The sequence below is a fragment of the Rhinolophus ferrumequinum genome, chromosome 6 (genome assembly GCF_004115265.2).
Source record: "Rhinolophus ferrumequinum isolate MPI-CBG mRhiFer1 chromosome 6, mRhiFer1_v1.p, whole genome shotgun sequence".
Taxonomy (NCBI): Eukaryota; Metazoa; Chordata; class Mammalia; order Chiroptera; family Rhinolophidae; genus Rhinolophus; species Rhinolophus ferrumequinum.
The window spans coordinates 69473667-70050382 of NC_046289.1; the positions used below are offsets into that span (position 1 = coordinate 69473667).

The following is a 576716-nucleotide window of genomic DNA, read 5'->3' on the forward strand; positions in this document are numbered from 1 at the left end:
TATGTCTATAACTATGAAGCCATCACCACAATCAGGATGACAAGCATAACCACCACCCCAAAGGTTTCCTCGTGCCCCTTTGGAATTTCTCCATTCTGTTCCTCACAAACCACCCTCCTTCCCTGGCAACCACTGATCTGCACACTCTCACAATAGGTTGGTTTGCATTCCCTGGAGTGTTACAGAAATCAAATCATAACAACATGTACACTTTTGTGATTGGCTTCTTTCACTTGCTGTAGTTACTTTGAGATTTACAGTGCATCAATAGTTCATTCCTTTTTATTGCTTAGTATTCCATTTTGTGGGTATATCACAATTTGTCTATCCATTCACCTGATGAACCTTTGGGTTGTGTCTCAGTTCGTTTGGGATGCTGTGAAAAAATACCACAGACTGGGCAACTCATACACAACAGAAATTGATTTCTCACAGTTCTGAAGGCTGGGAAGTCCAAGCTCAAGATGCCAGTATGGTCGCATTCTGGTGAGAGCCCTTCTCCTGGTTGATAACAGACCTTCTTGCTGTGCCCTCACATGGAAGGTCCAAGGGAGCTCTGTGTTTCTTCTTTAAGAGACACTAATCCCATTCGTGATGGCTCCACACTCATGACCTCAACACCTTCCAAAGGCCCCACCTCCTACTGCCATCATCTTGGGGGAGAGGTTAGGATTTCAACATATGAATTCTGGGGACACAAACATTCAGATCATAGCAGATTGTTTCCTCTTCTTGGTGATTACAAATAAAGCTACTATGAATATTCATGTTCAAGTATTTTTATAAAGATCTGTTTTCATTTCTCTTAAGTAAATACCTAAGAATAGAATGGCTGGATCCTATGGAAAAAAATTTACTTAACCTCTGTAAAAAATTGTCAGACTGTTTTCTAAAGTGAATGTACCATTTTACGTTGCCACCAGCAATGTATTCATTCACCAGCGCTAGTTCTCCCACATTCTCGTCCACACTTGATATAGTCAGTCTTTTTAATTTCGCCTGTTCTAATAGGTGTGTAATAGTATCTCATTGAACTTTAATTTGCATTTCCCTAATGACTGATGATGTTGAGCATGTTTTCATGCTGTTATTTGCCTTCTACAAGTAGAACAAGTCTACAAACTTCCCAGGAAATCAAATATGTCTAAGCCTTTTGTGTCTTTCTTAGAGCCACAAAGAATGATCCATGGGAAAGCAGCTGCACCAGAACCCAATCAAATGATGGTCCACAGAGGACCTTGCATGATTAAAAATGCAAGTACCACCCTGTATGCAACAGGAGGTCCCTTGTGGGCCCATTTCATTGCCTGTCAAATCTGAAGTTCCTATAAAGGTGTCCCAATGTATCACTGGTTCCTGTCTGTTTTTGTCCTTCCTCATGTTCTTTTGTGAAATACTAACTCCAAATCCAGATTTTCTTGTCTTCTGGAGACAAAATGCTACTCCACACACAAACTTTTAGCAGGCCTGTTCTTCTCTCCACATCCCCCAGACACTTACTATTCCAAAATTTCAGAATGTGTATGCTGTTGTGTTTATTGCACTGTGTTAAAACCTGCAATTAACCCTGCAATTCGTGGTCCGCCCATTCACATCTCCCAAGTAAATAGCATCTTCTCAATACCATCCTCTTCCTCAACCCCACATCCAGTTTGACAGTGCTTCTGATCCAGTCTCTCTCTTAAGTCTGTCGACTGTTTTATCTCTATAGGTCTCTTAGTCTAAGCCCCGTTTGTGTCTCTGGCACCACTCATTGCCTTTCAATGCACAGTCATTATCCATCACCCACTCCGTGAAGTCTTCCCTAACTCCTCCCTCCTTGTTCAGGTTTGGTGCATGACCTATGTACTTTCCTGGAACTTTGTTTTTATAAATAGCATACCACTTATTATGCTATATTAAAATTTTATGTTTACTTGTTTGTCTATTCTGCTAGACTATATCTTCCTTGAGAGCAGGAAAACTGATTTATATATTTTTATTCCTGGTGTTTAGCATGGTACTGGCACAGAATATAAATGTTTGTTGAAAGTTCAGTGAATGAATGAATGACTCAATGTACTGATAGCAGAATTCGGAACATATTTGAAGCTAGTTACTAGTTTGCAAAATTATCAAAATCATCAAATCCAAAGATTTCTATTTTCCTATCTTGCTGAAGATCCATAAAAATAAATTATTTTAGCACTCTTTACCCAAGACATATAACTATTAAGCTATGATTAATCTCATACGAAAAGCACTTCAGTTTTTGAAGCTTAACTTTACATCTTATTCTAAGTTCAGTCATAAGGATGTTCTCTTTCCTATTTCTATGCATTTACTTCAATGTCCCCTTTTCTCTTAATAAAACAGACCTAGTAATATTTCTCAGAACACAAGGAGAAAAGTCAGGACCCAATTTTTTTTCACCCTACAGCCTACCCATGCCCATGAAATTTCCTGTCTTAGAATCATTCTGCTGGTCTATTGAATATGTTCTCTTGCCTGAGACAGTGCCCCTAAGAAGGGGAAAAATTGCCTCCAAGCTCCTTAGCAAGTTGTAGAATATTGAGTAATGAGTACCTCTTCCTATCTGACCTTCAGAATGTTCACATACTCTCTGTAAGTGCATGATCTTCCCGTATTTTGTGATTTCAAATATTAAGGCAGAGCAATGAAGCTTTTTGAGAATTCAAACAAAATTTCATTCAAGTCCCAAATCTTCGTCTCCTTTATGTCTCCGTGCTTGGTTATCAGTGATTTTTATCTGTATGGGACCTACCTTATTAAGCCTCACACAATGAGTAGCAGCTATTGGAAGGGCACCAGTGAAGAAGTGAAAGGGAGCGTCGTATGTCTCCCACTTTTCCTCAAAAGCTAGAAATGATTAAGCTTAGTGAGGAAGGCATGTCAAAAGCTGAGACAGGCAGAAAGCTAAGGTCTCTTGCACCAAACGAGTTGTGAGGGCAAAGGAAAAGTTCTTGAATGAAGTTCAAAGTGCTCCTCCAATGAACACAGAAACGATAAGAAAGCAAAACAGCCTTATTGCTGATATGGAGACAGTTTCAATGGTCTTGGTAGAATTTTTCTCTATTATTGGGTTTTGAAAGTGAAGGCAGATGCTGGAAGTGGGATATTTAATACAATGGGGTCATAGAAAGCAGTAAAACAAACTATATCTATCTATCTATCTATCTATCTATCTATCTATCTATCTATCTATCTATCTATCCAGTAACTTCTGAGGAAACAAGAGTGTCTGAAAACTGAAAGACCCTGTAGAAATGCTGACAACATCTTGGAATTCTTCAACCCAAATTAAAGATGAAACGGTGACGTTGATGCTAAGTGGAAGTGGCTTTCCATACTTAGGGTCTCTGGTGTTTAATTCATGTGCTCTCTGGAGAAGCTCCTGAGTCTGATCTGTCTAATCACCTCCCCATGGCACGTACTGGTGCAGTGGAAAGCTCCGCCAGCAGCTGCAGCGACGCCCTCAGTCTTCACATCAGATGGTGGAGGTGGGTCTGCGGTTCACAGGAGGATGCTGCAAGTGTCTGCCCTTCCGAAGCAGAGAGAACTTTAATAAGCATCTCATTAAACTAAACATGAAGGTACTGGCTTAACTCTTCATACCACTTTCGATCTCTCTAAAGCAGGAAAATCCTGCCCTCCTTGGCCTGGTGGGATTGCTGATTCTATTTTAGGCCCTGTATATTAGACGTGATCAATAAAAAGAAATTCACTTTTTTTTTTCTGATGAAAGAGGCTTTTATTCCTATAGAAGAGGATCACGACTTTTAGTCAAAAATGTGAATTCAGCCTGTTTTCATCACATGCATTTGGATTTGTTTTAACTGAGAGAAGCCATGAAAAAAAGGGGACAAAAATTCCACAGCACCTCGCACTACTTCAACTCTGTGAGTTAGAAAAAGCACACTCTTCAAGCAGACAAGTTATAAAAAGGTACCTGCTCTGGACACGGCAATCAGACAGAGGAAAACCTCAGATCAATTAGAGGACAGTGTCTCTTCCTGTGGGCTGCCAGGTTTGTGGCCTGGCCCCAAGAGCAGAAGCAGAATTCAGCCCCCACTCCTTCCTTATCTACCGACAGGGGCCCAAACTGCACAATTTCTCTCTCTGTGCATAACAGTCTGTTTCTTAGAACTCAACTTTCTTCGAAGGTCAAGAATGGGAGATGCAGGGCTGTGTAAATAAATAATATCTTTTCCCTCTGCCACCGCACAGTGACGAGTGCCCGTGCAAAGGATAAGTAACAATAATAAGGAGGGAGAGGTGAAGGGTGGTGTCAGAGGGCTGCAGGATGAGTGAACGTCATGGGGAAAGGTATGAGGCCTTGAAAACGAGCTCAGTGAAGGGAGGTAGCAGGAAGAGAGAAGCTGTTCTATAAACAGTTAGAACCACAGCTCAGAAATGATGACGAGAGGACGGTCAGATTCATTGGGAAGGAATAGAGTTGGACCCAACGCCGAAAACGGTGTTAGCTAGACAGTGAGTGCCTCAAAGGTGTGGCTGCATCTTCTTCAATCTCATAGTCCCAGGACGCAGCATGGAGCCTGGTTCCACACTTACTTAGTTGGTTGGCTGATTAATTCGTAGATTTTTTTAGGCAATGTCAGATTGATCTGGAGGGCCTAATGGCACAGCCAAAGCCACAGCAGGTAATGCCATCCCTACTCTTTACTGAGGATCAATCTGTCACTTCTGCTTTCACATTGTAGCCATATATGTGCCTGTGACTACTGCACTTCTAGAATTCCCCCATTCAGATCTGCGATTTCAACCAGCGATTGCCAAAACTGACTAATCGCCAAAACCCCCAGGGATCATTCACCAAGGCAGCTCCAAGGTCCCCGGGTGCTTTTGATCATCAGCTAGTTGAGCAAACATTAAGTTAACCAACAACAGGAAAGAGGAGGAACAGAGATCTGGAGCACAGGGGATGGGGACAGTTGGGGACTTCCCTAAAAGGGCAGGGGAGCTTGGGGACCTCAGGCTCTGAGAACATTCCCCTCTTTACGCCCTCCCCCTGCACCTCTCCATTTCCTATATCACCTAACATTGATGTGGCAGGAACATCTGGGCTACTTCAGGTTGGCAAACCGCAGGACCACAGCATCATGGCAGCTGTCACTTTAGATTCACCCTAGGTCATCAAAGTAGTTATCTGTGCAGAAAGGTAGCAAAGTGCTCAGGCCCCAGCCGCTCCTACGGTTCCAGCTTCCAACCTCTCCTATTCAAAATACCATTTCTGAGCCAAATCACTATATCCCTCCACCTCCCAACTCCATCCCCTGCCTCCAACATTGTTATTTGAAAATCCTCCTTCTCTCTGCGTGGCACGGTTGTTATAGGAGATTTCCAGGTTACAAGGGATTATATTCCAAAAATTCCCTTGTTGATTAGTTTTTTGGAACTCAAAATGCCTTTCCCGGAAAAATAATGTCTGATTTTTAGACTCACGCGTAAAGTTTTATTTAACATATACTTACACTAGTTCACGGCGTATTTCTCTCTCCAGCTGCTCCTCATTTAACTGATAAATAAACCAAGGCCCAGTGAAAGTGAGTTGCCAGCGAAGTGAGTTGCCCGGCCCATGGCTCCCAAGGAGGATTGAGTGAAGGCAGTGAACGGCTTGGTGGTTGTGTGGCAGGCACACCAGGTGGCTTTGGTGGACTGGCGCTAAGTCAGTAAACAGACTGGAGGGAGGGTTGTGTAAACGCCATTATAAGGCACCAGGGGAGCAGGGCTGGGTGGCTGCTTGGCTTCAATGTCTAGCCCGAGTGCTACTTGCAGGGGACAGTGTGGGGACAACGCTCTTCCCTCACCTCCAACTCCACCTTCCCCTGCATTCACTATAACAGATCATTATACAAGCTCACGTCTGCAGAGGTTCATTGTGTCAAGCACTATGCATGTATACTCACAACCCTACGAAGTTGCTATTCCCACTTTACAGATGAGGAAAGTGAGGCACAGAGAGGTTAAATAAATAGCTCAAGGTTGCAGCTGATAGGCGATGGAGCTGGGGTTCTTAACCGCTGCATAGTACTGCCCCTTTTATGTATAGCTGATCTGTTTCAATCCACAGCTAAACAGCTCTCCTTAAAGATCCAGAAAAACAGCTGACAACATGTACTGTCAAGGGGTGAGATAAAAAAAGAAAACGCTTTTTCAGTGTTCCAGTCTAGGGCATTCTGCTGCGGCATGGAAGCCTAATTATGTAACTTAGAACAAACCATTCCACTTTTCTTTTAAGTGCCAGTTCCTTCATCTGTTAAAGGAAAGCACTGGATGAGAAGGTTACTTCCAACTCTAACATGCTCTGGTTCTAATTTGCATGAAAATTAGACAGGCTCTAATGACTGTCTGATTGTAAATATTGCATCTACCTCTTTGTAGCCATGAAACTTCTCTAACCTTCAGTTCACTCACCTGTAAAATGGGGATAACAATAATAGTGACCTCTTAGGGTTATTGAGGAGATGAAATGAGAAAATAGTTGTAAAGCCTTTAGCATGGGGCTTAACTTTAACTATGTGATTAGTGTGTAGTACACGTTCAAGAACTGTTCCCTTTGTCTTTATCATCACCATCATCACCTTACACAGAGGTGCTACCTATCAGGGTGCTCTAATTCTAAAGGCCTGAACACTGTTGATGCAATAAAGAGTTGGCAAATTCTCAGAGTCGGCAAATTTGCAACCAAGATATTTAACTTTATACGTAAAAAAAATTTGTAGTTTGATTTGAGCTGCTCTTTCAGAACCGGGGAAAGTGATCATTCAAAATCAAGTCCCTTGAACTAAACTAACCCTACATGCACCTGTGTCATAGTCCATGGAAGAGAAAAGGATTCATTAGTGTTTCTAGGAATGTCACTGATTCCTATTTTCAGCTCCAGCCCCAAACAAGAACACGATTTCAGCAATGAGTTAAAAGAAGGCAGGCCCTCTGCCCCGCTTTTTGAGAAATTCTACTATAGGATGCGGTGCTCCTATCTCATGACACCTAGAAAAGGCACCGAGCTGGAAAATGAAGTCAGGAGACTCAAGTTCTAATTCCCTGGTTGTCACTAAGTGTCTCTGTGACCTTGGGCAAGTCACTTCCCCTTTCTGTGTCCGCTTTGCACCAGCAAACTGCTGTGCCTGAACAGGACAGTTTTTATGATCCTTCCAAATTTAAGATTTTGTGGTTGACAGAAGGTGATCTTATTGTTCTTACGACAGACTGTCCTCTCTTTTTCTTCTCTCCAGCTCAGGGTGTACACAAATGCCTGAATCCATACCCAGGGCCCAGTTCATATAGCAACCGCAGGCCACCAAGAGGGGGGTCGAGGGGGGGAGCGGGGGGGAGAGCTAAAACCTCTGACCTGGAGAGTCCGTAAGAATAGATAGAATTTCAGTGCTGGATATCACACGCTTTATCCCCCACTAAAGACATAAGAAGACCCAAAGAATGTGGCTCTAATGTGTGGACATTGTCATAGCAACTCACACCAGGGTCATCATATCCCTGAAAAGCGAGCATCTGAGGATTGCATCATCTGTCCTCTGGTTCTCCAGCAGGGGCCTGGGTAATTGCTTCAGGAGAATGAGAGGACAACAGTCAATACAGTCACAGCAAATGTCTCTCCTTCTTCACTGCCTATCCGCACCACCTCCCCATGGCTCGAAAATACCTCCGGCTGCGTCCTCTGTGACTGGACATAACCTTCCTTTGAGGGAGGAGGGGGTGTTTCCTATGTTTGTCCTGATCCTTGCCTGTTATGTAGCTGTACAGAGAGCTGGCAGCCCCCTGCGTTTCTGGACACATTCAGTGTGGTCCCAGGAACGGCTGGAATACTGGAGGAGAGGGAGGCTGGGGAACATCATCACGGGTGCCCAGGGAGAAGTGGTATGGTGAAGAGAGAACGGTGACTCTAACGCGGTGGAACAAGCACCTACTAGGGGCCAAGTATTTCCGCACGTTGCTTCCTTCAGTCCTTGAAGTTTGTTTGAATTTGATTCAAATTTTACACAAGAAACTGAATTTTGGATTTGGGGGATGAGGTGGGTGGGAAAAAGGGTTCCCTCCCACCACGACATTTATAAATTAATATGTTCTTTTACAGTTTTCAAGTCATAAGTATGTAGAGAATTTCTGCTTTGGGCAAAACCCTGTGATCAATTGCATGGTCCCGGAGGAAGCAGGAAAGGCTGCAAATACAGTCCTTCAAAAGAATTCACAATTCGCATGGGGGAATAAAACGAGCTCAGGAACATGCAGATGTCAGGCTGGCTGTGGCGAGGGTATACAAATGAGTAGCCTCATATCTCAAACTGGGATTTTGCAACTGTGAATCCACTCTTGACCAGTTTGTTTCTTTTGAGTAAGTAATGCATGCACACAATACAAATTCCCGTGGAGACAAAAATGATACTCAATGGAAAGCCTCTCCAGCTCCTTTTCCTCTCAGCCTTCCAGTTCCCATCCCCAGATGCAACCACATTTACAGTTTCTTGTATAGCCTTCTAGAATATTCTATGTATTTATATATGTCCTTGTGTGTTTGTATGTGTGTGTGTTTCTTTTTCCCTTCTTGTTTTACTCAACAGCAGATCTTAGAAGTTTTTCCATAGGAGTACAAACACACTTACCTCATTCCTTTAAATCAGGGTGGACACACAGCAGCCCACAGGTCAAACCCTGTCTCCGCCTGTTTTTGTAAATAAAGGTTTTTTGGAACACAGTCATAGTCATTCATTTCTGTATTTTCTGTGGCTGTTTTTGCACTACAGTGGCAGAGCTGAGTATTTGCGATAGAGAATGTATGATCTGCAAAGCTTACAATATTTACTCTATAGCCCTTTATAGAAAAGGTTTTCTGACCCTTGATTTAAATGACTGCCTAATATTCTATGTAGGAAGTATGGTCGTTTATTTTCAGTTCCTTATTAAGAATTCGCCAGTTCTTTCTAATCTGTTATTATTACAGATACTACTGTAATTGATATGTTAATACATGTATCGTTCTGACATTTGTATGTCCAGGTGTGGGATAACAGGGCAAAACATGTCATGAGCTTTTCGTGTACATACGTGTATGTCTGTTAATCTGGTCCCACCAGTATTAATCATGTGAAGGAAGCTTTAAGACCAGAAGATAAACTAATGGCAAGAATCAGTTGAGAAGTCTCTGCTGTTGGGAGATGAAATTAAGAACAGCATTTCGAAGGAGAGTAAACAGTGTTAGTTTTCAACCCTGCCCCTAGAATGGGACTGTGTGAAGCTGACAGGTGGAAAGCACGGGTCTCCATTCACATAAACCTACTGATGTATGGGGACTATGAAAACCAATGCAAGAGCACTCACTCCTGTTACGGTCACTCGTTGTCCTAATTGCAAGCTCCTCCTTACCTCCCTCCCTGCTCTCATTCCCCCAAAAAGCTGCATCAGAGCCTTGGGGGCAAATGTGTGACTGCCTATGGTTGCCCCTGCTTTTAGGGAGCGCTGTGAAGATTGCTGAGGTCACAGAGAGTTTGACTTTGTGGGATCAGGTTCGCTTGACTCTAACTTCGCTAGCCTAAACAGGTTTTGGTGACGGGGGCGCTGGGTTCGCCGGCCTCTGGAGGCCAGTGTCAGCTCATCCTTAGGAGCAGGGTCTGGAATGAACAAGCTTTGGGAGGAAAGTCGCCCCTTGGAGATTCGAAAGAATTCGGGCCTTTTCTATAAAGAGTGAGAAGTAGAAGCAAGAATCCAGACCTCTACTTTCCCCCACTAACAAACACCCTGCTATGTGTCAGGCACTATGCTAGGGTGAGCGTACAGGGACGAATAAGAGAATTTGGCCACCTGAAAAAGGGCTCAGAGGCTAGTGGAGTAAAACAGATTTGCAGTTCCCAAACTGTGAACACCTTTTACATTTTCAAGAAAAACACAGCAATGCTTGACATCTGTTGACCACAGTACGAACAACTAACTCAAAGTAGTTCACAGCTTTACCATTAGATTGAACCATTCCTTCTGATAATGCCGTATCTTTGCAAAGCTAAGTTTGGAGCAGTTGCTGTGCTATAATAGGAAGCGAGTAACGTGCAAAACTCAACACGGAAAGGCAGTGTCCAGGGTGATTCTAAGTTTGAGAAGCTGTATGTGCAAATCGTATACTCCTCCTGCTAATAAGTGACGGTTGCTATTTTAAGAATGAAATAAAACGTGTTATTTTTTCTTCCAATTTATGTGTACTGTTTTTTCAAATGACTACTAAGTTGTCAAGACAGAAATATTTATGAAGTTGTTTGGACCGAGCTCCCTAATAAATGGAACTGTTGTTCGGTATTTCTTTTGGCCTATGTGCTCTATAAAAAAAATTACCAAAACACTAAGAGCACTGTGAACAGAAAAAGTCTGGGAACTTTTGAGATGGACAGGCCGCTTACCAGCCCTGTGACCTCGGGAAAGTTAACAATCCAAGCTCAACCACTAGTGCCTCAATAATAAAAGAGGGATAACAAGACTAATAGCCCCCACAATAACTCGGGGGCTATTGTGAAGGTTAACAGATAATGCAAGTAAAGAATTTGGCCTAGGGCTTGGCACACAAGTGATCAATAAATACTAGCGGTATAAATCCACAGAACCCTGAGCACCATTAGAGAAGTATATTTAGCCCTAACTACCTTAACTACCTCAGCTTCAAACTCACTGGCTTTTCAGCCTACAGCTTCTCAAATCAAGTGCTATTGCTACAGTGACTGCTGTAATGTCTGTAATATCTGGTGTCAACCAAGTCATTCTGAAACCAGGAAATTAACCATCCCCCTGTGGTCTGTCACAGTACTCTGCGAATGATTTCAGTCAGTCTTCTGTTAGGGCTTTCCTCCTTATCTTAGCTCACAGATTGCTCATTCTGTTTGATAAAAAATAAAGTTTTAGTAAAGCTAGTGATACTTTATGAAGTCAATTTAAGACAAATTGCATCAAAATTATTCTCTAGTGTCTGAAATATGTCTAAGTTTCAAAAAGCTCTCTTGGCCTGACTATACTACGTTTTCATTGTAGCTTGTATTTTTTAAAGACTAAGTTTGGATCTAAGATCTTCTTTCTCTCCGATAAATTTATGGTAAGACTCGTGACTCCTCATTTAAAAAGACAAACAAACTAACAAACAAAAAAACCTCTTTTATTTTGGATGCTACCCTGTTTCCAAAACATGCATAAAGATGGCTATTTCCTCATTAAACAGCCTTCCTGGCCTTTCAGCAAAGCTGCTAACTTTTCTGCCAGTTCCAGATGGGTTTTAAGAACTTATTAGGCTTATTAATTTGAAGAAAGGTAGAACAGATTAAATAAAGAAGAAGGGAAAACCCACACTCTAATTGTCTAGATCAGTGGTTCCCAAATTGCTGGGGCAAGGAGGCATATACATACCAGAGGAAACTGGGAATACCTGGACACGTTTTTGAGTCACAGTTTGGAGGGTGGGAGCGGGGAGAAGGTGCTGCTACTGGCAGGTAGGGAGTAAAAACCAGGGGTGCTGCTAAACATCTTACAAGGCACAGGGCAGCCCTCACAACACAGAACAATCTGAGCCAAGATCTTCAGAGCACTGTGGTTGAGAAACCCAGTTTGATCTTGATACTGTTCCTTTTCTTCATTCAATCACACTTTTTGGTTCTTCTAATAACTCTTCTCCTGATCTAATGGGTCCTTTTGAAACATTAGCTTCTGAAATTAGGTTACCAACAGCTGCAGAAAAATATCAAGTGTTTCTCCAAATCAGAAGCCCTCAGTATTTCTTCTGCTCATTAGTATTGCCTGGGGGAAGTGAGGTAGGAGATTTTTCTGTGTGAGTGCCGGGATCATGTCTCGTGAAACCGAAGGATGGAAGCACGGACCCGGGAGAGGCGAGGCGTTGTCAAAGAGGATAGTTTATTAAAAAGCAAAGAATTACAGCTCGCGAGCAGAAGGGGGTTCCTGAATGGGATGCCCAGTGACTGAGGCAAAATTTCTTTCTTTTATACCTTCCCTTACCTGCTTGGGGAAGGGGGTTGGCGCCTTCTAATGGAATTCGTCTGTTTGCCCATCCTGAAGGGATTAATGAATCCATTCATATGTATCAGATCTGCTCCATTGTCCGGCTAAAAGGGATTGTGAGATAATTTATTAACCTCAGAACCTGGAGTTTCAGATTATGGCTGTCTTTTGTTTATTCCACCAGGGACCTTCCTGTCTGACTAACAACATGCTAACTAATCGTCTCAGAACTTTAAAACTATGTCACTGCTGTACTCCACCTTCAGACCAATTAAATCTGAATCTCCAGGGCTGGGACCTGATCGCAGTATGTTTTGCAAGTTTCCCAAATGATTCTTACATGCAGTCAGGGTTGAGCACCATGAATCTAAATTATTTTCTACACTAAATATGCACAAAGAGAGAACTCAGCTGTGGGACGGGGAGTTAGTGATGTTGCTATCAGTATAGAAATGCTGTTTTGTCCCCTCAGGGTCATGTTGACTATTTGAATCAAGAGCTATTTGAGATTTTTCACTCATGTGGCTTGATCACCTGAGATTTACGAGTTTTTGTGGTGGATCCATGTATAGCCAAAATTTTATGTATCTGTAAGTTTCCAAGTGTTTTTTTAATCTTTTTTTCTTTTTTAATTACAAAGAAATGAAAATCAGATAGCCCTGTTCCAGTGTCCCAAAGCTTGACTTTCCCCTTTCCTGGAGTCTAGAGAAGCCAGGAATGTTTCTTCCATGGATCTCATGCACCAATTGAACCTGGATGCCTCTCAACATCCTGAAAGGTCAAAGGAAGGTTTTCCAATTTACCCTTTGTCTGCCCTTTCACTCCTGCTCCCAGTGCTCCTAGCAAATAGTGGTCAAGCAGATGGTTTTGGTGTGATGCCCCAGAGGCTAACAGATGTGAATTCTGATGGAATAACAAGAGGACAGAGCTTTTCCAGTGCTGCATTCGAACCAAACACATGGTCTGCCCCCCAACAAATAAGTAGTGCTTCCTATGGCTGATTTTCAATCTTCTAAAACAGGGTCAAAATCTTTTCAGACTAAAGGGAGAAATAAAGGAAGTCAATAAGAAAGAACTAATTTCAACTGCACAAGAAATAAACATTTTTAGTGGACAATCTACTTCTCATTTCTAAGCATTAGATATTAACATAAGACTGGGGGTTCAAGAAAATGAAGGCTCAGCACTCAACCCTGCAGAGTAGATGACGTTTATTTCTACCTGCTGACCCTGCCAATGCCTTCCTGGAAGGATCCCAGATGTTTGGGGAATTAGGCGTCTTTCTCTTGATGGTTTCTGATAAACTAAAAGTATTCTGTTGAGATTGAGCCCTGGTCCATAGTTGGATCCTCAGGGTTCCAAGAGTTTCCTTCTAATGGATATTTTTAATTATGCTGTTATTTTATTCTAAACATTATGTTTAATACTATTCTGATCTCCTGAATAACTACCTTATGTTTAAGATGCTACTCGCTGTTATTGCCTGAATTTGTGCTTGGGACTTTCAGAAAACCATAGGTAGTATTGAGGGTCCCATTATGTGGCACCAATTGTGGATGTAAAAGGGGCTACATACTAAACCTGACAAGCACAGGGAAGGCCAGCATGGCAGGCCCTACAAACTCAGAGACTGAAAATAACCACGTAGGATGATCTGAATGTAGAAATTCCTAACTAAAAGCAGGTCATGGTGGCTAGTCACATCCTAAGCCTGTAGTTTCCTTGACAAAGGTCCATCTTTACGTTAAACAAGCCTATCTATTGTCTCTTTGCATCTAAAATAACATACCCTTGGAAAGTCAGAATAATTTCTTTTCTTCTGGACTCGTCAGGGCACAACCTCAGTTCCACAGCACGAGATCACAGAAACCCTCATTATTATCTTGTTCCCCGCATAACATCTGTATGTGCTGTGAGTGTTAATTGTTAGCTATCCTGTACCCACCAATGGAAAAGAAGTATGGGTCTCTCCATTTTACTTTTAATCTAATCCCAGAGATATCCCCACTTTGCTTTCTTCTCCCACCCCCTTAATCTACCACCAATGGATTTCAGGTAACCCTCCTTACGGCTCCTCCTTTGATTCTAATGTATAAAATAAATTGCAAAACTGCCATTCTCTGGGGCATTTTCTTAATCTGTTGAGATTTTGCTTCCAGGCAATTGTCGTCAGCTTGGCTCAAATAAACTCATTAAACTTCTCTATAGGTTTAGACGTCTTACATCGACGTAATCTTACTTTTCTCCAAAGTTAAGGTGAGTCGATAAATGTACTCAGTACACAGTGAAAACCATTAGTTCCCATCATTTTCTTCCCAAATTCTATGTGTCCTTTGAGATCTCACGGGCACCTTACTTATACCTTTACTATAAAACTATGTCCTCTGTTGAAACCGTCTTTTTCAACCATTCTCTGTTTCTCCACCAGTAGACTATGAGCCCCTCAAAAGCAGGGACCGTGGTTGTACTTCAGTCCTCTTTGTATGTCTGGCACCTAGCAGCTAATAGATGCTCAGCAATTGTTTGACAAACAAATGATTTAATAAATGAATCAATTAATAGAAAAACAGCTACTTTAAGCCAAAAAATGACTTGAAGGGATTTTTTTTTTCTGGGAGATTTAGACACAATCAGCTAGAACTATTTATATATCAATTAAATCAAAGTTTCAGTGGCAGCCAGGCACCAGAGCAGTCACCCAAAAGCCATTGCACATTTGCCCAGACATCAGTGACGTAATCTGCACCCTGGGTTAGCCAGTATCTTGGAGGGCAGGTGCCTCAAGGTCCACTGTCCTGGGACGTCTTCTATGGCCTCCTCTCCCTGGGAGAAGCCTGCTATTTAATACTAGCCTGGGAGACGCTCACTGAAGTAAAAGCTTTGCTCACTCACCTTTGGTGTTAAATGGGGATATCCTTCCCCTACTGAACTGCTTGCTTCTTGGGAGCTGCTTGCTTGTATAAACAGTTTGTTAGGCAAGGCTGGAGGAATGAGTGGCGGGAGACCAAAATTGGTCTATTAGAATTTATTTGGGGTGTTTGAGCTGCAGGAGGTCAGGCTAGAAAAGACCATTACCTCCCCGAGCAAAAACGGGTATGGAGTTTTATAGCAGGGGGTAAATGAGGTTGTTCTCCCTTCAATGCTTCAGGGGGTTTTCGTTGCTGTGTCTCTAGCAACCAAGGGTTTTGGGGCATGACCAAGCCCTCGGGCCCCCACCCTGGCCCCCAGGCCTCCATCCCAGGCTCGCTCTGATCACAAGCCCCTAGGAGACAAACAAAGTACAAAGCAAGACAGGATAAGATGGTTTCTACATTCCAGGTGGCTTCTCCAAGTCTAAGGCAAACACAAGCCCGGTAGGTACAAAGTACCAAGCAAGACAAGATGGCTTTTAAGATAAGAAGGTTCCTGTTCCTGACCTAAATATGGCTAACACAGTTTACTCCAAAGCAGATGGCAGACATTTTCTGTAAAGGGACAGAGAGTACATACTCTAGGCTGTGTGGGCCATGCAATCTCTGTCGCAACTATTTCATTTGGCCATCATAGCCCAAAAACAACCACAGACAACCTGTAAAGGAATAAGCATGGCTGTAGTCCAGTAAAACTTGGGGAAACTAAAATTGGAATTGTATCTAATTTTCACATGTCACAAAATATCGTTCTTCTGATTTTTTTTCCCTCCTTAACCATTTAAAAATTTGAAAATCATTCTTAGTTTGTGGGCCATACAAAAATAGGGGGCAGGCCTGACTGGGCTCTGTAGTTTGGCTACCCCCGCCCCAAACTACTATCTCCCCTCAAGCTTCATACCTATTTCTTGTACTCCAGTTAAACAATGGTATTCAGATGAGAATATTTCTAGAAAGTAATGGGTTGTCTCATGAGTCACTTACAGCTTGGTGTGAATGAGTAAAAATCAAGGCCTTTCCTCAGAGACTGGAGAGAACATGAAGATTGAGGACGCTCAAAGGAAACAAGACAAAGTCAAGTTTAACCCATCAAAGACTTGCCTACACCATGCAAAAGAGAGCGTACTTCTCTTGCTGCTCAGGTCGAGTTGATTTTTCACTGAGAAAGAATGAGCTTATTTCTGTCATCAGAGTAAATGTTCTCATTTCAGATAAACCAAGGAAGCTGTTGATGTCGTCTTGGGCCCCACACTTTTATGTGTGCGACTTGCTGACCTCAAATTCAGTGATGCCTGTGAGGGGTTGGTCTGGGCATTGCTGTCAGGCAAAGAGAACTCATCTCTGATGTGATTCGGTATTGTGCCAATCTGCACAGAATTAGAAGATGGATTATTGCGCATTTGTTTTCCTTTAGGAATTAGGGCTGGCACTGGCTTAGCTTCAGTGCAGCGGAAGTATTAACTGAAATGCATGTCTATCTTTACAGCCACATCCCATTTAGTCACGGTGACTTTGGGGTGACTTCTAAAGCAATCTCATCAGAATGAGTTGGCAGATTAAGGCTAACTTTCATGTCAGAACTGTAGGCAAGGAGAAATGAAATGTGCCACATCAGTCCTCCCCGTGCAGAAAATGAAGCTGAACTGCATGACATTGGGGCTAATGCGTATTGGTTCAACTCTCAAATGGATCTCCTTTAGTCAACTAGTTCAGGAAGATTCAAAGCGATATGAAACCTTCAAGACAAGGTGAAAACAGTTGCTGGCTATGCACTGTGCTGCCGGGCTGTCTTGTTTGCCGTCAGATGCAATTTGAAGTTCTCTCCTTGTCTCCTTACCTGGTTGATAAGTTCACTAAGCTCTCTCGGAGCCAATACGCGCATGTGCACTGAGGATGGCTCCTCTGGATGGCCCTCCTCTTCACTGAGAAGTCACCTGACTCTGGGAGCCTCAGCTTCTTCATCTGCAAAATGGGGCTTAGCGTCCAGATCCCAGAATCGCTGTGAGGATTACATGAGATAACATATGTGAGGATGCCTCATAAACTCTACAAATATTGACTTTTGTTTTACCTTCTCTTTTTGCCTAGAACTCAAACAGGAATATGAACTCTTCAGCTACCTGCAAACTGTGGAATGAACCGCTGAGTCCGTGACCCAGGGAAGAATTGCTCACTGATGGTCTTCTTGCCTCTTGCCCCCATCAATGAGTACTTACCAAAAGGATGTAGACACTGGAGCGGGAGACATTTGATTTACAGGAACATGAATTTTTTGAAGGATCAAGATGAAAGATATGTTTTTCTGATGCAATTCAATGTGTTGATAGCCCCTCATTTTTACTTGCACTGTCCCTGCCAAGCCAATTCTGAACAGATCACCAACCCTTGTATCTTTCAAACACACATAGCAAATCCTCAGCACACGACCACGTAAATAGGCATTACACACAGACTCAGCCTGACATATAGACAGCTAGGTGGTCACCCATGTTCTGTGGTGCAGGATTGTTACCCAGGTTTCTCTGCTATGAAATACCTCCCTCCGAATTTAGGGTGTAGACCCAAAATGTCACTGTTATGGCATTGTTCATTGAAGCTATAAAACTGCTCTTTTTCAAAAACAAATATTTCTTAGAAAGGTGATATTTTGCTACCACCAGGCATTCGCAACTTCATGAAAATGTCTTTTATTTTTTTTTCTAAAACAGGCAGTCAAGGGCTTCTTTGAAGCTAGCTTTCTTCTTGAGAATTGGCCACAAAGTGTCTCTTTCTCTTGGACCTCACCCTGGTCCTGCTAGGCCTCCCAGGATGGAGGGCAGGACTCCCCCCAAATGGGGACACTTGAACCTCTGTACTGGTTTACATTAATTGAGTACTTGACATATGCCAGGCACTACTATTGAGAGCTGTATGGGTCTGAATTAATTTAACTCTCACATACGGCCTACAAGCTAAATGCTATTATAATCCACATTTTACACATTAGTAAACTGAAGCACAAAATTAAGTAACTTGTGCAAATTTAGAAAACCGTTAAGTGGGAAAACTGGGACTTACACACTGGAGTCTGACTTCAGAGGCCATACTCAGCTTGCCACTCAGAAAAGAAAAGGGAAGAAGGACGTGATCCAAAAATGCTTTGCCTGTTAGCCCCGCAGCCCCTAATGGTGTGGTGGGGGTGGTCGTGGTGTGCCTGCCTCTTCTCCAGAGCTGGCAGTGGTCTTCACACTGGGGAACAAATGCTCCTGCGTGTGTGCAGAAGCTTTCCAAGGGTTATGTGGGTGCAGTCAGTTTTAAGGGCACTGATTTCCACGTCCTCACCTTCCAAGTGTACTTAACTAAAATGGATCTTCTCGAGAACTTACCAGTGATAGACAGGCTTTCTCTCCCCCCTCCCTCCCACGATAGCCTTTCTTCCAATTTACGACAGAAAAGGACACCTCTCACCCTTCCCAAACATTGATCAGATGCATTATCCCAGGTTGTCAATCTTTAGGACCCCAAGCAAGGAACAATTCGAAATTCTGGAGCTGAGAAAGTGAATAATTCTAATGAATGGATAACACATGCTTTAGAAAAATCAAATGTTTCCAGTTCTTTGCTCTCAGCAAAACTGAAACACTACCTAATAGAGCGGATGGCTCATTAAAAATAATTGTTGATGCTAAAGCACCATGTGACTATTGGCAAATTGTTCAGGAGTTGAAGGATTGAATGACATGGTTATAACAAAATGCGTTTGATATTTATGTGAACAGATTTTTTTTTAGTGTTTACATCTATTAAAATGAAAATAGGAATATCATTTTACATTCATTTTTGATATTTATCCATGGATAGTAATACTGTTCATGTACATGTATATGGCTAATTAGGGGGGAAACCCATCCACTAGAGGTGCATTTCCAATTTTTGTTACTTTTTATCTTTAATAATCACCGAAATTTATAATATAATAATGTCTTGATGTATTACACACTAATAGTCATTGTGGTACTATCTCAACGCAGAAGACTGTTTTTTGACACTTACACCAGAGGTTCCCAAACTTTCTTGTTTGCCAGCATCCCTAGTGAACCAGTAATTTCCGCTGTGTCCCCAGACCAAAAGAAATACCTCTCGGTTCCATTTATCAACTGCTTAGATCCAAACACATAAGTATTTATGTCATAACAACGTAATAGCCATCTGTAAAAATAAAACACATAAAGTGAAATAAAAAAATAATATTTTTATTTCATTCTTAAATAGCCACCCTGGCTTATTGATGGAATGTACGCATACGTGCCTGTTGTACGCTGCACGACTTCTCAAACTTGGGAATCAGATTGGCCACCATTACCCTCATTTCTCGTTCCAGGCTTACTTTTGTGCTGACTTGCTTTTTAATCACAGCATCTGCCAAAAAAACAGCTTTGCTAAAATATATGTCATCAAAGGAATGTAGTTCAATCTCATGTCAAAGCTGTGAACTACCTCCACACTGGTTGTTCGTAATGTGTTTCCCTTGAAAATTTAAAATATCTCGCACATCTGAGTAAACAGTTCAGGAGTCGCAGACTCAGAGCCTTAGGTTCACAGGAAATGTTTAAAAAATTTTTAATTTATATATTTCTTTTGTTGCAGAGAAAATGAGTGTGTAATTAATAAGACTTACAAGCATAAACTGTATCATGTTGGAGTAATATTCCATGAAGAAAGTGGAATGGAAATATACTTTGTTCACGTATCTTTTAAATGGATGATGTTAGACGTCGATTTGATATGGTGTTTACATATCATTGGATACATTTAAAAGAATGATGACGGTTTTATTTTTAAATATCGTTATTAATGATATACCAGAAATTGTATCCTTTGCCACTGTTTAAATTTACAACAGTTACGTGTCAACTTAAATATGTGGGAAGGGATCATAATGTTTCAAAATTCTTTTAGGGCCACGCTTGTCAGCGTTGGCACCATTGGCATTTGGGGCTGGATGTGTCTTTGCTGAAAGGCAGTCCTATACATGGTAGGATATTTCCTAACAGCGTCCTTGGTCTCTTCCCAATAATGCCAGTAGCATTTTGCCCTAAGTTGTGATTACCAAGGTTCTCCAGATATTGCCAAATACCCAGAGTTAAGAACCACTTTTTAAGGGGCACTTGAGCAAAAAGGATAAAAACCACATACTAGACTTATATGAGAAGCAATAAAAGCATAATCATTAGTAAGTTGGGTTTTAGAACATCAGGTCTTACTCTTACTTGCCTGGGCAAGACAGCTCATTTTTCTAAGCCTGTCTTTTCATCTGTAAATAGGAATGAATTTTATTAGCACCCTAGAGAGTAGTTGTGAGCCTTAGATGAGAATATGCATGTGAGATCCTTAGCAGAGCCTGACACATAGTAATCTGTTAACAAATCTGAAGCGTTATTAGTTATTCCCGACACTTCCTCAGTATGTACTTCTGTACAGAGGCTTCTCGTCTATTGTATCATCTGTCTGAACTCCTCTGTCTGATAGTCAGATCTTTTTAATCTACCCTCACACTATCTAGCTAACCTCACACCCTTGTAAGAAAAGCATTGCACGCCAGACTCACAATTATGCAATATAATTTCTTGTTTGAGTCTAGTTCTGTGCTCTGTCACCAAAGACCTGTGTGAGCCATTTGGCCTATCTCCTGGTATGTGTGTGTGTGTGTGTGTGTGTGTGTGTGTGTGTGTGTGTGTGTGTGTTGGGAGTTGTGTAGTGGAACTTGGTAATCTCAGATTGTTTCTTTAAACTTCAGAAGACGGAGAAGGGAAAAAAGAAAAGGAAGAAGAAGAAAGAAGGGTAATTCTCACTTCGAGGTAATTCTCGCAGAATGCTCATTGTTCTCTTATAGACCATACTCCGCCTGCCTTTATCGGTGCAGCTCCTGTTCCTCTCTGCCTATTCTGACTCTCTGTGAGCCCAGCTTAGATTCCACCTCTCCTCTTAAACCTGCTCTGCTCACATAGCTGTCTCACTTCTCTAAACTTCCTTAGCACTTAATGACATGCTCTCAGGTCACAGTGGTCTCCACTTGTTTCTTGTGACTCTATTGAAATGATGACTTCTTTGGATACAGAGTACCTTACATCCTTTTTTCAGTATGTGTGTGATGTTCAGACTGCATCACACAATGTTGAATAAATACTGGTTACTCAGTTCATCATCTGGCATGTTATATTTTGGTGTGTGCTACATATTAAGCGTGTGTCCTAGAAAAGTTTCTCTAGCAATTATCATGGGGTTTGAAAATAAATAGCCACTTAAAGTTATACAAGCTTATTGGACAGGGCTATATCATGGAAATTCCCATGATATTTCACGTCTAATGTGCCGCTCAGTGGTTGAACAGTGATGGCAAGTTCAAGGAACATTAGATACCCAAGCTACTCTTGTTCATGTACTTTTATGGGCTCTAAGAGTGCTCTCCTAAGTAATTCTTTCAACTGTGGTTCATTAACAGCTGTTAACAATCGCCTTCTGGCTTTAATTAATTACCTTGCCTTGGAGTTAAAGAGTGAGAATGGTTGTCAAGGGCATTATTTGCTCCATTACCCAAAAGCCAAAGATAATGGGTGTTAATGAATCGGAAGCTGGAACACCCAACCCTTCTCCAATCCCACAACTGTAAAAACTTATTCTGCCCTTTAAGGTGGGTAACATCAGCCTTTAGAAAGAGCTTGCAGTCAGGGCAATCCTAAATGGAATAAGAAGACGGAATATCTTCATTTCCCTTCCTGCAGAAACACTAAATTTCCGCATTAATGATAAGGCTCAGCTTTTTAGATAATTCAGGGACCAATTACCGAGGCTTTTTGCTTTCTCTCATTGTCTATTCCTTCTCTTAGTCTGCGTTTTGGCCATTTCATGGCTGTTTCATAGGTGACTTCATCCATAAGCTAGTTATACCTTATATGGTATAAGTTGAACTCCATTTGGTGAGACTTCTGTAATAAAACTACACTTTACTTTTGTTTGCTTTTAAAATGTTCTATTAGGCTTGGATTTGTAACTATAAAAGGGATACTTTCTTCTTTTAAAAAATTAAAAAAATATATTTTGGGGTAACATTGGTTAATAAAGTTGTATAAGTTTCAAGTGTACAATTCTATAATATATCACCTGTATATTGCATTGTGTATTCTCCATCGAAAGTCAAGTCTTCTTTTTTTAAAGAAAGAAATAGTGTTCACTAGAAAAGAGGTAAATCTGATTTTATTTGAGGTAGTTGCTAGGGAGATACTTGGTGTCTTGTTGGAAATAACAAAGCTGCAGGGGGTAAAGAGCTAAGGTGAAGAGAAGTAAATCAGAAGCCAAGTACCTTGTCTCTAATAGGAAAAATAAATTATGGCAGTTCTTAGTGATTTGCTTATTTATGTGTCGGAGAGGGTTCTCTTTTTACTTGAACCAAGGGAATGGAAAGCACATCTTTCTGATTAAATCAGAAGTTGTCAAAAGTTTGTGGTTCCTCTCCCCATAACAGATTTTGAACTGACATTGGCTTTGGGTCTTAAAACTATTACAGTCCTAGGGTCATTAAGGGTGAGGTGGGGTCCAATGGTGGATTAAGCAGTGGTTAAAACCTCTTTGGAATTCACACCATTTGAAATGTTCTAATTGGGTACAATTTCTTAAGAAAATTATAAGGAAATTACAGTTTAAAATTGTATGATATATTATATATAGCAGTAGAGGCATGTCAACCTAACTGCTAGTACTGAGGAAAGGATCCTTAACTTTGTGGTGTGTAAGGGGGTGGGCGGAGCTGTGTGAAGTGGGTGCATGAGTGTGTGCAGTGTGTGCAAGTATGTATGAGTATGTGTGTGGTGTGTCTGTGTGTAGGTGGTATGTGGGATGTGTGAGTGTGTGTGTGTGTGTGTGTGTGTGTGTGTGAGGGCTTCACTCAGAAAGTAACTCCTGAGCTGAGTTTCAAGAAAGGAGCGTTCCAGGTAGGTAAGAAGGGCGAGGACTTCAGGCAGAATTAACAGCACTGTAGCAGTAGAGAGGAAACAGTACTGAGGAAACAGTAGCTAGATCCTGCCAAAGCAGAGAGGGCAAGCTGGGAGATGAGGCTGGCTGAGCGGATGTGGGCCGGGTCACACATGCATTCATTGTCTGTCATACCCAGGCACAATATATAAGACTTGAGAAAAAGGCAACTAGTTTGGTCAGCAATCAGACGACTATTAAACTGCCAGCGTGGATCTTGACCTTCTGTGCTGAGGGTTGGCAAATTGTCTGCTCCCTGCCCATCCCCTTGGGTTCTCGGATCCTCTGATGCGAGCTGATGCCAATTTGTTCGGACTTAACCGAATTCACACATGGATCCATTTTCTTGGTGTTTCCTCCTGGTTTGTCAGACACGTTCGGCTCTGATCCCAGCTTGCTGGCTCTGAATCTGCTCCTTTCAGCTGAAAGTCACATCCAGATCTCTCCTTAAAATGGAGAGATCCAGAGTATTCCCTTTCTGCGTATCTCATTTCTGTCTCATCCATATCCAGCTTTCTAACCAAGTGTTTACTTTGGATGTTCTTTTCAGCCCTTGACACAAACTTCAAATGCCTCTGCTTACCTATTTGAAGTAAAGGGTTTGTTGTTATTGTTGTTGTTGTTTTACTTTGTCTTAAAACACAACTGAATGAAAAAACCATGTGCCTTTCCTTTCCCACTGTGGTATAGTAAAATGTATTTGGTCTTTTTCCCTGGTTCCTGGCACAAAGCTCCTTGGGATTTCCTGAATGTTAGGAGTGTCTTTCGTCGTCACTCGTAAGGAGCTGCTTTAGAGCCCACCTGAGTTTATGCTAATGAGGTGACTTAGGATGGGGCCTCAAGGTTGCCTCAGGATGGGGGGCTGGTCACCAGAAAGACAAGTGATTACAGGGCTGGAACTTTTAGTCACACCCCTGACCTGGGAAGGGGGTCAGGGATGACTACAGATTAAGCTCTATGAAAACTCTTGAATGACAAGAGTTGATGAGCTTACATGTCGGTGACTGCACCCATATGCTGGTAAGGTTGGACTCTTCGGGTTACTTGGGAACAGAAGCTCCTATATTTGGGATCCTTCTAGATCTCACCCTACGTACCTCTTCATCTGGCTAGTCATCTCTACCTTTTATGATATCCTTTATAATAAACTGGAAAATGTTTCTCTGAGTTCTGTGAGCTGCTCTAGCAAAAACAAACAAAAACCGAGGAAGGGTCGTGAGAACCTCAATTTATAGCCAGTCAGTCAGAAGCACAGGTAACAACCTGACCTTGCAAGTGGCATCTGAAGTGAGGGTGGTTTTGTGGGACTGAGTCTTTAACCCATGGGATCTGATGTTATTGCGAGGTAGCGTCAGAATTGAGTTAAATTATAGGACACTCGGTTTGCTGAGAATTGCTTGGTGGTGTTGGGAAACACACATCCAGCCCACCACTCTGTGGATAAAAAAGGGTTTCTATGGAAAGTTACCTCACAGAGTATCTGATCATAAATTCCTAACTGGGTAAGTCATGGTAGGCAGTCGAGGCCCAGGCATATAACTTATTTAGTAAAAGGTTTATCTCTGCTTTAAGCAAGGCCTGCCCATTGTGTCTGTGCATCTGGGCTACTTTTCAGACCTCTCCTTCTAAAGTATGACCACCCTCAAGAAAGCACAGAAGCTTATCCATCCTGTAATCTGATCCCCACCTTCCTTTCTTCCACCTTCATGTAATCCTTAATTTCAAACGCATAAGACAAATTACAAACTGTTATTCTCTGAAGCATTTAGCTCAGTCTATTGAGATCTTGCTTCCAGGTATCGCCTCTGTTTGGCTCAAATAGATTTTTATAAAAATTCTCTCCGGGTTTGGACGTTCTTATATTGACAAATCGATCACATTTGGCCATTAAGGCCAAAAGATCTCATCACCAGTGTTCCCCCATCCTTTATTGTAGTCATGGTTTGGCAGTCCTTCTTGAAGATAGAAAGATGAATTTGGAACCTATCAAAGTTCCTCCAGTTCTGATAACTTCATGCTTTTATCCCTAGATTTCATTATCTGCAGCCCAGCAGTGCTACAACGAAAGCTAAATAATACTTTTTGCATTTTTTTTTCAAATTTCTGATCCCTGTCGATCACTTTTCTGTGGCAGAGGGAACCATGTTGACACGCTCATAGAAAGAAGGAAATGTCCCTGGGAGCTGCCCTGCTGCCACTCCCTGAGGATACGGAGGGCTGGCACACTGCCAAGCATCAAGGGACCATCAGCGCTCGCTCCCATGGGGCTCCCTCATTCTGGGCCATGATGAAGACAGACAGACTGTCTGACTTCAGCAGGCCCCTGACATCCAAGAAACTTGACCGTAGTATTGTGAGGTGATTTTTATCTCCTAGTTCACATTGTATTGTATTGTATCTCAGCACCAGTTTTGACGGTATCCCCACTACCACTGGAGGCCCGGCACAGCCTGATGCCCTCTCATCCAGATTTTCTCAGTAAATCCACGTATTTGCACTTTGCAAAATGATCAAATCTTTTCTTAGTCCAATCAGGCTACTTTCACAAAAATGCCATAGACTGCGTGGTGTAAACAACAAACATGGTATTTCTCAGTTTGGAGGCTGGGAAGGCCAAGATCACGGTGCCAGCAGATTCAGTGTCTGGTGCGTCTGCTTCCTGGGTCACAAGTGACTGCCTTCTTGCTGTGTCCTCACGTCACAGAGAGCTTGATTGAAAAGAGACAGTCTTAGGGACTGAACTGTGTCTCCCCCAAATTTCTATGTTGATGCCCTAACCCCTGCCTCAGCCTGTGACTGTATTTGGAGATAGGGTCTTTAAAGAGGTGATTAAGTTAAGATGAAGCCGTTAGAGTGGGCTGTAATCCAATCTGGTTGGTGTCCTTATGAGAAAAGGGGATTAGGACACACGGAGAGACACTAGGGATGCAGGCGCAAAGAGGAATGACCGTATGAGGACACAGAGAAAAGGTGGCCATCTGCAAACCAAGAGAGGCCTTAGAAGAAACTAACCCTGCTGACATCTTGACCTTGGACTTCAAGCCTCCAGAGCTGTGAGAAAACAAATGTCTGTTGTTTAAGACACCCAGTCTGTGGTATTTTGTTATGGCAGTCCTAGCACACTAATACAGACAATAATAGGCAATTGTTCATAAGCATTTGAACTAACAAAATAAGATACCTTTTTTTGAGGCTACAGTGTGAAGTACAAATAGAATGGACCAAGGATTTTACAGTTTCACCCTTGCTTCCAGGATATTTGGAGGGAAAGAGCATCCCCTGTGAACCCTTTGAGAAACTGGATCTGGTTTACTGGTGTCGTTACCCAGCTGCCTACGCGTGAACTATGGACCGTACATCCCAGTTTTCACCTGTTGTAGATCAATTATGCCTATTAATTCTTTTTAGTGCCTATGTTGAATTTGAAATGGGTCCTGATTTATATGATAGATTATACGGTCATCCTTACAGGTAAGGTGGGGTAATGTGCCTCTCTACAGGAAATCTCTTTCAGCTGGGATTAGAAAACCAGGCAAGTTTCCCAGCATGATTTGCTGAAGGAGAAAAGGAGCCAAGTGTCAGTGGCTCTGTGGCAAGCTCATACCAAAAACACATAAGTAAGCAAACAAAAAAGAGCAAGATTTAATACATTATTATTGGCCTTTGTCCCACACACAAATACACACACCATCATCCTAGAAACCCTCTGCCATCTGCAAGTCTAAGTGCATAGGTTTGCATCCACGCCTGACCTCTCTTCTTCCGTATTTCCTCATTGGGTTTCCAAAGGACCTTAGCTTTTGTGATCTCTCCCATTAAGCCTGCTTTTTACAGGAATTCATTTTTAATTGGTTCCAACTGCATGAATACATGTGGGGCTAGGGAGGAGATCCCACAATGTAATGGACCTGCTTCCCTCCATTTCCTACCTCTGCACAGAGAGGAGAAAGCTATTTCCCCCTTTCCCAAGTAAATTTGCTTATAGGCAGAACTGAATGCAAATAAAAATTTAAAAGAGTCGCTATAAAGAGAGTAGATACTACATTTTCTCACCCCCAAAATAATAATAATAATAATAATAATAATAATAATAATAATGTGAGGTGGTGGATGTGTTAACTTTAATGTGGTAATCATTTCGCAACATATACATGTGGCAAGTCATCGTGCTGTACACCTTAAACTTCCACAATATCATATGTCAGTTATAGCTCAGTAAAGCTGGAATCATAAAAGACAGCTAGAATAAGGAAGGTGGCCAGCAAGCAACAGAGGCTCAAGGAAAAAATAAAATCTTTATATGAAATAACAGGAATCTAGGGAAGTAGCCCCCTAGATGCTATTTTTATTTTCAGCATTTCAGGTTAACACAGATTGAGTTAATGATGTTTTCTTATAGCTCCCAGGCAACTCTGAAATAGCAGGGCTCAGACTAGCAGAGATGCACTTCTGCAGATTTGGAAGGGATGCAGAGCCAAGCCTGGGGGCTGTGCTCAGTCCCCCAGCTGCAGATATAGAGGGAAGTGGTATTATGTCAGAGATTGTCTATTGCACCCTAGGCACGTGGCAATTTTCACCGGTCCTCTCCTTGTCAGTTTCACAGGTTTGCATCAACTGCTCAATTTCAGTGGCTAACAAGCTTTTTTATTGAACTAACCCCAGAGGTTCAATGATGGAAAATGAACTATATTAGAGTAGGAGATCATTTAAGAATCCTGAATTCCATTTCACCCCTGGTGTTTATGTTTTCCATGGGAGAGATGAAAATGTGTAGGTTCAGAAAAAGGAAATTTCTGAAACCCTAATGGGAAAGTTTGAGATATTTCCTGCTGCTTAACGTATTGTTAAAGACCGAAAAATCAGTTCAACCTGAGGTCCACTTTTTGGTTGACTGGTGATTGCTGTTTGGAGATTTGATGACAACCTTTTTAAGTCAATGAAGATAGAGACATTTTAAAGTACCAGCTTCACTTTCTTCTTTAGAAACATTTTCTCAACATATGCCTTTTATGGAATTATTTAATTATTTTCTCAAAATTATTTAATTCTTCAAAAACCTGACTCGTGAATACTTTATGAGCTTCAGTAAATGGTGTGTGTGTGTATGTGTGTGTGTGTGTGTGTGCTCACGCACACGTGTGGAGATTTTCATGTGTGCTCTTTGGATAACTCTCTCTCTGTATGTATGCTAGATAATTGTCTGCATTGGGGTCACCATCTTTGGACTGTAAGCTCCAAGAGGACTACTTCTAAGTCTGTCGATATTGAACTCTATTATTATGTGGTATTTGAAACATAAACATGATGGAGATGGTGAAAGGACAGCGAGCACATTTCCTGAAAAAGGAATTGGGAATGTTTTGGTCATTCATATCATAATTCCTATTATTAATTCACATTGTCATATTTTGACACTATATTGAAATATTATGTAATTTGTACTGTGGAATTTTTCACAACGAAAAGCATTCAAGGTAGATGATATAGACATTCAGGCTGATATGACCCACACAAGCAAAGTCATGAATGTTTAGTCTTCCTATCAAGTCCTTGGCCTGCAGACAGCATCTATTATATATAAAATGCATTATCTATTGTGCTCTTATTGATTTTTTTTTATTGTGGCAAAAACAGATAAAATAAAATTTGCCAGGTTAAGTATATAGTTTTGTAGTGTTACGTATATTTACATTATTATGCAATGGATTTCCAGGACTTTTTCATCTCAAAGAACTAAACCTCTGTACCCATTAAATGACAACTCCCCTTTCCTCCTCTCCTTGGTCTCTGGAAACCACCATTTTACTCTCTGTTTCTAAGAATTTGACTACTTTAGATATCCTATATAAGTAGAATCACACAGTATTTGTCCTTTTGTGATTGGCTTAAAGTAGCATAATGTCTTCACGGTTCATCCATGTTGTAGCATCTGACCATATGTATTACCGCATTTTGTTTTTCCGTTCATGCATCGATAGACATTTTCGTTGCTTCCACCTCTTGGCTACTGTGAATGTGCTGCTATGAATATAGGCATGCAGATATCTCGCTGAGATCCTGCTTTCAATTCTTTTGGATATATACTCAAAAGTGGGATTGCCGAATCAAACTTTATGTTTTTTGAGGAACCACCCTACTCTTTCCCCTAGTGGTTAAACCTTTTTACAGACTGAGCAACAGTCTGCAAGGCCTCCAATTTCTCCCCATTCTCACCAATACTTGCTATTTTCTGTTTTTCTGGTAGCAGCCATCCTAATGGGTGTAAGTCTTATTGATTTTTGACTAACAAGTTCCACAATTTCTATTAGGGTCTATTTCAGTGCCGTATAATCTTTACTGCTGAAATAATTTATCTTTGTTCATTCATTCACTCAGCCTTTGTTTAGCATCTACTTTGTGCTAGGAGTAAGGGGATACAAAGGCCTTTTAAAAAGACATCTTGCGTGCCATCAGAGAGCTAACAGTCTCATCAGGGAGAAACGAAATGACAGAGTTGATGCTAAAACGTAGGCAAGAGACAGATCTAAAGGGCCTTGTGTGTCATACTCTAGAAGAGGATGTCACCTCCGTGATCTGGGAAGTGACAGGAATGGAAAATGTAAGGGGGTTGGGGAGAGGTGGAGAGGACAAGATTGACGATAAGGAGGACAATTCAGACATTTCAGTTGTCTTTATATGGGTTGAATTAAGTAGGGATGTTCGTGTAGGACCAGATTCAAATGACAGGAGTTGAATATATGGGCTCCGAGGAGTAGTTTGATGTGGCGCCTCATGAAGGTGAGGAATCCAGATGCCTCTCAGAGTTCTGATTTGGGAACCTGGGTGGATGGTGATGGCATTAACTGAGATGAGAAAATGGCAAGAACAAGCAGGCTGTTGGTGGTGCTTGCTGGGGTGGGGACCACGGGAGGATGACAAGGAGATAGAAGAGGTATGATGTACCTGTTACATATAGAAAGAGAGATGTTTACAGGCGTAGTTGGAAAAATGAGCCTGGCGCCCCAGAATGTAGTCTGAGCCAGAGCAACATGGAGGATTTGGAAGTCACCACTGATAAATTAGCAAAGGCCGTGGGTGGGGGTGACATCACTCAGCAGACCATGCAGAAGAGGAGGAGAAGAATGAGGACAAAACTCCAGGGGAGCCCAGCATTTACAGGGTGAGAGAGGCAGGAAGAGGTTAGAAGAGCCAGGAGAAAAAGTTCTCTGGTTGGCCAAAGAAGTGAGATAGTGATTGAAAATTGTCCAATGAATTTAGCAACATGTTATTGTCACCTTGGCAAGAGTATTTTTAGTGGATTGATGGCCATAGGACACAGATTGCAGTGACCTTAGGGGAAGTGAAGAACTGAAAACCATACGTGTAGCATACTTTTTCAGGGTTTTTGTAAAAAGAGGAGAGGGTAGGAGGTATAGTTGAAGAACTAAAAGGAAGTTTTTAAAAATTATTTACTAATTTTTTGGAATAAGTTTTTAGGCTGGGAGAAAGGAACTAGTGGAGAAGAAAACAACTGAAAAAAGGAAACAATGGAAATGGGGGAAAATTGGTGAAACAAGATCCTGAAATGGAAAGCTGGATAGGCTGAAAATAGCAAGTGAAGGTATTAGCATTGGACAAGAGGAAGTAAGAACAGATAGAAGTTCCAGGGCCCATATCTCTCTTCTGTAAGTGAAATCATTCCTTGTTGCACTTTACAGCAAGTCTTGTCAAAGATGGAATATAGATCAACATCTTCTCCATTATTAAAACAACAAGAGAAATACAAATCCTGTGATCTAAATTTTTATTCCTCTCTTAGCCATTTAAACTCTGATGAAATCTTTTCTAAAAATCACCTTTAGTTTGAATGATCCGAAAACAATAGAAGGATTCTCCTTAGAATTTCCCAGCAAAACAGGAATCCCTAGTTCACTGATGGCAGGGTTGCTAAGCAACCATGTCACTATCTAACATTGTCTACCAAAAAGGCCTGACATAGGAAATAACCTTACTTTAAGTGCCAATGTAACTCCATACTTCATTTTGCGGTCTCCCCTTCCCCCATAAATTTTGTAGTCTTTATGAAAGGGAATATTTGCCATAAAACACAAAGGATATTTGTTTCCTTAACACTGAAATTTGTTAAGTCATTTAGCAAATGATGCAAGAATAGTACCGATGTCCATTCCAGAACAGGAAACAGAGAAATTCTTAAGAGTTCTGAGAGCAATTTATTTTAGAAACACCATTATACACTTGCATCCATTATACACTTGCATCGTGTTTGTTGCTAGAGAAAAACAGAAAAGATTTGCCATCGAGAATTACAGATAGGATTTAAGTATGAACGTATTTTTATGAGCTTCGAGGGACTATTTTCTTTCCTTTTTTTTTTTTTGGTTAAAATATATATTTTTTAACATATATATTTAATTATAGTTGCCATTCAATATTATTCTACTTCACCTTTAGGTGTACATTGCATTGGTCATGCGGGACTATTTTCTTGACCATAGAGTACAAGAAGGTAATTGAGACATACAATATTTATTATTCATGCTTATAATTATTTTTAAAAGTCTTGATGATACTGTATTTTGTATAACACTCTGAGATTTATTAACATTGAATGCTTACCAACTGCCATATGTTTTTGGAGACTAATATTTCTAAGATGGATTATGATGAATGAAAAGAGAGCTAATATTGATTGGGTACCCACTGTAGTATGGAAATCTTGTATACATAATCTCATTTTTCTCCAAACCTGTGAAATAGTTTCTTTGCTATTCAATACATTCTTTGCTATTCAATACTTTCTTTGCTATTCAATACATCTATATTAATTCAGGGAGAGAGAAACCTACTGCAGTGGCTCCCAGGTGTATGTTTTGGATCCAGGACGTCTCCTCTCTTTTTTACCATGTTTTCTAGTAGGGCATCCCTTAAACTCTGAAAGACTAAGTGATCTTTACTACTTCCCCCTCTCATTACTCATCATTCTTTAAACTCTGCAGGTACTTTCTAGTATGTATACTTGTCAAATAACAAGACTAAAACAATTTAGTAATGAACTTGATGTCCTTTATTCAAAGGAAAACAATCCATGGACTGGAGGGGTACAGTGCCTCCCAAGCAGGGATTTGGGGCAAGAGCGACTTTTACAGAGCGGTTGAAGAGGCAATGTGGAAACAGCGTATGATTGATTAGGAGGTCGGGGATTTCCTTATACACTGAGCAGGTCCTGTTTTCTAGGGTGAGGTAAGCAGCTAAAGCTGAGTTGGAGGATTGTGATTGGTGTATGTTAGGTTTCCTCGACAGGTGTTTCCTAAAAGTGCAGGCTGACTTAGGTGTAGATTTGTGATGTGGGCCAGGCCACTGGGGCGGCCTCCATTTTGTGGTTTCCAGAGTACAAATTAACTTTATCAAACGTTTTCTCACTAAGCACTGTCTCCTACCTAGACTGCTTTTTACTCCCCTTTTAATGCTCTTATTTTCACCTTATCTTTGAAGCCCTCTACCGCTCCCTTTTCTTATCAGGCCCTCCCCAATTGTCTCAGAATTCTTTGATTGCCTAGCGTGCTGACCCATAAAGCTCTAAGATCAGTAACAAGTCCAGCGTATCTTATCAACTAGCACATTCTGGAACCCTCTTGAGTCAAAAGATACAATATCAAGTCCTTTTATAAAGACTTGAAGTTCTGGGACTAGAAAATATTGGTATGAATAGAAGACCTTCAAAGCTGCTAAGCCAGGTAAGTCCCAATGTATACAGGATACTCATCAAAGCAAGGAGGATGGTATTACTACTAGACCCTGTGTAAAAAGCCACTGAAGATGAAATTGATAAGTGAACATTTCATGCAATGAAACCTAAAGCTCCCATTTTACTTCTCTGGCCTTCCAGATTGGAAATCTCTGGTAAAAGCGCAAACCTCTGGTCACCATCGTTAGATTAACTAAGCAAGGAGGCAGTTGGACTGAGGCAGCTCTAATGCCTTGGCAGCCGAAGTAAGCAAACCAAAACCTAAGCCTGCAAATGCCCCAAGATTATACAATCAAAACCTAAGCACAGCCAGTCATAGACAGACAACTGGGCTCTAAGCTACAGTCAGTCACTAATTTCCTTGCGTTGCTTCTACCTTTTCTCTATACAAATCTCCCAGCTCCTGTCAGTGGAGAGTTCCTAACCACTTCTGGTTTGATGCCATGCAGTGGGAATCAATTTTTACTCAAATAAACTGAAAACGTGTAACATGCCTCAGTTTATCTTTTAACTCCACTCTATGTGAACTATAGATTGAATGAATGCGAGGGGGAAAGTTGGTGAATACTATACCTCCAGTAGATATTGGAATTCTCATCTACTAGTAATGTGTTTTCTCTGTCCTGCTATCTTGTTGCAAACTGCTCTCATTTGTCTTCTCAATTGGCTTTTCTTTCTCAAGGCCGTGGCCTCTTCTTCAATATCTTTGTGTCTCTAATGCCCACCACAGGAATCACTCAACATATATTCCAGGTTGTTGGCAATGATTGCTTTGATATATTCCCTCTAGGTAAGGGTACAGATTACACTGTAATCTGTAAGGTCACCTTCCTTCAAGATCTAGAGAAAGAAGTTTTGGAACATTAACTAGCATCCATCTAGAGGTAAACAACTGGATTCTCAAAGGTGTGTGTGAGTGTGTGTGTGTGTGTGTGTGTGTGTACTTCTGGTGCATTTTAAACAGGCATCAGATTATGTTCCTACATACTCTCTTCATCTAAATATGGGCAAAAGGGGGTGTTGTAATAAATTATAAATTCCTAACTGAGCAGGTCATGGTGGGTAGTCATGCTCCAGACATACTTTAGTGAAAGGTTTTTAAGCAAGCCCTATCTGGTGTTTTTGTGCTTCTGGGTTAATACATTTGAGACGCCAGAAGTAATACCCTTTGAAGGCATAATCACCCTTAAGAAAGCACATCATCTTGTTAACTATCCTATTCCTGCCTTGCTTTCTCCCACCCTCATGTAATCTCCCTTAGTCCCCTCCTTAATTTCAAATACATAAAAGAATGTGTAAAACTTACTCTGTGGAGCATTTGAGATCTTGCTCCCCGGCATATGTCATCAGTTTGGCTCAAATAAACTCACAAAAATTCTCTACAGGTTTGGGCGTTTCTTACGTTGACATAAATAAAGACTCTGTATGTTTGGGATACGATTTGTGAAAATCAAATTTCCATCCAAAATGGCAGAGAGCTGCCTTTAAAATGCATTTCACTGGAATTTCATTCTAAACGCATATTCAAAGATAGCCATACAAAATTAAGAAATTTATTTTAGTATAGTATAATGGATTTCACTATAGTTTCAACAAACGTGGACAATAAAACTTCACACTTGGCCAACTTGCAGAGGTAGCTCATTCGTCTCATCTCCTATAACTTCTGATCAAAAGTCGATGCCTCTGTGATCTACAGGTGTATTTGTTTGCCTCAGTTACAGACTGAGCTGTTCATAAAATTTAACGTGCTCACCTGGACCCACTGGAAAACAAAAAACAAACAAAAAAGAAACGTAGATTTGAGGACTTTGCTGCCCTGTTTATTCACGAAAATTATCCTAAACTGAAAAATGTTTTGTGTTCCTTTACTCCCCTCTGCTGGTTAATTCTAAGATAGCGCTTAATTGTTTGTGAAAGTCAAATTGCTAGAAACATCAATTGTTTATAAAACAGTAAGAAACAATAATGTTGAGAATTGTGAAAAAGTATTCAATCTTTTCCTAAAATGCAATTCTTTCAGTTTGAAATATTAGACATTATTTTCTAGAACAAATCCTTGGTCTATATAATTTGTTTCTAATATCCAGTTATTTTCCCCCCACTTACATTTGATGCATGGTCAAGAGAATAGGAAGAGTTTATTTGGCCATAAAAACTGAATTCATTTACAAACTGAAATAGTACTACACCACACCTTGTTTTATACTAATCCATTTACATTACAAAGCATTCTCAGGTATGTATGTCTTATTTCTTACAGTAGTACTATGGTATAGGTGTGAACATTCTAAAATATAGAACTTATTCTTCCTAAAAAGCACAAATAATCACTGTGTTCAGCCTCAGTTAAATTGTGAAATAGGCTCACTAACTTGGCACCTCTCTTCTGTTTTTTGCCATTTTTTTCCTATAAACCCGTTTCCCAGGTGACCAATGGTATAATGCTATCAAAGTCTCCCTATCAAAGTCTGCCTTTCGAAAATAAAGCATCTGCAACAATTACTCACAATGTTTCATCTCTCAGGAGAATTTGCATTTTAAAGGAAAACCAGAACTAAAGCCAAAGCAACCAACTTTTAACAGGAAATTACAGAGATTAGTGAGGGAGACATTTTTATTTATTTATTTATTTTATTATTTATTTTTTAAAATTTTTATTGGGGAAAATTGGGGAACAGTGTGTTTCTCCAGGACCCATCAGTTCCAAGTCAAGTCGTTGTCCTTCAATCTAGTAGTGGAGGGTGCAGCTCAGCTCCAAGTCCAGGCACCATTTTCAATCTTAGTTGCAGGGGGCGCAGCCCACTATCCCATGCGGGAATTGAACCAGCAACCTTGTTGTTAAGAGCTCAAGCTCTAACCAACTGAGCCATCCGGCTATTCCGAGGGAGACATTTTTAGATAGAAAGGTTTTCAGCTACCATTCAAATCATAAGGTGGTGGCCTTTCATAAAACTTTGACACACTATTCCCCCTCTTTTTTATGCTGTAACAGGAATATAGAATAAAAAGTTCCTCCCTAAACACTGTATGCTTCTAATTTGTAGCATAGCTTGATTGATTCAATAATAGTATCAAGTATAACAATAAAATTAAATACTGCCTATCATAAAAAAAAATAAAAGTGGTGGCTTTGAATCAAGGCTGCTTTCATTCAAGTTCACTGGTGTCTCCCTACAAGAAAGATGTCACAATTAGTGTTGTGTATTTTAGACGGAGCATGCATTTTGGAGCCAGGCATTGATCCAGCTTTGCCACTTAACAGCTTAGGACCTTGTATGAATTTCCCCATCACATCGAGTTCCTTAGAGACAGAATTCTGTGACACAGAAGATAGTTCAATGAATATAACATTGCTGTCAGGGGTTAAGTGAACCCACCCCTCTTTGAAGTTTGGCCATAAAAATGCACTGAGGCAGTTCATTTTTCTCATCTCTTATAAATTCTCATCAAAAGTCAAGGCATTAGGATTTTAATGCCTCATATATTCTGTGGAGTATAGTGATGTACTTTACAGCCATGACCTTTTCAATATTCTGTAATTTGCTTGACTGAGCCTGGCCCTCTCCGGTTTACAGCATTATTGATGTCCGCAGGAGACACACAGAATAAATAGATAAACACAGTCAACTCTTCAAGGGAAACAAGACATGCCATATCTAGCAGGGAAATGGGGATGCTATCCTTTTCTCTTGTATTAAAAGTTTGGAAGTGAAAGTCTGAAGAGCATGCCTTTGTTCTGGAAAACGGGGAGAAAGGATCATATGTGAAAGAATAGAGTTCTACACACACAGTATGGTACACAGCATAAAGGCTTTCTCTCAACTTTCAGAATTCCATCCAGCTGTCAGAATTCCCTGAGGGCTGAGGCTTCTGACTTTGTACCAGTTACAAGTGTCTGTCACAATAATAGTTAACATTTTTGCCATCTTTAAGGTACCAGGCAAAATGCTAAGAATGTCACACGAGTCATGTTATTCTCATAACAACTCTTTGAAGTGTGTATTTTAATAATTTCCATTTTACACATGAGGAATTAGGGGCTCAGACAAGTTAGACAAGTTTCCCATAATTAAGTGGTAGAGCTGGAATTCAAATCCTGGTTATCTGACTTCATTTCCCCGGTGGTCATAAAAATTTGCCATTCGTATTTCTGTTGCAAGGAGCATACATAGCTGACTGAAAGCCCCAGTTGTGGGTCCGCTGGATCCACCAAGACATTTGCACCAGGGGCTGCTCCCAGCCAATGACTGAGGATTACTAGCACTGGCCCATTCCTATGGGATACAAGACTCCTCCAACATGTGACTTTAAGTGAGGAACTCTCCATCAGCTTGGCCAAAATTTCTTAGAACTGTGCTGTAGTTGAGGTTTTTCCCGTTCAGTCCTCCATCCCTCCTCCTCCCCATTCACAGGTGTCAGCCGTGCCTCGTGATCTAAAGGTTCTCCCTGCCTACTCCTGCTCCCTCTGGTTTATCCTTCACAGACGCTTCCCCCCCAAAATCTTTTGCACATCTAATCATGTCTTGGTGTCTGCTTGCTGAAGGGCGCAAACAATACACTACCCCTGACTTATTCTGGAGAATGGCATAAACCTCCCTGTCTTTGTCTGCTTATGTCAAAGGTCAAGCACGAATTGCCAACGAGACATTTCAGGTTGATGGGACAACAGCCTGTCTTCGAAGGGCCTTTGATGATTTCAAACCACTACTTTCCTCACACCCACTCAGTTTTTTCCTTCTTTTAATGAAAAAAAAAAACAACACATGGGATCTACAACTGTGTCCAAATTCCTTAGATCTGAGGGACCACAGAAACGTGCAACTAAACCTTGGAGACGGTGTGAGTGCAATGATAGGAAAGCCGACCGAGTATGAGAAGAGCAGTCCTGAAGGGTGTTCTCGGTGGGTTTCCGTGAACATGGTGCAGAGCGCACCAAAGCTCATTCCTCAAACACCAACCACCCAAGTGCTCTGAAATAACGAGAAAAAAATAAGTCAGCAGTCAAACCCCAGGAAGAGCAGCCTAATTCCCGCCTCTTACTGGTCAGTCCCAGTGTACAATGGTGGATTAAAGGCCCTTGGAGATCCTGTGGCAAAGGAACTGGTTTAAATCCCCACATTTATTGGACACGGGATCTGCTTTTTAACACTCCACAGAACTAGGGATCTGGAGTCTGTGCACATAGCCAGGTTGGTATACAGGTTTCCCTGCTTCCTGTCGTCCCAAATTTAGATCTTTAATTTTCACCCCCAAGGTGTTTCCTTGCTTGTTTGTTTACCCAACTGTATAAGAGAGGCAGCTGAATCCGTCATTCATTCATTCAAAAAGCAGCCAACGAGAACTTTATTCGAAGTTCCGGGCTGCATTTCGTGGGAAGTAAACATGAACCTGGCTCCTGTCATTCTCAAGGGTCTTAGACTTAGAGGAGGAAAGATAAGGCGTGCAAACAGATCACTCAACGGGAATCCTAAAGTAATTACATCTCAGAAAACAGAGAAGACCCTGATGGGGTCACAGGTGACTGAGAATGGAAAAGCAGCGGGGAACAAGAACGGTGTATGTGTAGTCCTGTTTGTCAACAAGATGACCAAGGTTTCAGAACTATGTGGGCCCCAAGCTGGGTTCCTCCCCAGTGTCCTAACTCCAAATGCCACCGAATAAAGCTTCTGCAGCTGCTGCCTCCCGCGGACTTCGCATGGCTCACGCACTCTACTCTCTCGACAGGGTTTCTTTGTTATATTTAACTACCTGTGTGCTAAAATTTGAGCGTCACAATCAGCCTCCCAAATATGGACCAGCTCCCATAGCCGAAATTCCCACCAGAGGCCGGGAGTTAGGGTTACTAAAATCAGCGTTTGTGAATCCTGACTCAAGTTGTCTCACCTCGGGTTCCGTAGAAGCGGTTTCTCCGTAAAAGGGCCTCAGCCTCAGTCAAGTTCTGAAAAAAAAAATGGGAATGAGGTGTCTATCACATTTCCCCGAATATATTGCTTCAGGCGCAGGCCAGGTGTATTAAAATACTCTTTATAAAGTATTTTCCTTCAAAAATGTGGCTACGAAAGAACAAGTGGAACTCATTTTTTTAATGTTTCTTAGTTTTGCCCGCCACACCCTTCGTTGTCTCCCTTTCGACCACATCTCCTTAGACAGGCAGCATCTGGCCACCCTCCGAGGTCCTGATTTTGAAAAGAGGAGCCGGCCAATCAGAGTGCGCAGCGATGTTTGGCGCTGCCATTCGAGCCTGGGCTGCAACTGAGGGTGGGACGGTCACCGTAGCTCCGGGTGTCTGCCCAGGAGGTGGGGGCGGAGGCATGAGGAGGGCTGCTTGGCTTCAGTGAGCGCACCAGGATGTGCGGGCCGGGGGCCGCGGGCGGGCTGATGGCGGCGGGAAGGAGCAGCCTGTGAAACGGGGTGACGGTGGCAACCAGCCCGGGCGGGGACCGGGACTGGAAGAGGCGCCTGAGCAGCCGGCTGGTCCGGCGGCTGGGCTGAGGCGGGGCGGCGGGCGGTCAGAGAGACGAGCCCTCCACGGAGCCTGCCGGGGCAGGAAGGGCGACAAGAGTCGTCTGAACAGTTCGCAGAGAGACGAGGGCTAAGTCAGGTTTGGAGGACAAGGGATCTCAGGAAGTGGCCGTTAGTGGTGAGAAGCTGGTAACAGGCGTTGGTACAAGGATCCGAAAGGATCAGGAGGAAAACGGGAGGTGTGTGTAAGTGGCGGACGGGATCGGGTGACAAGAAAGAAGGTCTGTGTAAGTGAAGGAAAGGTGAGGTGTGGCTAGGTCAAAGGACTAAGAAGACGGTGGGTGGAAGTGGAGAGAGGAACAAGGGAAACGCCGTGGAAGTGTCTGGGGTCCGGCGTCGGAACAGTGCCAGCCTTGGCCGGAAGGCAGCGGAGCGGAGCGCAAACCTGAGCGTTTTCGGAAATTGGAAGACTTGGTGGCGAACGAGATTCAGGACTCAGGTCCTGCCTCGGAGAGTCTCGGGCGACGTGTCCGGGATGTGGGATCAGAGGCTGGTGAGGCTGGCCTTGTTGCAGCAGCTTCGGGCTGCCTATGGCATTAAGGTCAAAGGGAGCCGTGCGCAGTGCGATCGCAGGAGACGTGAAACGACAGCCACGGAAACCGTGGTAAGTTCTGAGGAAGTAGATTTAAGTGTTTGTTTGTTTTTTTTTTTTTTAAAGCACACCCTGTATCATTTATTATCAGGTCATGCTAAAAGGTTCATTCTGTATGGATCCAAACGAGAATGTGGTTGTGCGTCTAATTCAATACAGATGGTCAACTGCTGAAATTTAAAGAATGACGTTTTTTACTCTTTGCTGGACGTTTTGGTCTTTGAGAGAAAGTGGCAGGGTTTTTCAGCCTCTGCAGCTTGACGTTTTGAACTATAACATTGAGGGGGGAGGAGTGTCGCTGTCCTGTGCTTTGTAGGATGTTTAGCAGCGTCTTTGGCTTCTACCCATCAGATGCCAGTAGCGTCTCATTTGTGACAATTAAAAATATCTCCAGATATTGCCAATTTATTGTATTTTGAACAAGTAGCACATGGGAAGGGAGACAGACACTACCCCATTACCACAGTTGTGAGAATAAGATTTGGAGAGGAACAAGGGGGACCCGTACATTTTCTAAATGAATCAGTAGGTGAGGAGGTGTGACAGAACATTAGAAACAGGTTTCGGATAATATCTCTATATTCACCAATTTCAAAAAAAAACAAGCTTGCTGCTTGACTATATCATACCTTGAGACATGAAGTTATTATTTTTTTAATGAGTAAGTCACAAGTGGAAGTCAGAAGCCAGAGTGGAATGATTAAAAAGCTGTTGATAATTTTTGGGTGGTCAAAGTAAGGGGATTTTGAAGGAGATTTTTATATCTCTACTGCATCATCCAGAATTTCATTGTGAAAAATACAATAAATTGCATATAATGCATTTTATTTTAAATCTCTTTGCCTATTATGGTACTTTCTAAGTACTTAGAGAGGAAAACTAATAAAATTAAATTGCATAGCTCTTAATTTATAATTTCTGAAAGATAATAATTATGTGGAGAAGAAAACTACTAACAAAAATTTGTATACCTCTTAAATTCTGGAAAACTTGTTTTTGTTGTTTGCAACTTAATGGCAACATATTTGTTTATATTTAAAAGCTACAGTGTTTTTTTTCTGGTTGTAAAACTGGCTTTCCAAGATCTCAAACATAGTTGGTTTTGTAAGTATCTGAAAGAATTTGTATGTGCATTTTTTTTCACCTTTAAAATAAACTGACACCTATCTTTAGAGTCAGATAGACCTGAGTTTGAATCCTGCTTGATCCCTACTAGGTGTGTGATTTTAGGCTGCTTGGTTAATTTTCCTATGCTTCAGTTTCCTTTTCTATAAAGTGGTAATAATGGTATCTCATTGGTTGTTTAAGGGATTTAAAAACTGTAGATTTAAAATCTATAGATAGGATTAGCACAATGCCTGTCATGTGCCACTTAAGTAATGATGGTTACTAGGATAGTAAAAGTATTGAGAATAGTGAGACTTAAGAAAAAGAAACACCCTGAATTCTACTTATGTATAACATTTTTAGACTTACAATCAGCTTCAGCATCTGATTTGTTTTTGCATTTTGTTTGGTTGCATAGTATCAAGAAAATTCTGGTTTACCCAAATAAGCGGTTGTCCATACTAATATTTTTTTTCAGGTAGCTCACCTTGAAATGATAGTTGTAAACAGTAGCAGAATATTCTTTGAATGCTTACTCTGTGTCAGACACTGATATAAATACTTTGCATCTTTTAGTTTATTTAATTCTTTCTACAACTATGACTTAGGACCTATGTGGGTACTGAGGCATAAAGAATATTAATTTGATCAAGGTCATTTGATAAGTAGAAGAGCCAGGATTTAAAATTTGGCAGTCCTGCCTCTAGGAGCTTGCCCTCTTAGGCACTGTACTGCACTATCTTTTCTATATTTGTCAATTAAATGGAACCAGATGCTTGGAAAAGGACTAGTGAGATTTTGTTACTCTTTTGAATCATTAACAATGCTGGATGATTTCCCATATATGATAAGTATAAGGTTAAATAATATGCTCTTAAAACATAAGTGCTTCAAGAGCGTTCATGGAGAGCGCATGCATCTAAGCTAAATTAACCTTTGTGAGATTAGGTATACCCACTTATTTAACTTTGTATAAGGCTTCAATTTATTTATTTTTAAGTCCAGTGAATAGCTACAACCTTTTAAATCAGTGACACTTTTTAAAGAAGTTTGAATGCATGCACAAAGATAGTGGTGAGGTATGTACAAACATGCAAGTTAACCAACATACAAGTTTACTCTTGGGGTCTTCAAGTATTAAAATTTGAATGTAATACATTGGAATATGACTTAAACAATGGTAGTTAAATGAAATTTGAATTAAGTGGTTGCAGAATCTCTACCTTGCGTACCTCAGAACATAGTTTCAATAAGCACTTTTCCATGGACTGTAGAAAAGATAATCAGGTCTAAAAATAACCACTTCTAGTAGAGTTTTAGGAAGTACTCAATGAGTGACAGGAATTACCACTGTAAATTGACTTAGCTTTTTGTTCAAATTAGTATTTATAAGGTGACAGAAGGAAGATATAAGGTCATTATTTATAAGGTTACTGAAGGAACCGATAGTATTTTGGGGGTGAATGCAAGTGTTTTGGGCCAAATTCTGTTTAAGAGTTTTCTGTTTAAGTGCTAACTAGATTGATTTTCCTTTATGACATTAGAAACTGGTGGAATTTACCACATTGCTTGAGGGCAGGGACTTATCTTTACTATCTTTGTACTCCCAGCACCTAGCATAATGTCTGGTATGTAGTAGTTACTTTTTACCAAATGTACTCGAAATAATTGTTTTCATTGTCTTGACTGTTTATTTCTGCTATCTTTTTTTATCTCCTGAGATTTTTAACTTGCCTAATGTTTATGAAAATTTATATTATGCCTAATATTTGTGTTAGAGTAACTAAATTTGTCGTTTTAGGGTAAAATATTTGGAGTACCTTTTAATGCATTACCCCATTCTGTTGTACCAGAATATGGACACATTCCAAGGTAAGCAGAGTTTGAAATGAAGAATAAATATTTCAAACTGGTGTTTGAATGTTTAAAAGTAGTCGACGGATGCACACATTTGTTTTTGAACTAGCAAATAATTTCATTTCTCAACAATAATATAAAAATTTTTTGAAACTTGTACATATTTTAACTTTTTGATTTGTACTCATTCCCAGGATTGAATTTTAAGGTTCAGCAGTGAATAAAAGTTAGAAAGAAAAGTATTTTTGTTCTATTAAGTTAGTTTTCAGTTCTGTGCCAATTCTTTTGCCACAATTCTGATTATATTCAGTAGTATTTTGAATTACCAATTCAGTTGTAATTTTTGTATTTCTTGTTTTAGAAATGTTGGATAAAAGAATGTTTAAGCTAAGATATTGGAGTATTTGTGAATATAAATTATGTAGCACTAACTTTTCTGTGTCACTATTTATAAATAACCTTTGGACTAACAGCATCAGAAATTACTAGGGAAGTTTACACCTAAAGAAAATATTTTAAAAATACATATAAGGAAACTGTCTTAGCTCTTACTAATTAATTTCCTCTCTGTCCAAAGTAGGGTTCATTCTGGCTGCTCTAGTTCAATAACCTAGGTTTTTAATCAATGCATTGTCCAAAAGCATTTATTGAACACCTTGCTGCTTAGAAAGGTTTTCTTTCAGCATATAGGTGTTGATTCACAATCTTTATAAGGTAACCACTTGCTGTTTTGCTTTTTAAATGACCTATAAAAGGTTACTTTATAATGATTTTCACCATTTAGATTGCAAAGTCATATTCCCAGTAATAATGACTACATCTTTGTTGTAATTTCGTTGCCTGCTTTTTAAAAAAAAAAAAAAAAAAAACTCTTCTGTCAGTTGCCCTCTGCAACGGTCAGCCACTGTGTACCCCTATGATTCTATCAGTTGCTTGCAGCTGACATCCGTTCTAATTTCTTGGTACCAGCTAAGCATTTAAAGCCAACAGTTGTTCAGAATTGTTAATGTAAAGAAACTGAGCACATACCTTTAAATACAAGAAGGATCGTAAGGACTGGGATATATCCAACTTCTCTGAGAAGTAATGCTACGGTGAGAAAAAATACCTTGCCTTATTTTTGGGCTAATGTAGTAGATGGTAGATATTTTGAGCTGTGTATGTTGTGTAAGGTCACACATGGAGAGAAAGAAAAGAAGGCTTTAGGCAGTCCTGGGTCATCCTAGGAGGTAGGTCTGGCAGAAACAGGGGATCCGGAAAAGGAGTCTGAGAAGAAGCAGTCAGGGAGTCAGCAGAAAAACCAGAATAGTGATGAGGGGTATTTTCAAGATGATCAGGGGATGGTCAGGTGTGTTCAATGATGGTAGAAGAAGATGAAGACAATGAATTGACCGTGGGTTTGGCAAGGCAAAGGCCATTGGTAACCTTGACGAGAGCTGTTTTGTTGGAGTAACGGGGTAAAAGTCAGATTGGAGAGGGTAGAGTAGAGACTGGGCTATGAGGAAGTAGGGGCAATAAAAGTGACAAATCCCATGCTCTGAGTTGAAGCGGAGAAATGGAGTAGGATGAGAAGGATGTAGGATTAAGCGGGCTCATTGAAGTTGTTATGGATAAAAAGATGTGCCTTAGAGAAGAATTTAGGAGCTAGTAACATTTTATCACGGATTAAAGGGATTTGTGGCATAGGAGCTTCTGAAGGGAGTGTAGTGCCTGGTCTGCTGATATACTTTGGCAGAATAATAGGATTTAGAAAGATGTGTATCTGGCCACCTGAAAAGATTTTTCTCTTTCAGTTTTCTTGTTGATGCTTGCACATCTTTAGAAGAACATATTCACACAGAAGGGCTTTTTAGGAAATCAGGATCTGTTGTTCGTCTAAAAGCACTGAAGGTAAGCATATTCTTGAACTGTACTTTTTCTTTTTTTTAACATTTTTTTAAATCAGTTTCAGGTGCACAAAACAATGTAATAGTTAAACATTTATCATTTATATCCCTCACGCAGTGACAACGCCCTCCGCCATCCACTACCCCTCTGACATCGCACACAGCCATTACATTTCCACTGTCTCTGTTCCTAATGCTGTACTCCGCTTATTGTAACTATATATATATTTATAAAATTGTGGTTGACATTCATTGTTGTTCAGCTTCAGCTTCAGGTGTACAATACAGTGATCAGGCATCTACATCATCCCTGAGGTGGTCTCCCTAATGAGACAAGTGTCCATCGGATACCCTATAAAATCTTTACAACATTATTGATTACGTTCCCCAAATTAATTTTCAAACCCCGTGGCCATCTTGTGGTTACCAACTGCTTTCTAATCCCCTCACCTTCCCCCTTATCCCCACCCCCCCTTCCATCTAGCAACCCTCAGTTTTTCCTCTATGTCTCTGAGACTGTTTCTGATTAGTTCATTCATTTATTCTTTTCTTTAGATTCCACATATAAGTGAGATCATATGGTATTTGTCTCTCTGACTTATTTCACTTAACATAATGTTCTCTAGGTCCATCCATGTTGTTGCAAATGGTAAGATTTCATTCTTCTTTATGGCTGCGTAATACTCCATTGTATAAATGTACCACAGTTTCTTAATCCAGTCATCTACCGAAGGGCATTTCGGTTGTTTCCATGTCTTGGCTATTGTGTATAGTGCTGCAATAAACATAGGGGTGCATACATTTTTTTGAATTAGAGTTTTGGATTTCTCTGGATACATATCTAGGAGTGGAATTGCTGGGTCATAAGGTAATTCCATTTTCAGATTTTTGAGATACCTCCATACTGTTTTCCATAGTGGCTGCACCAATCTGCAATCCCACCAACAGTGCACAAGCGTTCCCTTTTCTCCACATCCGCGCCAGCACTTGTTGTTTGTTGATTTATTGATGATAGCCATTTTGACTGGGGTGAGGTGTTATCTCATTGTGGCTTTTATTTGCATTTCTCTAATGATTAGTGAGGTTGAGCATTTTTTCATATGTCTGTTTGCCATCTGTATGTCCTTTTTAGAAAAATGTCTCTTCATATCCTCTGCCCATTTTTTTTTTTTAAAGATTTTTTATTGGGGAAGGGCAGCAGGACTTTATTGTGGAACAGTTGTGTACTTCCAGGACTTTTTTCCAAGTCAAGTTGTTGTCCTTTCAGTCTTAGTTGTGGAGGGCGCAGCTCAGCTCCAGGTCCAGTTGCCGTTGCTAGTTGCAGGGGGCGCAACCCTTGTGGGAGTCAAATCGGCAACCTTGTGGTTGAGAGGACGCGCTCTAACCAACTAAGCCGTCAGGGAGCTCAGCGGCAGCTCAGCTCAAGGTGCCGTGGTGTTCAATCTTTAGTTGCAGGAGGCGCTGCCCACCGTTCGTTGCGGGACTCGAGTTGAGCCGGCAACCTTTGGTTGAGAGCCCAGTGGTCCATGTGGGAATCGAACCGGCAGCCTTCAGAGTTAGGAACACAGAGCTCCAACCGCCTGAGCCAATGGGCTGTCCCCTCTGCCCATTTTTTAATTGGGTTATTTGTTTTTTTGGAGTTGAGTGAGTTTTTTATAAATTTGGGATATTAACCCATTATCGGATATATCATTGGCAAATATCTTCTCCCATTCAATAGGATCACTTTTTGTTTTATTGATGGTTTCCTTTGCTGTGAAAAAAATTTTTAGTTTGATGTAATCCCACATGTTTATTTTTTCTCTTACTTCCCTTGCCTGAGGGGATATATCAGTAAAAATCTTACTCCGGCTAATATCTGTAAAGTTTCTCCCTATATTTTCTTCTAGGAATTTTATGGTTTCAGATCTTACATTTAAGTCTTTAATCCATTTTGAATTTATTCTTGTATATGGTATAAGGAGGTGCTCCAGCTTCATTTTTTTGCATGTGTCTGTCCAGGTTTCCCAGCACCATTTGTTGAACAGACTGTCTTCGCTCCCCACCGTAAATTCTTGCTTCCATTGTCATAGATTAAATGACTATATAGGCATGGATTTGTTTCTGGGCTCTCTATTCTGTTCCATTGATCTTTGTGTCTGTTTTTACGCTAGTACCAGGCTGTTTTGATTACTGTAGCCTTGTTGTATAATTTGATGTCAGGTATTATTATACCTCCCACTTTGTTCTTACTTCTCAAGATTGCCGAGGCTATTGGGGTCTTTTATCGTTCCACATAAAGTTTAGGATTATATGGTGAACTGTAATTTTTCTTTTGTACCACTTTTTGATTTGATTGTTACGATCAAAATATTTGGAGGTATTACGTGAATCATTGACAGAAATTGAATTTGCAAATAGCTTTTCTTTATGACAGGAGAAAAAGAACTTTTCCAAAAGAAAATGTATATCATTTGTATAATTTTTCTTTTTCAGTTTTATTGAAGTATATAATTCACAAAACATTTAACAGGTACCACTTGATGTTTTGATTTACGTATATGTTGTGAAATGATCACCACAATCAAGCTATTTATATAATGTTTTCAAAGTTTACAAAGTACTTTTAAATACGTAACCCTGTTCCTATAAATGAAAATAAACACTTTTAACATTGATTTTAGCCTTCTGAAAGGGAGTGATATGTCTTAAGGCAAAAGTTAAGAGAAATTCATTAAAGAAAGCTCTTTAGAGTGTAAGAAAGGATACTTTATTTACATTGTACTCTTAAACCCCTAAATGCTCAAGATTATTTTATTTATTTCAGAATAAACTGGATCATGGTGAAAGTGGCCTGTCTTCTGCACCTCCTTGTGATATTGCAGGACTTCTTAAGCAGTTTTTTAGGGAATTGCCAGAGCCCATTCTCCCAGCTGATTTGCATGAAGCACTTTTCAAAGCTCAACAGTTAGGAACAGAGGAGAAGAATAAAGCTACACTGTTGCTCTCCTGTCTTATGCCTGACCACACAATTGATATATTAAGATACTTCTTTAACTTCCTCAGGAATGTTTCTCTTAGGTGAGTAGTAAGTCTTGGGAAATGATAGTTTAATTTCTCAACTAGCTAGATTTACCCCTCTAGATAATGAATTTCATTTGGAATGGAAAATTTTCTAAAAAATATATATTTCCTTACTATAAAATGTGTACACTGTATAATTTAAGAAACAATGTACCAAATGATTTAATATTTCTTTGCTGTCTTAGAGTCATCATTATGAATGTCTTAAAAAAACTTTTTTTTTTTTATTGGGGAACAGTGTTTCTCCAGGGCCCATCAGCTCCAAGGCATTGTCCTTCAATCTAGCTGTGGAGGGCGCAGCTCAGCTCCAAGTCCAGTCACTGTTTTCAATCTTTAGTTTCAGGGGGTGCAGCCCAACATCCCATGCGGGAATTGAACAGGCAGCCTTGTTGTTGAGAGCTCACACAGCCACCCCTCCAGAAGCTCAGCGACAGCTCGTTGCTTCAATCTAGTTGTGGAGGACGCAGCTCACTGGCCCATGTGGAAAACAAACTGGCAACCCTGTGGTTCAGAGCTTGCGCTCCAATCTACTGAGCCTCCGGCCGCCCTATGAATGTCTTAATGGCTTATTGATGCCTATAGGATTCTTTGTCCACTGAATGATTTCAAATTATAGTGGTTTTAAAATATTTGTTTTGCTTTTCAAATTTGTCCCCTCTCCCTGATATCACTGAGCCTGTTTGTTCTAGACATACTTCCTGTCTTCTAATTCAAATTTTCTGTGTGTAGGTTTGAAAATCAAATAAACATGTTCAATTTGTGTGGAAAAACAAAGTTTGCATGATTTTTATGATGTATATCTAAGCACACCTAAGCTGTGTATTTCTGGTTCAGTCTTATTTCAAGGCAATCATGTAGATGGATAGATGAAGGGTAACATATTTTCCCTTGTGTTTGGTAAAGTAACAGCTCTTCAAAATGTGCTTAATACTTTATTTTTACTCCATATTTTTTATCTTTGGCTACATCCCATAAAACCATTTTTCATTTAAGGTCCAGTGAGAATAAGATGGATAGCAGGAATCTTGCAGTGATATTTGCACCAAACCTTCTACAGACAAGTGAAGGACACGAAAAGATGTCTGCTAACACAGAAAAAAAGCTACGATTGCAGGCTGAAGTAGTTCAGACTCTTATTGATTGTGCATCAGATATTGGTAAGATGTAGCTGCATTATTAAATAATGGGATTTGTTTAAATGAGGGAGATCCCACCTTCTTCCCAGTGAACTATGAAGACAACGGTTAGGAAGTTGGTATATACTATTTAAACATTTCTAGGGGGAGTAGAGGAAGATCTTAATTGTGAACATTTTCCTTTAGGGCATGTTCCAGATTTCATCGTGCAGAAGATACCAGCTATGTTGGGTGTTGATGGTCTCTGTGCTACTCCATCACTGGAAGGTTTTGAAGAAGGTGAATATGAAACTCCTGGTGACCATAAGAGAAAGCGAAGACAAAGTGTAGGAGGTAAGTGTCCGTGACAGTCCGTTTTGTGGGAGTACAACAGTTTGCTTTTATCTGAAATGCATTTGAACATAATGAAGCAGAAGCTATAGTGTATTGGTGCTTACAGAACAGTTGGAATGACATGGCATATGCATGTGAAAAGTGAAAATGACAGTACAGTCTAATATTAAGTGCTAGATCTTTAGCACAAATAAAATGTGTTCAAAGGAGAAAAGTTCCCGGGGTTGTAATGTCAGGGACTCTGCAAATAGGAGGTCAAACTGACCCTTCTTGAAGAATGGGTAGAACTAGGGGAAGTGGGTGGAGGGTAAGAATACTTGCATCCTGTTCTAGATGAGAAGGCTGCTATGGAAAAAGATTTCTGTAAGGAAGAAGTGATTCTGTAAGGAAGAATTGCTGTCTGGAAAAAGACCGACATGACTTGATTGAAGCATTCATACTAATCCTTAGGATGATACTGGGTGAGCTCAGTGTTAGGCTCAAGACTTAGAATATTAAGCTGGGTATTGGAAAACCATTGAAGGTATGAGAAGAGGCATAACATGATTAAACTATTTTAAAAGTTATCTGGTTTGAAGAATTGAGACTTGGAGGAAAATTAGGAAGAAAAGTCAGAAATGTGTGGCATTTCAGATTAAAGAGGGAACAGTTATCTTTCCATACTCCTGATTTCGCTGTGCTGTTCTAATTGTGTGTTACTGTCTGCTGGGGCTGAATCTGTTGCTCCATTGTTTCTTTTCTCTTCTGCTCTGGCTCTTGTTTCTCTTCTTTTTTCTTTTTTCTCCCGCATATTAACCTTGTTGTCTGCCTAGGTGCCTTGAAGTTTGGCTTGATTAGCCACTGCCTGCCAGTTAGATAGAGCACTGCCTGTCTTTGGCTCTTCAGTGAGGCTTTCACTGAGGTTTGTGCCTGTTTCACTTGAGGATGTAGTATTTCTCAATAACACATAAGTGAGCTATAGCTGAACTTAAATAATTATTTTGAGTGATATTTAATGAACATATATAAAATACCTTTGTGTTTCATTATGACTGAAAATTAGGAACATGTTTTTGCATGAAACTATTCCTGTTGAAGTCACAGTTTCCTAATAGGTAAATCCAGTATATATTTTTTTGGCCTGTATTATTCAGAATCTCTTTGACCACTTGACTATTTCCTTCCAGATATTTTTTTTTCTTGGTTTTTTTTTTTTTTTTTTTTAAATACTATGCTTCATTGTTTCTCCACCTCTAGCTATTTGTTCTGGCTCATTTCCTGGATTTTCTTTTTCTGACAATCTCTTAAATGTCCCATTATTCCATACTTGATATTCTTACACTTTTCCTCTTCTTAAGTGATCTCATTCACTTTCATTTTTAAAAACTACCATTTCTGAGCTGATGACTCCCAAGTCTACTTCTCTAGCCCTGGTCTCACCACAAATGGATTTATATCCATTTAGTGTCTCATAAACATGTCTGACTCTTCTTTGCATAATTTCCTTTTTCTTTTGGTGGCACCATTGTCTCCTCAGTCATCAAAGTTAGAATTCTGTATGTCCTTATTTACTCTTTCCTCCTCCTCACATCCCGCTGCTCACCAGATCTTGTCCCTTTGATCTCCTAAAGACCTTCTTTCCTGCCTCCATTTTCCACTGATGCTGCTTCTGTTCATCTCTTGCCTGGATAATTCCCACTCTTCCTTCAGGTCTCACCTTAAATATCACTTCCTCAAGGATACCTTCTTTGGCTCCCCAATCTAAATCTGTTATTGTATTTGTACTTCAGACTGTTTATTCCATTTGTCATTATGTATCTAGTATTTCCTTGGTGTATTTAATGTTTGTTTCCTCCAGGAGAATAAGTTCCATGAAGGCAAAGACCATGTCTGTTTTGGTCACTCTTACATCTCCAGGGCTAGGTACAAAATAAATATTTGTTGAATGACTTAGTAACGTACTTAGAAGAACCTTCAGTTGGTTTGCCTGCCTCCAAGGAGGCTTGCTCCCTTAAGTGTATCTTTCACACCTGTTGCCAAAGTAATTTTTCTAAAATGCAGATCAGTCAATTTTGTTCCCCTTTGTCTTTGGAGAAGTTCAAGTTCTTGAAAATGACACACAGGCCCTGGTCTGCCTGATACATACAGCTTATCCCTTATCATATCCACTGCTCCCTGTTTGGTCTAGCAGTATCAAACTACTGGTTTCTAGTATACATAAATCCTGTTTTAATTACTTACATGCCTCTGCATGTGCTATTCACCTTGCCTCAAACGTTACCTTTCTACCTAATCAACACCTACTAATTCTTCAGAACACAAGCCAGGTTTTACTTCCCCTGAAAAGCTTTCTCTCCTGCTGCCATTTCGTTCCTTTCTCTACAAGTAATGCTTTCCTCTTCCATACTCTTTCTGTACATTATACATGCTTGTTTTACGTTATCTTTTGTGTTTTTTTTTTTTTTTGAGTGGGAAATATGGGAGTATGGGAGTATAAGTGGAATGGAATAAAAATATATCCTTTAGTTTTTTTTTTCTATTTTGAAACAATTCCTTTTAAATACCCTGACTTTAAAAATGTATAATCTGATACAAACTTAGACACTAGACCACAAATATCGATATGAATTATTGGTGAACAAAAGGTAAATGTTAAGTTACAATTGATTGTATGATTATATATGCCTTGCATTTCAGATTTTGTTAGTGGAGCCCTAAATAAACTTAAATATAACAGAACACCCTCTATTACACCTCAACAGGAGAGAATCGGTAGGTATTACATGTATTTATTTAAATGAAAATTTCTGACTTGTTTTGGTTTAATCAAATCCAATATTCTTTTTAATGGAGATATTGTAGTATACTACTATGCTGTGACATTGCTAATTACATTGGATATAATGAATCCAAAATTGTACGTAAGAATTTCTTTTAGGCTACTGTTATATCTTTAATTTTCTAAATCATGCTTTCCTATTGCTTGTAAGTTGGGTGCTATTGAACATGTGAAAATAACTCAATCTTATTTTGTTTTAGAACCAGAAGTTTATTAGTGTATGTTCCATTTTTTTATCTTGGCTTGCTTGTAGCTGAAATTATGTAGCTCAGCAACAGACAATATAATAATTTGTTTTGTTTTCCAGATTGAATAAATTAACTGGTTAATACTCAGTTATAATGAAAAGCAAAAATAATATTTAGATCAGTTTTTGTTTCAGCTCTTTGATGATAATTTTCTTCCCTATGTTAATATTCTTTAATGTGAATTTTATGCATCTTAGTCTATTTGGTTTCAGTTTCTACTGTTTACCTCTTTTTAAGAATCTTGCCTATTTGCAACTTGCCCATTTTTGTTTTGTGGAATCGCATAGTGTTTATTTAGATGTACAACATACATTTGATAATGTAAACATAGTACCCTATTCTTTGGTTAGCCCTAAGTAATAGCTGTATAAGAATAAATTAATAAAACTTGTATTTTATCCTGTGGGAGAAACAACAAATTTTTTTTTTTTTTCCAGCTCAACTATCCGAATCACCAATGATTCTCACACCAAATGCTAAGCGTAAACTGCCAGTAGATTCTTCTCATGGTTTCTCAAGTAAGAAAAGGAAGTCAATCAAGCACAATTTCAATGTTGAGCTGTTGCCAAGTAATCTCTTCAGTAGCAGTTCTACACCAGTGTCAGGTAGCTATTATAATTTATGTAATTGGGTTGTAAACATTACCATGATTTAGTGCCTATTCTGGGCAAAGAGCTATTTCATAATAATAACACTTTTATTTTTAATTTTTATAAAAATTTATTTGAGCCAAACAGAGAATAAACCTGGAAGCAAGATCTCAACAGACTGAGAAAAATGTTTCCTAATACCATTCTTTAGGAGCCAGAGCTTTATTCTGTTTTTTATCAATCTGAATTTTTATGAAGTCCCTAATTTTTAAAACAGACACTGGTCAGTATAACTAATGTGTATGTGTTTTATGGCTGTGCTCATTGAGCGTTATGATAAATAGCTCGGAGTGAGCGTTTGGGCTTCTGTGCATAGCACTGGTGCTCAGGTGTTATGTGATTGGACATCCTGAATTCTACTTTAGTTATTTCTGGATCTATATTGCTGTCTTCTGTTGGGTTGCCAGAAGTCTGATCATCTCTGAATCCAGAGTGGGGTGGGGGTGTTACCATTGGAGTAACCATTGAGTTGCATTTTCTTAGGGGGGAGGCATGGTATTTTTAATGTTTTATATTCAGTTTTTATAAAAGCTTTAAAAACTTGGTTTGCACTGTTGTAGCATGGTTTCCAGACCCCTTACCAGCCCAGCTATTTTCTTCCAAATGAACTACACAAGTTCCTAATTGTGGCCGACCCGAGCCTCCAGAGGATAATATCATATAATCATGGCAATTTGAAAGCCACGTTTTTGTTAGTGTGGTCTTAGGTTGAGCTCGCTTTTTTCGCATGTGTAGAATACAAGTTGGCTCATATTAACTTGTGGTCAACCCAAAATGAAACTCTAATTAACCCAGGGTCCTCCATCTCATATTTGTCTCACATTTAGTCAAAAGGTGAGTGATCTCTAATTCTTTTAGATTTGTGTTGGTTTCAGGCAATGGTAAGAGTTCCATTTTGAATTCATTAGCTGGGTTATCAGATCTTCTCAAAAGCCTCTCTTTTGTTTCTATTATTCAAAAGGTTTATATTTTCCTTGTTTGTTTTATTTAAAACATTGAACAGAATAGCAACTTGTTCTCTGTTTTCCTTCACAGGTTTTTTTATGGTTCATTAAAGTGTAATAAGAACTCTGAGGCTATGTCTGTAGCTTTTTCAGTATTCAGAATTTGGAGACTTAAAACTCCTTTAAAGTAACTTAATGTTTTCTTGATATTTAAAAGCTTTTCCACTTTGAAGGTCTTTTTCCAAATGGCACGTGTGAATTGTAGTTTTGCCTGCCTTATTAGCATGATAACAGCTCCCCCAAGGAAAGAGCTTGTTGATTCCTTCTCTCCAAACTACCCCCAAATAAGTTAAACATTCTTAATGTTATTGTAACGTTAGTATGAGCCTGCTTAATCAGTGAAACATTTTTAATACAAATTTTAACAAGTTCAACAACAGTAATCCTACTATTTTAACTCACAATTTCTTTTTAAACCCTACTTTCTTAGCAGAATTTGATAAATTCCATCTGCAAAATGCTTTTTAAAAAATGTATAAAGGCAACAGTGTTAATCTAAAATAGCATACCTATTTATAACTGCTTTCATACTGCAGTCCTACATTGGGTATATTATATTGGCCTCCAAAATTTTTTTTCGCCAAATGCATCCTAAAGTCACTATAATGGTTGTAATAGTTTCTGTTTTAATAATTTAAAAAACATAGATGTCTCTGGGGACCCGTGTGAATTCTTTATCAATACTGGTGATGAGTTGAGAGGGTTCATGTTTGTACAATGAATCCTGGGCATGACTCAAATATAAGTCAAATGTATATGAAGCTTCTGTTCATTACTATTTTATTTTTTTCCTAGTTTCTGTTATAGTCAGCTTCATGATGTAGTGTTAAATAACTTAAATCAGAACGAGCTGTAGTAACCGCCAGTTGTTAGCATGGAACATGGCAGTAGTCAAGTGGTTAGGGATGTGTTACAGATAATTTATTTGCCAAAAATATCGGACTAGTTGTACTCCAGAGTCAGGTGGACAGCAGTTGGCTAGCAGGTGCATACTGGATACTCAGACTCTAAATTGTTTTTCAATAATTAATATTTTATAATAGCATTAATTAATATTATGTATCAGGTACTGTGCTGGACTTTTAATATGCATTACAATAATATTTATATTCAACCATGGAAGTCCATTTTCAGAGCCTAAAGCCATTTAGTAAGTGGTGGGACCAATTCAAGTCTATCTCGAAGGCTTGCTCTTTCTCCAGTCTGCAGCTGTGCCCCCCCCGCCCCTGTATTTCTAAACAAGTTTAAAGCAAAACTCCAATGTGAAAGCAGTGTTTAATCTGACCTCTAACGGGCATCTAAAAATTAGAAAATTGATACTTTTTTTTTTCTAGTTGAGTTGAGTTGTGTTATTTGGCTCCTGAAGTTTTTAACGAGAAATTATGTGATTTTGTTGTAGCTTAGGGGTAGAAATTAAGATTTTTAATAGTTTATATTTTGAAAATAAGATATGTACATTATTGTGATTGTACATTACATGTGATTGTTTTTATAGTTCACTTTGATACAAGCCCAGAAGGGTCATCTCAGAGTTCACTCTCTCCTGTAGCCATCAGTGGAAATCATTTGATCGGTACAGATATGCCAAGGCGAAGTAAAAGGATTGCAAGCAAAAAAGTTTGCAGGTAATTTATTCAGGACATTTTGTTTTCATTGGATAAATATTTTGTATATATAATATAGTTAATAAAATATTTTGTCTTTATACCGAGAATCATAATTTTAAAAAATTCCCTCTGCCTTTATAGTCTTATTAATCAAATGCCCCTTATATATCCTCTAGAGAAAAATTCCTAATTTGAGGCCAGTTTGCTTGCTTAAAATCCTGCTTCATGTTGATGTGTGTAATTTTAAAATTTCTTTAAAAAGCTAGTCCATTCTAATGATTCTGGTTTATAAGTGACTAATGTGTGATGGACAGGAAAGATAAATTTTATTTGCAAATACGACATGTTCATATAGTATCATAAAGCTTAATTGATTTTAGAAAATTACTACATTATTCACTTACTAACAATGTGACTTGCTCTGGACATTCTAAAATTTCAGTTTGCAAGCATTTCTCTAGGTTTATGTATGCTACAAACTGACATTTCTAATTCTGCTCTTTTAAGAGTGGAATCAGGAAAAGCAGGCTGCTTCTCTCCTAAAATCAGTCGTAAAGAAAAGGTTCGAAGATCTCTTCGTGTGAAATTTGGTCTGGGGAAAAGTAGCAAAGATGTAGTAAGTATCTTTCACCATTTTTCACTGATGTTCGTGTATAAAGCTGTAGATTCGATGCTAAAATATCCTCTCGATGCTGCCCCGCTCCAGTTACTGTCCCATCCACTGCTCCTCGTTGGGCCAAACTTTTCTACGTGAATGTCTCCAGTTCCTCCTAATATCGATTCCAGTGGGGCTTTCCTCCCCAACACTCACTGCAGCTTCTCAAGGCCACCCATGAATAAGGTCATTGCTGCTCCAGGCAGCAGATAAATACCAGCCCTTGTTTGACCCGACCTGCCTGCCTCGTTTGACCTGGCCGATCACTTGCCCCTCTTCAGTGTACTTTCTTTCCTTGCTTCAGGGACACTGTACTCATGATTTTCTTCCTTCTTCACTGGTTACTTTTCTAACTCCCGTGTATCAGAGGGCCCAAAGCTTTGTCGTTGGATTTATCTTTTCTTTTCCAGTCACTCATGGTGGTTGGTCATCAGCTTTAAACATCATATGTTTACTTGAGGCTTTCAAGTTTATATCAGAATGCTCTCCTGAACAACTTGGCTGTTTCTTAACATTCGTTTCCTTACCTCCTTACTTGGATGTTGATCCAATAGACATGCGGGTGTAACCTGTCCCAAATAGAGTTCTGATATGCATTTCTTCACTGCCTCTATTTCCCCACTTCTCCCCTTCTCCCCCAACCACACTTCTATCTGCAGTCTCTGCCATCTCAGTTAATGGCAACTTGTTCTTCAGTCACTTAAGGCAAAAACCTAGCAGGCATTCTCAACTCCGCACTTTCTCTCACATGCCCTATCTAAACCCTTAGGGAATCCCATCGAACTTTTGCTTTCAGAGATATCCAGACTGACCAGTTCTCACCAGGACTACATTTCTAACCTTCTCTAAGTCCTGTTTTCTCGAACGTGGATTACTGCAGTCAGCTTCTGCTGGTAGGTCTACTGCTTCTACCCTGCTGCAGTACTATAGCCAAAATTATCCTTTTAAAACCCAAGTTAAGTCATGTCACTTCTTTGCTCAGAAGCCTCCAATGATTCCTCATTTCACTCAGGAAGAAAGCCGAAGTTCTTAGGTTGACTGCAGCCCTCCGCATGAGCTGTTCCCAGCCAGGGATCCCTCTCCTAGCCTCTTCCTGCCACTGCCCCTTGTACACTCAGCTACATCTGCTCTTGCCTCCTTGCTGTCAGTCAAATGTGCCAGATCTGGCTTCAGCCTTAGAGACTGCACTGGCATTTTCCTCTCCCTGGAATATTTGTTCTTCATCTAGAGCATAAATTTCAGAAGATTTTGGTCTTGAGGTTTATTTGTTTGTTTTTTTGCTTGCTTTTCTTTTCTTTTTTTCTTTCACTATTGTGAACAGTCCCTGGCACAGAATCCTCAAAAATAAATTTTTTTAGTTAATGAATACATGAGGCTGTTTTTATTTTAGATAATAAAATATCAACTAATAGACAAGTCAAATGCGTACAGTTTTCATCAGCATGCATGCAAGTATATTTGTGTTCACTATAAAATTGTTATTCAATTACATATCCCTTTCAATTCACTATAGAGGATTTGATAACTACAAAAAATTTACTTTGTCTCAATATTTTGAAAATTAACTGGTTCATTTCTTAACCAGAATGTTTTGAATTTTTCTTTTTTGTACAGAGTGGGTGTTCTGGTGTCAATAGATTTGAAAATGTTGGTCGACGACTTGCAAATCAACAAAATTTAAAAAATAGGATTGGATCTGTTAAAACAGGTCTGCTTTTTAGCCCAGATATTGATGAAAGATTAACAAAGAAAGGTAAAGCTACATTTCTATGATATTGTTAGGAGTTTTACCCAAAAAGCCTATGTTAGTTGATTTAAAAAAAAATTTCCCCCCAGCTTTATTGAGATATAATTGATGCATAACCTTTAGTTGTATTTTAAAGACAAAATATATTAGGTAATTTACTGTTCTAGAAATTTAAAATTCATGTTTAAATAATGAAAATAGTAGAATTGGCAATGTATTTTTCTGTGAACAACTGCAGGATGCTTATGAATGTAAATGTGAAATGTTTGACATTTAAAAATTACTTTTAATTTAATTCTTTAATTTATTGGAATTAAATGCTTAGTACTTTTATTTACCATGTATTTGTATAATATTTCAAAACTAGGTAAAATATAAATGATTAAATACCCTGAACTGCTTTATTTTAGGTTCAAAAAAGATTAGTAAGTCTGAGGAAAACTTATTAACTCCAGAGCGACTAGATGGAACAAGTTACCGGATGTCTTGGACAGGACCTAGTGATTCATGTTTTCGAGGAATAGATACTAATGAAGCTTCTTCAATAGAAGGAAATCTTGAGGTGGAAAACTCTTGTTTGGAGCCTGATATTACAGTGGAAAAGTCATCTGTTAATTCATATGAGCTCACCCCTTCTAATGTACACAGTAAACATAATAACAACGTAACTGGAAGCTCTCTTAGTGGTAATGAAAATAACTTGAGCACAGAGACTTTGTTGAAAATTCAGGAAGCATTTTCTGAATCTGGAAGTAATCTTTATGCATTGATAAATCGCAGGCAGTCATCAATAACTAATGTGGGGAAAGTAAAATTAAATGAAACATCTTTTTCAGCATGTAGCCCAGAGAAAAATCTATTTGAAACTAATGATTTGAATGTGATAGGATCAGAGGAGTACCACACTAGTAAAGGTGAAAATCGTTTTTCAGAAAGAGACTTCTCACTACATCATACTCAAAAATTAGATAGAGAAGCAACTATAAAATGTTACTCAACTCAGATGAAGATGGTACATGAAGAAAGCATTCATTCAAATATACCAAACGATTATTTAAGCAAGCAGGAATTGCCCCTCGATGAACAAATAAAGAATCAACATTCCCCAAGGGATAAGCTAAATACTGAATTAAAGAAGGACAATGTGACTGAAGAAAATGTACCGAAATGCACAGCTTCTAGGGAGGATGTGGCTAACACCTCTTCCTCAGAGCAGATTGCGTGTAATGTAAGCAACTTGTCAAAACCTAAGCCTGTGAGAATGGTTCAACAGCAGTCATTGGTAGAAACATGTGATACAATGGTTTCTGAAAGTTTACAAGTAACAGAGCATGGAAAGGTTTCAGACCACATACAGTGGTTTAATAAGCTTTCTTTAAATGAATCAAATAGGACAAAAGTTAAGTCACCTCTTCAGTTTCAGCGTACACCTGTCCGTCAGTCTGTCAGAAGAATTAATTCTTTGTTGGAGTATAACAGACAACCTGTGAGGCATAAATTGGCACATCTTGGTGATACAGCTTCTCCTCTGGTTAAATCAGTGAGCTGTGACAGTGCTCTTCCCTCTTGTGTAGAAAGTAGGTCAAAAGATGCCTCAATTTCATGTAGCCAGTCAGGTCCTAAAGAACAGAATTCTACACCATACAAACAGTCAAATGACGCAATTTTAGAATCAAGCATGGAATTAACTTCTAAATCTTTCTCACGGATGAAGAGGCTCCCAGACTCCATGAATGCTTCTCTTAGATCTACCAGAGTTTATAAACAGAAAGTGATATCCGATGACCAAATTAAGGTTCCCTTTGATGATCTGACAAATCATGCTATATTAAAATCTGTTGTAAATAATAATATGGGCTTTTCTTCTGAGATAAATAACAGGGTTCTTAGGAAACCATCAGAAAGGGAAAGGATCTGGTATAAAGGTTCTCCCAAAAATCCTATTGGAAAAGCTCAGCTACTACCAACAAGTAAACCTGTAGACTTGTAATTGGTAAATGTAATACTTTGTAGACTTGAAATTGGTAAATGTTACACTTTGTAGACTTGAAATTGGTAAATGTTATACTTACCCTTAATGTAAATAAAATTAGCAGTTGGTGATGTGACTTGAAAGGTAATCTACATGTTAATTTGTAACTCAGGATCATTGTTACGTGATGGATTTTAATTTCACTGCACAAGCAACTTGAATTCTTAAGCTTATATAAAAGACTGCTTTGTTTTTCTTAACTATGGCAATATTTAAAACTTTAATTTTATTGTGATCTTTTAAAGCAGAGGTTACACTTTACTTTTTAAAAGAAATTGTTGACTGGGTTTATAAGAAATTTTTGAAATTTGCATGAATTCTATTTTTTAAGTGTGATAGGAAGAATGGAATGAGTTGTGTCAATTTCCTGTTATTATTCCTCCTAAGTCAATAAAAGTTTCTATAGGACATTTCTAACATGTAAAGGGAAGAGACAAGTCTTAGAAATCTTATTTCTTGAATTAATCTTTATTGTTTTTACCCAAATACCTAGAAATTAGCTTGTTTCAATAGTATCTCAATCCCTTCTTCCTATTTGGGGCAAAGTAATTAGGTTTCTATTGCCTGTAGAGTGTGTTCCCTTGAATTAAGAATAATGGCTAAAGCATAATAACGACCTGAGTGTCCTCATATAGTATGATGCTGCAGGAGTCATTGATGACTTTTAAGCCATACTATTTTTTTAAAGTTAATTTGCACAAATACATTTGTGTCTGTTTTGTCCGATATAGAATTTAAAATTAAGGAGGAAGAATTAGCTTGAAAAATTTAAGCAAGTTGATTTGTTATGTGGAGATGCTTGATTTTAGAATTCGAAGTAGTTGATGTTCCTCCAGATTTACCTTGGACTCTGACATGTTAGATTCTTACAGAAGCCTAAGATGGTTTTGTCTTGTATGTAAATGTTATTTATTTAGCATTGACATTAAAGATAACTTTCTGAAAATGATGCCTGAGACTCTTAACGAAATTCAAAGTACCTTTTAGAATTTGACCCAAATTGTCAAGCAAATTACTTAAGTTTATATTTTAAATTATTAGAAATTACAAATCTTTAAGGAAAGAATAATAACAGTAGAGGTTCTTCTCTAAGTTTTAGAGGAAAGACTATGCAGGCAGAACCAAACACTAGAGGAAGTCCTGTAGGTCAGTTGTTAGAACGCCACAGTGAGAAGTCCGGGCTGAATAGAGAAGCAGTGCTCCCCTACTCAGAGCAGCCGGCTTTACAGTGTGTGTATGTATGAGGAATTTAAAGTCATCAGATGTTTGCTTTACCAAGTTGGTAGCAAGCAGAGCATCTGTTTTATTTCAGAGCTCTTTTCCTGTCTCTAGGAATCCACCTTTTCTCAGAACCAGTATTTGACTTAAAGATGTAAAAAATCTGGAGATATAAACATCATGTTTATGTGACATTAGAACAGTTTTCTAATGTAGACTGGGTATGTGTTTCAGATGTTTATAGCATTTCTCTACTAGTAGAGATAGAAAATATTCATAAACTCTGAGATATGTGTTGTCCGGTTTGAAGAAATTTTTTGAACTTTTAAACATGCATTAATGTCCTTGTATATCCATGAGGATGGGTGAAATGTTGAACTGGAACAGTGATTTCAGTGAAAAGGCATAGGAAATTAACTACATATCACCTGAATTCGTGGCTTTTCTGAAAGATGAATCGATAATCAATAATGAGAGATGTTTATTTCTAAAAAATATCACATGTCACTCCAATTTTGTTAGCTGAAAATGAATAGCTTGGAAGTATGGTAAGTGGAGAAAAAAGGAAAATTGATTTTAGACTTGATTTAATCTGTTTCCATTTTTTTTCTTGCACAAAATAGAGGATAATGTTGCTAATCTTGTGGGAATATTTGATCAAATGATATACAAATATGATTAACAAAGTTAAAAGTGGACATGTGCAGTAACTTCAAAGATTCTTTTCACTGTCCTTAAACAAGTAAAGACCTAATATTAATTTATGAGCGACAAATAATACAATTACATAGAAGTTAAATTAGGCTGCTTGGCTATATGAATTTAATATAGGATTTTGATCATCATTAAGCTCAGGGTATACATGATAGATGTTTTTAAAATACCAAATCTCATATGAAGCATACACATTTTGGTATATTTCAATCAAATTTACGTTCACCACAGAAGCAGAATATTGCAATGACTTCTCCATTTTTCCCAGCACAAAATAACAGTGAACAATGTTAAAGTAACTTCAGAATTGAAAAATGTAGACGCTCAGTACGCATGAATAATATCAACCCCCAACTTGGTCTTTGAGCCCAGAACTGATAGTGTTTGTACTGTTGATCCAGCATACACCGAAACAAAAAGCAGGAAGCGGAAGAGCATCCATGGAAGGTGAGGCGCTAAGAAGGAGGCTTCGCTTCTACCCAAAAGGCCATGTGTCTCATGGGTGAATTTCGTGTGCCTTCCAGTGCATCAAATTGCTGTAGGTGATCACGGTTTGCTGCATAGAACTAGGGCAAGAGAGCTGCATTCTAACCTTGGCAAGTTTATTTACTTATTCTCGGGCCCCCAGGTACTTTAGCCATCCTCAATCTGACAGAAATTTGCAATACGATGTTTATTGTGTGGTTTTACATTTCATTTTTTTGTCTTTGGACAAAATCCAAATGTTCAGGGTTGCTTTATAAATATTGAACAAAGTATTCTGGGCCTACCTCGATAAATTTCTGCCGTGTGTGGGGAGCATGGTTTCTCTGCAGGCCAAAGGGTTTTTTACTTGACAGTTGGTGTGGAAGTTTAGAAATAACACTCAGAATCAATATTCCCAGAGGTTTTCAAGTGTTCTGGGTGTATCACTTTAAATGATGGAGTTTTTATCATTTTGTATTAAATATTCTCGTAATTTCTCTGCTCAGTGAAAGGGCGCCTGAAAGCAGCCTTACGATATACCCTATCGTTGACATCATTAAAAGTTCTTAGGACGTCTTTATCTTTTGTTTCTTCTACCATTGCCCCATGACCTCTTCAAGAGACTTAAAAATGCTGGAAGGGGGCAAAATTAAAAATGTGCTTTTGGGGGCAAAGTACAGAGTGGCAATCAGGCGCATTGTTAACTGCTGGAGAAAAGGTGAGTTACTTCCATAGGGGTCGACAGGTAAAGAGGATCCCCAGGAGATAGATACACCTGGAAAGATTGGATTAAACGCGGTGCGGCTCAGGCAGGAGGCACCAGCACTGGGTTGTGTTCTGGGGAGTCCTAGCCCCGGTGGCCTCCACCTGCTGGAGGAGGAGCCGGGGCGGAGCTAAGATGCGGAGGGAGGTGACGCACCAGCACCAGCGACCCAGACTGCGCGGCTCCCCGCCCGACCCCCAGCAAGGCCCAGACCGCAGCAGGCTCCTCCAGCCCTGGGTGAGTCCTGCGCTGATGCCGGCTCGGCCTCCTGGTGTGCAGCCCACTTGCCGGTTCTTGGGGACCGGGAGTCGGGGGCGGGGGGGTGGGGGTTACCTCCTGAAATCCCTGAGTTGGGAGGCTGGGGGCAGACAAAGGATGTGTGTGGGATTAGGAGGTGCAGCTATAAACACGAGGGAAGGTGTACCGAGGGAGATTCCGTGGCTCCTCAAATGACAACGGTGTTGCCCAGGGGTATAAATGAAACAGAAGACATCCTGCATTGAGAGAACGGACTAAGGGAAAGATGGAGATGGCTGGGGAGGCTGGTGGCTGCCTCCGGCCTTTCCCGTCAGAATTGCAGGCTTTGCTCTTTGGAGAGCCAGGTCTTACATCCAGGGGTGACTAGAAAAATCCTTTTCTATGCAGAAAGAAAAGGGGAGGTTATGAATATTTCGGTTTCAGGGAAGAAAATGCGTAGAAAAATGGTCGAAAGAAAGGGGTTGTGCCGCCACTGCCAGAAGCGTGGGTCTGCAGCTGCAGAGGGAAGCTGCATGAATGTTTGTCCCCTTGTTCTGCAGGCTTCTGATTCTACAGAAGCCGGCGTTTAGGACGGTGACTCCCCAGCCTGGTTTTCTCCTTCACGGGTCTGTCTTGCCTCTTATCACTCTGCTTCCCCAAAGTGTAACCCCCAGAACCCTAAGGCAATATTGCCAACGTAATAATAGCAACGTAAGGGGCCCTGTGCCTAGCAGGGTTCTAATCTTGCTTATGTGTTTTCCCACACCTCGCAACAACCCTGTAAGACAAATGCTTTGCTCATCCACCTTTTTTGCAGAGGAAGAAGCTGAGGCATTTGCCCAAAATCACCCAGCTGGTATGTGACTGAGCGCGTACCCACGTCCCCTTCCAGATTGCAGGGCAGGCCTGAGCTGTGTGTACTTTCATTCCCCTCAGGAACTCAAATGTATGAGATGTCCGCTAAGCTGCAGTGTTCCTTCCACCGCTCCTCACGTTTCTGATTCTTTACCACTTGTGTCTTCCTCACTCCTTCCTGTGAGCCTTTTCTCCCCCAAGACTGGGAAAACTCAAGATGTTCCTTTCCCTCCCCTTTTCTCAAAATTGAAGCAAGATTTTTTGTTTGTTTTAATAAGAGAGGAAGAGAATGGTGGGTTAGGGGTAATACAGAACTTCCAGGGAGCTGTAAGGTTAAAAAATGACTGAGAACTGCCGTTCCAGTCTAGTCTTCCCAAGAATTCAAGTACGAAGCGAACTGGCTATCGCAAACTGTTTTCTTTCTTTAACACCTCTTCACAGCCGATGTCCTGGCTAGAGTGGACACTTAAGGCAAAAGCAAACCCCTAGGATTTTCATTGCAGTCCCTTTCTGGGTGGTCCTAGAAATAGTCCCTTGAGTGATTGTATCAGCACAGTTGCCAGTTGTGGCCATTCGCTGTAATTGGTCTTATTTCTGCAGGTTGAAAATGGTCTCCAGGATGGTCACCACCATGCTATCTGGCCTAGTGTTTTGGTTGACGTTTGGACGGACTCCCACCTCTGCGTATAGCCCGAGGACCCCTGACCGGGTCTCAGAGGCAGACATCCAGAGGCTGCTCCATGGCGTGATGGAACAGTTGGGCATTGCCAGACCGCGAGTCGAGTATCCAGCTCACCAGGCCATGAACCTTGTGGGGCCGCAGAGCATTGAAGGTATGTGCTGTGTTCTGCCACTCTGAAATTTCCATCAGTGTTTAACATAAGTAATGCATATTGAAGAAACTCTACTTCCTCGCTCTGTTCTCCCTTTCTTCTTACCCTACGCAGTACGTATGATCCAGAGGAGAATATAAGTCCCATGAGAGCAGGGACCTTATCTATCTAATTCATAGCTGTAGCCCTAGCACCCAGCACAAAGTCTGGTCCCTTCATATTTATTGAATGAATGAAGGAAGATCTAGTGTTATCTCTAAAGAAAGATTAGAACCCAGCTCCCATGTCTTCTCCCATACTGATCTTTGGGAAATTGTGTCCCAACCCCCCACCCCCCAGCCGGCTGCCTCTGTGAGACACTGTTTGTAAAAGATCCTCAAAATGTAGTACCTATAGGATCTAATTTAATTCTTAGGGATGACGTCATATAAACCCAAAAGGAGGCAAAAGAGGAGCTAACATTAAGAGTTTATATCAGACTCACAGATACAGAGAACAAACTGATGGTTGCCAGACGGGAAGAGGATGGTGGGGCCAGTGGAAAAGGTGAAGGGATTGAGAAGTGTTGTACAAATTAGTAGTTACAAAGTAGTCATGGGGATGTAAAGTAAAGCTTAGGGAATATAGTCAATAATGTGGTGATAACTATGGATAGTATCAGGAGGTAGTAGACTAATCAGCGTATCACTTCGTAAGTTATATAAATGTCTAACCACTATGCTGTACAATGGAAATTAATGTAAAATAATATTGAATGTCAACTGTAATTAAAAAAGATTCTAAGGAAAAGAATTTATGTCAGAAACTTAAAAAAAGTATTTTAAAATATAACAAATGTAAATTAAATTGTTTTAAAGTGGCAAGACCATTTCCCCACAGAATTTTTCTGACTTCTGACAAGGTGGTTGTAATACTTTTATTAAAAAGCAGCAGTTTGTTGTTTAATGATTTATTTATAGAGAGAATCTGAAGCTAGCTCCTATGGGCTGGTGAACAATGCTCTATGAGCAAGTGCCTTATTTCCATGCCTTGCTTTGTATCCTCTCTGATTCAGAATGATCTGTTTTTCCACTGAGGTGCAGCCCTAAAGCAGTGGCACAGTTAAAGTAGGTTAACTGCAGGGAGCATTTCAGGTATTTGCCCACAGGAGTGGGTCTTAAGGAAAAAGATGAATTCTTTGTCTGAGTTTTGTCAGAACACAGACCCAGCAAATTCTCCTCCCTGTGGACTGATGACGCATAATTTTTCTGAGTTTTAAATTTTCTAAAAACACTTTCTACCTAGGAGTCTTGTGAATGGATATTGTTGATACGTGATTCTTGTATCTGACTTGTTACCCACAGTTTGAAGCCATTGAGTAGAACTAACTCTGGGGGATTATTGTCTATTTAGGCTGACGTTTGATTTCAGCCTAAATGGATGAACACGGATGATTTGAATCAGCAAGCGTGCCAACCTACCATAGGGCTTGAATCAGAACAAATCACGGGGCTTCACGCTACCCCTTTTGGGGAGAATCTAAATCCTTCGCAGCACCTGCCACCTGTTGCTTCCAGCACACCTGTCCATTTCAAACCAGCTCTTTGGAGACAGTAAATATCTACCCTTTTAAAGCAGGAAGTGCTTGGTGAGTCACCCAGCTGTTGTCATGGAGAAATCCTTTTGAGTTTCTGTTAATACCTTGATCATCTATGTGGAAAAGCAACAGCTCCCTGGCCTCAGAAGCCTGTGTTTATCCCGAGCCTCATTTTCTTTACTGGATAGCCCACTATTTAGCATCCAATATGTGCCAGGCACCGTACAGGAGGCTGGCAGCTCTGCCCTAAAGACTTACTGTCTGGGGGTGGAAGGGGGACAGTTAATCACAGATGTACAGACAATCTGCTGCCATGGAAGCAGAGAATCGGAGTATTTATTCTGCTTGAGAGTGGATGGGATTGGCTGTAAGGAAACACTTCTTGGAAGAAGCAATATATATATTTTTTTAACTCAAATTTATTGGGGTGACAATGGTTAGTAGAATTACATAGGTGTCAAGTGTGCAGTTATGGGTTTTGAAATTGGACTAGGAATTCAAGTGAAAAGGCATGGAGGTTTGAAAGAGCCTGGATTAGGACAATTCAGAATTAAAAATCCTCTTCCCATTATTATTACCCTTGTAATGTGAGGTCATGACCATATTAGGTATCCTCTAACAATGTCTGTACAAACGATGAATATTTGTTTGTTTTTAGTTTTCTGTTACTGTGCAACAAATTGCCACAGATTTTGCAGCTTCACACGATAGCCATTTATTATCGGTTTCCATTCGTCAGGAGTAGGGCTGCGTTTGCTGGGCCAGGCTGAAATCCAGGTGTTGGCCAGTGATGCCACCTCCGCTGGAGCTCAGGGTCCTCTTCCAAGCTCAATAAGGTTGTCAGCAGAATTCAGTGTCGTGCTGTTGTAGGACCTAGGTCCCCTTTTTCTTACTGTTGGCCGGAGTCCCGCAGCTCTTAGGGGCCACCTTCAGGTTGTAAGCTACGTGGCAGCCCTTGCACAACACGGCAGCTTGCTTCCTCAGAGCCAGAGGGAGACTATCCATCTCTTTAGTCTGCTTATTATAATATAATAGAATTATGGGAGTGACTAGCCTTTGCCATTGAACTAGGAAGTGATATTCCCATTTTGTTTACAGGTCCCACCCTGTACTCAAAGGCAGAGGATTGTGCAGGACATGTACAGCCGTGGGGGGTCTTGGGGGTCATTTTAAGATTCTGCCTGTTACCGCTTGGGTGATAGCTTAACAAAGAGGAAACAGGCCAAAGACTTTAAGGGGAAAAAGGAAATAAAAGAAGAAGCCTGGATGTTTCCCAGTCTTGAACCTTGGCATTAATTGGTGGGGTCGTCTAATACTTATTCAAGTGAGTGTAACATTGTTTCAACTCATGCATTTATTTGCTTTGTCTCTACTCAGACAAAGAAACTCCACTTGAAGAAACTCTATTTCCTCTCATGCTAATTCCCAGGCTTCTGACAGATGTGTGGTGTATCTTCCATATCCCTTCCAACATTTATTTTATGATTGTATTATGAAGGACCATGTTAGAAAAGTGCTTTTCCCTAATTTTTATAGAAAGAATACACATAATACATGTATTCTGGTGTGATTTTTTTAACATTCCCAAAGATACTTGGATTTAAACACCAGCTCCATTATTTATTAGTGATGTGACTTTGAGCAAATTATTTAACTTCTATAAGCTTCCGTTTAGCTTGGGGGTAGGACTTCAATTTATTCATCTGCAAGGTAATATTCCAGACCAGATAAGCAAAAATGAAGTTTTAGCATCCATGACGGCCCTACTGTGAAATCACTTCTAAATGACTCATCATCATCACTTCAGATGACAATTACTGGATTCTGAGTTACTTGCCGCAGGGTCATTCATTGTCTAATCCATGGCACATAGAAGACAATTTTCTCCTTTTGTCTACTCTGATTAAATTGTATGATCCTTAGATTAATCTCATTACTGAAGATGCATATTAGCTCTCAAACATAGTATCATAAGCTAAGCTTTTAGTATAGGATAGTAAGAGTATGTGTTGCCATAAGGTCACTGAGGTTATATACCCCATTAAAAAAAATAATTTTCTCCTTTCATCCCATACCCCTTCTAGTTATTGTAACATTTTTCTGCTCCCCGTCACAGCAACCTTTTAACACATACTGATTGTACTTCCTCACTTCCCATTCTTTCCTAGTTCATTGTAGTCCGGTGTTTCCACCACGCCTTTGTCAAGTCAACAAGTATTTCTCGAATGCCAGCCATGGTTTTAGGTACCGAGGAAATAAACATGAACTGCAAAGATTGGCAGGGCAGGGGACATATAGTCCTTAAATAAACAAATAAGTAAAATACATAATAAGTCAAATGGTTATAAGTGCTATAAAAATACAAAGCAGAGGAGGGGCATGGAGGAGACAATAGTAGGTAACCACATAATATCAGGGCAAAATAAGTGTTATGTTGTTGCTCATATATACTGTGTAATTAGGCCTATGATGGTTGCGTTTGTGCTGAATACGTAGACCTTTTTTCTTGTCGTTTGTCACTAAGCAATACAGTATAACAACTATTTATATAGCATTTGCATTGTATTAGGTGTTATAAGTAAACTAGAGATGATTTGAAATATACAGGAAGATGTGCACAGGTTATATGCAAATGCTACGCCGTTTTACTTAAGGGACTTGAGCATCCGCAGATTTTTGGTATCCGTGGGGGTCCTGGAACCAATTCCCGCAGATACCCAGGGACTCTCCTATTGCTTATCACTTTGTGAGGCACGCACATGTCTAACTATTACATTGTTTTATACAACTGAAACTAATTAAAAAATATATCAAAATTCTTTCGTATAAGACGGACTTTGGGGCCTCAATGATCTCATTTCAAAACAAAGAGAACCAAGATTATTTTCTTAATAAATGTCAAGCAGAGAAAGAGTCCTTTGTAAGAGAAAGCCTATTTGAAGGGGCAGATCCTAAGAAGTCCCTACTTAACCAACCTTTGGCCTCGGTAAGGGGGCTGCTGTGCCTCTGCTTTGCCACCAGGTGGCAACAATTGCCTATTTGAAGGTTGGAGGGAAGCTAGACTTCATTGCAGAACAGGACAGGGCCTCCCTTGTTTCTGGCTAGCCACCCTCTGCAGTTGGAGGAAGGAGTGGGGCTGGCTCTCCATCCAGCTATCCTGACTCAAATATGTTTCTAGGTTATCCCCATCCTGGGGAACCAACGAGAGCTGCGGGTTTAAGGGATGTCTTTGAGTGGGCTGGGGCCTCCAGTAGGGTGCGTGTCCTTTCGGGGTCCATCGAGCCCAGCCTGAACTCAAATCTGTACAAAAGTCCCGGGATGATTTCCAGTTTTCTTTCTTGGGAAATTGCATGGTTAGTGATGAGAAATTCAAAAGGAATACAGGGAGGTTTTTGGTGGTTTTTTTTGAGGGAGGGAGGGCAGGATAGGGAGCTGAAAATGATGACTTATTTTTATGTTGTGTTGCAGGTGCCCTGGGGAATCCAGGTGCAGGTGTCCAGGAAGCACGTAGGTGTATATAACACAGGAGAGATGTCTGGGTGAAGGAAGCGATTTGGGAGTCAGCCCTGTGGTAGTGGTGGCTGATGCTGTGGGAAGGGATGAGGTCACCCTGGGTGAGAATCAAAGAAGAGGAGCAGAGCACCTGATGAAAAGGCTGGGCAGACTCAGTCCACAGGCCAGGTAGCAGACGGAGAATCTGGAAAGGAAACTGAGAGAGACCGGGCATAACGGGGAACCAGACAGGTGAAATGTAAAGAAAACAAGGACAGAGTGTTTCAGGAAGGGGCAGTGGTCACCATTGTCAAACTGGCAGAGAGGTCACGGGAAATAAGGACCCTTGCGTGGAAAGCGTTCACTGGCTGTAGAAACACCAAAGTTACCGGGGGCTTTGGATGGACCCCAAAGCCCTGTGGAGCAGCGGAGGCAGAAACCACACGGCAGGAAAGAGAAGACACAGTGTAAAAATCTGTTAACCTGAGTTTTCCAGGTAAGGGGGAAAAGACTGGGTAACACTTGTGGAAGGATTTGGAGGGAGGGTGATATAGAGGCAAAGAAGGTTTTTGTTCAGGTTGTTGTTTTAGAGATTTGAAGTTGTTTAAGTGCTAATTGGCAAGAGCCAGTGGAGAGGGCCAGTTGAAGATGTGGGATGAAGAGCAGGTGAGTGAGGGGGGGAGGGGATGACACCTGGAGCACAGGTGGAGGCCGGGTCTTTCCTCTGACGGGAACAAGGGACAATACAGCAGGATGCAGTCAAGTTCAGAGGTTTTGACCTTGGTGTTGGCAGACACTCTACTCTTTTGAGCCACCTGCTCAGAATGAAGAATGACAAAACAATCAGCCTCCTAAGTCTGTTCCTTTTCACACAGCTCACATACCTCACATCCATGTTTTCTAATATTTTAAAATTTCAGACAAGACTTGTTTTAACTTTTTATATACAATCTAACTAATGTTTTTTTTTACTAATTCTATGATAAACATTTTATGTGTGCATTACGAAACTCCTAGATAGCTTCTAAAATGTAATTCAAGATCAAAAGATCTAAAGAGTGCCATCTTCATTTTCTTTTTTACTTAATAGTAATAAATGTTTTAATGAGGCATACACCCAGAACAAAAATGGGAAGTCATTTTCATAATCTTAGTGTGCATTTTAAGTGAGTTTCACTGCATGCACAAAAGATGAAGTGATGTGAATCTTCACAAAACAACAATTTGTCAAGAATCACAATTTCAAAGTAGTAGGCTTATGTAGTGCAGGGGATCCTGCCGACTACCCCAAGTGTCGTGCGGGGCGTCCGGCGGGGTCTCTGGTCCCACTCCCCACACAAAAACGCAGGATATGGCGAGGCCAAAAAGGAACACCCACGGAGCCATAGGTAGGGGAGTCATACCACTATACTCTCGCTGGCGGCTGGGTTGGAGACACAGGAACCAGGAGCCACACAATTCTCAACCCTCACTGCTCCACTTGCAGGCTCAGCTTCCACCTTCTTGCTAGCTCCCCCCTTTTCCTGCTAGCGTAACCACAGCAGTTATATTCGTGGCTAATGGCTCACTGGTTACAGCTGACGGCCAACTAGCCACAGCTGATGGCCATTTACTACCTGAGCCAGCACCTTTCCACATGAGGCCAAGAGCCTGGAAACTGCTTTTTGGGGCTCTGTCCCCACAGCTTAGTTGGTAATTGTAAACAATGCTTATTGGCTTTTAGCTGATAAGCAAAAATACTCATCATCCTTGATTAGGATTATTTTAAATCCTGTGAATTTTGAATCATGTGAGAGCTTCAGTTCATCTTGTCAATAAAATGTGACCATCAAAGAGGTACGTAGAACACCAGCAAAATTACTGGAATTAAGTTTACTGTATAACAACTGCCAATCATTGTGCCAGGTGTCTGACTCTAGGACAATCCTTGTGAAGTGCTCACTTCCATAAAGGTTTGAGCGTAGGTGAGTCTGAGCCTTGGTGTATTTTCATGGGAGTCAGTAGAACCCAAATGTATTACTCAGCGTTCTTCAGAGAAACGGAATAAACTATATACATCTGTATTTATAGATAAATCTCTCTCTCTCTCTCTCTCTCTCTCTCTATATATATATATATATATATAGATATATAGACATATATATGTCTATATATATATATATATATATATATAGACATATATATGTCTATATATCTATATCTATGTATCTATGTATCTATATATGTATATATAATTTGTGTGTATATGATGTCTGACAATTAAGTTCACGAACTCATCCTAGAAAAAGAGCTACATACCTCATTGCTGAATATCACTACGGTCACCTCTGAAGTACTCCCCTTAGGAAGCTACACATCGACACCAGTGCCTAACCAACCCTTCAAAACAATTTTGGAACTCTTTTTCTGGAGTGGCCATCAGAGCTATTGTCATATTACACTTGATGTCCTGAATGCCATCCAAATGTCTTCCTTTCAATATTTCCTTTATATTTGGGTAAAGAAAGAAGTCATTGGGGGTCAGATCAGGTGAGTAGGGAGGGTGTTCCGATACAGTTATTTATTTACTGGCTAAAAACTCCCTCACAGACAGTGCCGTGTGAGCTGGTGCATTATCATGATATAAGAGCCATGAATTGTTGGCGAAAAGTTCAGGTCATTTTTGTCTAACTTTCACACAGCCTTTTCAGCACTTCCAAATAGTGAACTTGGTTAACTGTTTGCCTAGTTGGTACAAATTCATAATGAATAATCACTCTGATATCAAAAAAGATTAGCAACATCATTGCAACAAGTTCACGAAATTGATTATCAGATCTAGTGTGTGTGTATATGTGTGTGTGTACATATACATACAATGTATAGGCTAACATGTATAAGACTGGATGTGAATATATTTATATATTTATTATGGTGTCTAAAAATCACGAAGTCCGTCACTTAGCAGGAGCAGAGACACAAACATTGGTAGGGCGTTGGAGTTACTTTTCAGTGTATTGTGACATTGTTAAAATGAGGCGATAATGTTACAGGGCTTTCAGGTTTGTAAAAACATAACCATAAATCATGCTGATGTCCGACATGAGCTGAGTGTCTAGAAAATATCACATATATCTCAAAATATTGGACTGCTATTTGAGGACTGGATATTGCTGTGATATTTTCTTCTATTGTCCCATACCTGTTTGGAGAGAGATTTAATGGGATTTTAAATGTGCAACCTGTCTAAATAAGATGCAGTCAAATGTATGGTTAAGGTTTTACAAAAGAGAGACAGACAGACAGAGTTATTTTAAGGAACTGGCTCAAGCACTTGGGGAGTGCTGGAAAATCTGCCATCTGCAGGGCTGACCAGCTGGCCAAGACCCTTGAAAGGGTTGATGTTATCTTGAGTCTGGAGGCAGCATTCCTTCCTCCTTCAGGGACCTCAGTCTTTTCCCTAATGGCCTTCAACTGATTGGATGAGGCTCACTCACATTCTGGAAGATAATCTGCTTTATTCAAAGTCTACCGGTTTAAATGGTAATCACATCTATAAAATATCTTCACAGAGGGGTGGCCGGTTAGCTCAACTGGTTAGAACATGGTGCTAATAATACCAAAGCTGCCGGTTCAGTCCCTGCCTGGGCCACTGTGAGCTGTGCCCTGCTTAATAAAATAAATAAAAAAATGAAAATCTTCACAGCAACATCTTGAATGGGGTTTGACCAAGCAACTGGGCACCATAGCCTAGCCAAACGGTCATATAATTAACCATCTCACAGGAGTGGATGACTAGCAGTAGCACAGTTGCCATGCAGCTACACTTTTCTAAGCCAAATGATTCAAACCCACATAAAACTAGCCTAGTGCTTTTGGATGCCTCCTTATTGGTTCTGGATCTCACGCTGTCATCGTGCCCAGCCTCACAAACACTTCCTTGAGACTGGCAAGGAGGGCAGACATTTCTTGTCACGTTTTGCAGGTGTGGAAAGAGAAGCTCAGAGAAGTGACTTATCTTGGGACGCAGCCAGTCGCTATGAGTGGGCTCAGAGCCCTGGTCATTTCTTCTGTTACGTCCACACAGCTAGTTGATCACAGGGATAGACATGGGTAGACAGGCTCGATCTTAGACCACACTGTGATGCAGGTTTAAAGGATGGTACTTACTCCCGGGCTCATTGTTGATCCTTCTTTGAACTGCTGCTTACAGAGGCGTTGCTTGCCTCCCTCACTGGACACGGTGTCTGCCTGGCTTTCTGTCAGCAGTACCTAGACAGGGCCGGGCACGTAACAGACACTTACTAAATATTGGTCAAAATAACCTCTTTGAAACAACATCGATGTCTGAGACACCAGCAAGTGCGACTGGTGTTATTTCAGTCAAGATCATCACGCCTGTGATACAAACTATAAGTACACCTGGAGCATGTTATGTATTTATTTAGGCTTATTTTTAAAATTTAAAATTCTTTTTTATTTTTCCATTGCAGTTGATGTGCAATATTCTGTGAGTTTCAGGTGTGCAACAGACTGATTAGACATTTATATACCTCACAAAGCGATCACCTCGATAAATCTAGGACCCACCTCACACCGTACATAGTTATTACAGTATTATTGACTATATTCCCTATGTTCTACTTCGCTGGAGCATTTTAACTTTAATAATCCAAAATTCACTGGGCCTTCTCACAACTACCCACTCACGACCTCAGCTCCCTGCAAAGTGCCCTAAATATTCCTGGAGATCCCAGAACATACCCCATGTATGATCCTGAACGTAATGAATCGGTCCGCTACCAAGGGACAGTTCCCCATTCCCCCCTTTTTCTTCTCCTTGTCCCTTTTACCTGGGTATCACCTTGTCCTCCAGCCACCGAGCAGGTGCAGCTGCAGGGAGTTCTGTTGTAAGGTGTTGGTGATGAGGGCAGAGGGAGATCGCTAAGTATACCGTGTGCCCCTAAATCCCGGAGAGCTTTTCGGGAAACAAAACTTGCCATTTCATTTCACAATGTTCCCAACAACCCCTCCATACCCCTGCCCTGTGGTTTCCGTAGGATTCACGTGAGTGATTGGACAGGGAGACAAATCGAACTAAGCATCGGGCACCATAGGAGCTAAAACCCCTCCCTCATTGACTGATTTGTCCCTGCCTCAGCCTCGGCGAACCAGACTCCTCTTTCCATTAGTGTGCGTCTTTCCCAAGGAGGCATCTCAGTTCCTCCTGCAAATACGTGTCTGACAGGGGTCCTCCCGCACATGCTGTCCTAGCCGAAGCCCAGCGTGGGTTCCAGCTGGGGCCTCGGTCCCCATCACCTGAGACAGGCCATCTGGGAAAAGGGTGAGGCAACAAGAAGCGTGCTGAGTTTCCCAGGGCCCCGCAATGAACACTTCCCCGGATAATCGACAAAGTGGATCATGCACATGTAGGAAATGGAATAGTGGTGACTACATTTTATATGATATTTTATGGTTTGCAAAAATACTTTGCTGTACCCTGTCTGATTGGATACAACCTTTATCACAGTGGGGGGAAAAGGTTGAAAGTTGCCCCCACGACACAGCTAGAGCTTCACGAGTTAGCTGGCAAGCCAGCTGTGTTAGGTTTGAATGCATCTGTCCAACCAGCTGGCTTCTGTCCCTGTCCCCTTGTAGACCCGTCTAATCCTGTGACACTTAGCTGAGAAGCTATTAGGTCGCTGCAAAAGTAACTGCAGTTTAAACAGTTTAAAAATAATTGCAAAAACCACAATTACTTTTGCACCAACCTAATATGATGCTGGGAGTTGTGGTAAACCACAGGCGGACTTGGGCAGACGGTGTTTTGGGGACATGAAGCTTCAGGAAGCAAATTTGCTGACAAACTGCCCTCTCGGAACAAATGGGTGCAAATACCTTGGGCACCACAGTTCGTAAAGAAAGCTATTGAAGCAGACCAGAAGGGTTTCACAGGCCACTGCTTGGCACCGCCATGAAAACTAAGCGTGCGCTTTTGACCGGGGGGTGCTATGTGACTGGCGTAGCGGTCGGGGCATGTGGTATGGAAGGTGGGGGTGGCTGGTCACTGTATGGCGGCAGGAAGAGCACTGAGGCAGGAAACCAGCCGTGTGGCACGAGCAAGTCCCTTAAACTCTATGAAGTGTATTTTCCCAGTCTGCAAATGGAGATACGCTGTCCGGTGCATCCTCCAGCATCGATACCAAAGTGTTTGGGACCAGCTAAAATGTCCCACGCGTGAGAAGCATCCTTCTCGTGGTCATTCCTCCTTCCATCCCACCAGGTGTGTTTCCAGGTGTAAATGACTTCAGGGATGGTAGATGGTCGTATCTACGGTCATGTCCTGTGTTCCCCATCCCTGCGTTCTTCTAGGCGTGGCCTCAGAAAACTGCCCTCAGGAGTTGCATGTTCAACTCCAGAGGGACCCGTTTCCCCGCCTCGGTCTTGCGATGTGCTCTGCTCCCTGTCGGCGTTGACGTCAGGCGTTAGGAATGTGTGACTAGTGAGCGTGGCTGCCTCCTGAAAATTCTCCTCAATGGCAACTTTTCCATCCTCAACCTTGCTCTGTTCTACTATCTTGTCCTTACGGCTGTGTACGTATTGTGTTTTGCTGGGAACTAGGTTATAGAGGCGTTTTTAAAGTCAATGAGACTAGTTGGTGAACTGCCAGGCCAAGAGGGAAGCCTGCAGGTGTGCAGAGGCGCCGGCAACGGCTGTCGGTGGCCTGACAGCAGGCTGTCCCCGGGCGGGCATGGCTGCGGGCCAGGACCGCTGTTCTTCCCCAGAACGGGGCGTCCTATCAAAATGCCGTCTGCACACTTTCATTTTTATTTACTCAGTTGCAATTATTGAGTGTCTACTGTACGCCAGGAACTGTGACCTTGATGCATTTTAAAACCAGTAAGCACGCAGCTAATTTATTTACATGGGATCTTAGTAAAATAGGTAAGTGTCAGGTATAACCTTCCTTTAACCCGTTAGTAAAGGTTAAACTCTCACCAGAGGAATTGAGTTGTTTTATAGCAAATCAGGGATGGAGCAGGATTCCACTCTTTGCCTCCTTGCTTCTCCATTCTCTGGCTGCATTTGCCATTGGTGCTTCAGTCTAGACGCATCGGAGGTGTGAGAATGACAAAACACTGAAGAAATCAGGGATGATGAACTGTTTTCATCCACCACCTCACTGCAGGGAGGTGGCCAGCTAGGTAACTGGGTGCGATACAAACCGATAGCTTAGATTGCTGCACAGCAGAGTAGCAGGGCCCATTTTCCCTTCCTGTGACGCGCAGCCCTTGTTTCAGGAACCTGAGCCTAGGGGAGGGGAAGGGCCATAAACATTGAAATGCATATCTACAACACACTGGGATAGAAGCTGGGAGCCCAGGATGTGGGTCAGACCGTCACCGCTAAAGGAGTTCTGGACGGGACAAAGTGTTGGCCTCCAGAAAAGGCATCACAGGTCAGTTGAACTTGAGCTGGACTTCCTTAAGGAGGGGTCAGATGTGGGCCAGGGGGTTCAGGCAGGAAGAAGGATGTCTTAGCAGACCAGTATGTGCTGCGTGCAGGGTGATTATGGGGACGGACTGTGGCAGCAGGGAAGCCTGGACACTTTTAAGAGTATCACCACATTCTAGACTTAAAGCGTGTGGGGATGGAGGCACACGGTGTGTGTTACTCAGCTCCCTAAGCTTCCCCAGGGACGCTCCTGCCTCCCACAACCTGTCACCTTGCCTGCAGTGTCCTGCAACACCTCTCTCGCAGATGAAAAGGCTGCCCCAAACCTGGAGATACCCTTGATGGTGACAGCAGTGATGGTATTGGGTGGGAGGCTGCATTGGCTATTTGTTTTAGGGTTGGTCAAGTACCCACACATTTGGCCCTCACACCGCTGGGATCTCGGGGGGTGGAGGTGGGGATTTCTGCAGTTACTCGGCATGTATGGATGACAGAGGCGGAATGTGGTTGTTCACTTGGACACGTTTGACTATAAGCTCCCCGAGGGTCAGACGCTGACCTCTCGCAGTGCCGGAGAGTATACTTGGGTGTACAGTGGGTGGTGGCACACCTTGCAGTGGGAAGAGTTGTCTGCTGGCATTTGGCCTGAGCAAGGCAGAGCCACGCTTACCCAGAGTCAGACGTGACCATGGCGACGGGCCCTTCCCGCGGAGATTTGTGGCGGGCGTCTGCACGCCTGGTCAGCTCCCCCAGTAGCCTGTCAACGTGTTTCTTTGAGACAGAGATTGTGGCTGAGGTGACAGTCAGTCCAGGCTGTCCTTCCCTGCAGAGGCCCAGGGGACCTTCCTGCTGCCATCTTTCTGGTACGACAGCCCAGCAGGCCTGTGTCAACAAAGCCTGCATAGTTTGGACAAGAGGTGGTGACTAACATTTTCCTCCCCAGCGGCAGTAATGGATGGGCCTGCTGGGAAGAATTCCTTTGCTGCGAACTACCAAAGACGCCTGTCTCCTGAACTGAACCAGTGGGTCTCTTCTCCTCTCTTGCTTTCTTTCCTTTTTTTTTTTTTTTTAATTTCTTCAGCAGATGATGGGAGGGACCATTTGTTCAGTTTGTTCAAACTCTGAATAGTCCTTGGTCACTGGAGTGTGCAAAAATATGGCAACCAGGCAGGTGCTATTGTCTGAAAGTGTTTTGAAAGGAAGGGGGGTGGGGAAGAGGAGTTATTCCGACAGTCAATGATGCATTATACTAATTATCGAAAGGATTTTTTTTTTTTTAAATGTGTGGTCAGTGAAGAGAGTTTTTGGCAGTCAGCTCTCATTTTACTAGGTCTGTATAAAGCACACTGGAGCCTCGTAAGCACCTCTGGTTTTTTTACAGGCAGAGTTTTGGTGCCTATGGGTCTGGGCCGTGCACAGGCAAGATGTACCTGCAGGCAGGGACCAGTCAGCTCGCTCCCAGCTTGCTAGTTCCTTGGCTGTGACCAGAATAAGTTATCAGTCCTCAGGCAGCTCTGTCCGTCCTCCCGACCCTGCTTCACTGTGTTCATCCATACTCCAAGGCACGTCAGGGCACCTCCGTCACCCTCATCAGTTACAGCTCTGATGACAGTGCATGAGCGACCGTCAGCCTCACCCCAGTTTAGGAATAGGAGCTGAGCGGCAGCTGGTGGGATGTCCCACGGCTCCAGATTGTACCAATACTGTCTTGATGGAGAAGCAGTCAGCAATGAGGGTATCTTGGATCGAGAGTTTTGCTTTCTCCAGACCCTTTTTAATTTCTATGAGCAGATTTATAGGTAGAGCTTGAATCATTGGTGGAGGGAAAAAGTGCAAGAAATGCAAATTGATGAATGAGCCCCAAATCATTCACGTGTAGCTTTGGTTGCTAGTGAGAGATGCACGCACGACACCTATGCTTGTGTCCTTTGGTTCCCCGCACCCCTCTCCAGACTCAGCCTTTTAACTGCAGGGTGGACCCAGTTGGGTAATGTCAGGACAGGACATTAGCGTTTCACCTCTATTAGCTCCATACTCATGGAGACATTTGCCTCCATGAGTTTTTGGTAATCACTATTATAGACCCAAGAATTTATTATTTCATCCAGGATAGAATCTGGGGAGAGCACGTTAAAGCTTACTTAACTCCAAGATTATGTTTGAAATGAGTGTAATTGAGATGTAATTAAAAGGTTAGAAAGTACTGGGCCGGCTCGGTGGCTCAGGCGGTTGGAGATCTGAGCTCCTAATGCCGAAGGCTGCTGGTTCGATTCCCACATGGGCCAGTGGGCTCTCAACCACAAGGTTGCCAGTTTGACTCCTGCAAGGGATGGTGGGCTGTGCCCCCTGCAACTAGCAACGGGCAACTGGACCTGGAGCTGAGCTGCACCCTCCACAACTAAGACTGAAAGTTCAACAACTTGAAGCTGAACGGCACCCTCCACAACTAAGATTGAAAGGACAACTTGACTTGGGAAAAAAAAAAGTCCTGGAAGTACACGCTGTTCCCCAATAAAGTCCTGTTCCCCTTCCCCAATAAAATCTTAAAAAAAAAAAAAGTTAGAAAGTACTATTTCATAATACTTAACAAACAAACAAAGAAAAAACCACACAAAATTAAATAATACTGTTCTTTCTTTAAATGTGGTTCTAGGGGAAGGGAACTAATATTTACTTTGCAAATACTATGTGCCTGACTCTCTCTATATGTTGTTATTTTTGTCCTCGGAAACGCTATGCGATCACTCCATTTTGCAAGGGGAAGTTGTGGTGTACAGTGAGTAATTGGCCCGGCACTGACCAGGCAAAAGGCATAGGATGTGAGTAAGTAGCCTGGCACTGACCAGCTAAGGGGGACAGGATGTGGATTCAAATCGTGTATTTGGCTCTAGAGCAGGGTTTTCACTCTCAACACTCTTGACATTGAGCCAGAGCCTTCTCCGTTGTGGAGGCTGCATCCCTGGCCTCTGCATCCCTGGCTCTGCCCATCAGATGCCAGGAGAATCCCCAACTTGTGACAACTGGAAATGTCTTCAGATACCGTCAGATGTCCTCTGTGGGTCAGCATCACCCCCTTTGGAAAACCACTGCTCGGCAGGCTTTATTTTTCCTGCCACTGCACCATCAGAAGGAAATTTGGGATTGCCTATAAAGACTCTAAGCAGTATGGGTTACCTGTGACTATAGTAGTTTTTCGTATTATAGAGGAATAAAGCCCATTGTGGATGCTTTAGAAAATAAATGGTTTCCCATCTTACCACCTAGAGATACCCATTTTTGACATTGGGCGTGTTTCCTTCTAGTCTCTTTTTCTATGGATCTATGTAGCTTTTTAAAATCATCCTGTAAATATTTTTATCTGGATTTTTATACTGAATATTGTATCAAGAGCCTTTTCATGCATCATGCAAAATCACTGTTGTTTTTAGTAACTACGTTATATCCTGTTGTATGTTTATGCCACAGTTCCCTTAAGTAAGCGTGATGTGCTCTCCCCAGATTCCGCAGGTTGGGCATTTAGAGCTTTTCCAGTTTGTCCCCGTCATAGACATTGCTTCAGCAGCCATATTTGCACCATAAAGCTTTGTGTAGACTTCTGGTAAGTTCTCTAGGGTATATATGTCTCTGGAAAGAAAAATTGGGTCAAGCTCCATGCAGCTCTTTAGGTGCCATTTCTAACAGACTGTCACATTGCTTTCTGTGTGCGTTGGACTGATATGGCTGCTTGCTCTCTCTCTGTTCGTGGGAATTTGTCTCTCCTGCTACCTGTATCGCCTTTTAAAAGACGTCTTTTCATTTAACAGGCAAAAATGGCATCTCATTGTTTTAATTTGATTACCAACAAAACTGAGTGCCTTTCCAGCTATTATCTAGCCATTTGCTTTTCTTATCCTCTGAATTACTTGTTGGTGAGTTAGGCTGCCTTTTTAGTGGCTCTGGTTTTGTCTGGCCGTTTATGATTTGCTGCTTTCCCTTTTCACAGCGCAGACTTGTAACTGAAGTTCCTTACGCTGTTTAGCAGCAATACAGGGAGACTCTGGGCAAGAGTTAGGTGAAGAGGTGGAAAGGAATGCTTGTGTATAGATTGGAGATTACCTACGCTAGAATTAACTGAACCCTGAAGTTGGAGGAAGAAAAGAGGGGAGAATGGCTTGTGCATGAGGTCCCGGGACCCTGAGAGAGGAGGTAGTGCAGAAATATCTGGTCAGGGATTTCCTGGGGTGGCCACCAGGTGGTGCCACCGGCCCATGATGAAGTGGTTTCTCTAGTTGCCAAGGCTGGGGAAGGGTATTGGTAAGTGGTTAGAAGGTGAGCGAGGTGATAAGAATGCTGAGTGCCAGTCACACACAGAGGACATTCACAATTTGGACGTTTATAATTGACCTGTCAATGATTATGAGTTGGCGTGGTGTGTGTGTGTGTGTGTGTGTGTAAGGGAAGGTTAGATAGGGTTGGTTTTAAACATATACACAGAGGGTGACAAAAAAATGTATACACATTTTAAGAAAGGAAAAAACTATTAAAATTGTGATGCGATGAACGACGCTAATATTCATTTGATTAACGCCATCTTTTGAACAAACATCATGCTACACATTGCTACTGTAATTCAAGTCAACTTTGAAAAGTAATACATAGATAACATCTCTTAAAATGTGTACTTTTTTTTTGCATCCCGATATATATATATATATATATATATATATATATATATATATACACAAACACACACACACACACACATATATGTCTCCATTATATTGAGATATAATTCACATGCTATACATTTAGAATACACAATTTAATGGTTTTTAGTATATTCAGTTGGCAAATATCTGCAATGTAGTACAGCAGAAAGAACACTGAGTTAGAAGCTTGCCAGACTATTCCACTGATTACTCCCTAGGGCTAGTGTGCGAATCCAGAGAGAGAGGGTGTAAGATGTAGCACACTACACAAATTAGGGTATTGGAATCACAGCCCAGATGGGACTTCAGCACATCTTGTCCACCTGCCTCCTTTCATAGTGGAGAAGATTGTGGTCCCACAAGGTGAAGTTCTCCGCTGAAGGTTACGTGCCAGCTGTTATAATAGCAGTGCCGCCAGGATGCTTTGCCTCCTCTTTCCCACTATGCCTTACTTTTCCACATCTCCCGCTTTTGGGACCTGAGGAATCATAGCCAATTGCCTTTCATTTTCAGAAGTGAGGAAACCCATGCCTAATATGTCCATGGTTACTGACTTAATTGATTTATATTTGTTTCGGATGAGTAGGAGTCGAAATAATGACATGAAAAGTTCAAGATCGAATTCACGGATGGCTTTTCAGAACAGCCCAGGGCAGATCCAACTTCTGTGAGGCCTGAAGCTTATGCAGTTTGGAAACCTTCTTTAAGAAGAAGAATATAAAATTGCAAATACAAAATTCGGTGCAGGGCCTTGTAATTGGCCTGCAAATAAATGGCCCTGAATCTTAAGCTTCATTTCCTTCACTGTAAATCCACCTCTAGAAATGGTAATAGCAAGAACCCTAGTCATGTATGTTCTGCTAATTATTTTATGTATATAAATAACGTGTTCTGCCTAGAACCATTCAGTCACCTCCAGTTGCACAGAATGGAGGCCGTTCTGTCAACAAATATGTATGGAGTATCTGCTTCATGTAAAGAACACTGGAGCAGACAGAGAGAAGGAAGGAAGCTCTAGTCTCACTTAAGAGATGAGGCTCCAGGGAATAGTAACGAAAACTGATGCGAGTCGTCCCTCCCAACTCCAATCTGGAAGAGCGAGGCCTAAGGGAGCCCGGCCTCCATTTGTGTCTCCAATTCTCAGAGAATCTTCTTCCTCTCATAGTCATTCGTTTTCGTTTATCAAACAGGGAAATGTATGTCAGCATGAGTAAAACCCTTTGGGGTTTCTGGTGTAAAACTTCTCAAGGTTTAAGTATTATTTTTGTAGTTATACCCCAGCCGCCCAACCCCCAAAGTCCTTTAAGTCTCAAATCACTGCCTTGAAATGAATTATAAGTACGTTTATTCAACAGGGCCACTTTTCCCAAACCTGTGCTTAATACCGCTGAAATAATTAGAATGACATGAGTATTCTGAATAATCTGTATGCATATTCTCAAGAAATTAATTTTGTTTCTATTTAGGTAAGACAGCATCTTTACCCAACTCTGTTTGTTTCAACAATCACATTAGTATTAGCTCCTGTATATAACAACATCAAAAAAGCAGGGTTTCTGCCACTTTCTGAATGATAACATAGAGATGGAAAGAAATCTAGGGTCAGGAGGGAAACTCGTTTAGTGGAGGGTGTTTTGCTATGTTTGTTTTAGTTCCTTTTTTTTTTTTTTAAATTTTATTGGAGAATATTTAGGAACAGTGTGTTTCTCCAGGGCCTGTCGGCTCCAACTCGTTGTCCTTCAGTCCAGTTATGGAGGGCGCAGCTCAGCTCCAAGTCCAGTTGCTGTTTTCAATCTTAGTTGCAGGGGGCGCTGCCGGGAATCGAACCGGCAACCCTGTGGTTCAGAGCTTGGGCTCTAACCAACTGAGCCATCCGGCTGCCTCTTAGTTCCTTTTTTTTTTATTGTTACATTTAGTTTTATTGAATTCCTGTGGAGAAGTGAGTAGTCAGAGTTGTGAGATCGTAAGTCCCTTCAGGTAAAACCAAGCACTGTTCAGTGTCTTTTCAAAATTTTCCTTAGCACTGGTGGGAGAAATGGCTGAGCCCTCGGTGTCATCCAAATTCACTTTCTTCTTCATGGCAGTTTTACTGTCATTCGAAACGAGCCTTCTGGAACATTATAGTGCAAGGGAGCATTAAAACCTTTGGAGCGTTTACAATATCTCCTTAAAGTGCCCCGTGAAGGGTTCCGAGCTGGTGGATTGAGGAATGGCCAGTGACGTCTGATGTCAGGACCAATCCCATCACTCGGGTGTCCCTCCCTGCTTAAATCTTGGATTTCAAACACCCTCACAAGCTGTTCCCCCAAACGCTTAACAAATCAATCCTAAGAAAAAAAATAAACAAATACGCAGAGGAACAGAAGGATATTTAGGATATGGTTTTAATTACAAATTTTTGAGTTTCCCTTCTCAACATCTTGTATAAGCCCTTAATGTGAAAACAACCAGTCTCTGAGTAGGAAAGCAGTCAAAGCCATTACCATTAGAGATTTTGAATTGCATAATAAACAAATAGTTTATTTGTTTTTCTTCCCATTAACAACAAGGGAGCTGAGTCATGGCTGTAGCTTTAAAGGACTGCATGGCTGTCTGTTGAATTCGGCATACATAGGGATATAGTATATAAGGTGCAGATACCTCCTTCATCAGCCTGTGAAACACTGCGCCTGCTTGCTGTTAGGTAGTTTCTAGTAAAGGGACTTCCAAAGAAACACACCTAGTGGGCACTCTCACTCTTCTTGGGGTAGGTTGGAACCATCTGGATGCTTGCCTGTGGCATAATTACCTTGGGACCATCCTGTTGGCCAACTACTCTCCAGGCCCCTTTACCTCTGTTCCCGGGGTTTTCTGGCCCTTGGGCTATTTCTCTGTTTATTGACACCTGAATCCAAGGAGAAAGAAATGAATATTTATTAAGTGCTATGTTTGTACCAGTTAATCTTTTCAATGAAGTATTATTATCACCCTGTTTTACAGAGAAGGAAACGAATATTCAAAGAGGTTAAGAAAACTCATCCAGGATCACATAAGTATAGAGCTCGTGCATTGTAAAATCACAACCACTTAACATTTGCCAGAATCCATGCAAAAAGCTTTCCAAGGACGATTTTATTTGATTTTGTCCTTGTACCAACTCTTTATGATTGGCATCACTTGTATCCTTGTTTTACTGACGACATCATACAGCTAGTACGAAGGAGCCAAGATTCAAACCCCAGCAGTTGGACTGTAGAATCGTGCCCGCTGCGTCAAACCTCTGTTACGCACCTGAGCTGTCCAGTATGACTGCCAGCCACATGGGGCTCCTGAACTCTTGAAGAAATATGGCTGGGGTGCTCTAAGTAGAAACTACACACCAGGTTGTGTGGGCAATGTGGAAAAAAGAATGCAAGATAGCTCATCAGTCATTTGTTTTATATTGGTTACATGTTGAAATGAGAATAATTTGGATATTATTGGGATAAATAAAATAAATTATTAAATTTAATTTGACCTGTTTCTTTTTGTTTTTTTGAAATGAGGCTACTAGGCAATTTAAAATGACCTGTGTGGTTCACGTTATCTTTCTTTTTTGTTTATTTTTATTTATTTAAAAAAAGTTTTTTTCAATTACAGTTGACAGTCGAGATTATGTTAATTTCAGGTGTGCAGCATATAGTTAGACATTTATATAATTTACCAAATGATCCCCATGGCTAGTACCCACCTGATATTGTACATCGGTATTACAATGTTATTGACTATATTCCCTATGCTGTCCTTGCATTATATTTCTGTAGGACAGTGCTGCTGTATGTTAGTTCAAGTAAAGAGAGACTGTGAAATTTACTCAGGCCATACACTGTTTTTCATCAGTAGCTTTTGTTAAAATTTTGGTTGTGAGTAGGTGGGAAGGTTGAAGCCATTTGAAGAAAAGAATTCCAGGCAGAGATTACATGGATACGAAAGGAAGAAGCTGGGAATATTTGTGTGAGATGGAAAAACTATAGGCCAGAAAAAAATATACCAAAAGTTTGCAGAAGATTTAGTCTGAGCCAACTCCCTCTCTCCAGACACGTACTAACTGCCCTCCCCGCTGAGGCTGGAATTTTAAAAAAATTAAAAAAAGAAAAAAAGAAAAAGGAAAGAAAAGGAAAAGGTAGTAACTGCCAGAAACTCAGAAACAGAAAAGAATGTTCTACAAGGAGATCACTGTTTGTCCAAAACAAATGTTTATGCTAGCTATTTATGAAAGACGTTTACTTATTTACAGCAGCTTTGGATGGAGAAAGAGAAGTACAGGACTCAATAATTAAGGCAGGTATGAATTTGTAAGGCCAAGTCTGAATGTTCTTGGTCATGGCCAAGAAGGCCTTTCCTGACCCAAATTGAGTTCCCCTTGTCTTAAGCTACAGACGAGTTTAGGGGACTGCTGTTGGAAATCATCGCATTCCCGAGCCATGTACCCCCAGTCTGGGCCAGGGTGCTGCTCCCCTGGCCAGTTCAGAACCTCAGAAAGGCGGCTCTTGACACCAAGCCAGTCGATAGAAGAGGGTTCTGGGCTGGTCCAGCACTGCCAGGCCTTGCCACCTCCCTCCTCCATTTTCCAGAATGGGCCCATCCTGGCTCTGCTGCCCCTTCGTCACACCTTCTTCTCAGCTGTGTGTTCCCAGTGACCTACTTCCCCTGAAGCCCAGGCTGGCTGGAAATTTCAGCCTTAACAGAAACTACCAAAAACTTTGGAGCCTGGGGCAGAGGACCACCTCCATTACCACGATGTCCATTACCACGATGTCTTGGTGCCCATGTCATCTGTTGGCTTACCCATTCATTCCATCCCTGTTTCCTAGGTTTCTTCAGGTCTCTTTTATTCTTCACATTTGTGTTGGAAGCTATCTCCTTGGACCTTTGAGTACGAATTCTGAACCTCTTATCCATTTACTTGGGTCTGGGTTAGCCTCGGATGTCCTACGTATGTTGATTTCTGCCTGCCTCTCAGGATCGTCCCTACCCCTGCCCCTTCTCCTGACCTGAGAACTTGACATTTCTTGCTTGTCTCTTTCCCTGGTACACTAGGGGGCCTGGAATTCCAGTTAGTGAAGTCCCTACTTTACGATACAATAATGATCCCAGAAATTCTCTAACGTGCAAACACATTATAAGGGAGCGGAGTACCACATGTTAATTAGTACTCATTATCATGTTCGTAGAGAAACTTACCCAAAGGAATGACGCATTGGACTTGTCATCATCCTTGAGGGACGGAGATGTGGGGCGCAGGCGCTGCACAGAGGATGTCATCTGTAAGAGAAGTTTCAGAAAGGAAGATGCACTGGGAGGATTTAAATAATTGGAGACAGTAGGACTCTCGATGGGACTGGGCGCTAGAGGGCCCAGGTTCATATCCTGACTTTTTCAGTTCGTATTTGAGTTTTGTCCACGCCCTCGACTAATGCCAATACCCACCACAGTTTTGTTTTATGTCCCATTAATTTTTCAAGAATACTTGGTACCTCAGCTTAAGCTCCACTCTGACTCCCAGTGAGGTCATATAATTTCAGCAAGAATCATAGAATAAATTTTTAAAGGACCCCAAACGGTCCTTAACCTCAGTACAAAAACAGACTTGGCTTCCATACAAATCGCTGAGTAAAAGCTTCATTTCAGGCAGCAAATAAAGTTATATGAAAGGGCTGAAAGTGCTACTGAAAGTTACCTATTGAAATGACTTTTTTTCCCCCAAAACCTACAAAATTCACAGCTATCCTAAAAAAATGCCTCCTTTTCGAATTAATGTCTTTTATGTTAATTGTAGGTTTTGTGTGTGTGTGTGTGTGTGTGTGTGTGTGTGTGTGTGTGTTTGGAAGGGCGGGGCTTGTGGTGGCTGCAGGAAAATTAGTTTAATTCACAGAATAAAATTTGAACTTTGGTAAATGAGTAAACAACCAAAACAAACACCACTTTGGAAAAAAAGTACACATTTTCTCCTTTTGAAAAGCAAGCAATGCCTAAGCAAAATACCTTAAAAGTGAACTAAAAAGCTTTTCTAAAATAAACAACTCTGCTTGTGATCCTAAATTGGGACCATATGTAGATGTGAAAGCTAGAAATGCAGTACGCTCGCTCGACTCTGAGTCTCTGCCTCTGCTGTTTGCGTGCCTCCAAGTAGATGATGATAATGCTGCCTTTGGTCCCGAAGGAGCCAGAGTGCTTCAGATCCTAGTATGAGAGGGGCAGCAGAAGAAAGAAAAGGAATGAAAACAAATGCCTTTCAAGACAAAATATCTGAACAATGAGTTTCACTTTGCTTCTCTGCCAGCAGACTCAATTCAGATCTCTCCTGCACGTATAGGAAGGAGCCAGCTAAGTGCGGTGTGTTTGCTGCTGATGCAGGCGGGTGTGCGGGGAGGTCCCAGTGCGGGACTCGAGCGTTTGTGAGCGTAGGGATGGCTCTAGCAAAGTGCCTGGACCAGCCCCCTGTCTTGGGGCAAATCAATGAATAAGCCAATTCAGCATAGATAGAATCATTCCTTTGTTTTTCTCAATTACCAAATGCTCTGTGCTTTGGGGTCACTTGTCATGGGTTTAGAGAATGTGGATTATTGCAACATAAGCCCTCACAATTCTAAACAGCTTCAACTAAATTCTGTTACTAGGGAGGAGAAGGGGTGAGGCCAATAACATCCATCTCTGATTGTAAGTGACCATATACTCATTTTCTCATTCCAGGACACATATTTCTCTGTCTGCATAGTGCTAATAGTCTCTTCCACCGAACTGGCATGTACATCAGATATGTGTTGATGTGGATATGTTTTGTGCCCTGTAACGGGACTGTAAATCCTTGAGAGAGAGAGAGAGAGATTATGCTGCCTGGGTGAGCACAGGGGTTGCCTGTTCCTGAAACAAATGGGTCCCAGTATTAATTATTTCGTTGAGAATAATTGAGAAGAAGTCAGACACCTCATCTGTCCCCTGTTAGTCTCCCTTCCTCTTAGCTTCGGCAGGGGGTCTTTTCCATCTCCCCACTTTCTTTCCTTGTTTCCTCAGGTGCTCTCTCCTTTGCCCTTTCAGCTCTCTGTCAGGACTCTGAGGGGAAACACCAAAGGAGGGTAGCGTTCGTTGGAATAACCTATCTGATTACTTCAGTCTCCCAGACCATTAACAAAAGAAAAACTCGTCGTTGGTTTATAAATGATGTATCGAGACGTGCTGGAGGAATGAAGGCTGGGACCACAGTGTATTTTTAGCGTCTGCTGTTTGTGGTAACATAAGTGAAAACTGCTGGATCCATTCCCTTCAGCTGAATGGCTGGTATTCAGGAGAGTGTGCCCACTCCCTGCCAGACTCTCCTCATGGAACTCCGTTTTTATGAGCTGGGTGACTGGCTCCTTGGCACCAGGCTGCCCCGCCACAATTATCCTTTATTGCCCAGCACCGATGCCCAGTTGCGTGGTTCCACGGGCAGCCCCAGCGTGGGGCTGGGCTGGGGGTGGGGGATGGATGAGACTGCTGGCTGCGAGCTTGTCAGGGTGTTACCAAATTGTAAGGCAGAGACTGCTGGGCAGGGACTGCGTCTGGATGCTCTAAACCTGGCACGAGGCTGGCACGCAGACGCGAGGACCACAGCTGGCTCCCCATCTCAGCGTCTTTCCCATCCCCTGGGTGCCTGGCTAGACGGGGAAGTTGCCACCCACCCCCCCCCCCCGCTCCCTCCCCCACCCCAGTCACTGACATTTTGGATCCTCTGAGTGAGTGAGAAAATAGGAGAGGCCCCTATTATTCTGACAGGTCGTTCTGCCCATTATGCTCTGGAGCTAGAGTTAATCTGATCTTTGGAAGATGGAAATCCCCTGTGAAGGATTGGAATAGGCTCCACACGGCCCCATGGGGGGCGCTTCTGGTGCCGTCTGGAGGGGAAGCAGTGCTGGGAGCCCCAGCCTCTAAGTAGCACCAACTGGCTTTGTGGCTTTAGGCGAGGAACTCTCTCCCAAGACTCACTTTCTCACTTCTGATTGTGAATAGTAATTCTTGTCCTACTGACCTGTTAAAATGTTTTTCATAAGGATGTAAAAGGACTTTGAAACTATTGAAACCATAATGTGACAAAAAGGTGGCAGAGTGGTGCAGGTCCTCACTTATTTTCTTCATTTCCAACCGATCTTGATGTCTATCCAAACTGTCTCCACCAGCCCCAGCCAGGAGGGGCTCTTGCCTCATTCTCGAGACCATCACTGGTACTGTGAGACCTTACCTTCAAGAGGGAGGTATTCACCTCCGAGTCCCACAGCATTCGTTTGACGGAGAAAGGGTGCTGGGGGGTCCTTTTCTTTTGAAATGTGAGGCAGCGCCTCTTTAATTAGAGTGAAACCTTAAGTAAAAGGACTTTAACTGTAGCTACAGCGCCCGTATCTGAAACCTCACGTGACTTTTCAAACGCCCTCTCAGCAGCCACATTGGATGTCGCAAACTCCATGTACCGAGGTAGTCACTGTAAGGTCTCTGTCTCAGAGCTAATTTAATCTTATTTCCTATGTAATTTGAGTAAGTCTGGCTCGCGCATGTTCCAACCCCTTGCTACGGGTGGTGTAATTCATGAGCCAACAGCATGAGCATTCCCTGGGAACTCGTTAGGGATGCAGAGTCTCAGGCCCCAGCCTTCACCTCTTGACTCAGAATCTGCATTTTGAATCCCCACGTGATTCGTGTGTGTGTGTGTGTGTGTGTGTATGTGTGTTTGTGTGTGTGGTAAAGCAAATTGGAAGAGCCTAGGCCCGCTCTCAGTTTATTTATTTATGTGCTATACTTCATTAAGAAAAAGATTTGGGATGACTAGGATTACTAGCTTACAAGGGAGGAGAAGGCAAAGAACTGTAAAAGCTATAGCAGCTGGGACCATTTAATGTAGTTATATCTCTGTGAAAACACAATGCTACAACTCTATCAAGAAGTAAAGTCATTTTTCCAAAGCTGCTGTTTACCTAAAATTTACAGTGAAAAATTTCCTTTAATGTGGTGAAATAAATAAATATTGATGTTTAAGGGGATGCATCAGTAATCTGGATACTACTGTGTTTCCCTGAAAATAAGACCTAGCCGGACAATCAGCTCTAATGCGTCTTTTGGAGCAAAAATTAATATAAGAACCTGTCTTATTTTGCTATAAGACCCGGTCTTATATAGATATAAGATAAGACCGGGTCTTATTATAGATAAGACCGGGTCTTATTATAGGTATAATATAAGACCGGGTCTTATATAAATATAATACAAGACTGAGTCTATAATATAATATAATATAATATAATATAATATAATATAATGTAATATAATATGATACTGGTATAATACTGGTATAATATAATATAGTATAACATGATACCTGGTCTACAATATAATATAATATAATATAATATAATATAATACCGGGTCTTATATTAATTTTTGCTCGAAAAGATGCATTAGAGCTGATTGTCCGGCTAGATCCTATTTTCAGGGAAACACGGTATATGGAAAACCATATTCTCCAGTAAAGAAATAAGTGAGCTATTTCTATAATTGGAAAGCTCAGTGCACACAGATTTTGTTTTTTTTGCAATACACTTAGGAGAGTCAAATGACATTGAGATAAGGTGTGATACCAGAGATTTATTCTACAAATAAACAACTAAAAAACCCAACCAATATAACAAAAGGCCCATGACTGTTCAGAGCCAGGTAAAAATTGGGGGTCAGTATGTATTCAATTTCATATTTTCATTCACTATATACTGGCAACTTATCTTCAAAGTCACCAAAGCAGGAAAATGGATTTGAAACCAAAAGGAGTTTTTAATTAACCAGAAAAGTTAGTGCCCTTTTCTGGATAAATGAGTATTGGACTCCAGCTGTCAATCCTCAGGAGTCTTGCTGGAAGCTGCCATGTGGAGACCAGACAAGTCCATGAGTGGGAAAGCATGCAGCTGAGGTTGACCAGATAGCCAACTGAAACCAAGATCAACTACCCAGCTGAATCGCCACAGAGAAGAGGGCGAATCCAGGCACAAAACATAGAAAAAAACTGAAAGCTGTTGAAGAAATCCACCCCCCAAATGTGGAAAAGAGCCTCAGAAGACTTTTAGGGAGTGTTCCAGCACATGCCAAGAAGATTTTAGCGCCCTGGCCCAGATCACACCAACCCAGGTCTCCTATTTCTTCCTCACTCCCTGCCCTCTATTGCTTCTGATCGTGACAACTGACTGACAACTTACTGCCAAGCAATGCACAGAAAACCTACAATAATTCGATATCTAAACATCGATATCATATCATATCATATCATATCATATCATATCATATCATATCATATCATATCAGGTCTTATGTTAATTTTTGCTCCAGCTGCTTGGAAATAAATAGCTGTAGGGTACCAATCTTATTATATCAAGCAAGTTTATATAAACAAAACTGGGCTTAAAACTTATTTGGCAAGAATTCCATATTACCTATTTATTCTAGAGACATTTGTGGAGTGATGTGGCTGTGATGGAAACAGATAAATAAAGCATCCTCGCAGGGTAGCATTAATTAATTGCCTGAAATAATTTTAAAGCTGTAATGAAAGGTCCTGTCTTTACCCATGGCATTATTTTCCCAAATCAATGAGCCTCTAGACGTTGGAAACCTCATGCACGCTTGACTTATTTCGCCTTTATGCATTATTTGAAATCTCTCATTTTTCTGCTCGTGTTCTGGCCAGTCTAACCCCAATCCTGTCCCTTTACCCTTGCGTTTCAGCGATAGCCTTACAGCAGGCCTTCTTAAATCTACCTTTGTATAGTGGTCTTCAGAAGAACACTTGGATAAGTGGATTTGGAGTAGAGTCATTGGGATTGAAAAAAACAAACACAAATTCCACAAGTAATTCTTACGTGCACCCCTAGGTGGGAACAAGGACTTTAAACTGTTGCTCAATGAATGTTCTACGCAGCATCCAATTATTACATGACTTTCCTGCACGGAAAGCTTTGGTTGCTGTTTATCATGATATAAATTTGTACTTTTTCTGCTTGGCATTGTTCTCCCCTCCCGTTCAGCTCCTCCCTTCCCCAACAGTGCTCATCACAGATGCGCAAATATCCCATGCTCACACCTACCTCTGTACCCAGACTTGTGTTTTTTCCTTTGCCACCAGTAAGGATGGATTCTGTTTTGCATGATTCAATTCAAGTGTCACCTCTTCCAAGGAAGTTTCTCTGGCAAGTTCCTTGTTCCCTGAATTTCTACATCATTTTTGTCTATACCATAATGAATTTTATTGGGAAATACATCTTATCACATACCACTGGCTTATAGCTTTAGCCTTAAATAACCCATGAGAACGAAGAACCAACTAGAGAGCAAGAACCACATCTTTCACGATTAGATCTTCTAAGCACTTAACATAATCATCAGTATGTTACTTCTTGCAGGAAGTGCTCCCTGTCCTATATCTGGGTTAGATATGTCTTCTCTACATACCGGTGATATCTTGCTGCATTCCCGTTACATTATAAGTGCATCACAACTCCCATTTTTTTTTTTTGTATCTCTTATAGACTATAAACTCCATGAGAGCAGGGCTCACATTTATCTGGTCCATCATTGACCCTCTAGCACTTAGTACAGGTCTTGATATATGCCCAATACATACTTTTTTTAACTGACAGAATGATTGATGATTTAAAAATATGTGTTTGGTTGAGACTGGGACAAAAAGACTAAATTACATCCACAGCATCTGAACATTTTGATTGACTTGGCTTCAGGTGTAAAAGATAAGTATAACCTAAACATTATACAGAATCAGATAAGTAGCATTTGGTTGTATACTCAACTATGTCATTTTCTGATATGTAATTGATAATGAACTTCATTATATCAATCCATTATAATTATCAAATTATTTTCTATACATGGTTGTTTTCCTTGTCTAAAAAGTTCAACCTCCTGGAGAGCCAAGGATAGTATTTGTTACTTCTACATGTCTCGCACAGTTCCTACCTCAGTGAGTGTTTCTTGATTTGATGTCATAAAATGTAGTTTGTAAAGAGCCTGTGTTATAATGTATCTGCCTGGTGCTAAACATCTGTTACTTCCTAACAAGTGCTGCATTCATTTTAATGGCACTGGTGCATAGAGGTAAACAGAGCCTTGGCAGGCCTTCCATAAAGGAAACTGTGTTTGCTTCCTTCATTAATTACTAATGGAGCATTAAGACATGCATTCTCCTTTGAGCCAAGTTGGATAATTCCTGGCACTTAAGACTAGGGTGCTTTCAAAAGTTGAGGCATGTATTGACACACCGGAGAGCGTGCCCTATAGCAAGCACAGGGGTGGTTATTTTGCCAAGACTGTACAAAGCTTCAAATATATCAATACCACACGTACTGGTCTGTCTCTTTTACCTTTTGCAGGTCTTGGGTTAACGTGGGATAATAAATATGAATCTCCAGAATGTCTCTGAAGGCAGTCACCACAGTGTGAATTGGGCAAACCATCAGAAAGCTACAGAAAGGTTAAAAATAAAAAGGATGGTCAAAGATTTACCGAACACACAACATCAGAATGAGAGTGCAGTGCCGATAGAAGACATCTGGAACAAAATACGATTTATCAGTTTTTACTTAATGCATTAATAACGCAATCAAAATGAAGAATTTATACTCTGGGACATGACAGCTAGCATAGCATCAACATGCTAAAGTGAAAACAGTAAGAAATAAAAGAGATTGACAGACAGTTATTGGTAGATAAGTGTATTTTGGTAGATACTTATTGATAGATGTTGGTATGTTTTAACTATAGTCATCAGATTATGATAATTTAAACAAGAAAATATATGAATAAAGACATAAACTAATATAATTAAGAATGTTGAATAATTGGTTATATTTAGACTTTTATGGACTATATAAAAATACATCCCATTTTAAATATTCACTGGGAAAATTTACAAAAATACCTTTTTTTAAATGCAGGGAAGTATAACAATATACATGTAAACAAAACAACCCAGCCACTTGGTACTGTCTATATTTGGGGGCCAGAGGAAATGGGAATTAAAGTAGGTAAGATTATCCTCTTAAGGATAAACTTCAACCATACATAATAAATTATGACAGAGTGACACAAAGTCACTTCGAAGAGACAATATGATTCCAAGGCCTCTAAGATCTAGCCATGATCTTACTGAATATATTAACATGATCTTACTGAATCCATTAAAGGGAGTCTTATCCAGCTGCTGAACTTGACTAATATGACCAATTGGCAAGACCACCCTTCTCGTGGAGGTGCAAGTATGGAGTTATTGTAGCCTGATTTTAGTTCTAATTTCATGCACACCTTTTGATTTTGATTTGGCCTTTTGTGTATAGTTCCATGTACAGGGTGATTGTGCATTAAGGGAGCTGAGAGTGTGGAGCCTCTGTGTCCCAGTGAAGGTAATTAACAGGAATTCATTCCAAGAAATGGTCTGCTCTACTGCTGGAAAAGTAAGCTTCCTGTACCTTGTAGGAGATTAAGGACACAAGAAAAGAAAGAGTGCAGAAATTGATGTGCATTTATATATATAAGTAGAGCAAGTTACACAGTGTAACTTCTTACTGCTATGCCTTGGTACTCAGAGCAGGTTTTGATATGTATGGGCCACTTAAACATTTGTTGAAGGAATGAAGTGGGGAAATATAGAACTACGTAACAAATTCTGGTGGGATAATTGGTTAACTCTTTTTATATGCACTAAAACAGAGCATATGGATTAAAGAGTTAATTTTAAAAATAGAAAAACTAAAAGAAATATCCAAATATTTGGTAGTACTTCTGAAGGGACAACAATTTTGTAAGCTTAGAAGGATGAGAAGAAATTACAAAGGAGAATAACAGCAATAAATCTGACTACATAAATATTAAAAACTTATGTTAACAAAATATTATAACAATATCCAGAAATCAGAGTCAGAAAACATGGGAAAATATTTTCAGGAAATAAGACATCCAAAGGCCTGATATCTTTATTATGAAAATGTGCACACAAATTTATAATAGAAACATTAAAATTCCAAGAGCATAAACAGATAACTCACAAAAAAGAAATTAAAACTAATAAGTAAATACATGGAAAAATATTTGACTGACTTGGTAATCAAGGACATTCAAAATAAAACAGTAATTTTTCTGAAAGCCTTTTAAATTATCATGAAAACAAAAATTATTTTTATAAAACCCAGTGCTGGTAAGGATGTTGTAAAAGTGGCATTCTCATATTTTGTTGACGATACTTTATAAACTGGTAGCTCCTTTCTGCAGAACAGTGTGGCAATATAATATAAAGGGACATAAAAATATTTGTAGCCTTTGACTGAGGAATTTGATTTATGGGAATCTATCCAGAGGAAAATTAAACCAAAATATGGGAAAAATCAAATGCCTAAGAGTAAATTGGGAAACATTAAATGTCCCACATAGGGCAATGATTAATATGCCATGATAGAACCACTGAATAGAAAACTACATAGCCATTTGTAATTATGGGAATAGAGACCATGCAGCCACATGGTGGCTTATGTTTTAAGTGAAAAATAAATGAACATTTATGTATAAAAAGATATGCAGAGGAGAGAAGATTGAAGTAAATATACTAATTTTAAGTGATTGATCTAGAATGGCAGGAAGATAGTGACTTTCACGTACCTCTTTTTGGTTATTTGTTGTCAGTCAGCCTGTTCTCATACCTGGATGCCCGTTGCCTCCCTTTCCCTTCCCCACCTCTCCCTCTCCCAGCCCCAAGCTCCATGCCCAGCTTCCAAAGCCCTACCCATTTGTGTCAGTACCACTCAAGTTCTCACTGGTCCAAGAAACCCTCCCCATCTTATATCAGCCAAATGAAACTCTCCCTTTTCATAGAATGAAATACATAGAAATACATAGAATACAGCTCCCATAATGCTGTGTTGACATTTTTATGATAGCGTGTATATAATGTGCTTTGGATGGAAATGGTACACGAGTAATTAACTTAAAGAATACAGGGAATTGTTTGATTCTTTTTCTTTCCCACAGCATAGAGCACAGAAAGCCGGAATGAAGATTAGTTGACATGAGTTGCACTGCCATGAACTACTTGTGATTCTCTGGCAGGTGGAGCTCATGAAGGCCTGCAGCACTTGGGTCCTTTTGGGAACATCCCCAACATCGTGGCAGAGCTGACTGGTGACAACATTCCCAAGGACTTCAGTGAGGATCAGGGTTACCCAGACCCTCCAAACCCTTGTCCCGTGGGGAAAACAGGTAACGCACATGCCCTTGGGTTCTTGGGGATGGTAGAGGCTTTGGGAGGGAATTAAACATTTGAACATCAGCTACAAATATTCGGACTGGAAATAGTATTTCTAGTCCGATGAGCCCCTATGTGTTTGTAGGTAGGTTGGCAAGGGTAATTTATTCTAGAATCCTTGGTGAGTTCTGGTGTTCAGATGCACCCACTTCAGACTCCTTTGCCAAGGCTTGACCTTCTGTCTCTCTCCCTCTTTGGGAATTGATGGTCTTTTCTGCACTTGCTATTCTTTATATAAAAAGGGAGGGTTGTTTTGTTTTTGCTTTTTTTGGCCTCTCCTTTGCTACAACTGCTGCCTATTTTTAGAGTCTTTGGTACTGATTATTTGGTTTGTGGATTACCCATGCCCATTTGTTTTCCTTACTTCTCTTGACACTCAACATTTCAACTGTCTTAACCAGTTAACATCTACCCTGAAATATTTGTCTGGAGGCCGGGAGGTGGCATGAGAGTGAGGGTAAGAAGTTGGCTGAAGTAGAAGGTGGAAACTTACCTCGCTCCTTGTGTATCCTTCCCACTCTCCTACTCCCTCATGCCAAAGAGAATGAATGGTGCACGGGCTACACGTACGTGGGGCTTTGAGCTGCTTACCTGGGTGGCTAAGAATAGTGGCCCTTGATTCGGGCTACCTGAATTCAAACCAAGTTCAAGATATGTGACCTTAAACATGTTGATTAACCACTTTGCACCTCAGTTTCCACATTTGCAAAGTGGTAGCTGTGGGAAATAAATTAAATTATCCATGTTAAGGACTTGGCACAGTACCTAACACAGAGTAAGGATCATTACATGGCATTCTGATTATACTTAGCTTTGCCACTAGCAAATAATGCGTCTCTCTCCTTGGGCTTGTGCTCACGTTTAGCACCAGAGTAGTCTTTCCCCCTAGCCTAATACTACTACTACTACTACTACTACTAGCTGGTACTTATAATCCTTACTTTACAGAGATGGAAACTGGAGCTTAGAAAGTGACATGCCTAAGGTTATCTGTGTTATCTTATTGGCTCAGCAAGTAGCTGAGCCAAGACTCAAACTCAGGTCCATCTGAGTCAGGTCTGCACTCAGCCACCATGACAAATTGCCTTGCTGTGAAAATTTTGACAGCATTGACCCCTCAGCGTTTCTTAAACATAGTGCAGGCTCTCTCTGGAAGTCACTGTCTCTGAGAGATACTTCTCATTTCATTTAGGGTGAGGTGTCTGTGTTTCATGGGGCACAGAGCCTCCATCCTGAGATGGAACAAGCCAATGTGGGGATACTGGCCCCTGGGCTACAGGAAAGCCTGAATCACTACATGGAGCCAATCCCTTCAGCCACACTTGACTTGCTTGGAGAGCATTGGGTGGGTAGGAAGAAAGACCAATTCAGAGTCTGAAGACCAACAGCCTGTACGGGGATTTGGTTAAATGGATTAGATATAATATAGTGCAGTGGTTCCGAATGTGTCATTTCAGGGACCAGCCACATCAGCATTACCTAGAAACTTGTTGGGAATGCAAATTTGAGGCCCTACCCTAGACCTATTGAATCAGAAACTCTGAGAGTAGGTCCCAGCAATCTGTATTTTAATCTGCCTTCCATGTGGTTCTGGTGCATGCTCAAGTCTGAGAAGCACTGTTGCAGGAGAATGGAAAGAGAATCCGAGTTGGAGCCAAGAGAGCTGAGTTCTCGTCTTCACCACAGTCAGTAGTCACGTTACTTCCCTGGGCCTCTGCCTCTTCATCTGTGAAATGAGGACAGAGTCAGTGCCTGCAAAACACATACAATGTAGCTCGGGGTTATCCCCCCAAAAGACAGATACCAATATTTGTAATGAAGCACTTAGGAGCTCTGAGACAGGTGGGCTGACAGAGTTGGATAGAAACCCAACTCCCAGACCCTTTCTTGTCACAGAGGATCTGCCATTTCCTTTACTGTCTTTCCATTAAGCTAACATGTTTCTCAGTCTTTGTTCGACCATAATTTGCATTCTAAACAGGAAATCACTTGGTAGATGTGGCCATTATTTGTAAGAAATTACTTCAGGTACCCTCACTGAGAATCGTGATACCACAGTGGAGAATCTAAGAACAAAATCTTAATTTCCCCTCCTATGCCGTGTTTTCACTCACCCTGGATAGAGCATCGGAACTCAGAGAGTCCATCCTCGGGGAGAGGATGTGAATTCCAGGGCACATTTTTCAAACCTAAGATACCTTTGATTCCTGGAGCAGGGCTTTATCTCTACCTCTCAGAGAAGCAATTATGAAAAGGTTGTAAAGCTGCCGTATGGAGACTGCCAGAACTCTCATGATGTGCTCTCCCTTTCCTACATGTTAATTGCTGTGGATGAAGAAGTGAGATAAATAGTTCAGTAAAACGTGCGGAGCCACAGTGGAGCCACATTAGGGACTTGTTCAGAATGCCAGTGACTTCCCACGAACTTCATGCTGCTAAGAGCCAAGAAGCTGAATGCCTAAGCTGCTGGACGGCCTGAGCGCAGTCTCAAGAGACGAGACTACTTGGCTGATTGTATTCGACCCCTTTTAGCATGGACTTTGATGCTTCCTTATCCCTTTGAAAAAGGATCTTTCTTCCCCCTAGCCCTGCACAAAATTCTGAATTCCTTCTCTGATCTCCCCCGCCATTTTTTTAAAAAAAAAAATTTAATGGGGAATATTGGGGAACAGTATGTTTTTCTAGGACCCATCAGCTCCAAGTCAAGTTGTTGTCCTTCAATCTATTTATGGAGGGTGCAGCTCAGCTCCAAGTCCAGTCACCATTTTCAATTTTTAGTTGCAGGGGGAACAGCCCACCATCCCATGTGGGAATTGAACTGGCAACTTTGTTGTTAAGAGCTCACGCTCTAACTGAGCCATCCATGTGCCCCTGACCTCCCCGCTATTAAAGCTGTTGTCTAAAGCACATTAGAGACAGCAAAAAAACGACTGATTTTCAGAGCATTATGTCTAGTAATGGTAGGGCATAGATGACAGCATCTGCCAAGAGGGATAACCTTCCTTGGCTTTGAATGGAAGACATGTTTGTTTTATTTCAAAGAGCAGTAATAGTACAAACTGTCCTTTAAAACAGACAGTGGGAAGAGAACTAAAACAAATAGCAAACCTATTATGCGCCAGATGCTCTGTATATGATCATGTCTATTCCTCCTAGCAGCCCTAAGGTAGATATATGATTATTCCCACCTCGTGGAGGAGTAAATGGACTTAGAGAGACTAAGTTAACCTTTGCAAGGCATGAAACCCATCTATCACTTATGAGCCAGGATTTGAACCGTGAGTCCTGGTCTACTTGCCTTCAAAGTTTACCCTGTTCTCACTGTAACACACAACATCACGTATTGTCTAGTGATTGCTGTTGTTCTTGTATAATGTATTTTTTCCAAGAAGCTGAAATTATTTCTAAAGAGCTCACCCAAGAGAAAACAAAGTGAGTCATGTGGAATGGAGGTATATTAGTTAAGGAAATACTTGTTATAACAGATGAAAAGTTATAGTGTCTTAACACAGTAGGAGTTTCTCACTTGTGTGAAGTCCTGCCAGAGGTAGGTGAGGGTGTGGCAAGGATGAAAGGTTCAGGAACTCTGGCTGCCATCTTTCATCTTTGCACTTGACATCCACAGTTGCCCTGGTGGCAAAAAAAACAATGAGGCTGGGGTGGCGGGGTGGGTGGGCAGGGAATGAGGATCATATAGGAGGTTTTTATGGGCCAGGCCTGGAAGAGGAATACATCACTTCTGCCCACACCCCATTGGCCCAAACTCAGGCATATAACATCACCTGATTGCAAAGCAAGGCTGGGAAATTGGCTGTGTGCAGAGGGGGAAAAGGAAGTGGGTTTGGTAGGTAGCCAACCAGTCTCAGCCAACCAGTCACAGGTAGGAGAAAGAGTGAGAGTTTGAGATGAACAAATCCCATAGGGAAAGTGACTGATGTGAATAGAATCTGACCTTTGGGTGTCTAGTTGTCTTTAATAAATTAACTCTTAGAATAATGATGAGTGCCTTGGCTGTTCCTCAAAAACCTTTTGCTGTTTGCAGTAGATGATGGATGTCTCGAAAACACCCCTGACACAGCAGAGTTCAGTCGAGAATTCCAGCTGCACCAGCACCTTTATGATCCAGAACATGACTACCCAGGCTTGGGCAAGTGGGTAAGTCCATTCTTGGTTACCAGTAGATTTTACACTCTGGAGCTCTGAAGTGTACTGATGGCAGAGATGGCAGAGATGAGCAATATGGGTGGGGAGAGAGAACAAAGAATTATGTCGACTGATTTTTCAGAAATCTCTGGTTGAGAGGGACTTTGTGTAATTACCATTCCAGACCACGATCGTATGTCTAGGGTACAATACACGTGCCCATCTGAAGAGTCGATGACCTGACCCAATCTTGTCAGTTATAGTCTCCAGAGACTTCTACTCCAATCTGGGTCATAACACATCCTAAAGTCTCACTAGTGTTTCACGCAGCTCTTATAGGAAGCATGTGACTTTTTTAAAATAAAAGGATGCTGAGAAAATTTGCAAATGTTATCTCTAGACTGAGGGAGATGACCTCTGCAGAACTAAGGAAAAACAATGCCAGAAGCTTAGAAACAGATGTATGTAATTCTGTGTTGTAGAAAGAGAAGACAAATTCCAAAATGTGTAGCAGTGAGCTTGCTGTCAATACCAGGCAAGAATCTATAATTGCCAGTTAAGGAAATTCTTTCTAAGCACTTGGAAAGAGAAAGCATGGCACAGGTTTGCTAAAAACACATTTTGTCAGACTAATTGTATTCCACTTGCCAGCATTATTTCCTTACTTGCCAGCCTGTGAGGGAAATGAAGTGAGCACGGTCCATTTGGACTTCAGCAAAGCATTTGATGAGATCTTTCATGATCTCCTATTGGAAAAAGTGGAGAGATATATCCCAGGCAAGAGAACAACACCAAAAGGGAGCTTATTAAAGAGTCCGTGTCAATAGGGAGAGAGATTTCACATGGTGTCCTGCAGGTCCACATTTTTATAAATGTTTGTAATAAAAAACTTAGGACGTGTACTTAGCAGATTCTCAAAGGATGACACAAAGTTGGAAGGGATAGCACTGAATGACAGAGCTGGGATTCAAGATGGTCTTAACAGGCTGGAACAATGAGTCAAATAAGATCGCATTTGAATGGGGATATGTGTAGGTCCCTGTGGTTGGGCCTATGTACTCAAATGCTAAAGCTCCAATCTGGGTCGTAACACATCCCAGATTGTGAGGATGTGAGGAAAGTGGAAAAGTACACACTTGGAAAGAGAACTCTTTCTGAGTGTTAATTCACATATCAGTAGGTAGTTAATATATCTGTGGAATGAGTGAATGAGCAGATATGCCTAACTGCCTAAGCCCTTCTAAAGCTAGCGATCCCTTCCCAGCTCATTACTGGCAGCTGCCCTTGCTTCCTACTTTACTGGGAATATTGTAGTCTCGGCACCGAGTTCTCTCCCTTCCTTTTACACTGTTGTGGAAAGAAAGTGCTGTCCTGCCTCACTAATGACCATTTTCAGTTTTTCATCATCTTGCTTTAACATTGCACTGAGTTGACTGACACGCAACCCTCAACGTGCACACATTTCCTGTCTTAAAACAGCAAAGCAACGACACCCCCTACGTGAATTTGCTTCCTCTAATATGCATTATTCTATTTCTCTTCCTTTTCATAAGCAGTTCTGTTCAGGAGAATTGGTGTGTGGAGCCGTTTTGAAGCCTACTAGTAGAGTTTGAACATGTTGAATTAAATAGGCAAACATCTGTAGGTGCTTGGATAGGAGTCTGAAATTATGAAAGGCTCCTATAAAAGAAGTTATTCTGGTGGTGTAATAGAGAAGGAACTAAAGGCAGGAAAAAATACGGGAAGTAATTCCAGTTATGAAGTCTGTGAACATAGTGAATTCAAGTGGATCTCACCAACATGATGAGAATCTAAGACACTCTGGAGGAGGCTGGAGAACTGACTAGAATTGGTATATGGCATAAATATAGCACGAGGAGGAAAGAAGAGATATCAGGTTTATATGAAGTGGACGGTATGAACTTTTCCTCTGAAGGAATCTTAAAAAGAAAGGCAGGAAGAGGAGAGGGAGGTGGGAGAGAAAGGAGGGAGTGGAGAGGGGAGGGAGAGGGTAGGAGATCAGACAGGAGCACTGGGGAAGAATACACAGAGGCGGGCAAAGGTATTGCCTAACAGAAGCAAGGGGCAGGTTCAACAAACACCAAACAGAAGACATGGAGCTTGCTTCGTTTCAGGCACTGTGCTAGGTACTCAACAGGCAATGGTCGTCAAGACAGGGTACTGGTTCTCAAATCGCTTAGTCTTCTGGTTGAGAAGAACTGCATGAAAAGAAAACCCGACTTAGCACTGTTCAGCTTCGTGTTCTAGCTACACCATGAGCACCAGGTGCAAGTACTGCAGTAGGAAAGATGAAAGGTAAGTGTAGAGGAAGATCCAGGACTGAGGACTCACATGGCCAATTGCACAACAGCCACTGAGGAAGTCGAAGGTGCTAAAAAGGTCAGCATGCAGGTCTAAGGGGAGAAGGTACCCGCGTAACTGGTTTGCTAGACATGAGCTAAAGAAAGCAAGAGGGAGGCTGAGAACAGTTTGAGTGAGGGCAGAGATCCCAACTGGGGAAGCGGGCGAGATGGAAACTTCTCTCTTGCCAACTTTCCTTGCCTCTTCTTGAAAAGCTTTAAAGATTTCTCTCACCAAGTTCCACTCACTCTCAGCACTCCAATAAGAGGCCAACCACCATCCTTCATTCTCTGTGTATCCTTCTCTGAATACTGATTTCTTTTCCCAGTCATTCCCCTTCTCTATCTGTGTCAGAGCTCAAGAGTAGGACTGAATGTAAAAGGGGAGTGCTATTACAGCGTCAGGGACCAAGAACCAATGTTTGCACACTTTTTACCATCTATAATTATGGGTTTGTTTAAACTTAAGTTTCCTTCATTTATTTTCTCATTACCACCTAGCAGTAAAACATGGTTTGCTTCATCTTCACATGGAAATGTGAACTGAGTATGTCTTGCTTTTCTAAGCTGGGGTCCATAAGTCTTCCTCAGTATTTATATAGAATGATGGCCTCAAGCATGTCTTCAGCTCAACCATCCTTTAAGTTAACAAAGTGATTATCTTTCACATGAAACTGCATATAAGACCCCGATTCCTTATTTGCTAATAATCTTTCCCTGTTTTTGACATTAGCTGAAGCTGAGCTGGGTCTTTCTTTAGCACATTCACATATAAATATCAGTATCTGCCTTGTTTCCTACATTTGTATCTCTGTTAATGCATCAAGACACATTTATTAAATGCACATCATATGTCTTTCAGGCCTGTGTGAGGTGAAGGCAATATAAAGATGAACAGTAATTGTATTTTATAATGCATTAATAGATAGTCATATTTATTGAGCACATACTATGTACCAGACACTAAGCTAAATACTTTACAAGAATTATCTCATTCAATCTGCCCACCCCTATCACTCTCCTGTTGCAGATGAGACAATACAGGCTTAGAGAGTTGAATAGGCTGCCCAACTCAGCACAGCTGATGATTGCCAGAGTTGGGATTTGAACCAGACCACCTGACTCCAGGAGTTCTTTAAAAACTGGAGAAATCCCTTATCTTTTCACGGCTCATCGCTCAGAATGTGTCCTGTCCAGCGGTCCTATTGAATCCTACCCAGGCCTGGTTACCTTTGAGACAATGTGTAACGCACAGCACTGAGTGGCTGGGCCCAAAGGGTGGTTACTAGATGTCAGTCACCTCCTCCCGTCACATGTTCATCTCCGAGTGTTACAGGAAACAGTTGTCTTGAAAGCCAATATTTCTCCCTTCCAAGTGTGTAGCACATCTTTTCATCAGCAGCTTGGGCAGCTAGAGGCTCTTCCTTAAACGGACGCCGCGGGTCATAGAGAGCCTGAGCCAGGTGAAAAAGAAGAGACAGGAACCCTGTCTCTGCCTTTCTTCGCGTTTCCTGACCTGAACATGTCCGAAGAGTCCAGTGCTCTGCAGTTGGCGCTTGTCTCATGTTTCTACATGATTAGACTTGAGTGACACTTTTCTGATACGTTCTTCTTAGCGTTGCATATCAGGAGGCACACAGTGCCAGTTGGTCCCAGAATTGCTGGTGACCTGGTTAAAGTCGTGTCTGCCAGTTTTCTCCAGGGTAAAATAACCATTTTTGCTTTTGAAATTAATAATTGATCTGCCGGGAGATACTTTGAGACTAAGTGCTCTGCCAGTGTTAAAATTTTAACCAACAGGTTTAGTATCCATTGATGATACTCGCCAGAATCAATTATAACAATGGTCATTTTGATGGTGATTTTCTTACTCTAGTAGTCTTTATGCATTTATTGGTTGGCATTCTGCCCTTAGCAAGAGTTTCCCTTGCTTGCTTTATTTATTTATTTATTTAAATTGTGTTTATTGTGCTCGCTTCGGCAGCACGTATACTAAATTGTGTTTATCTGTGTAACATCGGTATGGATTTGTTGATATCTGGTATTGTTTATTTTGCTGTTCAAACTGTCCTAGGTGTAGCCAGTGGGAGTCTCTGCAAGCTGGCTTTTCTTTCTTTTTGACATGTCCCATCACTTTCTGAGCACTTCCTTAACTTTGTGGCTCAATTAGATATTCCAACTTCATTCATCCTTGTGCTTCCCCTGCCTTAGTCCTGCAAACAGACATTTCTCCAAGAAGCCTCCCTGGTTCCATTTAGGAATGGAATTTGAAACCAACATCTGGGCAGTTGTCCAAAATCTTGATGGCACAATGGAAAGCCCTTTTTATGAACTCGAACCTGCTACTCACATGGGAAACAGGCTCCATGCTGCTCCCTCCTCACCCATCAACAAGGAACGGGTGTCAGGAGAGGGGGCTGGTTTCTTCTCATTCGTTTTGTGTACTTCTTTTACCTACACTATGCCTGCCACTCCTTGCCTTTAAATCCATATAAAGCAGGGCTAATCTGGAATGCCCTGGCCACTTTCATGCAGGGTGGGACAGCGTCGTCCTGCTAATCCTAACCCTAGCTCTTAGGGAAACACAGGGACCATCCTTGACAGGAAGACTTGCCAGACCTTCTGCATTTCCTTTAGAATGAAGGCTCTTACAGATATAATCGGCCCCGCAGCCTTCAAACGGAGAGTAACTAAAATGATCCTGGTGGCCCAGTGGAACTCGGTCACGGCTGGTTGGCTGTCCTACACAGCGGTACCAACTCGCAGGTGCCTCCGCACTCTCCCTCCTGCTCAGGCAGCTGAATGTGGAGGTGCACATGCAGAAGCTGCTTTCTGCGCGCCCTTTCCCGAGCCCCGTGCCCCAGCTCTGGCATGAACGCCCCGGACACTCTCTGTGCATCAGGAATTGTTGCATTCCAGAAAGGCACCTACAGACGACAGGAATGAGCCTCACGGCGATGTCCTCCTTCCTCAAGTGAATGATCCACACATCCCACTTTTCTCTCTTCTGATATAGATGTACATTTTGCTAATGGAGGTAGCATTGGTTTAGAACATTAGATAAGTTTCAGGTGAACGACATTATAATTTGACATTGTATACACTTTAGCGTACTCACCACCGAAAGTCTAGTTTTCATCTATGACCAGCCAATTGACCCCCTTTACCCATTTTGCCCTCCATCCACCCCCCTTCCCCTCTGGTAACCACCAATCGGTTGTCTGCCTCTATGAGTTTGTTTTGTTGTTTGTTTGTTTGTTTTGTTTTGTTTTATTCCACATGTGAATGGAATCATGTGGTATTTGTCTTCCTTTGTCTGAGTTTATTTCACTTAGCATAATACCCTCAAGGTCCATCTATGTGGTCGCAAATGGCAAGATTTCAAGAGATACTAAATTGATCAGTTGCCCGAGTGAGCATGAGAGGGAGGCTGTGACCAGTACCGGCCTTTTGGCAGTGGAGGCTGCTTCCCTCCCTGGCACAGCCTCTCCACATAGTTGAGGTTGGGCAAGAGATATGCACTGTAAATTGTGGGTGAGGTAGATTTTAATGAACATGAAAATGATGAAGCTCATTCTTGGCATTTGGCATTTTCATTTCTAAATCGACCATTAAAAAAAAAAAAAATTTCTATCCAGACAGCTCAGAGGATACCAGTGTTGTATAAACTTGTTCCTTACCAACACTCTGTCGTCTCCTTTTTTTTTTTTTTAATCAATGTCAAGGTATTTTTATTTAGAGTAAGATGAATCACCATTTTATACATTATTTCGCTTCTGATTAAAAATCAAATAAAAAAACAACACAAGTAAAGCCCCCCCCTCTCCGTAACCCCCCCCCCCCCCCCCCGCCACCCAGTTCCCTTTCTCCCATTCTGCCTCCAGGTTAAGTGTCTGTCTTTTATAATCCCAATAGAAGGGAAATCTGTTGAGCATGTGTCTGATATTCTAGAGCTCATTTAAGTCCACGATGTGTTTGAAATACAGCAATATGTGGAAACACTTATACAAACTGTGGTAACAGATCCCGTTCTTTCCCCCAACATAACTTTCCTTCTGCCAAGAAGTTTTTTGGCAGTTTTTAAAAGGTTCACTCTATTAAAAATGTTATAGACCAAATGGTTTTCCGATTGTCTTGACTGGGTGCACTGACTTAAGCCACAGGAGGAAAGGTTGCAGAAGTCAGAGTGTTTCATTTATTTACCTAGAAGATTGTTATTAATAGTCAGACACTACTCTGGAGAACAGTTTCTGTGTGCAGCTCCTAAAGAGGGAGTTAGATACAAAATTAATGTGAGATAAAATTGTTTGTTTTAAACAAAGGCTGTTCAAAGTGGGGAGATGGGTTTCCAACGCCTCTTGTGTTTTAGAATGTTGTATTTTCCTGTTTATATGATTGTCGATGACACTGACGTGCCTCAGGGCATTGCAGAGAACTTTATTAAAAGCTGCACAACCACCAGCTTTTCCCTTGTGGTCCATCTTTCTGACACGACATTCCTTTCATCTAGCTTTGTTTCCAAAATATGTGTATGTAAATATCCAGGGGACACACCAAGTGTTGCTTTTAAAATAGACGTTCACCAAATTTGATCCATACCTCTGCATTTGTTTTCTTTTCTCCCTGCTCTAGAACAAGAAACTCCTTTATGAGAAGATGAAGGGAGGACAGAGACGAAAGCGGAGGGTAATGCACGGCTGGCTGGGTTGTTGCTGGGATGCGTGAAGCTTCTGAGTGGGCTGGTTGACAAGCTGGAACCTTCAGTAGTTGGAACATAGAGAATCCTTTCACGTGCAGTCCTGGGAGGGCAGAACAGAGGTCCCATGTGATGAGCGCCATGCCCAGAAAGTCCGCCCTTGGTTTCTGGGATGCTTTCTCAAGATTTCACATGTGATTTTTAGTGGGAAGCCAAGTTGTATGGTGATTCCATCACCTCCATTTCACACAGGAAACGTGCCTTGTGTCTCTCACATAGATGTGGGAAATGCGGGGAGTACATTAGGACAGGTCTTTCTGCACAGAGTGTGTAGGCCACTGCGGGTAACTGCTCACACATCTGCACCCATTATATAAACCCACAAGATAGGAACAAGGAAGTGATGAGCTGCAGGCTCCAGGCAATAATTTTGAAGGAATATGAGGACAAAAGATGAAATGAACGAACCTCGTTTCTCCTACATGCCTTTTTTCTTGGCCTAGCCGGATTGATATAAAAACCCACTAGATAGATTATATCTGTTTGCTGACCTCTGAATTTACTGCAGGCTTCGTTACTAACCATCCCAGGGCTGCCCAGGGTGAGACCTTGGTCTGGGTGCTTCACTTTTAGCCACCACGGTGTTGCCTCATGTAAAGCTGATTGTCGAATATGCTTTGGGTGTCCAGTGCATTTGATGGCATCGGACTTAATAAGAGATCATTGTCCGTCCTGCCAATCCACGGCTGCTTTCCCACACAGAAGCGCCTGGCCACCGGCCATCTTTTTTTCATCAAATGGAGAAAGAGTTAAGATCCTGCTATTACATAGCATAGTGCTGCCAGATAGTAACCATTTTGGTTAAAATATACAAACCAAACCTTATACGCATGGCCACTGATTGTTTATTAGCCTAGCAAGTGCCGGGATCCTGGCAAAATTTGGGACTCTGGACAGTGGTCATTGTGGCAATGCTGAATAGTTTTGCCAAATCCAGTCAGAGAGTGCTTTAAGAGGTGTGGATGTTCTGGACTCAGCATTCATTCTCAGACCCCAGCAACAGAGAGTTCCCAGCTTCTGTGCTACCTGACAAAATACAGAAGACCCACAGCCAGTTTTCTATGTGAGATGCAGTTTTGACGCCTGGAAACAGATCTTCTTTGGGAGAGTAAATGGGGTTATTAGGGGTTTTTCTTGGGTGATTACAGTTTCCCGTGGCAGAGTATGGCAGGAAGAGTCCTAAGGGTGTAATGTGGTTTTGAGAGAACATCAAGAAATTTTGTTCCAGGGGCTCAGAATACACATAATTTACCAATAAGATGGCTTGAATATCTCCCCATGGCACAACAAGGACATTTCCAAACAAGACCAATGATGGATCCAAAATGAATAACTTGGAATGGAGCTTTAATTGTCTCTACTTCCTGGCTCACCCTTCCTTCTGCCCTGACTTGAGTCATGGCTGTGGGTCATGATTTAGGTTCAGTGATGAGACCAGGATGACCAAAACTCAGAAATCTGGCTAGGACACATGTTATGAAGGTTTTACTTTGGCCTCAACTTCTTCCGCATAGGAAAGGCTTAGAATCTATGAAAATAAGGGTCACTTTGACCTAGACGTATTAAGTTCTTTCTGTTCTCAGGCATCTACAAAGACCCATGCTCATGCCGTAAACCATGGGCCTCTCAGGACTTATGGGGAAACAGAACTTGCCCCTCCTGTCATCAGGCCTCAGATGGTGTTTCCATCTTAACTAAAGACATTGACCACTTGCATGAATCCATATAAAGAAATTATGGGCTTCCTTTTGGGAAAAATCAAGGCTTTCTCCAATGAAGCTCAGCATCTGCTGTGGGTTTCCAGAGAACATCAAAAACAAGGATCATATCACAGTGGTTCTTCCAGTTGTGAAACGGGACTAATGTTCGTTGTGTAACCTAGCCAGTCTCTCAGCTAAAGGAGAAGATAACTATATCAGTGCGTCAAGTTCTTCAGAGGATAATTAAAACCGAGTACCATTATTATTATTACTTTTAATAATAATAATATTATTATTTTATTTTTTTAAATAATTTAATTTTTTTAAATAATTTTTTTAAATAATAAAAATAATAAAAAACAATATTTTTTTTTAGGATTCAATACTAGTAAACATTTATCAAAAATGTTCAACTGATTGCCCCTTTTATTTCTCATTAATTTACTTCCCCTCCCTTCCAATCGTTGTCATGTTCTGGGTCTGGGAAGAAGGACTATCTCCCATAAAAGTCCCTCACCGAGAGAATTCTCCCCAGTTACAACTGAGCCCCAGGTGGTTTTATGTAACTTTCCATACTGGCTCAAATCCAACTGAATTCCTAGTTGCTTCATGAGTAAAAGGTTAACTCACCTTTAAATGACCTTGCAAACTTTTTAACTCTTAAGACATCTCTTGTTAATAGTTGAGATCTACTATTTATCTTATTCAAAGAGTTTATAGACCGTTTATTCCATATTTCATAAACATGAACATCTCATGCCCTTTCTTAATATATGAGAATTTTCAGAATAGATATTATTATTAAACAACAATCAAAACATTTATGGTATCTATGATATTGAATATACTTTTTCAGTCCACACTTGCTCTACCTACCCAAAGATTCTGATGTGATACCCTGGGGTAGGCCAGGCCATTCTAGTTGACAATCCCTGATATAAAAAGTATGTTAGCTATTTTAAATATTTTAAAGATTCCTTCCCAGCAAAGTACTGTCTTTTGTGACATGTCAGTTGTTCAGATCTATGCGGACATTGCATATTTTATAATTCTTCACTTGTTTGTGACACAGTTTTGCAGGGTGAGTTGGACAGTTCATTTTCCATTACCTGTCAGAATGTGGAAGGACATTTACGAATACTAAATTCAGGTTTCCATTTCTTCCTTTGGAGAATGTCTGCTCACCTTTCTAAAGGGCAGACCATGTTCCATGGGCAAGACAGACCCACCTGTGAACTGCCTCCATTCATTCCTGGGGGCTTAGTATCCAATGGGATTGCTCATCATTTGTAACTACAGCTTCTTTTGTATATTTTTATTCAGTGACTAGAAGGCTATTTCAATAAACAAATATTTCAAAACGTTTTGAAAATTTTCTGCCTTCTAAATAAATCCTGTGTTGTAAAGCTGCAATTACTAGTTCAAATCCAAACCTCAAAAAAAAAAAAAAAAGATATGTATTAGAGAAGGAATGGAAAAACCTTGACTCATTCAGAATACCAACAGATGAAAGAGATGTCAGACTATGGAGACTTGAGTCAAAAATAAAGGAGCCTTCCATCTAACTTCCTCCTTTTTCTTCAGCCTTTCAATTTGCTAGAGCTTCGATGAATCCTCTTTAGTAGAATACTGGCATGGAAGAATCAATGCAACAATAGGGTGATTCTGTGACCAGTCTGCAGATGCTAGTTTCCACTGGGCCCTGCTCTGTCATCTTAAGAACATTCTTCTTGTAAAATAATTTAATGCACTTCAGATTCTCTCTCCCACCGAAATAAGGCCACCAAACAACAATTCTCTTTCATACAGGGCTTGCAAATCTAAGTTAATAGTAAGAGTGTATTAGATGGTTCACATGAAATCTTTGTGCCAGAAAAGTGGGGGGCATATTGTATCTGATAAGAACTTTACAGCTGTGTGAAAGACATAATTAGACACATTTGTCAGTCAGACAACGTGTCTCTGCCTATTGAGGTACCGATTAGAGTCCTGGAGTAATCCTTTGTTAGGTGGTACGTACCACTGTTACCTTGTAATGAACCCAATAGCCAACAATGATTCTCTTTCATCTATTTTGTGAGATGTCTGTATTCAATGTTCAGGTATAATATCAAACCACACATATTTTTTCAGAGTGTCAACCCATATCTACAAGGACAAAGACTGGACAATGTTGTTGCGAAGAAATCGGTGCCCCATTTTTCAGATGAGGATAAGGACCCCGAGTAAAGTGAAGATGCTGCGTGGACGCCACACTGCCCGTTAGGCCTCCATCTCGCTTATGTGCATGTGTTATTAAAACCCCCATGAATGGCAGCATGTTTCTAATTTAGACAAACATGGATAAAAACCAGCTTTCTTTTGTTATCGCATTGTCCTTCATACTGATATCTCTGCTTTCTGCTAAATTATAATACGAGCTTTTTTTTTTTTTAATGCGGATCTGCAGTGAATATTAAAAAGAAAGTGTATACGTCAACAACAGTAAAAAGCATGACTAAGAATGACATGTCCTCAGATTTCTTGCAGTGTAGAATGGTCTTTGGGCCGCACTGTTTGGGCCAAGTCTGTAAAAACTGGCATTTGATTTTGATGATGTTGTTCCCCCAGCCCTGGGCGTTGTCACACACCAATAAAGAAGACTGTGCTTGAGAGGAGGAGCTGACACATTTCCCTTGGCTGCGTCTTAATAAATGTGTATGCAAGCATTGGTGTGGGAAGTTTTATTTATTTAGGGCATGATAAAAACAGTGTCTTTGCTTACTAGAACAAACTCACACATACGAGCTTATCTGTTCTTAATGATCCTGTGAAGTAAATGGGGCTGTATTATTATCCCCAATTTACAGATAGTGGGACTGAGACTCAGCTCTACAGAAAGCTGAAAGTGGCACATTCAGTAATCATGACTAAAGTCCTCTGAGTTTGAGTTACTTTGTTTATTCAGTAAATGTTGGGTTTCTGCCATGTGCCAGGCACAGGGCTGGGCTCTGGGGGGTGCATCAGGTACCCAAACTGACCCCTAAGGCCTCAAGCAGCAGAGCATGCAATCCAGGTCTCGATCCAGGTCTTTCTGTGCACACAGAGTATACCAGTCAGCACCACTCTGCTTTGGAAGTTCGGAATGGCTGTGTAGGAGCACTCTCCTGCCTGTTTTCCGAAGAAGTGTGCAATTTTCTTCCAGCAGAGTTCTCCCAAGTCAGAAAAACAATTCAGTGAAAGGCTGGCAGGAATCAGTTCACTGGTTAGATTATTTCCGTGCCCTTTATAACTCTTCGTTCTAAAGGTGACAACAATTTCAGGCTTTGATATCATTGGCCTCAGTTTCCTTGGCTGTAACAGGGAGACAGCAGTGAAAAAGCACCCAGGGAGAATGATCATTCTTGAGTTTTCTTTTAACGAGTGCACATTAAGTCTAAATGTCAGTGACTTGTCTAATCGAAATAGCTTGTCCCTATTTAGTGAATATGCAAGTCTGTTATTATCGCTAATAAAAATCAAGAAAGGTATTGGCACCTTTTTCATGGAGGAGGCATTTTTCCAAGCGGGCTTCCGCAGGCAGTTTCTCCACATCCCGTAGCATGATTTCAGAAGCATCTTTGCCTCCTGATTCCAAAAAAGTAGTTCCTTCACATTCTAGAAACGTACAGAGCCAGGAGGGTCTATCCTATGAATTCTGGATTTTGCAGGCATTTTAGTTACATTTCAGACCAGATCTAACTCTCTTAGGAAAACCAAAGACAGCGCTATCTCTAAGGTTGTTGGACAGACAAAAAGAAAAATGGTTAAAGAAAGAGGTGTTGAGGTCATGAAGAAGGAAGTGGTAGGTGAAGCAGGAAGCGGTGGGGTTACTGTGCCTGTGTTTGTCCGGTTTGCCCCCAGATGCATTCTTGCCCTCCCCTGTTGTTCTCGCAATGGCAGGTGGGGTTTCCCAGGCTCCCCTGTCAGCTAACTTCTGGTTTAACGTGAGGGGAGAGGAGATGGTGAGAGAATGGGAGAAAACTGGGTAATTTGTTTTCTGTAGCTGCATCTTCTCAGAGGCTCCAGGCTCTGCCAGGTGAACCTGACCCCCAAGCTCCAGTCATGTCTCTTCCTCCCCTAGTCCCTGCAGCCAAAGGAAGCCATGGCTTCTTCTATATTGTTATTCTCTGGGTTATTTCACTAATACCTGTAGCTTCCTGGCTCTTCTGTCGCTTGTTAACCACTTTTCGGTATTAAATCCTTTCTATTTGAAATCCTCTTTGCGCCACAGAAACGCCACATGGTGATCACAAGGTGCCACCCCCTTGGCACAGATACATGGGGCTCAGACAAGCCCACAACCACATTTCAGAGGTGACATTACAGAGTCAAATGGAATGACGGAGGCTTAGGATGCCGACCTGGGGTCACATTGGGCAGGATGTAGTAGCAGCTGCAGTTCAGAGCCTCACTAATTCTATATTGGTGAAAGCTCCCATTTCTAGACTCTAGTAACCTCATTATGGCAAAATTAAAGGAAAGCAAAACAAAATAGATACTGCCGTTTCTCTGACACCTAAGAACTGCATCCTGTTTAGCCAAACCTCAACTCGAGCCCTTTCCTCGTGATGGTGCTGGGAGCCAGTGAACATTCAAGAGGGGAAGGACTACCCATCAGAGCATCAAGCTACAAGGCGCCCCTGGAGGGATATTGGGCTCCTGATCACTGTACAATCAACATGACCACGCCATAAAATTTGATGTTTTCAATAATCATAATCATTCAAGCACATACCTGGCAGGTGGTCCAGAATCTCATTCCTTAGGGCCCCTCCCAACAATTGTCTAAGACACCCAGGGTATTTCACCAGTCTGAAGTGGGGGTGGAGGGGTGGGCTCACTGGGCATGATCAGGCACCACAGCCATTTTTGGCTACTACGCAGCCTTGTTGGTGAAGCTTGGTCTTGCCTAATGCTTTGGCCCTTACCTAGCAGACTGCCAGGCCAAGGCCCCAGGAGAGCTGACGTGAGCTCCAGGATTGGGCTATGAAGTTAACACATGCTTAGTTCCCAGTCACAGCTGCTATCAGCTGTGTACAACACAACTCCGTGGGGAGCTGCTCCAACATGTGCCTGCCTCCTCACACCCTCTCCCCTGTCCTCTTCCCAAGGACCACTCAAGAACGGACCAGCTCTAGTTAGACCCTTTTGCCAAGACACCATGAGAATCGACAAGAGGAAGTGGCCCTTCTTGCAGGAACAGCACTCATTTTTTGTCTCTGCTTTGGCTTCCCCTCCCCCAACACACTGATGAGGCTGGCATTTGTGTAGCCCTTTCACTGGGCAACTGGTTCAATTTCTGCAGAAGGCATTCACGCACCTCCAAGTAGGAGGATAGCTGAGATTCTCTCTAAGGTTCTTTGATTCCTTCACAGACATTTCATGAATCATGACTGAGCCGGGTGAGGAGACACAAATGACTTAGGAGTCCAAGAAACCTGCAAAGTAGAAAGGCTGATAGGGTGACAGGAATCACAGTAGAATCTGTGCAGGTGTAATGAGGACCCAGAAGAGGGACAGCTAACTTAGAGTGGGTGGACCAGGAAATGAAGCCAGAAGGTCACACCCGAGCTGAGTCTTAAAGAGGTTTTCAAAGCCTCTTTAGGAGGCTTTCCATTCTCCCTCCTCTTTTGAGGGAGAATGGAAAGCAGAATGTTTCAAGCAAAGGAATGCATGTGCAAAACTACAGAGAGTGAGGCAACAGGGCATGAATGAGTCCAATGTGGTGATGGTTTAAAGGGCAACACGCAGTGGGAGGCTAAGAGGTAAGGATGGTGACGGGGGAAGAGACTATGTCGTGAAGAGCCAAATGGACCACGCTTTAAAGTATGTGCATTTTATCCTGAAGGATAAGGCCCAAGAGGATTTCATAAGGGGAAGGGACATTATCAAGTTCATATTTTAGAAAGATCATTGGTGACAGTGTGTAGAACAGGCCAAAGGCTGCTCAAGTGTACAATCTAGTCAAGAAGGAATAGGAGGTGGGGACTAGAGAACTAGAAATGCTAACATTTTAGGGCACGTAGAAATGCCAGGTTCTGTGAGTTCTGGAAGCTATTTGTAAAGCAAGGTGGTTTCAGTGCTGGGTGTGAATACCACCTCCATCTCATTATGTCAGAGTATTTGTGGGGACAGAGTCCCAGAGAGCCGTTTCCAGGCTCTCAGCCTGACGTGGAAAGGTGCTGGCTCAGGTAGTAGATGGCCATCAGCTGTGACTAGTTGGCCATCAGCTGTTACCGGTTAGCCATTAGCCACTAATATAACTGCTGTGGCTGCGTTGGAGGGTTGATTGGTTGGTTGTCAGAGAGGCGGATGGCAGATTGTAGCTAGCTAATGAGTTGGTTGGTTGGTTGACAGAGAAGTGGAAGGAAGGTTGCGGATCGTGCAGCTCCTGCTTCCTGGGTCTCCAAGCCGCCAGCGAGAATATAGTGGTATGACTTCCCTATCTATGGCTCCGTTGGTGTTCCTTTTTGGCATCACCATGTCCTGTGTTCTTATGCGGGGAGTGGGAGCTGAGACCCTGCATGGCAATATTTAAGTTTAATTTCAGGACAAAAGGAATTCCAACATATTGGGTAGATTCTCTTCTCAGCAACTTTTACCCAGAAATACAGTCAAGTCAGAAGTCACTCTTTCCCCCAAATCGGTTATCCCTGATTCTCTTACCTGATTCTCTTACCACACACTTCCGTGTTCCTGTGGGATCTCACACATATTTTAGTACAGTCCCTGCCACAAAGCATAACAATAAGAGTTACTATATGTACAGAACAGATTCTATGTATGTGGTTCATTTAATCCTCCCTCCTTACCACATGGAGCTATTGAGGCTGAGAAATTGCATTGCTTAAGGAAGACTCCACAACTAGTAAATGGCAGAGATGGAACTTGAACTTCACAGTTGATAGTCAACCCTGCACCACACTGCTACCCAATGCTAATTTGCTTATTATGTGTTTGCGTGGCTCTACTGTGTTAAAAGTTCCTTGAGGCCATGGACTGTGTCTCATTTTTCTTTCTATTCTGGCACCTTGCATAGGGCCTGACAAAGGCAATAGCTGCTTGCTGAATGAATGAACATTATGGAACGTTTTAAGCCATAAAAGGTTGATCATCTTAGATTATGTGTAAAGAAGGAAAGGTGGGTGGGTGGCCGGATGGCTCAGTTGGTTAGAGCACGAGCTCTTAACAATAAGGTTGCCGGTTCGAGTCCCACGTGGGCCAGTGAGCTGCACCCTTCACAATTTGATTGAAAACAACGGCTTGAGCTTGGAGCTGAGCCACCAGTGGGTGACTGGTTGGCTCAGTGGTTGGAGTGCGGTGCTCATAACACCAAGGTCGCCAGTTTGAGTCCCACATGGGCCAGTGAGCTGCACCCTCCACAACTAGATTGAAAAAACAACAACTTGACTTGGAGCTGAGCTGCACCACCCCACAACTAGATTGAAAAAACAATGACTTGACATCCTGGAAAAACACACTGTTCTTCAATATTCCCAAATTAAAAAAAAGGAAAGGTGGGATTACTTCTTACTTCGGTGGGATTGACAGATTAACTTAACATTGGGTCATTGATTGTCAGGTCATTTTAAAACTAGCCTATAAAAATTCTCTCTTGTTCTCGTTTCCCCCCAGTCACTGCCCAAGTGTTGGCAGTTCAGGAAATGGCAAGGCACAGAGTTCCAGCCAAGTACCTCAATGTGCTGCACTCTAAGGACAGCTGTGCATGACCTATTTATAAAAGAAATAGACCAGCCCAGTGCAGTGGTCCTGCTCTCCATGAGGGCAGATCTGTAGGCAGACTCAGCTTTGGTTTATGTATGGGCTTTCATCAGCCAGTGCTACTCTGACCACGGGAATATCCAGTAGGCATGTGGGAGCCACACAGGGCATATGCAGGCCTTTAACTACCGCGTTTCCCTGAAAATATGACCTAGCTGGACCATCAGCTCTAATGTGTCTTTTGGAGCAAAAATAAATATAAAACCTGGTCTTATTTTACTATAATATAAGACTGGGTCTTTAATATAATATAATATAATATAATATAATATAGTGTAATATAATATATGATATATAATAATATAATATAATAATATAATATAGACTGGGTCTAATATAATATAATACACGGTCTTATAATAAAATATAAGACCAGGTCTTATATTAATTTTTGCTCCAAAAGACGCATTAGCGCTGATGGTCTGGCTAGGTCTTATTTTCAGGGAAACATGGTATATCAAGTGCTGCGGAGACAGCCTTGGGAATTAGAACAGAGAAACCCTGGGAAATGTTGGGCAAACAATGGGGAGTTTGCTTAGAGCACAGGAAGAGAGCCTAAAGGAGGAGCAGGTCAGTTTCATCACCTCACATAAGGGACCTCCAGGATATTATTCACAAGATCCCTCAAAAGGCAAACCTACATAAGGAGGCTAACATCTTGAAAAAGTAACATTTCCTGAAGACTTCTGAGGCCTGGGTTTTGCCAGCAGCCTGAGCACAACAGGATTTGGGGTACTACCTCTTCATATACCTGATTTCCTATTTCTAAAGGAAAAAAAGAGACTCTCTCCCAAGACTTTGCGGCTGTCAGGCTGCTCTCCCCTGTTTGATGACTTCATTGTAGATGAATCAGAAACATATGGATCAAATTTCCTCCTAAAATACACATGGATTTGGCAATTAAAAGAAAATATGTACAATATAGCAGATTTGGTGGCCACCAGCCGTGTAAGAAGGCAGGGGCCAATAAAATGATCCTAACTATTTAGTGAAAGGAAACTTGATTTCTAACGGACACAGAAGAAACCATGCAGAAAACTAACAAGAGATTCATGAATGTCTCACCTTAGCTTCTGAAGTTCATAAGCAAAGGCAAGGTGTTTGCAAAGATTCTAGTAGAAATGTGTCTTTGAATTTGGGTTTAGAAGCGTTAACTTGTAAGTTATAAAGAAAGAATCGTTTAGAAAAAAGCTGCTACAAGATGGGATGAAAGAGAACTAAAAAGTCCATCCTAATAGGTGAATGTTCTGTTGTTTGATGAATTTAATATGGCAGTAGAGCTTATCGATAAATTATTCCTTCCAACAGAAACCAAAAACATATACACAGGAAACAGAAAAAATATTTGTAATAGCTCTTAGCAGAGGCAATTGAAAACATGAAGAGTAAGAAACATCTTAATAAAACCAATTTGGCCACAGTAGTAAATTATCCCCAAGCAGGCCATCATAGGAATTTTCATCTTCTCGTGTCACTTTCCTTGATAGGATTCACTACAATACCATTCACTCACTCATTCATTCATTCTTTCAGCAGTAACTTATCAAGGACTTATTTTAGGTGCCAAATACTGAGCCTTGCTGTGGGGGTCTTATACACAGGTGTAGAAGATAATCGACTTCCCTCCTGTAGTTTCTAGCAAATACATAAATGAATCTTTAGCGCTTTGTACATGATTATTATGGATTTGATCCCATACCGTCCCAATTCAACAGAGCAGTTAGGCACAAAACCTGTGTAATTGGATTTCTGTTTGGCATTGCGTTCTGCTACTTACAAGTTGTGTGACCTTGAGCTGGTTATTTCATCTCATTGAACTGGAGTTCTTTCGTTTGACAAATGGAAAAGGCAATCTCTCCTTCATCAAACTGATCTGAGAATAAATTCCCTGCAATACAGCACCTGTATTAAACCTTGATTTGGATGACAAGTTCAGAGTTAGTTGGATTATAGTGCAAGAAACAAATTCTTTACTCTGGGTTTTTCCAGGTGAAAGCGATTTAATACAAGGAATTGGGTGCCTACAAAATTGTTTGAAGATGTGGAGGATCAGGAGGCAAGGACCCATGCTGGACATAACCAGTTTTAGGTCACCATCATAGCTGGGATCCAGAGGTTGGGAAGTGTATGCCACCGCCATCATCACACTGCTCTGACTGATGCATGACACTCCTGAAGCTGCTGTCTTGACACAGAAATGCTGCGTTTGCCGGCACCTACTGTCTCTCATAGGAGAAACAGCAAAAGAAAAATCATTGTTCTCTTTCCTCTTCCACCTTTAAAATCTTGTGGGTGTGCATTGATTTGGTGTTCTATTTTGTTTCCAGAATCCTAGCTGCCAGGGAGTCAGCTAATGTAATTTTTATCTTTCTAGCCCCTGCAATACAAGAAAACACATAGTAGAAGATGGGAGTAGATATTGTGTGCCAGTTGACTATATCCAACATTTAAAGTATCACAGTGTTTATACATAACAAGATCATAAATGTTAACTATTATTATTAATAGATATACTAATTTAAGCCAGCATTCATAAATTATTATTCTTAGAAGTGAAACTAGTCCACATCATATTTTCCTCCTCCACTTTATCAGAAGTATATGATTCGGAAATCAATGTATTTTCATATAGGAGTAGACAAAGCATGAGTAAGTGGAGCCCAGTTGCTCTGATCTCAGTTTAGATTATCAACTCATTATTTTATAATTGCTCTACAGAAGAAGGTGTGGCCAAATGGTCGACTGTGGAATTTTAGAGATGACTTTTTTTTTAACATCCTTCCTGGTTGATAAAAGAAGAAAGTGTGTTCTAAAAAAAAAAAATGAGTAATTGCTGCAAAGATTTACATTAAACTCAAGCTTTATCATTAGTAATGACATGGAAACGATTTGTCCCCCTAGGTGCATGATGGCATGAGTGAAAAAGGTAAAGATGGAGGTTTTTTCTTTTTCATTTTTCACTATACTTTGGCTCTTTGTTGTTGTTTTTGATTTTTGGATTGGGCTCATAGATTTTTTTTTATCCCCCACAGCTTTGGGCAGGTTTCAGAATGGATGATGCTATTTTAGCGTGTCTGACGTGAAATAATGCATTATATTTTAGATGGTGCCAGTTATCCAAAAACATCAGATTACTTTGTGATTTAGCCGTCATACCTCAGAAAACTCTGAGACAGGTTGGCATGAGGGAAAGAGGGAGTTATTTTTATTGCAACAGCCTATGAATTTAGAAAGTGAAAGGAGTCAATGGAAGAGCCAGAAAGAGCATGAAGAGATGCCCAACAGGCTATTCCCCACCCCACCCCCAAACAACAACCCATGAGAAATTTTCAAAATCACTTTTTACATATGCCTTGACCGTTGGTTCATCAAAGATATCCTCAATAACTCACAACTCAAACCACACTGCTGTATTTTTTTTTAAATAAAGAGGATTGAAAATGTGAATATAGTGTTTCTTCTATTTTTCCAAATGGATGTGTTTCATACAAAACACTGCCAGCAGCTAATACTGTTTGTTAATATGCTCAGATCAAGTGGGTATACAACAAGCAAAACTGTAACATTTCTCAATGAAGTATGATCAGATGCTCTCACATGCAGTTTGTCTCCTTGCCTCACATCATAAGAAAAAGATTTTTTTTGGGACATGTTTTGTCAACAATGAACAGTGTAAACATCTTTTTCAAGAGGTCAGAGTGTTTTCCTCCTGACTCACTGTGGATGACTACAAGATTGTTTCCTTTTAAGTTAAAGCACTCTACAAGTTGTTCTAGTGAACCAATTTACATATTTTTTATCACACCTATTTTTATTAAGAAGCTTTTCTTGCTAAAACTTTATTTCACTTTGTCCCAACCTTTCTGTGATGCTTGGGAGAAAAGAAACAGAGTTCATTTCAAACACTCTTGTTTATGATGGATGAAACCACAAACTTTTTGTGATGTTAACCCACTCACAGAAAGCGAATATGAACTTCAGAGTATTTTGTGTTTGGAGAGAAGACACACCACGGAGAATGGGCTCATTTCAATTCAATATATTATAGGAAGGAAAAGATCAAGGAAGAGCTGGTCTTAAAACTGTCAAAATATGAGAATTTGATGGGAAGAAAGAAGGAAAACAGAGCAGTTGGAAATGTAAAGATAAAAGAGTTGGATCCAGACATGTCTATGTAATTTCCCAGAAATGGAAACTGCACTGGCAATTTGGAAAGAGATATCGAGAAACAATATGCATTAAATGTTGAACGTTTCTTGCTGCAATGAACTTGGAAGGCTCTTAGAACACATGGCATAATGGTCTTATGATTCATCTACATATGGTCTTATCCTTGGTGACTGACAAAGGGAGAAATAAAGTTTCATAAGGAATTAAACACAGAAGAGGAAGCTAAACACTATTTCAGAAAAAGACTCTGGGGAGCTTCTCGGTTACCAGCAGAGTATTAACTAATTCACTCTACTAAATACACATAGGGATAGATCACGTTCAAAATTTCCTCTAATTCTGCAACAACTCTGTTTTCCTTTCTTTCTTTCTGCAACAACTCTGTTTTCCTTTCTTTCTCTCTCTCTCTCTCTCTCTCTCTCTCTCTCTCTCTCTCTCTCTCTCTCTCTCTCTCTTTCTTTTCTTTCTTTCTCTCGCTCCCCTTCTTTCACCTCTCCCCCGCCCCACACTCTGGTTCAAGCCACTGTTTCTCAGTCTAGTTGTGTAGGACACAGCTCCCTGGCCGATGCTGGTATTAGGAGCCTTGTGCTCCCCCCTGGCTGAGGCAGTCGGCTGTCGGTCAGCCGCTCACGGCAGATCAGGGCAGCTCTCGCTGGCTGCTGGCCGTTCACAATGGCTGTTGGCCACTCAGGCTGGCCACCAGCCACTCACGCTGGCCACCAGTCACTCACGCTGGCCACCAGCTACTCACGCTGGCTACCAGCTGCTCGTGGAGGCACACAGCAGCTCACGCCAACCTTCACCTGCTCACGGCAGCCCAGCTCCAGGGAGAGCCGTTGTTCACAATCTTAGCTGTAGAGGGCGCAGCTCACTGGCCCATGTGGGAATCGAACCAGCGTCCTCAGCATTAGGAGCCTGGCGCTCCAACCACCTGAGCCACCGGGTCGGCCCTTTCTCTGTTTTCCTGATAGTCCAAGAGTTGATTTGTCTGAAGTTGCTTAGGTAGTTTGGTGGTTGGGCTTCCATACACATAGAATTCATTCCATTACACCAGCAAGTCCCAAACCTGGCTGCTGGTCAGAATAATCTGGAGAGCTTTGTAAAAATACAGATTCTTGGGCCCCAGTTTAAGAAATTCTAGTTCAGTAGTCCAGACCAAGCTCTGAGAGTCAACTTTTTTTTTTAAAGTTCTTCCAGTGACTCAGATGCATGGTCATTTTGGGGAAATGATGTCCACAACTGCAACCAGAGATAGCATGAGAATCGGTGAAGATAAGAGACCAGGAGAGAAGGGGGTAGAATAAAAGATCTCCACTGCCGTGTGAGTAGACTGCAAAACTACACTCGTAGTCTCACAAAATTCTACCAGATCTGAAAAACATATGTCACGTCACCTGAATTTATTTCTAAGACCCCAGATTTTCCTAACTAGCCCATCTCCTCCCAGAAGTATTATGTATTCCTGAGGTTTGGAATTGTGCTTTCAGAAGCCACAAAAACCATGATAAAATGCTGTTTCCTATACCTTGTTTCCTCAGGATGGATTAGGATGAAATACTTGGGATTCCATCAATAAACAGTGAAGGAAGAGGCGTTTGGAACTATGGATGCCTTGAAAATGGATTTGGCTAGCTACTTGACCCTTATTCAAAAAAGAGTAAAAAATTAAATCCATGGTAAAACGTGCATCATTCGTGGCCACATGTGCTAATATTCCTTCTCTTAATCAGTATGGCTTTCCCCTTTGGTGCCCTCTTTTACCAGGCTAAGAAAATGAAAATATCTGCCAACAACAAATCTTGACAGTCTCCCAGAAACACAAGGGGAAGAGTGCATTATTATTTTCTCATGAAACGTTACCGTGATATTTTTAGCAGAGTGGCTGCTATCCTACCTGGCAGACCATGAAGCTTACTTCTCTGGGGTCTTTGGGATGTTGTCTCATGATTGGTTTTATAAGGGAAGTTATTAGGATGCATAGAAGTTCCCAGAATGAGGCTGTGCCATCATATTGGCTATCCCTCAATGTGAGGGGTGCACACAGAACACAGGGGTGTGCTCGCTGATCCCACAACAAATCTGTGGGGATGGAGTCCCAGAGAGCTGTTTCTAGGCTCTCAGCCTCACATGGAAACGTGCTGGCTTGGGTAATAGATGACCATCAGCTGTGACTAGTTGGCCATCAGCTATATCTGGTTAGCCATTAGCTACTGATATAACTGCCATGGCTGCGTTGGTTGATTGGTTGGTTGGCAGAGAAGAGGACAGCAGGTTGAAGATTGTGTGGCTCCTGCTTCCTGTGTCTCCAACCCAGCCTCCAGTGAGAATATACTGGTGTGACTCCCCTATCTATGGCTCCGTTGGTGTTCCATTTTGGCCTCACCATATCCTGCGTTCTTGTGTGGAGAACGGGACTAGAGACCCTGAATGACAAAAGCTATGGACTGAAGTTATCCCAGAGGGCTTGGATCCAGAGCCACACCACATTCCTTTCTCCAGTGAGGTCCAGCCAAAGCACAGAAACCAGAACCTGGGGCAAGGACAATGGGAAGTGGAGGGAGGCTTACAATGTGAAGGAGAATGATAACAACTCTGCACTTTTTATCTATTCATTTAACTCGTGTGTCAGCACCTGCTATGTTCCAAGCACCATGTTAGAAGTGGAGGAGACAGTGAAGCAGACAGAGACGGTTGCTGCCCCACAGGATTTACAGGTATGCGGAGGAGACAGACAAAACGAAGCAAATTAACAAACTGAATAATTTAAAAGTCTGGTAAGAGCTAGGAAGAAAGGGTTTTAGGCAAGGGAAGGACACGATCTGGTGTGCAGTTTTAAAAGTTGACTCCAGCAGCTGGGTGTCAGCTTTGGTGGAAGTGAGGAGAGCCTTAAAGAGGCAACAACAGCTGTCCAGATGAGAAATGACCTTGACCTTGACCTGGACTAGGGTGGTGGCAGTGAAGAGATGGGGTTGACAGGAGCTCAATACCAACTGCCATTACCAGCGACCAAGGTTGGGATGAGCTCTGGCTCTTAGTAATGTGGACAAAGAAGGGACCACACACTAAAGCTGACAAGCTCAAGGGAGGCCTGCATGGTGGGCCTTACAAACTCAGAGACTGAAAGTAACCACATAGGATGGTCTGAGCATAAAAATTCCTAACTACAAGTGAGTCATGACAAGTAGTCGCATCCCAGGCCTGTAGCTTCCTTTACAAAGGTCAATTATTCAATTGAGTGAGCCTATTGTCTTTTTGCATCTAAGATAACTGTGGGGACAGACCCCCAGAGAGCAGTTTCCAGGCTCTCAGCCTCACGTGGAACGGTGCTGGCTTGGGTAGTAAATGGCCATCCTCTGTGACTGGTTGGTCATCCATCAGCTGTAACCAGTTAGCCAATTAGCCACTGACATAATTGCCGTGGTTGCGTTGGTTGGTTGGTTGGTAGGCAGAGAAGCAGTTGGCGGATTGCACATTGTGTGGATCCTGTTTCCTGTATCTCCAACCCACCCGCCAGCGAGAATATAGTGGTATGACTCCTCTATCTATGGTTCTGTGGGTGTTCCTTTTTGGCCTCAGCATATCCTGTGTTCTTATGCGGGGAGCAGGACCAGAGATCGAGCATGACACCCTGCATGACAACAACATACCTTTGAAATGACAGAGTAATCCCCTTTTTCCGTACTCCTCAGGGCACAACTTCCCACCAGAGCCTGAGACCACAGAACCCCTCACTGTTATCTTGTTCTCTGAATACCATCTCTATATGCTGTAGATGTTAATTATTAACCAACCTATACCAGACAATGTAGAAGAAGTATGTATCTCTTCATTATTCTTATCCAATCCCAGAGATTTCCCCACTTTGCTTTCTCCCACCCCCTTAACTTACCACCAATGCATTTCATGTAACCCTCCTTATGTTTCCTCCTTTGATTCTAATGTATAAAGTAAACTGCGAAAGTGCCATTTTTCAGAGCAGTTTTTCAATCCATTGAGATTTTGCTTTCTGGCAATTGTCATCTGTTTGGCTCAAATAAACTCATAAAAATTCTCTTCAGGTTTGGACATTTCTTACGTCAACAATACTTCTGACACAACTCCTGCAAGTGATGGGATAAAACAGAAGATGGAAGTGGACATAATGAGGAGATTTGGAGCACTTTTGTTACCGTTCAATTCAGCCTCCTTTATTTTAAGTGAAATCCTTGCTTTCAGTTCAACAATGACTGAGCATCTTCTTTTTTCCAGGACACTGAGCTGGACCTACAGGGAACTCCAGGAAGAGGAAAGAAATAGTGCCAGTACTCAAACAGTCTACATTCCATGGAAGAAGATAGGTCAAGTGTACATGTAACCAAAATAAAAGAAAATGCTAAAGGGTCTAAGACGGAGCCTTGAAGTAAAAGGAAGACTTCCACAGGAAGAGGTGAGGATGGGAAATTCTAAGTGGAGGGAACGGCGGGAGCAACGGCATGGGAGTGGGACCTGTGCGATGTGTTGGCTTTACAGAAAGTTTGACTGAGACAGTCAAGCACTGATCTCCAGGGGTAGGAGTAGACATCCTGGGCCATATTTGTGCAATGCTCTATCTGTACTAAATGTTTGTATCAAAAGGAAACATTCACTTTGAAATTCTTCTTCTTGATGATACGATTCTTTCCCCCAGATTGACAGCACAGAGCTCATATAGCAGTAATTTCTGTTAAAATAGACACTTAGAATTACAGAGCTAAAGCTTAGGTACCGATGAAGGGAAGGTGTTTTCTTAACTACCTTGTCTTTCTTATTTAAAGGAAATGATCCCTTTCCTTCCCTTACCTCCTTTTCCCTCTCTCTCTCCCTTCCTTCCTTTCAGGGAAGATTGGAAACATAACCAGGGGTTCAGTAGTGTCCTGAGCCGTTGGCTAGGAAGGCTTTTGGAGGTTGCTGGCGCTGAGAGGTGGTCACAGAGATTTGTCTATGGGGTAGGTTGTACACCCTAATGCGTTCACAGACATTCATGGATTGCTCTGGCTAGCAGAGTAGCTGCTGCAGGAATCGTTATGATTTTCCAACAGGTTTTCTTCTTTGGCTTTACGTCCCTGTGGCCAAGAACCACACTTTCCAGTCTTTAGCCTGCCCTGCGCTCAGCCCCGCATTTCCCTACAACATGGTGAGCATGTGGGCAAGTGGACATATGCCTTTGGGAGATGCTGAGCCCCTCACCGCTCAGGCTGGTGGGGTGACCAGTCACCAGGAAACCCCCGATGCCTCAGAGAGACCCATGGGACATTATCTCAAAGCCAGTATCTGGGGACACGCTGCCAGTGTCCAGTCCAAAGTATGTCCTCTTTATTTTCTTTTTCTTGTCACACGGACAAGTATCATATAGAAACATTACAGGCAAGGCTACCAAGTCTCCTTGAAAATGTTTCTCTCCTTCTGCCCTAGCCTTCAACACGGGAAAAATGCAGCTCAGTGTTCATCTTAGAGATTTCTGTTCACATTCTCTCACCACTGCCATGGATTTCTTCCTTCTCTATCCTCTTTCCAAAAGCATCACATTTCTGTAGAGAGTGTGTCCCAAATGCCTTATATCTACGAAGCTCTTTACAAACATTAATAGACAAATGGTTAGTTTACATAAAGCACACATGTATTGCTCTGACATAGGCAGAGAGGAGCCCACAGTTTACATTTTTGCCTTTCTTTTAAAAAGAAATGAGAAATCATATTCCAGATGATCCATTCTTTAAGCTAGGGAGGGAAAAGTGAAGAAGGAACTAAAATGTAAATTTGGACCCTTTGTGAGCCAAGCGCACGTTGGTACACAGTTCACATGGGTTTTTAGAGGAGAACGCAGGTCTTGAATTTACTTTCTCACCTTCAGTTTCATGCTTCTCTGCCCTGAGCAGATCCCAAAACGCTGAATTTATAAGCGCTCCCAGTTTTAAAAAATTGGATTAATATTGTCGCTAATAACAATTATAATGACAGTAAGGCAGTATTTACTGGAAACTCTAAGAAGACCAGGCTTATCTGAGTTTTCAATGGCCTTGTGTTCAGAATTCTTTGTTAAGTAAAGTCATGTAGGATCCAAACTCATATTTCTCATATATATATATATATATGTATTCATGTTTTATATAACCAAATGTCTTGATAATACGAGCTATTGAATCATTTACATCACCTGGCATTTAGGTTGCTTTTTTTGTGGAGTGATTATGGTGTTTGAATACCAATTCAAACACAGCACATAGTGTAGACTGTAACTACACAGTATTTGGTGCAGAAAGTAAGTGGAGGGGACACAGATATAAGCAGGCCATAAGTTCCTTCTCTGCCTCATACAGCTGTGTACCCTTGAGATAGTTATACAACCTCTCAGGACACCAGTTTCCTCACTTTTAAAAAGAGTGAATAATAATAATATCAACATCATAAGATTGTTTTGAAGATTAAATTAGGTAATGTACGTAAAGCCTAGTGTTAGTATTTTTTAAGTAGTTAGTAAAAACTGATGGTAAGACACACATACACACACATACACTATACACACACACACTATACACACACACTATACACACACACACACATAACGGGAAGGCAATCCATGTACATATGTACGTTTGTGTGGTGTGTGTGTAAACAGTGGTTATTTGAGGTTTGGGGATTATGGGACATTTTTATGTTCTTTGTATTTTCTCTATTTTCCTAGTTTTCTACGATGAGTTTATCATATTTTTATAATATTATAAAATCTGTTAAAAAATGGAATACATCAATACAGTGACTTTTTAGGACAGAAATCACGTGGTTGCTTCCATGCATTAAAAAAGGACAAAAAAAGTGGAAAGATAAATCTTAAAACATGGCTCCTAGTAAACAGCCGAGAGGGAACAAAGGCTGGAAATAAATTTAATAAGGCAAAAGTAAAAGAAGAAGGAGCAGGGCAGCCAAAGACAATGGCGTAAAACTCAGAACCCTTCAGTTTAATGAGCACTTTCAGCAGATCTTCTCCAAGGCACTGGCATTTTACAATTGCAGTAGAATGAGCTTTTCTTGGAAAATGTACCTTAAAAAGATTGAGAAAATTAAGAAACACAGCAGTTCAAGCCCTAAGGGGAAGCAGAAAATCAATAACTGATTAAAGTCCCATCCAATTTTTTCCAAGAGTGAGGTCACGTCCACGAGCTCAAAACAAATAGAAACTTTTTAGACGAGTCACTCAGTCTGCAGCCGAAGATGAGAGTCTCATTTGCAGCAGGTTCCTTTATATTCTGGCCCTGGGTGTGTGAATGTTGAGAAATACATTGCTGTCTCTGCCTTTCTGTCTTGTTTCACTCCCACGGCTCTGCCAGCAGTCCTCGGGACGGGAGTTTCAGCCTCTTGCTGCATGGCCAGGCATCTTCTGCTCTCTTTCTCTCAGGTTCTGTTACTGCAGTGAAAACACAGTGAGAAGTACAACTTTTAGTTAAAATGATTCTTACGATGCAGGCAAAAGAGAGCCAGAAGGGTTTGCTGTGCTGCCTTTGCCACTCTGTGGGGTATTTATAACATTGATTGGCTTTACCAAAAATAGAAGTTGCTGTGCCATTTACTGGAATGGCTTCACTCCTTTCCTCCTTTCTCTTCTCCCCTTCCCCTCTTTTCCCCTCCCCTCCCCTCCTCTCCTCTCTTTTCTTCTTCTCTGCGCTCCTCTCCTCTGTCTCCTTCCCCCTCTCCCTCCCTCCCTTTCTTCCTTTCCCCTATGCAAGTACTCATTAGTCACTTAACAACCACCTACTATGTGGCATCCACTGCGTTATGCACTGTAAACATAAAGATACATAAGACATGACCCATACTGATGCTATACCTTCCTTGTCTTTGTTTTAGCTCCCAACTGAACTCTACAATCTAAGCAGTCACTGCTGTTTACTATCTGGAGCTTTCACAAAGCTTATTTTGCTTACGTCCATCATCCACCCAGAGGTAGTATCATTACCATTCCTATAACATGACGATTGAATTTGGGCTCTGAGGGTTTAAATAGCTAACCCAGGGGCACTCAGTTCTTAAGAGGAGGAGTCAGGAATTTATTTTGATTTTTCTGACTCCACGTTCAGTGCATTTTCCAGTGTGCCTACATGTTGACGGTGAAGGACCGTGTCTGTACTGTTATGGTTTCACCTTCTGCATACTATATTGCACATGTAGTGCACACAATACATACTTGTATGGAGTTAGATTGGAATTGTATTAAAATAGTCTGCTTGAGTTATCCTTCCATATACTTGTATTTGGCAGTATTGTTTAGAATTAGCACATGCATGTGCATTCTTCATATACAGGAAACTGGTAGATGTTTTCCTGCTTATGTGTAGAGAACAAGGTGGATAGCCAGGACCCAATCCTCTCCAGGAGGAGACAGATCAGTAGACGTATAAATACCAGTATGGGCTTATATATGTTTAGAAAACATGCCTACCTTGATTGGAGCTGGTTACAGAGGACACACAGGAAGGAAAAAATTTTAAGTGTCCAAATGATAATCAAAATCACTCTTGAAATCACAATAAAGGATCATATAGTTTTGTAATTTTTAGAAATGAAACAATTAAATATAAATAGAATAACAAATACCCACGTACTCAGAAATTAAAATTGTCATCATTTTGTCATACTTGTTTCAAGATTTTTAAAGATAAAAATTTAGAAAACATATCACCTTCTTACTCAATATACAAGAATAAACTCAAAATGGATTAAAGACTTAAATGTAAGACCTGGAACCATAAAACTCCAAGAAAACATAGGCAGTAAACTCTGACATTGCTCTTAGTAATATTTTTTTCTGATATATCTCCTTGGGCAAAGGAAATAAAAGAAAAAATAAACAAATTGAACTACATCAAACTAAAAAGTTTTTGCACAGCAAAGGAAACCATCAACAAAACGAAAAGACAACATACTGAATGGGAGAAAGTATTCACCAATGGATCTGATAAGAGGTTAATATCCAAAATTTATAAAGAACTCATACAACCCACACCAAAAAAACAAACAATCCAATTAAAAAATGGGCAGAGGACCTGAATAGACATTTCTCCAAAAAGGACATACAGATGGCCAATACACATATGAAACGATGCTCAACATCACTAATCATCAGAGAAATGCAAATTAAAACCACAATGAGATATCACCTCACACCTGTCAGAATGGCTATCATCAATAAATCAAAAAACAACAAGTGTTGGTGAGGATGCGGAAAAAAGGGAACCCTTGTGCAGTCTTGGTGGGATTGCAAATTGGTATAGCCACAATGGAAAACAGTTTGGAGGTTCCAGCAATTCCACTCCTGGGTACTTATCTGAAGAACTCCAAAACACTAATTTGAAAAGATATGTGCATCTCTATGTTCAGCGCTATTTACAATAGCCAAGATATGGAAGCAACCTAAGTGCTCATAAATATAAGACTTAGTAAAGAAGAAGTGGTACATACATACAATGGAATATTACTCAGCAATAAAAAAATGAAATCTTACCATTTGCAACAACATGGATGGACCTAAAGAGTATTATGCTAAGTGAAATAAGTCAGACAGAGAAAGACAAGTACCATCTGATCTCACTTACTTGTGGAATCTAAAGAACAAAATAAACAAAGAAAACAGAAACACACTCATAGATACAGAGAACAAACTGATGGTTGCCAGTTGGGCGAGGGTTGGGGGTTGGGTGAAAAAGGTAAAAGGATTAGGAAGTACAAATTGGTAGTTACAAAATAGTCATGGGGATGTATGCTAATAGTCAATAGCATAGGGAATAGGGTCAGTAATATTGTAATAACTTGTGCCAGGTGGGTACTTGACTAATCAGGGGGATCACATCATAAATTATATCAATGTTTAACCACTATGCTGTACACCTGAAACTAATATAAAATCATATTGGATGTCAACTGTAATTGAAAGATAAAAAAATAAGAAAAGATTCAAAATAGAATAAAATAAAGGCATTATAAAGGTGAAACCTCTTTGTCTTCTATCCCCCATTCACTCCCTCCCCCACACCTTTCTGGTGGGCAGTATCAGAGGGTTGGTTTCCAATCCATTATTTATACATTTACATGAACACATATGTTTTCATAAACAATTTATACTATTGTGTTATATGTTTATGTAAAACATACATAATAGTGTCATACTGCTTGTATCATTTTGCAACTTATTGCTTGTTTTAAACACTGCTATGTTTTGGAGGTCTATGTTGAAATCTTAACATCTTAAAGTCCATTCCTTTTAATAGCTATCAGCATTTTGTTACATGAATAAAATAGTTTTTTATGCCTTCTCCTTCTCCTGTTGATGGACACTAAGATTGCCCAAAACAATACTGCAATAGAAGTGCTCACACAAGTTTCTAGTCCTCATACACGCACTCAAGTTTCTCTGAGGTGTTTACCTAGAAGTGGAATGGTTGGGTGGCATAGTAGGGGCATGTTTAATTTTATCATATATTGACACATTATTCTCTGAAATGGTTGTACCAATTTACACTCTCACTGGCAATGTATTTAAGTGCCTGCTTTTCTGTACCTTTTCAACAATGGATATTGACAGACTTAAGTCTTTGCTAACCTGCTACGTAAGCAATGGTATCTTCTTATTTCAGTTTATGTTTCCCCAATTTCCTAGTGTCTTGTAGCATCTTCTTATGTTTATTAGCTGTTTGGGTTTCTTCGCTTGTGAAGTGCCTGGTCATGAGCTTTGCAAACCATTTTTTCCTATTAGGTTATTTGTAGAGTTTTTTTCTTATTAATTTGAAAGAGAAATCCATTCTGCATATGAATCTTTTGACTGTTATTTGACCATTGCAAATATCTTTTTCGTTAACCATTGTCAAGTTCATTATCACATTTTATAAGGAAGGGCATACAACATCAGTTCCAAATGGGTAAAGGGCTTTATTCTTTTTTAATCCAATGCAAGATAGTACATATAGTCTCTATATTTAGGTGAACAGCCATAGCTTTTGCAGCTATAAGCAAAAACTTCCCTACAAAGGCCTTTAAGGATCTTCTCTAAATCTGGAAAGTAGCTTCTTCTTAGCATCTTGGGAGTTAGATGGAGATAAATTCCATAGATAGGTGAGCAAAACAAGAAAAATGGACTTTCTTTTTACAAATCAGGAGCTGAGCAGTTTCTACGCTTCTCTCAACAGCCTCAAAGTAATTTGAAATTAGTTTCTGTAAGTGCAACGTATCATTTGTTGATCGTTGTTTAGGCATATGATTTAAAATTTTACCTTTGACTACATGGAGTCATTCTACTTCTTTCCTCTCTTACTGAGAGCAGGTTTCAATTATGTAATTATGGTGAAAGAGGGCTGAAGGGTTTTTACTCTTATGCCTTCATCCTGATTGGATAATGGTTTACAATGACTGGTTGAGAGCTGTGGAAACACAAATATGAGGCAACAAGCTTGGATATCCATATAAATATTTACAAACATACTAGACTATAAACTGGGAGGTGAGGGCCCGTGTTTCTCATATTTGTGATGGTTATTTCCTCAGCCTGCCACTCAGCTGATAATGCACTGAACTTTCCTAATCCACAACAATTGATTGAATCTGAACTCTGTGTTAGACGCTTTGTAGTCTAAGTGCTTGGTGTAGTTAAAGTGACCACAATAGACAAAAGTCCCTCCCACCCCGTGAAGCTTCCATTCTAGTGGCAGTGAGAGATAAGTGGCAAGGAAGAAACGTGATGCAATGAAACGGGATAGAGTTGTAGCGTGGTGAAATGGGTGTGGTCTGTGAAGCCCTCCTAGGAGAGGTCATAGGGATTATCAGCACCGTTTACTAGATAGCGTTAGAGTGATAGAGACAGATTGAGATACAGGAAACCAGTGTCAGGGCTCCAAAACAATTATTTCCAATTCAGTACGTAAGCTCTGCTTCTTTGCCTATTTATTTGGGACAGTTTGTGCAGCTTGAAAAAAAAATGAATAAAGCATTGATTTTAGGTTAGAAGGTGTGCATGAATTTGCAAACTATGTTCCCTTTCTTTGGGGGAATAGTTTACACAGTGAGAGAACAGCTGTCTCCTACAGCTTGGTGTTGGCCTTTGGCTGGTCTAATTGCCTTAGTATGTGTATTTCTGACTATGTGTATCTCTCCTACAGCCCAGTCCACCAGGATAAGTCTTTAAAGTCTTGTTGAATGTTCGCATCCAGCAGGCAACTACAAACTATGGCTCACGAGATGATTTAACAGAAAAGTACTGAAAACATTTAAAGTACAGCACTGAGTTGTTCATAAGGAGAAATTGCTGTTTGCACAAACAAAACATTCAAACAATGACGATCCTCTAGGTCTTGATTTAATGCAGACTTCCTTCTTGTTCCCTTTATTTTGAAAAATCGATTTCAAGTTTTGACCAGCATCTAGTAGCTGTTCCCTGTGTCTTGTAGCCCCTCCCCGCTAACGCCTGCCTAACGGGGAAAAATCCTGTTGTTTGGTGGTTTGGTTTTATTTTCTTAGCCAAGTGCTTAAAACACGAATGTTTCTTAAGTACCTTTTGATGGGTTTCACTGTTTTGTTTATTTTGCTTTAGTCAGTGCAGAAACCTTCAAATTTCCTTCTATAACAAACTTTCCCCCCACCTTGAAGTCATCGGCTGACCTGGCTGATGGAGGCGGTCTGCAGACCTTGCAGCCAGGTTGACTTTTGCATGGGCTGTAACTTCCACACACAACTTACGGCCTCTTTGAGGAACCGATTTCCAAGCTAAGAGAACAAACGAAAGTGCTCGCTCATCTTTCGAAAAATATGCGCTTGGTATGTTCGCCACTATTCATTGGGTTCTCAGTAATGAATACAGAATGTGACATCGGTTTTTCACATACAGAGCTTTTTGTCTTCAATTTCTGGGATGTTATTTCCTCGTTTGACGTTGTATTTTCCTGATTTATTCATCTTTAACATGCTACAGAAAACCTCCTCCCCTAGCGATTGTTCTCTCCCTTTTTAAGACGGCTTAGGAATGGAAACCTTGACTTTTGAGGATCCTTTTAGGTTTATTCTCTCCCCTCCCCCGTTATTCCTTTCTGCACACTCTCAGCCGTGGCTGCCAGCATCTGAGCTGAAAGAACCCGTGGCGGGAGAGGAGAGGAGGGTGTCATGTTGGCGACAGGCTCCTGCTGGCGGCCGGCGAGCCCGCCGGGGTTAACGGGGGCACAGGGGTCAGCACCCTCGAAGTTGGGGGCCTTGGGCGGAGACGAGACATAGCCACGGCGACGGCTCAACCAGAGCATCCCACAGTCCTGCTCCCCCCACGGGGAAAGAATCGTCTAATCTGTCACGATCCCACCGAGATTTTGCTCTTCTCAGCGAGGTCTCCGCGACCAAGCGCGTCGCGGGGCGGACACAGGAGAGGAAAAGCCCAGGCCTGGGGCAGAGGAGGAATGAGGGGCCGGGAGCTGGGGGGGGGGGGGGGGATTTCCTCCTGCGCTTCCCCCTTCAACGGGAGCGGAAAATGTGATTTGCTGTGCATTCCAGGCTCGGTTCCCTGGGGTGACCTCTCCCAGCCGGCCTGGGCGGGGGGAGCAGACAAAGAGGCGAGGCAGGCGGAGAGGACCCCGCGGGGAGGCAGGAGGGGTGCGGGGGGCGGGGGCAGTACCGGGAAAGGGGGTGGATAGCGGGTCCCGCGGCAGCGACGGCGCCTGGCCAATGGAGAGGCGCGGCCCCGGGCGCCGCGCACGGCCGCCGGCATTTAAACCGGAGACTGAGCGATGCCCCGCACTCGGTGCGCCCTCCGCGGACCGGGCGACCCAGTGTGCCGCGAGAGCGTTTCTCTCCATCCCGCTGACCCCGCGCGGAGCCCGGGAGGCTCGGGCCGCGGCCTCACACCGCGCCACGCGTCGAGAGCGCAGGCCCCGACGACCCGCCGCACTGACAGGTGAGCGCGGAGGCGCGGGTCAGAGTGTGTGTGAGTGTGTGTGTGTGTGTGTGTGTGTGTGTGTGTGTGTGTGGTGCGCGCGCGCGCGCAGAGGTTTGCAAAACGACTCCGTGTTCCGCTCCGTGTAGAGATGCGTGGCAGCTCTCTGTGAGCGCGGTCCCTTGGGGTGAACCATGAAGAACCATCGCAGGGTCCTTCCTGCCAAGGTCGGGGCTGTAGTAACCTTGCCTTGCGCGGTCTGCAGGGAAAGAGGATGTCAAGAACGAGAGAGATGGCCCCGCATCCCTTTTTTCTCCTCCGGGAGCCCGGATAATCGCGCTTCTGGTGCGCGCGGCAGCCGTGCGTGCCAGCGGCACCGCACAGGGAGCGCGTGGAGTCCTGGCTGCGGGAGCGCGGGGCAGAAGATTAGTGAGCCGAAGCAATGGGGAGCAGCAGGGACCTGCATCTGAGCAGTAGACGGCGGGGCAAGTTGTGCTGCAGGGGTCCCATGTATCTGAGGCGGGGCACTGGGACAGGGGACGCCCGTCGCAGCGCTGTGAGCGATCCTGGCGTGGGGTGGAGGATCCGGAGAATCAGCGATTGGGCCCATTTGCTCATCCTCAAGGTGAGATGGAGACACTCCCAAGAGCGGAGCCGCGGGATTCGGCCACAGTGGAAGCCCGAGGGTCGGGTAACGGGACACTCGGTCCCGGACGCGGAGTTCAGCGAGCCCTTCGTGCTCAAGTTGAACACACCCACGAGCTGGCTGCGCACTCGTGGGCGCTAGGTTCCTTGTTCTAGGCTTCTCCCGGTACCCCGCGCGCTTCGGCTGAACCGCGGACGTCCAGGCGCAGGGCTGCGACAATCTGCCTGGTTCCACTTCCGCGGGTACCCCTTAGTTTGTGTCCCCGAGGTCCCCGCGTCGCCTCCCTGCGCCTCCCTCGCGACAGACCACGCGAGACTGGCGGCGGGAGGCTGGTCTCCGGCTCGGACGTCCAGGTCATCTCTTGTCCTCCTCCGCCACCTTGTTCACCCCGGTGACCTCACTGCAGCTCGCGGAGCAAGGCCAGCAACGGAGGGGTATCGGGCTGTCACTTCGTCAGCCAGTTATTTGTAGACTTTAGGCTTGGGAAGAACAGGCGCGCCACCGCTTCGGCATTGTCTTCGGATCCCAGCTCCGCCTTGGGGACACCCCAGCCTGGTGTTTCCCCACGCCGTACTCCGGCGACAGTTCCCGGGCGAGGCGGGGGGCACATGGGAGGTGACCAAGGCTCTGCGGCCGGAATGGGCTCCCGGGTCTAACCCGGCTGCCTCTTTCTCCTCCCCTGTTGACTCCGAACACCGGCTCTTTCAGACAGAAATATAGCCTCGAAGTTAGGGGTTAAAAATCTCTTCTTAAAAATAGTACAAGGGCAGAGAGGAGACCATCAATAGGTAATTGGATATCCCGCTGGAAAGAGCAGATCCGAGCGGTGTGCGTGTCTGTTTATGTTCCTCTTCGAGATGGTGCCAGGACACGAGTTGATTAAAACAATCTATTGTGTTAAGTGGGTCACCAGGGATTTAAACTGTCCCAGGGACCCCAGAGTAGTGGTTTTCTTCTGGCTGTACACACAAGTTAAATAAATAGCGGAGAAGAGGTTAAGATAACCCTCCTCCCAGGGTGAGGAGTCTTCTTTCACCCCAGGGCTTTCCAGCCTTTTTTTCTCTCTCCCTTCCCTTCCCTTCCCTTCCCTTCCCTTCCCTTCCCTTCCCTTCCCTTCCCTTCCCTTCCCTTCCCTTCCCTTCCCTCTCCTCTTCTGTTCTCTCCTCTCCTTTTCTTCCTCTCTCTTTCTCCCTCTCTCCCTCCTCTCCCCTCCCTTCCCTTCCCTTTCCTTCCTTCCTTCCTTCCTTCCTTCCTTCCTTCCTTCCTTCCTTCCTTCCTTCCTTCCTTTCCTTCCTTCCTTCCTTCCCCTTCTTTTTGCTAGGTGGGGCATGGGGACTTGAAGGGACAGATTTTTCAAAGCAACCAGGGGAAGATCTTAAGAAAACTATGGATTCTCATCTTCCTGGCACACCCAAGTCTACAACACTAGGTGATTTGAGTACTATCACTGGATAAATTATACTCCCCAGTGGTTAGTATTAATGAATGATTTAAGTGTTCTTTAGAACTGTAGTTGCTGTTTGTGTGTGAGCGTGTATGTGTGTTTAAACCCCAGGTCATTGTAGAAATTAAAGTCTTTTTGTAAACTTGGTAATTTCACAGGTTTCCTATTTTCTTAAAAGTTCATTTTGAGTGAAATGTTTCGGTAATTCACGATCTATAGGAAATCCAAGTTGGCAAACAGTCTTTAGGTGAGTGATTACACAGGGAGGAGTAGAAACCTACTAACTCCCCACATCTCTGAATGAGAGCTGCCTGCCTTGTCTTTTCAACTGAAGCCCTTGGTCTAAGTGTTTAAGTATTGAAAGTGATATAATGCCAAGAAATTTTATGCCACAGATCCCTCTTCCAAGAAAAGCTTGTCAACAGCAAAGCTGTGGAGCATGTTCTAGAACAGAGAATAAAGGACAGATGGGAAAACCTAAGGCTTTTATGGAAAGGAAAGTGGGAGGAGGTAGGGGAGGTGTCTGCAGCATCCACTGAAAGGCACAGATCAGGCAAGTGTTACCAGCCCATGTCATACATCTGCAAGGAATTTGCTTTCATTTTAACATATGCTCTTAGAAATGCAAAGTACAACAGTAATTCCTGGGACAAGAGAAGTTTTTTTTTCTTCACATGTGAACATGAAGATACAAAATAGATAATTATTTGAGTTACGATATTCTTCCAACTTTATTGCATTAGAAACACGTCCATGTGTCCCTTGTTAAATACCGTACTGGGTGTCCAAAGAATAGTGGTTAAGGACATGTGTTTGGGGGCTAGATAGAACGATGCTCAAACCCTAACACTTCCACTTGATAGCTGTGTGACCTTGGGCAGATACCCAACGTTTCTGAGTCTGGATTCCCTGATTGGTCAAAGGAAAACAATGTTATCTACCTCATATTTTGTTGTGAATTTAGCATAATGCCTAGCATAGTAAGGGTTTAAAAATATAGATAATTCTTATTTTTAGTGGTGGTATTGGGAGAGGCAGTCACATAATATAGCACCAGGATACATTACAAAGTCGTCTGAACTTAAATCCCAAATCTCACTGACACAGAGACTAACACACATCTTTCACTCCAAGACAGAACCTAGAAGTAGGCTGCCTGTCCATTAGTACTGCTCAGTGAACATTTAAAATTTATTACTTTCTAATGTATTTCCTGTTGACTGAAGTTTGTTGGTGAAGTTTCACTAACTTCATGAAAAAAATCTTCCAATGAGCATGGAGTTCCTGAGATGCTTAACTACGGGGTGATCTCCTTCCGGCCCTGTGCCATGTTGGGCCCCAGCATGTTTTAGCCTAACTGGTGTTCAAAATATGGAGGTTGTGATTCCGGTACTTGGAACATGTACAGGATGAGACTTTATGCTCTACTGGTTCGCCAACCATCAACTCTTTGTATCTTCTTGGTGCAACTTGTCTCAAAAAAAAAAAAAAATCAACCCAGTGTATTCTTAAGAAATCATCTACGTAATTTTTAAAAGTTGACTATATTTTAAAAAGTAAAGATTAAAATCAAAATAACCTTTTACCTTCTCAAAGATTTAGTCCTGAGAAAAAGGAGCAGATTATTCTAAAACCTGGCCCGCACTTAAGAGTATTTGCTGTCTCTTCTATTATTATTTTTTTTTAATGCTGGGAGAATGATTTGATGCTTTACCTGTTGAATGTCTTTCTAAAACTTAATTCATCAGGAGGAATTGATGAGATGTTGAAGCACAGACATCTGTCTTGCTGACCATTGTCTCTTCACTGTAATTTCCACCCAACACTCCACTTAACTGATTATAAGCAGGTTAGTTAGCTAAAATGACAAATATGGCTAGAAGAATGTGGAAAGGAGCTGGTCTAAACTTTCCCAAAGACATCAAGAACATTGCAAATGGGTCACACATAGCATTTTTATTTCTGATTCCCCGGAATTAGATGATATGTTCTTACAGCCTTGTGAAGATTGGAATATGTCACCATGACCTGCACAGGACAGAAATGGCTAATCTGGTTTATCCTGTATGCAGATGTTTGCCCTTGATCGCTAAGGGAAATGTGAAGGAAAGCATCAGGTAGAGAAGACCTGCTTTGATAGTGTCTATATCCTTCGGGACAAGTGGATTAGAGGGGACGACAGTGGTAAAGAGCGGGGAAAGGTGGAGGTGGGATGGGTCTTACTGGTTGCAGAGTAAGCTCACCATGAAAATATGATCATATTACTTGGAGGAGAAATGCATTAAGGGGAAGTTGAGGCAGGTTTGAAAAGAAGATTATCTGTAAAGGAGAATAAAGGGAGGTCTGCGTGGCTGTCACGAGGCACTCGGGATCCATGAGGTGCAGGTTTAACTTAATGATGTGAGTGGATCATTTCATGAATGCAAATTACCAAAAATGTTTGCAGCTCCTGGTTGGAAATGAGTGATAATTCTTAGGAACCTAAATTTGGATTAGCATTTCGATTGAGTTTTGATAATGGGGACACTCTGCTAGGTGTTGATGTGGAAAAGAATTGTCCTCAAGGAATTTACATCTTCTTGATTTCCTCCATGTCTATGATATTTACAAAGTGCAGATTATTTAGTGGCAACATAAATGGGATTTCAGGAGCAAAACCGTCCGATTTCATTCACTGAGTAATCAAGACCAGTTTGGTGTCAGGGGCGGTTGGGTGACTGCCCACAGTGACGTGACATAGCCCTGGTTCTAGTACTAGTTACAGTCCCGATCCCACTCACTCTGAATCATGTGAAACACGCAGAGTGCTGCAGAGCACTGCTGTTCTCTAAGAAGCTGAGGTCTCTGCGGATTGAGATTCCTGAAGCTGGTTTTCACTTCTCTCCAAATGAGTTAATAAGGTTGAAGAACTTAAAAACCTCACAATAAACATTGAAGATCTTTGAAGAGTAGGCTTTTTAAATATGAAAAAAAAAACCATTTCATAATATTTTCCACATCTAATGAATCTTATTTTGTGAAAAATTTACTTTGGCTTACAAAAAAATACAAAGCAGCCTGTCACTTGAGACCCCTTTGGCTTATGGGGCATGCATACTCCCACAGGAACGGGAAGTCTGTCCAAACTAAGACTGAAAATCACAGCTGGCTAATTTTGGATTTACTGCTTTATTGTTGGTTTCTGCCATAGTGAATACAATGGCTTCAATTGGAAAATAAAACCCACAGCATTCTGCATGGGACCAGGTAAAAATTAGTGAGTATTTGGAGTTTTCCTAGAAAAAAGAGGGCAAATGTTAAGACGCTTCCGGGACTATAAGGAGGTCACTATACGGAGGGTCAGAACAAAAGAATTCCAACTGGCTGTGTTGCTAATTTGTATGTGGGAAGGCGTTTTAAAACGCAAAGAATGGAGACTCTAAATCAATGAGGTCTGTAGCAATCATTCAGAGCACCTACTGTGTGCCAGGCACTGAGGGTAAGATGATGACCGAGCCCTCATGACTCTCAGCCTAGGTATTTATTTCATTACAGATGTGAACATGCCCAAAAGGAAAATCTGAGTATAACGGAGGTCTTAAGTTGGTCTTGGAGAAAGAAAAAAAAAAAAGCATTTTTGCACAGATGTTTGTGGGAGGGGATGGCCTCATGATGTGAACCTGTCATATGCAGTCAACATACCTTCCCGGTCAGTCGCAGTTGGCCTTTGTGATGTGGGCTCTGGGGGTCTTGCTCTGGGAGGGCTGAGCTGCCCTGGAGGCCATTTTTAGTAGGGATTGGGGAAGATCACGGGTGTAGGCCTAGGGCTGTCTTATGTGCTCCTCTTTCAAATGGGCAGAGATTGCATTTTAGTTTAGATCCTGGCCCTGAATTGAATAAATAGCAGACACTTGGGAAAGCTTCTCAAATTCACTCTGTATTTGCCGAGGAGACGGAACTGTCATGGCTCAAGTTATCCTGGTCTCTGGAGAAAATCAGCAGTGTTTTATAGCTGGACTTTCCTCATGAGTGATTTTTTTAAAAAGACAAAACAAGGAAATTAATTTTTTTTTGTTGTTGAGGCAAAAAAGGCTCTGTTTAAAGAACAGGGATGTTGTAACATAAACTGACAAAAGCCAGGGAGTCTGCAGTCAGAGCAGAGAGCTAAATGTCACATTATCAGCTCCAAACTTGAACTTGCCCAAAAGTATTAGGTTGATGCTGGGAAGATGGTGCCATTTAAGGATATTTTAAATTTAATATTTAATTATCTTAATTTGACATTATCCTTAGGGTTGCATGGTCTTTACTTGCAGGCCCTATCCCTCAGAGAGTTTGGATTTCATACTGCCGCTGTCTTTGAAAGGTAATTGCTCTAGCTAATAATACCTGTGGGTACAGTTCCTTGGGGAGGAGAGGGGGGCATGAGAAGATTGCTAGTAAGTTGCACTTCTCAGTTATCTTGTGTAAGTAACACTGGTGTTCAGAAGAGAGCAGGGAAATGGGTACTTCACAGCAGTGTTTTCAGGATCAGAAAACTGTGGTGGGAATGGGGTGGGGGTGTGGAGGGACAGGGCGAGCCTCAGGATTCAAGTCCGATTTGGTGTGATGGTCTGAAGAGGGAGGCTGTGAATTTGAAGCTGTACTGGTGGAAAAGAAAATCCTTCCACATTTTAATAAGCCCCTCTGTGTCCCATGGCTGCAAGTGCTACAGGCTTTGCTACTCAAAACTTGTTAGAAAGGAAGACATACTGAATCAGAATCTGCATTTTTACAATGTCCCCAGGTGACTGCTTGCACATTCAGGTTAGAGAAGCACTGTCCCAGGAGAATCTTAATAGTCTGATGCTTCTCTGTTGCACTCTGCTTTTTCAAAATACGCTTCTTCTGCTCCTCTTTCTCCGTCTGACCCATCTTTCCTGAAGCCTGCCTCTAGAGTCGTCCTCCTTTGTCTGATTTATATTCCTCACTCCATTCATTTTTTTTCTCTTTCTATCCTTGCTTTACTGTTTTTCTTTTGTCAGTTTTCCCTCTGCCTCCCCCTTCTTTAATTTTTTTGTCATTATTTATTTACATGCCACCTCCTTTTCTGATCCACAGCTAACTCCAGATCCATCCACAGTAATTCACTGTCATTAATATATCCAACACGTCTATGGTATTTATTAATGTAAATATTTGCACATACCTGTTCTCGTCCCATTGTCTACCTTCTAAATTACACACACACACACACACACACACACACACGTGTGAATGACCTATTTTACTATTTAAAGTAGAAAAAATTGTATATCATGGTATAAAGAATGATAGAATGAATATCTGTTCTCAGTTTAAAAATGAGAAAAGGTGAAGGGTCCAGGAGTGTTTATGAGTTATGAGATCTTTCTGGTAAAGTAATTCATTCTGTCTGCAGTACTGCCATACATTTGGTCAGTTTTCAAATTGCTTTCACTTTTACATCAAATTTGATCTGAACAACCTATCTGGGAAGATGAGGTATTTGCTTAAATGAAGTCATTTATTGAGAAGTTACGTGAGTTTCTTCAGGTCCGATAGCAAGTTGCTGCCCGAGGATTTCAAATAGAAACTCAGTCTTGACTTTTTTCTCTTCCTGTGAAGCATTCTCCCTCTGTCAAGAGCTTGCTGGTCTCCCCACTGATCTCCTTCTAATGCCTGATCACAGTGACCATCTCATAAGCACCCACATAACTGAACAAGGCACAACTCAGGAAGCACTCAGGCTGGTTAGGGAGAAAAGACTCGGATACTTTCCTGGCAGACGAAACTCTTTGGACAATAAGGCTAATTCATCTTTGCTAGAACACAAGATAGAAAATAAGTTCCCCCAAAGAGGAGCAAGATAACCTGGCATTGAGATAGTAGGAATTTCCTATATATCTTCTAGCACAAGAATGAGTACAACTAAGTGATCATAATACAAAATCAAATGCAGTTGGTGTCAGAAGCCAGGAAGAAATTCCTGTGGGAGGACATATGTTGAAGAGATGGGTCCTGGCTGAGTTCAAATCTTGGCTTATACGCTGTGTGACCCTGGGTGAGCTACCTCATGGCCTGATGGCCCAGTGGGTAAAGAGAAAAATACCTCCTAATTCATAGAGATATGTGAGAAGTAAAAGAAATGTTTTACAGAAAATGTTTAAAGTGCCTGATAAAAGGTTAGCTGCTATTACACACACTGCTTAACAATGGGGTATATTAGGAGACATTATCATTGTTCGAACATTGTAGAATACACAAACCTAGGTGGTGTAGCCCACTCACACCTAGGCTATGTGGTACAGCCTATCTATCGCTCCTAGGCTACAAGCCTGTACAGCAGGTTACTGTACAAAACAACATGAGATTAAATCAAGCACAAGAGAAAATTGACCAAGAGACGTGCTAAACATGAGATGTCTGAGGTTGCTGCCTGTGTAACACAGCATACTGTTTTACAGCAAACCTTTTTCATACGTAGAAAGTATGCATTCTAAAATAAGGATAAAAAGTATACTACAGTAAATACACAAACCAGTACCATAGTCATTTGATATCATTGTCAACGACTGTGTACTATACGTAATCGTATGTGCTACATTTTTATATGACAGGCAGTACAGTAGGTTTGCATATAGAACACCAGCCTCACCACAAACACGTGAGTAATGGGTTGGGCTACGTTAGAACAGCTACTACGTCACTAGGCAATAGGAATTTTTCAGCTCCATTGTAATCTTATGGGACCACTATCATATATGTGGTCCGTGATCTACCAAAACGTTGACATGCAGTACATGGCTGTATTAACGCGTTCATTAATCAGCTTTTCTATTTTTCATGTTTCCCCTCTCTGTGTTCCCTTCCTTCAGCATGAGCCGCACCGCCTACACTATAGGAGCCCTGTTTCTCCTCTTGGGGACCCTGCTGCCAGCTGCTGAAGGGAAAAAGAAGGGGTCCCAAGGTGCCATCCCCCCTCCAGACAAGGCCCAGCACAATGACTCCGAGCAGACTCAGTCTCCCCAGCAGCCGGGCGCCAGGAACCGGGGGCGGGGCCAAGGGCGTGGCACCGTCATGCCCGGGGAGGAGGTGCTGGAGTCCAGCCAGGAGGCCCTGCATGTGACCGAGCGCAAATACCTGAAGCGAGACTGGTGCAAAACCCAGCCGCTCAAGCAGACCATCCACGAGGAGGGCTGCAGCAGCCGCACCATCATCAACCGCTTCTGCTATGGCCAGTGCAACTCCTTCTACATCCCCAGGCACATCCGCAAGGAGGAAGGCTCCTTTCAGTCCTGCTCCTTCTGCAAGCCCAAGAAGTTCACCACCATGATGGTTACACTCAACTGCCCGGAACTACAGCCACCCACCAAGAAGAAGAGGGTCACGCGCGTGAAGCAGTGTCGTTGCATCTCCATCGATTTGGATTAAGCTGGGACACCCCGCTTGTCCTAGGGATGCAGCCCCGCGCGGGCCCAGAGCCAGACCTAAAACAACCTGATTCTAACTTGGCTTAAACCTAGAGGCAACAAGTACCACCGGCTGCCTCCTGACAGGCGCCTGCTAGTGTGTAGTTTGTGTGCATGAGTGTGCATGGGTGCCTTTGGGTGTTTGCAGACACCGGAGGAAACACAATCTCTGCTAGAGGGCACTTCCTATTACCTAAACAAATCCGCTTCCATAGGAGATGGCACAGAAAGCCCACACCACCCAAGGCACATTCAAAGGGGGGAGTGCTGTGGTCTGGTTTTGCCTTTGTGGTCCGTGTGCCCTCCTGGGACCAGAATCTCCCTTCAGAATGAGCAGTCATGGAAGAGGCTACTCTGAGGGCAAGGGACCTGTTTTAGTGCTGTGTTAGACTTGGGAAAGGTATTTCAACCTGTGCTTGCTTCCTCCCTCGCTCCTCACATCCGCGGTGCATCCCTGCTTAGGATCTCAGTGACTATTATTATATTTCAGTCTAATCCCCTATTGCCAAGGGACTGAGCGTGAGGACCAGTTGAGCCCCGCAGAATTCAGCGGGGAGATGTGCAGTCTTGGAAGGCCAACCCCAAAACACACTGAGACCCATGTTTTAGCAAGTGTTTCCTGGTATTTAACAGAACCCAAGAGAACAGAGGAGAAACGAAATTGTAAAAAATAATAATAATAATTTCGGCTGTCACTGTGATCTGCTGAAAAGTAGTCGTAACCCAATGCTAAAATTTAAAACATAAATGTTGACCAAATATTTTCAGAACCAAATGAGTGAGCTAAACCAAAACAGCCCCTTTCTGCTTTGCCCCACAGGTGGACAATAGATGTAGTTCAGAACCCCCTATGCAGGGATAGGAAAAAAAAAAACCCCAAAAACCTCATAATCAGAAGGTTCTAGTGTCTTTCCTTTTACTTGGTTATAATCACCTCTTTCCCAGTTCATTATTTCTGTGTAATGCTTCTGAGAGCCATACCCTGTATTATAAAGATTCTGCCTCTGCTGAATGTACCTGACAGTGGAGAACCAGGCTAAGATGAGAGAGTTTAGGGCCTGCTCCATTTTAGCCAGAAGTATAGTTTGGGTCTTTTTGTTTCAGACATTGACAGGAGTTTGAGCTGGAGAGCAGAGGAGAGTAAGGAAGTAGAGGAGATTGCCTCCGGCTAAGGAGAAGTTTAATGCCTAGGAGGAGATGTGAGAGATATGACCACCCCTTTTTCCTTTGCCCTCTGAGGGTCTAGTGGGAAATTACACCAGAAATCAGAGCATTTGGGTTCCTTAGCTGCCCTCGTCTGCTGCTGGTGGGATTCATGTAACATTGCAACTGTTCAGAACCTACTTGCAAAGGCTGTCCTCTGGCTGCTGGCAATACCTACTTAGGATTTATCTAATGGCCAAAGTGCAGTGTAGGTGAACCTTACTGTATTTTGGGTTTGGCTAACCGATTCTCTTCAAGCCTAAGGTTTTATATATGCACCACCCCCAACACTCTTTTTGCCGTGTATCTTCTCAGCCTCACTAGCAAAGTCACGTGTAACGTGGGAAACAAACACCATAGACTTGTGTTTCAGTTGCTCATCAAGGCTCCAGCATTCAAAGAACCATTGCAATGAAAGAGGCCATTTAATTTTTGTTTTGGTTCAGCGTTCTCCCATCTAACAACTAAACAGGAACCGTACTTTGAGGCAGAAGTTATTTTGAACACCCAAAATATTGGGTCTAATTTTAAAACTTTTAAACTCACTACTGATGATCCTACACTAGGTAAAATTTGTGCGGACACATAGTCTGCGCATTTCGTATACACTGTATGCCCCTGCCCTAAATCTTTCTATCATCCACATCCTCTAACAATAAAGCACAGAGTGGATCTAATTAAGCACGCAAATGCTAAGCCAGAATTTTGAGGGTGGGGGAGAGGAAGAGAAAGGGGAAGGAGCTGAAAATGTAAAAACCACACTAGAGAGGAAAAATGACATTCAGAACCAGCAGACACTGAATTTCTCTTGTTTTAACTCTGCCACAAGCATGCAATTGTGTTAAAAAGAGATGATTACATTGGCAGCAGTAATATTCTTTCAGTAGCTTCCATGGTCTTGCATGTAAGTCGAATTTGACTTAGGTAAAGAGAATTTCCTCAAAATTAACTTCACTGGGATAATCAGCATAACTGCCCTAAAAACACAGCACTAGCCAAAGAGGGAAACATCTGCTTTTCTTAGTGTACCTATATTAAGACCAGCACAAGTATGTTGTGTCTTCCAACATTTATTGAAAGTGTCATATCTGTTACATATTGTATTGGAGTCACTGATGATGTAATGATATGTTTTTTCATTACTATAGTAGAATTTTTTTTAATGGCAAGATATTTTCAATCTCAATCTTTTGCATTAAAATAATGCCAAACACCAAATACGAATATTACGATATACACTTTGTACTTGGCATTAAATAAGAAAAACACACATCCTGCAAGTCTGTAAGTTGTTTTTTTGTTATTGTAGTTCTTCAAAGTTCAAAATGTAAGTGAAAAATCCGGAGGAAAGGATAATTTCCACTGTGTGGAATGTGAATAGTTAAACAAAAAGTTATGGTTATTTAATGTAATTATTAATTCAATTCCTTTGGTCACTGTGATTTCAGGCATTTATTTTTCTCCTTTATTTGACTTCCTTTGAGTTGAGCAAAGAAGAGGCTGGCACATTGTATTCTGTTGGAGGCTTTTATCAGGTCAGAGGGAAACAATAAAATCTTGACACATCTGAACATGCATTACAGAGTTAAGACCTGAGCTTTTATTATTTTTTTTAAATTGAATGTTCCTTAAAGGTTAACATTTCTGAGGCAATATTAAGAATAATTTTAAATGTAATTTGGAAGACTTAATGATATGTGTATACAAACAAATAGCAGATAATAATGAATAGTTCTCAAGTCCTTTTAAGGAGAAAATCTAAAATGAAAAATGTATGTGCAGAACATTTATAAATGACTAGTTAACGCTTAAGAGTGAAAGTAGTTCTATTGATTTGTCATTCTCAAGATATTTAATATCAACTGCATTATGTATTATATCTGCTTTAATCATTTAAAAACAACAGAGGATTATATAGACTATGGTTGAGGTACTTTGCTGTGTATAAGGATAAGAGGGGATTTGATAGTCTCATAAAAGCTAATTTGGTTTAAAGCAAAGTTTTATGAATCTGTTACTAGAATTTCATTTCATCCAAATTATGTTCTATATAACCTTCCCCAAAGAGCAACCAATAAATTGAACCTCTTCTCTGTTTGTGTGTGTGTATGCGTGTGTTTTTAACTGGTAGTGTTCACACGGTAGGGGGGTGGGGCAGGGATTCAGTTATCATAGGAGCAGAGGTAGAAAAACCATAATTAGATCTCATGTGATCTCAAAGGGAATTTATTTCTTCCATCTAGACCTTCCAGATCCTGCTGGATTTCAATGGGACACCTCAGGCCATGGCAGTTCGAGGCAGGTGTGCAATAGAAAGTACCAACTTCTTCCCCAGAGATAGAAAGAAGAGTTAGAAAGGGTTATGAAAAGCCTTCGGATAGTGGAAGAACTGGCACACAGAAATGATGACGGCTGTATTTTGAAGTGTTCAAGGGGAAAATGGGAGAAAGATTTGGGGCTCAGTAGAAGGAAGAACTTTCTAATGATGTGAGTGATTCAGCAATGCAGTGATCTGCCATGAGATGGTGAGATTCCTGTCTTTGAAAATATTAAACCATATACTACTATCATTAGTCCAGAAAAGTCACTAAGCAAAGAAACAACAAACAGCAGCAACAGCAAATCCTGAGCAGGGGAAGATAGACTGATTTCAAGAGTTACCACACTATATTACTTAAAATAACAAATGAAAATTTTACCATAGGAGCTGAAAAGCAGAGAGAGAGAGAGAGAGAGAGAGAGAGAGAGAGAGAGAGAGAGAGAGAGAGAGAACTCTATTAAATTCAGAAATGAAAGAGGGAACAGTACTATGGACCTTACAGAAATAAAAAAAGGATTATAAAGGACTACTATGAACAACGATACGCCAACAAATTAGATAACTTAGATGAAATGGACAAATTCCTAAAGTGACAAAACTTCTGAGTCCATTTTTTGATACTTGACTATGAACATCTTTTAAGCCTCCCTCCTCCCTCTTCCCCTTCTGCCCCACATCTGGGCAAGCTGATAAGAAAGCCCAGGCTCTCCTTCATTTGGCATTGATAGGATGATCAAACCATCCATACAAGGGCCCACCTGCACATGGGAACCCTCATCCCAGCCTCTCTCTCTAACAACCATAAAAACTCCAAGTCAGTCTCCTTGCTCTGTTCTCTCATGCCATTTTCAGACTAGGTTGGGAGGCCTGCCCTGTTCACCACAGAAACCCTCGTTATGTGAGTAAGAAATCTTGTCATATACTCCTGTTGTGTGTGTGTGATGTCATCAATCTTGACATCCAAGCCAAACTTTGAGTAAAGCTCCATTCTATTTATGCAGGTGTCTCACTGAAAATGACTCAAGAATAAATAGATATTTGAATAGAATGATCAAAAAGAGGTTGAATTAGCAATTGAAAAAACTTTTCACATAGAAAAGCCCTAGATCAGATGGCTTTATTGGTGAATTTTACCAAATATTTAACATTTCAAGAATTAATATCAGTTTTTCACAATCTCTTAAAAACAACAAAAAAAGAGGCGGGACCACTTTCTATCTCATCCTATGACACCAGTATTACCTTGCTACCAAAACCAGACAAAGACATCACAGTCGAAAACTATAGACAAATATCCCTTATGAAAATATGTGCAAAAATCCTCAACAAAATACTAGGCAACTGAATTCAGCAACATATAAAAAGGATTACACACCATGACCAAGTGGGATTTTCCCCAGGAAAATAAAGTTGGTTTAATCACCAATCAATGTAATACATCATATTAGTAGAATAAAGGACAAAAACCACACAAACATGCAGAAAAATCATTTGACAAAATCCAACACCCTTTCATGATAAAAATCACTCAACACACTAGGAATATAAGGGAATTCTGATAAAAGACCTGATAAATGATATCTATGAAAAACCCACAGCTAACATTACTTATGGGTGAAAGACTAAAAGATTTCCCCCTAAGGATATCTGCTTTCACCACTTCTTTTCAACATTATTTTGGAGGTTCCAGCCAGGGCAATTAGGCAAGAAGTCATCCAGATTGGAAAGGAAGAAGTAAAACTATTTCTATTTTCAGATGACATAATCTTGAATGTAGGAATCCTAAAGAATCCACAAAAGAAGTATTAGAGCTGTCTTAGTCCATTCAGGCTACTCTAACAAAATACCACAGACTGGGTAGCTTATTAAAAACAAACATTTATTTCTCACAGTTTTAGAGGCTGGAAGTCTAACATAAGGGTGCTAGCATGGTCAGCTGATAGCTTGTTTCTAGGTCCCAGACTTTTTATTGTATCCTCACATGGTGGACTGTTTCTGGATATAACAACACTAATCCCATTCATGAGGGTTCCACCTTCATGACTTAAGCATCTCCCAAAGTCCCCACCTACTAATACCATTACCTTTGGGGTTAGAATTTCAACATATGAATTGGGGTGGGAGGGACACAAACATTTAGACCATAGCAAGAGCTAATAAATGAGTTGATCAAGGTTGCAGCAAGATCAAGATATAAAAATTAATTGTATTCTATATGCGACCAATGAAAAATCTGAAAATGAAACTAAGAAAATAATTCCATTTGCAATAGAGTCAAAAAGAATAACATACACAGGACTAAATTTAACAAAGGAAGTACAAGACTTCTATACTGAAAATTATAAAACATTGTTTAAAGAAATGAAGCAACTAAATAAATGGAAAGATATTCTGTGTTCATGGATTAGAATAGCTAATATTGCTCTACAAATTCATCAAAATCTCTATCAAAATCTCTATCCCAACTGGCTTCTTTACAGAAATGGACAAGCTCATCCTTAAATTTAGATGAAAATGCAAAGAACCCAGAATGACCAAAACAATCTTGAAAAAGTAGAAAGTTGGAGGGCTCACACTTCTGATTTCAAAACTTAACAACGAAGAATCATTACAAGGCAAACACCCTTTCAACTAGGTTAAGAAATATAAATTTCCTAGCTTCTCCAGAAGCTCTCTTTATGACCCACCTCAATTTTAACCCTTTCCATACCACAATAATAATCACTCTCCTGACTTCTATAGTAATTTCTTCTTTGCATATATTTATAGTATTATCATCAAAATGTTCATCCTTAAACTCTACACTTTAGTCTAGTTTCAAACAGTTTAAGTGAGAAAAGATAAAGGCCCTAAACCCCTTCCTATAATTTTGAAAAAGATGTTTATTAAAGATACAGCTAACATACAATATTATATTAGTTTCAAGTGTACACCATAGTTCAACATTTATATACCTAAAGATATGATCACCATGATAAATCCAGCAACCGTCTGACACTGTACCATGCTATCACAATATTATTGACTATATTCCCTATTGTTTTTGACTTCTTGCATCTCTTTTCCTCAATTTTTTTTTTTTCTCTTGAGCTACCCTTCCCTTATTCTGTGTGGTGCCACTTAGGCTTCTTATTACTGTGTCTTTCATCCCTGCTTTCTCTCTAGGCATAGGGGTGACATAAGACCACACTGGAAAATCAGAATATTCATTCCACTTGTCCGCCATGATTGATTTTAGAAATGGGCTTGAAACGCAAACTGGGTCCATAATAATCTTCCCTAAGATTTGAATATAGAGACTGGAAGAAAGAAGATCTTTCCTTTTCTAGGATCACAAGTTATAATAAGCCTGTTGATCAAAATCTGATGATAGACATCTTTCCCAGGTGTATGGATGAAACTGTGTGAAGAATGAAGACTCTACACACAGAAAAGCAGAGCCAAAAGATGGAGTAAGTATCTCAATGAAAGAATTTTTTCCCTGGATCAAGCTAGGCTGCAAGTCAGGCCAACCTATGAGTAATCCTGTATTAGTTATACATTGCTTTGTAATAAATTATGCCAAAACTTAGTAGCTTAAAACAACAAACATTTATTATTTCACACATTTTCTGATATGGATTTGGGAGTGACCAAACTGAGTGGTTCTGGTTTAAAATCTCTCATGAGTTTGCAGCCAAGGTGTCAGCAGAGGCTGCAGTCATCTAAAGGCTTGACTGGGGCTGGAGAATCCCCTCCCAATATGGCTCAGTCACATGGCTGTTGGTTGGAGGCCTCAGCTCCTGACAGTGTGAGTCTCTCTTCACAACATGGTAACCGGCTTCTTCTACAGTGAGTAATCCAGGAGAGAGCAAGAAGGAGCCACAGGACCTTCCATGACTTATCCTCCAAAAAATGACATAGCCTTACTTTCACTTTCCCCTATTTATCAGAAGCAAGTCACTAAGTTTGCCCACATTCAAGAGGAAGGTTTTTAGTTTTCACCTCTTGAAGGGAGAAGCATCAAAGAATTTGTGGTCATATTTTAAGATCAATACACTCTCAGTTACTTAAGTCATTAAATTTAATTTTGGGCTTATTTTGTATTGGGTTTATGTCGCTTGAACCCAAAGAGTCCTGACTAGCATCTATACCTGAGTTACTAAGAAAGATTTCAATGTTTGTTTTTTTAGTGAATTGATCTCTTATGATCTAAAGCAAGCAGAGCAGTGTTAGTTTCATTGTCTTGCACCTGTATCATCAGTAGCACCCAAACTAGTTCGACAGAAGGCAAGACCTTAACCTACAGCAAAGGTAACTTAATCTTCCAGCAGCGTCAGAGCACCATTTTGTAGAGAGAAGCTAATATTAGTGCCACGGAGGGACCCGTCACACTGCCTTTCAATTCCTTCTCATTCCTTCTCCAAATCTCAAACCCAGGCATCCTCCTCATGGATCAAAATTTTAGAATCAATTTTCAATTAGAAAAAGAAAAGGCCTAATTAGTACTTGTGCACCTTGCAGTTTTCAATTTAAGGGCCCAGAAAGAGAATATTTAGTGTTGAAAATCCTAAATCTCACATTTTTGAAAATGTATGCTAGAGCAAAGTAAAGGGTGCTTTGAATGGAAGGGATGATAATCCAAGGAAAAGAAATTATTCTTTGAATTACATTTATAAACTAGTTTACTAGAAAAATTATCACAGATTTAAAAGTTAATTCTTATTTTTATTAAATATATCAATAAGTATTTTTGGTTACAAACAACAGAATTCACTCTGTGTAGTTTAATCAGAAATCAGTATATTAAAAGTTATCAGGTAGCTCATAGAATCTGTGTGTGTGTGGGGGGGGGCAAGAATGTCTGGATACTACATAAGAATATAAAGTCCAGAAATGAACTAGCCATGGAAAAATATGCCCTACAGACCATGGGGCTATTGTAGGATTACATCATTGGTTTGCCCACCATTCATTGTTTATGTCACTAGGGACAGATGTAGAAATGTAACCTAGATGCCCAAGAACCCAATGACTCCCACTCTATGCTTGACAGCAGTTATGAGTTTTTATGAATGGCTGCTGACTCAGGTTGGTTTCTTCTGCCTACAGGTCTAGTGTAGAACCTAGAGCAAATTGTAAATGTAACTTCATGGGCGTCTGGGAAGTGTGAGTGTTTAGCTTTCTAGGCTTTATAGTACAGGAGCCAATCTAAAAGGATACTGGAATAGGTGCCAAGAGGGCAAGATGCCACATCAAAGTAATTCATAAACACAGGGGTTGTCATGCAGGGACACTGGTCCCACTCCCCGCACAAGAATGCAGGATATGGTGAGGCCAAAAAGGAACTCCAATGGAGCGATAGATAGGAGAGTCATACCACTATATTCTCGCTGGCGGCTGGGTGAGACGCAGGAAATAGGATCCACCCCCTCCTCAATCCCCCGCCTACTTCTCTGCCTGCCAACCAACCAACCAACCAACCAACCAACCAACCAACACAGTCACGGCAGTCACAGTGGTTAATTGGCCAACTGGCCACAGCTGACGGTCAACCACCACCCGAGCCAGCCCTTTTCACTTGAGACCAAGAGCCTGGAAACTGCTTTCTGGGACTCTTTCCCCACAGGGGTGAAAAAAACAACAGATTTTAAGAGTTTGTATAAAAACATCAGTCTAGGGTCCCATCTCTTCTACCTGACTCTCCTCTGTCTCATTTCTCAGGTCAACCATTTTCAATTCGTTTTGTATGTGTGTCATGCAGGGTCTCAGCTCCCACTTCCCACACAAGAACGCAGGATATGGTGAGGTCAAAAGGAACAACAGTGGAGCCATAGATAGGGGAATCATACCTGTATATTCTTGCTGGCGGCTGGGTTGGAGACACTGGAAGCAGGAGCCACACGATGCGCAATCTGCCGTCTGTTTCTCTGCCGACCAACCAACCCCACTTGCTAGCTGTAATCCGCACTTGCTAGTTTAGCCACGGCAGTTATATTAGTGGCTAATGGCCAACCGGTAAGCTGATGGCCAACTAGTCACAGCTGATGACCGTCTACTACCCGAGGCAGCCCCTTTCCACGTGAGGTCGAGAGCATGGAAACTGCTCTCTGGGACTCTGTCCCCACACTGTATCTTCTGCCATTGAGGAAGGCTCAACTGGGGTCGATGCCCAATATGACTCACTCACATGGCTGGCAGCGGATGTTGGCTACAGCTGCAAGCTTAGTTTCAAGTGGTCTCTTCACATGTCTTAGGCTTCTGAGAGCATCGTGGTTGGGTTCCAAGAGAAAGTGTTCCAAGAAAAAGAAGACAAAAGATGTTGGTTTCTTAAGGCTGGGCCTGAAAGCCTACACAGTGTCACTTCCACCATATTCAACTGGTTAAAGCCATCTAGACTTGCCCACATTCAAGCAAGGGGATATCTCAACCTCTTAATGTGGGAGATGTCAAATAATTTGTTTCCATCTTTAATAACCATATCTGACTTGCATTCCTGGGAGAAGGGACCTGGTTCAGCTGTTCTGTATTTAAACTTTGACTCAGTCTTCTTGTATTCAGCCCTGCAGCTCACTGTGACATCTATCTTCTGCTGCACTCCACCTCTGAGGATTTTTAACTCAGTTTGAAGCTTTTTTCATTGTGCTGTCAATGTTCACTCTCCTGTCTGCCTTCCATTTCCTAAAATATTTACTGAAATCACTCAATTTCTATGATCTCTATTTTTTTATTCTTTGTTCTTGTATGTTTATACTTTTTAAATTCCTTACTTTAGTGGAGTTCTACAAGAAAAAAAATCCCATAAATTTATATGGTGCATTTATCTGAGTCCAACAAAAATGTATACCCATTATTACTTGACAACAACTTGATTTTATAGAGTGCTTTAAAAAATTAACTTTTGCATACATCATTTTATTTGATCCTCATTAATTTTGAAAGAAAGGCAGGACAGATATTTAAACGATCTCCATTTTAGAGGTGAACAAGCTGAAATCAGAGACATAAAATGATTTGTACAATGTTACGTGAATGATTCGCTTTCTTTTAAATCTTCTAGGGAAATGTTCTGGAATTAAGTCTAAAGGTGACAAGGAGAAGTCAAAGAAAATAAGATTTGTTTTTCTTTTTATTTGAGGGGAAGGATGCAGTACATGGAATTCAGAAAATCTAGAATTTGTATAGCATTGGAGCATCCAATTCACGATCTGGGATATTTTATATATATATATATGTGCAATTGTGGTGGGGTAGGTCAAGAACCTATTAGTAAGAAACTAAGAAGACTTTGATGGCCCAGCTCAAATTTCTACTTTAGGCCACACTGCTCATTCTATTCACTTGATCCACATGCTGGGATGTGAGAATTTTTTCCCACATCCCTATGCAGGAGCCCATTTTAGCAGTTCTTATGGGTAGTGACTGAGTTTCAAAGAGGAAGACCTTATAATGTCTCCCAGGCATACTACAAAGGAAATCTAAGTCATCAGATAGTTGGATCTGGATCTGGGCCAGGATAACTCAACTCTTCTTGTAGAAGGTGCCATGGGATCGATAGTGATGGCAGGTGATGGAAGAAGTGGGTCCCCTTAGCTTTATGTCTTGTCTGAAAGATGATAACCATGCTAATAAATTTAGTGCCACATTCTTTACAGTGTGTGCATCCGACCCCTAGAATAAGGCCATAAACCATACTGGGGTCCATGATGCTTTCAATTATTAGACATTCATTTCTACTCTTCATTTTTTTTTTTTTTTTTTTGCTTCTGCTAAAATTTGGCTTTCTGGAGGCATGGGAGAGGGCATTGGTGAAAAAAAATAGAAGGTCCACGTTTTAGAAATCTGAGAAAAATTATATATCTATCAAAATAAAACCTAAGGTCCTTAATGGGGATGATATAACATTTCTGTCATTGATCTGCAATAAATACATAGACATATCGTAATGAACAGAGCCTGTTTGGGGATATCCCTCGGTCTTTTCAGAGCCACAGATGATTTTGTATTATCAATACCCTAGTTAAGAGAAGCATTAAGTTTTTCATTTAATAGTTAGTACTTAGGATATGTACACCCTCTCTTAGGTTTTTTGAGAGCAGGAAGGCCTCCAGAAAAGAATTTATGGGATGTGGCACTGAGCCCCAGAGAGAGGCTGAGTTTGTAAAGAAAAAAGGAAAAAGAACAGAAGTTGGTATTAAAGAAGATAAGTTATTTGGGTTTCTTACTCTGATACTCAACACTGAAAATTTGTCTTTCTAGTTGTTTGATTAGTTTCTTCCCTGCTGGTCTCTCCCTCTATATATTAAAAAAAAAATTTTTTTTTTAAGTTTCAGTTAGAGCTGACATTCAATATTATATTAGTTTCAGGTGTATAGCATAAAGGTAAGACATTTATATATCTTAGGAGGTGATCTCCTTGATAAGTCTAGTACCCACCTGACACCATACATACCTATTACAATATTATTGACTATTCTCCCTCATATATTAAACACTTTAACTCTTCACCTCCTCTCCAGACACATTGTCAAAACTTAAATGTTAGACCCATGTCAAAATCTAATATCTGATACTCACCCATGATTCAAAGGAAACTAGGCACTACTCTCAAAGTAGAATTAAAGAAACATTAATGTTGATAAAATACTAGATGGAAAAATCTTAATTCCAACTCTCCCCCCACAAAAACTGAGGACTCTTAAATATGCTTCTACTCTGAGATCCTGTCATGCAAAAATTTAAAATTTCCCCATTCATTCTTACCTCTCACCCAAGATTCTTTGTATTTGTGAATGACAGTCTTTCATCAGCAACAAAATGGCATACTTAGTAAAAAATGAAGTAAGATTGTGGAAGAGAATCATGTCTCTTGGAGAAGATTATCAGGCTAGGATCATGCCAAATCTCTTAGTAATTTTCTTTTTTTAACTTTTGGTTGGCAGAGACCCAGCAAGTTTGGGGTAGGTGAGAATAGGTGAGGAGAAAAGAAGGCTTAGGTAACAAATGAAGACAGAAAATTTTGGTTTGTTTTGTAAGTTTCCAGAAGGTTCTTTATGCAGGGAGAGAACCAAAATCAGTAGAAGGAAACTATAGTGGAAGAGAAACATACAAGTGGGCCTGGGCCTGACCAATATCAAATTGTGAGCATCCTTCAGTAGAAACCTTGCCCATTATATGCAAAATGAGTGAACCATGTTAGTAGTCAGAGAATGTTGCTGGGAGTTTTGTGTGATGTCCCCAAATTCAGAATTCATATTGCCATTGTCTGCATTCCTCTCTAGACTTTTTAGTGTGACAAATTGATAAGGGGAAAGAGGGTTGTGTTGAGGCAATGAGTAACTGGAAAATGTTCTTAATTGTAGTGCTACTTCTTTGATTTTTTTCCCCCTCTGAAACAAACTGAAAAATAAAATCCTGCATTTGTGCACTTTGCTCATGAAAACAAATGAAATGAGAGTCATGTACTGACTAGAGTTCCTAGTTAGGGATATTAATAATGCCTTTAGTTGCTATAATTCCCTCATCTATGCTATAAGGGAGACCTTATTCAGTAACTTCAAACTGAATCATGTACAGAATTTGTACAGATACTAAGTAAATTGCTAGACAAAGGACACAGTTGAACTTTCTTTCAAAGCGGTGAAAAATTTATGGTAAGACAAATCTATGCTTTTATAAACAAAATGGAGGAAAAGGAGCATATAAGTTTTCAAGTAAACATTCTATGACTCAGTTCCACCTGATTTGGGCAAAACAGATTCAAATAATCTAACACGAATGTGCATCTTCAATTATGAAGTTAGCTTTGCAAACCAAAATTCTGGCTTTGGGGGAGAGGGCTAGAGAAGAGTCGTGAGTGGACTGGATTACGTGATGACAACCTGGCCATGGCTTTGAGCTCTTGAAGATCTCAAGTGTGACCAGAGAGGCCCAGGGTTGAACTCATCAGTACATTTTTATATAATACCTATCCTGACACAATCTCCAGCTCTCTGTCCAATTTTTATATGATCCTGTGGAGCTTGTTTTATTTCAAAAGTATCAGGAAGTTTGACTAAATCACCCAATATGCTTTACTGGGAGCTAAAAAAGCCATGTTCTCTAGATTCCAAAATTGAGAGAGTGGATGAATCTAGCAGTTGGTAGGTAACGTGATCTGCCTTTTGTAGCAAGCCAGAAGCCAGATGTCCCCTCCCCTTTGATCTGAATAACACTTTAGGCTGCAGACAATAAGATTGGTTTTAAATTTATTGTCTCTTTGATTTCTGCATTCTAATGCTTTTTAAATTCTTTACACAGACAGGGCTATATATAGGCAACTGGGGTGGTTCGATGAAGGCCAAAAAAATGCCAGTAGCTTTTGAGAAGTGCTGAGCAGAGAGCATATTTTTCTGCAAGGAAACAAAGACGACTTACTTGGGAGCAGGAACTTTTTCATTTCCAGTCATTTTACTCCAAAATGAAATTCCCCACTTCTGGTCCCTGCCAGATTTGTGAAAAAGGTCCTTGCAGACCACCCCTCTCAGCAAAGTACTAAAGCAGAAGAAGCCAATTTAAGGGAAGGAATCTAAATAGAATGACTTCCTTCTCTCAGCCCTCTGTATCCTTCACCCCAGCTAAGGTTTTATTCCTCCTTGAAGAGGCAGCCGGTGAGAGCCAGTCAGCTGAGGCCAAGAGTTGATTTCATTAGTCCGGTTGGCGGTGCAGATGTGATTCTAACCTCACTTTGTGAGAAGAGTAACATGGCATTTGGGAATCTCCTTCAATTAATATTAAGTGAAAAATATTGACTGGGTACTCAATCGGGTAGAAATGTTTGGCCCAGTCCCTGCCCTCAAGGGGATCAAACATGGGACAATTACTCCGAGAAGGCAGCCTGTTTAGGGAAGGACACAGAAGAATGGCAGGAAAAGGGGTTCAACACATTTTCATTGCCTCTATGTGACTTTGAGTGAGTCACGGCTTTTCCTCATCTCTCTTTTCTCTTCTGGAATATTTAGGAGAACTCATGTTGACCTAGCATTTTATTAGATTAAAAAGGCTTTTCACAGACAGATCTTATTTGAGCCCAATAATCACCCCGTGAGGTAGCCAGACAGTACTGTCCATATTTTAGGATGAGGAAGTTGAGCTAAAGGATGAAGCCTTTTCAGAAGCCTTATTACTAGTCTGAGAGAAAGGCTAGACTGGGGCTCAGATCTCCTGACACCTTCCCCAGTGTTCTGCCAGTTAATAAGACTTTCCCTGCCTCTCTGCCTGTGAGTTGTGAGGACCAAAGAGGGTTCGACCTGTAAGAAGCGTTTGCAAAGCAATACAGTGATTACAGCAACATTCTGATTCCTTTTCCCCAAGAGTCCCCTATGAACTTCCCCCAGAAGAAAGGATGAGCCATGAAAGCACTCAGGGAAGTGAGGAATAAGAAAACAGCAAATGTTGATTTTCCCCGTTCTGTGGTGTAGCTCACCTTCGCAGTGTGGGCGTGGGGTCCCAGAGGCTCTCATTTGAGTTGACACGTCTATCAGATTTTCCAGTCCGCTTTCCATCAATTCCTTGGATATCATGTATTAGGCTGGAAAGCACTTCTTTCTACTTTATGGTTATGAAATATGAATGATGGCCACACCTGAAGCTTTTAAGCCTGATGAGGAAGGCCCCCAAGACAGGATCTTAGAACCCTAATGGCTGGTCAGGAGGGGCTGGGAAGTAGAGAGCAAAAGCTGGCTCTCACTACATCTAATAACCAGTTCTCCTTAATATGTTATCCTCCATGGTCACTGTACTAGATGTTTTAAAAAATATGAAGAAAATATCAGACCCAGTCTGTATACTCAAGAGCATTATGAACAAAATGGTAGCAAAATTATCTTTTAAAAAGTCTGTGGAGTCAGCAACTACAGGATTACATCCACATAGGTGTACAGGAGACTCTTAGCAGTCACGGAACTGCCGATGGGGCTGGCTTCACCCATGATTTACACAGAGGTCTCTTAAAGTGAGCTGTCCTTTCAGACCTGGCGCCCAGCTGCCTCTTTTGTATACTTTTATCCTTTTTCAAAAGCTTAGAATTCGTCCTGTCTGAAGGAAGACTTCCAATGTATTGAATGAATGCCAAAGAAGTTCTAACTATATGATTAAAGTACAGTGGTACTTCAGTTTTCTAATGTAATCCACGAGCTCTGAAACATTCGAAAACAGCCGACACCTAGGCCTCAGGATCTTGCACTCAGAGGAAGCTGTGTGACATATTCGACTTCTGAGTCGTGTTTGAAAACCGAAGCATTTACTTCCGGTTTACGGCATTCATAAACCAAAATGTTCGTCAACAGAGATGTTCGAAAACCGAGGTACTACTGTACTTTAGATGGCCTGAGAAAGAACCATATAGAGACTATGGGATTTTATCCCAAAGGCCAGAACCCCAATTTGTACTTAGTTCCTGAGAATGAGCCCCAGTTCTTAGCTCAGACATTCAGGCTCTCCCTCTGACTCCCAGTCTGGCAGATGGAATTGGGTGCTCTCAACACTGAAGTCTGGTCTGCAGGTGACACGATGTTGTGGGCAGCAAAGCAGGGTGCTACTGTGTTTCCCCGAAAATAAGAACTGGTCTTATATTAAGGTTTGCTCCAAAGGATGCATTAGGGCTTATATTCAGGGGACATCATCCTGAAAAATCATGCTAGGGCTTATTTTCCGGTTAGGTCTTATTTTTGGGGAAACATGGTACTTCTTGGCTTCTACACAAGGGAGAGATCACTGCTAGGAACTGAGATTTATATTTCAGTGAGGCTTTTCCAATCCTGGAATCCAAATGCACAGGAGAGTGCAAAGCAGCCTGGGAATGTCATCGCCTTACCCAAATCAAAACATGAGGAAGGAAGCCAGGTGACACCACATAAATGGAAATCATCCATTGTACATAGCATGGGGATATTTAAATATGAAATTAAAAGTGTTAAGGACATTCCAGTCCAATTGTCTTACAATGCATAGTAACTTGTTCTTTCTATAGTGTTACTGTCTGATATGTGATTCTCCTAACTTTGTGAGGTGGGGAGGTGTGAATGCACATTTGGCAGACTGAGAAAGCAAGATTCTGAAAGGTCCAGTGATGCGCCTAACGTCATAGAGCAAAGGTGTGACAAGAACGCAGCCTCCCAATGCGGAACTTTGCGTTTTTCAATTTGTTTGTTTGTTTGTTTATGGCCACATAGTCTGATCGGCTTTAGCCTCCAAGTCTCCCTGGATGGGAATGAAATTGTAGCTCCCGTGTTTTGTTTTGGTCATTTAAAGGTTTCCTTTCTTTACCATGCTTTATATATACATAGAGAGAAATATACAAAACAAAGTTTATTGACTTATTAAAACCAAAGACCTCTGTAACATGGCCACGTCTGCGAAGGCTTTTTGTGTGCGCTACCTGGGGTGGCTTGATGGTGTGAGACAGAAACTTGTGCTAAGGAGGGCTCCACACTTGTATAATACTCTGCTGTCACTTTTTTGAAATTCTTCATAACTTAGGAAGAAGGGACCCAATATTTTCATTTTGCTCTGGGCCTGTTAAATTATGTATTCAGTCATGCTCCTACCCAATCCTGTCCCTTCCCTCAAAATAACCATTATCCTAACTTTTATGATACGAGTTGTCCCTCTTTACTCTTCTCTATAGTTTTATCACCTCAATCTGCATGTGTAAACATTATATTGTGTCTTTGAATTTTATTTTTTTAAATAATTTTTTTTTTAACTTTCAATTATAGTTGATATATAATATTAGTTTCAGGTGTACAACATAGTGGTTAGACATTTATATAACTTATGAGGTGATCACCCGGATAAATCTAGTATCCATCTGACACCCTACATAGTTATTCTAATATTATTGACTATATTCCTTAAGCTATACTCCACATCCCCATAACTATTTTGTAACTACCAATTTGTACTTTTTAATCCCTTCCCCTTTTTCACCCATCCCCAACCCCCTCCCATCTAGCAACCCTTAAAATGTTCTCTGTATCTGTGAATTTATTTCTGTCTTGTGTATTTGTTTATCTTATTCTTTAGATTCAACGTATAAGTGAAATCATATAGCACTTGTCTTTCTCTGTCTGATTTACTCCACTCAGCACAATACCCTCTAGTCCATCCATGTTGTTGCAAATGGCAAGATTTTATTCTTTTTTATAGCTGAAATAGTCCATTCCATATCAGTACCACCTCTTTTTATCCATTCATCCATTGATGAATACCCAGTTTTCTTCCATATCTTGGCTATGGTAAATAATGCTGCAATGAACATACGGATGTACATGGCCCTTCAAAATAGTGTTTTGGGTTTCTTTGGATAAATATCCAAAAGTGAGATTACTGGGTCCTTCTTTGTTTCTTGTAGTCTTTGTTTTAAAGTCTGTTTTGTCTGGTATATGTGTTGCTACCCCAGCTGTTTTTTCAGTTTCATTTTCATGAAATATCTTTTTCCATCCCTTTACTTTCAGTCTTTGTGTGTCTTTGATCTGAAGTGAGTCTCTTGTAGGCAGCATATACAGAGTCCTGTTATGCATTCAGCCACCCTATGCCTTTTGATTGGAGCATTTACTCCATTTACATTTAAAGTAATTGTTGATAGATATGTAATTATTGCCATTTTATTATTCACATTTTTTATTTTATTTTATTCTTCTTAAAGAAGTCCTTTTAGCATTTCCTGTAATACTGGTTTGGTGGTGATGAACTCCTGTAGTTTTTCTCTTGTCTGGGAAGCTCTTTCTCTGTCCTCTGATTTTAAATGATAGCGTGGCTAGGTAATCTGGGTTGTAGTTTCTTGTTTTTTGTTTTTGTTTTTTTATCACATTGTATATTTCTTGCCAATTCCTTCTGACCTACAGAGTTTCTATTGAGAAATCAGCTGACAGTCTTATGGGAGCTCTCTGGTAGGTAACTATCTGCTTTTCTCTTGCTGCTTGTATGATTCTCTCTTTGTCTTTAACCTTTAGCATTTTAATTATGATGTGTCTTGGTGTGGGTCTCTTTGGGTTCATTGCGTTTGGGACCCTGTGCTTTCTGAGCTTGTATGTCTATTTCCTTCACCAGTTTAGGGAAGTTTTCTGTCATTATTTCTTCAAATAGGTTTTCGATTCCTTGCTCTCTTTCTTCTCCTTTTGGTACCCCTATGATGCTTGATGTTGTCCCAGAGGCCCCTTAAACTCTCCTCCTTTTTCTGACTTCTTTTTTTCTTTTTGCTGTTTCAATTGGGTGTTTTCTGCTATCTTATTTTCCAAATCACTGATTTAATCATCTATTTCATCTAATCTACTGTTGATTCCCTCTAATGTATTCTATATGAGGTCTGCCAATTAAGTTCAAGAACTCATCCTAGAAAAAGTGCTACATACCTCATTGCTGAATATCACTATGGTCACCTTTGAAGTACTCCTCTTGGAAAGTTATGCACTGATGCCAGTGCCTAGTTTACCCTTCAAAGCAATTTTGGAACTCTTTTCCTGGAATGGCCATCAGAGCTGTTGTTGTATTACCTTTGATGTCCTGAATGTCATCAAAATGTCTTCCTTTCAATATTTCCTTTATCTTCAGGTAAAGAAAGAAGTCATTGGGGGCCAGATCAGGTGTGTAGGGAGGGTGTCCCAATACACTTACTTGTTTACTGGCTAAAAATTCCCTCACAGACAGTGCCTTGTGAACTGGTGCATTGTCATGATGCAAGAGCCATGAATTGTTGGTGAAAAGTTCAGGTCGTCTAACTTTTTCATGCAGAATTTTCAGCACTTCCAAATAATAAACCTTGTTAACTGTTTGTCCAGTTGGCATAAATTCATAATGAACAATCTCTCTAATATCATAAAAGGTTAGCAACATCATTGCAACAAGTTTGTAACTTAATTGTCCACCTCATATTTCAGTTATTATATTCTTCATTTCTGACTTGTTCTTTTTTATATTTTCTACCTCCATTTTTATGCTTGCTATCTCTTTGTTGAAGTTCTCCCTGAGATCATTGAGCATCCTTATAAACAGCGTTTTGAACTCTGCATCTGGCAGATTGCTTGTCTCCATTTTGTTTAGTTCTTTTTCTGGAGCTTTGTTCAGTTTTTCCATTTGGGACATGTTTCTTTGTCTCCCCATTTTGGCTTCCTCCCTGTGTTTGTTTCTATATATTGGGTAGAGCTGCTATGTCTTCCAGTCTTAGTAGTGTGACCTTATGTAGTAGGTGTTCTGTGGGGCCCAGTGGGGCAGTCTCCCTGGTCACCCTAGCCAGGTGTTTGTGGTATGTTCCCTATGTGAGTTGTGTGTGCCCTCCTGTTGTAGTTGTGTCTTGGTTGCTGTTTGCATTTCAGTGGGAGGGATTGACCCTCGTGCTGATTGGTTGTTAGAACTGTCTGTGACAACAGTGGAAGCACGTCTGTGCAGAGGCTGACCCTAAGAAGCAGGGCTCTGGTGCCTGCTGAGTCTGCCCTTTGGGTGTGTCATTTGAGGAAGCTGTTGGGTGGTGCTCTGGTTCAGTCCAAAGCTGGCCACCAGGCTGCCAGATGTGGGACCTCCTGGGAGGGGTTCTTTTGCAGGCGAAATTCAGGCACAGCCTGTGCCCTGTCTGGGGCCACCCGGAGTGAGCCACCAAGCAATTGGCATATGAAATTTGCCTGCACTGGGCTTAGAGGTGCCTCAAGAGGCCAAACCATGAATCAAAGCTGGCTGCCCTTAGTGCCAAGGCTGGGACTGCTCAACAAGAGTTACAGGGCACACTGAAGCCAGATGCTGCTTATTTGGGGTTTGTGAACTTTTGAAAGATTTTAGGAAAGGCTGTAGCATGGGCCAAGACAGTCTGCTTGCATGGAAATGTCACTGGAAGCAGCTTGGGTGTGCCTGCAAGTTGGGTGGGGCTGCACCTCAGGGAATCACCAGGGCAAGGTGAAGAGTGTTAGCACCACTGATGGAGACTCAGATATGGTGCCCATCCGCTTCTGCACGCCCGGGGTGGGAAGGGCTCAACAAAGAAATAATGGCTTCTGCCAGGACTTCTGTCTGGGAGAAAGCTGCTCTTCCAGCCCTTGCCCTGAAGCCAGACAATTCAGTTCCTTCCTGTATGTCCCTAGAGCCTTTCAAGCTGCTGCTCCAGTACTGGAGCTCAGAGCAAATGAGTCTGTCAGTGAGTAAGTCCATGAGCATGATCTTTAAGAGGAAGGTATGGAACTGCAGCTGCCCTCTGTCTCACTTAGCTACAATCTCTGTTATTTTTCACAGCCAGAAGTTGTGGGGACTTCTCTTTCTGGCACTAGAATCCTGGGTTGGGGAGACTGCTGTGGGACTTGGACCTTTCACTCCTCAGGGGGGACCTCCACATCTGAGATATACCTCTCAATTTTTAACTGCCACACATCGGTATGGGACTATCCTGTTCCATGTCTCCACCTCTCCTACCAGTTTTGAGGTCATTTCTTCTGTATGTCCTCAGTTGTAGGATTTCTGTTCAGGTAGACTGTAGGCAATTCTCAATGATGGTTGTTCTGTAGTTTAGTTATAATTTTGATGTGGTCATGAGAAGAGGCAAGAACAGTGTTTACCTACTCTGTCATCTTGATTCTTATATAAATAAGAATCATTTATATAAATTTTATATAAATGGAATCATTTGGCATATTATTTTGTATGTATGACTTCTTTCAGTCAACCTTGTTGATAAGACTTAATCATGTTATTTGTAGCTGTCATTCATTCAGTGTCATTGCTATAAATATTCTACTATATGAATACATATCACAATATATATTTATTCTACTTTTTGATGGAAATTTGACTCATTTCCAATTTTGGCTATTATGCATTAGTGTGCTATAAACATTGCTGTATGTGTATCATTGTATAAAAATGCATGCACTTTTGTTGAGCATTTACCTAAGAGTGAAATTGCAAGGTCATTATGTATATGTTGGCTCAGCTTTAGCAGATAATGCAAAATTATTTTTCTAAAGTAGCCATCTCAATTTACATTTTTTTCCAGCAGTATAAGAGAATTTCCTTGCCCTAAATCCTCACGAATGCTGGGAATTATCTGCCTTTTTAGTTTCGCCATTCTGGTGTGTGTAGTAAATCACAGTAATAATTCATTGTGATTGTAATTTGGACTTCTCTAATGATGAGGTTGAATATTTTTTTTTTTTTAAATGCATTGGCCATGTGGATATCCTCTTTTGTCTAGTTTCTTGTTGATTCTTTTATTATATTTGTTGGGTCTTTTCATATGAATGTATAGGAATTCTTTATGTCTTCTGGATGGGAGTCCTTTACCAGAAATATGTATTGCAAATATCTTCTGCCAGTCTATGCCTTAAAGATAATTTTTGATGAGAGAAACTCTTAGTTTTAATATAGGAAAATTTACCAATCTTTATGGTTCATAGATTTTTGTGTACTATTTAAAAATCTCTAACTTTTTAAGACTTTATTTTTGTTTCTGTTTCCAGAAGTTTAACTGTGTTGTGTCTAGGAGTGAATTGTTTTCATTTATTTCTTGGGTTTCTTACAGCTTCTTGAATCTGTTGGTTATTATCTTTATTTAGTTTTGAAAACTTCTGTCATTAACTCTGTTGATATTGCTTTATTACTTCTGTTCTCACTGTGTTCTCCTTTTCTTATCTTCTCTTCAGTTTTTCATCTCTGTGGTTTTTGTTTTGGATATTGTTTTCTGATTTGCCTTCCAGTTCACTGATTCTCTATTTAATTATTTCTAATTTGCTGTTACACCCTTCCATTGCATTCTCAATTGGGATTATTGTATTTTTCAGCTCTAGAATTTTTCTCTCCCAATTCTGCTCTTTAATATTTTGTGGATTTCAATTCTCTGCCAAAATTTCCAGTCTTTTATTTTTACTTCTTGAACATAGTAAGCTGATAGTTCTAATATCTGGAACCTCTGCATATTTGCTTTTACTGAGCATTGTTATGACTGATTCTCATTCGTGATTGTTGTCTCCTATATGCTTGTTTATCCTTGTGTGACAGTGATTTTATTTGAAAAAAAAAAAGGTTTGTTTTTACAGAACTAGGATATTGTATTCTTCCAGAAATAAATTTTGTTGTTGTTTCAGGTACTTGAGAGCACTAGCAATCTGGTACCATCTTACCTCAGCACTATTTATATTTCAAGCTGGGTAATTCTTTACTATGGGGGGGCTTTCCTATGCCTTACGTGATGTTTAGTAGTATCTCATTGTTCTCCCACTAGAAGCCAATAGCACCTCTTCCTATTTATAACAATAAAAATTGTCTCCAGATATTGACAAATGCCATCTGGTATTTGAAAACCACTGCATTAACCCAAAACAAGGGGCTTTTATCAGGTTTAAACATAGTGGGACCTAATATTCACTTTTGTCCCCCTTGCACATCAAGGCTCCCAAAAACATAGCCTACCCTCTCAATTATCCTTTTCAGAATCCCCAGGTGGAAAGCACTACCAAATACCGTGTTTATATCTCTGGTTTTTAATTTTTAAATCTTAGTGCAGTAATTTTTACTTTGTAAAGACTTTCCTAAAGTCTTCCAAATAAATTTTAAAAAATAATCCTGGTTTTCTAGTGCTCAGTGAAGACCAAATCCAAATTTGACGTAAGGCTATATATATGCAAACACATTCCTGCTGCCTAAAGAACACCTTGTCATACCCTATGACTTACCTGCAGCTATGGACATAGGAAGTCTGTCTACACTGCCTCCTTCTCATATGGGCCATTTTGCCACCTGATAGAGGCTCTCTGTTTGCCTTGCCAGGACCCTTTTTGTTATTAGAACATTCTTCAAAACACTTGTCTAAAGAGCCAATCTTCAGCTCTAAACTTCAGTAACCCAGTCTCAAATATTAACCTGTGTTGTCTGTAAATGCCCATCCATTTTCATTAGTGATGTGTTTCCTCCTTGGTATATTGTGTCTCTTAAAGACAAGGGCTTATAGGGTCCTTTCTATAATAACTACTTATGGAGAAATCAGGGATCCTAAAAATCATCTAGTTCAAACATAGGTGGAAATTAAAGTGTAGTAAGTCCGCATAAATGATATACTGTTGTGGGATAACTAGAACTAAAAGCATGTGTCACCTCTAGAGGAATGAGGAGGGTCAGAATAAATCAACTCGCATGCAAACTAGGTAATAAAACGACAAGGCTTGGGTTGAGGAGAAGGGACAATCCTTTCCCATCGTGAAATTCAACTGGGGATGTTCCCAGGAAAAGCAAACGCGATACTGACTGTTCTTATAAAAGACTGTTCTTCTCTCTTATAAGAGAGAAGGAAATAATGTTTATTGTCTTGTATCCGGAATTTCTGCATTATTTGTTTTTACCTTTGGCAACCTTATGCAATCTGTTTGAGATAATTTTTACCCCCATTTTCAGATGAGAAAGCTGAGTTTTAGCATGCTGTAACTTGCTTCAGGTCAGCAGGCTAGTAAGTGGCAGAGCTGGGATATAAGATTTGGTCTAACCTCAAAGCCCATGATCTTTTTCTCATGCCTTGTTGCCCCTGACAGTTCTCTTAGGGTCATGACATCTCATTTGAGGGCATGTAAAATAAATGTGTATTTTAGAAGACCATCTTTCTCTAAGTTACCATTTAGTCTTAGATGGGGATCTACCATGTTTCCCCGAAATGAAGACCTACCCCAAAAATAAGCCCCAGTTAAGTCATTGGCCAGACAGACACATTTAGTACGTTATGACGATGTTCCAGAATAAGATGACATGGCTGTATTTGAATAAATGTAGATTGTTGTACATGGAAAAATAAGACATCCCCTGAAAATACGCCCCAATGCATCTTTTAGAACAAAAATTAATTTAAGATCCAGTCTTATTTTCAGGGAAATACGGTATAGAGAAGAGGAACTCATGTCAGAAAGGATCTTGTTAGGCTGGGAGATGGCCACTGGGAGAGCCCTTGGTGGGGTCAGTGTTCTCTTACCGCTCACACAAAACCAGAAATAGAAGCTAAAGAGCAGAGGTGCTTTGACTTTCTAGATTAGCACTCTCTCTTCACTTCTTAGGCCCACATTTTTCTTCTGTGGGACAAATCCTCCTAAATACAATAGTTTCTCATAAGTGACCAAACAATTCTGGTCTTTGGAACTAGGCTGGAAGTTTTGGAAGAGCAAACAAAGTATTAAATACTTTGGTAACTCTTGATGTCATCTAGAACTTGAAGAATGGGGGGTGCCACGCATATTCTTTCTTGAAGGATTTTTTTTTCTTTCCTTCTACTTTTGGTTCTGGACAGCAGAAGAAAATACAAAATACTCTCCCCAAAGAAGAGTTTAATTTCAGCAGCAAATATCTTGGAAATAACTCCAAATGAGGTCCAGCTTGGTCTCAACTTGGCCTTAGATGAAGCAATGTTCATATCACAATATAGGTAGAAGGTTCTGGGAAATTCTAGCACTACATGATGCGATTTTGTTTAAATATCCTATTCTGTGGATAACACATTATTTTGCCTTGTCAGATATATTTCCAGATTGATTCATGACCAGGTTACTTCAGGATAACTACTCAAAGGTACATTTGATGGCTGTTTCTCTTAGTCTCACAGTATTCCTTCTCACCAATTTCTCTTCTTTTTTTCTTTTTTGCCTTGCCCCACTTCATCTCATCTACAGAAAGAAGAAAATTCTAAAAGGTGTGTATTAGTTATTTCTTGAAGGATATAATATATAGACCCATTCTGTTAGTTTCTTTGGCTTTTACAAAAGTGCTGGCAGCTCCAATACTCCCAGGTTAGATATTTGGCAAAAAGTATGATGAGATTTGAAAGGGCAGTAACGTATGAAAAAGAAGCATCTTGTTAGATGGAAAATTTTTTTTACTGTATTGCAAAAATGAAACTTTAAGACTACCCAGGTGTTAAGACCTTACACTATTCATCTATATATCCTTCTTTCTCTGGAATCAGCTGATTCTATTTGTGACGTTAGAGATAGGATAATGGCTGAGAGTGTTTATTTGAAGTGCCTGAATACTGGTTTCCCCACTGACCAACTGCATGGAAAAGTTATCAACCTCTCCAAGCATTAGTTTTCTTATCTGTAAAACGGGGATAGTAATTTTTATCTTATAGTATCAATAGGATTAACCAAAGTAATGCATATAAAGTGCTGAATATAGCACCTGGCATACAGGAAGCCCTTCATCATACTATTATTTTTTTTATCATGGTAAAATACACATAACATAAAATTTACCATTTAAATCATTTTTAAGTGTTTATACAAGTAGTTCTGTGGCATTGAGTACATTCAAATTGGGCAACCATCATTACTGTTCATCTCCAGAATGTTTCCGTCGTCCCAAACTAAAACTCTGGACCAATTATACCACAACTCCCACCCCTCTCCCCACCTGCCTCTGACAACCATCATTCTACTTTCTATCTCTATGAATTTGACTTCTATATGTATTTAATATAAGTGGACTCATATAATATTTGTGCTTTTTGTGACTGGGTCATTTCACTTAGCGTGTCTTAAAGGTTCATCCATGTTGTAGCATGTGTTAGAAAATCCTTCCTTTTTAAGGCTGAGTAATATTCCATTGTATTAACACCTACATAGTATTATTATAATAGTCAAAGGATGCTCTACTCTACCCACTGAAAAAGTGTGATTTTATTCACTTATGGCTAAGACACTGCTTCAGTGGGGATCAGCATCTCTGCTACTCATATGATAAGAAATGTAGGCTTGTGATTTTGGAGTAAAATCCTAGGATCACCTTTGAGTCCTTTTCTCCACCGGTGTTTACAAAGTTCCCGTTAGCATACACCTCACTTTCTATTCAGAGGAGCAAGACAAATATTTCTGTACTCTGATACAGGCAGACCGAAGAAAGATTTGGAGAAAAGAAGTAGGGAAAATTTTGAAAAAGAAATCTGATATTTAGTGTTAGAACAAAAATAAGAACAAGAAAGAGAAAGACCAGATAGAAAGAATGGGGCAAGCTATGGGGACAGACTGTATTATCCAAAGATGTTTGCACCAATAACTCCCATCTCACATGCTCTTCTTACAATGTGGTGTTGACATTCCTCTATCAAGAGGTGGGGTCTATTGCCTCACCCCCCTCAGACTGGGCAGAACTTCATAAATGCCTTAACTAATAGAATATGATGATAGTGATTGTATATGACTTATGAGGCTTGGTCAACAAAGCAGTACATGTTTCACCTTGGATCACTCAAGCAGCCCAGTGGAGAGGTGCTAAGGCCCCCAGCCCAGAGCCAGCACCAACTTGCCAGCTGAGTGAGTCAGTCACCTTGGAAGTGCATGTTCCAGCCCCACTCAAGCCTTCCAGTTTTCAGATAACTGTTAGACCTAACGAACATATTACTACAACTTTACAAAACTCTAAGCAAGAATTGCCCAGTTGAGTTCTTCTCAAACTAAAAAAAACCATGAAAAATAAGTGATTATTGTTGATTTAACCTACTTAGTTTGGGGGTATTTTGTTATGACAGCAATTGATAACTAATAGAGTTACCTTCTCTTGCCTTTCATCATGACACCATGATGGGCATGAAGCAAGTGTTGCTTTGAGAAGACCGACTCAGAGGTACCCAAAGTGATACAGGCATCTGTGCAGGCAGGGCCAGTGCAGGTCAACTTCAAAGACTTTTACTTCCATGTGTACATCACAGGCAGGTGAAAACGGGCACCTAGAGTCTGAAGTGGAATATTTAGCCTCAGGAATTTATGGCCTGATCATTGGACCATCAACATATGTACACGGACTATTTAAAGAATAGACAAAAGTGTATACTTATAAATTCAACAAGTTTCACTACGCTCAGCAAAGGAGAGTAAATCTTGGTGGGAGCAGAAGGGAGAGTCTTCCTGAGATGACTGATACATTTCCTAGGTCCTTACGACACACAGGCCCTCATCTCCTCCTAGGTGCTGTAATGCAGAACACAACTTTAATAATGGTTTCTACAAACCCGTAGGAGCATTCGTTTCAATTAGCAGTTCTAGAACATTTCTCCATAATGGAGTATTTTAAAGAAGAGAAGAGTTTCACATGATGAGTGAGTGGAGCAGTGGGCAGGGCTTTGGCCTTGGGGGTCGAAATTTGGATTCGAGTCTTGATGTATTTACTAACACTAAGCGTGACTTTCGTCAAGTCCCATGAACTTCAGAAGTTTTTACTCTGTGAAATGGAGATTTTATCCGATGTCTGAAGATTTTTGTAGCTGTATAACTCGATAATTTAGAAGATTTTCTAGCGATGAAATGTTTCCCCAGGTAATAGTTATGTCTATTCATTAACTGTCTATATTCACTCTGGGGCATATTTCAGTAAACTTCTAGAACTCAAGAGTGCATGGCATTTGGGAACACAACTCACAAATGAAGCAATTATAAAACAAATAGTCACATTTCTATTTAAACGGAAGGGTATTCTCCTGAAAGTCTTTTGTTCATAAATACCTGCATGTGTCAGAACATTGCTTGAAAAGAATTTTTACCTTGTGCTTAGAGCTAGAATCCAATTATATTTCTGTTCTGTTTCCCTAAGTACATTGTTTACCAACTCACAACTTGAAGTCACCAATCCCTGTGGTTCTCCCTCACACACCCCGTCTTGGGCAATTTATTTTGGGTCAGCCAAGCTGAGACAATGCATGGCTGGGTTTGTCTGTTTGGTACTGGCCTTGAATGCATCGCTAGGTTGCTCACTGCTGGTGGGGTGGATAAGGCAGAAGGGCGGAAATATGAATGATGGACTTACTGACCCAGCTCTTGCAGCTCAGTAGTAATACTGAGCTTGGGCGGTAATGAAAGTTAGAAATGACAGGTATTCTCCACGTTAGAATACTGTTGGGAAAGTTTCTTAAATGCCTCCTAAAAACAAATCTGCACTGCACACCAGACAGACATGAAACCAAGATTTATTAAAATACCCATAGCATACTTACAATTGGAAGCCATGAATGCAAATTCCAAAAAAATAGAGTTCTATCTCTTGAAACAAATTAACAGAGGTATCAACAGATTAGGATAAATATAATCTATCACAGAGATAGAATTCTTTGAATAGACAATCTACATTTTCTAACCAATATATATTATATACAAAAATACACTTGATGTAGTGACCAAGTAGTGTCAAGGAGGACACACACACACACACACACACACACACACTTTCATTATGTACAAATCAATATTGGTTCCTTCACCTTTTCTTTTTAAAAATAAATACTTCATTTGGTTGCAAATAACATTTACAAATTCAAACAATGAGTATTTCCAGCTTTGACAGAATTAATTATGCCAACAAATTAGAAATACATATTTTTAAAAATTTAAAGGGAAAAAAATACCTGAATCCAATTATCTTATTACATTAAAAAATATCCATGTAAGGTAAGGTTTCATGTCTTTAAAGTGCCTTCTCATTTCTCAAACTACCTTCATTTTTGCGGAAAATCCTTTAAGAAGGTTACACCTACAGATTGGTCCAATATACTTGAACAGAAAAGCCAGCGCTTTTGAACATCCAATTGTTCATTATTTGGGACACGCTTATACTTTCTTTTTACATGCTTTTAAGAGTCTAGCAGTTACTGTTGATCTGAACACAACCACAAATTGTCAACGTTCTGATCCTGATTCATGTAGATATTTGAATCATGAGTAGTAGTAAGAATGGAGTGGAAATAAAAAGCCTATGATTCAAAATATTTACACAGAATTAAGTCAATTTGTCCAGCAGCACAGAAAAGTTACTTTGTGCTTCAAAAATTCAGTCTTATGTCTCATAGCGGGTGACCTGCCCTGATCTATAATTTATCAAAAGAATGGTCCCAGTTAGACAGTTTTAAAGTAAAATCGATGAGAAATCAAGGACGAGAACAAACCTCCCCTCAGCCTTCTTAAAATAAAGTAGAATAAAATGAAAACGAAATGCATTTTCCATTTCTTTTATGGATTTTCCCCTCTTTGCCTAAGTGATGAGGTGACGCTGACATTAGCAAGAAGCAGTCACAGCAGTGTGTCTCAGTCGGTGACAGCACAGTGCCCTGTCCAAAGGGCTGGGAAACGGAGCATAAGGTGTGAGAGGAGAGAGTGAGGGCTCAGGGAGACATGCGGCTGTCTGTGAGAGAGAGGGGTGAAAAGAGCTGTGTCCTGGAGAAACTGTACTGGTAAAGTGAGAAAAAAAAAACAGCTGCAGGGTGTGAAAGAAGGGGAAGCGGAAGCAGTGGTATGCAAAGGAGCGAAGTGAAATGAAGCTAGATGCCAAAATGACTTTTGGGCAGGCATAGACAAAACAGGAAGGCCCAATGACAACCGACCCTATGGAAATGAGCCTGTAATTTAATGGTGTTATTTCAGCAAGCATAGGCCAGTTACATGAGGGTACCTGCTTTTCCAGCACGCTGTCAGGCACTGACCACTATGAGATACTGGGCACTCCCAGTTTTTGCCTTATCCAGATTCATGGAATTTCCATTGAAAGGCCACCCATGACACAACCATGGCACAAAAATCACCAGCTCCCTAATGAAGCGTTACATCAGCCAAATGTTGCACCACGGCTTTGTTCAAATTGTCCTTCTTCTTGTCCTTCACTTGTCTCCCTCATCCCATGGCTTGCAATCACACAAGGCAGAATGAAGACACCTAACTGCACGGGGCAAATGCATTTTAGGAAGCAGTGTCCAGAGTCCAGAGTGTTGCTAAGAATATTAAACCTTAAAGGACTTGAGATAATTTACATTTCCGTCAGGCCTGATTCCTATTAGGATGCTGACTGATTTCACTTAGGTTCTGGGCACGCAGTCCAGTGCTGATTTTCCAGGCCAAAGCACGATTCCCTAAATCAAAGTCCAGGGGCACGCTGCTTCCCGCACTAGTCTAAATTAAAACTCAATGAAAGGAAGACTATAATGAATCAATGACGTTTGCTTTAAAGAGTCTTAAAAATTATTCAAGCTCTAATTTTAAAAGTTTTTGCATTTGTAGGAGTATCTTAGTTGTATCTTTAAAGAGATGTCGTTTTTTTAATGCTTATATTCTTTGAAGATTACACGTCCTTTTAGGGTAATATTATTTGTGTCTTGATAAATTGAAGAATTGCAGAATTATAAAATTAATAACTTGGAGTAGACCTATTCCTCTAGTAGACCTAAAAATCCTACGTGTGTCACCCTGGGCAGACAGAAGATGTGTCGCTAGACTTTCCCCCTCACTCATGGATTTGTTTCCAAAGGAAATGGATGTCTTTGGAGGACTATGCCGAGTGCAGTCTCAGTGGGGCTGAGACCACCTTTCTTATGTCTTGGTGGTCAGGTGTGAAGAAATTAAATTATAGCTAGGGAAAAACTGCCAAGAAGAAAGGAAAAAAAATGAGCTCAAACCTATCTAAAATGTAAAGAACATGAATTTCCTTCTATTCTCTTATTGGGAAGAGTAGCCTAAGTTTTTTATGCTATATGAGTATACCTATTTTTATATATCTCATAGAAAAAAATCTGGAATCCAAAATTCATCCCAAGAGTTCCCAGAGAGTTTTTCCTTCCTGAATATATCTATTGTCCCTCCACATATGGGGAGGTAGAGAGTAATTCACCTGTATGCTCAGTAGTCTATGGAACTAGCCTTTTATTTTGGAAAGCTGACCCAGATGAATAAACAAAAATATAGCTGTTTCATGACAAGAATGGAAGCAAGCCCTGAAAGAGAACAATGAAAGAAAGTAGCTACAGCTTTGCCCAAGATGTTGACGACCCACTGTGAACGCACGCTGAAAACACTCTTAGTTGAGGTGCTAAGTACAACGCACTGGCAGCTCACGCTATATATGGGGAGAGATATTCATTCTCCTTTAAGGCATTTTCACAGTGTCAAAGACAGAGAGCCCCTTGGGGTTTGCATGGGTAGAATTTAGGGAAATGCTCAGCCTATAAAACAACCTAGATTGGTAGAAGGTTGTTGATTCCATGGAGAAGAATTCAAGTTCTTTGGAGGTGAATTTCTGCTGGAAACGATGGACTCATTTGCATTTTGCTAGTCTAATGCTATCAAATTTCACATAAAACATAAAAAATAAATTAGCCCCCAGAAGTATCCGAATAAACTTTTAGAAAGGGAGACAGACTAGACATTCTTAATATTAAGATTTTTTAAAAATAGAAAATTATATGAACATAGGTGGAATGTAGAAGAATAAATTAATGGCTTTAGCTACCACTTCCATATAAAAATCTTACATTAAGTCAGTCTTTCCCAGATCATAGAATGGAGAAGAAATTCATGAACAAGTACTTCATAGATGTAATATGCAATAAAGACTGGAGTTCATTTGAACCATGTCTGAAGTGAACCATCAGAGAAAGGAGGACGAGAAGGAAAGGGTCCTCTGTGTAATTTTCTACCACAGTGTGTGTGGGGGGTAGGGGTTGGAAGAGGGGCTGGGGTTAAAAGGGGAGTGAATCCAGTAAGGTTCATTTGGGGGCAGCCAACCTATTGACTGGGGCTTGATTTACTTCCCAATCTCTTTGTTGGTAGAAACTGCATGCGGACTTAAGAAACCAAGTAAGCTAGCTGCCATTTTAACATCTTCACATTTCCAAGTACGTTTTCAACTACACAAATTTCCCACATGCTAAGTTTATATCACGGTGTTGGTTAAAAGTCTTGGAACAAATAAGACTACTGAATTGGCTTCAAGTTTTACATGTTAAAACTTTCTTGAATTCACTAGTGCCCAACAAAGCGTTGCTCTGGAGGGTTTGGTAGATTGCCCATTCCTTGGGAAGGGAAATGAAGAATTGTGAAATTAACATTCAGTGCTTCTAACAAGGTGTCAACAACTGATGGGTGTGCAGAAATGACACAAAATGGACCTCTCAGTCACATACAGCTATGTAATAGAGCCTAGTTATGCCTGGATTCAATTGCTAATGGAATTATAAATACTGGTATGTGAGTGAGTCTAAAGGAGTCAGATATGCTGAGGCATGTTTCCCAAGGTGCTTTTCTTTAAGTGACTTCTGCACCAATAATAGAGAAGGTTCCAAACAGTTGGATTGTGTTTCTCTACAGCTGGAAAATGGAAATATATCCAACAAGTTATTTGCATTTTGGAAAGGCTAAAAACTATTCAAAAATAAACTCATTAGATTTCTCAGTATGTCGATTTTTGTGAGTCAGGAACTAATAGACTAATTTGTGGGTTTCCAAATCTGTTGATGCTTTTTATTTTCCGTTCTAGCTCTTGGCCTTTTCTTTCTTTCTTTCTTTTTTTTTTTTTTTTCTGATTAGAATAGGCAGGATCAAAGAAAAATGAAGCTCAAATCTAAGAGTTCTTCCTGGTAATTCTTAAAGACAACTTAACCTACTTTATAAAGTCATATATTTGATATTTGGATCAGATATTTTTGGGGAAAAGCTATTTTTTGGACTTCTTTCCTCTCCTTAACTCAGAAAGCCCTAAATTGATTTTACCTTTGTTTCGGGGAGGGGAGAGTATGACAAAATAGACCAGTTTAGGATGTCAGGGAATGAAGAGGCTCCCCTGCCAACGTTACAGTCTGGTTACTGGGAACGAGACTGCAGGTCTGCGTGGCTGATTGCCCTTCACACGCTGACTAGGTGTTGTTTCCTGTGCTGCGCAGGCAGTGATCCGCATTCACAACACCAGGCAAGGGAGAAGAAGAAATAGAAATGAGAAAACATAACATTCAGGAAAGCCAGAATGTAGTTAAAACAAAAATTCCCCCATTGCAGGCAGTATAATCTATGGAGAGATGTGCAAAAATACACTTACACCTCTTCTGCCACATCCGATCCTGGTCTTTGAGAAACCGTACTGACAGCTATCTTTGTGGAGGATCCCAATATCACCAAAGAGTTTTATTTCTTCCTTCAGTTTCTCCAGTTGCAGTGTATGAGCTTTTCATTTAGGAAACTCCTTTCCTTACGGTACTCATGGACAAAGGGGCTGCCTGAGGGAGGGCTCAGGTGGTGTGCAGCTTCTACTGTCCTCACTGCAGGGGTTGGGGGGCACCCAATCTGACATTCAATTCCTCAACCAGGGGGCCAATTTGTTTTGGCTACAACATTTCAAGGTGTAATAGCAATACTGTGTTTCCTTACTGTACGTTTCAGATTTCAGAAATTCTTCCTCCATAATTCCCAGATAGTTGTGGCAAGTATTTCAAGAGACATCATGGACGTCAACTCAAGTATTCAAAGGGCAACTGTTGGGCAACAGATCCATCACCTGTGACCATGGGGGCTCCACCATCAGAGTCATCCATTTCTGCTTGGCCACACTTTCCCCTTTTTTCTCCCCCCGGTAAGTTGCCTCTTCTTGGGTTAAAAGCCATACAGCACACCATCTTCTAACCCGATTTTTGAAACCTCGCAGGTCTGCTGTTTTTTTTAACCTAACATGTTTATATCATGCTCTGGTGTAATATATGGCATACTTGTGTGCTCACAGATGATGCAAGAATCTGAATTGCTATCCAACTGTACCCTCAGATTTAATGAATTTTAGCGAGGAAGAAAAGATGTTGTTTCTAATTTAAGATTTCTCAGCGTGTGACTGGTAAGGCAGGAGTGAGTGTCTGGTTAAACACAGAGAAGCAATACTGGTCACTCTCCCTCTCGTTCAGGGAAGGCTGTGCTTAGAACACCCACTTAAACCATGGTTGCCTCTTATGCCTAAGCTGCTAAGTGGTACCCCAACTACTTCCTCTCCATAAAAAATTTAGAGACATCTGTTGCATTTAACACAATCTCAACATGTGTTTTAGAGGAATCATTTTAAGGGTCCCCAGGTTGTTTTAGATGGCCCACCTTGAAACTCTTGTGAATCTTTACTGAGTATCAACCTAAGCTGGAAATGAAGACTGGGTCAATAACCCAGTACATGTGTGGACCTGGGAGGGGGCATCCAAATACATATGGTAGGATTCAAACTGGGTGAAAATAATGGAAATCCTGCCCTGGTGTCTAATATACTGACATACTATTAATATATTTGACTACTCTTACAAAATCATTAGGTTTCCTGAACAGAGGCAGGCAAATTTCACTCTTTAGAAATAGCTTATTTTACTACTAATTTCTAGTCAGTCCATGAGGATGAAATCCAACTTGGGCTACATTTATCTAACTCTCAAGTTAAATATTTCCACCCATGATTCTTCAGCACGGGTTCCCTGAGAGCTTGTTCTTACAGGATTAGGCGGCCAAAATGACAGTCTTGCTTCTCGTCAGTGATTTGATTTGTGAGCATCCTACTTCAGGACCCGAACTGTATGACAGTGGCTCCATGGAAAGACACCTGCTGCTGTCTCCCGTCAAGTCTATAAGGACCATAAGGATCTAGACTTATGTTGGTCTCACTGAATTCTAAGTTGATTCCCAAGGCATTGGCAAAACAGGCCCTTTTCTTTTGAATGATAATACTAGAAGGAATGTCACAGAGCCCAGCATGGCTGTAAGTGGAATTTGTTTTAAATCGATGAATTCCTTAGGTTTTCTTCACGGTTAAGTGAAAATGACAAAACACTATCAGAAAGCAGTATGAAAAGCTTCTTGCTCACAAGCACCTTCTTTCAGTCATGGAAGTTCCTTACTAGTTTTTCTATTTTACTTGTCCCATCCTTCTATTTTGAATTGAAAAAACAAAACAAAGCCATCTATGTTACTACATTCCTTTCTTTTGAATTGTTAGAAAAGGTGGGTAGCACCTGCAAGAATATGGCTTCAGAGACTTGATTTGATCCTGACTGGGCATTCTTGATTCCCGAGATGGGCATGACATTAGGACATGGTGCCGCTTTAATTAGCTGAATCTATTATGAGGTCCCTGAGAGGGCTGATCACTGGCAGGCATTTCCTGGGCAGAAACTCAGGCACCTGGCAAGTTGAGAGGTTCTGGAAAGATCTTGGGGGAAGGGGCAGGCCATACACCGCAGCCAGATCGAGAAGGGTTTGAAGTTTGTTGTCCTTTTCTATACTGTCCTCCACCAACTGGAGGTGCAAGCTCGGACCTTTCTCCCTTCAATGCCCAATGCTACTCTTTGATCCCATTCTCAATTCACCCCCAGCCCCTCTTCTGCCCTCACAAGATAGATTAATTTCCCTTGCTACTCAAGGGGCAATGGGCATATCAGCTGCCGGGGTCTGAAAAAGCTGCCTATGCATGATATACTACTCAAAGTTTAATATTAACATAATTACGTTCTTTGTATTTGGATGCAGAAAACTTTTTTTCTGCCCTTAATTTTTCAGACATCAAAGACCCCTGCTTCACCCTTTGTCACATGCTGGTCAGTCAAGGTCATGGTAAAGATTATGAGTAGCATTTGCTCTCCTGTCTGGAAACCGCCTGCTGGGATTAGAGGGAACAGTCCAGCCACACACAGTCCCAGAACATGACATAGGGCTCAGCTGCACGTCAACATGTCATTCACGAACGTTCTGAAATGTGAAAAGTGCTCTGTAACTGGGTCACTTGTTCAAGCAGTTGCTTTGACTGCAAGTCTGTCCCTGCTTACGTATCACTGGTTCTTCTGGGAGAAGGGGTGGAGAATCCCTGCTGATTCAGGAAACCATAATGAACTGATATAAAAACAAAAGACTGGGTCTCACTTAACAGCTGATGTCAATTCCATTATCATAATTTGTTCTCCAGGATGAAGTTTACGGCTACTTAACCCCTTCTCCACCCATGTATAATTCCATTTTCTCTCCTTTTCGTTACATGAACAACAACAAGAAAATAACCATTTCTCTTGTTTGGGAAATACATAGTCTTGGACTTCTTAAAAAACAGTTTTGGTAAGTTTCAACATTTTTGGCGAGAACGATGCTTTAAGCTCTTGCTGCAATAGGATCAAAATTAAGAATACTAATTAAACCAGCAGTGTGTAAAGGCTTGAACTCTCTCAAGGCAACTGTCATAAAAGATCCTTTTTTTCTGTCACAAATTTACATGTATCAAGCTTGGACTAGAAAGCTTGAAATCTCCACTTTTTTAAAAAATTGGAAAATCTTGGTATTTCTTCTGGTCTTAAACAAAGTGAACTTAGGACCTCTACAAGAAACAATTATCAAATACTCCTGCGATGTTCCCTTAAGCAGATTTTCATTGTTTCTGTGGCTTAACAAGGGACTTCTTTAAGAAGGCACGGGATGCTCATTGCAGATGACCTCAGGAAGAGACGAGCAAAACAAACAGTAACGTATCTTTCAGGAACTTCCTGCAGCATTTGTGTTGGACCACGCAAGGTACTGCTCGTCTTGCTATCATCATTTTCATGTGTCTGTTTCAGTTGGTGGACACACTGGCTTCCTTCTGACGCAGTCTTTCTTTCTGTTGTTTGAGAAGAAAAGTGAGTTTATTCTTTTTATTTTTTTAAATTTCCACCTTGCTCAAATTTTGATAAATTTCTCAAATTTTGGTCTAGAATGCTGAATAGAGTTGTACCAAACACCCAAGAAATGAGAGTATCTCTGTCTTCCTTTCCTGAAACCTGTTCCTGCCAACCTATCACCTGTACCCTCCAAAAAACAAACAAAATGAATAACCAGCAAACCAAAATGAACAGTCAACCAAGTATATTCATCTAAAGCACCAGCCTTTCTCATGCCATGCTGTTGTTCTGTGATGGAGGTGTTAACCTGCAGTGTTACTCAAAGACTCCTCCTATCCCCACCTGTGGCCTACTGATGGAATTAGGGAATGCTCAAGAAATTATCTCTAGAGAGTCTAGATATGGACAATCAAAATGGAAGATGACCAGATTCAGTCTATGCATAAGGGCAGGAGCTCCCATTTGGCCATGGAGCTCCATGCTCTGCTCTCCCTAAGCTTCCTTCCCAAGGACAGCCTTCTAATGGGGAAGGATAGGTAAGCCTGCTGGCATGATGGAAAAATAAACTAGAGTACATGAAACAGAAACATGGAAGCTTCCTGTTTCTAGGACTTTAGAGAAGTAAATACATTAAACATGGTGATGATGGGTGTGTCTGCTTAGGGGCGGGCAAATAGGAGGCTGAAAAAGAAATGGGAAGAGCAGATGTGGGGAGAAGCCCTTTGAGGATGGATCCTCAGCTGCTTGTGATCTGTGACATGTGACATTGCAGGGAATTACTATATTGGCCTGGATATAAACTTGAGTTGATGATTTTTGAACAACCATCCTGAGTTTGGATTCCATTCCTGACTTGTGAAATTGAATCTGGAATCGGTTTACAAACTCTTCTTAATTCCCCCTCAAACAAACATACAACAAGACAAATAACCCTAACAAGTGGAGAATCACAACTGGGAGCTTGCTCACCATGGGGGTTACCTATAAAAGAAATGCCAGAGTATGCCCACTGTTCCCCTTTGTCCACAGGGCTGAGTCCATTCTCTGCCCCTGAAAATAAGATTTGGCTGTAAAAAGTTAGGATAGAGGCATAAATAAGAGGCCTGGGAAAAGGGGTAGAAGCCGATGGAGGAAAATAAAAATTATGCTTGAGCCCACTTCCACCCAAAAGCATAGGGATCAGTGTAATGAATACACTGTCAGTGGGCACCGAGGTCATGTCCATTCAGGAAAGGGCTGTGTGCACTAACTGTGGCTGTTCCTGACCAAGCTATATGGCTCTGACTTCACTATTTCTCACTCAACATTCATGTAGCTGCTGATGGGATTGGTATGAGAAATAGCATGGTCCACCAACAGAAATAATCTCACTTTCTAATTCATGCTCCATTTAGATTGTCAAAGGATTTGAAGCAGCTGGCAAAAAGTACTTGTGACACAAAAGGACAAAATAAGTAGCTGAAGGAGATCAGGGCATAAGGAAGGTAAGGTCTGAAAACCAGAACGAGGAGAGTGATACTTCTACTTATCACTCATTGCTATTCTCCACTGCAAGGTCAACCAAAGCTGCTGAAACGTGTAATAATGAGAATAAGAGCTAATATTTATTGAGCTCTTATTATATGCTAGGCACTTTACATGTCTCTTCTCAGCTTCCTCAAAATAACCTGAAAGCAAAGGTAATATTATTTCCCTCTCTTGATCAAAGAGGGAGGAGTAACTTCACTAAGGTTTTACAACTAGTAAGTGGCTGAGTTGGGATTCAAACCCTGTCACCTCGTGTTCCTAACCATTTAGTTATTCTGACTATGTCAGGAATGAATGGTGGAAATTCATTATGACCCTTCCTGAAAACAGGGCTGTGAAGGACAACTTCTCACAGCCAGGAAGTCTGACAAGACTGCTAGTTTCTAGGACAGGGAGAGACATCAGGAAACCCAGAGTCTAGTGCTGGTTTTTGTTATCCATTTGTGAAATGATTCTGCATCTCAGTTTTCCCAACTATGAAAAGAGGATTAAACCGTACCCCTTTTTTTAACAGAGAAAAGGAATTAATGAGGGTGAAATGCTGAAACATTTCAGGAGAAAGGTGCTTTGAGGTAAAGTAGATGGATCATGACACGGGGTGGAGTGTGAAAGCGTAAGTGATTCAATTTGGTTTATCAGGAAATGACCTTTGTTGAGTACACTGGGAGAACACACGAGCTGTGTTTTGTTCCTTACTCCTTCCATATGACCTACCATTGCCGTGAGTTTTATCCTTTAAACACAGAAACACTCCTGGGTGCACCTCAGTTATAATGAATAATTTTGAGGTAATGTTGAAAATGCATCTCACCAGACTAGCCGTGGGATTGATTTTCTTTGTCTCCACTTTCTTCTCTGATGTCAACTTGCTGACTGATTCCTGAGCCATTTTCAATCTGAAATCAAAACAGAGAGTGGGGGTGGGGGGAAGAAGAGAAGGGAGCAGGAAAAAAGAAAGAAGAAAAAGTAAGAGGTCAGGTTAAAGAGAGATTCAAATGATGTTGAGTTAACCAATCAACAGTTTGGAAATATAAGGAATGGTTTTTCAATGCTTTTAATTATTAAATTCAAACTCTAATTAGGTGTGAAGACATGTCTTCTGTGTTATCAATAGTAAATTACCTTCACTGGCTAGATGACTTTGGGAAGCCTGTGTTTTTGTGATGAATGCGGGAACTTCTAATCCATAGAAAACTGGATGCACTCACTTTACTCTTCTGCATACTTCAAGGCTATCTGGCTTGTAATCCACTCAGTACATTATATGGACACAATTTTGAAAACTGAAGTTTTCAGGAAACATCATGAAAACTACAAATATCAAAATTCACTAATTCACATCAAGTAAAAAGACAACTGACAAAAATGGAAGAAAATATATGTAAATCATATACCGGACAAAGGACTTGTATTCAGAATACATGAAGAACTTTTACAACTCAAATAAAAAGACAAATTACCCAATTAAAAATTACGCAATTAAAAAGTCGGCAAAGGATTTTAATAGACATGTCGGCAATGATGATATACAAATGGCCAATAAGCACAGGAAAAAATACTCTACAATATTAGTTCCCAGGGAAATGCAAATCAGAAGAAGCCACGTCGAGATTGGTACCGTTTCCCTGAAAATAAGACCTAACCAGACAATCAGCTCTAGTGCGTCTTTTGGAGCAAAAATTAATATAAGACCTGGTATTATATTATATTATATTATATTATATTATATTATATTATATTATATTATATTATATTAAAGACCCAGCCTTATATTATAGTAAAATGAGACTGGGTCTTTTATTAATTTTTGTTCCAAAAGATGCATTAGAGCTGATGGTCTGGCTAGGTCTTATTTTCGGGGACACACGGTAGGAGGGGCAGAGATGTGAAATGCCATAGGCATATGTGGCAGTTAAAAATTGGAAGGAATATTTCAGCTGTGGAAGTCCCCCCTGAGAAGCAAAGGGTCCCAGCCTGACATCGGGCTCCCCAACCCAGGGTTCCAGTGCTAGGAAGAGAAGTCCCCATAACATCTGCCTATGAAAACCAGCAGAGATTGCGGCTGAGTAAGAAGGCTGCTGGAGTCCCATGTACTCCTCTTAAAGCACCCACACACGGACTTACTTATTGACAGACTCACTTGCTCTGAGCTCCAGAGTTGGGGCAGCAGCTCGAAAGGCACCAGGGTCATATGGGGAGGAAGTGAATTGTCTGGCTTTAAGCTGAGGGCTGGAGGGGCAGCTTTCTCCCAGACAGAAGTGTTGGCAAAAGGCATTGTTCCTTTGTTGAGCCCTCCCCAACCTAGCCAGCACATGCAGGTGGGTGCCATATCTGAGTCTCCATAAACCTGACTGACACTGCTGGCCCTGCGTGGGTGAGACCCCATCCCACTCAACTTGTGGGCCCACCCAAGCTGCTCCCAGTGACTTTTCTGTAGAAATGGCTTGTCTTGGCTCATACTTTGGACTTTCCTAAAACCTCAGAGTTCACAAACTGTAAACAAACAGCATCTGGCCTTGGTGTGCCCCGTACTCTTGCTAGCAGCTCCACGCCGGTCACCAGTGGCAGCTAGCCTCAGTTCATAGTTCAACCTGTCCCTCCAACCCTAGCACAAGTAGCAATCATCTAAAGATCACTTTGTAACTCACATCATGTGGCCCCTGGCAGGGCACAGCCAACAGCTGATCTTGGTCTGCAACAGAACCCCTCTCAAGAGGACCCAGAACCAGCACACCTGGTGGCCAGCTTCACACCACACCAGAGCACTAACCAACCACCTCCACAAATGACACACCCAAAGGGCAGACTCAGCAGGCACCAGAGCCCTGCTCAAGTGAATCTGCTATATAGGGTCAGCCCCTGCACAACAGTTCCTCCACTGTAGTCACAGCCAGTCCTCACAACCAATCAGCCTGAGAGTCAATCCCTCCCCTTGACATGCAAACAGCAACCAAGGTTTAACTACAACCCACAACCTACACAGGGCACACACAACCCACACAGGAGACATACTTGGAACACCTGGCTAGAGTGACCAGGGAGACTGCACCACTGGGCTCCACAGAAAACCTACTACATAAGGTCATACTACTAAGACTGGGAGGCATAGCAACTCTACCTAATACATAGAAACAAACACAGGGAGGCAGCCAAAATGGGGAGACAAAGAAACATTATCCAAATAAAAGAACAGAACAAGGCTCCAGAAAAACAACTAAACAAAATGGAGACAAGCAATCTACCAGATGCAGAGTTCAAAACGCTGTGTATAAGGATGCTCAATGATTGCAGTGAGAACTTCAACAAAGAGATAGGAAACATAAAGTGGTGATAGAAAATATAAAAGAGAACCAGTCAGAAATGAAGAACACAATAACTGAAATGAAGAATTAGATGGAATCAACAGTTTAGATGAAGCAGATGATCAACTCGGCGACTGAGAAGATAAGGTAGCATAAAACACCCAATCAAAACAGCAAAAAGAAAAAAGAATCCAAAAAATTGAGGATAGGGGCCCCTGGGACAACATTAAGCGTATCAACATTCGCACCATAGGCATACCAAAAAGAGAAGAGAGAGAGAGCAAGAAGTTGTAAACCATTTTGAAGAAATAATGACAGAAAACTTCCCTAATCTGGTGAAGGAATTAGACATATAAGTTTAGGTAGCACAGAGAGTCCCAAACATGATGAACCCAAAGAGGCCCACACCAAAACACATCAAAATGCCAAAGGTTAATGACAAAGAGAGAATTTTAAAAGCAGCAAGAGAAAAGTAGGTACCATGCTTCCCCAAAAATAAGACCTAGCCGGACCATCAGCTCTAATGCGCCTTTTCGAGCAAAACGTAATAGAAGACCCGGTATCATATCATATCATATCATATCATATCATATCATATCATATCATATCATATCATATCATATCACATATTTATTATATTATATATATTATATTATATTATTTTATATAAGACCCGGTCTTATTTTACTATAAGTAAAATTACTTATTTTACTTATAGTAAAATAAGACCGGGTCTTACATTAATTTTTGCTCCAGAAGATGCATTAGAGCTGATGGTCCAGCTAGGTCTTATTTTTGGGGAAACACAGTAGTTACCTACAAGGGAGCTCCCATTTTGATTTCTCAGCAGAAACTTTGCAGGTCAGAAGGGAGTGGCAGGAAATATTCAAAGTGACGAAAAGCAGGGACCTACAACCAAGACTACTCTACTCAGCAAAGCTATCATTTTAGAATCCAAGGATACATAACGTGCTACCCAGACAAGTAAAACCTAAAAGAGTTCATCATCACCAAACCAGTATTACAAGAAATGTTAGAGGGACTTGTTTAAGAAAAATAAGAAAAAAGATGAAAAATATGAATAATAAAATGGCAATAATTACATATCTATCAACAATTATTTTAAATGTAAATGGATTAAATACTCCAATCAAAAGACATAGGGTGGCTGAATGGATAAGAAAACAAGACTCATACACATGCTGCCTACAATAGACTCACTTCAGATCAAAGACATACAGAAACTGAAAGTAAAGGAATGGAAAAAGATATTTCATGAAAATGGAAACTAAAAAAACAGCTGGGGTGGTAATACTTATACCAAACAAAATGTACTTTAAAACAAAGGCTATAACAAGAGACAAAAAGAACCCAGTAATCCCACTTCTGAGTATTTATTGGAAGACACCCAAAACACTGCTTCGAAGGGACATATGCATCCATATGTTCATTACAGCATTATTCACAATAGCTGAGGTCTGGAGGCAACCTGGGTGTCCATCAATGGATGAATGGATAAAGAAGAGGTGGTACAGATATGCAATGGAATATCACTCAGCCATAAAAGAGAATGAAATCTTGCCATCTGCAACAACATGGGTGGACCTAGAATGTATTGTGCTGAGTGGAGTAAGTAAGAGAGAGAAAGACAAATGCTATATGATTTCACTTATATGTGGAATCTAAAGAACAAGATAAATGAACAAACAAAACAAACAAATCCATAGATATAGAGAACACCTTGAAGATTACCAGATGGGAGGGGGGTTGGGAGGGTGCGTGGAAAAGGTGAAGGGATTAAAATGCACAAATTGGTAGTTACAAAATAGTCATAGCATCTCTATGTAAAGTATAGTATAAGGAATGTAGTCAGTGAGATTGTAGTAACTATGTATGGTGTCAGATGGATACTAGATTTATCAGGTGATCACTTATTAAGTTATATAAATGTCTAAGCACATGTTGTACACCTGAAACTAATACCGTGCTTCCCTGAAAATAAGGCGTAGCTGGAAAATCAGCTCTAATGCATCTTTTGGAGCAAAAATTAATATAAGACCCAGTATTATATTATATTATATTATATTATATTATATTATATTAATATTATAAGACTGGGTCTTATATTATAGTAAAATAAGACCGGGTCTCATATTAATTTTTGCTCCAAAAGATGCATTAGAGCTGATTGTCCAGCTACGTCTTATTTTCAGGGAAACACAATATATTACTGTATGTCAACTGTAATTGAGAAATGAAAAGTAATTTGAAAAGGAAAAAATCCACACATTATGATTCCATTTATATGAAATATCCAGAATAGGCAAATCCACAGAAGCAAAAAGTAGATTAGCAATGCCAGGGGCTGGGGAGAGGTGAGAATGGGAGAGACGGCTAAGGGGTTTCTCCTAAAATTAAATAGTGGTGATGACTGCACATCCTTGTGAATATACTGAAAACCACTGAGTTGTACACTATGACAGGGTAAATTTTACACTATATGAATTATATCTCGATAAAGCTGTTATAAAAAATTCATCAAAACACACAATGTGATATATAGATGATGTATTACAGAATTGTACATTTGAAACCTATGTAACTTTACTAACCATTCTCACCCCAATAAACTTTAATTTAAAAAGAATAAAAATAATTTAAAAACAATTCCTCAGTTGAACATATTATTTCTTATTTACTGCATCAATTCAACAATGTATTTCTTATCCATCAGGCTGACAAATCTAATAGTCAGACAATACCAACTGTTATTGAGGACGTGGAGAAATGGGAACTACCAAACAGTTCATGAGAAAGTGTAAATTGGGACAGCTGGCTATAGCAATATCAAGTAAAACTGCAAACATGCATATCCTATGAGCCATCAATTTCTCTTCTAGGGAGATGCCCAAAAGAAACTTATACACTGACACAGGACTTTTATGGCAGTGATATATGCAATAATGAAAAACCAGAAGCAACCTAGTGATTAGGTTCAGTAGGATAATGGATAGATGATAATGGCCAATAATAGCTAACATTTATTGGGCGCCTAATCTGCGCCAGGTACTGTTCTGCCTTCTTTATTTGAATTAAATCATTGAATTCTCATGACAATCCTTCTGAGATAGAAACTTTCACTATTCCTATTTTACAAGCCTTAACCACTTTGCGATACTGCTTTTTAAATTCTATTCATTTAATGGAATATGGTATAACCGTGAAAAGGAATGAATTCAACAATTATAGATAGCAGAAGCATGATATTGAAAGAGTGAAGATTTCCATAAAGAGGCCATGTAGTATGACGATATAGTGCTCAGGTCCTCAAGCCCGGCTGTGGGAATATTTCCCAGCCCCAGCACTGATTAGCTGTGTGACTCTGGGCAAGTGACGTCCCTGTGCACCTTGATTTCCTTAAAAAGGGGACAACAACAATAGTGTTGGCTACATAGAGTAAATGAAAGGATGGAGACAACACAGTTCCAGGCAGACTGTAATCACTCCATAAATGTTTGCTACTATTGTTACTATATGCATGCAGTATGCTGCATTGTATATGTGTCTGTAAATGGTACCCACAAAACAGTATTTTTCACAGATGCCTGCATGTGTGTACAAACATACAGATAAACATCTATCTATATTTATACACAGACTGGAAAGATACTCACTAGTTTCATGACAGAGGTTATCGCTAGAAAGATGGAAGAAGAAAATGGCTTTGGAAGGTAGTTCATAGAATAATATAATTTCATTTTAAAATACAATGCTTCATTTTTTAATTACATTTTTCTTAAGAAATATGTGGCAAAATGTCAACAGTTAATTCTAGGTGGTGGGAATATGAGTGTGCTATATTATTCTTTGTGTATTCTTTATTTTGAAATTTTCTTCAAAAATATTTTAAAATACTAAATATTTAAAAATTCAACAACCACAGACACTTTAAAACAATGAACACGCTTTTTCTTCAGGGCCTCAAATAAAAATCTTTTGCTCAACATTAATCACATACTTGTTTAATATTGAAGAAGTGGTTGAGTGTCTTAGCTCTTTACTTAGTTAATTTTATACAATTTACTTAAAACATACGCTTAGTAATCCAATCTCCCAGTCCACATGCACAAGTTAGTTACAATGAATTCAACATGTTGACTTGTGCATCAGAAGAGAAATAAAAATGAGACAAAGATGAGCAATGATTTATATAACCCAAGAAGAAATACATCTGCAAAGCTGCCCTGAGAAGGGGCATTTCCCAGCTCTGACATAGGTCTGAGTGTACACACCACACTGCCTACTAAACTTTCCTGTTTGCAGCAGCAATAACTATAATTATACCTATACCCACACAGGAAAAGACTGCACTAAAGGGATCAAGACCAAGTCAGACTACACTGGAGACTCTGACTATTAAGGGATTTGCAAAACAAGATGACGGTGCTGTAAATGAGGTCACAGCTGGTGGAGCATCCACTGGTCTTGGCTTTTCTCCAGCAAGATTTGCTTTCAAGGAGAACACCTATTAGTGATCCTTTAATCTCAATTCCATTGGAGTGGTTTGGAATTGCTATTTCTCTCCAGGCCTCCTAAGTTTTAGGGAAGCTTTTCCTGATCACCTTTTGCTTTAGTAGTTCCTTTTCACCTTTGAATTCTGGTCTCTTCTTTCAGAGCTGGTCTTGTATCATACGCCTGCTCAGCATCGCCTCCTCCAATTTCTATCTCCCTCAGCAGCCCTGCAACCACTCGCCATGTTCTCTGGATATCTGGGGTGATGCTGGTGGCTGAGGATGTGGAGGCAAGGGGGAGGGGAGCCAACCTAAGGTCCTGTCCCCTCTGCGAACATTTTCCTACTGGTCAGTGGCGGTTTTGCAGATTACCTCCAGTCCACCCCCACCCCACCCCAAGCTCCCCAGTGTCAATTCTGATCGTAGGGATTCATCCTGCTCTTCTCCAAATGTTCTCATTCAATTACTATGTCTCCCTTTCATAGGGCACTCTGGAAGATTACAAAGGATTAGGAGAAGGCAAAGGTTGGTGGCGAGTGGCTTCAGCATCAGCTAGACTTGATTTTAACCCTGCCGGTTATTAGAAGTGTTGGAACTTGGGGCAAGTTAATCAACTTTTCTGGATTTCATTTCTGTTTCCTTATCTGTGAAATGGAGGTTAATCTCAACCACAAAGTACTATTCTGAAGATTAAATGAATTAATGTATGTAAAACATCTATTATACCTGGTATATAGCAAGTGGTCAATAAAGGATGACCATTACGAATCTTCCATCCCAGGAAGAGAGGAACTCCTTAAGAATGCATGCAAACAGTTTCTAATTATAAATTAAACAAGTGGAGCGATTAGTTATATACTATCTTGCAGTAATATATTTGATGTTGCCTGAAAGGAAACCAAATAAATTATTGCCATTACCCTGAAATTTAGCAAACCAAGGAACTCACCTCAATTTTTCTGATCTGAACACAAATTCTAAAAGTCCAATCTAGAAGCTAAACTTTGATGCAGTTATGACAAAAATTTCTCAACCAGATCAGAGAAACTTCAAAACAAAGGCTGCATCTATTTCCTTACAGTTTTCTAAGTTTCATGGAGGTGATTATTATAAATAAAATTCAAATTTCAAATAGTGTAGAACTTGGGAGTAAGCATATATTTTTTTTCATACTAACCTTATTTTTTCTGATAACCAAAAATGACACCTGTTCGTTATAGAAAATGTATGTTTATACATTTACAACTATACTTTTAATTTATACTGCATATTTAAAACTATAAAGAACAAGAAGGACTCACTGGCCACTGAAGTTAACTATTTTTCTCAGCCTGTAGGCAAGACATTAATTGGACCAACTACTAAAAATTATCACGTGAAAAACTGTCAGCTAGAAGATACACGAGGGTAGAGACAGCGACTACCATTTTTACTGCTGCATCCTTGGCTCTTGATACAGCTGCTAGCCTGCCTGTACACGTCGTGCAGGAATAGAGACCTACAAAATGGAGTGGGAAAAAATCCTTTACTTTCCTAAAATACTGCTCATTTGCATTTTGTGAACATGCTGAGCCCGTGAGGCTTCATGGGGGTGTGACCTGTGCCGTCCCATGGGGCCCGTGGGTTTAATGCTCGGCTGTCACCGTTTTGAAATTCTGTTTTCAACAGGGCCTCCACCAATTGTGTAGGTGGTCCCACCTCAGACTTTCTAGGACATTTACAGTCCTTTTTATGAATCAAGTGGAACATGTTTTTCAACCTTCCCCCGCCCCCTCCAGGGTACATTTATTACATGAAGAGAGGTAAATTTGACTGGATAGAGTTGACGCCTCTCTCCAAAGTTCACGTATCTTACTGTGCTGTGATCATTTCTAGGCACCTGCCTTGTACGCTAGGCTGCAGCTCCTCAAAAGCAGGGGGTATGACTTCACTGTCTTTCTTTCCTCAGCATCTTGCACTGTACCTGGCATAAGTGATCAACAAATACTGGAATAGATGAAATGAATAAGTGATTATAAGGGATTAATCTTTAAACTGTCAAAATGCAGGCATCAAGGATGGTTATGAGGAAAACATGCAAGTCCATTAAGATCCATGAAAATATAAAAGCCCCTCATGTCACCTGGATATAACCACGGCTCACGACTGATCCTGCAAAATGCAAACCAGCAAATTCTCACTAGATTAGATTCTCTGTATGTTCTTAACATGAGAGTCCACATGACTTCTAGAGTGCAAGGATGTTTTCAGCTGAATTCGTGTCCTATCTATGATAAGGAACAAACGCATAAATATCCTGACAATCTGTATTACGCACATTGGAATGGCAGAGCACTTGGGTAGGTCTTAAAAAATGCTTTGACTTGACAAGAGACTGATGATGATGGTCAGTCGGTCTGTCTATCTCTCAAAAATGTTCTCCAGAAACTGTGGGCAAAGTGTCATACGCCTGGTGAAGAAACTCTAATAGCTGCTGCTGTTGGCTGCATTAAATTCCCTCAGCATCAGTGTTCCGGTAATTAGGTGGGAAAAGACTGCAAACTGGAGGTCTGCTGTGGGATCAACCTCAGAGGGTTTAAGTACATTTAAATTGTGGCTAACATTTGTAAATCAGAGATTTCAAATGAGATTCAAAGGTCTAACCTCTCGTGTACAATTGGGAGGTATGGCAATACCGAGCGGCATTTCTGCAGAACCACCTCCCGTTCGGGGCACTTCCCATCACTCCCCATCACAGCCGAGGCTGTCAGGCGGTACCCTCTGCCAGCTTGTCTGCCAGTTGCTTTTCTTATACCCAGCGCACTTCCCTCATTTTTGTTACCTGCCCGGACTCTCGAAGCTTCCAGGTTTTGCTGAAAGGCTACTGTGATAGTCCAGGAGTGCAGAGAGGAGAGCCCAGACAACTGACACAGTCTTCTAAATGACCTAGTTCCTCCCATCCATCCTCCTACTCATGAACATGGTCTCAATTAACAATGCATAATTTCCCTTCTCCAAAACTTTCAATGACTCCAATCAACTACAGCCGGCATCTAGGGTGGTTTTAACAAAGGTTTAACAAAGGTTTTCTGTAAAGGGTAAATATTTTAGGCTTTGTGGGCCATGTGGTCTCTGCGACTATTCAGCTGTGCTGTTGTAGTGTGAAAGGAGCCATAAAAAATATATATGCATGAACAGCAACACGATGCTGTGTTCTAATAAACTTTATTTAGAAAAACTGGTAGTGGGCCAGCGGGCCGGATTTGGCCCACCAGCGATAGTTTGCTGACCTTTGAACTATAGTCAATGAGTGAAATCCCTGACCCTGGCAATCAAAGCTCCTCCTTGTCTATCTTACGTTTTCAGACCCAGATTTGGTTTTAATACTGTCCTCAGACAAATTTTTTAAACGCTCTGAGCCTCAATTTCCTCACCTGTTAAAAGTGGGACTAATACCACACCTAAATATCACAATTGCTGTGAAAATTTAAAAAACATATGTTACATATGACTACGTACCCCCCTCCCTGTGCTCCCTGTCCCCGGCAAGCTACTCACCATTCTTTGTACAAAGCTTTTCTCACCTCTGCATCTTGCTCGTACGGTTCCCTCCATGACTTTCTTACTTATTTCCATGTGTGCAAATTCTTCCCATTCTTCTATTCCCAGCTTAAGTGCCAAAGTCATGAAAGCTTCCTTCATCTCTCTTAGCCAGAAGTAATTGCTCTTTTCTTAAGTGAAAGGGTACTTTGTACCTCTCTTAAGGCACTTAAGACTTTTCATCTTAGGACTGTAGAGGTGTCTTATTTCCCTTAAACCCTCAGAACCACTTGAGGACAACGACCATGCCTTATGCCTCTCTGAGTCTCCTCCCTGTTCCCATATCGATCATGGTGCCGTGCACCAGTCAGTTAGCAAACGTCTAAGTGACAAACGAGTGACTTGCATTGATAGTCTCCCCCTCACCTTAAACAAGTCTAAATACTTATTAAATACCTTGAGTAGTAGAATGATTATCTTCTGCATTTATCCTTGGGGAAAAAATAGTAAAAACATTTTCAAATCTAGTTCCAGTTATTGATTAGTGGATTGAATCCTAAATAAGGAAAAGAAAGGTCACCGAAATGTGATAGATATTTATACATGTCAACTGATACATTCCTGGATTCCTCAAGGTACGCACATTGCTTTGACTATTAAAAAAAAATCACATAGGCAATTAATTGGTATCTGGACATAACTGATCTCAAATCGTGGCTCAGGTTGTGGTCTACACTCTAAACAGCAGGGTTAATTTCAGTGTTTAAAAATGAGTAAATGCTCTGGAAAAGGCAAAACTATGAAGACAATAAAAAGATCAGTGGTTGTGGGGTGGGGGAGAGATGAATAGGCAGAGCACAGAGGACTTTCAGGGCAGTGAAAATACTGTGTATGACATAGTAATAATGGTGGATACTAGTCACACATTTGTCCAAACCCATAGAATGTATGACACGAAGAGTGAAGCCGAAGGTAAACACTATGGACTTTGGGAGCTATGATGCATCAATAAAGGTTCATCCTTGTTTTTTTTTTAAAAGGTACCATTCTTCTGATGAGTCATGTTGATAATGCGGAAGGCTATGCATACATGGGGACAGAGCATGTAGGGGAAATCTCTGCACCTCCCTCTCAATTTTGCTGTAAACCTAAAAGTGTTCTAAAAAATAAAGGCTTCTAGATAATGAAACAAACAAACTAAAAACAGGGTACATGGCCCCCACAAAATACCATTCTGTTTTAAATACCTATTAGTTATATTTGTCAGAAATTCTCTTAATAATGACCAATTCATTTCAGCAAGTAGAAAGTTATATAGTCTGGTAATATTACCAAGGCATACTTGTTAAGAAATCACTCACTTTTGTGACACAGACAATAGGTCCGAGGGAGTGACTTCAGGAGTACAGAAGGAAAGTTTTTGCTTATAGTGCTACTAGCTTCAAAGAGGAAAGCCTATCAGACATCCAGTACAATGTGACCTAAAAGCATTAATCTTTGCATGACTCAGACACATCCTCGCTGAAGACATTCACAGTCAATGGCCTTAGAAACACTCGTGGGTAAAGGCAAAGAAAAAGGAGGCACTGCAGGAAATACAGTTCACAAATTGCATGGCTGTAAAAGCATGAAATCTGACCAGCTGTAATGTGAATCTGTTTCAAGAAGACTTAATATCACTCATCACTAAAGAGAGGAGGTCAAAATAGTCTAGAAAATGACAGGCAGGCTCTGTGCCCCAGCATGTGGAGTAGTAACGGGCCTCTAAGTCAGTGTGTCACAGGGAATGACTAAAAAGTTCCCTAAAAACAGGATAATAAAAGCTGAAAGTCCAAACCACTATACCACCAGACTGATCCTAAAATTTAAAGACATGTGAACCAGCATCTCCCTGACATGTACAAGAACTCTTCATTCTGGTGGCTATTCTGAAACACATGGAGAAACATGATCAACAAAGGAACATGAGAAAAACACGCTCCTGACAGCGGCCCAGTAAAGTGTGGCCTAAGGCCCCTTTGAAAGGTGGATGAGGTTTGTGGGGAATGGAAAAGGTGCCAGCAGCTACTGGAGATCACATCTGTAAAACAAATAATTTGCCAGCCTGATGACCCAATGTGGGTTGGCCTTACCAATCGTGATTAGGGATAGCTTCTTCTACAAGCAAATGATGGCATTTTTATGGTCTCCCTGTAGGAGAAATAGTCAAAGAAGGGGTAGAAGAAGCTGCAAAGATGAAACAACAATTAGCTGTTCACTACTGTGCTATGATCTCCCTTCAGCCTTGAAGTTCGTAGCATCAGGCCAAGGAACAAAAAATATCATAAAAAAGAGACTGCGGGAAGGTGTGGAAGAGGCTTACTTAACTAGGAACGTTCAGTGCCAGACGATTTATGCCACTCTGGGTGGAGAAGATTGAGGGCAACATGCTGATATTTCCTCAGGAGGCTTACCTGAAGCACGGATGGCATTAACCTCACAGGGGTGGTGTTTACCGGGCTTCATGGCAGACTGTCCTTCCCGTCACTGCCTCGTAGCCTGAACATGAGAAGTAAGGCTCTGTGCCCTCTGGGGCGTGCGTCTGGGTCTTTTGATAATCCTCTAGTCTTCACAAGGTAGTCAGATTGTTTCTCCATAGCCAGGGGGAAAGGGGCGAAGGCCTAGCATAGGTTCTAAATCAGTCAGAGCGATTATGGAGACGTGCCAGGGGCTGTGGGCACCTCCCTTATTTCTGGCCATCTCGACCACACTCCCTCACTAGGTATTCCTGAATTCTTAATATAACTATTATACATGTATAATAGTTATGAAAGTCAATGCACTACGTAAAAAAGTCTTCAGCGTCAGTGAAAAACAAACACCAGACTCATTAACTCCTCAGCGTAAGGGGAAATTTCTTCCTCACTGCAGCAGCTGATGAAAACAGTACTGACTGGTCTATGTGGAATGTTTCCAAAGGGCAAGAAAACAAAAGTCGAAAAAGAGAGCCATAGACAATATGAAACAATGAGTAAACCCCCCATCATTTATCTCGGGCAGGCCCACAGTACTCCATATTTGAACAGATACGCACTCTTCTGTGCTCCTCTCTTTAGAGTCTGACCCCTGACCCTGAGCTCCTCTCCATCCCCCCCCCCCCCCCCCCCCCCACCCCGCACTTTCCGCATCAGGCTGGCTCACCGGCAGGTCTTAGATTGAAAAGACTTAACTCTTTACACATCAGAAAAGCTATTCCATGATAAATTAGCCCATCACTTCTACTTCCTAAATTCGACAATTTTCCCTACCCCCTTCCTAAGATAGTTTTCTATTTACAATGAAGGAAGTCCTCTTAGAGACCAAATGTCACCAGCTACACAATCAGCCACGGTTTCAGCGGGCTATCACTCGTAGGACCCAAAAGGATTTTGACTTCAAATGATTAATTGCAGAACAAAGGCCGCTTCCGTTTGCAGAGCTTCTCGCCCAGGCCACAGGGGAGTGGAAGTGGGGGGGTCCCTAGACTTGCCCTGGAATGCATGATCAGTTAAAGCCAATCACTCCGCACTCGGTAGACGAAACACCCCAAACCACCCCTGCGATTTAGGTGCGGAGTGAAAGGTAACAGCATTGCATTTCCTTGATCAGGGAGAGGTGTCTGGGAGACAGATTGGAAACTGAAGTCGGCCCTGTGTCATAAATCTGCAAATTTAATTGCAATGCACGACTAGTCTTTGGAAGACCTTTCCAATCCTGATAATGAAGACATGCGTGTGCTTGTAGACGCCAACTCCCCCCTCTTTGATTTTGAAACCTGTACCACCTACTGAGTCTCACCAAAAACTAGAAGTGATCAGAGGCTGTTTGCACGGTGACTGAAACAAAAGGGTGAGGGAACCCGGGAGACTGTGGAGTAGGCCGCCTTTCTGGCGCCCCTTAAATCATACGACCCAGGCAGACCCCTATTCCTTCTAGTCTATGCCCAAGGCAGGAGCTGTCAGGAGGCCCGCAGATAAGCAATTTAGAAATATTCTTGCTGGATAAAAGAGACTTACTTTGGGTTTCCACTGCTGTCTGCCAAGCTAGGGAAATAGAGTGCAGACAGATGCTCTCTAAGGTTCTTATTTGAGCTCCAAAGAGGTTTGAGGCTTGGCACAACCATGAAGCCCAAGGAGCTTCACTTTCTTGTTTTTTTTTTTTCTTTTTAAATACAAATTGAAAGTAATACAGTCAAGAACAGAGAAGGTGATTGTTCTAGCCCATTGACTAATCTTTCTTGTTTCTGAACACGTCTATTCTCTTTAACAAAGCTCTTAAGATTTTAAATTTTGGATAAAAGCAACCCACATGGGATGTATTTGGGGAAGTCTACCTCCAAAATCGAAATAAATAAGATTTCTCATCTATCAGAAGCAGAAAACAAATTCTGTAATCAATTTCAATGTGGAAAAAAAAGAAAAACACACCCCAAACATTAATCGTGTATTTATTCAACAAACATTAATTGAGCACCCACTATGTATAAGGAAACACAAGGTGCTGGAGAGAAAACAAAGAAGTACAAGACATTGTCCTTGTCTTCTAGGACTTAAGATTTATTTAAAGTATGAAATGTCTATAACTAAGTGAATGAAAAAGAAGTCACTGTGCTCAAATTGAAGAGATAGCAACATCCTAGAATTCTGGAGGAAAGACAACTTACAGAGAGAGATTGGGGAATACTTTATGCAGGCAGCAGTATGTGATTACTAAATAAAATTCTTCCAGAATCGGGTCTTATAGCGTACATAGCAATTAAGACATAATAGATATTTTAAAAGTGTGTGTTTAAATCAAGCTGATTAAGTGCTGCAAATTTATATTATGGGAATGCAAAAATGCAAACACATTAGAAGGACGTGGACTGAACTCGAAGCAGGACACACAGAAAACATGGCAGATAGCCCGGCCCTAGAAATCACACCATGTATTCTTCCAAAATGTGTGTTGAGCTTCCCAAGTCCAGGCCATTGCCATGTGACCTCCAATAATGTCCTTACCTCTTTCTTCTCTAAGTAGCTGAATTCACCTTTTCTGTGAATGCCCAGCTCATTTCCTACCTAAATTCACAGTAAATCAAGGTTGGAAGAGACTGTCAAGACCATGTAAGTCTAGTAGTTCCTAAACTTGGCTGAGAATGTAGTAAGAACCACTGGGGAGGTGTCCTTCTCCTTCCAACCTCCAAAGCTCACCTGATATATTTAAGCCAGGGATGGGTGAAGCCAAAGCATTAACCGTGGTGAGCAAACACAAAATGTGTTCTTGCTCTGCCCTCTCTGGGGTGAGCTTTCAAAGACTGCAGATCCTTACACTCCACCCCCTAAAATTTTGATGCAGCAGATTTGTTCACATTCTCCAGGGCTCTCCAGGCACTTTGGACGATCTGCCAGATTTGGGATCTGCTGAGCTCCAACATTCCCCCAGTGGCTTCTGAATCCCCTCTACAACTTTCTGTCTACGGTGGTCTTGTTTATGACTAAACATCTGAAGACACTTGCTGGCTTCCACATCTCTTTGGGATCACTTCCTCCGCCAAATGCTTACACCTCCCGGGATCTTGAATGCTCGCTTAAAATCATTTTGTTCTGTGTTGTGAAGTCCTTTCTATGGCAGTTAACAATTATTAGGCTCTATGTTGAAGGTGGCACCATAGAAGATGTACCGAGGAAAAGGTTTATATTACATGAGTGGAAAAAGACATATAAACTGTTAAAATAACAACTTGGAATGAATTAAGCGCTAAAGGACGGTAAGAAAAATACGCTGTCAAAGACCAGAGAAAGAGGTAGTTCTTCTACTTAGAGGCAATTCAGAAAATTTCTAGAGGAGCTGGTTTTGGGGGTAGTCCTTATATTTTCACCAACATGAAATAACCAGGGACAATGTCTTGTAAAGAAATTATCTGATAAGAATACACGGCAAGAAAGTGCAGATGTGAGAAACAGTGAGTCTCCCTGGTGGGTACCTGCAGGATGAGGGTATAGACGGTGAGGTTGGAAAGTAGGTTAAGGACATTTTTGGAGGCTCAGGCTCTAATTTGGGAGAGAATATGGAACAATTGAAAGAGTTCAAGCTTTAGTGTCAAATAAGACCTCGGTCCTTCTTCCTATTCTGTTGCTTACTAGTGAAATTGTGGCATAGGCAGTTTGTTTATTCTCTCCTGTGCTTATCTATGACATAACAATATATCGTCTTTTCAGGGCTGTCCTTTCAAGGACTCAACCAGTTAATGAATATAAACAACCTTATACTTATAGGGCTCATGCGCTTCCCTTTATTTCATCAGTAACAGCCAACAACAGAATATGTTTAAGGAACTAAATGTGATCTAACTTCTGTTTTAGAAAGACAACTGGATATGAAAAGACATTGAAGAGGAAACAGAAAAACTACAAGCAGAGAGAACAGTTAGAAGAATGTTTCAATAATCCAGGTGAGAGATGAGATTCTGAACCAGGACAGAGCCACTGTGAAAACAGGGTAAAGAACAATAACCACTGAGGAGGCAAAACTGAGAAGTCAGCAGTTGGTGGAAAGTGAATCTTAAAGCACTAAAGATGATTCAGGTTTCCAGCCTGGCTTCTGCTACTAGGAAGACAGTGGTGCAACTGAAAGTTAGGGAACCTAAGGGGAGTCAGCCTCAGTTGAGATAGAATAAATTCTAAGTGGGACACACTAAGCTGCAGATGAAGGCAGAGCATCCTGTGGGAAGATTAAGTGTGCAGTAGGAGATTAGGGTCTAAGACTTCGAACTAAGATGCTGGCTCTGGGTAAGAACACTTGGGAGGCCTTGGCAAAGAGGTGATAGGTGAAGCTGTAAAAATAGTTGGCACTAGCTAGGAAGAGAGTATCGAGCAGAAAAGAGGAACACTGAGATGTGAACCTCAGGGGAAGGTTCACACTTAAGGAGTAGAAGGAAAAGAGGAGCTAGTGAAGGAGATAAAAGAGGAGTAGTCACCTTCACAGAAAGATACCCAGGATACTGTCCAAGCAACGAAGCATTTCAAGATAAACAAACTACCACCAGTGCCACAAGCTAGCAGTTGTAAGGAGTTAGAAAGAGCCATTTGATTTCACAATTAGGAAAGGTGGCAAAGTCTGCCGATGGTCTCAATCCCATTTCTCCTGCCGCCTTTAATAAGGGAACCTATAAGACTTGAGCTAGGCACATGGCTGTCAGATAAGGCTACATTGCCTGGTCTCCCTTGTGTGTAGTCATGACTAAGTTTGGCCTAGAGAAATGTGTGCACCTTCCTGGCCGCACGCTTAAACGGAAAGGGTGTGCTCTTCCCTTCCCTTTCTCACTGGCAAGAGCTCAGAAATAGTGGTGCTGATGGATGTTATGTGAGCCTTCTTCAACCTTGTAAATAACGGCCACACCTTAATGATGGCTGCCCCAGGAATGAAGGAACCTGGGTCCCCAACATTCAAACAAGTTGTACTCAAATTATTACACAAAAGTAAAATAAATCTTGTTTAAGCAACAGTTACTTTCGTCTTTGTTATGACAGCTGAGGCTTAATGATACAGGAAGGAGTGAATATGTGCAAAGGAAAAAGAAGTGAGGAAACTAATATAAACTCCTCTTTTAAGAAGCTAGAAGGGAAAGGAAAGAGAGAATGATAGTTTCAAGAGGAAAGAGGGTCAAAGAGGTATGTTTTTTTTAATCAATGATTTTTATCATTCTTATCATTTTAAAGCCTACCATGTCCTCTCCTTATTAATAGCATATTTTTAATTTTGTAGAAGTAGTTTTAAATGTTTTGTTTGGGAAATAAGCAGGTTTTGTTCTTCATGATTATGATAATTCTGTTTATAAGTTAGCTCTTTGGGACATTTACTGTTTGTGTATTTGTACAGAACTGCCTTCAACTGTGACTTTTGGAAAAGTCACAGTTTTGCCAATTAACTAAAGGGCAATTTGTATTATTAAGGGGGTCCTTTAAAATACAAAGCTTCTTAGCACATCAGGGTATACAAACCATTTAACCACTAACAGAGGGCTAGGGAAGAGAAAGTTAATTTGTTAGAAGTTACTGTATGAACTTGTACGGATGCCACTAGGACAGCAGAGTTTAATAAATAAAAATTTTAGCGCATGGAACTTTTTCCAGGAGTAACTTTATCATATAAAGAGAGGAATTCCTGCGAGGTCTACACTGCTACCAATGGCTCCTGTGAGGGATGACAGGCTCTCTAAGTCCCCAGCTCCTGGTCCTAAAGTGACCTAAGCAGCAGGGAGCTCTGAGAACAGCTTTTGGGACAATCCTGCATCACCTCTGAACTAGCTGCTGTCAAGGGCATGGCACTTGCATCATTAATCATAATAGTTACAAATAATATACTTAAAACAAAAATCCTGTTGGTATTTAGCTGAAAAACAAACAAACAAAAACCGGTGGTGTGAATTATAGGTGTGCATAAAATTTCTTATTTGCATTTCACATAAAATTCAGCAAATTCCTTATTCACTCAGTAGTTACCACCATGGTTTTTTTTTTTTTTTTTTTTTTTTTTTAATGGCACTTTAAAAGTTTGCTTTGGCTCAGGGTGAATTATTTGCCAAGACTTTATTCTTGGAGTCACGACTCCTCTGGGACTTCTTTACTTTTGGCAAATTCATAGTTCGTTTTGTGGGTGGCAGTGGTTTGTGGCCTCTGTGTGCATGTGTGGTCATACGTGGAGAACAGTCTTAAGATATCCTTAATGGTGGAACATTTCATAAGGTAGGATGCTATATCCCAGAGTGGTTAAACAGAAGAATAACAAGCAGAAAATGAGTAAAGAATAGCCAATAACGGTAGCAGCAACAATTAAGTTACCTCCTTGCTATTATGCATATGCTCATGCTCGAATAATCTGCTGATTTAATAGGTCGAAGAAATGTGTTCACAGAAATTCATTGAATATTTGGATACTAAGGGGCAAAGATACAAAAGGGCATGAAAGGGTAAAATTGAGGCAAAGCTGCCTCTGAGAATAAAAGTCTTGATGACCGTTAATAAGCCATTAAATGCAATGTTGGATCTGGAAAATGTTTTTTTTGTGTGCTCATTTTCAATAAATATATGTGGTCTTTTAGGACCAACATTAGTATTTTTAGGGGAAGAACTGGGGGCATAAGGCAACATAGCTGTAGATATTCACCAATTCCAAGAGAGCAATGAAAATTGTCCCTGCCCCAAATCTCTGCCCAATTTACCACCAGATCTTGGCTTGAAATGTCAGCCAGTATAGTTTCTAACGAGCTCGAGAGCAGAGGTGAGGAACATTATTTCAGAACTGAAACACACAGTTTCTCAGAATATTCGAAAAGTAGTTTTTCGCTTTATAGAGATTTCAAGCTAGAAGAGATCACAGCAAACAGTGTGCAGTTCCCGCTTCCTCCCAATACATACAGTTTACAGATGTGACAGTTGGGCCCCTCAGGCAGTAGGTGACTGGCTCAAGATCACACAGCAAACTAATGGTGTATAAATGCTGGTTGCTAACTCTCTATTTAGAGGTCTTTTTTTACACTTCTGAGCACTCGCTGCCTGTATTTACAAGGGTAAGAGACGGGTCTCATTTCACTGGAAGATGAGTTCCAGTAGGAGAGGCAGTACGCGGACTAGGTGGGTCACAGAATGAAGGCCTGGGGAGTGGGGCATTCTGGGTTTGTGCCTGGACAAAGAAATTGTCTCTTTTGCCTAATATTGGCTTAAATGACGAGGAAAGTTTACTGTCATTAATACAGCATCATGTAGCAGCTTGCTCTTCTACTGGCTACAGTTTATCAGCAGGTAAACCATATTGTCGGTGAAACGCCATGCCCTGACACCAGGTCGGCTTAGCGGTACGGTTTATGGTTCACTCACAAGGCAAGAGGACTCTGGACACTTTTAGACAGTCATTTGTATGTTTAGAGATTGTTCTGGGTTTCAGGAGGGGCAGTTGTTACCCTGTGTGGAGTGGCATCATCTCATTTTGCATCAAGCTAATGTGTATTCATGGAAACCATACTAAGGAGAATAAGGAGGCAGGAAGGAATCTCTACCACCTGAAATTGATCTCAAGTGGCCTAAGGTAGTTTTCAACACGTCCATTTCATTTGGAAGTAAACCTGTCCCTTTGAAAATACTATTATCGATCCTTAATTTTTCCCAATGATTTTTGGGAATTTAGTTAGGCTTCCAATATATCTAAAAATCAAGTGGGTCAATTTTTTTTCAGATGGGATCCAAAATTATGGGGTTTTTTTGGCTAATAATTACAAGCCAGCAGGTTTCCATTTGGTCATGAATTTTATTTTTGAGGCTGACTTCGTACTGTGCTATGTTCCCTCCTGACATTTAGTATTGTTGGAATTTATTGGATTTCTGGGAAAAATATAATAAAAATGATAATATCAAACATCATTAATTAGCTGTCCAAACACAGTAATCATATTGTTTCTCATTTAATTACAACAGAAGAATTCAAGCTAACTTGCTTATTTTACCATAATAATGTATGGTTCCAACAGTTTAAAAGCTAAAATCCTTAGCAGACAGAGGGCAATTATTACAAAAATCCTCACTTCACAAGAAAATTCGATATATTAATCAATTTGTTTAACTGGATGAGCAGTGATTTGTTAACATTACTTAGCAAATAGGTTTTCATTAATAAGCGGCTTCCAAAATATTTTATGAGCCATCATTAACTTTCAGAGATGTTGTTTTAGGTTGGAAACCTCGGTGATCCATCTCGCAAAGCACAGTGAGAATGAAGAGAACCCTGAAATTGCTCAATGAGAAGAACTGAAAAGGGTCCTGTGAAGTCATGACCCTTTAAAGGTGTTGGTTTACAGAGTGCGAAGTGGGCAATTCACCAGCTGCACCCAGGAAACAGCGCTGCAAATGCCTGTGGCTAGGAATCAGAGGATGTGTCATTTTAAAGGACAGTTGGCACCACCATTGCAGGCCCGCAATCTGTTTGGTCTAATTTCAGTGATAGGAAAAAAGCCTTAACTTGGAATATAGTTAAGTATTTCAACAGATGATTATTACAATGAAAAGCAATTAATTACCTTCTCTGTTGTTGTTTTTTGGACCATTTTTTAGGGCTCCACCCTCAAGGACAAATTCACTGAGGACTATGCTCAAAATGTGAGGTTCGAAATCTTAAGCAAAGGCCATGTAATTTGGAGCCCACTGCTGGGTTTCCCAGATGTGGACGTGGAGAAAGAAAGGAGCTTAGCACTACCACTCTCCTCGGAGGCTTACAAAACGCAGAATTTATTCCACAGAACTTTATCTTAGCTGAAACGGTTAAATAAGGGATTGCAGGGCAAGAATAAAGAAGTTGGGTGTCAAGATTTTTTTTTGATGCTACTGTGAACAATCTATTTTCTTAACAATGTCACTTAACTATTTCTCTGCTTCAGTTTCTCTACATAATGGATGTACTCACTTTAATTCCCATGTTCCCAAAGACGCAATGGTGGAAAGATATGTTGACAAATATTTTTAAAGGTCGATGACTTCCTTAGAAGGAAAGCAGGCTTTTGAAAAAATTCCCAGAGAAAATGTTTAAAGACTCAGTAATACTGGGTCAAAAAAAATCTCTAAATTTTGACCACTTTAAAAAACAGGTTTTTAAAGGTGAAACATATTAGTGTATTGTGTGTGTAGCTATATTATGCATATACATTTTCTCTGCTGACAAAGAACGAAAATACTGAACTGAGGAATTTTAGGTCTTAATGTGCAGTGACATAGATGCTATAATTCAATAAACCATTTCCCTTAATTTGTAGGATTTTCTTTTTTCTTTTCTTTTTGTCCTTCTATTCCACTTTGAATGCATCTGTTCTGCAGGAGTAGTAGCAAGAGCTGTTTGAAGCTTAAATCCATGACACCCTTTTTCAGGACAGTGGCTACTTGATCAAAACAGTGATCAAGCAGAAACGCTTTTTTCCGATAAACACGGCCAAATTCAGTCTAAGAACACTCTCCCCCCTACCCCCCCATATTCAGAGCAGAAGTTTTTTTCTTCTACCCCAACTAATAAAATCAGGAGGCTGCAATGAGGCTGAGCGGCACACAGTTTGATGTCCTCAGCAGGATACGGGGAGTCAGAAGTGGTGCTGTAAATCCAGAGCGGGGCTTCAACACTGTGTTAAGTGTGGCCTGAGTCTCAGAGATTTCCCTTTGATGCAGGTTGAGTATATTAATGGGAAAAGCATTCACTTTTATTTGTCTGTACTGTCTGCGACAGCAAGGCTGCCTCATTTAGCCTGGGCCAACATGAAAATACACAGAATCAATCTGTTGCAAATTAGCACAGCTCCCCTTTCATTTACTAGCTAGTAATTGGAAGGGGTTAAGAAAGTGTAACTTATCCAACCACGTGAGAGTATCTGCTTGTGTGGACAGCCAGTGGCCCCTGAGTTTCCCTCTGCGCCCTGAGGCAATAATCCTTCCTCATGTCCACTTGGTCTGAAAGACAATACTGACACGTGTGAGGACACTTTGTTCGGTTGGAGACGGCAGTTTCCTGGACTCTCCAAGGGGCGATTCACGACCGTTAGAATCTTACCTTTCTTTAGATATGTTTTTACTCTCCCGTTTCCAGATCATCTTGAAGTCACTGCAGAACTCGTACCACACCATAAACACGTAGTTGGGTGTGATGTCCTTCTCACCAGACTTTGGCTTCATCCCAAAATATCCCACTGTCGTTTCGAAACTGCAACGGAGGGGGGGAGTGGGACACAGGGAGTTAGAGGGTGAGAAACTGTCAACACCGAAACCCATTAGGGTGAGGAGAGGGGACACTGGGGGCGTTTTCCCACACATCCATTCTCTCACACAGGAGCCCTGCCTCAGAGTGACTGTGGCTTATCCTAAATCCCAGAAAACCTATTTTCTCAAGCCGATTTTCCAAGAAATTCAACTGGATGGGGGATATTCCCAGGTGTATCTTATCCACAAAACATGCAGCATGTATAATTCCAGAGGGTATGTAAGTAAAACTTTTTGAGTTTGCACTTTATCTCAAATGCATGTCATGTATCTGCTCTTCATTTGAGGTTTAATGATTACATGGAACCCTGATGACATCTGATTCTGTAGCGTTAGCAGTGGTCGGTTAGGGAGCCCATTGGGAATAATTAATCTGTTGAGTGTTTCATGGAAAATCAAGGCCGTTCTATCCTTACTCTGGCATCTGCTGGCTTTGTAAACTGGGGTCAATCACTCAGCATTGAACGCGGAATTTTTTTTCAAGGGTAAAATAAAAGATCTAGCCTCTACGGTCTTTAAGAAGGCTACAGTTTAAAGCTTCATATGATACAAGAATACAAGCCACCACTGTACAAAAGCAGGTATGATTGAGGGCATAGCAAGATTTGGATGAAACACCATCTTTGATCTTAAGAAATGACCTCCAGTCTGGTCCAGGGTTTACAAAGTAGATTCCCAGATATCACGAAGAACCTCCTGACCTACCCCATGGAGGCCCACTGCACACCAGACTACCTGGGCCTCCCAAGCAGCCCTTCTTGGAGGCACCAGCTTTGCAGCAATTTATAGCTCTGCACTCAATCTTCGCCCCCTCCACCCTCACCCACCCCAAGCCTCACAAGCTCATTTGCCATGAGCAAGAACCATTAAATAAATGGCCTCCTTTTCTAGGGTGTTAGAAACTAATCAAAGCAGGAATGGCTGGCCAGGTTTATTACTACTCAATGCTCTATCATCTGTTCAGACACAGCATTTTTTTTTTGTGGTCATCCTGAATACTAAGTTCCTAATGGAACTCTATTCAATGGCGATTGTAAAACCTTGAAGCCCCGTTACTAGTATGGAGCATACTTTCATCTCGTTCTCAGTTATTGGTCAATATGTATCTCATAAGATTTTATCACATTTCACAGATGAACTGTTAATTGATTCCATGGCTATGATTAGGCAAGATCCAAGCTGGAGCTGCAGCTCTGAGGCCCATAAATTCTTTGTGCTTCTGTAAATAATAAATCTGTTTTTAATGCAAATTAAAACTACTGGTCAGGGAATTTTGGTTCTCAGTTATTAAAAGACTGGAAGTGTATAAGTGGAGAAAGGCAATAACTGCAGTAATTTCTTAAGGGGCTCTCTTATAATTCCAAACATATATATTGTAGAGCAAAAGCAGTACTGGAAGAAAGTAGCAAGTACTCTTTCATCCAGACACGACTCCTAATTCTGTGGGAGGCAAAATACTGATAACACCAATTGTATGTTCTATGGCATATAATTTTAGTTCATTCAAAATGAAAATTATATTGACTGTGGCATGGAAATACATAAATAGGAAGTTATGTGACCTATAAGAACAGGCCATAAATTTCTTATAGAGTCCTGGGGCTTTAAAATTGGAAGGGACTTACAGGCCAGTGTTCCCATTTTACAGAAGAGAAAACAGAGACCGGGAAAGACTGAATGTCCCTGTTCATTGGCAGAATGTGGCCCCTTGATTCCCAGTGGAAATAAAAGTTACTTTATTTTGTTTCCACTTAGGACACAGTCCCCACCCCCATCATGCATAACCTGCGTTACCCTCAGCAAAGCACATCATTACTTTTTCTTCCCATGCTCACCTTCTACACAGAAACATATTTATTGGTGCATTCATAGAGAAGTGAACCTCTTTCACTTTTAGTCTTCAGAGGAACAAATGATCTTCCTATACTTCCCAGCAGGACATAGGGAAGAGCACAGAAGCCCCTGTCGTTGGCCTCCTTGGATCAACCCAACACCTCTGGCCTTATGTGGAGTCTGGACCGTGAGACCAAGTTACTGCACATACCGGTGCAGTTTCAGAGGATGACAGCATTGTTTGGAGGTTATCACAGAGCTCGAGGAAAGCATGCCATCATCCTGCTCTAAACTGAAGCTCACCATGTACTCTCACCACCTCTCCCTCTGGGGAGTGGTGAGGTCCTGCTTGCTAACCCTCAAAGGCGGTGAAAACAAAAGGAAAAGACAGAATTTCAGCACTTTTTTCCCCCCTGTGTGTTTTGGAAACGAAGAAAGCAAACGAACCTCTTCAGAAGAACCAAAGTAAACAGCGTCCCAGAGGATGGCCTGGCTTTGACACTCTGCAACTGTGACAGAGAGGGAGCTGCTCTGAGGATGTGCCTTAGTTGATTTCAGTGCTAGTCCTTTGTTCAAGGAAAAGCTAAAAGCTAGACTATGAACCTACAACTATCTGATAAAGTCTAGAACGCTGTCCTCCCCAAACAAAACTCTTTTCCTTTCAAATTCAATTTTGATTCATAGAAGACTGATGATTGAAAATCTTCTGGAATTTGTACATGAAAATTATCAATATTTAATGGCCAGGAGAATTTTCTCCAGCAGACAAAGGGGCAATCTTGCTTTTGGAAACTGCTGTTTGTCAGCAGATGACTCTAAAATAGCTTCCAACTTTTAAAAGACAGATTTCTGATCATATGTTATGTTTTATAAAACTTTTTTACTTCACTTGAAACTATTCCCTGACTTCTTTTCTCCCTGCTACGATTCCTTGTCAGATTTGTATCTTTTTAATTTAGCTAAACATTTTTAAAGTACAGACAATGATTATATCAAAGAGCCCGTAGCAAAGTGAACGGTTTTACTTTTGCAGGGTTGACATGCCAGAACGGAACACATCCGCTTATTGTTTTACATGCATGCCTTCAGAAACTGCTTAGGAAAAGCAAATATTCCTTAGCCTCAGAGTAAATTGTTTCTCTTGAAAATCAAACATAAGAATTTACTAAATCTCACACAAATATTGCAACACTGACCACCAACCTCTTGAAAGAGTGTAACCAAACAACTGTGGTTTCTACATTAAAGATGGGACCGAACATATTTCATGTATGACATGAAAGCTAGACTACCTTCACCACAAAGTCACGGAAAACGCTGACAACCAGAATTTATGACCCCCACCCCCAGCATGGCTAACGCACAGCAGCAGCGTCAGCCCCTCTAAGGTGGGCCTCCTTTTCCTGAAGCAAGACTCGTGAAGATGTATTAGAAACTTTGACATCTATCCCAAAAACCGAATTTCTGTTTGCTCTCATACTCTTGCGCCCTTGTTGATGGTCTTTTTGATACATGCTGAATATTTCTATAACACAGATGGATTCCTTTTTATACAACCAGGAAGGAAAGTTTACTATAGGGATAAGGCCAAGAAAGGGGGACAAAAATCTGAAAACACAACCATGTGATTGTCTTGGTTTTCGAAGATTATCCTGCAAGGATGATAATCACGATTCAAGAACATGTCTGCACTTATAAAAATGCAAGATTTGCCTTAACCTCGCTTTCATCTGCATTTTAATTTTATTGGCAATTCTAGTGGGAAGCAGGCCAAGATGTTGGTGGCTGTCAACAAGCACAGCACCCAGCAGTGTCTACAAGCTTTCCGAACTCTCAGGAGGAAAGTGGTTTATTTCTAGAGTCTGTTCATCTACATTTAATGGACTCCTCACACATTTGTAAAGCTCATCTTTCCTTATATGCGATTTCCTGCTCTTATCTCTTATTTAATTTTCTAGTCGTTTTAGAATTGGTACCAGCAACATTTATCTCAATTCTCTGTGCTGAATATGAGGATGTCTCAGCATGGTCCTACGCCCGCTTTTAAGAGGGTGGGTTAGCCAAGTTGACTAACCTCGTCAACGGACAGAAAGAAAAACGCCTATGAGAGACCATAGCTGGTGATTTTGGTGATTACTTAGGTGAGGTGGATGGTTCCACTCTGGTGCCTATTAAGAGAAAGAAGAGCAAACAAAAGGCTTGACATGGGTGAGAGATTGTATAGAAGACCTCAGGACTCTTCCAAATTCTGGGGGAGTTTTCCATACAGAGAAGTCAGTCCCTTCTCCCTACAATATCCTCTAGGATCTAGGAAAAGACATAGTAAGTCTCTTAGGTGTTTGGAATAATTGGTTGAATCTACTTGCAATACTAAGAAGGATGACATCGTTTCTAACTCCTATGAAGTGGTTCAGGAGCAGAGGAATGGAGGGGAGGCACAGAGGAAAATAGTGTCGTGACGTGTGAGGCAGGTAAGGCACTTCTGGATGATCCCCTACTTCTTGAGGAAAAATATTCCCAAGTCTTGTTATGGTGCTTTCACTCCAGCCTTCCACAGACTGTGATTGCTCGCGGAAGCACAATCTTAACAAATGGGGCCAAAAGAATGGCTAGTCAGACGTTACGCTAACCGAAATAAGCAAGTCATAAAAGGAAAAATACACTGTATACTTCCATTTAGACGAGGTAACTACAGTAGTCAAAGTCACAGAGACAGAAAATAGGATGGTGGTTGCCAGGAGCTGGGGAAGGGGAGAAAGGGAGAATTATGGTTAAATGGGTACAGAGTTGCCTTTGGAGAAGAGGGAAAGTTCAGAAATGGATGGTGTTGATGGTTCACAGCAATGTGGAATGTACTTAATGGTAGTAGTAGTAGTGGTTAGCAGTAATAATAAAAAACAAAAATGGTTAGTCAAAGAAAGCATCGGGGCCAAGTCTGAGCAGCTTACCTTTTCTGTGCATTCTCCAAGTGGCTTTCTTCCATTTTATGCTCCTTTTTGGCTGTGGAAGAGAAATAACTATGATCAAAACAGTATTTCCTTCTGTAATATCCTTTGTATAACCTTGTAACTTTCCTTATATCCATTCATTATACAAATAAGTCTGAATTCAGGAGATGGCAGTCCCTACCATACGTCCTGCAGATGGCACTCTATTCGCTCCATCTGCCACTACTGCTTTCTTGGTAACAGCTACAGCCAATGGGGGACAGTCTCACTGGGACACTTTTGGGAGTGAGAGGGGGTGATGTTAAGTATCACACCTGGACCAAAGCACCCACCGGAACAATCCCGGCCAGGTTGGTACATGTGCTCGCCCTGGCTACAGCTGGCCTCTTTGTGAGCCTTGGACGTGCTCAGCACTTTCTCCCCTCCTGAAATATAACAAACCAGTACCACGTACAGCAGTTCTGCTAAGAGTCAAACAAATTCACTGGAATCCTTGCACACACTGTGTCTACACCCACAGCCCCCATCCACAGACCCCCGTCCCCCGTGGCAATCTGGGGAAGCCTATGGTCTCCTTTATCAGAATAATGTTTTTATATACATTGAAAAACACACTTAAGACTACCAGTAAGAAAGTCAATGATGCTGAGATATAATTTATAGGTCAGGAACCGGTACTCCCCACAGACAATTTAAATAGGGACAATTTAACAAATTGGGTGTTTCTTTTACATATTTTTTCTGATTAGAAGATAATATTGTTATATAATACTAATCTTACGTGTAAAAACTGTCTAGAAAACAATAGGCAAGTCATAATCTCTAGGAGCCTTAAGATTCCTTTCATTTAAGCCTATAATGATATAAAAATGAATGGAGAAAAAAAAATCAATCATATCTAGCGCCGATTGTGATATTCCACGAAAAGTATGAAAGGATTTTAAAAGAGCACTATTTTATTAAGCCTGGTTCTGCCCTGTACTATCTGTGAGACTGGGCAAGTTACTCATCAACTGTGTAGTTACTGCATCATCTGTCCTATGAAAATAGCCATGGTAACTATTATCACACATCTGTCAGAAAGATGAAATGAGATAATACAGAGGGTGCCAAAAAAATGTATACACATTTTAAGAAAGGGAAAAACTATTAAAATTGTAATACTCAACATATACTGATAACAAAAGATGAATACAAGTCACGTTTGACTTCTGCAATTACAAGAGGTGCTCAAAGTGGTTACCATCAGCGTCCAGACACTTCTGATTACAGCAAACTACTGCTTGAGCAACGTTGACCAAGGTGTCCACTTGTATACATTTTTTTTGGCACCCCCGGTACATGTAGACTGCTTAGCACATAATATATGCTCAATAAATGACGTGACAGGTATTATTAGTCTGTTATCATCATCAACTTCATCACTGATTCCAAAATGTAAATTTTATCAAGTTATTCCCATGCTCAAAAGCTTCCAACAGCTTGCCATCACCCTTGACATTATCTCTAACGTTTCGACAATGTCCCAGAAATCCCTGCCAATCTGCTCCCTGGCTCCTCTTTGACGTTATTGCCTCTTTCCCACATTCACTCCCTTCCCACATGGCTGGCCACCTTGCTGAGGCTTGAGCACGTGCACTGGGGACCTTTTCACTGGCCTCTCCGCCTCCCTGGGACACCCTGCCCATAGTCTCTGCTTGACCGGCCCCCTCACTCCAAATATCACCTTCTCTGACCTCACTAAATAAAAGATCATCCCCTGCCACACACCCTGCCCTCACCTCCTCCCAGTCTCCTCATGTTACCTTTGCCCCCATAGCCTTTATCTACCTGACAAACTATTTGTTTATCCATTTGTTTATTATATAGCAATTGATAATAAGCTCTGGGTAAGCAGCTTTGTCCGGCTTGTTTTCTGCTGTGCCTGAAACATGAAAAGTGCCTATATACCGTGTTTCCCCAAAAATAAGACCTAGCTGGACCATCAGTTCTAATGCGTCTTTTGGAGCAAAAATTAATATAAGACCCGGTCTTATTTTACTATAATATAAAACTGGGTCTTATATAATATAATATAATATAACATAATATAATATAATATAACATAACATAACATAACATAATATACCAGGTCTTAAATTAATTTTTGCTCCAAAAGACGCATTAGAGCTAGGTCTTATTTTCAGAGAGACAGGGTAGTAAATAAATTATTTTAGCTAAAAAATGCATGTACTGGATAAAGATCGCTTGAAAAGAGAGATAATTAAGTTTCCTAAACACATAACTTTATATTTAGAATATGAAGATAGGCTAAAGAAGATGGTGAGGTTAAAGTTGTCTAGTATTTTCTCTAAGTCCAGTAAATTTCAACTAACAAAAATGATTTCCTCTTACATTAAAATGATTTGGCTTTGATAACTACGCTGTTTTAGGCAAAGACACAGTGACAGCCATCTTTTGCGGTATAATTTCCTCCTATCCTCCTAGCAGGAATCTCTGTGAATTAGTCTGGTTCTTAGCCAATCAGATACAGAGAAGCGACCTATTTCTCTCGTAGGCTACACCAAGTTCCCCCAAATGTGAAACAAACTAGTGGTTTGTTCTTATTCAGTGATTCTTAATTACATGTATGGCCAGACAAGAGGAAAATTCTGCTGGGGCCTGAGGGATCTTCCCGGAGCAACTTTGCTGGTCTTAGTCATCAGATGGTTCCTGACTGGCTGCTTCAATGCTGTGCTAAGCAGACTATGGTCGAACTGTCACTGCAAATAAATTTAGTGACAAGAAATACCCTTCCCAAACTGAGTCAAGCATTGGACAAGATTTTTCGATAGCTTTATAAATATAGTTATTTTGGGGAAAAACCAGCATCCGAATGTAAAAAGAGGTATTACTAAGAGGCAATGCATACAGTACAATCTTCGAGGGTGTGGGGAAAAAAAGAGTCCTCAGGAAAATAAGAACCTAGAGATCTCAATTTTTTCAAGCAAAGGCCTTATGTACAGGCAGAAAAGGCAGCACCCTTCATGGTGTGACTTGCCTAAATATTTCCTCTGCCACTGTGTGAAATTTCTATCCATGTGATTATACACTTTAAGTCTTCAAAATGCTCTAAGCAAAACAAAAAGACATTACCTGAAAGGAAAATGTTTAAAGACTGGAGTTATACATACTCAAATTCTAATATCAAATAAGGTCATTGTAAACCGGGTCTAAGAATTCTAATATTCTAAAATTTGACCCCTAGCTTCTCAATACTGGAACTGACAGTCTCAGTGTAGGAAAGCCAATAGGGAATAAGGAAATGAGAAGGCCATGGCCCATTTAAGGGAGGAAGTCACTTGCCGTTGTTACCAGATCTTCCACCTTTTCCAGAGAACCTAGGGGTTTTAAATGAATGTTCCTAACTTAAACAAACAAACAAACAAACAAACAAAAAAACAAATTTCTAATACCCTGTTGAACAAAGAGGACCTTTCTGTTGGCCATATCTGGCTCTGCAAGCTCTGACTTAAGCTGTTAGTAGCTACTGACATAATGACATAGGTGGACTTGTTCTTTCACTCCATGTGCGAGGCCCTATTCTAGATGCTTGGGATTCCTCTAGTGAAGAAAGCAGTCAAAGGTCGCTAAAGAACTGGGGAAGACAGACAAATAAACCAGAGAGAATAAGATCCAGTGTGAGTCATTTTTTTTGTTTTTTTAATTGGGGAATATCGGGGAACAGTATGTTTCTCCAGGGTCCATGAGCTCCAAGTCGTTGTCCTTCAATCTAGTTTGGAGGGCGCAGCTCAGATCCAAGACCAGTCACCGTTTTCAATCTTTACTTGCAGGAGGCGCAGCCCACCATCCAACCGGTAACCTTGTTGTTGAGAGCTCACGCTCTAACCAACTGAGCCAGTCAGCTGCCTTTCCAGAAGCTCAGCTGCTTCCGTTATCTTCAGTCTAGTTGTGGAGAGCTTCGAACCCACAACCCTGTTGTTCAGAGCTCAGACTCTAACCAACTGAGCTATCCGGCTGCTCCTCCAGAAGCTCAGTGGCAGCTCATTGTCTTCAATCTAGTTGTGGAGGGCGCAGCTCACTGGCCCATGTGGGAATTGAACCAGCAATTCCATTGTTTAGAGCTCGGGCTTTAACCAACTGAGCCATCCAGCAGCCCCAAGTGTGAGTAATTTTTGATAAAGGGTAGAAGGACAAAAAAAGTGTGTGTGGGGGGAGTAGGGAGGGGGGAGAGACAATGTTTACATTGAAGATGGCAAGTCTTAGATGAAAATTGTCCTCACCTACAACTTTGGCTAGCAGTGGCCAGGAGTGTATGCGTGGGATTGATTTAGACTTCTCTTCTACAAAGTCACAGGGATAGTAATATTTAGGTGCTTCTTTTTTTTCAGTTTAAATAGGTCCTATGTGTGTGGTGTGTGGGGGGTGGGAGGGGTGGGCTTCTTAGAAGACTGAGTTTAGAGGAGTTCTCACATACTGACACAGCACCAGGGGACACAGAGAAATAATGGGCACCCCCAACCTTGCTTTCTTCTCTCTCCTCTTTCTTTCACAAGAAGGTGCCACATTGTCTACAATGAGTTAAATATAATTTTCTAAATCAGGGGTCCAAAGTAGTTCCTTACAATGATGAGCGTCTCAGTTTAAGACAATAAAAGCAATAAAGGAAACCAATCAGAGTACTGAAAATGAGAAGTTTCGCCTAACATCAATTCTGTCTTCCAAACTTCTCTGTCAAGACTGCATACACATTGTGACAATGGTGAGGTCTGGAAGTACGCAGAGAAAGCTGAGAGTGAAGTTTGCATGGTGACCAACCTAAAGCATATAATTTTTCTGTCATTGGTACAACTATGGTGCTTTTCTTAAACTTTAATTTTCTCTCTTACAGCACAATAGTTATTTTTTCATAATTGTATGTCACAGACAGAAAGCAACCTGGCTTCTTTCAAAGGTGTTTTTTTTTTTTTTTGTTTAAGAGACATCTATGTGGATTTTATTTAATGCAGCTTTTACTGAAGAAAGACCATTTGCTTTTGTGCAAGTCATTAATGTCTTGGAATTTTGTTTCCTGTTCATTTCATGGCCATTGTCTCATTAGTTATCATGAAATCGCCCTACAATAACAATTCTGAAATTCATAAGTACTATAGCCTCTCAAGTGAAGCAGAAATGGCCCTTTATATTCAATGGTTGTGGGCCCAAGGAATGCAAATCGGAACTCAAGATAGCTAAATGCCAAGTTTTCAGCCCAGCTCTGCACTTAAGTATCATGGAAAAGCTGTATGGGTTCGTGTTCCAGTTTTCCTCTCTGTAAAATGCAGATGATAATACCTACCTCTCACATAGTTATGGGGACTCCATGCAAAGGGCACAGTGCTTGGTTGAATCAGAATCTTTGCAGTCAGATCTTTGATAGTTCCATATCATGTTGAGGCTGGTGGGAGTTTAAGCTTCCAAAGTGACAGCTGTTTTAACAAAGTTAAATACAGGTGTAGCATAGTGGAAAAAGCTTGGGATTTGTATTGGGTGGAACTGGGTTGAATTTCTGCTCTGCCACTTATTAACTGAAAGACCCTGGGGAAGTCACTTAATTCCATTGAGACTTACCCATAAAATTGGAATGACAAAATCTACCTTGCAAGGTGGTTGTGACTATCGGATGTACTGAATATCAGAGATTCACATAATACATAATATGCTAGGGCACTGAAAAATGGCAGCCATTTATCACTGATTGGCTAGAAGCAAATGCTAGTAATCCCTATTCTAGCTCTCTGACTTCGGGATGAATACTGCAAAATTTCAAGCAAAATGCTGCTCTCTCTTTTAAGAATGTCTACAATCACTCTCCATAGATGATAATTTTGTAATCATATTCAAGTCAGATCAGGTGTCTTCTGCTCAAAATCTCACTGTTTTCCCATTTCACTCACAAAGCCAATATCCTTACTGTGACCAGTAAGGCTTTTCTACAGGAGGGTGTTCCCTATGTCCAACCTAAAGTCAGTTTAATTGCTGTTTCAGCCCATTTATGTTTTAATGTTCAGGAGCGAAAGAAACTGATTTCTAATTTTACACATACCTGTGAGTCGAGAGGGTAGATGTGAGGGGACACGTGCTTATGACTATTCTCACCTAATTCTTTTTCCCACTTAATGATCATTGAATTATACAAGCTCTGAGCTGATTAAATGAATCGCTTCCTCAATACTAAATGAAAAATAATGATGCAGGGATCTGTTTTTAAAAAGTAAGCTTTCTGAGAGCAAAGATTCCTTCTTTAAGCTCTAGACTCTGTATAGTAACCGATTATAGGTTCCCTGTTTTGCACAATAAATCCAGTTTTCTCCACAGACACCAAATTGCCAAATTAAAAGGCAAACAATGCAATCCCTATCAAAACACCAATGGCATTTGTCACAGAACTAGAACAATTAATCCTAAAATTTATATGGAACCACAAAAGACTCTGAATAGCCAAAGCAATATTGAGAAATGAGAACACAGTTGGAGGTATCGCACTAACTGATATCAAATTATACTCCAAGGCTAGAGTAATCAAAATGGCATGATATTGTCATAAAAACAGCCACATAGATCAATGAAACAGAATAGAAAGCCCAGAAATAAACTCAAACCAGTATGGTCAATTAATCTACAACAAAGGAGGCAAGAATATTATAATATATATTATTAGTTTGGTGCAAAAGTAATTGCGCTCTTTGCAATTATTTTTAACCTTTTAAACCACAATTACTTTTGCACCAACCTAATACAATGGGGTAAAGACAGACTCTTCAATTAATGGTGCTGGGAAAACCAGATACATGCAAAAAAGTGAAACTAGACTACTTTCTTACACCATATATGAAAATGAACTTAAAATGGATTAAAGACTTAAAAATAAGACTTGAAATCATAAAACTCCTAAAAGAAAACATAGGCAACAAACTCTTTGACATTGGTCTTAGCAATGTGTGTGGGGTAATGTCTCCTAGGGCAAAGGTAGCAAAAGCAAAAATCAACAAAGGGACTACATCAAATGAAAAAGCTTTTGCACAGCAAATGAAACCATCAACAAAACAAAAAGACATCCTACTGAATGGGAGAAGATATTTGCTATTGATACATCCAATAAGGGGCTAATATCCAAAATATAAAAGAAATTCATACAACTTAATACCAAAAAAACCCCCAACCAATCTCATTAAAAAAATGAACAGACTGGTGGTAGAATTGTAAATTGGTGCAACCACTATGGAAAACAGCATAGAGGTTTCTCAAAGAATTAAAAATAGAACTACTTTACAACCCAGAAATTCCACTCTTGGTTAGTTATCCAAAGAAATCCAAAACCCTAATTCAAAAAGATACATGCAGCCCTATGTTCATTGAAGCATTATTTATAATAACCAAGATAGGATGCAACCTAGGTGTCCATCAATGGGTGAATGGATAAAGAAGAGGTGGTACATATATACAAGGGAATATTAGCCATAAAAAGAATGAAATCTTGCCATTTGTGACAACATGTATGGACCTAGAGGGTGTTATGCTAAGTGAAATAAGTCAGACAGAGAAAGACAAATACTGTATGATTTAACTTATACATGGAGTCTAAAAAACAGAACAAACAAAACAGAAACAGACTCATAGAGAACAAAGGGACAGTTGCCAGATGGGAAGTGGGTAAAGGGGATGGGTAAGAAAGGTGGAAGGATTAAGAAGTACAAATTGCCGTTATAAAAATAGTCACGGGGATGTAAAGTTACAGCATAGGGAATATAGTCAGTAACACTGTAATAACTATGTATGGTGTCACATGGGTACTAGATTTATTGGCGGGGAGATCACCTCATAAGTTATATAAATGTCTAATCACTATGTTGTACACCTTATATTAATATAATATTGCATGTCTATGTAATTGGGGAAAAAAAGGCAAAGTAGATTCTGCCACTGCTCTGCCTGATGTGTTTGCTCACCCCTCTCTGTCCAGGATGAAGGAAACTCACATCGCACAGTAAGCCCTTCATGACCTGACTGCTGCTACTTCCTGTTACAGGCTCCATGTTCCTGTCACGTGGGACTCCTCCCTGTTCCCAGCACTGGGCACTCAACCTGTTTTCTTGTGCCTTTACTTTTGGGCACGCTGCTCCCTCTGCTTTGAATGCCTCCTCCCCCCTCCCTTGGTCCTTCCCCAACACTCACAGTGTAAATGTCTTTCTTTTCTGCAGAACCCAAGCTTTGTGGAGGGCTCTGTGAAGGCTCCTCTGTGAAGCCCTCCACGTGGCCTCTGCTCCAAGGAGTGGTGAGCTGCTCTTTCTGTGGAGCTCCAGCAGCACTGCGCTCACATACGTGGGACACAGTACTAAGGTGACCTGCTGGCAGGCTGCACATCCTGCTGGACTCTGTGCTTCTGGAGGGCAGCCACCAAAACCTATTTCATAGCGTTTCTCTCAATGAACGCCTAGTAGGTACTCCACTTATTTGACAGATGGATACACCGACAGGACGGGAGCCATACTAACAGAACCCAGTCCCTGCTCATTATCTCCTCACTGGGGGAGCATAGCCCATTTCCTGGCCCAGCAATTTCTAATCTTCCATTTTCTTTTTGCAACAAAACAGAAAAGATCCCAGTAGAGTCAAAGGGTGAGGGAGTACTATTTTTTCATCCTGTTCTCTCTTGTTTTAGATTAATACATCATTTAGATTGATATATCACAGGCACAGATATCATTCATTCTTGAGTTTCATCTGTATCGGACTGAATTTTTAAAATACAGTAATTATAAAAAATGTAAAGTTTTTATAAGTGGAATGACACCTTAAGAAAAGGTGTCACCTGATATTCTAAAAACTGAATATTTTTAGAAAATATTCAGACTAGAAACATTGATCATCTAAATGTACCAAACTATCCAAATGTATCCTCAAGAAGGTGGTATTCATGCACTGAAAGTAGCTGAAGGAGGAGGTCACTCTTCAAAGAAAGTGGGGTTTTTTTTGCCAAACATAATTAAGTCATATTTATGTATACCCATTTGGGAGGTAGTAAATTGTGGAAGGAAGGGACGGGATAGAGGTTGGAATATCTCCTTAGTATTCTTTACACAGTCTATTACACTTTAATATACCATGGTTTATAGACCTGACATGGTTGGTATAAACCAACAGGACACACAGTAAAGAAGCTGTTTTTATTACAGCTCTACAAATAGAGGAGCCAGGTGATGCTAACAAGGAAACAAAGGGACCGCACTGCACTTCATGTGGTATCCATCTGATGAGAACACGGCAGCCATTTTTCATTTCTTAGAAAATCGCCCCGTTGTGCACTTTCCAGGGGAAAAGAATGCTTTCACCAACACAGGCAACAGCACACTGACGCTGGAAAGAGGGACGGGTGCCTTTTAATGTTTAATTGAGAGGGGAAAAATATAAATATATGGAACAACTGAGTTTTGGAGAGGTCTTACTCTTACTTCTTTTCTCTTGGTATGTTTGCCCAGGGAGGATGATATCTCCTTATTTAGTCTTCCTATTTTATTAGTTTTGCTGGTTGTGGTTAAATTAGAAGAATGGTCATTTCTGGTCTTGTCATAGAGTTTACATTTGCACATATCTAGTTGGACAGTAAATCTAAAGAGCATAAGGGGCCATTTGTGAGATTTTCTGTGGAAATTGGCATGAGGTTGTATAAAAGCATATCAAGGGTCCCAATATATGGGTATAATTTGATTTCCAGGTCATTGCCTAAGGCTAACGTTGACTAGAAGACTCAGGCTTTTGATGAAAATACCAAGTAAAAGCCATTGTATCAGAAGACTTTGAAGAAGTCTTTGGAGTCATAAAATCAAAGGAACCCAGATAAAAGGAGTCCTGAAAGTCATCTAGTCTAACGTTCAGGCTGATGTTTGAGCCAAGATCCTCTTGTGTTCAGACTTTCCAGATCTCATCTTTTCCATCATTTTTTATCTGCCATTTTCAGTTGCCCTTTATAACAGAACCTGAATATTTTTACAGGCATCAAAGAAAAGGAAAATACTGGTATCACCTAACTTGGGCACCTGGGACCTTTCTCAACCAAAGTTCGTCTGAACTGCAGAACTTGAAAAACAATTCGAGCAGCTCTCAGTCTCCTCCTTTCCCCACATGTACACATAAGTTGTATCATTCTAGATGCCACGGGGAGACGTCAACTCATTACATACAATGGTGGCGCAAGGGTAACAGGGCTTCATTCTCTCATAAATGGTTGAAAAAAGTCAGTCCTGATGCGATCAAGCTTATAAATTACTTACGATCTTAAGTCATTTACGTTTTTATATTTCTAAACCCAGGCATGCTAATATTCAAATAACTCAGTGCCTGACCACTGCAGTGTACACCTGAAGGTGAATAATAATGAAAATCAACTATAATTTTACATATATATATATATATATATATATATATATAGTCACAGGAAGTGGAGTACAGCACAAGGAATAGAGACAGTGGGAATGTAATGGCTGTGTGCGATGTCAGAGGGGTAGGAGATTGGGGGAGGGGGTTATCACTTTGTGAAGGGCATAAATGTCTAACTCTTACATTGTTTTGTACACCTGAAACTAATAATAAAAAAATGAAAGATTAGAGATACAGACAGAGCATATTCATACAAAATAGAAAAAAAAAGTAAATATTTGCATTAAAATGTTTCACAGATGTAAAAACAAAAAAAACTCATAAAAATCTTACTGCTATAACGATTTGAATTAGAAAAATCTTCCTGGTTACACAATGGAAAGAAATATATTATTCTTTTATATTCTGTGATGACTGTAATAATTTTTTGTGTAGGTGATAAATACAGTTTAAGGGACTACAATATAATTCTCAGTGTTCATCAGATTATGCATTTGGTGTTTCTCTATAGTAACTATTGCAAAAGTAAACAGTTTATCCATTCTCAATTCTCGCAGGTAACCAGGTTATGAGTATAACAGGAATCTAAATGAAGTAATTTTATCCATCAGTCACAAGTCAGCCCACTGTAAAAGCTGTATGACTCTTTTTTTCAATATACCTTTACTGTAAATGAGACTTTTGCTCCCACAGCTAAATTTTTCAATCATTCACAATATTGACACAACATGCAACTTATAGATTTTATGATGAATTCTGCTCATTCTTTTTAAAGGCAACCATTTCATTAGCTGTTAATTTTCTACTTTATTTTTCCATCTGTTTCTGTGTAATCCAGTGAAATCTCACAGTGCAGCACAACTATTTGTACACAGCAATTTTTGTGGCTTCACGGTGATACAGATGCAATTACTTGAGAAAGTTTGGTAAGACTGTATAATCTGTAAACCAGCTATAACCTAGTCCAGAAGTTTAATTTTATAGAAATGAGAAAATGGATACCCAAGTTGATGAAGTGACTTTCCTGGGTCACACTAAGAGTGTCAGAATCCAGGTCTCTTGACTCATAATTGGGTATACTTTCCAATGCCCCCTGCCGCTTCCCTGGGGGTGGGGGGCAGTGCTTTTCTCCAAAATTCTCAAATACTAAGGGGGTACCTTGGAGCTGTACTGTACTGCACATTTTCTACAGAAGTATATACATCAGAGAGAAAGTGCCAAGATGGAATTTCAGCCTTCACTCTAAATTTCCTGACTCTTGATGCTTTGAAACAGACCATGGGGGTAAAATTTTAGAATGATCTGGTGAGAGGCTCATTAACATTAATGGGAGTCAGGTGGTGGCAGGGCCTGACATTCTCCGTGTTATCTCCTCTTCCAGGCCCCTATACGTCTTTAACTTATCAGCATTAATAGAAATGACATGTCCTTTGTAAAAATGTTTTTTTCTTAGTCATTTTTTTCACAGCTACTTCTAAGCAAGCATATTTATAAAATGTGGTTTTCACTTAAAGAATAATTATACATAAATCCTATTTCCTGAAGTGTCTACCTTGTCTCCCTGCCGTCTCATTTCCAGTGGGAAGTCTCCGACCATCTACCATGCTTTAGAATTTTTTCAGGGGTGCTGGAGAGACAGTGAACTCCATCTGTAGCTTCATCATGCAGGGAGCAGACACAAATGAATCATCATTTAGGAAATATTAGGAATTGCAAAGAAGCTAGATTTGTAAAAGAGGGCTACCCCCATTTTGTTCTATGAAGAACCTTGGTGAAATTTCAGAGACAATGGGGTTCAGAGTTGTGAGACTATAAATAACCATTCGGTGATAAATGGCAGGTAGACTAATATTGGAAGAGCTCCTTTCCCAAACAACTCTGTCCTATCTTGGTATTAGCATTAACCTAAAGGTACATAATCTGGAAGGCATGGACCTTTTATTTAAAAAATTTTGTATTCAAAATGCTTAGCACTTGAGACTATAAACTTAGTGTTAACAAATCAATAACTTGTTGCTCCATTCATTGGTGAGAATGACTACAAAAGCAGCTGCTAGTTTGAATTCGTAAGCAGGTTCAGGAGCCAAGTGCTAACAGGATCCCTGGTCATTTTTTTTTATTTTATTTAAAGTAGTGCTTTTTAAAAGCAAGGGCTTCGTTTGTTTGTTTGTTTTTCATTTCATAGTATTTTAAGTACTTGTTTTTCAACAAATCTTTCTTTAAGCACCACATTAACAAATTGGGGAAAAAGTGTACCAATTGGCTTCTCTGGGTTTCCCACAACTACCTCTGATGACTCTCCACATCATTTAGGGCCATCGCTTGATTCTTTGTACCTCCACTTGTTCATCTGTATACTGGGTAAAATGCAACCTTACACTTGAGAACTTTGGAGCTATAAGAAACGTAAGAAATCACCTCGTGTAAACCTTTTATGCCAAAAGGGAGCTAAGTTAAACAATAGGGGACTGAATAAATACATGTTGGATTTATAATGGAATAGTTTACTGGACTGTGACCCCTTCAGCCCACCACCCACAGCTAATGGGATCCAAGAGCAGTCAATCCACTAGCTGATCAGTTAGGATCCTTACGAAGCAGTAAAATAACCTGATTGATGGTGGTGGCAGCAATGATGCTGAGGATGATGATAATGGACAGTCACTGAGTACTGAGTGCGTGACAGATAACATGCTAAGGGATTTACACAGATCGTTTCAACTTTTCAAGGCATTTATCAGGTGGGTTCTGTATTGTGGATAAGGGAGCGAAAGTGTCAAACTGTTCCATTACTTTCTAGGTGTTGGCCTTGGGCAATTAACTTGACTAAGACTGAGTTTTCCAATCTACAAATGGAGGTAATAATAGGATCTATATTAGACAGTTGTTGTAATAATTAAATAAGATGTCTGTAAGGTACTCAGCCATTGCACCAGCCACATGAGCGTACTAAGTGTAAATGATTACAGTCATTCATACTGCCACAATTCTTAGTCATCCAATGACGTTTGCTTGTTCAGCTTTTCTTGGGTTCCCATGAGCCTTGTCTGAGTAATTGAGCTTCCTGTTTTCTCTTTAGTAACATGTGTATCCCTATAATAAACCCCCTAAGACCTGAAGCAAATGCACTACATCCAAAATACCCCAAATCATGCTTTCAAATGATATCATGGGAAATTACTATGACATCGTTATAAGTGAAAAAAACTCAGTAGTAGATATGGTGCGACTAAAATTATATTAAGATGCATATCACAGAAATAAATGATACATCTTTTAAAAATATATGTGTTCCGATGTTCATTGCAGCTTTATTTATGGAGCCCAAGACATCGAAACAACCAAAGTGTCCTTCAATAGATGATTGCATGAAGAAGATGTGGTATATATACACAATGGAATACTATTCTGCCATAAAAAAAGATGAAATAGTGCCATTTGTGACAACATGGATTGATCTTGAGATTATGCTAAGCGAAATAAGTCAGACAGAAAAAGTCGAGAATAATATGATTTCACTGATATGTGGTATATAAAACTGAAAACAACAAAGGAACAAGACAAATAAATAAAGAAACAAAAACTCAGACACAAACAATAGTTTAGTGGTTCCAGAGGGTAAGGGACGGGTGGTAAAGAGGGTAAATGGGATCAAATATATGGTGATGGAAGGAGAACTGACTCTGGGTGGTAAACACACAAGGTGATATGTAGATAATGTATTACAGAATTGTATACTTGAAACCTATATAACTTTAATAACCATTGTCACCCCAATAAAATGTAATTAAAAAAATCAGAAAGTAATATATCAAAATATTACAGTTGCTATTTCTGCCTCTGATTAATAGGCTTTTTGTTTTTCACATGTTTTTAATTGTTTTTCGAAGAGTTAGTATCATTTAATATAATCAGAGAAAGAAACAATAGATGCTGTTGGAAGCACAGCACATTCAAAGCAAGTGAATTGCCTAAGGTCATACAACTAGTTTGGAGCAAAAAAGAAAGAACTTGTCCCCTTACTTCAGTCTAGTTTTCACTATACCACGTTATTCTTTATAGGTTCCTGCTTAAAAATTATAAAATTGTCATATTACAGAGTGGAAATTTAGAGAAATAAGAAGTCATAACTGAAAAACAAGCATTTGAATGAATAAGTTAAATTTAAATGCATAGTCACCTAAAGTCCTAGTCCTTTATTTATACCTTAACACACACACACACACACACACACATACACACACACACACACACACTCACAAATGTGAAATTCTATGATCTCTATAAAGTAACCATCCACATATTTTTATAAATTGTCCTGAAATATATCCAATATGAAGAATGGTTTTAATCACATTTTAAAGGCTAAAACTTAGATAAAAAGCCGTTACGCATGGTCAGAGATCTTAATAGCTTAAGATTGATCTTAACTAATCAAAAACGAAGAGAGGGGGGAGAAAAGTCATACTCATATATCAGATAAAATATAATATGGCACCCATACCTTTACAAAGGAGAGTTCTTCTCCATCTAGATTTATTTATACTAAACCTCTGACATCTTTGTAGCATAAGACATTTGTTAAACAATCGAAGCTCTCCCTCTAGAAAAATGAGTGTTCACATGTTTAGTCATGAACAGGAATGGACCACCACAATGTCCAGTAAGTAATCATGAAACACCCATTGCTACCGTTAAACCAATCTTCTTTCAGAACCATGGAAAGACTAAGTGTACTTACTACGAAATCTGATTTATAGAGCCCCGGTAACTGAAAAAAAAGTCTCACTTCCCTGATATCTGCTATTGCTTTGAACATCAAGATACTTTAACTACTTTTCTTTCATATGGTCAAGAATTTGTCATAGCTGGGGCTTTAAATTGGTCCACTAGAAATGGTACCCAAGAGTTTTCATAACTTTAACAGTTGTGATGTTACTAAGAATCTAGATGCAGGGAAGTTAAGTAATAGTCTATTTCTCGGGAGATATTTCCAAGAAAAGAAAATACTGGGAGAACGAGGATTCCCAAAGAAGAAGCTACAGAAATGATTTCCCTCATTAAAGCCCACAGAATTTGTTCCACCAGTAGAAGTTATGCAGAAAGACCATTAGCACAGCGCTCTTTATCAGAGTCAGTAAAAGGAAACAAAGAAATGAAACTTGGTTTTAAAACGGACCACATTGCTTGTAAGACTGCAGAGGTGAAAGTGCTGATGGTGAGTTCAGTAGAATTTGAGCTGGCTCCTCTGGAGTCACCTTTCAACAGTAACTGTCATCCTCTTTCTTTCTCCCTTTTCAACAAATCTTTATATTTTCCCCAGATATTAAAAGTAGTAAGTCCTCATTATATAATATTTGGATATTTGAGGGGGAAAAAATAAGAAAATAAAAAGAATGCTTAAGCCTTTCTTAAGTAATGGCCTCTATTAATATTTTGATTCATTTTCATAAATGTGGGTGTGTATTTGTAATCATATACTCATTTGTACTTTTTTATATAGTTGAGATCACACTGAATATGTAATTCAGTTTCTTGCTTTTTCATTGAACATTCAAGGCATAGGTTAAATTTTAAATAACTATTTTTATAGATAATTTATATTTATAATTTTTGACAGTAATGGTTGAAAAATAAGCTTTTATTTCAAAGTGGGTGTGGAACCTATTCAAATAAAACAAAACCATTTTCTGACCGTGTTTCTTAAATGAGATCTTGTAGGAGAGAAATGTCGGTTAGGACTATTAAACTAGTATTATCAAATATAATTAAAGTGGATTTGAATCATTTGATTCAATTTGGAAACAATCCCTTTAGTCTTCCTATTTTTGTGGCTTGGAGAAACGTTTTAGATGGCCACAAGTTTTAAAGTCATGTCAAATGCTACAAAACAAGTTACAATTTCTATCCACTGTGCTTAAACCTAATATACCTGTCCTGTATTTGAAAAATACAGGCTAGAAAAGTATCCTTCACAGGCAAAAACACTGAGACTTCCTATATGCTTGGAAGTAAGTGTGAGGCCTCAGGGCATAGGAGAAGCCACACACACAAACCTCATAGGAAATAAGTCGCCCTTCCAATCCGAGAGAGGTGTAGAAATATTCAAATACCACGTTGGAGAAGTGCCACTATCTCCTTTAGGCAGGAACCTGAAGTTAATTGTGCAAATGGCATGAAGCTGATTTCAGAAAGAAGAAGAAAAGCAAAAAAAAAACAAAAAAAAAAATAAAAAATAAAAAAATAAAAATGAAACCTCATGAAACCAGAGGCTTGAAATGTTTTACTGGAGAAAAACCATAGCATTACCTCCTCCTGTGGGATGATAACAATGATTTATGAAGCTGAAGTCATTTCTAGTGATTGCGCTTCGGGGAGATTGGTTTCACATGATCGGTGAAGCCAGGCAATGGGAGCTGAAGAAGAACCCCACATGTTCAATTGAGGCTCCGATCTGGCCTCTTCAAGGGGATTCCAGAACTCCGTGGAGGGGGAAGCAAAGCTATTGCTTTCTGATCCATGAACCCCCTTCTCCCCTCCCACAAGCTCATTAGGTGGACACAAGGCTCTCTTAGGCTCTTTCCTTTTAAAAGTATTACTGCTTCTGCTGTGGGGGGGTGGGCAGGGTAGAAGCTCATTGTAAATGCACAGCAGGATAGTAGCAAAGCCGAGATTAATTCCCCATGGATTTATACGGGTCGTTCTCACCCACGATGACTTGTACCGTTTCAAAGGTGCTTATGCTGCTGTTTTTATGGCTGGTCACTAACTTTATTCTGGCATATGGCGGTTGGCGCCATGACACGGAGTGAACATTTTATACCTGAATTAAAGTGGCTATTTGACAGTTTCTGTCAGAAAGTTCAGAGCAAAGAATTTGTGGGACAAGATTTATTGCATATTTTATATGGGACACATCTGTTTCTTTGCTAGCTTTGTTCCTTCCCTTAAAAAAATTTTAAAGTCGTTTCCTAAAGAAATATAATGACTGATAGAAAAATAAATTTCCAAAACAGAAGAAAAATATGGTCAAAAGTTGGAATATTTAGGACCTAATTAAAAAAACAAAACAAAAAAGAACCACTTACTTTGAGAAGGAAAAATGACTCGTAGTCATGAATAAAAGATCAGTGAAATAATGCAGTTATCATTGGCAATTATTTTATGGTTGGTTTAATGCCATATATATAATGAAGTTAAAAATTTAAGTGCATAACCTAGCATTTTCTGTATACTTGAAACAGGACTGGAAAGAATAATCTGCCTTTGATGTACTTTTTAAGATTCTGCTATCCCCAATGGTGGACTAAATAATACGTCCAACCACATCAGTGTTAAACAAAAAAATTACAGATTTTTAAATATTTAAAATTAATATGCCTAAAGATAAACGCAGGCAATTTCCAACCAAAATTCATCAACGCGATGTGAAGGGCATATATAAACTTCATCCTCATCTAAAAACTCTTCCTATTGCAGCGAGTACCATAACAGAGGTTTGTGATTACATAAACACTGGACTCAACCTGGAATCTTGTATTAACAGGCTACTTTTTCTTTTAATTGTGACGGGAGAGCCTTTAATTCTGAATACTGAAAATTTGAAAATAAAACTTTCACTCTTAAATATTTTGAAAAATTAATTTTTAATTACTTTAGGTCACACGCACTCTCCTCATACAAATATTAAACACAAGAGATTAAGTCCTCTTTGATAGCCATCTGCGCGCCACCCTCCATCATCCCAGACACACATTCTCATGCTCTCCTGAGACTCAACTACTGTTATGGGCTTGAAGTACATCCTTCCAGAACTTCCGAGTGTCCCTGTACAATGTGTGCAAGGTTTTTCTAACTCAGACAGAGAAGACGACTTGCTTGCTCCTAAGGTATGCATTGTTTTTATTTTACTTGAGACTGTCAAATAGACGTCCACAGCTAGAGTAGCACGTCATACTCCTAACAATACTATCAAACTTGAAGTTTTGCAAACCACATAGATTTTGGTACAAATCCTTACTATATTTATTGCAGATATCTTTTCCCATGCTTTTTACTTGCCTTTTGACTTTGTTTATAATGTCGATCATGTACACATTTAATATTGAAGTAGTCAAATTAATAAGTACTTTCCTCATGTCTTTCGCTTTTAAATTCACTTTAAAAAAGAACGTTGCTACTCTCAAGGTCATAAAGATGTCCCATATTTTCTTAGATATTTTTGTCTTTTATTTGTCTTTTTATATTTAGTTCATTAATCATTTTGAATCGTAGGGGGCAGGACTCCTTTTTTTTGGAAATAGATAAGTACTGTTCAAATAGCATTGGTTTTTCTAAACGGTAATCAGAGTATGCAAATAATAGCAGTTTTGTTTCCTATCTCATATTTAAACATGTAACTTCTTTTTCCTTCACATTGCCCTGGCTAGGGCTTTCAGCTTCTGAGTAAAGTTGACCCATTCATGTTCATTGTGATTACAGATGTATTTGGATTTATCTCTGTTGTATTTAATTTTGCAGTTTCTTTTACCAGGCTTTCTAGCTATTTCCTTTTCCTCCTTTCCTGACTTTTGTTGGATTCGCCAACTTGTCTTTGTTTCATTTTTCCTTTACTGGTTTGAACATGATTAATTTTAACTTTTGGATTGCTGAATACATTTAAATTTCAATACGCATAACCCAAATATCTGTGATTCAAAGAGTATCTAGAGTTAATTATAGCTCTGTACCCTAACTCGGAACAATGTAAGGGTGGCCTGCTTTTTCTTTCTCCCCCTGCCACTTTCTATGCCACGTCCCATATTGATTGATATCATCTGCCATTTTCCTTTCAGATGACCCAAAACAGATCCTTTACAATTAATATTTAATCATCATTTTATGATTTTATTTGTTCATTATATCTTTTGCCACTCCATTTTTTCATAGGATTCATTTTCCTGTTGAAGGAATGCAACCTCAAGAGAGGATTTATGAACAGTACACTTCCTAGGCTCTGTGAGTCTCAAAAGAATTCCCTTTTCTCTTTCACTTTGATGATGTACGTTTAGCTAAGTGTAGAATTCTAGCTTCAAAATAATTTTCCTTCACAATTTTAAATTTATTGCTTTATTGTTATCTTGCATTCAGTGTTGCTGCTGAGAAGTTTGTTGTTTAGCTCTCAGAGTTTTTCTAAACCTGTGTTTCTCAAAGTTGATTATAAAGAGTTAAAGGTATGTATATGTGTGCGTTTATCTTTCATTGCCCTGAAGAACTCTTTCAATAAAAGATGCTATGTCTTTCTCTTTTATAGGAAGTGATCGCATATTGTATCTGTATCTATTTTTCTTGACTTGTATTAAATAGATGTTGGGTTAAACAGATTAAAGTTCTAAAAAACATTTTCTATACCTCAGCATTTCTCCCCACTTTCCATATATCGTGTTTCCCCGAAAATAAGACCTAGCCGGACAGTCAGCTCTAATGCGTCTTTTGGAGCAAAAATTAATATAAGACCCAGTAGTTTTCTCTTCATGCTCTAGTCTAAAAGAATTCCTTTGACTTCATCTATCTTTCAACTCACTAATTTGATTTTCAGTGATGTCTACTACTTTACCATTCTGTGCATTCACTATTTTTCAAATATAGCCAACCAAAATTTTCATTTCTACGTTTTCCACTGGATTTTTGTTTTTTAATGGAGTGCTGTCCTTTTGTCATTCTCTGAAATTATAAAACATACATGCTTTGAAGACCTGGTCTGCCACAAATGTATTTTCTCAGGTGTAAGTTCTTCTGCTTGTTGACTTTGTTGGCTTTTTCCATCGTTGATTCTGGAGAGTGCACCAGTCTTTGCAGCTGAGTCTCACGAGTGGGTGCCGGAGTGGGATATTGTGCTGTAGTTTGTATTCTAGTTGTTTTGGGGACAGTGGAGGAGAGACAGAATGTTCTACTAGGCAGGGTACTCCCTCCGATCAGCGGCTACCCAACGCACTGCTCTGTCTCTCCTCTCCAAGAGCCCCTTTTACGGCCTTGTTGAAGAAGTAGATACTTCCATTGTGGTAGTGTCGTGCGGGGTGTCAGGCGGGGTCTCTGGTCCCACTCCCCACATAAGAACGCAGGACATGGTGAGGCCAAAAAGGAACACCCACGGAGCCACAGGTAGGGGAGTCATACCACTATACTCTCACTGGCGGCTGGGTTGGAGACACAGGAACCAGGAGCAACACAATTCTCAACCCTCACTGTGCCACTTGCAGACTCAGCCACCATCTTCTTGCTAGCTCACCCTTTTTCTTTTTGCTACTAGCCTAGCCACGGCAGTTATATTCATGGCTAATGGCTCACTGGTTACAGCTGACGACCAACTAGCCACAGCTGATGGCCATTTGATCACAGTCGATGGCTATTTACTACCTGAGCCAGCACCTTTCTATGTGAGGCCGAGAGCCTGGAAACTGCTTTTTGGGGCTCTGTCCCCACAGGTAGTCTGTTCCAGGGCGTGACCAAAGGGGCTGCCTCTACACAATGAGAAAACTTGCCCAAGGGTTGTAACTCCAAGCTACTGCTTACATTTCAAAACTCAAAGTTTTACATGTTTCCCCCATAGATTTATGATGATAGGATAGTTCATGCATGCTTTGCTTAGATTTTAAAACCAAATAAAAATGCCAAATTGGCAATCTTAACTATTATCATAAGTAATGACGTGGGGTGTAAATAATCATTATTAACCACTTAAAAATAATACCTATTTTAAAGGAGCCATATGGAAACAAAGCCCCTGAAACACACGATTCCATGTCACACTGGAAGTGTATTCACACACGCTTTACAGGTCATGTTCACGGCTGCAAAATACACTTCACAGAATGGGCGTCTCTGAACTCACAAGGGAGAAGGTACAGTGCCTAGAACAGTAATATCCCATTGCAAAAACAGTGGAAGGCCACGTTGAAGCTGTGTGCCCCTGCCAAAAGCCAAGTGCTTCTTTTTTTGCAGTTCTATAAAATGGCATCTGTAAAGAAACCAGATTTCCTTCAAGTGCTAGAAGCCGCACCCATTTGGAGAACAAGGGGTTTGGGATGGCAGCACATGGCACCACCAACAGATACCACACTGCAGTCATGGGGACGACTGGGGGTAGAAGTCAGAGCAGGGTTGGGTAAGGTAGGAATTTTTAAAAATACTTGGCCACTTTATCATTAATTATGTCATTAAATAAATAGGAGCACCAATTGAAAAGGGACATGTCCCATTTCCTTCATGCCATGAAATGCAAGTCTACTGGGGCAGGACCAGGAGTCCAGCAGTGATTTGCAGAGGCTGAGATTCTTATGTAGTTTCCTTAGTTCCAATAAATAATACATTATTGCTTCATTTGTTACATATAGGTAATGCTTTATGGTTTACCACATATTTTCAGAAACAGTGTTTTTTGTTTTTGTTTTGTTTTTTAAATTATCATGAAAGACAAAGTACTTATCCCAGCAAGGTAGACAGGTTCATATTTAATACTGGTCAATATCTCAACCATTCTGATCACTTTCTGCATCCCCTTCACTGGCTCTTCTTCTCCCTCCTCTTGCACTCTAAATATATTCAGCCTCCAAGTCTGTCTCTTGGCTCTCCATCCACTCTTCTATCTTTATATAACTAGCCATACAGCTACCATTCTTCCGCTGATGAATCTCAAGTCTATACTGTCAACTCTGAACTACATTCTCAACAACAGATTTGCATTTCTTCTGCCCCATAGGTCACCATGACATGAATAGCTGTCCAGGAATTCAAATTATCCCTGAGTCCGCCACCATAACACAAAGCTGTTCCTTTCACAGTCTTCCACAACTCAGCACATGGCATCACCATTCACTAAGATGATCAAGACTTGGGAATTATTTTTGGCTCCCCCCTTTGCTTCAGCTCCAAGGTGGAAATTGTTACCAAACCCCTGTCTTTTCTACTTCCAAAATATATCTTGAATTCATCCATGTTTTTCCATCTCGATTTCTACCACTAGGGTCCAAAAAAAAATGCTTTTGTTTTTCACTGAAGTTACTTTAGTAATCCCCTTATATCTATTCTTCCTTCCTTCCATTATTTTCTACATGCAATCAGAATAATCTTTTAAAACATGAATGTGGTCGTTACTGTTACTTCACAAACTCTTCTAAGGCTTCCCACTGAATACTGAATAAAATCCAAATTCCTTCTCATGGCCTTCAGGGTTCTGGATGGGCAGCTTGCCCTGGGTTCCAGTGGCACTAGCCCATTTCAGTTTCTCAGTATGCCAAGCTCTTACCCACCTCAGGGCTGTCACCCATGATATGCCTTCAGCTTGTGACATTTTTCTTCCTACACGTCCCATGATTAGATCCCTCCCCAGCTTAAATGTCGTTACTGCAAAAAGGCCTTCCCACTCTTTTAAAGTAGCTTTCCTAAAAGTCTGTCCCCCACTAAACCTAAACATGCCACAATTTGTAAGAGACCTTGGATTAGTTATTTGTTTTTTTGTCTCCTTCTCTTGTTAATTATAAGTTCACCCAATGTATTCACAACTATGTAGATTGTCCCTGCACAAAACCTGATATACTACAGGCCCTCCACACTGGCTGAATAAATTTTCTGTTACTCTATGCACTGCGATTGTCCTACTGTATAGTCATCTGTTTAGGCTTGGCTCTCCAGACCAGGCTGCAAGATCAGTAAGCCAGGGAACTGTCTCCTGCCTTTGCTTGGCACAATGTTCGACACATTATGGGCCTAGACATGAGAAATGAATGGTTATGATTAGGTACTCAGCAATCTTTTTCCAAATTATATTAGACCTGACATACAAAATCAACTTGGGAGATGTTGTTTAGAGTAAGTAGTTTTGAGAGGTAAAAAAACATTGGTAATAACCAGAGGCCAAGGAAATCGTGGATAAGGTCTGTTTGGATAACAAAACTTGAAAGATGGAAACAAATTTGAAATAGTAGTCAGAAATAACTCAAAGAGAGGCTCCAGGGAGCTGATCCTCCGTCTGGATGTCTAACTCTATCGCTGATGTACAGTGTGGTTCCTAGGAAAGGATGGTCTCTCAGAACATCCCTTCTCTCACATGTCAAGGGGCCTGATAACTGTTTTCTTCACAACGATAGTGGGAGGACAAACGAGGTGGTACAATGTCAAGTGCTCTGCAGGCTACTGGACAAAAAGCACTCTGCGAACAGAAGATTCTCTAGGGGCCCTGCTTACTGCAGCCTGAGAAGCTATATGCCAATGGTGACAGTGTTGAACAAGAGTGAAGCTGAATTCCCTAGAAAAAAAATGTTTCCCTGATAGTAAAAAAAAAAAAAAGAAAGAAAAGAAAAAAAAAGGAAACACACCAAGAGGGTGTGCTCAGAAACTGATGGAAAGAGCTGGTGCTAACAGGTCAAACCGAAGGAAGATTTAGTGAAAAGAGAGAAAAACAGAATCAAAGGCTCCCAGGGAGAAACAGGGAGGCTGTGAGAGAAACAAGGGTGGTCTGTCTTGACATTCTTCCTAATTCACTGTTGAGTCCAGACTTCCTGACACTGAACTCTAATGCTTGGTTTCATTTCTATCATGCCCACCTGTGAGTTTACTTTGGAATTTTGTGTAGAAACCGAAAGAGACCTATCTTATATGAGAACCCTAGGTGATATGACACAGAATAGTTTCATTAAAATGTCCCAGGTAGTTTCCAAATTGCAATAAAGCTGTAGAAATACTATTCTGTATGCCTTTCCCTGTTGCCTTAGCTGGTTCTTTCCAAAGTTACTCATTCTTGTCTCTTTCAGCTACTTTCTAGATAAACAAATTCAGAAAACACAAACGTCTGCCTACAACTGATGCATTCGCCCTGTCCTGAAACTAAATAAAACTAAAAGGGAATTAAAAGAGAAGCTGAAGGGCTGGCATCTCCCTCAGGCTTGTTGCCATGTCTCCATTAGGTTCTGGGTATGTGTTTATTTTTATAGCTCTCTTTCGTGAATAGATGGTGTGAGACAGAAGTCTTATTTCCAAGGTTCATTTTACTGAGTGGCCTATAGTCAGTCTTTCCAAGAAGAAAGATGGAAAATTATGGTCTAAGCAGCATAACTGTCCATCGAGGGACCAAGAAGAATTCTGGACCTCATCCACTCAACAGCTTAAATTATCATTTATGAGCAGCAAAATGATTGTCTTTGGGTCTCAGCAGCATTATTTTGGGCTGAGTTTATGGCATTAAGGCCCAGCTAATCATAAGGATCTAATTTTACATTCCCATCACACTCACATATAGATGATCACTACTGCATTATTTAAATAGAAAAAAAAAAGAATGCTCAAGGAATCTTGTCCTTCTAGATGGGAGGTATAACGTGTAAGAAAGTAGAATTAATTTTAATGGTTGTACCACTTATAGCAAAAGAGTTCTAGTTATCTTATGTTATTGTCTTGTTCATCTTTCCAAAGTCCCAGCGAAGAAAAAAGGATATACAAATGACTGACTTTGCTATAGAGTGAAGTCCTAGACTGCTGTGATTAACTTACTGACAGAAAGGGAAAGGTACACAGATACAGAAAAACATGGCTCATTCACACAATGGAATAATCTATAGCAGTTAAAGAATTAGATTCATATGTATCAACATGGACAGATTTTCAAACAATCCTGAGTGAAAAATTAGGATGCAGAAGGATAAACTCAGTATGATTTACCCTTTCTACCGTGCTTTCACTGCCTTCCTGAAGAAAGTCAGGATATCTTATTCTTAATATGGTAAATTTTGATCACTGAAGGTCATCCGAAGAGAATTTCAATTCTCTAAATAAATGGAGCCAATAAAAAAAAGCGATGTCTTATCTTTTTATCATGTAGAATTTTCTTTCCACGTTGGCTTTTTGGAACAGTGATGGAGCTTAGTCTGGCTGTACGATCTAACAATTTGGATCCTAGTTCTGCATAGCATCTATTACATTTTGCAGAGGATGATCCAAAGAGGCTACCCGTCTCCTCTGAGAATGAAAGATAAATATTTGTGGTCACAATAGTGTCACGATTCTCAGATAAAAGGAGGGATTTCGGTCTACCACTTGGCTCATGCTTCCTTCTAACCAAACCACGATTTTTTTTAGCAACCTAATAAAATTACTGGGGAAAGAAAGCATGCTCTCTGACTACTAGGAATGTTGACACAATAAAGGAACATTTTAGTAGTTCCAATGTCTTTTTGATTTTATTTTAAGGATTTCAGAATTCCTGCCTTCTGTTACTTTACGGCATTTCCAGTAAACAGGGAGATCGATAGGTAAAGCACAGTTTTTCTTGGCTGATGACCTAAGGCAAACCTCTTTATCTGCTGGCACCTTTATACACGTGCTACACATCAAATGCTTTGTCATCCCTTGGTGGAAAGGTCCTGATGGACGGCAAGCATACTAATAATTGCTTTCTTGTAGCAATAGCGAGCCATTGGGTCACAAACCGAAAACATGATTTGTAAAAACACAGAAGAGGGATGGCAAAACTCCAGCCAAATTGAAGAAAATTTCCTTCTCTGCTTTCTCAAGGTCTACTCTAACTTAATCTTGATGTAACTAGCCAAATATCCAAGAATAAAAATTTGTTATGCAATATCTAGCCCAAGACTATACAACAATTCATGAGACTAATCAAACCTTCTGACTAAGTTAAACACAGACACTTAGGCAAAAGTTCCGTCAACCTTATGGCTCCTCAGAGTGAGAAACCAGGAGGACTGGACAAGCCATCTTCTACTTTTCAGCTGCTAGTGTTTCTAGCTGGTGAATAACACTGGTCCCAGGATAGTCGGGGATGGTTCTCTAAGAATGAAAGATTTCTTCCAATTGACACTTTCATTAATATTAAGGACTCCATACCTGGCTGCTGGGGTAGAATGGTGGGAGTCAAGTTAGCAGCCCACACCTTCCTTGGAAGCCAGTTTCCTGGAATTAATTCTCTGTGCCTATATTGCATGAGCTGAAAGTTGATGGATGCAGTCACATTCCAAGACACCTTATTTAGTGTCATGCTGAAGAGGCCTATTGTCTCAGCTTAGGAAAGCAGTAAGGATCTTCAGACCCCTGCCAATCCATGCAAATTACCCTTCCATCTGTGTAAAGTCTAGGATACTTGAGAGATGAAAGTAGTTATGACTCTTCTGTTGCTGGCATATAAAACAATGTTTTACATTAGATACAACTCTCCCCGGTCTCAGATGTCAGTGGTAGGAAGGAAGAAGAGATTTAGAGAAATATCCCACAGAAAGGAAAGGGAGGAGGCATATTTCTCCCATGGGACAAAGTTAGGAGGCATTGAATCCAAATTCTATACTCATGTAGAGATTTTATGCTGACTGAAAAGAAGAAGTAACTAAATAAGGATTATTTCACCTGCAACTCATTTTAATGCCTCCTTTTTAAAAGCAATTGGACAAGTGAAGGGAATTTCTACATTTTTCTGGATAGTACAGGAGCCTATATTTAGGTTATTCAAAATTTTGGGGATCATGGAAGGCTAAAGACTGGCCCCAAAGTTATCAGATATGGGATGTCAAACAAATGACAAAAGACTTGAAAATCTCATAATCCTTGCATCTGATCAGATCTTGAGTATTAGATGAAAATAGATTTTTTTTTCTTTGCTTTTTAAACCACCCTGCCTGTGTGCTCATTGTAGAGGGTAGACACTCTGACTCACTGTCTTCCATTCTTCATCAGTTTGTTACTTTGATCACATTTTTGGCGTGGTTCTTTTGGTTAGATAGTGGTAGGAAGAGTTTGACTTTCCTTTTTAAATCTTGTTTTCATCTCTAGACGCATTTCATTCCATTTATGATTTAAATGAGGACGAATCCCTTCAAAGGTTCCTTTCCTTTTTTGGACAAATTCAATTTGTGTTTACGAAGCACCCACTGCATACTAAGCAGTGGGGATTCTAAGGTGAGCAAAAGAGATACTTCTCTCTCTTATTAGCTAAGTAATTCCTCAAATATTTAAAAACTGAGGGAAGTGTGGCAGAAGAAACAGAAAGCGTGACAGTTACATTAATAATAACAGAGGGACCGTAACTTTCACAGGGGTATGTCTAAGGAAAGCCCTGCCTCTCTGAGGAGAGGGTTGTACCATCCAAATACCCCTTATCCTATTACTTTTCTCTACCTCCTCAACCACCCCAGCCCAAATCACCAAAATACCACACTGCATTCTCAACTTACTCTCACTGGGGTCCTCCTTTGACATCAAACAGATCTAGCCTGTCTGAATTCAGTGTCCTCATTTGTAAGATGGAACTAATAGGAGTGCTGTCCTCAAGGGTTTTTTAAAAATGAGAATAAAGGAGACTATACTTAATATCGACCTGGCTGAGAGCATGAAATAAGAGTTAGCTCTTACTATTTTTATTCTTTATAATAAATCACAAATGACATAGGAGCTTGGGAGTTTCTACAGAAGAAGTCACACTTGAGGACAATTTTGTAGGGTGTGTGTTAAACTTGACTAGAAAAAAGGAAGTAGGACTGGGACTCCAAGGCTCAAGCTGAAACTTCTATTTCTTGCACGTGAGCAAGGGCCTGGACTGGCTAGAGGGAAGGGTGGCCGGTGAGGGTGTGTGTGTGTGTGTGTGTGTGTGTGTGTGTGTGTGTGTGTGTGTGTGGCGGGGGGTGGGGCGGTGGGTTGCAGGGGTCAAGGAGACAACAAGGAGACTCACTAGACTGGAGAAAACATCTTTTGTGGGAGCGGTAAGCTTGGATAAGTAGAATAGAGAGCCTGAATATAACATCTCAGAGAGCGACGCAAACAATCCATTCATGCAAATAATCCCCAAGAAGGCAGCATTCTTTTCACTAACTGCTGATTCCTTGGGGTGAAGAAGGGAAGTAGAGAAGGGATGCTTGTCAGTAAATAAAATCCACTGATGGGGAAGTATTTTGAATATATTTGTAGGAGAAGTTCAATGTTCTCCAAAGTGGGAAAAGTGGCATCCTCAGGGATTTCTGTGTATCTGCCTAGAAATCCTGGGCTTCTTTCTATGGCCAATTTGAATTTTTGCAACTCTCAAAAACATCATCATTCCTGAGGGATTTCAGGCTCTGTTGAAAAAGCTTTGCTGTTCCATAGGTTAGCACCAGCCTCACAATACCGAGTTCCTGGGACTACTTATGATTTAAAACACAAACTCAGGCTTTGCATGTTTTTGCAACATCCCTATAACTATGGGTTGTTTAAAAATAGCTATAGCCTAAAGAGTTTATTTCCAACATCTGACATGATTGTAGTTTACAGCGATTTGTTATGTAAATATTGGTAGCAGAGAAGAAATAGGAAAAAACATTGCCCCTTCTCAAAGCCTGATGGATTTAATGCTTTTGTCAACTCTGGATTCCAAATCTGGGGGTTTGTCTGTCTGTGGTGTGTAAAACAAAATACCATGTGCCTGCCTCAGCTTTTCTTCTGGTGGAACAGCAATCTGCAAAGGAACACTTGTTCCTCCCTAACTTTCCTTCACAGACATTGTGCTGCGGTGTGGAGAGGGGTTTCAATGCCATGGCTGTTGAGATGATGCCGTGAATATTTTTAAAGCAAAGGGAAGAGCATTCTGAGATGATGACTGAAGTAGTTTTTGAAACTGCCAATAATTCGAGGCTTGATGATGTGTAAACATATTTGTGAAGCTTCTATATTTCAACTTTCGGCTTTGATTCTGGGTTACCTGAATACAGGATGCTTTCTGTTTTGAGGTGTGTATGTGAAGATGGTAGGTAAGGCAAATTTTTACTCTTAGATTTGTCAAAGGGAGGAAAGCAAGGGACAGACTGTTTTGCCCCAATTCTGTCCTTTTTCTAGAATACTGTCTTCTCCTTCCTCACTTACTATCCTTCCTCTCTCCTCCCCCGACCCTACATTTATTGAATGTTCACTGCATGTTAGCTTTCTAATTTCCTTATCTCTATGGTCAGATTTTAAGATGTGGTCCCTCTAATGGCTGCTGCCTTTTCTAGAGCGATCGTACTCTAATTCTTCTCTTAGAGGCTAATTAGGAAAGACATAGTGAGAAAAAAAATGGTTCTGGTCTTCAGTTAGTTTAACTGATGGGGAGGAAAGGGCTTGGGTTATGGAAATGTCTTTGGAAACAATGACTGTTTTGTAAGGTTCTCTTTTGGAGAAGTGGGATGGAACCCATACTGATGGAGAAGACCCCCAGAAAGCCAACTAGCAACAAACAGTCACAAAAGCCAAGGGCACCGGAAGTCAGCCTTCGGACCCAGGTCATCCAATATTCTCCCCAAATTAGGCCATAGAAGAGATGAAGCAATAGCACAGGAAATGGTTTGCCACCCACATCATTGACCCAAGAGTGTAATACACTTTGCTTTACAATTATAGCTGAATTAAAGGCTTTAACAAGTCTGACTATCTCTCTGAAACCTAATGAAGTACCTGAGTATCTCTTCCCTGATCTCCATACATTCTTTATAAAAGTTAGTGGAAAGCGCTATTTTCATTTTCATTCTCCGTGATTAATGCAATGAAACAACTGCCTTTTTTTTTTTAACTTTTAGCATACAATCCTAGCTTTTACATGCATTAAAGATCTAACTAACGTTCAAGCTCTAAAATCTGTAGGGAAAAGAAAGGTAGGCATCTTCATTTAATTCAATATGAATTTTTCTGACTTCATTCTCATTTTTTCAACCTCCTTCATAAGCTCAGAACTTATACTAAAAGGCAGATACTTCTCACACTATAGCAGGATTTTGAGAGTGACAGCCCTCTATAATCTCTACTCTGACCCTTTCCATTTTTTCCTGGTTCTCAGAGCCTCCTGAAATTTATTTCCAACCCAGTTTTACTTGCTCTTAACTCACTCTGGTTAGGTGAGCCCAGACTTCAACATGGCTGTTTCTCCATATTCTGATGAAAACCAAATCAAACCCTTGGATGGTGGACTCCCTCTTCTTAAACTTCTCTCTCTCTCTCTCTCTCTCTCTCTCTCTCTCTCTCTCTCTCTCTCTCTCTCTCTGTGTGTGTGTGTGTGTTTCAGGAAAATTAGAAAAATTACATTTCTGTCATATCAACCATGACCTTGAGTCCAGCTCAGAGTCCTCTGTCCCTTGAACAACAAGCGGATGAATCTGCCTAACTCATCTGACTCAATCTCCCACAGGACTTTTGGAACAGAACATTGTCTCTCTTGGGAATTTGTAGTAGCAAATTGAGGAAGTAGGACCTTAATCATATAGAGATAGTTTCTCATCCTAAAGCAACTCTGCTCCCTTGCCCCTTCTTTTCAGGTTGCCCCAAGGAGAAAAACAATAGATACATAAAACACAAAAAAAACACAAAGAAAGAAACACAGAAGCCAAAGCCCCTAAGCAAGACTATTACTAGTTACCCCAAACACTATTGCCCAAGTTCTACTCAGCTGGTTCTTCTTCTCCCCAAAAATGTGGCTGAAACTCCCTTCTGGCCCTCTCTTATTCTCACCATTGTTATTTTCAGCCCTCTCCCCCCTTTTTTCAAGAAAAGACAGTATCATCAGGAAGTGAGCAGATAAAAGTAATCTAGGTAGCACCTTTCTCTGAACAAATATTCTTTCATCTTTTTTTTATTTATAACTGTTCCTGAAAATGGAATCAAAGTTCGAAGGGCGTGAGTTGGAAGGGGCTAGCCATCAATGATCACCTGGTTAAGTTTAGAACAGGTGTTTCATAGTCATTGCACAGAGAGGTTTGATGCGTTTACTCATTGAAACCCTTCAAATGCTCACATTATGATACCAAAAACATCCAGAAGTTTGCCATAAACAGGTTGGCATTATGGCTTTTGGGCATTATTAGGGGAAAGGCATCACCTTTGTTAAAGCTGGTGAATTGGAGTTATGTGAGGGTGGTTTGGAAGCACAGTAGCAGGGAATTCAGTCTCTTTCTTCCTAAAAGCACAGAGATGCTGGAAAGCCCATGAGGAAGGACTGGAGAAGAGGGCAGGGCACGTGGATGGCACCCAGCCCCCCTCCCCTGGGATGCACGTCAGGTCCTGACCACGTGCCTCACAGATACTCATGCACAAGGGATAGCAAATCATTCAGATAAAATGAAAACTGACTGACTTTAAATGAAAGTTACTTGAGTTTATTTTTTCTAAATCATGACTCTAAAACATAAACATAGAATTACTTTCCTCTTACAAACTGATATATCACGTTCCTCCCAGGCTCAGACCACCAACCCAGGTTTCTGCCATCAGAAGTGGGGAAAGCATGGAAGATACTGTGGAGAAGCCGGATTGAATGCCCTGTTCTTCCAACTTCCAAACCAAAGACACTTAGAGATGCAGACACATGTTTTTGTGTGTGGTCTAAGTTGCAACCTCAGAAAACTTGGCAGTTTTCTCTCCATGGACTGTGATTTCCATGATGTCAGGGTTTGCAAGGGTTTTGTTTTCAAATAGATATTATGGGTAATTCCATGGGAATCCTTTTTCAATCCCCCTGAATTGATAACCTTTTCTTAAATGTGACCTTGGTGTTCAGATAACCTTGGGACACAGACAAAGAGGATTCCCAGTGGTAATATCTGTCTGGTGTAAAGGGGGAAGGAAGAAAGTAAAACTTGTAAACTCACAGAAATAAAAAACAAAGAGCTTTGCACGTGCTGCCCTGCTCACTATTCTTTTATTTTACTTTTTTTTTTAGTAGTATAATAATGTTCACGTCTTCTCCAATTTCACTGGTTCCATTTATTGTAATTCATAGCAACAGTAACTCACATTCTAACTTAGCTTTAGTTCAGCAAGTCCCTTTCCCCCTTACCTTTGGTTTCAAGACTATAAGTGCCCAGATGGTCTCTCCCCAGAACCAATTCTTTACATTTTTACACTCAAACTGTATACAGTTCAGGAACTTTGCAGTTAGTGAATGTAACATTGTCCTCATTTGGTGAAGAAGGTGATACCCCCACGTTTTAGCGTCTCCCTTAGCCTCTTTATCATACATTTAATCAACAGGAAAGAGTCTCGAGCTTCTAGCTACCTCAGAAATCCTGATGATAAGGCAAGAGGGCTTCAATTAAGCAACACGAGAACAGTAAATGCCACGTAGGTCCCGCTGTGATAGGGTGTTCTGGGGACAAAGAGATTAACAAGAAGGGGCAGCTGATGCCCATGATGGCACTTTATGCCTCTCTAATTCCTCTCCTAAGCCCCTCATAGGAGGCCACTCACATAACTGAAGCAACGTGGCAACTTGGGTGTTTTTTATCCCCAGGCTTGATAATCACATAGCAGTAGACAAATGCTTTAATGTTGTAAAAATATGTGTTGAGATTTCTCTCTACAAATGGAAAGACAGTCTTCTGTCAAGCTTGGGTCTGAGCTACAAACAACTGGCTGACCAGGATCCATGGCAATGGCTACGGAACTATTAAAGAAGATGTGATTTGAACCATGCCTCCTGAGCCCACAGATCAGACTCCTCCTCATGCTACAATTTTATAAATAAAGACAGAGGTCCAGAGAAGTAAAGTGCCAAAGGGGTTCAATGGATGGGAAGCCCAGTGTAGAATGGAGCACTCAGAGGGCAGTTAACAATGGGTAGAACTTAGGTGAAGAGAAGGCTTCTGACTGATCCAGCCATAGAGTATCATTGAAAAAGGTTTAGTTTTTAGAACTCTATCTACGCACTTATGACTATAAACTGCCTCTAACAATTGATTCAGTCTTCTCTGCATCTGCTGCCTCTCTCTACATCTACTGCCTCTCTATCTTCCTCACTTTCTCCCCAAAGTGATTCTTCAGGTGATGGTGCAAAAAACACCTCCCAGCAGCCTCTATCAGCAGCCTCCCACCCACTTACCTTCCTCTGGGTCTACACTGGCTGATCAGAAACCGGATCTATGCAAGACAAATGCACTTAGGTCAGAGAGATCAGGAGCATGGCTAGAACTGCCTGGCTTCCTGGGCTCTCCTCCTGGGCAACTGGGACATCGGGTTATAATACTTGAGCTACAATAAATATATTTACTGTACTTTGTATATGCTCCATGGAGTCAATTCAATTCCCTTGGAATATCCTATACATTCCATACATGAATGCTTAGCTCCTAACCTACTTTCATTTCTGCTGTCTCTTACCTCTGAGTTACCTGGTACCATTTATGCATGTCCTCGAAAGCACCGTCTTCTGTTCATGAAATCAAAACGATTCACAGAGTGCCTCTAGGCACTGCAAGCAGCGAGTGGAACAGAATTCCTGACCTCCAGAAACATACATTTTAGGGGAGCAGACAGAAAACAACGAAACAAATACATGGTATTTTGGATGGAGATAAGTGCTAAGAAGCCATATAAAGCAAAGAAGTGGGAAGAGAGTAATAGAATCTGAATAGGTGTTATTTTGTCAAGGTATTATTTTGTCTCTTTGATATTTGAGCAAGAACCAGAATGAAGTGAGGGAGCAAGTACATTCTGACCAGAGGAAGAGCCAGTGGAAGTATACTGGGCAGGTTCAAGGTCAGCAGGAAGGCTAAGGGTGTTGGAGAGAACAAGGCAAAGAGTGGTAAACATTGAGGACAGCGAGGTGGTGGAAGTCAGATCACATGGAGTTTTGTAGGTTTAATAAGAACTTTCAATTTTATGATGATTGAAATGAGGAGTGTCGGGAGGGTGTTAAGAAAATGAGTAACCTAATCTTATATTGATTTTAAAAGGAATTGAGAGGCGAGGCTAGAAACAGGAAGACCAGTGAGAAGCTATTGCAACCGTCCAAGTGCGAAACGAGGATGGCTTGAATCAGCGCAGTAGCAAGAGATGTGGAGGGCAGTTGCTGGATTCTGGATAGACTCTGAAGGAAGAGTTGACAGGATTTGCAGATGGAAGGGTTGCGGAGTGAGAGATAAAAAAGGGCGCAACTTTCCAAGACTTTTGGCTTGTGCATCTGGAAGAAGGACAGTTCCATTTCCTAGGAAAAAGCAGATGTGTGAGGGCTCTGGGGTGAAGTGGAGAAATCAAAGTTTGGTTTTGGACACCGAGTCCGAGTCTGAGATACTACTTTGGCACCCAAGTGAAGACATCGAACAAGCAGCTGGACATACAAATCTGGAGTCCAGAGGAGCGGTATGGGCTAGAGATTTAAATTTGGGAGTCATCAGAATAAAGATGGTTATCTAAAGCCTTGATGAGATCACCCAGTGAACAGAACTAGAGAGGGAAGAAATCCATGCACTGAGTCCTGAAGCCTTCCAAAGTTTAGAAATCAGGAACCGGCATAGAAGACTGAGAAGCATTCATGAAGCAGGAGGACAAAAGAGAGACTTGGCCTAAAGCTGAGAGCAGTTTTCCAAAGGGTGAGTTGATTAACTCTATCAAATGCTACTGAAAGGTGGAGAAAGACTCTGTGTCGGAGCTATAGGGTCCTCGAGGCTAGAATTCATATCTGAGTCAACATTGTTTCCCCCCGCAGGGCCTCACACATAGCAGATAGCCTAAAAATGCTGAATGAACAACTGAAAAAGAATAGTAGTGATTGGTCACAGAGAACTGGAGGTGCTCTCCATTGCTTTCTTGCCCATAGACAGATGTCTGTCCTAGGGCAAAATGGGGAAAAGATGACCACTTCCACAACTGTCACGCTGAAAGGCTCACTGAATGCTCTTGCCTCCTGTACATGGCATGGCACAGAGACACTTCAAAGGTTCTAGGAGGTGTAAGGGGATGGTTGGGAAAGAAATGAGAGCAAGAGGGGAAGGGGTGAAGAAAATGAAATAAGGACCAGAATGATTGGAATGACGCTGGGCAAAGATAGCGATTCCTGCATAAGAAAGAATCTGGAGAGCATGTTACAAGAAACCAAAAACATAAGAAGGGGCGGGGGAAGCAGAGAGAAAACAGAAGGCTATGAAAGAAGGCAGAGAAAACTGAGGTAAGAGAGAAAAGAAAATTAAAAGCAGAAGGAGAGAGGGGAAAAAAAAACCTGAAGAGGTGATGCCAATGTCTGAAGAAAGAACAAAGGAAATACCATGCCATCGGCTTTCTCTGAGAACAGGGTTGGGGTCTGATTTCTGTGCACCTTGAGACAAACAGTAAACTGTGGAAGGGCGGGGGGAGGGCTCCACAGTACTTCTGGGCATTTTGAATCCGAGAAGAAACACACAGGCCAGGGTGAAATGCTCAAGCAAACACCAATGATAGCAGTCCTGGGGTTACAAGTGACCTGACTGCATGTTTGCCAAGGCTCCGGGTGGCAGAGCGGTACAGGAGGCTCCAGTCCGTGCCTGGCCCCCAGTCTGTGTGTATCACACACGGGCCGCTTCAAGGGGCAAAGAAACAACCATGTTCAACTGAGTGACCTCTCTTGTCAGCATTTCGCTAATTAAGGAAAGAGATTACCTACAGATCTCTATGTCTCAGTCCTATTTCCTGCTCGTTAAGAAAATGGTTTCGTGAGGAAAAAAAATCAAGGCAACAGAATCTAAATTATTTTTTTCTTCCCAAATGAGCTGAGTGGCAGTGGTTGCTGTTGCCAAAAAATGCTTGAACAATAGGATTTTGACACGAAGACTGAAATCTAAACAGCATGAAGAAATCTCCAAAGCCAAGCGGTCCCCATTATCTCATGCTTGTACAACTATCGTCCAAAAGATGAGTGATGATTCTCCATTTGTGCAAGCAGAGCAGTGGGCCAAGGGCCTGACAGAGCCACTAATTGCCCGTCTGCTTGTTTACACAACTCAGAGATGGTGACTGGACAAACAGCTCATTTCCCTTGAAATTGGACCAAACTGGGGGTAGAGGGAGCCTGTCATATGTGACAGAGGAGGAGCAGGCAGAACTCTCATGGGAACACGACTCTGGATCAAAGCCAGGGGCCAGCGAGCTGAGCAAAGATGGGTTGGAGCAGCTGGCTTTCCCCGAGTAGCATGCGGTCCAGCACACTCTGCGTCCTATCCATCTAGAGCCCCACTCCCTGAGGTCAGGACATTTTGAGATAGTCAGATACAAGAATCAACGGGAGAGTGTCAACACCCGGCTCACTTCCAAGGCTTCTGCTGCTAGGATGACTTTGTTCGAGTGAACTTCTCGGCCCTATCAGACTTCACTTGACACTTAACATTTGCTATCCTGCACAGCTGCTCACCATTTTAGTGTCCGATTTGTTTCCTAAACTGAAATGTGAGCTCCTTGAGGATAAGGACTAGAAGTCTCCAGGTGCCATAGCAGGACACTACTACATGTGAAGAGACATTGGCCAAAAACTGACTATGGTTGCTAAAATGATGATTAGCAACTCCTAACACAGTTCATGCATTTTTTTTTTTTCTTCACCTACATCAGAAGGTTGGTTTCTTGAGACAAGAGATCCAAACCTCTCAGTTACACCCTTGGCTGACTGTGGAAGTGAATAATGCCTGGCGCCAATCAAGAGTCCTGGAAACAGAACTGAGAAGATTCTCTTGAAGACCAATTTTCTCTCAAGATGAGAATGGGCTTTAAAAAGAAAAATCTATCTCCTTACGGCCCAGCCCACAGTTACTGTACAAATGTGCAGCAATAAGGCATGAAGTGGGAAGCAACAAAAATTATCTAATTTGCTTACTGCTTCTAATTATACAGAATTACCCCGGGTACACTGAAGACTGTATACTTAAGTAGAAGGAAAGTCAACCAAACAAATTTCAGATTTTGCCCTCTGAGCATTTGGAGAGCCACATATTAGAAATTCAATAAACTAGTGTTGAACAAACCTGAGAAGGGACCAAGTCTCCCAGGGAGGAATACCACAGCCCTGGAATCCGAAGCAGACTGGGGTGAGTGACAACCTGAGGTCTGCGGGCAGAACACAGCAGTCCCAGCTTAGCGCACCCATCACCTCAGGTTTCCGCTTGTCACTGCTGTGTCCCAGCCCTTGGTGAGCATTTGTGTGGTTCAGACTCTACCACTGGAGCAGCTGTGGTAGTGGGAGGGCGGAGAAAAGCTAGAAGAAGAGATAGCTCTTTTCTGGAGAGGGCTGAGGACTAGGTCACCTTCAGGGTTATCGTATTCTCAGGAGACGCTATAAGACTACCTGAATATTGACCTGGTGGCAGTTCCATTTCTCCCAGATCGCTAATAGATCAGTGGAGCATTTGGTATCAGCATCTTAAAAATACTACTGAGGAGTTAACAGCATAGCTGCAGCCTCTAATCTCTGCAGATAATTGTGTGCAAATGACTAAAACCATTTTACATTAAAAGTATAGTAGCTGTGTGAAAGGTATTTTAGATCACGTGGGAATCTATGTGCAGGAGAGTTACAGGGAGCCAGGAGACTTGGTCATTTCAATTAGCCTGACAGAAAAGATGGCTGCTTAGAAGAAGAGGTAGTCGTGGGGGCAGGACAGCAATTCTTGAGATGACTAGGACAGCCAGCAAGAGCGGGGTGGAATGTATGGGAACGATACAAACACAAGAGGAAGGTGTGTGTGCCAATGGGTTTGCATATCCCATTCATTCAGAGCAATAAGTGGACTGTAATTTTGGACAACTGGAGTGCTGGAAGGAGAATGCACACAACTGGTTAAATCTGAAACAGGGTGAGAAATAGTTGTTTAAAGAAGAAGAGATGACTCCTCACTCCACCCTCCGCAATCTTTGGAAGACACACATAGACAAGAGTGTCACACAGTGCAAAAGGTTTGTATTACACAGAAACTGTTGCTCAAAGAACTTACACATAGGAACAAAATTTAAAAACAAACAAACCACCACCATTTATCACAGTTTATCCAGACAGTGGTTTTCTTTATCCCTTTGGCTATTACTGCAGATATATTTGCTTGGAATTTTTTTTTTTTCCTTTTTCCTGACAGCTCATTGATCTTGGTTGAGTTTGGATTATTGCAGTTTGTGGGAAACAATCTAGGCTACTTTTCTAGCTTGTTCCTCCTTAGATATTTCTGGATGTTATCCATTTAATATTTTTGAGAAAATATTATATATAGACATGCATACATACACACACACACACACACATATTCTAGTCTCAGTAAATGTAGCATGTTCTTGAAAAGAGGTTACATAAATCTAAGGGAGTAACGTCATTATTTTAAATTAAGACAGGAGGTGTTTCAAATAAATCCACCTGGAACATGTAACCAAAACTCATGAACTTTAACATAAATTCCAGATTCTGTTTGCTTATCTATATTTGCAGGAACAGAAAACTGGTAGATAAACTAGCAACTGAAAAAATACTGTTTCCAATGTAGTTCAGAAGTAGCTCTTAAATCTATGCATTCCATCGATCCTTCCCTTGGCCCCAGCCCCAACCAGAAAGCATTTTAAAGCATATCTATGCATAGTGCAACTGGTGAGACCTATTTTCTCTGTTATTCGGTAGCTCGTACATAAGCTTTTCAGCTACAACAACCCTGACAAGCCCGGAAAGACCTCATATAAGTACAGAGGACCTATCCTGATCCCACATGACCACAACTGCCTGCTGTAGCTAAGAAGAGTGTTCAAAAATCTGTTTTTAAAACATTCCTTACCTTCTTGGGGGAAATAAACAAACAAAACACCGCAACCCTATGGATTCACGTTAGACTAAGATATGCCAGCATGTGCTATTTTGGCAGTGGAGCACTGCTTGGTCTTCAGCTCTGTCAGAGGGAGCATCACTAACCTATTCATTGAGGGACCAGAGAGCTAGTCATAATCCACTAGAAAGGCACACAGAACTTATCACTGGACGTTAGGGTGAAGAATTTTATTAAAGGAAATAAAGGAAAGGAAAGGAAATACCCTAGTTCCCAATTCTGTCAATATTCTGATAGTGTATTCCTTTGAAAGTTGTAAAAAAATAGTTAAATCCAGACCTTAATTATTTATAGTGACAATAACAATATTGCAGCTTAAATGTTTTCTTCTTTCTCGTGCCTGAGCTGGGAAAGTGGACTTTGTTTTGTTTTGTTGTTCTTGTGTTGTTGTTGTTGTTTTAATGCACTGAACCATAATTAAAATAAGAAGATTATAAAGTTGTAGGGAAGGGCCTACGAGATCTCCCTCAGGTAAAGGAGGGAAGTCTTTATCGTGTCAAGTGCACAAAGTATTGAGTTATCCAGGACCTGATTTGCATGGGCCTCCAACTCCAAGGAAAATCTCTCAAAAGAAGAGGAATAGAAACTGCAGCAAATGGGACCTTAAATTGAGTCCCAGGAAAAATATCATGGCTGATGGTGATGGTTCTCATCAGCCAAGAGGGGTGTGTAACATGTGAAGCCCTTGATAAGGTGGGTTTGTGAGGCTATTTTTTTGGAAGATATTTATTTCTTCTCATGGAGGAACACAGACCAAGAGGACTTTTCTTGAGAGAGATTAAGGAGAATGATGAAATCTCATTCCCTGGAAACACTCTATGTCCTGGAGAAGTTGTAAGGACAAGAGCAAACACATTTGGTATTTATCTGACCCATAGAGACAACATGGATGTCTTTTCCTAGGGCAAGCACTAATGGTGAGCTTTGCAAATCTTGATGGACTAAGTCAAGTCAACACCAGAACTTACTAGTTAAGAGTCTAGATATCAAGGGACATAAAACTGAGGCACAACCAATTACACACTGTGGTAGCTTGCCTCCAGGATGGCCACCATTAATTCTTTCCTTCCTTGTACACATGCACTGCTGTCCACCGAGAAGTGGAGTCTATTTCTCCACATTTGAAAATGGGCTGGCTTGTGACTTCTTTGACCAAAAGTGATGCCGTGTTTTATCTTTAGCCTTTACTAGGATTAGCTGCTTCTGCTTTTCTTTGGTGGGATGCGGGGAGAGAACTTTTGTTTTGGAGAGCCAGCCACTATGTAAGAAGTTTAACTACCCCGCGGCCACCATGCTGTGAGGAAGCCCAAGCCATATGAAGAAACTGCACGAACTGGGAGACGTCAGGCCAACCGCCACCTGTCATCCGTCCCAGCTCAGGATCCAGATATATGTATGAAGAAGTTTTCAGATAATTCCAAATCCAACCACCTCCTGACTCCAACCTCATGGGAAACCCAGAGCAAGAACCACTCTGTTGAGTCTAATCAACACACAGAACCATGAAAGATAGTAATAAATTGTTATTTCAAGCTACTAAGTTTTGAAGTGGTTGGTTCTACAGCGACAGATAACCAGAATTGTGGGGAGCCATGATTTCTTGTCATTCTGAAGCCTTGCAGACTGGCTCAGTTTTAGTTCCTGAGGCATTGTCTCTGCCTGCAACTGGAGGGTGCTTGCAAGCTGCTGAGGAATGAGGTGGGAACGGCCAGTTCCCGGACACAGATCACTGATGATTATCAGGGTAATTGGTGGGCTTTGTCATTGAGATAATGACTTTGGGGAAGTTTCAGTGAGTCTGTAGTTTATATGTAAAAGTTGAAAATTTTACTTTCAATGAGGTAATGCACACTCGTGATTGTTAAACTGCACGTACACAGGTGGTATAAATTGGTAAAAGAAAGTAAACTCCGCGCTTCAGGATCACTGAAGACCGGCCGCATCATCATTTTGTGTGAGTGTCTTTTTTCATTCCCACTCCCCCATTCAGGTACTGTTCGATTTGTGGCGGCTGGCCCGCCACACAGAATAGACCCTATTGATTCCTGATGCTAACAGACATTATAATCCCATGTTTCCCCGAAAATAAGACCTAGCTGGGCAATCATCTCTAATGCGTCTTTTGGAGCAAAAATTAATATGAGACTCAGTCTTATATATTATAATATATTATATTATATTATATTATATATTATATCATATTATAGACCCAGTCTTATAGTACAATAAGATCAGGAATTATATTATATTATATTATATTATATTATATTATATTATATTATATTAATATATAAGACCCGGTCTTATAATAAAATAAGACCGGGTCTTATATTAATTTTTTGCTCCAAAAGATGCATTAGAGCTGAATGTCCGGCTAGGTCTTATTTTCGGGGAAACATGGTCTCTACTGGCAAATATAAATTCCAGAGGCAAAGACTGTGTTCATCTTGCTCATCATTGTATTAACAGCAAGTAGCAAATCTATAGAACATAGTAAGACCTTAATTAATATTTAATGAACAGTTTGAACAGCCGTATCTCTGCTAGTATGGCAAAAGAAGGACTCATGGCCAACAAAGTATCTGAGATGGAACAAAATCTGACTACTTGAGTTACACCAAAGCACAAGGGAATATAAGGGGAGGGTAAAGGGAAAGCCAAGAACAAATATTTATACCTATGATTATGTTAGCTATTTGAGTAGGTGGCTGACATATGTTAGTTGATTTAATTATTAAAACAACTTGATGGGATTGGTGTTATGACCATGTTTCCCTGAAAATAAGACCTAGCCAGATAATCAGCTCTAAGGCATCTTTTGGAGCAAAAATTAATAAAAAACCTGGTATTATATTATATTATATTATACCCGATATTTATTATATCATATTATTATATCATATTATCATATCATATTATTATATTACATTATACCAGTCTTATAGTACAATAAGACCCAGTCTTATATTAATTTTTGCTCCAAAAGATGCATAAGAGCTGATGGTCTGGCTAGGTCTTATTTTCTGGGAAACACAGTACCTCTATCTTTGGGATGAGAGAACTCAGCCTGTTTGGATGAAGTAAATTTCTCAAAGTAAGACAGTTAGAGAAGGGATTTGATCTCAGGTTTGTATAATTCTAAAGCCAGCCTTCTTTTCACTAGAGTCTCTGGGAAGCCCACAACAGAAACAATAAGAAAACAATTTGAAAAAGATACAAAACCCCTCCCTTGAATCTTACCCAGGACTAATTGTGGTCAACACGCTGGAACCCCTTTCACCACATGAAGCTCAGACCAATTACAATTAATGCCACAGCCATGACTACAAATTAGGAACCAATGCCGGAAGAAGCTTCAGTTTAAGAGAGCAGATGATCATGCACATAATATATGTTAGCAATTACACTTAATCCTAGAATCATGAAACTGAAGGGAAGATATTAAGGGAAGAATAGTGCCCTCTTGGGAAGAATAACAATTTCAAATAGATTTTGTGGTGGATTTCTGCATTACCAACTTGAATATATTACACTCCCCTAGAATAATTATAATTACTCAATCCACATTTCATTTATTTCAGCAAGGAATGGTGTGATGAGCTCAGTAAACAGATGGTTTGTTCATTTCAATGAATAATTTGAATGTCAACAAGTGGGTAGATGCAAGGGGGATAAGAAAAGTGGTAAATAACAAAAGTCCTGGTGTCACACTCTGAGGTGAAGTGAGGATGTGCTGCCAGGGACAGCACTTCAAGAAGCTAAGCACTCAGATTTTGCTAAATTTACGAAAGGACGTGAACTGACACTGCCTATTTCCTATAGTGAAAAAACCACTGTTTATCCCTGTAGATAACAGTTATGATCTACTGAAATACACATTTTTAGATTTCCAGAAGAATAACAGTAGAGAGCAATAAAACTTAAATATAAACACTGGGAGAGAAAGGTAGATATATTTCTTCTCAATTCAAAAGGTTAATAAAAAGATTAAGGAATTGATCGCATTTTCTATTTCAGCTTGCAACCTTTCAAAGTCTCACCATTCTCCTATCTACGGGAAAGAGAGTTTGAATATTCGGTAATTAACAGTTAGTTATCAAGGCTAGTTAAAGTCCTTTAGTCTAGTGGTGTTTACTGTCATTTTCAATCATTTTTAGCCGCTGAGACAGGACGCCCGACTTTTTGTGGGTCTCAAGGATCATGTGTTTGCAGTTCCACTTGGTGTCCACTAGGGGGTAATACTGTTGATCTGGGTGGCCATGACGTGAGCTCCGTAAGGCTGCCTTCTTTAATGGAATTATGTAAATAATTTCTATCATTAAGGTGTAACTATAGAAATTTAAATTATGCTTTGAAATGAAATATTTTAATGGTGGAAGAATACAGTCCTGTAGAAAAGTTCCACGCATATCTGGTACCTTTTAACTTACGTTAACTCTGCCTACCTGATTTTTACTCTAATTACATGATGATCTACAAATTATAACAAAAAGGAAGCTTTAAGTCCTGTGGAATCCAGCTTATATCCATTGTTTTTGGCCTATTTTCAAAGGAGATGAACAAGATAAACATGATTTTCCTTCTAGTACCTAAGACCTTTCACCGTAATTATTTATTATTTGCCATTTGAATTTGGAACCCCAGCTATTCACACCATTGGGAAAGTAACACTTCTGGGCTTGAGTTTCTGAGCTCCATCCGCTGAACCGTCTGATAAGATGGTGATAAAATGACAGGGACTCTAACAGTAGCTGCAGCTGCTGATATACAGTGCTAGGCCCTGTGCTAAATACTCCGCATACGTTATCTCATTCAGGCCTGGGCTCCTTGTGCTGCCACAAGACTTCTAAAGCAAAATGAACTCAGTGGAAGAAACAGACCTGTATTATTGGAAAGAATGAAGAGGCCTTTCTAGAGTTGTGCATTATCTGCAAAGCTGTGTATTATACAATACGTATTCTGCAAAATAACTCCCAGAAGGCAGTATAGGTGTTAAGTTCTTCCAGCATGAAGAAGACAATAACTGAATAATTCAAAGAGAAGTCATGTGATAGAAACTGCAATCAATCACTGATTAAAACCTGGCTGATAGTTGTAAAGAATCCAAAGAGGAAGTGGTGGCTGAGCCAACAATCACATGAAGCAATTTATCATGAAAACATCTATTACGCAAGAATTTGGAGCTCAATCCTGATTTTATAAAATACTTAACTACTTGTCACCACAATTCTTTCCAAAGTACGAATGAAACTTCTCATGGTTACAGCTGGGAAGGAAGGTGGTACAGGGGTCTCTGTGAGACTCCAGGAATGGGAGTTCCTGGGGTTAAGCTCCAGTGGACAGGTCTGAGATTCTCACCCTTTTCTCGTTCAGATGGTGAGAGCAAATTCTTACTTCTCCAGTGACCCACGAAGGCCTTGGGACACAGAAAAAAGAAGTGATTTTTCCAAGTTACTAGGATGACACGGTACCAACATCGAAACTGAGATCACACTGACCTTGAATAAATCTGAAATCCTCAGACTCAGTTTCCGAATCTGGAAATCTAGGAATAACAGAATCAACTTCTCGGGATTGCTGCAAAGATTCAATGAATCACTGTGCTTACACTGTTGAAGTCAAGAGGCACCCTCCCAAACTCCCTGTCTGAACTGAAAACTTGAGGGAAATTTTCAGTCGAATTGGTTTCTCATGGAGGGTGGTGGTGGGATAATAACTCTGCTCTAAAAATAACACATTGGGCCAGCCGGATGTCTCAGTTGGTTAGAGTGTGAGCTTGAACAACAGGGTTGCTGGTTCGATTCCCACATGGGCCAGTGAGCTGTGTCCTTCACAACTAGACTGAAGACAACGCCTTGGAGCTGATGGGCCCTGGAGAACCACACTGGTCCCCGATATTCCCCAATAAAATAAAATAAAAAAAGAAGTTCCCTTCTCCTGGGAAGTCCTATAAAGGACCCCATATAATTATAATTGTTATTAGACAGATAAAATGATCTTAAAATTATCAGGCATTAATCTTTAAAAAAAAGAACACATTGTGTTTATTAATGCTTTATAGTTCATATGATGGTTTCATGCATATGTTGTCTCATTTAATCTTCATAATGACATTGTACAGTAGATTACTATTCCTATTTTATATAGAAGGGGAAAATAAAAGGCTCAGAGAAACTTAAAACCTGTCCAAAATCACACAGAGAAATTAATGGTGAAGCTAAGGTCCGAACCCAGGTCTCCAACTTCAAGCAAATGCTCTTTCTGCTACGTTTGGGATACTTAAAAAGCAAAAACACCCCCCCCCCTCATTTAACCTAAAAGTATATATGAAGTAATGATAGGAAGATTCCACAGTGCAATTATTGCTCAGTAGCAGAAATAAAACTTCACAAGTTACTAAAACCCTGCTTCTGGGGAACACAACTTAGTTTACATTTCTAGTTTTTCCAAACAAGCCAACGGAGTATGAAAGAGAATTCACAAGTGGACATGGTCTTTACGTAGACAGAGCCTGGCTCCCTTGGCTTCATTCCATACTTGTTCTTGGGTTTGTTTCTACTCATCAGTAAGGAGTTACTGTAATTGCAGCTCCAGAATCTCAAAGGATCTTGGATTCTGCCACAAGGAAAGGGGAGAGAAGGTATCACATCAACACTGAAAATACCATCACAGGTGGGCCCCTACTAATACTTTACATTTAAAATGATGAAAGTCCCTACTCAAAGTTATAACAATCAATTTAAAGTGCATTCCCTGTTCTACTAAAGCATCTCGGTCACATGAGCTTGGAGCTGTTGCCGCACATTCATGAGTCTTAATAGCCAGTAAGAGTCTTATCCTACACTTCACTTCCCTTCAAACCCAAAGACCACCATCTCTGTTCCACTTGCATGTAGTTCTGAGACGTTGCTTAAAAACAAAACTGACAACCTGCACGGCTGGTATGGTAAGAACCAGTGGACTATCAACCCTAGATTAGTTTCTTATTTGTCTTCAGAGATTTGCAATAAGTAATATCCATTTTTTCCCCTTCTTCTTTACTTAAATGATAATATAATATACCTACGATTCTGACTCTTGCTTTTTTCCACTTAAAATATGTCTTAGACGTTCTTCTTTGTCAATACAGAAAGACTTTTCCTTAATCTTTTTTTTTTTTTTAAGTAGATGGAAGCACGCTATGGAAGCACCGTAATTTGACAATTCCGTTATTGATGGTCACTTAGGTTGTCTTCAATCTTTTGCTGTTGCAAACAATGTTGCAATAAGTAACATGGTACATAAATCATTGCACGTGGGAGCATATCTGAGATTATGTTTCTAGAAGTACAATTGCCAAGTGAAAGGGCATATGCATTTGTAACTTTAATAGATACTGCTAAATTGACCTCCATACAGATTGTAACAACTTACCCTTTCACAAGAGACCTAAAGAGTGAAGTTTACCCTACTGCAATGCCAACATAGTTTGTTATCAAACGTTTGTAATTTTGCCAATATTATAGATGAAAAATGGAATTTCAATGTAATTATTTTGTACTTCTCATATTTTGAGAGTGGCATCTTTTCCTATGTTTTAAAGAGTAGTTCTGTCACTTTTCATATTATTTGCCTTTCTTTTTATTAGATGTTGGTCTATTTTTAAACAATGTCTAGGAGCTCCTATATATTAGGTAGACTGATTTTCTGTCTATGATATGAGTTACAAATTTGGGATTGTGAGAGATTTATTTTTTATTAGATTAAGAAGTATATGTTACCTAATATTTTATTGAGTTTATAAATGAAGAATGGATGTTGAATTTTGTCAAATGCCTTTTCTACATCTAAAAGACTGTCATATGAGTTTGCTGTTAGAGCTATTAATAACGATGAATTATATAATAGACTTCCCAATATTGTATGATATCTTTATGTTCTGGGAATAAACTCCATTTGGTAATGAAATGTACTGTTTTATTTGAAATTTTAAAACTACAGTGTGAGTGATCTGTAGTTTTCCTTTCCAGGTATGTATATCAGTATTATGCATACATAAAAATAATTTACATTTTATTCTTTTTACAAAACTTTTCATTGCAGGGAAAGAAAAGAAAAAGAGAGCTAGAGTTATTCAAAAGACAAGTTATTGGATGTTTGGCTAAGAAGAAAAAAAATGAGTAAACTAAAGATATAAAGGGGAGGTGAATTGGGGATAGAAGCGAGAGAGTGAGAAGAAAGAGGGGAGAGGGAGGAAGAGAGAAGGCAAGAGAGGGTGAGAGGAACTGATTTTGGGGTGGGGGGTTATATGTGCTCTTTGCAGAAATTTATGGGAAAAAACAAAACAAAACAGAAACACTTGATTCAAACTAAGCCTTTCAGATAATAGTCTACTTAATAAACTTCTGATAAGCTAGATTTCTCTACCTTCCAAGGATTACTTCCCTGTTATTTCAGTGACCCAGAAATCACAATGCATTTTTTAATTCTTGTCCATTTGATGTTATTTGGGACCATCCATGCTGGTACTTCTTTGAGTAATAGTGAGGTATAAAAGAACCCAGTGGCCCAGACAGAGGTTCGTTCCCCCAGCCGTAGACCTTCCTTCCACAAGGTCTATAGGGAATAGAAGAATTATTTCCTCTCACAGGTCACACTGTCTAGATCATTGACCCTTCCTGATCTCTGTAACCATAATGCTTGAACACGCTGACTCAGATGGTTTTCTTTCTATAATTTGGGGGTTGAAGCGATTACCTAATAACCTGCTATTATTCCTGCAGTTTAGAGGTTCAACTGTGGCCGTGTCGATCTAATCTGAGCTAAGTAAGTATTTATTAAGAATGGATTATATGCAGATCTGTAACACAAAAAAAATGTCTTGATATCCAGGAGGTTTGAGCACAGACATACATTATAAATCAAAAACGTATCTCATCAGTTTCTGGCATGATTTACCAATTGTAAAAGGATTCAAGCAGGAAACTCACAGAGGAAAAAAAAAATAGCCCCCAGGAACTTTACAAGATTCAGGCTGTTTGTTCATTAATTAATTCAACAAATTATTAATACCTATCATGGGCCAGGCTGGTCCTAAATGATGTTGGGATGAGAAAGCGAATAGGATAAGTAGACATGGTCTCAGCTGTCATGGAGTATCCTGCTATTTAGATAATTCTTTTTGCATTTAATGTGGAAAATCAGAGGTGTTTTTTTCCCTCAGTTTTGTAAATTTATGTGTTTACTTTTTACTAGAAAACAGTTTCTTGACATTTAGAATATCTCTAATTTTAGCTAGTCAAAGAAGCTTAGGACTAGCATGGGCTTATTCAGATTCAATTTTGATTTGGTTCCATTCATGGATGCCAGGTAAAATTAATGGAGACTGAGATAAGACCAAGTGTGGGAGAGTGCTGGTATTAGCACCAGTTTAGGTTCAGCCCTCCCTGCCAAGCTATAAATACAAATGACCAATTTAACAGCATGAAAGACCACCTACAAGATCTATACCTGGGACCTAATCAGTTGCTCTGCGCCTTCTTTCAATTACAGGATCCCTGCCATGTTTATGGGACTTTTAATGTGAGCATCACATTTTTGAAGGCCATATCGTTATGACCATGTTTGATCTGAGGGTGGGAAAACATGAGCTCACATGATGCCTGCAGAAGGTTACTCTGAACTGAGCTGTAAATTGCAATCAACAAGAGCCTACTGTGGAAAAGAAAAGCCATGTAAGGAAAAGTGCTCAAATACTGTGGAGAGTGCAACTCTGAAAAGTGGTGCCATTAAAATTACTTTTGATTCTGTGCAGGAAATGAAGTTAGTTAAGAACAAGTACCACAGTTTTATCAACATGACACTATTTAAGGGCAATCTGAGAAGGAAGGATGATAAATCACACAAGGATAAACACATCCTCTCCACGTGTGTGTGGCAACAGGATATGATTTACAAAGAAAAATTAAATCATCATGACTGTCAGAGTAACGAAATTGCAGCTCATGTAAAAATTAGCCTAACCATGAATCAACTGAGTCACAATGCGTGTATGGGAGTTCTCAGGCATAAAGAACGCAATTGCTTAGGATTTTATCAGTGATAAGACCCCCCTGATAGAAAAATGGCTTTCCTGCCAAACACTCAAATATGATGAAAGTATAGATGTATCTTTTCTCGATTATGGTTACTGTATTACACCCTGTGCTCAGATACTCTGATACTTCAGGAACTTCTCATTCTACACCCTTTCTTTGTGCTAGCTCACTCATTTCTTGCTACCCTCTAAAGTCTTGGCACCCAGCGCTCTCCCACGAACCCAGCATCTCTACCTGTGCTTCTCATACGCATATCAAATCAACACGTCCAAAGTTTATGTCATGCCTTCCATCCTAAATCTGGTCTTCCCCATCAGTTTCAAGCCAGTTATCTAAGCCATCAGTTTCAGGCCAGTTATCTAAGCCAGAAAAAGGAGTTATCCTTTTCTCCAAAACTTGTCTGGATGTTTCTGTACTTCCAATGGGTTATCTAGTTCTGGAACTCCTAAAAGCTTTATAATATGTCCCTTCCTTTCTTATTTTCACTGTGATTGGTTTTGCTCAAATTCTTACCGTCATTTGCCTGGACTACTGTCCAGAAGAGTTGATAGACTGGCTTGCAGTCTTTTATTATTCCAAATCTTCTTTATACATTGCCCTTAGTTACAATGTACTTCTTAACAACAAAAACCAAAATGATCCCACACATCAAAGCAAACGCAACATGACCATGTCACTCTCACACTTGCTATTTTCAAAGTTCTCTGTTGCTTGTAAGACAGAAGTTCAGATTCTTCAGCAAGTCATACTGTGACTCTCCTCTCCTTTTTGGTCTTGTGTTCTTCCTGTACGTCCTGTGATCCAGCTATACCTAGTCTCTTGCCATTCCCCAAACACATCATGCCTTTCATCCTCAGGACTCGCAGTGTTTTCCTCCGCTGGAATTCCTTCACAACTTGTCAGCTGAGAATTCCTCGTCCTCAATTTCTTCATCTGTACAACAGGGCGATAATCATGCTTACTTCAGAGGGTCGTCTTGAGGACTAAGTAAGAAGATGATCTTCTCCCCATAGTGTCTGGCATACAACAGTACTCTGCAAATGTTAGCTATCGTCGCCATGGTTGTCGTTGTAATTATCTTGTTTTTTTTTCCTAAATCTGAACAAAAACATCTCCTTTCCTAAAAGTGTTCCCTGACTACTTGGACGTGTTAGACATTCCTCCTCTCTAATCCTATACACTTAATTACAGTACCACATTACATAACTTCAAAATTGATGGAATTTTCATATTTTAGCATCTCTGATATCAGGATACATCTTATCATCTATGACACATCATGGTTTAATTACCAGCAATTTTTGACTTCTTAGTAGTACTTGTAATAATGATGCTTCTTACAATGAATGGCATATTCGGTGATATACTATACTTAAATTGTATGATAATGGCCATAAAAATTTGATTATCCGGGGTGGAGAATGCATACTTAGGGTGGATGGAAAACCCTACATTTTCTGTGAATCAGTGAAACATCCACATCAAAAAAGGGACTACTATTTAGAATTCCATGGTAGCAAGAAAGATCCCATTTGTATATCCTGCAACTTGGCAAGGCCCCACCCCCTGAACCACAAGTAGACAATAGTGGTAGCCTGATGAAGTAGCACGCTGACATCTCCTTCAAGTAAGCACCTCTACCTGATAGCCAAACAGTAGCCAGACCCAGAGCAAAAGTGCAGAGGGGCTGGCTTATGAAACAGCATTCTAATAACCCAGGATCCACACTGGAAAAGGTAGAGCAAAAAAAGTGAAGGAAAAAAAAGCGAAGAGCCAAAAAGTGATGAGGTGAGAAAGGTCAAGAGGGCATGTCTCTAGGTAAGCACTGTCCAATAGAAATACAACGTGAGTCACATATATAATTTAAAAATTTCTACAGGCCATGCTTTAAATTAAACTAAAAAAAGCAGGTCAATTAATACAACCTTTTATTTACACCAATAGATCTAAATGATCATTTTATCATGTAACCAACATAAAAAAATCAGAAACGAAATGCATTATATGTTTTTTTTTCACTAAGTCTTCAAAATCTGCTGTGAGTTTCACCCTCACACACATCTCCAATCGGATCAGCCACATTTCAATTGCTCAACAGCTGCATGTGGCTGGTGCCTGCCACACACATTGGATAGTACAATTCTAGGTTGAATTTGACCAACTTATTAGGTAATGAAATAACAGTAATAGGTTGTTTCAATAGTGGCTCCTTTCATCGTACAATACTAGGTAGATTTAGGATTCCTAGAGTATTGTATTTTATTTATATATTTTTGAACACTTTATAGGATGATAATATTCCTTAAAATTATTTTTGTGCTTTGTTTTGGCTGATTTTGCTTTAACCATGATCTGAAGTTATTCCTCATGTCCTGCTCATATTCCCTTCACTATGTCGGTTAAAGGAGCGCTGACTCAATTAATCTTTCAATTAATCTTTTCCTAACAAGATAGTCCTTGGGAGAGGGACAAGAACTATATGATTTATTTCAGTATTCCCAGCTTTTGTCACAGTGCCTAAGGTCTAGCAGGCTCTGAATAAACATCTTGTATACAAATGGAAAGGTGAACTAAAGTAGACAATAGTGGTTTTCAATCTGGGCTACACAATGGAATCACCTGGAGAGTAAAAAAAAAAGCAAAAAAGACTAATACCTGGACCCACCCCAGAGACGCTGCTGGTGGTCTGGAGTTTTGTCTGGGTCTCAAAATTTTAAAAATCTCCCCTAGGCGATTCTAGTGTGCAGCCGGGGTTGACAACTGCTACTCTTGGCTTTCTTACTATATCTTTCTGTGGTTGCACCCTTGCCTCCCTGACATAAGGTCCATTTTGCCTCAATTCCCTCTCTCAGAACAGACCAGATATTTCTTGAGAAACCTAGTACAGAAGAAACTAACACAAAACCCCAAAAGGGAATTTGCAAATTTCTTTTCCAAAGCACTGAAGAAGACGTTCAAGGTTCTAAATTATTCATATTTATCTTTTTCCAACAAAAAAGAATAAAATCCACAATTTAAGGTTTAAGACGCTAGTTGGTTTAAGGAGAAAGGATTAAGGTCACCACAGCACATATGCATATAATATCCAGATATACCTATTGCAGCATTTCCAGATATATAATAATAGCAGTTACAAATAAAAATTGGAATCTAATGACATATGAGCTTCATTTCAAGTTAATTCCATACATGTCAAAAGCAGAAATTATTAATTGGGGGTCAGCAGAGGGAAATATTTTATGTTTTTCTTCGAGCCCTTGAGGTTATATTTACATGGCATAATCATAAAGCAATGCCTCCACTTTGATAAGTCACATATACAAACCACCCTAATTTTAGTCACATAACAGCGTTGGTGTCACTATTTGCTCTCAAGATGGGGTTTTGCCTGATGGCATTACTTCCATCGTGTATGAGGTTCAGGCAAATGGCCAAGAAAGAACTCTGATTTCTACTTCTACAGACCAGCCCTCTCCAAGGAGGAGGGGAAGTGAGCTTGCACTAAGGGAGCAGCAGGAGTGGAGTGGCTGAGTCATGGCCTGAGTGAATTTCCCTGCCAACTCCCAAGGTGGATTGGCCATACTGTATGGATTCACCTTGCGTAATGGTCTTTTCCTGACGGTGCGGTATCATGTGACCTTATTAATAAATAGAAACAGCATGTTAATATAGCCCCAAAGTTTCCTACATGCATTTCCTCTGGCTTTCTAGCAAACGCAAAAGCTCCCCTCTGACTGCCCCACAACTCATTTTTTTCCTTATTGAGATATAATTGGCATATAACATTATATTAGTTTCAGGTGTAGAACATAATGACTCGATATATGTATATACTGTGAAATGATCATCATAATAAATCTAGTTAACATCCATCACCACACAGTTACAACTTTTTTCCTTGTGATGAGAACTGTTGAGATCCTATTCTCATAGCAACTTTCAAGTATACAATACAGTCTTGTCAACTATAGTCACCAGCCGTACATTACATCCCCAGGATTTATTTATCTTGTAACTGGAGAGTTGTGCCCCACCACTTATTTTTGTTTCACATCTTACGCTGAATTTGAGAAATTAGAATAGGAAATATCCCAAAGGCATTACCTTTCCACGTTCACTAACAGTGATCAACAAAGTTCCCTACTCCTGCCAAAATGTGGAGAAGAAAACACAACTTGGTACACTTTCTAAATAAGTCCTGCGTCTCGTGCATCACTTCCATCTAACCCCAAAGGGCTGATGGGTGCCAAGTGGCTGGATGTGTGACATTCACCTGGCCCTAATTTTCCTTTCTGAAAAGCCATGGAAAATACAGCACATGTTTCCAAGTTGCTACACTCATAAAACCAGGAAGAACAATCACCACCCACCTGTCTAGTCTGACCGCAAATCTGAAATGCACGACTGCTTAAGTTCTGCATGTATGTCGTTTGTCAGTTAACATGTACTAAGGGTCCTCTTGGGTTCCATGATGAGACAAAGGAAAAGTCTTCCCCCCAAAGTTTATAAAAACCGGAGTAATGTTAAAAATTTTTAAATATTACAACAGATTTGCAAGGTGATATAAAGTTACAGGACAACTTCATCGACATGACTATGTAACCGTCATGGGAAGGTGGACTATTGGAATCACTGGAGCTGCCTGTGGCCAGCAGATGCGTGGGACAGTGGGCTTCAGAGAAAGATGGTGGAATGAAACATGTTTTGCAGTATCACGTATGTGCCACTGACACAGCTTCCTACCTTTCTGGAAGAACTCTTCTAGCTTGTTCTTGAAAGGCTGGAGATACTGCTTGGTGACTCCTTGCACACCACTGCCATCTGTTTCTCACTTGCTGTGAAGAGAAGTTTGGAATTAGACTTCCCAAGAACACATATTTGCTGAGCCCATGCCCTAAGCTATGCACTTGGGTATTGATTGTGTAAAATCCTATCAGTCACTGTTAGCCAAATCCAAAGGGGGAAAGCAAAACCAGAAACAACACAACTAAAAGCCATTAGCTCACACCTTTCTTCAGGAACAGGAAAATGGATCACCTTCAACTTTCCTTTCAGAGACGCAGCAAAGCATTGACTTGGGATAGGTGAAGTACGCTCCTTTTGGTCTCTCGAAAACACAGAGAGGCAAACTACTGAAGGACCAGTCCCAGGAATAAGGGTCTCAACCTTTATCAGATTACACTCCGAAAGTAGAGTGTGCAACAGATTTTGCAGAAATTCTCAGGCATTCAAGTTGCCCGGAACCACCCAACTGGCAATTCCTCAGGGGGACACCCATATCCCAGCCTGAGAACTAGGCCCAGCATCTCCCTTCTGGGCTTAATTCCCGTTCCCCCCCTTCCCATTAATACTCCACGCACACACGTGAAGTCATTTCACATGTGACTTACTTCAGACATACTATCTGGAATTTATAATAGAGTGCTTTTTTGATAATCAAGCCCCCTCAAATCAGAGAGCTCTGACTTGGCGCTATGGAAACCACAATAATCCATAGTTCACCATTACAAAAGGCAGTTGGCGCAGGCAAGAGGCATTTCCCAAGGTTTCTATATGTGTGTGCCAGTGGCAGAAATGCATCGGGGGAAGAAAGGCTTCATTTTTCCAAAGCCAGAGCTGAGTCGTGATCATTTCGGGCTAGCGACCGTGGCCAGAAATTACTGACATGTTCTTGTCCAAGAGCGCATTGGATTTTCCCCATAAAGAAATCATGTCATCTGGTTCAAAAAATAGAGAAATGTGTATTCCATATCTTGGAGGAAAATACTGAAGCACGAAGGTAAGCTACGAGAGGTATTTGGAAGAAGGTAGGAAAGGGGCCTTTATTTATGCTGGGAAACTCGTATCCAATAATTCGGTGTTTTCAAACCAGCATCCCAGAATGTTTGCTATGCAAGCAAAGCAACACAACCTGTCAGCACTGAAGCACAGGAAATGCACAGGACACTTGAGTGTCCCCTGAAACTATTAATAGTTAGTTACTTGACGCTTTTCTCTGGCAATATTGCCACCTAGATGGCTGAAATCCTAGACAACTCTGGGAGACTACAGGACTGTGCTGAGGAGGAAAGTATAACGTGAGGGAACTCTCATTTCCTGAGCCAAGTTCAGAATCAGCTACATTCTCAGAGATATGGAACCAGGGATCATGAGGCAGATCACATGAGAGGCCTAAATTCGGACTCTGTCTTTTGACATTGTTACCTCCTAAAGTTTTTAATCGAATTTATTTTAAATATCTGTGATTAGCTATTCTGAAACCATTCTTATGCTGTCTATGGAGCCCTGTCCGTTGAGATGCAAAGACTCATTTCTTTTCCTTAAGGATCTATCTTACTGAAGAAATGCAAATCCTACCTGGAAACTAATGGGAAACAAATTCTTTAAAACCAGCCAAACCATCACTTCAAAACATTCCTTTTCCCCCACACGTTTACCTCTCTTTGCCGTCTTATTTGTCCTAGAGTAACTACTTAACTTCTCTACAATTATCAGGTTTCCCTTTACCTCTTTTCCAGTAGATGGACCTGTGGCCAAAGGATAAGTACCTCCTTCTTGCCATTATTCTCTTCTTAAAACAGTGGTGCTTTGGGCTGGAGTGGTATCAGAGAGAGGAGGAGAGGGACAGACTAGATGGAGCTGGAATATAATTTGCAGGTACGAATAGGTTTTGGTGACGCAGTCAATGTAGGGCTGAGGGAGAGGGAAAGATGGGCCATGCATGGCTGGAAGTGCCACGTCCTGAGATGGGGAACAGTGGAAAGTATCACCATTTTGTTTTGTTTTGTTTTGTTTTAAGGGAGGAGCGATCAATAGTTAACTTGGAGGCCTAAGTTTTCTCTGATCTCTTTGAATCCACTGTAAACAAAGTGAGGAAAGATATAAAACAAGATAAAAGTATTATGGATTCTCATTGCTAATTCAGTTAAATTCAAACTCCCGGGGCTGGGATTTAAGGCCTTTTCCATTTTGGTACCGTTCTACCTTTCAGCTCTATTTCCCGTATATATTTGACCAACCAAACAAAAATCATGCAACGTTTTCAAATTACACCAACCAGTGGTCCCAGTTCCATGGAGTCATTCTGCTCTCATGTCCTACATACTTTCCACTGCATCTGACAAAGTCCTGTCCATCCTAAAAATGTTTCTCTGAGACACTGCCCCACCAACAAGCTTTTTTCAGTCTTAAGTTTCGGTATCCTTCAAACATCTACCTTCTGTGGAGCATTTATGTTTTACCTTTAATTGTATTTATTTATGTACTGATATTAATCCCTGCAAAGGCATCTTATAGGTTTCAAATACTCATCCCCCAACTTCTCCAGAGGGCTCCACGCACATCTGGCCAAAGCATCAGATTTTCCTCACCTTAACTAGATTCTATGTGGAGGAAAGTTGAAAAAAAATGAGGCAAATAACCCAGACTGAGAGTGGGCTTTCCAAGGTACAGTGTGACCTCCTCATCTCTTTCCTCCCTTTCCAGGAGAGGTAGACCACAGGGTCTCAGTGTCTTCACTCTACAAACACCGTGACTGGCCCAAGCTGATTTGAAAGGGCTCAGTGTATTTAAAGACCCCCCCCCAAAAAAACACCCACCACTTCATGCCATAAGGCACAAGCAGGACAGTAAACAGCATTCTCCTGATCGGGGAGTTCTGAGAAGCAGAAGACTGACCAGTGGGAATCAGCACTTTTCAATAAACCTTCACGGCCATGTAAAGTTTTCTGATGATATCCATCTGTGATTCTGAGAACACCGGGAGCCATATTTAAAGGAAAACTAGAATTTCTCACCCTGTAAATCGGGAGAATCTTTTAAATCCTTTAACTTGCTCTCTACTACATTCAAATGCCAACAACTCCGTTTAGAGAGAACTAGTTTTCATGAACAAGTAAATAGGATGAGGCATGCCTGCATTGTGGTAATAGGGCATAACTGCAGCCATGGCAACAATTTCTTCAGGGTTACCTCTCCCAGCCAACCAATGCCGAAAGTAGAGCTTCTTTTCCTAATTACAAAAGCAAAACCTCCACTTTTGCTGCATTAAAAGGGTTGATGATTGTGGCTTTCCCTTTGTCCCAGCCGTGGTGACAAGAGCCCATCGGGTCCATAAAGTGCTCAGGTACTATGAGGCTCTATAGTGGTGTGGTAAAGGGTTGGTGCTTGGATCAAGACCTACCTGGCCTCAGGTGGGCTGTGGCTTTTCACATCTGCCCCCCCCCCACAGGCACGATACAAAAATTAAGTGAGATGACACATGTAAAGTGGTTTGTAGAATGACTGGCATTAGCAAGCAGCCTCCCGTTATGTTCTTTTTATGATTTAGTAAAGTTGGTCAGGAAACACGTCACAGAACGGCAAGAGCGTCATGGCTGGGGCTCAGTCACTACAAATGCTGTGCACCATATTTACAGAAATAGACCCTGGTGGAAATCTCCTGTTTGGCACCTAGGGATAATGACTGTCATGCCCTCACTGAAGTTCCACAATTCATGGTGAGAGGTCACTGAGGAATCTCCTGGGCAAGATGAAGTAAAATGGGAAACAAGTGCCCTCGACCTCTGAGCTCCAGCGTTCTGAAATTAGAAACTGAATTCAGCACAAATGAGAGCAGCTGGCCTGCTGTGCTGAGGCTCTCTCTGCACCCCAATGGGCCCAGCCATCCACGCGGCCTATTAGAAGTAAATCTCTCCATACGGTTAAAGCCCAGGGCTGCACTCTGACGGCCTCAGCACAGTTGTGCTCCAACTTCTTAACTTGGTTTATCCAAGATGCTTTCCAGCAGACAAATGGGAGATCTGAAGACTAATTAATGATGACACCGGAGACTAGCAGTGCATCAAGGAGAGAGGTCACTGACAAATCCACAAATGTTGTTTATTGTCTACCCACAAGACATGTATACAATATTGCTAGACCACCAAGGTTGCCTCAGACACAGGCTGGGCCGGGAGTTCCAATGTTAAAAGCCAAAGTCACAGCGGGGTCTCTTTCTTTTTCTTTCTATTAAAGTTTTGACAGAATTAAAAATACATCAATTTCTGAAGTTAACTACAAATGATCATTGTGAGAGATAGAGTGATTAAATATTGAAAACCAATCCATAATGAAATAATAGACAATAACATTGAGAGTATTCTCATTTAAAGATTAAGTGCTTGTGAAGCATTTTAGTGAAGGAAAGACATGCCCTTGAATGTTTTAAGATTTTAGATATTAGACAGTTAAGGTCATAGGTGGTTATCTGTTATTTTGTTTTTGATCCCCCCAAGAATAAGGAATAACATTTATTGAGCCACTTAAAAAGCATGGGTAGGTTAGACTGACACACAGGCAAGATCTAGATATAGTTAATCAAAATCTAATATAAGTTTAATTGTTGTAACAGATCGAATGTACATGGGTACTTTTTAAGAAATGTGGAATACATCTCTCTCTTTGTGTTGAAAGACCTCTGCATGGGCTTAGTAAGTCAGAATACATTTTTAGAGGACAGGAAAGGTTTCTCTAGACTCTGTTTTTTCAATCTGAAATTCTCTCTTCTCTGCTTACCTAACTCCTTCCCCACGCCCTGCACGGTTCTATGCAGGCCTATCTTTCCCTCACTTTTACAAGGTGCCTGTCCTTTCCACGAGTTCCGTGCTCCAAAGGATCATCACAGAGGACTGTCACCACAACACACAGAACGGTTTGACTAAAGTAAAAGATTGTATCAGTGAGATTTAAGTGAGAGATCCACATCAGAGTCTCACGATGCGGGGTTAGGGGTTTATCCTGAAGGAATTCATTCAACAAACACATGAACTCACCAAGCAGCTACGGCGTGCCGACTATGTGCCACAAATCGTACTTGGTACTGGTGCTGTATCAATGGGAAAGAACAGACTAAAATCTCTCCCCTCAGACATTGTAGTGAATGGATCACCAACAAAAATGTTTTAGTGGGCAGGGCACATAGTAAAGACTATTTCTAGTAATGTGAACTGCACGCAAGCCTGTGAATTAGTTCCTTTCATGCTAGCATAATGTACCGTAATGACTCTTTTTAGTAATACTAGGATAGCATAACTTCCTTCCTAATGCTCTGCACATCAGACAGACACAAACACACACACACACACACACAGAGAGAGAGAGAGAGAGAGAGAGAGAGAGAGAGAGAGAGAGAATTTTTGGTTTCCTACCCCCAAACACACTTTTATCAAAACAAACTTAAAAAACAAACTCAGATGTAAAAATTGCGATATTAGCACAACAACCCTACACAATTCTTTTTCACGGTATTGGCCTTGAACTGAATGGTTAGGAAATTACATTAAATCCAATGTATTAAAATAGTAAAATAAAAACGGCTTTGGCTAGCTGCAATTCACGGATTTGTATGAAAAGAGAAAATCATATATAAAACTAGTAAAATATTAAGAATTTTTAAATTTGCTTATTATTTTGCACAAATGAGAACAAATGAGAATGTACTATTTTGTGGCTATTACATATATGTGTGTGTATATATATGTATATATATATACACACACATATACATATATACACACATATATACATATATATGTATATATAAATATATACACATATATACACACATATATATATATATATTTTTAAAGACTACATAAAGAAAGACTTCAAGTTGATTTAAGCCAAAAACAACTGACAAAAGCTTGAAATAAAAAGTGCCTATCTCACGTTCTTGAGCTCCAATGCTAAATATGGAGGGCATTTTAAGGTTTAGTACAGTGAGTAGTGAGCAGTATTAGAGGAAATCCTGGGGTGGGGTGGTCTGAGGGCAGACAGAAAATCTAATCTAGAAAAAACTTGTTTAGATTAGATTTCAAAGGGGACTGTTAGACTCTTTTTTTTTTTTTTTTTTTTTGGCTAAATACTGTCCCTGACCCCAAGCCCAAATTTCTGGTCTAGAATAGACAACTGTGCATTAATGACTGTTGTGTGGACAACCTATATGTAATCAAAGATGTTTTCTGTCTTTATTCTTGTTTGGTAATTCAGTTGATATAATTATCATGTCCAAATTATTTTCTTAATGACTCTATTCATCCAAAGGCAAACATCTATATCCAAAGTGCTCAAAAAACTTGAATGGGCAACTGGGTATAAGGAGGGAAAATATAGCTGTTATACACGTGGTACCTGGGTTAGCAAGCTACCTCCGAATAATGCATGTGCATAGATGAACTTATACACACCAGAGCCATTTTGTGTCTGTACAAATACAGTGTCTATGCTCCAAAGCTAATTAGGACATTATGCTAAGTGAAAGGATCCAGTCACGAAGGACCAAGTGCATGATTCCGTTTATATGAAATGTCCAGAATAGGCAAATCGATAGAGACAGAAAGTAAATTGTGGTTGCCACGAGCTGGGGGAGGGAGGATGGAGAGATTGAGGGAGTGATGGCTGAGGGGTAGAAAGTTTCTTTTTGGGGTAATGAACATTTTCTAAAATTGATTGCACTGATGGTTGTAAGACTGTGAATATGCTAAAAATCATTGACTTGTAACCTTAAATGTGTGAATTATGTGGAATGTGGTTATATTTCAATAAAGCTGTTAAAAAAGGCTAATTAGAAACTCCAAGCAGTAAACTGGAACGATAACAAGCCGATAAGTGAAGAATGTTCTATCTGTGCTTTTTTTTGTAAGGTAGGGTGATTTTTTTTTTCAAATCTTAGGTATGACTATGTCTCCATTTTAAGTTACAATAAATTAAAAAATTTTTTTCAACTACACTTGATATTCAATATTACATTAGTGTAAGGTGTACAGCATGGTAGTTAGACATTTATAGTTATAATACTTATTAAACCATGTATCTGAAGTGGAAAATGAGTTTGGAATACACATGTACTTGAGAAATCAACACATAAGTCTTCAAAAGATACCAATGTTATCAAAATAAAAGACTTATTAAACAAATAATTGGAATGAAGGCAAATACAAGCAAGACACTTAAAGAATTTTCTAACTCAAATAAATTAAAATAGGATCATTGGTATATTCTTACATATGATATATAGCTATATATATCAATAATATGTACGTATATACTTATACATATACATCAACAATCAAAACATTAGAAAATTTCCTCTTTGAACTACTATCAACTTAAAGATACAATTACAGTATTTATTTTTCGTTTCCCATACTCTTTATTGGCTGGGAAAGTTATTTAACACCTCTCTGATATATGAAATTTCACGAGAACTAAGTGAAACATACATGAGAAAGCATTTTGTATATTCAACAGTAAAATGCTATCCATTTAAAATATTCAAACAGTGCTAACCTTAGCTAGATTACATATTGTACATGGTTTTATTCTTTTATTTTCCAAGAACAGCATGACACAATGACAGCCACTCCACAAACTCTTTGAATCAATTGATATTCCTAATATGCATATTTTAGTAAACAACAAAACATTATGCTATCAGCTAAATCCTTTCACAAACTTTAAAAAATACTCACTTTTTCTACTTCTTACTCACCACTCACTCTTAGGCCCAGTGAAATTTACTGCATCCCCATTATGACACTGCAAAAATACCCCGAAGTCACCAGTGAATCCATCCTGTTGTCAGTGTCCTTTCTTTTTTCTTTCAAATCTCATTTTAGTTCACTGCCCAGCAGGATTTCAGTCTGTTGAAGACTTCCCCTTCTTTGAAATATGTGCTCCCTTAGTCCCATGTCCTCCCTTCCTGGCTTCCCGCACGCTTCTGTTCGGTAGCCTTATCCTTCCATAGTCAACTGTTAAATGATCAAGTTCTTGAACATTTCTTGTCCTTTTGTGCTGTGTTTCTCTCTCTGGGAACTCTCATTCAGGTAGACATTTCAGGTACCATCTCTAGGACTGTGACTCACAAGTTTACACATCTAGCGCATAGTTTCATCTCTGGAAGAGCTCTTGAATCCATTACTCCCACCTGACTGCTGTATGTCTTCTTATCTGTTCTTCCCACATCCACCCTGGCTTCCTTCTGATGTGTTCTCCATACTACAGTCAAAGTGACCTTGAGAAAATACACACCTGAGTGTGTCAATCCCCTGCTTAAACCTGCCCGTGGTTTCCACTACTCTTAGAGTCTGGCCCTTACAAGGCCCTCCCTGGGCTGGCTCCTGCCTGCCCCCTCAGCGTCACTCCACTCTCCCTCCCATACCCTGTGTGATCGCCACAGTGACCCTCTCTCTGTTCCTCAAGCATAATCAGCTCCCTCTCACCATCAGGGGGTTCCTTCGCCAGTGACATTCTTCTCTACCCTAGTAATCAGGGCCTAGTTTGGATCAGTGATGATTTTCATCTCACCGTAAAGGTTACTTCATCAGGATTTCTTTTCGACCCTCCGCTTTATACTAATGAGCTCTCCTGTGTTACACAGTCTCATAGCACTGTATACTTCCCCTTTGTAATTTTATTATAACTATCACGATTATTTGATTGTTTTCCCCCATTAGGCAGAAACAGAATATGTTGCTTCCTATTTTACCCTTGGCATCTGCTATAATGTCTAGCCCATACAATATACTCAGTGAGTACTTGCTAAATAAATGAATGAGCTACCAAATCGTGGTGGGGGGTGGGGTGGTGGTCATATACATGCAGTACAGATATTTTATCCAAAAAATATATCTCTATAGACATATAGATGTATCTCTTTATAAGTATAATACATGCAGATGGATGCAGGGGCTGGAGAAAACATAAGGAGATTGAACACCATGCCATTTTTATTCACATTCGTCCAATTAGACACAAGATACATGTGTTTAAAAAAATCTCCAAATTTAAAATTCTTAGAAAGGAAATGGTCATTACTGGAAACAAAATTCTTTGACAAATTCTTGGCGTCAAAAGCATCCCATCATCCCCAGATGAGGACGTGAGTGGATGTTACCTAATATTCTAGCTTCAGGGAAATGGGATGATGTCTTTCCTGACAGAGGAAGAAGAGTTTGAATTTCTTTCAGGAGAAGAGATGGACACAGAGAGATAAGGGTAGCAAGAGAGAAGAACAATCGAATTGGAGAAGGATGGCCTCTGAGGTGTGCCTACAGCTTCAATAAAACCTCCTGCACTCGGTGCTTGCTGTGAGTGACTATGGGCTATGAATACTAATGAAGGGGCTGAGTTTTACACTGAGTTTGGACCTAGCGTAGAACAGAGACACCTCACAAGGGTACACTCCATGTACCCTTCAAATCTCTTTTCCTTCAAATTTATGGATAGCTTTGTTTTTCTACATATATATATATGTAGGTTACACAAATACTCATGCATTCAAAATACTTATTGAGTATCGGCACTAGGCCACTGTGCTAAATGTTGGGGAAAATATTTAACCATATCTATTGGTCATCTCTCCTCTAAAAATGTTCGTAAGAGTCTAGTAACAGAGAGACAAGGAAATCAACAAATTGTAAAGTAGTGTAGTGTCATGGGACACTGGGTAGGGGCTTCCAACTCAGATTGGGGCTGGGTGGTAGCCAGGGAAGGTTTTCCAGAAAAGATAACTTACGAGTAGAATTGCGAAGATCACGGAGGAGTTAGTCAGACAGCCAAGGAAAATAAAGGAAGAAGGGAGTAGTTTCAGAAAGGGTAAATGTGATGAGTAAAAGTAAAGCATTATGAGAATGCATAGATAGGTCTTTTGAAATAAGCTAAATGGTAACAGTGTGTCGAAACCTTAGGACATATCCCTTGTTTCTTTCCCAGATCTATAGTGTCCTGTGCCTAGAGTTTGATTCAAAGGAACGAGAATGAAGGAGCTGAAATCAAAGGAACTGGACCCTAAGGAGTTGGACCCACTCTGGTTAGGGAAGGGAGGCCAAATAAGGCCACAGAAGTCAGAGGCTTGTAATCTTTGATAAAGTGGTCAGGAAAAGTCTCACTGTGAAGATAGTTGACTAGAGACTTGACCAGAGTAAGGGAGAAAGCCAGGCACAAGTTTGAGGGGGTAAATCAGGCATGTTACTTAGGGCACGTTAAGTTTGAGACGCTAATAAGACTCTCACGTTGCATACAAAAGTCTGCAGTTTAGGCTGCATGGGTGGGCTAGAAATGACACACGAGGAAGTCATAGGCATAAAAGTGCTATTTAAAGCCATGAAAGTAGATGAATTGATAGGGAAAGAATGTAGGCAAAGAAGAGAAGGGGTTCAGGACAAACCCTGAAGCATGTAAGCAGCTAGAGGACAGGCCAGAAAAGGATGGGGAATGAGCAGGAAAGTACAAAAGTAGAAGTGTGGAATCACATGATCTGAGAGGAAACCAGTATTGCAAGAAAGAAAGAGCTGACTGCTGGGTGCAGTACTGTTGAAAGGTCAAGTAGAAGACAGAGAAGTGACCACTGATTCTAGCAACACGGAATTCACTGGTCATCACAAAAGCAGTTTCAGAGAGTGAGGGGTGGGAGGGAGGAAGGCAAACTGGAGAGGGGAGAGGCAAATGGAGACACATTCAATAGCCACTTGTTTAAAAAGTTAAGCTAGAGAAAGAATAACAAAATGAGGAACATCTTTCCGTCCAAGAAGATGTTCTCCGCAGTTACTCTGATCAAGAGTGGGTGCCCCTTTCTCCAGAGGAATGTTGCATAAAAATAAACCCACCAGGGATCTTGAGCCGAGGAGAATCTCGTGATGCTGATTCACTTCACAGAGGGAGGCTGCCCAAGACCAAATTCACCTTAATGTCCCATGATCACGAGTATTCTCCATGAAAAAATTTAAGCAGAAGTGACAGGGCCAAGTGAGGACATGCCAACATGCTTTAGGACTTTTGGAAAGACTTGTGAAGCTGGGCCACTCACTACAGCATTTGCATGGAATAGTCTAAAGCGCTAGTCGAAGGTCCCTCCTATCAAACATCACAGCTGAGTCAGAATTTCCACTGTGATGATTATGTGGTTATAGACACAGCCTTGGTCTGTGAGACATTAGCTGAAAGATATTCATTAATCACCTACTCATGACTAGGCCTAAACATAGATGGACTAGGAATGATTTGATTTATAGGGTGTTAAGGGATCCATCTATTTATTTAAAAGCATCCCTTCCCATGGTCCCCGTGAAAATCACCACCATTTTGAAGCCTTTCCTTGCACTAAAGACACTGACTTCAGAAGATCGCTTTAGAAATGTATATGTAGTAGGGGAGAAAGAAAACCTTACCAAAGAGAAATTCATTAACACTTTAGTATAAATTCATTTCTCAGACTGGTTTGAAAAGGCTAGGTTTCAAGCAATAGACAAAAGAGTTGAGTTACAATGGAGGAAAAAGGCACAGTTATCAAGGTTCTGATCGCTCAATAGACTGTACAATAGGAAGCCACGGGCAGGCAGCCCCAAACATGAAATTCTTGAGCATCTGGAAGGGGAAGGACATGCATCTTGGGGAGAACAGCAGTTAACCTCTAAAGAGTATTATGAAGGCAACACACATAAAGAAATGTGATAAACATTTACAAAAAAAAAATAGCAGAAAAAACATCATTCATGATACTGTAACCAGAACATATACTATTTCGTACTTTAGTACCTTTTTTTTTTTTTAGTGTTTTGGCCTCTGCAACACACACACACCTTATAGGGGTTGCCTTTATATGTTATTTTTTTTAATATACTTTCGTTTGATAGAGAAATTTATGTATCTTTATTCTTTCTATTAAACATATCATGCACACTTTCTCATATTATTTCACAGAACTCAGAAGCACTGTGTTTAACAGGCATATAAAATTTCATCAAGTGGATGTACCCTAGTTCACTTAGCAATTCCCCTGCAGTTGACCAGTAAAGTCCTTTCTACTTTCTTCTTATAATGAATCATTCAGGCTTTAAGTAACATAAGGAGCCCATAAAAACTTATTCTGAGTGTAGACGACTTCTTTAGGATATATATGAGAAGTGGAATTATGGGTAAAATAGGAAAATCTTTTTTTAGGTTCTTGATAGACAGAGATACAAACTGCTTTCGGTATAACATGGATAGTACCTAAATGGGGAAGACAAACGAGAGAGATTTCGAAAATAAAACTGTGCCTTCTCAACTGCTTTGCAGAGGTGGCTGGCTACATATAAGCCAGAATTGTGCCTGTCACTGTTATAGGGCCTGTGGCCCTTGCATTAGAAATGATTACTCTCTCGAATGGCAAACAGGAGATGACCATACATGCACTGAGGCCATTTACTCAAAGGTGAAGACAACTGGTGACATTCGAAAGTTGATACAAGGTAATCTAGGGCTAACCACAGTGTAAGACTAGGTTTGGGGTATGCTGTTGAAAGCAGCTTTTTTGAAAGGCTCTATGTGTCACATTTAATTTGATATAAATTACACTATGGTCAATACTGGTGGAGCTACCCGAATTTTAACTGGCCCCCCCAAAATTCGGGTAGTTCCACCAGTAACATTTTAACTGGCCTGTAGGCCCCTCCAAAATTCAGATAACTCCCCTGGTATTGACAATAGTGTAATTTATATTCAAATTAAATATGGCTGCTTTCAGGGGCAGGCCTCAAACCTAGTCTTACACTGTGGTTAACCCTAGATTTCACTGATATGTGGGATATAAAAGTGAAAGCAACAAAGGAACAAGACAAACAAACAAACAAAAACTCATAGACACAGACAATGATTTAGTGGTTACCAGAGGGTATGGGGGAAGGGGGTGGTAGATGAGAGTAAAGGGGATCAAATATATGGTGATGGAAAGAGAACTGACTCTGGATGGTGAACATACAATGTGATATATAAGATGATATATTACAGAATTGTACACTTGAAACCTATGTAATTTCACTAGCCATTATCATCCCAATAAATTTTAATTTAAAAAAAATTACATCAAATACTCAGATTTTTTAATAAATATATACATACACACACACACACATTTATATAATTATAAACACATAATTTTAAGATGCTCAGACCTGTGGATCAACAGTATCAAATAATGATCTGGACATATGATTACAATTCAAGTGATTCGCAGAGACTAGATAGAGCCTACATTTTTTGGCAACCAAGTGAGTCTTACTTTAAGAAGTATCTTTAGTGAAAATCAGTGGGTAAAAGTTAAGAGGCTGCCGATGGAATTGGCAATCCAGAGCAAAGCCCTGTTGGGTAAGATGCCCCATTCTCAAAGAAATTACTTTTGAGGTCAAGCAATATATCCTACTCATTGACCAAATCCGGAAAATTGTTTGCCTATAGGAATGCTTAAATAAAGAAGACTTCCTCTGAAGACAAAATGCTTATTGCAGGGCAGTTTTTACTAAAATTAAGTGATGAATTTTCTCACACATATAAATCTTGAGGGCGACAGGCCTGCCTCTTTATGATCCAAGGAAATCAGTTAGTGGAAGAGGTAGCAATGCTCATTTTAGGATTATTTCCTTCCAGCAGTGCAACAGCTGGCTACAAAGAGACCAGTGATTAAGATACGTAAGCCCATTAGCAAAAAGTAACCTGCTTTCACGTTGTTCAACCAGGACAGCTGCAAACCTTCTGCATTTTCTCTGACCTCGGCCTGGGCCCATGTTCCCATTTCAGCCTTTACTGGTTAGTCACATTAACTGTAATTTTCTATTCTGGAAAGTGTTTACGTCTAAATAAACCATGAAGAAATAAAATAGAAAATATGGAAAGGCATAAGGAGAAGAGAGAAAAGGATGGGAAGTTATTTTAAAACACACAACTGAAGCTGGTGGATGGATTCTGGTATCTAATCTTGGCCCTGGGAATTCACTGCCAAAGCATGAAGCTGGCAACTACTGTTAATCAGTTTGCCACTGTCTTCAGATTTAATGCAATATTTGGCTCATATGTTTAAAAAAAATCCCCTATTCCAGCTAAAATATTTACACAGCTCTATGTGTCTCACTTAATGCCTGTTAAGCAATCGTCTTTTAAAACTCTACAGACACTTGTAAATCTGTCCGGAGAATTGTGGCCTATAAACAAAGCTTCAGAAAAAGAGGGTTTACATTGTCAATTTGCTAGGAGTCGGGATTTCTTAGGATGCGTTTAAAAATAAAGTTGAAAATCAGAAATAGTTGAAAGTGGGTAACAAAGCGACCGATCGACTTGCTGGCAGGACGCTGTTAGTGGTATTAACGGGAACCCTCCAGACACTGACCTCAGCTATTTAAAGCCTCCCTCTCCTGTAAACCTGTCATTGATTCTGCCTCTCTGTTGAGTTATGGCACAGGGAAAGTTACTGGTCCAGCAGCCTCAGTGGTCTGCATCCCAGGGCCTGCCAGGTTAGAGAAGGTGAGTTGGTGAGGTTTGTAACAGGAGGCTATTATTTGGTTATATGCCGCATGCGTGTGTATAAATGTTTTAGGAAGGATAGGGGACTGGTAGAGGAAAGGGGAAATTCTCCCCTGGGAGAGGGTGGGGATAACAGATTTTGAAATGCCTGTTAAACTCCCTCACATCTCTAGCCCTGATGTTAATGAGCCCAAGTGATAAAATTTAAAAGCAAGGGAGGCCCATCACAGCTATCTGCTGCTGCCCCGGGGAACCCCAGCAACTTGTCTCTGTCTTCGAGATGAGTCAGGTACTTGTGATAGGACTTTGAGCAAATTGTTCAATCGTGTCATTATTCCTATTAGACTAGCCGCCTTTGTATTTTAATTCCATGTCACTGATTTGAGAACATGTTATTGATTCTGATTCACAATTTTTTAATAGCTTTAAGGGAGAAGAGTAACACGTGAAAAGTATACTTCAGTTTGAAAACTCAGCCCCAGTTTAAAACACTCAATTTTGGGGTGGGGGTAAAGGTGTTAAGGGGAGGTGTGTCCTGGATTAAAAAAACAACAAGCGAGATATTTGTAATTCCAAGGTATAGTTCCTTGAACAGCAGGTAGCAAATATTTGTTCATTCTCTTTATAATGGGAAGGGCTTTGCAAATGTTTTTGTGAACCTGCCAAACAGCTGGAGGGCAAACTCTACTCATCTTCCCCACCTGACAGACAGACAGACAGCAAGTTTAATCACTGTTCTTAGGGACAGATTAGTATAATCTGTTCCTGACAGAAGAGAAATCAGAAGAGAAAGTAGGAATAAATTTCTCCCTCAGAAAATGAAGGTAACACTTGCTCTTAAAATGTGTTTACAGATGACTTGATATTTTGGTGAGTTCATTTAAAATTAGCAGCTAACTCAGTGCTTTGAATAAATATTTGCTGAACAAGTGAACTGATTGAAAAGGTCAAACAAGGTCCTCCTTGTATTTGGGAGACTTTCTTTTTTTTTTTTTTTTTTTGATACCTGGAGATTTGATGGTGTTTTTAAAGGCCATCAAAATAGTCAAGAAAAAACAGTTTAAAAACCCAGTCAAATGAGCTCATTTCAGTACATTGGTCATTCTAGATTTTCCCTGGGCTTTCGTCTTTCTGTGAGTTACAGCACAGAGAAAGTTACTTGTCTCACGGCGCCCGGTCATCTATACTGAGTTGTACCTACAGCCTTTTATCTCTGTACTCAATCATTCCCTGAAAACTATATCAAGTCCTCAACCTGTATGATCGAAAACAAACGGCTCTCAATGGCCAATGGTATCTCAGACCTCAGCCTGCTTTATGTGCCTCATTTTACTCCTCACAAGAGTCCTATGAGTTCAGTCCTGCCATTATCCCTATTTTTAGGTGAGATGAGTAAAGTCAAACAGATACTAAGTGGCTGGGTCGTGATCTGAACTCAGGATGTCACACCCACTGGCCTTGTGCTGTCCTGCTTCCTATTCTAACCACCTACAGGGAAGTTCTATGAAAGTGCTTTGCAAACGGTAAGGAACAAGGCAAAGGATACCAAAAATCGCCAAGTACCACCACTGGTACCCCTCCATTTTAAATGGGGAACCAGAAGGCCAGGGAGGGTAGGTGGAGATTAGGTTATTAAATGGCACAAAGGAGACCTGAGCCAGGGCTGCTGTTTCCCAGGTAGTTCACTGATCTTTCCATGGGTACCTAAAAGGTAGTCATGGTCCACAACCTATATCCATCTAAGAGCCATGCTGTGGCCAAATCTGGGGGGAATAAAACCACTGGCAAAAACTCCAATCCCCTTTGCTGACACTCAAGAGGTCTCCCTCTAACTTGACTCACTTGTTCGTCTGACAAAAAGAATCCATTTGTGAATTGTGAATCCTCCATAAGGTCTACGATACACAATTTACTTGGGCAAGAAAATATTTTGATATTCACAAAACCACACACAAATCTATTTCTGTGAAGAAAATGTTTTGACCTGACACAAATTTATAGTAACGTAGATTTGGTAATCAAAAGACGCAAGTTCTATGCCTGGCTGGGTGATCCCAGCCATATGACTTCCTATCTTGGAGACCTGTTTTCTCCACTGTAAAAGATGTAGCTCTGTGCACAAATAAGGTATCACCATTATAACCACATGAATTCCTTTTTCTTTTTTTGAGTGGGAAATGCAAAAGACACTCTTGCCAATGAACTTGCCAAATGAGTGCTGCTTTCCATTTCTCCTACCCAATTCCCACAGCACGCTGAAAGTTTGCAGCTGGAAGGAGACTCTCTGGTTTCCCTGAGCAATTCTTCCTACAGTTGAGAAGAATCCTTATCAAGAACAGTTGTGTGGTTTCCAAACCTGTTTATGCCAGTTGTTCTCTTTATTGCAATTTCATAATTTAATCACTCGATGGTAAACTGTAGCAATGTGACTATGAAAAAGTACTACATTTATAAATTTAAGTGGAAGAGATTAAAATACTGCTGTTAAATACAGATGTGAGAAACTATTGGAGACTGGGGAGACATGGCAACTCAGTGCAATGTGATTCTCAGGGTTGGGTCCTGGAACAAAAACAGGACATTAATGAAAACATTGGTGAAATCCAAATAAACACTAGTGAGTTTAGTTAATAGAAATGTATGCCAGTTCCTTAGTTTTGATGACTTTACCACAACAATGTAAGATGTTAACAATGGGGAAGCTGGATAAGTGCTATATACAAACTTTCTATACTATCTTTGCAACTTCTCTGTAAATCTAAAATTATTCCACGTGAAAAATTTAAAAAAAGTTCATTAAAAAAAAAGGTGCGGGCAAGACAGATGTAAAAGATTGAGAATAATTATAAATATCTAGAAAGATTCTGTGGTGATATTTGCAGGAGCCACGACTTCACTTTAAAAATACAAAAGGGAAACCATAGGTCATCTGTTATGGGGGTAGAATATGTAGGGAAGACCTACAAAACTCCATGCAACACATCTGTAATTCAAGAAAAGGCCTCAGCCCTGCATCAAAAAACACACAAATGATATATTTAACTTGTTTTAAATTAAAGCTTAAGGGATGCAAGTATCATATTCTATGATTCCTGATTTGGGCCAACTTTTTTCCATTAACCAACCATATTGTGTAAGAATCCTACTCTATAAAGATTACGTTTAGATGGTATCAACACTAGAATTTTTGAGGCATGAATTAATTCAAAAGCAGATCCTTGAGAACCATTTAGAAAAAGAAGATCTGATAGAATTTTACAGTTGACTTTTATATCCTGTAAAAGGCCAGAATTCCAGGGATTGTTTTTAGCGGTTCTAATTCTCTAAGTCTAGGGATGAACCTAATAATCCTTACTGAATAAGGAGAAGTGTAGAATGCCGTGAAATAGCACATCAATAATCATCATCTTAGAAACTCAGAGTTGGAATGTACTTTCAAAATTATCTAGCACAACTACTCCTTCTGATGGTACCGTATATACCGCCCATTGAATAGTCTTCCAAGCAGAAGTGTTGAGGCACTCACTACCCCTCGAGGTCCTCAGTTTTCCATTTGGACAGCTTTAAAATCTGTCTTCCTAAGGCTTCTACCCATTTATGCTCGTTTTGCCCATAAGGAAACAAAAATTTCTCTCTAATAGCAAGGTCAGCAATTATTGAAGTAAGCTGAGTCTGTTCTACTATTTATTCATTTACTCATTCATTCTCCTACTCAACAAATATTAGTGGTAGGTACCGACCAACACAGTAGACATAAGCGTTAGAAAGGTCATTAGAGCGCTGCCTTCCTGGAGAAGGGAAGGGAGAAAATTTACAAATAAATAGACAGAAAATGATAACAATATCAAAACTGTGAGCTGTAATACAGAGTGACTATTCAAAATGGCTGCTGTAGTTTGGGTGATCAGGGGAGGCCCAAGACACGGGGGTGTCTAGAAGGAAGGACACTCTAGACAGAGGGAATAGCTGCTGCAAATGTCCTAAAGCAGAAACAAGCTCATTGGGACGCAGCACAAAGACGGCCTGTGAGACTGGAGGGGGTGGGCTGCCACGAGATGAGACAGCAAATCATGTAGAAACTTGTAAGTCATGGCTGCAAGTTTTGAAGTTGGATTTTTTTCCCCAAGGGCAATGAATAGGAAACAACGAAGTGGCCTGATCTATCTGATGTATGGAGATTGGATTAAAGAGAGGACTAGAGTGGAACCAGGGAAACTTGTTAGGTATCTGTTGCTATGGCCCAGGTGAGGGAAGGTGGTGGTTTGGCCTAGAAATGCACTGTGGATACGGAGAGCAATAAACTGATTCAAGGCATGTTCTGAAGGAAGAGGCCACAGGGTTTGCTCATGGACTGGATGTCGGCTATGAGGGCACAGAGGGAATCAAAGATGAGTGTTTTCCTCTTATACTCTGCAAAGGGAGTTGTTTCATGTGATATCACTGAATCCTCTCAAACGATCAGTGAAGCGGCAGGGACACCCTCCTTTTCACACAGGGATACTGAGATGGAGGGGATGAAACGTGGCCACGTGTCACACAGCTTGTGAAGCACAAATTCGAATTCAGGACTTGTGACTCAGATTTTTCCATGATCATAGCTTTTATTTCAATATTTTCTGTCTCTTGTCAAAGGAAAAAAAATGCAAAAAAATAAATTCTCTTTACTGTGTTGATCTATAAATAAAGGGTAGAAATAAAGTGAAAACTGAGAGGAGGAAACCGGGGCAACATAACTCATCCTTCCCACCTAGCGATGTCACAATCATGGCTTCAAAGGAAAACACAAACTTCTTCCATTAATTAAACGGGTGAATCAGGTTTCAGTTTCCGTATCCTCTCTTCTTTCTGTACAGCTTGTCTTTGAAGGCATTCCATTTGGGAAATGTGTGACCTTTCCCCACCATGCTGCACTTAATTGAATGCTTTGCATCAGAAGTCACCATGCTAATCAACATTTTACACCCACTGCCTTTCTGAAATTCTTACCCCAGTTCCTTCTGTCTGTTTTGTTGAAATCGTTTTACAAAAATAAATCATATCAAAGTTTTTCTTTTATCATTTCTAAAACTTTGCTTGCAAAACTAAATATTTTTAACACCATGGCAACGCAGTCAGGACTCTGGCTAATGTATTCAGTCCGCACCAGAGTTCAGGCTTAGCACACTACCGCAGTGGACAAACGGGCTGTGAAGGAGGAAAGAGCTAATAAATTAGGCACGGTCAGTAATCATTCAAGGCATGTCTTCTGGAGCTTCCTAAAAGGTGATAAATTAGCCAGGCTTGTCCTAACGGATCAATTTCCCCTCGCCCTTCTAGGACACGACACTATGCATGAGCAAACTGCATGGCTCTGAGTGAATTTAAGTTAATCCCTCCCACACCTTCCCAAGAACTTCCTCATACACTGCTCCTCTGACCCTTCCACTGTCCCTCTGAGTGAGGCAGGGGAAGGATGATAGCTCCCTTCTTTCAGCCGAGGCTCACAGAGGTAAAGTGATTCGTCAGAGGGGCACGGCTTATCACGGGGTTAGTAAGAAGCAGAACGGAATTTTTAAACTGCATCTCCTAAGTCCCAGTACTGTCCACGCACACACCTTCACTGCTGAAACATAGCTAAGCTATCACTTACAAATGCTTTGGTTTGCCGTTATTTTCTAATGTTTATTAAAGTTATACGTGCACATAGCAGAACAAATGAACTCTTTGCACTGTGCAAAGAGCAGTCCCCGATCTCCCCCCACCGCACACAAGCCCCCTCCCGGTTGAGCCCGCCCCTGACTTAGACGAGTACTCCGTGTTGACATTTTTATGACTTTGCAAAAACAACTCCCAGTCCCAGCTGATATATGTAAATTCTGATTAATTCACCTTTCCCAAACATTTTCCCCAAACTCCCTCACAGTCAGAATGAACAATTTTTTTCCTATTAATAATTTGTTCTGCTTTCTATGTACTTGTCACTAAATGAAATCCAAACTTGTTACTAGTTGTCGAGATCTTGTCAAACAAAACATTCGGATACATCAGATTGCATATTCCTCAAGAACCTTCTCCATGATTCTTTTGACCTAATCTAACCTGGAATGTTTGCTCTTCGTGCCTGGCTATCATCCCAGGCTCTCTGTCTGTCCTGGAGCATCCCTTCACCTCCATTATCCACCAGATGTTTTTATTTCCTGTCACCTCGGTCTTCCTGTTTTTTGGCCAAGCACATTCTCCAGGGGCATCCTGAGAATGGGTACATGGGAGGTAAGTTTTGTCGGAACTTACATGTCGGAAGACATTTTTATTCTGCCTTCATATTTGATCAATAATTTAGTGGATATAAATTCTGGAATGGGAATAATTTTCTTTCAGAATTCTGATCCATTTCTAGCTTCTAACACTGCCATTGAAAAGTCTGAAGCCATTCTGCTCCCTGATTCTCCGTGTGTAATGTGTTTCTACATCTCACACCTCCCCTCTCCCCTTTTAGAAGTATTTGAACTTTTCTTTTTATGCTAAGTATTCTGAAATACTCTAATAATGGTATGGATCTGTTTTATTCTATTGTGCTAGAATCCCTCTGGGACTTTTTAAATTAGGAGCTTGTGTCCATCATTTGGGGAAATTTTCTTGATTTCATTGATTTATTTACATATGAATATACACGAAAGTTTATGTATGTATATGTGTGAATTTATGTGTGAATTTGTGGTATGCATGAATCCTGTGGTAAAAATTGGATTGCATCTCATTTCTCTCCACTTCTGGAGTAGAATTCAGCTTTCTTATTTGGCCAATTCATTTATCACTTGTCTATCTACCTTGTGAGCGTCAGAAATGTTGTGGTTATGTGTTTCTCTCTCATTCGGTGTTCTTGTGTGTATGCTTCCAAAGAACTCTCTGTCACTGTTGCAGTAATTTTCAAGAGGAACCGAAATCCCACACAAGCGTTCAATCCAAATGAGTGTTCAATTGGCCGTCTTTTCTCAGAAATTCTCCCAAAGTTTTCCAAAGTCTTTTCCCCCCCTTCCCAGAGCCACACTGCTTATGGAACATGCTCAAATGAGTAATTAAAGACAACAGTCACTCCCATGACGAGATCTAGTTTTTCTCTTTCTCTCTTGAAGAATACATACTCTCAGGGAGAGAAGCCATGGGATAATGGTAGGTGGTAGAAGTCACTTATCCTGCAAGTCAGGGCTGGACCCGAGCATAGAAGCCAGAGTCTGCTCTGCTGTGTGACTTGACAAGTCCTGGAAGGTTCATACCTTCTCATCTACGTCAGAAGCCCATTACCTGTAACTTGCACAGACGGAAGAGATAACAAAGGAATCAAAACCATGCGGATTGCCTTGAAGTGGCCCAGGAGGAGTCTGCTATTTCTCTGACTAACCATGTCAAACCAGTTTGCTTATGTTTTGGGTCATGAAGGAATATAACATAGGGTACATACCTGTCGGAGAGAGAGGAAGAGAATGAGTGGGTTGGAGAAACCAAAAGAGATTGACAGGCAGGTCACAGGTGGATAGAGGTTACAACGTGTAAATTAGTTGAGTGGTTATGGGTAGAGAGAAAAAAGGGCCTAAATTCAATCCAATTATCTGCAGCCCCTTTAGAAGTTGAACTGGAGAATTAAGTGGGGCTTATTCTTCAAGCTTTATCATTCTAGGTCATATAGTTAGTGCTTGAGGGATGGGCCTACAAACAGAAAAACAATAGTGCATGACACAATGGAAAGAGCACAAGCTTTGTGATCAGGTAAATGTGCTTCAAAGCCAGCTTTGTCACTGGTGGCAAAGTTGCTTCAACTTCCTTGCTACGAAAATGCAGGTGATACTTATTTTGAAGTAGTTCTAGCAAATAGAAATGATGTAGGCAAATTTGCTGGTATTCAGTAAGTGCTCATTAAATGGTAACTATTGTTATTAGTGATGGTGGAAATGGACACGCGTTGAGCCTTTGAGTGTATTTACTGCGCCCACGTCCACTGTCCACACTTGAAGGGAGGAGGATTTTATCCCTGAGTTTGTTTAGAATTGCCAACGCATAATGGTAATAAAAAGTGAAGCAACTTTTAGTAGATTTTATTAATGCTTTTAAATTCTCTACAGACATGCCAGATAAAAGACAGGACACCAAGTTCAATTTGACTTTGAGATAAACAAAGAATAATTTTTTTAGTGTAAGTTGTGTCCCATGCAATATTTAAGACATAGTTACGGTCAAAAAGTCTTGTTTATCTGAAATTCAGATTTAACTGGGCCTCCTGTATTTTATGTGATAAATCTGGCAAACCCTACGTGTATCCCCACGTTGCATGTACTGGGGGCAGAATGAGCCACTGCAGCCCCGTACGCCTACCCCCACTGCTTGGTAGGCCCCTGACTGTCTATTACAAATTCAAAGGAATAGCCATTACGGACTTTCTTTAAATCATTTCCTTTGCTTCCTGAGATAGTATCAATCGGCAATCACTTTTGTTTTTGTAAGGTGGGCGCAGCTCACACTGGCCCATGAAGGGACTGAACTGGCAACCTTGGTGTTATTAGCACCATGCTCTAACCAACTGAGCTAACCGGCCACCCCAGCAATCACTTTTCTTAAATGCTGTTTTGGGTTCAACAGTACTGACTGACTTAGCCCACCAAAGGCCATCCTTTCATCCAAGTGGTGGACAGATACATAGTTTACTGGCTGAAGTGGAGCCAACATGGCTGCAAGATAGAGTCAGAGGATGGTGGTGAGGCGAACTTGCGCTAAAGATCTGGACAGTGGAGCTGGGACAAGGTTCTTCCCCCTTACCCTTGATGTCACAAACTTGAAAATCCATCAGCAGATCAGTTACACCAGTTATTAGCATTTCTCCTCCTTTCTCACAGTCAAGTCTTAATGAGTTGCTGTAATAAGATGAAGGCAGAACACCACACATAAACCCAAATCAAAATGAAAAAACACAGAAGCAGCCAAGGGTAAGGTGAAGTTCTTCTAACTAGTCCTCCTGCCCTTCCTCCACCGCTGGGGACACCAACTCTCCATCAGGCAGCATCCCTTTCCGATGCCATCAGTGCTCAGTCTCAAATCCCGCCCCACACAGCTCCCCTTCCAGCACCTCCCTAATGTTATCTCAGCAATGTATTTGCCCAGACACTTTAGTGAGCTAAATGGCAAGGAGAGGACTGTTTCCACCTTTCAGGAGAAACAATAGGTAGTCTATTGCTTACTATGTACTTTCAAATAGGGAAGGTTTTCCACCATGTAAATAATATAGCTGACTCACAGTAATTCATATTAAAATAATGTTTTATTACCTTTTTAAAAACTATGGCTAATCCTTAACCTCACTAATCTACCTACCTATAATTGAGAGTTGACTATAAGTAATGTTTTTAATCTGGTTTTAATTGTAAAAATTTCCTATGGATATCCAAGCAGTCAAACTATTACCACTACTCCAGTCTCTGTCAAGGGGCATGAGAAATTACCATGTAACCATGGTCTCATTTCCTGTTTTTACACGTGTAGGTGTGTGTCTGTTTCCCTCCCTAATTCCTCCTCTTTTAGCTGATTAGGTTGGTATTGATTGTATGCCTCTAAATAACACGTGATAATTTTTTTGGTGGGCCTTTAGAAGGGAGCGAAGACACATGGATTCAATCTGCCATCTTCATTTGGAAGACAAGTTGACTACAGTTTAGAAAATCTACCAAAAAAAAAACCCTATAACAAAAAAAACGCTCTTTCTTGAACTATTACTTTTCATGTATGTATGAATTTATATCCTCCTGTCATTTAGATTTTGAACAGAATGTTCCAGTACGAGTAATGTACAAAACAGAGGTTCATCTGGATGGTTCTGGGAGACTGGTCACTCCATTACAATAAGGACATCAGGACTGAAAATACCTGAAGATGTAATGGATATACTTTAACGTAAAGTTAGTTTAGAAATATTATTACTATTCAAACTTCGAATGAAGATTTTAACATTTATTGAATGCCTGGACTATGGATTTCACACAGCATCTCATTTAGAGAAGCCTTAAAGAGTTAACATTTTAGGATAAACATTTATTGGATAAATATTCCTAGGGTGGTAACAGATATCAAAAAAAGTCAACAGAGACTCCTGTCTTTCCCAAACTGTATAAGTGTATATTCCCAAATATTTCTAAATGGTACATAAGAAAGGGCATGTTCAAATATATAGTCTTAAATATTTAGAGAAGAAGATATCATCAGAATTACCTTAAAACACACACAAACTTGCATCTTGGCCAAGCTTCTCAAACCAGTTTGAATGTCTTACACTGAGGGTTAACTACTAATTACATTTTCCCAAATTATATGTATAATAACAGGGCTAACAATGCATCGTTTTCAAGGCAAGATTTAGTACGTAACTGGTTGATTAAACAACCCACCCTCAATGACAGGGGACACTAAGTAACTATTGTTAGCTAATATGGGCAATTTATTTTTATTCTTAAACTTTTCAGAATAAGTTGACTTCTCAACACCTCTTTGAAGAGTTCCTGTCTCATTTTTCAACCAAAAAATGAATTAACCTTCCTACTTTCATAGCCAGAATGAATTTTTTCATAATGAAATGCTATCACAGGATCATGTCAAACAAAGGTGGATTTGTGGGTGGTGACATTAGAGTAATTCTGAATAATACTAAGGTTACTCGTTTTGCCTTTCAGGCATCAAGACATCAGAGAGGATTTGACCCACTCCGTTTGCATGGGCAACAAACAGTAAGGACAGTGTAGCCAGATGATATTCCGAGCGACATTAAAGGGCAAAGGCCACAATTATTCACCACAGCTCCTCCTGTTAAGGTCATCTAGTGATGATGACTTAACCAATCGTGGCTTTATAGTAAAAATTTGATAGTAATATAAACATCACTTCTTAAACTACATTTCACAGAATGCATGTTCTGCAACATAATATTAAGTATTCAGGGAAAGAAAACAATGATAATATTTCAAGTTTTAAGGTGAGAAATCCTGGTGACTGTAATACTTGGAAAATCCTACATTTATGGCCTCAGCAATGGTGTGTGTGTGTGTCTGGTATGAACTGGCACAATCAGAAAGGATACACTGCATGGTGTGGTTGTTTCCTAGTCTTACATAACAAATTATCACAGACTTAAGTGGCTTACAACAACACAAATATATTACCTATAGAAGTCTGACATGGGTCTCACTGGGCTGAAATCAAAGTGGTGACAGGTCTGCCTTCCCTTCTGGAGGCTCTCGGGAGAAGCTATTCCTTGTCTTTTCCAGTTTTTGAGGCTTCCCGCATTCCTCGGGTCATTGCCCACTTCTTCCATTTCTAAAGCCAGCAACAATGCATGTCTCTGATCATTCTACGATCACCCACTGACCGCAGACAAGGAAAGTTCGCAGCTTTTAAAGATTTAGTTTCAAAGGTTCATGGGATTAGACTAGGACCACTTGGCTAGTCCAGGATAATCTCCTGTCTCCCTGTCAGCAAAGTCCCATTTTGTCATGTAAGGCAACGTATTCACTGATTGCAGGGATTAGGGTTTAGATATCTTTGGGAGCCGTTTTCTCTGCTTGCCACACGTGGGCTCGTAAGTATACCTTCAGAATTTTGGCCAGTAAACACGGTTGAGGGATAAGAAAGAGAGAAATTATTCCTACTGCTTTCTGGCGTTTCCCCCAACTATTACTGACAATATCACAGTATTAGGGAAATCAAAATTATCATCTCATTTAGGGATGTAAAATAGTAAACAAAATATGGAACACAATCCCAAGCACCAAGAACTCGTTCTGTCTCCACGATGTACAGAAGACAGCATGAGTGCCCAGGCAATTCGATTCCCCAAAAGCCCAACCAGTTGGCCTCTCAACAATATGGGCCTGATTCTACTAAGTGGGCATTTTCCAGCAAAAGGTGTATATTCCTGATGAGCTTTACTAAAGCTTTCCTTATTAAGGGACCGTGCATTCATTATATCCTACGGCATAGGTGCTATAATCGTCTCATTTCACAGGTCAGAAAATGAATACTTTCTATGGTTACATCACTCAACAAGATCCCGCTTTCACCAAAGCAGTAGAAAATACATGTCTGATTCCAAAGCCTGGGGTCTTATGTTTATGCAACACTGTGTCTACTCACTTTTACAACACATCTCTCCTAATATCTTCCCCTTCCTTTCCCCCAACCCAAAGTAAGTTCTCTCCTGTCTCTGATCTGAGGGTGTATATACGTGGCTCTAGGAGAGAGAGAGAGTGTGTGTATGTGTGTGTGTGTGTGCGTGTGTATACACTTGCACTCATGTACCCACATTCAGTGACTTTCTTTCTGTCATTTGTATCTCATGAGGCTTTATACCTTGACTACATATCTTTCTATTTTGATCTCTGACATGATATGGGGACTTCTGGCTACAGGCAGGATACGTCATGAGCACATGGCTTAGAGTCATACCTACTTTCAAAATGTGGCTAGGTCATCACCTGTGAAGTAACTTGGCAAGGTACGTGAGTACCATAAAGATCAGTTTTCTCCTCTTGTGAAAGATCAGTAATAACATCTGCTTCATAGGGTCATTGTAAGGATGAAAAGAAATGATACATGTCAAGCACCTCATAGATGATAATCACACAACAAATTGTAGTTGGTACTATTATCCGTGCTGTGTTTACCTATGTAAAAGTGCTATTCAAAGTTCGTGTCCTTATGAAAGATGTTCATTGACAACCTCTACTCATAGCAGTGACATTCATACAACCAACAACCATGGTTTAATGAACATTGTATTTTTTAAGGCGTGGTTCATGCTACTCAAAATAATTTTCTTCTAAAGGGTGTTGCTTGCTGGGAGAACTGGGGCCTGAGACTTCTTGAAATTTGCTAATCACATCTGGTTTAGCTTTAGACATTTTCTGGGGTTTTGCCAGCAGCCACGACATTTTAATGGCTACAATAAACCTCAAAGCCTCATCAAATCTTTGCTGTATGTGTGAAAATTATGTCCTCTTCAATTAAACATTCAATCTAGGCTCACACCAAGGCCTTATGGAAAAGGAGGTGAAACCTGAATGGGAATGTGAGATGAAACGGACCGCCACGACTCTGGCCATCTTGCCAGATGGTATTTAGAAGAAAAAGAAATTCATTAGAGAACCAATGGTCTGTATTTTCTTTAAATATTTACTAGGTACCTTTCATGTGTTAAAAACACTGGCATCCCTAAAGATTAGCAGTGCATTTTTGTTTAAATATTCAATGTGTGTGGGGGCGTTCCAGTCCCCTCATTTGCTTTTATGGTACTTCGTGTCTTTTGGCGAAGTCCAATACAAAGAAGAAAAAAATAACGGAGGGGAGATTGAGTTTTCCTTCAGAAGATCTGACATTTCCTTAAACTTGACTGAGGAAAGTGTTAGTTGAGTACTGAGAGATCTGGAATGACTCCTAGGATCTCCTTAGAGAAAATAAGGTGTATCAAAGTGGGAAGCTCTGGGGGAAGCCCTGGTTGGCCTCTGTCCTGCTATCAGTCTTCTCAGCCCTTTCTTATTTATCATCAAACACAGGCACACCAAAGGGAGGTGGCCGAGCCAGGATGCCCGAAAGAGGAAGCCCCTGGAAGGAAGGCAGGAGAAGAGGAAAGATCAAATATAGATCAGGTTTCTGCTCAAAAGGCTACACGAGAGGGCAAGGCCAAGGGTTTACAAGGGCCAAGAGATGAGGAGATGGGAATTCAGGGATAACCACGGTGTGAACAAACATGGGTGTTTGCTGTCACTGCTCACCTTGCAGCCTTTGGGAGGACAGGTCTGGGCCCTAATTCTGCCCCTGAAGAGGGACAGAAAAAACTGCTATACGATGGCTTACTCTGCTTTATTACAATAAGAACCAAGCTCCTGCTAGACAAGGATAAAACTGTCTTTTTTTTTTTTTTTTTTTTTTTTTTTAAGGAAAGGGAAAAGAATAACCGTAAGTTCACATATCACATTCCTGGACAAAGCATTCATTTGGTTGAATTCATGCTCTCAACCACATCAACAGGAGGGGGAAAAATCCACATGTTCCTTTAAAAATAATTTACAAGGTAAAAATATTCACTTGTAACCACTATCCTTATTTAAGCAAGTTTTATGCCCAAAGTAAAAATAAATGGCTTTTCCTGCCACTAGGAGCAGATCTTTCCCACTTTACTTCCATTTCCAAACTGTTCTCTGTCTAAGACTTAGGTTTCTGAGCACTCTTTCACAATAAACATTTTTAAAATGTTTATTTTATGTCTTAGTGTAAAAATATTCCTGGTTCAAGCTCTTCATTTCCTCAAGCTCTCCCTTTGGCACTCTGGGCCCCATTTCCACATTAACACGCTCCCTAAATCCTCCGTAGAGCTCTTCAATTGGAGTTATACAAGCTCCAACGCAAGTATTTATATTCTTGGACAAGGAGATGTCTCCACAGTGAAAACACAAGACTCTAGAAACGCCAAAAGAAAATTCCTGCCCAAGAGAGACATATTTTCACCTTTTGAAACAGCCAAAAAGGGCTTTCGGCATTTTGTTTTGTATAATTAGAAATGTAAATTAAACTGGAATAGAAGGTTTACTACGGGTCTTGCCATCATTATTAGACTCAGAGATAAACCAAATATATAGGGATGCGAGCATGAGTGTGTGTGTGTGTGTGTGTGTGTGTGTGTGTGTGTGTGAGAGAGAGAGAGAGAGAGAGAGAGAGAGAGACAGAAAGAGAGAGAGAGAGAATAAAACTAGTTTAGAAAATACATGAGTCCTAATCAGGTAGACCTGATTAGAGTTCAGTAAATCCGCCTCTCACTAGCTGTGTGAATACAATCTCTCTAAACCTCATTTTTCTCATCTGTAAAATGGAGTTAGCATAGGGTTGTTTTAAGAATCACGACACAACAGTAAGCATTTGATAAAAGGTTGCTATTATGATTAAAATTATATCTATTATACGTTGGAAAATGTAACTATAACAAGACGTAGATACAAGCACTAATTAAAGCTAGCAAAAGAGAGGGATATGTAAATACAGTGCCTCCAAAAAGTGCCCGGACATGGAAAGTTCCATGAGGGCTGCAGAGTGCCATAATGGAACTCTGCACCAATTTCATCCCAGAGGCACACATAAATAATCCTCGTCAGTCATTAAAAACAAGGTTTTTTTTTGTTTGTTTGTTTTTTTAGCTATTATCATAATAATAGAACAGTTCCTGTTACCTTCTAGTTGCCTCTTCAGTTTTCTCAAGTCTTTTATGAGGTCTTCAAACTTGACTTGGGAAGCCAGAAAGAAATCTTGTGGTTCAGGCAGGGGGAAAACGCTCTTTTCTGTTCCTGCTTCCTAAAAGATACGGTAAACAAAAGCACATTATCCTTCTCAACTGTCGCTTCCAGTTGAAATTCCAAAGCATCTTGGGTTGGAGGTTTGACGAAGAGTCATAGCGATGCCCCTCTGCCACCCCTATACTTGGACTGGTCACTTTGAAGTGCTTCCACGTCTTGCACAACGTCAGTTTGGTCTTACTGGCATTTAGATTGGGGATGGCCTGGGCAAGGTTCTATTTTGCCTCATGAATCAAAGGGAAAATTGTCAGCTATGTCCTGATCTTGGACATTCTACTTCCATGGAAAAGGCCATAGGAGGAACACATGAAAGTACTTAAATTTAAAGTCCTTGTTTGAGTTTCACATGGTAGCAATTAGATTAGATAACTCATCGTCAATGGGTGTGAGATGGAAGGTGCTGGATAAGGCGGCCCTGTAATGGAAGAAACAATCTCCCTTACGCCTTTACCTACCTTCCCCTGAAGCTTAAAGCTTGTGTGTGTGTGTGTGTGTGTGTGTGTGTGCGCATGTGTGTACATGTGTGTGTGTGAGACTGAATTCTGCACCCATATTTGTAAACATTTTCCAAATGTTGTTTGGCTAGCCTTAGCAGATATTTACTGAGGCATGATTGGGTATAGTTTTTGACAAGCTCCAGAACTATACCTAATAGAGTATCTGAGCTGAGAAACACCTTGAGGGACAAAACCTTCAGGCACATTGAAAGATAAGATGAGCCTCAAATTTCTTTTCCATTCCAGCTTGCTTTCCCCCTGAGTTGTTTAATATAAGCTCTGTATCTTGCATATCTCAGACAGTCTTCAGGTCTCTCCACATAGCCTGCTCTGCCAGCTTTCCTTCACATTCCATCTTTCCTACTGCCATTAGGACTAGTTCCAAACTCTGAAACTGCTTTACAAGGCACTTTATGATCTGGCCTCTGTCTACATGTCCAGCCTTATTTCTCTCTTCCCCCTATCTCTAATTCCTTCCCCCAAACTTTCATAAAATAAGAGAACGGGCTGCAGTGCAACTTTTAGACAAAACTGTCCTTCCCAACCTTTCCAGAATGTCCTCACACCTCCTCGTTCATGCTCATCCTTCAAGTCTCAGAATAGATGTCACTTCCTCAAAGACTTCCCCTATGTCCCAGCAACCCACTTCTGGGTGTTTCCAAGAGCCCGTCGTATTTACTATTATCACTGCACTTATCAACATTAAGTTACAAATTGTCACGTTAGCTTGTATGTCTTCCCCACTAGACTATAAACACTTTGAAGGCAGACGCTGCATCTTATTCTCAGTATAAAATATTATCTCTGGCATATCAATAAACTTTGTCCAGCAGCATTACAGAGAGGTTTTAAAACACTGCTCTGGGAAGTCTGTACCGTTAGCAGGAGACATCTAACCTATCATCATATTTTCTTGTGGTTTTAGTGATTCCCCGGACCCTTCCTCTTCCTTTAAGACTTTAAACTTTAGTTGGGATGCTAGAAGAAGGTAGTTTTCCTCATTAGATCACAACAACATTTTATGTAATCAAGGCAATTTTTCCATCTTTCTATACTTATTTCACCACTTTAAAAACAATGAAAGCAGCGCCCTGGTCTGAGGGCCAAGGTGGAACAATATGTAACATGCCTTCCACAAAACTCCACGGTAATCTACACTGGGAAAACTCATGAATGATATCTAATGTCCAAAACTTTTTATCAGACTCAGCACTGGCTTCATTTTTTTTTTTTTTCCAATAAAGAAAAAGAGAAAATGCTGCTGAGTAAATCAGCCTGGTAGTAGCTCTTGTGCAAGTTGTATAATTCGAGTTCAAGAGACATGGCTCTAGATGAGTTTCTTTGAACTTCACAGACCTAGACTTGGACCCAAAACCTGGCATAAGTGGAAAGAAACTTGGAGCTGGAGTCACCTTTCTTCAGCTAATTGCTCATCACCACTAACCACAAAAATCATCACTTATGCTCCTAGAGGGAGGGGGTAGTTTAATAAATCACATAATTCTACACTCTTGTTGAGTGAAATGCATTTTGTACAGTGAAAACTGGGAGAGCACCACACAAATGTTGACTTCTTATTTCTCCTAAATGGAGCCATTTCCAAGTTTGAAACTATTCTAATGGTAACATTTTTCCTCTGCAAAGTTGATTCCACCGGGTTCAGTTCTCTTCAATGAGCGCCGTATATCATACGCAAATCGCAGCCTTCCTACACAATGCATCTGACTTGGTTAAGGCAGACACTCTGAGGTAAATCATGGATTTACCATGGGTTTAGAACCTTCGATGGGAAATGTCACCTCTCAGAAGTGACTGAGTAATTCTCAGAAGATTCTTCTGAGGTAATTCTTCTGCCTCATCGGTACCTGCTGTCAGAACTTCAGGTACGTACCCACTGCCTGAACTGCAACGTGCCTGCCCCACTCCACCAGAAAACAGCTTTCACCTCTTCACAACTACTTCTTTACAGATGCACTTACTACATTCTTGTCGATATTTATAGTAGATGCCACTCAGCAAGGATTTATCAGGCACCTAACATTATAGACACTAAAAAAGAGATAGCGGTGCATTCTGGACCTCAGGGAGCAATGCCAGCATGATAGAAAATTGCTCATTGATAGCTATAGACAAGGCAGAATAAAACCTACTGTGAGAGAGTTGTTCAAACACAGTGTTCCCAGCATTCAAAGGAATAAAGCATGAGGAAGTGAGCAAAGCCTTCATGGACGAAGGGCCATGAAAGATTGCACTATTTTTTATTATATATCTTTTTTTCCCTTTTACCAAATTGATAGGTGTTCATTATGTTTAGTAATTGAAAAAAATCTCTTACAATTCTACCACCCAGACATAATCACACATGTTAATATATATCCTTCCAGGTTTTCCTGTGCGTTTGTGTGTATTTATGTTTACGTATTTGAGATTATACTATATATTATTTGAAACATGTTTGTAATTTAAAAGCAGATCAAAAGCATTTCCCAATGTCACTAAATGTCCTCCTATATACTTTCCATGGCAACATATTATTCCATTTTATGATTCTACTGTGTTTCTCCGAAAATAAGACCTAACCGGAAAATAAGCCCTCGCATGATTTTTCAGGATGACATCCCCTGAACATAAGCCCTAATGCATCTTTTGGAGCAAAAATTAATATAAGAGCTGGTCTTATTTTCAGGGAAACACGGTTTGACCTTAGTTTCTATTTTGGGACATCTACCAAAATTTTTGCAATATTTTGCTATTATAAGTTATTTTAAATAAAATAGTGATACATGTCCTAATTCTTTTCCCTTGGGATAAAAATCTCTAGAAAAATTATGCATATTTCTAGGGCTTTTGATACAAAAAGGTCAAAGTCTTGCTAGCCCATGTAGCACACATCTGCATGAATTAGAACCAGGTGTCCCTGTAAGTAGGCACAGCTTGTGCAAACAGCTTGACAAACACACGACATCTTTACGTGAATTTCTTTCAAGGTGCTCTTTAGAGGACACATAGTTTGGTGAGTCTGGGACAGACTAGATATAGGTCTCATCTGACCTAGAGATCTTAAATAGAGAATAACTTCAGCCTACCGTACGTCATAGGCCGGAGAAAGGTTTGATCAATTCACATTGCTAATTCTATATACCTAGTTGGCAATTTATATCTTTGATTCATCTTGCCATTTTTTTTAAAATGAGAAGGGACAAGTTGAGCTTTTCTTGTTGATTCTGAAGCGCTCATTGCATACGTATTAGGCGGCATGCTTGCTTGCTCATTCATTCATTCATTCATTCATTCATTCTTTTGGAATTTTTTTTTCCCCAAAAGGTCTTTTATTATTTTAAGAGAGTATTATAAGAAAAAAGAGAAATTTTAAAAAGGCTAAGGACAAGAATAGTTCCATTTAGGGAGAATGTCAGATGCAAAAAACACATCAGTAAGAAAGCACAGGGTGTGTTTGGAAAACATCAAGTCTTGAGTTGAATCATAGAGTACGTGTAGAGGGAAAGGTATAAAAGTACGATTGTAAAAGACTGGAATTAAATTGGATAGGGTCTTAATTCACTTGAAAATGAGGAGCCATTTCATTTTTGAGTAAACAAGTGATGCGAAATGAGCAGATCTATAAAATGTAATCGGGCCACAGGGTGTGGGATGGACTAAAATGGGAGTGAGTAGAGGTGGAGAGGCCAGCTGCGAAGCAATTGAAATTCCCTAGATGAGCTGCCTTAAAGCCTGAATGAGCTGGGGTCCGTTGGGATGAAGAAATAGGGAAGAACATGGGAGATAATGTAGTTGAAGGACAGAGAGGAATCAAAGAAGAGCATGAGCTTCATGTCTAAATGACCAAACATTACACAATACTTAATAGAAGAAAGAGGGAAGAAGTTTGTGTGTGTGTGGGGGGGGGGTGGTGGGGGATGGGATGAGAAGCCTGGTTATAGACATGGTGAGAACAATGAGATAAACCCACCAAAAGGGCAGGAAGGATGACTATAGACATCATCAGTGCTTAGCTTTTCTTCTGCATAAAATTGTAAGACCTTTTGAAAATAAGGCCCTGGCGTCGTTACTTTGCTTCCCTCGGTACCTAGGAAAACTAGGAAAAACTCCGCTTACACGGATAGTTAAACAGGAGTCCTGACATTTTCCTGAGACTTTTTCCACTCATATTGATTGCTAGATTTCTCAACAACTTACAACAGTACCTCTTTCTTCTCAAAGTTAGGACTCCTTGTTCTCAATTGAAGGAGAAGGAATAAAACACAGAGACTTGTGCTCAGGTAGCTTCTCACAGAAATTATTTCTAATTGCAAATGTCATTTAAGAAGAGAGGAGGGATTTCAAATTCTACATCTTCAACTTGTTTACAGATGAACACTACTGATAAAGTTTGGGGGTATTACTGAATATTAATTTCCTAAATTTTGGCCTGCATCCCAGAATCTAGTTTCAAATACAACCAATTACTGAATGATACAGAGTTCACAGAGCCCCTCACCACCTGGTCAGGAGGCACTGAGATAACTGCGGAGCGCTCTGAAGCTGCGTTATATAGCGGATTGAAAGTTAGTAGATTTGTGCCACTGAATAATGCTTCTCTTTACAAGAGTCAACTAAACTCTCTTGGCTTCAGTGTTCCCATCTATAAACCAAGAAGGCTTGAATAGCTCTCAAATTCTATGTTGAACTTGAAAATCATCCATCCATCCGTCATCCAATTGCTGAATGCCAACAATGCGTACGAGTTGAAACCCCTTTAGTGTAGTTTTCCACATAATGCCATTTCTTACCTGATCATAGTAACGCAGGTAGTATTTCACGACATAGTCCACCAGATTAATTCCATTATCCTAGGTTTAAAAGAGAAGCTTAAATGAAAATCATTCACAGGAGACTCTGCCGTATTATACAGATGAGAACTGAAATCTCAGTTTGTGACCCTAATATTTTTCATTTGTCCTGGTCCTAGTACTGTTTGAGACTGGCAAGACTTTTCCTCTCTCTTCTTTGTCCCATCCATTTTTAATGGCATCTATACAAAGAAATGACAGTATGCTATTCTTTTTTAGGGGTGGAAAAAAAACCCCAAACAGATAATCCATAAAACCTCTGAGCTAAAACAAACAAACAAACAAACAAAATACTGTCTCAACATTTTCCGGCATAAAGCCAAGACAGGATGGGGATGGAGAGTGCTAAAAGGAACCAGGGACTAGAACAGAAAACCATCCCTCCCTTCCCACCTTTCAAAAGATGTGTGTTCTTAAGGGCATGAAAAACAATCAGGACAGCTTAAAAGGAATGCCACGCCACTTTACGACCCTGGGAGGCCAGGAGCAAGCAGGTCCTCCCACAAGGAAGCCTTTGAGTCTTGTTCACATGGGTCTAATTCTAATTTGCCTGTGTGTTTCCCCTCTCTCTACTCCCCCTGCCCGCCATGGGACGCCTAGGTATGGGCTGGTTGTTTCTAAAGAGGTAGCTCTGCAGGGGTGTGGAGCCAGATGATAACCAGGCTCAGGAGAGTGTGACAGTAGACGCCCAGCCCAATTGTTGTGGGCCAAAGAATAATTCCAATGCTCAGATCAATCGGTGATTCAGCATTGCTCCCTGCTCAGGAAAGAGTACATTACCAATAGCCAACACGGAATTCAAACACACTCTAGCCTTGTGCTACGGCTAATACTGTATACTGTTTTATTCCCTCAATGCAGTTCAACACCTAACTGTGTATTTTAGAGTGAACAAATATTGGGAATTTTGTCATCAACATAAGATCAAACATAAAAAAAAAAGTATCTATCTTAATCAAAAGTCAAAAGAGAGCAAAGAAAAAATATCTTGTTGGAGGGAGGATAGAGATGAATGGAACAATCAAAATATTTTTCTTTTTTTTTAAATTAAAGGCATAGAAGGAAAATAACGGCAGATCATAGGCATTCATTATGAAAAATACGTAGTACCCGACTTTTGACGTCCTTGAGTTTGGGCAGAATTTCTAAGCTGTATCCATCTGCTTGTCCCCGAGTCCTATTTCCTCCATTCATATAATTTCCAAAAGCCAGAATGAGAGCTAAAATATCCTTCACACTCTTCATGTGCAGCAAGCCCTGTGATGGTAAACATCAATTATTAGGGAGTGGGATTCCAAATGTATCTATGTTTATCTAACAACAGACATTTATTGAGGACCCAACAGGCTTTTCTTTTACCAATCCGGTTAACAGCTGGTGAAATGGAAAGTACACTTTATAAGTCATGAGTGTCTTAAAAATATATATATATTAAAAGCCATCATTTTATATATTAAAAGCCAGTTTTAATTTTTTTAAATACTTATTTTAAAGTATTTATATATTGAAAAAAGAGTTGTCATAGTTAGGCTTCACATTTGATGACTTCTAAGGAGAAAGGGGTTTAATATTATTTGAGGATCTATTTATGGACAATGCATTGATGTAAACAGTAAAGTTAAGTGTAAGGTAGATACAATAGCAAGTCTATTCTTCCTTATTCCTGGGTATAATCCTCAGAGGTGAACTACAATGATGCATTTCAAAGCCAGAAATCTGTGAAAATTAGAAAGGACTCATCTAGCTTCCCATACAACCAATCACAAGGAAAATAAGTGTTATTAAGTGTTTGTGGATATATGTATTAACTTTTATAATTTCAAGCTATTTAGGGCTTTCTTCAGCTCTCTCATTTGTTTTTCCTCTCTCTCTTTTTTTTGCTCCAAGTACACATTTTCAAATTGATTTTTTTTTCCTTTCTCTGTAGTCTTAGTTGTCTTTACCTTCCTTTATTATAAGGAAAAGAAAGCCAAATGCAGCTCTAGGCCAACTTCTGCTCCTGACTTTTAGGGTGCTACTACATGGTATATCGTATACTTTGGTAAAATTTATTGAAATCTTTTATATTTCAGAAAGAAAAAAAAATCATGCCTTCAGATAAGCAACTAAATACTACAATATTCATGGAGAGGATTATCATTTTCTTCAGGACATGCTCTTTGTGAGAAAAACCCAAGTGCTAGAATTTAATTTTATAATGGATACCAGTGTGGTAAAGCCAACAAAAAATTTATTTGCCCATCACTCATTATCATAATAATCCATTGCCTTTATCAAATCTCTAGAATCTTTTTATTTCACTATGTAGGCACATTTCAGATGATCAAATTCATGGGTCTAAGGCAAAAATCTCTTTTGCACTCTAGACAGTGAAGTGGAAAACAAACTATACTATTTAGGTTGGTTTTAAGTGGCCAGCAAGTACAGTGGAAGGTATTTGGAACACTTGAGAAGAAATCTGTAAACATGTCGCTTTCTCCTTCCTTCTCTTCTTTCCTCTCTCCCTCCCCCACCCCCACCTCACCTGCTTGCACACACTACTCGCACTAGGCAGGCTAATCGTCACAGCCATACTTAGAAAAACTTATACCCTTAAGTCCAAAAGGTTTTCACAAAGGAACTGTGGTTGATTTCCGTATAAGGACAAAGGTATCTTTTTAAAGTAGTCAGCAACATACCTTAGAAGCTCGTGTGATGATCTCTACCTTTCGATGCAAGGAGGTGATACCCTCGGAAAAGACAGATCTGAAGATGATGCACTGCGCACGCTCAGCAAAATTAGGGATCTGGGCTAACTCGTGTAGAAATCTGTGAAAATTAGAAAGGACTCATCTAGCTTCTCGTACAACCAATCACAAGGAAAATAAAAAAGCTGAAAAAGATCTACCTGAGAGCATTCCTTATTTGACAATGTCAACTTAAGAATTAATAAAAGGTATCAGATAAGCTGAGTTAAGCAACTCCAAGGGAATATATTCTACTGTTGACAACAAAGCTACATTTTAAGATGGTTTCTATGATGGTAAATACATGCACGGTGTATAAATTACTTTAGGAACAGAAAGTTAATGCAATTATATAGAACCACAACAAGTTATCTATCTCCTGCTACCCAAATAGGAGACTAAACCCCAATGAAAAGTGTTAACCTTTAGTGTACGAGAACAAATGCACAATCAACTCCCTTCATAATTCAGCGTTCTCTATTGATGTATTTACACAGGCTGAGTAAAGGGAAGACTTGAGGCAAATGTCCGTAGACAAGTGATAAAATGTCTCTTACTGAAATGACATTACTTTTATTTTTTGCTCAGTGAATTAGGTAATAGTCGATAATACCCCTATTCTACAGATATTTGTTTACTTTTCCACATCAACTTACCTATAAAGACAGAGCTCATAGCTCAATGCTTGGAACAAAGCAGGCACTCATTAAGTGGACAAGTCTAAAGCTTCTTAAAAACTATGGCAAGACAGATCTTAAAAGCTAAGGGAGAGTACTAACCTACACACAGAAGCTTACTGTCTGAGCAGTTGGGCACCGGTGCCCTTTGCAAAATTAAGTTGGAAGAGCTACGTACTCTCCAGGCCAATCACCAGAGGAAGGGGTTTAAACTAAAACGGGTGGAAAGAGTTGGACATGAATTCAGAAAAGGAGAGAATCCACTAACAGCTATTAAATTTATTTTGGGGTTGAAATGATTATTACCTGATATTTCTGAAAGTCTTGGTTAACTCATAACATCATTACTTTGACATATTGCAATCTCTCCCCAAGAATGCTTTTTCACAAAGGAGCAAAGCTGAAGCCTCCTTCTTTCCATACCCAAAGAAATTTCCTTAGCCTATATTCGGTGCCTCTGTGACTTTATTTTAGGGAGATTTGGGTTTCAATAAGATTCTAATTGTCAGCTCTTTTTCTTAGTTATCCTACAACCAGGTCATATCCTTCTTTTTTTTTTTTAAATGACACTGAGATGAAGCAAAGAATGCCCATAAAGAAAACACCTGTGTTTTAAAGTTCAAAAACAATGAACTTCGTTTTCAGCATGGTTATAACGAAAACCATGGATATAAAAGTGGAAACACAGGAATTCTGAATTAGGACAAGATGAAAAAAATTATACTTTTATGTAAATTGTTTCTTCATAAAATTATTATTAAACCATAGATTCATTTACAACTGGAATCAAGAGTATCACCAGTTTTTACAAATATGATCAGTAAAACGCTTGCGGGACTGCAGGCATTTGGTCCTTGGGGAGTTTTATTTATTCAGATGCTGCTGAGAGATACCACGGGGTGGGGGGGGAGCGCCGTGCATTTCTCCCCTTCCAAATGTGACCAGGAGACTCTATTCTGTAGGTAGGACCCAGATCCCTAGAGCACTGCATGCTTCCAAGTTTCAATGAACACAGTGAGTGAAGCATATTCATGAAGATGGTGTGAGAGAACATACAGATCAACACCTCAACTCACCCACCAGGACATAGATGAAAAGGAGGAAATGCTAGGTGAACAATTACTAGTTGTAATTAGTCTCAGAACAGGACGTTTAAGACCAATATGAGGAGACCAGCCCATAGGCTCACCAGCTTATGTTACCCTGGAGACAGTAAACTATAACTGCAAGGCTCTCTGGGATTGAAGCCTGTCTGGGATCAGGGTTTGCAATGGGAAGGCTGACAGAGAATCTTAAAGATCCAGTGTTCTGTGCATGGAGAGGGGTCCGATACACATATCCAGAGTTGGGTGGGGCAGGGGGAGGGAGTTGGGGGGCGGGGCAGGAACTTCAGGAATTTTATACGACTTTGGAATAAACTGGGGGAAATGTGTCACGGAAAGTTAATATCAGAGCATCATTCACCAGGACTGATTTTAGTCAGTCCTTTACACATGTATGAAGCATTTACAGTGTCAGACACCATGCTAAGACCTGAGAACAGCATTTAAGCTGTATACAGTTCCTACTTGATAACCTAAGAAATAAATCAACCATTACCGTGGAGTGTGATGTGTGCCATCGGTAATGGAGCCTGTAATCGGAGCTATGGAAGCCACACACAGGGCATCAAAGCCAGAGCCCTGGACGGACATGTCAGCCGAAGGTTCCTGGAGCTCTCTGGTGTCTTACAGGGCACATGTGAGAAACGGCCAGGCAGAGCCTAGACAGGCTGAATGGTACTTGTCAGGGAAGTGAGTAGGAGTCAGACGCTAATAAGAGGCTTGGTGCTCCAAAATAGTTTAAACTTCCAAATGAATGAATGAAGGATTTTAAACAGAGAAGTGATCCTTTCAGCTTTTTGTTTTAGAAAACCACCATGGCCGTGGCTTGGCCGATGGATTGGGGGTGAGAGCGGATTTGAGCCTTAGAGACTGATAAGACTGAAGCTGCATGATTCTCAGAGGGAAGGTAAGAGGCCCTGCAGTGTGAATGCAGAGGGCAAATGGATGAGAAAACTAAGGTAGCAAGAGCCAGAATAACTGACCAATCCCAAAGATTTTAAATAGCATCCAGGATGACTTACAGGTTTTGGGCTTGGACACCAGATGAAATGTGAAGATACGATATAATGAAGAAGCAAATTTGTGGGAAAAAATACGATTTTATGTCACTTTCTGTCCAAAAATAGCCAAGCAAAGCCTTTAGGAAGAGCACCACGGCTCCTTTCCCATCTATCTGGGAAAGTATCAGAAGTATAAGTAACCTCAAAGGTTGTGAGACAGTGTCTGATAAATATCTTATCCCCCAACTGTGTTTTATTCGCTGCCCATAAGGGCAGGGAGATAAACTCTTGGTCTTGGACATTGGGCCTTGGTACTTAACGAATATTTATAGACTGATTTCCTTTGAATTAGTCTAATTTTATACGCTACAGCTAGTATTAGAGAGGACTAAATGCCCACTAAAGAAGCCACGTGCTACGGACCTTTCCCCAATGCAGGCTTATTTTCCCAGAAAGGGTTGCAACTTCAGCCTGTATATGGGAGAGAAGTTTTGCATCTCACATTGTGTAAGTTACTCATCTATGGCAGCAACTGAGCTGACAGGTGGAATGATGTAATGTGGTCCACTGCTTTTAAGGGACTAACGTTTGGCGTATCAACCCCTAAACCCCCAAATGGTATTATGTCAGGTATGTGTGCACACAGAGGCTGTGTACACAGCATCATTTCCTGTTGAATCTGTGTTCTTCCACAGAGGAGTACACTCACAGAGCCTTGTTTCAGAAATCAGTGTGTCTTCCATGTGGGAGTCCCAAGGCAGTGGGGACCCTAGTGGAGCATCCCACAATAGGCTGTTGTGGTGCCCTCACTCTAGACCACAAAAAGCTTGCAGCAGGCCTAATCAAGCCCAATAGAGCCTCACCTCACAACACCGCCACCCCAAGACACAGTGTGAAGAGTGGACCGCCATCTCGGAAGGGAGTGGCTCTCAGACAGCCTGGTTCCAGGCAGATGACACCTTTATGGGAAACGGCTTTCTAAACCTGGCACCGGGGTGTAAGAAAGCTGATGAGGTGAGTGATGAGGCCGGCCTCTCCATGCTCTGATTTATAGGGCTGGGCGCCACGGGGTTCTTAGGAAATTGTAATGCCGAAACTATAAATGATGCGTATTTTCCAGTACGTAAAACTTGCTTATAGTCAACTAACTTGGAGCGAATGGCAAATAAGTTGCCAGAAAATCAGGCTCTGCCGTAAATCAAACAAACGCGGCACTGTGCAGGAGGTCAAAAGCAAAGGTGAAACTCACTTAGGCCTGAAGTCCCCACCTCTTTGCTCGTCACCCTCCAGAAACGGAGCGCAAGCACGTCACCTCACCAGGACAACACCACAGGCCTCTTTGCTGTCAGTAGGCAACTTAGCATGCTCAGGAGGCCATCACAATGACTATTTACAAACTTTAAAAATGCTCTTCCATCCAGATCATCAATAGAGAAAACAGGAATAGTAAGTTATATGTCAATTACCTGCCACCATTATTCTGTGTCCTGGCCGTTAATCTTGAAAAATAATGCTAGAAAGGCATTAACATAAAAGGTAAAGGGGAACACTTCGGTAGCAGGACTTCCTTTCACTGGGTTGGCCACTCCCATAGCTTAGAGCACAGGCTGCAAATTATAGCCCAGAGGCCAAATTCGACCCACCACCTGTTTTTGTATGGCCCATCAACTAAGAATATTTTTTTACATTTTTAAAAGGTTGAAAAAAGAATCAATAGAAGGACAACATTTCATGGCATGTAAAAATGATATAAAATTCAAATTTCAGTATCCATAAATAAAATTTTATTGGCGCACAGTCACGCCCATGTGCTTACGTATTGTCTATGGTGGCTTTTGCAAAACAGCATCAGGCTTGAATAGTTCCAACAGATTGTATGGCTCACAAAGCCTAAAATACTTACTATCTGGTCCTCTACAGGAAAAGTTTGCCATTGCCAACTCCTGGCTTAGAGTATCATTTCTCAATGAGGCACAGGTGGCATTACCCAAAGCTTGATATGCCCTCTTGTCCCTGTTAAGGACTAAATGTTTGTGTCCCCCTGAAATCCTTAAATTGAAATCCTAATCCCCAGTGCGATGGTATTAGGAGGGAGGCTCTTTGAGAGGTAATTAGGTCACGAGGGTAGAGCCGTCATGAGTGGGATTTGTGGTCTTAGAAGAGACACAGAGCTTGCTTCCTCTCTTTGCCTTCTGCCATGTGAGAATACAAGGAGAAGTGGGCAGTCTGGCACCTGGAAGAGCTCTCACCAGCATTTGCCCATCCTGGCACCCTGGTCTCAGACTTCCAGCCTCCAGGACTGTGCGAAATAAATGCCTGTTGTTCATAAGTCCCTCAGTTTAGGGTACTTTGCTATAGCAAGCCCAAGCTAAGACAGTCTTCAAATGTTCCCCATGGCCTTGTCAGTATCTAAATATTCCATCATGAGTCACTTAATTTTCAGTGATTAGCCTATTAATGAGGATTCACTTATTATGTTAGAAAATCTGATGTAGGACTGAGAGTTGCTAAGGCGGACAGCTCCAGCTGATGCAACCGACGGGCAATGGATTCACAATATTCCTCGGCTTCATGAAATAACTTTGGGGTGGGGGTGGGGAGGCCTGACCTATGTTCTGTGTGAGGACAATTCACCTCAGGACCTACGTTTCCCAGAATTATTATGAAGGTTTGTCAATAACTGAGTAAACCTAGAAATCCCTTGCCCAGCCATTTGGGAATGTTTTTCTGGGCCCGAATGCCCAGGCATCCAAGGGGAGTGGGGCGTTCTAGAATACCCAAAGGCAAGGCAGGTAGCTTTCAGTACAAGCTACAGCCCCTGAATAAGTCTAGGGCTGACTTATTACCGGAAGCTTTATCACTCAGTTTTCTTTTTGTTTCCTCCTCTTGCCTCATTTCCAGGCTGAGAGGGGCAGCCTACATTGGACATGAAGCATCCAAGATAGCAACAGGCAAAGGCGTCCTCTGTCCCCTCTGGACCCATTTCACACCCTCACAAGAGTCTTGGGCCATGTGAAGCTGGATGGGGCTGAGGGTCTGCAGAGCCCCAGAAGCTTATCCGTGGTTTGCAGACCCCAGGAGCCCAGATGAGGATGAGTCACTTAGTTGCACGTTAGAGTTCTGGGGTTTCAAAGGGTGTGGAACAACACCCCAAACCACAGAGCAAACAACTCTAGATAGTGAATGGAGAGAACAACGCACGCCAAGAGAGGATGAAAAAGTCATGTCCAAACTAGGCAGGGCAGGTGGGGAAATTTGGGAAAGCCTGGCACATTCAGGCTACATTTACTGGATACGACATTTAGGAAAATCAATTGCAGTGGTGTGACTCTGACATCATTTTTCTAACTGATCAGCAGAATCTTAAACAGAGCAATGACTTCTTCCTTCCTCAGTTACCCTTTTAGCCAGAATGTTTAGTCTAGGAGGAATTAACAACTTGCTAGAACAAGAAAGGGGAATCACGAGGGGTGGGGAAAGGGGTTGAGACATATTCTATCCAGCAGCGCAAATCTCGTGGCTGCTTTTCCGGGCAGTTAGGTCATCCTGCTGCAAGCAATAGGTCACGGGAATGATGGAGCTGAGACTTAGCTCATTGCACAACTTAGAGGTGATTATTCAGAGCTGGGAGGCTGGATGATAGAGATCGCCCTTCTCGTTTTGGCCCAAAAGAAACGTGTTTTAGCATCCTTACTGCTCAGGTTTATCCAGGAGCTTCAACTCTTCTTCTTTGGATGTCTCATAATACTTTCTTATTTTAATCAATTCATCCTCTTGGGCTCTCTGTGTTCAAAAAGAAACAAAACAAAACACACAAAAAAATGAACAAGGAGAATCTGTCTAAAGCAACGTGTCTTAAAGTGTGGCCTCTGGACCGGGAGCTTCAGTACCACCTGTCACTAGCTAGAAATGCAAACTACTGGCCCTACCCCAGCCTTAGGAAACTTGAGGTGAGGCCCAGCAAGCCCTGCCAGCGATTCCGAAGTACACTAATGTTTGAGAACCACTGGCTAATACGAATGGTCCTAACGAGTGACATTAGCTGGATCTATGGTAGAAGACGGGACACTGGATTGCTAACTTCGAGTCCTCTCTTTTTGCCTGTAAGCAGATGTGGCTCAAGTTGTCCTTAGCATTTGCCTTCTGACCCTCAACAGCCCTCCTCACTTATGCAGGCCCCTGACTTTTTATTTCTAGTCAGTCACCATCTTCTCTTTTTCTAAGTTTTGTAATTAATTTTGCCTGTACTGTTTATTTTGGCATTTGGTCCCATACTTTCTCAATTTATTCAACTATTTGAGTTGTATGCAGCTTATCTCTACTGTAAGCTGACAAGTACCGAGTATGTGCACAGTCCTGGGTCCATAGTAACAACCAAAAACATCTAGAAGGCACTTTGCCTTTTACAAAGTTCTTCAACATCAATTACTATATACTCATTTTATAGATGATTCCATTGAGGCTTACACTAAGTAGCTGCTAAAAGGGACTGACTCGGAATCTCTCTCCCATGATATCACACTGCCCTCCAGGATCGTAAGAAATGCAGCGCCAGCTCCTGATAACCTGGTATCTGTATGCCTTCTTGTCTATTAATGAAAGCCTTACTGATAGAAATGTGAGAAGTTCTCATCCACGCATGCTCAACAGCTCCTGATGTACATAAAGGATATAAAATTGTGGAGGGAACCGGCAATCCCACTAGGCTGGCTTATCGCACTAAGCAAATAGTCTATAAGATACTTAGTATTGAAATGAATCATTTTTGAGCTTGCTGACCTCCAGAGCTCCACACAGCTTCCTGGGAAATACCATTTCTTCAGTAAAGAGAATCTGGTTCAATGTATTTGCAAATCCTCACAGAGTCAGTGAACCAGAACAGTCAAAAATTATAGAAATTCTTGACTCTCCTGTGTCATCTTCTCAAGAGAGCCTGCCAATTGTGTGGGTTATTTCCTCATATAACCCAAATTTAAAGACCATCTATGTGTACAGCGTGGTTTGTTTTCAAAATACATTGCTACTGCGACATATCTTATCTCTTAATACTCATAAAAAATCAGGTACAGCCCATTATAGTTCCCCTTGTACTGATGACCAGACAGGCATAAAGAGTTTAACAGGCCCCAAATCACTCCGCAGAAAGTGGTAAACCTAAAGACTGTCTGACTCTAAATCCAAAACACACGCCCACCATGCTATGTTCCTGTCCACATTCAACACCATCAGCTCATTTGGACTAAAAGCAATCATCCAAGCTGGTATCAGCATTCCCATGCCTCAGAGGAAGACACTGGTGTACACCAACACGAACCGGTAGCTTACCTCATTAACTGACAGCAAGCCACAGGGCTGGGTTCCTTGACGGAGAAGTGGTCTCCACCTTGAACTACCCTCCCTTGCAGGTGTGCAAAGAGATCTACTCACCCCGACACCACCGTAGGGTTCAGGACCCTAGTGCTTGTCTCATGTCCACTCGTATTTGGGCTTGTGTTTCTGCGCCTTAGTCTCTTTCATGCTATGTCAAAATCCTTACTGCCAGAGAACAGGAATAGCTCAGTAATTCTTTAGGTGTAAGGAGCCACATGTAACTATGTTTTAGACCTTGAAATTGTTTTGGTTAGGAATGATATGGAAATCTGGAAACTGGCGCTGTGTCTCTTCGGTACTCACGTTTTCATACAAGGCTGCCAGAGTTTCCAGGTCCACTACAGAGTCATCCACGTTGAAAATGGCTGCCGAGCACCCAAAAAGAAAGAGAAGAAAAAATACAAGGCTTGGTTAGACTCCCCCATACTAGATTCCAAGCAATATAATATTGCACTTTCTTACACAAGTTGTGTCTTTCTGCTCGTTGCTGCTCCCTTTCCTTTTGCACTAGGGGGTCCCCAGAGAAAGAAACCAAAATGGTTGCTATTGCTGGCCTGAGCCTTGGCCCTGCCTGGTTTAATTCCTCAAGCTCTAGTCCTTTCTGCAGTTTAATTTAGGCTCCACAGGAGAGGTGTACGTGCTTTAAAACTAAATCAGTTTGTGGATTCGAAGCCCAATTTTAAATCTTTCTTCCCGGCTGGTAATTGAAGAGATTTAGTACCTAATGCACCAGAACTGACTCTTGCCCATTACCAGGAAGAAAGAGAAAAAAAAGACAATGTTGGCAAATTAAATGAATTCAGGCATGTGATTTCAGGCACCTTTCCATGGCCACTGCAAACATCTTGTTTGGATTAAAAAGACAAGAAAAAGCAATCATTGCATCAATGGCAAATTAAGATTATGGAAACCTCCCATGAGTCAGTCTTAAGGCAAATTCTCATTCCCATGGTTTTATTAGGATTCTACTTGTTGTTGTGTATCTTTAATAAGTCACTTAGCTGTTAACTAATATGCTTATAATTTCATCTAGAGAGATTCCTTCCCATATATACCAGGATATAAACGTGGAGTTTTTAAAGCTTTAATGGATTTGACAATCAAAGTGTTTGAAATAGGCAGCTCCACATCTTTAAATAATTATTCAAAACTAATAAAGTTTGTTCCCTCAACCCCACCTCCCTTCTCTGACTTTACATTGTGAAATTAACCAGCACGCTAGTAAATTTTCTCTGTGGCAGGCTAATTAATTTTATTAAACCAACCAGTGATATTTAGAATGCCTTAAAATTTTGCTCGTCAACCATTATTCTGTTCATTGGCATTACACCATGGTTTTCAGAGAAAGTAGGGATCAAGGTAAAGGGAAGGTTGCTTTCAAATTGTTTTGCCTCTTCTGTAGTTTAGAATCATATGAATGCCTTTATACAACTTTAATAAAGTTAATTAACTCAGCTATGATCATGTAACTTCACAGAACACCGAGAAATGTACTTAAAATTCCTTCACAGGCCACCTTCTCTAACTTAGGAGTTAATCAGCAAGCTATTCCTAGATAGGTGTGGGGCAGTGAGAAAAGAAGAGGTTAATATTCTACTGGCAAAGCTAGTCATCTCAGATTCCACCAAGACAAAGAAAAATTACACTACTGGAAAAGCCAATACGAAACCACAAAAGAAAAATGTAGTTTGAGGAAAGAATGAAAGAATTTGCCCTTCCAGGACTGTTATTTTGTATGTGAAGATAATAAGAATTCACTAATTTGTTAGATAGAGTGGGCATTTTAACATGGCTGTTGCTTTAAAAAAACAGAAACTAGCCCCAGAACAATGTCTATTTTATGTAAATTCCTATATTCTCTTACAAAAAATCAGCCAATAAGAATGCAGTAAGAAAAGGTGAAATCCTAAATAATTTATCAGAAATGTTCACTTCTAATCATACATCCTAGGTACTATGCATGGACTATAAGTTTAGATATAATCAAGTAATCTTAACTAATGAGAAAGAGAATGATCTGTGGGCTTCTTTTCCTAGTGAGTGAAAAATTAGCTTTTTAAACATTAACCAGTCTGGGTCCCAGACCCACAGTTTGAAGGGTTATATGGTCAGCCAATGCCCCTCCAGTGTACTAGGTAGCAGAAAGAAAACATCTAAGGAGGATGGGACAGAAGAGCAAGCATGCGCCTGGAGACCCATGCTTGGTTCATTCATTCAACCATCCCTTGGATAAATATTTATTGAATGTGTATTAAGTTCTAGAAACTGTTCTAAAATGCTGTGATTATATAAATCAAAAGTGTATAGGATATTCAAAGCATTTGATCTCATGAATTTATACTCTAGCTTACAGGACAGACAAGAAAACTAGTAAATAGTTTTCAGATAATGATATACTATGACGAAAGTAGAGAAATGAGCAACATGAGCTAGAATGATTGATGAAGACTTCTTTGGGAGATGACTGTTTAAGAGCTAAAGAGGTCAGTTCTGGGAATATCTGGGGGAAGAGCATTCCAAGGAGTGGTAACTGCAAAAGGAAGTTTCTTTTTCTAATGAAGGAACAAGCTCAAGGTACAGAAAAAGATCAAGATGACTATCATGGAGGGATCCCAACATACTACTTGACCCTGGTAAGTTAAATTGTCTGAGCCTCAGCATATCCATAAAAAGGGTTTAATACCACTTACTGAAAACATTAAGGGGGATAATGTGTATGCTTGGCATAGTGCACAGAGCATGGTATAAACTCAAAATGGTACCTATGAACGATGGCTATTATGATTTTAAATATACAGATTGCTAATGTGTTTTAAAGCTTGTTAATGCCTATCTCCTCTGACATCTGGAAATAATTAAAAAAGAGTTAAACTACTGAGCATTTTATGCTATAAATGAAACTTTACAGAATTCTTGAAAGTTTCAGATAGGAATAGTTGCTATTAATCCCCTTCAGTCCTTCAAAACCCCACTTCAGGCCCAACTTTAGGAAGCATTATCAATAGGAAAGATATATGCACAAATGACTCTAATTACAAAAAAAAAACTGTACCAAATGTCTTAAGAGAAATACAAGATACCTATGTGTCCATTCAGAAAGTTAACGAATTTTATCTCTAATTTCCATCTTTCCCATCAATCGACACTTCATCATACCATCAGTTATATTTTTAAAAGCCGGGTCTCAAAATTCTACTTTGATGTTTAAAACACCTCAGACGTCTTTCCTTTAAATTTGGATAAAGCCCAAACCCCTTGGCCTGATTTGTAAGTCCATTCCCTTGCTGGCCCTGAGCTACACTTCCTCATATCCTATCACGTCCATTTCTCCCATGCACCCCGTGCTCCAGCCAGATTGGGCAGCTCCCCATTCCTGAACATGCGACGGCTTCTTCCCTTCCACACCTCATCCTCCAAGGCTCAGGTGAAAGGTTTCCTGCCCTGGAAGGAGCACCTTGACCTTGGAATCAATAAGCCCTCACTCCTTTCCTTTTCCATGGCACTGTACTCATATTTTACATACGGTAAGAAGAGTCTACTTTAAGATATTGTGTTAAGGTCTGTCGCCTAACAGTTTCCCTCTCCCACTGGATTGTGAAGGACCTGTAGTCAGGGATCGTTCTATACACCTTGATATCCCCAGCTCTCAGCATAGTATCTGGGGTGTAACAGGAATTAAAAAGAAATCATTTGTGGATGGAATAGATGCTACAGGAATCCCAGAGTGAGTCCTTCTGCTTGGTATCAGGCAAAGTTCCTTGATTAAGAAAGCATGGAGTCTTAAAAACAAACCAAAACAAAACATAGTGATGGTAAAAGGGATAGAATTTTTTTTTTTTAAAGGGATAGAATTTTTGACCGATGAAATAGTATGGATGTATAGCTGAATTAAGTTTAGCCCCTCCCCGTTTGTCCCTATTGAAAAACCAAAGCTTAATCAGTAGTAATACCCATTCCCAATAAGATGCACTGCTCGCCTGCATATCCCATGCCAAACAATAAGTAAGTGTAACGAGGGAATTTCTCAGTTTTAAGGGAAGTATCTTTCCCCTCATTCTTAACCTTCCAAACCTTTTTTAAATAGCAGTACTGCCTGAGGAAAAAAGGTTACCAGGAAAAATTCAACTGGTACACTGCTTCAGCAGACACCTGCAACCCCCATTTATTAATCACCAGGAAGTAAGCCAAATTCATTCCAAGCAAACACAATCTGTAAGTTTACAACTAGGGCGGGTGAGCATCAGCTGGAAGGATGTGGGGCTTTCCAAGTGGAAGAGGCAGATGCAGACAAGCTGATGCGACGTGCGGGCCACAGCAGGTAGTTCACATTTGGGTTGCAAAGAGTGTAACTGAAGGGGACTAAGGAGATAAGGCTCCAAACATAGTTTGGAGCAAGATCTCGTGGGATTCTGAATGCCATGATGAAGAGCCGGCTGTGCTCCTGATACACCGTCGGGGTGGCGGGGTGGCAACGAGCAGTTATGAGTGGGGAGTAAACTGTAAATTGGATAGCTGGATTATACACGACACGTCAAAATCTGGAACGACTGGTTTCGAACCTATGCCAGTGGGCAAGAGGCAGCAAAAACCTGAGTACTGTGGACAGAAAGAACAGGACAGAGGAGAAAGACACTGGAGCACATACAGAGCTCTGGGATCGAGGAAACTGCAGTGTCGACCACTCGGAGACTTTATGCCTAGTTTTGGGTGAAGAGCTGTGGACCCACCACAGAAATAGGCAGAGGTGTTTAAGAGCTGGACATGCCATCTGATCTTCCCCCCAAGACCTGGAAGGAATGGGAGAGAGCAAATGACTGGCGAAGGAGGAAGCTGATGGGTTAATTTAGGGCCAGCACCATGTGTTCCACTGAGGCTTCTCCTCTTCCATGTACGGATCTTAAAAATAAAAGTAAGATCAAATACAGAGGTGGAAGAAGCACTATGAAGAGATCATCTGGTCGATCCCAGGAACTCAAGGAAATTAAATTATTTCTGTTATTTCTATCCTCCAGAGTGGCCAAAGGAGGTTAGGTTATTGACCAAAGGTCTAAAAGGTAAAAAAAAAAAAAAAAAAAAGCTTAACTCCTAGAAAAGCTGTCTTGCATGGACATAATTCTGTCTCCTAATCAACAAAAACAGTTAAGTTCCTACAAAGGGCCAGAATCAATACCTGATCATTCTGTTTCCCAAATGCTGGGACAGTGTATTAGAGAATTGACTCTTGAAGGCATTTACAATCAAACTTAGAGGCATGACACGAGCCCATTTAATTAGTTAAGCGATGATTACAATGTGGAAAGAAATCAAGCACTGATTAAAATAATTTTGGAGTTATCTAGGATCCAGTAGCACCCTCCATTTTATACTTTAAAAACACACTCCGTCCCTGTTGCTCTGTCTGCCTCTCTCTCACATGCTCACACCTTTTATCTTACAAGTTGAATAAGCAAATACCAGCCTACACAATTCTATAGCATGCCTCAAAGTCCTGATACAGTAATTCCAAGTAATTCTAGCTTTTGTTCCCATCTGTAGAGGGCTCATTATACCAACACTCCTGCAGATGGTGTCAGAAAGGTGAAGTGTCAAATCCACAAAGTTGAGACCCCAACAACTCATTGCTACTGCAATATCAATCATTGCTGGTGGTTTTTACTTTTATCTCCCTCTCTCCTTAGTTATCCCCACTCACACTGTCAATTCAGTTAGAATATTTCACCTACACCTCACAATATGCCGAAAGGAAGTAGACACACGCTGTGAAAAGCTGGTAATTTTATTGGGTTCCTTTACCTTTAAAAATCTGTTACTTGGTCAAGTCTGGTTTCTGGGCTCCTTTTTTGCAGGGAAATTGAGGCAAACATTTTTATGTGGTCCTCTGGTGCCTGCTCTGTACTCCAAGAATTATATACACAAGGATCATTAGAGTAGTGTTTCGCCCATTAAGATATAATAACCGTCAGCAGGGACAAAAAGCAGATCAGTATCACAAATTCAAACTAACAGGCGCACATAAAAACTACGTGCCTGCTTCAGGCACATGCCCAGAGTCAGGGTCTCACACAACAGGCAAATTCTCTCTCCAGTTTGGAGACAGCTTTGCACAAGACCAGGGTAAGGAGAAAGAACATGGAGGAATTCTCTCAGGCTTACAGCCATTTTTAACCCTGAACACTTTCCCCCCAAGTGTACCGTGTCCAAATAAACAAAGAATGACGGTGTTTGCTGTTTGAAAAGCTTCTAATTAGTAAAAAACAAACAGTTATTTAAGGGAGCTGTTCTTTTTGACTAAAGAAGCACCCTTGGGCAAGAAACACGTGGGAGACTGAGGTAGGAAGGCACACTCCTTAGTCTGTTAGATTAGCCAAAGAAAATCTTGTCATCCAAAGTGTGGAAGATGGCACAGACAGATAAGGTTGGGTTAGTTTACCAGCTTTGGCTAATGTTGGGTTTAAAAATAACCTCTTTGTAGCCTACTTTATGCTTCTTGGTATTTCCTTAAGTAGTCTACACAATATCTTATACAAACTGGGATTTTAATAATCACTTGCAAATGGACTAGATCTAGTCTCAGCCCAAGAAAGCAAAGATTATTAAGATTATTTGGCTCTATTAATGGAAATTACTTTGTTAACAATGTTAACTTTCAAATAGCAAATGTGACGACTTCGCAGTTTTGCCCAAATTACTGATATTTCTAGGGCTTGATACTAAATTTGTAAGGAAAAGAGAACAGAATGAGGAAAGTAGCATAGGAGGCCCTGGGTTTTTAAAACTCTCAGGTAACCTACCCCCCAAAACTTCCACAAACCAATACCCTTAACCTCTACCACGGAAAAGGCAAGGATGGAGGGTCATGGAAGGAGACAGTGGTAGAATTGGAGAGCAAGGCCAGAAGAACTCTGTGAAGTTTCGCTTCCCAACCACAAGGCCATCACTGAGAGGAAAGGCCAAGTTAAAGCTGGGCAAGCGTTGTAAAGAAGGGAGGAACGCGGAGGGAGAGACAGGGCAGGAGCTGCACAGAACCCGCCCCACTGAGAGCTCTGGAACCAAGTCCGTTCACAGTGCTCACGGGTCTCCTATAAGATGCCTTACCCATTACTACGTTCCACCTCCAGTCGGCACTGGGCCTGCCTGTGCAGACACAGGGACGCGCAAAGCCTCGCTCTGTGCGAGTATCCAGATGAAATGCTGAGGACATGGTCAGTTGAAAGGAATCTCTGTCTACTACACCAGAGGGACAGTAGGCAGACCTTACTAGGGATTCAGATTTAATAAATTAATAGCCAACATTTATTGGGAGCTTCTGGTGTTTCAGGCATCGCTCTAAGTGTTTTACCTTTAATCCTATGAGGAGAGTGAGACTGCTGTCCCTAGCTTTACAGATGACAAAACGAGGGCACAAAGTCACACAGCTTCATTTCTAAAGCTCAGTTCCATAATCAAATTTACTGGACCATGATTGTTTTTCTTTGATCCCTTTAAAAGTATTAGACTATAAATAATCACTTCACCTACAATCCCCACCACTTCAAAAAATACACACAAACAAATCAGTTAACCAGCTACCACAACAGTCTATACAGAAGCCTTGGTCTCTCAATGGTATCACAGGCTTTTTACATTAGTCCATAGTCTCCCAGTGGGCACCATATGCAGCTCCTGCTAAAAAAAAAATTTGTTTTGTAGCATACACAACAAGAATTTCACCATTTAAATAGTTATCACTAATAATTAAATTCTAATATGCTGAAATAATCTGTGGAATGAAATGCTCAAATTTCAATCTTTGTTAACTAGTTGCAGTTATTCAAAATAGTCAGTATTGTAGTTGAAATCAAAGCAAAATAATTTCTAAAAGAAAGAAATCAGGAGCTTGAAAAATAATTATCTGAAAAGAAAACACCAATATTAAAAGACAATAAAATCTACAAGTATATAAAGTCTAATTTTCTTGAAAAGATATGAATAATTGCGATTTGACACTGCATGCCAGAACGAAGAAGGGAAACCACAAAGAATGAAGAAACACAAGCAAAAGGTGCCCCCGGACACATAAAGAACAAACACTATCAAGGGAATATATTTCACAATCTCATTTACATTGCCGAATGCCTGCTAGTGTGTCATGTTAGTTAATACAGTCCTTAATTCGTACTTTGATAAGGACCTGTGAACAGGAGCTGACTGGAAAGTGGACGATAAATGAAAACCCCAAAAGGGACACTTATCTAATCGATTCCGAAAGCTCAAAATCGCTCAATCTTATAAACTAAAAATCCTAATTCCCACCTAAGTCCAGGCATGTGCTACATGCCTGGAGGTGCCCAAGGTGCCATTTTATAGGTGCAATTAAAATTGTCCATGGTTCAAACCTCAAAGAAGGGATACAGCATAGAATTCACACAACTTCCCCTCCTTCACCCCTCTATGCTCCGTAGGGCAGTGGAATGAGAAAGAGTTTGGATTAAGCTGCTTCTGTTCTTTCATTAGTTCTGGTTCTTTTAAGCCAAAATTACATTCCAGGCAGATTGGATGGTCTCAGCCAGTGCCTGAAGGTAAAGTACAAAGAAAGGCTACCCTCTGCTTTTTGGACTCAACTCTGAGGGAAGGAATGTACAGTGGTCTAGAAAGAGGTGGGTGGGAGCCCTCCTGCTCAGGTGTTTTAGACTCAATGGGAAGACAAGACAGGTGGGAAAGGAAAGGGCAGTATTAGAACGACTGTTTATATTCATCTAAAGATTTTTTTTTAAAAAATGAGATCTGCCAATATTTAATAAGTTGATTGATCCTGGTACCTTCAGTACGTACATGAGCAGGTCATGATCACATGTCAACTTTGGTGGGTAAACTCCTCCATACACGGCATCCTTACTTGTTCTTTTACTTTCAACATATTATGATTCGGGGGGCGAGGGGGAATTAAATGAAGTGTTCTGATTCTAAAATCTGTTTTCATTAAACTAAACTTGACAAAATAAATAAGTTGGCTTCAAAAAATTTCTGCAGAGAAACCCCAGATTGAAGATAATCTGTCAACAATAAGAAAATGATGGAGCAGACACTTTGATTGCTAGACAAGTTCTTCATCAGTCATGGAATGAGTTAAAAGCAAGGACAGTCACATCAGAATTGCCAAGATGTTGACTTCCATAAATTATAATAGAACTCATCAAGGGATGGTTTGAAATGTGGGTTTAAATCCACTGTTGTTGTCATGAGCCTCACCTATTTATATATTGAGCCTTGAGACATTAGCTAATGAGAACCCAAAGCCATCAAAGGAAGAAAACATTAAAAATTATTATTAATCTCACTTTAATTTTTCTGTTTTATAATGTGTTAGTTCTGTCACACATTTACATGAAGTACATGTTTTAGAAAACATACCTTGAGAAGCATGTTCAAAACTTTTTACTGATACAGGTATATAATAAAAAATTTGGAAACCAAGAGCCTTTGAGTATAGTGTCTTCTAGGTTAGAATTAGAATGTTCCTCAGGAAAGTCCTAGACAATTAGTGGTGAACTTCAGATGCCTGGTCAAATTCATTATGTTTTAGACAACTAGAAAAAACCTTGACAGATATTTCTAGAAATTATTAGGCAAAAGTGAGCAAAGTCCATTCTCAGATCTGGGTTTCAGACTGGGCATATAACTTTCCGGCATCCTTTCACATTTTGGTATGAGATTCCTAAACAGAAAGATAATTTTGATGCTGATGAACTCTCAAACTGAGATTCTGGACTAGTAGGAACTAAACTAAAGTGTTTTATTTTGATGTTAGATTAAATATTATAAATATGAATTCTGCATGTACGGGAAATTCCAAATGAATGCCAGGAGGTTTCTGGCACCTCGTCTATTGCAATGCATACAGAGGTTTATGTCAAGAATAGTCAACAGCAATTTTCCATCTCCTCTGGGAAAAGAATAAGAGGAAATCATTAGCATGGAATGAAAACACTAATTTGCAGTCCTGTAGGCAGAAACTGGGTCCAAGGAAGCCAAAATGCTTTTAAATACAAGTCATCCAGTTTAGCAGATGGAAAACCAGCAAGAAGTAAATCACTTCTTCAGAGTCTCCCTTGGACCAAATCCAAGTGCTGTGGGTATTAGAGTCAGTCTCCTGAAACCAGTCTTTCTCCATGACCAAGGTCCTCTCCTTAGTCATGCAGTGCTTTAAACTTCAGTCAGTATAGGGATTTGTCTTTCTCCTACACGATGTCCAAGCCCATCTTGAGTAGAGGGAAACACACGAGGATGGCTACCTTTTGGGAGATGTTATATCTCTGACCTAGCCGTATCTATTTAGCATCAGGCCAGACTTTTCAGATGCTCATTGAACACAATGAACACTTGAGCTAAAATGTGTCCAGTCATCTCTGACTCAAATCACTCCAAACAGAGCTGATCTTTCTACCCATGCTTTTCCTTCTCTATTTCCAGTTTATGTTTCTGGCACCATGACACACGTTCTCGTGAAGCCAGAAACCCAGGGTACATACAAGACTTCTTCTCCAACATAATTTGCATCTGATGTGGCTAACTGGAGCAATTCTATTTCCAAATATCCCTTGTGTATGGTCTCTTCCTCTACATTTTTACAGATACAGCCTTAGTTCTGGCTTTCGTCATTTATCTCAACAATCACAATCCCTTTCTAACAGATATATCCACCTTCAGTACCTTTTTTTTTTAAATTCATTCAACAGACACTTGATAGTCATCACTCAGGTGCCGGGTACAGGACAAGGTGCTAGGGATCAACCTCCCTCTTGGAGCTTATATTCTGGAGATTAACACAAATGAAAACAGTAGGCGAACAAATAAAATAGTAAGTGCTGTGTAGAATATAAGAGAGTTAGGGTGATTTAAATTAGGGAGGGGAAATCTGGGAAGGCCTCTTTGAGGTGACATTTAAGCTGAAATCTAGCAAAGGAAAGGAGCTAGCTATAAAGAGTGAGGTGGAAAATCATTTGGCACAGAGGGAATGTGCAGTGCTGTTCACTGATGACGTGCTGTGTCTTCAAAGACTCAGAAGAAGAAATGAACATGGCCTTTATAAGGAATGGAAGAGGACCACTGAGGGTGGAGTGCAGTGAGAGGGGACACAAGCACAGCCAAGGGAAGTAGGCAATGTGGGGTGTAGCCAGAGCACAGGACGCCTTGAAGGCCAGTCTCCCACAGCCCGAGAGATATTTCTGCACTGAAAATCAAATCACAGTGCTGCCCCTCTTAGATGGTGTCTCCTTGAGCACCATGGGATAATGTCCGAATTTCATGTGATGATATTCAGGGCCCTTCCTGGGCTGGATGCTGCTTCCTTTCTTTAGCCCTGAAACAACACGTGTACATGTAACCTACACACTCGAGCTCTACCTCCTTTTCACATACCTTCTTTCAACTGGAAAAGTTTCTTCTCTGTCCACCTTCTCTGACCACCATTTCATCTTCTAAGACTCATCTTAAGTTTTACAGGACTTAAGATACTGCATTGTTATTTCATAGGCAAGTGTACTGAAATTTTGGTCTGCTTTTTACATCTCTCCGACCATCCTGTGAACTCTTGAGAATATGTTGCGTCTTATGTGTTGTGGTTATCATGCGGCCTTATACAGAGCTGGCTTTCAAAACGTTTATTGAGAGAGGAAAGAAGGGAGGGAGAAAGGCAAGGAAGAGAGGGAAAGAGGGAGGGAGGGAAAAAGGGAAGGAGGGAAAGAAGAAAGTTGGTTTTGTCCAAATGCATTGGAATGGAATACATGACATTCAAATTCCATCTAGTCTACTTTTTAATTAAATTAAATGCTAAAAAAAATTATTGAATTACTTTAATATGACAATTAGCCCAATTAGTTGTAAACGATGCTTAATTATCAGAGAAGCTCTTAGCAAAGAAATGCAATCTGACATAAAGAACAAACACGGGCTCTCTACTTGCACACATAAGACTGTGAGGTACAGAGGCCCCAAATTCCACTTCTTGAATACACATTATAGGCAGTGTGTACACATTATTCTCCAGTGGACAATGGAGAAGTGCCCACCTTACAAATGAGGAGAACAAGGTTGTGTTTTAAAAGCTAAACCAGTAAAAACTGGATTATCCATCTGTGGGAGGTAATTGCGGACTGAAATACCCCAAACGATTATCTAGGTGACCAAGCTGCAATATCAGCAAAGGGGAAAATGGCATAAACAAATATATAATGACAAATAGAGACAGGTGATGTGAAGGTAACGATGAACAGAAATAATAAATATTTTTGTCGTGACAAAGGAAAATTCTGTAAGTGAACACACTGGCTTTATGGTCTATACATCAGCTCTTTGTGAGTTTGAAAAGTGCAAGTTAGTGGATCTGTCTTTGTGCTGTGATGAAGAGAAATATATGACCAGAAGGCTGAAGAATAGTCTCTGAACTGTGATCATTTCACCAGGATTGACGTGCCATGTGACCTTGCCTGGCTGCCAGCTGGCCTGCCCCAATCAAATCTCATTGCAGCACCCCCCCCCCCCGCCACCCCCCGACACACCTCACATTAAAACAAACGTTTTAGGCCAACGTTAGTACAGGGAGTCCTTTCATCAGGATGACAACACAAGGCCAAGTGCATTCCATTCACGACCAGACATGGACTCAGACTGAAATGTAACTGACACAGCCCGGCTCCTAAGTGACCTTCAGATGCCAGTGTCATTCAAATGATTCTAAAGAAAAATTAAGCTCAGGTTATATTGCCATATTCATCTGGAATGCATTACTCAATGAAGACATGGAATGGGGATGATTTTTTAGAACTTAGGAGCCAACTCTGTGGTAGATCACAGGGGTGCTTGAAGCAGGAGAAAACAAAAATGGCGCCCACAAGTCCTGGAAACCTGTAATGCTACAACTGACATTTCCAGTGCTGAAATGCAAGTTCACTTCTGCTTCATGTAAGCATGTTCTTGCCCAGAGTAGAATGCTGGAAATGGTCTCTTATCCAACTCACAATGAACATTCAGTCCAAAAGGCTAGAATGGCATCGGAAGGAGGTTTATGGCCTTGAGCTGGTAACTGGAATATCACATGGCTGGAATGACTCTTATCCCCATGGCAACCTACTGCACTACAGCAGGACATGCCTAAGAAGAACTGAATCAAGTCTAAGGTGCTGTTGCCATTGTGAAGACTCATATCCATTGTGCTACGCATCATAGTGATGAAACCAAACATACTTGGTTTTCACCAGGCTTAGGGAGAGTACGGTTGTTTAGGACAAGACTCTACCCCTGAAGAGGAAGAAGTGCTTTCTCATTTCAATGACTGCATCAACAATGTTAGTCTCCCTGACAAAAGACTATACATCGCTGCTGATGTATTTCCGTTTTGTTTTACTTTTTCATTTGTCCTTTGTCCCAGCATCACAGTTTCCTGGTTTGAATTGACCCAAAACTCAATTCTTCTAGAAGACCTAACACCTGAAGTTACTGAAGAATCCCCTTTCTAATTTCGATGGTGGACCTTTTTAGCCACCCTCTGCCCCTAATTCAAATCAATGACTGCAATATTTTTGGAGGTTTAATATTCACACTTACATATTTAGTTCTACTATTAAGCTTAAATATTTAAAACAAGACAGCATACTTGAATACTCTGTGAATATCATGTAATTCAGGATATTTTTAGTTTTATGTGGACTTTTTAACGTCTCCAATGAAACAAAATTTTAAGCCCTAACAAAGCTCATTTGAGCGGAAGAGTAGTGTGTGAAAATACTAAATATCTTTCAGTTCACGTCCTTTGGAGTCTTCTGCTGGGTACAAAGTAAAACAAATTTGAGGCAACACAGACTGAAACCTGAAAGGCAGTGTGGTTTGACAGTGTCTCCACTGGTAAACCCATGCTAAATTCTACTGAAACCATCTACAAGAAATTGTATTACCACTCAGAAAATATTATTCAGTCACATATCAAAATAAAGATTTACATTTCATTGATTATTTGGAGGATAGATTTCAAAAGATAAGATGGTGTTTGGTCTATTTTTCCAGAGAGTATGAAAAATATACATGAGTAAAAGTTCTTCTCTTTAAACATCTTATTTCAAATTGAGCCAAAGACAACCAAGCTGAAATAGCATCACTTGCAAAAAAGAAGGGATTAAGAAACAATGACATAACCAAGTAGATGAACAAGAAAAGTATTTCTCCATAGAAGTATCCCAACGAATGAAGAAATAATGGAATTTGTATATTACTATTTTGTAAACTTCTAATAAAATAATGAGTCTAGGCAAAGATCACAGTGTCCACTAACACCATAAAGAGACAATCCGATATTCTGTACTTCTTGATAGACTATACAATAGTATCTATGAAGCAGTCTTCCCCCTACTCAGATTAAATCTCTAGATCAAACTAACAGTTTATAGGAACCACAGAAACAGAAGAACATAATAAATAAAACCATGGCAATATAATCAGCAAAATATTGTGGGAAACCCCACAGGACAAGTGACCTGGTTTCTTCAAAACATTAATTACAAAGGAAAGAAAAAGATGGATGGTAGAAACCTCTAGATTAAAAGAAACCTGAGAGACACATCAAAGGCAATGCATGAAATTTGTTTGGATTCTTAATCAAACTAACTGTAAACAAAAGGATGAATTAGTGAGTATACAGACAATCAGGGAAATTAATACTACATATTTGACGATATTGAGAAATCAATGTAAATGTTTTTAAATATATGATAATGGCATTGGAGTTATGCTTGAAAAAGCGTCCTTATCTTTTAGCAATGTATTAACATTTTTAACAGATGGATTATGGCCAACTTTCTCTTCACAATAACCTAGTTGGTGGAGAAAAGGTGCTTCCCATACAATAAGAGTGAACTTTGTACCTGGGTAGTGGGCACATGGGATTCCCTGTGGCATCCTAGTATGTTTGAAGTCTTTCACAATAAAATGCTGAAAAAATTAAAAGTTGGATAAAAAAGTGATGGAGAATACTTACCCTGCTGGATGTCCTTCATTTCTAAATGCAAACTAGATATCAAGATTCCCACAGTTTGAGATCGTTTTCCATCCAATAACTTGATGATCTGGAATTTAAAAATAAAATTAACCCAAGCCCAAATGACCACGCAATCTTTCAGAAGCATATCAAAAACATTAAGACTATTATTTTAGATGCTCTGATTGATGAACAAAACTGACGCTACAGTCACTCTATTTTAACAACCCTTTAATTTGAGAGTAGCTTATGTACAACTATAGATATTTTAGAAAATAAAGGAAAACCACCACTCCAAATTCCACCAGTCTGATACAAACACTAAACTCTTTATAATATTTTACTCTGATCTTTTTATTCAAACACATTTGAACTAAGTTGCAATTGCTACATATGTGCAATTTTATATCCAACATTTTTGCTTATCATTAGCATACGTCCATGTTGCAACTTTTTAAGTCACTTCATAGCCTCCATGCTTTTAGGCTGCGTCATCTACTGAGTGGTTTGGGGGGGGAAAATCAATGTGATTTTGACTCAGCCGTTTTGTCAGGGATATGGCCTTGGAAATGTGACTTAACCTGTAGGAATTCAACTTCTTCGTCACGAAGTAGGGCTAACTCTACTTCGCTTGTACATTTATTCTAAAAATTAAATGACAACGTATATAAAGCACATAATATAGTTCCTGACACAGATTATTTAAACAAATTTTTCATTTTGGAGAGTAAGGTTGTTTCATATGTGTGCTATTATTAATATAAGCAATACAATACTTTATACATAAAGCTTTAATTTTTAAATTATTTAAAATCATTCTTTTATGATATTACATATGTATAGCAAAACTTCCACAATATTTTTTTAATAAACTTCAAATACCTCACTGTCAATTATTTCAATCTCTATGATTATTCCACGGAGAGCTCTTCATACTTTTGTGTTTCTCTAAACCTAGTTAAGCTAAATCAGTTCCTAATGACATATCACACAGTGGTCACTAAGGGGAAAAAAAGTTATCTTTTCTCTCTTGTAGCATGGTTACAAAAATAACATGACATGTACTTAAAACATCACCAAATCTTGTTTTTAAATGCACTTTTCTGTGTAAAATACACACCAAACTAAACAGTTACACTTCCCCTCTTATGTAGGTGCTTATAAACTTACCAAACTATAGTGAAGACAAGATTAAACAGTAACTAACACCTACATGAACACTGGCACCCCACTAAATGAGTTGTTTGCTGGTTAAAAGTAAGAGATAACATGGGTTAACCGAGATTGCCTAATTGTGCAAACTGTCTAATTACCTATCTATTGATTGATCCTGAATCCTTTACTGCCAGCCTTTTGTCTTTCTTTATTTCCTTCCTCTGCTCAGAATGGCTACTTTCATATAACTATTAGACCTAAAATATAGTAAACACCAAGCTTTCCTCAAGAGAAACGGAAAATCTGATTTTTCAGTCTAATGTGTTTAATGATTTCAATATTCGCCTTAGAGAAAGATTCGTGGGGATACAGAATTTCAAGAGTTTTAAAAGAAATGAAGAAGTGTTTTTATTTATTTTTTACATGAAAGCAAAAGCAAAGGAGGAAGAGATTATGTATAATCAAATATCATCTTTAAAAATGCAATTTCTGGCTGTTTCTGAGATCGAGAACACAAATTCAAAGTGAAATGATTTTTAAAAGTCCAACACAGAATTAAGAAAATCCAGATAAGTTTGATGTAAATATTCATTCAATAAACATCAGCTCTGGACTCTGGGGGTGCAGAGATGACTGAAGCTGACCAAGTCATCTCTGAATGAAGTTTGTAGAGCTTAGCGGTCTATAAAATCACTTTGGTAACATTGCTGACAAGAACCGAAAAGGCAAATAGAACCATCACCTGAACTAACTGCAAAGCAAATTCAAAAGAAGACGACGGTTTGGAAATTGACTAGATTTATTCTTACACGTCCAGGAGAGTGGCTGGTACCTTGGCCATGATACGCACATCAGTGTCAAGGAGATATGCATAGGCACAGGAGTCACATTTATGACAAGGTCACAACTGGGTAGGAGACAGTTCTTCAAACATTCCCAAGCTTTTCAGGTAGGATTCTGAAAACCGTGGCTAACACATTGTACTTATGGGGAAGACAAAGATCAAATGCTAGTTTTCCTAATAGCTAATTAAAAGAAGGCAAGGCAGGAAACACAAGAGAACTGAGGGAGGTGAGGAGGGGGAGGGAGAGGGAGAGGGAGAGGAAAGGGAGAGAGGGAGAGAGAGAGAGAGAGAGAGAGAGAGAGAGAGAAAGAGAGAGAGAGAGAGAGAGAGAGAGAGAGAGATTGAGATTGGCTGTCACTGGGGAAAACAAGCAAATCTATCCCCACTTCACTGTTCAACCCAGCTGAACTGTGGAAAGGATGTCACCACAGTCAGCCATCCTTGCAATTTTGTCTAATGACTTGGCAGGTGTTTGGAGAGTGTGCATTACCTTTAACTTGGCTAAAACCTTACGAGTTTTTCAAATGCTGTACCGAAAAAGGGTGGGTAAACAGTGGTAAAGTCAAAACGTCCGTATTCTCTTCCCTACTTGTGTCCAATTCTCTTATCTCTCACTAGACTTTTAAAATATGCTTAGAAGTTTCCGTGTACCAGGTTTCTCAAAACCTGCTAAAATGGTAGGAACACAACGGACACTGAATATACGAGTATGTCCTAAGCCCACTTAGTTTCTTTTATATCCCATAGATTGCAAGAATAACATGAAATCTAGCCTATTAACAATTTTTTAAATATATAGTACTGTTTTGTTAACTATATGCACATTGCTGCACAACAGATCTCTAGAATTTGTTTCATCCTGCACGACAGAAACTCCCCACTTCCTTCCCAGCCCCCAGCCCCCATCCCTGGCAGCTTTCTGCTTCTATGAGTTTGACTACTTTAGACACCTCATATAAGTGGAATCATGCAGCATCTGTTCTTCTGTGACTGGCTGATTTCACTTAGCATGATGTCTTCAAGGTTCATCCATATTGTAGCATGTATCAGAATTTCCTTCCTAAGGCTGAATATTATATATATATAATAGGAAATTCTGATACATGCTACAATATGGATGCTACATGCTACAATACATTTTTTGGCATCATACATATATACATATGTATGATGCCAAAAAAATAATGTATACACATTTTTAAGAAAAGAAAAAAAAACTCTTAAAATTACACTGATGGCAAACACTTTGAGCACCTCTTGTAATTGCAGAAGTCAAACGTGACCTGTATTCATCTTTTGTTATCAGTATATATTTAGTGTTACAATTTTAAGACAATTTTTCTTTCTTAAAATGTGTATACATTTTTTTGGGCACTCTCTGTACACACACACACACACACACACACACACACACACACACCACATCATCTTTATCCATTCATCTGTTGATGGACATTTAGGTTATTTCTACTTCTTGGCTATTGTGAATAATGCTGCAATGTATGTGCGAGTGCAAGTATCCCTTGGAGATCCTGTTTTCAATTCTTTTGATAAATACCCAGAAGTGGGGTTGCTGGATAACATGGTAATTCTATTTTTAATTTTTTGAGGAACCTCCATACTGTTTTTCATAGTAGTTGCACCATTTTACATTTGCACCAACAATGCACAAGGGTTTCAATTTCTCCACATCTTTCCTAACACTTATTTTTTTGTTTTTCTTTTTTTTGTTTTTTTGATAATAGCCACCTAAAAGGTGTGAAGTGATACCGCATTGTGGTTTTGATTTGCATTTCCCTGATAACTAGTGATGTTGAGCCTATGTTCATGCACCTGTTAGTCATTTGTATGTCTTCTTTGGAGAAATGTCTCTTCAAGTCCTTTGCACATTTATAAATTGGGTTTTCTTGTTTGTTTTTAATGAGTTGTGGGAGTTCCTTACATATATGGGGATATTAACACCTTATCAGATATATGGTTTGCAAATATTTTCTCCCATTTCCTAGGCTGTCTTTTCACTCTGTTGATTATTTCCTTTGCTGTGCCAAAGCTTTTTAGTTTGATGTAGTCCCACTTGTCTATTTTTGCTTTTGTTGCCTGAGCCTTGGTGTCATATCCAGGAAATAACTGCCAACACCCATGTTATGAAGTATTCTCCCTATGTTTTCATCTAGGAATATTATCATTTCAGATCTTATATTTAAGTCTATAATCCATTTTGAGTTGATTTCTGTTTATGCTATAAGAGAAGTGTCCAATTTCATTCTTTTGCATATGAATATGCAGCTTTCCCAACACCATTTGTTGAAAAGACTATCCTTTCTGGAACATTCTATAGTCTCAACACCCATGTTGAAGATCATTTGACCATATACATGTAGGTTTATATTCTGTTTGTTGGTCTATAAGCGTGTATTTATACCAGTACCATACTGTTTTGAATACTGTATCTTGTAATGTTTTGAAGTTAGGAAGTGGAGGACCATGTCAAACAAATTACAAGGAAAAAAATAAAAGTAAAGCGAGGGTTAAAAAATAAAGGGTAGAAGAAATACGTATTTTAAAATATCCTTCTTAAGTCCAACATGCAAAATGATTAAAAGGAAACACTTGGAGGACAACAACACATTACACTAATAAACAGATCAAGTGAGGTTCAGTCAGCGAAAAAGTCTGGGCCAAGACTTCAGTATATATTCAATCTTTCTGAACTTGGTTAGAGACGGGGCTGAACAAGAGGTGATGAGAAAGTGTCGGAGGCAGGGAGAAGGAAGACAAAGAAAATCTGAGAACGGAAAGGGGAAAAAAGGAAGAGAGATGTGCTGTAGGCTCTCTGGTCATATTTTGTGACCTTCTGTCCAAGTTTTGGCCAACCTGGTCATGGGAGCACAGACTGGAATTAAGTAAGGGTTCCTTCATTGAACATACATTTGTCAAATGACTTCCATTTGCCAGGTACTGAGCTCAGGATTAAAGATGCATAAAGTCCTGGAGAGTTGACAAGTTCACAGAAATATCTGTTATTTTTTTTCTATTCTCTTTTCGTAAATTTATTTTTAATTATGAAAGCAATAAATCCTTACTGCAATAAAAAACATAAACTATACAGAATGCAAAAAAGTAAAAGGTGACACATTCTCTCATCCCCCAATTCTACTGTCCAGCTACCATCACTAGTAATGGGAGTTTGTCTCCTTATAGATCTAAACGTTGTGCATGCCCATATATGCATAGGGTTTTACCTTTATAAAAACGGCAAGCAATACATTTTGTTCTGCAGCTTTTTTCCACTCTGCATGATTTTTTTTCTTTCATAAATACATTCTGATATCTTCCAGGTCAGTATAGGCAGAGCTATTTCTAAGTATGACACATAATTTAAGTATTCCTCTATCGATGGACATTTAGAAATTTCCCAAATTTTGTCAATTATTAACAATGCCGTAATGAACAACCATGCAGATACATACTTAGTAGCCTGAGTTTATATTTCTATTGGGTAGATTTACAGAAATCCATTTTCCATTTTGATAAAAATTGCCAAATATTTTCTAATAGGTGCTATCATTTTACACTCCTGCCAAATATTTGAGAGCGACCATTTTCCTCTTTCTTCACCTACTGTGGGTATTTTCAATTGCAAAAATTTTGGGTCATGATAGGTAAAAATGTTTTTTCACTACTCTGAATTTTTAATGATTTAATAGTAAGGTTAAACATTTGGTTATTGGTGACATGTCCTTGTGAATTGTCCTCATACCCTTTTTTGCTATGTTTTCCAATTACTGTATCTATTAGGCGAGTACAATGCAAAGAAATTTAAATAAGGACATAGCTCAATAGCAAGAAGAAAGATATACACACAGAGATTATCGTGAATACGGGGAATTTTCCAAAGGAAGAAGAGGGAAGAGAGCAAACTTATACTGCGGCCCTACTAAGCATGAGGTATTGTACTCTTCTGCACATGAGCCATCCAAGTGGACAACAGTGAATTGGGGGCAGGGAGCACTACAATATTGTAAAGTTTGATTCCTTTAGTGGCCCTCTGGGGATTTCCTGAGCCACAACAATACTTCATGCTCAAAAGTCCTGTAAAGTAAGTAATCACCTCACTGCTAGGGCAATAAAGAAAAGGAACAGAAATAGAACACTTTGTTCTGCTAACCCAATACTCCTTTTTGATATTTGTGATCAAATCTCACAACTCCTTACACCAGATAGATATCTAATATCTGAGACATTTACCTTCATGAAAGAATAGCTAGGAATAAATTATTAAGGAGGGAAAAAGACAAGAGTGAAGAAAACTGATGGAGAGAACAAACGAGACAAAGAAAAAGGGGGAACAAAGATTTAGATAGAGCACGACAAAATAGTTTTTAAGAAGATGCTCAATTAAGTTATCAACCAAGAATTCTTACACTGTTTTTGCAATAATTTTTTAGAATCATGGTGAGGTTTCAAATAAACAGATCCAATTTATGTAGAGCCCTCTATTAACTGAAAATTCCCCTTGTTTTTCTTTTATTGCATTGTATGAATTCTTGGTGAGCCAACTTGTAGACAGATAAAGCAAACATCAAAAATTCCTTTCTGAAGAGACAGAACATATGACAAGAAGATAAACTAGTATTAAGTATTGTCCTTCCCAATCCACTAGCTATTCTAATATATTCTGAGCTTGAACGAAATCAAACTCAATTACCTACACCTTCCATATTCGCATTTCTGAACAGTGTGGACTGTTGATCATAATGATTATTTGGAAATTTTTGAGAATTCTAAGTTGCCTGAGATTGTCAGATATTTCAAAGTCTGCCTTTTTATAGTAGGAAATTTAACTAGCACATTAAAAAATAACCATGGGACTTGAAATACAAAAGTTATATCAAACTATTTATTAATTCAAAAATGTACTCAGCGCCAACCCATTTTTAAAGCATTCTGGTTATTATCCTGTGCTCTTTTAACAGTTTTTTAAAGTTGTCTGGCCCAAATCAGAGGTTCCTAGCAATCTAACAATCTAAGCGAAAATACAAATAAAACTAAGAACTACAGCCATAAATACCATGGTCCTTCCCTCTAGCTTGTAGCATTCGCATGCTGAGCTGTCGTGGCCCCTGGGCTGGCTATGAAAAAGTGTCTGGCATCAGCTTCTGGTGACGAGTTAGTAAAAGAAACGTCAGGAGACCAGTCTTGTACTTCTTGACCTGCCCTGACTCCTCATCACATCAATGTTGAGAAGCGGTCAGTTCAATTTAAGAGCATTCACAAAATGAAAAACCCCTGTGTTAGTATATGGTGAGGGATGTAAAGATTCATAATAATAATACATAGAAACACATGTATATGAATATCTACGAATATATATTCAATTGGAGCTCACTCAATGGGAGCTCAGAGACTATTAAAAGGAAACATATAATTAAGTCTGATACAAGGAAGTTACTTACAGGGATCAGTTAACATAAAGAGTTTCTAACTGTTCTTAGGGAGATGATCCCCCAAAATGCCAGAGTTTGAATGCGATGGCTGTTTCGGCACCGTCTTCCTTGGGTAACCTGAAAGCATTACCCGAAGCATTATATTCAGTGCCTTCTTCCTGAAACAAAAGTCCAGGTCTCATCTTCAGAAAACCTCTCCCCAAAGGAGAATTGAGAGAAAAGCTCTGCAGACCCTAAACCCCAAATGACACTGTAACTAATATTTTGGTTATCCATATATAAAGGGATCTATCCATCCTGCACGGCCACAATGGTGAAGGTTCTTTCCGGCATTGAGACCAGACAGCAGTAGGGGCTTTCACACTGTCAAATACCTTGAGGCCAATCCACCATATTGGATTGTTGAATATTGGAAGGATTCCTGACATTATTAGTCCATAGCTTCATGATCTGCATTTCAAATGAATGGTTTTCCATATACATGTGGAGTCAGTAGGCAGAATCATACCTTGAAACTGCCAATGCGACTTCTTTCCATGTGGGTTGGTGGAAAAGAGTGTCCACGCCAGGTTATTCAAGGAAAATGCTTCAGAATACATTTATGGGAGAGTATGAGTACTTGTAAAAGTTTGCTTATCCAATGCACACTCTGGTTGAAGTGGATTCTGGAATTATTTAACCCTTAGCATTGACGAAATCTACAAATGTTGCCTATTGTATCTGTCTGCCTTTGGACTGATCCACATGCCCAGCTATTTAAGGATGGAATTTACTAAAGAATGTTTACATTTTAAAAAATTATTAAGGTTACGTTCATACAAGGCACACATATTTACAGCCATTTTCTGTCACCAAACAAAACACAGTTAATCCTACCTTAGCTAATCCTACCTCAGTAAACATAACCTAAACTTTTCATGCTATTCCTATTCTATGACTACTCCCAATACCCATTTTTTCATTCTTCTTTGTCCTCATGTGCATAGTATTTGATTTGTTTAATCCTCAAAATCATTTTCTTTCTAATATTAAGTAACTTTTGGCATCAAAGCATTTTACTTTATTATGTCTGACTCAAATTCCTCCTGCTTCTATTTCAACCTTTTTCTGCTCTCCGAGAAGGCAGACAATAGCTGTTCTCACCATCTCACCAACACAAAGCTCCTTCATAAACTTCAAGACCATCTTTTTAAAAAAAAAAAAAAAAAAAAAAAAAAAAAAAAACACACAAGAGATGCTTTATATCAAATCCTTAAAAATTACTTTTTGAGAAACGTTAGCAAGTCCTCAGTTTATCTTGGTCCTATCTGGAGTCAGCTGAACTTGGCAGCACATGGCCTTCTCCTAGGTGTAATTACAGTCTGGAGGAGAGTGCAATTTGTGCAGCATTCCACTGACCTAGAAGCTGACCTTGTGCAGGGGCAAATTCACAGGTTGTGTTAAACCCTATTAGACATGCCTAGTTTAAGGCCAAGCCTTTCCAGACCCCTGCTGCATGCTAGGATTAGGGCATGTCACACATGCGTACTATTACATTGCCTAAGGAACTCTCACAATGCCTTCAGGGGGCAAGGGGGTGGGGGGAGGGGACGCAGGCCCACACCCCACCCTGTCTAAACCTGCACCTTGAGCCAGTATATCCAAATTATTATTATTTCTTACATATGTGGGTTTTTTAAAAGAAAAACCTGCCTCTTTGAATAAGAATTAAGACAGAAATAAGAAGACAGATTTGCTACACTGGAAAAACCACACCCTGACTACTCAGCTAGAAAAGTCTTGGCAGACAGACTGAGAAAGAATTCCTGCAAGGTCCAGTGGGATTTTCACATCTACATAAAATCCATATATATCTTCAGCTTTCTGTCTGAGCTTGGCACACATGGTCAGAAGTAAAAATAAAAATAAACGTTCTGAACAGACCATGAATGCTGGAAGCATGCTCAGCCGAGCGAGTTTGGCACATCTACAAAATTAAGATAATCATGGAAGTCTTCTTCTTCTTCCAGGGAGCCCTCCCTGTCTGAAAACAAAGATGATGAATTTCTGTTACTACGCCTTTGCTAGACACCAAACACATTCGAACCTCTACCAGATCAAGTAGGTATTCTGTGCTGCGGCTTAGTCCTCACGTGTGAATTTTCTGTTTCAGCCACAGGATTTCCATCTCTGGTGAAACTGGCTTTCTCATAGAGCCTGGAGAATAGGCACCAAGTCTAGTTAGATACAGCCTCATCTAGTATGGTATATACCATACCTTGAGTTATCGCTGATGAACTTCTCCTGGGCGCTGGAGACAAGTAAGCCCATGTGAAAGTGGCAGACTTTCCTGTCCAAATCGCCCCCCACCCCACCAAAAACAAACAAAGAATCCACATACATGGGGGAAGATACTTACTTTCACGACAATGATATGTGTGTGTGTGTGTGTGTGTGTGTGTGTGTGTGTGTATGGCAAACCGAGTACATGGTTTGCCTTTCTCAGGGAGATTGAACAACACAGTGGAGATTACACAGAAAGTAGACAATCTGACTTCTCCAAAGCAAAATTCTGAAAAACTCTATTTCTATTTTTGTGCATGCAGACTGGCAATATCTTTTGCTTGTGCTTCATATCAACACTCACTGAATGCCACTATTTGGCAAAACTACAGACATTAAGAGGCTGGAGTAAAGCCCGCGCACTACTAATGACAAGTCAGCCTGTCTTATGAAGAGTAATCCTTTGCATATCTAAGTCACTGGCTTCCAAAGGGATCAAGGAGCTTTCACAATGACTGTGGCATTTGTCATGAAGACATTCCTGTGGACGAGTTCAGAAGACAGGTAGAATCCTGTTAGAGATGTAGAAATGGATGCCCCCAACCTAAGGGCCATAAGCTCTGATGATTGAGCTGATAATTTACTCTGATAACACCAAAACATAAATGGAAATTAGTATGGGGTCTGACTTTGGATGGATTAGAGAACAGCATCTTCTGGGGAGGAGATATGATATATCAGGGGACCCCTAGGTTTAATTTTACTCTCATTTAACTGTCACCCATTCACATACTCCCAAGTTGGACATTTTTATTTTATAAGTAATAGAAATTTAATTTGGAAAATAAGTGAGAATTTCCCGTGGAAATTTCAAGAAGCGACACAAGATGATACAAGGCCATGAGGCATGGTAGCCCACAGATGCAGGCCTTACATACTACACACACACACACACACACACACACACACAACTGAAAATTAGGTTCGCAAACTCGTCCTAGAAAAAGTGCTGCATACCTCACTCCTGAATATCACTACAGCCACCTTTGAAGTACTCCCCTTGAGAAGCTATGCACTGATGCCAGTGCCTAGTCCACCCTTCAAAACAGTTTTGGAACTTTTTTTCTGGAATGGCCATCAGAGCTGTTGTCGTATTACCCTTGATGTCCTGAACATCATCAAAATATCTTCCTTTCAATATTTCCTTTATCTTCGGGTAAAGAAAGAAGTCATTGGGGGCCAGATCAGATGAGTAGGGATGGTGTTCCAATACAGTTATTTGTTTACTGGCTAAAAACTCCCTCACAGACAGTGTCCTGTGAGCTGGTGCATTGTCATGATGCAAGAGCCATGAATTGTTGGCGAAAAGTTCAGTTGCTTTCATCTAACTTTTTCACTCAGCCTTTTCAGCACTTCCAAATAGTAAACTTAGTTAACTGTTTGTCCAGTTGATACAAATTCATAATGAATAATCTCTCTGATATCAAAAAAGGTTAGCAACATTGTTTTGACTCTTAATTTGGACTGATGGAACTTTTATGGTCGTGGAGAATTGGCTGACTTCCATTGTGCACTTGGACGCTTTGTTTCAGGGTCATATTGGTACACCCATGTTTCATCACCAGTGATAACATGGCCCAAAACATCGTTTTGCCTCTCCAATAGGTTTTGGCAAACTTTGACTCTCCTTTTCTTTTGTTCATCGGTGAGCTCCTTCAGGGCCATTTTTGCACACATCTTTCTCATGCCAAGATTTTCAGTTAAGATTTTCCTGTTTATCTATAGATGTTTACTTAGTCTGCTGTGCTTCTCACAGTCAGCCGATAATTCTGATGTGCAATTCAATAAATTTTTGCAATGTTTTTGTCAGTTCTGCTCGTTAATGGCCGCCCTGACCTCTCTTCATCAGTGACGTGTTCTCTCCCCTCAGAAAAACGTTTAATCCATTTGTACACTGCCGGTTTCTTCATTGCATTTTCCCCATAAACTTGGACTAACATGTCCCTGATTTCACTTCCACTCTTGCCAAGTTTAACAAGAAATTTAATGTTTGTTCGTTGCTCTAATTCAAGTTCAGGTGTTCTCATGACGACATACAAAAACACGCAACAACATAATGAACGCCACTCAGCAAGAAACTATCACATGTCGCCACAAACACAGCTGTGAGACACTGATATACCACGGTATGAAACCCTATTGAGCTGTTTGTACAGTGCTGCCAATGTAAGCTCACAGTGGCAAATTCACGACCTTAACTGTCACACCTCGTGTGTGTGTGTGTGTGTGTGTGTGTGTGTAATGGGAGGAAGCAACTGACACAATCCCACTGCATAGCTGTATCTATTCCTTTGCCCTCTCTGCCATTTATACCATAGCAGTGACTACAAATGAGACAGGTAAGCAACTACCCGTCCCAGCCAGTGCCAGGAGTAAGGGCCAGCTGGAGGGGACTGGCAGGACCAGACTTGGCAGTTATCTTGCTATCTCCTCATGGAGAGTGAGTCCTTCCTTGGAAACTTGCAATCGTTTCTTGGCGGGTGCCCAGGAAAATAAATGCTGACTCAGCTTCCTTGTTCCCGTCTTCTCCCGTGCTCTACTCCCTGCCACTCTTTGGCACCACACCCAGAGGAGCTGGTTGGCTGGCTCCATGGTGCCATATTATGAAATGTCACCTGACTTGGTACAAACAAGCCCTCGGTGCTGATGGCCATTGTGGCCAGGTATGCTTCTGGGTAGTGGCTTCTGTCAACTGGCTTGAATAATGCTATTAAAATAAGCTTTCCACATGCAGCCTGATTATCTGTCCCATTAAATATTTCAAGGCAAACTAAGCTTCACTGTTTTCTCAAACTGTTAGGTCTGAATCTCTTCCATGGCCTTATTTTTGGGGACACATAAAATTGCTCAGATGAAGTTTACTTTAAGGATTTAGGCTCTTCACCAAGAAATGTGAAAAGGCAAATTGTCACCCTGTCCTGAGTCTGAGAACACATTTGGCATCCCATTCCCTTACTGATGAGACAGAAGAACCCTTTTATTGGTTTTCAGGCTAATGGATTCTGCTCAGAAAGCAAAAGGAGAGGAGGCCACAGCAGGTGAAGGCTGTGGCTAGGCTAGGGGTAGACGGGACTGTAAGATGGAGACCAGTAGAATGTGGAAGAAACTATTAGGAATAATTCTAATGGTTTTGAAGTTTTTGTGTCATGTATAAAAGTCCAAAACAAAATCATACCCGTTTTCTCACTGATTAGAGTCTTAGGAAAGAAACTGACCAAGAGACATCAGTGCATTCATTGCCCAGAACCAAAGCTATCGTCTCTATGTGAACAGAGAGACATGGGGGAAGAATGCCAAGTGGTGATGGAAGGCAGAGACTGGAGTTTTGTCATGTATAAAAGTCCAAAACAAAATCATACCCGTTTTCTCACTGATTAGAGTCTTAGGAAAGAAACTGACCAAGAGACATCAGTGCATTCATTGCCCAGAACCAAAGCTATCGTCCTACTATGTCTTAGAGATCAAGGCCCCTTCAAAAATGCTTGCCCATAATAATCATGAAACAATTCTAAACCACTGACAACTAACCTGGTAAAAAGCAACTGGATAAAGGGCTACGTGGCAGAAAGAAAATGAAAAAGGAAACACAAGACTATAAAAAGATCCAACTTATGGTACAGCATAACAAAACACAACAAAACAAAACACAGGCCCACTGTGCAAGACTCTGCTTTTTATACTGATGGTGTAAATGCTAAGAAAAGGAGAGGAAATAGGACCTTCTCTGGGACAGAATTTAATAACATCAAGATAACCCAGAAAAATTCAATTCCATAGCTTCAAGATGGCCTCCAACCATCATGGCTCAACTCTCCCAAGGCCAGGAACTTATTCCATATACGTAATTCAAGTTTCAACAGCTGGGTGCAGAACTTGTTTACTGCTATTTTAGGAGAGATGGAAATTCAGAGGCTCATCACTCAGGATATATGTATCAGAGGCATGACCCAGACCTCTGAGTCATGTTTTATTGTTTTGTGTTTTAGAATTCTGCATCACAATCCCACTATCAGTTCCTGCTGTCCCAACAACCAATCTGCATGGCTATCAATGACTGGTAGAGCAAATGTTCCTTCTCTTCCCTTCTCACCTTAGTGGACCTAGCATTGAAGAGAAAAGTGAACACTTTCTATCCATTATTCCTAAGTAGCACAGGAAACGTTCCCATCCTACATAAACAGCTCTACCTACTGCAGGCAAAGCCCTTAGGGAAGTTTGGTGGAGGCAACTTTTCTAGAAAAGTTGTCTCTAGTATAAGGCAACTAAGAATTTGTGGGATAACAAAAAAACAAGACAAACAAATAAAGAAACAAAAACTCATAGACACAGACAATAATTTACAGGTTACCAGAGGGTAAGGGGGGAGGAGGGTGGTAGATGAGGGCAAACGGGGTCAAATACATGGTGATGGAAGGAGAGCTGACTCTGAGTGGTGAACACACAAAGTGATATATAGATGATGCATTACAGAATTGTACACTTGAAAGCTATGCAATTTTATTAACCATTGTCACCCCAATAAACTTTAATTAAAAAAAAAAGAATTTGTGGGATACCCTCTAGAAGTTTCATATACACGTGAATTACCAGAGACCTCATTAAAAATACAGATTCTCATTCATTGGGAATGGGATGGGACCTGTTTTGGACTGAATTACATTCCCCTAAAAAAGATATGTTGAAGTCCTAACCCACAGTAGCTGAGAATGTGACCTTATTTGGGAATAGGGTCATTGCAGATATAATTACTTAAGGTCATATTGGAGTCAGGTGGTCCCTCAATCCAACATGACTGGTATCCTTCTAAGATGGTGGCCATGTGAACAGAGAGACATGGGGGAAGAATGCCAAGTGGTGATGGAAGGCAGAGACTGGAGTTATGCAGCTGCATGTCAAGGACTACCAGAGACTGCCAGCAAACCACCAGAAGACAGGAAGAGGAGAAAGATTCACCTACCAGCTTCCGAGGGAGCATGGCTCTGCCAGTACCTTGAGGTGAGACCTCTAGTCTCCAGAACTGAGACATAAGATTTCAGTAATATTTGTTATTTTTTGTCACCCAGTTTTTGGGGTGGTCCTAGGAAACTAATACCTACAAAGCCTGAGATTCCTATATTTCTATAGGAAATATAGAAGCTACTAGGTAATGCTTCTGCTGCTGGTCTGTAGACTACATTTTGAGTAGCAAGGTGACCAGAAATATAGTATTCTGTTTACAATCACTGGCGATTAGCACAGTGCCTGATATGTACGCGTGTTGTTTATATAATCACTGATTCTCAGAGTGCTTTTGGCGAACTGGCTAAAAATTTTCCCCTTTCTCTAACAATCTCCATGGAGTCTCCTCTTAAAGCTATCTGCTCAGTCAGGGAGGGTGGCGTTCTCATATAAAGCCCATTCTAGGTACACAACAGCCATACTGCTCTCCCAAAGATTCCAAATTTAAAAGTTTGTAAAACCTTTGGATTTCCTGTCTTACCTATATCATTTCTCATTTAACATTAAGATGTCGAATCCAGTCTCATATATATATTCTTAGTGGCTCAAATAGGGCTTTTCTCTCCAAAATTTAGAGTGTTACGCTTCTGGAAAGAACACATGCTAATAATTACTCCAAGCTGGTTAGAGATAATGGGCAACAGAAAAGTTATTATCTTCAATGTCATTGTACGTCTTTGATATGATAATCATTGCATTCAAGATATCAGAAATGATGGATGGCCTTTGATTTAGAGTGTACCATGATGCAAATTACCTGGCTCTTTCCCACTCCTGTTTGGAAGGTGAAGAGCTAGTGACAGTGGGTCTCCTAGCTTTAGAGCTTTGAGCCACTCGACGGCAAAATCGGTGACAAAATTCAAAGAGAAACACTTCCTTCTTTAAAGATACCTAAGACTACTTTACTTTTTCCTTTTATGGACATACTTCACCTAGAACAACCATGCACAATCTTAATTTGCAGCCATTGCTGTAACGTACACTATTTATAACCTAAGTCATTCTACGCTGTTAACTTTCTGGCTAACTACAGTTGACATAAGTACCTCATTGCTTCTGGTAGATTCACTGAGTTTCTTCCATAAACATAAAATGATGATTCCAGGAAATGTTAGTAAGAAAGGAGAGATAAAGAGTACTGTATATACATATTTTAAAATTACTACAAGATTGTGTTAGGGCTTATGGTGTATAACCCGGCACATTCCCCCCAAGATGTAAAAATCCAAACTACTTTCAGTTTTAGGCTACCAGAGTGAAGGCCTTTCACCTTCTCTTCTCCTATAAAATCAACGAAATTATAAAACTGAGGTTCAGAAATGCAAAATCTATCTTCAGTGAAATTGTAGACACCTTTAATTTCGAAGCAGAAAACGTGAAGGCAGAAGTAGTTGGAGAAGTGGTATATTCTATGGCAGAGTGATGGAAGTACCAATTTAACTGTCTGCAGAGGAAGGCAGGACCTCGGACAGGCACAAATTAGAGGCATCAAGTGTTGGGGAAGGCAAGGGTGAAGTGGGAGCCAAATATAAGGGGATTATTTAAAAGTCAGTCTATGGTACAATTGGATACTGATGTATAATCCCATCTATCATGATCAGGAAGTGTACTTTCTAGAGAAATCACCCAGACAGATTTGGACTCACAGACATCAGGCACACAGTGGGTGGGGTCGAGGGCTTGTGCTGGAATAGGAGTAATTATCAAAATTCCACATCCTTCCTAGGCTTCTCTCTCAGAATGCTAGCAGTCAGGCTGACACTCCACTACCCAGACCCCAGTCGGGTGCCTGGAGAAATTCCATCTGGAAAAACGGATCCGTCTAAGAGCAAAGACAAACAGATCCTATCATTTGGGGATCCCCAAATGAAATGGCTGGTCTGCAACTGTTTACCCCAACTTGAGAGTCACCTTGTCCATTTATACTGAGCTCCATCCAGGTTTATCACGCCTCAATCTTACGTATAAAAGAGCAGCCAAGGATCACCAATTATTTGAAGAAATGCTCTAACATGAAATACAGAAGTCAAAACCAAAAAGTATATATGAAAAGAAACTTGGAAGAAGAAACAGAAGGAAAGTTGTAAGCAAAAGAAAATGTAAAGAAACTATAATTTTTAAACTCAGAAAATTAACTGTATTCTTTTTCTAAAATAGTAAAATGAGCTTTTATAAATTAAAATATAATTCTGAAATACAGAAATCCTTGTCTACCAAAATAGGAATTCCATAGTAACTATCTAAAATTGTAGAAGGAAGAGACAGCAGAATACATACCAGAGAGATAAGTTAAGGTGTTGAAAACTGGTGCCTCTGAGGTCCAGGTGGGAGTGGGATGGGGGCAACAGGAAACTTTTAATTTTTCTTTTAAAAGCTGTGAAATATCATACAAAGTGATAGCACATGTACATTTATGCATAGTTTAAAGGATGTCAAAAATAAACCATGTACTCACACCCCACCCTTATGAAAGTGAGAACTACTAATCCATTTGAAAGCTATCTACCTCCACAATTTTCCTCCAAAGGAACCATTCTTCTAAATTTTGTGTTTATTATTCCCTTGCTTTAAAAAAAAAAAAGTTTTGCCACAAATGTATGATTCCATAAATTTCTTTGTCTGTTCATGTTTTTGAACTTCAGACCAATGGACTCATTGTTTTGTAACTTTTCTTTTTACTGACCATCATGTTTATGAATCATCAGTGTGGATGCATCTGGCTGTATAGCATTCTGTTACGTGGCTTTACATCAGCCCATTCATCCATTCTAGTGATGATGGATGGATAGTGTTGTCATTTTCAGATTTTTGCTATCACAAACAAGCTTTTACAAACATTCTCTCATGAGTCTCTTGGTATAAATGTGTAGAAGGTGTGTACATGTTCACGTGAACTAGACAGAGCCAAATTGTTTTCCAAGTATGTGGAACAACTGACCTTTCCCTTTGCAGCAGTGCGAGTTCCTTCTTCTCAACACTCTCTCAATATTATACAGATATGCTTTTTAATTTTTGCCAACTGGTGGGTCTAAAATGGTATCTCTGCATTTCCTAGCTGCTACTTTCTTATCCTTATTATCATTTTATGTTTATTGACTGTTCATTCCGTGATAAGTTCTGTCATGTATTTTGCCCCATATTTCTGTTAGAAGGTGATCATTTCTTGTGGATTGGTAAAAATTCTACCTCTATTTTGGATAGGAATTTTTCTTCAGTTATTTATGTTACAAATGTCTTCTCCAAGCGTGTGACTTATCTTTTCATATACTTTGTGTTATCTTTTGATGAGCAAGAGCTTTTTCAATTGTAATGTAATTTTTATTTTAATTACATATTTATTTGATTTGTGCTTTTTGTGTCTTTCCCACGTAAGGTTAACAGGTACGCTCCTGTATTCTTTTTTTTTAAACTATTAACTTTTTCCTTTCTCACTCATGTGCTTGATACCCCTGCAATTAATTTTTACTCATGAAGGAGGGAGGGATCTTTTTTCTTCCTTTTGGCCACATATATACTGACTTTTAAATTTTTAAATAGTCAATTTTACCCACTGAAATGAGATACACAAATGTCATATATTAGTTTTCTGTATATGCATGGATCTGTTCCTGAACCTTCAGTTCTTTCAACTGACCTTTGTTTTGTTAGTTTGTTTTTCTGTGCCTATTATCATACTATAGCTACCTTACTACGTATTCCTTAATTTTTATTGAGGTAGAATATGTATCCCATCTGGTTTTTTTCCTAGAGTTTTTTTTTATCTTTCTGAATTTTATGTTCATTATTCCCTTGCTTTTAAAAAAAATAGTTTTGCCACAAATGTATGATTCCTTATAATTCTTGGGCTTTCGTGTTTTTAACTTCAGACCAATGAAATCATTCTTTTGTGAATTGATAGTTTTACTAAACATCATGTTTAAGATTGTTTTCGTAAGGTTATTTTTGAAAATTTGCTCTTCTATACAAATTTTTAGAACAAGCTTGTCAAATTCCAAATTATCCTATTTAGATTTTGAATGAAATTTCTTTGAAGCTAGACATCAATTTGGGGTGAACTGACATCTTTACAATGTTGGTTTTCCTGTTCGTGAAGAGAATATGTCCCTCCTTTTATTTAGGTCTACTTGAATGCTTTCAATACAATAATTTTTTTTATAGATTGCTGGATTCAGTCTACTAATACTCTGTTTAGGATATTCACATCTATATGACAGAGATTGGCCAGTCATTTTTCTTTTATTTCCTGTCCTTGCCTAATAGTGTTATAAATATAATACACTAGTTTGTTCAAAGAACAAACTTTTGACTATATTGATCTTTACTGTATTAAATTTTAAAAAAAAAGTTTTCGTTCTTGAATCTTTTAGAATATATTAGGTTGAACCACATGAAATTATAAATATTTGATCATATTTGACCTACAAAAATGGCTTTTCTTGTTGTGCATCCCAATATTTCCTTCTAATTTCTTTGTGCTTTTTTTCCCTAGCTATTAATTTTGGAAGCTTAATTTATTTTTGACCTTTATCTTTTCTAATATAATCACTTATGACCATACGTTTTGGCTATATTGTATGAGTCTTGATAACCAGTATTTTTATTTTTTGAGTTATAAGTGTTGTCTGAGCACCACTGTAATTTGTCTCTTGATTCACGAGTTATTTATAGATGTGAACATAAATTTTAAATGGCAAGTTTTATGTATGAATATATTTAGGTTGTATATTTGTTATTGATATATGATTTCTAACATTTCATTTTGATCAGAGGATGTGCTCTGTATGAAAAATTGCTTGAAATTTGTTGAGATTTGCAGGATCATTGCTTTTTCTTAAGTCTCTTAATACTACTTGACTTTTAAATTATATGTTTTACACTGACAACAGATAATAGCTAATTCAGTCTATTCCATTGTTAATATAGAATCAACCTAAAATATCATACTTTAAGAGTTTCGTCATCATCTAAATCAGCCATTCTAAACATGTTTATATTTATTTATTTAAAGCCTATCATATTCTAAAGGATTTAAGGAGGCTAACGGCCGGCCCTCTTAAAATGGTACCACACAGATTACCACGAAAACCAAATAAAAGTTGTAGTAGAAAATAGAAACAAATTTGATTGTCTTTTTGTTCTATTGCATGGTTTTCTCTTGCACACCTTGAGGACATTCATCTCTGAGCATCTAGCTTAAATTCATTTGCTCTAATTACATAGTTGTGTCCCAGTGGGACACGCACAAAGAAATGATAGGGTACAAGGAGCTCAGGTAGCTCTCTGGGGCCCAGGGGCTATCATTGAATTTGAAATGAGGCTTCTGTTGTCCTCTAAGGGTGACATTAGAGGATTTTTTTCTCAGTCTTCCTACTCCTCATAGTAATAATGACAGTGGTGATAGCATGGTGGCAGCAACAAACATTCTGCGTCACACGTAAAGCTAAACACTTCACATAGATTAGTTTAATTATCCTAATCACCTTTTGAAGGGGGCACTATTGTTATTCTCACTTCACAGGCATAGGAACTGCACAGAGGAGTCTTAGAGAGATGAAGGGACTTGCTCCGTGGATAAAGTGATGACTCAGAAAGAAAAAGCCAGGCCGGTATGGTTTCAAGACACCCCTGGTGAACCACTACGGGACTCCCTTCCATACGTAGACTAGCTGTGACTCTGGGTGCACGGGGCCTGCTGGAGGAAGCAGTGGGCTAGAGACCTGGAGCTCAGGCCTCTACTACAGCTCTGTCACTGGCTTCCTGGTGGCTCTGAGGCAAACACCAAGATCTCAGGTGATAGGTGTCAACTCCCTGTGCTGGTCTGAGTCCTAGCTCCTTCTCCGTGTACCTTTAGGCTCACAGGTTCATCCCGTTCTTTGGTGGCAATTGAAAGGCTGAATTGCTCAGATATCTCCCCACCCGGAGAGTACACATAATGCACAATAAAAGCATCCCATGGCAGAGTTTCTCCAATGTCTTACTTACTAAATCATTCCAAACATCATATGCTTTAGGCATTTTGCTGCTACATTCTGAATCACATTCTTCTCTAATCAACACTCTCAATGTCTCATTTTTTCCCATTAGTAAGATGATTATAGTACAAAGTGAACTATTTATAATGAGCCCCAGCTCAAGCAATGTGGCTTTCGGTTGGCTTCATCTTAAATAAATCTTTCTTTGTTAATTAATGTACCTTATCCCAGTGTTGTAAGTAACATTTTTCCTGAACTGGACGGGGAAGAAGAGAACCACACCCAGGGTGGAGGATCCAAAAATCTTCAGAATCAATATGAATGCACTAACCATTTGAAAGTAAAGTTTAAAAGTTTTTGTGCTTGTTGTAAACTAAGGAAGTTGTACAAGAGAGTAAAAAGTGATGTGATAATTAGGTCATGAATTAACCCCCTGGTACCTGCAGCTCTATACTAGTTTTAAAGACCTCCTTCTCACCTCCTAGGATATTTTGCACATGCAAAATGCCTAATGTGACTAATAAGGTACCTAGCATAAAAGTTAATTAACGAAAATGAAAACACTAAAACTCAGGTTATTTAGTAACCAGGGCCTGGAGCCAGATCCCAATTAAACCACTCTTCTGGTGAAGGAAGGGATCAAAATGCCCAATAGGTTCCATCTGGCTGCTTTCTGTGGGTCAGTCTAGAGTCTCATGTCCTTTTCTTTTGTTTTTTAAGGAGGGTGCAGCTCACAGAGGGCCATGTGGGGATCGAACCAGCAACCTTGGTGTTAAGAGCACTGCCCTCTAACAAACTGAGCCAACCGGGCACCCAACTCATGTCCTTTTCAAACTAGTCTTGCCACCCTCTCTGTTCCATTGCTACGAAGAGCTGAGGGCAGCAGTCCCGATCAACCTTGTCCTGGGAAACTTCCAGGCTCTCCCACTCCAAGTGCAAGGGGCCTGGCCGCTAAGGCATCCAGCTAGAAGCAAGCATGATTCACTAGCTTTTCCCAGCTCAATCCCTTCTGTCATTCATGCCACTAAAGGGGCTCCTAACCCTCCAATCCCATTTGTACCCCACTGAGGAGATCTGATAATGGTCCTGGCAGAGCTGTGGCTTTTCATAACTTCTGGCAGGGGCCTCAATGACCCAGAACATGGCTACACACATGATTTCTTCTCATACTGTCTTTGTAAATTGACCATGGCTAACCTTGCTGCCCTAATCAGATCAATCAGAATAACATTTCTTTAGCTGCTGCACGCTGGCAGCCTCCTAGGCTGAGGCGTGACTCAGAGTCAGGCTCAGATACTGAAGGCAGATTTTTGAGTTTCCAGTGGTCTCAGGTTACTTTGCTTTTATCACAGTTGGTGAGCTTTGTAAGACCCGTGTTTACAGCCATGCAAATTAGCCTCAGCTGGAGAGAAATCAGGTCAGGCCCAAACGAAATCAAGCTCTGGGCCAAAAGGTATGTTATCAAAAATTGAAAGCGTGGCCATAGTACGGGGGTCAAGCCAGACTGTCCTAAGAAACACGTGGGCCACTTTGTCTGGTATAACTTGAACTTTTGGCTTGGCCCCTGGACCCTGAAAACTCTGAGAGATGGAAGGGAAAATGGTAAAGGGTCACACAAACCAGTGGAGGCTGGCAAGCTCAACAAATGGCTGCTGTTGCCAAATGCATTTTCTGTTAAATAAAGACAAGTGTGAGAAGAGAAATATCGCATCTTTGAAAGAAGAAACATTGTGATTGTGAGGCTAGTTTGTAGTATATCTCATGTTACTCACTGACTAGGCAAGGTCCAAATTCAAAGTTTTATTTTACTCACATACTTGTACACACTCAGTTTTAAAATGTATGTGTGAAGATATGATATGAAGATATAGATATGATCTGATACGTTGCATCTAGAAAACATCTTTAAAAACATACACTCCAGGTGTCATGACAGTTACAGAAACTAAGGCCAGAGAGGTTACATGCCTGGACACACGATAGCAGCTAACTACCAGTTACCTTCCAAAAGAGGTTTCTGGAGCTTTTCCATTGCCATTTTTCCCATGATATTTCTAGTCCTTCAGTACCCCAGTACATAAAGAAAGTTAGATTAAAATAATTCTTCAATGCATTTGTGACTCTTAAGACCTGGGGATGGGGGAGGCACATGTTATTAAAATCCTAACAATTAATCTAACAATTTTTCTCCAAGCTCCCACGTACTCATACAATACGGTGCCAGTGGTGTCAGGCAGCTCGATCTATTGGATCGGGCCTGGACCTACGTGCTGAGATGATGGTTCACAGGTGAATCTCTTGTCCATCTGCCCTTTAATAAACAAAACAAAAGTTAGTGGGTCTTAAGTGTCCCCATTTGCAAAGTAGAAGTAATGGCCTGATGGTTGGAATTCATCTAATTAAAGCTCTCATCTTTTGACAGATGAGAGACATGAGACCCAGGAAATTTAAAGGACTTGCCCAAGATGCAACAGCTGGTTAAGAGCAGAACTAGAAGTAGAAACCAGGTCTACTGACACCAAAGCCAGTGTGCTTCTGTCACTAAACAATGACCAGAGAAGAAAATTCAGACTTCTCTGAGTGAATTTACATCAGGGCTGGAAGTTTAAATCAGACCAAAAGACCATGTGCCAGGAAACTAAGAGCACAGGCTCTGTGGCTGTGGCCGGATTCATTTCCTTATCACTTAAGAGCTGCGTGATGCTGGCCCAGTTACGTAACCCCTCTAGGCTCCAGCTTCCTCACCTACAACGTGGGAATAACAACAGCAACTATCCTGCTGGGTTCTTGTGATGATTAAATAAGCTAATACATGCCAAGCACTTAACCGAAAAACACTTAGGAGCTGAGCATTAACTATTATTATTACTATTGGAATCTTCACTTGAAAGATACTATGAAAATCCAAGGGTATCGAGACGTCTCTCTGTCCATGTAAAACGTGTCCCTGTGAGAACACGTGGATGTGCAGGGGCTGTGTTTGACCTTTGTGTATATTGGAGATGCGTGCACTTTGCGAAGCATTTATGAGTTTAGTAGCAAAAGCAGCCATGTGACCTGGGTTTGTGACTTAAACATACATATAAGATTCTGCCTACTCTTGTTACTTCTCACATACTTCCAAGCTTAGAAGTGGAGGCCGGAGGAAGCACCGCCACAATCAAAGTACCAATACTGGCACTCACCCTGAAACTACTGTCGAGCCCCAGCCCGTGTCATAGTCTTAGCAAAAAGCCTGTATTAATCATAAATGAATGATGTCCAGGAAAATTCAGGCAAGGCTTCAAAACTTTCCTCAGCTAGAAGGAAAGGAAAAATACTTTTTAAAAATACAAATACTTATAATGGTTCTCTCATAGCCTATCTTGTAATCTCCAATCATTCTTTGTTTTCCAATTAGATAATCCCAAATCTATAGTCAAATAAATCTGCACTCCCTTTAGATATGAAAGATTTAAAAAGTTGTGTGTGTGTGTGTGTGTGTGTGTGTTTCCAGAATCAATCCCAAAGGAGCTAAGTCTAATACTTCATAAATTTTATACTGCAGTCATTCATTCCAAGCACTGGAACTATGCCTACTAGCGATTTCTATTCTACTAATACCTCCAAGCCTTTCTAATATGCATTTGGCTCCCAATACTTTGTGTGGATAATTTGCTGTGAAATTTGGCCTCATGGTCCACAATAAAGAGGTTTAACAAGACTAAAGAGGGTGCAGAGGGGCAGTCACTCTCTTGTAGGTTCCATTTCTCAGTGCGCTGGGACAGAAGCTAATTTAGCTCTACATCTCAGCATTCTAAGGTGCCCTCTTGTGGTTTGGGGTAGGCAATGAGCATGCTAGTGATACTGCCGCTGGCTGGAGATGCAAGTCCCGATTAAGTTACTGTTTAACAGCCAACAAGAGAAACATAGCTGAACTCCAAGAATAATATTCAGATTCAACATTCTGAAGGCATCATTGATCTCTGCACTTGACAAGTTCTAACCACCTTTTTCTTTTTTCAATAAGCAAATAAAGTCAAAGTACAACTTAACTTTTTGGGCCATCTTATTTCCGAATAAAATTTACAAGACAGAATTTTTGTAAACTGATGTCTGTCATAGACGAAATGCTCCTGTTTGCTTTCAGTATATTTGACCAGTCAGGGCCCTTTAAGGTGAAGAATAGGAAAGCCCTGGTCGCTCCAGCTATCACTCAAGGAATCTGGACATAGCACTAATGAATGACCTCAAGGTCATCTATTGGTGCAATCAACACACGGGCAACTTATTTCACTCATTTCTACAGATGATAACCTTTAACCTCACTGTTCATTTTTCAAACCCATGAGAAATATAAAGGGGTGTGCAAACTCATCCCCATTCCTGGGACGGGGGCCGGGCGGATGCACATACCTTACCAAGGCAGCTAGAGAAATTATCTTTGTACACAAAAGCTGAAATTATATAAACTTGGAAGGCAACAGGTTTTGAAACCCTATAAATTTATGTTCAGGCTTCCAAACAATGTTCTCCTTCCACCCTTCTCCCCTCCCCACTAAACTGAGACACCAAGTCTGGGATTTGAGAATTACAGCTATGATCCTCGCCAAAGTGACCAAATTACAACTGATGGCTTTTGGCTCCAGGACGTTTCAACAGACTCTTGTCTGCTGAACCATCACAACCTCTCCCCACCCAGCCACCCCCCACCCCAAAGTGCTCAGGGAAGAGCCATTATTTCATTATTCTTAAGAAATATCTATCAAAGAGGCCGAAGGAGAGGAATGATTTTATGTATCTTACAGAGGGGGGAAGAAGCATAGAAAATTATTTATAATTCAAAGTGAGATCATGACATCTCAAAAGAAGAAGACTATTGGCAGGTCTTGCTGATTTTCGGAAAGTTGTTGGGCAAGTTTAGAAAGCAACTGGAAAGTTTATCAGAGTAGCTGCTTCCTTGACAGGCACCAGGAGAAAGAATCTCAGACAATGAAGGCAGATTTCTGGCTCCTTGTCAAGGTGTTGACCTACCTTTCCCAGAAACAAACGTAATTTAGAGGCAGTGTAAATGTGGGCATATTGACAGTGAAAACTCTTATTTTACAGTGCAAAAACACTGCATAAACCAAAGCAAGATGAACTACCAGCTGTCTGTATGTGTCATTAGAGGGAGACGTGAAATCCTATAAATATTGAAAAACAGGAATAGTGTAGAGATTAACATTTGCAAATAGTTTCAGGAATCGATATACTAATGTTTTAAGGGCTCTGACAACCTTGTGGGAATCAACAATGTTCAAGAACTTCTTTGCAAAACTTTCACATTAGTTCATAAACTAAGAGATGAATACATAGTTCTGGAGGATACTTTCCTAACCATGATTTCATTTTATCCTTGTAACAACCCTGTAAAGAGTGGCTATTCCTCATTTTATAAGAGAAGGAATCAGCGTGGGAAAGTTAAATGACTTGTTCTGAAGGTTAGCACAGAGCAAAAAATAGGAGACAGTACTAAGTGTTGGTGGTGCCAACAAGAGCTGATGCTTTGAACTCTGCTTCTCAATCTGGTGGTTGCTATGTTTGCAGTGGCCGAGTGGTCTGGTGTCACAAATGAGCTTGGCACAGGCTTGAGTGTCCAATACAAATTTGTGAGGGTTAGTATTTATTTATATAGCTAATATTTAAAATACTGATAGAGTCAAAGGGAAACAGCGCCAAATCTACGTTGTTTCGTTGTTGGAGTTACACGTAAAACATCTTTTTATTCAGAGATTTGGCTTTCTATTGGGAGACTTTGAAGAAAACTGGGTAATTTCACAATGTTGGAAACATTTGGGACTAGCACAAGGAGCTGTATTTTGTTGATGAATTTAATAACGGCTACTCTCACTTATAAACGTCAGATCAATCACCCCAATAAATGCTGTTAACGTCATCAGTGTGGCAAATGACTGCTTAAGTAAAGGGGAAATGAATGCGGTGAGGCTCTTGTACATCCTTTCAAGTGTTCGTCATTACTGATGTCTTCCCAGTTAAAAGTGTGCAAACTCCATCTCCATCTTCCTAGGTCTCAGTTTCTCCTGTGCCAAATGGGGGTACTGAATTAGATGATTGGTAAGGTTCCTTCTAATTCTTAGACTATATGATCTTATAGAACAGGATACCTGCCCAATGTAAGGATATATATATATCTGTTTACTTTCATCCAGCTCCACTGATGGGGACTTCACATGCTAGTACAGAAGATGAAATGGTATCTGAGTGCAGCAGAATCTTGACAGTTATTTCTGAATGGGGAACATGGAATGTGAAGAGGGATGAAAGCCATTTCAGAGATGTTCACTTGTATGTCTAAGCGCTGGCTGAGCCCCCGCAGCCAAGACTGAGATACTACAATCTCCAACATGTACTCCACTTCAGTCATTATAGAAGGCCTGTTTGGCAAGTGTCTTTCTGGTCATCTTGTATGGGAACCATTCTGTGGTTAAGCTGATGAAGTTGGCCCCAGTGCTGAAACTCCTCAGCTGCTCGCAACCTCTAAAATTCACTTTCATTTTTATTTTAAGAGAAAAGAAAACAAACATCTGACTCTCTGAAGAGACCAAGGGATCCATCTTGATGCTGGAAATCTGAACACAGGCATGGAGGGAAGGCTTATACGAGGCAGGTTTAGTTTTCTGGTGTTTGATTCAGCTCGCTATTTTCTTTAAAACTTAAAATCTCAGCACTAAGGTAGACCACAAATCTCACCGAAAACTCCAAGCAGCCTCAAGCATCAAGCCCAGCAGCCCTACATTCTTGCCTCTACTTAAAGGAAAAAGTGGAGACTACACATGTGTAGATTATGTGGGGTAACGGTAACCCCACAGCTCAGAAGGATTAAAGAGTTCAAATGAAGGGTATTTTTCTCCTCAGACAGTGAAACAAAATAAACACATCAAGGACTAACTGCCTTAGTGAAAATCCTTTGTTGAATCAAACGATTATGAGATAAGAAATAAGAATAAACAACCAAATGCTTTGATGTTTAAAAAAATATTCATTTACCAAAACAAAAATAATTAGTTTTCTGACTAAGCAACACGTTACCAAGCATCCAGAGAGAGAAACAAAAGAAGTGCATAATAGCAATCTGTGAAGAAAGAGAGAACAAAATTAAGTTTAATATGATGTTGCCCAAGAATGCATTTAGCGAAGTTCCTGGTTAGTCACGGAAGGCTTCCTGGAAGTGGCGAATTGAAGCAAGCTTTGGGATATAAAGATTCTTCTTTTACCTTTTATATAGAAACTATCATCTTCGGTTTCTGTAGATGGCATTTAAAAAGCCAGCTGGCCTATAAAGCACACTTGTTTCCACCTCTAAATGCGTGGGCATACATTTTATGTAGTAGATCAGTTGACTTTTTGCCTGGAACTAATGGTTTTAGTAGAAAATTTCAAATTGTTCCATGTAATATGTCCTTTTAAAAGATTTCTTGTGAAATTTAATTACTATATGGACCAAATTTTTCTCATGAAAACACAATTCCAATGGACTGCAGAGGTGAAAAATTCTGACCACGATTTTCATTCAGAATTCAAGTCAGTGGGAAAAATCTAATTTGATTCACAGGAAACTGCATTCAGACTTTTGCCACGTTTCTCTCCTGTAAAGCACAGCTGATTTCATAATCCTAATGTTACTTGAGATATCAACCAACAGATGAACCCCATTATATAATTCAAGAATGAAGAATTGACGATGATCTCACTAAATATTACACACTTTTCCAAACACTTCCTCAAACCCTCCTAGATTTGAATGTCACAACATACTGGTGGGTCAGGTAGACTCAGATATTATTGATCCTCTTTTACAGAAAAGGGAAAATACGGCCTCGAGAAGGTAGGCAACCGACCCAAGCTCACATAGCAAATCAATAGCAGAACCACCTCGTTTACTTTTTCCTCAACACCCTCCGTGCTGTTATCAAAACACCAATACTAAGAAATAACAGCAGTAGTAGCAGCAACAGTAGCAAAACAAGAGTAGCCATCCTCGGCTGAAGGCTGACTATGTGTGTCATACACTAGGCTATGATGTTTATAAAACCTCGTTAATAATGACTTAGAACAACAGTCAGAGCAGACATCATCTCACGTGATGGTTAGGGGACCGAGGCAAGGAGTGGAAGAACTTCAACGTAGGTCACATAGCCAGTGACTGACACAGCTGTGATTCAACTTCACAGCTATCTGACTGTTTGAGAATCTTGAACTTGTTTTCCGACAGGCTGACTGGTGGCCTCAGATTTTAGGTCCTCAAATCTTTGCTCGAATGTCACCTTTCTCAGTGAGGACTATCCTGTACACTCTATTTAAACTGCAGCTCCATCCCCTCCGTGCCAAACTGGTGCTCCTTACCCTGCTTTGTCACATGGTTCAATTTTCGTTTTTAATGTTGATTGTTAATATAAGCTCCACAGGGCAAGAATCTTTGTTTTGTTTTGTTTTGTTTTTCAGCAACATATCCCATATGTTTAAGCAGTGCTATCCAATAGAACTTTTTGTAATGACAGAAACGTTTTATATCTGGGCTACATGGGAGCCACTTGTCAAAGAACAAAACTGAAAAGTGGCCAGTGCCCCAGAAGGACTGCCTTTTTTTATTTCATGCAATTTTACTAATTCAATTTAAACAGCCACAGTTTTTTTTTTTTTCATAGAATGGCTGAAAAAACTCCATATTAAATTAAGAAAATATGAATGGATAAAGCTGTTGTGGTATATACACACAATAGTATATATTCAGCAGTAATAGTATTAGTATTCAGCAGAATACTATTCAGCAGAATAGTATTCAGCAGTAAGAAAGGATGAAATAGGACCATTTGTGACAACACGGATGGATCTTGGGATTATAACGCTAAGCAAAATAAGTCAGACAGAAAAAGTAGAGAACCATATGATCTCACTGATATGTGGTATATAAAACCGAAAACAACAAAAGAACAAGACAAACAAATAAGAATCAAAAACTCATAGACACAGACAACAGTTTAGTGATTACCAGAGGGTAAGGGGTGTGAGGGGTGGGAGATGAGGGTAAAGGGGATCAAATATATGGTGATGGAAGGAGAACTGTCCCTGGGTGGTGAACACACAATGTAATTTATAGATGATGTAATACAGAATTGTACACCTGAAATCTATGTAACTTTACTATCAATTGCCACCCCAATAAACTTTAATTAAAATAAGTAAATAAATAAATAAAAAATAAGAAAATAGCTTGAAGTCAGATGATATGACCAAAATAGCAAGCACACATTCTCAATTACTGGCTCCTTTTTGTCCTCAGTGATTCAAAACCTTCCAAACCTTTTTTGAAAATAGAGGGAAAGCAAACCAGCAGCACATAACAGATTCCCATGTATGACAAAAAATATATATAATTACAATGATTACTATAATCACTAAATACCTTTTTGACCTTGTTTTTTTTCTCATAAGTCTCTGACAGAGGTTTTTTCTTCTGCTGAGTTGTGTCTTTGGAGAATAAATACTCAAATTCACTAGTATCCCGAATATCAGGTTCTTCCAAGGAATCCCATAGCGTTGGTGTAGCGTTTTGGCTTAAAAGAGAAAATGACAAGTTAAACTTAAGAACCAAAACAGGAGAGAATAAAATACAATAAAATCTGTAATTCATTTTTTAACTCATTAAAAAATACACACACACACACACACACACACACACACACACCCTAATACACCTTGGAGAAAAGGTTTTGGTGTTACACTTTTTTTCTAAAAGCCAAAATATACCATAGAACATTAAAGCAAATATACATTTTGAAAAGAGAATGGTCATTAGACACAATCAAAGAGAGAGAGAGAGAGAGATCTAGAGAAATTTGTGGGACCGGAAATCCTGGGATTCAGATTACTGAGGCCTTGTAAGCTGCTCCTCCCTTAGTGTGTGGCATTTCCATGATAGATAAAAATGGGCATCATATAAATACTGAAAGATAATCCATTTTAAGGCACTGATGGGATGTTCTTAATTGGAATGAAAATGGAGTACTAAGGTGAAGATTTACCCTCTCTTTGGATTTCTTCTGCTGGTTTTAAATATGGTTTTCAGGTCAACTCAGTGCAGGACCCATAATGTGCAAACAGGCTGTGCTCATTTAGACATACTTGATTTATAATACCTTGCCCCAGTGACAGTAGTAACAAAACAAACCAGGAAACTCCACGGAACCAGCCCCCACTAGGATTTCAACTGAAGCAGCCATGGGGAGACTGTTTTGTTTTGTCTTTGAAAAACAGGGGACCCCTAGTTTTGAAACAAAGAAAGGAAAAAAGATATGGAAAATTGGGTACAGAAGAACTGCCTCTGACAGCTGACTCAGGTGATTTCCTCTCCAGGCTTCCTTCAGCCAGAACACATTTTCTTTCAAATGTCCACTTTCTTAGTTTCTTATCTTATTTTAAAACACTTTGAATGCCCACAGACAGAAAAAAAATAATGTCTCATCTCCGTCTTTATCGTTTTTCTAATACACGTATATGCTATTATCCATAATATCTATAAGTACTTACCTTATGTATTTTCTCAGTCAATGAAAACTAAAAGATGTATTATTACATGGGGTGGTCCACACACTTTTTTGATACTAAAAGGTGATTTTCACATTCAAACCTGTTGGGAATACTGGTTTTTCAGATCTGCATGTTCACATTTTGCTATAGGTCTGCCTTTCCCACGAAATAATGACATTTTGGTTCTGGCCACATTCACTTCTCTCCACATTTTTTAATTATAATTTTTCTAATATAACATTTGAGCCATTTAAGAGTATATATGTGACATATGTAAGTTATAACGTACAATTGTGTAATAAATACCTATGAAATCATCACCCAAGGGCTAGAAGATTTCTAATAAAGTACATATGATGCGTCCATGTGCTCCTTCCTCAGCCACCACCCTCTGCCAAGTACTTAATTAAGTTCCATTTGAAACAGTTAACACCATTAATGTTAAGTGCTTATCTCAGCTGCACTCAGGAAGGCGGACCTTGATGGGAGAAGACAGTCAGGGAATTTTGCAGCACGCAGCCGGTTAGGGGCTACTGGTCTGGGCTTCATACAGATACTTAGAGGGAGGTGGTGGGATGCATCAGGCACATTTCAGACCTATCCCCACCGTCTCCTGCACCTGGACTGCTTGGCCCCAGCTCCGAGGACTCTGAGCTCAGGCCAGTGTGACTAGTGCTATAACTTACTCATATTCTGGAGTCAATTGGCTTTGGCAGTCAGGTGGAGCACTGTATCACCATGTACAACATTGTTCCTATGGGAAAATACACTTCTAACAACGAGTGGAAGAATTTTGGAATACCACCCCTCAATGAGTTGGGGGTAACTGGCATTTCGTGGGCAGTAACAAGGACTCGCTCACAGTGGATCATCTGCCATTATGGTCAACTCTTTTCTGACCACTGAACATACAATTCTAGCTCAGAAAAAGAAGAGGAAGGCAGTAGAAGAAAGAAGAAGGAAGGAAGAGTGGGCAGGGAAAGAAGGAGAGTCAGGGAAGGAGGGAGGATTGGGGAGAAAGACAAAGCTGGTGGGAGAGAGAACATATTCACTAGGAACATAGATATCAGGAAGCCGAAAAAGTAGATTGATGAGAATTGCTGTTTCTTTAACTCAATGTCCCTTCCCTGTTCTAGAAACCAGAAAACACACACCAAGGAAAGCAAAAATTGCTTTCAGTTCATGTTGGTAGTGAAAAGCAATCTAGGTGGATGAGAGGCAGTATACATACAATGGAGAAAATTAATATTATACTCCTGGTTCCCCAGAAGACAAAGACCAAAATTTATCATGTGTACTACAGTATACAAAGTGCTTAACCCTCTGATGGGACAAAATATTAAAATACCATTTCATCTCCTTTAAAAGAACACATCCCGGATAACTTTACTCTTGTCCATAAATGAATACTACAAAGAATCTTTTGACCGTTTTAGTTTAAAAGAAGTCGTCCTGCTCTGAGGTACAAAAACATTTGAGGTACCCATAATAAGAGACGAAGTGTGTGGTGCAACAGAAGTGCCCATGTTGAGTCTTCACACACCACCTTGGGGGAAGTCTTTCCTCACCCCCCAAAATCATGTTCACCAAGCAGGGCTCTCCTGATGTCCTAGCTCAGGAAAGTTAGTACGTTCATCTATCATACTTTGCATGTTGCTCAAAACTGAAGCCCTAAATTTATGGTAAAACTAGTAAGAGCTTGAGCATTTCACTGCTTTCTTCCTCAAAATGGCCAAATACATAAAGGAAGGAAAAACACAGACAAGGATGCTCTCCAGCTTGGCTTTGTCCCACCTTGCAACAAAGGTGGGTGAAGGGCCTGTATCTCCCCCAGAGGCCCTGTTACACCGCGGCTGTGGTCTGTGGTGTTGGTTGCTCATGAAGCCTTGTGGGAAATGAAACGGAGGCAGACTAGTGAGACCCAGGTGTGGACAGCTCCGTCTGCTGTCATAACACGTTACTCCAGGGCTGACAGGTGGGATTCATCACCCTGGAAAGGCTGCGCAGTAATTTGAGGACACTAATAAGGAAACACAACTCCACATAAATATTCTGGGAAATTATTTCTTAGGAAATGTCATCTGAGTTTTAAATGGGAACACTAGTACGTACTTTAGCTAATGGTAGAAGTTATTTCAGGATCATCTCATAGTTTTGTTTTGTTTTGGTTTTGTTTTAACCATTCATTTGGGAAATTATAAAGTATCAGCATTAAAAATCAGGATTTTCCCCACATAAACTCTTGGCCCTATTTTTTGGAGAGAGGAAATGGGCCAAATATGAAGTATATAATCAACTTAGTTCGCCATATGCTTAGTTTTAAGGTATTCCCCCCACTTCTTCTATAGTGACTTCCAGTTGCCTTATACTTGTGAATTGGATATTATTTTATTCAATATCCTGCGTTCCCCAAGAAAAATGCTACATAAATTGAAAAATTCACCACCACATCTTGATTTGTGAATAAGTTCAAAAACCTTAATTTAAAAAATGTGTTCTATAGTTTCTGTTCTTTGCAAGCAAATGAACTTCAAACCTAGAGAGTAGTCAAGAAGTGACACAGCATCTCTCATTGTCCTCTTGACAGGCTCTGAAATGATGCAGAAGAAATCCTATTCAAATTTGTTTGAATGGAAGTTTCCAAATAACCGTACTTTGGGGCCTTACAGACTTAGCTTAACAAGCTATACAAATGGAAGGTGCTTTTTAGCTATCCACACCCTGGCACTTTCTCTGATGGGGAACACGGTATAAAATGTAAGGGCACTGAACAGCTAGGGGAAGCAGAGTTCAAGCAGAGAGTTTATATTTTAAGACTCCCTTCTGACCTGAAGAACTGATGACTCAGCTATGTCTGTTTTCTGTTTTGTTTTTTATTGAAAAATTACACATACCTGTTAGAAACCAGACATAAGGTTAATGATACCATCGAAAGACAAGACAGGTATTCTAAAAATCTTCAGTGAACCTGCAGCATAGATTCAGGCAATGTCTTTATGATTACTTGCTAATTGTAGCGATGTTGGAGAAAGCTCTTAGACCCGGACTCATTTCTGGTCTGTAAAATGGAATATTTATCTAAAGAAGGATCTGACACCGAACACATCATTTCTCCCCAGGATCAATCCATATGAAATGCAGATAAGACCTGGTGGAGACAGACATTCTCCCCCCAACACTCCCCAAAACTTTGTTTATCCAGGGCATTCACTGGACCACATTTGAGAATGAGTGCTACACTATGCAGAAATTAAACTGGTAAGAATAAAACATCACTTGTGCAAAATTCTGCGAATTCACGAGCTAAGAATGGGCCAGGGGAGTTGAGCTTACCTCTTATCACTTATTTGTATTCTAGTCCAATACAGAGGCTTCATAGGACAACTGGGCTCAATGGCTGGCTTCCGAGGACACTGGCTAGAAGAAGGGCCGACTCCAAAGAAGAGTCCAGGAGGAGGTGGGGGCACAAGTCCTGGGGGTGTTGGGCCAGGAGGAGGCCCCCCACTACTGGGCATAGCGGCTGAGTTAGGAAGTGGTGGGGGAGGAGGAGGAGGAGGCCCAGCACTTGGAGGCAGAGGAGGTGGCGGAGGTGGTGGCGGAGGGACTGGTGGCAAAGGTCCAAGTGCAGGTGGGAGGGGAGGAGCGGGAGGGACGGCTGCTGGTAGGGGTGGTGCGGGAGGGGGAGGTGATGTCTTCTGCTGACTTGGTGAGACGCCTCCCACAGACTGCAGCGGTGCAGGGATGTCTTTGTTGTCATTTGGGGGAGAGAGCTGGCTTAAAGAGGAAATAGTTAGCTTTTTGGGTATTATTGGGTTACTTCTGGTCGTCTTGCCTTCACCTTCGCAGGGTTTGAGGAAAGTCTCTCTGTCTGTCTGGATGCACACATTTCTGTAGGTCTTTGGAGGGTTGTCGTCATCGGTGGAGATACACGCATCTCTCATCTCTTCACATCCTCCTCGCCATCGGTGTTCTATCTCGTGTTTGAGGTTTTCTATGGTTTCTTCTAGTCTCGCTGTTATCACTGCATGCTCACCCCGGATATGAAAGGCCTGAAGTTCAAACTGAGCCTGTGCGGTGGGAAAGAAAGTAAAGAGCTTACAACAAAACAAATATCAGAAATAAAAAAAATTCAATACCGTCCCCATGCCACCACAGCGCAGCCCACATAAACGCAGGGAAGTACAGAGACGTTCTTTTGAGAATCCAACAAGGTGTAAATTTCACTTTATGAATTTTCCAAAGACTTAAACAGTTGGAGAAGCAGAATTTCATCCAATATGAGCTCATGGGGAATAATTATCATGGATTAAGGCTTAAAGTAAAATGGTCATTCAAGAACTTTCACTTGGTTTTAATATCAAACACAAGACAAAACTTTTAATAAAGGTTTGAACATGTTTGAATGTATCTTTTATTACTTTTGGATTTGGTTTGGAAAAACAAAATTTTAAGAAAAAAATTAGATCTGGAGATCCTTCTGGCTTGCAGGCTGCTGTTCTCACAGTCTTCCTTAGAATGTCTCCTCTACATTCTAGAGTTTCCGGGTCAATACAGCAGAAACAAAAGGTGTGAGTAGAAACTATGACGCACACGTATTTTTTAAAAGTTTCCATATCAAAGCTTCCCATAAGCATTTTTGTCTGTTTCATAATCATTCACAATATAACAATAAATAAGCAATATAAGTGCATAGAAATTGAGAATATTAAGATTTGCTATTTTTCTCTTCTACATACCCAGCATTTTAAACTACGTTTTATGACACTGGTCTTTTTAATACTTATCTTGTCAGTCATTTCAATGCCTTGAGTATGTAATTTTATACTTATTAGCGCAGAGCTGGCATACGCCCAGTCACGACCTCACCCACTTCCCAGCATTCATAGCCAGTTAGCCTAATACAGTTAACTGGGACACAATCAAATTTACAATTTTATTAGCATTTCCCAAATCCAATTAACAGTAATTAAATATTTCTGGTGCACATATTTAATTTCTGCCTTCCCCATCAGATTATAAACTCCACAAGATGACATCAGGGACAGTACCTGCCTTCATTTCTGTATCCCAGCCGGCAGTCCAGCAGGTACATAGTACAGAAAAGACGGATGGATAAAAACTACTGCAATAGTTATATTCAGTGACTGTCCCAAGAGTCTTCCCATGGCTAACAAAACTCTCTTCATTATATAATTTCAGCCTGGAAATATCTAGAATACCAAAGTGTATACAAGAGCAGATCCTTTTTGCACTGAAAAGGTAAAGAAATATTTTTAATGGCCTAGTCAGGGAAGGTAAAGAAGACATAGGAAGATTATTTACTTTCATTAAGACACATCTAACTATATTTTTTCCAGGTTCACCTTTTCCCTAAATAAACCAATCCACAGGTAACTATTGTCAGTAGAGCCAGAGACAGTGTTTTTCCAAAGCCAATCTTCTCATACATGGACATGGCAGCCCCAAGCCAACTAAGGAAAGAACTGGGGAGTTCCAAGCACCATCTATTTCTCGTGTAGCAAAGAGGGTGTGGTGTCTGCATTCTGGATTCACACTACTGGTACCTGGTTCACATCTTGGCTTAGCGACTTGCTAGCTCTATGACCTTGGACAGGGAACTTTGTATATTCAAGCCCAAGTTTCCTCAAGTGCAAAGACAGGATAGCAGTGAACCATCTCTAGGGTTTTTATAAAGATACAACGAGGTATTTTCTATAAAGCAGAAGGCATTATGCTTGAAACATAGTAAGTTCTGAATAAATGTTACTGTTAGTTACCGTTGCTCATGATAACATTACAGTAAGAGACTAACAGATCTCCAATCATTCTTAAAAATTTCCAAATAATGCCACCTTTGTGGAATGATGGCCACAAAACTAGGAAAAGCCTTCGCAGTCAGGATAAACAATGTACTAGAAATACAAACGTTTACCCAATCTTTCATGAGTTCTACTACCAAATGCCTGAAAGTAATTTCAAGCTTCATTCAACTACGTGATCAAGATAATCTTTGTTTCAACATCCTACCCCCATCTCCAACTCCGTCTCCCTCCCTTGCCCTCCTCCACCCATATCTCAGCTCTTATTCCAACCTTAAATTACTCATCAACCTTTTAATTTCATTTTAGTGACGACTTCAGTTCTGCCACAGCAAACTAACTCTTGTTGTTCCCAACTAACTTTCCTCCAAGAAGATTAAGAGTCAAATAATATTCACGAGCCAATCATTATACTCAATCTTCAACTTCTCAATAATACGAAAAAGTTGCAAAGACATGTTCCACAGAGAAACTTTCTCTTTATTACACAACTGGCCTGTATCTACAACAAAGGCCCTGCTCCCCACCTCTCCTGCTTTCCACCTCTCAACCACCCATCTTCTGAATCTGTGGAATCTGAGGTGTATGCCTACGTACCATTTTGGTGGCTCTGTAAGGCATTTGATTAAAGTATTGGGCAGAGTACAAATTGAGAAGGTTATTTAACCTTTCTGTACCTCAGTGTTCTTGTAAGTAAAATGGGGATGACAACAGAGTCCACCTGACAAGGCAGTGATGAGAAGCAGATGAATTAATCTATGTTAATGTATGTCAATTGACATATATACATTTGGAACACAGTAGGTGCTATATAAGCGTGCTATCATTATTATTGTCTCTTTGCTGCCTGACAGGTCACAGAGGCCAGTGGCCATGTCAACTTGCTTTCGACTCAGCATGCTCCCCAGTACCATGTTGTACCCATTTAAAGCAAAAATAAAGGTATCTAAATCCTTCTTCAATCCTTTCTAGTTGTCACCCTTTCTTTCTCACCCTACCTTTTTTCCTGCATAGCAGAGTTTTTTGGGGAAAAAAGTACAGAACTCTTGCTGTATCTGTTTTTTTTCATCCATCTACCTTTCAATCAATTAGTTGGCTTCTGTCCCCACTGTCTTATTGAAAGTTCATGATTTGAGCGCTACATTTGGTCAACACTCTTCAGTGATTCTGTCCTCTCAGCTGCATCGCTAAAGTTGACTATTGGCCATGCCTTGAAATTCTCTCTGCTTGCCTGAACTTCTGCTACACCCTCTCTACTCACCTTCATTTTCCTCCCTCTTCTTGGCTCTCTCCAGTTAATCTGTGGATTCCTTTTCCCTTATTCATCCCTTAAATGTTGTTCCCCAGGCCTCCTCCTTGCCAGTTTTTCCTTCTCTGGGTCAGCTACACAATCTCTCTGGGTCATCTGTGTACTCGTGTTCTGTAACTTCCAGATTGGTACCTTCACACTGTAATTCCAGCGATGCTCTGGACTGGTCTCCCTCCATATTTCATCAGCCACCTCAGACGCCACATGTCTGAAAAGGACGTCACCGTTGCCGCACCTTCATCTGTTCCTCCTCTGAAAGCCCTCCTTGCACTTAACGCACCGTCGTCCTCCCAAGCGTCACATCCGGAAATCTGGACGTCATGCGGGAGCCCTCGCTCTCTCATTCCCAACATATTGCTTTTCAACGAGTTTCATTCATCTCTTGGATTTGTTCCTTTCCCTCCATCCCCACTGCCGCAACTTTTCATTGGGTTCTCTTTATTTGGACAATGGCCAGAGCCACCTAATTCATTTTTCCCATCCCAGGTTAGCCCCATTGGTTCCACGAGGATTTAAAAAAAAAAAAAGCGGGTGTTTATTCCTTTAAATCCTTTCAAATTGTGAAACTTACAGACTGACACTGGAAACCTTTTAGTGTGCTCTTCTCATCTATTTTCTGCCAACTTTCTCCACGTTAGGCTCCTGCCCCTCCCCCAGATACGTCCTGGAATCCAGTCTTACATTATGTCTTGCCTTACCTAGGACATGCACTTACATGGTGGTCTTTGCAGGTGGTGTCCCCTCTCAATCCTTCCTCTGACACAAACACCGAAGGTAAGGGGACTGACTACTAAGCACAGATTCCATGAATGGCTTTCTCACAAACTGTATTCACTGATAGGAAGAATTACCAAATAAGAAGGAAATATTGAATTTCCTTGTACTCCATATCAATACGCTGAGATTATGGTAAGCAACGCTTCTGACCATTAAGATTTAAATGGCCCACATAAAGAAACAACTTACCTTTGCCCTTCCCTGTTTCACAACCCCTTTGATCAGTCTGATTTTTCCTTGGTTGTGTTCAGAAACTCAGCATGACATACTGTGTTTCCTGGAAAATAAGACCCAGCAGGACAATCAGCTCTAATACGTCTTTTGGAGCAAAAATTAATATGAGACCCGGTCTTATTTTACTATAATGGAAGATCCAAATACCGGGTCTTATATTAATTTTTGCTCCAAAAGACTCATTAGAGCTGATTGTCCGGCTAAGTCTTATTTTCGGGGAAACACAATAGTAATTCAAAGTGATCAAAGTAGTAGCACCCCATTCATTTTGCATCCATCCATATCCTATCAATTATTGCAAATTGTGCCTGGCTCTATTACCAATGAAGAATCTCAAGTCCAGGCACACCATGATTTGAGACCTCGGGAAAACTGGCTTTTGACCACATTTTTCATTCTACTTCCTGAGTATCACTTCTACTTAGCACATGGAAACCATGTGCTGTTTCTCCTCCTGTGTCTAGAGCCAGATCTAGAAGGACTGCTCATGACTCTGTGAATCAAACACAAAGATTAGAACTTTCTGTTGGAAAATCATGTACAGATAATGTTTACTTAGGATCCTGAGAATCTTTATGAAATGTCACGTCCAGGTCCTTACATCCAAAATTGCAACTAAGGCTGGGTCAAGGAAACAGAATGCTTTTAAATCCTATCGACTCTCTTTCCAGTGCTTTTTACTTTCACATTGAACATGGTGCTTGTACATGGAGCCAAAACAATACAAACCTTTCATTCTTTTTAGATACATGTTCTTTAGGACATATGAAGCATTATGGGTTTCCCTCTCTACCGTCTCTGCTAAAAAAACTTTACTAACAACTGTCACCCCAATCAACTTTAATTAAAAAAAATAAAAACCTGTTTTTCTGCATTTATCCCAAGATATTATTTGAAAAGAGATAGGTGCTGAGGTTTGACATCTTTTCAGTCTTCCCCAAGTTTCATCTACCTTCCTTTGCTTATAACTTCATTGCTTCTATTTCTTTCATTTTTAAACACATCCTCTTCCCACCTGCAATAGACTATGTCCATCTCCTTCTAAGCAAGATTCAAATTCACAACCTTTAAGAGAGCAATTCCAATTAAATCATTGTTGAAATCATCCCTTTCCTTCACTGGCACTATTTTTATCTGTCTACAGTAGTGGTTCTCATTAGAAACACCTAGAGAGTGGATGGGCAGGGCCCTCCCCACAGGTCATCATCATTCAGTTGGTCTGAGATAGTGTCCTCACGCTGGTATCCTTAAAGCTCCCCAAGAAATTCCAATGGGCAGCCGGAGTTGAAACCAACAGTAACTGTTCTGGATCTTTCTTCTGCTCTAAACACAGCTGAGAGAGTATGATACCATGATGTCATGATGTGGATTAGTTTTGGCAATCACTTTGACTTGGGTCATTTCAGAATCTCCAAAGTAACATGTGTTATTTGAAAAAGCCCCTTCCTAATTCTGATACGTCCCCATAAGGGGAGTATCCCTCCGTTAAGCACATTGAGACTAGTTATTCAACATAACAGATAAGCCTAAACTCTTTCCATGCTACTCGTTGGCTGTTTAAAACCTGGCCTGTTTACTTTTCCAGATATTCTCTATACTTTCCCTATGTTGCACCAATACAGATTTAAACATATAACCAACTCCCACATCTTCATGCTTTAGCCCATGCTGTTTCCCTTATTTAAAACACCCTTTCCATTTTCACCTAGTGAAAGCCCCAAAGGAAAATTCAGTCAAATTCAGCAGAACCTTCTGGCTTAAACTTTTCTTAATTCTTCTTGACAAAAGTTTTCCTTTGACTTTGTTGCCAAGGAACTTTCTAGGTTCACATTACACGATAGTCATTTATGTTTATCTTCTCTGCAAATCTAAAAGCTCCAGGCAGTTGGGGACCATGCCTCTTCGTGTTTGAACTTCGAGAACATTGCACACTGCTTGGCTAGTTAGTAATCCATAAATGCTTATTAGATTGAATTATTTCATTAGCTTTCAATATCAAGACTTCCTTATGCCTCTGTATTACCCGCCAAACTAGACTGGAAGTTCCATGTTTTTAAAAAGAGGGAGACATTTGGTCCCCTTCCTCTTTGATAGTCTTATGCATAGTATAAACTGTGAGATTTCATAGTTGTTATTGCCTAGAAAATTCAGATAAAACATTCAGGCTTTTTCCTTTTTTTTTTTAAGTGTGGGTATTTCTAAAAGTTGATCATATTTAATTTTAACAATTCAAAATATTTCATGTAGATCAGTGTTCTCTCTAAAGTAAGCTTAAAGGCTGTTCCCATAAGTATAATAAACTATCTAGTAGAATTGAACCACATTTATGATTCTAATCTCATTAGGATTTGGGCTCCAGGCAATTCCCCCAGGCTCCTCCGGGGCAGGTTCTCTCTTCCCCTACCAAATCCTCATTATTTTTTAATATCCTCCACATTAACACTGCTCAGAGATATCATCAAAGGAACACACTGTACTGAAACCCAAGCAACAGAGGGAGACTTTTGCTTGTCTGGTCCCCACAAACATGTCTGTCAAAAAGAAGGTGGAAAAGTGCCTACTGATGAAAGACATCGTGACGGTGCCAAGCACTGTGGAAAAATCATCCATTAGCATTTTGTTGTTATGAACGTTCTCTCCCAGGGGTGCTGCCAGGGCCAGTAAAAATTCAGGTTGTCTGCTGTACAACTTGAGTTAAGTCAACCTTTTCCACGAATTCTTCCAAATGCTACATTCTTAAGTTGGGGAAAACAAGATAAACCCCAGGAACTGTTTAGAAGCAGAGTGAAGCATCAGCACTTCAGAAAAGTGCAGTGTGAGCCGAGGGAAGGAAAGGAAAATGGGGCTTGGGAGCATGAAACACCTCAAAGGGAAGGGATTTTGTTCTTACAGAGTTCCCAGGTAAGGCAAGAAGATGGTGACTCAATGGCTTTGGATGTAGGCAACCTGGCTTTTGTTTTGTTTATGAAGGTTGCATCAACGTCAGTAACTGACTTATATTTGCTACTGTGAAACCAAGTCTCTGTTAATGAAAAGAATGGCATTGGGTTTGATAAAAATCCCATAAGTTAACAAGAGCTGGCTTTAATTAACTATGATGGATAAATGTTTTTGCTTTTACAAGAAATAAATCACACTGTGTTACAACTAAGAGGCCATCTCAGGGACACTCGGAAACATGAGGCATATCTGATATATCACTGCAATTGGAACTTATTAGGAGGGACAGGAAAAAAAAATGAAAATAGAGAAACATGGTAGGAAAAGAATGGGTAAAGAGCAACCAAAACATAAAATAGCACTTAAGTTGACTCTGGAATAAAACCCAACACATGCAATGACAGAGAGTACAAAGTTAAATTACACACATGTAAAAATGGTGCTCTCCCCAGTAATCATCTGCCATGCTGATGTTCTGACAAGATGGCAAGAGAAATGAAACCAACATGGAGTGAGTGTGCGGGGTGCCTTAATTCACTCCTTGAAACTCTCTCTGTAAGGCAAACATCCTGGAAGATGTGTTAACTTACATAAGACCATAACTTGTACAGTGACAAAGGAATTTGAATCCTGTTTGATAGGAAAATTCATGCTCTTTCCTCTTTACCAGTTTGAATGGATTCAATCGATAGTAGCCAAAATAATAGTTCATGATTGTTGACTAACAACGTGATATACTACCTATGCATTTGTATTATATGAATGCACATAATTATGGCAATAACCTGTAAGAATGCTGGTATTGTAACTGTTTCCCAGATGAAGGGAGGCACAGAGAAATTAAGTAAATTGCCAACAAGATAGACTCAAATTCAGACCTTTCACGCTAGTCTAATGCTCTTTTCACCTTATCACACAGATCCTCAGTAATGAATAATCCTTACCATTCAATACTGTTTAAGAAGTCAGAATGCCAACAGAGAAATAGAGGGACTTTCTAATTAAAGATGCTTCCTTTAAAATATTTGCCATCTGTCCTTCTGGAATCATTGAGTAAATGATAGATCTGAAGTTTTTTGGTTTCCAGGCAAGTTGTGTGGAGAGGGGGGTAGGGGGTGGGGCAACACTGGCCGAGGGTCAAAAGATCTAGGTTCTGCTCACAGTTTTTTCAGTCAATTTTTTTACTTCCTGCAATCCTGGTTTTATTAATATCTAAAATGAGAGGTTTAAAATACTTAATCACTAAGGTTTCCTCTAGTTCTAAAATGCTAACAATTTCTACACCCAAGACTTCATCATATCTCTTTCTCTCAAAACTTCCAAAATACAGCTCTGCTCATGCAAGTTTCTTAAGGATGTAAGAATAGTATTATCTAAGCCATATAAAGAAAGAGTCCCAATTCTCATTATGAATGCAAAATACACACAAGGCCAAACAGACTTATTAAGGGGCTCTGAAAACACACCAGTAGTTCAGTATGCAGTTCAGATAAAGTTGTGAATTGTTTTTGAAATGTGATAGTTATTACAAGTATTCAGGAATATACTTCAAAAATAAGCAAATGTTATGAACAGTCATTCAAGGAAGTAGTGGGGAAGTAAAACAAACGAAACAATCTTTGAAATCTGGACTGAGGTTCCTACCTGGGAAACAAAACAAAACAAAACAGGATTCTAGCCAGAGTGCTTTTGTGAAATAAAAGAATAAAAAAATCATTATTCATGGGAGATTCTGGTAACATTTTATTTCTAAGTTATTAATATCACTAAATATTGTGTAAGTCACAGAATGGATATACCTGGGGATATTCATGGAAATGATTTTCAGACTTCAATTTTCCAAAAAAGTAATTCTAAACCTAATAAGCAAACCCAAGACTGCACATTTCTAGGAAATGAGCCAACATCCTAATTCCTTCTCTATTAAGGGAGAGGACTTGGATTTCATGTTGTATTGTTATTATCACTACTGAAGCTACAGCTAGTCCAATAAGGCATGTCTGACCTGCTCTAGAGGACATGTGAGCATAGAAGCATCAGGTAGTAAACGCTGGTCCTTAATACTGTGACAAACTGAGGTTCTCCAAGTAATTACAGCAATCACTTTAATATTTCTTTCTCGACTCAGGCATTGTCTATGAAATGACACCATACTATGGTAAACGCCCATAGTTTTCATTTTGAAAACTGTGAAATGGATCCCTCAATGGTGCTTGTTTCACATACTCCTAACTTTGTTTATATGTTAATTGAAAAGAGATAGGAAATGAAAGATGCTATTAGATCACTTAAATAGCATTGTCCAATGAGAGCAAGTCAGGAGGGGTCACTTGAGTTCCTTCTGGTATTAAAAGTAAAGATGAAACTTCCATATAAGACTATAGGATTACTGAACAAAAACAGTTTCCACATCTTTACCAATGTTAGAGTGACAGACTGTAAACAAGTCTTTGTTATATCAAAGTGGATGAGATTATGGTCTCTCTGCCATCTAATATTCAAACAAACTTTGATGAATATCTACAATGCACCAGGTCTTGTGAAAAGTAAATTAAGCACAAGAACTGTATGATTTCACTCACATGTGTGATATCAAACAAGAAAACAACACATGAACAAACACAAACATACAAACACACACACACACACACACACACACACACAAAATGAATAGACCAATAGACATAGACAACAGAATGGTGGTTACCAGAAGAGAACAGGATTGAAGGGAGGACAAAGAGGGTTATAGGGGGTCAATAGATGGTGTCAGAAGGAGACCAGACTTTGGGTAGTGAGCATACAATGGAGTATACCGATGTCATATTATAAAGTTGTACACCTGAAATTTATATAATGTTATTAACCAATGTTACCCCAATAAATAAAAATTAAAAACAGAAACCATCCATACTTCGAGAAATTCACATTCTAGTTGAGAAGAGGTATTTGTGAGTTATTTCTAATTTTCAAGACAACTGAGCTGCATGGGTTTTACATTATTCTTAATCTTATTCTTATTCTGACATAACTTTTTCACTGACAACTGAAGAAAACCAAAGAACATATAGGTCAGTTTGTCCAGCAAAGACATCCCAGATTGTCTGTGGTGCTTTCATTATACAGTAACGAGCCAGTCCATAACTAACACTCATAACTAACCTCCTTGAATATACTCTCATGAGTAAGCAAGGAGATATTTGGCTTCCTACCTTAGTATTTGAACAAATGACCAATGATGTGTGCCTAGGCCACAACCACCTTCTCCTTGCCACTTCAAGTCTTCCCAGGGATTAGTCACTTGATAAATCTGTCATTGAATGGGTTTTAAATTATAGGCTAATCGACAGGGAAAACAAACAAAAGGGTTTATATGTGTTTTTCATTAAGATCTGGGCTCTGGCCTAGGATGCCTCCTCTAGAGGAAGCTAGGAAGGGAAATGTCTTAAATATCCAAAAATTGCTCACCCCAGCCAAAAGACGCACTCATTATACAAGACATAAGGTGAAATGCCAAAAAAAAAAAAAAAAAAAGCTTACAAAATTGAGTATAGTCTTCATTCTCTAAGTAATAAACCCAAGGAGAAATATTTTCTACTATAATTGGACAGGCTGGTTCAGGTAATGGAAAAACCACTAAAATAGTGGTCAGAATGCCTGGATTTGGTTCAGCATAAGACTGCTGTAGGAACTTAAATATGCTTCTTATCTCTTTATCTCTGGCTTTTTTTCTTCATCTGTGCAACAAACAGGCCAGAAAAAGATCAGGAGGCTTACAAACCAGATTTCTAGGGATCCATGGAGGTATTTCAGCAGTTCTGCAAACACTTAGTTTTAATGTTATTGTAAAAGGATATTTAACCTTTAGTCCCAAAAGTATCTAAAGAATTACCTATGTCTTAAAGAGACACAGATATCTGAAATCCCTAAGGTAGAGGTTTCATCTTTCTCATCAATGCTATAGCATTTTCACTCCTGTGGCCCAATTTCCAGCAATTTCTCTCTCTAGGTCACGGCTGGAAGGGGTTAGTGGTAATCATCTAAGATGGTCCTGCCACGTCCCACAGCACCTAACATTGCAGCGATGTGAGAACACAGCCAGGGAGTGCGTGGGTGACTCCTAAGAGTTCCCAGTGTCAGGCAGGATGTTCCCTTGCCTGGAACACTGTGCTGTCTCATTTCTTCCTCCTTCGCATGGTCTATTTTCTATCACATTTATGATGAGTCTGATTTTCACATAGTAGTTGATCAATAAGTGCTTTCAGGGATCCAAGGGCCTAGTTTTCTGCTCTGTAAAGAAAAAGGACCTAACATCTTCTATTCCTAGGCCAACTGGAAGAGTTTTCTTTATTAGGGTTTTGCTTAAGCCAGCCTCCAACGCAGGGATCAGAGTCTTAGGTTAAAAGTGCGCCTTGGATTTACAATAGATTGGTAACTTTTTTCCTTAGAGAGATACCACCTATCAAAACAGTCTGTTCCGCAGTGCAATTAGAACAGTTTCCTCCTGTACTTGCAGGGTCTCCAAGACACAGGACGCCTGTTATCCCATCAGTATTATAAGCTGCAAATTCTCTCTATTCTGTCAAATGAGGATGACATTACCTGTCTTGCTTCCTAATAGATGTATGTCGTGGAAAGTGAAACTCAGAACAAATTGATACTCTGATGGAAAAACACTGCCGAGTTTATATAATATTGGATGTAAGGAACAGTAACTAGCTGGATTTACAGTACATTGTCAGTTGGAAGTACTAGCACAATTCATATGTCTCCTGTGTATAGGTTTATATATATGTTTAGATGGTGGCCTAAGAGAAAAGGGTAAACACAATGTGGTTAAATAAAAGTCAACCTTTCTTCTAAATAAATTACATTAAGTAGGATCCATATATCCTGAGAATGCACATTAAAATAAATGAGCATTGTATCATACAACAAAAACTACAATACCATTTATGTCCAAGACACATTGATGTTTACATCAAAATTCTTCTATTTTTTCCATATCCATCGATAGGTACCTCTCTTGCCTTTTTACCCCTCCCTAAAAAGGTACTCAAGTCCTTTCTTCTGACCTCTGCCCACCCCCACAATAACCAGAACACTTGCCTAATTCTGCCACCCTCCTCAAGATAAAAATCTCCCACTGGTCATTCACAAACTTTAAAAGATATTCAGTTACCTGCTGTCTTTGCATCTCTACCATACTCTTTGTGTAATTTCTCAAAAATCTGGTTTACTCATAGATCACCACCATTCTACTGAAAATGCTCATGAACAGCCCTCATGGCTTCCTGTGTTACCCAATTTGGTCGTTTTTTTCCTCATTCTCCTTTGGGACTCCACAACTGAACTTGAAAATGGCCTCTCTTGCTTTCTCTGAAAAGTATAAAGCCCTGATCCTGTTCCTACCTTCATGATTCTGCCTACTGATGCCTTCTCTTCCTCCTTCCATCTTCTAAATACATCAACGCTATGAGGACTCACGTTTTTGTCTCCCTTGTTCACTGATGCATTCCTGGAACCACGAGGAGGGCCTGGCCTGTAACAGGCACTCAGAGAGTTGTTGAATAAAGAAGTTTTCCAATGTGCTTAGCCAACTATTAGAAGTCTCCAAAGTTATAGTGCCTGTGACTACTTAGCAAAAGGAAGAGAAAGGGGAAGGAATCCCTGAGAGGTGCCCGTGCAAGGCCTGTTACATATGTGATCAAAATCCTCTGATCTCTGTGATTACTGCTATTATCCCTCAGTGAGGTCCTAGCTGATGAGTGCACAGCTGATGGAGACCATACCCTTTCCAACAAGCCTCATGAAATTCTAGCACTCAAAAGTCCAAAGTTACAGGTCTATCTCCATTCAGACCTGGTAAATGTGTTTCATTCGGGGAACCTCCAGATTGAATTACTTTACAATACGCACAGAGCCTAAATGAGAGTTGACAAATGGACGGACCCCAAATTAATCAAAGTAAACATGCTACACCAAAGACATTCACAATGCCATCATTGTGAATACACATGCTTTTATTGGTAAGAATTTTTATAGTTTCAAATATATTTCCATTTCAAAATAATTGAGGCACCCACGGACATGTTTTATTTCATGTGCATCCAAGTGTTATGAGTTATTTTCCAATCTTCCTTCACTGGGACAGACACCAAAATGATTAGAACAGGGGTCATATAAATGCCTGGATCAACAAAAAGAACCTTCCAACTGCACCCACGATAATGTGGGTGACAGGTTTATTTTTCATAATGGCTAGGCTCTTTTTGAGTTTCTGTATATAAGCAATAAAGCTTATCAAGCATCTCCAGTTATAGATCTATCTAAGAAGAGACAGAAATGTTTCTAGAGCTGTGCTTGCTTTTATTTGGAATATTTGCAGTTGAGGATGTATGTGCTCTGACAGCACGCAAGTGATAGAGTTCGTCCAAAGCACCTAAGCTCATACTCTTGAAAACAAAGGGACACAGAAAAATGGTCATTTTGAGCATCGAGAGAATTCTACAACTTCCTGACCATAGAGGATCAATACCCATCTTTTGTAGAAACAGTTTTGGCAAAGTATCACACTGATTTATTTGAGCTCACAAAGATCTGATGTAATATTTAGAAACAGATCTTTTCTTTATGTAAACATAGATTAAGAAAAATGTAAATCCCTCATCTACGTTTATTTTTTTTAAATAAGGATTTTAATTATATATTTATAAATCTAGGGTGTGCAATGCCTTAAACAGTTAAGAAAATAAATGGAATTTGGCAGAACATTTGTTCTGATTACTAGATGTTTAATGATACTTGGAACACGAAGATGCATGTGAAAGTACACTCAAGTATGATGCACACAGAACAGCTTGGAAAGGTTCAGATCTCATTTTGACTTAATTCTTTTCTCCTGGAATATAGACAAACCACATTCTTGTTTTCCTCCCCCACTCTTCCCTCCCCTTAGCTTCAACCAGTATATTACTTTTGATTGATACTCATCTCCATAATTTGTGCTTTTTGAAGGGATAATTATTACAAGAATTACATTTTTCATTCTCTTCCAGTAATTGGAAGATATGAATTTAAATCAGTCTTCTTATTTCCTAACTGATCAAGCATGGAACATAATTCATGAAATGTATCCAAAATAAATGTTTAACTATTCTATGCAAAGTTGAATGTCGCTTCAAATTTAGTTTGACAGAGGGTTGTAGATGGCTGAAAATTTTTCTCCCCAGCAATTTTTCTATTTTAAATGTGACAGCTGCACATATAATAATGTGAAAAGACAGGGGCACTATTACCTGAAAGCTCATACATAATTTCTTCATAAGGCATTCAAGTTATTAACTAAATATACAGGTTAATGAGGAAACAGGGCCAACTATATGACATCTATATCACTACATACCTGCTGTGGTGTTTCATACCATCAACATGCTGCTTTCTCATGGACTGTGTCTGCCCGCGACAAGAGTGTGTATGTGCCAGTTTTGTGTCAGGCACCCTTCATGAAAAAATGAACTCACTCAAGTATCCATGCCAGTCATCCGTTCTAAATAATTACAAACTACTTATACTCTAAATATTTAGATTACTAGGAATCTCAATGTTGGACCATCACCTTTCCCTGACTGAACAGAGCAGAAGGCTTTCTGATTGCATGTCCTTGAATACAGTATTAATACACATATGAAACAGATTAGAATGGTTGAAGTGTTTGAAAGAAAGGAATTTTGATTTTTATAAAGATTGGCGTGAAGATCATTTTTCTTCGTCCAAATTTACTTTGTTAAACATACCCCAATCTCAACTGCAGTTGCCAAATATAAAAGCAAATGCCTATTTTCTTCCAAATCACTTTCTTTTTTATATTTTTCTGTCACGTGTTTTTCAGATTTTTGTATCAACATAGCACAGGTAAGAATAAAAGACTAGAATTAAATCCAAACATGATGGACTTATGAGGAAAACACTGAACAGTCCAGTACTAAAAACGGGGGCTCATAAAGGAGGAAAGATTTGTCTTTCTGTTTCTGGGTATGATTGATTTTAAAGCTGATTTTGGGTGGGCTTGCTATGCAACCCCCCGGCAACATTCACAACTTCTCAGTAATGGTCTTTTGTTATGGGCAGTGCTTGGTTGCAGGTTTGGGAAGAAAAATGTAAAATTGCTCCAAGAGGTATTCCTGAAAACAGGCAGCCTCTCAGTCTCTCCACGTTTTTGTGTTTTTTTTTAAGACAATTAGTTTGCTAATGAGCAAGGAGTGAGTGATGCTGTGGAAGTCCAGTGTTGGAGGCCAGTTCACAATAGAACAGTCAGTCTGGACACTGATCCATATCTCAGAAATCTAGAAAATCTCATTGAAAATTATAATATAATGTCTCAAGCTCCTATTTATAAATGCTGAAAGCAATTCTTAATCTTGCAGAGATAAAGAGTAAGGAAAGAAGCAAAAAAGTATTAGACAAACCGTTTGACCTTAAAAAACAACAACATTGAAATTGAATTAAATACTTGGAAGAGGTAGCCCTATTTTCCTCCAATTGATCTGTACGTTCCTAAAAGAGCCATGTTTAATTTTGTCCGTGTGTCTGAAGACTGGTTTTAAACATGTCATTTTAAACCTCAGATTGCATATACTCAGTACCGCCAACCACTATGGGCTGCATGACAGTTTTTCTGCACATGACTTAATTACTGGTAACACTTTCTCCTTTTTGGCAGAGCCATCTCCACGTGGCTTAAGTGATGGAACACTGGATTGGGACAAAACCCGAATTCCAATCACGGTACTTCCATCAGCTGCCTACATACGCTTGGGCTCTATTACTGCCAACACGTAGTAACCAGAAGGTAAATCTCAATGGGTGGTCGACTTCCTAAGCTATAAGGACCCCTGCCCTGTTGGGGGCACATTGCCTCCCTATTGGGGGCACTGAGGAAGAAAAGGTTGAGAACCATTAAGCGTGATTCTAAGATCAGCTCTTTCAGCCCTTAATTCCTCTATCGAATGAAAGGGTTTACAAATTATCACAAATTCAAATGAATCTATGTTGCTTTAACCTAAACTACAAATGATCCCTCACCATAAGCTATCTATACATGCAACATCTGATAAATGTACACCTAAGACAACAAAAAACAATAAACACCATTTTTCCAATAGAAAAACATAAACTGTAAATAAATATCTTTTAAAAACCTTCTGGAAACATAATTCTCCTATGTCTCTGAATTTGAAAAATACCGCCTGTAAAATTGCTTTGGTTTAAACCCAGTTTCCGTTACAGAGAAAGGAAAAGGGGAAACCAACTGGTGGTTAATTTATGCATTAATGGATGTATTAATGTGATGGCAGACTCAACCGTTTGCTATTTATTGAAAGTTTATGTCCCTCTTGTGCTGGGCACTGGGGTTGGAAGGAAGGGGCTGCACCCTGACTTTCGCGATTATAATATGAGAAAGAGTCTACTATGTTCCTAATCTGGTAGAAAGAGCCTGAGGTTTCAGAGGAGGGAGCCTTGGGAAATCAGAGATGGTTTCGTGTATGATGAGGAAACCTTGCCGGGCCACAAAGGATTGGCAAAAGGTAGAGTAGCAGCAGACTGTGAGCAATCCAATTAGAACAAAAAGGCAGCGTGATCGGAAAGCATAGGCAAACAGTGGAAGAGAAAACAAAAGTTACAAGAGAAGGTTTAAATACCATCATAAGGACTTCGAACTTAACCTGACCGGGACTAGTGAGCCACAAAAGGTGTGTAAGAGAGAGGAATGACAATCTCTAAGTAATTTGTAGCATGGCTTGAATATAGGCAAGATATGGTAAAGGCCAAATTAGAATGATCGCAGCAGGGTGCCACGGAATGAGTGTATATAATGGGCCACGGGGCTAAAATTAGCATAATTTGGCAATCAACTGGATGCAGACGCCGAGGGTGGAAGAGTTGCCAAAGATGCATCTGAGATTTTTGGCCTGGACTTCTATGAGAAAAGTGGAACCTTACCTATATAGGGAAGCTACTCAAAGAGACGGTTTGTGTTGTGTTTATATTGGGTGGTGGGAAAGTCAGAAGAAGATAAGTAGACAAGTCCTTTCAATCCTAGGATTATAAGAATTGTTGATGCTCTGGCTTTGGAAATTTTAAATTTGAGATACTCAAAACATTTCCCAGTGTAGGTTTTCCAGCAAAAACTCAAACTTTCCTGGAGCTGGAACTCAGAAAAACATGTGAATCCAAATAATTGGGTCTAAAAAGCCTTTACGTAGAAATAAACTTGCAGCAGTAAGCGAAACCTCTAAGAGACAATGTTTAGAAAGTCTGGTAACTAAAAGCCACCTTTTGGAGGGTCACATTTGGGGGGTACTGCAGAGTCAAGGATAAGGGACAGCAAAGAAGATAAACACACTCAGAGGAGGAGGAAACACAGGAGAATTCAGTGTCTCAGATGTCGAGGGAGGAGATCAAGGATTTCAGCACGGACACCTAGACTCAATGAAGACCGATAGGGGACTAACAGCACTGGATAACAACTTCATCTGTGGTCTCGGCTGCTTCAGTACAGCGGTAATAGAAAGCAAGTGGTGGGAGAATCGGCAACCCGTAACTGCCATTTGAATGCTGCGCCGGTGAGGGGAGGGATGGAAGTTTTCAGAAGCAGTACAGTCAAGCTAAGGATTTTAATGTAAAGGGCAGCTGAACTAACTTATCATTAGCAATGGGGGGAGGCACCTGCCAAAAAGGGACCAATGAATGAGAAAAAGTGCAGAAGAGATGGGAGGGGATGAGATCAAAGAGCTCAGGTGGAAAAATATTAGGTGTCTGAGTTTCTTTTCCCATGCACGGGGCCAAAGAAATAAAAGTGTCAATAGTCTATAGACAAAAGTACTCCGTTAGAAAGTTTCTCTTCTTGTCTTAAAAGAAATGCCGCCCTTTTTCCCCCAGAGCTAATTCAACCTCATCTCACCCTCCTCCCTATTCTCAAGAACAATTTCTTATCAACATGTTCCTCTCTGGTCAGCTCTCCACGTTCCCTACTCAGGTCTCCTGTTGACAATGCAGGACTGGCTCAGGCTGGTGCCATGCCTAATCTATGCCTCGTGTGTATCTGTTCGGATTGCCGGATAGCCTCTTCACAAATACCACCCTCTGTAATCTGAATAACGCCACGCTGAGGGTAGCATCCCCATTTTATGGACTGTCCAAAACCTCGATCATAGGAAGTGTCAGGGCTATGATTTAAGACTCGGTCTCACTCTCAAGCCTCGTGTTTCTTTCTCCTGTGCAGAGCTCTCTCTAGATACTTGTCAAGAGGCCGGCAGTGGACTCTGTTTCTGTCTAAACATTACAAAGTACTGGCGTGCTGTCAGAGACCAAACTTTAAATGGCTGCAAGAGCTTGATAGATGGTGTGAAAATTTTATGGTCCTTCCGTCAGACACCGTAATTTATTATCACATAATACACAGTTAGAAGAACCAAAAGAAACCATCCCACAAGGGCAAACAATGTGGGAGCGGGGGCCCTTTGACACTCTGAGGCCACAGGCATTATATGGATCCAATAAGAAGGCCGTTGCTACGAGCGAGGGAACCACCTCTTGATCTTGCAAAATGTTTTTGGACACCTAAAGGCTCTTTTATTGCTGTGGTTGATTAAAATGAAAAGCTTAAACGACTAAAATGTTCTTTTTGATGAGTTTTTGCCATGAACTATGGACCTTGTAGTCCAGTGGGATTCGAGCCCTTTGATCCTGGGCACTCACATAAATTCAGAGTCATAAAACAACATTGGATTTGATTTTACTAGTGTGGCTGATGTTGCCAGATTTGTAATGCAATCTTGTTTTCTTCCCTCCTCAGTTTTGGGCCCGTCCACTATTGTTTTATAGCAAAAGGAAAGGAGTTTCCATTTGTTTTTTGGTAATCAAGCTTCAAGATTGAGCCACTACCCCACAATGCTGGAATTTCACACAAAAAGAATGATATTCTACCATATTCATCAACATGAGAATCAATGCTATTTTATGTGCTGAAAAAATATCAAAAAGAAAACCTCTTTTCTGCAGGAAAATAATTATAGATTCACTACTTAAAAGGGTTACAAGACGATGTGGTTAAGAATGACATAATAGGAGTTTGAAGTAGGAAAAGTACGATCAGAGGTAACTTCATAAATTTCCAACAACACTTATTGAAAAATAAATTTTAAATAATAAAAAAAACAGATTATTTATTAATGAGGGGCAGGACATATCTTAGTTTTCAAATTTCATTTTCCTAAAAAACAAAAAAATGGAATCTGTGGGAGAAGTAAAGAAATATTCAACGAGACATTTGTTTAACAAAAAGACATGCAATAAATATAACTTAGATATTTAATTCACTTCCTTTCTTAATCTTCTAAATCATTTTTCTGCGTAGGTAGCTGCACAGTAGAATAGCCCCATAACTTCTAAGTCTAGAAGTGAAAGTTTTACTATAAAAGGTCTACGAAGGAACAAAAATACAAGGAATTTTACAGAGGCCAACTTGATCACTAGTTGGTCACAATTATTTATTTTTTAGGGAGTAAAACATCAGTTTGGGCTCACTGAGAAAGATCCATGATACATTTAGCCTGTTCACGACACCAGGGAATAATAACTTAAGTTGGATAAAAAATTTTTAGCCATGTTATTTTTCATGGATTACCTGAAAGCTGAAAAATTGCTCACCAAGATTATTTTGTGAGAGACATGGGGCACCAGAGGCATAAGCGGTCTCAACAATTCTAATTTGAAGAGTTACCATCAAATACAGCAGTGTCACGATCCCATGGGCAAGGCCTCATGACATTTTCAGCCGCAGTCTCTCAATCCCTGCTGAGGTCCCCGTGAATATTTCAGAGTATGATCCATCCAGAGCAATATACCTCCTGCCTTCTGGTATGACTATATTAGATTATGAAACTGCTATTTTACAAGTTAAAATCGGTCACATATCAGCAATTTCATATGGTTCAATTTATAATCTCCATCCGAATTTGAAAAAAAAATTAATCTATGTTTTCTCAATTAATACTTTAAATTATACTGTTATATCTATATATTTGCAGCAAATAAGGGTCCTGGTGGGGGGGGGAGTTTTTCGAAAATGCAAATCTCTTCATGTCATACATTCCTCTGCTCAGAATTTAGTCAATAGATTATCATTGTTCTGAGGATGAAATTGAGAAATAGTAAAAAGACCAACAAACCCTTCCAGAATCTGGCCTCTTGCCCTCCTCCACTTCAGTGTTTTTCAAACTGAAGTCCATTAACCATTAATGGGATAGCAAATCAATTTAGGCTTTTAAAATCAGCATTTTTCAAACAGGAGAGCTGAATATATCAGAGATCAAATGAAATAAGTTGTGTTTGGTAGAACTCTAATTTCTCACACACACACACACACACACACACACACACACACAATGTAATCTAGGTCTCAAAATAAAATGCATTTTTAAAAATTCTGGGATGCAGTTGAAACATTTGAAGTATACTACTCCAGAGCTTCATCCCATGCTATTTGTCACTTACTGTGTGCCAGTCACACTGGCTTCTCTGCTGTCCTTCAAACCAGCCAAGCGCCTCATCACCCTTCAGACCTCTGCTTAAATGTCGCTCCCTACAATTATCCTTCCCTGACCCTCCAAATCTAAATTATATCCTATGATAGCATCTCGTACTATACATTTCTGCACAGCACTGATATTGTACTTACTGAGTGACTATTTTATCAATATCTGTCGCTCTGACTGGACTACAAGGTCCCAGAAAAGACCATGTTTGTTCTGCTCCCTCCGGCATCTTGTACAGTGCCTGACACCCAGAATTTAATACACAGTGAATGAATAAATGAATGAATGATAGAGAGACCTCTAATTCCCTTTTGATGATTTATTTCATTTTTAATGAAACACAAATGATTGATTTCATAAGGCCTTGTACTTAGGTGGCTCGATGTCTCCTGTCATATAGACTGTATTGGCCATAAATACAACATGATTGCTTCTGTACGTGCATTAAGCATTATGCTTATGAGTAGAGACATATACATACATATACGTGAATGCTGTTCTGTGAAATAAGCTAAGAGAAATTTTATTTTTCATGTTTGAAGCAAAGTTCTGAACTGGAATGCTGCTTCAATCCTCAAAAGAAAAATTACTTTGAGTTTTATTAAGAGAAAAAGGGTCGAGCTGACCTCCAGTGGTGAGATTGGGGAACGGCTTCTAAAATAATTGTAAAACACCCAGATTACCTATTACACAAACCCACACATATATGCAATATACTTATCGCAATTAATACTTCAAATTATGTGTATTATACATATTTGCAACAAATAGGAGTCATTCCATACAGAGTACTGAAACTAAATAAGCATAATTGTATCACAGAGACACCTACAGCAGCCTCCAGAGACAGTAAAAGAAATTACCACTTTCTATGGAAATCACAAGATCTAAGACGTGACAAATCTCTTAGTTGAGATATAAGGTCTGGAATTCACAAACTACATTAAAAGTAGATAATTTAAAGATACTAACAGTCACATTAGCATATGGTCTAATATTAGTTAATATTAAATACTTAGTTTAACCTGCCTGTTGTTATTTAGTCTTCATCGTAGAAATCCTATTTTCCTAACTAAACAGCAAATCCTCTGAATCTAGAATCCATTCAGTAAGATAATCCAGGGTATTTGCTAAGTATAGTGCACGGTATATATTAATATGTAATAAATGTTAGAAGCTATTGTTATCATCACTATTAAATGATGTTTTATTTCTAGCACATCTCTTATATTTGACAAGCCCTCAATCAGTGTTTCATTAAAAAAAGATAAACTGTTAAATATTTAAAATTATACTTTAGGAAGTTAATTTTTATAGCAAAAATAATTTTGAAATGCAACGTCTTACTTACACCTCTCAAATCTATGCTAAAACTCTTGGGGTTCTTTTACATATTCAGATGTTTCCTTCACAAAACCACGGCAGCCATCATATTGCCATTAACAGGAAGTAATGGAAGTGAGAACATCACACTTGTATAACAAAATTGTTAAAAACAATGCTCTTTGGAACATTAGTTGCAACACTAATCACAGAATGTTTTTCTTTTATATAGGTACACGGGTAATACTGGAAGAACTTTACCACCACAAAATACTCTTTGAAAGCCACAGACTTCAACTAAATGCTGTATCATTTACTGATTATCGTCCCATATTTATCACAATACTTGCAGTCAGAGTCTTATCAACCAAGTTATAATATCATCATGACCACTTTTCAAGTGAGAAACTAAAGCCCAGAAAGGTTGAAGTAATTTGTTCAAGACACACATCCAATAGGTAGTGGAGATAGGATTTAAACTTAAGGCAGATTCCACATCTGTGTTTCTACTCAGCTGTTGTGCCTATAGTTACGTTGCATTTTTTTCCAACGAATGGCTAGCTGACTTCATTACATAGGTTCATCCTTCAGCATATTCTGCTCCTAAGGTCCATCACTTTTAAGGACTGATATTCTATCCAAGAATATAGATCCAGTCCAGAAACAAGGTCATGTCATGAATACTCTCTAGGCAAAGGCCTTCGAGGTGTAAGAACTTCCAGAAACAGTTTAATGTAGACGTTAAGAGAGCCACCTTGAAGGGTTGGTGTAAGAACTCAATTAATCCTCAAATATAAATCAATAAATATCAGCTATTATTGTTGTTATGCCTCCACTAGGACACAGAGCAAGCTAGAATACGTTGCAGTAAAATGGTCAAAGCATGCACACGTGCACACATATGCACACACAAACACACAATAAATCCACATTATGGATTCCAAAGCCCACATGGAGTTGGACTTGTTAGAAGAGACAACAGGTGCCGTTTATCACACAGGGGTACATCCTACAAATAGGTGATAGGGTAGGGAACAACCACATCATCCCATCTACTTAAGGAATCAGTCATGTTGGCAGCTCTGCTGGAGATAAGATTTAAGAACAGCTAAAGAACTTCCATGTTTAAACTGCAAACATCAAAGAAGTAAGGAGCTGGCAAGATGCACAGAAGTTTTGCCTCAGTATTTTCTTACTTAATTTATGGTCTCAGAAATTGATTTCTCTGAGACTCAGGTTTCAAATCTCTAAGATGAATATACGCAAATATCACAATTATGGTAACAAATACTAGAGGCTCAGGACCAGTTGTGAGAAATGAAGCTGAAGAGAGACATCTTCTACCTGCTCCTTTCTTCTGTACTTAGGTAGGAAGAACAGCTTGTCATTTCTAAAGTCAGTGAAGTAAGAGGACTCTGTTGCTATTTATCTCTTTCTCAACAGCACACAAATGTCCCCATTGTTTTTTATCATATAAGGAGCTTGTATAGGGTAAGAATACCAGATAATCTATAGAGGTCTTTGCCACAGAATGAGGGGAAGAGGGTAAACGAAAAGTTAGAAAACTAACTTTTAGAATACTAAAGAAAGTAAATCAAATCAGTTGAGAAGGTGACTGTGGAAATGGAGCAGATTTAGAAACCGGACAGACCTGGTTAGTAAATGTTGCCATCACACTAACCAGCTGTGAAAACTCAGGATTGCACTTTACTTCTCTGAGTCTCAATTGATTAGAAATTATGTATATGAAGCACCAAGCAATGTACCTGGCAGAGTTGGTACTTCGTACTCAATAAATGACTATATTTATAACCATCTCCAGGTAAGTAAGAAAGCAGAGCACTCAGCATTTAAACTCTAAAATCAAGCAAAACTTTTCTTCGTACTCCTTCCTAAAAATGTCCTATAACTTAGACCATACACAACTTTTTGCCGAGCTCTTCTTTCGCTCACCCTTCGAACACTGCTGCCCTCTCTATCCACCAATAGCCCTTTCAAGGGAAGGACAGGAAGAAGGAAGAAAAAGAAAAAGGAAAAGAATGAACCTATCTAATGAAGTCAGCTAACCATTTGTTGAAAGAAACTCAACATAACTGTAGGCAGAACAGCTGAGTAGAAACACAGATGTGGAATCTTCCTTGAGTTTGAATCTTTTTTTTTTTTCCCCTTGAGTTTGAATCTTATCTCAGCTACCTACTGGATGTGTGTCTTGAACCATTTAAACCTTTCTGAGCTTCAGTTTCTCACCAGAAAAGTGGTTGTGATAATATTACGTAAAAGTCCACAAAGGTTGAAAAGCTCAAGGGACTTTTGCTTAGTTCTCCTGAAGCCGTGGAGAGTGAATGAGGACGTTCTCACGCAGCCTTTCCATGCTCCATACCAGAGTCACCAATTCAGACTTCTACAGTGCCGGGCAATCAGCATAAACAAACAAAGGATCCCGGATGTAAGACAACAGGAAATGTGGGGAAGTGTTGTGGCAAATTAGAACATATGTGCTCATTTAAAATTATTCAAATATGACTTTTGTTTGGACATAGGAGTTTAATTACCTGCTAGACCATCCAGATGGAAATATGTGCTTAGCAGAATGAAGGAGGTTCATAAACTTATGATTGAGGCGAGCATTTCTTTGACCAGTTTAGGTTTAGACATTCACCAGATTGGACTATTTTTTTTTAACATTTAAAATAAAACTTTTTTTTTTAACCACAAGAAACAAAAAAAAAAATGTATTACAATTTCCAGAACTGCGCAAATTATTTTTTAAAACATGATTTAAAATTTTTTTCACATTTTTTTTAATGTAAAATTTTCTTTGGCAAATTTATCCCCAATAAGAAATTTTCACGTTAGGACTTAGTTTACATTTACATAACAGAGTACCTGAAATTGATGTTCATCAAGATACCTCTCTAAGTCTAAGCCCTGATGGTTTATGTATTCCTTTTAAAATGTAGTAAATATCTCTTAAGCTGCCATTCTCAAATATATTTGAGAAATGATATTTCTCAGAGATATTCTGAAGGAAAAAAATATGAATTAAACACCTAAAACTTCTTCTTCATTTCTGTTATAGTGTAGCAGTTTATCATCCAACCCATAGTGGTCTATCAACTGAATAAGGCTGAGTTTGTTGTTCTCCTCAGACATGGCTGACTGCAACTCCTAAAGCAACCACTGGCTACAGCTCCTCCACTTCCTTATTACAGCTGCAATGAATTAGACAGGTCCTTCTTTGATGTCTACATTTTGACTAATTTTAGCCTCCAAAGAAGGTCTTCTTTCTCCTGAATCTGCTTCTTTGCTTTCTCTTTGTTTAATCCTGTTTGGGAAGATTCTCACTCACAATGTCATTTTTGAGATGACTGCAAGACCCAGTATCAAGTGATTCAGATTCACATGCATTGATATTCTTGAAGGTATTTTTCAAATATGTACTTTCTTCAAATTCACTGTTTATGTGTTTAAAATTTTCTTGAAATTCCAAACAGTTTTCTTCTGTTGAAGATGCTGGTTTCTCTGAAAGGGTCGAATGGTTTTCTTCATCCTCTACTTATGACGTTTTACCACACTGGAACAGGAATTAAATGAAGACCTAGTTTTCCTTAACCGCTCTCTAAGTGTGGCACTCACAGGATTCCTATGGTACACACCACAGGATGGCTTTCTGTCTCCATGTATCTAAAGTAACCGTCACAAAATGTCTTATTCCTGGAAGCTCCATTAGTGTTATTCCCTTCAAATAGGACTTTTTAAATGACACTGCTGACCAAACTTTGAGTTGCGTTTGATGGTGTCACAAATTTAAGAACTCTATGGCTCTCCCAAGACTGCCTCCAAAATAGCCTTCTACCAAAATACTGAGTCATGAAGGAATTTCCAAGGTCCACTAAAATCATTTAACAACTATTCATGACATTTTGGGCTAGTTTCCTAGCACTGTTGTAGCTAATGTGGGCAAAGGGGACCTGGAAGACTTTGGGGTTGAGATGGGGCAGACACACAGGACCACTCTGCCCAGACCAACAGTAACAGAACTTTAGAACAGGAAGGAAACTTAGAGCACCTAGGCCTACACTCTTACTTATCGCTGAATAACCTATTATTCATCCTATGGTAGAGGATTATGCAAAACTCAGAATTAGTGAGTGAGACAGAATAATCTGGAGAAAAGGAAGCACTCCCCACAGGCTCTAACAGACCTTACTTCCTCCTATCTCATGAAGAGTCAAAAGAGCAGAGGCCAACATTCAAAAAGCCACCTGTTCCAATCCTCGCCTATTGCGTAACCTAAAAAACTATGGAAAAAAGAAAAACTATCTTGGTCCACGTGAGTGACTCATGTGTAGAGTTTAAGATTCAGTAAGGATGATTGGAGCTGATGGCACATGAAAGAGGCGTACAAAACTGGCATCAGCTTCCATGATACAAATGAGTAAGACACATATTCCTTGTTCTACAACCAGAGTCTCCATCAGCAACCATAATATCTGAATTATGGGGGGCAAGACAGCATCCTGCAGGTTGAGACAAGGGTTCCTGGGCTGCTAAGTCAGCTAGGGAATTAATTGCTCTGTATTTTCCATCAAAATTCAACTCCAAATATAGCTGTAGGCTTCTAGGTAGCCAGTGGTCTAAAAGGTATCTCAACACCAGGAAACCAGGAAACTACTAAACTCATAATGTTATATTATACATCCATAATGAAACAATGAATTAAAATATTTCTCAACATTTAAAATTTTTTCTTCTTTCATTACTTGGCGTTTCATTACTTTCATTACTTGGCATCTCAGTAATGAATTATACTAATATCAGTACTTGGGGGAATATCATAAGGGTTTGATGAAATCATCATATTTCATCTTTGTGAAAGTTTTGTTTATTGGTCTACAAATTACTCCCTTTTCTTCACAGCAATCTCTAAGAATTAACAGACTTAAATGTATTGTGTTGATAGAAAAGAACATAACAAATGGAAAAGGCTCAGGATTTATGTGTCTTTATAAATTTAGCTGTATCAGCTCATGTAGTCCGTACTCAATTTTAACAGCAATGTGTATACTATTAGAAATGGACCAGAGGGGTGGGTTGGAGATAGAAAAAGTACGGAAATCTACAAGTTTCTCTTAATGGAGGCCAACATATCATTTGGTTCTCTTGGGGACAGCAAGGTACAGCGTAAGTTAATTTCCACCTTGGCCTCCATCCCTGGATCATTTCACAGAGGGAGTGATCATGTTAGAAAACTGACTGCATTGCACAATGATCAGGGGCCTGCCAAAGGCCACTGCTCAGTAAACTTCCCCCTCAGTTAAGGGTGAAGCATGTGATGAATGGAGTAAAAGAAAAGGTTCCTGAAAAGGAAATGTCATTGTTGGCTGGTCCTTTTTCTTCTATCCCACACCCCAAAGAACATTAGTTAAAAACAGATAAAAACAATCTGTCATTTCCATGGCACCTACTTCCAAACTGCTTAAAATGCTGGTCAAAAACAATATTCTTCAATTACACAAAGCTGCTCAAAAGCCAGACAAGGGGTATGCATATTTTTTTTCCAACTTTCAAAATTGAGGAAGCAGAGAGCCAAAGAAGTCCTGCCCATCCTATGTGAAATCTTCCCTCCTGTCACAAAGAACTGGACCCCCTATAGATGTGTCGTTAACCTGTTCTAAGTGCTGCCTCCCTCCACTGAGTCCGGCATCTGGAAAAGCACTAGACTCTGCTTCATTCACACTATGACTGAAAACCTGAATGCAGTGCTCCACAGAGGCAAGGAGAACTGAGAAAAGACCTCTGGTTGGAAAGGAGAACCTATAGAAGAAACTGCAAGAAAAGAAGTAGGGGTGTGTAAATAATAAGGATTTAGAGATTCTAAGTTAAATATCTCTAAAGCTGAAAGCACAATGTGGTGGATAATTGAAACCTTTTTTTTCCCCAAAGGTGCTATTAGAGATTATATAGCCTGGTCCCTCATTTCAGAAATTAGGAAATTGAGCCCCAAAGCATTGCCTGAAGTTCATGTTGTGCGTCATGCCAAAACTAAGACCTAAGAATCCGAATCTTCTGATTCTAAATCTAATGTTCTTTACATTAATGCTGCATTGATTATCGGAAAGAGGTTTGGCTTCAAAGTCAGACAGATCAAGGTGGATTCAAATTCGGTTCCCTTCTAACTAGTCTAGGACTTCTGACAAGTCAATCTTTGAAAGCCTCACGTTTTATCCTCTGTAAAATGGGAGGGATCTATTACTTTGCTTATATTTCTCTATTTACTCTTTATAATACTATGCTAAATGACTGGAAAAGAGGTTGGCACACAGTAGAGATTTTATTAGAAGTTAGGCACTATTATTTTTCAATCATAGGTTGTCATATAAGAAACATTTATGTATCAGATATGTGCGATGCACTTTGGTAGGTACTTTAAAAGATGTAGTGATCAAATATACGGTGATGGAAGGAGAACTGACTTTGGGTGGTGAACACATAATGGGATTTATAGATGATGTATTATAGAATTGTACACTTGCAACTTATGTAGTTTTGTTGACCACTGTCACCCCAATAAATTTTCATAAAAAAAATAGATATAACAACAAAAGTCATTGCTCCCTCCCGGGTGCCTACGCTCTGCAGATTAATAAGCAGGACCTTGGTGGCATGCAAATGGGGCTGAAACCATTCAAAGATTTTAACTTGGACTCAGGAAGTGGATTATGCATTGAGATAAGATTATGGGAATTGACAGAATGGTATTCCAGAAAATAGGTTACTTGGGGGGAAAATAGAATTATGTAGGAAACAAGTTACACAGTTCTCTGCCTTATACTTCCTCTCTATACATGGTAAAGTCCTAACAGGGGAACCAGCTATTTCTCAAACTTATTTGACCGTGAAATCTTTTTGTCAAGGAGCATTTCAGAGGCTCACTGTTCAGTGGAACAAGCTTCAGTAAACCTGCTTTAGACTACACTGAAAGAGAGCACAGAGGCAGGTGAACAGCTGGAAGATGATGTAAAAATCACCCTAAAAAAATAAGTCCAATGTCCCAAGGAAGTCCTCAACCAAAAGAGCCTGAGGACCGCTCTAAACTCAAGTTGCCTCATCATGAGGAGATCCGTGCAGGGGAACGGGAATGAGAAGTAACACTTGCTGAGCCATGTGCCACATAACATGTGCCACAGGATGTGCATCATGTTGAACCACCCTGGACGGGAAGTATCATCATCAGCATGATTATTATTGTACTGATGCTGAAACTAAGAAAACTAAGTCCCAGAGAAGTTGATTCATTTCCCAACATCACAACACAAGGAGTTCAACGGAATCCTGACTCCAAGACCTGAGTTCTTTCACATTCTCGTCATGCATAAAATAATATCGCATCCAATTCTCTAACTACAATAGGCAAAGATCAGCTGTACAGTCACACATTTTGTACGACAGCTGTGATGGTGATTTTCAAACCTTGCTCCTAAGCAATCTCAAAGAAATCATTCTGTAGTTATACGATGGGAGAATTAATTTTATCATACGCTTTAGAAGGGCAGATCTGAACTATGTTTCTACCCAGTAGTCATGAAATTGTACAATGGCTACCACAGGCAAAAATGTCTCAAATAAGTGAAAACTTGTAAAGGTAAGATGTCAAGCTTTCAAAAATGAAGTCAGTAACATATACTTATCCCAAATTGAAAAATGAACCAAATGATGCTGAGAATCATGAAGTAATCACAAACTCTCAAGGCAGTGTCTGCTAAATGAAGGGCCCACTTGGACAAAATTAAACAATTTTGCTGTGGTTACATTACAAGTGACATAAAATAGTGACATCACGGAAAGTGACCTGCCACCACTCTCCTACCAGAGACTTGAATAGAAAAGTCATCCAGTGCTTTGACTTTGTGTACAAGGCATATAAACATAAAGCTCTGGAAACGGATTCATTTCCAGATAAATGAATAAACCTTTCCAATAAACCTTTGCTTTTGAACTATAAGGAGAGTATGTATGTAAGTCACTACACATTTTGAAAAGCTGGTCCAAGGACCAAGCCCTGTACCCTTTCTACAGAGCAGGCAAGAGAGTAAAAACTCCAGACTCTTCCACCGATGAGCCTTGGGACTCTGGGTTAAAAACGTCAACCTCCAACCAAATTATTTTAGGTGGTAAGGATCCCATGTGGAGGTGGGGGAACCGAACAATTAAGTGACTTCCCTACAAACCTATAGTCAAAAGCAGAATGGAAAAATGAATTTAGCTTCTCTGTTTATCAAATCATGCATTTTCTTTCAACTCTATGAAAACATCCCCAAAAAACTAAATGTGCTACATATAAATTTTTGTATATGGTGACAGGATCAATCACTTTTCCTGTGTACTTTAAGCATGAGATCTTTCTTATTCTAGAAAGGCATGTTGAAGAAGTCCTGAAATACATCTGAAGTGTCCATGATCTGTAAGTGGAGAAGAAAATCGAACAGGCAACTGAAGGCTGCCGATGGAAATCACCTGTAAGAAACGAGCACTGAAAGAGCAACTCTCCCACCCATTATCTTCCACTAGTTCTGCGACAATAGATGTGACTGTGTTACTTTGTGAAATAAAACAGGTAGAGATGATACTCAGTGAATGCCCACAAGCAGGTCCAGGCTAGGTTACTGCCTGTTTTATGGGCTGCATCTCTTCTGACTAGTTGGTGTTGCTGGCAGTCTAGTTGTTTTATTTTCTACATCTACTAGACAACCAGGGTTAATTAAAGCATCAAGGAGGAGCCAGGCAAGTGAAATGGCCCAGGGTGGGGACAATGGCAACCTAGAGCACATGTGTCCCAGTTGAAGCAGATCCCTGCTCCTCAAATCCTGCTGGCTGAAGTCATACAGGAGACTAGGCCCACGGGAGCCAGACTTGCCATAGTTTTTAAAGAAGCAGCTAGAAATCTCTCCATATTTTAAAATAGTTATTCCGAATTCAATCTTCACAATGCTATTTGCTAGCAAAACACTTCTCTAGAATAAGAGTTGCCAGTTTCCTATGGAGGGCTGTCAGTCCGTGACTGCTGAAACAGATCTTAACTACAGTTAAGTGTATAGACTGGGTACGCTGCCCTGTCCTGAGGGCAGTAGTGGGGCATAGCCACGGGGTTCCAGCAATTATAAATAGAGGTATAAATCATAAGCATGGGGCAAATTCTTTTTTAAGTTTACTAATAGCATTAAAAAAACAGATAATTCTTTCAAAGCTACTTAAAGAACACTTAAGATACAATTAGGCATATGTTTTAACCTTTAGTATTGTCCATCATATCTTCGTCTAACCTTTATTATAAATTGAAATCATGATCCCAATATACTTTTCTCCTTTCTGTTTATTCTTCATTCCCTTCTCCAACCTTTCCTTAGCTTGATATGTAAGATCATAGGACTTCCATGGAGATGACATGAAACAGTATATGCAATACACCTAAAACAATACCCAGCACAAAGTAAGAACTCAAAAATTGTAAGTGCCTGCTGTTGCCATGAAGATTATTTAGGTCTCAAAGCCCTCAACAGGGCTGGTCTACAACTTGGGAAAAGCTAGTGTTAACTCTTAAAACTGAGCTGTTACATAAACCTTCTGCTCACAGAATCCCTCTGTACCTATCCTTGTTAGAAATCTGTTTCTTAAATTAATCCCCATTTCAGTTCCTCTGAGACAGTTGAGAATCTTTTTGCACATCAGAACAAAGATAAAGAAAGAGAGGTCTCTGTAGAGCGTTTCGCAACAAAGGAGATAAGGGCCTCCACCTCTCTTTTTCCCCTAGGAGGCAGAGGTACTTTTCCACTTTTTTTGTTTCTTTCGAACTACTTAAACCAACCTGGATGGGGGTGGCTTGAATTCATACACTATACAGCGTATTTAATGATCTTTTTGCTATTTTCAATGGCTTTGTGTATTATCCAATACACTGTCTCACTTATTTCAAAAGCACATTATCATGTATTGAAAACAAGAATATTTGATCCACAAGTTTAGTAAATTAGAAAGTAACCAGTCAACACAAAGCACCAGGTTTTATTTAAATTTTGCTCTTGTCCTCTCTTGAGGTACGGAGTCACCTCAGCCGGCATTAAACTAGAATCAGTGTCTCATCCAATATTTACAGATTTGAAATTAAGATCCTGAAATTTCCTGTTACAGGCACTGCATGCAAATACCAAACAAAAGGGGATGACAAATTAGATGGTGGGATGAAGGAAATGATGGCTGAATCTTTCTGGGTTTCCCCAAAGAGGGTCCAGTCAGCAATTCCCAAGCACTCCTTGGGGATAGGGAACGGATGGCTCAACACACCTCCTCCTTCTAGGGAGGGTCACTTCCTTAAGTGCCTTCATCTGCATGGCATCATATCACAGGCATGTGCTAACAGATAAATACAAACACATGGATGGAAGTGAGCCAAACAAAATAACTCATACTGTGCATACGAAAAATGACTAGGTAAGTACTTCTCATAAACAGCAAAAGTCTAAATACCATCTTTTCTGCTTTACAAGTAAAACCATCCTTTTTCCCGATTGCATCATTTTCCCAATCTGAAGCATTTGTGGTATTTTTGAAAAACAGGAATTGAGTTCTGTTAAAAACAAGAGTCCAAGGCTTTCATCCCTGGGACAGATCCAGTGCCCACTGGCAGGAGCAAGCTGCAGGTGCTGTCTAGGTACATATGCCTTCAAAGGGGCAGTATTCAACACATGAGAAAACTAAGAATCAGCCTGCAGAATGAGTTCAATAGAATCAAAGAGATATACCTGCAGGTTTTCAATTTCTTCTTTGTGCTCCCTCTTCAAGTGTAAAATGGCAGCTTGATATTCTGTAAGATCACAAAAGAAGCCAATTAGCAAAGAAGCACAAAATTATGCACAAAATTGAAAGTGAGCATCCCCAAGATTCCAGAGGTGCTTCTACAAGTAAACCGAGTAAATAAATGGCACAGTTTGATGTTAACTTGACAAGAGATGCTGAAAAGTGGGACAAGACAAGTAGCTCAGGAAGGAAGGATTTCCTTCCATTTAGCAAACCTTGAATTATTAAGAATGCCCCAATTGGGCAGATAAGATAGGGTTAAAAAAAAAAAAAGGTATGATGAGTGTTCTAGATAAAGACTGGGCCAGACATTTGTCTTTAAGGAGGAGTTGGAGGTTAAGGCCCCACAGAGAACAAATATACACAGGTTTAGAGCAGACACACAGGAAATAAAAGAAAACCTTCTATGTGACATAAGAGAATTCCATTTTTAACACTGTCCCCCCACCCTCCCACCCCCAAAATATCTCCATTTGAATGTAAGGCTAAGCAAGTACCCAGAGTTGATTTTAATTTTTAGATCACTCAAGAAAGTCAAGACCATTTGTCATTTGGATGAGAGAATCTAAAATGAGTAGAGGTTAAAAGGAGGACAAAAATAAATTTCTGTCCAATTTTAGTCTGAGCCTAATAACGTTTATTCCAACAATAGGTCCCAAGAGTACACAGGAACTCCAGCCAACTATTAAAACTCCTATCCCTCTGGTTAAGCATGAAGCAGCTATAACAACTTTATTTCCATAAGGATGGCAAAGTGTGTGTGTGGGGGGGGGGGGTCACAGAACTAGGCAGGCTGCAGAGAACCAGAAATCAAAATGCTATGAGATAACATTTTTTTGTGGGATAAGCCATTTTTTTTTTATAAATATGTTTTGGTTGTTAAGAAAAATGGCAGCTGTCATTTTAAAATGCATGAAAAGACAGGCTATTTTTTCAAGTGGATTTCAGAAATCAGGCATGTGAGTTTAGATTTCCATTCAAGTAGATAAGGGAAATCTTTGATTAAGCCATAACAGGAGAGGAGTGTTGCTATTGGTAATTATGACTAGTCACACCGCTGCTCTTATGGGGAATGTGGTCCACTAAGCTGTGAATCCATTAGCAAGTTCTGTGGGTTCTACATCCAAACCATATCTTGAATCAAATCACTTCTCACCATTCCACAACCACGACTATAGTCCAAGCCACCACCATCTTTTCTCTGGACCTCTGCAGTAACCTGAAAAGGTTACCTGCTTTCACTCTTACCACCACCAACACCCATTCTCCTCACAGTAGCAGCCTGAATGATCTGTTAAAGCCATGAACCAGAGACATGTCTCATCCCTGGCTATCCACTGCAAAGAGTGAAATTAAAAATCCCTACTGCAGCCCCAGAGGCCCTCCATGGCCTCTCTCCATCTTCCCCTTGCTCATTACACTCCTAGCACACTGGCTTTCTTGCTGTTGCTTGAATTTGTCAAGATCTTTTCTACCTCAAAATCTTTACTAATATTGGGGACAATGATAATGAATTGTATTTGTTGAGCACTTATTAAATACCAGGCGTTACCTAAGTACTTCAGATGTGTAACTTCATCCCTACAATAACCCTATGGTATAGGGACATTTTCCTCATTAAAGATGAGGAAACTGATAGAAAGCTGAGTAAGCTGCAGAGCCAGAAAACATACATAATCAATGGGTGAACGTATGAACTGTGGTGTATCCATAGCATAGAACACTACTCAGCAATAAAAGGAATGAACTACTGATACACACATCAACATAGACGAATTTCAAAGGCAGTAAGCAGAGTGAAGGAGACCAGTCTCAGAAGGCTGACTATGTTTAATCCCATGTATATGACATTCTGGAAAAGACAAAACCATAGGGATGAAGAAGAACAGATCAGATCAGTAGTGACTAGAGGTTAGAGACCAGGGAAGATTAGACTACAAAAGGGAAGCACATAAAGGAATTTTTTGGGGTTATATAACTATTTTTTATCCTGATTATGGTGGTAGTTACATGACTCTATACATGGGTTAAAACTTACAGAATTGTACAACAAAAAGAAAAAAAGTTAATTCTATAGTATATTAATTTTTACAAATCTACATCAAATATTATACTTTTAAATGTGTTCCCTAGGAGATGCAGCGTAACACAAGAATACCTCTTACTACCACTTCTATTCATCATTTTCCTAAGGGTACTAGCAGACACAACAGGACAAGAAAAAAGAAAACAAACATGCTTATGAACACATCACATACACATCACACACACACACACACACACACACACACACAATAAAGGGGGCAAAAAGCAATTATATATTTATAAAAAGCCAAAAGATCCTGTAGATAAAATATTATAATTAATATGTGAGTTTAGTAGGGTGGCTAGATATAAAATCAGTATACAAAAATCCTGATACCAGCAACAGTTTAAAAAGAAAACTGAAGATAACATTTATGGTAACCCTAAAAGTACAAAGTACTTAGAAAGAACCTTAACAAAAATATTTAAGACCTCATGAGAAACTGAAAACACTATACTGAAATATATTACAAAGAAAGACACAGATAGATAGTGAGAAAGCCATGTTTTTGGTAAGGTTCAATATTGTAAAGATGCAACCTTCTTGCAAAACAGATATCCCTTTGGAATAACATGTACATTCCATATAGAAATTACACAGAATATGTTTTGAAATGATTCATTTTGTGTCATTTGTACCTGTAAGGGAGTGACAGATACAGTTATGACTAATTAACTGTATCTTCAAATTGATCTATAGATTCAATGAAATCCCATTCAACATTTCTAAAGGTTTTGGTTTTGTTTGAAATTAAGGAGCTTGTTCTAAAATGTATATTCACGCACAGAAGTGCAAAAAGCCAGTAAGAGCCAAGAAACTCTTGAAAAAATAAATAAAAGATAAGACAACTTGCCTTACACCTAAGAAGAATTATTTTTAATTATCACCACATAGTAGTGTGCGACTGACATACAGATTACAAATAGACTAATAGAACAGACTAGAGAATCCAGGAACTATGAATTCATGATCACAGAAGTTGCATGGGATATCTCCGTTTCCACTAAAAATGGTCTGTTCAGTAACTATAGGTTGGAATTGTGTGGAAAAACATGAAACTGGACCCCAACTTTATACCATGTAATAATCGATACTAAGTCAAGTAAGAGCTAAATTGTAAAAAACTAAACTATAAATATTTTATAAGAATACAGCATATTTTTTTAAACCTCAGGATAGGAAAGGACTTACGATTCAAACTGTATTACACATAAAGAAGAGAAAACAAATTTCACTACATTAAAATTAAGAACTACTTTTCACCAAAATACATCATAAACAGAGGGAAAAGACAAGTCATGGAATGGGGGAATATACTTGAAACAAGTAATCAAAGATGTACTATAAAAAAAATCTATATCTATAGATATATAGATATAGATAGATATAGATATAGATATAGCTATATGTAGATAGATATGTAAATATATCTATCTATATCTATATATAGATAGAGATATATGTCAGTAATTCCTACAAAATTATAGAAAACGATAAATAAGCCAAAAATGTCAATAGGCACTCTAAAAAGAAGACATATAAATAACAGATAAATACATTAAAAGGTGCTCATTCTTATTAGTAAGCAGGGATACTTAAAGTCTGACAAAACTGAGTGTTGAAGATGTAGAGCAATGGAAACTGTCATACATGAGTGGTAGGAGTGCAAATTGGTACAATCACTAGGGAAGATGTTTGGCATTTTCTAATAAAGTTGAAGATCCTCATACTACTTACCCAACAATCCTAATCCTAGGTACACATAAAAATAAACTGTAAAAGAAAAGCAATTGATATTAACAAAAATCAGTATAATAAGTGGCACTCAGGTCAAGAGGAATTGAGTTGGGTTATGACTGAGTAAGGTGGTGTCATACGGATGTTCGATGAAAAGTTATTGTTTTAACCTCTGTGTTTTATGCTATGTCTTTATGTATACCTAATATTACAATATATATAAAAAAATCACTCTGGTTATATTAATTTTCTCATATATCAAGTAAAGAATATTATACAGGTGCAAGAGAGCCTCTAGATTCGTGAAATAAGAATAAGGCAATTGAGTAAGTTGGAGTCTTGTATAAATGTTGAGTCCTAACCCACGTGAAGATTGATAGCTAAACCTTAATCAATTCGCATCCTCTACGAAGTAGACAAAGGAATGTTCTTGCAAAACAGATATCCCTTGGGAATAACATCTACATTCCATATAGAAATTACATCTATATAGATATAGGTGTAATGATTCATTTTGTGTCATTTGTACCTGTAAGGGAGTGACAGACTATGACTAATTAACTGATCGATAAAGGAGATCATTACAAAGTTAACACCCAGTAAATCTTGATTCATCTCCTCCTTAAACAAACAGTTTTACCAACAGTCCCAGTGTGGCAGTTGGCAAGAAAACACACCCTCATTGCTGGCAAGGATGACAAAATAGAATCTCTGGGCAGCATGCAGAGGAAGGAAGTGAATGCCCTCACTAGTAGAACGCTCAATTTGAGGGTTCACAAAAGAATGCTGACAATATAAAGGTTACAAAATAATGAGTCAAAGTTAGGTTGGGGGTTTCCAAATGCCTTCCAGGAGAGTCCCTCCCCCACATTTTTTGAGTTTGCAAATGCCGTGTAGTGGACCCAGGCAAACCCTCCCTGTCTCTTTGGGGGTGAGGGTGATGAGGAAGAGTTCTCAATTCAAGAGGAGGAAGGATGACTTTGTTTGTTAAAAAAAAGCACTTGACCCTGGTATTCAGTAGCTCTGGGACTCTATCAATGTATGAGGGGGGGGGGCGGGGAAGAAAAGGAATGGAGATTTTGAATATCAGGGCTTGAAAAGGGCAGACCTCTTTGAAGCCACATTAGCCCCAATGGAAATTAACAAATGAATTCAAATAGGAAGGAAGGAAGAAAGGAAGGGAAGAAGGGAGGAAGGAAAAAGAAAAAAAGATGCCCAGAAAATGTCTTATAGGAAAATAGTACATTATATAGAATGACAGAAAAAGGAAAAGGAAAAAGCATTCAACGTTCCAGGGAAAAATTCATTAAGAAACTTCCCTCCATAAAAATAAAGCTCTTTCTAGTCAAGTACTTAGTCTAATTGGTAAGGACACCCTCTGTTTCACGAACCTTCCTTTCTGATCAGTTCAAAACAACAAAACAGCCTTTCTGCCAGGCACAATTACAGAGTTGTATCTTCCAATACACCCAGGGCAGAATTCAAGATGATCTCACTACCATGGAGGCATGTAGTAACCTTTGCAGTTCTTCATTGACTGAGATTCTCTTAATTATATATGGGTATAGGTAACACTGAATACGATTTTTCAGGAACTGCTCTAAGCACTCTACACAGATTAACTCAGGCCAACCTCACATCACACTTACAAAGTAGATCCTGTCATATCAAGGCCCACTTTACAGATGAGGAAATCGAGGAGCAAAGGTTGAACAACGTTCTCCAAACCACATACTCATAAGTGCCAACGATGTCATTCAAGTTCAGAGAACCTGTGCTATTACTCTGCAGAGTGTGTTTGTTTGTTTTCGTTTGTTATTGTTGTTCATATGGTTGGGTAAGCCTCAGGTGTAACCAAAACTCAAAATCTCTAGGGACGTAAAGGTTGCTGGCTCTATCCAATCACTAGAATCACTTGTAAACTTGGGAAGTCTTTTCCACAGCTCTTTAAAAGGGACATGGAGTTATTTTTAATGACAGGGAGGTTGAATGAACCTGGGGTTGACAGAAGCAGAGTGAGTTTTAATGACGGGGCCCATCGATTTATGAGACTGCAATTTGTCCATCTTCTCTATGGGGACTTCAGGCCTTTAGACACCAGTTGATGGTTAAATCTGGTTTTCATTTCTTACACGTACGTACACACCTCAAATCCAGGAGCTGGTACATAAAAGATGACATTTGTGAAAACATCTTAGTTACTGACAGATGAATACACATTCAAGCAAACTCATCTCTGAACAAACGCAGAAACTTTCTCCAACCATCTCTAACACTAACGAAAATGGTGCTGATCATAAAAGGCAAAGTCACAGACCATTTACTTCGCTATCTACGAATGAAATCAAACGTGAGCTGTCATGTATAACAAGGTTATGAAAGCAAAGAGTGTGGCCTGGTCTTGGTGCACAGAAGGTTTTCTAGGTCTGTTTCCTCATCTGATGCCTATAAACAATGCAGTCCACAGTAACGATGCTTTTGGAAAAGGCATAGCTGCCTTGGTACTTGTCAGAAATAGTCAAGGGAGATTCACAGTCAGTGAAACCAAGAGGAAAAGGCTGGGTGTAATCAAAATCAACAGCTGCCAGTAGGGCCATCACCTTTGTAATGTCAACACAACACCTCTTATCAGCGGGCCTTCAACAACCGCACATACGGTGCAAAAAGTATAAGAAGGAGGCTAACTCCATTTTGACAGCTTTGAAGCCTCACCTCTCCCTCTTCCCCTGTGCCCCACATCTGGTTAGAAAGCCTTTGACGCTGGCAGGAAATTCTAACCACACAAACCACTGCCCACAAGTGGGAATCCTTACACCAACCCCCTAAACATCATAAAACTCCAAGCCAGTCTTTTAAACCTTCCTCACTCAAGCATTTTCCTGCCTTGCTCTCCTTAAAAGTCTCAGTATACTAGTAATAAATGCGTGTGTGTGTGTGTGTGTGTGTGTGTGTGTGTGTGTGTGTATTCATCAATCTTGGTATCTGACAAATTTTGGATGGACGATCCATCCTGACTCTTCAAAAAGAATGAGACCATGTAGAAGTTACATTAATAATCAATGAAACGACCTATTATGTTGTTCTACATATGTATGGAAAGGAGATGGCTACTTTCCATATAAGAAAAATACAAGATCTGACAATAGCTGGGAGATATCCCATGAATTTAGGAATTATAACTTTCAATCTCTTCTTGTTCAAGAATATTTAGGATTTCCTCAGGAAGAAATATAAAACGGTCACTATTAAAATATGGGAGAATATCCCAACTTTCCAAACCCACTAGGTTTTTCACTGCACCGGGCAGCTCTTTCATTCATGTGTTTAGTATCTCCATAAGCCGGGCACTGAACTAAGAATTGGGTATAAGAAATGAACCCCACACATTTCCAGCCTTAAAAGGCTTCTCAGGGTATACATCTTTGAAATGCCTTAGAAGCTTTCAGCACTTATACTTTGGCATTAACACATTAAGCCTTCGCCTTCTAAAAGACTATTTGATTTCTTCCGATTATTTTACATGTCGGTGTGGAAAACTGTTGAGCAAATATTTGTCTACTTCCACCTCCACTTCCTGCTTGGGGTGCAGAATATGTCTTATGACTCTTTGCTATGGCTAGTGGAATATGAACTGACATGATGGAAGGAGAGGATTTAAATTTGCTTGTACACAGTTTGGCTTGCCGCCTGCACACCTGCTATTTCACAAAAGAAGAATATACCCTAGGTAGCCACTTCTTCCTCAGCCAGAGTCCCAGAGAGAGACGCCTGATGCAGACCTCAACCTTAGCCACAGTTGGCAGCCAAGCCCAATTTGTGCACAGCTTGAAAGGGCCTAACTCAGTTGAACCACAGATGAACCTTTACACGCATGCAAAGAAATGCTTGTGATTGAAAGCTACTGGATTTTAGCGTGGTTTGTTACACAACATTGTTGCAGCAATAGCTGACGTATACATATGGTAAGGTTCTAGCCAAGTTTACTTTGGAAGATCGTACCATTTTGGAGGCTTTAAATAACGGGAATGGAGTCTCACCAACCAATTAGAAAGAACAGGACTCAGGGAAGAGGATAAGTGAAGGGGGGAGGGGTGCAACATATTTATAGCCTTTAATACTCAAAAACTGAGCTCAGAACAGCAATTGAGTCTTTATGTCCTAGCGTGAGGGTGTAAAATAGATACAGAAGTCAGCAAGTTCATGGCTACGTCTCTGACTTTTACCTGGATTCTCAAGGTAAGTATTTAGGGCCAGGCACGATTTGATGGACATCTCTCCATGGAGAAAACAGTCATTAAATCAAATTCTAGCTGCGAATGCCTGCCTACCTTTCCTTTTCACTTTGCTTCCTCTCTTACATTTATTTTCTGTTCTGTTAAAATGGAGATGCTAAGGAGTTCAGAACTCTAGGAACACAGGCTCCCTAAAACTTACATTCCCCTTTCTATCTACGTAGTTTTAAAAGCCAAGAAACATCTACGCAGGCACAAAACTTGTCAGAATAAAATGTAGGCTACCCAATGCCTGCCACCAGATGGCAGATACAATACTTCATATTTAAACTTAAATCTTGCTACCAGGTGGCACTCAGTAAGGCTGAAAGATTGGATAGGGGTGGGCAGGTGGAGAGACCTGAGGGGGCACCAGAGCTGTGAAATGAATGTTTTCCTTTGATTTGAAAGATGGATTAGTAGGGATAGGGTAATCTGTATGAGAAAGATTCGAACAAATAACTTTTGGAAACCAAGTTTCCAAACTTAAAAGTGACCCAATAGACTTCTAGTTGTTACAAGTACAAGGTTTTTTAGTTCCCTCCTAAGTCTGCATAGTAATGCAATCCAAAATATAAGCAAGAAGGTTTAAAGTTGCAGATGAGGACCAAAACAGACTAAGATCTTGCAGAAACAGAAATGGAACACAGCAGCAAAGTGGTGCTTTGGATCTGCAGCTCTGGGCTGCGGTGCCCCAGTTCCCGCCCGAGGAGGCGGCAGGATGGCCCGGAGTTAGGTTACTGCAGAGCAACAGGGGCTGAAAGGGTCCCCTGTGGGGCAGGAAAGCAGGGCTAGGCTGGCTGCTTTGGAAAGAGGACAGAGGTGGAGGTTCCCAGATGGGAAAGGGAAGCTAGAAGTTGCCCTCAACTGCTACCTGCGGGCCTCAAAGGAGGATATAGACAGGAATTGAGATCCAACTCCAAACCCTGTCCATCCCTGTTCCCAGGACTAGATCTGCAACATCCAACTCACCACCTGGGCTGGGAACCCCAAAATACAATTGTAAGACTAACTTCTGGTCTAGGGGGTCTTGCAAGGACCAGGTGAGACAACTGCAAAACAGAGAAGTATAAAAGGGGAAGAGAAGACTCTTTTTTTTTTTTTTAAAGCATCCTATGTCTCAGGAGCCTTCAAACCAAACTTCCAGTATATACCAGGGGGTGCCAAAAAATGTATATAAGTGGACACTTTGGTCAACGTTGCTCAAGCAGTAGTTCACTGTAATCAGAAGTGTCTGGACGCTGATGGTAACCACTTTGAGCACCTCTTGTAATTGCAGAAGTCAAATGTGACTTGCATTCATCTTATATTATTGGCATATATTGAGTATTATAATTTTAATACAGTATTCTTTTCTTAAAATGTGTATACATTTTTTGGCATCCTCTGTATATGAAGTCAAGACAGACAACAAAAACAATGGAAACATGAAATCACACAAAACAAATTTTAAATATTAAAAAAAATATTTTAGCAATGCTTAGAATCCTTATAAAGATAAAATAGTAAGAACCATTATAAACAATGACAGTGCCAGCATACTCTGAAAACAAAATAAGACAATAGTGGGTGATTATTAAATTTAGAAATATTAGAAATGTAAAATATAGTCATTGAAATGAAAAGCTCAAGAGCTGGATAAACTCTGGCACAGTCCAGGAAAGAATTTGCGAATAAAAGAAAATACTGAATAACTAAAAATGTAGCATGGAACAAGAAAAGGAGAATACGAAAGAATCATAATTAAGAAATGTTGGCATTCGTATAGGGATAACAAAGTAGCCCATGAAACACAATAAAAAAAAAGTCTGTAAAAAGAAACATGCACATATGGAAACTGAATACGTAATCTGAGATTGCACTGAAGTTTGTGGGGAAAGGATAGCTTATTTTTAAAAATCCAGATTTTAGAAAAAGATCCATACTTCAAACCACACACAAAAATCAATTCCAGTGGATTAAAAATCTAAAAATGAAAAGCATAACAGAAAAAAACTTGGAAGAACATTAGAGTATCTTATGACATTGGAATATGAAAAGAAATCTTGAATAAGATATTTAAAAAAATAAAGGAGCACATCTTTAAAACCCAGCTATATTAAAATTACCAAAATTATGTAGGTTAAAAGAAGTGATAAGCCACATACACAGAGAACACCTTTGCAAAGCATACAACCAACAAAAGATTAGCATTCAGAACTGACAAGTACTAGACACAAACAAGAAAAGCAACCAGTAGAAAAATGGGCCAAAGGACAGTACTTTCATAGAAGAGAGACTCTAAATGGCTGATAAACCTATAAAGACACACAATCTCTGGTCCTCAGGACAACGCAAATTAAAACTACAATGGGATACCAGTTCACACCCCCCAGATTTGGAAATATTACAAAGTTTACTAATACTAACTGCTGGTGATAAAAACTAAGACTGAGGATTCCACACACTGTTGATGGGAGTGTTAATGATTACAATCACTTTAAAGATCATTTTGACAATATCTATTAAGTTTAAAGGTGCAAATAAAACCAGAAATACCATATGATCTCACTTATTTGTGGAATCTAAAGAAAAGAATAAGTGAATGAACTAATCAGAAACAGTTTTGGAGACAAAGAGGAAAAACTGAGGGTTGCTAGATGGGCGGGAGGGGTGGGGGGTGGGGGGGGAGGGAGAGGGGATTGGAGGGCAGTCGGTGACCACAGGATGGCCACGGGTTTGAAAATTAATCTGGGGAACGTAATTTAGTGGTTACCAGAGGGTAAGGGGGTTGGGGGGTGGGGATGAGGGTGAGGGGGATCAAATGTATGGTGATGGAAGGGGAGCTGACTCTGGATGGTGAACACACAGTGTGATTTATGGATGATGTGATACAGAATTGCACACCTAAAATCTATGTAATTTTACTAACAATTGTCACCCCAATAAATTTAAAAAATAAAATTAAAAAAATAAATAAATAAAAATAAAATTAAAAAAAATAAAATAAAATACAAAAATCAAAAAACAAAACAAAACAAAAAAAAAAACCAGAAATTCTACTCCGGTTTAACCCTAGGGAGGCCTTTACACGTGAACACAAAGGTTTAAAAGAACATTTACAGTATGTTTCAAACCATGGAAAACAGGAATGAACTTAAACTGCCAACAACAGCAGTACAGATAAGAAAATACTGAGTGATATATTCACTCAAAGTGATACTGTGCAGACATTAAAATGAACAAACTAGAGCTGTACGTACCGACACACATAATCTAACCAACAATTTTGAAAGAGAAAGTTGCTGAGCACAGAACGATGTTATATATTGGTTTTAGGTTCCTAGAGTTCTGAACTCCTTCGCATCTCCATTTTAACAGAACAGAAAATAAACGTAAGAGAGGAAGCAAAGTGAAAAGGAAAGTTAGGCAGGCATTCGCAGCTAGAATTTGATTTAATGACTGTTTTCTCCATGGTGAGATGTCCATCAAATGGTACCTGGCCCTAAATACTTACCTTGAGAATCCAGGTAAAAGTCAGAGACGTAGCCATGAACTTGCTGACTTCTGTATCTATTTTACACCCTCATGCTAGGACATAAAGACTCAATTGCTGTTCTGAGCTCAGTTTTTGAGTATTAAAGGCTATAAATATGTTGCTCCCCTCCCCCCCTTCACTTACCCTCTTCCCTGAGCCCTGTTCTTTCTATACTGGTTGGTGAGACTCCATTCCCATTATTTGAAGCCTCCAAAATGGTACGATCTTCCAAAGTAAACTTGGCTAGAACCTTACCATATGTATACGTCAGCTATTGCTGCAATAATGTTGTGTAACAAACCACGCTAAAATCCAGTAGCTTTCAATCACAAGCATTTCTTTGCATGGGTGTAAAAGTTCAACTGAGATGTAAAAACTGGAAAGGAAGAGACAAAACTGGTATTATTTACAATGATACGATTGTCCGAATTTCAACGATGACGCCATTTGTACGGGACTTAGAAAACCCATGTGATACACTGTCTAAGGACACAGAGGTCGATTGTGAAGGGCGCCTCTCCAAGTTCTACATGGTGGCAGCCTCCACACAACCTTGGGAAAGTGGCTACCTCTGAGGCGGCAAGCAGAGAAATTGGATTAAGGGGGATTAGAAAAGGGGTCGCCACCACTGGCTTTAAAAGTCTGAAGAAAATACAGCAAAATGTTTTGGTTAATATACAAGCACACATTCATATTTTGCTATTTTTCTATTAGTTGGAAATGAGTCAGGATTCTCTTCTACAAACAAATTTCACATACAAACATTTATGTTCACAAAAGTAGGTTTAGTTTTACAGTCAATGAGAAAACTTAGCTACGTGAAACACAATAAATATGCAAAACAATACTAGTAAGAAAACGAAACAAAACACATTCTCCATGTGGCACATGTAAGCATTAGTTGTCTTGCCTGAAAGTTTTGGGAGAAGTTCCCTACTTTTCAGCTTGTACCTCACCTCAATAACTGATAGAACCCTTTATTTAAGGCCAAGAAAATGAACTTCAGGAGAGGGAGGTGAAGGTCAGTCTCTGGAGAGGCAGGTGAAAGTCAGCCAGCTTTAACTTGAATGAGAGTGGAATTTTCTAGTAAACCAGGCCAGACAAGTACCTAGGAGGCCAGGCCACCTGCCCAGGTTTCTAAGGGAGACGGGACACTTGTGTCTCCCACCTGGTGGAAAAGTACTCCAAAATAAAACATATTGCACCTGCCACAGTGCTCAGTGCCGGTAAGTATAAGGTCTTAGCTGGCGTTGCGTCTACCACTTGGAATGTAAGAACTGCGTTCTGTGGCTATTTTCAAGTCTTATCCAAGATAAGAAAACTGATTCAGACATATGGGGACAAAACAGCAACGTGCGAGTTTGGAATGGAAAGCTTCGTATCTTCTCTGTAGGAATCCGAGGAGGTAGAAGGTCAAAGCAAGGAGGTCCGTCCAGCTCAGGAAAAGCGGACTGTGCTCTGGCCGTCTAGGCCGGCCAGGACCTCCATAGGTCTGCCAGACTTAGAAAATAAACCCACAGGATGTTCGGTTAAAAGCAAACATCGGACAAACAACAGGTAATTGTTTCAGTAGAAGTCTGCCTCATACAATATTTGGGACATACTTATGCTGAGTAATTATTCATTGCTTACCTGAAGTTCACATTTCACTGGACATCCTATATTTTCTCTGGCAACCCTACTTCAGGATCTCTAAGCACTCTTAGCGGGAACTGTATACAACAGACCAGGGATTTATAGCAATTGGAGACCATGTATATACAGGTAGAATGTGTGCACCAGAAACGGTTTAGATACCCAGAAACACCGGTTCTAGACATTTTAGTTTAACATGTTATTTTTTAAAATCCTCTGGATGTTGTTTTCGTTTTGCCATGGTAGTTTTAGCTTTGTTTTCCCCCAAATCATCTGATTTTTTTTCAGATAATTGCTCACGGTAACAGTTATGAGGAAGTCAACTATCTAGTTTTCAAAGTGAACAGAATGCACACTAAGACACCAAATGAAATGGAGACGACACACACACAAATGTCCGCATCTCACTTCTGGTGGAGAGTTAGGAACACCACTGAGGACAGCATATAAAGAGAAGCGTACACTGGTTCACAGGCAAAATACAGTTGCTACTCAAAGGCTGTAAGAACACTTCTGAAAAATCAGTTATGTGCAGCTGACCACCTCTGATCTTGCTATCATGTTACCAAAGTCAAAATCAGCACAGATAAACTTGAGATACCACCAGCATACTTGTGAAAGCCAAAACTTCTCCATCTGCTAACCAATTTAATCCTCCCCTGTAAAGGCTTTATTTAGTGGTTTTCAACCTTGGCTACGTATTAGATTCACCTGGGGAGGCTTAAAAACAATTTATGCATGGATCCCAGCCCAGAGGATAGATTTAATTGGTATGAGATACACTTTAGGCCCTGCGATTTTTAACAGCTCTCCAGGTGCTTCTGACATACAGCCAACATTGAGAATCACAGCATTTATTAGTGTTATCATCAAACAATGATGTCTGGTGAGGCTAGAAAGTGACAGATCTATTTAGATTGTAAAAAGCATGCCCCTCCACTCGCTAACTGTAGGCTCTCCTCCCTCCAAGCAACCGAGGCCACAAAAGCTCACTCTGCATTGAGCCAACAGCTCAGACACAGGAACTAGGTTGTCACTTGCCCCACTGCAAATGTTCAAATCCATGAATAATATTCCAATGTTGGGAATATATAGAAGGGACTGCAGATGGGAAGAAATAAAAATGGAAAGATTTTTGGGGCAATCCCATTTTACCAGTACACCCCAGCGTAGCCTGCCAGATTCTCATTTTAGAAATGCACCGTCTGGGCAGCACACAAAGGACAGCAGCTCATGTCACAGACATGTACAGTTTAGTCTGGCAGCCACACTCCAGGGACTGCTGGACGACACCCCCCCCACCCCCTCTTCAGAGTAGCACCTGGTCAGGAAACATATCCTTCTTCCCTAGAAGTCCCGATCTGAGGTTCAAGGCAAACACTTGATTAATCTATTATAGAAACAAGACACTCATTTCCTCCTTCCTAGTGATAACATGATAGGCCAGACCATAGGAAGTCATTTTCACTCGTTCAAAAATAATAAAACAGAAAAAGGATAAATCTGTCATTGCCAAAGGTAACATGCCTCCCTGATTTCTATGATAAGTAAGGACTTTCCTGTTTTACCTAAGAAATAACGTTATCAGAACTAGCCTCTGTCTGCAAATTAAAGCTAGTTTGAAAAAAAACCCATATAAAACTGAAGTCACAAAAATCACAGAATCTTAAACATAGGCTCTCAGAAGTCACTTAGGCCAGACCCCCTCCTTCAAAGAAAACAGGAAGAAACTAATACCCAAATAAAATGGCATTTTCTTTATAGCCTAATCTCAAATCAATATCCAGGTGAAAACACATTTTATGGCTACAAGAGGAGCAAAAAAAAAAAACACAACAAAAATCACATGACCGTTCAGCAGAGTGCAGTTTTCCTGACTACTAATACGTTTTCCACCATACTCTGAAGACTCTTTATGGCTTTTAAATGGGGTCAGATGTTCAGAGTAAAGGGAGAAGAAAAGAACTAGAAGTTTTGAGGGCATAGGACATATTTGAAAAAGCAGCTGCTGTGAACTGAATAGCACAGGCTAGGAACACATACTATAGGTGGTGGGCAGCGTGGAAGACCCATTTGGAATTAGAGACCACAAGTCATAGGGGCAGAACCTAGACAGTTGTGCCATTTTCTCCAACAGCTGCTGCTGTCCAGATAAAGGTAGGAGACGAATGTTTGGATCTCTCCAGGGCTGTGGTTTTGTCAGATGGTTGCTAAAGGTGGTGATGGGGAACCAAGGATATTATCGAGAATGTGACCGAAGGGATAGACATATCATAGAAGCTCAATGCCATGAGAAGGAAGTGAAGACAGGAAAGGCTGAGACACAGAGAAAGACGTTTGGAGGCAAGCCCCTGGGGAAGAGAGGGGATCTGTGTTTTGGGGGAACTCAGGGGAAAAGATGGAATGCTAGAGGGTGCTAGACAGAAACTAGATGTTACAATTTATCATTTCAAAAGTAAAACTCTCTTGAGTAATTGTAAGTCGCAGATGTAGACAGAGAGTATTAGCTGTCTGAGACGGGAAAGAATACCACAAGAAGGGAGGAGAGGCCAGGGTTTGCAAGAGCTAGATTATCCATGTGGTCATTATAGAAAAGTTGAGGGTATGACCTGGTCCTGGGAGGTCAACGACGAGTGTGACAAGAGGTAACCTTGAAAGTCACATAATACATCCCTGAAGTCAAAAGGACCCAAAGATCACGTGATTACGGTTATATGTTCTGATTTATTTCAATTTTTGTTTTGCTTTTAAGAGCTCTCACAGTACAAGGATAAGGGGCTTGCAATATATTCTTATAGGCTTCGCAGGGCCGTTAGGATCTGGTTGTGATTATAAAACCAAGTAAATGATAAATAACACTTACGTAGCATTTTCTATCACCAAGTCATGTTTAATGCTTTACTAAGACACATTTCCTCAAATACAAGACACCATTAATTCTAAGACACATCAGTACTTACGTGCCACTAAGAAAGGAAAAAAAAAATGCTGCCAACTATAAAATGTCATCAGTTGTAAAACACACCGTAATTTCAGATGTGGACAATGTGCATCATACATTAGATGAAATAAATGATTAATTCATTTAATTCTTGTAAAGGTATTTTGTGGGAAGTATTGTTATTAATACCCCCATATTAGAGATAAGAAACCAAGACACAAAGAGGTTAAGGACTTGCCCACGTTCACACAGGTAACAAGGAATACAGACCGGATTTGAACCCAGAAAGCCTGGTTATAGAATGTACTCTTCATGTCCACACCAACTATATATACCAGCTCCATAAACGCTCATTGAAGAGGACAAAAGATATCACGATACACCAACCTAAGCTTTCGACACTAGCTGCGGGAAGGAGCCAGCGTTGCAGAGTGTCTCCTGCTGCTGATGGCGCCTGAGGACATGCATTTCCTTCCTCAGAGAGGACTCACACTCCGCAGAACAGATCTGACTCAGGCCCAGAACTCCCTCTCCAGAGGCTCCACCCCAGTTAGTGGTTTCCTAAAATGCACTGTTCATGGTACCAGCTCGTCAGCACTAACTCATTCCCACACACCCACAGGTTTTTCTCTCCACATGGCCATTGCTCCATCCATCCATCTTTAGCATATGTACTCTTCCCCTTCTTCCAGTTGTCACCAAGGGCTTCATTTCATGAAGGTGACTCCTGGAGCCACGTTCACAGCTACCCATAATAGAAGAGCCACAGCTGTATGAACGCCCAGATGCATCTTGCCATCAGATTATACAGCCTCAGGCTGCTCCACTCCTGCGGTTCTGAGAACCAGTAAACTGGGGCCGGGCTCAAGAAAATCACACATTCACTTCACAGCTCACTGCTTCAGTTACTGTAGTAACAGCTATCATAGAAATACAAAGTCAGACTCACTGTTTCCACGGTCCTATAAACATATGAACCAATGTTCAACCTTGCTGGTCATCAAAGAAATACTAATAAAGCCTAAGATACCATTTTGTCCTTCTATTTGGAAAACATTTTTGAATCACGAAATCCAATGTTGTCTAAAAAGCAGTAAATAGGATCAAGAAGTGGTAACATCATCATTAACAAAAAATGACTGCTGTCAGAACTGTTGTTAGTATTAACATTTACTGACTGTCTTCTATGAACCAGGCATCGTGCTAAGTATTTTACCCTCCTTTCTCTAATCATCAGAGGTAGACACTAGCGTGCTTCGTTTTGTAAGACACTGAATGCCACTGGTTAAGAAAGAGAAATGGGTGCTACCCTTTGAGAAGGTCAATTTGGTATCATCGTGATTGAGAGAGCAGACTCAGGACCCAGGAGGCCTGGTCTGAATCCCAGCTCTGCCACTTACACCAGCAGGATGAGGGTTGAGGTATTTCACCTCCTGTGTCTCAGTTTCCTTGTCTTTAAATGGAGATAAGTGATTCCTACCTCACAAGATTGTTGTAAACATGAGAGTTAATATTTGAACAGTGCCTGGCACATAAGTGTATAATACATATTTTTAGCTGTTACTATTATCACTGTTTCCTCTTTACTCTTAACTGATAACTTTGCTTCCAATTTCACTGACAAAACTGAAACTGCCATAATATCTACATGCTCCCACGTCCCAGCCTTGATACCCAGATTCTCTGCCTCTGACTCTGTTACTAGAGATGACTTTCCATGCTCCTACCAAAGCCGACCCCTCTGCTAGCTCACCTCATGCTGCTTACATTCTTAAAGAGATCACTCCAGCAAGTCTTCCCGCTTCCTGCATCAAATTTTTCCTTCCTACTGGGGCCTTGTCTCTGGCATAAAAAATAATATTATTTTCCCCATCTTAATTAGAACAAAATGAAATCTTTCTTTCAATCCCACTTGCCCCACCATTTACGACCTCAATTTTGTTTCTTTTGCAATAAAACCTCTCAAAAAAGCTATTCGCATACTGTCTCTAAATGTCATTCTCTCTTAGTCACTCCAAATTAGACTTTTGTCCCAGCCCGCTCCACCAGTATCCTCCAATACACTCCCGGCTTCTAAATTCAATGGTCAATTCTTAGTCCTTATTTGACCTGAGCTACCATTTGACACAGACCCTCCCTCTGGTTCTGCCCTTTTTCACGTCGCATCCACGACTCCACAGTCTCAGTTTTTCTGCTGTCTCACTGGACCCCCTTTCTGAGTTTACCAGGTGTAACAATTAAGTTCGCGAACTTGTTGCAATGATGTCACTAACCTTTTTTGATATCAGAGGGATTATTTATTATGAATTTGTACCAAGTGGACAAATAATTAACCAAGTTTACTATTTGGAAGTGCTGAAAAGGCTGCGTGAAAAAGTTAGAGAACCTGAACTTTACACCAATAATTCATGGCTCTTGTATCACGACAAGGTACCAGCTCCCACAGCACTGTCTGTGAGGGAGTTTTTAGGCAGTAAACAAATAACTGTACTGGAACACCCTCCCTATGCACCTGATCTGGCCCCCAATGACTTCTTTCTTTACCCGAAGATAAAGGAAATATTGAAAGGAAGACATTTTGATGACATTCAGGACATCAAGGGTAATACGACGACAGCTTGAATTGAAATGTTAAATTTCAATTAGATGGTATTATTATTACAAATAAAAATAAAATTTCCCATTCAAAATAATAAATTCTATCCTCAGACCCCAGGTTAAAAACCTCTGGCTCTACATTATTTCTGGAACCTCTACTGATGCAGTTACACAGACTACACCACACCTACTCTGTACTTAGAGTCTTTGCACTGGCTGTTCCCCTTTCGTGCATTACCTTGTCTTTTTCTCTTTTCTTATTTCTTTGCTCAGATGTCACCTTCTCAATGAGTCCTATCCTAACCGCTCTATTTAAAACTGCAACCAACCTTCCACCACAATCCAAATGCCTCTTACCTGGCTCTTCTTTTCCAAGCATTTACTGCCATACAATATACCATACAATTTATTTACTATACTTGTATTTCTTTATCATCTGCATTTACTGCTCTAACCCTTCCCCCACCCGCTTAGAATGTAAGCTCCTGAAGGGCAGGATTTTTTTCTGTCTTGATTTACTGATGTAATTCAAATGCCTAGAACATAGCCTGGCAAGTAGAAGGTGCTCAGGCAATACTACTTAAATAAATGTATGTGTTTCAAATAAACTTATTGTTGAGTGCCTATTATGTGAAATACTGCCTCCAGACAAGAATACAGTTTATATTCTTCCACATAAGAATACCTTGTAAGATGTTATCCATTCATCATTCCTGTATATCCAATATTTCTTTCTTGCCATTCATTCTAAAGTGAACCCCCATTTTAGTTCTTAGAAATGTCCCTATATTTATTGGGAAAGGACATATCATGGTGTGAGCAGGGTGAGCTAACGTGTCTGTAAGTTTAATGGTATAAAACAGTGCATCTGGAGCAAACTACCAGGGTTCAAATACTGGCTTCTCTAGTTACTACTGTGTTCCCCCAAAAATAAGACCTAGCCAGACAATCAGCTCTAATGCGTCTTTTGGAGCAAAAATTAATATAAAACCTGGTCTTATTTTATTACCAGTCTTATATTATAATAAAATAAGACCAGGTCTTATGTAAATTTTTGCTCCAAAAGACGCATTAGAGCTAATTGTCCAGCTAGGTCTTATTTTCGGGGAAACACGGTAACTTTGTAAAGTGCAAGGAAAGGATATAGCTCTTCTAAGCTCAAGTGTCCTCTTCAGTAAAATACGGATAATTATCTACCTCACAGCATTATGATAATGATCATAATTTAACTATGTAATCCACGTAGGGCATTTAGTTCACCTCAATGGAGCATGGCAGTCAGACGTAAAGCACAGTATTCATTATTACTGTCATTATGGGTGAGATATGGAAACGCCCTCTTGCAGTACAAGTGGCAGAGCATGCATGTGTACCACTTATGAGTGCCCAGGGTCTCCTCTCTCAGAAAGGATAATGAATTTAGAAAAGATTTCTAAATTGTAAAAGTGAGATAAGCACGCTTATATTTAGGAATTAGAATTTAAGAAACAAAGGAAAATCCTCCCCTCTAAAACAACCGCCGTTAGCATTTTGCTGCATTTCCTTCTGTCCTTCTGTTCTATACAGCTTACCAGGGTTGTAACCATTCACATCTACTTTTTTAAATGACTGTGAACTCTGCAGTAGTTGACTTATTTCTGATCTTTATTAAAATTAAGAACTGAAGTAAGACAGAAACCACGTTCCTGTGTTGCTGACCTCCCAGAAACCAGTCTCGTTGTTCTGGAAGACCAGCTCTTACACCAGACACAGAAGCTGGACGGTTGTCCAGATGCAGCACGACAGGACAGAATCTCTTTGTTCCTGGTAGAGAAATGGACATTCTGGCCACGCTCCTTCAAACACCCTACAGCTGATCTGAGTTTGGGTGAGAGAGGAGGGGAAAGAAGATGTGAGGGGCTTCTTCTTTGAGACCCTATAAAGACCAGCTAACTCCCTAGGTGAGGGCAGGGGGAGAGAAGAGGAGGGGAGCGAGTTCTCTGAGCAGGCTTATACTTCAGGGAATTGGTTGTGTCTTTTGTAACCTTAGGCTCCAGTTAGAGCCACTGAAAACCAGGCAGCAAGCCACAGGGAAAGGAGCTTTGCTATGCCCTCAGGGAAAGACAAAAAGTGTTAACACGTTTTGTAAAAATAAGCCTGCTGCTTTCATTTGCTTGGCACACAAAACTAAATAAATGTCAGCTATTATCATTCCTGGCTGAGACTCAGTAATCTACAGTTTTAACATGGTCACAGGTGACTCTGATGCAATACTTTCAAAGTATAAACTAGAGCAGTGTTCTTCCAACTCTTCTGCTCATGCACCCACTAAAATGTTTCTAAAAAATAATATATGCCTCATACATTTTTTAAAGTGACATCTGAAAGTTTTCATTACAACTGTAAGTAGTTGCAAAGGACAAACTCTGGGGAATTTATGAATATTGATATCTTAAAAAAATATTTTACTCTTATTTTTTAATTTTATTTTTCTTTTACATTTCACCTTAAATTAAAAATTTAATTTCTTTTAAAAAATAAATAATATCCTAGTCATTCAAAATTCAAAAGAGAAAAAAGAGTATACATGAAAAAATCTTCCTCTCACCTCTCTGCTGCCACTATTAAGTTCTCCCCCACCAGAAGCAAATGTTATCAGTTTTTGTACATCATTCCAGATATATAGCTATAGCTATAGATAGATGTAGATATAGATACATAGATATAGATAGATACAGTATGTATAGGTATATATTTATACACACATAATGATCTTGTCAATCTTTTGATATCACTACATTAAAAAACTGCTTTTTAGTTTATAGCTGAATGGTAGTTTATTGCATAAATATGTTATGGATATTTAGGGTGTTTCCCCCCATTTTTCCTTAATATTACAACTAATGATTCAATGCTTATACACATTTCTTTTTCTTCCCTTCTCTGTTTCCTCTTTTCATCCACCCAATTTTAGAGACTTATGCCTTTCCTACCAACCCTTTTAAATGTAGCTAATGGAATCTAATAACACCATGATTTGCCACTCAGCATTATCTGTTTAAAAAGGCTGTGGACAAGCTCTGCTTTAACACTCAGAAATTTTATGTACTTCCTTTTCATCTTTTAAAACATTTCAATTTCATTTTTCACAGAATGTATCCAAAAGTAGTACAATGTTATGCTAGGATGACTATTATTATTCATCCTCTCAATTTCCATGGAATACAGATATAAAAATATTTTGATTTTTAAAAGTTTCCTGTGATCACAAGAATTTTAGTTTTGGGTTTACTTCTGGAATGAGTGAGTTGTTATAATTTTTATTAGTACCTAACCTGTGAAAACATTAAAATGTGATAATTATTAAGCATTAAAATTTAATTGAAAATATCTCTCTTATTGGAAAAGATGGGACAGATTTTTTGGTGCTCTAATAAAAAAGGGCTCCCAGATACCATCATTTAGAACTATCCTTTCTTTAACAACCTGGAGGTTTTTACACCTGAGAAAGGTATAGCAAGATTTGGAATAGGTGAGATTTATGCCTTTCCTTTATAAATTGGGTAGAAGATCCATTTAAATTAAAAGCACTAATGGAAGATGAGGATCTAACAAGTAATTTGCTCAGAATTATTCTTGCCTCTACTGTAGCCGTTGGAGGCTCCTTCTGTGCCTCTCAGTTTAAAGGCTGCTGATCTAGCTATATCCTAAATGCCTACGTAACTTATTAAAAACGCATATTCATGGGCCCCACTTTAAATACCTGAATTATTTTTTCCCCAGATTAAAATAATCCCCAGATTATTTTTTCCCCCCACTGAAGATGAAAGAAAGACTAATTTGGGGGATAAGATAAACACATAGGATGTTAAACAATATAAGATTTAAATAAAAATTCAATAATAAAAAACATATCGTAGGCAATATCCGATGGCCAAGGATTTCAGAAAAGTTCAGGAGAGGGTAAGATAGACAAAGTCTTTATAAAAGAAGCAATGCTAGAACTGGAGGAAATATGGGTAGAATTCAAAGGATGACAAAGCGGAGGTAAACAGTTTACCAAGTTTGAAAAGTATAATATCAATTTTGTTGTCTAGAAAGAAGCAGTTGATAACTTTAGAAAGTATATGGCTCATTAGAGAACATCAAATATCAAACATGACAATTACTTATTGTCAACAATAGAAATACGTTGTTGATAATATTGATGAAGATAAATTGCTGTTAGACAACTGGTTTTACAGGAGTTCGTTTCAGGCAAATGGACCGAGTGCTGAACACACACTTTATTCACGAACTGGGTGATCCCTAAACATAATGAAGACTCATACATATCACCACGGAGTCCCACACTCATTCCAGGCTGGGCAAAAAAACTGAGTTTAAATGCAAATTATCTCATTTTCTTCTTCTGATAGCCCTGGCAAGAGGTTTAGCAAGAGATATCAGCCATCACCTAAGATGAAACCAAGTATCTACTGATTTTTATTAACTCTGATTCCACTATCCCTCAGTATCATGAATATATCTTTTTTCTTTTTAATGTACTTGTTCACAGGAAAATAGAAACCACTGATTGCCTCTATAATCTATTCTGTGGGCCACTCTCCAAGGAACTCCAAACGGGGCTTCCTATTTCCCCACAGCAGCCACTCGCCTCCCTTCCAGATCCATAGTCATCCTCAGTACCTCTACAACAGTCTTATAAAACCCATATTTGGTCCTGTTATTCCCCTGCCTAAAATCTTTCAATGGCTCCCCTGTACCCCGAGGTCCTCAGCATGGCATGCCATACAATTTCTTGCCCCCAAATGCCTTCCTCCAAGTCTGCAGGCATATCCACACTTGCATACCATCACCCCGTCTCTTGTCAATCCTAATAAACTGCGTGCAGTACTTCAGACAAGCCCTACTCTGCCTTTCCTCTGAATGTTTGGTATACCTTGCCTCCACCTGAAATATGCAGCCTATTTATTGTCTTCCAAGTTTGCTCAGGAGGCCTGTCCTAATTACTTCGGATTGACCATACTCTCCTTTGTGTTCCACTATACACCATACATGCTTCAGTAAGAGCACTAGAATGTTTTATTGCACTTACTTGTTACATTTCACCTCTCCCGGACCCTACTCTCTGCCACCTACCTACTACCACACCTACCCTCCAAAACCCCAAAAACGAAAACCAGAACTATGAGTTGCTTGAGTGCAAGAATCTTGCCTTATCTACCTTTGTATTCCAAGGACCTATCACACTTATTAGGACACAGTAGATGCTCAGTAAGTATTTGTTAAATGAATATATTATTATTGGTAATAATGGAATTAATAACATCAATGAATTAGACACTAATAATGTGCTAGATGTTACTAAATAAGAGTTAGATATGATCTAGGAGCATCAGAAACTCTGATGTCACAGCCATTTACCTGCAACTTCTAAGATTACAACACAAGATAGAATATGTGTCCTAACTAAGTCAAGGGAAATCCCCCAGGAGTCAGTCCTAGCCGTGTCACGTAGCTTAACACACAATAGCAGCTTTTTTTTTTTTTTCAAAGTTCACTTCTACTTATCTTGGTTGGTGGCACACGAAAGGAGTCTTCCCATTAAGGAAGAAACAACAGAATAACATGGGGCAGATCTGAAAACTATTTGGTTGTCATTTCTATTTTAACAAATCTAGTGCTTTGCTGTAAAGTCACTCTATATTTTGCTACTTAAAAATATAGAAAATATCTCCATAATTTCATTTAGTTTCCCTCATCCTGAATTCATAAAATTCATTATTTTTGGCTAAGACTTTTCCTTATTTAAAATGACCAGAAAATCAGCAAATCAAATTCAGTATTTTATCATGACAACATAGGACTATCTCAAGAGACGGTTCTACACTAATAAATGTAAAATGTAATCACTTGTTAATCAGATTAAAGAAAATTATATGAAGCTTCACAGCCCTGTGCCTGAAACTGTACATATTTATACAGCCACGTTCATAGTAGCATTATTCATGATACTCAAAAAGTGGAAGCCACACAACTGTCCACCGACAGATGAATGGATAAACAAAATGTGCCATAGACATACAATGGATTATTATTCAGCCTTTGAAAGGAAACTCTGACACATATTACAACACGAATGAATCCTGAGGATATCATACTAAGTAAAAGAAGCCAGTCACAAGTGACAAGCACTGTATGATTCCACTGACACAGTGATTGCCCCTTACCCATGGTTTCGCTTTCCATGGGTTCAGTTACCAGTGATCAACTGAGGCTCAAAAATACTACATGGAAAATTCCAGAAACAACGTTTTAACTTGCGTGCCGTGCTGATGAGCATGATGAAACCTCACCCTATCCTGCTCTGTCCCCTCTGGGATGTGAATCATCCCTTTGTCCCGTGCTTCCAATTCTGTACACTCTCGTACGCTACCTGCCCGTTAGTCACGTATTAGCCTTCTCTGTCATAGTACCTCAGAGCTTGTGTTTAAATAACCCATTTTTTACTTAGTAAGGGCCCCAAAGTCATTCACATAACTTTTATTACAGCATATTATAATTGTTCTATTTTATTATTAGTTACCATTGTTAATCTCTTACTGTGCCTAATTTATAAATTACACATAGGTGTATACGTACAGGAAAAAACATGGTATATATAAGGTTTGGTACTATCTGTAATTTCAGGCATCCACTGAGGGTCTTGGAACATATCTCCCGCAGATGGGGGAGGGAGGAAAGTGCTATATACGAGTTATCTAGAATACTCAAAGGCATAGAAACGTAAACCACTATGTGCTACATATACAAAGTGAGAATACATGCTTATGAATGAATAAAGTGATACAACATTTTTAAATGGTTAAAATCGTAAATTTTGTTATGTATATTTATTACAATAAAAAAATAAAACACAAATTATCATGATTTGTCTATCCACCACCCCCCCAAAAAAAATCCAAGGCTCTCAGCTGAAAAATTCGTAGAACTAATATGAGTAGAAAGTCAGAATTAGAAACATGAAAATCACTGTGTTATACCAATTAAACCAGTTAAAATGGGGGAATGAATCCCATTTATAATCAAATATGCAGAAATTAATTTGAGTGTGTGCAATCTATAAGAAGAAAACTGTACAACTTTACTGAAAACTATAAAAGTAATCCTGGAGCCGGCCCAGTGGCTCAGGTGGTTGGAGCGCCGTGCTCCTAACGCCGAGGTCGCCGATTCGATACCCACATGGGCCAGTGCTGCCTGGAGCTGCTGTGAGCGGCTGACGGGCAACCAACTGCCTCAGCCGGGGGGAGCCCAAGGCTTGTAACACCAGCATGGGCCAGGCTGCTGTGTCCTACACAACTAGACTGAGAAACAACGGCTTGAACTGGAGTTGGGGGGGGAGGGTAGGCTGAAAAAGGAGGGAGGGAAGAAATCCTGAATAGTAATAGTTAGAGATAAATTATATTCCTGGATGGGAAGACTCAGTGTTATCAGGCCCCTAAAATAGATCTATAATTTACATAATGCCAATGGGATCATTTCATGTATCTTGAGAAACTAACTTTCAAGTTTATATGTATGAGTTTATGTGCACAACTACCAAAACAAAATTTAGAGGGGAAAAAAAAGAATCGAGGTGATTTGAATTACCTGGTATTTGAATAACTTTAGAACTACATTAATGGCAAAAACATAAAATTGGCACAAGATTTAGATAAACATATCAAAAAAATAGTAATGGATTTAGAAATAAATGGAAAGGAATTTATGTGAGAGTTGGCACTCCGTATCTGCACAGCAAGAATGAACTATTATGAAATACTGTTGGGGCAAGTAGTTATGTGCCAAAAACAAACTAACAGCAGCTTATGTTATGTTGGCTTCACAATGTGCCATGCACTGTGGTATAAAGTCTTTAAGTGCATTATTTCAGTGAATACTAAAAACAACTTAAAACAAAAACAAAAACAAATAAGGAAAGGTAATTAGCTTGCCCAGTAACTTGCCCAGTAAAGGTGTAATTTGCTTCAGTAACTGCTGAAGCCTAAAAGTTGACTCCATCATATTAGATTCCAGAGCCCACGCTCCCTAATCATTACAGCATGCTACCACCCTTGACATTATCTACACCACATACAAAAAAAACAATTCTAGATTGAAAAAAACTAAATATATGTGTGTGTTTTAGTTAAAATATACATATTGTTAAAGTTTAGGTTAGGGAAGACTCCCTTAAGATCAACAACAAATCCAGAAAAGACATGACTACATAAAACATAAAATTTCCATGTAATGAAAGACAGCAGGAGGTAAAAGATGAGGCAAGCTGGAGACTAAGATTGCTATATATATATATAGATATAGATATAGATATATAATAGTCAAAAGACTAATTTCCTTCATATATAAAAACTCCTTCAGATCAATAAGAATAAAGACCCAATTCACAAAAGGGCAAAGAACACCAACAAGTCACAAAACAAGATAAAATGAACAGATACTCAACCACGCTAGTATCAGAGAAACACAAACTAAAAACAACAGTATGCCATTTTTAACCATTAAACTGCCATAAATTAATTGAATATTGGTGATGTCTGAGTAATGGGCATTCTTATTTTAGCTTAGCATTAATTGTTTCAATACTCTGGGAGGGCAATTATTCGGTATCTACCAGTGGTTAAAATGGGCAAGGACTATAACACAGCAATTCTGCTTCTATCCTAACAAAGTACTTAAAGCTATGCACAAAATAGATGTACAAAAATTTCATTAATGCATTGTTTATACAGTGAAATAAGTGATTAAAAGATTTATACATTAGGGAATATTTCAATAATTTACAGATACTATTTTATTGATTATTATATAGCCATTAAAAAATAAGGTAGAATGAGAATGTTCCATGTACTGACATGGAAAGATCTCCTTATTTTTCCAAAGAAACAAAAGCTGTGTGGTAGCTAGTTTGCAAGATACAAAGTTGAATACAAGGTCAGTGAGAGAGAGAGAGAGAAAGAGGGCGAGGGAGAGAGAGAGAGAGAGACTGATTGATTCTATCTAACAAAAAAGTAAAAAAAAATGCATTTTTAAAAACATGCACAATTGCATCAAAAATTTTAGAATACTCAGAAAAATTTTTAAATTTAAAGGAAATTGTATAAAACTACAAAGAAAACTATAAACACTGAGGAAAATTAGAGAAGACTATATTCAAATACGTATTTTATTTAAGAAAAGATATACTATGTTCATGTATTATACAGAAGTCAAAGCAATAAAAATCATATCCAAATTGATAAAAAGTAATTCTAAAATGCATATGGAAATACAAAGAGCTGAGACTAACCAAGGTAGGAGGACACAGACTAGTAGATCATGACTTATTATAGGGTTATAATCATTAAGACTGTTAAACTGTTACAAGGTTAGATTAGTCCAAAGAATGGTGGAACAGAACACAGTCCAGGGGAAGGAAGGTGGGTTTTTCAGTAAATAAATTGAGGTATTTTGGATATGGAAAAAATGAAACAAACTTGACCTCACCTCAACTCATACACAAAAATCAATGCCAGTGTATTATAAGTCTAAGTGACAAATGAAGAACACAAATGCCTATTTAAAATAACTTGAGTTATTTTCATGACTTGAGTAAGGGAAAGATTGATTACTTTAAAAATGCTCAAAATGCCCTAACCATAGGTAAATTTGATTATTGTAAAACTGAGAATCCCTATTCATGAAAAGGCACCATTGACAAAGTGAAAAGACAGGCCACAGAGTAGGAGAAAATACAGGTAACTCCCGTATAACACGGTTGTTAGGTTCCTAAAAATGCTGTGTTATGCGAATCCGTGTTATGTGAAACAAAGAACTAGTACAAAAAAGGGGGTTCGGTTCCAAAAATTAAAAAAACATACTATTATATTTTTATAATTAAGAGAAATATCTTTATTAAAGCAACTTTCACCAAAAATGTAACATATTAATATGTATTAGTGTTTTCTTCATCATCACTACTAAGCACCAGGGTGTTTTTTTTTTTGACAAGATATCTTCATCCTCTGAACTTAATATTCCACAAACAAAAAATGGATTTACAATTCTAATAAATTTTAAAATTCTGCAGTCAAGTCTGATATGACATCCATGCTCGAATGAAAAATTTCAAATGATATATCTTTTGCTCTTAAAAGCTTTTATTATGTTCCGTGTTATTCGGGGATTTCCCTAATTTCAAATGAGATTTATCTTTTGCTCTTGTTACACTCTGTTTTTCAGGGATTTCTCTAATTCTCAAACCATGTTAGAGTGAAACCGAGTTCTAGGATGCCGTATTATATGAGGACTTCCCCCAATTTTCGAACCGTGTTAGAGCAAAAACGTGTTATAGAAGTGCCGTGTTATATGGGGGTTACCTGTACTTCCAACAGAATTAACCCAAAGCCTCATATCCAGTAAAAAGAACTTCTCTACAAAATCAAAAGTAGACAACTTATTAAAATTGGACAGGTAACTCGAATAAGCACTTCACAAAAGAGGAGATCCAACAGCCAATAGACATGAAAAAGGGGTTGATAGAGGAAACATCATTAAAACCAGAATAGCTTGAATTAGAAAGACCAAGGATACAAAATGTTGACAAAGATGTGGAGTAACTGAAACTGTGATGCCCTGGTGGTGGGAGTAAAAACTGACACATCACTTTGGAAAGCTGTTTTTTATACGCTAATGACATTGAATACAGACATACTCTACAACCAGCTACTCTACACCAAGTATATACCCAGGAGAACTGTGCTCCTATGTGTAGCAAAAGTCACGTACATGTGCAAGGATGTACATAGCAACAAATTCATAACAGCCCAAAACTAGGGACCACATCGCTGTCCATCATCATTAGGATGGGTAAATATACTGTAATACATTCATACAATGGAATATTACGGGGCAATGAAAATGAATGAACTCCATATGTATGCAACAACTTGTTTGGTTCTCACAAGTGTAATTTTGAAGGAAAGACATAAAATAAGTCAGCCTATACTAAGGTCAAAAGCAGGTGAAACTAACTTCTGGTGTTAGAAGTCACGATCCTGGTTTCTTTTCAGGAAAAGGGAAATTTTGGTGAATGGAAGGGGGCAAAATAGGGGCTTCTGGGTGTAAGTAATGTAGGATTTCTTGATTTGCATGGTGGTTACATGACTATGTTCATTTTGTTATAATTCGAACAGCTATATACTTGCAATATGAGCAATTTGCCATATGTATGTTATACGTCAATAAAAGTGGGTTTAAAACAGCCAATTGTGATGCCATTGAACTTCACGTATGCCTCATCTTATCTTGACAATAATATTGAAAATTATCATTGTCCTCATGTTTATGAATGAGGATATTGACTCAGGTCACAGCCAGTACATACACGACAGAGCCACGCTTCAAATCCAAGTCTATTTGATGCTCAAAACCGTGAAACCCGCAGCAAAGGTAATTCCAAACTTATGCCCTTGAGATTTCCCTGATTGAATTTTCCTTTCCCTCTGAGGCAGTTTTCTACCTTTCTCATCTTATGTCCTCACTCCTTCATCCAATGCCTCCCTTTATTTGGAAGGGGTGGCGGGGGAGATGCTCAAGAGTGTAGATATTAAAACTCTGTGTTTAATTATTTCTCAGAAATACAGCAATTTGTTCTTTCTCCAGAGGAGGGGACATTTTACAATTTCCCAGCTGCTTTCTGTGGAGAAGGGATCTGAAGAAGCGATGCCTTTCTCTGCTCAGGTAGTTGACGACTATGGGCACACGAAAGGGAGAGGGAAGGGCTACGGGTGCACCTGTTTTGTTGCACTTTGCTTTATTGCGCTTCACAGATGTTGCCTTTTTTACAAGTAGAAGGCAAAATGCTCCATCAGTAAAAAGAGTGGGACTCACCTTGTTGCGGTGAGTCTCTGAGGTGTGCCTGTACATGAGCTACAAATGACAAGCTGTGGTGGGGGAGACCAGGGGAAGCTGCTGGAGACGGAAAGATGGAGAAGCTGCTTGGTGGGAGATTCAGTGAAATGTTCCATTCACCACACTTGGTGGTTGCCAGCAGATGAAGACGTGAGGGAGAGAAGAAAAATGAGGCCACCCGGATAGAAGTTTTCAGAAAGAAGAAAAACATTGAACGGAGGTATTTGTAAAGACGTGGCATAGGGATAGGGTCTATCAAACTTCATTTGCGTCTCCCCAGAAGAGGCTTTGAGTGGATTTGAGCACTCATTTTATTTTCTCTGAGACACAACAAAACTACTGAAATATACAATCATTAAAATAAAAATGTTTGCTCATGTACCTCCTAAAATCAAATAACGTCTACACTATCCATTTTAGCATACAAATTGTGGCTCAAAATGTTAACTGAGCCCCTCCTGAACTTTGCAAGATTCTGCAAACCAGAGCATTTTTATTTGCTTTAAATCGCTTAAGTGAGCCTTGATAGCATTCAAAATACTATGAAAACTTCCCTTCCTTATGAGTTAAAAAAGCAGTAGGAAGTGACCTACTCAATCTCTGAGATGTCTAGTGAGCCAGTGTGGACTCATATGTTTCCCTTTATTATTCAGATTGACTCACTCAGCTCCCATGGTTTTTTTTAATAACCAGCATAATTCTTAAATACTCCATTCCTGTGTTTTCTTTGGAGATCTTTAAATCCCAGTGTATTGGCAGAAAAAAAAAAAAAAAACATCACTCGACTTAGAGCTGTGGTTCTTTGCTTCAAAGTGTAATTTCAAAGTATAAGCTTTTTTATTAATTATGTGTTATCCCTCAGGAAGAAATGACCTCTCTGGCCATCTGTAAAGTGAATAGGATGAACTAAATGATTTCTAAGATGTTTGAAGCTCTAACTTTCTTAAAATTACAGAATCTGGAATTTTACAATATGAATCTCTTGCTTCTACTCTCCTGAGCCAAAGACCATTACTAGCATTTCCTGAACACAGCATGTGATTCCTGAGTCACTGGTTCACATTTTGGGATTCCCTTTGCTTAATGTCAAGCTTTAGCTCCCATTTGTGTTGGGGAAGTCAGTCTCCTCCCCAAGGCTCCCAGCTATCCAGTAAGGGGAAGTTTAACCCATTCATTTCACTTCTAGTTTCCCAATATACTCTTTCTCCAGGCACAAAATGTAAGGGTTTCCCGGTCTTTAGTCTGCACAGCTTCTAGTGTACGGGCGGTCAGCATAATTCCATGCCAGTGATGGTCACTTACCACAAAAGCCTATAAAATCTACAACGCACAAACTCATCGCCTCGATCAAGAAAGAGGACACTCAGGATAACCTATCTAGACATATGACATTAAAGGAAAATCCACTCATGGCTAATGCAGCCCATTCACTATGAAGGGAGAAATTTTAAAAAAGACAGTAGGCCAATAAAATATTCCCAAATATTTACAGCTCTCCCTGGCTGGTGAGGTAAGGAGTCTGACTCACCAGGATGGGTGGCCAACAGCTCTCTCCCTTTATAACCAAGGGAATCCAAATTAGAAACAAACCAGAAAGTAGGTGGATCTCGGCTAAGTTGAGGGATGGGTTTATTTTTTTATCTGAACCAAAATTACTCTAAATAGGGATGTTCCTGAGCGACTCCAAGATCCTGGGTGGAGTGAGTAAGTCTCCAGAGACGCCACGTGCATTATCAGCTTGCTCACTCAAACGACCACGCTGGCCACACTAGGCCCCCTTTCCCGTGGTGGTGCTCACTCAGCAGGGTGGTCTACATGCCACCCCGTGGCTCCAGGCCAGCTCTGAGGTACAACCTGGGGAGAGGAGAGGTTTTCCAGATGCACACTGGAAGAGAAACCAAATATGCACAGTTCATTTTGTTTCAGCAAACATGAGTGCTTTTCCTTGTACTTTTTTCTCCCTCGTTCCATGGGTCACTGAGTCACTGCCAGTTCTCTGAATGGTACCATTTTAACTGCACCAACATTAACTGCATTAGGGAGAGGAGGGTCTGAAATATATGCAAAATTAACTGCAGTGTCTTCTTCCATAGCTTTCTTTCGTCACTACCTTTTTAAAGGAATCACGGAATGTTAAGAATCACTAACCAGAGTAAAACTGAGGGAAGGTACCCCTGAGATCAGTCAGTCCCCTGTGTCCTGCAGTCAGTCCAGCCCTAGCCTTGGGGGAGTGGGGAAAAGGGGGAATTCACAGAGGAGCTGGCTTGCTTGAGTCACTAGATTCTTAGGAAAGAGTTTGACTTTTAAGAAAAAAAAAACACCACAAGACACAAATTCATCTCATGTATTTTTTTAAAATAATATGCCTGGGAATATATGTAGAAAAAAGTACAGGAGATTTTATATACAGAGGGTGCCAAAAAAAATGTATACACATTTTAAGAAAGGAAAGAAAACTATTAAAATTTTAATACTCACAATATACTGATAACAAAAGATGAATACAAGTCATGTTTGACTTCTGCAATTACAAGAGGTGCTCAAAAAGTGGTTACCATCAGCATCCAGACACTTCTGATGACGACAAACTACTGCTTGAGCAACATTGACTAAAGTGTCCACTTGTATACATTTTTTGTCACCCCCAGTATATATATTATATATAGTATATATAAACTTTTGTATATATAACATATATATATATATACACACACACACACACATATATATGTATAATTTAGTTCACTAAAAATCATAAAAGAAAATTTGAATAGTTTTATAAACTATATTCCTAGGTGGACATATTAAGCATTTGAAAAGATCTCAATTTTCATTCCCACCTTCATGTTAATTTATAAATTAATGCAATTCCAATAAAAATCCAAAGGGATCCTTTTGAAATTTAACAAAGCAAATTAAGATTTTCTGCAAGAGTAAATAATAGAAAAACCAAAAACATATTTTTAAAGACTATGCATGAGAACCTGAACAGACTCTGAGATGCATTATCATGATGCAATAATTAAGATGCTGGTGCAAAATACAAACACATCAAAGAGAACAGAAAGCCCCAAACAGTCCCACACTTAGCACAGAGAGGAATAATACTCCAGTGGCCTGCTATAAAATTAGCAACTTAGAAAAAAGAAGTTGTCTCAGATCTCTACCTCAGGCTATACACCAAAAATACAGTTTCTGACATGAAATGGAAGGAGAGAAGAAAAGAAGAGGTAGAAAATAATCATTTAAGAGATTTGAAAATATAGATGACCTTTGAATATGGGAGGTCTTCCTAAACCAGTTATAAAATAAAATGTTATAAAATAAATTAAAAAGTTATAAAATAAAACGAGGATAGATTTAATTACATAAATATTTAAAACTTCTGTACGCCAGAAATTACAAGTAAAATTAAAAGCAAATTATAAAGAGGAGGCAATGTTTTGTTTTAAAAGTATTACTTTTTATCTAAATAGATTATCTAAAAAAGCAACTTTGGCAATTTTTTATTTTTCAACTTTGCAACTGTGGCAAATTTTTCTTTTTAAGAAAAGGTATATATACCCTTAGCAATTCCACCACAAGGAGTGTGTACTAAAATAATTAAAGAAAACCATTAACAAAAATATTTATAGCATTGTAACTTTACTAACAATTGCCACCCCAATAAACTTTAATTAAAGAAAAATATTTATAGCATTGTTATTTCTATTATTATATTACTTATACTAACTGGAAAAAGAATTCTATAAATACGACCACTGTTAAAATGTAGCAAAAGTCACTTAAAGATACAGGTAAGTATTCCAATGAGAAAAGCAATCTGTAGAGTGTGATCAAAAATTTTTTTAAGTCTTAAATTCACACAGGCCTATCATACTACAAAATGTTGGCAATGGTTTCTCTATGGAACAAGATTATAGAAAGTTTCTTTTGCTTTGTGATATTTGTGGATATTTCCAGATTTGTTATTTTATTCTGCAACATAGAGATACATTTAAACCTAATGGAAGATTTTCTGAGACCTGCAAACAAAGCTTCTACATTAAGGAGTAGAAGGTATCCACAGAGCAAGGCTCTGAATGATGGCTCTTACATTTTCTATGGACTGACTAGAGTAGAAAACATAACCCTTCCACAGGATGACAAAAAAACAGAAGTTTTTCTTTTCACAACATCGTATAGAACCCTGTGTGGTCAGTTGTAATTTATAAGTGTATGCCAATCCTTCACGCAGGCTGAGGGGCACTAGAACCTTCTTTTACCTGGAGTCTGTTGGCAGTGTACCTGTGCTGGGTATCTTCTATTTGCCTTTCTAGAGCCACTCTTCCAGCTTCTACACCCTATTCTGGCCCCCAGTTCTGAACCCAAAGGGAAGAAAGTAGCCTCCAGTCCTCCAACTTCTCTCTGGGTTTGGCCAATGGGAAGATGGTGGGAGACCAGAAAGCAGGCGAAGAGGGTCAGGGTGTTCACCCCCCACCCTCACCCCTGCTCCCTTCCCTCAGGTCACTGCAGACCTCCACTCAAGGCCCCTGCTCATGCTGGGCTCCTGTGGGGCAGCCCTCTCCACATCACTCAGCCTCCCTCTGAAGTTCTGTGCTTCCCAGTAGCTTCTGCGACTCTTGCCTCATTCAGGTCTAGGGCTATAAAAACTTCTCAGTACCACCAGCCCCAGTGTACTGCTCCATCTCTTACTGTTCTTCCTAACCCCTGCCCACACCTTTGTAAATAGTCTCTAATAAACTCTCAATCAAATCACCCAATTTGCGTGTGTCATGTGATCCTTAACAGGACCCTGTTTGATCCAGTAATACCGTGTTTCCTCGAAAATAAGACCTAACTGGAAAATAAGCCTTAGCATGATGTTTCAGGATGACATCCCCTGAACATAAGCTCTAATGCATCTTTTGGAGCAAAAATTAATATAAGACCTGGTTTTATGTTTGGGCAAACATGGTATATGTAAATCTATACTTCACAAAGGAAAAAAGTGACCTAAATTGGTTTAGAAAAAAATTTTTATTCAAGTTTAAGATAAAGTTTAACCCTATGTTAACTCTATGATTCAATGAGTCTGAAACAGAACATCCTGATGCTTTCTAGTTGTTTTTTTTTTTTTTTTTTAAAGACTTTGAGCAATTTACTGACTGGGTTTTACTCAGCCCCAAGCTTCACAGGCTAATCAGGTATACTGTATCCAGATGTTTCTGGTCTGCCCCACAGAAAAGTGGCCTGGACTCACCACGCACTGATTAATCATTTAAGGATATGAGGTGCCCACCAAAAAATTTTGTCTGAAAAAGCAAGACCATCCCACAAGCTTGTTTTAATAGGAAGCTCCTGTACTCAGAGGAGGGAAAGGTAATTCTGAGAAGAACACGCGGTCCGTCACTCAGATGGTCCCTAGCCCAATTCCGAGGAAAAAGGGGGGAAAAATTCTCTTTTCACTCAAAATTGAGGAGACATTCCAAATACAAGGTAGGAATGCATTGATAATAATGTAAGAAAGCACAGCTGAGAGATGGGAGAAAGCAATTCTCTCTTATTTGAGCAGAGCAACCCAGGCACAACAGTAAGTTAACCTGGGGACCCTCCCTGAGTCGTGAAGGTGAACTCCAACACCTGTGGTAGTCCCTTGAGTGACAGCTCTGGCAGGTCTGGTGCTTCTCTCCACTGGCACATCACCAAGGCTCCAAGAGCTCATAGATTGGCAGTAGAACTGCCCTAGAGGGTGGGCACAGTGTCATCAGAATGGCATCCGAGGCTCTATTAGGAGCCAAAGGCTTTAGCTGCCAAAGATGGTAGTCACAGTGTCAGCAGCTACAGATGCTGCTGATGGCTTTGGAAATGGCAGGAGAGGGCATCCTGGGCAGTGGGCACCAGCAACAGTGGCTAGCCACCTTCATGTGGCGAAGAGGATTCAAGAAGCAGTAGTCTAATGGGACAGCTTCTCTGATATCAGCCCTCTTTCTTTTTATCCTTGAACAAAAGTGAGTTTACAGTATTAGGTGATATCTTAAACCCTGAGGAAAAAAAAGATCATCGAATGATAAACTCTGAATAGAGGGAAATCCAAGCAGTGGTAAGTCCGAAGTGGCCGAGGGCAGCATAAGGACAGTGTGAGACTCACGATGAAAAACAATCTCTTTTCCATCTCTGCCAAGAACTGGACTTAGATGTCACAGCACAGAATTGCAATTCCACACTTGAAATATGAATGCTAGAGTCCAGACCTCCTATTTCACTAATTTAATGAATAATACACCCTAGGAAAAATAAAAGCACCAAAGATGTAAACGCATAAGACTTCAAATACCTTGAAATATTTTTGATCTAATTTTTCTGTGCTTCCTACAGAGTAGCAAATTTTCCGTTTCCCTACGGGCAGGGAAACAAATGCCAATACCACAGAATGCGTTGTTATAAACCAAATGCTTGTAAGACTCCAGTTTTCTCAACAACAGAGCTTAAGACAATAACATGGAGCGTGTTAACTTCCTCAAGGTTAGCAATAAATTACAAGGCAACCTTATGCTGGTATTGAGTAGGGGGTTAAAAATATTTCCTGAAGGCATGGGGTATCTTACTTGTCCTTAATAACTCCAAAGTGTATCAGAATAATAATGAGCACCTAAGAGGTTCTCAAGAAAGCAAGCATCAGACCTGGGAGCTGGGTAAGCAAGCCACAGTACTGCCACCCCTGGGTACTGGTTGGGGACCTAGATGCCTTCTCCAAACAGCTGATTTCTCTCTGTCGCATGATGTCATTGTGCCGTCAGAGCCCAGCCAAGACAGCTATCATTATTCACCCCTTCCTCCTCCTTTTCCCCATCTCATCCAAGATCTTAGAGATCTCTGAAAACACATTTCATTCCATTAAAAAAAGAAAAAAGACTGGGAAAGCCACTGATGAGGTAAATTACAGTGCTCCTTTGAGCTTCTGGAAATGGAAGAGGACAGAAGTAAAGACGAAGGAATCTCTGCAGAAGTATAAACACCCCCAAACTATCACTGACATTTATTTCCTTCTCTACTCAGCAAGTGCTCGTTACAAGGAAGGTTGCCGTGATACACTGAGAGGGACAAGACTAAGATCACCGATAGAAACTAGGAAGAAGAACTCACAGGATTCTGGTTTTTTCATTAAAAGCAAACTTCAGTACTTTTAATTGTTCAAACTATGCCAGATCATGAGAAAAATAACTTGGTAAGGTGGTTCCAAGTTGCAATCACAAGCATTTCAATTTTGGAAAACCAAACGAAGGAAAAAAGATTGGAAGGCTATATACATATTTCCACTAAGGATATAATGATTTTCATTCTGTAAGTCAAGCACCGCATGAAAAAAATGCTAAGCAGAAGTTGACACCTTGGGGTAGCCAAGTTTGTAATTGTGCAAATGGAGACTACAAGCAATCAGGTTGTAGAATGAGGTTGCCAACTCGAGATTCATCTGTGTACTCAATCACTAAAGTAATTTGATGATACTGCAGAGAAACCACACATTACTAAACTATGCAAACTTTGATCCACTTATGTCCATCAATGAATAAGAACTGAAAGAAGTGTTTTTCTATAACCCGATAGACCAATCTTAATATACCTATATACCTAAGACAACCAGCAAAATATAAGCCTGTAGAGATAATCTTTAATAACAGGAAGATGATAGTTTTCATTAGCGACGACTATAGACACACACATATATAATTAAGATATACTATCCTCTCATTCTTCATTTTTTTAAAATTTCATGTGAACTTTTCACTTAAAGAGTAAAAAGACCTAGGTTCCCATTCCATTTAAATATATTCAAGCAAAAGTCCTGGGAAGGTTTCCAGAGAGTTAAATTGCTTTAAAAATGGTCATGAATTAAATAAAGCTTTGTCTCACAAAAGTGAAAGAGTAACTGATATGGTATCTGTACATTCACTCTACACAAGGTTCCTGCAGCTCAAAAGCATTACTCAAAGACAAACAAATCAGATTACAGCTTTGGAGAATCATACTCTGCCTCTTCCAGCAACCCTGCCAGCTCCCACAACATTATATGAGGGCCAACCACCTGCTTCCTGAGGAATTTGTAATCTACCTTCTCCATTAGTTCCTCAAAGGTTCTCCTACTTTATACACATGCCCCCCTTCATTCATTCCACTGCATTTACCTTTCATCTCTCAGAGATTCATTAATGATAAGTGTGCAAGGGTTCACTTTAAAAGCACAACCAAAAACAAAAGGCTTCAGCATTACATTTTATAACAAAACAAAAACTCAAATTCTGAGAGTCTACTGAATTAGAACTAAAAGCCGTTGCAGTAAGAGATTCTTTCCTGGGTACCTGGCTTGTTTTCACATTACCTGCTTCAGTGTACTTCAATCCCACTTTTTCTTCTGCGTCCTTTGTCTTTGGGGGTGGCCAGACAGCTTGGAGTCTGCCAGGAGTCCTATCGTCCTGCTCAGTGGGGCTGTGGTCAGGCTGTTGAAAAAGTGGGCAACAAAAGGAATACGTTAAATGAAACGTGCCCAAAGCCAATTATTCCCTGAAAACAAACATGCTAACTCTAAAATTAATATTAATGACCAGTTGCACATTGAGCTCACTGGGTGTAATGGAAACATCTCACTACAATACAATCCTTTCCCAGAAATGTAAAGTGATCAGTGGGAGTGAAAACAAAACAAAACAAAAAAACTCAAGGCCATGGGAATGTAATTAACGTACAGTATGGTAACCACAGTCAATCATGTTGTGTTGCAAATTTGAAAGTTGCTAAGAAAGTAAATTTTAAAAGCTCTCATCACAAGAAAAAGAATTTAGTAATTTTTGTATGGGGACAGAGGGTAAGTAGACTTATTTTGGTAATCCTTTTGCAATACATACAAATGTCAAATCATATTGTACGCCTAAAACTAATACAATGTTATATGTCAATTATACTTCAATGAAAAGACCTCAAGGCCAAGTATTACCCAACACTTGATAGATGATTTTTATAATTACTATTAAAAATAATCACAAATGTACATTGAGTTGAAGATATAAATACAAATGTACTATAATCAGGTACATTTATAGGAAGTTTACAAGTGTATCCCAAACAACTCCAGGATTATTTATAATATAATGGCTACATTTTCCATGAACATTCACTATAGGCTAACATACACTTCTCTAAGCACTCCACTTGCAAATTTCAATTCTCTTTTTCTTTCCTATTAAAAAAATAATAATGAGATGGCTTTCTTATTCAAGCTATTTTTACATGAGTTGATTTTTTATAACTATGAGAATGTTATACAGTGTTTAGTTTTTCACTACAACCCAAGATAATTTTTTCCAAAGACTTTTTAATTTTTAACGTTTTAACTGATCAAACATTTAAAAGGGAATGATTGTGTTCTGAGTTGATATTAACCAAGAAGTTCTATTTGCTGTCCTTATGAACCTTTAAGATCTACTGCACAGGTGCTTGCTAGGCTTTACAAATTATCGAATTTTCTTTGAATAACAGTTTTTATTAATTACATAGCTAACATGTGCTAACTTTACTTAATCTTCACAACCACCATATAAGCTGAGGGTTATTATTTTTTTCCTCATTGAGGAGACGAGGCTCAGAGATGATCAAAGTCACCCAGACAGTAAATGGAGTTAGAATTAAAACCCAGGTCACATTTTAAACCTGTGCTCAGTCAGGATGCCTTGTAACCGACACGCAACATTTCAATCATATCACAAACATGTATTCCACCAAATGGCAGGCTTTTAAAGGAAAAATAGTTTTCACACAGGTGTCTAATTAAGAGGTGAGGAAATCTGAGCTGTGTTTCCTCGTTGTATCACATCCTCGTGCTGCTTAGTTTTTATAAGAACATTTACCAGTAACATTTAAACTTAGAGCAACAGGTTCCTTTCCTACCAGCACATCTTTACATGTATCCCACTTGTAACAATCCAGACAAATGTAAGGGACTAAAACAACGCTCTGTCCAACTCCATACCTCCATACTCCTTACAAGGACAATTTCATTCTAATCATCTTGCACCTAAAAGACAGTCGCTAAGAGGTAACTGGGGTTCCCTTTGACAGGAAACCTCAAAAGAAATATAACAGCATCACATTTTGTAACAAAATGCAAAACCCAATTCTACGTACGCTTTTGGAATCAGAGGGGCCATCCACTGGCCTTGACTTGGACCGTTCAAACACCGCTCGTAGGGACTCCTTCTCATGCCTCATCTTGCGCTTGAGAGCTTCCAGCTCAGAGGTGTCAGCGGTGGTCCCCTTTTTGGGGGGACGGATGAATAAGGCTTTAAAGGCCTCCAGGGCGGTTTCTGGTGGCTTTGTCTTGACCTCCCCACTCTGGGTTTGGGTTTGTCCGGGGCCGCTCTGGCTCTCCTGGGTAGCGCTGCAGCCCATCTCTTCTCCCCTGGGCGGCTCAGGGTCTTCTGCCTTCAGTTCGGCCCTGGGCATGTCAATGCTGAGTAGCTGGGAGAGCTGCTCCAGGAGAGTGGGAGTGGCCTTTAGATCACTTGTTTTCTCCCCAGTCTTCACCGTCTGTGGCACTGCCTGTGCTAGGGACTTCTGAACAGGCTGGGTCAATTTGAGCAAAGCCAGGTCTCCATCCTTTGGTTTAATTTCGGTGATGGTCTCCCCACCCTCGGCTGGAGCCCCCTTCTTAAGCACACGAAGCCCACTAAAAAAAGCAGGAAGCTGGAATGACTTCTCTCCAGGGACTTCTTTTTTAGAAGAGGTGCTCTTAGTGACACCAACACTCAAGTTCTGGTCTGTGACCACAGGTAGAACTTGGGAACCATCTTCTCCGGCTTGTCCTTTGCTGGAGCTGTGCTCTGTCTGAAGACCACCATTGCCAGGTTCTGGTTTGCTCCCTATCTCAGGTGGAGTCCCCGGAGGACCTTCGGCAGAGCACTCTGCAACATCCCTTTCCCCAGTGGCAATGTTCTCCCTACAATCACCTGGCTTGTCTTTGGGCTCCTCAGATGGCTTAGATAAAACAACACTAGGGGACTTCGGGCCATTGGTGCTGCCTCCCTCTTCTGGATCCTGGCCACCATCATCAGAGTCAGAATCACTGGTGGTGTGCACCAGGGTCCCGCGAACCAAAATGACATCGTCTGTGCTCACACTCAGTGCAGTGAGTGGAACAAGTTCTTGACCGGGGAGAGAAATCCCTGCCTCTGCTTTTCTCTGACTGCCCTCTGACTCGGTCTCTGTCTCCACCTTTGGAGTCTTCCCATCATTTCCGAGGTCAGGTGGAACCTGAGCCTCTGCCTCCTGCGGATCTGAGCCTTCCCGGGGATCATCAGGCTGAGGCGTGGGATCCGCCACTAAACTGCGGAATGCTTTCAGCACGGCATCTTCCTCCTCAGGCGTCACTGATTCCAATTTACTTGTAAACCCGAATAGGGATTTCACAGAGAACTTGCTCAGGATCGACTGAGCCATGTCAAGCCCAGCTTCAGGTTTTTCTGGTTCCGAGACATCACTGCCATTCAGAGAGTTACCAACGTCCTCCATGTCCCACAGCGGTGCCCTCAGTGGCAGTTCTGACTTTTGTTGCCTTCCTCCGCTCTCAAATTATCCACTCCATCGGCTCTTAACTTACAGGACAGAGAGCAACAGGACCCGGCGGCCAGACTCCTCGGCCAGAGCGAGCACACTTGGTCTCTTTCAGGTCACCTCACTGTGCCCTCCTTCCGGTTTGCTTGCGAGACGATGGTGCACCCAGGGCAACTGTAAAAAGTCAGTGCAGCTTTATGCCCAGAAGCGGCTGAGGCTGTGCACCTTACTACACACGGGCTGGGGAGGGTGCTCCTCTGGGACTTCCGTATTTATTCCCGTGGACAAAAGGCTTTTTGTCCTAAGGAAAGTCAGCCTGCCCGCAGTCATCCCAGCCCAGCACTTTACCACAGCTCCGCCCCCAGTGCCTGTCGTTCCCCTGGTTGCTTTCAACTTCCTCATTGGTGAGCAAGTGAGACTCCAGAAAGTGCTGAGCCGGCACGCTGATCCTGACAGTCCTCAACCAGACGGACGGAGCAGTCCAAGACATTCAAAAGTGAATCAGCAGGAAATGACTGAAATACTTCTTTCGGACCAGACCCTCCTACGCAGCCTGTGCCATCCAGGCAAAAAAAAAAAAAAAAAGCCTAGCAGGGTACACAGATCAATGGCCATGCACAAAGCCCAAAGTAAAGAAATAAAAAGAAAGAAAGAAATCGATCATTTCAAAATGACTGGAACTCAAGAAGCAGTTAATTTACTGTCCTTGAAGCTTTTTTTTTTTTTTTAAGTGCCTTCTTCCGCTTCCATGCAGGTTTCATCTGGAATGCAGATTTTAGCTGCTGGGGCCAGAGAAGGAAAACCAACACAACTGGTTTCAGATTACTACTGTTTTAGCTCTGCCCTAGTGTCTCAGTGTTCTACAAACAGGTACTTAGGCGAGCACGCCCACCACACCCCACGTCCACCGGCCTTAGGGTGGCAGAGTAAATAGTCCCGGCTGGCAGGAATGATTACCCTCAACGCTCCCGGCCAATCTTAGGCTTCTGGCTGGGCAGCTCTGACTTCCTGGCTTCCTTAGGAATCCTGGCAGCCGGGCACCCCTCTCTGCTTCAGTGATCCAACCGAATGAAACCTGGCATGGTACAAGGTAACACACAACCTGCCTTGTTAGGCAAACCGATTCATCAAAGGTCCCTAAGGAGCCATATTCCCCTAAGGGGCAAAACATCTGAAAGGTCTCTATCAGTCAGGTCTCTATCACAGACCCAATTTGCCTAACACAAAAATGGGACAAACAAAACAACGACCCAACATCAGCTCAATGTAGTTTCCAATACTCTGATTATCTGCTGGGAACCTGGCAACTAAGGTCGTGGACAGACTGTAGCCCTGTTTCCCAGCTGCCTAGGTTTCTCCTGGGACAGCTTCCTGTGGTACCTGAAGGTCTCAGGGTTTCTCTTTCACATCCCATCCAATCAGCATGTGTTTGGTAAGCACCTGGAATGGATCAAGGAGAGTCAAACTGGCTTAATAGTAATCACAGACTCTCTTTGAGCAAAGCTGCAAGAAGATTGAGCCCAAGTGTTAAATACAAATAGCAGTCTATTCTGCAAAATCGTTGTCACCACAAGCAAAATTAGTCTTGCCTTCTCTTGTAGCAAGGAATGGCTGTGGGTCCCACACTGATAACGTGAATCATGTTCCTCAATAAATATTAATATTGAGAAATTCTGATTGCAATAATACATTGCTAGCAATGTGTTCAAAAGGAACTCTCACACAAAAAAGGGTACATATTATTATATTCCATTAACCCCTGTGGGAAAGCAAAGACGGTACTTCCTAATCCCTGATTTAACTTTGTGTTTAAATGGATACTTTCCTTTTTGCTACTGATTCAAGTATATTTTGGGATTATTAACTAGGGCACACTTAATCAAAAGGCCACCACCACACATGCAGAAATAGTCATTGGTGCCATTTAAGTCTTAGAACAAGCTTCCTGTCTAGAGAAAATGCCCATTGATAAAATCAGACTTCTGCTTCTTCATGGCTGAGAAAAAACGGACACACCAGATCAGAAGAGCTGTCTTCTAAAGAGCTACGTAGACCATCAAGTATGTGGGTGTGGGGTGGGGGAGACATGGGCACATATTTGGAGTTTTTTCTTTAACTGAGAAGGCTCCATTTTTTCAGACATCACGAATTACGGATTTCCAGAATACATTTCTAAGCACCCTCAGCCGATTTGGGCAAAATGGGACATAACTTGGAAGGGCTCATTGGCCATTCTACACTACAGCATGGAGCAGAATTATAAAGTTCCAGCATCCTTACAATACCCACAACGCCAGTATAGTTTCGTGAAAAGTGGGGCAAGTCTTGGGTCCCAAGAGATGATTTGATTCCAGCTCCTCACGGTAGGGAGGTATTATTAGGTTCATTTTAAAAGTGAAGCAACCATGGCCAAGAAAACATAACTGCCCAAAGTTGCACGGTTAATAAGTGGGGACAGTAATAATATCTAACATTTATTAGGTATTTACTATGTGCCAAGCACAGTTCTAGTTGCTCCATATATATTAACTGATTGATGCACATAACCACTCATAGCAGTGCTATTCTCTTTTTCCTGTTTGGAAGAACAGCAAGATGAAGTGGTTTTCCCATGTTCACAGCATCGGTGAGTGGTAAAATTAGAACTTCAATCCAGGCAAGCAGGCTCCAAAATCCACACTCTTAGCCAGTCTTCTAAAACCTTGAGTTCCACTTCCTGACAAAACAGCACGTCACAGACATGAGTCCTGACGCTGAAGGCGTGTCAGCCCAGGTTGTTGTTCTCTCAGTAGAACATATACTGTACTTTACCCTCTGAGATGACATGGAAGACTGACTTCACAGAGGGGAAAAAAAATAAAAAAGAAAAGCTTCACGAGAATGACCATTCTTTTCCCTTGTTGTAATTTAGGGGGGATCTAGAGGGGCTGCTTAGAAAACTCGAGCAAACATTCCTAGCTGGCTTTTCTACGGTCACAGTCAAGACACAGACTTCAGGACTCATCACGTCAAGAGGCTTTCCAGTTTACCCAAACAGTTCCCTTTCATTTATGAAGCATGACTCCTATCACAAAGATGTATTCACGCAACAATCATTAGTAAGCAGCAGTTATATACAAAGCTCCAGGGACATAAAGATGAAGAAAGTCCATCTTCATGAAATGCGTACTTTAATATGGGAAATCAGTCAACCTCTGTTCATAGACTGTAACCAAGTACTTTCTACCCCAGATCAGTCTGAATGGCAGTAGGTGGACCTAAAACAATTTTGAACGAAAGCAAGCAGTGACCACCTAAATATGAAGATGAGTAAGAAATAGCAGCATGGTGGTTCCGGCCAGTGGTTCTCATGACCACGAAAAATATTACTACTTCTGGTCATTTAGGAAATTTTGAAAAATGTTTCACACTGTAATGTTCTAATAAGCAACCTACCAAATTTGATCTTTGTTGGTTTGAAAAACGATTTTATTTAATGTTGTAACATTTGCAAGGGGGAAATAAGAACTTCTCTTGGACATCATTTACCTCAGTGTCTTGTTCTGTTATGAATCTACCCTAATCAGGGACAGCCAAGACTGTCACCTTTGCAACCCCCCTCCCCGATTCTCTTTTGTTCCAACCTCAAGACACTTAAGCTCTCTAACGCTATGCCTGAGCAGAAGGCCAAATAATGATCTGTCTTAAACAATTAAGTTACAACAGGCATCATAAATAATTAGGTAGCATTTGACTCACAAGATGTTCTTTGTAACTATTTGTTAAAAAACAATCAGTACCCAGCTACTTGAAAAAGGAACACAGGACACATTTGTGTGGAGAATTTACTACTGCCAGTTAGTCCTCCATGTTTCTGCCATCTCGCCATCCTCTCAGAGTGAGGCTGCAGCCATTTATACCTCATGGCAATAAGAACATCAGTTCAACGAATAGATAGATATCTGGTGAGAAAGATAAACCTATAAGAGTGATGGCAACAAAAAAGGCACATCATCTCTTGGGACCAGAACCTAGCTCTTTGACTCTCACAAGATGAATCAACATTAACAACTTAAAAAAAAAAAATCAATTTGCAGAAGCTGGATGCTGCCTAAAAAGAAAACTTCCCAGAGTCACTTCCCCTCACCTTTGGGCCCCTCCCCTGTATTATTCAGTTTAGATTAATTCCTTCCCACATTCTCATAAAACCCCAGAAAGGCAAGGGGAAAGGAAGGCAAACAACATTACATTTCACAGTGTTAGGCTACTTAATTCTCATGTTTCTCTTTATCCAATTTATTTCAAGTTCTAGGCCTGATTTTTAATGACTAATTGCGTCCAGCTTCCTAAAGTGGTTCAGCTAGGTTCATGTGGCGAATGCTTGAGAAATCAAGTAGAAAGTGGAGTCAAAATTAGTCAAGGGTAAGAGTGTATAAATTTTCTGTAGAAGAAAAAAGTTTAGAGCAATAGACTGGGAAAAGTAAGTAAACTACAAATAAAGTGTTGAACGAGATAATGGGCGGAGGTGGGTTTTTGGGATCGGGAAGGATATTTTAACGTACCAAGTGAAGTTGAGATCTGAGGAAATTATGACATCACAAGTACTCCAAAAGACATTTGTTAAATGAATGAGGTGTAAGGTTATGAAAGAATTTGGGTAGAATCAAGTTGTTGGGAAGCTGAATGGGACTTCAGAAATATTAGAAATCAACTAGCTCAACCTTCTTATTTTAAAGATGAAAACATCGGAAGCCAAGAGAAGCTAACTAACTGGTACCAGTTCATACCGCTCAGATACAGCGGCGAGATCTGAACGAGGTGCCCTAACCCTTATCCACTTACCTCACACCCTCCTGCTGCCGTGACATCTGATCTTACCTTCTTCCTGATCAGCATCCACCTTATGCTCACTTTCCAACTCTTCGAAATGGAGTCCTGAGGCCAAATGAAAGACAGAGCCAGGGACCTCTCTAGGCTTCCCCTTCTATTTTACTCTCATAGCACTTCCCCGGCCTTCATGGTGGGGCTTCCCCCGCCAACTAACACAACACTTTAATACAACCCCTCTGCCTCAGTCTGTCAGAAGCCACCAACTGTTTTTATTAATTGGTTAAGAAGAAAACAGGCTGCACTTGCCTATTGCAAAGACAAGTCTCAGCGATTAAGGACTTTTTCTACTGAGCCGTATCAAGGCTTCTGTGAAAATGCTCTGGAGGTAGATACAAAACTAGAAGACTCTAAAAGGGAAGAGGGGAGGCAGGGACATACTTGTGAGGCTGGAGTGAAAGAGAAGAGTTGTGGGTTTGTGATCTTTCAATGATGAAGGTACGAGCGCAGTCTGCAGAGTTATGAACTTGGCCCTGGGTTCAGGGCTCACATCCTACCCTGCTCCTTCAAGAAGCTTCGCTTCAGGCAAGTTATAGAAGCTCTCTGTGCCTCAGCTTCCTCACCTGGAAACTGGGACTAAGAAAAGTACCAATGTTATGTGTTGTTAGGAGCATGAAATAAACTAATATGTGTTTGACACACTCATCCATGCCTGGCACATAGTAAGTACTATGTAAGTCTGACACATTTTCATAGGAAAGAAACAACTTTCCTAGGGACATCAACCAGCATCTAACAAATTGTTTTTTAACCCTCTCAGTATGAAACAAGTATTTACTGAGGAATGACAGCCCCAGCAGGAGCTTCCTTCCTCCTTCCCTCCCCCTCTATGCATGTGGTCAGAGGGGCCATTTGGTCTGAACAGGATTGTTCTTTACAGAAAAGCCTACTAAATATGCCTCCCCACGCCACATGTTTACCACGAGTGAATGGAGCTCCGAAGAAAGTTCTTTCAAGGGATCCCTGAGGGTGTTTCAGGGCCAATGCTCTCTGGATTGGTTTTTTTCCATCTGTGTCACCTGAAGAGAGTTAATTAGCTTAAAGTTTTCCCAAATGGCCACTGGAGAAGGTGATAGAGTTCACTCTGTTCTTTATTACTTTTCCTGTGCTCCAAGATGATTTTTAAACCAACTCAATCGTTTCAGGAAAAAAAAAAAAATCCATGAATTTTGGACTTTCTCAAAAAAATCCTTGTCTTAAGAGTCTGATTCACGCTGATGATGCCGCTGTGAGTGTAGTCCCTTCACACTGTGATGTCATTGACAAAATAATGTAAGAGGGAAAAGGAAAGCCTGTGACTTATTTGTGAAGCTGGAGGGGAAAGGAAACAAAAAGGAGCACTTTAAGATACAGAATTTTCTGGGACATGTTTTTAAAGGGTTTTCAGCTTTTTCAAAATAAATACTATTGATGTCCCACATGGAGGATCAGTACAGAAGGCATGGAGTTCACAGAGAAAGCATGTCATTCTGGTTAAAGATGAAGACCTGCAATGTAATAAAGCATGTATACTACCTTTGCTGCCTATACTCTCCTTCTTCCCAAGCAGTAAAACTAGACAGCTGTTGGCTATGCTCTTACTGGATATCTTTTTCTTTTCTTTCCTGAATTTTTTTTAAAGAAAAAGTTATCTTGAGAATATTAGTTCACACAGCAAAGATCCAGGTATCATTTTTAATTATTTTTTAACTTTAAAGGAGGCAAGAGAAAAAGTAGGGAAGGTGAGGATTTACCCAAAACAAAATGAAGACAGATGAGAAAAACATGCATGAGGGGAGAGTAGGGAGAGAATTAGCACCTTTTTAGAGTGTCATTGTTGTCCCAAGTGAGCACCATGCTAAATTCTTTATGCAAGTTTTCTTGTACCTTGATCCTCCCCATAACTCTATGAGAAAAGTATCGCGGACCCCGTTTTATAGGTTAGTGCTGTCCATGCAAGTGTCTGCAGTGACGGAAATGTTCTACATCTGTGTCATCCAACACAATAGATACTAACCACAGGTGGCCTCTGAGCAGTTAAAATATGGCTAGTGTGGCTGAAGAAGTACGTTTTTTATTTTATTTAATTTTAATCAATAGCTACATGTAGCTAATGACTACTATTTAGACACTGCTACACAAGGTCTGACAATTATGTTCACAAACTCATCCTAGAAAAGTGCTACTACACACTTCGTTGCTGAATATCATTACGGTCACCTTCGAAGTCCTCCCCTTGGAAAGCTATGTACTGACACCAGTGCCTAATCCATCCTTCAGAGCAATTTTGGAACTCTTTTTCTGGAATGGTCATCAGAGCTGTCGTCATATTACCCTCGATGTCCTGAATGCCATAAAAATGTCTTCCATTCAACATTTCCTTTACCTTCGGGTAAAGAAAGAAGTCACTGGGGGCCAGATCAGGTGAGTAGGGAGGTTGTTCCAATACAGTGACTTGTTTATTGGCTAAAAACTGCCTCACAGACAGTGCCGTGTGAGCTGGTACATTGTTGTGATTCTAGAGCCATGAATTGTGGGTGAAAAGTTCAGGTTGTCTAACTTTTTCAAGCAGCCTTTTCAGCACTTCCAACTAGTAAACTTGGTTAACTGTTTGTCCAATTGGTACAACGTCACAATAAATAATCCCTCTAATATCAAAAAAAGATTAGCAACGTTGTTGCAACAAGTTCACGAATTTAATTGTCAGACCTCATAGATGTTAATACAAAGGTTCAAAAAAATTAGGTTAATTCTAAGATTAAACAACCAGTTAAGTGGCAAAGCCAGGATTTGGACTGGTTCAATCTGATTCTAAATGTTCATTCTTTTCATTACAATAAATCAAAGAACTACGGTATTTTGTAACAGTTCTCTTTCACATTGAAACATCAGAATGGGGGCAAAATAGATCACCTGGTTACCAGAACCAAATGGCCGCTGAAGTTAGAAGAAATCTGCAGAGAACAGAAAGGACACATAGATTATGAGCCCTGATTTGATCAGTAATGATTCCTTGAAGTTAATATTCACATTAGTCATTTTAAGAAAAAAAATGGATACAAATGTAAATGCATTAAAATGACAAAGGAGAAAATAAGGTAGGCATTGCCACAACTATTCTTGAGCACAGTTGAAGAGGGGGCAGAAAAAAGGAAAGAGGGGGCAAGAGGTATGGTTCTGAAGTGGAATGTGTATGGGTGCAATAAGGTATGTTAGTTACTGCTTACACACTAGCTGTGTCACTTAGGCAAGTTCTTTATGAACTTGAATCAGTGTCTACATGTCTAAAATGGGAAAATCTTTTAACTCATAAGGATTGTCCTAAGCGTTAATTAAATGCGCTAATATTCCTAACCCAGTACTTGCTTGAGTCACCACAGACACTCAGTAAATAGTGGCCACCATTATTACAGAGTGTGTTTAGTTATGGGTTTCAATGGGTGGCAAAGAGGAGTCACACGTCCATAGTTTTGAAATATATTCGCTATTGCCTCCATTTTGTACATTTTAATTGGGGATTTAAAGTATATATAGGGTTTAAAGTTTATACAGCACTATTGTCATTTTCAACACTTTAAAAAGTATCATGAAATATTCCAAAGAAATGTTATAACAGTTCCTAGAATCAAGGAAGGTCACTTACTTTCTGCAGCTAGAGAGGAAACTTTATGATGTTCATACACAGGATATTTATGTAGTTGCTGCAGCTCTTAATGCAATTTAGAAATAATGATACTAATAAATCAAGATGCCTTAATTAAAGCCTGAAAAAGTCAAAAAGCAAGAGAAAACCAACTAGTCCATAAAAACTAGAACCTTATGTTAACATAAGGGTGCTCTCAAACATTCTCTAGGCAAAGGATACTGCATTTCAAATTCTAAATGGATCATGTGGGATTGTAGTTTTAACCACAAATTAGTATCTTTATTCTGGAGAGAGAAGAAAGAAAATGCTTTTCAGAAATCCACATATGGAACATAAATGATACATGTAGAAAGAGACCAGGGTTTAAAGAGACCACATGCACTAAATCCAACGAATGCACAGAGAAGTGAGATATTTAAGACAGAAAACGGAGACTGAAAAAATGGAAGTTGTTCAAAGGGGGCAAAAAAGCAATTGTTTGAATTTTAGAGAAAACAAATAAGATATTTCAGCTGCAATATTCCAATTTATTTAAATAAAATTCCCTGACAAATTTCTCGCCATTTTCATAAAACTAAGTTCTATTCTGTGTTCTCTCAGGCTTTGAAAGCATAATGTAAAGATTTCTCTATATATCTCTCAAGAGTCTAAATTTTACATAAGCTGGTACTGTATTTTTCATATGTCAGAGCAGACAAAGAAGAGATCAGAATCAATGTTATCACAATCAAAGAAAAGTGAACTTGGCAGTTGCATTAACCATTAAGGTGGCTCAATGGTTAAGGTAAACTTACTGTTCTTTTGGTTTTATGAAGAAATCTGAGATGTTACTAGATTTGTCATTATCGTGTAGCATATAGAGAGGACAGGTGGATTTTAATGGAAGCAAGGGAAGTAGCGTAAGAACTGAACTTTATGAACGGCATAAATGAGGATTTCTATTTAATTAAATGTGACAACAACCTTCCACACCAATTTCTAAATTGGTACTAATTTGAGAGAGATACCTGGTTAAATGTCATGGGGTTTAGAAGTTAAAGTCAGATTACTTTTTTTTTCAATAGTTTAATCATGACTTAAAGTGAGGAGGAGTTTGTAACAAAAAAAAAAATGGTGACTTTCCAATTCGATTGATAATTCATCACTTCCAACTGTTTTGTTTCCCTGGATCATTTCTTGATAATTTACCATACAGCCAACAGACACATGCTCGCTCTCCCTCTTTCTCACGCTTTCACACAAATATACACTCACACAGATGGACTCACACATACAAAAATAACACACCCCTTCAGAAAACAAGGTGCTCTAACATTTCTGAATTCACTTCACTTGCACATACAAGCCGCATTGTCAGGAAAATGCTAAGGTTTTGGGTAAATTGACCTGTGGCCTTGAGCGCTAGGAGGTAGGCTCGTATTAGTTTCCATGAAAACAAGACAAGGATGTGGCCCTTTCCATGTACTGCGAAGGCATCGTAGCAGAGAGTACTGTGCACTCTTTGCTTTGGATCTAATTTATGTGGTGGAGTTTGCCATTTAGGAGTGAAGGTGGAAGGACTGAAATCTGCTCATGCTCCCATCAGTGTTTCCCCATTAATTTTAAAGGCCTGGGACCTTTAAAATGCTCACTGAGACACCTAGTGTTCCCTGCTAGCAGTTGCAGAATCTTCCCTGGATTGAGGTCCTGCGGGGTGGTTTAGGCTGTGGTTCTAGTTATCTAATTCTGAGCCTGGTCTTCAACCCTTCTCACTGATCATGGGAGCTACTTCACTCCTACTAAGTGGATTTCTTTTTCTTAAATGAAAAACAAAAGAAAACTAACGAATAAACAAAACAGCATCCAACATAGTGGAGAGAGTGAGGGGCTTAACATTTAAGCACTTGGGTCTGGACTCAGACCTGGCTTCAGATCCTTGCCCCGGACTTGACTGAACCTCTCCCCTTATTGGTACAATGGGTATAATAATACCTCCAAGGATGGTGGCTGGCGTTTAGGAAGTGATCAATACATGGAAGCCTTTGTCACTGGTTTAGACACTTAAGGTTGGGTGTGGACTTGGTAATTACATCATTCTGTTCGTAAGATGCAATTACTTGGAAACTCATGCTGTGTCCTCCCCATCCAATTAGGCCAACTCAGTAAAAAGAAGCCAGGGCCGCACAGGTGAGAAGGTGAATGAGATGATCCCTGGAAACCAAGAATCCCAAGAAGAGATCAAAGTTTGTGTTTTAAAAGCTGGCATACAAAACATGCCAAACTCTTACTTCCAGAATTTGTGCAACCAATATACAGTCTGAACGACTGCTCACCTTGTCTGCTTTTCATATGTTTGTGTCAATCTCAGGCCTTACCTTTTTTAGTGTCATTTCCATCCCACCCATGTCCCTTGTTTATAGACATTTTACAAACTATTCTCTATAGCGAGCAATCCTCAGAGGGGATCTCCAAGAAACTGCACTTGTTATAAGTCAGGCCACATTTGCTCTCTAGTCTGCCCATATTCAGTTGCCTGTGACATATCTGGTTCAAAGTGCACTGCAAACTGAGGAGCATGGCTAACGGGAGCTTCTAGTCTGGCAGAATATAAGAAACTGCCCTGTAAGGCTAACTCTATAGTGTTCATGTTCTAAACAGGCTCTCTGGGGTGACTGAGGGTTTAGCATACACAGATGCCACCCTAGAGCAATTCACACATTTGGTGAATTTGAACGTTGCCCCCAAAGTGATGCCTAGGGTTGCCAGATTAAGAAAATACAGGACAACCGATTCAATTTGGATATCAGAAAAACAACCAATGATTTTTCAATATAAATATATCCTGTGGAATACTTAGCAACCTCATCATCTAAAGGTGGAATGGAGACTGAGCACTAGATTTAGTCTTTCAAGAGTTTTGAAGATCACCCAGAATGGTCCACAGAATTTGCTTGAGCATGACTACAGGGGAATCACACAAACAGCACCTCTACACAGTCCGACTGACGTTCAGCCAAGTGGCACCAAGATAGCAGCACTGGCTACTTAAACATTGACATACACACTGGGTTGTTAGTAGATGCTGCCATGAGCCTCCCTGGTGTCTACCCTACACCAACCCCCCAAAGAACCCCTGGACTTTCTCACAATTCAGGAACTAAAAGATGGATGAGACATACAACAACATGGATGGACCTTGAGGGCATTAGGCTAGGTGAAAGAAGTCAGACAGAGAGAGACAAATACTGTATGTTTTCACTTACACGTGGAATGTAGAAAAACCGAACTCATAGAAATAGAGAACAGATGGGTTGTCGCCAGAGGTGAGGGACGCACAGTAGGAGAAATGGGTGAAGGCAGTTAAAAGGTACAGGCTTCTAGTTATAAGATTAATAAATGCTGGGGATACAATGTACAGCACGGCAAGTATAGTTAACGATACTGTATTGCATATTTAGAAGTTGCTAGGAAAGAAGGTCTTAAAAAGTTTTCATCATAAGAAAAAAACTGGTAATTATGTGGGGTGATGGATGCTAACTAGACTTACTGTGGTCATCATTTCGTAATATATACATTTACCGTGTTTCCCCGAAAATAGGACCTAACTGGAAAATAAGCTATAGCATGATTTTTCAGGATGCTCGTAATATAAAACAAGCCCTAATGCATCTTTTGGAGCAAAAATCAATATAAGACCCAGTCTTATTTTGGGGGAAATACGGTGGGGCTTATTTTATATTATGAGCATCCTGAAAAATCATGGTAGGTCTTATTTTCCGGTTAGGTCTTATTTTGGGGGAAACATGGTATCAAATCATTATGTTGTACACCTTACATTCTACAATGTTATATATCAATTATACCTCAATGAAACTGGGGGCAATAAAGAATTGCGCTGGGGAAGCAGAAAGAAGTGGTCTATGCTTCCAAAGAGAATTAGGAGACTATACATTTTGGTCTTGCTATCAGAGATATAACATTACTCTTCATTTTAGGACAAAGATTCACACTGAGAATATTAAGATTTATTTGTTTCCTTTAAGTAAACTAATTTCCATCCCACATACATAACACTGCTTGGGTTGATTCATGCTGCTATAATAGAATCATGAAATCTAATATTATAGCTACAAGGAACGGTGTTTCATCTTGTTCCTGTTCCTCCCCATTCTGTCAAAACACACTTGATAAAGAAACTGAAGCCCATAAAAGTTTAGCAAGTGCCCAGGGTCTCACGGCAAGTTAGCGGTTGAACCAGGAGTAGATGGGAGTGAGATCTTCAACTTCTGGCCTGTAGCAGGCCCACTGTTTTTGAATGACCCCCAAAGCTAAGAATGACCTTTACAATTTTTAATGATGGAGGGGGAAAAAAAATTAAAAGATAAACAATATTGCTTGACATATGAAAATTATATTAAATTCATAAATAGTTATGAATCTTAAGATGTGCTCAAAGTAAGAAGTAGAACAGTGACATCTGTTGGTCAGGTTACTTTAGGTTGAGCTTGCTGTAACAGCAAACCTGGAGCATGAAAGTATAGAAATGGATTTTGAAAGACTACTTTCTTTTTCTTGTGTGTGTGTGTGTGTGTGTGTGTTTTCTGGTTTTTTTTTAAATTCTGTGTTTATGTGTATTTTTAGACATTGGGTAAACTATGTATTTCTGGTTTTTAATATCTATAAATTTGTATTGGAGCACAGGCACACTCATTCATATATGTGTTCTCTATGGCTTCTTTTGTCAGCAGAGTTGAGTAATTGCAACATGAGATCTGATTGGTCCCCAAAGCCTAAAATATTCCCTCTCTGGCCCTTTACAAAAAAAAAAAAAAAAAAAAAGCAGCACAGCTAAATAAAGGGCCTTACTTAGCAGCACCAGTGACCATTCTGATTTGTAGATGCCAAACTCTCACTGATTATTAAATGTTGTAGCTATCATTCGCATACGAATGAGCGGCAGCATATCCATAGGAAAAGGCTGAGGAAAGTAACTTTCTCACGGTGGCACGGCAAATCAGGTTCCAAACCTAAAACAGAGCAGTCCTGTCCAACATTTCAGGCTGATCAAAATACCACACAGTGATATATGCCTCCTTGACCTTAACGCTCAAAGTCCCCCCGGGGAAAGATGTCCTGGCGAGCTGGCGTGGTGATCATTCACAGGATGCACACTTTCACTAAATCAGTAGAACTCTTTCCAGTGGAAAATCTTCCTTAGAAGATCAATATTTAACACAATATTAAAACAATAAGAGTCAAATGGTACCGTCTAAAGAAGGGGAAAGGGCTTGAAGACGAGGAGCCCTAGGGCCCAAAACGTAAAAACTGCTAAGGTAGAAAATAATCTAAAGAAACTATCCTAGTTTTTAAAACTTATAATTAATAGAAACTAAGAAAAATACAAATATTTACATATTTCATTATATATATATACTTTATACAAAAATATATTATTTACATACCATACATTATATGTGTATATGATACATAAATATTATATTTATGATTTATATAGATACATATGCCGTTAAAGACTAGTTCAGGAAATAGACCTTTTTTTTTAATGCAGTGATATATATATCAAAAGCCTGAAAATATTGGGAGGGAAAGCGCACAGGAAAGGTTATGTGTGGTGGTGCTATTTATTTCCAAATTGTAGTATACTACTCCAAAACTGGAAACAACTTCAACAACAAATAACAGAAAATGATGAAAGAAATTGTGGGATACGACGTAGTGGGATATTATGCATTCACTTAAAATACACCTAGAAAGAATTTGTAACCACCTGGATAAGCAATGTAATTGATGAACAAAAAAGAATGATATAAATTATATGTTTACATGTTAAAAAAAAATCCCTCATTGAAAATAAATCATACACAGTGAAAAACACAAAGAAAATTTATCTATTTTAACAGTGTCCTTGGCTTCTGAGATTATAGGTCATTTCTTTTCTTTCAATTGAAATGAATATTTCAAATTTTCAAAAAGGATTGTGTATAGTTTTTATGATTGAAATAAACTAAGTAAAAATAAGAAAAAATTTAATTCATGTAGGAGAACAAAAACCAGAAATAGTTTACCCAATGTCTAAAAACACACATAAACACAGAATTAAAAAAAAAAAAAACCCAAAAAACACACACACACACAAGAAAAAGAAAGTAGTCTTTCAAAATCCATTTCTATACTTTCATGCTCCAGGCTTGCTGTTACCGCAAGCTCAACCTAAAGTAACCTGACCAACAGATGTCACTGTTCCACTTCTTACTTTGAGCACATCTTAAGATTCATAACTATTTATGTACCTAGAGGGACAAAAACAAAAACTTTACAAATGTCCCTGTCAGTTCATGAAGTGCTGTCGAGTATCCTCATTCAGAACCTCCTTTTGTAATAACTGGGATGTCGAATGCTGGCTAAAAGGACATACTCTGACTAGGGTTTTATGGTTGTGAAAAGTACAAGGTTCTTCTGCTCTTGGTCACTTGAGAAAATCACCACGCGTATGAACATCATAGGCCTACCCAGGCTCAGAAAACACACACTTCCAGGCCTGAGAGTAATGAATTGGAGGGTATTAAAATAAATCGGGGACGTGAGATTGGTGAGAGGCATGAGCGTTAATGGAGGGAAAAGTGCTTCTCCTGACACTCACCCCGTCCTCGGACAGGAAATTGGGAGGTGAAGAGGGGTGGCGAGAATAGTGACAGTTTGGTCAATCCTATCAGGCCATCTACAAAGTGGAAGTAGCTAAAACCCAGCCCACTGCTTTGTACGGGGTAGTCAATGCTTCCGTGGCAATGAATACATGGATGAATGAGAAAGGAGGAGGCTGTGTTTTTAAAATGGGTCCTCTCGTATTCCGTGGATTTGCTGCCAACCTGTCTACCTGTTATTTGAGCAGCTGGAGAGAAAGGTTTAGGAATGTGCAAAGAAGACAGGCTATTTGGGTTTCTCTGGAGAATCCAGAGCCTATCAGTCAGCTAACATGTGTCCTCACATTTTTAGACAAATACATTAAGAGATGACCAGCAACAAATGGGTATTTCCACAGTGAGGTGTGGGCAGCCACGCTGGTGTGAGCAGAGGACTCTGATAACACTCAGATAAACTGTACACTGTCACTTTCTAGTGCACAAATTTCATATCACTGAGATCTGTGTTCTGCAACCGATTGGCTTTTAGACAATGACCGCACCCCTTCGTGCAGCTTCAGCAGCTTTACAAACACAATTTACATTAAATGCATATTAAATAAGCTTCTGTTGACTACAAAGAATCACAGCACAAATACAACGATTTCTACTTACATGGAGATCCAAGTACAATTCACTTCTGTTCGGCTTGTCTCTCTCCTCATGGAGCAGAAAGGGACAGGCTGGTCCTGATTTATGGCCCAGTCCCCACGCTCCTCCATCCCTGTTGGGAAGGTCTTTACTTGCTGACTGCTCATTGAAGCAGTCCCGGGGAAAGCTCTCGCAGGAGATGCCTAGACAGACACAGAGAAGACCGTCAGCAGCCCAGTGACTAGAAAAGCAGAAAGCCAGCCATATTTGCGGGCTTCTAGCGGGGGCACTTCATACTACCTCCTACTTCTCTTTCTGGTTATATTTTTAAGTGTTTGCTTTCCTCCAAAAGTGTTTCTCTTGATTACTCTTTCTGGATCACACTAACAAAGAATTAAAACATATGCCCTCATACTCAATTTAGAAAGGTAAGCCTATTAGCTGAACTCTATGCTCCCTACTCCTGCTTATCAATTCAGCTATATAGATCACTCATTCAGGGTCCAATTGGAATAAGCCGGAGGACAGAAGTCAGGAGGCCTGGGTTGCTGGATTTACTGCTAAAAGATGTCACCTGAGCCAAGTGATGAGTGTGTGTCTTCTGAGGCAGCAGGAACGCCCTCATGTTCACCATATGGGCATTTGGTCAACTTTTTGAATAAGTGATACTGCATGGCCTACTTTTCTCAGCTCCAGAATGAGGGTATTAGGCTGGTTCATATCTAAACTATGTTAGGATGATGACAGCCAAATGCATGCCACGCACTGTTCTTAGCCCTGTTCTCTGATTTTCAAAAGCACCCTCTAGGTATGTATCATTAATGCTCCCATTTTAGAGGAGGAAACTGAAGCACAGAGAAGTTAAACAATTTGTTCAAGATCAGTAAATGGCAAAGCCAGGAATTGAACCTAGGCAGTTACACACTAGAGGCCATGTGGCCTCTGTGTGGCATTCTTGTGATGGCGATATGTGTTCTACAACAAAAGGACTTTATGGTCAAATGAGTTTGAGAAGAGTGGCTGCTCTATCCTTTGGGGTTATGACTCGTTAGCATACTGAAGACCTTGAGATGTCCTTTAGTAAAGAAACTTAGCTCTATATAATAGTGTTTTCCAAACTTATTTGACCACAGAATCCATTTAAAGGGACTCCTGATAGACACATTTTAAGCCACGAGTGTTCCAATAGAACATAGTTTGGAAAACACTAGGTTAAATCATCCCTAAAGTCCTATATAGGTCCCAAGTCCTCTTTTCATTCCTGGTAAGCAAACTTGGCAAAATATTACCTAATTAGGCAGAAGTTAGGGGTTTAGGCTCAGTGTACTTTTGCAATAGAGATCACTGCTGGATATATGATACGGTGTTTATTACACATAATCCTTGTAACAGTGTCTCTTTGGCAGTGACCCAAAGCCAGCCAACGACTTCTGGCATGCTGAAAAACCTCACTTACAAGTAACTTGAGCTGAGAATAAGTCAGCTAACAAAGGGATCATGGGATAGCATGCTTCTCCTTTACATTAGAGTAGCATTTTAGAAGAAACAAAATTTGAAAACAGCCAAGGTTTTGCTTTTTGTTTGCTTATTGGTTGGTTGGTTTCCAATGACACTTCAAAATGAAAGGTGATGCAGGTCACAGCACCTCTATAGCTGCCCTCTGGTAGGCTGTTCACATGATACTTTTCTGTGGCCACTGAGAAAATGAGTCCAGGGCCTACATGTACTGCAGACAGAGGGTGTCCGGAAGGTTATAACCAGGCCCTTTCTTCACCTGAGCCAAATGTCTTAGAATGAGAGCCTTTTCAGTCACCTGGCCTCACCCTTTCCATATGCTCCTTACTATCTACTCTCTCCAGAGAGACCATCTCCTCGGCTTTTGTTTAGGGCCCATGTGTTGCAGTGTCCCCACTCCTGCAGAGAGGAGGCTCTCTGGTAAGCACCTCCACTTTATCTTCATGGTGACCCCAAGAGGAGGGTAGTGCTGGCCATGCTTTAATAGATGAAGAGATTAAAGCTCAGATCTGTTTTAACGTCCGTTTATACGGCTCATTTGCCTCCTAGACTATTTCTAGGAGGCAAGAAAAGAGAAAATAGACCTTTTTAAATTTATGGTATATACTCATCGTGCTATCTTATCTTCATAAAGGTATTAATTACTAATCACATCCCTCATTTTTAGCCCCTCTACTTTTCCTTTTCATTTTAGAACAGTTGCTAGCTTTCAGCAAGGTTTACACTGATTGATAAAAAACAACATAAAGCATAATATAGTGTATGTCACAGAGAACATAAGTACAACATGTAAGGTAAGTCATCTGTATCATCAAAGGCACATTGTCTGGTGAGTAGAAGTTCATCATTTAGGTATAAGAGAGTGGTAAATTCCCACAATATCTGGGACCTGGTGTCCTTAGAGAAAATACAGGTGCACATGCAAACACTCATGCAGTGGCTATACAACACTGCATTGATGAGGTGTGAAGTGCAATCCACTTCACTCCTTATGCAAAGGAAAAACGACATAACGTTTAGGTAGAAACAATGAAAAGTAACTTCATTTTGGAAATTGTTTTAATTCTAAAGAGCCAGTTTCTAACACCTAATGTGGAACCAGACAAAATCCCTATGAAGGAAACATGCAAGGTAAAAACCATGACACGTCATTATTTTGGTGAGGATCGATTTGACAAGCAAAGGACCAAGGGCAGAAATAAGTAACATTAAAATGTTATTCTCCAACATCTGACAAAATAGGTGAGGACAAAGGACAAGTTCACCATTAGAAAAGACATAACAAACATATCAAATAAGTCTTTGGATGGAGAAAGTTTAATAATACCAACACAAGTGTTTCGAACAGTCAAAAAATAAAGCACATGTCTACACTGATGAAACTAGGGAGTGACCACACTACTCTCTTCAACTCAATCCATCAAATAAAGAGGGAAAAATATTACCTAAAATTAGTTAAGTATATTCTGCCCAAACAGTCAAATGTCATTTAATTTTCTGATGCAAACAGATTGTGAGGTGTTTGATTTTCATTACACGTTTTGCAGAAAGCTTCAAACAGTCTTATCGACTTAATCATAGGTCTTTCCCTTTCATGTGTATATTATAAATTTGGTGTTTTTTACTCACTATTTATTGGTTATTTGGCTTCTCAAAGACATTTCAACAGCTTGATGGACCATACATACACACACAGGTTAATGCGATAGCTGACCACTATTAGTACAACATACAGCACAGTCACGGTACAGGAAAGGCGACTTACCTGGGGACCACTTGGAAAGTCTGTGCTTGTCCCAACCATTCAAATGATGAGCTGCAATTCCTGATGCTAACCTACAACATTAGACTGGGGTTTTGCTGGCAATTATCAATACAATAGAAGCAGAAAGAAAGGAAAGGTAATATGCCATTTAAAAGTGGAGGCAATACGCATTGCTCATCTTTCCAAAATTGAATAGTCTCCCTACCTGGGTTACACTGGATTATTGTTTCCACTTCTTTACTCCCTGCCTGTATGATTATTATGTACCCAGGGTCTTTTCCGGTTGCCTTTGTGGCTCCTCCATTGGCCTAAGGATGTTGGACCTAGTCTTGTGACTTGCTTTGGCCAATTGAATGTGGTGGGTGTGACAGTGTGCCAATTCCGAGCCAAGGCCTCAGGAGGAGGTATGTGTTTTTACACCCATTTGACAAGCGCACCCTAAGGAGCTTGCAGTTAGACACATAGAGCAGACCCAAACACAATCCTGCTGCCTGGAGCCAACCTCACCTGAACCCAGCACATCAAGGGAACCTTAGCCAACTCCTAAACCAAAGAATGAGAATAAATATTTGCTGTGATCTCCAAAATTGAGATTTGGAGTTTATTTGTTGAAATAGCTGCCGAACGCACTCTTTATCATCTGTCCTCACCAGAAGCACTATACCTATTAAAAACTTTAAACCATTTCAGCTGAGCAGGCTTAAAGACTACAGTAATCTTATTTTGTAGTTTAAACTAAAAACAATTATTTAATATATCAGATTTTGTGATGATAAATATAACACTTTTTGCGATGATAAAGTGGTTATGCCTCCAAAAAGAGAAGAGGAAAATAAAGTGAAAACTCATGGCATACCCCTTTCCTCATTCATACCAAGATCCACACACAAACCACAATTCATTAAAAAAAATTACCCTTATTTAACAGACATTGCCTTTAAATCTAAAGAATATGTACTTTCAAAGAGAAGCCTGCAAACATATTGCATAATCAAACCTGGACAAAAGTCCCTAAGGAACAAAATTACAGTGCCTTTTAGCTTTTCTCCTCTAATTTCCCCACCATACCAAGCCCTCACTTGACAGCGATGATAAAGTGGTTATGCCTCCAAAAAGAGAAGAGGAAAAAAAAAAAACTCCAGCCTGAAACTCTCATGAATTTTTGTTCCTATGCTATAGTTCCCAAGGCCATTCATCCATCATACTTGACTTAAAAAAACTCCAAGAGGTGACGTTTTCCCAACCATGAAAATCAGAACCAATATGTAAAGGTAGACAGGCTGCCTTCTGTTACGTTATTCAAACATGTACTTACAGGTAAGGTAGACAGGAATCTAGATGTGCAGCTAATGGAAAGTGACATTAAGTACTTGTAGGGAGGATGTGTGCCTGTTAGTGTAATTATTCATGTCTATATCTAGGAAGACGGCTTTGGCAAAAATACAGTCTTGTGGCTGGTTTATGTCAATTAGGGATCAGTACTCACTAGTTCTATGGCCCTTGTTTTCATTTCTAGGGATGTTCAATGATACAATGTCACTAAACCAGCTAGGTAGACAGAATTCTGAAAAACCGTCTTATCTATTCATCCCAGCCTCTAACGCTCCTTGCTAGAAGTATGTGGAGAGAAAAATGATGAGCAAGAGCAGACAGGTGGAGGGTGTGGAAAGTCAGTGGAAGGCCATCGGTGAATCCGGAAGTAGGAAGGACTGGAGAGAAGGCTATGTCAATTTTAGAATCTATGAAGATAGTATCCATATCCATCGACAAATGTGATGTCGTGGATATTTAAATTCAAATACAATAAAATAGAAATGAGAGTTGGAAGGAATTTTGTGTATCTCTCCATCTACCTGCTCATTTTATAGCTGAGGGAACTGAAACCCAGAAAGATTGTGATATTTCCAACATACCCAGCTAGTGGCAAAGGCAGAACTAAAATTCAGGTTCTGGGGAAATCCTTCATGCTATTGAGAGAAGAACATTATTGCCAATCCACAGATGGGAATATTGAGGTCTGAGAAAGAACTAGATGTTAATGGTTTAGCAGATGGGTTCAGTTCCTGACATTGACCTTTACTAATTTTTGTCTTTGGTGGAATTACTAACCCTTCCAGAATTTCTATTTCCTCATTAATAAAATGAAAACAATAAGAATATACCTGATAATAAACTGTGCTCAACATTGTTTTCTTCCAGGAAACTTTTCCTGGGCTGGGGAAAATAATGTATCGATGAGGGATGCAAAAAAGTCCTTGTTTTAAGTAAAGAAACCTGTACACAAGGAGAGCGTATTAAATACCACTTGCCGTGATAAGTCCTATTTTTTGTCACAGATGATAAAGAGAGAATAATTAAGCTCATAAGAATTCATGGGAGCACTCCAGTGCAGCAGATCCCAAAGCTGTTGAAGTTCTAGAAATAGAATTCACGTCATCAAATGCAATAGCTCCACGTAAGTGGCTGATCATTTCCAAAAAGAGCAGCTCCTCGGGGCCCTTCACAGACACCTTATAACAGTCAAACACATGCGCCTAGAGCCATGAATAAAATTATTTATAGGCACAGCTTTAAATAAAATTGCATTTTAAAGAGGTACACAAATATATATTGTTACGGTTATTACATTAACCTCTTTCCATGCTCCTTTTCAGTACAGAATATAGATGTAAGGTGAGAGGCAAATATTACTCAAGACAGGACTCATTGATGGCTGAAGTTATACTGAATATTTTAACACCCACAAAACAGGGGCATGTATTTAAAGTGGCACAAACAATGCTGAGTCACCCTGCTTTAGACTGGATAGAAGGTAGGAGCAGATGCATCTAAGTAAGTTTTGGTGCAGGAAAGACCAACAAAGGATCAAATTTGGAAGGTTGTAGGATTCATTGAGACATTAGGAGTCTTTGTCCTTTCTCAGATAATAAATGCCGAAGAAATTAGATGTTGGTACATCGAATTCCTAAATGATCAAAATTTGTTTATATTTTGGTCATAATGAATACACTTACTTATTAACAAAAATATTATTGATGTGAAGAAAGAACAGAAAAACATTTATTATAGTAGTCATTATACTTGAATAACATTATTCAATGAACTTTAACATTTTTCCTTTTTATGGCACATCGTTTCAGTTATTATGGGGATAGTTGCACCAATGGGGAAACCAACTCTTGAAGAAATATCACATAATTACTAATTATTTTAATAGCTAAGAAGTTATAGTAAGCAAATAAATAAATAACTATAGACGACTAAGCCTTGGATTAAAAGAATACATAATGAATGACTTTTTAAAAACTCCTTTCCAAAAAGGAATGATCTTAAGAGATTCACAAAAAACAAATATGTAAAACAAGATTAATACAAAGAAAAAAAGAAGGCACATATGCCAATTATTAAGGGTAAACATATAAGAGATTAAGAACAACATATGGCTTTGAGTACCCTTGTAAGCAAAGCAAGAACATTCAGTTATTTCACTCCTGTTATCAAAAGAAAGAAACATACTTATCCTTCAGGGCTGACAAAGGTTTTTCTGGTATTAAATTCTGAGAGACATTATTATATAACAGAATTAGTTCCCACCTTAGCCTTAGCTCCATCCCAGCTATTTGACCAACAATTGACTTCACAGAAACAATGGAGCTCGTCTAATTCTCTATCAATAGCTTTTGTCCTTCTAACCAGAGAGGTTTGAAAATTATCTTGTCTGCCCAATGATTCAAAACTGAAGTGATGAGTTCTTCAGCAGAGCAGCTAAGTAGTAGCCTCCCTTCCTTCTTCCACCAGGTGTTAGTTCTAGGGAGGCACCCTGCACTTTACTGTAACAGTCTCAGCTGAGACCTGATTCATCATTTTTTCTTTCCACAAATCCATTTTCGTAAGGGTCAGTGATGTCCTACATATGGGACGTTTACGATATGTCACACACTTTATATACATTACACATTACCATGTTTCCCCGAAAATAAGACCTAGCTGGACAATCAGCACTAATATGTCTTTTGGAGCAAAAATTAATATAAGACCTGGTCTTGTATTGTATTATGTTATACTATATTGTATTATATTATATTACATTATATTATATTATAGACCTGGTCTTATAGTAAAATAAGCAGTTTTTAAAAATGGTATCTCCAACAGTGGGTATAATATGAAATACTAGAAAGTATTCAATCCAAAAGAAGACATAAAATTATGTAAAAGAGAACAAAGAACAAATGGAAAGTTAATTAAAACCCAAGCATAGTGATAGTTTCATTAAATATAAATGACCTAAAATTTCCAATTTAAAGTCAGATTTTATCAGACTGGGTTAAAAAAACAAGACTCAACTATATGCTATCTATAAGAAATCATTTGAATGTAAAAAATCATAAGTAGATTAACACTAGAAAGATGGAAAAAGGTGTATCATAAAAATACTAATCACAGAAAGCTTGAGTGTCTATACTAATATCAGACAAAATAAACTTCAAAATAAGATATGTCACCAAGCATAAAGAGAGAAATTCCATAATGATAAATAAAGGAGTCAATAATAAAGGAATCAATTCATCAAAAATGAAAGAACAGTCCTAAATTTGTTTGTACAGTAAAAGAATTTCAAAAGATATGAAGCAAAACTATCAGAACTAAGCTGAGAAATACATAAATTCACAATTACAATTGGAGATTTTTCACACTCTTCTCTTAGTAATTAAAAGAACAGGTTAACAGAAACATCTATAAAAATATAGAAGAATTAAATAACATTACCACCAACTTTACTAATTGATATTTATAAGATATCCATCCAATAACTACAGAATACATATTCTTTTCAAGTGCATGTGGAATTTATCAAAATGGACCTCAGATTGGGCCATAAAACAAGTCTTAATAAATTCAAAAGGATCAAAATCATTAAAAAAAAGTAAATATGTTCACTGACCAAAAAGGAATTAAATTACATATTAATAACAGAAAGCTATCTGCAAAATCCCTAATATTTGGAAGTTAGACAATGCACTTCAAAATAACTCATAGGTCAAAGATAAATTACAAGTAAATTAGAAAATATTTCAGATTCAGCTAAAGCAGTGACCAGAGGGAAATTTATAGCCTCATTTAACACTGAGTGACTGGCCCTCTGGAATGCTGGTCAACATCCTAACATTTATTCCCTGAACTTGGGGATATCGGGTATAGTTGATGTATGGTTAACTCATAGAGAACAGAAGATTCAGTAACCTTTGCTTCTTGAATGCTGAATGAAGAAGCTTTAGGGTTTTTTGCCCCACTAGACTCCCAGACACTTTTAGTCTCTAGGGTTAGGCAGATACTAAAACATTATCCTGGAGATATTGACATTGAAGGTTTCTCAATAAACAGCTGTCCCAGATCACCCTACAGTGAAGCTCAAATCCAGTATCTTTTCCAGGCACTCAGAGCTTCCGATCAGCTTTTTAATCCTCATTCTTAAGCATATACAGACAACCAAGGACTATGAGACAGCTGAGGAGAATGTCTAAGAAAAATAAAGGGCAAGAAAATGGAGAGCAAAAGGAGAGAAAGGTTGTATAACTCCATACCTGCTGGATTAAGGTTTTAGAGGTTGCTTCATTCTTCAGCAGGCATAGCTCTTGCCATATGGCCCTCTTCCATGCCTCTAGTCCTTGCCAGCTTCCTGTAATATTATCCCCACCCTTTTCCCCTTCAGGCCTAGAGTTGATAATGGCTTTTGCTGTTGCTAGTTTCTGGGAACCTCACAAACCCATGCTGGTTTTCTTAATCAGTCTGGACATGATCTCTTCATTAAGTTATTTTCAGTTTAAAACCCTTTTGAATATACCATCTATTTTCTGCCAGGACTCTGACTGATAGAGTAATTGATATCAGGAATGGGGTTTATTTCCTACACTCTAGCAAGCTTGTGTACTATTAAGGCATCTAGGGTGCTTGCTACCTGACGTTCACCATACCCAGTGAGAATAATACAGCAATGTAATGAGCCAGGATAATCTTTCAAGGATACTAAAACAGTAAACTCCTTGCAGATTATATTATGACAGAGAAAAGGAAAAATGTTGTAGCCCTAAAGTAAGGCAGTGACAAGCACTCTGCTGTCCCTTCCAGATGAAGATGAATAACTAGTATGAAAATAAAACATTTTCTGAATCAATAAGTGCGTATACCTCCCAGAGGCTGTGTTGTTACACTCAGTAAGTAAGTATACCATATCTGAAATGGCACTTGCAATTTGCATCCCTGTGTAATTAAGTTTACAATGATCCGGTCATTCTCTACAAGCCATCAGTCTCCTCACTAGCCAAAAGAAAAGTTCAATGAGAGTATGGTATGAATCACCATTGCTGCATCTTTCAAATCTTTGATGGTGGCACAAATCTCTGCAATTATCCCAAGGTTGTAGTAAATGCTTTCAACTAGTGTGGAAAAAATATTGTGCCATTTCTCCAAGATCACACAGGCCTGGGAACCCAAAATAGAGGTGAGAGTGGCCCTTCTCACTATTACACCTAATAAGTCACATGCATAATTTTTGCTTCCTCTCCTTGCAACCTTGGGTTTAGAGATCTTAGTGCCCAAAGGGGGAATGCTTCCACTAGGGAATAAAATCATGGTTTAATGAGTCAGGAAGCTGAGAGCGTTCCTTGGCCATTTTAAGTTCTCATACACTAAAGATACATTTATTTCACTTCAGTGCTTCACAAAATAAATGTTTTTAGTAGAATATTTTGAACTGAACCTAGAGTATTAAACGTCTGTGATCAAAGAAACAGTCAATGTTAAAGTTGCACATTTTGAAAAACAGTATAGAATGAATGTCCTTATATCAATATTAAAATGATACAAGGAAGCTATTTTTAAACAAATATTTTCAAAGGTTCCTGGAAAAAGAGTACATTGATATGCATCCCTGAAAAGCTTTTTGACAATACGTATCTGAAATAGGGGTTGACCAAATGCAAAACTCAGCCTGGTTTGTACAGCCTGTGAGCTAACAGTTCTTTCACTTTTCCATATTTAAAGGAAGGAATATTTAGAGGAGGAAGAGAGTGGGGAAGGGGTGGGGGTGGGGGGCAAAGGAAGAGAACCTGCAGCAGCAACAGAGACCTTGTAGCCTTTAAAGTCAAAAATATTTGCTATTCGGCTCTTTACAGAAAAGGTTTGCTGACTCCTGTTCTAAAATGTTAACATGTTCTTATCCTTTAAATACCAGAACTTGACTTGTGTGAATCTATCCTAGAAAAAGAATTATTTTGCTATTCAAGAACTTTGTAAAAGACACAGTATAAGCTGTCCATCAAAGTATAATTTATGATGGGAAAAAGTGGGAAACTAAATGCCATAAACATTACAGAAACCCTTGCTGTAAGAAGTCTTACTCTTTGTTCAGTGCTGAATTGGGCATTGTGGGAGGCAAAATGGAAGGATTCAGCAGAACTCCGTTTCTCCAAAGGATTTTACTTTCAAGTTCAAATGAATAGTTAAATAAATATGCTCTCATATTCTATTTTATTCACTTAGAAATATTTCTGTTGTTTATCATTCTCTCTTTTGTTAAAAAATGTGGACAAAAAAAGGGGTTCTATGGAAAGTAACCTCACAGGGTGATCTGATCATAAATTCCTAACTGAGCAGGTCATGGTGGATAATAGCATCTCAGGCATACAACTTCTTTAGTAAAGGCTTATCTATGCCTCAGGCAAGCCCTGCCCAATGTTTCTGTGCATCTAGGTTTGAAATGCCTTTCTTCAGACCCCTCCTTCTAATACATGACCACCCTTTCAAACCCCTCAAGAGAGCACATAATCTTAACTATAATCTGATTCTGGCCTTGCTTTCTCTCACCTCCACATAATCTTCCTTATGTCCCTTCCTTCATTTCAAATATATAAAAGAAACTGCAAAACTGTTATTCTCCAGAGCAAGTGAGATCCTGCTTCCCAACGTATGTCATCGGTTTGGCGCAAAGAAACTCTTATAAAAAATTCTCTATAGGAGCAGTTGAGATCTTACACCCTGACATATGTTGTCAGTTTCACTCAAATAAACTCTTATAAAAATTTTAAAAAATAAAAATTCTCTACAGGTCTGGACGTTTCCTATGTCGACAAAAGAAAGAACAGATCCCAAATGGAGTCACTTTGCTAAACCCCACTAAGACTTAATACCTAACCTAATTGCAGTTTCAGTCTCTCCCAGGATGGAATTTTAAATCAATCAGTCTGGAATTTCCTGGTCAGTACTAGTGAGGTAATCTGCCTGACAAAACCCCGTCTTTCCCTAAAGTGACTTGCATGAAATAATCCACTCTTTTAAGGTTCTTGTCCCACCACCTTTCTGCCTATAAAAACCTTCCATTTTGTACAATTCTTGGGCGCTCCCTTCTCGTTACTAGACGGGATGTTGCCCACCTGTTTCATGAATCGCTTAATAAAGCCAATCAGATCTTCAAGTTTACTCAGTTTCATTTTCTTAACACTTCAAACTATAATATGCCCCAAAACAAAACAAAACAAAAAAAACCTAAGCCACCAAAATGAATTTCATGTTTTCACGCAAAATATTAGAGGAATCTGTGTCTTTTCAGAATGTTTTGTTCAACTAAGCTATCATGGTTTCCTTTTCCTTCATATTTTGAATCTATTTGTTCAAACATAAACTTAACCCCAATGATCTTCTATTTAGGAACTTGTTTTTAGCATTTTTATCACTACCTGAAAATTGTTTTATTTTTTTCTTCCCCCTGAGGAGACTGCTATAATCTCAAATGTGATTTTACTATGTCTTGGGTCTATTGTCCTACCAGAACACAGCTTCAATTTAGAAAGCATGTCAGTAGAAAAATCAATTTACTAAAAGAAAATTAGCTTCATAGGCCAATTTCTCAGGAAAGCAACTGATCCATAAAGTGAGCTAAATCTCTACTAAGAATAGAACTGAACCCGCCCTATGTTTTCAGCTGAGAAAAACATCAATATACTCAAGTTTAAGATAAACATTCTCTGGAATGATTCCACCAAATAATAGTACAGGAACCTTTGAGTCTAGCATTGCTGAGAAATTATAAACAAGCACAAGATGGTCAATAATGGCTTCAGAAGAGCAGAAGAAATTAGGCTGAACTGTATTGGGCTGACAACTATTTCAGGAGTAAGGTTTTTACTTGCATTTTACTCACATACATACAAGTAGACTTTCCTGACAAATTATCACAATTTATCATTTAAAATAATAGTGTGAGGCAGTGCAGTGACTTATTGCTAACGAATGGAAGCACCAAATAATGACAGAGATGTAGAAAATTCCTAGGGAAAGCCACAACCACCGTAGTGTGAGGTTAGGGAAAATGACGTATCAGAGGATTCAGCACAATTAAAACATAAGCTGTCCCCAAGATGGCTCCAGCCGCTGAGAACTAAAGGAAATGAAAACACAATTACTAGGGAAACTGCTAATGTGTATCTATTCCTACAGAAATGTCTTCCAGCTAATGTAATTCTAAAATAGTTCCATACTTTACCATGAAATCAAGGATAGAGTGAATTAACTGAAACGAGAAAATAGTAAAGAAAAAAAAATTGGATAATTTGATGTAAATTAGTAAAGGTGTTACATGCTGAAGGGATCGGACGCTGTTTTCTTTGTAAATTTTTTTTAAAAATTCTATTTTTAAAACAATATTAATTTGAATCTTGATATTTGCACTGTTGAAAGAAAGAGCAAAAGAATGTTGAAATTTCATTGTGATGGCTTCGGTGGTAAGCAGGAAATAGACTGATCTTCTCCAAGGGTTCTCAGCGAGGGGGTGGAGCTGCCCTGGCAGGCAGGAATTTGTAAGTTGGGACGCTGTCTGGAAACAATGAAGTGCATGCTCTGACCTGATCACCATTATACATGATGCGCTCTCTCTCACTGCCTGAATACAGGGGACCAGAAACTGAATGGTTGATAGTAAATATTTTTATTCTGGTTCTAATGATTTTGAGGCCCGATGCTCTGGATGATTCATTACCAAGTGGAGATATGCTATCACAGGGCAGGGGGGAGGGCAAGAGTCTTCCCCAGAACTAGAAACCGAGATTCTCTCTGCGCTATTCTCACATTCTAAGCTCTTCCTGCCATGAAATGAACAAGCAAAAAAAAAAAAAGGGCCATGATCAATAGCTAGCATGATTTATCCTAGTAAAGGGAAATAGTAGATTGCTGGGGATTCAGTGGGGTATGAGAGGAATGTGAGGGACAGGTTAACAGAAGACGCGCCTTATGTTAATCTAGGCTGGACTGTTGAAGATTCAGACCCCTCAGAAAAAAGGTTCCCCACTCCCCAAAGAAATGCAGACTCGCTAAAATGCTGGCTAAAGGCAAGAACAACTTGACAAGAGCAATGAATGGGGAAAGATCTAGTGCAGTTCACGGCCTTGTGATTAGGTAGATAACAGGAAATCTTGACTAAATCTACATACTGTTGGGATATCTAGAGATTGATAAATTACTTCCTGTTTTCTCTTTCAATAAATACGATTTTCTTTTTCTTCCCCCTTTTTTGTCTCGCTACAATATATAGGGTATATGAATTGCAATAAAAGTATTAATTTGATTCATCAATTACAAGATATTGAAATGGATCATGATGGGACATAGGAGAAATGAACAGTACCCAATGACTGTGAACTCAAAGAACAGTGTCGTTCATGACATCACTTCTGGATCCAGTAGCTGTAGGAGTTTGTGTTATCTTCTACCATGCTTATGCATGGTAGAACAAGAGCAGAGCTATTGAGGACCTGTATGGATGTACAGAAGTTAAGGATTAAGGAGCAAAATCTTGAAGGCATCTCTTGGAATGATGGCCTGTCCCTTAACTGTTCTTCTTCTGGGAAGTGCTCCCAGAACTTTAGGGGAGGCTCTGAGCAGCCATGCCTCTACTGTTATCTGGACTTTTCAGAGCTGAGTGGTCAAAAAAGAGTTATAGGACCCAACCTGAGGCTAACATTTTGTTAGTTAGTTTGTTTATTTGTCTTGTAAAAGAAAAAAAGGGAACAAAACCTGAAAGAAACTGAAGCTCAGTTCTTCCGTTTTTCCCTAACTCCATAAAAGTACCATAATATTCAATAAATAAATTCCTGTTTTGATTTAAACTAACCAGAGACAGCTAATTTATATCAGTGCTTCCCAAAAAAGCCTAAGAATGAGAATACCAAAAGTTTCATTTGGTATTGCCTCTGTGGCCAGGAAAAAAAAAAAAAAAAAAAAAGCTGGGTGTCTTTAGTGTATACTCGATTTTAGAAAATGTATAAATCTCATCATTTGAATCTATTAGCCTTGAAAGGAATTTTGAATCCTATGGATGCATCCCCAAATCCTCTATCTTACCAAATCCCGTGGTAAATTCTCAGTCCTCATCTCATGGAACTTCTTAGTTTCATCAGGCAGAGTCGAACACATTTTTTTTCTTGCCATTCTTTGCTAGCAGCTATAACCTTAACACTGTCCAAGTTTTCCTCCTAGGTCATTACTCACTCCTCAGGACCTTGCTGGCTCCTGGTCCTCCCTACTCCTAAATTAGGGTTCTTAACCTCAGGACTGTTGACATCTGGGGCCAGATAATTCTTTGTTGTGGAAAGACGTTCTGTGCGTTAAAGGATGTTTAGCAGCATCTCCGGCCTCTCTCCACTAGTTACTGTAGCACCTCCTACTCCTCCAGCCACTGTGACAACTAAAAATGTCTCCAGACATTACCAACTGTAGCCTAGCCGAGAATGGTTGCTCTGAATATTTCAACACCCCAAAGATCTGTATTGGCCCTCTTCTCTTCTCCATCTTTACTCACTCCCTTGGTTACCTCATTCCGTGTCAAAATTGTAAACACCATCAAAACTCTAGTGACTCCCACATTAGCATATCCAGCCAGACCTCTCTTTTGGTCCTATCTCATACAGGCACTGACTACTCACTGCATGTCTTATGTGCACCACAACTCTTGATTTTCCTCCTATGGTTGGTCCTTCTCAGTCTTTCCCACTGCCATAAATGGCTTCAATATACACTCAGTTTCTGAGATTAAAAATGTGCTTTATCCTTGAGTCCTCTCTTTCTTTCACATTCCACATATATTTTATGAACAAGACCTGTTTGCTGTACCACCACATAGTACCCCAAATCTGACCACTTGGCATATTGTTAACACCCAGTCTATGCCGCTATCTACTCTCATGGGCAACTGAAATAATCTCCCAGCTCTTCTCCCTTCTTCCACTTCTGTCTCCCACAATATTATCCCAAAGCAGCCAAGGGATCTTTTTAAAATGTCACACTATTCCTCAAATGAAAATCTTGCAATGGTTTCCCATCAGTTGTTTTTTTTTTTTAAAGGTAAATTCCTGGCCTTAATAAAAAACCTCACCTGGTCTGACCCTTGCCTACCTTTTCCTCCCCATCTCCTACTGGCTCCCTTACTCACTTCACACCTTCCGCCACCTAGACATTCTTGCTGTTCTATCAGTAAAACAACCTCATTCCTGTCTCAGGCATTTGCATTTGGTGTATCCTCTGCTGGAATTCTGTCCCCAGATCATCACTTCGCTGACTTCTTCACATCATTCAGGTTCTGCTCAGATATTCTTCCAGCAGAGAAGCTTTCTTAGCACTGCCCCTCTGCCAATATTTTCTCTCTGAAGTATTTTACCCATAACTCTTACCATTAATTGAAACTATATACTTAATGAGTCTCAAAGTTTGCTATAGCAATGCAAGTTATCAGGTCAGATTTTCTTCTGTATAGATGGCATTGTGGTGGCCCCTCTCTTAAGAGAAAGAAGAGAAGTGCTAGTATATTACAGGTATTTCATGCAAGCTACCTCTCAATTACAGTTAATTCTTGAAACTCCAGAGGCTTGTTTATAGATATTATATAAGTAAAATAAAATAAATTTCAACTTGGAAGCCATGTTACTGGGAGTGAATGACTAGAATGCAACACTGGCAAGAATTCTGAGGCCATGTTCAGGGGTGGGAGATCCTTGGTGATTGATTAGGAATGACTTCCTGACACAAGAGGGAAGAGTGGCAGTGTATGTGCCATGTTTTGCCATCCTTGACTAAGCCCTCAGATTCTTTTTTTGTCTGCTCACTTTCTGGCAGTTCTTACTTGCATTCTCAGCAACTTAACAAGAAAACAGAATAAAGATGAAACTCAATTGGACACCTTAAATAGTTGCTACTTTGGTAAAAGTTTTGAAGGAGGAGGAGAGAAAAAAAAACCACATAAGTCTAAAAGATATGCTGAAATGATCAGTAAGTGTGAATCATCTATATATTGCTTAACTCCCACAAGTAGAAAAAGGAAATGAACTCAGACATCTGTTTATAAGAGAATGGGATTATTTTATTTTCCTTGCCCTTCAAGAAAAGACAGATTGAATGATGAAATTATAAGATTACAATGTGGAAGATACTTGAAGAGTCTTTGCTATTAATAAAACATTCCTTTTATCTTGTAATTCCCTAATTCTGCTGTTGAATAATTAAGCAAGGACAGAGGAAGAGAAACTGAAGCTAGAGTTTAAAAGAAAAGAAGTGAAAGTATAAATAAAGGTCACTATATGACAAAAACTTCGCAATCATCCAAACTCCTCTCCCCACTCTTTAGAAAGGTCAACTGATAGCCCTTGGCTCCTGACATGTAACCAGTCCCATTCCTCTTTTGATGTTCTCACCAAGAGGGATTTAACTGCCCTTTCTTTGATTCATTACATGGTCACTTCAAAGAAACTCCAAAGAGGCATCATTTGCCCAAACAACTCCCCTGTCTCAGTAAATCCAGATAAAAACCTCAAAAGCAATTCATCCTAAATTTCACACATTACTGTCTTTGGCCTCTGTCAGTGACCTCAGCCTACAATATTGATTACCACTCGCCTCCCAATATGAATCTTTAGGATGATCAATCAGTTCCCAGAACAGGGGAAGAGTTATATCCAGTCCATTACTGAAAATGTCCCAAGATCCACAATTAGCCCAAAAGGAAACCAAACAACCTAGCAAACTTGTCAGAAGTTTATTACCATTTACAATCCATGTTTTACCCCAAAGTCAAGGAGGGAATATTCCATACTCAGCCTAGGGAGCGCTTCAGGACGAACAGCATTTAAGACCAAGATGAGTGCTTGGTTTAGTAATATTTTATCAATTAACAAATGTCTCTAACTACTCGAACCTGTCAATAAGATTTGTGAGGTCCTTGTGAAAGGTAGAAGTGGTCAACATCACTAGCAATAAAACAAATGCAAGTTAAGAGAGTAATAAAATACAACATCGCCCCCATCAAATCAGAAAGATAAAACCTTGAAAATATGCAATGTTGGAAGCAGAGCAGTATAACCGGCACTCCGTCTCCAGAAAAGCAGGACTGTGCCTGCGTGTTCATTAAGTCAGCCCGGCACTTCACATAGTGGCTGGATATAGCATGTTCTCATTAAATATTCATGGCATAAATACATGAAATAAGTGCATGGCTCCTCTGTTGGTGGAAGTCCACTGAATAAAATTTGGAGAAACAATGTGATAATAAACGTTAAAATGAAGATAATAGTCATACTTTAGACACTGTAATTCTTCTTCTAGGAATCCACTATAAGGAAATTCTTTAAAAATGCAAAATTCTATGCAAAAATGCTTGGTCACGTTATTAAAACACTGAAAAATTATAAATAAGCCAAGAGTCCAAAATTAGGTAAGTGATAGTAAACAGATGGCCCATTCTCCATGCAGACTATCTCCAAATAATCAAAACAATATTTACAAAATTTTTGGAAGTATGGGAAAAGGCTTATAATATATGAAGCCAAAAATTATGTATCAAGTATGGGAATTTTATTTAAGCATAGCAAATAAACTGGACAGAAATGTAACAGTACTTTTTTTATGGGTGGTAACAATAGAAGGTTTTCTCTTTTTTTATCCTCATAAATCTTTTCATTTTCTTCTATAATGGCCATAGAATGCTTCTGTAATTTAAAAAAAAAAAGTAAAATTCTCAATTAACAGAATAGGAAGAACACTTTCTGAGGACGATTATTCTGAAACACACCCCAAATAACATCAATAAGACATGTACCCACATCCTCTCACATTGGGTCTTCTCTTTTTCTTCTTAATGTTTGACTATATTCAGGGAATATTTTGTAAGTATAAATCAATAAAGTATTTTGATCACTAATTTAAGTCTTATATTTTAAAATTTATTAAATCTCAATCAAAATCCTCCTGCTACTCCTTTAGCCATTTTCTATTTGTTATTAGTGAAGACAGAGAAAACTTGTCAGTATTTTCAGACAATTAAAATTTTCTACATTAAAATAATTGTTAATGCTTTGGCACACAGTATATTTTCATTAACTTTAATGAAGTTCTAGAAACAAGTCCTCTAATTTTTTTAATTGTCTGTATATCATCTAAGATAATTATTCAGAGTAAATGAGATAATATATGTGAATAAGTGCTGTGTGATTACAAACTGCTATTCAAATGTTAGTTTTAAATTTTTTGTGTTATGCCATTTCTTACCTTATATGTATTTCTAATGGTGTATTTCCCTCACATTCTTTGGGCTGTTTTATTTCTGTACGTTTTCCATGGTGCTTTGCATATGCTCTTTGCAAATTATATTGTTTTATTTTTAATGTATATTGTAAAACCTACACAAGTAATTTAAAATATAAAATTTTATTACAAAATTTGTTATAATTTTATGTCAAATATTTTAAAAATTAAAGGACCCTGTGAAATGCAAATCAAAACCACAGTGAAACACTACTTCACATCCACTAGATGGTTATAATAAAAAAGACAGGTAATAACAAGTGCTGAAAAGGATGTGGAGAAATTGGAACTCTTATACATTGCTGGTGGAAATGTAAAATGGTGCAGTGGCTTTGGAAAACAATCTGGCTCTTCCTCAAAAGGCTAAATGTAGAATTACATACATGATGACCCATTAATTCCACTCCTAGGCATATGCCCAAGAGAAATGCAAACATATGTCCACACAAAAACTTGTACATGAATGAGCATAACAGCATTATTCATAATAGCCAAAAGGTAGGAACAACCCAAATGTCTATCTACTTATGAAGAAACAAAATGTGCTATATCTATACAATGGAATACCATTTAGCAATAAAAAACAATAAATATTGAAAACATGCTAACTCAAAGAGGCCCGTTACAAAAGACCACATTTTGAAAGATTTCAGTTATATATAATGTCCAGAACAGGCAAATCTATAGAGGCACAAAGTAAATGAGTAGTTACCTAGGGCTGCAGGGGATTATGGAGAACTGATGAGCGATTGCTAATGAGTACAAGGATTTGGAGCGGCGGGTAATGAAATGTTCTCAGATTGATTGTGGGGATAGCTGTAGATCTCAGTGAATTTACGAAAAGCCACTGAATCATACATTTTAAATGGGTGCATTATATGGCATGGTATTACATCTCAATAAAATTGTTTTTTAAAAAAGACCCTGTGAGTTACCATTTTATATGAATTGGTGATATATTAGTATAATTTTTTGGAAAGAACTATGGGACTAAGAAAATATTCATCTTTATATTACTTATATTTCTACAAGTTTACTTAAAGAAATCATTTAATGGAAACAAAAAGCATGTGAATAAAGATGTTAATCACAGTATTTTTCTATTGCTTTTAACTTGGAAACAATTTAAAAGTCTAACAATGAATTCAGTATTATACTTTATCTAGATGATAAAATATTATCATCTACTAAAATTATAAAGCTACAATTAATAAGATTGTACATAAATATGAAAGGTTTCAAATAATCATAGGTAAATACGGAAGTACATAATATGTAAATGACCACAGTCATGTAAAAACACCTTTCTCTATGGAAAGAGTTGAGGTGGTTGGATTATGGAATATTTTTACAGTTGTCTTTTTGTAGTAGTTTTCTTACATAAACCTTTTAATTAAAAAAATTGAAATTGTTATTGCTCCATTAAACCAGTAGTAAGCACAGCGATCCAATAAAATTAAAAGGTTCCCTGGAGACGCCTAATGAAAGAGCATCGTGTACACGTGGGGAAGAATTTCAGGCACCAGTTGTTTTTCTTTTTTTTTTTTTTTCCTGAATTTTTATAAGAGTTTATTTGAGCCAAACTGATGACATATGCTAGGGAGCAAGATGATGTCAAATGCTTCGGAGACCAGTGTTTAATTTAAAGTCTATCACAAAAAAAAAACAAAACACTTTGATTATATTAGAAGCAATAAAGTAGTTACGAAACGTCCAGTTCCCTAAGTGACTGGCACATATTCTACCTGTATTCTGGTATATATTTCTTATCCAGTATTTTTCAAGTGCGCAGTAACACTGCTGCTCAATCAACAGAAATTCAAGATATTGTCCTTGCTCTCCCAGGGCTCACAACGGAAAGTATTAGCATAATACTTAATTAATACTTAAGTAATGGGAGTCTGCACACATATGCTGTGAATACGGTTTGCTAATAAGTGACGTGTGGAGATGGGAAGAAATGAAGGGCAATTAGGGTAGCGGTATAGCAATCTCCAGGGCTAGAGCTACTGTGCTTACATTTCAGAAAGGTTTAGCCTTCTCATTGCAGCTGCCCTCAGCAGTGAGGGTGTACCAGGAATGAGTTGAAGGTACAGAGATGCTACTAGAACCTTTGCTATTAGCTACGTTGACAACAGAGAGTCAGTATGTACGTGTATATATATGTATGTATGTGTGTGCAGGGGATAAGGAAACAAAATTCTTATAGGTAATGTACAATCAAAATGTTTAACACCCCCAAGGTATATGTACCTCTAAATACATTCTTTCTGGCATCTGCATTTATTGGTGTAACTTAGATGCCCAGCTCCCAAATCGTGACCTGTGTACTGTGATCATTTGTTAACAAATTACTCACTTTCTGACATATTCTTCCCCAAAGGTCAACTATATCCTTGACGTGGATTCAATCAACTTGAACATAGGAATGAAACAAAATGAGTATTCCCCTGTATTTGGGGAATACTTAGGTCCACTACCAGCTTTGAGTCATCTATTGTTTTGAACCATCTAATCATCTTATCCCTTCAATTAGTAGTTAATACAAATGAAGCCAAACTGTGAAACCAGTGAAATTTGGTTAAGATCCCTCCTATCTACCCTTTTTAAAATTTATTGTTTTAATCTTCATTATGCCGAAGATTTAGAAAATATCTATGCATAGCAGGAAAAACAGTCAGCACAGCCTCCATATTCAGGGATGACAATCACAATAATTCAGCGGATTTCGTTATAGTATTTCTATATACATTTTCTGTTGTTACCCAGTATTAGTTATTTAAGGAACATAGCTAGGAATATAGGGTATACACAATTACAAAGCCTACTTTCACCCATGGCAGGTTGTTCCTCTTTGAAGCACAACCCTGCTCCCCCACCTCCACCTCCAGTCAATACCTGGGCTCCTGAGAAGACAGAAAAATCACCTTGTGTCAATACCCTGAGACATCTTCTCCCACTGCCCACCTCACACCCCAATTTAAATAGTACCACTGCCTGCCTTCTGTTACTACTCTCCCCCCTCTAGACTGGAGCCCCTGGGATAACACTACCAGCCACAACCAAACATGGATTTACCACATCACTTTGAACATGGCACCTCACATGCTGGCTTTTTGGAGCCCCACCTCAGAGTCAGCTCTATGGCCACATCAGTTTCTACATCCCTGAGTCCGTCACTTGATAGTTCAGATCCTTAAAGTACCACCATACTTCAAAGCAGAGCCTTCTTTAATAACAAAGCCCTGGGTGGAAACTGCTTCTGTTGTCCCTTTAATTAGTCTCATTATGCTTTTATCTACAAGTGTGGGAAACGAGATAAATAGTCACCTGAGAGCTCCTTCGCTGAGGAATTGCTCCAGGCCCGCCCCCTGCCTCCAGAGTCCAAGTCAAGCTCCTCCCTGTAAGTCAGCTCTCTGTGTTAAGGTCTCCTGAGCTGGTTTCCGACCTCTTTCCTACCTGTCTGTGATTCGCAGAGAACGTCCTCCCGGTTTCCTTCTGAACCTTCTCTGATTCGCAGTCCTGCAGGACACCACGACTGGTGGCTGCTCTTTGTCTCAATGCCCTGCCAGTGGGGACAGGAGACTCCACGGCCCCTGCACAGCCCAGGCCTGTAGGGTGTCACTCCTGGGAGTCCCTGCTTGTCCAAAGAGGAAGAATACAACAGCCCAGGGCTCTAAGGAAAGGACCGTAAGAGCCTAACTTCAGGGCAGTAACATTAGAAGTATAATAATTAGCTTCTCGCCTCCTGAACATTTAGACCTAAACATAAATATACAGAAATCGTGAATATCTGAATATTTTCCAAGAAATTTTCAGAAAAGAGCTGAACATGTACCATGTGGTCATTGGATTCCCAGAAGCCTGTCTCTGTCACATCTGTTCTTTTTCTGGAACAAGTCATTGTTGCTTCAACCATTTGAATCATCCAGCTCCTTGTTTGTGTACATCACAAGAATGCCACATAAACGTGAGTCTCTCCTTATCTCATGACGGAAGCACTTAGGATTTCCTTCCCCTGCCACATGACCAACAATGCTCCTTTCTTGAACACAGTCAGTAAATAAAGACTAATGGCTTCCGCAATGTCTCATCTGAACTATAAAATCTATTTCTCAACACAGCCCAATTGCTCATAAAGTACTATAATTAAAAGAATGAAAACAATCCTACTTTCACTGATCAGGGTAAGATCTTTGATTTCTGGAAATTACCTCTTTTTTCCCGTTTATTTTGCCTATCCACGTTTGACTGAAAAGATGCAAACATCTATATAGTTACTGTTCACCCAGTTACTGCAAAGTTCAGGGGTCTTGGAAGGTATGTGACCTGTGCTCATCTTTAATTCAATGCGTGATCAGTGTATTGATTTAACAAGTAATATTTGCGTGGTCATAAAAAATTCATTTATCCATTCAGTCAAAATACTGATTAAGCATCTACTATGCCAAGCACTGAATCATGTGAGACAAAAATAACTAAGACAAGTCCTTGCCTTCAAGGAGGCCAGCAACCCAGAGGGAAAGTGGAGAAGTAAATCAATTCTTGGAATGTAAGTGTTACAAGGCAAGTACTAAGGGAAGTGAAGAGCAGAACTACCTCAGGCAGTCCCAAAGGGAGTGGCAGTAGGCAGGAATGGGATACCTCTGAGGAGAAGTGACACTTGATACATGAAGAATAAATAAGATTTAACTTGGCAAATCAGAAGAGACATGTACACACAAAAGATTGTGTGTGCTCAGCAGATGGCACATGTTTCAGTATGACTGGAATGTGGGCTGCTTATGGAAGAGACAGGCCAGGGCCAGGTGGCTAAGTCCCTGGTGTATAGCCCTGGTGAGAAGACTGAGTTTCATCCTCAAGTCACCCACGTATGTTGATCAGGAAAAGACTTCATGTCTCACCAGCCCTCTTAACCACCGATCCCCTGCCCTTTCAATGCAAATAGTTCTCCTACAAGCCACGAAGCATTAAGCACCTGAAATCCAGCTGTGGACAGCACCTCTGGACCTATTGTTCTTCCGTACCCTTCCCTGCCTCTCACATCCCTAAATCCATTCTCAGCTCCCATACTGCTGCTTCTGGCCATGTTTTTAGTTACTACTGAGGTCTTCCCTTCCGGCATCACTGCTTGACTCTTAACTCTTTCTGGTCAGGTGCTTCTATAGACTTGAGCTTCAGGTTGCAGGCATCCCCCACCACCATATCCTGTGACCCTCTACCAGCGGACCCATTTGCATCACTGTTCATTTCAACTAGCCTCTCACACACCTGCTCAAAATAAGAATAACAATAAGTTTCTCAGGTGGCTCTGGGAAGTTTTAGAGTTTTTTCCAGGGTGGATGGGGACTGTAGACTCTTACCTGAAAAAAGAGGACACCAAATTTTAGCCATGTCCCTAGTGTTTGGTTAGTCCTATGATGTATCTTAGCCCTAGTTACTCGAATTCCCATTTTAGAGAGGAAAAGAAAAATGGAGACCTCCATTAACTTTCTCACTGGAGTTCATCTATAGACTAGGAAGCCTACTTTCTTACTTTCCTTTATATCTGGTTGGGAAAACCCTCTAGGTATTTTAAAGTACCCTTGGCTCACCTTAATTCTTGCTTCACCCAACAACAAAAGTTGGAAAAATCTAGATACGCATTCAATCTCCTACGGTTAAATTACTTCTGTTCACTATTTGGCACTTCATTCCAACTTTTCCCAGCAAAACTGCCAGTGATTAAAGCAGTGGTAGAAGGGGAGTTTAAAGCGCAAACATAATTATAAGCTGCAAAGACAAATGATATCAAATATGATGTTTTTCTACCTCATGAAAAATATAAAATAGTGAGAAAAGTGTAAGCTTTGGATTCATAAAATTTACTACCCATCCATTCGGGCAGGTTCTTCGTCTATCAAATGGATATAATAGAGATTGTCCCCCAAGAGTTTCGTAAGAATTAAACAAGATGAAATATTTAAAGTACTTTACATAGCACACAATAAATGGTTGTTAATACTTTTATTAACACCAATATTACTACTATTACTTTTACTACTATAACAAATGAAATACGACACTAAAGTCAATGACCCACCTTTAAGATAAGCTAATGGATGATCCTGAAGGGACTTAGAAACATTCTATTTGAAATTAAAGTTAATCTCAGATCCAGGCATATCAGTTATATATCGAGAGGGAAGAGAACGTAAGGAGAAATTAAAAGATCTAATTTTGAGACTATGCCAGTAGTCAAAGGGGACAGGTCTTTACTAGTAGAGTCTATGGATGATTAATACAAAAAAGAAAAAAATGTTTTAACTATTGAGTGTTGGCAAAGTACTTACTTCCCCTTCACCAGCTCCCATCAGCCCTCAACCCCCACTCCAAAAGAGAGAGAAAGAAAACAAATCCAGGTGCCATTGCTGGAAGCTATACGCCCTCAGATTCTGGCAATAACAACAAAAGCATTTGTAATTTCCTGCCATAAAGAAGACAATACAGAAATCCTGCATCTATGCAAGAGTAATTTAAAATCTGGAGGTTACAGAAACCATAGCTGCATTCTGATTACAGGCATTCTGAGAATTACAGGAGCTGTGAGATTTACAAGGTGCATTCATTTCTTGAGTATTCTTATTTAACTAGGATATGCTACTGAATATATTTTCCCCAAAAGACTTTTTTCCCCCAATTTATTGGGGTGACAATTGTTAGTAAAATTACATAGATTTCAGGTGTGCAATTCTGTATCACATCATCCATAAATCACACTGTGTGTTCACCACCCAGACCAAAAGACTTTATTTAACCTTAACAATTGCTGCTGGAAATTTTAAACTATAGAGTGAGCTCAATATTTGTTTGTTCTTTGCACAACAATAAATGTGAGTCTACTTCAAGGTCAAAATTTACAGATATATAGAATAAGAAATTAAAGTTAAAAAATGAATCATTAATAAATGATTCTAATAAGTAAACCACATTAACATCTAATATATGGTTCACCTAATCTACTAGAGATAATCATACTGTAAACAGCATTTTTGTACCATTTTGATGAGCCGGAAGGGGGACACTTAATCTCCTTAAAGGAAAAACCACTAAAGCAAACACTGGTTATAAAACATACTCAGGACCATACAGCAAATTAATGTTTGAACTAGGAATAAAATTTGGATCTTCTCTGCATTCAAGTGCCTATTCTTCATCTAGCCTGGGTGATTGGTGGTGGGATGGTGGTGGTAGGGAAGGAGAAAAATCCTCTCCATGTTTCTGGAAAGAAAATCTTTGCTTTCCCAAATCAAAATAAATATATACGGTATTGTGAATTTGGAGAGACTTTTTCTAAAACTTTTTCTGGTTTTGTCATAAGATGAAATCATATGAACTCAGAGCAAATGTGAATGAAAATATGTGCATGTGTCTCTTTAAGAAATGCTTATATATCATGAAACATAGCTTGCAAACTTAAAATTATTTGACTCATTGCCTAATGTCCTCCATAGGAAACTTTAGCTTTTGCTGTTTTAATTACTTATTCCAACTAAGCAATTACAACTTACAGAAATTTCTTATTAGCTTTATTAATAACTTTCCTCATCGTTTAATATCCACTCTACTTGGAACCGTTGATGATCCCCTGTCCAAATACAGACACTCGTGAGGGCATACTAAGAAGTACGTCTGAAAGATTAGGACAAACCAGAAAAATAGGGAGAAATAGGAGAGTGAATAAATGTCAATGTCTCTCCCTTAAGGCTAAAATCAACTTATTTTACATAATTTATTTTTTCCTAGGTAATTTCTCTAATGTGAATATAAAGTTAGAAAGTATGTACGTCAGTACCACAAAAACTTGTTTAATAAGAATGAGGGGCAGTTATTGTAGGAAAGAAGAAATCAGAAAATCTCTTCCTCAGATAGCCTAATAATGTCCACGTTAGATATTAAAAGCAAAGAGCATTATTTAAACAATATCTACATTAAAGATTAGATGCAAAGTATTTTCACATACTTCGGCTAAGTAATATAAACATTTCTTGATATTGACATAGCATTTTATTACATCAACCTATCTTTAAAGAACTGTATAAAATCTTCGTATTTCAAAAGCACCACTAATCACCTTCACACTTCAAAGTCCTTACGATGAAAATAATCTCTCTAGATGAAGATTATTCCTAAGCCTTCCTTTAAAAAAAATAAATACATGCATTAATCCTTAGTTTTGTTCAACATAATTAGATGAATATATTAATATTCAGATGGTATGATTTTTAAAATTTGAAATCAGCAGCCCTGCAGGTTACAATTGGAGGACACCTGAACCAATTTGTTGTGTATCAAACAATGACCTTTCACGAAGAATTTTTCTTTCATAGCGCAGCCCATAAACTCTACCAAATTAAAAGCACTTGTTAAGTAAAGAGGAATTTCCATGTGGATCATCTGAGTAGATGTATCTCTACTTTAAACAGAAATCTTTCTTTCCGCACCTGCAGCCACGAGCATGGGCTTCTGCTTTCAAGCTTACCTTCCTCTGGGGCTACTGACCTCCTGTGTCGGCACTTCCAAATCTTGGGAACTGAAATCGACGGTCCATGTCTTGGGTTAAAGTGGTAGCCTGCACCTATGGTGCCAAAGGGTGGGGAGCCTGAGGCAAACATGATAGATTCTCAGGATAGCTTAAGAAGAAGGAACACGTAGAGGATGTACTTCCCTTGCTCCATCAAAGGAGCAACTGGTACAGTGGCACCCGGGAAGAGACTCTGCCAAGCATTAATGAGTCAACCTTCCATACGCACAGTGGGCCAGACAGGTTTCACCACTTTACAGTCATATTAACGACAAAACTTTTTTTTTTTTTTTAAACCAACAATATTCTTAAAGAGCTTCTTTTTATTTTCTTCCTCTTTTGGGGATAGGAGAAGTGACCACTTTGCTTTTCAAAAGATGTTTTCAGTTAAACACAGGAACTTAATTTTTTTGAATCATCTTTCAAAACTAAGTCCTATAACTGTCCCTCATTCTATTCTAAAACTGAACGATTCTAATGTATCTGCTTTCAAAATGAGTTAGGGATTTCATTTTCAGATTTTGAAAGCCAATCTTCTTCCCTACTTCCCCCATAAAATGGCCTCCAACACTACATTTAGCCTGGGATGTAAACTTGAACTATAAAAAAATCACTGTATAATTATCTTAATGAGACTTTGTGTTTATATTGCGTCTTTTATCTAAAGAGCTCAAAGCACTTTGCTAACATGATCTTATTAAACTTCATAACACTTCACACAGGAATGTAATGGTCAGGATTATTATTATCAATTTTAAGAGGTGGGGAAACTGAGAGGTTAGCAATTACATGACTCAATTTATGGTCATAATGCTAGCTGAAGGCACAGTTCCATTCAGAACTCTGACCTCTCTTTTCAAGGACATACCATCTGATCACAGAGAGCTTCATGTTGAAATGAGAATTAGCTTTCACTTCTCAGAAAGTATCTGTTATTTTGTTCTAAAGCTTTAAACAACATAAAAATAAGGCAAATAACAATTTTGTATTTGCAAATTATGGCACGTGTGCTAAAGATAGCAGATGTGCTAACTCCAGTCACTTTATTCCCCTCCCTACCCTTTCCAAGGGCCGCCATCTTCCCCATAGATAGATCAGGATATGGAAAGTGCTCACACTCTCTATTCAGAATGGTGAGCCGGAGCACTCTTTACCATGTACCAGGAGGAAAGAGGTTTCCAAAGTTGGCCATCCTGTGCATGTTCATTGTGACATATTCAAACAATATGGTGCAAAAATGAAAAACAATCTCATGTTGCCCTCCCCAGAGGTTACGTTATTATATGTGGGGATGTGTAGATACACACGTGTAGTGATACCAGACATTCTACTCTGCAGCTTGTTTTGGTTGTCTTCATTTTCCAATATTCCTTGGCCATGCTCTTTGAAAATTCTCTTAAGTGACTATTTATGGATATATGTACAAGAATATACAAACATTTATTTTATTCAATCCCCTTTTACTGGACATTTGGGTATTCCCTTTCTTTTTCTACCTTATGAACTGCAATACACATCCTTGTATGTTTAACTTGATGTGTTTTTAAAATATTTCTTTTGGATCTACTTTTCATTTTTTGCATGATCCAGGATTCTTGCTTATATAAATACACCTGTCACTTTATTCACTGAGCTGCTGATTGTATTGTGAGCCTGCAGCTTCAGATAGAAACCAGTTTCCCACCACTGCTTGGCAGAGGTTTTGGCTTTATCTGCAGGATACTACTCTTCTTTATCCATATGACCCAAAAATGTGAACTAGAGAACATCCCACCTAGGAGAGATGGAAGGATGGCTAGTTGATATTGTTAAGAAAACAATAGGTACCATCACCCATGAATGGCTCACAGCCCACTTTCTCCAAGGCCTTAGTTCAACAAAAAATAAAATCCTGACCTTTCAGCGAGACAGAATGGTGGGTCCGATGTTTTGGAACAAAAAAAGTTTTCACAAGTAAAACTTAGATCATGTATCTAAATCTGCGTTTGAACATAATGACTGATTCCATTGTGCTTCAGACCACATGGGGGACTCAGTGTCAGATTCAATTGAATGCCAATATCATTTACAATGTTTTGGACTATCTATAAGTCAAGAGCCCAGAGGGAGTCTATCCAGTGGTATTTGCCCTAGTATCATATTTATTTCCACATGGATGTCCTGTGTCTATTATCTTCTCGATAAAGCATATTAGTTTTTCATTTTAAAGAAGGAAAAGAGAGCAATGGACTTAGAACCACAACACGAAAAAAATCTAGAACTTAACAAGGTCATCATCATCGTTTTCCTACTAATTAATTCATTTGTTCACTTACTAAATATGTACTGCAAGCAAACAATGTGAATAAGACACAGTCCCTGCTTTCACAGAGCAGACAGTACACTCATGGCCATTGACAAAGAAAACAGGCAGATAAAGAATGATACTCGGGAGGTGCAGGGAACGCTTCCTGGAAACTGTTATAGTTAACGACACAGAGAAGCAACAACAAAAAAACTGCCTTGCTAACAGAATGAAGTGCAGTGTTGTCAGTCATGTGAAGCCTAAAAGATTTTTAACATCCTTAGCGCCCTTCACCAAAAAAGTGAATAAGTTGAGAAGCCTTATTTATTCTTGCCATCTTCTATTTCCTTCTTAAAGTACCATTGTGTTCTCTAAGCTCAAGTAACCAAGTAATTGTGCTCTTCAAGAAGAAAGAACTTTTTCAATCCAGTCATTTATTAACAATTTTCTCCCCAAAAGTACATGCTATAGTGGGAAGGAAAGGTAATTTAAAATAAGTTTTACAAAATTAATATTGGTTTTGGACTATGCACATTAGGTTCACTCTTTAAATGCTTATCTTACAGTAAATTTTATGCAGGCCTGTGAGGTGTCTTAAGAGTATAAAACACAACAGGATAAACAACCAGGTCAATATCCTAATACCACCTTCTAAATAGCTCCACTCGATAATCCAGCAACATTCAAATCTAATGGCCACTGATAACATACACAGCGTGCGAGGGAGAAACCTTGTGTCTGTGTCAAATCCATGGATGCTGAATGGACCCACGCTGACCAGTCCTACTTCAAGTATGCTCCTCCAAAGACCTAAGAATAAGGTCTTTGTTCCAATTGCTGACACAATCTTGCTATAAAATCTGAAGGAAGGAGTATTTCCTATATGTTGGGATGGTAGAAGATTGGCATAGTACAGGCTACCAAACCTTAATAAAGGACACTCACATTTATTTAGTACGTACTATGTGCCAGACATTGAAACTAAGCATTGCCCATAGCCCTACAACCAAAGCTCAAACTTTGAAATCCTCTAGCACCCCTCTCTTTCTCTCAATGCCAGAACATCAAGCCTTGTAGATCTATTTGTACAGTGTTTTTCATATCCATCCTTTTCTTTGCAGCCCCAGTTTGAATTCTCATCCATTGCAACCATCACCAACTGACCTTCTTTCTAATTTCTTGTCGCCCTTCACTGTCTGGTTAATCTTCCTGAATCACAGCTGGCGTCGTATCTCTTCCCTGCTCAAAGGTCTTCCATGGCTTTTCATGGTCTATTAAATTAGCTAAACATTCCTTCACCTGGCATTCAAGGCCCCTCCATTATATAGTATGTAGATTTGATCCAGTGTTTGTTGAACGAATACATGACCCAAAGTGCATTCTCACTGTATGTGGCAATGGTTACCCAAAGCAGTGACACAGCATATTATAATAAGTATTGAACATGTCTTCAAGAGATAAATAATAAGGTCTAGAATCTGTTTAGCCCTAAAACCAGGAATACCCAGAGGGAAAATTCAATCTAATATATCTGGGCTGGAGATATGGTGAGGGTTGTTGGTCAAACAGACGTAGCTATTTGATGGGATGTGTGCTTTAACACAGACTCAGATATCCAAGAAAGATATGTCCCTTCCAAGACTCCTCACCCCAATAAAAACATCTTGCTTTCTCCATTTGGCCTATTGGCCCCACTGAGGAGAGTTTCTTAATTATTAGAACTCTTTATGGTTTGACATAAATCCAACTAAACTGACTTAAACAAAATGGAATTTATTAGCTCATATAACCAAAAACTCCAGGGTTATGGGTACGGCTCAATCTAGGTGCTCAAATGATTTAAGGAATCTCACTGTATCTTTTGATTCGGCGTTCTCATGTGGAGTCACGACAGCTGTTACAGCTTCACAATGATACCTGTTAGCTTAGCAACCCTAGTTACTAAGAAAGTATCCCAGTTGTTCTAGCAAAAAGCCCAGGGACCACTCTCCACAGAATAACGTGGAAAATGTGCCGATCGCTGCGCTGATCACAGTAGCCAAGTCACGTGAATTCCCTTTGCCCGGTCCTGGGTCACATGACCACCTCTGGATCCAGGAGAGCAGTCCCATCCTTACGACAGAACGTGGGAAAGTAAGAGGCTCTCGTAGGAAAGGTGGGACACTATTACCAGACAAAAGGGAAACGGATGCCGTGTGGGAAACACACACCGAAGCCCACTGTAAAAAGGTTCTGATACATAAAGTGAGATGGAGATAGGGTCAGCTTCTTGGTACACTGTTACACTTTCTCTGTGCTGCTCATAACGTCTGACAGAGGGAGCCCCTCTGTACATTTCCCCCACCCTTGTCCTTTTGCTTCTTCGTCAGTAGACCTTCCACGGCCCTACCACTCGGCAGGAGAAGGCAGCTGCAGCGGCCTTACTGACTCGCCCCCCGGGACCGAGCACTGGGATTTCTTTAAAGCCCCCAAGTGATCCCCCACGAGTAGCCAGGATTAGGAATCAGTGGCGTCAAAAAGCACGTGGTCTTCACTATCCCACATCCAAACACTGCTTCAATCTTAGAGCACCTGTTCTGTCGCAGCTAATCATCGGGGTTCTGGAAGACAAATCTGAGATGGCTGCTTTCATTTTCAGAAACGGATCCACAAAGTTCGGAGGGAGAGGAAATAACAGCCATAATCAGATACTAGACTCAACAGCACTCGTTTGCCACAGCCGCCGCCATTCTGTTCTTTGCATAAGAACAATTCAACACCAGACAGGGGGAAACGGGCTGAATTTTTATTTCTTAGAATTTTTTTTTTTTTTTTGGAGGAGAAAAAAATCATGTAGTCTTGCTTGTCACAAGGACAGATGTTCGAGTCACTGTGTGCCCCTCTCATCTACTGAAATCAGAAGCAATTCGATGCAATCATACCCTAGGCACATACCAAAAGCTTCTCAAGCCCACTTCTACCCTATCACAGACTTTTGAGATAATTTAAAGGATTCAGTTAGTCCGTGTCACCTCTCTTTCTAAAGTAGCATGATGCTGTACAATAAGATTATGTCCAGGGAGGCCCCAGGATAGAGTGGAATGCAGTTTGAAGGCCTGATGCAACACTCACTAGCTGGTGCCACTCAGGTTAAGAAAGCTAACCTCTCAAACCCTGATTTTTGTCACCTACAACGTGGAGGTGATATACAGCCTTTCTCAAAGATGCTTGAAGGGTTTAGAGATAATATAATAATACATAGAAAGCATCTTACACACAGTAAGCTGTCAGTAATTTTTGGCGATTATCATAGGAAAGTCATTTTTTAAAAAAATCCAGTCCTGAGGATTAGTTCTAAATGAAGAAAATTAGACTATTCCTGGATTGTAAATGCCAAGACACTAGAACAATACATGTAAACAATTATTTAAAGGAAATATCTAATGAGGTTTGCAGATTAGTAACATTTGGTGTTTAAACAAATACTTCTTGAATTTGGATATCTAAATTATAGTTAAAAAGAAGAATAGGGTTCGTTAAATGGCCAACTTCGTACGGTGAAATTTTCCTAATAGCTCCCACAGTTTTAGTGACTGAAGCTTTCTTCTCTTCATGTGAGTTTATCAGGGAAATGTTTCTTTAATGTTAAATGCCTAAATGTTTAACTTCCTAAGTAGGATTGATTGGTTATTTACAGCCCATTGAAGAAATGCCAAATTTCTTTCCAAAAAAAAACATGTCTTTTTAAAAATTCATGGTTCAAGGCTCTCCTTTGCAGTAAGTCACTAAGCTGGGACAGTGGCTTCTAAAGATCTATATGTGAGGTAATGACAGTATTAGGTTGGTTACCAACCTCCCAGTGCAGTTCTGAAAACCAGATGAGATCATGTAGATGAAAGGTCTTTGCAAATGATAAAGCACTGTGTAAATGTTACGCTTTTGCAGCTACAGCTGCCACAGCTGCTGAGTAAAGGGAGTTTATCTCTGGTCACAAAGAGTGCCCATTCTCATTAGAGACACAGTTGTTATTAAGCAGCTTGTGAAGAGACACAGAGTTCTAGATTCAGAGGAGGATGAGATGGGCAGAGTGACCAAGGAAGTAACATGGGGAAGGAGGCAGGATGGGGGCTTCGGCCTCACAGACGGGCAAGAGTTGGACGAGAAGAGGTAGAAGGGTCCTGTGGGTAGCCAGTCTGACACAGCAGCAAGGAATATTCGCAGATAATGTGGAGCCTTGAGGCACAGAGTTTGTGCGGGGAAGCAGGGTGTGATAAAGCTAGAAAGGAAGGTGGCACAGGTGGTGGAGAGCCAATGCCCAGAACAACCAATATTGTCTCAAGATAGGCCACCTCTGCATCTATTCGTATTATTCGCTGAGTATTTATATTAATTATAGTCAATGTTATCATCTATCAACCTCCAAGACTCACTGAAAAATTCCCACAGACTTAGCCGAGGGTTCTTAAGCTTCTGCTCATTCTGAAGTACTCCGGAGAAAGGGAAGTGACAGGAAATGGGCTGAAAAGCTAGAGCTGCAAATCCTGGCAGCATGCCCAGAATGGAGGCAATGCAGCAGATGGGAAGAAAGGCAATGAAGCAGCGATATAAGCTGCAGGCAGGCTGGAGGGGAAACCAGGACAAGGGGGGAAGACCAGTGACTATGAGGGTCAGTGTCCAGGGCCACGAAACACAACTCTTGTAGACCCACCATCCTGGTGAGTCCTCTGGCTCCAAAACTCTGGAAAGGAAGATTGAAGTAAAAACTGTGGCTGTGTAACTGCCAAGTCTGATGAATGCTTCATCTTGATTAAAAGCAGTGGTTTTTCTGACTGAACAGAAAAAAAAACCAAAAAACAAAAAACAAAACCAAGAACCCCTGGCTGGTTGACTGCAGAGTGACGTGTGGGAGTTAGAGAAAACTGCACAATATATGTGGAAACAGACATGCTGAGCCTTAGGAGCTGAGTGGGAAGAGCCACAGGGAGCAAAGAGGAGAAGATGTCACATCTTACATTCCCCCAGACAGAGAAGACGTCAGGCTGGACCTGTTTGCCTCTGGAACTCTGATCTGAACGAATCAAACGGTTGGTTGGATCATCCTTACCCAACCCCAGATGTCCAGCAGTTTTCAGTAACGCCACGGTTAATGCTCCTCTGGGTTCCACCTGGACCCTGGGACCCTCTAACCTACTCTATGCTGTCCTTACATGGACCATCACGTGACCACAATCTCCAGGGATGGACCAGAATAACTAGTACGTTGAGTTAATAAATGAATCCAGACCTAATTGTAAACAAAATGATAAAAACAGATCACTCTTACTAAATGAAAACCAAGTATAACTGTCTTTATTAAACTTAATAATGCTTTTTAAAGCAATGGTGGACCTTTTAAAATAGAAGCCAAATGTGCAGTATCCTAAAGCTACTCAACCAGGATAAAAGCTGAAATGAAAATGTTTTCAAATCAAACCCAGCTCCATTCCATCCAACGCTTCCTTCTCATTCACATGATCAAGTTCCCCTTGGGGCTGTGACCGACTTCGCCTATCAGGTGTAGGCTGTGCTGAGCCCAGGAGATGATTTCAGGAAGCTTTTACTGGAGTGATGCTTATAAAGATGCCGATGCTGTAGCTACTTGCAGTGTCTGTGGAGAAGTGGGTGCAACAAATCCAAGATCCTACCCCTTGGTCTCCCTGAAGAGTAACAGGATAAAACAGTGTATCTCTGAAGGATGTCATACCTCTGTTCATGCTAGGTAGCGGATTTGGAGAGAGAAGGGGAAGACACAGCTACAATAGAGGAAAGGGAGGGAGGAAGGGAGGGTGAGAGGAAAAGGGGGAGAGAGAGGGAGAGCGGGGGAGAGAGAGAGAGAGAGAGAAAGAGAGAGAGAGAGAGAGAGAGAGAGAGAGAGAGAGAGAGAGAGAGAGAGAGAGAGAATAAACAAGAATGAATACAAATGAACAAGAGACAAAAAATGGCAGAATGCCCAGACATGAAGGCAGGTCAGTAGACAGGAAGAATAGGGCAACGCAACAGATGTGAGATGCAGGCTGTAGGCTTGTTGAGATAGAAACCAGGAATAAGGCAGGAGGAAGGAAGAGGAGACCATGGTGATGGGAGCAGAGGAGAAGTCTAACAGAAGTAGGATGGAGAAACAGAAAAAGCAAGCAACTTGCCCTGGAAAAGACAATAAAAAGCAGATTTGTGAAGAACCAGAGGCCATAATTTCTAACATTCTCAGAAAGAGGCGTTCAAAAGCTGATCAGCTGAAAATTTGGTCATGACAGTTGCTTAGACAAGACCAGAAATGATGGCTCCAATTCTGGACTACTAATACTTGAAGGATCCTAAAAGATTTACCAGCCTCTATCTATGCTCCGATAGCCTGCAATTTGTTCATCAGTGAAAATACTCTTTCCACATCCTAAAACGAGAATTGACGTTCCTAAGACATTTCAAGGTCCTTTTATAAAATGCCTCACAGAAGTTATCACCGTCCATCACACAGAGGCATCATGATATTTTATATAAAAACATATTTTAAAGCTCAAGTAACACAACTCTCAGTGAAAACAGCAATCAGGTAACAGCATAATGTGATTAACTGCCAGAATTTGGGGGCCAGAATTGAAATCACTCAGTGGAATCTAGAAACTGTAGGCTATAAAGTGCTTTCATATAATTTATTTCGTACGTCATATTTATTTTTCAAATGAAAAAAGAGCTTGGTAAACCACCAATCCTAACAGAGCTGAAATAAATATGAGGCTGAGGTAGCAGTATGCATAAATAACAATGGTAAGATTGCTACAACACTGTTTAAAACATGGTAACTTTTAGAGTTTTGTCAGTACCTAAGCCCTCCCTCATCACTAAGTTCAAATACTTCTTATTTCTAACATACCTGTCGGCTGACGGTAAACTGGCATTTTCTGATGTCTACTTAATGGCACACATTAAGCTAGACACCCCCACATGCATGATGTCACCTAGTCTCAACAACCGTCTACTGCAGTAGGTGTTATTATCTCACTTTTACAGATGAGGAGACTGACGCTGGGGGTGGTTAACTCACATGGTTAGGAACTGGCAGAGCCAGGATACGTACGGACCGAGGGCTCTAACTCTAAGTCTGGCACATTTTGCAAGATACCAGACTGCCTCCGTTGTTCACACCTCTGGCCAGAAAGGAGTTGGCCAGCATCTAGAAGGTAGGATCCTGGAATGTAAATATTATCTTCTTCTTCATCTACAAGCACGTCAGATATTTCACAATAAGAACATATGTAGGGAGTCATTTAATGGACTGAACTATGTTCCCCCAAAATTCATATGTTGAATCCCTAACCCCTGGTAACTCCAAATGGGACTGTATTTGGAAACAGGGCCTTTAAAGGGGTTTAAATGATGTCATGAGGGTGGGCCCGCATCCAATCTGACTGGTGTTCTTGTAAGAATGACTTTGGATACACCAGGGGCCTCCAAGTACATAGAGGGATGACCACGTGAAGAGCCACAAGAGGGCAGCCACCTGCAAGCCAAGAAGAGAGGCCTCAGAGGAAACCAACCCTGCTGGCACCTTGCTCTTGGACTTCCAGCCTCCAGACTGTGAGGAAATAGATGTCTGTTGTTTATGCCACCCAGCCTGTGGTATTTTGTTATGGCCGCCTGAGCAAACTAACACGACTACCCAAGATGTGCCACACACTGCACTGAGTGCCATGCATGTTACAGTAAATAAGACAGGGTCTTGTAAGAGCCACTGAGAAGCAACCAGACAATTAGAATATGGCCTGGTAAGTGCTACAGAAGTGCAAGTACACATGAGAAGACCGTGCGATCTGAAACTGGGCAGGTATACGACAGAGGATGTCCGGGAAAGGAAGTGGTGTCTAGTCTGAGATCTAAAAAGATTTCTCCCATATACCTGGAAAAGCCTCCTATGTCCGTTCACCAAATATCTTTCTATTCTTGATCCCAATTCCCCCAAATGCAGAGAACATTCTTCTTGTGCCAGCTCTTGCTCTGCTAGCATTGTGTTTCTACTTCAGAAACTAAATATATATATGTTTTTGTAAATGCTTAAGTCTAAAAATTGGTTTTATGAAACTTTAGAAATGTAAACAAAGCTTTAGATGAAAAGTTGTGCACGGTACTAGTTTCTGATAGCAAAGACTGACATAACTTAAGAATGCAACAAGAAGGGAGTAGTTTAAAAAATCATGGTTAATTTATTCAGTGGAATATATGCAAATATTGAAACTAATTTTAAGACAATTTAATGCCATAGGAAAATTCTGTGATATAATATAAAGCAATTAAAATTTGGTTAATATAGATATGCAATTTTAAAACTTCAAAATATTGAGGGGTGATTTCAGACTTGTAAGGACTGGACTTTTTTTTATTAGTTTTTGAAATAATTTCTGTGTTTCAAAGTTTTCTATAGTGATAAACACACACAGTCATTGCAGGCTACCTCCTCAAAGCAACTGTCAGAGTGGCCAAGAGGGAAAGCCTTTAGGATATTGATGAGGGGAGATGATCAGAGAAACGGGAAAGCCGAAAAAAATGCAGTTAGCACTTACTAGGTAAATGCCCTCTGAAGTAATCCAGCCTCAAGTGACAGAAATTCCTCTATCAACCACTAAATATCATTTAAGTAGATGTGAGACAAGCCCAGGAGAAAGATACTGATCAGATGTAACATGTCATCAAGATTTTCCCAAAGCCTTTACTTCTCTACAAGAAGTAAAACAGAGATAGGAACATCCAGATCAACAAAAATGAGTAGACCTAATAATTTACCAAATTAGATCATTAATTCCACCTATTTTAAATTGGGTTCTAGGCATTGACAGAAAGTTGAAAAGAAGAAACAAAAAGCGATAGCAAAGTTCTTTTCTAGTGGCCCCAGGATGGGTCTGGAAGCAGTGGGGATGGGTCACTGAGCTAACAGTTCCAGCTCACCTTCCTTCCAACTACCCAATAAACAGCAATCTAAATAAAAAGAGTGCACTTGCCAGGCAATAGCAGTTGCAAAACAAGTTCTCTAGCTGCATCAACACCACTCTACAAGAAGTAAAACAGAGATAAACACACCTAGGTCCTAGGAAGTGCCCTGAAATGACCTATGTCACCTACAGCAATCATTCCGACCAGTTAATCAAGGAACCTCAAATAATACTTTCCACCGCTGGGTGAGAAAAAGAAAGTCAAAAATTTCTTTTTCTTCCTTCTTCATCCCGAGCACTAACTCTAACTCCCCAACTTGTCCCTCCTTCCCTTTCTTCCTCTCCCTCTCTCCTGACTATAAGTGCTTGTCTTCATTCTGGTAGTCCAAATTATGAGCAGCTGAATGTTTCCAATACAACGGCACTTCTCAAAACTCTTCTACAGTTTTAGCTTCTTCAGAGGGGACGGTATCAGTATTTCTCCTTTTTGCTCTTCCATACTCTGTACAGGAGAAATGAGCACTTTATTTTATTTTCCCCCCTTGGGACTCTATCTTAATCCACTACGGTCTATTACTTTAACTAAAGAAAGAATCGGCTGATTTTTCCTAGACCTCAGCATATAGGTTTCAGGTGTGAAGAAGCCACCCTTGTGCAACTGGTGCCAAAAGGAGACGTGACATTTCTTCCTAATGTAGCTCACATTATGTCATTTGGAAAAGAAACCCCAGGCCAGCACTGGCATGACATTATGCGTGTATTACACCCAGGACACTCAGCACTCCTAAGAGCAGAGGGTCAAATTGCAACAGAAACATCCAAACCTGTAGCTTCTCAGCCTGTCATTCTTTTTGGTGAGGCATTCACCTAAAAAGAATTTCTGGGACCCTGGTGATCTGCTTCCCAGGAAGACCTTTAATTTCCTGTGCTAATTCCAAGCAGCACCGCCACTTGGACTCTTCCACCACTGTCTCCAGCTCCTCCCACGTGTTGTCTTGCCCAGACTTGCGTCTCTTTCACCACACCCTCTAGGTGTCTCCACAATAATCCAACTTGGAGGAGGAGGAGCCCTGGGGGCGGTTGGTCTGTGAGCACACACCCCCCTCTACTGGACAAAACACAAAGAAACATATCTGTCTGGGAAAAGACCACGGAATTCGCCAACAGAAGGGAACATCTAAGTCCCTGGCCTCACTTTGTACAGGACAAAACTGAGACCTAGAGACGTGCCATGAACCAACAGACACATAGAGAGAATTGGAGGCCGAGCACTGCATCTCTTTGCCTCCCATGGAACCTCCTATGCCACCATCACGTGGAACTATGTGTCCTTCAGCAGCTCGGCTCACAAGAAGAGAGGACTATGCGACTGAGTGCCCGGGAGTCTCGAGGTTCTAAGTGAAAACACTCTCCAAGGCACAGCCATGGATGAAGAAGCAGGCTGTCCATTGAAAGAGCACTGGGCTGGGAGTCAGAGAACCCGTTCTGTCGTCCCACTTCTAGCACCTACAACCTCTGAGAGGCTGGGCAAGACAGTCAATGTCTCTGGGATTCTCTGTCCTCATGTGTGAAGTGAAAGAGACCAGATGATCTCTAATGGGCCTCTCACAGCAGGAGCCCATGAGGTCTACAATTGTAAACAAGTGGGCGGAAGTGCAAACAGGATCATAGCGTAGTAGAGGAAGTGCATTAACTGGAATACTGGAGACCATGTCCTAATCCTGGCTCCGGTACCAACTAGCTCCTTGACCTTAGGAACTCTAGAACTCTGTGTTAGGAATAAGGGTGAAGCTAGATGATCTTTTTAGTAGGAAGATTGTACTTTCTCAATCCCTAAGTTTCTACAATTATGAATAACGATCAGTATTGATGTTTTGTTCACAGGATCCTAAAGCCACAGGTGTATGTTCATACATCTTTGGGAAAAAGCAGGGAGCTATTAACCTTTCCACTTGTTTGTAATAATACCACGAAGAGTGCATTCATCAAATTATTTGCTTGGAGTTCAAAGACCACTTGTATGTACAGGTATTTCTAACCTGGATAGTGAACAAGACATTGCAGTCTGAGGTTCTACCATCAAACCACAAAGCTTTTGTAAGTCACACTACAAAACAGCCAGGAAACCACTGCTTTCTATGAAATAGTCAGTAGATCTAAACCTGAAACTGATATAATATTTAATGTCAACTGTAATTGAAAAATTAAAAAACAAAACAATGACGTTGATGACATACAGGATCATAATACTCCCACCAGGTCTACCGCAGGGATTCAGAGATTCCTTAAGAGATAGTCCCTATCTTCATGACATTTTAACCGTTACCGCACCATAGGTTGTCTGAGGCATGATCAGATGATCTAACCTACATGCATATTCTATTTTTTAACCAGATTACATGCTCTAGAAAGATAGCCTGGTAATACTAAAAACAAGTATGCTTATTTATGTTTATTTATAAATATTTGTTATTTATTTAAAAAATGAGTAGACCTAATGATTTACCAAATCAGATCATTAATTCCACCTATTTTAAATTGGGTTCTAGGCATTGACACAAAGTTGAAAAGAAGAAACAAAAAGCAATAGCAAAGTTCTTTTCTAGCGGCCCCAGGATGGGTCTGGAAGCAGTGGGGATGGGTCACTGAGCTAACAGTTCCAGCTCACCTTCCCTCAAACTACCCAATAAACAGCAACCAAAAAAAAGAGTGTGCTTGCCAGGCACATGCAGTTTCAAAACAAGTTCTCTAGCTGCATCAACACCCCACCTAGCACCTGGCTGCTGCTATCCAGGAGTCCGGACGGGCTAAGGACACAAAGAGAACCAGTACTCGATTACAACAGCTTCATAATCAACTATTGGACTGCCAGCCACAAGGTCAAGTGGAAGGACAAAGAAAGGTAAAAGAAAACTATGTCCCTGGAAGAGCTGCTTAACCTCTCTGACATTCAGCTACCTCAGCTTGCCTTTAAAAACTTGAAAATAAAAGCAAATACAATCGAGTTGCAATGTTTTGCAGCTAAAATTAAGGCAGCTTATACATTCAAAATATTTTGTTTACCAAGTTTCTTCTTTTAAATGATTTTAAATGTTCCCCCCTTTCTTGCCCCCTCAATTTTTCTTTTTGCTTTTTTTTAATTGGGGAATATTGGGGAACAGTGTGCTTTTCCAGGATGTCAAGTCGTCGTTTTTCCAATCTAATTGTGGAGGGCACAGCTCACTGGCCCATGTGGGAATCGAACCGGCAACCCTGTTGTTCAGGGCTCGCACTCTAACCAACTGAGTCATTTGGTAGCCCCCATGCCCCTAATTTTTCTTAAAGTATTAAAATTCAGATGATGTGCTCTCTTAACCTGCATACACAAAGACCAATAAGCACATTAGACATTAAATATACAACTTTTTGAGGACCTTATTCCAGAAGTCTTTCTACATATTTTTTTTTCAAATGGCCAGTGTAAAGTTTTGAGAGTCTTTACAATCTCACCCCTCCTTTAAGTCTCCTTTTGTAAAGATGTGTCCCTGAAAATAAAGAGAATGTTGATTTTAAATGTTGGTGCACACTGAACAACAATAGGAAGATATCACAGTAAGATAAACCAGAGCACAGAATAACCCAGTTAGAGAGGAGAATGTCTGCTCTGTCAGCTGGCCTTCCATGGTCCTTCTTCTCGTTGACACCAAGTGGGAAAGATCCCTTTCACACCTGACACAAGTATGCACTGTCCTTCTGAAATATGAGAAAGCAATCCCCTGAGGAGAAAGGAGGCCTCTTGGCAGGACTGAGGCAAGAGAAACCAGAAGATTAGCTGGCGAGGTCTGTGGTAAGAAGTGACTCTCTCCATGGAACTACTGGAATCAGCTAGGTTACTTCCCTAAGGTGATACGGTATTCTTAAAATATATCACTTAAAACTGGATAGAATAATCATTGTGCATTATACCCCAATACTGAGCTTCCTATAGTCTATTCCATAGACTAGAAAACCGTGGAACAGACTCAGGCACTTCCTGTCCTGTTTTCTGCCTTATTTCCCCCTTCCCACGTACGCCCAGCGAACACAGTATAGAACTGAGTGATTATATTTTGGTCCTTGCTCCTCTAGAATGGATATGAGCTCTAAGAGGACAGGGATTGGTGGCTTTTTTCGGTCTATTTTGTCCACTATACCTAGAATACTGATGAATACACGATAGGTATTCAATAAATATCATTGAAAGAAAGAATGATTTTGGAGTGCCTCACAGATACAAACACAAATAATCACAGAGACAGAGCTGCACTGTTACAGTTCACAGAGGAACGTTCCAGGGCCACAGGGGACTTAGCAATGTGGGGCAATGGGAGGACAGGTGATTCACATTGACTCCTCCCTCTGCTACTTACTGAGCAAGTCACCCTCTCTGAGTCTTAGTTTTGTCCTTATTCAAATGGAGATGGCATTCCCTGCTTCTGGGATAGGACTGTGAGGAATCACACGGAAAGTGCATGGTCCTGAAGAGGTTTAAATCTCTTGGGAGATTATGACAAATACACCTTTTATGCGTGTATACTGCACACCCACATAGACAAGGGCAGAAGCATAAGCATAAAGAGATGGAAGTGTTTGGGAACAATTTCAAATAGGAATCAAAAATAAGTACCCACTCCTTATGTCTATGGAATAGTTTTTAAACTGCTGCTTCCTAATTTTATGCCGTGATATTTTAGGATGAAAGTGTCTAAGCAAGTGATTTCATTGATGAACAATGAAGAGACTTGCTCTCTTTCACTACACCCTGGAGGTGTTATAGTTATTTCATCTGGAAAACGGAGTAAGGGTCGTGTTAAGGACTCCAGAGTGTTTTGGATCCAAAATTTAGGAAAGTCCATATAACCCTATCCAAAAAAAAAAAAAAAAAAAAGTTTTCTCTGTCTTATCACCCTGTTTTAAATGTATTTTATCTTCTATATTGAATGCAAGTCTTTTAAATCTTTTCCGGAACAAGGTAGGGCATAAACCAAATAAATCATTAAAAAAAAAAAAAAAGCAGATAGAAATATACCCACCCAACTCATGGGGATTTCTGTGAGGATCTATCTGATGATAATGTATGTGAAAGTTGTATGCAAGAAACAGTGGATACCCACAGGTGTAGTGCAGTTGTAGTTCCTAGCTGTGGATTTCTTCAGGCAACTCTACCCTTGCCTTCCCCGTTGCTTATTGCAGCGAGACACTTCACAATGGGCACCACTCGACAGCTGAGCCGCTTCTACTAGCCTCTTCTAGCTGAGAAGTAGGGACTACAGAGCAGGAGTTTTCAAGGATACTGAAATTCTACCTTCTTTCTCTTTGCCTACCTTAAATGAGTAGGAAAGCTATATATTTCTAAGAAGAAAACAGAGACCTACCGGATTCGGAACTAAGGTAGCCTCCAAAGAGTCAGTATAATGCAACTGAAAGGGAAGCCCCTGATTGATGAGCCCAAGAGACAATATTTAATGATAACCCAGAGGCAGTGTCCTAGCATCCATATTTCTTCCCAGGGGAGGATTCTGATTTTCATTCATATTCCACTCAAGAAATCAACTTTCCTACTAAAAATAGACAATACATTTCCTTTTGACATGCTATGTGAAATGCTTGCACATTTCTCATACTAGAGAATGGCTTCTTTCCATGATTACAGGCCTGAGGAAAATTAGGGGAGCTCCAGGTACTACCGCCTCTTCAAATATCCTCCACCGTGTGGCCTGCTCAACAGGTTATCCTACTGCTCTGGTTCCAGGTTTTCACTCGACTCCCCGTTACCAATGAAAGAAGGTACAGTAATGAGGCGGAGGGATGACGGACAACAGGTGCAGTGGGTCAGACAAAAGGCTGGACTCTAGGTTCTGCCACTTCCTAGCTCAGTGACCCGGGCAACTTACCTCACTTCTCTGGCTTTCTGTTCTTCATCCATAAGATGAGGATAATGGCAACTGTATATATTGTGATTTGAATTAAATATAATACACGTCAAGTCCAATAAGTGCCCAATAAACAACAGTTGTTTCTGTTATTGCTATTTTTCAGCCAGTGTCCATAGGCATACCTGTCGGTGAAGGCACAGGCAGGGCCCAAGTCATGTGGGAAAACGGAAGGAATGAAGGAACATGAGAAAAGAAGCGAATGCGTACACTGGGGAAAGGCCTCCAGAAGCTGCTCTGTCTGTGAGAACCCTGTCACCGATCACCTGCACTTGTGGGAATTAGATTTCTATCAGGTAATCTAAAGAGGAGTAGGGAGAGGATGCATCTCCCACTCCTGGCCCCGGGATCCTGCAGCTCTTGTTCCTTATCCCCACGAGCTTCCTCCTGTTTCATTTTCCCTCCTTCTTGCCAATGCAACGTGTGCACATGTTTCTGTATTCCCGTCATCTCCTCCTTTGCCGTCCCCTTCAAGACCAGTCTGGCAAGTCCCCAAAGCCTTCCCCAGGGAGATACTGCCTTCCTCTGCCTAACCCTTCAAACTTTGATACACAGAGGCTTGAATGAACTGAGCAATGCTGCAGTTTCATGGTTTACTAGATAACCTGACTCCTCCCAGCAGTGAGGATACCATTGGTTTCTAGCAAACAGGGTACATGACTTGTATTATTCTAATCAATAGGATTGTTGAAGTGTGACCTCTATGAAGCAGGGCTCCTGAACCCACCCAGAGTTGACACCCTGTATGAGGAGGTGACGGCCGTAGCAGTGGTAGAGGCGAGAGAAAGGGCTCAAGACAGATGCCAGGAGCCACAGTTCCCAAAGTCTGCTCTGGGCCTCTGCCATCTCTGACAGAACCTGGAGGGCACCTCCTATTTCAGGTCCCCCGAGATCTTCATGAAATTTCAAACCCTATCTACTCTGACAGAGGGTGGTGTGCCTGGGTTTCAGTCATGCCAGAGAATGTTGCTATCCTCCAAATGGGAAATAGATGTGAGAGAGGGCGAATACTTACCCACGGATCAAACTCCAGACTTGAGAAAGGCTGCTAAGGAGCCGGACAACTCACCTGAATGCTCAGAGAATCAAGAACAGTGGGCTTGAAGGAACCTTCTCAACAGTCATGTGTGGAACTCGTCTCGCAGATCAAAACGATGAGTTTCCTGGGAAACTGACTTCCAAGACCACCCAGCAAAGCGGTCGGTGGCAAAGCCTAGACGAAGCCCAGTTTTCTGTAGCCACACTGGTAGATGTTAAACAATTTAAAATCAAGTTTATGTTGGTTTGTTTTCTCTAACAAGGCTTCTCCTTTTGTACGTGTGTTGTGAGGTTTCCAATAAATGATCTAATGAACATTTCCAAATACACACAGAACTAGAGAGAACCATGTAATGTGGCCACACAAACGTATTGCCCCAACAAAACAATTCAGATTTTGCCATACCTGCTTCATCGAATTCTTACCTTTTTTTTTAACTTAAGTATTGTAAAACCATTTCCAGACCTTAAATCATACCACTCCCTCATACTTTTTAAAAATATGGATACTTTCTCTATCTCTGTTGCCCTCGCCCCTGCCTCCCAGTTCCTTATTTACTAGGTTTGGGGTGGGGCTGAGCATTTTCATTTCTGATGTATTGCCAAGTGGTGTTCGTGATGCAAGTCAGAGGCCATAAAAGGAGAACCACTGCCTTCCATACAATACCATTATTGTACCTAACACATTTAACAGTACTTCCTTGGCACCATCAAGCATCTAGCCCATACCCAATTTTCCTGATTGTCTCAGAAATGTCTTTTTATGGATGGTTTATTTCAATCATATTGTAAAGTTCACACATTACATTGGGTTGCTATGGCTTTAAGCTTCTTTTATATATTTGCCAGATTAAACAATCTCCTCTTTCCTCCAGCCTACCTTTTTTGTTTACTGCCTCATAAACTTCCAAGTTGCTAAGAGACTAGATCTTAATTGTTCTCACCACAAAAAGGAAATGATAATTGTGTGACGTGAGAGAGGTGATAGCTACCGTTATGGTGGTAATCATATTGCAATATACAAATGTGCCAAATCAACATGCTGTACAGCTTAGATTTACACAATATTCTATGTTAATTACATCTCAAAAAAAAAAAAAAGAAAGAAAGAAAAAGAACCCCTGGACACTCTCTCATATGGACTTCTGTTTGCTTGCTCATGGTGTTGCCTAGCTTATCCCTCTACCGTGTTTCCCCGAAAATAAGACCTAACTGGAAAATAAGCCCTAGCATGATTTTTCAGGATGACATCCCCTGAACATAAGCCCTAATGCATCCTTTGGAGCACAACGCAATATAAGACCCGGTCTTATTTTTGGGGAAACACAGTAGCTTCCATATTTCTTGTACACTGGAAGTTAAGCCCTGGGTGTCTGATTACCTATGGATTCAGCTCTTTGGCAAGAATGCTCCATAGATGGGACGATGTGTGATAACATCAAAGCTTAAATCTTAAATTCAGATCTGAGACAAACATTTTCATATATTGGAAAATTGTATGTGCCAAATTTTTAGACCATTTGAAAATAACCCATGCCCTCTACATTAAAGTATACCTTCCTCACTTGAAAGTTTATAGATCCCTCTCTTTCCCTAAGGAAAAATAATAATAATTTCTCAGATTCCTCAGTAAGCCACCACACACCTGGGACCCCGTTTCTGGTCAAACTGGTCAGTTTACACACTCAACCGAACAGTTATAAGACCCTACACAACTTAACATTTATTCCATGAAATGCCTGCAATCTGAGGAAGATAATGATTAGTTTCTAAACAACCAAAGCTACTATTTTGTAGCTGCTCTTGTCTTGAAACCTACCTCTAAGCTACTCAGATCCCAACAGAAAAGTCCTCTAGCATACACCAGGCAGGAGGAGCCCGCCTCTCAAACAAGCACAACTCCAGGTAGGCCGGGGGGGTGTTCCCGGGGTGCCTGTGAGCTAAGGAGAAACAAAACAAGCTGTGTGGGGATGAAATGTGACCTGATGTACGAAAGTGATGAGAATGAGCCAGCAAATAAAATTCCTCTGGAGAATAAATTCTCATTCCTAAAATCTAAAAAGCATGGATGGCATTTTAAATCATTTGGACAGATTAGACTATGATCAAAATGGTTCATGTTGGCAAAACGACCTTCTCAGTCATAAAAGGACATTTATATAATTGAGCAATTTCTTTTTTTAATTCAAAGGATAAAAATGCAGAAGTCAAAAGCAATACTGTACCGGAGCTCCTCTCCAGCAAATCTCATTTCTTTTCCTGCACACACACACAAACATGAGGTAGTGGGAAAAGCAGACTCCTAAGGGTTAAATGAAATTCCCTGTAATTAGCCTAGCACAGTTGGGGGACACTATAATAAATATTAATTCCCTATGTTTCATTCACTCTGTTTTATGAACCTTATTGTTGGCTTTTCTAGAATTCTATGCCTATGGAAGGGAGGAAAGAAGAGCTAGGTTTTGGTAGTCAATTGATTAATGATGAATAAACTCTTCTAATTTCTTCTTCTGCTGAATGGAGGAATAGTAGACAATAAGAGGACACACTGGTACATGCAAGCAGAGATAAATAAATTGTATACACTGGAGAAATTGTTTGCAGTCATTTTTTTAAAAATGACTGCGAGTTGTAATAATCAACTCTGAACAGCAGTAATGCATTGGTCAAAAACTTAATTTTAGATAAGAATTTTCGTGGGCAGGAATGAAATGCTTTAGCAATGGAAAGTCATATTTGTTGAACCAGTAAACAGTACTGCCGGGGAAAAATTATTTTATTATCAACAATTTTTAATATTCTTATTACTCATTTTATAAATACATTGGTACTGGTATAACGCATAACACACTTGGTTAGAAATAATCTTTGTTAAAGCAGCATTCTATAAGAACTATTGTTTATTCTGGTTTCACTTGCCCTAAGAATCAAAATCTTGTTTACAATAATTAGATAAGGACTTTTAATATATTATACCATTACCCAGCACAGGGGCTATTCTTTAAGTTATAAAATTGATTAAGGTTCCTTTTAAGTATCAAATCTTTATCAACAGAATTCAAAAGGAGGTCTGCTCTCCGCCCCCCATATGTTCTATAAAATGTTCACCACCAGATCTATTTATGCCAGCTGGGAATGCAAGCATGAAAAGGGCATAACCCTCTACTAAGAAATTCACAATCTACTGATTCCAGCTTCTAGGGAATCTGCCAGTTTTTTTCCTGAACACTTTTACAGAAACCCAGCAATCCTTTTGCTATGCTGTTCTATAGAGAAGATTGGTGGGAAGAGAAAGCACAGGAACTTGTGGAAATCAGAAACACACACTCCTATCTTCAAATCAAATTATGACCAACTGTTATGAATATACAATCAAAAAGTAAGTTTAGTAAAACACATACTGCAGGATAGTGCCAGCAAAGTACTTAAAGCTTCAATGAGGTCACGAGGAAAAGTATATGTCAGCACCGAAAAGAAAATTTACGAGCAGCTGCGGTTCCATTTGGTACACCCTAAGGACACAACTGCTTACAGTGTGCCTGGCACTGTGTTTGGCATCTTATTTAGTCTTTATAATAAGAACCCAGTGAAGCACAGTTTGCTGTTCACATTGTAGAGAAAACCGAGACTAAGAGAGGTTGTCTAACTTGTATTAGACCATAGCAGCAGAATTCAGATTCAAACATGTATGACTACCCATGTTCTTCCATGATGCCTCCTCCAAACCTTACATGCACCCAATCCAGAGCAGAGAAACCTCGTGGTTTAGTTTCAATAAGTCACAATCTTACCCAGTAAGTGAAGGACAGAAAACACATATATGGGTATTAATGAATGAGATTCCTAGGAACCTTTCAAAAAGACAAGACAGCATTTGAGTCATAGATCACCTTTCAAAAAATACAATGAAGAAAACCTTCTTTGTTAAGCTGCACTTCAAGCATCAGTTAACTTTGCAAGATAAGCAAAGTCTCGGTGACTCTTCTGTTATTACAATCACAGAATCAAAATATTTAGAGGTAAAAGATCCTCAAAGATGTATTGTCCTCAGAGATTTATTCTAATTTATTTATTTACCAATAAGCAAATGGAAGTCCAGGGATATTACCAATTTATATTTCAATTATCAACTAAGATTATTACACTTAACAGAATCTTTATCACAATTTACTTAATTAACAAACAAGTACATTTTTAATTTATTTTTCAAACCTTTACTTTTTACTATTTGACCATAAGCCTAAATAATTATACTGCTTTGGAATGGAACTGCATTATTCCCTTGAGTTTAAATGCTAATGAAAGTTAATTATTGATAGTACAAAAGGCCACCAGGCAATTGCTTATTGGGGAAATTTCAAGGGCTCCAAAGTAAATACCTAAGTAGCTACTGTAACTGAAAGTCACTGAAAAATGCAAAAAAGTTTTTTGTTACCTTCAAATTGGTGATGGGAACAGTATATGGAGAAAAAAAAGAACGAAAATTGAGGTTAGAAGATGTGGAATATTCTATCACTGAACAGTTATGATACTTTGGATGGGATCTCATTTTCATTACCTGTGCCATGAAGGCACTGAGCCAAAGGATCCCTCCCAGTTCTAACATTTTATAATCACTGTAAGAAGCAATAAATATTAACTAAATCATACACTCCTATGTGGAACTTGTAGAACTGTTGCTGGCTTTTAAAAAAGAAATGCCTTGAGGGTATACGTTTCCAAAGACTTAGATTTCCTGAGGGAGATATTTATTTTAAAAATAAGTCAACGTGTTTTATCTCTCTAAGCGAAGTATATTTCTTTCATTTTTTTTTCAGGATTAAAAATAAATCCAGATAGGACCATTAAGCAGCAATATGCCTGGAAGAAAAGCAATGAACAACTAAGAAAATATAACATTCATTTTGTCCTTTTGCAGCTGCCCACCAATGGCAAAAAGAGCTAGCTTACCTACTTATCCTCTTTAAATTGAGGGTGCGAGCCACATTTAACCATATGGTCCACTGCAGGTAATGGGTAATTAAAAACTCTTCTCAAAAAACTCGAGTTTATCATGAACTAATTTTAGTGGGTACATCAAAAAGAAAACAAAGCCACCAGTGCAGAGCAGCTGAGTTTTCAGCCCTTGTTTTGAAGGGGTATGATCTTATGAAAAAGCCACTGGGGCAAGGAACTGGTTCATTCACCCATCCAATATATATTTACCAGTCAAGGGCCAGACATTATGATAAATGCCGGAGGTACACAGACAGACATTACACAATTCCAGCCACCCAGGGCCTCACAATCTAGTTAATGTCAGAAACTCCCATGTAGACAGATAACACAACAATGCCATGTGTTTTAAAATGGAAGAAGCACAAAGCATTGTTTGGAATATATAAGAGCAAATGCTTAACTCTAACAGGAAGATTCATGGAAAAGATGACATTTATTCTAGATTTTGATGGATGAGATGTTCATCATGGAAACAGCATGTGCAAAAGCATAGAAGTAAAGAAAGGAAGAAAGAAAAAGGAAGGGAATAAAAAAAGGAAAGGTATTATAAAATACATTTAAAATAATTTTTCCCAATCTGATATGTATGAAATAGGATCTCATTTTCATTTTCATTCCCCTAATTGCTTGTGAGGCTTAAGCATGTTTTCACATATTCATTCCTCATTCAGATTTTCTCTTAAGTGAATTAACAATCATCTTTGCCCGTTTTTTTTCTCCTGCGTAGTTTGCCTTTTCTTTATTAATGTATATGAATTCTTTATATGTTTCGGATGCTAATTCTTTGTTAGTCATTAAGTGCCTCTAATATCTTCTCCCAGTTTTTCTTATTACTTTTTAAAATGATATAATTTGTCATAGTTAAAATCGGTTTAATTGCATTTAATTTTAATTCTATATTACTTTAATATAGACAAATTCACCAATAATCTTATGATTTGTGCTTTTAAGAAACCCTTTTCTAAGACTTCCATATTTTCTACTGAAAGCTGCAAAGTTTTGCTTTTCACATTTCAGTTCTAAATCCACCTGAAACAGATTTTGTACATGGCATCAGTTAGCTCCAACATTATTTTTTTCTTTCCATATGGATAATTAATTGTCCCAGCATCGTTTGTTGAATAATTTATCCTTTTCCCAGTCTTTGTAATGTCAACTGCTGGGAAATAGATTGAGAAGAGATTTCCATGAAGAAAGTTTAGTAGGGAGGGTTCCTGGGAACAACACCTGTGGGAGAGTGAGGGAGGCAGGACTGGGCAGGAGATGCAATAGAGACCTCCGGGAGCTCTGAAGTGGCCCTTCAGAGGCAACACGATTGAGCTTTTGCACCCTCACATACAGACCAGTCATTGGGTAGGGCTGCCCCTGAGGAGGTAGCTCCCTTGGGTAGAGGGCAGTTCCGGGGGTTAGGGGAAAGGGGACTCCTCCGTGAGCCATTAGCCCGCAACACTGAGCAACGGAGAGGACTATGACCTTGACCTTGACAGGGGAACCTGGGTACGACACACAATAGCGACTATACGCTTTCGCCATGATCCCCTTTCCGATTTTACTGGCTCACTATTCTTTTGGACTCTTTCTCCTGTGAAATAATTTCCAGATATGTCTCCATCCTGGTCCCCTGCATGGAATCCAATTTGTCAATAGCCCCCTTCCAATACATACGTATAAATACACTCAAAATTCCAGGCATCAGACTACATAAAAGACAGTAGTACATTTTTGCCCTTGATATAAATATCTATTAGGAATGTAGCCTGGCTTTTGTTTTAAACAGCCACATTCCCCAACTGGCTCAGAATCAATATGTTGTCAACTAAAACTGAAACCAAAGTCTCCTATGTCCTTTACCTGTAAGTGGATATTTTAATCTAACTGCAGGATGTTTCCAGTATCCTCTTGAATTTAATCTTGTTCCATTTAGCTCAGGAAAGATTTAACAAGCTTTGATTCTGTCATCTAACACCTCTCTCTCTATCTCAGTTTTTCTCCAAAGTTCACCAAGAACACCAATAATAAGATGGTGAAAAGGAAAGATCTGAACAGGACAGGGAATGGCGAGGCGCCATTGAGGTGACATGCCAATGAGACCTCTTACATTTTGACATCGATCCATCGATCAACACTCTAAGTATGGCACTGGGCGTGGCTGTAGACCCAGCGTGTCTTCACACCAAAGTTGTCACTTGGGGCAGGACCTAGAGTGATCCCTGACTCTGTTTCTGCATGAAAGAAAGTCATTCTTTCATGCATGACTCTGATGCATGAAATCACTCTGTTTTTATGCATGATTAGAACATGCATATCTTATCATGTTCTTCTAGTTTTGAGTCCACAGAGTTTTGGAATCTATTCCTATTACTACCAACACCAAGACTATTCCAGATCTGTTTGAGTTTTACTCGTTTTCAATTGATCACATCCCCATTATTGCCAAAGCTGCTATTTTCCTTGGAAAACAAAGCTGATAAAGTTATTCCCCACTTGGAATAGATGACAGTAAATAGTGCCCCTGAGGGATAAGAAAATAAATGCAGTTTCCCAGAACATAGTCTGCAGAGAACATCCATTTAGCTTTGGGCCTCTTTGGCATATAGACTATTGGGCTCACTAGGGATAATTGAAAGGCAATAGCTGTTTTTGAGGCTGCCATTTATAATCATAAAAATAATTCTTTACATTTGTCATGCATTCTCATGTATGCTGTTCTATTTCATTCTCACAGCAACTCTGAAAGAATGATATTACTAACCCAGTGTTAAGTGTGAGAGTTGGAGAAGTGCTATCTCACTCACAGACACATAGATAGTAATTGATGGAGGCGGGATTTAAACTTAGGTTTCCAGATTTCAAGGTGAGGGTGCTTCTTCCTCAATGCAGCTCAACTGAACAATTGTGTCTATTATGGTCTATCTAGCATGAAAAGGAAAAAGCCGTGAAAAGGCTGGGCAGTTTTAAAAGGGCAGCCTCCAAACCTCTGAAAGGAAAATAATGCTCTAAGGACATAAGGAAGTGATTTTTCTCCAATGACACAGAGACTAAGGTTTAACAGCTTCTGCCACAAAGGGGCAAATGCTTTCCTGATTCAGGCTCTTTGTAAGATTAGTCATACATTATCATATGATTTTCCAAGACATTTACTCATAAAGGAATTAGAAAGATGGCAACAAAATAGTAGCACTGCTCTTTGGAATAAAGCTGCAGATGTATGGTTGCAATATCCTAATCACTTAGTAGACGAAATCCTGTAACACCACCAGTATTTGCTGGTAACGTAAAACTGGTTATAAAAGCTATACACTGAAAGCCTAATAGATGCTTAAATACAATTTGGAGAAGTAGCATCTTGGACCACATGGCAGCAGCTGGCACTTGGCAGGCACCAGTAGTTATTTGAAGACATCTGTATTGAGGACAAAATGGTTGATATTATGATTAACGGTAAAAAAAAAAAAAATTGTGATCACAGCAACAAATTTCAGACAGGAAATATTCACGAATAACATTCTACCTTCCTGTATGAATGCATTGATAACAAGAATTGGTTATCAGGATGATAATAAAACATTAAGAAACTTTGTCATGTTTACAAGTGTGTAGGCCCCTATATCCAACCAGGTCTGTAATAATTATTCAAAAACCATTACAAAAATGGCTATGTGGGAATGCAATTGTTTCTCAAGGGTGACTCATCTATATCATTTCCCTTCAATAAAATATTTATGCTTACAAGATTTGAATTCATTTAGCATAGCTATCTGTTAGTATAATAATGTATGTTTGTATGTTGGTTTCCACTAAAGTGGTTAGAGACAGACAGCTCAGCCTCCACCCCTAGTATTTCTCATTGAGTAGGTCAGGGGGATGGTGCCCGAGAAACAGCATTATTACAAGTTTCCAGTTGTGCTGCTTGTCCAGGGACTACATTTTGACAACCACTGTCCTATACCACACTGACCCTCCCCACAGGTTAGAATTTCTTTTAATCACATCTCATTTTTGCCATGGTGAATCTCTTATGCACAATAAGTAAAAATGTATTCAACAATTAGTTATTGGGACAGCATTTATATAATATATTCTGTAAGCTTTATCAGACGTGATGCTGTCGGTTAGAGACACAAAGATGAATAACGCTTAATCGCTCCCATGGAGTTTACATTCTAGACAGACATGTAAACAAATAATGATGGTGTAATATGATAAACACCACGTGTAAAGTTCCATGACAGGAGAATGAAAGTGTTCATTCTACAATGAGGAGAATCAGCATGGAGACAACATTTAGGACTTTTAAAAAACTTTTTACTTTGAAATAATCTTAGACTTACAGAAAAGTTGAAAAGTAGAGAGTTTCCTATACCCTTCTCAGTAGTATGCCAACATTGACATTTTGTGAGGGAAACAAAAGGAAAAATAAACAAATGGGACTACATCAAACTAAAAAGTTTTTTCACAGCAAAGGAAACCATCAACAAAACAAAAAGACATCCTACTGAATGGGAAAAGATACTTGCTAATGATATATCTGATAAGGGGTTAGTATCCAAAACGTATAAAAAACTCATACTACTCAAGAACCAAAAAAAAAAAAAAGAATCCAGTTCAAAAATGGGCAGAGGACACTTTGTATAACTAAGGTTAGGATGGATTTTTGAAGGATGCATAGGAATTTAGCAGGGTATCTCATGTAGAGAAATAATATATGAATGAAACCATTGAGTTATAAAATACTACTACTACTACTACTACTACTACTACTACTACTACTACTACGTAAACATTTTTCCAGAATTATGTGCTAGACGCTATGTCAAGTGCTTTAAATACATTATATCACTTAATCCTTACAACACATAAATAGCTAAAATATTACCCATGATGTGGATACTATTATACTATCACTCCCATTTACAGATGAGGATGCTGAGGCAGTCGCCAATCTTCTGGTAGGTAGCAGAGCTGGGATTTGACATCGATGTGTTCAGCTTCCGCACACACACTCTCAACCAGCACGCTGTGATTAGTATGATCCAGAAATGGGGAACACTATACTGTAGATACGCATTAGGTTACATTAGGGAAAGCTTGGGGACAGGATTCTGACTAAGGAAGCAGAAGATAAGACCAGAAAGAGGATGGAAAGCCTTAGAGAATTCTCCGGTAGGCAGAATTCTAAGACAGTCCCCTCGATTCCTCTCTCCTGGGGGACATGATCAGAATAACCCTCCCACCGTGAGTGAGAGCAGAACCTGTGAATACGACGGCATATCGTTTCCATGATCCAGTTATGTTCTGTGGCAACTCAAAGGAATGTTGCAGATGGAATTGAGGTCCCTGGTGTTCTCACACTGCCCCATTGGTTTGGGGCCTCAAATTCTCATGCTATTATCTAGGTCTATCCATTCTTTTCCTAGTTTTGACTTCTGCTTCCACTTTTGGAACCCTGTTCCGTAACCCAATCTGTAAGGATCCTACTCTGCTAGGTAATAACAAGAGTTTTATGAGTTTGTGTATAGCTTTGGGAATAAACCACATGGCTTCAACTTATATTTGTATTATACACAAATATTCTAATGACAGTGCTTTCACACAGAAGGCAAAAAGTCAATGGTGGGCATCAGGCACCCAGCAGGTGGGGCTTGCAGGACCCCCTGAATCAGCCTAGAAGAGTTACCAGTCTTCTAGTTCACCAGTACGTTGGGTCATAAAGTGTATACCTTGGTGCAAGTGTGCCGGCCTTTGATCATGCATAGTGCAACACGGTTAATCTGTGACCAGCAAAATGCATCAAACAGGAAGCCGCCTCTGGTTTCTATTTCAAGTTTGATCACTTGACTACACCTCAGTGACTGCCGTTGACAATAACATTACGTCCCATTTTAAGATTTCAAAAGGCCTGTTCTGGTAAAACTGATCATGCTGTAAAGTTATTCCAACTAAAATAACAGTTGCTTTGTTCACAAAAAACACTTGGCTTTGAGGACCCAAGTTCCATTTAATTTCAGTCCCGTTCTCTGAGTATTTTCAGATTCCTAAACGTATGCAGAGATTAATAGTTTTAAGGGTAGTTTAAAAATAAAGCATTATCTACCAAAATAACATGATAGTAATTGCATAATATAGCATGAAACCAATTTCAATCTGTTTAACATAGGATAAGTGGGGAAAGTTTGCCTCTGTTAACAATTTCCTGATCAAGTTTTCTTATCATTCATTCATCCACTTATACATTTATTCAATGCAACATTCATTGAATACATGCCATTGTTAGTTACTGAACCTGACCCCGGCAAATAATGATGAATGTGACACCGTTACTATCTTTGAGGAGGTCTTTCTGAAAAATTAAAATAAGGAAACATCTGTTTCAATTCTGATGTATTCTATCACCAGCAGAAACAGTTTCCAAATGGAGATGAGATTTCAAGAGCATGGCAGGGACAAACCTACTTCACTCTGCTGTATGGCATGTCAGCTGAGGGAATTTCCAACCATTCTGTTTAACTACTCCTAGGGCAATCTGTCACTCGCATTCACTGCCTTGTCACTTGTAGATTGGATGGTGGTTTTTGATTAAAGTCAACCGTCAACAAATTAATTAAATCAATATATATTGACTACCGTGTGACATACATTTCAAGGAACTGCAAATCGTCCATTCAAAGTCTTATATAGGTTCCTACATTCAAAAGCTTGATGGGAATTCAATATTGACATACAAAACAATAAGAAAATATTAGTATATATATGTATATATACACATATATATATATATACTACAATGCAAATAATCAAGGTCTAAAACCTATTTTCTTCAGGAAAAATAATATAGACATCAAAAGAGACAAATTACTATTAGTTGAAGAAATTAAAAAAGCTCTGTAGAGAGAAGATGTGATTTCAGGTGGTTCAGAAATAATAGGTAGGAAGAAAGGGGACCTTGCTTTTTCTTATGCTGTATCATCCTTTAACTTATGATTTCATATTGGAATGACATTAGTATTAAAACTGCAATTCTGATTTCTTTGTTACTTACTTTAATTCAAAAATAAAACTTCCCTGATTAAATTTAAAAGCTATTTAGTGAGACAGTTTTAAGCTAGACTCTGGGGAGTGCATCAGAGGGATCATATATGATCAACACCTGCCAAGATTTTTACAAATTAGGTGGAGAATCAAAATTAACCTACACAACAGTAAGAGACCTAAAAAACGCTATGTAAATAAGTGACTTTAAGAAAAGAAGTAAATGTAGCCACTTTAATTGAGAGGAAATCAAGAAATCCACATAAAATAACCCGTTTCATCACTGAAAGACACCAAAAAGAATAAATTATTAAAATCCTTTCTGGCCCTCTGAACCAACAATGATCTGTAATTATAATAAAACTAATATTTGCTAATGTTTGATGAAGTATTTTCATCAACATTATGTTATTTGATTCTCAAAAGAACCCTATGAATTTGGTATTATTGTTTCCAGCAAATGCAGTCAGGGGAGTAGTGACAAAGTGCAAAATCACTGTTTCTCTGGCTCTGCCACTGCTGGGGCTCCCCTCCCCCTGCACACCAACTTCTCCTCACCATTTTAGGCACCACATGTGCTCACGGCTGCAATCTTCCCATCATCACTGCTGCTCTCCCAGTTCTGACTGTTTAACCTGCCTCTTCACGCTGCGAGAACTGTCACCAGTGCTGTAGCACCAAAGGTGACAGACGGGTCCCCAGGGCATCGCTGCCCACCTCTCTCACTTCTCCACTTGTCCTGATGACAAATTAAGTCTGGTTCATTCCACCAGGTTCCCTGGCACATTGCTTCAATAGCATCTCGAGTGCTAGGGGATCTTTGCAGGTTTGTTGTACTCTATGATGCAGGCCCTGCCTTCCATATCTTAAGAAAATTTTAGTAAAATTAGTCTTTAAGTTTTCACACTGCTTTTTTATTGCAGTCTTCTCTCCCTACCATCCAGGCATGAGTCCATGTAAGCTGGGTCAGCAGCAAATCTGAAGGACAGACGTTCTGCTATTTTCAGTGCTGTCCTTCCCTATGAGGCTGGTACCCTTTCATGTGCCACAAATCCTGCTTTCCTTAAGATGAGCTCTGCCCTGTGACAAGTCTCTGAGCACTCAAGCAAAATGCTCTTGACAGTCTAATCATCTAATTATCCAGACGTGTCTAGGCTCATGTCTGAACCCTAGGGAGAGAATGCTTAGACTCACGCCACATATGTTATTTACTCTTTCTGTAATTCCTCTGGGCTAACCTGGAAAGCAACAGCTTTAATCAGTCACAGGATTATTTTGGGGTTCTCCCCTCAAACGCAAAACTCCAACTCAAAATTTTAACTTAGGCTTAAAACAAACAAAAATCCTATGTCATAACATTTTAGGAAAAAATATGTGAAACTTAGATGATCCAATATACCGCCTTATTGTGAATAAAACTGTGTCGTGTGAATCACAGAAATCTGAATCTCAACATCTGAAGCCCTCCCTCACTTGCTTGGTATTAAGTCAGGTCTTTTCTCAGGCTCTTCCTCCCAGGGGTCCCACAAGGTTTCCGTAGTTGGGGATCTGATGCCTTTGCCCCCTTCAGCTCTGTTGCTGTCACTCTGATGCCCCTGGGTTGCGAACAACCTCTGCTCTCCCTCTGGCCAGCAAGAAAGTTTCTGCTTTTCTAGAACAGCTCTTCCACACCACACAACTGTTGGTCTTCTGATGACAAAATTATGCCTTCCCTTCCTGCCAAGCCCCTTCTCCCTAGGGCCTTTCTAGGAGGATGCAAAAATATCTGTGCACAGACTTTTGGCTCAGACTTGTTCTCTTATGATACTTCACTTTCCATTGTCCATTGTTGCTCCCTATTATTCAATATCCTTCAAGGACCCCACAAGTCCCTCTACCTCCTATACATATCTGAATCCCAGTTCTGACCTAATTTAACATTATTTCCTATAAGCCTCTGGGCCATATAGAATGCCTCTGGTCCAGTGTACCATCAATGACTGTGGAAAAATTTCCTAGGACCTTCTACATGAGTAAAGAAACTCCAAAACATGATATTCCAGGAGGCTGAGCTACCAGGACACGCTCTAAGGGGATGATGTGGTATAACATCACAACCCAGAGGCCAAAAATATATTAAATAATACGGTTTATGTACCATATAAGAACTATCTAACAGGAGTTACAATCCTTGTAAGTGATCAGAAAGCAGATGAAGTGAAATAGGCAGTAACAGTCATTCATCCGTTAAAAGCTATCAAGAGGAACAGAGTAGGCACACAGTGTCTACTGTTTTCAATAAGCACTCTCTCCCAGAAGAGTCCACGAGAAATAAAACAAAACATACACCTTCAATATTCAGTACTTTGCTCATCAATTTAATAAAATGGTTGTGATCCAATTATAACCTTAAAAGTTTGTCTTAGGCTGGCCCGGTGGCTCAGGCGGTTGGAGCTCCGTGCTCCTAATGCCGAAGGCTGCCGGTTCGATTCCCACATGGGCCAGTGGGCTCTCAACCACAAAGTTGCCGATTCAACTCCTTGAGTCCTGCAAGGGATGGTGGGCTGCGCCCCCTGCAACTAAGATTGAACACGGCACCTTGAGCTGAGCTGCCGCTGAGCTCCCGGATGGCTCAGTTGGTTTGAGCATGTCCTGTCAACCACAAGGTTGCTGGTTCGATTCCCTCAAAAGATGGTGGGCTGAGCCCCCTGCAACTAGCAATGGGGCAACTGGACCTGGAGCTGAGCTGCGCCCTCCACAACTAAGATTGAAAGGACAACAACTTGACTTGGAAAAAAGTCCTGGAAGTACACACTGTTCCCCAATAAAAGTCCTGTTCCCCTTCCCCAATACAATTTAAAAAAAAAAAAAAAAGTTTGTCTTTTTTTTTTTTATGCCCCCATCAATGATGCTATTTCAAAAGTGGTCTTCTCCTTTAGATTTTTCAGTGGCTATTACTTCCAATCACAGTGTTAGTTCTGCATTTCTTTTTTCAAGTTTCAGGTGTAAGTTCTGCATTTCTATAGTTCTTTAGAAATACTGAAGATAAATGTGTTTGGCCTAGGACCACAGACTACAGACTGCTATCCATGCTTTAAATTGTGTGCTCTGAACCAAAGAATATAACACAAATGAAAAACAATTCAACAGAAGGTGCCATCCTGAAAGCACAAATGGACATTAGCCTGAAAAAAATCCACATAGGTAAAGCTGGCTTGGGACTTTAAAATATCAGATTTTGGTCATGGTCCTGCCTTTAAAACATACTCTGTTTTGAAAAACAAAATTTGAATGAGAGAAATACTTTATTTTATATGGAAACTGACCTCAAAATATAAATAGTTCATTTGTAGAAAATCTATTTCACATTACATGTGCAAATTGGCTATTCTTAGTTTGATAAATTGGAGTTACTTTTCATAAAAAGCCATCAAGCACAATGTGTTATCAATCACTGTTAAATATTAGAGCTTTGTATTTAAAAAAAGAGATAATTTTATCTGAATCAATGAAATGAAAACTGTATCACAAGATCTTCCAATTCTTTCACTTCCTCTATTTTTCATTTTAACAATGAAAGAGATAGTTGGCCTAATTGAATTTAGAGGTAGAAAGGTCATATAACAAAGAAATGAAACAGTGCAGTGATCATTTATTATTAAGATAACCTCTGTTCTATAACAAAACATATACCACAAATACTCATACATTCATCTTTACCTTTTGCTCATTTAAAAGACCATTCTAGGTGGGAATTCTAGTCAAGATGGTAAAGTAGTAAACACTGTGCCTACCTCTTTTCATGACCACATCAAAATTACAACTAAACTACAGAACAACCATCATTGAGAATCGCCTGAAGTCTAGCTGAACAGAAGCCCTACAACTAAGGACATACAGAAGACATATTACATAAGGCCACTCTACTAAGACCAGGAGGCATAGCAACCCCACCTAATACATAGAAACAAACACAGGGAAGCAACCAAAATGAGGAGAAACAGACACATGTCCCAAATAAAAGAACAGAAAAAAGCTCCAGAAAAAGAACTAAACAAAATGGAGACAAGCAATCTATCAGATGCATAGTTCCATCTAAACATTGGTTATAAGGATACTCAAAGAACTTAGAAGAAGACTAGATCTCAGTGAGAATTTTAACAAAGAGATAGGAAACATAAAAAACGAGATAGAATACCAAAAAAAGGACCAGTCAGAAATGAAGAATACAATAACAGAAAAGAATAATACATTAGACGGGATCAATGACAGATTAGATGAAGCAGAGGATCAAATCAGCAATTTGGAACACAAAGTAGCAAAAAACACCCAATCAGGACAGCAAAAGAAAAAAATAATTTAAAAAATAAGAATAGTTTAAGGGAACTCTGGGACAACATCAAGCATAACAACATTCATGTCATAGGGGTACTAGAAGGAGAAAAGACAGAGCAAAGGATTGAAAACTTGAAGACATAATGACAGAAAATTTCCCTAAACTGGTAAAAAAAATACACATACAAAGCCCAGGAAGAGCAGAGAGTCCCAAAGAAGATGAATCCAAAGAGGCCCACACCAAGACATGTCATAACTAAAATGCCACAGATTAAAGACAAAGAGAGAATCTCAAAAGCAGCAAGAGGGAAGCTGTTAGTTACCTACAAGGGGGCTCCCATAAGACTATCAACTGATTTCTCAACAGACACATTGCAGGCCAGAAGGGATTGGCATGAATTATTCAAAGTGATGAAAAGAAAGGACCAACCAAGATTACTCTACCCAGCAAGGCGATCATTTAGAATTGAAGGAGATAAAGAGCTTCCTCGACAAGAAAAAGCTGACGGAGTTCATCAACACCAAAAAAGTATTACAAAAAATGTTAAAGGGACTTCTTTAAGAAGAAGAAGAAGAAGAAATAAATAAAAATTATTTCAAGAAAATATCACAAAGAAAAAAATTCTCACTGACAAAGGCAAACACATAATAAAAACAATGGATCAACCAAGACTACAGCTAGTACAAAGGTGAAAAGGCAAAAGTAGGAAGATCATGTATAATTACAACAGTAAATTAAGGCATACACACAAACACATGCACATAGAATAAGTAAAAAATAATGATAAAAACATAAACATGGAGGGGGTGAGTAAAAATGGAAGTGATTCCAGCATGTGTTCAAACTTTTGCGACCACCAACTTAAAATAAACTGCTATAAACATACCTTGGTATATACGAAGCAAATCATAACCACAAACCAAAAATCTACAAGAGATATACAAGAAATAAAGAGAAAGAAATCTAAACACAACACTACAGAAAGTCATCAACATAACAAGAGAGCAAGAGAGTAAGAAAGGAACAGAGAAGAAGTAAAAAAACAATCAGAAAACAATTAATAAAATGGCAGTAACTACATACCTATCAATAATTATTCTAAGTGTAAATGGTTTAAATGTTTCAATCAAAAGATGAATGGATAAAGAAGAGGTGAGATATATATCTATATCTATATCATCTATATCTATATCTATATATACACACATACACACACACACACACACACACACACACACAGTGGACTATTACTCAACCATAAAAAAAGAATGAAATCTTACCATTTGTGATAACATGAATGGACCTACAGGGTATTATGCTAAATGAAATGAGTCAAACAGAGAAAGAAATAACGTACGATTTCACTTATATGTGAAATCCAAAAACAAAACAAATGAACAAACAAAACAGAAACAAACACAACTCATAGGTACAGAGAACAAACTGATGGTTACCAAATGGGAGGGGGGTTGGGGATTTTGGTGAAAGAGGTGAAGGGGTTGAGGTACAAATTGGTAGTTACAAAACAGTCATGGGGACGTAAAGTATAGCTTAGGGAATATAGTTAATAATACTATAACTATATATGGTGTCAGGTGAGTACAAGATTTATGGAGGGAACACTTCGTAAGTTATATAAATATCTAACCACTATGCTGAACACCTGAAATTAATATATAACTGAATGTCAACTGCAGTTGAAAATAAAAAATAAAATAAACCCCTTATACTTTGCCTTCTGGTTGGCTTAGAGGAGGTTTCCAGGCAGAAAATCAAAGGAGAGTGAGGCCAGGTTATTTATTCCGCCAGCTTCCTCTCTGTGAGGTGCTTCTACCACAGGCCACTGTTCTTGTCATTGCTCTTCTCAGTTAAGCTCCTTTATCTGGATTCCAGTGACCACTCTTCCCTTTTTCCTTAAGGCCTGGGATGTTTGTTCCCTGTCAGGACCCTGTCTAATCCAGGAGGCTTTAGTTAATTGCCTTCTTTTCTTGGTTTCTGGATAATGCTCTGTCCTCATCTAATCCTACCTCGCTGACTAGTCCTTTCTGGGCATCGTTTTCACAGCTCTCCAGCAAACTGACTTTCCCTTCAATGCTGGAGTCTCAGTGCTGAGCTTCTTTCTGTCTCATTAAAGGACATGGGGAAAAACACAGAAAAGCTTGGGTTAGCTATAATCCTCTCTCTCTCTCCCTCCCTCCCTCCTTCCCTCCTTGTACGTGTATTTGGTTTTTCTTTTAAAAAATAGTTAAATCACTCTTTAAAAAAATCATAAAAGTGACACATTCGTCAAAACCAGTGAAACTGTAAAAATATATAAAGAAGTTACTGCTCTTCCCCGTGCCCCTGGAGCCTTCCCCTCCACCCCATTCCCCACCATCACCCTGCCTTGTCACTAGTTAAAGAATGTGAAAAACCTGGCCGGTCTTTTTCTACACCTGTGACCATGATATTCAAAATCATACCCAACATGAGTATATACTCATATATATATTCATATATCAAGGGTGATACTCGTCTTTACAAAAATTGAGAGCATGTTGTACATTATTTTGCAACTTGCTAGATATAGATCTAGTTCACTACCTTAAATAGCCTCATAATATTACAGAATATAAATGTACTATAATTTATTTAACCATTTCTCTATTAATGGACAATCAAATTTTTTCTAGCTGTGTTTGCCACTACAAAAAATGCTGCAGTAAACACCCTTATGCACATATTCTTACTAGTGCATCTATTTATGTAAGCTAAATTCCTAAAAGTAGAGTTGCTACCGTGTTTCCCCAAAAATAAGACCTAGACGGACAATCAGCTCTGCTGCGTCTTTTGGAGCAAAAATTAATATAAGACTGGGTCTTATTTTACTATAAGACCTGGTATAATATAATATAATATAATATAATATAATATAATATAATATAATATAATATAATATCAGGTTTTATATTAATTTTCGCTCCAAAAGACACATTAGACCTGATTGTCTGGCTAGGTCTTATTTTCGGGGAAACAGTGTAGGTCAAAGTTACATACAGTTTCAACTACCAATCCCCTATCTTCTTAAAAGTATGTAGCAATGCATTTCCTGTCAATTTAAGTCTTCTATTTGTTTTATATGGTATAATATAGTATACACAATTTTTGAATCTTATTTTCTCTCTTAACATTAATTACAGATAATTCTCTATGTACGATATACTTCCTGCAGTCATCTTAAATGGCTGCATATGTCCATCAAGGTTGTGAACCTTGGTGAAAATTTTATTGGAATTTTATCAAGCCTCAATATTAATATAGAATTATATTAATAAGAATTTATATCTACTCCCCATAACATAAGCCCAGAGAGGGATCAAAGTTTAGACAATAGCATTAGATATAAAAAAAACCTATTACAAGCATGCCTGTGCCTCTCCACCTTTAATCAGTTGACATTAACAACATCTTTTCATGGGCACGAGAATTGGTCAAATGATTCACAATATCAAGAAGAGCTGTGCGTCAAGTATATGCTTCCATCACCACCTTAGTGACTTCAGTCACAGGAAAAGATCACGAGATTGCCGAGGACCACAATAAGACATGGCATTTTCCTGAGGCTGGGGAGCCGAGCTCCATGTGACTCTTCTGGCATTAAAAGGACCTACTTCAGATCAAAGGTAAAAGAAACCCATCAAAACGGACAGGAATCCCAGCCACAAACCCCCTGCTATGCAGGCTCACACAACTGGAGGCCCTCAAGTTTTGAGCAAATAGCACATTCTACTTGGGACTTGGGAACATTTTACAGCAGTTTCCATCTCAAAATAAAAGACTATAAAACCAATTCCAAGGTGGGAGAGTGCGGGGAGAAGGCGGAGGACCACAAGAAGACAAATCTGGCCACCATTCGTTGTTAGTACGTTCTGTTTGTATAGCAAGAAATTCCCGTGCATATGCCTTGGAAGGAAAAGTTAGGAAAATTACAAAGCCAACAGGATGTGAACCAGTAGCCTCTGGGATACCTTTATGCCATCTCCTGTGTGGATGGTAATGTTGGCTTTAACGGCTCGGTTCTGTGAAAGGAGAAGAGGATTTCACTCTTTCCTGGGAATTACTACTTGTCTGCAACACTTAAGAGTCTTCCAACCGAAAAAGGATCTGATTACTTTTGTCAGACTTAATATCTTACTTGAACAGTTAATGGGAGTTTGCAGTAATCTTAATCACATCACTTCAATCAAATACCCACAAGTTATTTCCACAGGAAATAACTGTCCACAGACCATAAACCCAACCTGGTAATAGTTAACATGGGAGAAAGGCCACTGTGCGGTGACAGTAAATGAATGATAGACCCCTCTTCTGGGCTGTGGGGACTGTCTGAGGCCTCTGCTGAATCCGGTGGGAGGAGAAATAACATCAAAGCCAAAAGCAGCTGGAAGCAGGAAACGTCTCCCCGTAGGGACACACCAACTGCAAGAAGTCACTGAAGGATCCGGAATCTGAAGAGGAGTCATGGCTATAGAAAAGGGGAAATAGAAAAAAGGGGACAAGAACATAGGATACTATCTAGAGATGTCCCTCCCTTAATACTTTTCAAAGGAGGGCCAACATAAGAGATAATGTTTGGATTTCCTGAGGGTAGGTCCCAAACAAAGGGGAAGTTATCCATGACAGAAAACAAAGTCCACACTCTTATTCTCCTTTCCTTATCCAACTCTTTTCCTAAGGTTAGAAGCACAGGTGGTCTTCCTGCCAAGGAATCCCTGTGATTCTAATGACTGGCTCCTGAAAGTGCTACTGAAGATCCCAACAGATGGCTGGGACCAAAGGAAAGGGGATAGTTCTGAGCAATGGGACAGAGGCCAAAGGAAAAAGTGATCACCTGTTGAACTCGCCCTTTGGTGGGCTCACGGCCAGCCACCACAGAAACTGAATGTCCTCTGTGTCTCTGCCTTGATCCAGACCCAACAGAGCATTTATAATTATCTTTTTTTATATAGAAAAAGAACAACACAATAAAAAGATAATTCTAAATCAGGGGACAAAAAGATTTACTGAAATTCAATGTATTTACTATACAGTTTCTGGATGACAGGCACATAGAATCCTAGAATTTGGTGTAATTTCTAAAAAAAAAAAACAAAAAAAAAACAAAAAAAAAAAACCTTCAGAGAAAAGGTAGCCATTCCATGCCCATGCCTTCAAAAGTCTGTCACCTAATAGTTGTAGAAAGCATCCTTTCCAAGTATTTCGAAATATCCAGCATCGATAGAAAGAAAGAATTTTCATTAGTAGGGTTTGAGGGTACATGACATAAAATCTATAATTCTACGACTTTCTTGGTGATGCAGATTGGTTATATTATGAAAGAAACAAGTCTTATCAATCTAAGATCAATATACAGAAAAGCAGGATGAAAAGCATTTTTTTTTTTTTAGAGCCACTCTCTGGACCAACAATTTAGAGAAATTTATAAAAATATCAATTCAAAACGAACAGAAAGCTTTTGCAGTTTCTCTTTCCTAGATAGATACTTTGATCTCAAAAATCGCACATGATGCTTTCTCTAACCTTTAAGAGACCATATATCATATTGCGAGCTATTCCCTAGACAAAGCATTGACCAGATGCTGTTAAAGAACCTCTGTAAAAGAACCTGTCACCTACAGAATAGCATCCAGGACCCTGAGCACCTGGCCACATCAGCCTGGAAAACGTAATGAATACAGGAGTGGCACTTCTTATACACTGTCGTTTTTGGTCTTATTAAACCCATTTACAGAACCCCAAAAATTGTTTTCCTGTAAACTTTTAAATCACATTAAGCATACAAACCAGATGAACTCTTTAGCACTTTTTGCATAAGAAATGTTACATCAGTAGCGGTAGTAACCCATAAATAAAATAGAACCTCAGCATAAACATTACTTTGTGCTCCCTTAGGAAATTAAAAAATGAAGTAAAAAAAAAAAGAAAATCTGAATTAAGTCTCTTCAGATTAGCCTGAATTCACCTCTCTTCTGGTGAAAACCATTTCTGTCATAAAATAATGATGTTACCAAAACCTCTAACAACAGACAGATGAGTGAAGACACATGCTTTTGTTCTTTTGCTTAGAGAATCAAGCTCAAGCTACACCAGCAGTGTGAACAGCAAAATTTAGGTCGAGGGGACCGTTACCCAGTGTTAGCATCAAGGCAGCCACAGGTTGCTACTTCTCTCAGCTTGTTTGCTTGTTTCCTTTGAGAGCCCTGTGTTAAGCAACCATGGAGGCAGCTTTAAGAGTATGCTCCCCAAAATAAAATAAAATGAAGATATTGACAAAGTATTGCTTCTGGAAGCAACGATACCCCGACTCCCTCAGTGAACACCATCCTGACACTCTCCACACTCCCTTATACCACTCTCAGTTTTCTTGCTACCAAGTGAAGTACGTAACAGGCGTAGGAATTTTGTTCACTGGTAATTTACCAGTCTCTGAATAGCACAAGCAGTCTGTGAGCCACCCAGAACACAGATGTAAAGCATCTTAAACAGGGACTAACCTCGAGATAACTGGTGCTGAGGCCGAGCTGTGATCTTCCCGGGCCCCAAGCTCTTTTCCAAAGGTTCCCCAGGCACCAACCGAGGTTGGTCTGCTCTGAGGAAGGCTGAGCTGGCTCCTTTGGTCTCCGTGACCTTTGCAGAGGATGATGGCTCCAAGATGTCAGCAGACGGGGACCCAGAGAAGGCACCGCTCTTTCTAGCAGGAGAGTCATCAAGAGCGGCTTCCCTCTCGCCAGGCAGTCGCAGGATCCTGTGATGCCGCTGAGGACTGGGGAGCCTTGGAGAGAGAGGCGAGGGAACAGGTGACATCCGTGTGTGTGTGCCAGACGGAGAGGATGAATTATTAAGTACCATGCCCAGAGCTACCGGGGCTGGAGGGGACGGCCGCTTCTCATCACCTCTGCGCGGTGAGGAGTCAGAGCCCACTCTGTGGGGCAGATCCAGAAACAAGGTTTTGTGGCCACTCAAGGGCAGCCCAGCTGTCCTCTTGCTTCTAGTGCCTGGGAGGGTGTGGGTGACCATCGTGCTGAGGGGGAAACCCAGCCTTTTCCCCTCAGTGGCTCCGTCTAACTTCTCGCTCTCTTTCACCTTCAGGAGGACCTTGTTCACAGCCCCCGCGGCGCTGGCTGGAGCACGGTCCCTGGCCGAGGACCGCAATGACCCATCCTGTTGCTGCTCCTTGCCCTGCTGCTTGGAGCCATGAGCCCCAGCCTTGGCTCCTGGGAGGGTGAGCACGTCTGTGCTGGGTATAAACTCAGCTTTGGCTGCTGGGAGAACGGCAGTCCCTCCCTTACCCTCAGGATGGGGTTTACCTACTCTCTGCACCTGAGCAGACAGGTCCTGGACTTTGGCCACCACTTTGGAGACAGGTTTCTTCCTGCGAGTCCGCCCAGCACACTTCTGCCTCCGGCCCCTCTCTGCATCTGGATGCTTCTCAGGGTCATCATGATGTTGAGACAAACCTGTCTGCTGATGTGCCAGATTGGGAGGTCCTCTCTGTAGCTCCCTAGCACCACCGTCCCCTGGTTCCCTGGAGCTGCAGTCAGGGGGCAGCTCGTTGTCCTCGGAAGCCGACCGGAAGCTCCCACAGCCAGGGCCAGGGTCTGGGGTCCTGGGGATCTCTGGGGGCCAGCTTTCTCTTCTCTTCAGGGAATAGGTAAGGGGCCTGTTTGGGAGCAAGTTGCCCCTGTCTTCTAGGAGCCAAAGATCAGGCCTCGCTCGAGAAAGAGAAAGGGAGCTGCTAGAACAGCCCTGGTCTTTTCCCATCTGAGGAGCCGATTCCTGGTCCCCACACCCTTTTCTTCTTGTCCTCTTCTGTGGGAGCGCCTCAGAGCTCTCTCTTCTTCCACCAAACCTCCGGGGCTTTTTGCTCCCATGGGTGCCCCTCTTATTGAGACAGCCCACGGGGGGCTCCCCTGGCCAGTCGCCAGCACTCTGGAAACAGTCGTCCTCGGGGGCCAGGCTCACGGACAGCTCCGGCAGCTTCCCATCCTGGTTCCCCATCGTGATCCCCAGGATGGGGTCTGAGCTCAGCAGATTGGCCAGCAGTCTCTCTCTCTCTGCTGTGAGTTTGTACAGTTCCGTTAGAATGTCTTTCGTGGGCGTTTCCTTGAAAAATATGTCTCCTGGATGTTCATTTGGCTGCAGGCTGAGGCTGCTGATGTCTGACCCCTCCCTGACTTGGTAGCAGTTATGAAACCCTTTATTGGATCTGTCTAGAGTTACGGTGCCCTTGTATGAAAATCCTCTGACTTCCCCCCTTGGAAGATAGAAGCTGATGTAGCAGAGTTCAGTAATGGGCTTACGCAATTGGAGGGTGCAGTGAGTGCCTTCCATTATGCCTACCTAATTATTCATGCCTCGGAGATGCTGGTCTGTGGTCAGGCTTCCCAGGCTCCGATGCTCGGGCATGTGATGGTGGCTACGCAGGGAAAGCAGCTGACAGTCATCTCCAGCAATGAAACTGCCTGAGGAACAGGGGAAGAAAGCAGCTTGTCTAACAGACTGCATAAATCACACGCTGACATCAATCAAAGCATCACCACGACTTACCCTTCCTCTCTGGCTGACCTCAACCAACTCAAGGCGTCGGCCAGGAGGCTGACTGCAACCTCTGCCCCAATCCCACCCCTTCCTGACCAGCACAGCTTCTCTGCAGCTGAGAAATGGGAAAGCACTCGAATTTTAGCCCCAAGACCAAAGTTCCTTTTTCCCACATGGGAGCTCACTGCATACCCTACAGATCTCTCAACTGCTCTAGGCTTCTTTAAGTTTATGTTCTTCTATAAAATCGAGCCAATATAACTCCCAGAAATCCTGAGGAAAGGGGACTTTGAGACCTTTGAAAAACATAGCCATTTTAATAACTCTTGTTTGGAATACTGCTTTGCAAAAATGACATTACTTTCCAAAGAAGCACCTTCTAAGATTTGACATGATCTAATTAACTTAAAGTAGACTTGGAGGTATTAGTGCACCAATTCGGAGTCTCTTCTGAACACAACTCATATATTTTGCCAAAAGAGCTAAAAGTGAAAATTTTAAAGTTGAAAATTTAAATAAGTAATTCAGGAGTCTACAAGTTTTTTTTTTTTTTTTTTTTTTTTTTTTTTTTTTTTTTTTCATGCTTCTTACCTGTTGAAGGCCAAATAGAATGTCAGAGAAAAAGCAAAAATCTGTAAGACACTGTTGGCGCTGTCTGGATTTTTCAGTGTCTTCACCATTGAAATGGCTGACATGTCATATAAGCAGTGAATGTAGCTGCTCCCTCGTGTCATTTGAGGGATTCCCAGGAATGTCTCTATGGTTAGCAACCCTACACACAAGCATGGAGCTTAGAATTCTATATTACAACACTTCACTTCTTTAATTAAGGCATTGCTCGGTTTTTGTAGCTAAAGAAATTAAGGTTCCATGGCCTAACTTATGCTTTCATTAAACCCTACTAAATCCTAGCTCTGAAATCTTCTCATCGTTGTAACCAAACTGAGACCAGAACCCATTTCTCGAAGCGAGTGTCAGATTAAACCATGGGACTTTCGGAATACAAGCAAGACTTCCTTGCTCCCTTCTCTGACAGTAACAGGAGTCACATCCCCAATTATATCCTTAAATCCCTAACTTCGGCTTCATCTGTCACCCTTCTTAAAGACTTGTTGTACTTTCCTGCTATTGCTACTTTTTCTTTTGCAGAGGAATAGTGTAAAAATAGTGAAAGTCACAACCACAGTGTTGTACCAGGATGAAGACCGTCTCAACTAGGGATCAAACCATAGGGTATGGAAGATAAAAGGAGTGACTTCTGAACTGTAGAACTTAGCATTGGCAATGCAGTTTGTGGCAAGATACAAGGCAAAAATAAACCCTTATCAATTGTAAGAGAAAAGTGCCGCATTCTTGGAATTCTGAAATTAAAAAAAAAAAAAAAAAAGTTGCAGAATTGTACTTTGCTTCCAAGATAAAACACCCTTCTAAAAGGTTCTGGGGGTACAAATCCAAATGCAAATAGGCTTCTTCATGCCATGTGTTCATAATTTCTGAGTTTCCAATGATCATATAAGCAAGTAGAGAATACAGTCCTAGTATCTCTCTCTCTCAGCCTTATCATTTCACAAAAATTTCAAGCAAAAGATATTACCAGCAATGAAAGGTAGGGGTTGATGATTGGAGTAAATTGTTTTAATTATAAGGTAGAGTCACTTGGAAAGAATATGTTTCTCCTCTGAAATGCTGAGAGCACAGGTATTGATACATCAGTGGGGCACAAAGACAATCTAACTTGCCTGAATTTGGCAACAACAGAGCATCTTAATGGAAACTTAAAAAAAAAAAAAATCATGTTTTCTGGTTTTAGGATGAGTTTTAGAATTAGCTTTGTTACAATTTTGGACACCCAAAGTCCAAACAATCTAAGATAGATTACTGCAAAGAAACACAAACAAATGTTTCTCAAACACCTGTACTTTCCCATTCGTTTCCATAGTTTGAAATTATTTTGTCAAAATTGTGCACACCCTCCACTCTCATCAGTGAATATTTATAGAGCTGCCTCCCTCTGGAGCATAGAATAACTATTCATGGTTCTTCCCAAATATCCCTCTCTCAAACAAAGAAAAGAATGTCAGGATTCAGCCTTGCATCCCTGCCAATGTCTGTATCTGGATAAATGTACCTCATATACTTTCTTCTTTCACATATCATGTCCTTTGTGAAATGAGAAATTTCATCTCTAAGAGTTTCCAATCCACTAACTCAAAATATTATTTGGTGACACCTATTAGATGACCAAGAAACTACAAAACTCCTCTTTTTTGAAGTAGAAAAACATATGCCCTGAGCAAATGAACTAGAACCTGAACATTCTAGTGTGTACCATATCAAAAGAAGGCTTCTGAGCAGGGCAAACTCTTGTCTGTGACAACCCATTAGCAAGTCAGAGTGCAGTGCTGAATCATCACACATATTTTCCATCTGAGAAACCAGAGGAAAAATGACTGTAAGTCTTAGGAGGAAAAAAGCAAAATAACAGGGAAAACAGTATGAAGTGGGATTAAATACACCAGCACGGCAATTCCATGCTGAGTTCATAGGACTATTTCAAGCAGCACTGTCTCACTGTGCTTTGACAACTCTGCAGGTTCCACACACTAAATTATACATTTTAATTTGGTCTCCAAAGTGACCTTCTTTGGTTGTGCTCAGTGTAAGAGCACTTTGTTTCCTGGGAAATCTTCATGTCTTCCATTTTCTCTGACAAAGTCCAGCCTGACATTCTTTCTAAGACAACAGTGATTTCTTTTTTCCCTCTAATTCTTTTTGCAATAAGCAACTACCTGATTTTATGCTACCCCAAATGGAAATATCTGTTGTATCTCATCATAATGGAAAATGATTGGCTTTTAGTAGAAGCTATTCAATACTCATATTTCACCAATGCCTAAAATAAGATTCAAGAATTAGCTGTAGTCATTCTGTCTGCTTACTGTAGATTTTCTAATTGATTTTGGCCCTAAAAGGCCAATGCAAAGCTTTATTTGTTCAGCCCTTGGAACAGTCATGCCCTATGACTCCATCTGAGCCCAATACTGCTAAGATAGAGGACTATAACCTCCATTATTAAACTGGAAATTGTCCATTGTCCACTCAGAGTCAGGCTCTACCCTTCTGCTCACCACCTGAAGCATCGGAAGACTTGACTTTTATAGATTCAAAGCTGCCCTGAACTCTGGTTTCTACTGGGTTTAGCCATTAGGAAATATTAATAGCAGATGGGAGAGCAGAATGGAAGAAGGGTCAGGATATTTATTCTCTGGCTCCCAAGGCTATGGTTTTGCAGTAGGTGTGTCCTCTAATGAAGACCACAGTTCCTCTTGGGTAGCCCTCCCCCAGTTACAGCTATTTCCTCTGGGTACTAGTTATGCACGCTCCCTCCCATTGCTTTGGATTCTGCTTCTCATGTTTGATTTTGGACAAGTAGTGTCTGCTTGTCTCCTTTCACCCACCCTAGAACAGAGTACAGCACAACTGTTCAAATAGAAGATATAAAAACAAAGGTAGACCTGTAATAGGTTTCTAGCTTTTTCCCCCTGGAGGAATTTTACTTCAAAGAATCTATACACTGTAGGAGCAGGCGTATAGGAGTAATAACTACATTACTAAAATACAAATCAGAAAGAGACCCATTTTATAAGATATCAAAGAACAGATCAAAAGAGGTCAAAGAAAGGAGAGATCTTTCTCTGTAGGATGTTTATCCTACAAACATCATGTTTGTAGGATAGAAAATGCTTCAGGAAGAAAAAAGCATTTGAAATCACACCCCACTAAAGGGTAAGATTTTGACAGGCAACAATTTAGGAAAGGGATTTTCAGGAAGAGAGGGGCATTATACAAGACTGGGAAATCTGATAACATGTACAAAGGGGAAAATTACTCTCTTTGTTTTTTAGATACAAGTCAGAAGAGATATGAAGTGTGATAAAAACAAAACAAAACAACAACAACAAAAAACAAACACGGTGAATGCTACTGTTGAGTGCCATCCAACAGAAAGGCAGGGATCTTCAATATGGAAAATGGTGCCTTGAACCTTAGTAACAGAGTGTGAAAAGTTTCAACTTGTTCGGTGCAGTCAGTCAGGTGTGAGATACAGTTGATAGAAGGTGTGTTTTAAAGTGTGTTGTAAATCATGGAACACAAACAACGCATTAACATGAAATGGGCAAACAGTTTCATCCTCCATCATGACAATGCTCTGTGTCTCACATCGCTTCTGGTACAGCAATTTCTGTCAAATAAAAACATTACAGTGTGTCCTCATCCACCTTATTCACCATGCAACGTCTGGTTCTTCCCCAAAGTCAAAATGACCACGAAAGGTAAATGTTTTGAATTGCCTCAGGACACCGAGGCAGCCACGACAGCATAACTAAAGACTCTCATGAAAGAGGACTTCTAGAATTGCTTCAGAAAGTGGCAAGAATGATTGGATAAGTATGTTCAAAGCGAGGAGGAGGAATATTTTGAAGGGAATTAATGGCAATGTATCTTTTACTGTAATAATTTTTTTTAATTTAAACATTCACCTTATCTTTTGATCACACCTCGTAAGTTAAGAAAGATAGAGTGATAACACCTTGTAGAAAGATTGAATCCACATGGGTGGGAAATTAACAGTAATTTCATAGATAAATGGGAAGCCATTGATGGGTTTTGATTAGGGAAGTATTGTCTTCAACATTAAATTTAAGGAAGATAAATTTAGCAGAGATGTCAAAACAGAAGGATATAGAAAGACCAGACAGAGAGTGAAGAATGAGGAACTCAGGAAAACATCAAATTTTGCAAAGAGGTTGAAAATAGAAACAAATTAGAAGGGGAGATTACAGGCAAAGTTTTAAATAGTAATTTTAGTAGAGTAATAGAACACCAAAATATATTGCAAAGAGCAGAGAGTACGTTGATAGTTAAGAGAAGGAAACAAGAGTAATAACCTGTTCAGGTGTCAAGGCTTTGTCTTTGCTGTTACTTTAGTTTTTTTTAAGACAAAGGAAACTTAACCATGTATTTAGCTTGAGAAGGCAGAAGTAGTAAAGAGGGAGATATTGGCAATACAAATGAAAGATTGGATAAAATATGGGACAATAGATGAAAGAGAAGGCACAAGAGGAAGGAGAAGACATGAGATAGAGGACTCGTGGGGAAGGTCAGCCTTGACAAGAAGGAGGGTTGTTTCATGCTCTGACTAGGGCTAAGTAAAGGGGAGAAGATGATTATGAGATACAAAGCAGTGAAATTGAGAGAGTTGACATTATTACCTCAATGATTTTTCTTATCTTCAGAAAGACTTTATAATCATGTTATTTTCTCTGCATTCTTACAACATCACAAAAAAGGCAGCATTCAGCCAGTCTGTACTGCCAAGGCAAAATTTCCACCTTTCAAACTCCGATTTGACTATGAAATCACCAACACTCCAAGCTAGATCTTACAACTGGCAAATCTCTACAAAAATAAAATAGTAGCCAAAGCTTGGTCAATAAAATTATTTTTGGTTGATAAATGTCTGGCCGAAGTCACAGCTGGTTAACAAAGGAAAAGAAAATGGGCTCCTTTTTGTGTTTATTTGTTTTTTGACCCATAACCAATCCAATCAGATATCCAGATATACTACAAGGTGTGAGCACTGAAGATTCTGTTGAAGGCTTCAAAGAATCCTTTTTTCCTCTCTCCCTTTCCTCTTCAAAGCTTCAGTACATAAAGATAAACAAACATCAGTTTCCCACATGATCTCCATGAGAATATTATAAGATGTCTGGTTCGTGTGTTGAGGATCTATCTGGCTTATGTCATCATCAGTGGGAGATATATGAGTGTACTGTGGAAATAAACGCCTTCCCCATGATTTAAAAAAAGAATCTGTAAATATAAGAATCTTACTCATTGAATGCTCAAGGTTCAGTCAATGTTTGCACAGCATCTCACAAAGGTGGGCTTGGTGCCTTCTTGCTAAGACAAAGATAGCATCCTTTGCAAAACTTAAAAGTATCTTTTTGTATATTTGAACCCATTCTGTGGAGCTGATTTTATGAGAAGTTTACATCAGTCACTGCATAGGTTAAGTCAAATTTGTGTTTCCAAATTAAGGAAACTGCTCATGAACAATGACTTTCCAATTAGATAGAAGAAGGGATTTAAATAGGCTTTTCTATTCCACAGAGCATGGCAGCCCCGTTTTAGGGAGGAATAAGGACACAGGCAGGGTGTTTTGAGGGGATGCTCTTGTTTAAAGATCTGCCACAGAGCACAGCCGTCAAGGAGGAGGGCGGAACATGGGGACACTCAGAGAGAAGCTCCACCGCCATCTCTCCCATTTCCCCTGTAGCCCCTCTGTTGGAAGAAAACCTGTTTTAACTCTCATGTTATGTGTTTTAATTTCAAAAAATGCTCCAAATATTTTCATATATCGCAATAATATGATGTGTAAAACTTCCATAAGAGAAGTTGGGTGGTTCAAACTTCCATGTGAGCCATACACCAGTCTGTGAGGCATGCATGGCAGATGTGTTGTCATTGTCACTGCACATACAGAGAGGATAAAGAAGACCAGAAAGTTTAAAGTCACTTGCCCCTGGTCACACACATAGAGAGCAATACAAGTGGAACTCAAATCTAGGTTTCTGGACACCCAGTTTGGTGCTCTTTCTGCTATCTCACAACAGCTGAGAGCCATTTTTTGAAAAGAAAACTAAAGAAAATGCCATAAAAAGTTTGTCGTTGGATAGAACTGTCAAGCAATGTAGTACTTCACAGAGTGAGCCAAATGAGCTCAAAGCCCACTCCTTGGTAAAGGTTTCCATTTAAATATGATTTTTAGAAGAGTTCTATGCCTGAGTAAATATTCAAAACCCTACAAAGAACTATAATTTCTAGGCAATGGTACCGTAAGGTATGTCTGCTTCCTTTTTGCTTTGCTGCAGGAGACATGTTGGTATCAGAGTTGCACAAACTCTTATGTTTACCATGGGGAGCAAAGCAGGCCCTTATTCAATATCTAATCTAGTGCCACTTCATAAAACCTGCCATAAGAGACAGTTATTTTTGAGGTGCATTGCACATAATACCAGTCACTCTATAGAGAGTAATGGTTAAACAGAAGGCACTCCCAAGAAAGGGACAGGTGACTGGCACTACATTCCAAGCCAGTGGCATATCTGTTTCAGCAAAGACAGCAGGAATCACCACTGCTGTCCCACAAGCTCATTTTCCTTAGTCGACTAATGAAGAGGGAGGAAGATAATAATTTGGGGACAAAAAGTAAAAAATTCCATAAATGTTAAAGGTAGAGGTAATAAAACCTATAGGTTCATAACTGGTTGAGAAGGAAAAAGAAGAGGAAGGGAAGGAGGAGGAGGAAGAGATTAGCCAACATTTTATGAGTTCTAAACCAGAGCGAAGCCCTGGGTTAAGTGCTTCCTGTGTCTTATTCATTTAATTCTCGCAGTCCTATGAGATGAATACTAGTAACTCTCCCATTTTACCCATGAGAACCATGGAGGATTCGAGAGGTTAAGTAACTTGTCCAAAGTCACAAAAATATCAAGTCACAGAATTGGAACTTGAGTCAAAGCCTGGACATCTTAAAAGTCTGCAAGTAGAAGTTACAAAATATTGCATTTCTTAAAACTTTGGGGAAAGATAATGAATCTGTTATGGGAGACCTGCAGGAGACCTCTAACACCTCTATATAAGGATTATTTCTCTTCTCTTTGAAACAAGATGGTTAACAGATTATGGCAATTAAGCAAATAACATCATGATCTGTGTATCCCTTAGGCAGACTATAAATTATCCATCTGGCAGCAAGGAAAAAGAGCATGTAATGTTTGCAACATTCCTGCTAGGTATTGCTCTTTGTCCTGAAAGTATGGCAGTGCTCATGGTTTAATGTGTCTGACAGGGCCTAGAGAAAGATTTGTCCCACAATGTGAGAAAAGTTAAAATTGACCATCACCATTAAATTTGCCCCAAGTGAAGAGTATTACTATTGAATGACGGGAAATTTCTACTGCAGGGGCTCTAATAAAAAATACTGGAGTACCCACAGCCTTTGAAGCAGTCCCCCTGTGATCAGGAGCTTGGCTGTGGGGATGGACAGTCAGAACTATATTTGTTCATTTAAACCAATCATAACTTCCGTAGAAGGCTGGAAGCCACAAAGGGAATATCTTAACACTATCTAACTTGATCCCATCTTTTGAGATCTGAATTCAAAAGAACTAAAGTCTCAGCCACAGAGGGTAATTATGTTATCCCGAGTTTCAACAGTCCTATGACAGACACCTTCTATGTCACAGCTGCTAGAGTCAGACCCAAAGACTTAGCAAAGGAAACAGTACCATCTTAGGCTCAATACACATTTTCCCTGAGCTGCTCTGAGAATTCCACATCTGATTGCTACTCACAATGTCACCACTTTATGCAAAAACATCATGTCCACAATTCCTACATCTATACATAGGTACAGAGGTACCTAACTGTTCTTTCATACCTCTGACATATAATTTTAGAAGCACTTCCAAATGATTCCACAAATTAATTCTCAACAATCTGTTAATTGACCTCAATTGAAAGACAAAAACATAAAAAGCATAGTACTATACCAGAAGTCAGAAATTACAGCTATCCAAATGGCAGGCTTAGAAAGAATAAAGGTGAAGATAAATATGCATTTATGAAATTGACAAAGAAGACAAAGCTTTGAGGTATAGATGGCTGCCCTAGATAATTTGTTATAGCAACCTCAAACCTCACACTGCTTCTAGAACTCTCCTATGTTCCTGGGATTCAAAACACATCCAAAAAATAAAATCCTTTCAAAAATATAAAACAATTTAATAAGAACATTTCTGAATTTGAGATTGCTAAGATCTCTAGGTAGATTGAAGAAATAAATACATGCTTCAAAAAATTAAAATTGAATTTTGAGACAAATGGCTGTTGTTCTGATCCCTAATGGAAAGAGTGGTGGGTCTCTCCTCCTTACTGGAACACAAGAGGATCCCTGAACATATTTCTGATATCAGGAAGAGTTTACATGGTGTGTGGCAAGTTTCAAAGAATTTGAAATAAAAGCAAATATGTCATAAGTACAGCAAATGGGTCTGCAATGGTAGTTAAAATGCACAATGAGAAGGAAACTAAGGCCTGGGGTTACATAACGTTTTATAGCTTTTTATAAAAAGTTGCAATTGGCACAAATTTCTGTCTATAAATTGCAAAGCAAATCTGTGAATCAGATGACATCATTAAGGAGTGCACTATTAAGTGTTTTTTTAATCATCAGATTAAATATTATAATAATGTTCTCCAAAGAGGACATGTGCTTGCATGATGACGAGTCAATTTTCCCGTTGGGGGCATTCTGTGCAGATTAAGAGACCAGGATTTACCAAGAAAATCCTTCTTAAAGGATTTCTGTCATCAGCAGAAACATCCATTTGGCTGTACTGAGGGGCCTATTTGAGCCAAATAAATTTACCGCATTCAAGTCATTCTTCCAAAAGCATGTTTTGGAGCATTGCTTATTTCAGTAAATACCAACATTTTACCATATAAATAACTTCAGGGCATGGAAATTTAATTCCACCTGTGGTTCTTAAAATTTAATTCTTAACAGAGGAAACATAACAATGGGGTTTTCTTAAATTTGATGTTAGGAGACAGAAAACAACACTTACTCATTCCTTTTTGTCGGTCTCAATTGCCTTCCCAGAGCCAAATGTCACTAATATAACCATAACAATAGTTAGCTTTCCTTAAGTTCTAAGGTGTTTCATTAAAATCAATGCAATGAACACATTCACAAATGCAATTAGAAACTGTGTGTCAATATCACTAGCTGCCATCAGAACATATGGCCCTGCTTGTATGTAAAACATAATGAGTCAAATGGGAGCTGCATATTATACATCTAAGGGCACTCACAGATTTTATAGTATTCATGAAAATCTGACATCATTACTAAGGTACGATGAGGTGGAACACGTGGATTTATGACTAAATGATCAACTCGAAGTTCCATGAGGAACTTAATGCAAAGATCACCGGTACACTGAGTAACCTGAAAGAAAAAGGGCAAGATGCCGAAAGGTACAATACATGCTACAGGAGTGTTATGCAGATGTGCATGCAGTGACAAGCCACAGCCAGCTGCACAACTAAGTGCAGCCTGTCATCAACAGATGGGACAGAAAAGGGAAGGAGAGGAGACTGACACTGGTTATGTGGTTTGACACGGAGTTGGAAATTCTACATGTGTTATCTTATTGAATTAGCGACTACCTTGTGCCTTAGAAGGTTGTTATCTTCATTTTACATATCATAATAAATGGAATCCACAAGAAGGAGGTGGCAGAGTTGGGTTTCAACACAAGGTCAGTGTTACCTCAAAGTCAACAGTCCACTCAGTACAACACATTCGAGTAGGAGGGGCTTGAACACTGTCTCTCAATACGCTGGCTTAGCAGAAAGGATTTAACACGGGGAAAACGAAAAGGAAAAAGCAAGTTATTTCAATAAGACTGGAGAAAATATGAAGGATGGAGAATTAAAGAATGTGACTTTGAGGAGGGAGAGAATAGAGTGAGGGCGGGGAGCCGTATCACTGAAATAACACAGTGAGTATGAGGATGATCTGCCCATAGACCTTCTGATAAAAGAGCAGCAGCATATATGACGCAGCAAAACGACGGGGAGCTAAAGAACATTAGTCTAAAGACGTTGTGCAGCAGACTGCCCTACCTGAGCCCAGCCTGGGACACCCAGCGCTCTTCTTTGTGAAACTGATAGACGAGGCATCCTCCACGAGTTTAGTATATGAGCACATATCCAGGGGGAAGGTTTTGTGTTGGAGGGACAAGAAACAGGAAGAAGAAATATTTAGTTATAGAAATTTGGAAAGAGAGAGAGGGCAAATTGCAGGTAAGGGGCAGGAGGAGAGAGAAAAAAATGAGGACAATAAAGAGAAAGGGACAGGACCTGAGCCAAACAGAAGAAAGAAGGTAGGACATTTCTTTTGTGTTCATAAAAGATTTTGTAAGACTGGGAAACCCATTAGTACTGCTTCAGGGCACAGGTAAGAGCACATGGCCAGAGCTGAAGAAGGGGTTATTCTCACCCATGCACCATCTCCTTCAGTGCCCTAAAAATTCAAAAAGGCCCGCTGTGCTCAGCAAGGTGCTGTTTCCATGGAAGACACGAGCAGGAAAGCCAGGACCAGGTGCAGTGAACACAAGGCTGGAGGACAGTGCGCTTGGCTGACTGCTAAGCACACGTGAGGCTCCAGGAACTAACTGGGGAGGTTTTAAGAAGTGGATGAAGTCTTATATAAGTAGGAAAAAGTAAGATTCACCATAACAAGGTATTATTATTAAGTGGCCTCACTGGAACTCATAAACACGTGATTGGTGAGTTACTAAGTTTATATACGGTAAAGAAGAAGCAAGTGATACAAAAAAAAGATAAGAGAAGAAACTCAGTGATAAATATGGCTCCCATCCCAAAGAAAGGAAAATCAAAGTTATCCAAATGGAATGGGTTTCTTTGGAAGGTTTGCTATCATTGGACATTTTCAAGTGCATGTTGATGACTATTTGATGGAGATTCTCCAGAAATTAAATCATTGTCCATCCAGTTCTACAGATCCATCAGTCCTCCTTAATACCTACTCGCTCTCAGATTCCAACCCATTACCAGATGCTGCTGAATTTACCTCCATGAACAGCTAGACACTTAGATGACGTGGCCCTCAGAAGCACTTCCATCCTGAGCTGGTATTATTTTTTTTGTATACGAGATGGTATTATTCATCTTGGAAAGGCAAAGGACCTTTGCTCTATTTATTAATAGCTATTTTCCATAATATCCAACATCATTAAATTTTCATTTCAAATAAAAATAGTAGATCTCAATAATCATTAACCTTTTCTGGATTCAGTTACTTAGACCATTTAATTCCATAACTCCCAGAATTTGATCCACTGATATTTAAGGATATCTAGCCCAATAGTAGCCACCAAATTCTTTGGCACTTAGAATCATATGAGCAAATATTATGTAGTTTTTCATGTTCCCAACTCCCCTACTGTATGAACATCACTAAGGACAAGATCCCCGGGTATGACTGGCTTTCCCATATTTGGACCTACAGAATAGTCGGGCAATCAGAAATATTTCTACATTCTACACTTTAGTGTTTCCTAAGGCAAAGTGTAATGGTTCAATTGCAGCATGATTTCTGTTTCAAAATCTGGATGCTGACCCATGGGGCTAAATGGGGAGCCCATGACACTGAGGGGAACTTTCAGATGGAGAAAATTTTTCCTACTAAATGTTTGTTTTGATTAATAAAACTAGATTCCTTTTGGAGGAAAGAACTATTCTTTAAGGGCTAGGGTCTCAATCACGGAGAATTCCGAGGTTATTTCAGGGAGGGAACTGACATTCTAGAACAAAACTGCCTTAGTCTTCTAAGTGTTTTAGCACCTATTTTCTCCTTTCATTACCTTTGTTTTATAAAAAATTCAAAAAGGCAGGTAGCCCCTATTTCTCCTCATCCCTTCCTCTTTCCTTTGTTTTTAAATGAAGAATTGAGTCCTCAAAAGTCAAAATCATTTGGCTGAGAACACTCTGCACAGTATTAGTTAGTATATATCTGCAGGCCTAGGAACAGGAAACCAAAAGCTAGGTAGGGCCCCTAGTGAGGTCAAAATTTAGTATACATCAAAGCAGAGAAACCCTGAAAATACCTACACCTCTTTCTCCCACATACACACTTAGTAGTACTCTCCCATGAAAAATCAAAAGGATCAAGAAATTCTCACTCATATATCATCCCCCTCAAATGAGAGGTTCTGCCCCAGGTGGATTATTTTTTTATTACTGTTAGAGTTGAACAGAGGCTACTGTGCATTTTGTTTTTTGAAGGAATCTCACATACATAATCTTATTTAAGTAAGCAATTTATTGGAAAATTTTAGAAGACGAGATCAGCATGTGAGACACAGCAGACTTTGCTGAGGGAGGTTTGAGAGAAATACCTGGGTGGCGTGCCACCAAAGCAAATGGCACATTTTCCACCTAAGACTCATTCCCCGAGGGCCAACTGTATGTCAGATATTTTTGTCCAAACTAGTCTAAGTGGATGATTGGTCTTTGGCTTCTCCAACCAACCTGTTTGCGCTTCCTTTCCTTTCACCGATAATGCATTCTCTTTCCTGCCCGTAAGAAAATTCACTTTCACAATAGGACCATTTAGCTCGATATATCACTTAGCTCTGAACCACATATGTTAGCCATCCCAGGAGTATTTTCCTTCTCAGGATTACCGTCAAAGGGAATGATAGGCTGTGGAGAATTCCAGCTTCACTTAAATAAAAGAGGTATTGATGTGGTCACAGGTCTTTCCAGTACTGAGCAACTCCTAATGCTTCTGCCTGCAGCTAAGACACGGCTTAGGAGGACCGAAAGCGTTTCTAAGCTTTGGTTCTCAAGCGACAGATGAAGGAACAGTCTACGTCTTTACATAGTTAAGGTAATTACTGTTGTTTAGTGATCACTTGTCAGGTACTGGTCACTCTTCTTAGGGCTTTACCTGTTTTAAAGCATTCATTTTCACACACACACACACACACACACACACACACACATCTCTGAGGTAGCTACTATTATGATACCACACTTCAATGAAGAAACTGAGGCACAGAGTAAGTATCTAACTTGACAAGGGTCTCACAGCTGTGTGACTGAGCTGGGATTTGAACCCAGATAGTTAGCCCCAGAAACTTGACTCTGAAAATCCCTTACAGGACTGACTGGGGACACGGACTCTCATTCATTAGGCAGACCCACTCATTTATTAATTCTTCTTCATTACATCATAGAATATAGAGCACTCACCCCATGGTACAACTGGTCCAGGACTGATGTATCTTCATGTAAGCCAGTTTCCACCCAGGCAGCGTAAACCAAGGAAAAAGACAATGAATTCAGAGGAAGAGGGCTTGGGCTCAAGTCCAGCTCTGCCAGGTCCAAAAGTGATCTTTTGCAAGTCACTGTTAACCTCTCTGTGCCTCAGTGTCCTCATCTGTAAAACAGCTTTTTATTCTCCCTCCCAATTCCATCATCCCTCCTGCAGACGAATGGAGCCCACTCTCCAAATTACTTTTCTAGGTAGATGGCAGATTAAGGGCACACCTGGGATGAGAAGCCAGACTTCTGGAGCCAAAACTCTCCACAGGATGGTAAAGGAGGGAAGCAGGCAAGGGCAATGGCATAAGAAATGTACAAGGAGGGGAACAAGCCAAACTTTCATTATTAATGCAAAAGCTAGAAGCAAAGCAAATGAAGTGTGGCAATGTCATGTTGAATGCAAAATTAACATGGGTAAAAATAAATGAATTCATCAAGGCTTATTATTTCCACCTCTATTGTAAAGGAAAATTCATTTTTAGCTTAAATGAGCCCCAGAACACAGCGATCTCCACCCCAGCACTTCTAAAGCCTTTTTTTCCCTGTGGTCCAAAGCCTTTATCTGGCACTTAACATGTGTTATCTGAACAGGTGCTTTAATCACTCTCTCCAGGTCCAAGCACAAAGGCAAAAAGTTTGAACTTGAGAGCTTTCTCAGGTTCCTACAGTCTAAACCAGCCTCTGATGTCTCCATGGCCTGCTCTTCATCTGCAATCTGTTATCCTTCTCTGACAGAATGTTGGCTCAGTCCTGGGCCCAGGAACTCAGACTTCAGATGTCATTGGGCTCCATGTCTCAGAGTCTTGAGGGCCAGACTGTCCCTCCCTCCTACCCTTTAGCACAGCGTTAGGGCATATATTGCCTAGGTTCAAGTCCCAGCTCTTCCAACTCGCATGGCGACCTCAGCTAGCTAAGGAATCTCTATGTGCCTCAGTTTCTTATCCCTAAAATGTAGGTACTGATACCTGATAGACCTGTGAGCATTTAGAACACAGTGCCTGATGCATAATCGGGGCTATATAAATAACAGCTATCAGTATTATTATGTGTTCCACATCCGCTTTATAGGAATCCCAACACACCCTGCCTCCTATTGTCAAGTAAGCCTTTGTATTTTTCCTATTTGATCAAAATCTCCCTAAGAGGACGGACTGTTATCATAATCATCTTTGCTTCCCCTACAGTACATGGCTTAAAGATGGAAGATATTCAGTAAAGAGAGGACCGAAGTGTCATTATCTGAAGATAGCAAATTCAACCTGTGTCTCTGCTTACAAATTCAAGCATCGTGTTATTTGTAGCTGGCATTAATGATTGAGGATGGCTCCAGTTTAACTTTCCAACAAACACAACAATGAAAGTAGACAAAAAGTCATAATCATTTCCATCATTAAACTGTGTATTGGGAGAGAAAAATCTGAAAACTACAGAAAGTCAGATTCGAGAGTACAAGACTAGCTTGACACCAGAATTTCCATTAAAGATCAGATTAAAATGGAAGCGGGGAATGTGAAAAAGTGAAGAGATTTTGTTTTAATGCTCCCACATAACAACGATGGAAGGAAAAATGGATTTATGAAAACTTGATCAGTGCCTGAGAGAAATATGAAAGGTGTGATTTCATGATTCCAACATAAACTGAAAATATATATTTTCATTATTCCCTTTGCCTAAACTGCCCCAGAATCTTTATGACTCAATCTCGGGCTGCCTTCAGGTATCTGCTCAAATGACACCTCATTAAAAGGCTTCCTTGGTGACTCAATAAGAAAGCATGTCTATGGCCAACGTGACTCCCCAACCATCACCCTGATGCACCTGTTTCCATGGAGCTTGTCATCGGCCACATCATATATTGATGGGTCACTCACTGTCCACCCCCACACACTGTAGAATATAACCACTATGAAAGGAGAAGCTTTGTTCCCTGCTGTGTCCTGTGCCTGAGAGGTTACCTAGAAAATCATGGGTGCTCAATAAAAGTCTGTCCAATGAGCGATCCATTTATTAATACAAGTATTAATAAATATATATGTAAAGTATTTAAAATAGTGGCTGGCCCACAGAGTAGGCCCAGTTAGCTATAGTGGCAGTAGAGTAGCAGGTTTCCTCCCTCCATTCTTTTTTTTTTTTTTTTAAAGATTTTATTGGGGAAGGGGAACAGGACTTTACTGGGGGAACAGTGTGCACTTCCAGGCCTGTTTTTCCAAGTCAAGTTGTTGTCCTTTCAATCTTAGTTGTGGAGGGTGCCTGCCGTTCAGCTTCAAGTTGTTGTCCTTTCAGTCTTAGTTGTGTCGGGCGCAGCTCAGCTCCAGGTCCAGTTGCCATTTTCTAGTTGCAGGGGGCACAGCCCACCATCCCTTGCGGGCGTTGAACCAGCAACCTTGTGGTTGAGAGGACTCACTCCAACCAACTGTGCCATCCAGGAGGCAGCTCAGCTCAAGGTGCCGTGTTCAATCTTAGCTGCAGGGGGCGCTGCCCACCATCCCTTGCGGGACTCGAGGAATTGAACTGGCAACCTTGTGGTTGAGAGCCCACTGGCCCATGTGGGAATCGAACCGGCAGCCTTCGCAGTTAGGAGCATGGAGCTTCAACCGCCTGAGCCACCGGGCTGGCCCCCTCCATTCCTTTTGATGGTTTAGTAACAAAAGACTTCTGCCTTGGGGGGGCCTCAGAAGAAGTGGGGTTAGATAAGGGAGCAGGGAGGCATCTTTAAAATCTAAGCATGGAGCCATTTACTTTATTTAGGGGGGCCCTGGGAACTACTCAAGTGTTCTGTAGTTCAGTATGGTCAAAGAACGGGCTTTAGTGGGATCTGGGGAGCTAACAATGTGGGGGAGAAAGCAAGGCTGGAACCAGGGTGCTGGGGATGAAGAACGTGCTGGGGGCAGCTTGGCAGCAAGCAGAAGTTCAAGGTGCAGCAATGATTTAGTCCACCCTCTTACCTGGGTTCACCTTCGCTTGGGCAGGCTACAGGCTTTGAGATGTCAAAATGTGATGTCACCAAGCTTGTGTAGAAAGAACAAATATATCAAGGCTTCCCTAAAGCAATTTGCACATTAGGGGTTTGTGTTTGTGTGTGTTTGTGTGTGTGTGTGTGTGTGTGTGTGTGTTACAGCATTTTCTATAGGCTTGGGGAGACCAATTCTAAAGGGCTTTCAGAAAGAGGGGATCACGATGCTGGCCCTTTCTACTGATGTGAGCCTAGGGAAGAGAAAATCCTCCATGATTCATGAGACAACCATAATATCTCACTTGAACAATGGCATAGCACAGGGCGACCTACCGGCTGGCTTGCCACGATGGAGGAATTTCCAGAATGTGGGTCTTTCAGTGCTAGAACCGGCACAGTCCTGGGCAAACCAGTACCAGTTGGCCCCCCTAGCACCATGGTGCCTCCAAACTGTTCTGTACTCATGCACCTGTTGCATGACACTGCAACCAGAGCAATCGTTCCAAAACAAAAATCTGAACTTGTCACCTCCTCACTAATCACACAGTCAAAACCTGTAAGTGGCAATCTTGCTCTTAAGACAGATTTCAGCCCTTCACACGGCCTCAAAGGCCCTCTGTAATTGAGCCCCTGCCTATTATTCTGGCTTCCTTTCTTTTTTTTTTTTTTTTTCAAGAAATGTAAATTTTTTTTTTTTTTTTTTTAAAGATTTTATTGGGGAAGGGGAACAGGACTTTATTGGGGAACAGTGTGTACTTCCAGGCCTTTTAGTCTTAGTTGTGGAGGGCGCAGCCCAGCCCCAGGGCCAGTTGCCGTTGCAGGGGGCGCAGCCCACCATCCCCTGCGGGAGTCGAACCGGCAACCCTGTGGCTGAGAGGACGCGCTCCAACCAACTGAGCCATCCAGGAGGCAGCTTAGCTCAAGGTGCCGTGTTCAATCCCAGCCGCAGGGGGCAGAGCCCACCATCCCCTGCGGGACTCGAGGAATCCAACTGGCAGCCCTGTGGTTGAGAGCCCACCGGCCCACGTGGGAACCGAACCGGCAGCCTTCGGAGTCAGGAGCACGGAGCTCCAACCGCCTGAGCCACCGGGCCGGACCCTGGCTTCCTTTCTTACCAGGCCCCAATCACTGCTGTTACCGGTTTTTTTTTTTTTTTTTTTTAGTTTCAGGTGCACAAGACAAAGTAATACCTAGACGTTTATCATTTATATCCCTCACACTGTGTGAACCCCCTCCCCCCATCCACTATCCCTGTGACATCGCACCGAGCCATTACATTTCCACTGTTTCTGTTTCTAATGCTGTACTCCGCTTCTTGTAACTATATATATATAAACTTGTAGTTGACATTCAATATTATTCAACTTCAGCTTCAGGTGTACAGTATAGTGATCAGGCATCTACATCATCCTTGAGGTGGTCTCCCTAATGAGACAAGTGTCCATCAGACACCCTACAAAATCTTTACAACATTATTGATTACGTTCCCCAAATTAATTTTCAAACCCCGTGGCCATCTTGTGGTTACTGATTGTTTTCTAATCCCCTCACCTTCCCCTTACCCCCACCCCCCCGCCCATCTAGCAACCCTCAGGTTTTCCTCTGTGTCTCCAAAACTGTTTCTGATTAGTTCAGTCACTCATTCTTTTCTTTAGATTCCACATATAAGTGAGATCATATGGTATTTGTCTTTCTCTGTCTGACTTATTTCACTTAACATAATGTTCTCCAGATCCATCCATGTTGTTGCAAATGGTAAGATTTCTTTCTTCTTTATGGCTGCGTAATACTCCATTGTATAAATGTACCAGTTTCTTAATCCCGTCGTCTCCCGATGGGCATTTCGGTTGTTTCCATGTGCACTGCCGCACTACACACTGTTCCCTTTGCATGGCTCCCGGCAGGCCACGCCCTCCTGCCATGCAGGCTCTGTAGCTGCTGTCCCTCGGAACAGAATGATTGCCGTCCATCCTTCTTTCACATAGCAGTTAACTCATAATCACTCTTAACCTCATAGCTGCATCACCGTCACTTTTTCACAGAATCTTCCCTGACTTCCCTGAGCACACAAATCCCCTTTGCTGGGCCCTTTTGGTGTCATAGCCACTGCCATTGTTGCCCACCCACATCTTGGCCGTCACCACCACACATGGAGAACTATTCACTGAAAATCCCTGTGACGTTCTGTGCGATGGTTTTCGTCTGTCCCTGGGAACACGTGCTGGTACCGGAAGAGAGTACAATAATAGACAGTTACTGGTAAATTTGGAGAGCCGTGACATAGAGTCCAGATTTTATTCTAAATCCAATGTGAGGCTCTTTGAGAATTTTAAGCAGAGGAGAAACATGATCTGATTACATTTTTAAAAGGTCATTTGGACTGCTATATGGAAAGCACACTATAAAAGGGCAGGCGAGGAAGCTGAGAGAGACCAACTGGGAAGTTAGTGCAGTAGCCCAGGTTATTATAATTCTAGAAGGAATCACTGTGGAAGTGCAACTGGAAGTGCAATAAAAAGTAGCTATTTGTAGCATAACAAATAGAGGCTTCAAGTTTAGGGTCAGCTCCAGACCAGCAGCTTACTTGAGAAGGCCCTCTGAAGTCTGCTTCATTCATATTTGTTCTTGGGAGGGGGGTAAAAATATTACTCTTTTCATGTATGAAATAGGGATGAACATATAGTACATAACCAGATGCACAGCTCATCTGTGGTAGTAACATTTCATGGGGGTGGGAGAAAGAACAATCAGGGAAAAGTCTAAAGGAGAGATACAATGAAAAAACGCTGAGAAACACGGTTACAGAATATCAAACAGGCTGCAGGCACTAATTAGGACCATCAGGTGCTCTTAAGCTGGCCTGGAATGGCCCCTGGTCTCCTGGGGACCGATAAGCCTAGAACTGCCTGTCACCTCCCGTTTCCTCAAAGCTGTACAGACACTGGCTAATTCACCATCTCAATGGGAAGATGGTCCAGTAAGATAAGATGGTCATTTGCAAGTCAGTCTCTCTAAACACAGATACTCCTGTGTGGACATTCTCGAGAAGTACAGTGAAAGAAGGACAGTTCTGCAGTTGCGTAGGGTAAGGCAAATACTGTGCATCGGGCAGGATCTCTTGTCCTGAGTTGCATGCTTCTCTTTCTGTCAAGACTTTCTACCTGTTACCTGGTGTATTCCTATGCTTTAGCACAGCCCAAGCACTAATGTCTCCTTCCCCTGGAAATCCGGGATAAAAAATTATGCCTTCTTTTGAGTGTCCAGAGCACTTTATAAAATAATATTAATGGAACTTATTTCTTGAGCACTTGGGGCAGGCTTACCTGAATTTATTTCATATACTCCGCCTATTATGAATTGCATCCATTTTACAGGTAAGAAACTGAGGCTTAGAGACGTGAAAGAGCTTGCTCAGTGTCATATAACAAATAAGCAGTAGACAGGATGCATCTCTACTATTTATTTAAGCAGCCTATTAACCTCCAGACTGTATACACACTATTGTACCACTCACCCCACTGTATTATAATCAGCAGTTCATGGGCCTCTTTCCACTATTACTTCCAACATAAGTGACTCGGGCCAGGTGTTATGAAACAAGAATGAGTTTTACAATCAAATCCTATTGTATAACTTTGGGATATTACTTACTGAGAATCAGCTCCCTCTTCTGTAAAATGGAGACAATAAATGCCTACCTAATGGTTTACTGTCAAGATAAAATCAGATATAACTTGTAATGCACTTACCACAGTTTCTGGCACATGAAGGCCATTCAATTAAACAAGTATTAATTGAGGGCTTATGAAACACCAGGCTTTAAGACGAGAACTGAGGACAAAGAAATAATAAAACAGCTTTCATAGAGGCAATATTCTAGGAATTTAATATACTTTTTTTGCTCTCACTTCTTGAGGACGGGGGACCAGGTTTTACTCAACAGTGAATTTTTAAAGTTCAGTAATGCCTAACAACAAGTAGTCACCCAACAACTTTTTAGTGAATGGATGGAAAATGGTTTACACAGTTTCAGAGACCCTAAGCATTAGGGATTATGAATGACTGTGTCAAGTCAGTGGGTTGACATTTATCCAACAGTTGGTAAAATAACTGAAAGTAAAGTGCAAGGATATCACACCCAGCGTCTGTACACACTAAATTCATTTAAGCATACAGCTACTACTAAACAACTCTCCAAATTAAATTCTCAGAGCAAAATAGAATACTATAACTTGAACAATGTACAAATAGTCTAATAGTACCCAGGAGGTGAGCAGATGAACAGGGGAGAAAGTTTCGAAAGTGTTATTCTTCAAAAGAAAACGGGAGGGGGAGTCATTTTATACTGTTTAAGGACAGTATTCACAAAACCAGCTATATAATTAATGACAATGACTTCAACCGTTTCATAGTTTTTGTGATATTTTAGCCATAGAGAGATTTTTTTAAAAAGAAATAACACACCTTGAAATGAGGCAGTTATTTCAAGAGTAACTATCTTTAGTTTCAATTCAGTTTCTTTAAATTACTTGAAAATTTTAAAAATTAATTGTTTTTGTTACAGATAGCATGTCTATTCAATTTTACAAAAAGTATTTCTATCTCAACATCCATCCACCCGTCCTGAGATACATAAATACATACATAGACAGATAGATGTCGGAAATGACTTTCACCTAAAGTTAACAATGGGGATTGTGGTATTTGAAATGGTGTTTAAAGATTGTTATCTTTGTAACTTTCTGCCTGAATTCTCGATAATCAACATATACGTTTTTTTAAAAGTGTGCTCCCTAAAAATGGAGGGAGAGAATATGCCAAGATGTAGTTAATCCTTCCTGGTGGAAATATGGATCATTGTTACTTTCTCCTTTGTACCTTTTCGCATTTTTTACATTTTCAAAACTGATTTTTAAAGGACTTTACATCATACTCTACATTTATGATTATGTTTCTTTCCTCTCCAGTTAGACTCTAAAATAGAAAGTACTTTTTTACTTACATTGCAAATAGTATGACTTGAGAATCCAGTTTGCAAAGCAGAGAAGACTGGATTCTTCTGAATGTGCTTCATAAATGCAACCCACTTAAATAAACAGAGTGGGGAGCTAATGAATGGCTATATGCATGTTTACATACTTAAAGGTTTTTATATGAAGAATGAGAGATTATGAAAGAGATTATAAAAAGCTGCATGATGTCAGACTGTCTGATGAGGTCTTTATGACCAGGATTTTAAACTAAGTGGCTTTGCTTGTCCCTTTGTGTTTAAGACATGCTTACTGAATGTCAACATCTGCTTGAATCAACTAGAATAATCCAGTTATTATCCTCTAGTTAAGAATAATAATCTAAAATACACAAATAGTTACACAGTTGCCAAAGGGACTAGTTTATGCGGCACGTTTGGGAAATGGTGGATAAAACATCTGAGCCACCTGTTTAGTTTTCACAGGAGGTGCCACAGGAACATGTTTTCATTTATGAAGGTTTGAAAGAAAAGTTGGGATTCTGGTTTGTTCCTTAAAATAACTCAAGAAATCTATTCAATTTCACGTAACCTAGAATTCTAGGTACAGCAGGATTCAGTATTCCCTGAGTTTTGTATGATTACATTAAAAGTACACAAAGTTTTTTCAAGTCAGTGAGCCACTTGAATGTAGAACCTTTAATCATTCTCGACTGCAGTTTATAGAATAGAAAATAAATTTTTGTTTCTGTTAGTTTTGGAACTGTTTTCTCTCAATGAAATTTCGTAGCCTATGGTTTCTTTATTTCTTATAAAGGAAAATAATTTTCATAAAACTGTATTTGTGAAATGCTTTAACTCATATTGCATTCTGTCAAAATGTGGGTTGGCATTTTTCTAGCCTAGGAGTTAATAATATTCATAGAAAAATATTAGACTCTTAGATTTAAAGAAAACTTAGAAGTTATCCAGGCTATCCCATCTCCCTCCCAACATGGGACTCTCCTCTTCATTGTAACCCTCACGAATGGCCATCCAGTCTCATCTTGAATGAATTCTTCCATGGCAAAATGTTCTTTATCCCACAAGGAAATCTTATGGCATCCTGGGCAGCTCTAAGTGTAAAACAATGTTCCCTTCTTCTGAGCCAAATGGATTTCCATTCAGATCTTTCCACTGGTGCTTCTTCTAACTTTCAGAGCTGCAGTGAGTAAATCCAACGCCTGTCCTAGCCCACAGTCCTTTAGACGCCTGGAAGCCAGTCCTGTTTCCTGAGACATCCTCTCATCCCTACTAGAGTAGCCCGGTTCCTTCAGCAAGCCCTCAAATGCAAGCACTTCCACCCTCACAAACCCTGCACGTCATCTGACTGTTCTCGAGTGTGTCCATGACCTTCGCAGTGCCCACAGCTAAAAACGGCTCCTCACGAAGTACCAAAAGTTGTTCCAGGATCACAAATACCATTCTTGCAACAGTCCCTTTAAATCATTAGACGGACACGTTTTAAATAGCTAGATTCTGACTATCTCTTCACCTGTCTTGAGTTGCAGTTTCCTCTTCACCGTGTTTGTAGGCCTTTACAATTTTGAAGACCATTCTTAAATTACCTTTGGTTGCATGCAACCGAAACCGATTTTGTCTACCTTAACCAAAAAAGAAAAATATATCCAATGTCATGAAATTCATGGGCAATTTCATGAAATCAGAGTAAGAGTTGAAAAGCCAAGAGCAGGAAGAACAGGAAGCAGAGCCTGCCAGTGGCCTCTGGGGCAGAGCTCCTATGCGGTCTCCCTGGGGCACTTCTCTTACTGTGACTTAACTCCAGCGACTCTTAGTCACGGCAATCCTTCAGTCCTGAACTCTGATTCTTGGGGAAGAAAATCCAACTCACTCAGCCTGGGTCAGATTTCTGTCCCTGGTTTAAGTGTCCTGGCCAGAGACATGGTGTTGCGTATCTGGTGCCCATGTTTGTATATGAGGGTCCGTTGCAGAGAAAGGAAAACGGATGTGAATGAGCTAGAGATCCACAGAGACTGTACTTCTAAGGGAAAGTGATATGCAGAAATATTAAGCTATGTTTCTTTTCATTTCTCCTTGTGTTTTTCCTTTTTGGCTGATTCCCTAAACAGTTTGGTATTTCGAAACTGGTGTTCGCTACATTAGGAAAGGTATGTAACAAGGAGAGAAAAGAGAAATAACCTGAGAATATTTTTGGATTTTGCTTTCCAAAATCCAACCTCTTAAAAGAACTCAGGTAATGAATGTATCAAACAGGTAAAAGGACTGAGATTTATGGACATGAAGAATCTGGAAAAAACATGGAGCATTATCTCCCCAGGGCTGTTGAGAAAGGAAGAAGGTAGGCTTATGGATGTTGGAGAAATGGGGAGCCAGGCCCTGCTTCCTGGCAGTCTCCCCAGAAAGGCAACAGGACTCCAAAGCTGTGTGTGCTACATGGAGGCAGAAGGAACCATAGGAAATGTCTCCAAGAGTTCTGTGGACCAAGGTGACCTGGACATGTGCAATGAGGAGAGCCCTGTGAGCTAAAACCTTGGGTGCTACAGTGTAACTAACCTGTGTGGTCTGATGCCTCCGTGACTAGAGGGTCCCCTCTCCCAAGGCTGCCCTCCTATGTCAGACCCTGGTCTTAACACAACTGTGGGAAGTGATGTGACTCTAAGGACTTAGGCTAAGTCTTCTGCCTTCCCACAAGGAAGAGGCTTGAAACAGAAATGAACATGGTTTATGAAATATAGGTGAGATATTTTTTCTATATCTACCTTTGTAGATGGAGATTCTCATCTGCTACACTTGAATAGACAAGACAGGAGCAAAATGAGAACTGAGTGGTTCTGCTTCTTCTCTCTCTGTGAATTTGACTTCATCTTTTGTGGGACTCTGGACATCGTACGCTGATTGTCATGTTAAAAGCCCTCTTTTATAAAGAGTAGCTTAGCAATTTTTTCCCAATCCTCTTCTTATTCACGGCTTTGCTTCCCCTGATGCTCTGCTCCCGGGTCCAGGTCCTTTCTCTGGAAGTGTCATCTTAGACTATGTGCCCCTTCTCCCTTCTTCCATGCCTTTCTTCCCTCTTAGATGCGGTTCAAGATCAAGCTCCCGATGCAACCACTTTGGAATCTTCAGCTACCTCTCCCTTTTGCTTTGTCATTTGCCTAACCTGACTATGATATCAGAATTTTATTGTATTTAAATGTTTTATTTATTTTGGTAAGAACACTTAACTTGAGGTCTACCCTCTTAACACATTTTTAAGTGTACAATACAGTATTATAAGTACAGAATTTTGTTTTTCTTAACAAATTCTTCATTAGTGAAGATCCTAAATCCAGCTAACAGTGCTGCAATTTGGCAGCTATTGAAATGTTGTAACCAAAAATAAATAAATAAATAAATAAATAAATAAATAAATAAATACCAAGCCTCAAAACTGAGTCTGAGTTGATTGTCCTTTTATTTTTGTAGTTGGCAGGATGGTTACTTCCTGAAGTTGAGTGATATAATAATGAACAAAGCCCAGAGAGTCGGGTGACCTGAATCCGTTCTTGGCTGTGCCACTGACCGTGAGTGACCTTGGGCAAGTCACTTTTTATCTCCCCATCTCAGTTTTCTCCACTGGACAACTAGAAAAAATATCTCATCACCTACCTAGAAAATTTAGGAACAAGAATTATGGAGTAAGAAATAGAATAATACTACTTAAGAAAACAGTTAACTTTATTTTTTTCAATTTGCCACAGTTTCCCTTATGGCACTAGGGTATGGAGTTTTAGTCCTTCAAATAATCAAGAAAATTAGAATTAACCTATGTTTTCAGAGTCTAAAAGAAATCACGATTGGTTTATGACATATCAGAAAGCGAATTTAACACGAGGCCAATACCCCCCGTTACGTGTGCTATGATCTGTTCATATTTATTTGGGGGTTGGGTGGGTAGAAAAAAGCTATTTCAAAAGCCCAGTTGGTCTCCTAGTGGGTAGAAGGGAAAAGATGCTACAGCAGAAACAGAGGTTAAAGGAGACAGGGATTTCAGCAAATTGGGACAGGACGGATGCCAATTCTGTAAATGAATTCTGGTTTTTTGCAGACCTGTGGGCTGTTAAAAAATTATCTGTAAAGCTTTCCAAATATGCACTAGGCTTAGAAAATTTTCTAAAGTAGCCGTCTTTATCTAAAAAGAGAAAGGATAATCATCTGAACGCCTAAAAAAAGGCAACTCCTGCTTTTCACTAGATCCATACCCAGAATACTGCACTGTATTTATGGTTTATCCTGCTTTGAAAGTTAAAAACTTTTAAAGCCAGGAATATTTTCTGTGGCTTACTAAGTAGGGCACAGACAGAAGGTGGAACGCAAGCCCAGCAGGTAGATTAAATACTACCCAGATTCCATTTACTGCCATACTCTTAAGCTAGTACATTGACTTCTCTGAGTCCTGATTTGCTAATCTATATGAGAGGTACAGCACCACCCGTCCGCTGCACAGACGTACCTCCTGACAGATTAGGTAACCAAGGGAAAGAGCTTAAATCTGTTTTCAGCACAGGATGGACACAGAGGGAACATATAGCTCATGCTCTCTGCTTGCCCTTGGAATAGACTTAGAGGGCATTTTTCTCAGTATAGAACGTCAACAAGTTATAGAGACTCCATGGTGTAACGGTGAGGAATTGGCTTTGTTAGAATTCACAGGGCCAAGACCACAGGGATGAGCTTTCAGTCAGTGAACAGATAGCAGCAATGCACCCTTCAGAAAGGTTTTAGTCACTGCCCCCTGGGGACTGAACGCATTTAACATAACAATATTAGCCCAGTTCTACTGCTCACAGAGGAAAATGATCATTAACCGCTAAGATAGCAATCATCAATCCAAAATGCTTTCCCCATCCTAGCTCAGCAATCTTAACCTCGAAGAGCAGACCCGCTGTTCCTTAATGCTTAGAGAAGCCAAGACGTTGGAAAGAGGGAGCATGAAAAAATACCATGATCATCTATCGGCTACTCAGAAGGGTTTTCTCTCAGCCGCAGATGATGCCATTTTTTCAGAGAATTTCATTGGAACTTCACTTGTACACATGTCAAGGTTTTGGAAACGACACTTTCCCCAAATCACCATGATGACTGCATCACTGGGTTTAGCTTCTCCTGATTAGTAGACAGGTGCTTGACTCTCTCTGAGGTACCACATTTTTCTTTCCATGTTTCATACAAGAGATCATTGGAGAAAGCATCTGAGCCTGGACGAGTGTGGACAGATACTCACAGGTGAACAAAAACAGACCAACCATAGCTAAAGAGCACCTGCAACACTGCTCTTTTAGATGGATTTTTTAAATGCTGGCCTGCAGGTCATCTCATGTTCTCTGCACTTCTTTCACCAGAACACGCACTAGAGCACTCCTATTGAGATGTTAGGACCAGTCTCTTCCTAGTAGCAACGAAATGGTGTTTCCTGCCCTGTTTTAAAGCCTCATCTACCCTCCCCAATCAGCCTTCCGGCTGCATTTGCTACTTGTCCATTACTACCCAGATCCTGATGACCCACGTGACTATTAAAAAGTCCTGCGATCCTGCACTGCTGTTGTTGTATAGGCCACTCAGAAAGCTCACTGGGACATGCAATGTCTTCACCACAGACATTCAAACTGCAATCTGAGAAATTCACCAAATTGCCACTGCCTGTCTTCACTCCACATCTAAGGATGCTTTGAGGCCAACAGCTAGAAATCTTGACTGATTGTGCTCTGGACTAAAAGACTGGAAATATAGTTTGTCCCAACCACTAACCTTTGTTTTTCTTTTGTTTCCATAGAAACCTCCCTTATTAAATGCCTGATTGCTCACACTATTATTTAAAAAGATACAGGCCCAAAATGGAGCCACTTGTGCTAAGCCCATGTCACCAAACCAAGACTGCAGATAGGTTAGTCCTCTCCCAGGACTAGAATCTTAACCAGTCAGTCTAGAATTTCCTGGTCAGCACTAGTGAGGTCATCTGCCTGATAGACCCCAGCCTCCTTGAATAGGAAGGTGACCTTGCCTGAAACAATTCACTCTTTGAAAGGTCATTTCTTTGCCCTGCCTCCTTCTACCTGTAACAGTCTTTCATTTTGGACAGCTCCTTGAGGCTCCTTTCTATTTGTTAGATGAGATGCTGCCCAATTCATCACTCACTGAATAAATCTAGTTAGACCTTCAAATTTATTCAGTTGAATTTTGTTTTTCTATACCACATAGAGGCCTAACTTAGGTGCACCCCTGACTAACTCCTATACCATTGCCTCCTGAAATGAGACACAACTGTTTAACCGGACTGACTTCTTCCCAGGACTAAGCGGTGGATTCAATGAGATGGGCACTGCATTTAAATTTGTCATTTTTTGCTTTCTCATCCTTGTTCCAACCTTGTTCTCATCCTTGTTCCAACCTATGTTTATTTTCTCTCCTCCTTTGCAGATCTCTTATCTTGCAAACCCTAACCCTAATCTCTCTACAGCTACCATGTTGGCTTTTGATACATGAAACTTCCGGGGGCCGGGGAGGGGAAGGAAGTTTCAAAGGGCAGAATAAGGACTACCAAAATACACTACTCCAAAATATGCCACTTTAGCATATGGATTATTCTGAGCTAAAGGTCTTGGAAAATGAGGCGATGCAGAAAAAGCTTTGAGAGCAGTGCACAAGTTTTCCTTTTGTAAAGGAAATTCACATTTAGAAGACATTTCCATTTTAAAAGGTATCTCCTACCATTCCAGGAAGAGAACTCTTGTTAATTCTTATCAGTGGAGAAGATACTGACTTAAAATCTGCGTTAAAAACCTTACTAAAGAACGCTTGCGTATCATACTTTCTCTGGTCACTTTCCCATAACTTACCCCCACCACCCAGAAGCCCCAGACTCCCTTTCCTTTCGCCTAAGATGGTACTTCGCCCATGTCTGGGTACTCGCATATGTAAGTGTGATGCACCTGATAATAAACTTCTGTTTGTTTTTCTCTTGTTATAAAAAAAGAAAGTCTTGCTTACCTCCAAAATATTTCTCCCAATAGTCTGTGACTCAGAAGACCAAGGTAAGAAAGTGTTTAATTTGAAAAACGTTGGTCTTTAACAATGATCTATGCATGATTCTCCAGAAAGCAGAAATAGGCATAGTTCTAACAAGATGGAATACAATATAGGTCAGTTTTGATTAAGGTAAGGAAATAGATGAATTGTCTTCAAAAACAAACAAAAAAAAACAAGAACAGAAAATCCTAGCTAGTGGCCTGATTCCTTCAAAGGTGAATTACAGAGGTTTTGGTCATTTCAGGAAAGTGGTGGTGAAGACCAACTCTTCCCCTCTGCCAGCCTCATACATACACAATAGCGTTATATATTCAAACCCTAAAGAAATGCAGATTACTATGGGACATGTTTTACATCTAGCCGCAGAACTTGAGAAAGGTAGGTGGGAGGGAATGATCCATTTCCCAGAACCCCGCCTTTTAAATGTCGACTAGGTAAGGAAGTTTGTAGCATTCTTTCTGTCTTCCTACTTTCATAATTATCATATTACAGGGCACACAGATGACTGCTTTGTCAGCATCTCTACACAGACACTAAACATAGGGATGTTTCCATTCCCTCACAAGTCCAGCCTGTTGGTGCAAGCTCATATTTGTTCCATGAGGCTACAATTCCCGTGGTCTAGCATCTCTACAAGATCAAGCAAATCAGATTAAAGGCTATAACTCTGTCAACACACAGGTTGGGATCTGCTGAGAATAAAGCTGATTTTTAAGACAAGACTATGTGCATCTAAAAGTAAGAATACCGTTAAAACTAAGTCCCAACAGGGAATGTGAGTAACTCCCAAACAGTGATCTGCCAACAGCGGCATCACTTTATATTATTAAATTCCTCTGATGAATTTTCAGCCCTACAAGTCAGGTCTTAATAAGAATACCATTAAAGACAACACCGTCTAAAACACACCTTTGCCTGGGATGTCACGCACAAGTCCAAAGCTTGAACAAAACTGGACTTTGACTCACTGTATATGAGGTAGGAAAGAAGTGTTTCTGAATCCTCTATCAAGAATGTTTACCATCATCACATCGAATTCCAATTTGCTCCCATTCCTCCCATTCCCCTTCCTTTGGCGACATCTCCACCAATTTTATGTCTAGAAAGGGAGGAAGGCCAGGATATGAAGTTCACCCTCAGACAATGACAGTGCCCACAGGACCCCACTTCCTTGGTCTAAGCCTGTGACTGAGGACCAAGCAATCACAGTTATTTCCTCAGATTCACTTTGAAGCTAGAGAAGGGAGCTATCCTTGGGTTACAGAGATAAATGGATGTGAATGTAGAGCTTATGAAGACACTGAGAGGACAACTTGCGTGAAGGAAAAGAATAAAGTCAAGACAGACAAAGAAGAACAGAAATAAAAGACAGAACTGAAAGAGATAGACAGTATCACACTCCCTGACTTTAGCTTGTACTACAGGGCTACAATAATCAAAACAGCATGGTACTGGCAGAAAAACAGACACATAGACCAATGGAATAGAACTGAGAACCCAGAAATAAAACCACATAAATATAGACAGATAATTTTTGACAAAGAAGCAAAAAAACATACAATGGAGAAAAGACAGCCTCTTCAATAAATGATGCTGGCAGAATTGGAAAGCCACGTGCAAAAGAATGAAACTGGACTGCTATCTGTCACCATGTACCAAAATTAATTCAAAATGGATCAAAGACTTAAGCATAAGACCTGAAACAATAAACTGCATAGAAGAAAACATAGGTACTAAACTTATGGACCTTAGGTTCAAAGAGCATTTTATGAATTTGACTCCAAAGGCAAAGGAAGTAAAGCTAAAATAAATGAATGGGACTATATCAAACTTAAAACTTCTGCACAGCAAAAAAAATCGTCAACAAAATACAGAGGAAACCAACTGAATGGGAGAAGATTTTTGCAAACAGTGCCTCCGATAAAGGGCTAATATCCAACGTATACAAGGAACTCATGCAACTCAACAACAAAAACACGAACAACCCAACTGAAAAATGGGCAGAGGACCTGAAGAGACATTTCTCCAAAGAGGACATACAAATAGCAAATAGACATATGAAAAAATGCTCAACATCACTAATCATCAGAGAAATGCAAATAAAAACCACAATGAGATATCACCTCACCCCAGTCAGAATGGCTATCATCAACAAGACAAATAGTAACAAGTGTTGGAGAGGCTGTGGAGAAAAAGGAACCCTCATACACTGTTGGTGGTAATGCAGACTGATCCAGTGGTTATGGAAGGCAGTGTGGTGGTTCCTCAAAAAATTACAAATAGAATTACCATATGACCCAGCAATCCCTCTCTTGGGTATCTACCCAAAAAATCTGAAAACATTTACACATAAAGACACGTGTGCTCCAATGTTCATTGCAGCTTTATTTACGGTGGCCAAGACATGGAAACAACCAAAATGTCCTTCGATAGATGAATGGATAAAGAAGTTGTGGTATATATACCCAATGGAATACTATTCGGCAGTAAGAAAAGATGAAATGGGACCATTTGTAACAACATGGATGGATCTTGAGAGTATAATGCTAAGCGAAATAAATCAGACAGAAAAAGCAGAGAACCATATGATTTCACTGATAGGTGGTATATAAACCAAAAACAACAAAAGAACAAGACAAACAAATGAGAAACAAAAACTCATAGACACAGACAATAGTTTAGTGGTTACCAGAGGGTAAGGGGGGAGGGGGGTGGGAGATGAGGGTAAGGGGGATCAAATATATGGTGATGGAAGGAGAACTGACTCTGGGTAGTGAACACACAATGGGATTTATAGATGATGTAATGCAGAATTGTACACCTGAAATCTATGTAATTTTACTAACAATTGTCACACCAATAAACTTAAAAAAAAAAGAAAAAGAAAGAGATAGACAGAGACAAAGAGACAGAAAACAAGCTATCGACCGGAAAAGCATCTGAATCTCAGGACCCAGCTTCCTCACCAGGACATAAGAGTCTGGTCATGACTCAGTGATGTTAGCCCAAAATGCTCACTTTCGCTTAGCATTTTTTCTGCTGGGTTTCCATCCCATACAACCGAAAGGATCCTGATAAAATTGACAATATACGCTAAATTTCAAAGTATCCCCAACGAGCAAATAAGAACATCTAACTTCTCTAAATGAGAAAACTGAACCACAGATATTCAGCAATCACTTGCTGTTTTCTACATGGGCAAAAAAATACATATTATTTTTAGAGAAGAAAAATATTGTAAAACACAAGTTCTTCCAAGCTGGCAAGTTAGACGTTCTTCAATTCCCAGGGACATTTGAAGAAAAGCAGTTCTGCTTCTCCAGGGCAGAAGCCAATGCATTTGTTAAGTGTGTAAACAAGCACAATTTCCCAAGTCAGTGCACTGAAGAGCCAAGGAGAAAGGAGCACCCTAGGACAGAAACCTTCTCTAACGCTGCATCTTTAATGTATCTGAATAGAGCTTGCTAAGCATTTGTGCAGGGTGCTGAGAGACATGTCTGTCCAAACACAGGATGTTTTAATTAGTGCCACCCCTCTAAGATGGAGTCCTATGAGGAACCTGAAGACTGCCCTCCTGCATTAGCGTCAGCTTTAACACCTAAAACGGATGGAGAAAAACAATGGGAAAAATACACATTTTAGGGACACAACACTGGGCTTTATTACCCTTGTGGGCAAGTATTAATGTTAATAACAGTTACCATTCCCCATAGTATGTGCCAGGAATTACTAAGCATTTTAACTATATCATCTCACTTAATCCTTACACCTTTCCCTATGAGGCAGGTAATACTATCCCGACTTCATAAACAAGAAACTAAAGTTCAAGAGAGTAAGCGACTTCCCAAAATCACCCAGCTAGTAAGTGATTGGTCCAGAATTTGAACTCATGTGACAGGTCTATGAGTTTAACCATTATGATACACTGACTCCCAGATTTTATTTATTGTGTTCCTCCAGTAGGGCTACTGTTTCTTAGTTCCTGTAGAACGTCTAAAGGCACTTTATTCATTGCTCCTACTACTGGGCAATAAACACAGTTGAGAAAAACGAGAATCGTGGTTCCTTATCTCTGACCAAGAAGACCTGAGACTTTTACAGCACGTTTAAAGCAGAATCTTCCACAATGATAATTAATCTGGTATGCAACTCTCAGCTTTACTGTATTCCCTTCTGAAACAAGGTTAATAAGTCTAAGAGCCAAATGATCTGTAGTAAGCCCTAAGAACAGCTAAGCAAGGGCTACTGAATCCCAGTTATGTGCCGGTAAGATGCAACCTGCTGTAGATAATACAACATAATTCTCTCTCCCAAGAACTCAGATCCCCTAAGGTGGTATAGCACATGAAGATACATACCCCATATGCAAACATGGATCATGCTTTAGTACAACTGGAGCCACTGTAGAAGAAAGTCAGAGGCTAAGTTACTTAACCTGGTCCTCATAAAGGCTGAGATCTGAACATTCCCCTCTCCCTGACTGAAGCACCGATAGTGCACAGGTCTGCACCACAAGTGCTGGACTCTGCATTCAGCCCATCAGGAACGTGTAAGTGTCAATGTCAAACTCTCCAGGAGTCAGCAAGCAGCAGTGTGGATGATTAAAACAAGGCGTCTTCTGTGGCAATCTCAACTACAAATGGGGATAAGGAAACTCCCCCCAGTCACACCCTGTTCCCAGCTACTTGTCCTTGAGTTAAGTAGGACAAGGCTCTCGCCTCAGGGGGCAAGGGCATTGCTTGTTATTTAGGGGGTCAGCACTTACATTGCTGAACAGAGTCTGCCTTTGCAGAACTTGAGGAGCTCTGCTGGAGGAAGAGAAATGATGGTGGTGATGGTGATGGTGGTGATGATGGTGACGGTGGTGATGATGATGGTGGTGATGATGATGATGGTGATGGTGGTGATGATGGCGAAAGAAGAAAACGGTGATGATGACTATCACCTATAAATATAAGCACAAAGCAGCAACAGACATCCTTCTAGCCATTGCCAGTCATAATCATGAAGCAGCTTCTGCTCCCAAACCAACACTGAGGAAGTGCGATCCCTCTGAACTAAACACATCCAACTTCAAAACAGAGCGTTGCATCCCTCCCTCCCCCACCCGCCCTTCCACCCCGTCCACCCTTCCTGCGCCAAATTGGGAATGAGACTGCACGGGCGAGTCAAGAGAGCTGGGACCTGAGAGTTAACGACAGTTCTGTAGTGAGGAGCGTTAGGGTGACTCTGGGGGCCCCGCCAACGCACTTCGGAACCGCTTGGTTAGGGAGCAGAAGGAACAAACGCAGAAGAGGAGGAAAATAGGTAGCGGGGCAAAACAGATTTGGTGCCGCATTCCCAGAGCCCTGAAACCCCGGGAGGCGGAGCAGGCAGCCTTTGGTCTCGGAGGAGAAGAGGCGGGGCAGACTGCCAGCAGGACAGACAAGTCTCTCTTTACCTGACCAGGTGCAGCAAGCGTAGCGGATGCAGCGAGGATGCCGCGCTTGAGTCCAGAGCCAGAAGCTGAAGCGGCTGCAGCGCCGGCCTCCGTGGAGGCCCCGCCCTATCCCCGCCCCCAGCCCCGGAGTCCCGCCTCCCTAGCACGCGCCCGGCTGACCGGCTGTTTGGGGGAGGCGAGCTGTGAACTGATCGGCGGGGCTGCCGACCAATGGGAACGTGCAGCGGCGCCCGGGGCGTCAGAAGGGCAGGGCCAAAGAGCCCAATCAGCAACTAAGCCGCTGAGCCTGGCTAGGGCGCGGGGAGGTTATTGGGAAACGCTGGTCCAGGCTGCTGGGTCCGAGGCGGTGGACGGTAGGCGAGGTGAAAGATCTACAGCAACAGCCAATCCCCTCAGCTTGCCCGCGTCGGGGCGCCTCTCAGAGCGCGCGCTCTGGACTAGTTCGAAGCGATAAAGGGATGGGAGAAGGTTCGTGGTTCTCCCAGTCCTCAGAGACCCCGCAAGACTGGGCTGCTCCAGGGGTCAGGTCAGCGCCTGCCCCTGCACCCCGCAGCCTAGCCGTTCTGGACTATAAGTGCAAAAAGGAATCAAGGAGGAAAACTCAACCCCTTATATCGGTCTTCCTCACACCCCCAGTTCTGCCTCCAAAGAGCTCTTTAACCAGAACAGCTGGCAGGTAAATGACTACTCCTAGATGAGAGCTAAATTGGTGTGGGTGAAACAACGTGCTAGGGCCTTGGCTGTCGGGAAAGGAAAACTGAGTCTGGATGTCATGAGGCCTGGACCGCACAATGGAGGCTACTTAGCTGGCTGGGAAACCGCGAAGTCCAAAATCTTGTTGATGTGGAAAAGCACTGTTTCTGCTCTGTCAAATCAATGTACACCCTGATGCCAAGGTAAAGTATTTTGCCCCCAAATGCCTAATCATCACTGGAATGAACTACCTTCAAACGTTTCGTGAGAGGATTCGAGGGCTTAATGGTCTAGTGATTGCTCTGTGATGTGGGTGGCATTTTATCTGTTCCAAGTAGCTGGGCAAGAAAGAGCACTGACTTTAATCTACTTCCCCATAAATGCAGAATTTATCGTGCATCGGGTACTTAAGAAGAGACTCTATCCTGAACAGATTCTGTTTCCAAATAATAAGTGTGAAAAACTTTGGAAAGATATTTTAAAGTGATGCTTTCTTCCCAGAAAAATGTTTTTCCTAGAAATAATAACTTATGGGAACTCTGACTTATTCTTACTCATAATAGTAGCCAAGCACGGATAGACATTTTATATGTAGCTATTTCCTTCAATCCACACATCTACCTTGTGTAAGTTCCACCTAATAGATAAGAAAACTGAGGCTCAGAGAGGTCAAGTAATTGTTCTAGGGTCTCATAATTAGGAGTCGAGTCAATGCTAGGTCAACACTTCTGTTTAAAACGCATCGTTATGAATTAGAAGAACAAGAAGCATTTACACAACTCTTATTTCTTTGCATTTTTGTGGGTTTTTTTTTTTTTTTGACCTGAAAAGCTGTCCTTAAGGGACCAATTCCCTCACTACTGACTTCTTGAAACTGCAGCTTCAGAAGCACTTCCAAGAGTGAAGCAGCACCTCTGATACGTGTTAGGAGCAATTACAAGTCAGCTTTGCTCGTAGAAGGGAAATGTGATTTAATATTGATGGGAAGGAAGTACATATTTCCAGGGCTTGAGTCTAAATAGATTTTAATTGAAGTAGGAAACATTTAAAGCAAACCAACAAACTAATATCATGGCCATAAGAGCTTAGTCCTAGAAAGAAAAAGAGAATATAACCCAAAGTCTTATTCCAGCATTGTTTCAAAAGCTTTCTGAAAAGATTCATAAATTCTATTCTGATCTTTAATTAAACTCGGAAATATGTACTTGCTCTAAGCTTGGGAAGGAGGAGTGTTTAGGAGGTAGTTTAAAGAGAAAGAGAAGAAAAATATTTTCCAAAAATTATTATAAAGACAAAACATACGTAAAAGATTATATAGATCAATATAAAGGAATACACTAATTAACAGGTTAGTGACATAGACATTTAGGTTTGTATGTGCTCCTCACTTAAAAAACAATTACTAAGTGCCTAATACTATATGTTAGATACTTTACTAGACTGGGGATATCCATTTGTCATGCAGGGCGTCAGGCCGGGTCTGTGGGGTCTCTGGTCCCGCTCCCCACACAAGAACGCAGGACATGGTGAGGCCAAAAAGGAACACCCACGGAGCCATAGGTAGGGGAGTCATACCACTATACTCTCACTGGCGGCTGGGTTGGAGACACAGGAACCAGGAGTAACACAATTCTCAACCCTCACTGTGCCGCTTGCAGGCTCAGCCACCATCTTCTTGCTAACTCCCCCTTTTTTTCTTTTTTGCTACTAGCCTAGCCACGGCAGTTATATTCATGGCTAATGGCTCACTGGTTACAGCTGACGGCCAACTAGCCACAGCTGCTGGCCATTTGATCACAGTCGATGGCCATTTACTACCTGAGCCAGCACCTTTCTATGTGAGGCCGAGAGCCTGGAAACTGCTTTTTGGGGCTCTGTCCCCACACCATTACAATAAAATCCATTTTTTCCATGTATAACTTTGTTTTTCCAGAAATTTTTTTTTTATTAGTTTCAGGTGCACAAAACAAAGTAATACTTAGATGTTTATCATTAAAACCCATTTCTTGACCTGAATAATCCACAACTTAGTTGAGGACACACAATCTAGATCAGACTTGAAAAGATCACTTTATAAATATAATTGCTAGTCTCCACAACCACCCAGCAGGGTAGGTATTATCTTCATTTCATAGATGAGAAAACTGAGACTAAAGAGAACAATAACTCACTTGAGGTTACACAATTAAGAAAAAAGTCTTAATCTCAAATCCTTCTGACCCGGAGGCCCACAATTTTGTATTACAGCATGCTTGCTTTCCTAAGGGAAGAAGCTATCTCTAATAATCCCCACAGAAATGTGCACCTCTCTGAAATACATGAAATACATGATGCAATGCCTGCAAATTTTTAAATACTGAATTTGGTCAATTTGTTTATCAAAGTACCCTATTTCCTAAATGACACCAAGAAAATATAAAAGATGGTTTCTGCCTGCTTGAGGCTTCATGTAGTACTTACATGTACTCTTAGTGGCATTAGAAGGATTTCATGTAACTCCCCGTCCATTCCCAAAGTCTCTTTTTTGCCTCTTAGTTCATTTCTAGTAAAACAAGGTGGTGATGTTCATTCCGACGTGTGGTCAGAAGACCAGCACGACTGACCTCACCTGGAAGGTGAATTATTGGAAATGCAGGACCTCAGGTCCACCCCAGAACTACTGAATCAGAATCTGCATTTTTAATAAAATATCCCAGATGATTCCTATGCACTGAAGTTTTAGAAGGACTGTTTATCTTGTATGTAATGCATTTAATAACTCCAGCAGCTTACTGCCTGAAGAGGCTTGCTCCTGACCTTGAACTGAGGAAAGGAAGAAGGGAGAAAACGGGAAGGGAAATTCTCCAATGCACAAATTCACTTATGTTTTTACTATTACCTCGAAAAGGAGGAAACATTACTGCCCACAGATCACTAACTCTCAATTTTTCTCCAAAGGTTAAACCATCCCTTTCCTACAAGAAAGGGAGAAAGAGAAACTTAAGCCAGGCTCTAGATTCACATGGATCCTACCATATATCTGAAGCTTCCCAGTCTTACTGTTGCAACCGCCTACAGTCGATGAAAGCCACAGATGTCATAGTTTAACCACTAAGTGCTTCCTTTCAAAGAATGAGATAAACAGGTCTTTCCACCATTAAGCTCCAGCTCACAAACCATTTCCTCCCTGAAGCCTTTCCTCATTCTCTGTCAGAATTCATTTCCAACTCTGAGCTTCTGTGGTGTGTTGTTTTTACTTCTCTTACCCCTTTGTCCCCCATAAAGGGCTGCAGACATATTTGTTTCCTCCTCTAGATTAAAAGCAACTCAAAGGAAGGATTGGCCGTGGTTTACCTTTGCATCCTCACAATAACTTGCCTCTAATAAGTGATCTGCTTTGTTTAATTGAATCTCTGTCCTTCCCTGAGGCGGGTAACTTCAATATGTGACCTAGAAAATCAGGTGTTCAAAAAAGAAGGAGGGAAACCAGACACAGAGGATTGGTTCCATTGGGAAGGACTCCAATCCAGGTGGGGAAAAAAGAGATGGGATTGTTGTCACACAGCAGCATGCCTGTCTGTCCCCTTGTACCTACTCCTAAAAAGAAAGAAGAGTCTGTGAGACTATTCCTTCCAGGGACATTGCTTCACCTTTATACCATCTCCTTGTTTGGCCCCAAAGGATGGCTGGCTAGCCAAGGACGGGTAAGATTCCTCAAGAAAGGGGAACAACCTAAGACAGCCGCAGTTGTGTGGGGACCACTAGGAGAATTCACGGGGTTAATAGACGTGGGCACAGCCCCCCCACCTTCCCCCATCTAAGGAGAACTCCCTCTGTGGCTGTATTCCTTCCCACAACCTGCTGGGAAGTGATTCTAGATGTGATAACATCAGTTCTCCATCTCAGCAAGTTTTCAACATAAAGGTTTTGTCCCCTGGGTACAAACAATAATTTATACATCATGGGACTATCGACAGGCAAGGGTGATTGGTTTGAACCAGTTTTCTGGTATCGTGTATGAGACTCACAGACCGTAGTAAAAACAATGCTTCTTCCTTGTATGTACATCAATAAAAGCCACAAGGTGGCCCGATTCGAGGCTCTCAGTCCTTTGAGGTTGTGAGACCCTTGGCCCCTGTTTCAAAACTTTCTTGATTTCTGTTTCTTTCTTAACCCTTCGCCTCCCCTTCTCGTTCTCTCACTGCCCGTGTTGTGCTGGACGCGACATCGGATGCGGCAGGTGACATCATCTGTTGCCTCAGAGTCCCACCTTGCCATTATGTGACCAGTCAGGAGCAAGGAGCTTCTTTTGCCCGAGAGTGGCTGTCAGGGAACAGTCATCTGTAGAATCCATGTGTGGATGTCAAGGAGAGACCAACTGGAGTGAAAATGGAGACTAGACACTACAAGTGGAAATTCTGGGAGATGTGAAGGGAACGTGGGCAGGAAGAGCACCTCAGAAAGCTCTCCCAGGGCAATGGCCTTTGCCTTCCATAGAGAAGGACTGTGCTCTGACAGGATATGACAGCATAACAAATAATTCTAGAAAGAACCCAACACTTCACCCCACTTACTAGTTATGTGGCCCAAATCACCTTAACCAATCAACCTCAGGGTCCTCATCGACGTCGGATGGGGGATGACCCACAGGACCACGAGTGTGAATGCTCGTTATCCTGACTGGGGTAAATTGATGCGTGGAGCATTCTGCAGGATAGATGTTGTTAGATTTATTTCAACCCCAAGACAAATAATCTATAAGAAGAGGAAGGCTGCCGTAGGAAACATTAAACATGAAACCAATGATCACGTCGCTCTGAAATGTAGGACACTCGGAGCAAAGCTCCAAGATGTTTCCACCTCATTTACCCTCAGCTGTGTAATCAGCTTTTCATCTCAACACCAGATATATGCAACTTGCCTGCTGCCCCATTCATCCTAATACAGATGCCATTCTGTTGATCAATAGCTGCTAATCACCCCTACATTTCCTGAAAATACTTAATGGCATCAAAATGCCAATCTGCAGCTTATCTAGCAATCTAAGACAGAAAAACAAGCTCTGTGCTGCAACACGCCGCTTAATGTGCATTCACAGTCTGAGAAAAGATAAATCTGGTCACAGAAAAGTCAGAAATTAAACGACAGATGAAAATACTTACTCAAACCCCCAGCATGCTACCTCTTCAGATTGAGGGGTCTCAGTGTCTCTTCTGATGCATTATCCGTATTTATTTCCCAGCTCATTTCAAAAAGGATTTGAAATGACAAATTTTCCTTGTAACATTTCAATGTGTAGGTGAACATTGTGGGGGCTGGTAAAAATGTTTGCAGACTAACAAGATTTTTTTAACTTGCCTACAGAAGTATTAAAAATATCTTAAATGCCACTTGAAGCACCATATGGAGAAATTACTCTCACTTAGCTACAACCATAATTGCATTTATGCTGTCAGTTTGTAGAAAGAAAGAAAGAATTTGAGTCTTAAGCTAAAGCCATTAAATCACTCCTATTAATTCCCTGAAAAAGCTTAGGTGTGACTCAACAGGAAAAGTCACAGTGACTATAATTCTCATGAATATAGGGGAGTGGAGTGGAATGATGTTTGAGAGTTTCATGCCAAGCGATATCCGCAGACACTCAACAGGACTTGCAGTCAGTAAAAATCCCACTGTGTTGTCATTAGCTGGCAAGGCAGCCTTGGTATGCCACTTTGTCAAAGGGTCATTTGCTGAGTCATGAAAGCCATCAGGCTGCACCCCTGAGGCAAGAGAAAGATAACAGCAGGATTCTGAGTCACCTGCTTTGTGGCAAATAACCCAATCCTGATGGGTAGGGCAGAAGTACCCCACCTGGGGCAGAACTTCCGGACAATGCAGCATAATCATGCCCCATGGCACGAGCTAGCCTAGAACAGTAGCAGTCAGAGGAATCACTGCCAAAGACAGCAGGCTCTGCAGAGAACAGCTGCAGCCTGAAAGGGAAGGAAAAGCATTCTTATGATTTTCTTTTTATTATAAAAAATATCATATGATCATTGCAATTTGAAAGCTACAGAAAGCACAAAGGAGAAAAGAAAAATGGATTATAATCTCACCATCCATTTATTGAATCAGCAAGTATTTCTTGAGCACCTTCTAAATACCAGGCCCTTTTCTAGGCACTAGAGATGGAAAGGTGAACACAGACCTGCTTTCTTTGAGTGTATAGTGCACAAAGGGTGACAGATGAATAATAGCACACAAAGAAGAGTGTCATGACTAGGCTAAGTACCACGAGGAAAGGAATGAAGTCCCTAAAAGCAGAAGATAAGGGAACCTGTCTGACTTGGGGTGGTGGGTGGACAGAGTAGTGCTATGAGAAGGCTTCCTGAGGAGATGACTCTTACACTGAGATTTGAGAGATGAGCAGGAACTGGTTAGGATGAAAGAAGGATGAAGAGCCACCGAGGTAGAAAGAACAACATGTGCAAAGCTCCCTGGCAGGAGGGAATATAAGGTGTATTGGAGAACTGAGAGGAGCCAGTGTGAATAGACGCAGTTAAGTTTAAAGGAGAGGATGGGAGATGACACTGGTCAGATAGGCAGGGCCAGACGACACAGGGCATTGTTAACCTTCATATAAGCCCTTCAGATATTTTTATATATGTATGTGTGAATACATATATAACGTATGTGTGTATATATGTATACGTGTGTGTGCGTGTGTATGTCTTAATCATTACAATCAAACTCTTCCAGAAAGTATGCACCGATCTATACTCTTGCACTATATAAAAGTGTCAATTACACTTTATCCTCAACAACAGTTGTTATTTTTAACTTCAACATTTGATAAGCAAAAAGTATATCATTTAAGTTTTCATTTAACAATACACAAATATTAATCACTTATTATTTTTTCACTTGATTCACAGAGAGTAGGACTTTACTCTTGGTGATATAAGTACAATATTGTTAATGTCAGTCCAAGGCAGTGGGAATAGCCCCTCTGTTGAGATATTTCTTGCAAAGATTCAGCCTGGGTACTTAATATTCTCTCATTACTCATCCTTGAACTAAGGCATTAAAATGTGACAGCAATCCATCAAATTAGTGTTAGCTATTAGTCTTAGTTCGAATTAACGCGTGAGATTAATTTCCTTCTGGCCAATCACAGAGGATAGTCCTGAGGGAAAGAGGAAAGTCAAGTAAGACTTGTTGAGAAGAGAGAAAAGAGGTCTGGGCTTGATGGGCAATGAGCCAATCTGAACGAGGTAAAGGAATAGTGGGACCCAAACTGAGGATCCCCTGAGAAGACTTCATGCCCAGGGAGAAAGGGATGACCAGTGAGAGAGTGGGGCAGCAGAGAGAAGCTATTTGAATACAAATTTGATGGCTTCACCCTTCTGCCTAGTAACCCAATTCCCTGCCATCACTTCTAGCCTCATTGCATGTAAGCACATCCATAAAAATCAGAGTCCGGAATCACATCACATGTAGGTGATGAGTTAAAAAAGGAGGCACTGGTGTTTTTCAAAGTTTTCCCAACAACAGAACCAAAAGAAGTCCTACCTTAAAGTTAAATGGAACTTTTAAGAAGTGACTCTTCTTTACTTAAATGAGTCAGAAGAACCTTTATAAACCCAACATACTGATAAGACACCAATATATCACCCCTCTAAAGTTTATGGTTATAACCCAGACCCTCAGAGAAGCCCTTTGAAATAGATACCAACTCTTTCTGTAAATTCTACAGTCATGCCCTCCCATTCTAGTCATCTACAAACTTGGGAGCTGAGGCCAGTGAAAACTGACAATCAGATCCATATATAACTACAGGAGACCCAGGAAAGCACTCATTTCTCAGATTCCCTGTGTCAAGCAGAACCAAGAAGATGAACAGGCTTTCTCAGCCTGACACTATTCACAGCTGAGGCCAGATAAGTCTGTTTGGTGGGAGTTTGAGGGCTGCCATGTGCTGCGTAAGACATTAAGGAGTATCCCTGGCCTGTACCCAATAAATGCCAGGAGCATCACCCAACACCCAGGAAAAACCAAAAATGGCTCCAGACATTGTCAAATGTCCCGTGGGGGCAAAATTGTGAGTGCTTCAACATTAATTGTATCATTTAATTTTATACCAACTCTTTATAGCTCAGAGACAATCTGAGATAAGGCCCCAGAACTGAGACCAAAGCAAAGGTCTTCCATTTCTAAGACATAGGATCTATCCACCACGTCACAGCTACCCCCAAATAATTGCTAAAATGCTGTTACGCCAAGGGTCTTTGGATTTTTCTCTTTACTGCTAATCCTGCTTTTTAGGGATCAGGATGCACATTAAAGTCCTTCCAGATTGTTCTCTTCTTGATTGTGCTTACTGCTTTAGTAAATCAGTGTCACCTCAAGTAACCCAATTCACTCTCCAACAGATATCACTCCTACTTATTGGATTTTTGGATGGATTTCACAACAGACCTTCAGGACAGGCTGTTCAGCTTAGTTTTTCTCATTTAACACAAAGCATCTAACGCCTGGGTACTGGAGTCATGTGAGGTGTAAGGACGCTCCTAGCCAGGAAGAACACAATGATAACTACTGAGCTGGAACTTACGATTCCCTGCAGAAAAGGGAAAACAGGAGCAGGAGCAAGGCACACCTCACAAGCATCTGATCTTTCCCTCCATCCACACTTGTTACAGGGCACTGCCAGCTCTAAGCCAGAAGGTATCTGAGCTTATGTTACAGTGAGAGTACATTTATTCCTGCAATCTTGAAAAGCCAGCTGCTTTACTAAATGTGATCATTAACAAAAACGCAATTCTTTGTGTGGCATCACCTCTTAAGTATTATGTCTCAAAGGATTTTTTAAAAAAGCAAATTCGCACCTGGAGAAGAGGTAGATATCTGGTAGGTGACCAGATATCTCTGCTAGTCCCTGGATTTTTATCTTCCCTAGGATACTTACCTGGCTCCAGGTGCTGGAACAGGCTTGCTGGTTTCTTGCCTGAGGGCACATGACCTGAATTACACAATTCTAGAATATGAGAAAGGGAGAGGAGGTTGATTGGTGGAAAGGGAGTCTTCACCCTTAGCATTGCTTTCTTCTCAAGTTTTATGTCAGAGATGTGCATATTATTGATTTAGGGCAGCATTCTGCAATTAGTTCATTCTGATTAGTTAAACTATGAGACAGGATAGAGACAAGACACTATCTTGACTGTATGAAACACATTTACATTCAAGAAAACAAGAGAGGTGGGGAGGAAGCTCCTTGTTGTGTTTTTTCAATAATTTCCCTCTATGAGATAATTGGCTTATCTCTGACAAATGTTAGAGATTTAGCTAATTTTAAAAGAGTCCCTGCAATTGGAGTTCTTGGAAGAAATGGATGGTGCAGGCTTGTAAATTTTAACAAGCCCCACATGAACACGTACATTTACATAGAGTAAATAGTAAGCTGAAACTTCTTAAAAATAAACCTCTTTTATAACGTGTGTGTGGACGGTTAAAAGGTCCCACCACTGTCAGATGGGTATTGGACTTAGTGGGGTGATCACTTAATAAGGTATATAAATGTCTAATCACTTTGTTGTACACTTGAACTAACATAATATTTTATGTCAACTGTAATTGAAATTTTTTAAAAATTATATATAAACCTCTTGCCATTGAACTTTTACCGCTAGACAAAAGTTTTTAGTTTGATATAGTCAGGATCACTCCCTCTTCCTTTCCTTTCATCCTCATAATAAAGTATAAGGGAAGATGCTGTATTTCATCTTTGAGTTCTCAGAAACTGTGATGTGTCTAGAGATAAACCTGGTAAAACTGCACCCTTGGTCCTATGACCTAGGATTTTAACCACACCAACAATCAGTGTTCCAGCTGAGCTAGCAAATCCAGTTGAAATTTAAGTCAGTTGTCCCAAATCCTTGACAGACCAGGTTCTGAAGGTGACCCCAACTGGCTAGTCTGAAATAAAGTCACTTGGGCAAAAACATATGAGTGATAATGATAAACCTAAGAGGACAGTTGTTCCATAATTTGACTTATTTGGGTGGAGCTAGGCTCAATTCTGTGTCATTTTCTGTGCTTAACTATTTTTTAATGCTTTTTTCGATTGTAGCTAGAAAGAAGAGCCCTGGATAACTTTAGATCAGTACCATGTTTCCCCAAAAATAAGACCTACCCCAAAAATAAGCCCCAGTTATGATCGTCAGCCAGACGGACGCATTTAGTACGTTATGACGATGTTTCAGAAGAAGATGACATGACTGTATTTGAATAAATGTAGATTGTTGTACATGAAAAAATAAGACATCCCCTGAAAATATGTCCAAATGTGCCTTTTGGAGCAAAAATTAATATAAGACCCAGTCTTATTTTTGGGGAAATACGGTAGTCAAGGATTGCACTAGAACTTAGACACTGAATATTTTGTTTAGGATTCAGTGGGAGGGTGGGAAGAGGACTAATTTTATGGTGTTAACTAAAGCATTTCCCAGTACCCTCCAGAACCAATGTTCTTATCCCGAGAGCCTGAGAAAATAGCCCTTCAATTAAGAGTAATATGAAAGCACATGAAGGATATGGTTTCATTGAATATTCAACTGTAAAAAAACTCCTTCTCTCTGGTGGGAATGCCTTCTTGATCTCATATAGATTTTGACACCAGAGAGTAAGGAACAAGAAAAAGTGTAGACTAGACCAATTTATAAGAGCAGAGTGGAGAGGATCCCTATTATCTTGGGAAATTGGAGAGAAAATCCAAATAAAAGGAGCTGAAGGTGGGGTTTAAAAGAATTGTTTTTATATAAACTTCAAATTAGATCATAGACCATAGAAGATCTTATTTTAGTTGTCTCGGGGAGATTATTTAGTCCATTCCCTTGACTTTGGAATCATTCTGGAAAATTCTTTCCAGTTTTATATATCCAGTTTCTCCATTTAAATTTTCAGGTAGATGGTATATGATGAGGATTACCATTCTTAGCCACGTTTGTAGTTGTTTCTCTGCACCTCACACTTATCTGTTATGTTTTCAGAAATGTAATTACATTATGACTTACTTTAGCCATTTCTTCATATGTTCTACTTTCATATGGCATACTACACAGTGTTAAAAAGAATAATTTTCTATAACAAATTTATTCAAAGACTTCTAGTTTCTTATTTTCTTTGCATTTCATCTACAAATGAGTCACACACTCCTGAGTTTTCATTGTGCTGGAGCTTAATATCAAGCCTCTTATTGCTTGAAAGAGAAATACCCTTGACTGTGGATCTTTCACTCTTCCTTTTATCTCCCCTGAACTTTAACTAGGATTCAACTTAATCATGAATAACAACAGGGTCATTAATTATGACTCATATTTGTTGAAAACCTACTATCTGCCAGACACTGTACGTATTGGAAGAGACGATATGCCTTGGGCTTTGAGCGTTTCTACATATGCTTGCTGAGTGTGCCAAGAGTGCAAGGCTCTGACCACTCTTCAGCTGGACCATATCACAGAGCTGTGTTTTCAGAGAGTAACCCTGAGGGATGAGCTAGCTAGCATCTTCCCCTGGACAAAGAGCAAGCTTGCTTCTGCTTACTAGAAAGTAGTAAATCCCCAAACTTAGTGTCTCTCTCCTATCACACAACCCACTCTGTATGTGAGTGTCTATCACAGGCCTTGCATTGCCCTCATGGGACTTGGAAGACATAGAGAACCAATGCAAATGAGCATGACGCTCTGGCTACTGCTTCTGCTGTGAGTAATAAACTTCTTTGTTTCTGTCCCAGGAGTCTCATGTCTTCCACCAGCATCCTGTGGCAGGCTAACTTGGTCACTTGTAAGCAGGATACAATTACAGACCCTGTCTACACACTTCCTGACAAGGTTTGTATCTTGATTATCACACTTAATTTTCACAAAGCCCCTATCAGACTTTTACGCCACTTTTCGAAAGTTATCAGCACTCTACTGATTACACTTTCCTTCATTACTAAGTCTGTACCCCATTGTCAATTCTTTTGTCAGCACCCTCAGCTCTGTATGCTTTCCCTGCGACCACCAGGTAACATCCACAAAGTTGGACCAGTCTCAGCGAAACTTCTCTACACCCGTGCTGTTGAGAGCAGTCCTTTCATCTGCAGTCACTGAGATTCACACCATCCAGCCTCAGCTGAGCCTCTAGCACCATCTATGACTCCTCAACTCCTCGTTGCTTGTCTTTGGGCAGCTCCTCATTCCATTCTTCTCAAATGCTAAACTTCACTCTTTCCTGAAAGCTCCTCTTCTAAGTCCTTGACTCCAGTGTCCTATTTCACAGAAAGCACAGAAACTCCAATAAAACGGAACAACTCCATCAACTCCCCTACACACAGACACTTAAAGGTGTGTCTATGCACATGGACCCCATAATTTCCTTCCTTAAAAGCCTTAGCTGTTCAAGTCAAATGCTGCCTCCCCCATGCTTTTGATTTCATCTCTGCTTGTCTACCACCCGTCAAATTATGCTCACTTTCCTCTCAGCCTATAAACATTCTAAAGCTGTAGCCTAAAACAAAAAATGTTTTCTGAAGACTCCTCTCTTAGGATCTCTTTCCCCATTTCTCTCCTTTTCACAGACAAGATTATTCCTCCCCACCTCCACTCTTCTCACAGGCTTCCCATCAATTGCACCACAGAAGTGTCATTCATATCTAGTTTTACACAAGTACCTAAACTAAAACTGGGTTACTGATGTGAAAATGTATGAAAATAATGTGGTTGTCTTATATCTGGAGGGCATTTTTAAATCGCTCTTTAGATATTCAAGGAGGGTTCTAAAAATTACAATTTATTGTCTAAGTGTATTATATTCTTGTTTCTATTAATAAAAGAGGGACACTTATTGGACTTTAATAACATTAGATTAGGATCACCAAAGGTAGTATATAGTCACTTCCAAAATAAACACATTTTCACCCAAAGATTTTAGTGATCCCAAGGACTAAAATGGAACTGACTGTGAATTAATTATTGCTATTTTCCTATTTGACATATTTGGAGAAAAAAATGGTAAAAAGAAATGTGTGCCCAGGTCCTCCAAGAAGCAGATACTAAGATGTGATTAAACATGCAGAGGTGTTATTAGGTGACATGCCTATGAGAGAAAATAGGGAAGGATTCAGAAAGGCCTGGGAGAACAATTCGACTGCGATGCTAGTTTGACCAGAGCTGAGGGAATGAGGCAAAGAAGATCGGGTGGAAGTGTTCTAAGCTAGCGAGCAGTCCAAGGAGGGTTTGTCAAGGTCATCAGGAGTTCCTGAACCAAAGCTGGCCTTCAAAAGTGTCCTGTCTCCAGGAACAGAATTGCCTTAGTATTTCTCCTGCATTTAGGGAAGGAGTGTAAATATGGAAATCCATGCATAGCTGGGGGTCTTTGATTTATTAATTTCCCTTAATGTAAGTCTTTAAGGTACATTCTCAAGGCCTCCACAAATGCCTCTCCCTTTGCCTTTCCAATATCTTAGGAAGTCTTTTGTCTAGGGCGCAGTTGTCATTTCACTGGCCTTCTCCTTCAGTGATCGATCCCTCAAAAGAAGAATATGAACTCTAATTCCATAATTTTTACCTGATCTTTCTGGAATTAACTTTTTCCACACATAATGTTGGCTTGCCTCACTGGTCTAATTAAAAAAAAAAAATTACTGTAAAAGATAATTGGAAAGCATCTTGTAGAAAAGTTTATAAGAATGGGTTAAGTTACTGAAATTATTACAAGTATATTTTCATTTATTTAGTGGATTAGAAGAGAGTGGAGTATTAAGAAAATATTTTCCTTCATATCTTGAGAACGAAGCCTGGTCTGATCTTTGCTCACAAATTCTAGGAGCCACGGAGGGGAAGGTAGAGAAGAGTCACGGGAATGGTTGGAAAGCACACACCTTTACATGTCTGTCCTTCTGTCCAGCACTCCCGAGTGTCAATTCCTTTCATGATGGAAGCCTTGTCGAAAGGGTGTTAGAACCTCGTATCTAGATATTTACTGTTCTTGTGTCCCACCACTTCTGTGCTGGGATGGACTTTCCCTTATGTTTCAGACCTTATTGCTAATTTCAGGAAATGTACACGCTCTCATGCAGTCACTCGGTTTAGATTTTAAATCGAGAATCCTCATCTGTATTTAGAGAAATTTGCTTTTCTCCAGTTGCTCTCTGTTAAATGCTTGCTGCCAGTTTTTGTCTCTTGGGAATGTGTTTGTTGTAAATGGATATAAATCAATTTGGTCATGCAAACTCTCTTAAGTTCTTTTTAACAACAACAATAAAATTATAGTCGCGAAAACGTTTGAGGTGGCTGAGGGTTAACATTTCTCCCCAACCTTGCTACCAGATTTTAAAGAAAGCAAATTTCAGACCAAATTCCAGCATACATACATTTACTAATAAACAAACTTATTTGCAAGGGAGTTAATACAACCTGTTCTGTAAATTAGATGAAGTTCTTGCTCTCTGTTTTTTTTAGGTGCTTCAACCACAGCTTGAGTGACAACATTCCACAGGCAGGATTCTGCTACCTTCCAGTCTCATCAGCGCAAGAGCGATCCTCAGTGGCTGGATACAGGACCAATTTGGAATCAAGCCTTGGGTTCCATACAGAAGGTACAGGTTACATACCTCACTGGATTCTTATATCCTCTGTTTATGCATGATTAAGTAGTGCATTTCAAATATTTTGGCCAGCCCACAAAATTGTGTACCTTTACTTTCACCAGCAAGAGCCAACTTTCTAATGTTCAAACATATTAATGAGCCATTAATTTAATAGATTAAACACATTTTAAAAATTCACTTCATTACCCAAACTTGTGGTATTGATTGGGTGATGGACAGGGAAGTGCATGTAATTGTTGCCTTTTGAGTCTGAATAGGCTTTCTGATTAGATGCTAGGTGACCCTGGAGGCCAGCTGTATTCACGATTGGAATACCAGCTGAAGCTGGGCTGTAGCTTCCCCTAATTTCTGTGTGATAACTCATGGTCTATGTGGAAGTATTTCGAGGACACTTAGAGACGCTGTAATCAGATTTCTGTTTCTCTTTAGGGGACATTAGAGCTCTTTATTCTTTCTGTCAGCATCTCTGTCTGCCACAGGGATGTGAGTTATCCTTAGCTTATTCTAGCTGCTGACAAGAAACGCCTCCCCTCCCTTCCTACCTCCTCTGCCCTTTTTTCTCATTTTCTCCCAGCCCCACTCTGGGCAAAGCAAGTGGCTTCTTGCCTCAGGGTCTTTGACCTTGCTCTTCTCTCTTGGACTGCTTTTTCCTTGGTTCCCCACTTGCCTAGCTCATTCTCAACTCTTAGGTCGCAACTCCAGTGTCACCTCAGCACAACTTTCCCAGTGCACCCCGTCTAATTCACTTAACCCTTCTGCCCAGTTACTTTTTATGATATCACCCAGAGTGTTTCCTGCATATCACCTTTCATGTCCGTTTTAATTTGTTATTTATTGTCTTGTTAATAGTGTGTTGTTTTGATTGTTTCTTTTTCAGTGTCTTGTTTTATTTCCAGGGCCAACACGTCAGGTCCGATGTCTACCTTTTTTACTACTGTCTTCTTGGTGATAGAGTAGTACTTGCACCTAGTAGGTGTTCATTAAATATTTGTTGAAAGAACTGATATGATCTCACCCACTGGGAAGGAGAGGTGGACCCTGTGATCCTTTTTATAGAACACTATTAAACACTTTTGCTTACAGCAGCCAGGGTTTTGCTATTTATTCATTTTAGGTCATAAGGTACCTTTGAGGTCTTCGAAAAACAAATATTCCTTTATATATCACTAGAGCTTTCATTCTTCACTCCCAACATTCTTCACTCCCTTTACTTTCTATCTTTGAGAGTAAGATTTCTCTCACTCTGTGGCTTGTATACATCTTTTCCCACTATTGATCAGTTTTTGTACCAGTTATAGATTATTGACTCTGAGCTCCAAATTGATCTTATTTTCCTTCTCTGTAAAAATAAATCTTGACCCCTCAAATATTTTTCCTTTGCCAGAGGGCCAAGTGTTAAGCTTTGTCAATAGAGGACTCTGGAAACATTGCATGAGGAAAGGGTTTTGCTTCCGTTCCTGGTTCGTTATGCACAGATTCACTAGAGCCAAGTAACCTTATAGAATGCCCATTTATCTCAAGGCTACAGGTAGGAGGCACTGGATAGATACCACAGAGGAATAACGCTGGGTTCCTGGTCAAATTCTACCATGAGAATTCACCATCTCAGTAAGACTGCCTTGTTTGCATGACTTGATGCCAAATCATTTGTTAACAGTTTCTTCTAACTTGTCAAAATCTAATTGTGGCGGGAAAATGTGTGCTCCTCATTCTTCTGAAAAGTGTCTAATTTGTAAATAGCTCTGAGAAGCACAACTCATTAAGAGGAATCTATTGAGAACCCATAAGTCTTCCAATACACACTACAAGAAAAATGAGGTAAATCAATTCTAGAGTCCGTCATCAAAAGTAGAATAATTACAAGTAACATAGCAAGTGCAAAGTAATATATTCATGTATAAACAGATGAACGGCAAAACAAAATGTGGTACATACATGTAATGGAAGGTTATTCATCCTTTAAAAAG

The 576716-nt window shown here is 40.0% G+C and overlaps 4 protein-coding genes across 7 annotated transcripts; 3 read left to right on the forward strand and 1 right to left on the reverse strand.

Moving 5' to 3' along the window:
* Positions 1-38934: 38934 nt before the first annotated feature.
* On the forward strand, positions 38935-60826 carry ARHGAP11A (Rho GTPase activating protein 11A). Of its 2 annotated transcripts, XM_033108995.1 has the most exons (12): positions 38935-39808; positions 42705-42775; positions 44554-44650; positions 47453-47706; positions 48703-48866; positions 49032-49178; positions 51855-51929; positions 52682-52849; positions 55394-55523; positions 56013-56121; positions 57775-57913; positions 58318-60826. In XM_033108995.1, exons 1-12 carry the CDS (start codon positions 39680-39682, stop codon positions 59895-59897), a joined length of 3063 nt encoding a protein of 1020 aa, XP_032964886.1. In that variant the 5' UTR covers positions 38935-39679; the 3' UTR covers positions 59898-60826. The 2 variants fall into 2 exon arrangements, with proteins under 2 accessions (XP_032964886.1, XP_032964887.1); XM_033108996.1 differs by lacking the exons at positions 51855-51929; positions 52682-52849; positions 55394-55523; ... (1 more) ...; positions 57775-57913; positions 58318-60826 and having other exon boundaries at positions 48703-48829; positions 49032-49175.
* A 2366-nt stretch (positions 60827-63192) lies between these two features.
* SCG5 (secretogranin V) lies at positions 63193-113218 on the forward strand. 2 transcript variants are annotated; one of them, XM_033108997.1, is made up of 6 exons: positions 63193-63336; positions 64792-65024; positions 97356-97505; positions 101594-101706; positions 108687-108740; positions 112644-113218. In XM_033108997.1, exons 2-6 carry the CDS (start codon positions 64799-64801, stop codon positions 112737-112739), a joined length of 639 nt encoding a protein of 212 aa, XP_032964888.1. In that variant the 5' UTR covers positions 63193-63336; positions 64792-64798; the 3' UTR covers positions 112740-113218. The 2 variants fall into 2 exon arrangements, with proteins under 2 accessions (XP_032964888.1, XP_032964889.1); XM_033108998.1 differs by having other exon boundaries at positions 101597-101706.
* Positions 113219-136178: 22960 nt separating this feature from the next.
* GREM1 (gremlin 1, DAN family BMP antagonist) lies at positions 136179-146795 on the forward strand. Of its 2 annotated transcripts, XM_033109419.1 has the most exons (3): positions 136281-136416; positions 142781-142830; positions 145340-146795. In XM_033109419.1, the coding sequence occupies exon 3, from the start codon at positions 145341-145343 to the stop codon at positions 145893-145895; it is 555 nt and encodes a 184-aa protein (XP_032965310.1). In that variant the 5' UTR covers positions 136281-136416; positions 142781-142830; position 145340; the 3' UTR covers positions 145896-146795. The 2 variants fall into 2 exon arrangements, with proteins under 2 accessions (XP_032965309.1, XP_032965310.1); XM_033109418.1 differs by lacking the exon at positions 142781-142830 and having other exon boundaries at positions 136179-136416.
* A 27582-nt stretch (positions 146796-174377) lies between these two features.
* Positions 174378-438982, reverse strand: FMN1 (formin 1). The gene is given in 18 exon segments (XM_033108537.1): positions 174378-182825; positions 185165-185249; positions 208265-208414; positions 213252-213303; positions 267052-267102; positions 267105-267143; positions 296850-296970; positions 302260-302319; positions 303430-303576; positions 304998-305127; positions 311521-311609; positions 313500-313561; positions 328201-328288; positions 358384-358534; positions 362841-363574; positions 396304-396365; positions 435437-435554; positions 437236-438982. Coding segments are annotated over 18 exon segments (3567 nt in total). The 5' UTR covers positions 438619-438982; the 3' UTR covers positions 174378-182780.
* Between the last annotated feature and the right edge of the window lie 137734 nt (positions 438983-576716).

What these genes read in the sequence shown, in the direction of transcription:
- ARHGAP11A (XM_033108995.1), top strand. Translation starts at nt 39,680, where the DNA reads ATGTGGGATCAGAGGCTGGTGAGGCTGGCCTTGTTGCAGCAGCTTCGG. An exon ending in ACCTCAACAGGAGAGAATCG is followed by an intron (nt 51,930 to 52,681) that starts GTAGGTATTACA and finishes TTTTTTTTCCAG; the next exon opens with CTCAACTATCCGAATCACCA. An exon ending in TGAAAGATTAACAAAGAAAG is followed by an intron (nt 57,914 to 58,317) that starts GTAAAGCTACAT and finishes GCTTTATTTTAG; the next exon opens with GTTCAAAAAAGATTAGTAAG.
- SCG5 (XM_033108997.1), top strand. Translation starts at nt 64,799, where the DNA reads ATGGTCTCCAGGATGGTCACCACCATGCTATCTGGCCTAGTGTTTTGG. An exon ending in TTGTCCCGTGGGGAAAACAG is followed by an intron (nt 97,506 to 101,593) that starts GTAACGCACATG and finishes TGCTGTTTGCAG; the next exon opens with TAGATGATGGATGTCTCGAA. An exon ending in ACCCAGGCTTGGGCAAGTGG is followed by an intron (nt 101,707 to 108,686) that starts GTAAGTCCATTC and finishes TCCCTGCTCTAG; the next exon opens with AACAAGAAACTCCTTTATGA.
- GREM1 (XM_033109418.1), top strand. Translation starts at nt 136,250, where the DNA reads ATGCCCCGCACTCGGTGCGCCCTCCGCGGACCGGGCGACCCAGTGTGC. An exon ending in ACGACCCGCCGCACTGACAG is followed by an intron (nt 136,417 to 145,339) that starts GTGAGCGCGGAG and finishes CCCTTCCTTCAG; the next exon opens with CATGAGCCGCACCGCCTACA.